At 44.2% G+C, this 524,953-nt stretch overlaps 5 protein-coding genes and 2 long non-coding RNA genes across 8 annotated transcripts; 5 read left to right on the forward strand and 2 right to left on the reverse strand.

The window, feature by feature from the left end:
• The first annotated feature begins 21,924 nt into the window (after window positions 1-21,924).
• LOC129046666 (basic salivary proline-rich protein 1-like) lies at window positions 21,925-22,638 on the forward strand. Its single transcript, XM_054514601.1, has one exon. It carries the CDS (start codon window positions 21,925-21,927, stop codon window positions 22,636-22,638), a length of 714 nt encoding a protein of 237 aa, XP_054370576.1.
• A 185-nt stretch (window positions 22,639-22,823) lies between these two features.
• On the forward strand, window positions 22,824-131,652 carry RNF150 (ring finger protein 150). Its single transcript, XM_036383027.2, is given in 8 exon segments — window positions 22,824-23,289; window positions 83,691-83,941; window positions 89,988-90,059; window positions 90,455-90,537; window positions 96,036-96,132; window positions 102,742-102,891; window positions 102,893-102,953; window positions 124,647-131,652. Coding segments are annotated over 8 exon segments (1,299 nt in total). The 3' UTR covers window positions 124,766-131,652.
• A 26,900-nt stretch (window positions 131,653-158,552) lies between these two features.
• Window positions 158,553-205,578, forward strand: TBC1D9 (TBC1 domain family member 9). The gene is given in 22 exon segments (XM_036383008.1): window positions 158,553-158,924; window positions 172,664-172,774; window positions 177,488-177,606; window positions 179,216-179,444; window positions 180,429-180,690; window positions 181,773-181,980; window positions 184,789-184,995; window positions 186,391-186,561; window positions 187,010-187,160; window positions 188,521-188,735; window positions 190,144-190,261; window positions 191,328-191,510; window positions 191,513-191,612; window positions 192,329-192,458; window positions 195,346-195,444; window positions 195,564-195,632; window positions 196,900-197,140; window positions 200,254-200,319; window positions 201,110-201,196; window positions 202,082-202,156; window positions 202,297-202,397; window positions 203,332-205,578. Coding segments are annotated over 22 exon segments (3,789 nt in total). The 5' UTR covers window positions 158,553-158,797; the 3' UTR covers window positions 204,052-205,578.
• Window positions 205,579-206,748: 1,170 nt separating this feature from the next.
• Window positions 206,749-217,604, reverse strand: ELMOD2 (ELMO domain containing 2). Its single transcript, XM_036383034.2, has 8 exons — window positions 217,431-217,604; window positions 216,269-216,297; window positions 215,546-215,640; window positions 214,664-214,793; window positions 213,707-213,840; window positions 213,038-213,106; window positions 211,850-211,983; window positions 206,749-211,488 (listed from the first exon to the last, which is right to left on the reverse strand). Exons 1-8 carry the CDS (start codon window positions 217,573-217,575, stop codon window positions 211,331-211,333), a joined length of 894 nt encoding a protein of 297 aa, XP_036238927.1. The 5' UTR covers window positions 217,576-217,604; the 3' UTR covers window positions 206,749-211,330.
• A 14,495-nt stretch (window positions 217,605-232,099) lies between these two features.
• LOC129046659 (uncharacterized) lies at window positions 232,100-233,256 on the forward strand. Its single transcript, XR_008508314.1, has 2 exons — window positions 232,100-232,361; window positions 232,609-233,256. It is a non-coding gene; the product is annotated as an uncharacterized LOC129046659 (long non-coding RNA).
• Window positions 233,257-243,586: 10,330 nt separating this feature from the next.
• LOC118686059 (uncharacterized) lies at window positions 243,587-248,687 on the forward strand. The gene is made up of 3 exons (XR_008508315.1): window positions 243,587-243,660; window positions 244,617-244,674; window positions 245,767-248,687. It is a non-coding gene; the product is annotated as an uncharacterized LOC118686059 (long non-coding RNA).
• A 3,503-nt stretch (window positions 248,688-252,190) lies between these two features.
• On the reverse strand, window positions 252,191-481,573 carry MAML3 (mastermind like transcriptional coactivator 3). Of its 2 annotated transcripts, none has more exons than XM_036383029.2 (5): window positions 480,319-481,573; window positions 334,613-336,094; window positions 261,357-261,593; window positions 259,141-259,225; window positions 252,191-256,152 (listed from the first exon to the last, which is right to left on the reverse strand). In XM_036383029.2, the coding sequence occupies exons 1-5, from the start codon at window positions 480,754-480,756 to the stop codon at window positions 255,161-255,163; spliced, it is 3,234 nt and encodes a 1,077-aa protein (XP_036238922.2). In that variant the 5' UTR covers window positions 480,757-481,573; the 3' UTR covers window positions 252,191-255,160. The 2 variants fall into 2 exon arrangements, with proteins under 2 accessions (XP_036238922.2, XP_036238921.2); XM_036383028.2 differs by having other exon boundaries at window positions 259,141-259,228.
• Between the last annotated feature and the right edge of the window lie 43,380 nt (window positions 481,574-524,953).

A 524,953-nucleotide genomic window follows, 5' to 3' on the forward strand; every position in this document is an offset into this window, starting at 1 on the left:
CTGGCAAGTTATTAGTATTGTTTTCCCATTATGAGATTGCAGTATCATAAATTACCTTGTTTCTCTTCTCTCTGATCCCATCAAAAGGCTGGCACATAATGATATATTTGCTGCATAGGTGACACTAGGAGGTTTTGTTTGGGAAGAAGAGGAGGGAGATGTTTGATAAATGGCAGCACCTGTGTGACAGAAATGAAAAAGGTAAAAAGAAAAAAAATCAAGGTCAGACAGAGGATGACTGATGACAAGAATTTCTCTCTCAGTGCTGGAGGCTTTTCAGGTGGATGTGGCAGAGGAGAATGAAAAATGTGAATGTTTTAATTGGTCACAGAATATGAGAGTAATTCACATAAGTGATGTGATCAGGAGATGCCAAGGTGATCAGGAAACTGAGAAGCCAGTCCCATAGGAGGAGGCCAAAAGAAGGTGCTGTATCTGGTACAATGAAAGGTGGGAATGGGAGGGTGGAGTTTCTATCCCCACTGTGTCTGTGCTGAGTTAGAGGGGTGAGCAAAATGCCTGTTCTGGCACAAGAGCAAACGGGTAAGAAACTTTACAGCCTGGGGCCACAGGGGGAGAGAGAGAGAGAGAGGACAGTGGGAAAGTGTCAAGGTTCAGGGGATGTAGTTTTGTGATGTATGAAGAGAGCTGACAGTTTAATCTAGAGAACGGAAGGCTGAGAAGGTCTAGTTGCTGTCCTTGAGGACCTAAAGGAAATCTATAGAGAAGACAGAGCTAGGCTCTTCTCAAGGGTACCCCATGATGATGTGACAGGCAACAGTCACAAGCTGCAGCAAGAGGAATTACAGCTGGTATACAGAAAGAAATGCTTTGAAGCGAGAGTGGTTAAGGAATGGAAGATCTGTGATGGAGCCCCAAGCCCTGAGGCTCAAGAAACTCTCTTGTATTTAGAATGGATATTATTCAAATAACACAATGAATTAGATAGGAGGGGACCTCTGGAGGTCACCTATCCACGAGTCCTGATGAAAGTTTCTACATCAAGTAAGTCTGGTCAAGGCCTAGTCTAGCTGAAACTTTAAAGTCACCATGGATGGGGATTGCACAACTGCTCTGCCCTTTTCCCAGGATTAACAACCTTGCCTGCAAAGATCCTCAATAGGAGGATCCTACTGATTTCAAAAGCAGTTGGACTGTGTCCTAGATGAGGTAGAATATTTGTTTGCCATATTTTTCTGAAATATCTGTTCTAACAAATTCAACGTTTCAGCTGTTCCATGTTTTTCTTCTATTATTGAGCTGTGTGACATGTTCCTCTTTGGTGTCACTTCTTATCTGGAGAGTAATTTTTCTCCTTTAATTATGGCTTTTACTTGTTTAGTAGAATTCTTTTGTAGAAATCTTATGCAAATGTGAAGTGAATGGTTTTCCTGTCTAATTACAGCTCCATTTAGATGACATTAATATCAGTGGCACTGAGCACTGGCTGAATTAAATAGTGAATTTATTCAGCTAATGAAAGCTGAAGGACAGATCATTTGTTTTATGACATACAACATGGGTGGCTTAGCTGTTGATTCAGAGGACTGAAAGAGAATTTTTGCATCAAGTGTTCACTTCCCTGACATTGTAAGGAGCTCTCTCTTATCATCTCTTTCACAAAATTAACAAGCTCCCATCTTACTTGCCCTCACCATGTTTTTGAAAAGCACTATGGATGAAGAAGAGTATTGCACCCACTGTAGCATAGCATCATACAGCAATCCATCATATATTGAATTTCACAGTGTAGGCCATGTAATAGCTGTATTATAAATAAGATGTTTGAATGCAGGTAATCAAGTGTCAAATCAGATGCTTATGGCACTATGAAAAATTACACTTGGAACCATTTCTAGGCATGGGTATCAGTCCTCAGTATTCTGATTGATTTAGAAAACCCATTTGTTTATGTTCCACTACTGTTAGTTGGTATTCTGAAAATAGTTTCTATTCATTCTCATTTGTGTTTTATTAGATTTCATTTATAGTCCAAAGTTGTAATAACAGTTCTATTGCTTCTCAAGTACCTGTACATTTAGACTTCTTGAAATGGCATTCTAAATAGTCATGTGCTCACTATGTGAATAGTCACGTTCACTAAACTCCTTATTTATATTTATTGTGGAGTAATGAATCTCTAGTCCTACTCTGAGCTAGAGCTCATCCACTGGTGATATATTGTGAAATACATTTCCATTTTTATAATAGGTGTTTGAAGCATAGTGCTGTTAAAAAGCTGAGCAAAAGACTTATCAGGGGGGAACTTATGAGGGGGAATGGAAGAGTTTGCTCCAATCTTTTAATTGTATTTAAATATTATGTAAAACACTAACAAAAACTGCAACACTGTTGACAAGACACAGAGCAGGACAAAAGCAAGCAGTTTCTGAAAACAGCATTCTGGGCTGTGAGCTGGTTTCTTTGCTCATTTTTACTAGGTTATATCTCTTTTTGACAGAGTTCTGCAATCTCTGCATTGAGTGTGGGTCTGATGGGTCCTGGAAGTATCAAGGTGTTTGAAGAGTTGTTTGTTTGTTTTCCTATGTTTCTTGTTGGTGTCATGACTCTGGGCAGACTTGCCATCTGCAGCTAGGACGTGGCTATGTTATTTTATATGAAGTTAAGTATTTGTCTGCAAGGGCTTTGAGGCTATGAATTTGCAATTTGCATTATGATGAGGGAAGTTAGAAAGGAATAACTTTTGGTCACTGCCTGCTTCTCTTGGTCTGACCCACCCTGAGCTTGAAGACCTTCCAGGCATCCTACAAAAGCTAGTTGTGTAACAGATTTGGGCTGGAAGATGGATGGGATGCCCCTGGCAGCCAGTATGTTTTCTGAGCATTTTCATTTGTGTCATTACCCAGCTGAAGTAAAATGTTGCTTGCATTTTTTTTTTGTCTTTTTTTGCAAGTGGCTGCTTGTTGGAGTTTATTTGCATAGTGGTGTTTTTGTCACTGGTCAGTTAATTTTAAATCTAATTCATTTCAGAGAGCTCAGACCTTTTAAATGAGCTCACTGTTTTCCTATGTTAAATCCAGCTAAAACAGCCTAGAGTGAACTGGAGCACTGGCCTAGAAAGGAAAAGCTTCATAGCCCATTACTGATCCCCTGAGCCATCTCATCCCCTTTACTGTCATGTAATGTTTGTTTAATGTAAAATTTCCATATAAGCCAAACAAAATAAAACCCAAAATGCAGAACAGCAGCTCTTAGCCGTTCAGATATTAAAATGCAAAGGCAGTGAAGATGAGATTTCCTTTCATAACTGCATTAGTGACCTTAGGGAGACCCTCAACAGGGAAATGCCACAGTGGTGAGAAAAGGCTCAGCTCAGAGAAGGAGGTGGATAAGCCCCTTTTGGCACCGTGGGCTGCAGTCACAGGGGAGTTTTGTTTTCAGCTTCAAGGGAGAGGAGGCTCCTGTGGGAGCCTGCAAGGATTGCTAAAATCAGTGCTCTGGGCCAGGCTGTCACTGTGCACGTTGCCAAGTATATCTGGGCAGGAGTGTGTCACTGTGTGACTGACTGAGGATTGCTGTGCACAAGGAAGCACATCATTCCATGAGTCACTGCAGATTTCCATGCATGAGTGACTGTTTCTCTGCTCAAATATGAATGAATAACATTCAGAGCCTCCAGGCATTCCAAAAAGTTTAATCAAGGCTATCAAGTCACTGGATTGTCAAAAAACATTCCTTGCTGAATTTATTCATGAGGTTTCAGGGGCTAAAGTAAATTCAGCATCCCAGCAGTTTCTCCTGGGTCATTTCAAGTTCCCAGAAAGATCAAAGGAAGGCTTCTAATTAAGATCTTTGAAAAGCTGAAGCCCAAATGGGATCACTTGTGTGAAAGGTGGAAATGATGTGTTCAGAGGCACATGTCCCCTCTTGTGGGATGCTTTCCAGCTCAACAAGTGCCTCTGCAGTCACTGGTGGATCTGTCGAATTTTGCACAGCATTGGGTGTTGACTGCAGCATTCATCCACTGGTGAGTTGGCGATTGAAGGTACTTGGCAATGAGGAGATTGCATGTAAAATGGGAAAGACAGCCTGAAAATGGTTGCTGAAGGGAGAGAATTTCAGAGCTCCCTTGCTGAGCATAAGGTACAGTTTCCTGTTTTCACATGGACCTGCTGAGTCTGGCACTTAGAGCAAGACCCTCACCTGGCCTGACCCTGTGTCCCACCGCCCCCACTGTTACCTTGGCCTCACCCTACCTTTGCCCTGTGCTGGCACCCAGGGGAACATTTGTGTCACAGCCTCTCCCACTTGCAGGTCTGTCCTTTCCACTCAGTCTTTCAGGTGCTGCCATGGCCCCACCAGCACAGTGAGGAACAAATGAAGGTGAATGAGGTGAGTGGGCCATTCTGTGGATGAATATAAAGACATTCCAGGAATGCTATGGAGTTACCAGTGCTTTTCTAAAAGACTGTTTTTTTCACCACAAAGTTGGTGAGTTGTGACCATGTTGACAGGGGGTTTTTGGATTGGGGAAGAGACGAGGATCTGACTCCATGTTTCAGAAGGTTTGATTTATTATTTTATGATATATATTACATTAAAACTATACTAAAAGAATAGAAGAAAGGATTTCATCAGAAGGCTGGCTAAGAATAGAATAATAAAGAATGATAACAAAGGATTGTGGCTCAGACTCTCTGTCTGAGCCAGCTGACTGTGATTGGCCATAAATTAAAAACAACCATCATGGGCCAATCCCAGATCCACCTGTTGCATTCCACAGCAGCAGATAATCAATGTTTACATTTTGTTCCTGAGGCATCTCAGCTTCTCAGGAGGAAAAATCCTAAGGAAAGGATTTTCCATAAATTCTGTCCATGACAGTGAGTGAGTCTAATTTGACCTTGAGAAGGTTTTGAAAAGAATGGGGCAATGGTCCTTGTTAGGGAGGGGTGCAATTTCTTCATTTCACAGTTGGACACTCACAAGCATAAGGAGTCTCAGGGAATATCTGTGCCCGGCATCTCTTAAAGAGCAGTGGAAGCACTGGAAAGGTGTTCTGAAAGAAAGCTATAGAAATTACACATTCTTCCCTCTGATTAACCCGATCTGCAGTTACATCAGACTTCCTTGGATTCAGCTTCAACAGTTGCTCTTCAGCCTGGTGGTGAACTCATCCAAATGGGTGAGTATGTAGCAAATAGCCTTGTTTCCATCTGAGGTGAAGTGGATGTAACATTTGGAGTGATTTTTTACTTGCTGATATTTTATCCTTGCAATGTAGCAATGCCTGCCAGAGGCATACAACAAATGCAATATGACACAGCCCATCTAAGAACAGAGCTGGAGCTGAGGTGCTAAAATAAAAACAGTTATTGAAAACTAGTCAAATATTATCCTCAGAGAGTTTGTTTCCCTATCTCTATTGTGCAGCTACATCTCTAGTGGAGCAGTTGCAGCTCATAAATAGGAAGTGGGATTACTGCAGGAATCCTTGGGAAAGAAGGATGCAGAGATACATGCAGGCAAACATGAAATACAATTATCCACCTTGGAAAAGGGCTGCTACACAGTTCTCATTGCCTTTCCTTTGGGGAATTTTGCTGACACAGACTTTCCACTTTCATCCTGTGATAGAAGATGGCACCTCCCATAGTGTCATAGACATTAGTAACCCTCAAAAGCATTTGTTCATTATGAACTGAAAGACAACATCCTTGCTGCCTGCTTGATCACCGACAGGCACTTGATGGATAAACAAAGCTGCTGGCACTTGATGGATAAACAAAGCCTATGGCCAGTTCTGGGTAATCCTGGAGTGCTGCCCGTGGCTGGCTTTTGCAGGGCAGGCTGTAGGGGTGTCCTGGCTGGATGCTGGAGCTGCTGCTGGCTGTGACATGTCCCTTGGCCCTGGTTTCTGTCCTGAGCTTGTGGGAGCTGGCTATTACCTTGTTTCTGGTCCTCAGAGATATGGCCTTGCTCCAGCCCTTGGCCCTAACAAGTGGACAAGGACCTTGAGATGAGCCAAGGTTGGTTGCACAGTTTAGGGTCAGCATTTCAATCCCCTCTCAGCCCACATATCACAGGGTTGGAGTCCCTGGTCCCTTGTTGGTCAGACTTGTTGGCCTGTACACCTAATAATTTTTCTATGTTTTTGACACTTGCCTTTCCTGTTGCAGTTTTTCATATCTTTCATGCTGATTTCAGAGCTGCTTCCAGCTTGTAAACTGGAGAAAAAGTAAAATTGCAATCCTTACTATGCCCAAAATTCAAATTGCTACATATGTCAGTATTATTTTGCTTTAAAATACAATCTCTTTCAACAAAAATGAGCAAAATGGAACTGTGAGAGGAGGGGGAGCAGGAAAGAAGAGAAGGAGGACCCAGGAATATTCTAGGTGTTTTAGTGCAGTACAGCTGTAACACATTCCCTGGTGTAGTTATTCCTGTAAAACTGTATAGTGCAGGGCAAGCTTGTATAGCTTAAAGAGAGAACCCATCTGCAGGGAACCAGCAGTCAGAACAGATAAGCTGAGAGAAGATATCACAAAGAATTACCACATACAGCTACAAGAAAGGCAGTCAGTGGCTTTGGGAAGGATAAGTTAGGGCTGAAATGCTGGGTTGAAACCATGAGCAGAGAGATTTGGAGAAAGATTCCCATGAACGCAGAGGGAATCTAGGTTTTGTATGAAGTTTGTGAATAAAAAGAAGTGAAAATTCTTTCATCAATTTTTCCTCATTTCATGAAAGTTGCAGGGAATGTTGAACTTTGAGTTTCTAAAAGGGCCTGGATTTGCCACTGATTGCCCAGTTGTGCTGGGTTCATCTGTCTGGCTATAAAATAACTGATTCAGCAGACTGATGAAATCTGGCACACTGGTGTAACCTGTAGGGATTAATATATTATCTGGGCACATGCATATTATTTGGCAGACAAAGTTCATTTGATGGAAGATACGAAATTTTACATTAAGGCTCAAATTTGGTATAAGAATGAAAATAATTTTGCCTCCATAAAGTATGCTGCAATTTTCATGGGAAATACAATAGGGATGTAAAACAATCAGAGTTGTTTTTTTTTACTCTACAGAAAATAGCCATAATAAGTTTGAAAATTTTAGATGGTATATTTTTATCACTTTCCTCTAGATACAGCATAAAAATGGATTTTGTCAGGCCTAGTAATATAGCTCGAATTTTCAGAATAGTTAAACATTCAACTATAATTCATGTAATATAAAAAAATAACTTTCTACATGAGCAGAACTATTTGGTAAGGCTACTCAATATATTGCAGTGTCCAAGTGTAAGCCACAGTACAGTGATTTCCTTATACATTGTGTGTATGCAATTATTAAGAATATTGAACGTATTTTGTCTTTATTCCCCCAACGTAATTATTTTTCCAGTTTGACTGTTTCACCAATGTTAATTAACAGCAATGCTGGTAAGAAAAAGTGAGATTAGGACAGTCATGGATAAAATGTGAAGTAAATATTAATTGTGGGATTCTTTGTTTAAAAATTAAAGTACAGTGACAAATATTCTCTATTGCTTGAAAATTGGCATGTAATATATCTGTGAAATCACTGAATTGGATTTCTTTCCTTTTGCAGTATTTGCCCTGCAAACTTTTAGTATTTCAATAAATTGTAGCTGCTTATGAGAATAGTCTGTCACTGGTGCTAATTGAATGTTCCTGGATTGTTAGGTTTGGTCTGTGATGAGGTTTCCATGGTAATATCCACACATGATACTATGGCCACTACAACAATTTCTTTGTGCTGATGTGACTCTCAAGTGCCTTTCTAGCTGAGGATGACATCCCAGCTCAGCTGAAAATTAGCAGGAGTTTGCTGTTGAGTTCAGTGAATTTGGTGCTGTCTTTGTTGTGACTGGAAACTGCTCTGGAATCATACAGGTCCCAAGTGAGGGCATTCTGTAGTCAAGGTAATACTTCTGGTTTAAATTGTTCACTGTGGAATTTGCTGGCATTCAAACCCACTCCCAGACTGACCATGCCTCCACACTGAATAAGTTATGCAAGCCATTTCCCTCACAACTCAAGCCTCCTGAGATAACTTGATTCCCTTGAGTGGAAGCCCTTGGAATGGAGCGGGATGTTTTGGCATAAGAGATGGTGAAAGTACAGAAGATGGTTCTCTTTCAAAGAGCCTGCATATGGATATGGATGGGCTTCTGAGAAAGGCTGGGAAAGAAGAAGGAAAGGAGAATTGGCAATGATCAAAGCAAATCATTTGCCTGGTTACACTGAGATTGATACGTTACCAGCTGAATAATTGACCCTGGTTTTAAAGGGGCTTTTGAAGGAAGACAAAAGGATGCTCTTCTGTGTGAAGCAGGTGGAAGAAAGTGTGTGCTTTTTGGGAGTTGGGTGGGCAGAGGGTATCACTGTGGGCAAGGATGCAGCAATGGCAAACTTGAGAGGGATTGCAGTGCCCATTTTAAGGGATAGTTGGAGGCAAAAGTATGGCATGAACAATAAGGAAAAGCTAGTGGATGAATATAAAAAAAGGAAGGAAAAGGACCAAGATAAGATGATGATCTCATTTTAACAGTACTCTGAATTGCCCTAAAAATGGCAAGTGCCCAGACAAGACCTAAGGTAGCTGATGAGATGGGCAAAGGAAGCTGCATAAGATGGGTGAAGTTCCAGTTATGACATGAGATGGGTTCCTAGATAAGACTTCTAATGTACCAGTGTGGTTAAGAAAGTCTTAACCCAAATAATTTTCAAGAGATTTTGTGAAAAGAAATAGCAAGTTTTAGAAGTAATCAGGGTAAGAGAATCTTTGGAGTATTAAACAGTTTCCAGTGAGACAGTCTTGGATCAGATAACAATAGAAAGGAAGCATTTTTGTAATATTTCAACTTTTTTTTTGAGAACAGGACAAGGGGCAAGATTGATTGTTGAAGGTCAAAGGATATCTTAAGGAAGGGGTGAGCTGTGATTTTTATTATCTCTTCTTTTGGATTGATAAGTAGCTGTTTCTCCTAGGAAGAAAAATGTCCCAAATAATATCCCCTTCCTTGGTCCTTGTGTTAAAGTTGAACTATGAGCATGTGGAAAGGTTCAAGAAAGAAATTTAAGGAAAGTGATAAAAATGTATTAAAGGTACATATTTTTAAAAACCACTTTGAATTCACTAGAGAAACTTTTTTTTTTTTTTTAATGAAGAAAGCAGAACAATCTCAGTTGTGTCAGTTTTATGTTCAGTTCTGTAACTCCTGAAAATACTGAGTAAATCCAGTACACTTGTGAAGACAGTTTTCCTCCTAGACTGCAGAGAAAGGCTATTCGTGGACCAAGGATGACCTCTTGTGGTTGGTTTTCTAGTAGAGATTCAGGCTTGGCCCGTGTCTAAAAGAGTATGGATATTTATTAAATAAGGGAGAGTCACAACATACACTAACTATTCCTATAGCAATCCTTTATTTAAGCGGGGAGCATGAACATTTTGCCTCCTTGCTGGAACTTCACTCATGTTGAGGTTAATGTTCCAAGCTGAAATGGCTTTTTTTTTTTTTTAATAATCCATAAAAGTGAAACAAAAAAGCAAATAAACGTTGTGTAATTAAAGCCTTCCACGTAAATGTTCCTATCAGTCTAAATGGGTACAATGTAGAAGATGTGGCACTGTGCTGGTATACAGGAAATACACACACACACATATACATATATATATATATATACATATATATATATAATATATACATATATAATATATATATATATATATAATAAATACATATATATATACATATATTTAATACATATATATACATATTTTCATTGTTTATGCTGACTGAGGTAGAGACTAAATATTCTGCATCATCTGGAGAAAATTGTATTTCTAATATGTCTTGCTTATAAGTAATCTAATTTGCTTTCACACTGGCTGGTGGTTTTAATACTTTGTGCTGACAATGTTCTTTTTAAGTTACATGACCTCCAGTCATGTAAAAGCTTGTACTGTTTAAGATTGTATTGTTTGTGTTTAACCATGGTCTGGAAGTTAAAAATCTACTGACTGACCTGCTTGTGCGTTTGAGAGAGGAAACAATTTGTGTTTTGTAGAACATCAAAATCTTTGCTAGACCTCCTTTGTGCCTCTGCTAGGTGGTGCAGAATGCTGTGAAATGTGATATGCAAGAAGCCCTCAGTGCCTGTGGACAGACCTAAGGTTTGTAACGTTGTTCTCTTTGGGTATGCATTGCCAACGTTACTGTAAAATCTGTATCTTGAAGATTGGGAAGTCAACACAAAAAAAAAAAGTCTAATATCAGTATATCAGTGAAGGAGCACGTCTAAACTTCTCAATAACCTTGGGAAGAAAGGCTTGATTAGAAACAGAGAGACCTCATTACCATGAGATGTCACTCTACCTGAGAGTCTTGGAAAACTCAGGGACTGCAGTGTGAGGCATTTCAGGCTGTGGTTTACTGATGGTTCATGTTACCACAAAACAGAGATCTCGTGCTTTGGTATCCGAGCCAGTCATTTCTGGCAGGCAGTGTAGTACGAGCTGGAGGCAGTGATGGGAGGACAAATCAAGTGCTTCCTTGTGCTGAGGGCTTGGCTACTTCATGGTTTGACACTGGCCAAATTCAATGCACCCAAAAAAGCCATTGGCTCACTCTCCCCTGCCACAGCTGGGCAGAAGAGAGAAAAAAAATTAACAGTGGGTTCATGAGTTGAGGTGAGGACTGGGAAAATACACTCCAAGGGCAAAACAGGCTCAGCTTAGAGGTACAAGGTGAATTTATTACTAACAGAGGAGAATAATGAGAAGTAAAATAAGCCCTTAAAAAAGTACCTCTTCTTCCCCAAATCCCTCCCTCCTTCCCACAGACAGTGCAGGGAGACAAGGTGTGGGGGATATGGGGGTTTGGTCATTTCATCACCTGAGGTTTTCTTCCGCTGCTCAGGGAGAGAAGTTGTTCCCCTGCTGCACCCTGAGGCCCCTTCCATGGGAGACAGTTCTGCACAAACTTCTCCAGCTTGGCTCCAAATCTCACAAGCAGCAGCCACACCACACCTACTGCAACGTGAGTCCCTCCCATGGGCACACAGTCCTCCCAAAACTGCTTCAGCATGGGTCACTCTTCCACGAGGTGCAGTGCTCCAAGGCCTGGCTGCTCCAGCCGGGAAGCTGGGCCCTCTCTCTCCACCAGGTCTCCCACTGGAGCAGAGCCTCCTCCAGGCTCTCCCACTCTGCTGAGGGCACCTCCCCAGGGGCTGTGGGTGGATCTCTGCATTCCCCATGGATCCCCAGGGGCTGTGGGTGGATCTCTGCATTCCCCGTGGATCCCCATTCCCTGTGGGTGGATCTCTGCATTCCCCGTGGATCCCCATTCCCTGTGGGTGGATCTCTGCATTCCCCGTGGATCCCCATTCCCTGTGGGTGGATCTCTGCATTCCCCATGGATCCCCAGGGGCTGTGGGTGGATCTCTGCATCCCCCATGGATCCCCATTCACTGTGGGTGGATCTCTGCATTCCCTGTGGATCCCCATTCCCTGTGGGTGGATCTCTGCATTCCCCATGGATCCCCATTCCCTGTGGGTGGATCTCTGCATTCCTTGTGGATCCCCAGGGGCTGTGGGTGGATCTCTGCATTCCCCGTGGATCTCCAGGGGCTGCAGGTGGGTCTCTGCATCCCCCATGGATCCCCATTCCCTGTGGGTGGATCTCTGCATTCCCCATGGATCCCCATTCCCTGTGGGTGGATCTCTGCATTCCCCATGGATCCCCATTCCCTGTGGGTGGATCTCTGCATTCCTTGTGGATCCCCAGGGGCTGTGGGTGGATCTCTGCATTCCCCGTGGATCTCCAGGGGCTGCAGGTGGGTCTCTGCATCCCCCATGGATCCCCATTCCCTGTGGGTGGATCTCTGCATTCCCCATGGATCCCCATTCCCTGTGGGTGGATCTCTGCATTCCCCGTGGATCCCCATTCCCTGTGGGTGGATCTCTGCATCCCCCATGGATCCCCAGGGGCTGCAGGGCCACAGCTGCTCCACCATGGGCTCACCATGGCCTGCAGGGGAATCTCGGCTCTGGGGCCTGGAGCACCTCCTGCCCTTCTTTCTCCCCTGCCCTTGGTGTCTCCATGTTCTCACCTCCTGCCCTTCCTTCTCCCCTGACCTTGGTGTCTCCATGTTCTCACCTCCTGCCCTTCTTTCTCCCCTGACCTTGGTGTCTCCATGTTCTCACCTCCTGCCCTTCCTTCTCCCCTGACCTTGGTGTCTCCACGTTGTTTCCCTCACATCTTCTCACCTCCTCTTCTTCTCTGGCTAGGAGAAAAAAAAACTTTGTGCACTTTGTTTTGATTTTCTTCTTAAATATGTCATCACAGAGGCATTGCCAGCTTCTCGAACGGGCACAGCCTTGGCCAGCAGCATGTCCACCTTCAGAGTCATCAGGGATTGGCTCTGCTGGACATGGTGGAAGCTTCCAGCAGCTTCTCACAGAAGCCACCTCTGTGGCCTCCCCTGCTACCAAAAGACGGGATGTGGAAAACCAATACAGCTCCCTACCAGGTACCACCGGCTGTCCTAAAAGTTTTAAATATAAATAATGATGTAAATAGCCAACTAAATAAATAATGTTTTTCATATGCTTACAGAGGAGGGTAGAGCATTTTCTTTTTGGTGTGCCTTCCCTTCTACTTTAAAAAAAAGAGATGGAAGGCACAGGTGATACCTGCTCCAAGAGATGCCACTTTTCTAGAAGACCTTTCAGTAACATGAAAGGTGCCCAATTAATCTCCCATTCTTCAAAGATTATTATGATGATGATAAAAAAATTAGCTATTATAATTATTAAAAGCAGAACATTAGCAGAAAACCACAAGTATATCCATCTATCTATCTCTGTAAAAATTACATGCACGTATTTCCAATCACAGGATCTTCCACCACTCTCAAGAGTGGTAAGTTATGTTTCTCAGACACAGCCTTCCTTCCCTTCTGTAGTGCAGAGCCCTGACTTTCCCCCACATGGTGAGACAGGAGGCTGGAGGCTTCTCCTGTCTCAAGGTGGAGAGCAAGTCCCTGTGCTTTCTTTGATTTCTCTGGATGTCCTAACAAGCTGAAGGGATGAGAGCCTCATGAAAAATAATTTCAGCACTTTGTCTTCAAAAACATGCCTAAAGGCTGAGTTTCTAAAAGCCAAAGCGCTTGACATTTGATAAATATAGTAAAATATTTCTCCTAGGCCTCTCTGGATTATTTGGAAGCAAGAAAGCAACTTCTTGATGGCTTAGATGTGGCAGGACAGGCAGCTGCCACTACTACTAAACCAAGCACTCTGTTTAGAATTGAAGTATTCAAGGTAAAGGAACCAGAACAAGGCTATGCTGTGCCTAGAGAAAACAACATTAGTTTTTTACTAAATGCATGCTGTGCATGCGTGCTTTGCATGCATATTGTGATGACTTTTTGTCATCACAATACAGGCAGGGCACCATTGCTACCTACTGAAATATTTTGCTAGTTTTTATTGATGTTATGGATAGAAGGATGAAAGTGATTTATAGTGGAAGTAAGTTTTTCTATATTCATGGGTAGCTTAGAAGTCAACTAATCAATTTCTACAAACCTTCTTTGAAGATCAAAAATTAGTTTCTAAAGTTTGAGAAGCATAATGAAATATAAACCTCTATATACATTATTGAAATACAAACAAGTTGAAAATTTACCTTTTTTTTTAAATTTCCTATAAATTGGATTTTTTTTCTCGTTTCCTATCAACATGGAGCTAGGAATGAAACCTGATACTAAAAACAATGTTAACAATTTAAATGCTAATACTGTCATTAGCGTTGTAGGAAATCAGAGTAGGTGATCATAATGGACTGTCTTACAGGAAGCCTAATTAGTCTTTGCTATCTGTAGCAAAAACAAACAAAGCCTCACTGACTCCAGAAAAGCCTTTTCTTCTCCCAAGATGATGTTATAATGAACCATTACATTGACTCGTATGACAACAAAACTTTTAGTCTCTGCACAAAAAGCAGCTTTTAGACAACATATTGACTAAGGCATATGCCAGATAAAGGTGTAATGTAATAAAGGGATTGCAGCAATTTAACTCTGTCAGACAAACAGCAATGTTATTGCAAACTGCTGTGCTAAATCCTTTATTTACAAAAAAAAAAGGTCTGCATAAGAGATTAGAACTAGAACTTGATGAACAAACTTTCTTGAATAATTTTTTTGCTGAAAGTGTACTTATAAATCTCATCAGTTCTTCCCCCGCATGGGCCATTTCTCTGTCACTCCAGCATGGCCATTTCCTTGTCACTGTAATTGTAGTGACAAACAGTTTATAAAGGTATGAGGTAACAGCAATGCAAAGGATAGGGCTATTATCTAAACCCTAATGCAATGTCTGAAGTACTTGAGGGATGAGTTCAGAACACTTATATTTGAAAACTAACCTTACAGGAGAACAGAAATCTAAAGCACAAAGGGGATGAGAAGAGGTAATACCCAAAAATTTAAAATCTGAGCTCTATCAATTTTTGAAGTAAACCCTTTGCATAATTTTTCCTTTAATTCAGTTCAAAGTCTCAATAGGCTGTAGCCTGTGCTGCAGTCCAGGTAACAAATACCCTTCCACTTGATCCAAGGAAGGAAATAAGAAAATGAGACAGCAAAATCCTAGGCTCTCATTTTTTTTCATGGGCTTGGCATTCGTAGGACTCAGTGCAATTTTCATTCAAACTGGTGGTAAAAATACCAGCTGAAGTGGAATTTTAATATCTACCTATGAAAGTGCTTCCCTTGAGCAATAGCACCTCTTCTAAGAACCTGTTCAGTCACAGTTTTCAGCAGCAAACAATCTGAAGAAGCATATGTGGGAGCATCCTAAACTATGCTTAATGTGCCACAGCATTTTGGCTATAACCTACAGATATGAAAGTCTGGAAGTACAGAGCTTGTAAATCTCTCCGTGACAGCACCGTCTGGTGTCTTCTACTAATGCTATTTGTGCTATTTTTAGGAGAAGGAAAGGAAAGAAATATCCTGGCAACCTTTAAAGCTAATTTTGGACATGGACAAAGGGGATTTCCTGGATCAGCTAGTCCAAACCTTGCTATTGCATGCCATCATTTAATAAGTCCTTCACATCAGTTTATCATGTCTTCTTTAATTCCAGTTAGGCAATGAGAAAATTACGCAGTTCTGTTAATGAAAAGCTTTTCTCTTTTTATTTTCTTTTATATTCGTTTATGTATGATCAGCTTGCACTCTTTTTCTTAAGGTCCAAATCCTAAATTGCTGTTTTCCTTCCACTGCATTCAGCTTTCCTGATATACCTACAGAGACCATCAAATCCTGTTTGGTTTTCCCCTTGGTGCCAAGCTTTTAACTTTCTCATAAATAATTCTTTACTCCCCAGTCTCCTAGATGCCCTTTTCTGCATCTTCTACAAGGGCAGCTCCAGGTGGGTTTTCTTGAGGCGTCACATGAAAAGATTTGTATGCTCCCCATCAGTGCTGATCCTGTCTGCTAATGCATTTTAAGGCCGTATTTGAAGGGGGAGGGGATGTTAATGGGATCTTTGTGACACTGTCATCTTCATGAACCACTCTCCCAACCAAGAAGCTTCCAGTTAAGAGCAGAAATATGTGTTTCAGTCTGTAAATTCATGACCTGGCATTGTGCACTGTTGAATTTCATCACATCTCTCTCATCTGGATCAGTAAGATGTTGCTGCATTCCACACATGCCTTTCTCTCAATTGCCAGTGGCACCTTATTTTATGTTGTCAATTAATTTCCATTTTGTTTGTATGCACAGTGGTCATTTATGATCCTGTTAACAGTGATCAATCCCAGGGAACTCTCTTGGGAAATTTCTTTTAGTAACCTCACCCATCTGTTTTCAGCAGAACGTATTACTGTCTTCCATTTGGCCAAGCATCTGTGACACTGTTTAAATCCTCTGTTTAAGGTCATTAGCAAGGTGTACTAGTACAGAATGCCCAATTAATTAATTCAGGTATGTGCTCCCCATCTCTCAAGCAAGACCAGGAATCTCTGCATATGTTTGAACTGCCAAAAAAAAAAAATCCCTCTCATCATTATCCTGGATACATCTATTTTTCATTATTGCATTCAGAGGCTTGTTGGTGATTGCTTATGGAGCAAGATGCAGGATGTCTGTTGAGCAAGTAAGTTTGTGTGACTACTGTCTGTTCTACAGCATATTCACTGATATATTTCAACTAAAATATTGCAAAGCAGAATTCTGCCACTAATTTGAAAACTGCAGTAATGCTTTTTATATATTGTCCACAATATACAGGGTTGTTTTTTTTTTTTTTTCTGCACAGAGATTCAACTCTGTGTTTCTTTTAGGCATTAGAGAATGGCATGAAGCTGGCAACCTCTGCTTCCAAGATTTATCATTGTACCACAGAAGTTATGAGCCACCTAACAAGCGCTTAGCATGAGTCTCTTTGCTCCAGGACACATGAACTTCCACCATGATCACCTCTAATCATTTCTCTGCAGCTTCTGCAGCAGGTTCCACTCATTTCACAGTCTTGATTAATGCATTTCCAATTTCTCTGTTTTTAAGAAAGAATCTCTTTTATTGGTTACAGTTTGGTTTAGGTTCTTCACAACATTTTCCCTGGAAGATGATTAAAACACTAAAAACTGACACCGTTTTGGAGCTGTGTGTTAAGATGTTCTGCCTCAGCAGGACTTGGCTTCATTGTCTGTGTGTCTGTCAGCACCAGAGCAGCGAGCACAGATGCAGAAATACAAACCTGAGCACCACTGCACAGTTCAGCTAAGTGCTGTCTCCAGTTGATCAGGGTCACTGTTTAAGGGAGATGCCCATCACACAAGTTCTCTCATTTCCCCTCATGCTGTGGACTGTGGAAGATGTTAAGCTTAATAAGAGAAGCTTGGAGGAGGTCCTGGTCAATCTTTGATATTTTTAATTACACATGCTCTTCCTTAGAGGGAGACAAGTAGGAAAGGAGCACTACATAAGGTGAGAACTTATCATCAAGTTCCTGGTGTCCTGCAGGAGAAGCCACTTGGCCAGGATGGCAGGAAGTGCCCCCTTGGCTGCCCTGCAGACCTGGGACTGGGTTTTGCCTGTTCTTTTTCTGTGAGACATCTAAATACCTCCCTTTATAGGAGAGCAAGGGAAATAACCTAATAACGGGAGAAAATTAACATTTTGATATTTTTACATTGCAAAGGAAAAGCCAATATTCTGACTAAGGGCTGAGTAAATCTCTAGATGAGATTATTGAGAAATGTGGAAAATGCTGAAAGTTTAAGGGAGCTGAATGAGCTATTACAAAGATAAAGACATTACAGAAAGGTGACTCTTTATTTCAAAATATTTTTAGGAAGCTATAATAGAATAAGGAACAGGCAGAAAGGGGTTGATCAGTAGCCATCTCCTGGGGTGTACTTTACCAAAAAAAAATCTCTAATGAGAGACACTAAACAAATATGATAAAACATGGCAGGTTTTGCCTTTGGAACACAGGGAGCACTATCTCACTATGAAAACTTAATAGAGATCAAAGAAGGTAAGGCTCCTTTGAACTATTTTCATAGTTTTTAAATTAAAATATCACTTTCCCTATAAATTCTATTGAACTTGTCCTTTAGCTCCAGTGAGCAATTTATTTTGGCTGTAACACAGATCCCTTTTTGTCTGGGACTTGACTCAGAAACTTTCTTCAAAGTGTCGAAGTATTCTCAAGATCATTTCAAATTTACCTAAGTAAATGAAACCAGAACTACAGTGGCAACTGTGGTGATACAGAGAATGTTACAGAGAAGTAGAATTAAGCAGTATCCCAATCTAAGGCAGGATTCTGGAATAAAGTGACAGGTAATACAGCTATTAGCACATGAATAGGAAGATGGATGGAGTATTATCAATGTCAGTTAGGACAAAAAAAAAGATGTATGGCTCAATTAACTCTCTAAATGAGCTGGCACAGTGAGGTTGGTGACTTAAAACACAGTATTGGCAGCAAATAGGTGAGGGGATGGTATTGTTTTATTGTTTGCATGGTCTCCCAGTGTTAACATCTCTTCTGCTCTTCTCCAGCTGTAGAAAAGAATCAATTTCAGTCTAATAGCCAGGGAAGGCAAAGGAACTTCTCCTGAGCACTGGCAGAGATCATATTTCAGTCAGCTTTCCTGCGGCCCATCAGCAGCAAGAAACCTTCACACTGAGGTTAGCACTAACCCCAGGTCTCTGCCAGTCCCGTGGGGACCGTCACACCCCGGGCACAGGGAACTGACCAGAACCTCCTGAGAGGAAAGAGAGGAAGGACTTCTCACCTAGCCTGTGCTGTGTATTTGCCCTAAGTTTGTGCCTGTGCACAGTCCAGCACGGAATGACTGACCCTTGGGACAATGTACAATAAGGCATCGAGTTTGCACACTCTGCATTGCTCCCTGCATGATCTTCCCTCTGGTGATAAAGGGAGCCAGTGCACCTGGTATAGGCTTTTTCAATATCCTGCAATGCCACCTTCAGTATTCTTCTGGATAAAGATTCCTAAATTCCAGGTAAATCCCCGCTTCGACAGAATTTATGCAGCCTAGTATTTTAAAGTCTAATTTTGAAACTTTTTGCCATTTTACCTCTTGGCAAGGTCCACAAAACACTATGGGATTCCATAACAGAAGGCTTAAGTAAGCCGGTGAGATTCTTCACCTTTAACTAAAGAAATTTCTGCTATTTCCTTTGAGATCATTTGGGTTTTGGTACAGACACACAATCCAGCACAGTGCAAGCATAGCAATTACCTTTTAAACAAAAAAGGGTATAAACTAATGAATTTTACCTCATGAAAGGACCAAGTGTTGTGGCATATGCCAGAGATAGTCATGCAGTGAATTTCAGTGTGTCCTTTACTCGTTATCAGCTATTGCCTAAATCCAGCTTCTGAGTTTCTATAGATCAAGAATCTGGAGCTGGAGTTCCCCACATGCCACTTCTCTTCTACTTATTAACCCTATTTCACACTCTCAAGTTTGAATATGATGGTCTTATAGCTTTCTGCAAGGTATAGTTCAGATGGAATTATTGTCACTTCAGAAACATGGAAAAGGAGGAGCAGAATTTGTAATATGTTGTTAAATTCATACATATCATTCAAAACCCAGAGATACCACCCCTCATCCCTATGCTACCGATACTATAAAATTATTTTCAGTAGCATATGAAAGTAGAGATTGTGCTTCTCACTGTAATTTGGGCAATGAGATTTGTGACAATGCCTAGTATGCTCCTATGGGTTTGGGTTTTTTTGAGGGAGAGAACATAGGGTAGGGTAGGGTGGTGGCAAATGTCTTGCTGGCCTGAGAAGAAACATTTACAGCTGCACTTGAAAGCATGCTCTTCTCGTGCCAGGACTAGAACAGAGCTCTGGGGAAGATATTTCTGTGAACAGAAACAACTGGGAAGAACCACCATCAACTATGACACCACACTGGGTGATTTTAAGTCAAAGCAATGAACTAGTTAATTGTAGTTCAGCTTTCAGCAACAAAAGTAATGAAGTATTCTGTTTTCTTTATTCAAGAGTATTTTCAGGGTGAGAAGTGACCACTGGATTATAAATTAATTGTGAAGCATGTCACTTCTTACACTTGAAGTATGCTTTTGATGGATGTTTGTTTGTTTAATTTGAATATAAGAGCAGATTGTCTTTTACTTCCCAGGACTGTCTCACTTGTGAATTTTCTCCAGTAGACAGGTACTGTTTAATCAGCTCCTTTTGCTCTGAGCTGCACTGTCCAGTTTAAACTTTGGTTCCTGTTACGTTTTGTCCTCTAGCTTAAAGAGCCTATTAGTACCTGCTGTTATATCCCTGTGATGGTACTTACACAATGTAATCACATCACCTCTTTTCTTGAAAAGCTGAATAGATTGGGCACCTGAAGACTCTCCCTGGAGAGGAACTACTTCAAATTATTTTTAGGGTTCCTTTCTTAACTTCTCAATGTCTATTTTTAAAATGCAGATACCAAAACTGGACAGTTTTCAACATTTGTCTCACTGGTGTTTGAAGCAGAGCAAAAATCTGCTATTTCCTACTACTTGTTGCTCCTCTGAAACATCCAGGGATAGCTATATCCTCTTTAGGCCTCTTTTCCGTAGGGATATGGGACAATTCTTTCCTACTCTGACCCCCACACCCTTCCCTGTGTGCAGAGTAAACCACACACAGCTCCAGAGTGGTTGGCACTTTGTCACCTGGAGATGTGCTTTTACATGAAGCTCCATTAAAGCACATTCTGTTTCAACTAAATTCATCTTATCTGGCCCCTAACAGGTTACAGTGTAATGAGAATGTCGTGCATCATGAAATAGCACACTTGTCAAAAACCTGGTATGGACGTGGCTGTGTAACTTGACTAACCACACTGATAACTTCCTCACAAAAACATGAATCCTATTTGCTTGGCAGGCCACGTCCCATAAAAACACTCTGTCCGTACATTGGATTTTTTTCTCTCTTGTTTTCCTTCAGGCTGGTTAATGTCAGCCTAATCGGCCTGTCACTAACTGGTCACCGTTATTAGTTTTACTGGACCTTATCAGGAAACTGAACACTATACCTTTCAAGATTTTCCTGTTATGCCAAGATTTACTTGAAGTGCTAGAAAGATAGTTACTCTCTCAGTTCTGTCCATTCTTTTGGTATTTTATTGGTACATATGTGCCATTTTTCCGGGTCTGCTGTTTTTCATAGGTTCTTAGATGATACTTCTTCTTTTGTGAGTCCATAATCTAGCAAATATGTCCTACCATTCTTTCCAAATACAACCCTGAAGTATTTATTTTAAAATGTATATATATATATGTTTTTAGCCTTCTCTTCTAATAATACTCCTTACACTTCTAAATATACAAATGCTTTGTTGCCCATAGCCCCTCCAGGCATGGATTTTCTCCTTAGGGCTTTTGCTTCCCTGATGAAATCTCAACACTTTCTAATTAGTGTTGATTGCCATCTACTTTTGCATTTCAATGTTAGTTCTACACAGTAATTTTTTTTTCTTCTCATTTGCTGACTTTGCTTATTCAAGAGTGAGCTTTCAACGGAAATCTTCCTATTGCTTAATGGTAGACTTCTTGGTAAATTACCATTTTTCCCTGTAAACTTCTCTGTTTTATTCCCCTATTCACATTTTCCTCCCAAATGCACTTTTTTTTCAGCCTTAGGGAATTGACTTTTTTGAAGCAGCATGTGTGTGTATATAACATGGTTAAGGGATGTTTGTTTGGATCATGGGCAGCTATGAACATAATCTGGAAAGAGGCAAATATTGACACGAATGAGATACTCAGGCACTCATTGAATGAAAGTGAATGACAGTTCCAGCAGCAGGTTTTACTAACAGGGGCTACAAAAGGCACTGCCTATGAATCATGTAAGACATTCTTTTGTTACCGAATAGAGTGATGGAAAAGTGGAATTTTGGCCATCATTTGCACTAGTATAGACAGACATAGAGTCCAGCTGTGTTTTGATCCTTTTGAAAGGTGTCGGTCATGGCCAAAATTCTTTCGGGGTGTTTCATACACTGAAAATCCCCAAGTCTGGGCTTTCACCGAACCAAAATTAAGCACATCACCAGAGAGCAGCTCCATCATTCTTTGAGGCTTTCTGTGGTCCTGTCAGCCACATCTGATTTTAGTAAACTCGCCTGTCCTTCCCATTCCGGAAAGTACAGCCGGAAACGTATTCGGTGTGTACTTAAAAACCTCTGTACAAGCGACCACCCCTCTGAGCTGCGCGTCAGTGTTACACTGTAACACTGACACACGCAAACTTCTTAGCGTCTCCCGCAGCAGTCAGGAAAGGCGGGGAAGCCAGAGCAAAGCTGAAGTTGGAGCGGGCGCCCGGAGGTGCCGGGCTGCGCTCCCGGGCGATGCCCGGATCCCGGCACCGGCGGCACCGGCACCGCTCCCACGCGGCCGCCAGGTGGCGCCGCCGCGCCGCTCCCGCCGCCGCTTCCCCCTCCGCCGGGAAACCCTCTGGAGGAGCCCCCTTGCCAGGAGCCCTCTCCGCCCGGAGCCTCTCTGGAGGAGCCCTTCTGGAGGAGCCCCCTCCGCCGGGACACCCTTCTTGCCAGGAGCCCCCTCCGCCGGGAAACCCTCTGGAAGAGCCCCCTCCTCCCGGAGCCCCCTCCGCCGGGAGCCCCTCCGCCGGGAACCCCTTTTGCCAGGAGCCCACTCCGCCGGGAGCCCTTTGCCAGGAGCCCCCTCTAGCAGGAGCCCCCTCCGCCGGGAGCCCCCTCAGCCGGGAGCCCCTCGGCCGGGAACCTCTTCGCCGGGAGCCCCTCCGCGGGGCCGGGCAGCGCTGCCCCTCTGCCGGGAGCCCCCACCGCCGGCAGTCCCTCCCTCAGGAACCCCCTCCGCCGGCAGCACGGCCGCAGGGCCGGGCCGGGGCCGGGGAGGCACTGGGAACTGCGCCGCTGTGTGCGCGTCTGGAACTCCCCCCGCGCCGCCCCCGCCGCGCTCTTCCGCGGCCGCGCTGCCAGCAGCGGGGGAGGCAGCTGTGCGGGCAGGGCGAGGGAGGGGAGGAGGAAGAGGGCAAGGCAGAGACGAGGCCAGCCCGAGGAAATCAGACGGCCCCGACATGAATTAGGCAGCGGCAGCGGAGGGGAGGGCCCGCTCGCTCCCCCGCTGGCTGGCTGGTCCCGCACGGCGCCGGCGGGAGCAGCGCCGCCCCGCTCGGAGCGCGGCTCGGGGCGCGCACGCACACACGGAGCGGCGGCGGCGGCGGCGGCGGCCGGGCGGGCGGGAGGGAGAGCGGGGGGGCCGGCAGATGAAGATGGCAATGTCTGTGATCCAAGCGTGCCGCAGCCTGGCGCTCTCAACATGGCTGCTGTCCTTTTGTTTCGTGCATCTGCTGTGCCTGGACTTCACCGTGGCCGAGAAGGAGGAGTGGTACACGGCCTTCGTCAACATCACCTACGCCGACCCGGCGGCCGGCAGCGCCGAGCTCCGCAGCGAGAAGAGCGAGTGCGGGCGCTACGGCGAGCAGTCGCCCAAGCAGGACGCCCGCGGGCAGGTGGCCCTCTCCGCCTCGCCCGCCGACCGCTACGCCTGCGACCCCGGCACCCGCTTCAACGCCCCGGCGCCGGGCAAGAGCTGGGTGGCCCTGATCCCGCGGGGAAACTGCACCTACAAGGACAAGATCCGCCACGCCGCCGCCCAGAACGCCTCCGCCGTCGTCATCTATAACGTGGGCTCTAGCAACGCCAACGAGACCATCACCATGCCCCACGCAGGTGAGCCACGCCATCCCGGGGGTGTGCTGAGGGGACAGACGGACGGACCCCCCCTTTTCCAGCCCTCTCTGCCCTCCCGCATCCTTGGGGTGGGAGCTACTGCGGGAAGGTGTCCTCGCACCTCCTGACAGGGAGCAGGATGGGCTGTGGGCGTCGCTGGGTGGTGGGTGCCCATCGTGGGGTCCCCGGAGCTCCTCTCCATGCTGCCATGGCAAAGGATGGATGCGCTGCTAACGTATCCATAGCGATGCACGCCGGTGCGTCCAGGAGGGATGAAAAGTTTGGGACGTGCAAAGTTTGGGTCTAGTCAGAGGAATGGGACGCTGATCCCACTGTGGGGCACCGGTGTTTCGTTGTGTCCTGAGAGTCCTCCGGCAGGTGCCGTGCGGGATCAAGTGTGATTGAGATCTTCGGAAGAGGAGAAGTTGCAGTGTTGTGGTGCAGGCTTATCAAGAGGTGCAATAAAGTAGAGAACACGGTGTCCACAGTCTTGGCTGCAATGGTGTGAAAGCCGTGAGATCGAGTAGGAATGTCGAGTATCTGATTTGGTGAGAACGTGAGATGTGTTGTCCAGGACTGGGATGGGGGGAGTGTTTCACTCTCCCAGGTGAACGTTCTGGTGGAGTTTGTGCTTGCAAGTGTCAGCACAAGGGTGGTCAGGTCCCAACATGTGCTTGTCAACTAAAACTCAGCCAAAATCCAGTCATTCAAAATAACCTAAACCCTGGCTTATGCCCACAAAAAAAACCCCCACTGTTTCCGTACCAGTGCTTGATCTGAAATAATGTCTTAGAAACAGTTCACCAGATTTATATTTAGGGACAATGTTTTCTGCCAGGGATCAGTTGTCTTTTACACCAGCTGCCTAATGCCATGGAGATAAGATGCCACCTATTGCGAAATCTCAGTTTGGTTTCCATCCAGTAACTAATCATGCCCAGCTGTTTCATGCCAGTTGAATCTTAGCAGAGTTGGAGTAAATTGAAATACAGAAATGCTGCAAAACAGGATGTTATTCTAATGACATGTTACATTTCCACAGTAAACTAGCTAGCTTGGATGTGCTGAAAAGCAATTTGTTGCCTAACCATAGTGCTAAAATATTGCTGATGCAAAAGCAGTGATTTTGGAACCTCTTGTGTCCAGCCTGTGTTGGAGATTAACCACTTGTATTGGGCAAATTAGTGTTTCTTTGGTAGGGTTGGTGGAAGATGGGGCTTTTTTTAGTGTTTTCCTTTGATTTTGTGAGACAAGCGACTCATAACCTCTTGAGCTTCCTAAAACTATGTTTTGTAACCTGCCCACGGTTTAGCAGCTGTTCAGATTATACTTTTTGCTACTTTAAGTATCACAGATTATATACTAAGAAGTATAAAGTAGTAGGAGCTTGGCATACTTATGCACTCTCAAAGTAAAGCTCAAGCTGTTTTAAAACTTAAGATGCAGCATAGTTTATTATTCTCTAGTAAGTTTCTCTAAAACTGCCAACATGCTGGATTAATTAATGGTTTGCCTGTTTTTAAAGTGTGCACTAAGCTGTTTTCCCACACAAATGGTGTTTTATTAAGAAATGGTGGGAGTAAAAAATGTGTCTAACCTTTTAAAATGGTAGAGCTTTGGTTTGTTTTAAAGTCTAAGATGAAGTAGGAAAGGAAACTTTCTTACTGCAAGTGGCCTCAGATTTAAAAAATATGAACATAGTATCAATTATCCTGGGAGCAGCTTCTTCTATGTCATATGATTCCACAGGATTTGTTCTGAGGATTCTTTTTGAGTGCTAAATTGATACTCAGCAGTGCGTTTGTACAGCACCAGGGGCTGAAGTAAAAATAAACGTTCAGAAATTAATCGAGACTTGTGGAATATGATCAGTGAGACTGAAGGACTTTGCTCATAGATTTGATGAATTGGTCTTCATTCTAAGGATTTTTGTTCAGCGAGGTTGAATAATGGTTGTTGGGCTTACGTTAGAGAAAGCCTATCCTCTGCACACGGTCAAAACTAAAAGGAGTTTTTGACCACAAGTCTGATGGAACAGAAGAAAAAACAATAATCCTTAGGTATTTAGCAATCTAGCAGGGATTCAGAACTTTACTCTCCCTCTGGTACCGCTGTCACTCTGGGACAAAGTGAATGGTCAGGCTGTGTAAAATTGTGGCTGCAAGTTTCTAACTTGGAGCCCTTGACATTTGTTTGTTCCCAGTCTAAATGATAGCACAAGATTCAGGGGAAAAATGAATCAGTTTCTTGGTTTCTGAGTTCAGCAGCATCTGCAGTGCTCTGCCCACGCAAAATCCTGGAGTGAGAAGAAGAAAATTCCATCCTGGAAAATACTTGGAGGTTGAGAGGGAAGGGTGAAATATGACCTAAAAAGCAATTTGAAAGTCAAAAGAAATATGATGTTACTTCCTTTTTATTTTGTATTTCTCTCTCACAGATATTTTTTTTTTTGAGGTTTCATAGAAGCTTACAATCTCTTCCTATACAGAAAAGTGTTATCCTGTTGCATAACAAAGTAGCTTCTGCCCTTACTAAATAACTTTTAAGAGTAATACTACTCCTAAGAGTTTTTTCCCCCCATGTATGTTCTTCTCTCCGGTATGCTTTGCCTTTTTTCTCTTATTGTCACTTTCCCTCTTTGTGCTTCTTTTTCTGCTCCTCTCACCCTCATTTCTTCATCTCTCCCCCCATGCTTCCTTCCCTGCCTTAACCATGTTACTTTGCCCTTGCCACTTTCTTCCCAGGGCACTCTTTCTCTTGCCAAAGAACTTACCTCATGGCTCTACGTTTAATTATATTTCCTGTTTTCTGCTACAGTGCCTGCCAATGTCCCATTGCTCATCTAGTGCCTCCTGATTTTGAAATCTATAGGCAACTGTAGCAAGGTACTGGGTGTGAAGCTGAAGGAGGCTTCATAGACCTCCCTCCCACCACCCCCAAATCAAAACCAGGGTAGTATTATATCCAAGCTTGTTGTGGAAATCTTCAGGATTTATTTATAGAGCATACAGCACAAAGTGTGCAATTTGAACCAGTTCCCTCACCCCATCGAAAGACTTTGCTTTCAGGGAGCTTGTACTGGTGTCACTGCTAGCACACCCAGAAGGATGAGGTGGAGCTATGGCATCTACATTCACAGGGAATGTGGAGCTCTGGGATTCTCCTGCTAGGATGTCCTTAGCTTGTATATCATCTGCTACAGCCCGTGCAAACTGGCTTCTTTGTTTTTATTGGCTTAAAGGATGGCATAGGAGCTGTGAGTATGACTTTGTTTGCATTTTGACTAAGTAGGCTCCAACCAGAGAAGGAAAAAAAAGCATCCAGAATTTCTGAATTTCTGTTTCAGATGCTTTGCGTTTCTTCTAGATCAACTTTGCTAGCAGAAAAGTACTCTAATAATACATAGGACGTTCTTTTTTCTCCAGAAGAAATCCATGGTGTTGGCTGGAGTTTCTCATTGAAGTTTTTTCTTACTCAGACCAAATTAGCCATTATCTAGTTTTGGAAAGGCCCCAGCCACTGTGTCTACATTTAATAATTTCGTATTAATTTGCAGTAGTCTTACTACCTGTTGTAGCTTATATCCTAACATTTCCTCTGAGCTCTGAATAGAGACAGTGAGAGCCTTCCAGAAGGTAATTCAATGTGAGAGCTTCCTGCTCTACAGTTGGTATTTGAGGGAACCTACATGGACCATTTCTGACTTGGGAACCTGTCAGGAGCTTGGAGCAAGGGAGGTTAACTGTGATTGTACACGATCCATATGTGGGTGAAAACCAAAGCTATAATATTCTATATAGTTTCTAAGATTCAGTTGGAACTCTGGGGTGCATCTGATTATCTCACAGAACGGATATTGTTAACATGTGAGGTAAATTGCATCCTACGTATTTTGCACCAGGAACATATGTTAGTCAGGCAGTGCTGCATTCTCCACATTCTGCTTTCCAGTGCATTCCATCACAAATTTTAAGTCACACGTTTCTCCTATGACATACCCTTTGCAATACTGGGCAGGTGCCTCATTTTTTTTTTTTTTTTTTTTGTAGTGGCTTGTACACACAAGGGTCTTATAAGTGGTCTAAATGGTTCTGACTTCTCCCCTCCCTCTGTGGCCCTCAGGTGCAGTGAGGAGGGTATGACCATCCCACTGCAGATTCAAATGTGTCCCTCCACACGTGCTGCAAAGGGGGCCAGACTCAGCCTGGGAGCATTCAATAACAGTCTCTTCCTTTGCATTCAGATTTTTGTTCCTTGATCAATGACTAGTCTTACCTTTTACGTGTTTTAAGATGTGTTGGTAATAGGCTGGGCTTTGGCCTGCCCTGTAGGTTTGTACTGATGTGCAAATTAAAAACCCAAGTGGAAGATTTCTCTCTTTACAGACTTAATTCAGTACTGTAGCTGCATTTGTTTCATTATTAAAACAATTATTTTCCTAAACTTTTGTAGAATTCTAATGAGGAAGATGTGCTGAGAGCATTCACACTGAATTTACCTATGGAGAAGCGTGAATTAATGGAGGGCTGGAGATTTCAATCAGTTTTGTCATTAGATGAGACACTTTTTGCCTTGCTGAGTCCTGCATCTCTCACCCTCACAGCTGGGTCCTGTGTCTCCTTCAGAGCCCACTGCAGACAGTGGGAAGTCAGACAGTGGAAGGACACTGAGTCCACTCAGCTTTGCATCAAGTAATAAGGTATAGCTTTCCCTACAAAGTGGTGAAGTATTGATTCATTGAAGATTTCATTGATCCTCCAAGGTTATTGACTTCAAAAGCAGTTGGATTTCTGCTTTGGTTAGCTGCAACATTTATATACAGTGACATTCATACAAGTGCTGTCTTCAGATCTCTGCAGTAGGAAGTGACACAGCGAGAAGAAAATCTTCCTCAGGAACAAAACTGCATCCACATCCACACTAACTGCTGGCTGGTAATCTGGAGCAACTCCTTTTGGTATTTAGTCCATAGGAGAATGGCTTGCTTTTAAGAAAGCAGTTGTTTGTCCTAGTCCCATCGATATTTTGTCTTTTAAATGGTATATCTTAGCTTGGGTTATTAGAATATTGTGGCAGTTTATGGCTTAGTGTAGCTCACTAATTGATGCAGATATATTTCTGTGCTGCCTCCTTTCACATCACAGAGGATGGGAACATTTTCAGCAAAAAGGGAGAGAAAAGTAACTAGTTCAGTGTTGGCACTCTTAAGAGTCTTTTCCTGGTGAGAGAAGAGGACACTTTGTACTTTTCTCATGGAAGCAAGGCCCTAAAAGAGCCCATTTATTGTGCAGCATTTGTCTGATGGAGCTCATGGTGCTTTGTCACGTGAGATGACTGGGTTTCAAGTGATGCCTGCCTCTGTACACCACGAGCCAGGCTGATGAAGGGTTAAGTCTTTATGAAGGGTTAAGTCTTTATGAAGGGATAGCCCAGCAGCTTCTCCACTTCCCGATAATTTCTGCATAGCTAACCTGCACAGAAACAGCAATCCTTTCAAGGCAAGCCCCACTTCTGCCCTTTCAGCTACATTTGAGTAACAGTCACTTGATGACTCCTCTGGTGCAGAAGGGAGTGAACAATACAATCATTGACTCATAGAAATCAGATATGGAAAAGACTGAGTAGTCCATGAAATCTGCCACCTTACTAATGCAGGGCTGCTTCTCACAGTGCTACCATCCACTGCCATCACAGGGCTTTTTGCTTAGCATCTTGCAAAGGAGAGAATTTTGTAGTGCTTCAGAAGCAAATGCTGTCTGTGTATGGAGAAGGGTTCTGAGGCAAGAGATACAAAATGTACGAAGATGTTAATTAGGAATACTATACCTTGCAGTAATATTAAATTCACATAACTTCCACAGAGGCACAGGAACTAAAGGATAAGGTTAAAAGCCAACTGTATCCATTGTATGTCACAGGGGGGTTATATGGCAATTGTGAGAAGGGAGAAGTGGCAAAATATTTCACAACTGGTTGTGTGCAGACAGGTTTTGCTGTGCTTTGTCTTTATTCTGCAGTGGGATGTGATCCTGGACTTTGTTCATGGCCAGTGCTCTCCTCATTTCACTCCTTAGTGTTTTCCTTTCTCTGGAAAGGAAATCTGGATGGTCCAGCCTCAGGTCAGGCACTGCACAGTTTGACTGGATGTGGATAAGCAGGGGTCAAGGATCCCTCAGAGTATCCTAGCTTTCATGACTGCATTTGGATGTACCATCTCATAACGTAATTCTCTTGAGAACTACAGTTTCTCTTTCCTGGAGAAGAAAACCCAGAAAACCTCTTAGATGCAACCTTAGCTTTAAAAATACACTGTATTAAATCTACCAGCTGCATATCTGCTCTCTGATGCACTGGCCACATTAGAAGAGGCAATTCTTCAGCCAGATGAAAATTACTGAGTTGGGTTCTTAGCAACTGCTGGAACAATGTTTTTTAGTTCAAAAATGGGTGGGGAAAGCACCTCTTCGTTCACCAGTTCTAATAGAAAGGTTGTAAACATCAATACTCTGCAGCTGTGTTTTACAGGAGAGGCCTATCAAGGGCATTCCTTACTTCTGTCTCCTCTTCAATAAATTATTTGAGATAAACCATAGAAAACTGAACTGAGGAGAAATGAAGGAGACGATGAAAAAATTAAACTTTCATTGCTGTTCCACACTGAAATGTGAAAAGCTAGCATACTCTATTCTGTGCTACTTAAAGATAATAGCTTTTAAAAGTAATTGTTTGTTTCTTTTCCCTCTCAAGAATGGCCAATAAATAATGTCAATAAACTGAAGTGCTTGTTTATTTGCCTCTGACAGTATAATCATAGTGATATTCAATTATGCTGCTAGACCTGAGAGTCTGTCAGAGTCTTGGTCTTGAATTTGATGTGTTTAACTGTGTTTATATACAGGATAGTCCTGCTGTAAACTGGAAAGGTATTTTCAGTTTGAGGCAAAATTAGAAGGAAAAAAAAGTTTATATTTTTAGTTCTCAAACCCCAGAAACAGAAATTGCTGCCATGTAACTCCATGGAGTTCTGGCTTGAGTATGTCTTGTATACTTCTAAATGTAGATAGAAACATTACATCTGCACAGGAATGCAGTTCCTCCAGGGATACATGGAATAGGGTGGGCTGGCAAATGCTCCCTTGTGCTACACACTTAATGAGACCTAGCTTTTTAAAAATAATTTGTATCCCATGGTGTTGTGAGCCTTTATCATGAGAGAGGACCCCAGCAGTGGGGTGCTCCCTAACAAAGCAGGTTTTTTTGTATGGTTTTCTGCCAAGACAGCCCTGTACCACTGACATATTTGTCTATGAACCATCATCATTTGTCACTGAAATGGGTTTAATGATATAGGATTTTATTCTTCCTCATAATTTGTTTCAAACCTTAGCCTTCCTCCCTTCTTAATGCTCTTTGGTTTGCTTCTTACTGTTCAAGTCTCTCCTTACAAGCCATCTCTTTTTTGCAAGTCATTGTAAGAATATCTCACCACATACATGTTATTATATTATTAAAGGAATTATACATCACATTAATCTCTGGCTTCCAGCTTTATAAATCACACATCACTAAATTGTGCTCCTCTATTTGCTGTTTCATTTTGCAGACGTTGTCCAAAAACAATTTTTTTTTTGTAGCATGGTCACTGTTATTTTTCATTGAATGTGCCTGACATCACACAGCCAGAGTGTTCAGAATGGATTCGAGACCCTAGCAGGTAGTTTCATCTTTAATTAACATATATGCCTAGTCTTAAGATTGCTGTAAAATGTGTCAGCATTAGTTGAATATGTGTTGTGGGTTACCTGGGTTCAGACCCAGCACAATAACCTCTATGCTTTTGTTGTTTTGGTTAAATTGATTTGTGGAGCACTTGAGAAGCTTTTGCAGCTAATTGTTGTTCTCATGGTGGCAGAGCATTTCCAGATCCTCAGGATCAAATCTCTGTGTGTCTAACAAGTTTCACTATAAAAGATTTCTTGCATTTTCCAATTATGCAAGGGTTCTCTATCAGTATCTGATAAAGATCTGTTGGGTTTACATCCTGTGATGCTAGCTAAAATTTTCCTATTCTTCTTCCTTTTCCATTTCAGTAGCTTCTATTAGAAGACAGAAATTATTTCTGCTTTTTCTTTGCCCTTTCAAAAACCCGTGTCAGAGAATGTTAAATCTTCAGCTATATTTCTAGTACATGTCTGTGTTTGTACTCAAAAATAAATCAGTCTTTAAAACAGGATGGTCTGATGCTGTAGACACACACATGATTGCTTCTTATACTTGCACAGAGATTGCTTTCCCCTCTTGTGCCTTTTTAAGCTTTTGTTATGAGCTCATTGTCTCCTAGTTTTACCTGACATTATCATGTTCCTTGATAGAGGCAGCTTTTGTGAGATTCTATAATCTCTGTGCCTGGTCTCTCACTGCTCTTTATGTGTCCATGTGTTTGAAGTATACCATCTGCTTGTGCATCAAATCCATACCTTTACTAAACACTTTATCAAAATTTCTTATGCTGGAAAATGAGGAGCTGAGTAAAATGCATTATGTCTTTTTATAATGCTGTCTTTGCCTTATATTTCCTTCAATCCTATACCCCTTTATTTTCTACCTAATTTTTTCTCTCCTTTGGTTTGTTGGGTTTTTTTACATTATTATCCCTGCTTCCAGTAAATCTTTTCCTTGGACTTCTCACCCTTTTTTCTTCCTTGCCTTCCTTTATGCATTCTGCACCTGTTTTTCATCTCTACTATTTTGATTTTTTTTTTTCCTTTCTGCCTACTCCTTACCAGGTTGACAGAAGGAGCCAAAGGCTATTTGCTTTGCATAAGCATTGACTGTAAGAGGAAGCAGAGCAGGATTATGCTCTTTTGGTGGCTTTTCCTTTGCAGCTGACTCTGGCTTTAAAGATCATCTGCTGTCTGCTGTCAGGGTGGGCTCAGCATTTGGGAAGTCCTCAGAAGAGTGACAGGCATAGCACATTTCCTGTGCATAGATCTCCTCTCTTTCATGCTTTTATGGAAGAAGATTAAGTTTCCCTGCACACTGGATGCTGGAAAAACTGATGGGAAATATTTCTTATCAGAACTGTTTTTCTTAGGTGGTGAAATGGATTTTCAACAGAAAACTGTTTTGGAAAGTTTTCGCTCTTTGGAAAAGTCTTACAGGTCTGGTTTGAATAAAAATCTTCTTTTAGTAAATATTTTATGTGGCTGAATTTCAGTTTCAGAAGCAGTTTAATTTCTCTTTTCCTTTTTTTGATGATATATTTCATTTTAGTCAGCTTCTACCAGCTTTAGATACTATCTCCCTTCTAGAGCACAGACCTGACTTTTTCCCCACTCTCTTTTCTCTGGGAATCCATGCATGCATCTCTGCATCTCATCATCATCAGTATTATTTAAAGGTACTGGCCTGAGGTTTGCAGTGCTGAATTTCTTTTCCCTGTGACAGTGTGACAGCAGCTTTCTGTCTTGCCACAGTGCAGTCCCTAAGCTGTGCAGGGTCTTTAGCCCTTGCTGCTTGTCTTCACTGGCAGATTTCAGCACTGTCTCTAGATACACGTGGCAATGATACTCAGTGTGAGGTAAAGATTGCTCTCACAGACAAGGGCGTAACAGGGATCAGTAGCTGTCAGTGCAAGTGCAATAAATTCAGGCTTGTAGTATGATGCAATTTCCTAAATGGCTGCCCATACCTTAATGTTATTTGCATGGGACTTGAGAGTCCCAAATCCTGGCAAAAATTCCCCATTCTCTGGGGAAATGATGGTGGTATTTGTACAAGGAAGGTTAGAGAAGGTGCTCATAGTAGTTCTTTTGGTTTTAGGGTACTTCTCTGGAATTACTACCCAGCTCTTTTCTACCCTTGGAGATGCAAAACCGCTCTCGCAGAAGCGCTGTTTGATGGGCAGAGATAAACCCTATGGGGTGAAGCATCAGCTTTCCACAACAGAATCTCTGCAAAGCTCTTAACTGGGTGACAGTGATGAACCAATGTCAGCTTGGTATTTCTTTGTGACTGTTGCTTATAGGGAGGAAACGGCAAGAAAAGGCACTTGCAATAAAAACTGCCTGAGCCACTTCCATTTTTTGTCTCTGAAGATGATTTGATGAAGTTTGTCTTGCAGCATGAGAGATGTGAAAGCCTTTTTCTTCTAAAACTTTTATTTAACTGTTGAATGCCAGCACAAGGAGATACTGTGATGGAATGCAACCTAGAGCAGCAAAGCTGTCACAGGTGAGGATGAAAATGTTCAAAACGTAGTTCAAAACATGATGGTACCATCATTCACTTTGTCAGAGAAACAGCTGAAATAGCCATTAGACAAAAGTCACATGGATGAACCTGAATCCTGGAGAGGTGAATTCATGTTGATGAGAAAATAAAAGCCATCAAAGTAGGTGGTGACTCCTGTGGTCTCCCCATCATGTGGGAGGTCTTCCTCTCAGAGACTGTGAAATGTCTTTGACTAATCCATATATCTTAAACCTCATTTCAGTTCTGCACTGACTCCCATTTCTCACTGTCATGATCTTTGGTATTTTCTTGTTTGCTGCCTCACTGCTGTTTGTCCCAGTCCTTCCTTGCTGCCTTTACAGGTGGTGGAATCATTCCTTGAGACGATGAGGTTCTTGCTTGGCTCCAGTTTGAGCTCGTATGTTTTTCTCTCTTTGCATTTAGCAGTTTGGCATGTTTGGGAATGGCAGGCTGCATGGCTCCCAGAGTGCTGCCCAGCTGGATCCACAGGTGAATTAGCCAGGGAAAGGCACCAAGCAGCTTAACTGCCCGTGAAAGCCATGAGCTCTGTCTAAGGCAGCTGGGATCCTCTAGGGCACGGGGATTCTTCAGGGAGCTCATCTGTCATCTTCACTCCCCTGACTTACTGGCCCCTGCTTAAAAAGATACACAGGAGAATTTCTTTTTTCAATATTAGTGGGCGTTTGTGTATTTTTTTTCCATCTAGAAACATTCTCTTTTTTTTACTGTATACCCAGACAGTCTTTTTTGCTCCCTTTTCCCCCCTCCTTTTTTTTTTTTTTCCTATCATGGTCTAATGACCAGAACTTACTGAGATGCAAGGTATGAGAGCCCACAGACAATTTTAAAAACAAAAATATGACTGCATAACTATTTACTTCCAAAATTATGGCTTCTAATGGTTGTTAGTGCAAGGAAATTTTTGATGCCAGAGAATTGGTGTTATCTGGTTTCTAAATATGCATGACATCACTTATTTCTGCAATAATTAAGAGCTTCATTCCCATTAACTAATTTATGTAACAATCTTTCTGCTATCAGACTTACAGAAAATAACAAAGCAAGCACTGAATTTTTAGTGGAAAATATCTCCTGTTGAGTACCTTGTACATTTGAACTGTAGCATCTGTTCTTAGTTCTTAACCAATGCTGTGTTGAATTAGCACAATCATTACTGTTGTCTTTCCATATTCTGGACACTAACCAGGCATATTTTTTGCCAATGCAAAGACAACTCTGCAAATTCTATCACAAAGCTGTTATCTTTGGCTCTCAGGAGCCAAATGTGCTGTGGATTAGCCCACAAAACAGGAGCTACTGTGCATATGTACAGCAATATTCTCCTTGGTAGGAATGACAGCAGGGAGGCAAATTTCATGTGATCTTACCTGGACTAATACAGCAACTCCTAAAATCTCTTCCTTGCAAATGAGACCAATACTTAAAAACCACTTCTCACATTAGTATAAGCTAGTGATTTGGCTATCATAAAAAAACTCAGTAATAGATATCTTTAAATTATTTCTAATGTCCACATGACATTAAATTAATTTGGAGAACATTTCATGGCCCAGTTGAGGAAAATGTTTGCACAAATAGTTATAGTTAAGGTCACATTTAGTTCTTGCTGAGAATGGACTAGAAGTTGAGCACCTTGACTAAATGTCACTGAAAGTGCTTCTGTGAGGAAATGTCATCTATGAAAGATGTGGAAGTGTCTGACATAGCCCAGAGGCTAATTACTAAGAATATTAGTCTGGTCATCTCAGGTGAAGCTTATGACCTCCTGTAGCACTGTGAGTATTTGAGATCCTTACAATAAGCACTTTATTTGAAATTGTAAAAATAAGATATAATGCTTTATATATGTCATTAAAGCAGTTCTTAATAAATACCATTTAAAAGAGATTATTTAATTATTTTTCCTTTCTCCACCCAGTTTGGCTTCTGCCTTCCAGGTTATCAGCTATGTCTGCATCCCAATCCAAAGCAAAGGTGCCTCTCAGCTTCCACTGAGCACTGTGCCCCTTCCATCTGTGGAAAAGCTGGCCACCCAAACCCTTTCAAACCCAGCTGCTGTCTGTTCTCCACTGTGTTTCATTTGATGTTTGTCACCAATGCACGCAGAGGAGCAGTCACAGCTGTGGGAAGCATGGACAGCTGTTTAGTTATTTGCAGATGGCTTAAAGATGTGTATCAACCAGTCATTTGTACTTGCTAGGTGAGCTAGAGGATTTAATATCATTTAGAATAGCCACACAGCATTTCTTTGCTAATCAGGGAGTTGCCTAAATTGGAAATACAAGTATATATTAGGCCAATCACACAGCAGCAGCTCCTTACTTTACACTCATTCCAGTTTGGGCACAATTATTGTAATGTTTTGCAGTTGTGGTTCCAGTAGATAGAATTTTGCATCCTTCCTTGTGGTCTTACCAGTCTGTCAACTTCATTTTGCTTTGAGAAATTCAGGACAAATTTCCTTAATGCTCCTAGTGGTACATATCAGTTTTGGATAGAACTTTTAGCCATTTAGACAGTTGTTTGGGTTATGTTGAGATGATGGGAAACTGTAACCAAGGAGGAGGGAAGTGTAAAATTAACAGATGTTCCTCCTTTAGACATTCCTAAAAAGCTAACTGCCACATCTATAGTTAAAGGGCTCTTCCTGGAAATAATCCAGTCATTACTTCTAATAACCTCTAAGTACACGTGGGTGCCCTACAACAACTGTGCTAACTTCACAGAAGGACTTGCTAGACCAGGCAAATGTTAATGTAAGATCCACAAGTGCTAATGAATACCTGAGGTGACTCCTTAGTGTCTTGAGTGCTTTGCAAATCTGTACAATCACCACAGGCCTCAAAGATGTTCCATAATCCATGATGTGAATGGCCTGCCCTGCGAGTGGAGGTGATTAATATCTGTTTGTGAGTGCTGTGCTCTTCACAGGCCTGGGCCCTACTTTGCCTTCTCCTGCAGCTCCTTGTTTAATAAAAGAGAATTGGAATCCATCCATCAGTGAATCGTTGCAGGTTTGATTAATTTATAAAGAAACCTGATGTTCATGATGTTATCCAACAGTTATTTCCATTGGTCGGCCAGAGTTTCAGGATCTGAGAATGCATTAAGTCTTTATTTATAAAGTGCATGATATTAAGTCAACTTAAAAAAAAGTAATTACAATTTCATTTTGGTTTCCATCTTTAATAATGGCAATGTCCCTATCACTGAAATGGATAACATTTACAGCATGTAAGCACCTCCAGGCTCTAGCAGTGAAGAGACTGGACCTTTTTTTTTGGAAAGGGTGCTGCTCTGTGCAGACTTGGTAGCATGAAAACTGAAAGAATGTATGAAATTTTAAATAGGTGGGGAAATTTTAGGTCCACTTTTATAGCTACTTTGAAGAAGCACACAAATGACTGGAAAAGTCACAAGAAGTTCATAGGAAAGAAAAACTTCCCCAGCAGCAGTATTCTGATCTCAGTTGTTCATACGTGGAGTATTGGGAGTAGACTGGGCTCTAAGCTGGCTTTTCACAGGCCATACTTGCCATATGCACACTGCTTTCAGGCCAGCTCAGGTGCTGATTTCTGAACTTTCAGCTTAGTCACTATTTAAGGGTCTCCAAAGTTCCCATTTAATTTAATTACATTTTGCACGTTATGAAAAGAATTCCAATAACTGCCCTGTAAATTCCAGCTCCCAAGTCTTGCCTTTTGAAAAGCATTCTGAGATTGCTGATTTCCACAAATGCGCTTAGCTATGCCACTGATTTGTAATCTTACTTCTGAAATCCTAACCATGCTGAAGTCAATGGCAAACCTTCCTAAGGATTTGATTGCCAAATCAGGAAAATGAATACCTGAAGTAATTTTATTTTCTGCTGCCCTCATAGTATTTAACACTTTGTCAAGTACAGAAGAGCCACCAAGAAACATAATACCAGGCTTTCACCAGCATTGGCAATGAAGTATCAGCAGTCAGCATTTCATATGAATTGTACACATCTGTTGGATTCGAGCAAAACATCAGACAACACCAGAGCTTCATTAAGATAATTCTGTAATTGCATAAAATGATGGGTCAGCCTGTGAGTGCCTTGGGCCTGTAAATATTAACTGGCATTGAGTTCTCCAGCACATTCAACAAAGGGTCCATCTGGCCTCAAGTGAATGTACAAAATGTGTGTAGTCATTGTTACATTTATGATATAGGAAGAAGTTAATTTTCTTGCCTTTTGAAGAGCTTGAGAACAATAGGTCCTGTCTTACGTGTATTTCTGACAGTGGGCTTCAAAACATTTTTTTTCTGAAATCTCCTGACAGCTAAAATTTGGTTATGGCTTTGTGTGAAGTGACAGGAATTGGGTGCTGTGGTACTGTCAGAGCTGTGTCAGGAAGGGGCTGAGCAGCTTGGTGTGCAGGATGCACGTCCCTGCTAGCTTGTCTCCAAGGGCAGGGAGAGAGGATGCTGCCTGACAAAAGTCATAGTTGAGATAAAACCTCCGGAATCTCGAGCAGGTACTGGCTGGATGCACTGCAAAAATACCTGCTCTAAATTTGGAGAGAGAGAGAGAGAGCAATATTGCTTTCACACCTTTCTTCACTTGCTGGTGTACTAAGAAGGAATGGCAATGATGACAGCCTCATCACGAGGGGAGCGCTTCCGTGGTGGTTGTTAAGAGAATGCTCAAAATTAGCATTCACTGTCTCCAGTGAAGGAGTGGAATCTGTGTTGTATGCCATCCATCTAGATACCAAATGAATGTGGACAGTTGTCATAGAAATAGTTACAGAGACAGCATCTATCCACATAAGGCCTAGCAGAGGTCATTTCTAAAGTGCTCCCTGCCTGACCAAGTTAAGATGGCATTTCATATGGGCTGAATTTGTTCCAGATGGAGGTTTATTAGTTATTAGATCTTGAAATGCATGGCTGGTTGGTGATCTTTTTTTTTTTCCTTTTTTTTGCGTAAGTTTTCTAGAAATACCATTCAGCTGAAGAGACCACAGTGTAGGCAATACCACATGGTGATTTCAGGGCCTTCATCTGACATGCATATTGTGTTTTGAGTGATGCCATTCTGTTTTGAGAGCTTGTGGGATTTTCAAAACCACTGCTATGGTAATCTCATTTGGGTTCTCTAACATACTTCAGATCACTCTCTCTTTTTCAGAGTCTGATTACAAGACACTGAATGATGTTTTGTTGTGCAAATGGGCTGTTTTCAGATTTTCACTACACCATCATTTTGGAAATCTTTAACTGTTTAACCTCTCTGTAAGCCTTCAGCGTGCCATATTACAGTGAAATTCTCTGCTAATCAAGGTTGTTGCTAATGAGAGAATCACTGTCTCTCATTCAGCAGAGGCACTGCTGTATCCTGAAGACATCTTGCCTTTTGATCTCCTTGATCCAGATTAATTGTAGGAGGCTAAATTCAGACAGAAATATCAAATGCTCAGCAGTGCTTAACAGAAATGTTACAATTACATACAAGTAGGAGAAATCAAAGGAGGGATTCAGATAGGTGATTGAGCATGGAAATAACAGGGTAGCTGAAGTTCATGATTTCAGCTTGTAGTTCTGATCTGCTCGCACGTAGACACTGAGTCATCAGAGGCAGAAAAGTAAAGGAGGAGAGAGAACATAAGCTGTCATACAAGAACCAAGGTAAAAAAAAATTACCTGCCTTTCATGTCCTCTCTCTATGGGCTGAATTTGTCTCTGAGGCAATCCAAACACAGAAATATATGAGCAACACTAATATTACCAGCAGAGGAAACTTTTCAATAGTTATGACTGGCATTCCTGGGAGCCACTGTGTGTTATGTTTGTTGTTGGGTTTTGTTAGGTTTTCTTGGGGTTTTTTTGTTTGTTTTGGTTTGGGTTTTTGTTGGTTTTTTTTTTGTTGGTTTGGTTTGGTTTGGTTTGTTGGTTTTGGGTTTTTTCTTGGTTTGGTTTGGTTTTTTTAAGGGGAGAGGAAACAGGCACGTGAAATAGCATGTAAGTATGTGAAACTGCATGATACAAGATCTGAGTTCAATGTTCAGGGAATAACTAGAAGCTACTATTGAAGATTGGCTTAGAGCAAACCTTGCTTTGGAATCAACTGTGCAATTTAAGTACATCCCTTGACATCTTCAGCTCTTTCTTGTGTACTAAAACTTGCTACATTTGGGGCAAGATTTAGTTTCTGAACATCTTAAATCTGAAATGTTTCATACGAAATTCTTGTTTCAAGTCATTTAAATAGTTACGAAATTCACATTCAAACTCTGAACCTTCTGGCTGCAGTACATGTTCAGATAATGAGATTTTAGTAGGGAAACAGAGCCTTTGCCTTATCTATTGCAGATAGATCCAGCGTGGAAAACTCTTATAATCAGCAGGTAGTGTAAAAAGATCTGCATGGGTATTCATTTGTGACTTTAAAAGAAAGAATCTAATTAGGAATGTACTGTGGTGTCAGCATTATGTTAAGTGCTTTTGTTGTCATCATCCTCAAAGCATGCCTAAATCTCAGAGCGAAATGAGGGAAACCACATAATCAACCATACAAAATCAGTCACAGCTGTACAAAATGTCGTGTGGGCAAAAGTGTACCTTTTGGTGAAGCTTGAAAATATTGACAGGTAACTGACAAAAGCTTTGTTGTATAAATGTGAACACGTGGAACACACACTAAGCATCAGCAGAGCATTATGAATTTGCCTGAGAAGCATGTGCTTAGAGGAATGTATTTCTGACTGAAGAGGAATTTAGTTCTGAATTTATTTCTGCATTGCCATGTTCTTGTCAAAGTACAGAGAAGGACTCTGCCTGTTTAAAGCAGATTTGGGCCCATTTGTGCATATCACTCCCATGTAGGCGTAAATATCTTAATTTAGGGGTAGGTAGCATGAATCTTTTGCCTGTGGGTACAGATGTGTCTGTGTGTTCTTATTCACATACATGTGTCTCAAAAAATGGTAACCTCTTCCAGGGAGACCAGCTACAGCAGGTAACCCACACCTGGTATCCAAGTCACAAAGGGGCAAGGATGTAGAGATCCCATATCATTATTTGGCCCAGAATGATCTGTGCAGACAAAACCAGCCCTATGTTGGATCTACACATGGCATGGTGGTAGTACTTTTGCTGGTTTGCTTTGTGATTCATTTCAACTGCAGTTCTGCAGGACGTGGGGAAAAAAGAAAAAAATAGAGCTTTTAAAAAAGTTTAGAAAGTTCTAAGAAACCCCTTCAGTATGCTTCTCTAATTTGGGGGGATTCAGCAGAGAGGTAGGGAAAACAAATTGTCTCAGCTAACCTGAGTCCTTGACCTTTCAGGTATTATAATGCAAATAAAATTTGTTGTTCTGAAATGTAAGTAAAATGTGTTGTTTTGAAATGTAAATAGAATGTTTGATACAGACAACTCATAATGCAATCCTGCAACTTGTACATGCACAGGTGTAACAAGAGTGGGGACGGGAATTTGCCTTCTATTTGTCAGCTTTTCAGAATACTAAAAGCAAGAGATTCCATCTGGAGAAGAGTTTCTAAGTTTCTGAGAACAAAACCGAGATTAATGTTGTTCCTATATTGTTCCAACTGCTTGATTAGAAATGAGTCAGAGAGTGATCTCTGTGTTCTCCTCCGTCTGGATACGTGTACTCCCTGGTAAGCTCAGATATGAATTAAAAATCCTGTGAGAAGTGTTTAGATCCTTAGGTAGAAGCCTTAGCTAAAAAGACAAGGTTCCTTGTAGGAAAATGAGGGATTCGTTTTACAGTGTAGGCCCTCATGCTGAAAATACTCATGCAGGCATGTACCATGGATGTAATGAACCTGCTTATCTATTTATAGCTTTACTCAGTGTATGTTTGTACCCAGATGGTGCTCCTTAAGTTGCCCCGGACTGTGTGTATGAGCAGCACACTCAAGATCACAGTGCAGGACAAGAGTCCAGGTAGCTAACAAATATACTTAATTAAGTAGACATTCACAATTAATTGATACAATACTTATGACCTTTTTATGGTGTCTCTCTGCAAGATGGATTTGTAACTTTCAAAATTGCTAGTAATTACTATCTTGTTTTTGTTTTGGGTAATTTCCTTTCTGAGGATAAATAAATAGGCCTCAATTTTGAGAATGGAGAAATATGCATAAAGGGTGGAGTAGCCAAACCTTACAGTGTGCCAGGAGTGGATTCCAACTTTCCAGCATCTTCTTCACTCTGTACTACTAGATTATTCCTTTCCCTACAGCACCTTGCTTCTCCAAGCTTCCTATTTGATAGTTGGGGTCCCATATGTTTACTCTTTTCATATGCTTGAGCTCCCAGCTCCCACCGAGACTGGTTTGCTTTCTTTTCTAGTAAGACTGAAATTTTCCTCCATTTTCAACTGAAATCTATTTGTATTCACTTCTTTCAGAAGGTATTCTTGTAATTAAATTATTTCATTTTTAAAATGTTATCATTTTCATATACGTTCTGAAATTCTGCTTTAATCTACCAATTTGTGGTTTTGTAAATTGAAAAAAAAAAAAAAACCAAAGAAAAACATGCCTGTAAAGGGGGAAAAAAATGCAGGCAATGACATTAAACATGCTTACATCAAACTGTAGTTGGACCAGTTGGACCAAATCTCTTTCCCTATGTTTCTCCCCTCCTACTGAAATAATAAATTTCATGTTTAATACAATATTTGAATAAAACATATTTTTAGTTGGTTTTTTTTTTTTTTTTAATCCCCATCCCTGAAAGGTCTTTCATCTGCTGATGCCCTGATACTTGTACAATGTATCTGGTACATATAAACTCAGCTAGGATGGCCAATTTAAGGCTTGCTGGGACAGAGATGCTGACTGGGTGTGGTGATGCCTGCAGCTCTCTTTGGGAAGGCTGTAAATGAAAGCTCTGTGGGTCCAGGTTAAAAGTACGGGAGGTTTTTTGTTTGGTTTTGTTTTGTTTTTCTCTGTAGCATGTGTCAGGAAACTGGCTTCCCTTGTTCTGTTTGTTACTTTAAAAGCATTTGAAAATACAAATGCAATGATTTAATTGAGCTCAATGATTGCCAAGTATTTTCTGTGACTTTTAACAGGTTTAATTACTAGATTAGGATCACATCAAAGGAACTGCAGGATTATTAGCATTACAAATCTGCTTCCTGATCAGAACTACTCAGCACGTTGAGTTTAAGGAGGGGAGATTAATATATTTCTGTAAAATGAATGAAACCACCTCAAGTTCTAAAACAGCCTCTTGTGTACTCCATAAAAGTTCCCTCTGTGAAGAGCCAGGTTCTGTGAGGTACTGATTGTCAATTTTAAGCTAATGTTTCTAGCTTTGGAGGCTCTACAGAAAAAAAAAAGAGAAAAGCAGTGAACATGGGAACAGTTCCCCATTCTCTCTTGTTCTCTTCCTTCCTTGAACTTCCTTCAAGCTGCATGGTTCCCACTCCCATAGTGCTCTTCCAAAATGAGTTGGGCTTCAGGAAGACTTTTTTAAGGTTAAAGAAGAAACTAGTGGACCCTGTTCCTGGGCCCTATCAGACCTGATTCCCCCTGCAGTCCCGTAGTTCCATGCTGGCCTCGCTGAAGGCTTGGTGCATGGCAGTGATGTGTTAGGAATGGCAGCCCCTGGTGAAGACGACCATAACTCTGTGCAATGGCCTTGTTCCCCAAAAAAGCAGAGCATATGGATTAAGTCTCGTGTTGAGCATCAAGTGCAGCTGTTTTCATTACACTATCTGCAAAACAGAGCAGGTAGTGTGCAGGCAAAGCTCAAAAGCCCCTTAGCAGCTTCCTAATCTGAGATCAGTTGAGAAAGGATTCTCATTCCTGGATTCAACTTCCAGTTTAGGGGAAGGCCCTGTACCTAAATCCTTTGTGCACTGAAATGTTGTTTGAAATGGTTTGGGCTGCAGAAAAGCATCCGATGCCTTTGTCAGAGGACCAAGGGTCTGGAATTGGTGTAAATAACTTACATGTGGGAATGGGACTGTCAGTGTAACGTGTGTGCCCCAGCTTTCCAGCCTCAGACTGTTGACACAGTCCTTTCCTGCCAGTTCATACTGTTATTTGACAGCACTTCTGTCACATCCGCTGCAGCTTCCCACTCTCCAGGTCTTGGAATGCCCTGTTGGGTTGGCTGGCTCGATGATACTCCCTGTTCCTGCAGAGCCATCTCTTCCTCTAGAATAGCTACCATATCTTTGATGACTCCTATCCCCTTAGCAGTTCACCCTCACTTTGCCTCTTTCCTCTCTCTTTGGACTGTGATTTCAAGTCATATCACAGCCACACTGTTCCAGGGCATGCATTTTTGCCCTTCTTAGCCATGTGCTTGCCTGATCATGTTTAATTAGTGGTTTTCCTAAGGGTGATCTCTGGTCTTCTTGCACAGTTTCAGTAACTGCATCTTGAAACTGCTTTAATATTCTGTCATGTAGTGTAACTAAATGTACAATGTCCATCTTCCTATCGAAAATATTGCAAGGGGCAGGGAAAGATTCTCAAAGAAAGACAGCTGAGGTCAGGGAAGAGCAATTACTTACGCTGGGAAATCTGTGAATGCGTGTTGGATAACTCTGCCTGTGGCTTCCTGGTGGTGGTGGTGAGGATGTTCATAATTCCCAAGAGCACATACAGAGTTCATGCTCATCTTCATGACTGCTGAATGACTGGTCATCTCATGTCAAATGTGAAGGAGCTAGAAGTGCATCTCTTCTCAAGGAAGTTTTTCTCATCAAGGCTTAGAGCAGCATCTTTCTCTCTATGCATCTCCCTTCTGTCCTTTATGACTTCAATGAAAAATTAGAGACAGGCTTTTTCTACATTTCTTTTGTGTACATATTGACCTACTTGGCCATTGTAGCTTCAAAGAACCATTATGCTTTCCTGCTCTACCCTCCTATAGTCACAAGCCTCTCAAATCATCAGATGCTCTTCAGACCTAATAGCAGAAACTGAACAATGCAAATCATGACAAGATTGTGAGCAGCCTGAAACTCAAAGTCCAGTTTAGTTGTAACCTGGAGTTGTTGGCTTTCTCTTCTGCAAAGACCCAAACAGGTATAGTTCAGTCTTTAAAATCAAGGTAGATCTTGTTTTATGGTGTTGTATCTGATCAGTCTAGTTCATGAATACCCAGCTGCACATCTCTCAATGACAGTGAATTAGTTAATTAATTTTTTATCTGTATTACACTCTCTAGGCTGTGGACAGCATCTTCTCATTATTTTTCACATCTCTGTGTTGTCTTGTGACTTGGCAGAACTGAAATTAAATCCTTGCAGACAAATAGGATCTCAAACCTAAAGTAGTTATGCAACTTTGAATATGACTTTTGAATAAGACTTGGTGAATAAACCTGTCTGTGAATAGGATTCTGGACTTTTTTTAATCCTGTGTTGTCTCCTTATCACAGATGTATTTTAATTCATTAATAGTTAATTATCTGTAGCAAACTGGCAAAGGTAGAGATTGTAGCATTTGAGAGATAAAATGTGAAGGTATTGATCCCCAAGAATGGGAAAACATTTTTCCCAGCACATGAAAAGGTTTTTATTCTGTTTTGTAGATGGAGATTTTGGAGATGGAATATGCTACAAATGGAACTTAATATGCTTCCACATCTCATTTGAATAGTCATCAAGCAAAGCTGATCTGTGTGGCATCAGAGTAGTATTTGGTCATAGTACTAGATCCACATGGATTGTTATTTCTTTGGCTGTTTGGGTCTCCCAGAGTACATACTTCACATTTAAAATAAGTACTCGCGTTGCATTTAAGAAGGGGTCTTTTATATTAGGAAAACTTACACAAAGATCTGTGATGGACAACGGAGAATAGCAGCAACCTTCATTAAATATTGCTTTTAATGCATTGCTTTTAATACAATACATGTTACAGAGTGGGATCAGATGCCTCTTAGGTCAGTGAAGATGGATGAGGAGTAAAAAAGCTGGCACTAGAGTCTAGTATCAGTACAGGCTTATTGTGAGGCTCTCCATCACCAGCTGGAAAGCAATGTTAGTAAAAAAACTTATTATCACAGAACCTTGTTAGGAAGCACATAGTCAGTCTGCAATTATTTTATCTTAATGCAAGAAAAATGCATTCTTTGTGTCTCTAGAAGAAAAACAATTAGTTACCACATTAATATCAAAGAGACAAGCATAATTAAATGGCTTTCTGCGTTCTTATTCTGCTGAGTTTTCTGAGTGCCGTATGTATCAAAGTTATCATTTACAGCTCTGGTATCCACTTGTCAGAGAGCAGTTTATGGCTCAAGCCAGTTGTTTATTTTGTTTGTTTAAACATAATGAGGAGTGCAGTTGACTGTCCAGTACACATACCTTGGCTTGGGATGTCTTTCTCTGGCACAGGATTGAAATGGTCCCACCTCAAGTCAAAGACAACTTGTTTCTGAGGCTGGGCATAAGGCAAGTCAAGCTGGTCACTGATGGAACTGCTCTGCTCTATGAGGGCCTTTGACAAGAGGTCTTCTGAAGGAGTCTAATAACAAGTTTCCAGGTTTCCTCATTGTGTAGCACATTGTCTCAGAATTACATGTCCTGTGCCATCGTTTCACACAGTTCAGTTGACTCATCAGAGGCTGGTTGCCAACATTGTGCTTCATCTGTCAATGCTGGGAGAACAGTCTTGTGGAAAGGCAGGCGTGCATGTTCTGGAGCTATTCAGAGCTCCAAACAGGATGAGTGCTGCACAAGAGGAAATAGAAATAGAAATGACAAAAACCTACTGATGTTTGGAGAGCCAGAAGACTGGTGCAGGAGCTGCCAAAGAAAGAGCACATAACAGGAAAAAGAAGTGGATGAGAAATACAGGAACGTGAGATGCGGTAGGAAACCTTATGAAGGGAAAAACTTGAAATGTTTGTCAAGACAAGAATCGTCACCACACCAGGAGAAGAGTATGGTATTTCCTAAGGTCTTTTCTGTTTCACCACAGTTTGATGATTTGATTTTATTAGATAGGGTGACTTTACTTCTGATCATTCTCATTTTCCCAGCTGAATGCTTGTGATCTAGCAGAAATCTCATAGGTTTATGGCCTTATATAGGACTATCTCATTGTAATGTTTGATAATGTTTGATAATGCTCAGTAGAAAAGGAAAGCTGATGGTCTAGAGTAGCCGAAATAGAATTTGTGCTAAGTATTTGCTACAAGTATTTTAAGTGGTATTTTAATCAATATTTTGAAAAGAATATTCATTCATTCACCTATTCATTCCCTAGACCTGTGGAATGAAGTTCTGCTCTGTGTGTGCAGATGTTAACTTTGGTATGATCAATACCCAGTGGCAAATCAGTGCCGAGCTTCCTCCCACAAGCCAGCTTAAGGAATACCACCTAGAAAACAGAGGTGTAACACAAGTAATGCAACCCATGCCTCAGGAGAATCTTGTCTAGCTCCAACTGAATTCTTCACTGAGGACTGTGGTGCAGTCAGGTCCTCACAAAGAAACCTTTGGAGGCAGGCAAGGAAGAAAATGCTGCAAGTTGCATTTCCATGAAGTGAAAGCAGAATCCTAAATAGCAGCTCCTCTATGTAAAATATCAGAGTAGGGTAATCTCAGATGCCTCACTTTCTGCAGTGATTGTAAATCTAACATCATACACATGTTAGTAAGAGGAAAATGAGATTGAATTTCCCTGTGAAATATGAAAAGATGGCAATGACACAATAGTGCAGAGGTGGAGGGCTCTGAACGTGTTCTGACATTACAATTGTCAGCCTCCCTGTATATGCAGATGTCATACTGTCAGAATTCAATAGGGTGAAATAGGTTTTCATTTTAGATGAACAAGAACTCCAATTAGAACCTCTTACAATTCCAATTTCTGTACTCTGTGAATGTGTTTAACATCAGTTCAGCCTGTGGCACAAAAATCCTTTGCATGTTGCCTGGAACTACAGTGCTAGTTGCAACACTCTGCTATCTGTACAATAGGGTGGAAAAGGAACTTCCCTTAATCCCCCTCTATTTGGGTTTTGTAACTTTTTAAATTGAGTCTTTCAAGCTTCAAGTTGTCACTTACTGTTAGTCGAGGACTTAATTTCTCTTGATAATGGGTGAAAGTCCCACCTGGCCAATTGAGAGCTCTAGGGTTCTTTAGAAATGATGGTTTCTGATTAGCTAAAGAAAACAGTCTTGTTCCATCTATCAACATTTCTGAAATATATGAGATCAGAGTACTGAGTATCGTGGAGGAATTGTGGTAGCCCTAATTGTAGGAATAAAATTTTAGTTGGCATTTTTCTTGTATTTCTGAAAGCAATTCTTTTGCTGAAAAAAATCACGTGACTGGTGGCAAAGTCAATAAACTTTTCTACGTATTATATGTGACCCTGAAAAAATCTGCTTTGCAAATAGGTCCTCACAAGAGAATGTTCATGCATTGAAGTTAAAAAAACCCCTGCCATGTCTTATGAATCTGTTTTAATATTGAGATATAAACACAGTTAAAACTATATTTTAAACAATATAAAACTATATTTTAAACAACATAGTTTCTAAAAAGAAAGTGTTTCCATTTAATTCCCTGTTGTAATAGCTGGGAATCACAATTGAGTTTCATTATCTTTTTATATTTATGACCTCATGCAACTTCCTGTATTACTCGTGCAAAAAACTTTGCTTTTTCAGCCAGATGGGATAATTTGTTACACTCAAATCTATACATTTTTAAGATATAAAGTTCTTACCTTGAAAGCTGCGCATTTAAATATACTAAGTTTCTATCTCAATTTAATCATAGTCCTGAGTATTAAGTTCACTTGTGGCTGCCTGTGTGCTTAAGCCCATGTCTATTATTGTGGCAGTGAACAGTTGTCCTTTGAAGCCTTGTGTGAAGATGAGAGAATACTGAAGGTACACCAAGACTTAACAGCTAGAACAGGGCTTGCCTCATTCGTTTGCTTGTTTGTTAAATGTGACATCACAGAATTTTATTTGATGTGCAAGTTATTGAAAAGAACTAGTTAAAGCTTCATCTGTTTCTCTTCTCTGAAATTCCTTGCAGAATAAAAAAGTCAGCAAAAAAAAAATCTGTCACTGCAGCTGGAAATGTTAGTATTAGCTTTAGGATATATTTCAACTGTAATAGCCAGAAAAAACAATTTCTTTTGAAATCTCGTCTGCCTACTGTGGCATATACATTTCTATGGCCTTGCAGCCTTGTTGTGTTCATGAAAGTATATGGTTTGCTGTGGATTTTCTAATTTAAAACATTTTAAAATATGTAGATTAAATCAATATAATAGATAATTATAAAACAGTATATATTAAATCAAAATAGTAAATTAAATCAACACAGCTTAGTCCATGTATCTGCATCTTTTGATTTACTATCTTTAAAAAAAATACATGAGATGTAATGGCTACAAAATAATACATAGCTCTAACAGATTAAAGTATGTAAGAGTATTATTTATCAGACATTTTGTCAAATCCAGACCTGAAAAAATAATCCATATCTGGGCTCTGTGATAAAAATAACAGGCGGATATATTTTGATCATGAACTAAAATGAAATTCAGCTGTCTGACAGCCCTGTTGATCTTTTCCTGTGTGCCATTTAATCTGGTAATGAAAGACGCGCTATCTCCCTCCCCCATATGTTACACTGCAACAATTTTTTCAGGTTCTAAGCACCTGTGGCTCCAAACCAAACTAAGTGCTTTTTGTAGCACAAATGGAGAATTCTGTTTCAACAGAAAATGCTCCTCAACAAGTCCGAGATGACCGTCTGCCCTTGTAAGCTCTTGGCAGTGCTATTTTGGGATGGTTTCACTAGTTAGCTCTGGAATGATCGGAACACATCTTAGCAGCAGCAAAAAAACTGATGCAAAACAAGTGTACTTAACTCTAGCTCTGACATGCTGGTAGATGATTTAAAATCATATTGTATTTGCTTCAGAGGAAAAAGCTTCAGAGAAATAAAGTGAATGAGCAGTGGAAGTGGCATTTAAGGCCTACTCACAGAGTTTAATTCCAGATTAAGCTTTGCTGTCTGAATGCCAGTGTACTCACTCCCTTGCCATAAAAAGATCCTGTCTGTATCTTCACCTCGGTTGATTGCTAGAACGTAGAGAAAATGCTCACTGATGGAGTGAGATACAAAAATAAGTGCTTCAGATTAGTACAGGCAGAATTTGGAGTGCATGGTGACTTCTGTCTCTGATAAATGTTCCTTTCAAGTATTTAAAACGGGGCTTGGGGCAGAGAAGTTGTTTTTTCATTATGTTTACTTAATGACAAATAGTATTTTATTGATAAAGAAATCTATTTGAGAGCCAGATAATCTGGTTTTGTGACACCCTTTAAACATTATTAAACTCGATATATAGAAGTAAATGATCTAGCCTGCTCCTGTGTAAACATGGAAGATGTGCTGTCAGGTTTTAACTGGTGGTTAATTTGTGGATCCTCAATATGCTCAGTGGGTTAATTTTGCAGTTCAGTAATTTCTGTCAAGAGTTTTTGCAGTGCAGCAGCAACCTGTACCAAGCAGCTCACGGAGCAGCAAAAATCAAGGAGATATGTTTTCAGGATAGCCAGTGTTCCCCACTTGGAGCAGTACTCCACACACTCCCCAGGTGCCAGTTGTGGTGACTGGGTGGAAAATCAGATATAAACTTTTATCTATTAACATTCAAAAAAAAAAAAAAAAGTAACTCTATTATCTCTATTATTGGGACGTGTACTGCATATGGATCAGTTATCAGTTGCAAGTTCTGAGTGCTGCATAGCTCATGGGAACTAAGTACCTTCAGGAGGGTGAACAGAGAATAAGACATTTCAGGCTGTAGTTCTGGTGGCTACACAGATTTTCAGTCCAAAAATCCAATTTAGATGATGTTGACCATTTTAGGTTGCAAATGCAAGATGTGGCTGGGGGTGTGTATTCTGTTGCCATCTGTTAGAGGTGGGGCAGTTACCTTCTGTTAATTGGGCCACCCGTTATAACCCAGTGGGGCAGTTTGCTTTATCTCTCCCACAACCCATCCTCCCTCTGGGAAATATCTTCTGTTATGGGCCCCTGAGTGTCACTGCATGGCTGATAAAATTCCATCATCCATTGTGAGATCCTCTGCCCAGGGGGAGGAGCCCAGCATTCCTACCTGGGTACAATCTGAGATTTGGAACACCACAGGCATCCTTTTCCCAGGGGATTCCCAGAGGAAGACCAGTACCATCTACACCACCACTGGACCTTCAGAGGAAAACTCCACCCTTGTACAGGATCCCAACAGAGCCACAGTTGTCACTGCAGGAGGGCTGCAGCCACCATTCCATGGGACTGCTGCCAACACCCTGAGCCACAGGGTGTCAGGTTGTACTCTGACTCTGACAGTGGCTTTCTCGTACTATTGCATTTGTATTTTAATTTTCCTAGTAAAGAACTGTTATTCCTACTCCCATATCTTTGCCTTAATTTCAAAATTATAATAATTCAGAGGGAAGGGCTTTACATTTTCCATTTCAAGGAAGGCCTCTGCCTCCCTTAGCAGACACCCATCTTTTCAAACCAAGACATGGATAATGTGGTGTCTCTCATCCTGGACCTCTCTTTTCATGTCACAGATTTCCATAGAGCTCCTGGTGCAATCAGGGGGCTTTCCTGACAAATTGTGACACGCAACTGTGACAATAGACTTGGATGCTGGTTGTGGCTTGTCTCTGTGTTTGTGCTGTTGGGAAATGTTTGAATTTCATTGCCTATTCAGCAGTTCAAAAGCAGGGTTACTGGAATGTTTTATTAGGTATCCTTTAACAACTTTTGAAAGTAGAAAAAGTACTTTTAACCAAGTCTGTATTCTAAATTCTCATTAAGATGATTTTGCTCAAAAAAGATGTTGCATATTCCTTGGAAAGGCATTCACGTTGGGTGACGGGTTAATCTAAATTGATGGAATTAAATAGAGATTTCTTGGTACTGCTTAACACGCAAAGATTGATTAGACGGGTATAACAATACTCTTTCTCTGAAAGCCTGTTTCAGATTGAATTCCTATTTCAGTGTCAAAGATAACTTGATCAGCTTGTAGCGAGCTGTAGCTGAATTGTACATAGTGAGAGAGATTTGTGTGATGGGAGCATCTGTATGTGTATGAGCAAGAGGGGAAAAAGGGATGGATTTTAGCTTGTTTAGAAAATAAAATGCATCATTAATCTAAACATGACAGTAGCATAAGCTGTGAGGACTGTCTTCCAAACAGCATGCTATGAGTCTGCTTCTTCTGCTGCTCTGCCAGCTGCACTCACGTTTTTGCTAACTGCTGGTTTGTTTTCCTGGCGCTTGGATGAACCGACTGCTGCCTCTGCCAGAAAAAAGCATTGTGGGGAAAGATTGCCTGAAAAACAGCCTCTGAAAGAATGATCTGCTCAGATGCAGTGTAGTGGGAATGAAGGGCCAGAGAAGAGAGGTGCCAGTTTGTCACCGTTCCCTAAATCTGAACACCGGGGAGAGGCTCCATGTCGCCTGCCTGGAGCCTTCGAGATGGGTGCATTTGGGAGGGATGTGTCAAAGCTAGTGGAAGAAGAAGATTTGATGAGAAAAATCTGTCTGCAAAAGCTGGGTTAGTTTCATTTTTATTCCTTGCTGGGAGTGATCTTTAGAATGATCACCTTTCTATTTTTCTTCCCTTCTTCAAAAGCTAAATGTAAAGGGAGCTATAAGAAAGAATATGAATACCTAATAATTTCATGTGTTTGTCACCACACTGCTCTGCATACGTGGTAGTTTTCTCTCTTCCTTGAACAGATATTTCTCCTTTCAACACTTGGCAAGAGTTTCTTTTTGTGGGGTTAGTTGCTTGTTTTTTTTAAATAGCAAAAGGGTCACAGGCAAGCGAGTGCAAAAGCTAACAGGATAAAGTAAACAGCAATTATAAATAAGAAATGCATAGGAAAATATGCATATGTGTACAGAAAGTTTTTACATAAACTGAATATAAATACAGTGGAAGCATAAGAGGCTGAACTGCTGCCAGCAGGATAATTATATAATTGATGTGCTTGTCTATGAAACTGCTTTTTCTGTGCTTTGATATATAGCTCCACTAATGAGGTAGTGGAGCTACCCAAAATTTGGTCTCTGTTCCTTGTGTAATGTTCTTCACATATACAGCTGGATGAGAAATATGCCTGCAGCCTTTTGGAAATTAAACACAGTCCTCCTAGGTAACACTCCTTGCATCTGACTGGTTTCCGGGTCACACTTGTTGCCACTTCCCATCTAAGGGAAGATGGTGCTGGGAGTTGGAACAAACAGAAAATTCGAATAATAACAGTAGCACACACAGCAATTCACCTCTCCTTTCCCATAGCAGTCATGTTTATTTAGAGGTATCTTCCTGATTGCTTTTGTGACTGAGTTCTCCTTGACCCTTCCTTTGCTAATTAATCATACTCTTGTGCTTAAGCAGAAACTGATCTTGTGGGCAGATTACTGTGCTGATGAATTCTGTGAAGGTCAGGAAAAAGGATGAGGTTGATGGATGTGTGACTGGAAGAATCAGGTTGTCTTGCTGTTGTTTCACACCAAAGTACTGGTGTTTTGAAAAATAACTGAGTCTAAGTTGAATATTGCATTACCTGGGACCAGGGAGATGATGATTCTGGCTGTAAATTTATTTTACTCTTTTGTTTCATTTGAAGATTAGATTGTGATGCACAATCTAAAATAGACTTTTTTTTTTCCTTGCTCTTTTTTAGTTTTCTGTCTGAATTCTCATTTCTTTGAGCTGTCCTTGTAGCTTTGCTCCCTCCTCATGCATGCACATGCATGTTGAGAAATAAGTTTCAGAGCTCCATTGTTTTCTTTCAGAAGGGCAAAAAGATGAGAGAGAGATCCTCAGGCTTTCTGTCTCCTCCTTTGCCGCTCTTTCCATCTTTCCATTTCTTGTCCCCTAAAAAGAATTCCACAGACCAATAGTTCTTCTCTTGTAGTTGCTACTTTTGCTGAAGACATTGGTGTTGCACGAGCCTGCTGATAAGTCACTGTCTCTGACCCCTGTTCCACGTGGCTCCACCACAGTCCCAGGGCTTAATGCAGATGGGCACATTTTGATGAGTTTTTCTCCGTACTTCTTAAGAGAGTAATAATTAATAGCAAGACTCCAACATGCTCCTGTTTCCTAGCATTCTGAAGAGTCAGTCCCTGTATATTTGTATGTTCTCCAGTGAAAACGAGGAGGCTTCAAATCTGGAAACACTGCATTTTAATAAGTAAGTTTAGAATAATTAAAAGTGTTTTGCTATTGGTGCGCTCCAGATAAAAGCGTGGAGAGTAAAGATATGGTCCAGAAGTTCCAGATGTAAATCACAGTCACATGTGACTGCGCAATATGTACCCAGAAAAGAGATCCCAGTGAGATGGGACAGCATCTGTTCACTGAACCAAGAGGACCTGCTCTTCTGCTCTGCCTAGCTTGGCTTTGCTATTTGTGCATCAAAGTTGGCATTTAAACCTTTACCTTTTATGATTCCTCATCTTAGAAAAGGCACAGATCTTGAAAAAACAGGTGACAACCATGTAAAGGACATGGTAGTGCCAGAAAACATGGATTTATGCACACAGCCTCAAATGGGAACCATGTCACCAGGGTATCATATGTGTCTGCTGTCCAGAACAACAAAACTGCCTTTGGGAAGCAGGATTTATTCACTTAAACAGAGATTTCTAATAGCCTGGTAGGTATTGTAGCTAGAGCTCCCAGGGGTCCTGCATTGTACCTACCATCCCTGGCAGCTTCCTCACTTACCCTAAGGAGCAGAAAGTGGCACAGCACACCTCGTTTAAGGCCATGGAATTTGCTGGCAGGAGGAATTGTTATTATTATTATTAGTCTGGGGAGACTACTGGAAATAATGCCAGGAGCATTGGACAGCAAGGGAAGAGTAGCTAGAGCAGATGATAAGGAAGATGGGAATGAGGCCTCTAAAAAGTGTAGGTTCTTGGTAGCAGGCAGATAATTTAGGAAACTTAAAATATAAGAGCCTGGTTTTTATACACTGGCATGTGCTTCTTGACAGAAAATGACATTAGTAACTACCTCCTGCTGTAGCAGAAAAGTAGTTCAGGCTGGATTTATCTTTCCATAGATCTTTTAATGTATAAAATGCATCAATGTTCTGTAGGTTGGAGAGGAATTTTGTCAAGTCTAAAGGGTTCACATAATGCAAATTCACCTATTTGTCTATACTGTAGGTGACTAATATGAACCAAAATGATGGTTCACAATTGTTTTGAAGTAGATTGGTCTTGGTGTGCGGAGATGTTTCCAAGGAAGTAGGAAGCCCAAAAATAGGGCTAAAGAAAATATATGCAGCAGAACCATGACTAGAGAGTCATTAGCAATGATTTCACTAACTAGGCCAGACTTAAAAAGTAAATGGGAAGACATGTGGATTATGCAGTGGGAAGCAGTATCTGAATAAGCCACCAAGGAGTGCCAGTTTTATGAATTCAGACAAAAACTACACACATTTAAAACACAGGCTGTACACAGACTGCCTTGGGGCTGAGTCAGCCTGGTGGCCAGGAGCTGGCTGGGAGCACTGCTCAGGCTGGAGCTGAGCCAAGCCAGCACTGCTGGGCAAACCTGCCCTCTGTGACAGCCCAGCCTGGGCACGGGGCCCCCAAAGGGAGGAGGGAGCCTGGAGAGAGTGGCTGTGGAGCCACATGCTCCCAGTCCTGGCACAGGCTCTGCCCTGTGCTGACCTAAGGCTGTCTCGGGCATCTGCCTGATCTGCCTGAGCCTGGAGCTGGCTCCAAGTTACCCAGTGAAGTGCTCACTGTTATTCTTAATGAGTTATCAAGAGCTCAGATCTTAGCCAGCAACATGTGGTCGGTACATTTGGAGTGTTATTTTTAACTCTGTCAAGAAAGAAAACAGTTGATTTTTTATTGTTTAAGCTGTGTTTCTTCTAAACAGGAATTTCCTTTTTAGCACTGCCATATCCCTTAGCATCTCCTTTACCTCTTTCATAGTTTTTAGTTGCAGTATCAACTAGAAAATCATGTCTTCAAGTCAAAATTATCAGACATTTTAAATGACAGTGCAGTACATGCCTGTACAAGGTCCTGAGGTAGTTTTCTTGCTTTTCCTAGCTCTGAATGGCAAACTAGATGGGACACAATTACATTGCTGGAACAGGTGTGACAAAGGCTGGTTTTAGCAAAGTACCATGGCTGAAGGATAATTAAGATTTTGCCATAAGAAAGATGGACTAAAACTTCTACAGTTAATAAAATGTATTGCTTAACACATTAAATATACATCCAGTCATGGTCCATAAACAGCTATATCACAAAACTTAACAAGATCACAAGAAAAAAAATATTAAATAATATATGCCTGGGAATATAAAGGTGCTATGAGTGAATTTTTTATCTTCCTTTCAAGGACAGCTCTGATATCCTTAAGTGCTGTTATTTCTTCACCAAAAGGTATATTAGATGGTGTCTAATATTTGTGCATCAGTGGCATATGTGATATAAATCTAGATCTGCTTAGATCTGAAAAATGATTTCCTTAAATTTGTTATAATGGTATTCTTTCACTTACCAACACATCATTTATACCAAGAGTTTTTTCGCCTGAATCTTTACCAACATTGTTCTGAGCCAGAAGGAAGAGGGAAGAGATCCACCTGCCAGAAGAAAAGACATGCCTGGTTCATGTTGTAGTTAAACGTAGCAAAGATAAGTCCAACCTAAACAATGAATATAAATGGTAGGCAGGTATGAAAGTGGGTTATTTACATGTTGAGCTCTGCACTTCCACTGGCAGCAGCATACATTTTGGTTTTGTTGTCATTTTTTTCCCCCATAGTTAATGTGTTGGGGTTTTTGTTCAGTTTCCTAAAATAATCTATTTTCTTATTGTCTTGAACTTTCCATTTCAGTGCTTTACAGAAGCCCTTTTTCACCATCAGCACTGCTAAGGGAAGCTGGAATAAGGGGACTTTTTAAGAGACTACTATCAATGTTAGAGAGGCCAAAATTGTCCTCTGAATTTTTCAGAGCTGAGTAATCTCCCAAAATAGAAGAAGTAGTGATGCTAACTAATCCTCCTTATAACATATTAAGAGCTCTGATTCTTGTGTAGTTAAGTTTCTTTAATAAAGAAAAATATAAGAGATACAATATTAATTCAATATGAGTAGGATTTTTATTCTTAATGATTATTTTTATGTAGCATTGTTTATACCTGGAGAATGACTGCAAGTGTGTCAGAAAGTGAAAGTAGAAAAGCTGAAAATGCTATTCTTAATGTTCCTCTCCCTGTCTTGCCCACCATGACTATTGCAGTCCCCTGCTAGGAATTTTATGGTATTTCAAGGTACTTTTTTTACCTCCAATGATGTCGTTCATCGTCGCATATTTCATTGCAGCCCTCCAACCTGTCACTGTCCAAATTTTCACCAGTTAAATTCCTCTTCCTAACCTGTTTTTCCAACCTGTCAGTTTTTCAAAATGAGACTACAAATTGGTGTATATTTCTTCTTTGTCACTTTCCTGTGTGGGACTTGGAAGAATAGTCATTGTAAGTTTCCAGTTTCTTTTTCATTAAGGTTTTTCTGCTCTTTTTATTCTGCAAAAATCTGTGAGGTCCAGAAACAAGAAAAGGGGAAGTTCATGCAGAACTACTTACTTTTTCCTTTTCCTCTCATTTCCTTAGTACTTCTGCTTCACATTCAAATCATTTTTTTTCTGAGGACTTCTTTCTGGAAAAAAGAGGGATATCTTCCCCTCAACCTCATCAGTGTCTTTGGACAAGCCCAGCATCCCCACTCTTTTAGAGGTTGCTGGGACATTGCACACTGGGAACATCCTATACATGCTGAGGGCTTTGTGGCTACTCAGAGCTTCAGCAAGGTACGAGGATGTGCAGCTTCTACAGCAGGATCCTAAACAGGTGGGTGGTGGTGTTATTAGATTTCTAAAGTCCATACCTCTTCGGTGTATTCTCACGGCTGCCTTGATCTTCACTGACTCTTTCTTCTGCATGCTGCTCCCTCTCAGTTCAGGGCTCCTTCAAGGCTCTCCCTGCCTGGCCAGCCCACCCCCTTTTATCCCAGTTCTCTTCATTGGTCACAGCTGCAGCCCAATTAAGGACATCACAGCTGCAGCCCATCAGGGCAACCAGGACCTCTGGGGCAAAGCCTCTACACAGATATTCAAATACAATACATTTCCTCTACTATATTTCCCCCTTTTCTTTTACATAAGTTAACAGTTGTACAGATGTTCAAGTACAATACATACATTCCCCCATGACTCACAGGCCACGTACAACCCACATAGGTCCTTGCTCAAAGGCCATACTCTTTCACAGCTCCCTGACCCAAAGGCTATGATCTGTCGCAGCTCTTGGCCGCCACAGCTCTCGGCTGTCTTATCTTCTGCTAACTATCACATCGGGATCACCAATTGTTGTCGTTATTAGATTTCTCAAGTCCATACCTCTTTGGTGTATTCTCATGGCTGCCGAACTTCACTGACACGCTCATCTGCATGCCTACTCCCTCTCAGGTCAGGACTCCCCTAAGGCTCTCCGTGCCTGGCCAACCCACCCCCTTTTATCCCAGTTATCTTCATTGGTCACAGCTGCAGCCCAATTAAGGGCATCGCAGCTGCAGCCCATCAAGGCCAACCAGGACCTCTGGGGCAATGCCTCTATACAGATATTCAAATACAATACATTTCCTCTACTATATCTGGGGGTTTATTTCAGGAAACGCTTGGAGAGGTGTGTGTTCTCCAGTCTGCTTTGTAGTGACATTTGCAGGTGGGAGGGACATAGCAAAGTCACTAGGGAGTAAGCACAGCCACCACCTTTCTTAGTGCTTCCATGAATTTTCCAGCCCAAATCACAGCTCCCATCTCAGTCAAGTTTTCCAGTTATGTTAGAAGTTGATCGAGCCCAATACATTAATTTCTGGGTACATTTAAGATTTTCATTACATTTCCACAACATGGTTTCAGGTTTTAAGATTAACTCTGCTTGTTACAGAATCCCCACAGAAATGTAAGATACCAACTGTACTGTTTCTTGGCTTTTCCCTCTGTGCTGTTAGGAATATGCATGTACTTAGAAAGAGGAGCTGGTTTTGTTCTGAAAACTCACTTTTCAACACTTTGTATGTTACAGGAGAAAGTTCTTATACCTTTTCCCTTCTAGTTTTTTTCACTCGCCCCTTCATGAATTATTCATAAAAAGGTCTCAAAAGATAAAGCATGAAAGAGTACCTGAATTCCCTGAGATTATCATTTTGTGCTGCTTTTCAGGAAAAAAGTGCTGAAGTACCTACAGCCAAGTCTGTGAAAGGCACTGTGGAATATATAATATATGATCCTGGGAAGATCCAGATGTGTTTAAGTGCAGGAGCCTCTGACTTAAAACCACTTTGACAGCTACTCGTAATAACCATTCCAGCTGAAGCCTCATTTTGTGAATGCAAAAGAGACAATTCTATGAGAAGAAGCTGGGTTCTTCACCTTTGCCAGCTTATAGTTTTCTTTTCCCTTGATTTATTCCCTTCTCTTTTTTTTTTTTTTCCATTATTCCTTGCTTTGTGGTGCTTGCTTGTAGAAAGCTGTAATAGGTCATGATGTAATGGACAGAGAGTAATAGAGAGAAAGACAACAGCTCTGCCATCCTTAAATCTCTTATGATCCTGCTGGTACCAACATTTCTCATACAGCATCAATTTCAGAAGAGCTTGCTTGATGATGGAGAAGTCTTTTACAGACTTCATGCTTGGTTGTGTCACAGATTATTCTAATGGTTCTAAGACCTTGTTAAAACAGGAAAACTAGGAAATCTGGAGGAAAAAAATTAAAATAATGTAAAGATTTTCTCCTCTTGTTTTAAAATGTCTGATGGTAGCATGTCTTCTCCAAGTCTATAGAGCTATTGTGGCAGCAAAGTCCTAAATAAAAATAAAAGAAATCATTAAGTTTTTGTCTTCATGCAAGATTCAGATGTGTTGTTTTGGCAATTGTCAGCACTTGAACCACCTCGATTTCTTTTTATTTTTTTCTTTAATGTGCTTCAGAAATTAAAATAAAGGCATGGAGAAATTTATTTCTAACACACAAAACCTGTGAAATCCTCTCAGCTCATAAATTATATATTTGGCCTTTTCAGTTCTATGTCCCTTAACTATTGTTCAAGATGATCATGAAGAAAATTTCTAGTGTCTGAGGTGGAGTCCTGTTGCTTTTTAATCCCACTGCAAATGAGTATTCTCCATTTTTTCTGAGTATTCTCTGTCTTTTATGAGTATTCATCCATCATGAATTCTGCATCTTTTCTGAGTCTTCAGTGAGTACACTCAAGATTCAGGAGAGATTTTCTGTCATTAGAGCACAATGTGATGAAGCATTCAGATATTACTTTGTATATTTTAATAGTGTTCATAATATGTGTCCATTGTGATTAGTGATCTTTGTCATTAGAATCATAGTACAGTTACCAGAATGGTTTTCTTTGGATGCACTCCATGTTTGTGTGTCCTGCCCTCTGAAAAGCCCCATCTAAGCTGGTGTTAAAAGGCCATGTTCTGCTGCATGTTTTATTGAAGGCTGAATGATTTAGAAGACGTGAATGAATGTTCTTTTAATCTAGAACATCAAAAAATTTGGATTTCTGACTTTTTTTACATTAAAAAAAATAGTATACATTGAATTTGGATAGGAAGATGCATGGAAATTGCAAGACATTTAATAAAATTTTTTTGCAGAAAGTTTAATTTTACATTCTCTACCAATGCTTTATTAATATTTTTAATAGAAATGAAATGTTGATTTTTGTTTTCATTTTATACTCACATGGATGACTCATTCTACAGGGAGTAAGTTTTTAGTTGTCTGATCTGTTATCAGGTCCATGAATCCTCACACCAGTTGTTTCTGCTCCTATATTTTAACCACTTTTTAGTTAGAGAAGAAAGAAGAATACTGTTCTGAGCAAAAACACTGCAATGATGATGATGATAAAATTTCTAAACAATGATATGAGATGAGCTGTAACAGTTACTCATATCTAAATGAGTAGACATCAAAGGGAAGTAAATATACTAATACTTGAAATCTGCTTAGGAGAAAAAAAAATGTTGGTTTTACTAAAATATACCTATATTTTACATTACTACAGAATGTGATTCTAATCTAATTTAAGCTGATCTAAGGTAATTTGCTATACTCTTTCATTGTATGTTGCCTGGAGTTTGTGTGTGGCAAAGAGCTAAAACATCCAGAGGAAGTTGTATGTTTGTTTACCTTTTTATTAATAAGCTGTTGGCTAAATAAATTTCCATTTTTAAGAGACTGAGACAGTCAAATATTTATGATGCAGATACAGGGCAGTTTCTTTTAAAGGCTGTGCAAGAAACATCTGGCCAAATGACTGAACATCTTTGGAAAGTGGAAATTTCTGGGAATAATGGTCAAGGAATCTCAGTGCAGGCACTAACTCTTAATGAGTGCCAGATGTGCACCTGTTCTCCCCTCTCCACAGATGTGTTGCATGGAGGATGTTGTGCTCTCCCCTTGTTTGTGCTGTAACTTTTTGTGTGTTGTGCTGGCCCCTTGTTTGTGCTGTAACTTTTTACACCTTGTGCTGGCTGCTTCTTTGTGCTGTAACTCGAAGATCACCCTTCCTGCAGCTCTGTTTTATTTCACACATCTGGGCACATCATGCACACAGCTCTTACTCACCTGTGATCCAGTGGCCTCACACCCATGCACTAAATCAGTCCCTTAGGCTGCACTGAAAATTCTTCTTGCACTTATTACTCTGTGTTAAACAACATAGCCAACTCTTTTGTCAGTATTTGTCAGTCTTCAGAATTTCAGCAATTCTGAGATGCCTTCCATGCCCTCCAGGATAAAACCTTGCAGCCTAAACAAAGGTAGCAGAGTTTACCTTAACAAAGGTAGCTGGCAATGTGGTGTCAGGATTGCTACTTTTTTTATCTTTGCGTGGATTTAATGCCTCTGCAGGGAAGTGAGCTCAAGGAGGAGGTGCTCTACAGGTCACAGCCCATGTCTAGCAAAGAAATTTGCAGAAGACAGGCCTCAGGTACACCTTCCCAGCCCAGGCATAGCAGATCTTGCTCTAATCTCCCACAGTGCAGTGATTTCTGAGGTACTGTGCTAAGCCATGTCTTTGCCCTCAAGGTACTAAACAGGCTTACAGAGTGAAAATCCCCTGTCTACACAGTCCCTAAGGACCAGGTTAGTCCAAGGCTGTCCTAGATGTTTGGGAAAGTTCCAGCAAGTATTAAGGCTGGGCTATGACTTTGAGGTACCTCAGAAGTATCTATGTGCACATCTCTTTCCTCTTTGAGCAATGTACTTATCTTACTGTAGTGTATAATACTTGCAAAATACTTAATGTTACACAGAATAATGGTGATTTTGAAGCCTGGACAAAATAAATTCTTAGAATCTGTGTAAATGTGAAAAAATTAAGCAGAGAATACACAGGTCCTAATTTTGAAAAATCCCCAAGTGTTGCTCTGATTTTGTCAGCTTGTTGTTGTCCAGCTGCTCAAAAAAAGCAGCAGCTGCTGTGTCTCACTGCCTGCTTCTTTCCTGGTCGGTGCTTTATGATTTAAATCACTTCTTTGGGTGGAGAAAAGCACATCTCTCTAATTCAGCAGCAGCCATTTACATTGACTTGACAGCAAGAAATAAAACCATTTGAAAAGGATCACTGCAAGGATAGAGTAGAATAGGCCTGACTAATAAAAAGCTGCTGGAAGCAAAAGAAAAAGAAGACTTACTACTGGGGTTTAGCTCCCTACCTAGGAACATACAAAACATGCATGCAGTTTTATGCATTTAGAAGTAAATTGTTGTTAGATAAGTTTTATTTGTCATTTAAAAGGCAGATTTTCATAAGATGCATTGCTTATAGTTCTAGAATAATAACTCAGACAGCAGCTTTCATGTTCTATGGGGGCATTTTAAGCAAAGAGTAGGCTGTCTCCTCATTAAATCCTTTTGCCATTTTTGACTGGGGAAGAAATGCTTCCAAACTGTGCAAGGACAAGAGCAAGACCAGACTGTGCTGCTTAATATTTGTGACTCTTTATGCCCTGTGCTTTTAGCAGAGTGTGGTATGGCTGGTGGGGAGCTTCCCCCCTCAAATCAGATTATCTAACAGTTAATCTGTTTTGTTGATGTTCTGAACAACAGCAGCTCATTCAGGAGCAGACTCAGGGCAGGAGGGGGGAGCTCTTCTGAGAGCAAGCTGTTTCAACCAAACATTTTCCTTTTAGTGATTCATAGGATTAAATTTCAGGCTGTTGCCTATGGAACCTGGCATTAACAGCCAGCACATTCATCACATTGGCTTTTCTCTTCAGCTTCCCTTATGGGAAAAAAAAAATAGAGCCATAGTTTCACCATCAGTCTCCCTTGACCAGCTTCTAAGGCTGTGATTACATTTTTCATCACTTTTTAATACTGACCAGACCCTGGGTGGTTAAATTCACAATCCCATAATCTTTTTTCTGAAATCAATCTATGCTAATGTTAGCCTCCTTCCTTTATAGACAGACTATTATTATTTCTCAGCATATGTGTGGGAACTATCCATATGTAGCAAGACTATTTCCTTTTCACCTAGAGGACAGATGGGGATTGGGATACGTTCATTGCACTGTCTTTTGCTTGTTTTGATTAAGTCCAGTAGATCTTGCTGTAGCTGCTGAGTTCCAGTTTATAGAGCGCTTGCTAGTCTGTGGGTCTGAGTGGTGAAGCCTCTTGTGTTCATCTTCCTCACTTTTCCTGACATTACAGGGGGGCAGGGAGGACATGAGTCTAATGAGGGTGAATTAATCTGTGTCTTGTACGTGCTGCTCAGAGGCTTTGCTGCCTCTTGCCCACGTTACTGCCGCAGCCAGAGCGGCGCCCCAAGGGCACCCTGGTGCAGACAGACCCCGAGTGCTTTGTCTGTACAGATCACTGCAGTGTGCTCGTGCAGGGTGAGTCTGGACTCTGCAGCTCCAGCCTTCACAAAGCCTCTTCGCAGGGGAAGACAAATTAGGCTGGCCAGAGCACAGCATTTGTTGGGAGGTGAAAGCTTAATGCAATCAAGGAAAGGCGCAGTTCTCACAGGTTGCAGTGAGTGCAGTGAGGATGTTGAGAAACAGTCAAAGCCTGGTAATAGGCACTGAAACTACAGACAGCCTTGCCTTTTCAGGACTGCATTTTGCTTTACTCTGTGAAAATGATGTAAGACCATGTTTTGACATCACAGAGATGAGATTTCAACCAGTACAGACAGGGCTGAGCTAATAATAGCCATGGGGACAAGACAAAAACTGGACAATTCTGTGCCTTCAGCTCAAAGCCTCCTCCTCCACAGCTTGCTTCCAGACAGGTTGAATGATGTAGGGACACTCACTTTTCAATTCTGTGTCTTAATGCAATATGTGTTTTTTACCTGTTTCTGTAAGCTCAGATGTGGGTATCTCTGGTGTATGTCTAGCTGTCATGCAATGAGGGCAGGGATGAGAGATTTTAAAAGTCTGTATTTTCCCTGGAGGTATTTAGAAGATGTGTAGATGTGGCACTTAAAGCCATGTTTTAGTCTTGGACTTGGCAGTGCTGGTTAAATGGCTGGACTCAAAACCCTTTTCCAACCTAAACATTTCTATGAAAGCAGGAAAGCTCAGTGTGGAGTCACAGGGTCACAGCCTGTGTGTATCTTTTGGGAATGTTGTTTGGGAATGTTTGCTTAGCTGGACTTGCTAAACTTGAACTAACAACTGCAGGGAAGCATCCTGTCTCATTATATACCCCTGTTATTGCTACCTGGATATTTCTGTTCATGCAGAGTGTATAAATGTCACAGCAGGGCTGCGTGTAATCTGGAAGATGCCATAGTCAGAAGAAAGTCTCCTTGGGCTACTGGATCAATACAGGTGGATTTTTAGCTTCTAGACAAGTAGCTAGAAGGGCTGTGGATAAACCTCAAGAGTGGTCCTCTCCATTCCATTTCCAAAGGTTAGAAAGCAACCATGTCTGGAGCATCTGTTTGTGTGTTTGCTCTGAGTTTGGTCTTTCCCCACGTTGTTTTTTGGGTCTGCCCTATGTAGGACTCTAGACTCCTGCCCCTTAGTCCTGTTGTGAGTGTAACCTTTACACTCTTCTTTGATTATCATGGTCAATCAGTCTGTTTCTAAGGCTGCATCCCATTCCTCCTTCATCCCATTCTGGGGGATTTGGTGGGAAGAGACACTTTGTCCAGTGCCAAAGGATGTTCAGTTCCAGCCTTCCCATTCAGCAGGCAGCCCTGAAACACCACCAAAACAAAGCACCCCTTTGGCCCCATGTAGTTCAGGCACCATTTTTATTTAATTTTATAGCCCAGGGTCAATCTGCCTTGGCCCAAGACACATTACAGAAGTCTTTCTTTACAGTTCCAGGTTTCTGCCTCTTTTGGGTCTGTTTCTCCAGTACCTTCTAAGTAGACTTGTAAAACTCCAATAAAACCAGCAAGGTTTTACCATCAGAGCAGTTGACTAATATTGTATGCCAAACAAAAACATTTTGAGGATTAACTCTGTGCCTGTCATCTGTATGTACTATTTGCTTATGTAGTAGGTTTGTTTATTTGATGACTTTTGACAGCTACAGTTTAATTTTACCAACTCTTTCTTTCTAAAAATGAGGAGACAATTGTATTTGATGATCTTAGAGGTTTTTTCCAACCTTAATAATTCTGTGATTCTATGAAAATATAGACTAGCAAGAGCAGAAATTATACTTTTTAATTTCTTTTTAATATAAAAAGGTATACTTTTGTAGGTAATTAGGTAATTTGTAGGTAGTTAATGAATGAAACAACTACTGAAAGGCAAAAAGCATTGCATTATTGACTAGAAAGGTGAAGTGTCATGTATAATTCACAACTTAAGTCCCCCAGGAAGAGTTCACGTAATGCCCATGAACTGCTGAGCAGTTTAATAAACAAGGAAACCAAAAAGGGCAGCGTTTGCTGTAATCCAGACATCTATTTAATGCACACAGGTATTTGCAGCCAAGTAAAAAACAACATGGGTTTTAACATTGAGGTTGAGAGGAATTGATAATGTCACTGTGGTTAAGCAGATTAGAGCAATACAGCTATTTTCTTCTCTTAAAATGCAAGAAAATTTTATCAAAACTTTGAAACGGTTGGAGATTCATTTTTCCAGTCAGGGGTAGTGACACAGGAATTTCTAAACTGAACATCTGTGCTCGCTACACTCTCTAGCAGTGTAATGGGTTGGTAACTACCGAAGCCATTACCAATATACAACATGACAGCATTTGCCTCATTTTCAAGCAGTGTTTTAGATAACTCAGTGATATGAGAGCGTCAGTTCCTTCCATGGTCACCTTTTTCATGAAAACTTGACGCTATGGTGATTGCTAAAAACTTGACGTTGTGATGAAAGCTCAGGTGAACCAGCCTTTTCTCAGAGTTGGTAAGAGTGTTGCCACTGATCCATTAAAGTCACTTTGCATCATTTAGCCCAGATGCTACTTTTGGTTTTTTACAGCTAAATCTGAAACGGGAATTGCCATCCCAGCAAAAGCCACTGAGGTCTATCTTGAATGGGATTCCCTTTCCTTGAAGGGTCCTGCTGCCCTTTAGCATTTTGGGCAGCACTTTTGATCAAACTAGCACCAGCTTGCGTGGGCTGCGTGTTCCCGTCAGCAGCAGGATCCCTGCCTTGGAATGACTGCAGTTTCTCTGAGGCTAGAGGGAAGTCAGCTTTTGTTTGCCTTTGTGTGCTCTGTTTGCTGCTGTCTAATCAGCCTGGCACGTGAGAACTGATTTGAAAGCTGCAAACAGTATTTCCTACTAAAATGAAATCTGAAGAAATCAGACTGAAGAGAACCTTTTATTTTTGTGTGCTATTTTTTTTTTCATGTATTTCTGGATGGCTCATTCCCTCATGGGGAATGAGAATATCATGAAGTGACAGATTTCACAATTCGAAGTCCGTGCAGCCCACTGCACTAATTGCCTAGTGACCTCCCTTTTGGATCCTTGGCAAAGCCTGTCTTTTTAACAACTTGTGCTTCTGCTATGACCCCTGATTATGGATATTAAAAAAGGATTCCTTGACTTTTCTCTCGCTTCTCATAAAGAAATAGGTGTTGGTTTTCTTATTGTCCATTATTCCCTGCGGGCTTTCTCCAGCCACTTTTCAACTGAGATTAAACTGAGATGAACAGATTTGTGGTTTGGGGCAGCCTTCAGAGTGTGGAATAGAGTACTTTGGTCTCCGGCAGATGTTGTCCAATGGCAGTTTGTGGATTGCTTTGGAAGGCATTCATCCTGGATTTTTTTTACCCAAAGTTATCCTAAAGTGGCAGCACTAGTCTGAATGACGCAGGTAAGGTCCATTTATTGTTTTAACGAGCAAGGCATCTGCAGAGGATGAATATCTCATCTTTTTTGACTGTACAAAGAGCCTTAGGCATCCCATGTTCAAAGTATTGTGTTTAATATGTCTGGGGTCTTTTTCTTCTCTTTCTTATAACATTTGATTGCCATATTTTGAGGTGAAGCTCACAAACAACTGATCCACCACAAAGTCTCAAATGTTGTTTCAATGGGGCTTTCTTAACCTCCTTCTTTTTCTTTTTTCTTGCATGTAGATTTCTACCAAACATTTTTAGGAGCCACCATGACGTAGCATGTAAGTGCTACAAACTTGTAACTGAGACAATCATGTCAAAATAGCATTAGAAGGGACCTTTAAAAGTCATTTAGGCCAGTGTTCTGCTCTTCACGGTAAAAACAACTGTTGCCACGGAGCACAAAGTTTTGGTTTGTATCTTTATGAACCTGAGTGCTCTTACTCACTCTGCTCTTTCTGTACTGACTTAAATGTTTTCCACAATGTTCCAGGATTCTTTAAAAGGCCCACCTTTTATTAAGCTAGGTGCATTTTGTTCGTAGATGGGATAAATGCTGTCTGAAATATGCGTGCCATTTGCGTGGTACTGAATCTTGCATTGTTAATAACCAGACAGTGCTTTGTAGACCAAAGTGCTTGTCCTCTGCAGGAGGAAAAAATATCTAAAAGAATGCACTAACAAACTTGAAATCATTCTCAATATATATTTTGTCTGCATCTTTGTAGGAAGAGCATTAAAAAATCACCACCAAAATTCTGGTTAAGAGAAGAATTTCAATCAGTTTTAGGTCCTTTCTTTTTTTCTTTCTGATTTGCCCCCTGTCCTCATTACATCTCTTGGGCAACGAATGGAAGAAAATTCCCGGAGAGAAAAGATAAAAAAAGAAAAAATCCTAACCTCCAACAATCCCTGTATTGTCAAATTTGTCATCTTTTGGGAATGTCTGTGAGTTTTGATTCTTTGCACAGGCACAGCTTTGATGGAAAGTGACCACACGCTCCAGGGTTGCTGCTGCCCTTGCCTTGAGCCACTGCTCAGGTACCTGCTAAGTCCAGCCTCTTAGCAGAGCTGTGCTCCCATGCCTTCTGTGGGTGCAGAATGATGCCAGAAGAGCCACAGAACCATATTTTTGAGCCTTCTGCATTAACTGCCTGAACAATATCAGGTTTTTTTGCAGTGCACTATTGCAAACTTTGTTTTACATTTCCAGTTGAAGTATAGGTGAAACAGCTGTACTCTTGGAGGATCTGGTATCTCTTCAAGTTCTGCAGGACTCTGTGTCAGAGTGACTGTTCCCATGAAACCAGGCTGATCTCTGGGTAATAGATAGGAGTGATGCAGTAATTGCTCCTTTGAGCAGAGAGCCTCCCACAGGGCAGCTAACACGGTCTTAGTTCTTGATTTCATTCCAGCCTTTGCTTAGTAAATGTCTCAAGACCCTGTGAATAAAGGTAATTCCAGGAGAAACGGACTGGAAGTATTTGCAAAGAAAAACACCTGAAATAAAATTTTTAGCTGATATTTTCACTGAAGGAGATCGGTCTGGTGTTCCAAAGAGTGGTTTTATGAAACACAAGATGTTCTTTGCCCAATGTAGCATATATCCACAGAAACATGGAGTGGTGTGTATATCCTGCATATCCTGCATTCCCTAATGTGGTCAGAGATATCTCAGCTAGATTTGAATTGTGTCTTTTCTTAAGTCATTTCCCATGTGAATACCTGAAAGGCTAAGAAGCAGTAAATGGAAGAATAAAGAAGATTCATTTCCCTGTATCATTCAAATATGAAGTATATAGCTCTATCAAATTTGATAATAGTGCTGTAAAAATAATGGCATCCTGAAAGAAATACAGACCTTACATCTGAAAGTCACATCAGAGCTACAACGCTTATCATGCCCACATGCTTTTGACAGTGGGAAAAGAATAATATGCTGACCAGATAAAGAGGGATTTGTTGATCTCCAGGGGAATCTTCTTCAATAATTATAACTTGTTTTAATTAATTATTTGGAAACTGCATCTCTGAAATAAAGTTGTGGACTTGTTTTAGCTAAAGCATATACCTGGCATTGATTCATTCAGAAGCTGTGTAAAGTGGTGCTTCGTGAAGTCTGCACTTCTGTTTTGCTGAAAATGACAACCTGTACAATGCCGGACATACTTCAGGATTTTAAGAAAGCATTTAGCTCTTACACCTGCCAGGATATTTGGGGCCCTATTTCCTTTATTTAGGATGTCTGTAACTTCCATACAGAATCAGTAAGAATTGCTCATATCCTATGCTGGGAAAATAAGGCCTGTGAGCCAGTCTATTAAAACCTATTGTCTAAAGAGCAGTGTATAAATAAGAACTGACAGCTTTTTCAGTGGTGCTAGCTGTGTTCCCATCCCTTCAGTAACCCTTCCACAGCTGACTTTACATCCAAAGTGACCGGTTCTGCAACAGCCAGTGGGGGGATTTCACTTTCATTTCATTGTTGGGAGAATCAGCTTTAAGGAGAAAAGGTGACTTCTGACTGGAAGTACAGACCTTTCCCTCCTGATTTAGGTGAGAAAATAAGGTTTATATGGCATTTACTTATCTAATATAAATGCACCTTTGAGATGTTTATATTACTGTCATAGCAAGGCGTGCATTAAAAAGATTTGTAAGAGAAGCTGTATATCCAAGCTCCACATGGATTGCAGAACTATAAGGTTCCAGAGCATAGTTGTTTCTCTGTATTGCATTAGAAAGCATTCCAGTGACTTTCTCCTTCTGAAGTCAGCAAAGATAAACAGTGTGCTTCTATAGAAATATAAATATTTTTCTCCAAGACATTTAGACTTTCACATGCTGTTGGAAATTGTTTTTCTTTCTTTTTTATTTTTTTTCCATCTGTAAGAGGGCCTGCATATTCAAAACATTTTCAGGCTGGATGTGTAGTTTTAGCTTAGGGTGGGTGTATCTCGCAGAGCTTGAGGTTTGGTGAGCACTGCCAGCTATTTCTGGGTTCACACAGTTCAGTCGTCTCGTTGAAGCCTGAAAAAACACTTCTCTTGTGTTTCATTTGTGGAGTTTTCCTTTTTTTAAAATTTTTTTCCAGTATGTCTTTGTTTTTTCTGCTTCTTGTTTTGAATTAAAGGCTTTCTGCTCTTGAGCTCAAGTTGGATCATATGCGTTTGGTAACGTGCAACTTGTGGTGCCTCTCCAGTCACACTCCTGGAGCCAAGGATGACCAGCTCCATAATAAACATGAAGGAATTCATTAGTGAGAGTCATGTGTGAACAGCAGCCTCTGGTGATCTTGAACTTCCCATCAAATAATCTCATTTTATCACTTGTGTTCCTTTAAGCCCAAATGCTAGTGGCAGTTAGAGTTGCCAAGACAAGCAGTGGTGACTCAAACACACACACACACAAGCGCACACACACTCTCATACTCGTATGCATCCTTGCTGGACCCTTGTTTGGACTTGTGTCCATGTGGAAAGAGACACAGAAAAGTTAGTGTTTTGTTACATTTTCTTCTCAGCTGAATGTGCTTGACCTAAGACTAGGGAAGTTTACCATCTCTGTTTCAAAGCTTCTGAGGAGCCGGGGTGCACATCTAAAATATCACAGAGGGGTTCTTGCATTTTGCTAATCTGATCTGTTTACTAAGGATAAGTTTCAGCCAGCTTGCTCCTCCCAAAAAATAATCTTTCCCTGTCTAATCACTCTCACAGTTTAAAACTCCATAATTTATTTGTGATTTAGTTCTGATTTGAAAAGACTATCTTAATACTTGAGCTATACATTTTCCAAATGTAGACAAAGACCCTATTATTCAGACCAAATGTGCATATACATATATGTAGATACAGATATGTATCTGTATACGCATTTTATGTGTACACATATTATCAAGTCATCTCCTGGTTCTGTTTTCAATGAAGCTGCTCGAATTCTTCAGGTCTGTTATGGTTTTCAAACCAAGACAAGGTCTCTACAAAAAACCCTCTCTACAGCCACAAGCATTTCCATTATTCTGTTTCTCTCAGCTCTTCTTTGCTTCTGCTCATTGTTTTCTGTTTATAAATCCCAGGATTGTACTTTTCTTTGCCACTAGGTTACCTCTGAACTCTACCCTGATATGGCAGATTTTATTTTGGTTGCTATTCTTCCAGACTTTCCAGTTTTCAGTTGCCTTTTCCCCCCGCTTTTGTTTTGTTGGGTTTGGGGTTTTTTTTGTTTTGATTTTGGTTTTTTTTTGTTTGGTTTGGTTTGGGTTTTTTTTGGGTTTTTTTTTTTTTTGGTCTTTTGTTATCCCATTTTGACTTCCTTGTTCTTAGAAATCCCACCGTGCTTGAAGAAGTGCATTAAGAAATGTGCAGGGCCACAGATGATCCCTGGCATCTTCCCCTGCCACTTGTTCTGCTTTATTGAGCTATTTTTGTAAGAAGGAGACTCTGTTGTGGGAAATGGCTGGGCTGGGTTTTCCTCAGGAACATTAATAGGTATGTGTTGGGAGTTACAGAAAACACATGTAAGAACTAAAGGATCAGAGAATATTCCTTATATTCCTCAACTCTTGTTGAGTCCTCAGAGAGTTGGTTTATTCTCTCCTATGCTTTAATTGAGCCCAAAAGTGGATTTGTAGACATGGGTGAGTTGGGGAAACCAGAGCTGTATTCTCTTTGTTTTTTCTCTGTGACTTGGACACTTTGTCTCACTCTGTTTATATTTGCCCACTATTACAGCCACTCCAGAGAGATGATGATGCTGTTGCAGCAGCAGAGAATAACACCCAGCCTTTTGGTGCGATAGGCTGTGAAAATTTCCAGGGATGGGGCATCCACAGCTTCTCTGGGCAGCCTGTGCTGGCTCAGCACAGTCCATGGTGCCAGGCCCAGGTTAGTTCTGCTGGCTGCTGCTGCTAAAGACTGGCCTAGAGAGAGCTCAGGGGCTGTGATGGTAAAGAGGGGACTGTAGAGGCTTCAGCCATTCTTTTCCTCTAGGAAAAGACTGAAGAGCAGCAGACAAAGTTAAACCTCATTACACTTCAGAGCTGGGAGTTGATTCAGTCAGTCAGAGGAATATTATCTAACACCAAGATAGTTCATTTGGGTAAAAGAAACCCCAAACAAACCAAAAACCAAATTGAGAACACCCTCTGCCACCCCAAGCCAGTGGTTTTAGATGGCTTGTTCTCAGTTTTGTCCCAATTGTTCTTAATTATGCCTGAGTTGGTGTTGTCCTCTGTTGTTTTTATCACATAAACCAACTGGTTGCTAAATTTTGTGTGTAGATAACCCTGACACCGTAGTTAAAAAGGAGTTTATTGCCCCCCCAGACCTTTTCCCATGATGTACACAAAGGCCTGTAATATATTGAGAGCTTCATTTTACTCTAAGAGCTATCACAGTTCCTAAAAGTTTTTCTGATCTCTTTGCATTGGTGTAGATAATTAACTATGTCAAAGTGTTCATCATATAGGAAAGACCTAGTATTTATCTTCTGCTTGGTTTTCTTTCTTTTTCATTAGACATTTTAAGTATTGCTTACTCTAAGGGATCGTAGGGACAGATGGAAAATTGCAAAATGAAAGGGACACAGACTAATAAAATGAAACTTGATTTCTTGACAAAGGAGATGAATTTTATTACCCACACAATAGAATTTTGCCCTGATTTTTGTCTGATTCATACTGATTTTACTTCTTTATTTCAGTGTATGGAATAAGTTCCTGGTTTTAATGAGCTTTTTTACCATAATGCCTGAAAATGAAGGCCAAAGATTGAGCAGCTCTGCCTCATCCTGAAAATGGAATGTTTCCCTAACAAGGTTCCTGAGCAAACAAGATTTCTGCAACAAAAACCAAGAGAGACTTTGTTATTTGTGTTTATGTCTGAGGAAAAATGAATTCAGACAGGGCCCCTGTTGCTGGACCCACAGGAATATGTGTTTTTCCAGGAGCTGGGAAGATATAAAGAAAGGAGTTCCTTGAACTAAAAATAATTTCAGTATTTCTCTCTACTTTTTGGAATGATTTTGTTATCACAGATTAAAGCAAATGAGGTCTAGCTACCACATGAAAACTCAACTGCTGCTTTTTCAGAAGGTGCAAAAATTCCTGGCATCAGTCTCCCCTGTGACACCAACAGGAGATGACAAAGAAAATGGATCAGGCTTGTGGCAAGAACTTAAACTGAGCATGAAAAATGGAACCCTTTTTTCTTCCTGGGGAAGTCTTTCAGGTGGCAGCAACTACAAAAATGTTGGCAAGTGAGCAACTATTAATCAAACCTATCCAACCCCTATATGGAAAAGTGTGTTCAAAGGTATGGAATGGCTTCCATATGAGGAATGGCTGAGTAAGACAGGGGTCACTCACCTTAGGAAAGAGAGAGCTCATGGCACATATTGTAGAGGTATAGAAAACTCTCCTACAAATCTAATAGCACTGAGGGATGATCAGCAGTGTTGGAGGGTTTGAACATGTGCTGGTGATATGCTGCCTCAGCTTTGGCTTATTTCACTCTGCTGATGTTCCTCACCTTCTGCCTGAGATGTTACTTATTTATCCTTTTGTTTTGCTTTTTACCATTTATTTTCCCTCTTTTCCTCTCTTTTTGCTTCATTTTAATTCATTGTTCTTATCTCAGACTGATCAACACAGTGTTTGCACCTCTGGGGACACGGTTATTTCCCTGAGTGAGGAAAGAGGAAATTCTCTGAAGTAATTTTATGAAATTTCCGGATTGTTGCTCTGAGTCTGTTTCTTGTCCAGCTAATTCAGGGTCACTTGAACTGGAGTATGCCCAGCAATGTTGCCTGAAGCCACAGCAGACGTGCCATGCTCTTTTCTAGCTCTTTACTCTTTCAGCCTGTGCTTTTTGAACCACAAACCACTCCATCCTATACAGAGCCATGCGAGCTGTGTGTGGCTTCTGCCAGAGTTGTGTGAATCTCTTGGTCTGGGGATTTTCATTCATCTTCCCTGGAACAGAAGGACACATGCCCTGCAAGGCTGCTCTGACTGGCAGGTTTGATGGTGTAGGAGGAAGAAGTGCATAGTCCTGCCTCTCTGAACAGGAGAACAGCATCCCTTATTCCCTTATCTCCAGTCTGCAGCCCACGGTGTCCCATTCCTGGGTCACTGTGGAAGTGGGGATCACGGGGAAGCTGGGGTAGGCTTGAGCTGTCCTGCACAAGAGTTGGGGTGCTGAGGTGGCTCTGCTCACTGGTGGGATGACCTGCTGTGCCTAGGACATGCTGGGAGAGGCCTCACTTGGAGCTTGCAGGTGCCACAGCACCTTTGAAACTGGATGGACTTGCACTGGGAGCTGATAGAGTGCCAGGCTTTGGATCAGTGATGGGAACCAGTGACTGGAACCCAGGCATTTTTGTTGAAATTATATTTTTGCATACACTCCTTCTTCTCTTTTTTTCCTGTTTTAATGGCTTGGAAATTTCCTGATTCTCTGCTCTCCGGGGGAAAATGTTGTTTATGTAGCATATACCACTAATATTTTCTTCATGTTATGAGTTAGTGGGCAGGATTGGTCAGTACATGAAGAAAACCACTGTTCAGTGTCTTAAGTTTAGATTAGAAGCTTCATAATAATGCATATAGTAAAAATGATTAATCTCTATAATAATGGCAGCATTTTTTTTCTATGTAGAGAATATATATTTACACCCTTCTAAGAGCACCAGGCATGTTAACTGGTTTGTGTTTGCATTTTACTCTACCCTGACTCTACCCTAAAAAAGATGCTATTTAAGGCATATTTTCTTTTGGCACAATTCCACTGAAAATAACAAAGCAGCTTCTGCTTTAGACAGTGGGTGTGTTTTGCCAGAACTCTGAAAAGGTTGTATTTTACTAATAAATTATCCCTGTAGCATATTTTGGTCTGAGTTGGAGCATAGCTGAGCTGTAAAGCCTGCATGAAGGAGCCTTTCTGGCCCCAGGTACATATAAAAAACCTGTTAGTATCCCAGAGCAGATTCCAATACAGAAAACCAGTGGCATATACCATTAGCAGTATAATACATGGTTTAGAAACAGAGGAAAAATTCTGGGGAGGTCTTCAGTACAAAGGCTTAGCAATTATAATGAAGTACTATCCTGGTTAAGATAACAGAGTCTCGACAATTTGTGCTTTAGGTTGGGCTGGGACCTAAGAAAGCCTCTTGAAGAACAACCTGTTTGCTGTAATTAAGTATGAATATGTATCACTACATTGGTTCATTAGCACTGGTTAGTTCAGCAGGCTGACAAGCTGATACTGTAGGAAAGAGGCCCAGGAAAAATGCAGCTATTATGCTGAATTTGATTCTGTGAGCTTTGTAGCTGTTTACTTCTTTTTCCTTTGCTGCAGTTGCTGCCTAACATTTAGAGAAAGTCAATATATTCTGAGCTCTTACAGCCTTGGCAAGATCAGCACCGATTGCAAAAACATGAACAGAAATTTCTTTGTCCCTAAACAGCAATAAAGTGTCTGAAGCTGCTTTCCACAGGAAAGATCACAGTCAGAAGCATCTTGCCTCTCCTTGATTTAGCATCAAAAAGAAGTTAACCAAGAGCAGCTCTGCTGGAGGTTGCTGTTGTCCAATTGAGGAGAATAACAAACTTTTATATTCCTTACTTAAATACTGTAGTCAGTCATTTACATCAGTACATCTTTTTTCCCTATGTGTTACTTAATTATCTTAATAGATACTTGTGCTTCTGCAATAACAAGTGTTTCATAGCAATAAGATTGTCGAAGGAAAAAAATAGTTTGTGTAAAAGAATTTCGTTTTGCAGTGCTGTAGGGAAAAGGTGTCACTGCTCTCTCCATGGTTGCTGCATTTGCCTTTTAAAGGAAACCTGATTTATAGTTAAATGTTTTGGGAGATGGGTAAAGGACCAAGGCGAGGGCTAGCAGTGCCAAGGTGAAGTGGGAAATGAGTGAGAGGGTAAGCTGAAGGAAATTTCCCTCTGCTTTATAACATACAAGGGAAACAAGTTGGAAATGTTGGTGGGAGGAGATGAAAGCTCCTACATCATTGCAAAGCAAGGGCTCTAGAGTAAAAAAAGAAAAGCTCTTATATGGTGAAATCTTGTGTTCTGATAGCTTCAATAGCTCGATATCCACATAAACAGGGCTATGAGCTGCTAGGCTGTATTTGCTTCTGGCCTTCCCCTGCATTTGTTTCTTCTCAGGCTGGACACCCTGGAAGTGTCTCAGTTTTAGCAGTGGGAACAGAGAACAGCGGCATTCCTGCTTTGCTCTTCTGCTGGCATCTCTCCTCCTCCACCCAACAGGGCGTGAGGGCACAGAGGCTGCTGCATGGGGGTACCTGGGGGATGGCAGTGCCTGTGGATCACAGAAGTGGGTGGACAAAGGCATCTGCATCCTGCTCTGCAGCTTTCCCACACTGCAGGCTGAAATCCTGCCTGAAACCTCGCCAGCCCCTTGCCCTTGGGGACTGTAACACCCTTCTGGGATGGCACTGAGAGAAGAGGTGGCTGGGCCCATCTGCAGGACTCAAGTGTGATGTTCAGCATGAGGGTTGATGGAGGATGCAGTCACCTCTGCTTTATGCTGTGTTCGTACTCCTGTGGGGGAAGCTGGACATTGGGCATGTGGTGCAGAGCTCAGAGCCATCGGCCCACCCTGCTGCCTCCACATCAGAAATGCACCCCTCTGCCTTGGCTCACTCCCTCACTGGGGCTTTGAAAAGCAAGAGGTACCAAGTGCCTCAGCCCCTGCCCTTCCTTGTTCATCACTGGTCTCAGAAACTGGTATGGTTTCTCTATTTCAGCTTAGACAGAGACTTCTTGGTATAATCAGACCTCTGACTTTGGCCCTGTTGGTTTGGTGTCGTGATTTGAATTAATCTTTCTTCTCTCTCCAGGAGTTAAAACTTTCAGTTCCCAGTTAGTGTGAAAGCAAATCTATGGTTTGAGACCCAAGGTCCGTGTGTCTCAGATGATGTTTCTCATAATAGTGAACAGCAGCTGCATAGGGAAGAGAATAAGCACGGGGTAAACATTGAATCCTGCCTATCCAGAATAGCTCTCCCAGCCTTCAGCAGTTTGTGATCCCTACATGTTTTTTGTACCTAGCTGCTCTTGGATGTTTTGAACACCTAGATCCTGTGTTTTAACCCCTCATGTTCTCATGTGAGGCCCTTCCTCTTTTATGCAGAACCGCCTTTTTGGCTTAAGAGTCTTAGGTGAGGAATCTCACTGAATAACTTTGGACAAGCTGCCCACATCTGTTATGAAACCTCATTAGAAATTAGTGTCCTTTCCAGTCCTCTGGCACTGAGACAGTTTATGTAAGAGATTATAGATGACAGCCTGTAGTCATTCACCTGTGACACATGATGTGTTGACTGTGTATTACTGCCACTTACTGTATATTGCTCTTCTCCTGCCAATGTTTTTCCTGTAGTATCATTTATTAATACTTCAATTTGAGGCCAATGCCTTGAATGCCCAGTAGGGAAAGGTTCCTGCAGGGAACAGTCCTGTGGGTAAAAACCCACTTTGATTTCTTACCTGTAATGTAATATTTCCCTGTTTGCCTACATAAGTGTCTAGGCATTGTTTAAACAATATTATGCTTCTTCTTCTTCTCCCAATTGGGTGAAGCTCAGAGATCAGATTTTTAAAAATATTGCTTTGATTTTCAAATGTACTTTTTGAGTTCGCAAAAACATAATGTAAGGCTAAGTTGTTGGGTTTTTCTAAGAAAAACAGGTATCAGCTGTTATTCTGATCAATTTATAATTGCGCCGTGCAGAAGAGAAGAACTGAACTTGAGCTCTCAGTGGATGGTCATAAAGACTTGGAACCCTTGTTGCAATTATGAAGATAGTAGTTCAAGGGCACATTTTGCAACTGAGATAGTAGTTCAAGGCCAGCTTGGGTGGGGCCCTGAGCAACCTGATCTAATGAACGGCATCCCTACCCACGGCGGGGAGGTTGGGTCCTAAACTTTTCTATGATTCTGTGATATTAGGGCAATTCATATGGGCATTCTCATTAAGCTATATACCATTTCTCATGTAACTTCACTGGAAAGATGCCAAACACAAATATAAAGCAATACTCTTTTCAAAGAGAGCAAGATCTGCATCACAAGGTAGTATCTTCTGATGGCCAAACAGACTGTTCTTGGCTGTAGCTTAGACAATCACCGCAGCACCATCACCGTGGAGTCCTCTTCGTTCTCTTCAGCAGTAATTTTTCAGCTGAGTTGCTGTTCTGGAGAGGAAAAAAAATAGTATTTTTTTTAACAAATGTCTGTTCTTTGCTCCAAATTTTGCTTTAAAATATTACCCATCATCCAGACCATAGCGCAAAATCCATTGCCAGGGGAGGAGGCAGCAGTACAAGCTGTGGCAGGAGAGCTCAGTGGCTGGCAGCACAGTGAGTCCTTATGCAGAGGGAGCACTGCTGAGCTCCCAGAAAGCACCACCACCATCACTGAGTTCCCTGACACTGCCTGGGGCTGCCACGGACTGCAGGCTGAGCCTGGGTGGGATGTGGAGTTTGTCAGATTTGGGTCTGTTTCATCCTTACAATGGCTGCTGGTTACTGACATGGATTCCTAAAAACAAAATCATTTCTTCAAGAAGTAGGGAAGAGTTTCTTAGGCTCTTGCACCTTCCTGTAAAGCTTCTGTTCCTGGGCTTGGAGTCAGATTGAACACTGGGCAATTTCAGGGCAATGTCAGGGCAATTTCTGAATTCAGAATAGTATTTGGATTTTCACTTAAAAAATCTTTACTTCTTGATTTTGTTCTACAATATCCAACAAATCTTTATTTATATCTTGGTAGGATATCTTGGAGAGAAGACTCTATATGCCTCCCCAATTGAAATTCTATTCAAATAGTTCAGTTAACTTCTCTGACTGACTTCTAGCTGTTGCCAAGCATGAAGAATTAAACTGCCTATTCTAAAATGTGTCAGAAAGACCACGTTTTAGAGTCTCCATCAAAAACTGACAAAGCATTAAAAGAGCAGCCCCGCCACTGCTGGGCCTGACTGCTAATGAGAAGAGAGGACTGTGTTTAGTGTCACCTCTGAAAGCTCCCAGAGCAAAATCAAGGAATATCACAGGTTTGTAAGCACAGCCTGCAGCTAAGGTGTAGCATTTATGTACATCTTCTGGGTGTAAAACTTGTTCCTTTCTGCTACAAAAGCCACTGTTACTGCACTCAAGTCTTTCATTTCCTCTGTCGCTAGTGAATAGATGGTTACCCTTGAAGTTTGCAGGTTTGGCATGAAGTCTTACCTGCTGAAATGTATTTCCATGGCCGAGTACTACATGGGGAGGGTGGGTTTGGAGAGGGTCTTCTGGATCTTTTTTCCGAAGCACGCATTTTCTCCACCCAGAAATATTCGATTAGCAGGTATGCTTCAGCAAGGTAAAAGGACTTCAATCATCCCAAATGCCTGTAATTTCTGCCTTACTTGTTTCGTTAGGAGAGAGCACTGATATGTTAAATGTTTCCTAGCCAAAAAAAAGAAGAATAAAATCCATTCACTGCAGCCTAAATACATTTGATTTATGGATCTCTGATTCATCCTGACAGCTGCTTAAAAATTCATGTCAAATTCTGCATTAATGTTGGCCAGAAAAAGAAAAGAAATGTGTTAGGGAACAAGAGTGCCACAAAATGCAGTTCCCACTGTGGGTGTGTTTAATGAAAGGCAGGGGTAGCATTTAACTTGCCAGGGAAGCATCAGTACATGTTACTAGATCCTTTCTCTTTTTTAAATCTGTTGAGAAAATGTGTACTGGGGCATAAAAATGCCCCTCTTACACTGATGTCTCGTTATGTTATTTCCTTTCTTTAATTTGCATACTTTTTACATATGTTGCAGTTTATGTGAAACTGAGATATTACAAATATTTTGTTTAAAAAGGGATAAAAGAAAAATAAATTATAAATTACTTTCTTTTTCTTTTATTTTCTTCCTAATGTGAACATATTTGAGATTTAAAACATAGCTTAATAGCATGATTGATAAATAGCATTCTCTATAATGTCTTGGAGAAATTATCATAAAATCAGTAAAACAAAAAAAAAAATCTGATTGTTATTTGTCACCGCTCTGGTTATTTTTTCCAACAATTCTTCATTACAAGTGATAATATTTTCCAAGAAAATAACCAGATAGCCTGAAATTTTAATATATTAAGGGTTTGAATAAGTAAAAGCAGCTGTTTTCCTCTTGGAATAATAGTCTTCTACATTGCATTTTGAAAAAGTTTTATTTAGTGTATATCCATGGCAATTTGCTTAGTGTCCTGTGCCCAGAAATACATTAAAGCTATATTAAACTATAATATAATTGAACATAGTTAAACACATTACACATTGTTAAAGTTTTTTAAGATGTGCAAGATTCAAGATGATTAAATTGTTAAGATCCTACCTGTGTTTTCTGCTGGGTTTGTCTCTATCTCCGTTTTCATGGGCTTTCAGGTGATATCCATGCAGCGTCCTAGGTTGTACTGACCATGATGTTCAAGGTCAGTACTGGATAAGCCATTTGGACAGAGTGGTGGCTTTTGAGAGCAGTTGATTAAATTCAGTAATATTGGCTGTGGAATTTTTCACTCTGGGGTTTTTTTTTTGGCTATGCATGAGATTGGTGTTTTAGTTTTCCTGAAGAATGATTTTTATTTTTTTTTTTAAGATGGAGAAAAGAACAAAGGAAGTCATGTGGACAGCTAAGCCCTGCTCCAGACAATTTTTCTTTTTGACTGCAGGAAAATTACTGGCATGGCACCAGTGCCCTTCTCAGCCACTTTGAGACTTGGCAAATTTTCCCTAGGCCATTAGGGTAATGTTTGCATTAGCCTTTTGTAATAAATAGGTATCAGAAGAGTTGCAAGGCTAGATTTATCTTGACTGCTGATGGTAGACTCTTGCTAGAAAAAAAATAAAGGGGAATAGCTGAAAAACAGTAATGCTTTATAGTATCAGCAGGAAGGTTAAGTTTCCAGTCATGAATATCTAAAACTCCTGACTCAGCCAAACGTTTGATCCTCTCTATTCATTGAGTGACCTGTTCATAATCAGGGAAGTATTATGATGGGAAGCCTCTTGAGAGAAAGAGGGGTGGTGTTTGCTCTTGTGCTCGGAGCCTTGAGAGACGAGGGCTCAGTTCCCAGCTTCATGGCAGATTTCTCTGAGTAGCAGCAGTCTGCCACAGCTATTTCAGTGCCTCCAGCTGATGCAGGCACCCAGCAGAATTTTATGAAGTTTCCACCACAATTAAGGTTTTCTGCTGAACACCACCCCCATGTGTATATCCAAAGTCTTGCCAAACGCCTCATGGCCTTCAGCATCAAAATCCATTTGAAAACCTGGTCCATACCTCCCAGGATTTCTTAGTGAAGAAACATCTGAGCTGGACTTTGAAGACCAGGATACACTGCTGAACATTGGGTACCAGCTTGGAGGGAGAGGGATGCTGTTGAAAATGCAAGTCACCCTCCCACACCTGCATTTGTGGCCGAGTGATCCCTTCCCATCTCCATGAATGCCCCGTGACTGCAGTGCTTTCTCCTCCTGCCACAGTAAAATTACAGACAGCCATGGGATTAACAACATCAGCCGATTTCCTGGGATTTCATGGCAAATTCTGAGGCCCCACCCCAGCACAGCTCTTTGAGTTCAGACACTCCCAGTTTTACCTTTCTAAATGCCAGCTTGTGATCATTTCATTTGCTGTTGTTGCTAGCACACTTTTACATTACAATACACCCTGTCTGTCCTTAGCTACTTAGAACAATTGACTATTGCAAAACATAGTTTAGGTGTAAAAATTGTCTACATGCTTGTTCCATGAAGTGAAAGAACAGAATATCCCTAATATTAAACTGTAAAGCAGTGATCATTTATTTGTGAGGCCATTAAAGGCATTTAACAACCTGGTGATTCCCAGATAATTTCAGACCACATATATTTCATGCACACAGGGGATTTAAAATTAAAAAGAAAATACTTTCAGCAATTTCTGATGCAAGTAACATCAAAAAGTGCTGTACAGAGGGGAAAACCAGTGTAAAGTTGAGGATAGCTAGATCAGTGGAGGGCCCAGTTCACAGGGTCATGACAGAAGGCTTGGCAGGATTGTAGGAAGTCCCTGCTTCATCCCATTAGTGGGAATTTGCTGCCTCAGCAGTGCTGACGTGCATCCTTGTGGAGCCATGCTGCATGCTATGTCAGGGGCTGATCTGGGCTGCAGAGGCAATTTTTTGTGGAATTAAACAGTGACCTTGACTGTAAATTTTATCACTTGGAGAGTCAAGCTCCCGGCAAAGAGTCACAAATTGCTGTATGGCCTTGGGCTGTGGGGAGCCACCGGGAACATGTTGAGCTGCTCTTTGGTTGCCAGCCTGGTGCAAGAGCAGTGATGCTTTGGTGTATTCTGGTTGTGAAACTGTGTGGGAATCTATGATTGAAAGTGTTTCTGATCTGAATGCAGAGTTTGGAGGGGCTTCTCTGACAGACTCATGACCCCGCAAAACAGACTGTCATAAATGGATATGGAGTGTTGGATGCAGTGTACCTCTCTTTTTGCAGTGTTTACAGCACTGTCATCCAGATAAGCCTCAGTAGTGCTAGAAATCTGTGCTTATGTCAACCCATGGAACACATTTTACGTATGTCACCAAGATGAGTACGTAGAAACACATTGTGTATCTGGTTTCAGTTGAAACCTTCACCAGATGCATCTGACTTCCCTCTTGGTAAACAGGAGGGAAGAGCAGAAGAAAGCACAGATTTCTTGTTCTTTTTTTTGCCAAAGCTGAATGAATCAGAGGGCTGGGCAATCACCAACCATAGGGAGTTCAACAGGGGCAGATGCCAGATTGTGCATCTGGGATGGGGCAGCCCTGGCTGCAGGGGCAGAGTGGGCAATGAGAGGCTGGAGAGCAGCGCTGTGCCGAGGGCCCTGGGGGTGCTGCTCCATGGGAAGCTGGGTGTGAGTCAGCAGCGCCCTGGCAGCCAGGAGGGCAGCTGTGTCCTGGGGGCATCAGGCACAGCACGGCCAGCTGGGCAAGGGAGGGGATTGTCCTGCTCTGCTCTGCGCCGGGGCGGCCTCACCCCGAGTGCTGGGGGCACTGTGGGGTGCCCCAATGGAAAAAAGGCATGGAGCCACTAGAGAGTGCTCAAAGGAGGCCACGAGGATGGGGAAGGGCCTTGAGGGGAAGTTGTGTGAGGGGTGCCTGAGGTCACTTGGCCTGTTCAGCCCGGAGAGGAGGAGACTGAGGGGAGACCTCACTGTGGTTAAAACTTCATCAGGAGGGGAAGCAGCAGGGCAGGCACTGATCTCTTCTCTCAAGTGAGCAGTTATGGCACCCGAAGAAATGGCATGAAGTTGTGTCAGGGGAGATTTAGGTTGGATACTAAGAAAAGACTTTTCACCCAAAGGATAGTTGGGCACTGGAACAACCTCCCGAGGGAAGTGGTCACAGAAGCAAGCCTGACAGAGTTCAAGAAGCATTTGGACAAAGTTCTCAGGCACATGGTGGAATTCTTGGGATGTCCAATGCAGGGCCAGGATTTGGACTTCAGTGATCTTTGTGAGTCCCTTCCAACTCAGGATAATGTGTGATTCTATGATTGCCTTTTGGTGATCACTTGATTTACTTAAGGTTCCTTTTCTCTCTCTGTGTGATAGGCTTAGAAGATGTTGTAGCAATAATGATTCCTGAGCCCAAAGGGAAAGAGATAGTGAGCCTCCTGGAGAGGAACATTACTGTGATGATGTACATAACCATCGGGACACGCAACCTGCAGAAGTACGTCAGCCGGACCTCGGTGGTGTTCGTCTCCATCTCCTTCATTGTGCTGATGATCATCTCCTTGGCGTGGCTGGTCTTCTACTACATCCAGAGATTCCGCTACGCAAATGCCAGAGACAGAAATCAGGTGAGCAGGGCTGGAGTAACTGTTTGTGTTTCCAAAAGATCACCACGGGATTTATTGTAGAGGTAAAAGTGAAAGAAATTGTCTATGTGTAGTAAAAACAGAAAACCAAAAGAAAGCCCAAGAAAGTGAAAAGAATAGGAATATTAAAATGACTGTGACTGGGAAAATCCAAAACTTATGTCAGTATAGATGGGATTCAAGAAAAAACAGAAATTAATAATGTATGTGTATTATAGGTTGTTTTCCTTATGCAAAGCACAAAACAATAGACAGAAAGGTGATGTTTATTTGTGAAAATATTGTTGTGGTACATATAGTCAAATGTCATAGCAATGTATATAACTAAAGACCCTTGGGATCAAAATGCTGACTAAAACATTGTGAGGTGTGTGTGTGTCAAGCAATGTTCTTGATGAGTGAGGAAAGGGGAAAAAAAAACCTATTCTCATTTTAATGCTTCCTTAGAAGGATCTTGGGCTAGAAAGACAAATATGTCGCTCTTAATTTGACAATGATCACTGAACAGGACTGTAGTGATAGCCACTAATGGTATGAAATCATTGTTACTGGTTTTGGCATCTTGTCCAAAGCCCTTGACAGAGATAAAAAGCCTATAGAGCTCAAGACAAGTCAGTAGCAGTGGTTTTGTAAAGCACTGCCCAACTTTATGTAGTTCAGCAGTGAATAATAATAGCAACAATAATAATAAATTTAATATTTTCTTGGCCAGATGCAACTGTCTCAGCAGAACTGGGAAGCTGAGGCTTGTACATTTCACTCTAATGGTACAGTAGAAAATGTTATCAACATATGAAATTTGAAGAGATAACCATTTTACTGCACTGTAGAAAATGCACTGTAATTCAGAGAGGTTTCTGAACTCTCAATAAATTACTGTCAGGGCCAGGAGGGTTACCTGGCTTATTCTGCAGGAAAGGTAAAACTCAGAGTATGAATTATCACTTGGTAGAGAAAAGCCCTGCTACACCCTCTGTAACAAATACTTGACGGTAGGAACCCCTCACCTTCCCCCAGTGAAATTCAGGCATTCTCTGAGATAGAGAGCAGCTGCTCTGTATTTACAGACAGAAAGAATGTATTTTCCATTTAAATATACAGTCTGGAATTTTGGATAGCAAGAACGAGACTATCCCAGCTGGAATTTGAACATCATTGGCAGCAGATTCACTGTGACTGCAACGTCTGTGATAATTTTTAGATGCTTTGTCTGCAGAAGCCACATGCGTGCCTAATTTGTGTGTGTGAGTAAGTGTGCTTTCAGTCAAGTAATTATACAGGCAGCTTAGCAGTGTAAATAGACATACATAAACATGAAACTCAGCAAAATAGGAAGTTCCTTCAGGTAATATGTTATAGTTTGAAACAGATGTGTTTGTACGTTCAAACATATTTCCTTTTCAGTATTTTCTTTCCAAAGTTTGAATGAGACCTACGTGTGCACAAGCAGTTGTCCTATGGAGAGGTTTTAACAACTTGGTTATTATACTAGTTCTGTTCTTCAGAAGAATTAGAAAGGATGCCTCCTAAGTAATTACATATTATTAATTATTAATATTATTATTTTGAAGGGAAAAACTGGGCAATTATAAGGGGCAACCTGAAAAGTCTTCATGCAGTTTTCTTCATACAGTTTTGTCTGACATCTAGTCTCTTTATTAGCTCTTTCCATATGAAAACAGTAGCAATATACAAACAAAACTCTATTATTTGTGTTGATGGGTTGCTGTGGCTTTTTAGTTTTGTTTCTTTTAGTCCTGGCTACGGAATATAATGATGTAGGTTGTTCAGAAGAGCTCAGCTTGCTCTTGCCCTTCCCGTGAGTGTTCCTCTTTGTTTTCCATCAGGTTCTGGGTTTTCTTTTTCTTTGGCACATTCTCTTGTGGTTCAAGGATGGGATCACAAATTTCTGATTAAAATCATACTGTCCTTTTGTCAGGCCTCATAAACACTTTTGTCTAGTCCTTCTCTATCTGGTGACTCTCCAGGTCCGCTTCCCTTCTTTCACTAGGCGTAAGTTTCTGAGCAAGCAGTAAATCCAAAACAAAGTGATTTAGTTACCATCAAGAAAGCAATGAGTCCAGCTATCGAGAGAGGCAGCTAGAAAGACTGAAAAATCTCCTGGAATCATTTCCTGTGACTCCACAGTGAGATGAAACCTGGACAGAGTCCATCTACATCTTCAGCCACCACTCTTACTCATCATGTGTGCAAAATCTAAGCTCACAGGCCAGAAGGAAGACACAGCTTACTCCAATTAGGTGCCTGATTTTGATGAGTGGAGAATCAGGAATTCAAAGATTCTTGCTGAATGCAGGGTCTATTCATCCTCACTTGGCTGAGGATCAATGCAGTGGAGCACAGAATTGTCTTCCACTATGGGCTTGTGCACCTACAGCCAGGGTGTCAGCTACAAACGTGGTGAGATATCAATTTTTATTTTAATACATTCAATTTTTAAGAGTACCTCTAACACAGACAACTGTACATTACATATGGAAGTAGAAGATAGTTAATAATATTCAAGTTGATTGAACCTTTTTTCCCACCTAACGAGATGTGCAGGAGGTTTGTGGTTGCCTTGATGATGAATCTTTTCGACATGAAGAGAATAAATTTGTGTAAGAAAATCTGTTTCCTCAGCAGCTTGTTCCTGGAGGGCTCCTGAAGATGAGAGAATTGAGAGACTTTGTAAAAGGCTGTGGAAATTGTTTAAATCAAGAAATATCACATTGTAGAGCAAATTAGAAGCAGAATTAGAATTACATGACAAGTTAAGTTCCAGAAATAATTCAGCAAAATATGACCTGGTGTTACAGCCCTGTAACAGCCAGGGCACAGACTTAAAAACAGCTACAACAACAACAAACCCACCCTGTCAGTCTGTCAGAGTTTTTCATATTTCACCAGTAATAGTAGAGCTCTCTTTTTATTGTTTGGGAGATGTGAAAATGAAGAGAGGATGATGTTTCAGTGCCAGACTTCTTTACCACATTTTTCCATGTCCCTTCTTTCCATTGGCTTCTTGTTCAGAGGAAGCTTTCTACACAGTCGTTTTGAAACTGGTTGGAGTCCTTAAGTTTTGCAGGATAGTGGAAGCCAAAGCAGGTAGTGATTGCACTGGGCTTGAGGAGGATCTTGTGTGTCCCAGGTTAATCTTTAGTATGTGACTGTCAGCATGTAGAGCATTTATCTGAGAAGGAATACTGGTGGCTGTGGCTTGGAATGAGAGTTTTGGGCCACTGAATAGGGATGTCAGTCTTGGAAGCAATTTGGGAAGATGCTTCCCATGATGGAGTCTGCAGCCTTTGTCTGTGCGTAGACGTGTCCATTACCTCATGCTGGTGGTGCAGCTCATTCTGCACAAGGCACAAGGTGATCTCCTTGCAGAGATGATAGTTCAGCAAGGCCATTAAGGGAGAAGCACTTACTGTAACTTCTCCTCCACAGCTTCCACGGTCATTTACTTTCTCAGGAACACATAAGTGGTCCTTTCCATGGGACTGTCCTTCCTTTTTAATGAGCATTGCCATCTCCTCAAGACCACTGCATCTGACATGCTTAACTCCTTCCAGTCCACTACTGAATGTTGCAGCATTGCTAATGAGATTATGAGATTTATGACTGTAAATCTCTAAGCCTCACTTTAAACACTTAAACTGCTGTAATGCCTCTTATCTTTTGGGAAAAATAATTGGTTATTGATAGCATGCCTTGCATTCAGATGGGAGAATCCTTTGAAATTATTACTTTAGACCAAGAAATTCCTGTTCTTTCAAAAACGAAATTATTCTCATTTATGTGTAAGTTATGAACTTATCTATTTACGATAGATAAGAGAAAGCAAACATGAAAGCAATCAAATCAAAGATGTACAGGAGTTTTTAATCTTGTCCTTTCCCCTTCAAGAATGTGCAAAAAAGAACTGAGACATTTCATTCATTAAAGTAATGATAATGATAAAAAGGGATCACAAGCACTTTCTGAAGCATGACATAATGGCTCTTGTCTGGCTGTATGTTATCAGTCTGTCTTTGATTTACATTAAAGAACCAAATAGCTGACAAGAAATGTTTCCAGCTCTCCTTGATTCTTTTATTTAAGGGAGACTCTGAGAAAGATGGACCACAGAAAGAGATGCTGTCTAACACGATACTCCTTCACATGCTATAATTAAGTTGCTGGAAAGCTCATATGTAAATCTCCTGATAGCCAAGATTGTCTTCACCTCTTTAGCCAGATCTAAAATTGTACTCTGCTTTCAATATTGCATCTGTTTTGTCAGCCTTTCCAATCCAAGAAACTTAACCTCTAAATTTAATCTAGTGATTTTAATTGAATCTGAAGACCATAGTGGCGATTTAGTGGTCATATCTGTGTGATTAGGTCTCAACTTATAAATTACCTCAAACTTTCTTCTGTTTTTGGCCGCACGCTCTCACCCCCTCCAGCTGGAAACCCTTCCTGCTGACAGGCCCCTCTGAACTCTGGCACTGGAGTTTCCCAGCTCAGAAAGTTGAATGTCTTCTGGATCACCAAAGGCCCTAAGTCTCTCTTCTCCCTAGCAACACATGGCTGGAAATGTGTTTGGGGAAAGGAGGCGAAGGGAAGAGTTCAAGTCATTTATTGGTGGCAAATTGGAACGTGCTGTATCATGAACTGTTGTAAAGAAAACATTGGAGTGGGCATTGCTGCATGAAACCATGTGGGAGAGGCATAGAAAAAATGAGGAGTGCCCAAAGCAGGGTCTGGGGGCAGAGGCACATGGCATCTGAGGAGGGGTGAAGGGAGCATTCTAAGCTGGGTGGGGAGCCAAGGAGGAGGAAGGGCTCTGCTTCCAGCTGCAGAAAGGGTGGTCAGAGAGGAGTCAGAATCAACCTCTTCCTGGAAGTGCACAGGGTAATGGTCACAAATTACCAGAAAGGGAAATTCCATTAGTATGTTTAGAGAAGAAAAAAGGCTGAGATTGGTTAAGCACTGGAACAAATTATCCACAGAGGTTGTGAAATCTCCTTTCTTGGAGATAGTCAAAACTTGACTAACACAGCTCTGACTTTGAAGTTGATCCAGCCTTGAGCAGGGGGTGGGAATACATGACCTCCCAAAGACTTTTCCAGCCTGTGAGTCTGCCTCCAGACTGCCTTGACTTTTCCAGCCTGTGAGTCTGCCTCCAGACTGCCTTGTTGCTGGATTAGCACAAGTGAGCAGCCAGGTCCTTGGAGCACTGACACAGGAAGGAGCTGCATAGCATAGGGTGCTGACCAGTGACTGTGTGCACTGCCCTGCAGTGTTCCCAGCCTCTTGCAAGGAGCAGACATGTCCATTTGCAGTGTCTGAGGACAGGGTGTTTTGTGTCAGGCTGTTATTACATACTTTAATCCTGGTGGCTGTGACCCTGCCAGCACAGTAACAGTGTTTTGGAAATACGGGAGAACAGTCAGAAACATCACGTGGCAATCACTTTATGGTCCACTGGAGGAAATGATAGAAAGGCAAAGAATGAGTAAATGCTTATGTATGGACAGGATGTTACTGCAGGAATATATAGTGCTTAACCTGTAAGAAACTGCAGATGCTTCCACCTCATTTTTATAAAATAGGCAGCTCTGTCTTGCAGGAAAAAAGACAGGAGAGATGAGATTATTCAGAGTTTTTGTAGTTAAAAAATTTAACAGCTCACTTTCAGAAGTTGTATCCTGCTTAAGATCGTGAACTAGTTATGGAACCATGTAAGAATAAAGTTCAGCCTTCACTCTGCTAACTGCCCAGTATTTTTTTTAACAAGTGTCATTAAAAAAAGAGAGGAAAGAAGTAGGATAACCAAATAATGGACTTGTTACCTACCTTGGTACACACTGCTGCAGTGTCAAACACCTATTGTGCCCTTTTTATGAATCATTATGTTTCTATTTATACACTATCCTGTTCCATGTTCCATTCTTAAAATTATTAAGATGCCTAGGGAGAAAAAGTTTGGATTTGTGCATGAAGAGTTGCTCTTTGCTTAAGGGTAAATTTTGTATTGCAGCGCCGGCTTGGAGATGCTGCGAAGAAAGCAATCAGCAAGCTGCAAGTCAGGACCATCAGGAAAGGTGACAAGGTAATTTTTCAAAATGCTTGTTACTTAAATTAAACTCTGTGCTGAGGATTCCTTCAGACCTCTGGAGCAATGAGCCAGAAGAGAAATGCCAATTGCTTATTTAGCTAGGAGTGCTTGTAGCAAGTTACGGATGAAACTGAGTGTGGAGAGGGGGTGATTTGGTTAAAGATGCAAAAAATTCTGAAAGTTAAAACATACAAACTAAATCTGCATGCTTCCCAGTGCAAGTTTCCAGCTGGAAACATGTCAGAAAATCTGACTTGCTGCTTGTGAAATGCATTACTGGATTTGCAATGTGCTTCAGTGACTGTTTTACTTTGTCACATAGGCTCTTGTATGAAGCGATTAGCTAACAAAATAAAAAATAAATACGATGAATATTCTCTTTCCTGTAGGAGACTGAGCCAGACTTTGATAACTGTGCTGTTTGTATCGAAGGCTACAAGCCCAATGATGTTGTCAGGATATTGCCTTGCAGGTAAATTGAATGTGCTTTTAGTTCTAATAATCTCTACTTCAAGACAGTCTCTGCTCTCAGTTTCACACTGATGAGATTACCTGAGAACTCGGGGAGGGAAGGGTGAATTTATTAGTTTGGCCTATTCCGAATCTGTTGGTAAAGATATCTGAAATGCCTCTTTATTCAACATGAAGTGAAACTAGTGATGGTGGTGAGACCCTGAGGGTTTCGTATGGTAGTCAGAAATTTTGTCTGACCTGAGCCTATCATAAAGTCTTCAGTAGGATTTTTAAACTAAAGTTTTGATTTATCTAATTTCCTCACTGTTTTTTTAATTAAAATGAATGCCTTAGGAGGATTAGCCTCTGACTTGAGGGTGAGCCCTGGCCACAGCAGCCAAGGATAGAGCAGCCTCCTGCTCCCCATTGAGCTGCTTCTTCTGCTGTCCTGGGCCTGAGAAAAAGATGACTTTTGTCAGAAGAAATCCGCAGCCATAGAAAGAGATGTAGGGAGTAAAACATGCCTGGTGTGAAGATGCCCTGTGCAGCACATCCACCCCCAGGGATGTGGCACAGGAGTGCAGCCTCTAGCCACCCCTAACAGCTGTATTCATCTTTGTGCCATGGTACTGTCATTTGTGAAGTGCTACCTAATGGAAAATTTCTCTAAGGAAATCAATTTCTCAGGAAATTTCCTAGGATCAGTTGCCCCTAGGAGAGCAAGAGCAAGTGCTTGATTTCCATAGAAATACACATATAAAGTGCTGCACATATAGAGCAGAGATTCTATTTTTTCAATAGAACTTCTTTCTTCTCCTGAGTCATGTTCACTGGCTTGAGAAACCAAAATACTTGTTTATTTTCCTGCTGTTTTGTACCCTAGTAGATATTTGAATGTTACAAGCTGTCCATTTCTGTTAGTTCATGTGATTCATTAAATCTGTTTACTGCCATCACTAAGTGGGTAACACAAAGCAACAGATTAATCACAAATTTGACCTACTGTAGATTCCCCACAATGACAAATTGCATGTGAACTCTTTTTTTTTTCTATAAGCAGACACAAACACATCACTTCATGAAGCAGAAATACAGAAAAATGAGAAACTACCAGAAAATGTGGACCTTGGTTTGGCATCAAGCCTGTTTGTACAGAAGCAGAATAAAGCTTGGAAATTTTGCATGATAGAGACAGGCAATGTTTTGAGGTAGATCTACAACAGCTTAAATATATGTCTAAGCTTTAGCTTTCACTTGTGTCCCACCTCATAATTCAATGAGCCTTTGTCATCCACGAGCGTTGTGTCAAGCAGAGTGAACAGGAAACACAGAGTTAACAGGTGGTGTTTAGTTCTTGGCTGACTTAAAAGGTCACTCAGAAAATGACTCATGCTAAAAGGGTAGCAGTAGCAGAACTGTCTTGTAAAATACCCACAGTTTGAGCCTTAGCAGTCTGGAGTTATAAAAACTCAAAGATGTTTCTCAAGCAGCTATTTCACCAAACCCTGGCTTTCCTGCTACACAAACTGCAAGGGCAGTGTTTTACATACTTGCACAGGTTTGAACTTATGAAATGGAACTCATGATTCTTTCTGCTGTTTTCAATCTCATCTCCTCATCCAAAACAAAAAGTGGATTCATTTCTGTTCCTTTGAAGTGAGTAGGAGAGTGTTACATCTTGATAAAGACCTTCAGACTCTGTAGTTTGCCTGCTCCAGTATCCTCAGTTAAGCCGTGTGCATTTTCTAACATGGGAACCTCATTAAACCTCCAGTATAGCAGTGGACGAGCTCTGAAGTAAAAAAATATACATGTTTACTAGGACTTGGGCTGTTTTCCCAAATGTCCTCTCTTTTCTGCTGGCTCTGGATAGCTGTTTTTATGTACCCCACTCTGGAAAGCTCGGAGGAGAATTACAAGTGAACTCGTGCTTCTTCCCCTGTGTCTTCATCAGGTAGCTCCCACAGCTGACTGAAGTAATAAACTTCACTCTGCAGAGTGTATTAAATAAATAAGGAATGACACTTGATAAAAGTAAAAAGTGTTGACTTGCAGCTGGTTTTAAGTTTAATGGAAGCAAACATGTCTGAAGTTGTCTTTAAGGGCACTGACACAAGATCAGATGTAGCCGAGTTCATTGTTCCTGGAGTGGCATCTCTTGTCACAGCCTTACTTCATTCTGTTTATCTTCCATCTCCAGTTTCAAAACACCATTGCCTTTTCAGCTCTAGCTTTGGAGAAGGTACTGGTCCTGCTGCTCCCAGTGTGTGCCTTTTACTGAACTTTTACTAACTTAACTGAACTTCTGTAGAGAGGCAAGGCATTTCTTTCAGCCTTAACTCTGCTGAGTGCCTCATAGGTTCTTGTTTTTGCCGTTTCATTTCTTTCACAAACAAACACATTCTCTGACCTTGTTCCAACTCATTCTTTTTCCCTGAAACTTCACTCCATGAACAACTGTGATTTCAGTTTTCACTCCTGCTTTCTCTTTTTATTAGCTTCCTGTGAAAATTATTTCGTCACACACATTCTTCCCTTTGATTCCTTCCTCTCACCCTCATCATCTTCTTTTGTCCTTCTCAGAAGCAAATAATACTGTACATGCACCCCCCAAAATCTCAAACCTTCTTGTTGGATACTACAGTGCTACTCAGTCTCACAAAAATTCTAAATCCTTTACTTCAGCCCTAGGTCTAATCCAGGCAACTGTTGCTCTTGGGGTTATCAGGGATGTACCTCTCTTTCTGCATAGGTGAGACTAGGAGTGGAAGCTGGGAGGAGAATAGTTTCCCTTAATCTGGAAAAAAAGCCTCTCAAAATTGTTGGCAAGCTGAACACTTTACAATAGTTGTACGAAAATAATCATCATCGGCATCATCATTATTATTATTATTATTATTATTATTATTATTATTATTATTATTATTATTATTATTTTGGACTGAGTGCAACATGATCTTTTTTTCCTTGTATGATTAAAATTGCATCTTTAAAAAAAACCACACATACATTTCGAGCAAAAGCAACGTCCAGTTAAAAAACTGTGAAGTGCTATTTAGATAGCAGTAAATGGAATGCTCTGGGACTTTGAGGTTCTTTTGCTTTGTGCTCTGTGAGCTGAGCCCCGTGCAGCCACAGGGGAGTGCAGGAGGGATCCCAGGGCAGGCAGCACCTCTGGAGCAGCACAGGGGCCCTGGCACGCACACGTCGTTCTTGGCAGCTTTTTCCAACACACTCTGCAGTCTCCCGGGATGAGGGCTGCAAACCCCCTGGGAATTTATTGTGCTGCTTCATTCCCTTGACTGTGGTGAAGCCTTTCTTATTGTGTAACCTGGATCTCACTTGCTGCAGTTTAAACAACATCTTTGTGCTTCTCATCCCTGGGAGAGGTGGGGAATAGTTGTTTCCTTTCCCTTATAAAAATCCTTTTGAGGCTGTGACAGCATCTCGCCTTCCTCTCTGTCAACTCATCAATTGCAGTTCTTTTGAGAAACTTTTCAAATCAACATCATTTTGTAATGAATGTGGTTGCACACAATAGGGAAAAAAATCTGTATTTTTTTCTAGATTTGACTTTGATTGTCAAAGCCATGTCCTGAGCCTGAGCTTGAAACATCTCTTACTGTTTTCCTGTTTGGGTCATTACTTCTGAAATCCCCCACGATGACTCCATCGTCTCTTTCCATTTAAAACTTGCATCAGTCAGAACTGCAAAGGGAGGGATTTTTGTTGCAGTTGATCTTTTTACATCTTTGTCTTACCAGGGGACAGTGAAATGCTGCAGTTGCTCTCATCATACTTTATGCTGAGTATGTTTCTTTTGCTTGAATTTGGAACATAAAACAATTGACAATTAGTTGAATGCCATAAGCATGTACAGAGTGCTATACCTAATAAACTTTCAAATCCAAATCTGCAAAGCCTGCCACCTTGCTTTTCTGCACAAATGGTTACATGTTCAAAACAGATATTATAAGAGCTCTAATCGTATAATGCAGTAAAAAATTTTTAAAAGGCAAATCTTCATCTGATTTTCAGTAGCATTCCATTATTCTGTGGATTTCTGTCAAATAATCAAGTTCCCTCTGTAGTACATATTAAATCTGAAATTAATGGAGCCATAATACACTGCGCTAAATTAGTATTGAGATGTGCAAAGTGACAAGATCTGTCATGTTTTTAAATTACTTGGCATTGGTAGGATTTATTTTAGAATATTGTTTTTGAAGCCAACTTTAGGAGCACTGAACTTCAGATTTTAAAGTCTTTAAGGCATGAAAGTGTTCCAAGCTTTTGATGATGAACAAACATCATGAAATTCTCTAATATGAACTCCAGTTTGACTGAGGCTTTCAAAGCTGGAAATTGAAAACAAAAGGGAATTTTTTGGTCCATGGTAAAATGTCTTGGTGGAAACTATGTATTTTTTATTCTAAACAGATTTTGGAAATCTGTTTTCTTTTCTGAGAGATTAATAAATATCTCAGGTTTTGTAAATGGACTGATTATTTTTGCACAAACGTGCTTCAAATGTTTGCCAGTAAGAGTATATATGAATTTGATTATATAATTAAAGAAACCTATCACTAACAACAATTTCATTATTATCTCATGTAGCTGAAAGGTAAGACATAATGAATTAACATTGAACTAACAAACTCAAGCAAACCAGATACCACTTCCTTGGGTGGCCTGTTCCAGTGCCTGACCACCCTTTGGGTGAAGAAATGTTTTCTTGTATTCCTGGTAACAGAATATGCTCTCAAGAGGGAATACAGTCTGCCAGGTACAGGCACTAAAGATCCCTACAGTCATTATCAGTTTGTTAAAGGCAAAGCTAAATAAGAAACTTTCAGGTGCTCCACCTGATTAATGTCTAGGAAAAGTGGTGCCCAGCAGCTACAGGGCTCAGGTAGGTGCTTCAGACTCAGAACAGGATTAACAACAATTCCTTCAGGGGATTGTGTAGGAGCTCTCTCTGATGGGCAGCTTCTAAAGAGCAGGGAAGTCAGGGAGAATACTTATGAATGCATTGTACTGGTTTTTCTGTTTAAATGCAAAGTTGTTTTTTTCTAATTCAGTTTATTTCTTTATGCCTCTATCCTGAAAAATACTAGACTCTCAATGGCTTCACATTTAAATTATGTATAATCAGGTTTGTCTGTAGAACTATTAAGAAAAACTAACATGATTTTGACCTTTTCCAGCAAGCAGCTTTTGTTTACTGGCAGCCTTTAACATTTATCGGGTTTGCTAATGCATTTTGTGTATTTTCCCTAAGTCTCTAAGTATGTACATCTTCTATTCCCAACACATTGAAATGTGCACATGTGCTTGAGTTGCTGCAGGAATCATTTTAGCCTTATGTGCATAGGACCTAGTTCTGCAGTCCTTGAAGAGGTCACAAACTGCACCAGCTGAAACATTCTCGCTTAAAAGAATTCACAATCATCTGGTACTAAGTGGTAAATTGTGCTGTGGTGCATTTGAATTAAGATATCCTGGTTTTCATTGCAGGCATCTTTTCCACAAGTCCTGTGTAGACCCCTGGCTGCTAGACCATCGTACCTGCCCGATGTGTAAAATGAATATTCTAAAAGCTCTAGGGATTCCGGTAAGCACTCTGCAGAGCAGCCCATCAGGGCAGAAGGGGAACACCAGCCACCTGAGCATATCCCTAGCCTTTGCCTGTCTGTTCCCTTCTTCCTCTTTTCGCCATATTATTGAATAATTAATTGATTTATTAAGGGAAGCACAATTGGAAATGTCTGACTCTCCCTCTGTCCTGCACCCCACTAGTATTAGCAAGGAAGAGCATGTGTATGGGCATTGGTTGGCTGTTGGGATTTGTGTGTCTGCGGCTGCCTGCTTGGTGAAGCAGAAGATTGTTCACTGGTGTTTTGGTGGATTTATAGAATCTTTCACATAGCTTTCAGGACTGGCTTTATTTATTTTTTTAATCATGCCCTCGGTTCAAATCTGAAAGTAGAAAGTCTGCAAATAAAGTTTTGTCTGCTATACTCACCAAGGACAACTAAGTGCTCATTCTGGGGAAGCGAGTCCTTTTTCTGTCAGATTTCTCTTAAAGTCTATCTGGAGTAAGGTCTGTACTCCTAATTCCAGTTAAGGGCCATTTCTCCCAGTTAGTAAGCATGTGGTGGAGCACATGACATACAAGAAATTGTTAAGCTCTTTGTTATTTGGAACATTCAAATGTGGTTAGAGACCGCCAAAGTAATGGATCTTTGTCAGTGGCGTGTTTGCATTCAGATGGTGTGTGCCCTGTCTGCCATCCACGTTCCCAACTGGAGCCATCACGGAGCTCAGGGCAGGAGTGAGTCACTCTCCCCCACTGTGCAAGGCTCCTGGAGTTCAGTACTGAAACCCCTTCAGCTGATGCATTACCAGGTGCTGTAAATAGCCCCCCAAGTTTCAGTCAGTGATGCACCAGTTCGCATTGGAAGGAGCTCTATAAAGTAAAATAGTTCACGTGAACATACTGGGGAGCTGCTATAGCCATTCTCAGAGAAATCAGTTTCATGGAGACTAGGAAGCAGGTTGCAGGCAGATATGTTAATAAACCTAATATAATCCAAACTGAAAACATGCAAGTGGGAGAAAAGAAGGAGGGCATTGTAGCTAGGGTAATGCATCAAAACAGTTTGGCTGCTTTTTCTGCTAATTGTGTATATTGTCTTTAATATATTTAGTGGTGATGTAGCTGTTAAATCAGGGTCTAGGATGAAAAGCCCAGATGAAGGCTAGCTCTGCCATTCACCATCTCCACTGATGGCTTAAATACAGAAATGAAGGCTTAAATACACAAATGAAGGCTTCAATACACAAATGAAGGCTAGCTCTGCCATTCAGCATCTCTGCTGATGGCTCAAATACATCTCTGACCTAGGCTTAAATACAGAAATATTTCCTTAGGTTCTATCTCAGCTCACAGGCCTGCCACGAGCAGTTACCCCGGGTTCTGACACCTCTTCTCCCTCCCCAGTGTATTGTTCCTTGGCTTCCCTGTGCATCCCACAGCACATACCGCTGCTGCTCTCACACTGGCCCCTTCGCATTTCTGTCCAAACACTTCATTAATGTGCCCTTTGTCCAGCTCCATAATCAGGGCATATAGGCAAACCAGAGCAATGCTTTCTGGAGGCCTGCAGTGAGATGTTAAAGGCTTCCCAGAAAGTTTCATGCTGTTAGAATTTACACCCGGAACACGGCTGTCACTGGCCTCACTGGCTGCTGCTGAAGGCTAAGCATGTCCACAGGCTGTTTGAGGCTGGGCACAGCTAGTGGAACAAAAAACATGCCCAGAGGCCATGTGTAGAAGTTTTGGTTTACATGGCTGGATTTCACTGCCTATGACAGCTCTGTAGTGGCAGGTGTAGAAGTACCTAATTGCCAGGAATAATTGGAACACCATTACATTTCCTCAGCCACTGTTTCCTTCTCATAGCTCCCTTTCTTCTGTTGTACAGTACAGCAGAACAGGGAACTATCCTGCCTCCTCACTGAGAGCTTTCTGCATGGAGCTTCTTTGGAAATAATTGTACTGAGCATATAATTAAAGATGCTGCTGTAACTTACATGAACGACTGGTTCAAATTAAGATTTCCAAATCAGCTTTAGTGTCGGTCTGTCTTAACACTAAAAATAAAGCACTTGGATGTTAATGTTCCACTAGCAAAGTTTTTTTTTTTAGGGGATTTTATTCTATTTTTTAGGGGATTTTATTCTGTAAAAATTTCCTGTAGGTGTTCTAAGACAACAAGCTGAAAACAGCCCTCTTCATCTCTTGGAGGAAGCATGTTGGTGTACATGGATCATTGGATATGTACATGAAGGGATGGAGAGTCTTATCCTCCAAGTGACTTAGAGCAGGAGCTGCTGTCCATGGGAAATTGGAGTGGATGGTAGCCTTTGTGTCAGATTTCCTCCTGCCTTTCCACAGCAAAGCAAGTGGAGGTATAAGAGCATCTGGTAGCTTGAGGCTTAAAAATTCCTATACTGCTATCAGTTGCTCCTCTTCCTCTCTTTTTTCTACCTTCTCTTTCTGAAATACACCTCAACTCTTGTTTGTTCCTTCCCACCTTTTGCTCTCTCCTGCTTCTCCTCTGCATAACCACTCCTGCCCAACCTGTGTCCTTTTGAGCTCCTGCTCAGCTCCCAGGACCTCTTTTCCACCTGCACAGATTTCGTGTTGTCCTCCCCCTTCTCACTGCCCAGCACCAGCTGAGGACAGCCCAGGGTGGATGTCATTCCTGAGGTTTGCTTTCTGGTGCTCCCATGAGACAAAAAAGCCACCAGCACACATGAACTGGTGTTTTTAGAGACTCATCACTTAGCCAGGTGTCCATAGGCTGCTTTGGGAAAAGATGATGCCCTCAAAGAACCTGTAAAGTTCTAGGGCGTCTCAGTGAAAGGTGGCAGACATTTCTGTAGAGTGGATAAAGGAAAATGTCATTCCCTAACCACATTCTTGAGTCTTGCTGAGCCCTCTTAGCTGAAATTTCCACACACAAAAGAAGAAAAAAGCCTTAGGCAGGCATCAGCCTCTGATGGGAGACTTGGGTGCAAATTTGCCAAAGCCCTTTTGCAGGCTTTTACAATGGGATGAATGAGGAAATCTTACCCTAGACAGGCTGTGGGGTTTTTTTCCTGCCAGCTGCATGTTTCTCTTATGGTTGTTATTAAAGACCTGGCTTGCATGTCTGTGGATATATTGTGCTTCATTTAGCAGGAAGACTTTGGATTTTCCAGGAAAGATTGGTTAGATCCCAAATATCTAAATGTTTCAATTCAATTCACAACTAAACTCTGCATTTACTTTGTAATAGAGACTTCAAATATGATCTGCCCTAAGCTTAGATTCCCCAGGCAACTGTGGGGCACCAAAACTCCTGCACTCATTTTCACAGTAGCTGAGTATAGTAGAAGAAATGTATTGTACCTGAATATCTGTATAGAGGCTTTACTCCTGGAGATCCCGATTGTCCTTGATGGGCTGCAGCTGCCATGTCCTTAATTGGGCTGCAGCTGTGACCAATGAAGAGAACTGGGATAAAAGGGGGTGGGCTGGCAGGTCAGGGGGTGTTGTGGAGGAGCTCTGCGTGAGTCATGTCAGGAAAGTGCAACTTGTAGCAGAAGGAGTCTGTGCTGTGAAGATCTGCAGCCATAAGAGCACACCAAGGAGGTATGGGACTTGAGAGGTTTGATAACAACAGTGTGGGACTCTAGAAAAGGACAACAACAATTGGTGACCCTGATGTGATAGTTGGTAGAAGATAAGGCAGCCAAGAGCTGCAAGAGATGATAGCCTTTGGGTCAGGGAGCTGTGAAAGAGTGTGGCCTTTGAGCAAGGAGCTATGTGTGTTGTACATGGCCTTGGAGTCATGGAGAAATGTATGTATTGTACTTGAAGTATTGTACTTGAATATCATTTAAATATCTCTATGTACAACCTGGTTCTGTAAGTAAAAGAAAAGGGGGAAATGTAGTAGAGGAAATGTATTGTACTTGAATATCTGTATAGAGGCTTTGCCCTGGGAGGTCCCTGGTTGTCCCTGATGGGCTGCAGCTGCGATGTCCCTTAACTGGGCTGCAGCTGCGACCAATGAAGAGAACTGGGATAAAAGGGGGCGGGTTGGCCAGTCAGGGAGAGCCTTGGAGGAGCTCTGAACTGGCAGAGAGGACAGCATGCAGCAGAAGGAGTCTGTGCTGAGAAGCTCTGCAGCCATAAGAATGCACCAAGGAGGTATGGACTTCAGAAATCTGATAATAACACTGTGGGACTCTAGAAATAGAGCAACAGCAGCTGAGCACCCCAACACCTCCACTTTTCTCTGCAGTGCTCTGCACCTCCAGAAGGCTATTAACTATCTACTAGCAAATGGTTGGCCTGACCTTTTTCACTCTTGGCTGGCAAACCCAGCTCAGACTACACCTACAGTATTTGAAAAGGATTACCAGTGAAAGTGTCTTTCAAAGGTCTGTCTTGCTCTTGGGACAATCATATCATATTAAATAGTTTCCCTCTGCTTCTCCCTCTGTCCTGCAAACATCTGCTGGATATGCAGTCAGCTGCATTTTTGGCAGCAGATTGTGTGGCTTTAAGCTATTCACTAAGAGCCTTAGCCAAACCCTCTGAAGCCAATACAAAGCTTTCCCTTGACTTTAGTGGAATTGTGCTCTCAAAGCACTTATATGCAGGGCTCAAGTGGAACCAATGTAATTAAACTTGGCAACCGTATCTGGGTCACTCTGGCAGCCAAAGCCAAAACGGTTTGGGTTTTTTTTTTTTTCTGATCAGAATTTAATATAAATGGTTTTATAGCATGCTGCTTAGTTTTGGGCATTTATTCAATTATAATGATTCAGGAGTCAAGAGATATTTTAATCTCAAGCAATATTATTTTTCTATCTTTAATGTTTGGTTTGACTTTCGGTTATAATCCCCTCTTTAAAAGGTATAAAAGTTTGTGATAAAACCCCATTCTAGGAATAAATGGAATCAGAGCAGAAGACAGACAACTGGTCCCCTGAAAAATTGAAATAATTTTTCCTATAGGAGAAAGGAAAATAGGCCTTTTGTTTTTAATATACACTGCCATCAAAGGTGAAGTAAATTGAAAATTAAATTCTCAAAGCATTGTTTTATGATAGCTAAGAGAGAGGGAAAGAGTAATAGATTTAAGGGAGAGTTTTGGGTCCCTGTCCTACATATAAGTGATTGTACTTCACTTGCAAAAGTACAGATTCACTGAGTTTCTTTATCACCTGGTATAGTTGAATGTGCCTTTTTTATCCCAAGTCTGAGGCATTCTTGCAGCTTGTGGATAACACTGGAGCCAGACAACAACAATTCTCGTTTTCATTCTGAACTTCAGTTTGTGGATACAAGACTGCTTAAGTTGCCTGTCGTTTTCATTAGGAACACTTGTGAAAAAATACTTAAGAGGTGACAAGAATCAAACAGGGAATATGTAGAAAAAGAGAAAACGTGCTAATTTCCTGATTCTGGGAAAAAAAGTAAATGTATGGTAACCTACTGTGCTTGAATTCAAGGGGGTTTCTCTTGTGCTTCAAGTTAAATCTCTCTTTAAGCCTTTGCTGTATCATATTTTGCTTGGTTTCTTGGTGCCTGCTGTTGGAGATAAGCAGATAGTGAGGTTTTCCAAAGTGCCTTGGCATGTGAGGCAACTAAGCATAGGAAAAACATCAGATCCACCAAACAGAGTGCACCTGCTCTGACATTGGCCATTTGCATGTTGGCTTTCCAGTCTAGCAGCTTAGGCCCTGTCTCTGCTTAGTGCTGAGCAGAGGGAAGGCAGAGGGAGCAATTCATACCTAGGGTTAGGGCATGAAACACACAGCAAAAATGCCTCAAACCCCTGAAGTTAGAGGAAACCTAAGTGACTGATCCAGGCTAGCTGTCTGGTTCCTGGAGAATAAAGATAAATGGGAACAACTTCAGTTAACTTTTCCAAACTTAACAAGGCATCTGCATGTTGCAGCTCAGTCTTGCTCTGTCCCTCTGTCACTGGTCTTGCTTCACATAGCAAGAAAGACTGTGAATCAAAAAATGCTCTTCAGTTTCCCATTCTTGTCTGCTTGTTTCTTTTCTCATAATTGTGTTTTGTAGGAGATATAGTATTAGTGAAGATGATATTTTGATGCTTAGAAACTTGTCTTACAAGCAGTTTTAGCTTCTAGTTTTGCACCACACAGATAGGTGCACCCATACGCTGTTCTTATTGAATTCTTATTCCTGTAAGCTCAGATACTGGCTCTGTAAAATGTATATTAAGAAAAATAATAATCATTAGAAATAGAATAGTTCCCTTTCAGCTCCTGCATACATTTGTGATTTAATTCAGCTATTTGCCCATGTTGAGCAGATCATACCAGTAAGTGAGTTACTTTTTTAATGTGCGCATTCCCAAACCCTTTTAAAAGTATAAATAAGAATGTTTAGCAATTGTACGTGACACAGTTTAATACTCAATATTTCCATGGCATAATTTGGGTCTCTCTTCCAACAGATTGTGTTACGTTTAAGTACATGAGGACAAACTCTGTGTGTTTATTTGTTGTATGTTGTCATTTTCAATACTGCAGTAGGGCCAAAAAAATCTGAAGAAGAGGTAAGAAGTAAATCGAATCTTTTTATCAGGTGGGAGCTCGATTTTTTTCTCCTTTTTTCTTCCCCAATTAGCCGAATGCAGATTGCCTGGATGATATACCTCCAGACCTGGAAGCATCCATAGGAGGCCCACCGACCAACCAGATCACGGGGGCCAGCGACATTACCGTGAACGAGAGCTCCGTGGCCCTGGACGCCCCGGCCCGCGGCGCAGGAGTGCTGCCAAGTCATCCAGGACGTGGACTCCTTCCCCCAGCCTGGCGAGGGCAACCTCACAACAAGCAGTAAGTTCCCAATTCTGGCAGGGTTTGCACTGAGATAAATGTCTGGGAACCCCAACCACAAAGCCCGTATCTAGGGAGCAGCCTTTGAGGGCTCCTCATTGCAGCAATGGCCTTGTTTTAAGCCCGGCAGGAATCTAGAGGGTAAGTAAATTTAATTATCTTGTGTTCTGCTGGTACTGGACTGATGGTCAGAGTTGCTGTGCTTGAAAGCCTGAGTGCAGTTAAACAACACTGATGATTTGTACAAAAACGAAAGCAGAGTTTTACGTGTTTTCGGTGTCTTTAGTTTTCACATGTGTAAGTGGTGCCATTTGAACAAGTAATTCTCAAAATGTTTGCATGTCTCTCTGTTCCTAAAAATTTTGTTCTCTCTTGAAAATCTCCTTCTGACAGTTTAAAAGAAATTTTGTCAGCTATTTTGAATAAGGACTCTGCTAGTCCAAAATGCTCATTTTTAGGCAAAATAGCAGATAAGTAGAAAATACCTATCTGTTTAATACCGGTGGGTATATTGACAAGACTATTATAGAAAATCAGATATACTTGAAGGGAGGTAGAGGAATGTGGTAAAAGTTTTGTGTATAGAGTTGGTGTAAGTTCTGGAAAAAATAGACATTTTCAATGGTGTCTAGGTACTGCTCTGGGCCTGGGCATGAAAAAAAAGGTAAGTAATAATATTATGTGAAAAGGTAGGAGACACAAGATGGTACTAGGCTGAAATGATTTTACATTACTCTTCTTACTCTGTGGGGAGACTTGATAATCCCATTTTCTTTCATGTTGTCATGCCAGTGTCATGGAAGTGAAAATAACTTCTAGAAAGACTGGACTTGTGACCTTAGATACTGGTGACCCAGATTTTTATGTTCTGTTTTGTGGATTTCAGATTTCAGATGTGGTCCTTTTATGGTCTAAGTTCTGGATTCAGCAAGGAGTGAGCAGCAAGGTTTTAATCCCAGCCATCTTCCATGGCCAGCTGCCGTCTGGGGGCATTCAGTTTTCTCATGTCTCCTTGAGTGCTAGCAAGAGCTGTTCAGAACAAGATGGCATTTTGTTCCTTCCAATAATTGTTTTGAAATGCATTTAAGGCTGATTGTAAAAACAAAGGAAAGATGGCATCACATTGTAATAAAGACTGGGCTAAATGCTGGTCTCTGCTCTGCCCTTTAGCACTCCAGAAGCAAGTAGGTCCTCTTAAGGATAATGGTCCTTGCCCCACAGTTCTCTGAAAGATTCACACTGTTGGGGCTTGGAAGGAGGGCTGTGGGGTGCCCCTTACACACACAGCTGCGTGACACATGCTGGGAAAAGCCAGCAGCCTGGCTCCAAGCCCAGCATGAGGAGCAGTCTGTGCTTTTCATCCCAGGATCTTGTCAGGCTGAGAAGCAGCTCTTCTGGTCTCTCAGCAGGCGTAACAATGCTGGTGAGGCTGCCAGTGAGCACAAGAGCTCAGTAACTCTCCAGGCACTCTCTTGCCTCCAGATTTCTTTCAAGTGATTGCAGAAGGACCAAACACGTTTTTAATTCATTTTCCAAGTTGCTAGCTCAGTTAAGTAACTGGGTGAAAAGCTTTCTCAGAGCCAGCAGAATACCATGAGGCTACAAAAATGCCTGATTTTGTCTTGGTGCCCTTTGTTTTCCACGTTACTCTCTGTTTTTCCCCTTACCTTTGACAATGTTGGACAGTAGACCTGAAGACTGGACAATCCCTAGGAGCTGGCAGCAGAACCCATGGACAAGGACCTTGCACCAAGACCAGGCACACAGACAGCAAACTACAGAGCATCAGGAGATCATCATCACCTGGAGAGACTGGCCACGCCCAGGGAAGGACTGTGAGAAGAGGTTTTTTCCTGGTTACATGACAGAGAGCAAGAGAATAGAACAGGAAGGGAAAACTGCAAAGTGGCCCAAGCTCTGTAAGGGTTGTAGACCTCACACTGTCGGAGGTGTTCTTGGGGAAAGCAGGCCTTTCCAGTGGCTTTGAGAGGAAGGAAGGCCTGAGGAAAGCTCAAAGCACCTTGGGACCTTCCAAAAGCCAATGTATGCCTGCCTATCCTGTGGTTGTCACACAGGCACTCAGGGGGATCTGGTTTAATGCTTAGTTGGCTGCCGTCATTCATTCATCATTGACGTGTAGACGTGAATCTTCACCTGGATTTTTCATCTCAAGGGCAATGCAGTACTTGGATATTTGTCAGTGATGGGTGTGCAATTTTCCCTGCCGTCATCACCACATCCAGCCTGGTGCATTTTGCAGTTAGTTCCCGAAAAGTCACTTAGTCCCTTTTTGCAGCAGAGCTGCAGCGAAGAAGAGGTCTTGGGTTGGGGGGGCTGAATTCCAGCAGTTACGGGAATTTGGCTCTCTAGTTGCCTCATGTGGATTTGGAGGGTTCAGGCAGTTTAAAAGGTAGAACTTGCCCTTGTAGGCAGCCTGAACTCTTAAGGCAGTGAAAGGGAAACATCCAGGGCCTTATATATAGTTGTGGTATGAATCCCAATGCTAACTAAATCAGAGGGTAAGGGTAGGCTAAATAACTGGGTCATAGCTGTCAGAGTAGATGGAACTTTATAGGCATTATGTCTTTTTTATTGTGTTCTTTATATTCAGAATGCTCAGCTGCACACCACAGAGCTTGCTGAGCGTGCCCTTTGTGTGAACTAGCCTGCCTGGCTATTTGTAAGTGATGACACTGATTGCTCCCAGGAATCTTTGCTGAAGTTGCTAGATCCTGGCCTCTCTATATAGCATTACTGATGCCAGCCTACTCCAAGGCTGAATCTGCACTTCAAGTTTTTTCCCCCCCTTGTTATTGAATCTGGGCAGACTCCAGGACTCCAGTGCAGCCTTGATGTGGCCTCCTGCACCCAGCACCACAAGTCCTTGCATCATCCCTTGTTCCTCACAAAAGTTCAGTGGTCCAGGAGGTAAAGGACTTGGCATTTTCTTTCCACCAGCTTCTGCAACACTTTTCACTTCATTGTTGTTACGTTCTTTTTTGCCTGTTGATTAATCATTCTGGTATTGTTGTCTTGGTTTGGGTTTAATTTCCCTTCCTGTGTTTCCAGTGATTATTCAGAACCAGAAGACCTCCCACAGTGTGTCTGGAGGGAGGGTATTCCCAGAGTATTGTTCACATTGGCTAAAATTCTGTCTCCATGGTGGCAAAGCTCCTGCCTACTTCAGTGGGGCCAGATTTATAATTTCTGGAACTCAGCCAGTGCTTTCCTTCCTACTCTGTGCATGAGCTCAACCAGACATCCTGCCTTCTCTCTCTCCCTTTTGCTCCCCATGCTCCTGGTACCTGTGGGACCCTTGGAAATGTGCTGTACTGTGAACATCTGGACAGGACTAAGCCCTAGGGTTCCTTGCTAAACCAAGAATCGCCTGTTTAGTAGCACTGAGCACTTAAAAATGGACCAGCAGGTTCTCTCAGCTGCCTTTTAGCAAGATCCAAGCCTTCATCAAGTCTCTTGGGCATATCCACAGCCAAAGTCTCTTCAGTATTTAGTCTTAGTGACTGTTTGCCCTCTGTGGTGGGATATTGTGTAGGATCCTGGGATAGCATGTTGTCATTTCTGTTAAAGGTTGCTGAAAAGGTATTGATGGAAAAAATGAAAACCTGGACGTTTGGGAAAAACAAGAAGGGGGAGAGTAGATGGGGGAAATAGTGTGAAATACGTAAGAGTTCATCTCAGCTGAGTTTACTGCTCTGACTTTTTCAGCTCTCCAGAGCATATGACAGGTGACAACCTAAGCATCTTTTTCTACAATCATGCATCATAGCAATGTGTGGTGCCTAATTTTTAGTAGTGAGTTATGCAAAATGCTAACATTTTTGTAAATCTGAGTGCATGTGGGATTTCCTGCTCTACATATGATATGAGTGTGAGCTGGGCTTGGCAAAGATCTGAACTTGAAGGAGCTGTGAGCTACACCAGCTTCAGAGGGTGGATCTAAGATTTGAGGAGACCATTGTAATATTCTTTGGGTCAGGCTTAGCTGGGATTGAATGCTATGGTTAAAAAAGGTAGTGTTTTGGAAAGTAGCATCTAGATATTAAGGTATGGTGACACCGGCAGGTGAAAAGTAGTTATTAGATTTTATTCTTTTATGGCATCCATGGTCATTTATCTCCCTCAAGCACTTACTAACTTCTGCAGTAAATAATGTGCACTGTCTTTGCCAGTAAAGTTTATCTCTTCATAAATACTTCCCATTTTTCAGTTTATACAGGCTTTTATAGTCCATTCAGCAGGGTATCTCATCCCACTGCACAGGGCCTCAGAAATCCCACTGGTACTATCTCTGTAGTTGGAGGGAGATCCCTAAATAATTCTACTGCACACATGAGCAGGATTTTTAGTGGGAAAAGCCACAAACTTTCCTCCAAGGTGTCATATCACCTGCAAAGTCCACAGACTGTGGCACACTGTACAACAGTGTGGGCAGTCTAGACAATATCAGGAGTTCCTTTTCTGCCTCTCATTTTGTTCTTTCCATAAAACCCTGCCAACGTACAGCTCATCATGACTGTTAGGACCCTTTCAAATCTCTCTGATAGCTCTCCATTAAATCTATTAATATAACTTTTAGGTAATTATTTTGATCTGTATGTATGTCTAAAATATCTTTGTGAAGAATAGTCAGCCTTTGGAAGTGGATGAAAGTGCATGATAAGAATCTGATCCACTCTTGTCTTGTAACCACTTGACTGTTCCTCCTTGCTATGAATAGTGGGGTTTTTAGAGGTGGAATGTAAAGGGGGGAGGAAAAGGTGGAAAAATTCCCTAGATACTAGTTAATGCAGCAAGTTATGAACACTTGAATTAGCAAGTTCTGATACTGTCCCAGAGAGAGAATACTGTTGGGACCTAGTTAAAGACTGAGCCAATTGGGTCCCATGTGCCTGGCGTGTGACCTAAGTCCTGGTGGCTCTGCTAAAATCTTGTGGGGATATTGCACTAAGTAATTGTTATGGATCAAAACTTCCAATGATCTGAGTTCCTTGATTGTTTTGGGACCAGCACTGATGCCAACATAGCACCAGTGGTTTGAGAGTCACCAAGTGAAACACAGCTGGCACTGAAAATGTGCTCTGGATTATCACTTAAGTTTTTGTGTTATAAAACTGCTCCTTCTTTCCATATGTTGAGGAGTGAAATACGAAGTGTTTCTGCACAGAAAATTGCAAAAAGGGCTATACAAAACTGCTGTGAATCAAGGAGGAAATTTAAATTCTAATTTATTTTTTTTGTTTTCTGTTTCACATCTTCTGTGTCCATTGGCACTGTGTACAGAGTAAGGATGAAGACATCAGATCAGTAAGGTCCCTTTTCCCCACGGAGCTGTGATATGGCTCAGTGAGAGGGCATGGTAAAAGCACTCACAGCAGTCTGGACTAACCTAGGGTCCCAAAAAGGCTGCAGATGCCATGAAGATTGCTTAATATTTGTGTCTAGGAAGAGATACAGAAGACAGTGCTCACTTCCAGTCATCAAAGCTCGGTTTTTTAAGTCTGCCTGTACATTTGAAGTCTGTGACAGTCCCTGGCTTGCCTCTGTCTGTCCCTAATTACATTCCCTGCCTCCATGTTGCTTTTATGTTGTGTAGCTGCCTTGGAAGCCCGGTCCAGAAGGCAGCCAATTTCTCCCTGGTGTTTTTCTTTCATTTGGATCAGTTTTCTGGTCCAGAAGTTGTTGTGCCAGTACAGTAGGAAGAAAGAAATGTGGAGCACAAGAGAGAGCAACATAGAAGCCAGCTTTCACAACAGTGTTCCCAAAAGCAAGCACGCTATCTCCATCACAACTGGACCCTACACAGCTGTCTATTTTGCTCAAAAATCATCATGAACAACTAGGCAAAGAAAGGATGAAGCTTCAAATCTCATTTGAATGCTCATATCTGAGTATATACTGAGCATTTTATTAATGTTCAGTGAATGCAAGAGACATAAGGGGTTTATTGTCTAGGACAATGAAACTAAGGAAGGACAAGTGCTTCTGTAAAGACTGTAGGTGTTTGGTTTGCTTGTTTTGGTAGCAGGGTGGCTACATGGGTGGCTTCTGTCAGAAGCTGCTAGTTGTCTAGTGGAGCCAATACCAGCTAGCTCCAGGACTCTGGAGCATCCTGTATTTTCAGGACTGCACCCCGTGGAAGGGACCCATGCTGGTGCAGTTAGTGAGGAGCTGTGCCTGTGGAAAGGACTTAGATTGGACAAGTTTGGAAGCCTGCCTCCTATGGGAGTGTCCCCATGTTGGAGCAGGGGAAGAGTATGAGGAGTCCTGCCCCTGACAAGGAAGGAGCAGCAGAGGAAATGTGATGAACTGACTGCAACCCCCACTCCCCTATGCTGCTCAGGGGGAAAACAGGCAGAGAGTCTGGGAGTCAAGTTCAGCCCAGAAAGAAGGGAGGAAGGTGTTTTTGAGGAGAGGTGTTTTAAGATTTATTTCTCCTTACCTTACTCTGATTTGTTTGGTGATAAGTTAGATTAATTATTTTTCCCCCAAGTCAAGTCCCTTTTGCGCCTGATGGTAATTGGTGAGTGATCTCTCCCTGTCCTCAGCTCAACCCACTTGCCCTTTGTTGTGTTTTATCTGCCCTGCACAGATGAGGAGGAGAGAGATGGAGTGGCTTTGGTGGGCTCTTGGTGAGCAGTCAGGGTCCAGGCACCACCCTGTGCTGGTGCAGAAGTGTGTCCTTAGGTGTTCCATCCCCAGTTGCTCTGAATGGGTGTTGTGTGTGTGCAGGGGAAAAGGGGACCTGAGGACTGGGCCAGTGATGACACAGCTTGTGTCTTGCTCTGTGTTCCACTCTCTTTAGCAGGTGTCTGGATGAAACACTGAAGAAGAAAGCTTTCAAAGCAAAATTGACAATGTAGAGTGAAATACGAGTCTGAACTGCAGAGAGACCAGATGACTTCAATACTAGCTGATCTCTTTGATTTATGCTTGACAAAAAAGCCTTGCCTTGTAAGAGATGTTCAGTATCTTGCATACAATTGACTTGATTATTTACACTTGTAAGTGTCTGTTGAGGTTTTATTCTCATCTGTTTTTATGGAAAAGCCTCCACTGAAATCATCAGGAAGTGCTGTTTAAGGTACAATGTGCTACTCTGATTCTGAATTTTTTCCTTATCAATTCAGAAACAAAACCAAATGGGAGACACAAGGATCCAGCTTGGGACAGCACCTGAAACTAAACAGTAAGAAGTATGGCAGAGCAGTGGTTCTGCAGTAAGGCAGGCAGAGGAAGGGGAGAAGCCCAGGGTGCCTCTGGTTGCTGCTGTCATTTCAGACAGGCAAGGCAAAAGCAGTGCTCACCTGTGCTGTGCAGAGCTCAGAGAGCCCAGCTGGGGCCAGGCTGTGCTGAATCAGCCAGTGCATGCACAGATATGGGCCCACTTCCAGCAACCTCACAGGTAAGAGCAGATCACAGCAAGCAAACAGCTCTTGTAAATTTGGTGAGGGGAAAAGGGCAATGAAAAGGCAGCTGTGCCTCTTGGAAGGTAAAAACAAGAGGCTGAGGTGCAGAAGGTACTCAAGAAGTCATTCCTGCAGCAGTCACTCTCGGTTCTGCTTGCATGTGTTTTGTTCTGGCTGCATTGCTTCATGAGTGTCTGTCTGTTCACCTTAGTGCTCCCTAGTGAAGGTAACTGAAATGAAAGAAGTCAGGCAAGAGCTCTGCTGATAAAAATGTTTCCAGTCATTGGTACACAATGTTTTTCACCTTATTCATCCAGGCTGTGAGCCTGTGAACATGCAGCAGAATCATTTGCTCAAGGAAGCTGACTGGTTTCTCATAAGAATTTAAAGGACTATGTGCATGCTTACATCTTAAGTTCTTGTCTTGTAACCAGCAATTCTGATTTCTCAAAAACCATGAGAGTTACATTTAGATGAGATCAAGTGAAAGGGAGGGGGAAGTGAGCATGTAACTATGTGATAGTTTTTTGTATGGCAGAAAAACAGTCTTGGAGGAGATGTTTGGCCTGCAAGAAGCATCCAGAACTGCTATGGTCTAAATTTTCTCCAGTCTCCTGTAGGGGCAACAGCTCAAACTTTCACATACTGTCTCTAGCACTCCAGGATTTCAGCCTAACACAAAAAAAAACAAAACAAAAAAACAAAAAAAACCAAAAAAACTCAGTCCTTCTCACTTTGCTCCAACCCCTGCAGAAATTAGGGATCCTCCAGGGTTGCAACAGCGAGCAGGCCACTTCACCTAGAAGTGAGAGTTCTCATTAAGTTCTTAGTACCTGGACGTTCTGTTGTTCTAGGTGTGGGCGATTCTAAGTGAAGGTACTGCCTGAAGCTGATGCTTTGAGATAGGCCAGATGGAGAAACTGGATTGTGAGTGTTTATAGAAAATGGCAGTGATTGCAAGAGAAGATAATAGGTCAAGCCCAATATTCAAGAGGAAATATCCAACTTCTGGCATGCATGTTAGGGGATTTTCTCCTGCCTGGGAGTGGGAGGGGTGTATAAGCCCTTCCATTTAGGGATGCTGAGCATAGGACCCATGTGGATGTATTCTTGCCCAGCTAAATGCCATCTTTGCCACTCCAATGGCAAGGTTGGATAAAATATATCCTGGGGATGAATAAATATATCCTGGGGAATACAGTGAGGCTGTACTCAGCACAGTGCACACTAGCATCAGAGTTGCATTAATGAACATCCACCCAAACTGGCTTTTTATTGTGACTGCCAATACATTTGACTGTTCTTTTCATTGTAACTCATGTTAACATTTCTGAGGCATTCAGGGAGTAGGCAAGAACATAGGCTCTGTTGGGTGGCAATAATTAAGCCATGAATTAATATACACAATGTGCAAAACAGCTTACCTGGAGACCTCTGTGGATGTTTGCTCTATTTTCCACTCTCATAGTGCTATAAATCAATGAAAAAATGCTCCTAAAGGACAATGAATAGAAAACGTGTAGAATAAGGGTGCCAGAGGCCAAGTCACAATGTGAAAAGCACTTAGCTGAAATAGCTTTACTAAATTTATTAATTTGTCTCTTCTCAGTCAGGGGGGAAGAAATCACACAAAAGGAGTTTAAAATCTGCCAGTTCCTTGCACAGTAATTAAATAACCCAGCATTATTATAAAAGTGTTTTCAGCTGCTAAGGTTTCTTTGGGAGACAGCCACCAATCGTGGTGTGTCACCTAGGCATGAGAAAGCTGACTTCAGATTTTGCCTCCAAGTGCTCAGGATATTGAATTCAGCCAAGGTGTTGCTGAACTTCATTACTTCCCTGTAAGTGCATTTTGAAAGGGCACCAGCGAATTGTCTTTCTGCACATGAATACCTGTCAATCTGTAAGACCAAAATAGCCTTAAAGAAGGAAATTGTAGAAAAATGACCCTCTACCAGCCTGTTCTGGGAGATGGAACATGTTTCCAGCTGTGGAGAAGGCTGCAGCCTAAGAGTGCACTTCCAAGGCAACAGTTTTGGAGGAAAGGTTTGGGAGAAAGGTTGTGGTTTTAGTTGTTCACCCTCAAAAGTTAAAGTGCTTTAAATGTATATTCCACAGGGCAGAAACAATTATGTGTGATTGCAGTAGTGCCCTTTGTCTCTCTTTTATTCCTAAATTAATCCTTCAGTTTTTGGTTGACTGTGACTGACAGATGCAAGACCACTTCCCTTGTAAAAATTTAAAAAGTACTATCAAGTGGTACTCAGCTTCTAAAAGCCCTTTTTCCAGACTAGATAAAAATATAGCAATCTTTTAATCTTGTGTTTTCTAAGAACCCTTTTTCCAGACTAGATAAAAAATATAGCAATATTTTAATCTTGTGTTTTGTAAAGGCTCCTGGGGTCTAAGTTGTTCTGGAACTGCCTGGGAACCTCTTGGACATGACCACTTTTCAATGAGAGGAGTGGAAAGTGAAGAAACTTGAATAAAAAAGGAATGGCAAAAGGGCTTAAAACCCAACTTAATGCCACAGAGTTTTGACTCTAACTTTACAGTTGTGTAACAAAGGGAAATAATAATGAACAGTGCAAAGGCATTTATGTTTTTTGAAGTTAGATGGTTGGTTGGTTTCTAGAGTGGTGTTGTTACTTTTAGTTTTCAGGAGAGGTATCATTATATCGGGTAAAAACTCCTTCTTCTGCCTCCCCAAGGAGTGTTAATGCTCAGAAGACAAAAGAAGGAGGAACAGGACTATAGAATAACTTTAAAAATTGAAACAGAGACAAAGGTTTTTCATGCAGACAAACAGTGGTTTTAAGTCACTCTGTTAGAATTTGAGTTTCACATGTAGAATGTTAGGGACGTCTTGATGCTAGTGGTGGTAGCCAAGTGACCTAATGAACATATTTTCTAGTAAAATTCCAGCTGCAATTTGTTGAAACTTAAATTGACCTTTCCCATCCACTGCTCTAAGAAGAAATTCAGAAAATGGATGTCTTGGGTTTGGCCTTGCTGTGTTCCCATGAGCATTTCAGCAAGCATCCCTGATAAAAGCTGGGCTTGGGAGGGGATTTTCCCATGCCAGAAGTTGTTGAGTTGAAATTACACTGTGGCTGGAAGCTTATTTGAAGGGAAATGCTAAACATCCCTAGATTTATATACCCTAAAACTGCTTCTGTGGATGTCCCTGCAGGATTTCATACCAACAGACCCAAAGCTCCAAGGGCACTTTGCAAATGAGAAATCATCGTCTGATGCCCTTTAGCCAGCTTTAGTGTCCTCTAGGTGAGATGGAGTTCCCTCTTCAATGCTGGTTTCACTCCTTATTGTCCTGCTTGCCCCTCTCTGGGTTTTGTCACACCCAGCATTTTGCAATCCAGCAAATGGAGCTCACTGTTTTGTCACGTTACTTGTGTTATCCACGAGCAAGGAAGCAAAAGGAGCAGGTAAAAGAGGAGGGAGCATGGGTGCACTCTTGCTTTAGGCTGGAGAGACCGAAGTCTTGCTTTCAGACCTCAGGTCAAGAAAAACTGTGCTATGTTCTTTCTAATATGGGCTCATTTGGGACAGAAAGGAAGGCAGGAAGGAGACGCAGGATCAGGAGGAGACTGCCATTAAATTAATTGGAACTCTTTAAATCGAGTTTGTGAATTTGGTTTCACTTGTTGTAAGGGCTGATACTTTTTTTTTTCTTCTTTACACGAAGCTATTTTCATAAATTTTTTCAGACCATATTTGTGTGTAACGGGCCAGGCCTGGCACTTCAGATTTATTTTTAATGGGAAAAAAAAATGTTGAGCTCTTGCATGATTGTCAGAGGAATGTTCCAGTTAAAAGGAGATTGGCATCAACTGATTTAAATTTTCCAAAGTTAACATACAGGATGAACAGCTGACCTCTTCCTTTATGAGAGCTTTTCTTGATTGTTGTTCTGTACTTATGTCTTCTCTGTGAGTGCACTGAATGTGCATTAATGTACTCAGACAAGCTTGTTAGAATTTTATTTGGCGCACTAGCCCTACCACAAGACACAAGTAACATTTTGGACATCTCTGTTCCAAACAAACCTCCTAGTCATACTTTAATCCTCATCTCATGTGCTCATGATGGGGTTTATATGTGCTCATTTTTCTTTACTGTGGAATGCTTTGATTAGATAAAAAATATTGCTTAATCCTCTAAGTAAAGAGTGAAAGCAACCTAAAGAAGATGCAAAGGACATTAAAAATGTTTACTTTTCCAAAAGGACAAGTTTTGCTATAATCTCTTAGTTTAGGTTTTTTTTTATTATTTCTAAACTAATGAAAAGAGACGTGTTTCTCATAAGAACAACTATATATGGGCCAATTAAATTGGGCAGTTTTGCTTAACTTTTCAGGAAGTCCTGGTAGATGTGTTCCTGATGGAAACTATGGGCTGTTTCAGACTGCAGAAATATGCTTTACTTTTCCTGCTAGTACCATTAACATGAGGCTTATAGATCCTATCAGCTGACCATGTCATCTCCTACCTGCCAATCCATAAATACCAGCAGCAGTCTCAGTAATGTGCATCCTCTGCAAAAGGCTGACCCACAGACCTGGCAGCACACAAAGACCTTCCCAGTGCACAGACTATCCAAATAGCGAGAAGTTAGAACTTTTAGGTGTGAAAACATTCACATTTTGCTGTTGGGGGTCTTGATCAGAGTTCCTTCTCAGTCAGAGAACTGGCCATAGCTGTAGATACATTACTGATAGTGGAACTATTGACTAGGCTGCAGGGAAGATCAGATCTGGGATAAAGCTGTTCAAAAGCTGCATGATTACACTGGAATATAAAATGTGTTGCAGGGTTTGCTAGGCTTGTGATAGGCTTTTAAGGAAAGGAGAGTTAGCAGCTGAACTCATCTGTCACTGCAGGATGTTGAAAAAAAAATTTAAATCTCTGTGGTTTGGTGTTGCATGAAGGTCTCTTTTGAAAACTGGGTATTATGGCTTTTAGCTGCCACCCATCTGCAGTTCTGCACTGGCACAAAGATGAATGAAGTGGCTGGGGAGCTGGTGCAGTGAATGATGTTAATTGCTAGCAAATCTGGAAGGGGTTGTGTCATGCTGCCATTACAATTGTGGAGAGCAGACTCAGCTACCCAAGACATCCCTTCCAGAGCAGGTCTCTTACAGTAATGCTCCCTGTGTTCCAGGTACTGTTACACTGAACTGCTTCCTACGCTTGTCTGCCCTTTTTCCTGCTGTTGTTTTAAAGCATCATCACATAAGGCTCCAGAGGAAAAAAGTCTGAGAATAGTGAAGTGTTTGAGGTCAATTAGTTTGAATGAAACGTTTCTGAAAGCTCCAGAAGTCGGTAGTACCTCATCATAAGTGTTGTCAGTGGTCAGTAAAGGCCAGAGCTGTCCTTTCTCTGTGTGTTTATGAGGGAGGACCAGATACAAGAACCTACCAGGGGGGTATCTGAAAAGGGGGCCCTATAAATTAAGTGTGCACTGTTTTCAATTAGGATTAAAACTTGCTTCTGTAAGGCTTCTGTGAAAGTGGATGTTAAAGAAAGGTTCCTTGCAGAATTTTTAATTAGGAACTTCGAAAGAGGAAGAGTATGGGTACTGTGGAAACCCACAGGGAGAAGATTTAAATGGTAGAATGCTCTGAAAGCACCTAGAATTTATTTTTAAAACTACTGCAATTCTCATACAATTAAGAGGTGACACTTCAGCTTGTCACGTTGTTTTCCTTCACTGCTAACAGACATCTAAACAGCAGAAATTGCTTCTTCTGTATGGAAAAATGGATGTTCTTATGTAATTGATCATTCTATAATCTGTTTGCCTATGTGCCCATCCTGGAAGAGAAGAAATAGTGAAGCTGTAGGGTATATCTGTAGTGATCTGTTCAGGTTCTTACTTTGTTTCAATATATGCATCAGCCCTGTCTGCAGAATGTGGTACTACTGCTGGTGCCACACCATCAAAGACATTACATCTACAACCTGAGGGAGTTTGAGAGTCTGAAAAGCATGTTCTTTGCTTTTAAACTGGGATTTTTTTACAGACTCATTGAGAAATTGGTGGGGGCTCCATGATTTTGGGGTTTTTTTTCTGTTGTTACAAATTTGTCTACAGCTGAATTGCACTAAACTCAATCTTTGTCTCTTGAGCTACAGTAAGTAGGTGAGCTATGTCCTGTGACAAAATATGTAGCTTAGATGTCCAAATCAAATCGGGTTCGACAGTCTTGTAAAGTTAAAAATTATGTTTTCTCTGAGTTGTGCTGTTTCTGTCAAGTATTCTCTGTTTTTATGGACTTGAAAGAATTCATCTTTAGCCTAAGCAGTGTCCTTTGGCCCAGTGTCTTCCAGGTTTTTGGGGACAGGTACCTGACAGTCCTGTGAATGTGTGGCAGGAGGCTGGAAATGTTCCATTTCCTCAAGTCCATGTGTGTGAGCTGGTGGGAGCCCATGGAAGCTAAGATCCACAGGATGAAACTATGGGATTATACTGCTTGGATGTAAAAGTCTCTTTATTGTGCCAGCCTGCCCATAAGCTATGTGTTGTACCACACACACTAGCACATGCAGCATTTAGGGTTGGCTTTTGCCTCACCCTGCTGTCCCTTCAGAGTTGTGAATGGCTGGCAGTGTGAGTAAAGGTGTTTGCTCGCTGCTCACAGGGTGTTTGTCACTCCACATGTTTCACCCTGGCTGCTGGGATAATGCTCACAAGACCCCTTAGACACCATTAACATGACACAGTGTGGTTTTTCTGTACCTTTGTCCCTTTGTGCTCATTGTTCTGCAGTAACACCAAGGAGTGCTGGTCATTCAGCAGCTGAGAAAACCAAGTGAATAGTTCCCTTAGCACACCTGATGTTTTAGATGTATAACAGCATGGCCACTGCAGGGACAGCTTGCAGGTGTTGAATGCAGCAATACATTACCAAAGGCAGTTCAGGTACCTGAAAATCACAACTGCCGTGTACTTGCAGCCCCGTGCTTCAGTGGGTTTTTAATCTTTTCCCCTGTTATGGGAGATGTCATTTTCTGATTTTCAATCAAGGACATGAATGATCTTGCATGTTCTAAATGATAATAATTTGCATCAGTTGGTACTTTGAATGAAATAACTGCACATTTACTTATGGAACTTCCTGGGGCATCAGAAGAACAGAGGTGCACCCGGGGCAGCGTTTGGGCACTGAGGATGGCCACTAGTGAGCAGTAAAGGACGGTGTGCAGCAGCATCCCACGGTCGCTCTCTCCTTCGAGGCAGTAGGAAGGCCTGGAAGGAGAAAGGAAAAGCAGCTTTGCCAAGGTTTTAGAGGCTGGATGTCCTGTTGTCAAGGAGGTAGAGTGGCTCTTGTCTGTCGGTGAAACAAGACGAGAGTGTGGGACTGAGATGTGGGGTCACAGATGGAACAAAACACTTTGTAGTGAATAAAATCTAATAGGTGGTATCTCTGTCTGTGACATGGGGTTGGAGCTAGATGATCTTTAGGGTTCCTTCCAACCCAGGTCTCTTTATGATTGCCTGAAGACCAGATGTGCAGGTAAACTGTGAAGGACCTTGAATGTGGGGATGAGCTGATCCAAGAGCATAAAGGGCAAGAGACAGTATCATGGCCCCATTGACTGTTCTGCTAGTCTTTGTGACCAAATTTTGTCTGAGTTTCCAGTGGGAAAAAGTTTAGTCATGTAAAAAGAAAATGATGTTGCAGTATGTGGGCCACAGAAGGAGTCTCCCTGCTGGTCCCAGGAACATGATGAGCATGACCCATTAAGAGTAAGAACAAAGAGGAAATTAAACTGAAAGCAAAAATATTCTATTTTCTTGGGTCATACCAGGCAGAGGCATGTTTGCTGGATCACAGAGAGGATTGGCAGCTGATCAAAAGTTCCCAAATGTCAACTAGTCTCTCACAGAGAGGAGACTGATTTCCAAAGTGTTGACTACTAAAATAATGTTAATATGTGCTGTGAATTTCAAAGGCTGAGTGTTCGGATTCCTGGGTAAAATCCCAAAGATTTAGTGTATGCTCATTAAAGATAGATGTACATATATATACAATGGGAAAAAACTAAGTTTTACTTTTCTAGCCAGTTGGGCCCAACTACTTCCATACAATAACATCTGGTATGTGTTCTGCCCCTTTCTTTGCTCAGTCTTTTGCATATGTGCTTACTGTCTGCTCTCTGTGTTATTCAGCTTTATTTGGACAATTTTTTCTTACTTTCTGTTGGAGAAAGCATTTGGGTGCTGATACTTTCTGCACTCTCTCTGAAAATGAGTTTATTGGTCTTGCCAAAGCCCAGAATGTCTTCTCAGGTAACTGGTGTAAAGTTTATTGCTTAAGTACAACATGCTCCAAACTTAGGTTTCAGAAAATTAGTTATGTCACTAATCAATTTTCAATTTTGATGCTTGGCTTGAGATAGTGGTGTGTGATTTCCAGATGATGATGATGGTAGCCCTTCATACTGCAGAATGTTTAAAGACAAGGAACCTTGCGTTTGGCTGTTTTTCATTAAGAGATGCTGTATATTCTCCCAAACCACATACCCTAGAAAAAGCTTAAGGGAAGAAATTTTGTTGCTCTTTTATTCAGTACTTAGGGAAAAAAAAAAACCACAAAAAAACAAGTTGACTTTGGGAAAGCCTCCAGTGTTTTATGTCATATCTAGACCCATCTGTCACATCTCTCAATCAGGGGTTTGGTGCAGGTAAACATATTTTTGAAGTGTCCTCTTGAATTAATCTTGCCAGGTCATGGCATGTGGTTCTTTCCCTGTGTGCTGGTGTCTGGGTACTCCTTGCAAAATGTTTCAAACATCATCTGCTTTACCTCCTGGAGAAGCTCTGTTGCCATTGGTACATACACAGAGCTCTGGCTTGTTATTTACAAAAACGACTCTAACCTTTCCTTCCAAAAGCAGTTAGCACAGAAGTCCTTGTTCCCCTTGCTGCTCAGATAAATCTCCCTCTGATTCTAGGGAAGAGCAATAAAATATTTCCCCAGTGCTCTGTTCTCAGTCGTAGCCAGCCAAACTTCTTCATCCGTTTTATTAGCCTCTGTGTACAGAAGGACTGCATTAGTAGCAAGGGGTTTTATAACCCTTTCTCCTCAAACATATCCCCACTGTTTCTCTTGCATTAGGGATTTTATAGGCATTTTTAAACATGTGTTTTATTTAATGTTATATTAGTGCAGTTATGGCCCATTCTAAAGTGTTACAATTCTCAAGATGATGCGGTAGGAATTTGAGACTTACAAAATGATCCAAGGAGAACTGTGAGATGATTAACTTGAGAATAATTTTAACAATCGGTAGTAATTTTAAAAGAAGGGATCTTAGTGATGAATTGAATTTGTATTGTTGTGAAATAGTTGCCATTTGAGGTAATGATTTCATAAGATGCTCTTCCTTTTAGACTAGAAACAGCCAAGTGATGCAATGGCAAGGCCACAGTAGGAGGTAACAATAAACTCTGTAATGGTAGAGTACTTTCTTAGACAGACAAAGAAAAATAGAGGACTCTAGACATGTCTCTCTCATAAATCAAATGTAATGATTAATTGTATCCTGGTTGTTCTTATACTGGAAACAAAATCTGAATAGTACTGCCTGCATTGGCCTTCTTCGGTGGCTTCGAGCTGAGCAGAATGTGTTTTGATAAAGATCCCATATCAATGCCTCTAATACTCTGGATATATTTTCTGATCAGGTCCTCAAAGCTCTAGGAGATGGCCACATTGCTGGTTTCTTATGAAGCAAAATCCTTCTAGACACATCTGTATGTTTTCTTCAGGAGTGAGCCCTAGACTGAAATAAGGTTCATGGTATTCCATGCGTTTTAGATGCTTGTCTAGATCTGGGAGCATAACTGACACCAGGGATTTCATGGTTATGTTTAAATCTGTCTTCACAAACTGAAGAGTTCTGAAATAAGGTATATTTCACTACAATGAGGATGTGAAATGAGTAGTAGTACTTCTCTGCTTACTGTCAAGAGGTGTTATAGCTGAGAGCTACCCAAAAGTCTGGAGAAGGAAAGAAGTGCCACCTTAGACAAACCTTATATATATTTAATGCCAAGAACTTTTTGTTGTTAACATTTTAGTGTGGTCTCATTTTTCTGCTGATTTCCTGGATGCAAATTGCTTATTGGCATTTGAGCCCAGTTATGGGCTTTTACAGCTTTTACATCTCAGTGAGCCTGGGGGAAAACTCAGCTTTTGGGGCAATATGGAACAGTTTTAGGAGAGCCCCATGGCAGTGTCTGTGTCCCAGGGACATCAAAGGACAGTATGGGATGTGGTCTCCTCGGGAGGAGCACGGTGGTGAGCAGGAGTGAGGCCTCCATGAGTGCAAAGTCCAGCAGAGTTTCCTCAGATTGTTTCTCACCCTTGAGTGGGTCATTGCCCATCTCAGCTGGTGCCCATGCCTGTGCGCTTGGCAGAGGAAGGGGTTTGTAAATGCACTTTTCACTCACTGTTCAATGCTTAGCTCCCTCCCAAGCCTCTTGAAGCAGTATCAAATTCTTAGAAACCCATTGTCTGACCTCGTTCTTTTGGAATATTTATTAGTGTACAACAGCTCCAGACTTAGACCAATGGTTATGAATAGCAGCAGCAGTAGATAAATGTTACTAGTGTGCAATCTTGTTTTCAGCACAGCAGAGTAATTAGCTATTTTCATCTTTGTTTGATTGCACTAATATTCATATGTAAGCATCTCTTGATGCACTTCTCAAGAAGCAAGAGCTATACCACCTTTGTGTAGGCCACTTCCAAATCTACGTGGTGATCTTCTTCATCTTCTTCCCATGCTGCTGTAATTGGTCTAAAATAATATTGGCTAGAGAAGGAGTTTGGTTCATTTCACTTCTCAAACAAATGTGTGTCAGGAAATACAAGTGAGTGGAAAAAAGTCTGGACAGGCAGCATGCTGTGGTGTATTATGTTTCTCTGACATGAGAGGAATGTGGCAGGGAGGTCTACAGTTCCCTGCTGTAGGCACTAACACTCTGGCTGGAAAGCAGCTTGAGATGTGCCTTTTGCTTCATTAAGCAAAAGGCTTTCTGCCCGTGGCAAGAAGTGCTGTAAAGCACAGTGGAAGCATTATAGTGTGTGTGGTTAGACAGGGTTGCCAATTTCAAGTATCTCAAATTACGAGTCAGATATTCCAGCATATAAAATCGGTCTAGAAAATGGAGATTTAATTTTTAAAACACTTAGTTTCCTTCTTGCCTCTTAAGCTTCATTTATTTTTAAGTGAAAGCTGAGATCTTCACCGAAAGTTGAGATCCTCATCTGATTTCAGGGCTTTAAGAAAAACAGCAAATTACAAAAAAAACTTGCTCAAGGGCCATAAAGGTTGTTAACAGTGAGCCAGGCATCTCCTGTAGAAGCTGTGTGATTGTGTAAGCTTTGTCATTGTAAATAGGATCTGAAAGGCAGGGATGCAAAACGCAGGCTAAGCTCCTGGCACTTGCAATGTAGTTGAGGTTTGCTTACCTTTAACAAATAACAGTGACTGTGCTGGCTTGTGTTACTGAGCAGCCAGCCAACAAAAACCAACCAAACAAAGCGGCACAGTCTGGCAAGCCTGTGTCGTGTGGGGGAGCCACGGTGAGGCAGTTTGCAATGCAGACCTTGCAGCCGGCGTTACCCACAGCTGATCCGTGTCTGTGTAACTTGTGCAGCCTCCCAGGGTTTCATCCTGTGTGTGCTGGGGTCGTAGCAGGACTCCTGTTTACACAGACAGCAGGTAATGCTGAGGCATGCATTGATTTCCTCATGTCGTGCACTGCAGCTTCCAAAGAAATGGCAGTGCTCCCCTGAAAGGGAAGAAGGTGTAAGAATGGTGATAGCCAAGGCGTTCTCCCCACTCTGCCAAAGCTGTAGCTTTAGGATTTTGAACTGCCACACTGGTAGCAAGCAAGGAAGGTGCAGTGCTTCTGTTTCTAGGCACTATCACAGTGCTGGAAAATCAATGCCAGAGCACAGGCTTAGGCATTTTTAGGTTCATTCCTTGTTCCTGCCAACCTGCACTTCAGTTCCAAAGGAGACTACAAAAGCCCACACTGCAAAGACTAAGATCCAAGAATTTGAATAATTGTATAGAATTTGTGAAGTAAAACTTGAGTTTACTGGCTTGGAGAGTGTGTGCTGCTGTACCTCCATCAGATAGGAGGTATGTGAGCTGCAAATCTGGTCCTGTTCTATTTGCCTGTCTTGAACTCTTGAACTTGAGATTTTTTATTTTTTTTGCTGTGCAACCCTGGAAGAAACAGCAATTCTTGAAACAACATTTCAGCATTATTAAATACTGCTTGTTGGATGCTCTGACATTTGGTGTTGGCAGCTCTGCCTGCCTCTTCAGCATGCATCTGGCTGTCACTATTCAGCCAGTCCTTTTCTTCTGCACAGCTAGCTCAGCTGGAAAACACCTTGTCTCTCAAGAGTGCTCCAAGTGGCTGTTCAGCATGGCTAAACCTCAGGAGCTCTGTCTTGAAAATATAAACTTGCTCTTAAGCATAATTTTGATTGTTTTTGAGAATCCTAATTATTATAGAGGAATGATAAATAATCCAGTGGTCTGAAACCACACTCTTGTGACTCAGGGAGCTGCTACCACTCGAGATGGTGCTTTTGCTGTTGGAGGTGTATGAGATGCTGTGATGTACTCTAGGACCTAGCAGCTCACCTGAAGGTTCAATGTCATTTAAGACCACTAAATCTGCAGGATGTATCATTCAGCTTGTACATACTTCCTCCACCTCTGGTGGAAACATTTATAGTCAGAAGCAATGCCTTGAAATGTTTACTAATGTCATATTGAAAGAACAAAAAAAAAAATAGAGATATAAACATGTTGTGTGCGTTAATTATTTATCTTGCAATCAAGAAAGCATAAAAGCAATCCAGGGTGAAAACTGGGCAGAGTTGCGAAGGAGAACGCTGACTCTCAGTTGGAATAATGCAGACCCCATTCAAGCTTTCTCTGCAGAACATGAGGACTAATCCCAGCACAAGCAAACACATGTGGGGGGTTTAAAATCTAAAATTTTTAAAAATCATGCTGCTCTTGAGAGGTGATTAACTGTGCTCACTTAGCTTCAAGTGAATAATTAAGCTGTGAGGAGTTATTATTTTCCTGGCTCCTTTGTCATGTTTCTTACTTATTAATTCTTAGATATTCAGTTTCTAGATTTTTTAGCATCAATCAGGCTCTGCTTCTATTGTCTAAAAAATAAAATATGTACAGGGAAAACTGCCAGAGATTTAAGTACATTGTATTGTTACAGTATAAATACCATATCTGTAATTAAACCACTTGAAAATATAAACCGTCAAATTTTTGTCTCAGGGGCTCAGCCACCTATGAGGGTTTTGTGCCTTTGAAAATCTCCCTAGTGTGCTTTGCTTCTCCTGCTTGTTCTTGGAAGAAAATTAGCTTTTAGTAGTTTAAAATCTGTTGGCTTTATTTGCTGCTAAATATACACATGGTAAGTGCTGTGGGATCAAAACAAAAACGAGTTGCTCTTCCAGCAATGTGATTTGCAGTTTGGCAGAAGTCAACAATACAACTGTTAGAGTATTTGGGGTCATTAAGGTAGATCCCTTTGGCCTGGATCAAGAACCTGCAAGGTATCTTCAAATCAGAGCAAAGAGTGAACATAAAGAGACTAGAAAAGGATGAAAGAAGCCACTTGAGAGAGCAGGTAGCCTGGTCCAAAGTCCTGGATTTGTTTTGTCCTTGTCCAATGCCACTGTTCCTACATTAGAGTAGTGCCCTCTTAAAAATGTCCTCTGAGATTCTATCGCTTATTGGGGGTTTGGGCAGATTTTTTCCTCTTGGAAATGTTTTCCTGATGATTCAGTTGCTCCACCAGGTGCCTGTGGCTTTGTCATTAGCTTGCTATCTTTGGGGGAGAGTAGGGTGATGCCAGGTTGAGAAAGTGAAAGGGGACAGGGAGGGAAATTGTCACATGATGGGAGGAAGTTCATGAAGGACCTGGATAAAAAGCCCTGGGAGGATTAAGAGAAGAAAATGTTACCCATCCAGCCTCCTTTTCATCATGCTTTTCACTATGGATGTCTTGAATTTTGGGATATTTTGGAAGTGTTGTAGACAGATAATAAATAAGAGCAAAGTTTGTAATCTAATCAATCTCAGTGGCGGAGAGACCTCTGGATTCCTCCTGCAGAACTAAAACTTAGCAACACATTAACAGAAAGACATGACCTTTTCCTGTTCTTTTCTACCCTCACAGATGACCAGGAGCCAGCAGTCAGCAGTGATTCGGATATTTCACTGATTATGGCAATGGAGGTTGGACTCTCCGACGTGGAGCTTTCCACTGATCAAGACTGCGAAGAGGTGAAATCTTGAGAAGCAGAGCTCCAGCACTAAACCACAGGGCAGGCTCACAGGTAGGGACCGAGTCAGCTTTCCAGGACTTGGACCAGTCATGCATATGCCTCCAGAGCACTGTCACTCCTGCGCACTCCATGCTGAGATGGTCGTGAAAAGCAATAGCAACCATTGTGTCTGCCTGGATGCGGTTTCATCATCTGCGCACCTCTGTTTGGCTCACATGGGAGATGGACACTTCCAGTTCACCCACGTGCTTGAGAGCAGTCATGGAACTCTCCAGGGGCTCATGAACATGCAACTGAAATGACAGCTTGAGTGTTTTTTTACACTTGTTCAATCAGATTTTTGTTGTGTTTTTTTGAAAAGGCATATGTTTATTTTGTTTGTTTGTTTATAGTTTGTTATGGATGGACAATCTGTTTCTATTGACTGACCCCAGCTTTTTCAAGAGTTCAGTCCAGAAACCTGAATTCCCGTTCATTGGTCACTTCATGATCTGACCAGGATTTACTATTGCCCTGTTGTTTCTGCATGCATTACCTGTGGCTGGCTTCAGAAGGATCATGCACCAGCCCCTGCATTGCATTATGTAACACCTGCCTTCATTAAGTGGCAGGCTTGGAAATGGTGTATTCTGAGGGCTTTTATTTGTAAGAGAGCTCTGAATTAGCAGAAATTTGGGTTAAAATGGCATTAGTTTGTCTCTTAAAGTTCTGTTCTAGACAGGTATTGTACAGTGTGAGGGAGAGAAAGAAGAGCTTGAAGCATCACTCCATCCACATAGTTCTGTCCTGTATTTTATGCTGTTCATGGCTGTCAGTACATTTGTGTCCTTCCTCCAAGTGACAATTCAGTAGCTGGAAAAAAAGATCTAGCATAACATCCCTTCTTAATTTTACAGACCAAAACCAGATTACTGCGCTAAAGGAGCACCTGAGAGGTTTCCAGAGGCTGCTTATTAACAGTTCTGCATTAAGCAGGTGACAGTGTTCTTACAAAGATGCTGCTGTCAGTGTCAGAAATTGCTAAGGGAGCAAGAGGCAGCCATTTGAAATGTTTAATTCCTGGTTTGCTTGGGGTCTTTTTACTTAGTGTGTTTCATTTCTTACATTTTGACAGCAGTTTTTGTCTGCTTCTTACCTAACAAGAGTTCAGGTGGTTTGTTGCCCTCCAGAGTCCCTGTCAATGTTTTCAGAAGCATAATGGAATATTTGCAATTTGTATACAGATACACACACCAAAATATATCGGGGAGGGAATTTGAAAATAAAAGAACTAATATAAATCAAAACACCTAAATAATAACGACCTGACATAAAAATTTATTTCTTCCTGAGCTCTGCTTTCCAGGTAAGAGCTCACTGTTAATTGTTCAGTGTGTGATTTGGTTTTTCAGTCTAAATACTGGACTGTGAAGAAGCTTACTGTTACACAAGAATACATAATTTCTGCTGAGAGTCAGATGATTTGAATCACATTACTGCCTCCTGAGTCAGTCCACAGAATCAACAATTCATCTTACGTTGAAATTTCGTGCAGAGGTCAAACATTTTGACTTGGCAGTGTCATGATGGCATCTCAAAATGCAACTGTTGGGGCTCACTGCATTTAACCTCCTTGTGGATTTACTTGTTAAGTGTGAAAACCAGCTTCCAGCCAAAATTTATGTTTGTCAGATGTTATTCAGGAACAAATGTGTTAATCCCTAAAATTTTGGCTGACTTCTTCAGTACAGAAAGAAGGAAAAAATATTCTCCATGCTCTTCTGTCCATTTAGAACTAATTAAGCATTTAGTTTAATTCTGCTTTAAGTTCTTAGTCCCTAAATTTCAGGGTAATCTTGAGGTAAAGGTTTTAAACTGAAAGAGGGCAGATTTAGATTAGATTTTAGAAATAAATTATTACTGTGAGGGTGGTGAGGCACTGGAAGGAGTTGCCCAGAGAAGCTGTGGATGCCCCAACCCTGAAAGTGTTCAAGGCCAGGTTGGATGGAGCTCTGAGCCGCTTGGTCTAGGCAAAGATATCCCTGGCCATGGCAGAGGGTTTGGAACTAGATGGTCTTTAAGGTCCTTTCCAACCCAAGCCATTCTGTGATTCTATGAAAATGACCCCTAAGTGTGCTGTTACATCTTTAGAAGCCATTGGAATGAAAATCTTTTTTTCAATTAAAGAGATAGAGGCAGCTGGAAATCTTGATTAAAAAAAGAAAGTTACAGACTTTTCCAGAGGGTACACTAGGTTAGTCTTGACAATATTTGTGGTTCTGTAATCTTGTTTTCCTTATTCTTTTATGTCTTCTCTATTCCTTGCTGCTGTAGGAAAGGCCTGACACATCAATGTTGAAATTGATCCCTACACACAAGAGTTTGCACAAGGTACTGCATCAGCTCCACTTAAGCTCTGTAAATAATGCTGAAATCAGATTTAAGTGGTGCTTACATCAACTTTTGACCCAGGAATGAAATTAATTTCAAAGGACTGCAGGGGGAAGGAGTGAGGCTGGTTATATACAGTCAGGGCTCCTTATAGAAAGGCCACACACTGGTACAATTTGTTCTGCAGCACTGGAGCCTGGGTGCTGCATGTCACAGGAGCATCACAAACAACATGTCCGAGCTGTCAGTGATCCTGTCACATATGCACACTGCAGCTCAGCACACAGGCACAGAACTCCTGGCCAAACTGCTTGGGTTTCAGAGGAGCTGTCACAAAGTCTTCATTTTATTTCATGAACTGAATTAAGTTGATCTCAATGGATAGATTGACCAATGAGCTGTTGCCATAGCAGAACCACCCATGGCACAGCAGAACAAGCACAGCCTGTGGAAAAGCAAGGCAGGAGGGGAAACTCCCAGCTGATACTGAGCTGGGTCCTCTGCCCAGGAAAATCATTAAAGGGAGCTGTGCTCAAAAAGGTATCACAGATTAGGTAATTGAGACCCTGCATGTATTTCTGAGAGTTAATGAAGAACTTTGTAGAGGTCTTGTGCTGTGCACACACTTTTCCTAAATACCCCGTGTTTGATCTGGTCCCTTGGGGTCCACAGGTGCCACGAGCAGAGGCAGGGTGCCAGGCATGGTGGTGATTCTGACATATCACCAATTAGTGATATGCCTTTTAGAAGAGGTGTCCTAGCAAATCTGGGTCAGGAAGAGTCTTTCTGCTTTTGTTTTCCCAGTCCTACCTGCAGCTTCACTTAGGGAAGGTGTTGTTCCATCCCTGTCCTCAGGTGTTCTGCAGCTCTGAGCACTCTTAAGTGATGATAAGGGCAAAGGTGAGTTACACATCACTGAACCCTGAACTTAAGCACTTAAGTAAATGTTTTATTCCATCCTTCTTACAAAAAAAACCACAATTAATTTTGGGCTTGCACTAAAATTCAATTATTTTCAACAGGTCTTCTATGAGCATACATAAGCCCCTGTGTCAAAAAGAAATGTTTTCCTGAAGCTTGACCTGACTGACAATATCCTTTGCACATATGACCTGTGAGCTGCCTTGGGAATTTGAGGTGCTTTGTAGATGTTCAGACTCCCTGCTGTGTGTTTGTAACATGTATGAAAGCCTTAATTCTGTACATCTGCGTGCCCATGCACACCTTGGTACTGCTGAGCCTGGCCATTAAGTAGGTGGGGCTCAGCTGCTGGGGATGCAGCACTGGCTGTTCAGAAGGGAGAGCAGCCTTCAGCATGCAGCCAGGAAAGAACAAAATCCTCCAGGGCCCTCTGACAAGCCAGTGTTCATGGACACGATTCTGCAGGCTGGCACCATGACTGGGTGGGGGGCATCTCCTGCACAGGGGCAGGGGCCAGGAGATTGTGGGGCTCCCAGGAAAAGCTACTCTTGTCATTAATTGGTCCTGTGCTTCTCCCAGCAGTTCCTGTCTTGTCATCTTGAAGCACTTTTCTTTTCCATGAGCAAGTGATAGGTGGGAGAAACATTTGCCTTAGTGAGGCCCGTTATCCCTCAGGCTGGGTTGCAGGACAAAACCTGGCGAGGCAGAAACTGCACTCAGAGTGTACTTGGATTTTCTTGGGTTACACTAAGCTGCCTTCCCAAAGGTCTGTTCCATAGGTAGGATGCATAGGCAGAATTTTGCACTCACAAACGACCTGATGTGTGCATGCTGATGTGCAAGGCATCAGGTGTACATCCCCTCCCCACAGCTCACCTATTCTGGTGGGGATACAGATCTGGCACTTACTGAGGGTTTGGGGTTTTTTATTTTCCGACTGCTTTAGAGCCCCAAAACCAGGATCAGGACTCTCATAGCACTGCAGTTCATTCTTTAAGTACTCTACAGAATTAAATTGGCATGTATGCTTTAAAAGTGCATTGATGTGAGTATGGAAACTGTACTGTTGTGAAATCAGAAGCAGTTGTCATTTTTAGGCCTTTTATTTGAGGGAGATTGTGGCACAAAGAAAAAAGGCTTTATAGATGCAATTTGGAAAAAGAAATTATTGAAATCACATATGATAAGCTGTCTCTTGGATTTCACTAATGACCTCTGGATCAAATCCCAAGGAAGTCATTGCAAGAAGGGCATTGATGTTGGGGTGCATCCATTTCACCAGACTAAAATGGCAGAGAAGTCCAGCCTGTTCCTTCCCAGCCCGTCTCACAAGCGTTTGTCCAAGGGTGAGGTGAGCCTTGGTTGCAGGGGAAGGAGATCACGGGATCAAACTTGCTCAGTGCTGCTTCCTGGGCTGTGCTTAGTGCTGCCAGTATCTCTTGGGGCAGGTTGGAGAGGGGCAGGGAGCTCGCCCAAGTTCAGCTCCAGGGCCTGGTGAAGAGCAGGCCCTGGGTTCCAGCAGGCTGGGCAAGGCCAAGCTTTCCTGGTGGCTCTGCTGAGCCTGGGACTGGAGCTCTGCTGGTGAGCACCGAGCCCCACGTGGGCTCATTTGTTTTGTGTGAGTGATTTGGGGCAGGCAGCACGATGGCAGTGGATCAGCTCTGTGAGCCTGAGCAGGAAACACCGTGGGGAGAGGTTTAGGCTGAGGGAAAACAAGGCTGGAGGTGTTGCTTTCACGGGCTTCTTCAATAGGGGAAATTGGTCCAAAAGAAGCACTGCTTTCATTTTACCAAGCTGTTAGCTGAACTAATTGATGGCTTCAGAGGATGAGGAATGCCAGATGGGCTGCTGAGGGAGGATTTGTTTGTGAAGCAGATGGCAGCTGCGGGTGGGGACAGAGAGTGAGGGCAAGGGTGAGGGCTGCCCCTCTGCTGTGCCACTTACCCCGCTGGGCTGGACACCCACTTGGCCCCTTCACCTGCCCTTTTCTTTGTCAAGGAAACACCCTTCTAAGCAGGAGCTGTATTTCAAAGGGAGAAATAAAGAAATGAAAGATGTGGATTTTGAATGAAAAGCCAACGGATGATTTTTCCATCTGAAATGAATCTTGTCTCTCTCCAACATTTTAGTTGTGAATTGGTGGAAGTTACTTCTTTCTGTAGTGAATGGAAAAAGAAATGAGAGGGGGAAAAAAAGGAGTAATAGTGTTTTCCCTTTTTGTGTTTTTCTTGGTTCTTGGTTCTGAGTAGCATTAAACACAATAGCCAGATCAAGATGCTTGTTTGCTCTGAATGTATACAGTTATTTCAGATGTCAAATAACTAAATGTTTTGTGTATGTATGTAATGCCATCCACAGTACTTGTTTCATGTTAGAAACCTGAAATGACTGTACCATTTTATAATTAGATATGTAAAGAGGGGACAGTGGGTGGGAGGGTCTGTTATTTTTATACCAAGATGTTCCTTGTATTTAGTGAACATTTAAAACAGTTTTGTACTTGTCAAAATATACATTCCATCCATTTCCAGAAGAGAATTATTTCTATTTAGAGTAGTTTATAAGCAAACCAAAAAAAAAAAAAAAAAGAGTAGCATCCCACTTATATGCAGTTCCTGAACAAAGCAGCAGTATCCTGGTTTTCAGTGATGGCTACAAAGCTTTTTCCAGCCATGTCTCTTCTCACATGCAGCAGAGCCATACCAGCAAATGCCAGTGTTATAAAGGGAATTAAAATCCCAAATGAAATAAATACCACATGGATCAGTGCACAGCTTAACAGAATAACTTGGTTAAGTTCAGAGACAATGGTCTGTCCCAGTGAAATTCTCCAAAGCGATCATTCCTGCTCTGGACAGCAGGAGCAGATTTACCGGGAGGCTTCGGCTCTCTGTCCCTGCCTGGCAGAGCCAGCAGCCTCAGCAAGCTGGGGGAGGCAGGGCTGTCACACTCCTGCACTGTGGCTCAGCTGTGCTGCAGCTCTGGTTTGAGAAACACCTGGCAAAAGGTCATGGCAAAATCATACTGTGGCATTTGCATGGGCCATCCTTTTTCTTGTGGTTGGCTTTTTCATTCCCTCCCTTTCCCTGCTACCTGTGACATGCTGCCAAAGCTGTGCAGTAGCAGTTTGTGAAGATTTTTTTTTTTTGCCTTTTTTTTTTCCCTTCTGTACAGTCTTGCAAATAAACTTTTAACTCCTTGCTGACATTTTGTAACGTATACATCTTCCTCTCCAATGCACTTTATCTCTCTTGAAAAATGTGGGAGTCGGAGAACTACCATCTTAAAGGGATTTGCCTGAAATCGTGAGACACATACTTTTTATTATTTTGTGTCCTTTTTTGCTTTGTTAAATACTGTAAATGCTAAAGAGCATAGACAGTGACTCAGCTGGGGGAAATACCGAAATGTTGAGGCTAATACTTGGAAGCGTTAATCAGTAGTCCAACATGGCTATTTTTGTTATATAGAGGATTATAATGTAAATATGTGAGACTGTGTTATTATGTACTAGTAAAATATTGCAACTCTCAAAGTTGAGATGGTGAATTCCAAGGAATTTTATTGCAGGTTTTTTAATAAAACAAATCTGATTATTGTGTTGTATGTACTTTCTAACAGCCTGTGTAAACCTGGAGTTTCCTGATGTGTGAAACTTGTGGGTTGTTTCTCCCTGAACTCAGCCAATGCACACTTTGGCATTCGTGGGAGGCAGAGGGAAGGGACCCGAGTGACGTCCTGGTCTTCCTGACACATCTCCCGCTCGTTACTGCTCAGGTCCCTCTGCCCTTCAGCTGCTTCTGAACAGAAAGCAGCAGCTGTGTGAGAGGTGAAGTGCTTCTGCTGCCTCAAGGGAGAGCTGCAGCCTGAGCCCAGATGGGTTAACACAGCTTGAAAAGATGCCTGCTTTAAAAGGAGCCATGCCTCAGTGGGAGCTGCACCACTGTTGAGAGGCGCCATCCAGCTGCTCTTGCCTTGCCTTATCAGACATCACTGTGCATCCCTGGGAGCAGGGGGAGGAGGAGAGCCCAGGGATTGTTGTGTCATCCCGCACAGGTATGCTGCTTCCTGGTGGTTTGAGGCACAGTAAAAATCCTGCCTAAATGTAATTTAAGAGACTTACGGAAAAGTTTTCCAGTAGATGCAAAAGAAGGCAGAGAGACCTCCGTGAAGGAGCCAACTCCTGGCCCAAGCTACAGCCCTGCCGCGGGTCCCAGCCTGCCCCATCCTGCCCCATCCTTTTTGCTTTCTGCCTGCTGCCGCCAGCACACGCAGCTCTTTTCCAGCCGCAGCGCCGCTTTCGAGCTGACAGCGTGCCAGATGGGCTGGAGCCCTGGACTGTGCTCCCCCCAGGAGCCGGGAAGGCAGCAGCTGTGGGCCCCTTCACTCTCAGCTGCCCAGACCCTGCCGCCTCCTGTGCACCCGCCCCGTTCATCTCCGTCCTGCCCGCGACGCAGGGGCAGCAGCTGGCTCGGAGCAGGAGAACCGCCTGCGATTTAACCCGGCTTTACCAGCAACGCCGGGAAATGCTGTTCTCCTCTCAGCTCCTGTCAGCAGCACGGCCTGAAGCTCCCGTCCCACCAGCCCTGCTCCAAGGGCAGAAGCCCTCCCCACCAGAACAAACCCTGGCTTTTCTCATCCTCTGGAGAGAGGATGTATGTCTCGCTAGCCAAGAAGTCCTGTCTCGCTCTTCCCCGCGCATCTCCCTGCCAGCCAGCTGCCTCCTTCCCTGTCTGCCCTTCCCGGCTGGCCCGGGGGGCAGCGGGGCCGCGTTTCCCCGGCCTGCAGCTGCGCCAGATGTTGGGCGAGCTGCGCGCCCCGCACATCTGGGGCAGCAGCTGCAGCGCGGGAGGGGCGCGGCAGAGGCAGCGCCACCAGGGCTGTCCATAACGGAGGCATCAGGAAATCCATGCCTGGGTGTGAGCACCTACCTGGGGCTCGCGTTACATCGCTCTCAGCTCTATGTGGAATTAATTTCTGGTCAAAATATGGAAATGAAGCTGTGCTGCTCGGCGCGCTGTTGCTTTGCAGGGTTTTTTTTTTTTTTCCAGAAGGAATAAGGCAAATTGTATTCTCTCCTCTGGTTCAAGGAGGTGACACTCAGACTCATCACAGTCAATGGAGAGGATGTGAGATTCAAAGGGAATTTGTCCAGGTTTGCAGTGCACAGCAGTATGTACAATGCAGGGTCCCCTGATGTCCAAACCATGCTAAAAAAGAAAATGCACTTTTAGGGTGCCCAGAAAGGAGATGCATTCACCTGTGCTGGGTCTCAGGAAGCCACTCTGGAAAAAAAACACTGAGAAGGCAATTCTCTAACACGGGGAGATCAGGTTTGGGGGCATCCCTGAGGGAACAGGACTTCATGGCCCAAAATAAATCTAATGAGCCAATGCATCTATCAGAATTCAGCTATAAGAAATCAGTGCGTAATAGGTGAGGCTATAATTTTGCAAAACACCCGTTCCTCAGCTTCAATCTCTGCGCAAACAAGTTGCTGGCAAGTCCTGGCAGCAGTGGAAGTCACTGGGCAAAGTCACCACCCTCACATGCCTGGGCCACTCCCTGCTGCAGGCTGCTGCATGGCTCCTCTGGACATCCTCCTGGACATCTGCAACCGCAGCTTGGGCTTGCAGTCCCCACCTGGGAGCAAAGGCAAGCTGGCACAGCGAGGCCAGCAGCAGCTCCTGGTGGCTGAAACCCAGGCAGTTGTCCCTCCTCCTGCTCCAGCTAGGAGCATGTCCGTCCTGGCAGAGGGACAGAGCAGCCATCTGGGAGTGGTGATGCCTCCGATGCCTTGGCAGAGCCACAGCTTTCATCTCTTGGAACCCAGAGCTCGGATGAAGTCGTTCCTCTGTCCCTGCTTGGGGCAGCCAGGCTGGCTCCAACCAGCAGCCCACTTTGACTCAGCCAGGGCTGGGAGACGACCCCTGCAAAGGAGTAACACCAGGACAAGGATTCCATAATGTAGCAAACCTTTCAAAAACCAGACACAGCATGAAAGGAGGTGTCCTTTCATGCTGCACCTGGGTTTAAAAAGGTCTACTATAATACAGAATCATAGAATTCTTCAGGTTCAAAAACCTACAAGATCATCAAGTTGAACTGCTGAAACAGGTGTAAGTGGTGCCTGGCTGCAGGGGCTGAGCTCAGAGTCTGACTTTGTGGGCTGCTCCATGCCTTCCTTCATTTTTGGGCTCCTCACTACAGGAAAGACATAGAGGGTGCTAGGGTGTGACCAGAGAAGGGCAACAAAGCTGGGGAAGGGTCTGGAACACAAGTCCACAAGTCCTCCGAGAAGCCACTGGGGGGTTTTATCCCGGACAAAAGGAGGCCCAGGGAAGACCTTATCCCACACTACAGCTCCCTGAAAGGAGGCTGTGGCCTGGTGGAATTTAGTCTTTGATCCCAGGCAATGAGTGACAGGACAGAGGGAATGACCTCCAGTTGTAGCAGGGATTTGGATTGGATGTTAGGAGAAAATTCTTTCTGAAGGTGTGGTCAGGCATTGGAATGGGCTGCCCAGAGAAGCAGTGGAATTATCTATCATCCCTGGAAGGGTTCAAAAGGATGTAGATGTGGCACTCAGTGACACGGTTTAGCAGTGGGCTTTGCAGTGCTGATTAATGGTTGGACTTAATGATCTTAGAGATATTTTCCAGCCTTAACAATTCCATAGGTCTATGATTCTATGCCCTTGCTGCCTTTCTCCAGAGCCCACTGCCCTTTCCTTAACTGCATGGCATGGAGTCCCAGGCAGAGCACAATGTCAGGAAAGCAGGATGGAGGCGAAGGCCGTGGCAGTAACACAGCCAAGCTATTGCCAGCCTCACAGCAGAGACACTCCCCACTCCCATGGCTTTGGGATGCTCCTTGCATGCCCCAGCCCTGAGCACCAGCAGTGCCCCCACCTGGATATCCCGGGGCTGCTCCAGAGGTGCCAAGCCTCAGCTCCTGGAGGCAAAGGAATAACGGCTGCAGGAGATGGAAGGGAGGCAGAGGCGCAGCCTCAAGGATTAAGGAAGTGGTTCCAAAAATGAGCGGTAAGCTGTGTTTGTCGCTCCGTGGGGACACATCCCACATCCCGCATCCCATATCCCGCATCCCACATCCCGCATCCCGCATCCCATATCCCGCATCCCACATCCCGCATCCCACATCCCGCATCCCATATCCCGCATCCCATATCCCGCATCCCGCATCCCACATCCCGCATCCTGCATCCCGCATCCCGCATCCCATATCCCGCATCCCGCATCCCACATCCCGCATCCTGCATCCCACATCCCACATCCCACATCCCGCGTCCCGCATCCCATATCCTGCATCCCGCATCCCGCATCCCGCATCCCACATCCCACATCCTGCATCCCACATCCCGCATCCCGCATCCCATATCCCGCATCCCGCATCCCTCATCCCGCATCCCATATCCCACATCCCACATCCCGCATCCCGCATCCCGCGCCGTGTCTCTCCAGCAGGAGGCTCTCCCGCCTCGCGAATCCTCGCCCTGCCAGCGCCCGGCTTTATTCATTGAGCCGGATCCGTGACCATTTGCCGCGTTAAGCAAGCGGAAAGTCGCGCTATGGAGCGTTTCCCTGCTCTCCCCGGAGCGTTCCCCCTGGCGCGCAGCCCAGCCAGCTCCCTCCGTGTCCATCGCACCGGAGGGGAAGCGCAGGAAGCCACCAAACCATCCCCGCCAGGTTCGGCCGTGAGCGGCCGCATGTTCCAGAGCAGCACAGCACCCGCGGTATGGGCTGCAGGTCGCTTCATTAAAAAGGTGCAATCAGCCCCTGTCAGCCGCTCGCTGAGGTTCCCCGGGTCGCCCAGGGTGTACTTGAAGGGCAGCCCAGGAAAGCTGTGCCTTGCCCAGCAGATTTGCTGGAGGGGAGCAGAACGGCTACCCCGGTCATAGCCAGGGGAAACGAGGCAAAACCCAGCCAGGATACCTGGTGACAGTGGTTTCAGCAGGAAAGGGACAAAAGGGACCAGCACTACAGCACCCACCACAGCCTGATCCCATGCAGTTTCATCTGCACTTTGACTAAAAGATATTGTTAAAGTAAATTGATTAAACTTCTGTTTGTGCATGCACTTAAACCATTTAAAAGCAGGTTATTTTTGCATGGCTTGGGCTATGGATCAAACTGCAGGAATAGGTCCAGACATTAATTGCCAGAGTCACCCTGCATTGGGAATTGCACTCAGATGGGAGTGGAATTTTGAGGCAGGTGAAACCCCAAATTAGAGCATGATGCCCATTGTAGCACACTGGATCCCACATCCTATGTCAGCCCAGCCATGGGAGGCCTCTGTCTGTACACGGACACATTCACTGGACACAATTCCACCAGCTGTAATTCAGTGCCATTCATCAGCTCGGCCATCAGCCCTCCTCTCCAGGCTGGTTCATGTCCCTGAGGTACAAGAGAGGCTGGGGAACAGCTTCAGGATGTGAAATAGTTCCTCCCCCAGCCCTGGGGTGCATCCATTCACCAGCAGGGAGGTGCTTGGCACCACCAGCTCCCTGCTGCCAGCAGCGCTGCCTGGGAGCAGGGCAGGTTATTTGTCACAGGCATCTTTGATGGGAAATCCTTTCCTTGGGGTTTTTCCTCCTGAGAGAAGCTGAGAGGCCTCAGGCACAAAATGTAAGCAGTGGTTATCTGCTGCTGTGGAATGCAACAGGTGCATCTGGGATTGGTCTCATGTGGTTGTTTGTAATAAATGGCCAAGCACAGTCAGCTGGCTCGGGCAGGGAGCTGAGCTATAAGCCTTTCTTATCATTCTTTCCTATTCTATTCTTAGCCAGCCTTCTGAGAAAATCCTTTCTTCTATTCTTTTAGTATAGTTTTAATGTAATATATACAATAAAATAATGAATCAGCCTTCTGAAACATGGAGTCCGATCCTCATCTCTTCCCTCATCCTGGGACCCCTGTGAACACCATCACAGTTATTCACACCCAGGCAGGCAGGAGGGGAGTTTGGGTTTCAGCCTGGCCTGTGTGAGAGTCAGAGAAGAATACCAAAGAGCAGGTGAGGAGAACTGCACAGAGGTGGGCTGGCTACAGTGCTGCTTTGATGAGGGTGGTGGCTTAAAATTATTTGTCTTAAAGGACAATAGAGCATGGGATTTTCCTATGGGAAATTGACCCCAACTGACTTTCAGCTGCTTTAAAAAGGATCATTAGTGTTAAGGAAAAAAAAAAAAACCAAAACAAAACAAAAAAAAAGACCCAAACCACTTCTCTTTTTGTTTTAGCAAAGTCTTCAATACGAGCAGCTGCCCAAATTGCCCAGATGCATGTTGGCAATGACCAGCTGGGGCCTTTCCTGCTTTTCCTGCTTAAGCCCAGTGTGTGGGAGGGAGATGCTCTGCAGGCTGGAAGGTCCTGCCATCTGCAGGTCCCATGGGGGCTGGTGGTATGGACCCACTGAGCCTCTGAAAGGGGAGCACTGCTTGCTTGTTTACCTTTGGCTTGCTGTGCTTCAGCTTTGCTCACCTTCTTTTTGATACAAGAAAAGGACTCAGAGCAATGCTGGGGCCCTGCTCTTCAGGGTGTTAAGGACTTGCCCGTGCTTTGACTGGTAGGAAAAATGTATTTCTTCCCTGAAGCTGGTTGTCCCTTACTGGAGTAGTCTGCCCAGCTGTCCTTGTTTCACCTGGGATAGAGTCAGTTTTATTCTAAGTACCTGGTCAATGCTGTGTTCTGGGTTTAATATGAGAATAACATTGGTAACACACTGATGTGATGGCTGTTGCTCAGTTGTGCTTACCCTAAATAAAAGACTTTGCAGTACCCCATGCTCTGCCAGTGAGGAGGTACACAGTCTGCAGGGAGTATGGCCAGGATAGTGGAGCCAAACTGGTCAAAAGGATGTTCCTTGCTGTAGAAAATCATCCCAGGATAGAAGCTGTGAGGAGTTACCCAGGAATGGGCCAACCACTCTTTGGGGATTGGATGTTGGTCAGTGGGTCGTGAGCAATTGTATCATGCATCAGCTGTTTTCTTAATTTTTTTAATGTATTTTCATTATTATTATTTTAATTCGTTTCAGTAATGAACTGTTCTTATCTCGACCCAGAGAGGTTTGGGGGAAGGGGTTCTTACTTTTTTTAACTTTTTGTTTTCCACATTCTGTCCCCTCACCCCCTGGCAATGACAGGGAGTGAGCAGAGTTGTGTGATGTTTAATTGGCAGGTGGGGCTATACCCTGCCACCAGCTCTCATTAATTACAATTAATGAGAGGGAGCTCTGAAATGCTCCCTGAGTGCACCTGAGCATTGCTACACAGGACCCTTCCCTTTCCTGGGGTTTGTTTTGCATTCCTTATTATTTAATAACAGGCCATATTTTTTCTACACAAAATAACTTGGGGTGGGGGATTCTCTGGAGTTACATTATCTGTCTTGTTTTTCTTCAAACTTGGATGGAAACAGAGGTTGCTTCTGCCTTTTTGTTTGCAGTGCTTGCTGATAGCCAGAGAGCCAAAAGCTTTTCCTTTCTTTCTTTTTTTTTAATTGTTACATTTAATACTTTACTGTAAATGTTGCCACCCCTGTTGCTCCTTTCTCACTACATTTGTTACTCCTTTTTAGAGAACTTAGGACCCTCTGACACTGAACAGGGGGTACAGAAGCTGCAGGTAGTGAGCTGCAGGACCTGATGGAGAGCTTGTCTTAGTGTTTGAAGCTCAGAGTCCATGCTTCCTTCCATTTTTACTGTTCAGAATGAGGTGACACTGCTGACCTCTTTAAAAACAAAAAAGAGGAAAACTTTTTGAAAGCAGCATGTTAAAATAGTTATTTTTTTAATGAAGATTTCAGGTAAGCTGGCTGAAGGGAGGATATTCAGTGCTGAGCATGATGGGTGTGGTGTTGAAGAGGTGTTTGAGTGGGTTTTGGGGGCTTTTTAATGAAAACCATTGGAACTGTGAATTGATTGTCCTGGACTAGAGCCATAAGCTGAGAGAGCACGAGCTGAGCAGGGCTGTGTGGGAGGTGCTGCCTGGGACTCTCTTGCTGGAGGGATGCTGGTGGCCAAAGAAGGGCAGCAGCTCAGGCTGGGGCAGCATCTCAGCAGGACAGAACCCCCAGCACAGGTTATTTCAAGGTCAGTCAAGGATGAGGAGCAGGAGCCAGATCTGTGAGCTGCCTGCAGGCCTGCTGGGTACCTCTAAATTTCTAATCCTTTCTATGAGTTTTCAGCCCCCAGCCTCTTGGTCAGTCCCAGTTTGCTGTTCCAACCCCACAGGAATTATTCCTGACTCCCATTCAGAGAAGTTGCAATCAGGTCATCTATTCCTTGGGTAATGCTTATATTTCCTTTATTGCTCACTTCTACAGAAGCCTTGATGTGTATGTTCAGGAGTATTTTCCCTCCTTCCCTGCCTTTTCTCCATTACTGCTGTGTTTCCTTGTGTTTACCTGACTTTGGCTTGTCCTGTGGCGAAACATCACATGAAAACAGCTGCAAACAAGATGTGCTTTAAAGAACTGCCCCTTTAGGCAGCTCCAGTGATGCAGGATATTTAGAGAAGCCTGATATGTGTATACCTGACACGATGTAGTTCAGCTTGCAAAGCAGAAGCAAGGAGGAGGCAAGGAGGGGCAGGATGTGCATGAGGCAGGGAGATGAGGCTGTTGCAGGAGAGCTGGCAGGGGAGGGAGAAGAGGCTGCTGAGTTACATGGCAGGAGCAGTGGCTTGGAGAGGGGAAAGTGCAGGAAGGCCTGGCAATGATGGCTCAGCCTGGAGCAGCACATCTCATGTGCTCATCTCAGCCAGTGTTTGGCTTTGTGTATGCAAGGAACTCCAGGGGGGCTCTGGGTGCGTGTGTTCATGGAACAGGCGTGGAAGGAACACTGGGAAAGGAGCTTGGGAAGTGTCCATGGATGGCTGTGGCTTGACTGTGCCGGTGCCAGCAATGCCAGGACGTTGCCCAGCTGGTTCCTTGTGCTGCAGAGCTGTGGTGCCACTGGGCCCAGAGCTGCTGATGCAATTGCTGAAGCTGGAAGAGAAGCACCAACTCCTCCATGCAGATCCTGAGGCCATGTGGAAAGGTTCATCTTCCTTTTGCTGTCCTGGCACAAGAGAAAATCGGCCCCCTCCACTGGTCAGGCCTACTGCTGCTGATGCACACATCTGAGAAACCAGGTAAATATAAGCATCATATAAACCAAGCCAACAGCAATGTCAGGTACCCTATGGACCTCCCAGTGCCTTTTCCAATCCCTGTTTCTTTTGCAGGAAAGCAGTCTCTTGAAAGCATTTTAATTAGTGCATGAAGCAGAAGGGCAGGGTCCCCGTGAGGTGCCCTGGCCACGAGCTGGCAGCACATTTCTGGTCAAAGGCAGCCTTGCTGCTTTGCTGTATTTTGCAGAGCATTTTTTCTTCTCTGCTTTTAATGCAAGTTCTCAGCTGTTCATATTCTGATCACACAGGAGGAGCTATTTTCTGCAGCAACAACCTTCTGTGCTGGCTGTGCTCAGGCAACTCTGGCCTGGTATTTGATTATCACCAAAAAAAAGAGGTGGAGAAAAAGATGGTTCTCTAGGATGTATATGAATTAATTTGAAATGTGGTGAGGCTTTTTGGTTGAAGATTTTTTTTGCAATTCATCTTGGGGAGCTGCCTTGGGCAGAGGAGCCATGGCTGCCTTCAGAGCCAGCTCCTGGGATGGAGATGGAAATCACATTGGGCTTTATGGTAGCTAGTGTTCTGTATCTGCTTTGAGCACTTCTAGTTAGTCCAATATCCAATATCTCCTATAAGAAGCACCTAGAGAGTCATAAATACTGCAGGATACTAAGCACTTTGTACCCCCATTAAAGATGGATATGAAAATGGGTGTTTGTTTTGTAGAGAAAGCTTAAGGGACGTGTAAAATGCCATTGCAGAAAACAGTCATGTAGTTATTTACTTCTGCCTGAGGTAAAGGCATGGTAAGATGTGAGACCTAAAAGCAATGGAAGGAAGTAACATAATGCAATATCCTATTGATCTGTGGGATTTTCTACTGCTTAAGATGATGGCGCCACAAGTAATGTTTGTAGTTGTACTGACTAGAATTAAAATAATTATAGGATGGAAACAAACCATGGCAAAAACTCCTTAGGGCTTCAAGCTTTCTGCTTCTCACTTGTTGGCTGATGGGGTCCAGGGGTTTCTGCCATTACTGCAATGGCCAGTTATATGTGCCATGAGTGTCTTCTGTCCCCCTCTGGAGCCATGGGTACCATTTCCCTGGCCAGGCTGAGTGCCAGGTCCTTGGAGTCGATGGAGCGCTGCTGGCTCTGGACAGCCCCTGCCACCCCAGTGCCAGCAGGGAGCTCACACGTGAAATAAAATCAGAACATATCTGACTAAGAGGGAGAGAAATGAAGGAAAACCCTGCTTCTGCTAGGGGCACAAAGGGCCTGGCATCCCAAAGCAAGCCAGGGACCAAGGCACCGAGGCTTGGATAGCACACAGTAGCAGGGAAGGCGTGGTGGGATCAGTGGCACCATGACAATAAGTTTGGTGTGTTACAGGGCTGTAGTGGGAAGCATTTTTTGTAATTCCAAGCCCTAGTTAATACATGGCTGTAATCAGTAGCCCAGCAAACCCAGGTGACACAGAATCCGTGTGAGAGCTGAGGGATAGGACACAGCTCGACCTTACCTAAGCACCATTGCTGTGTGCACTAGAACAGCCTACTTTGAAGATTCTGCTAAAATAGCTTTTATTTCTTCCTTCTTCAGGGTAAAGAGAGGGTCAGGTTCTTCAGAAGTTGGGGGGTGGGCTCCTGGCCTCAACCCCCTCACAGAGCTCCCAAGGTACCCGCATCCAGGCTGAGCACTGAGATGCCTTGCTGCTTGTTTGAACTAACATGTGACAATTCAGATCATTTCTTTTCAGGATGCAGCAAAAAAGTGTCCACTACACTTCAAACCAAATATTTTTTCTGCTATTAGAAAGAAAAAAAAATTAAAAATAAAATCCAGTGACTGGAGGAACCAGAGAATTTTTTTCATGGGAAGGTTTTACTACTTTAACTTGCATTAAAGCTGATTGATGAGCACTCAGGTTGCATCATCCTTCATAAGAGAAACCTGGCTCACAGGAATAGCTTCTTCTCTAGTAATATGCTGCTTCAAAGGGCAGGTCTTGGAGGCCTCACAGGGATGTAAAACCAAGCCCCCAAAGTTACTCCATCAGCCCTCTGTGAAGTGACACATAACAGTTACTAATGACAACAAGGCAGACCACAAAAGACTGATGCCTTTCTTCCTGCATCCTCATTTTCTTCCCCCAACCCCAATATCCATCTGTACCCTTGGATCTTACCAAACAGTCATTAATCAGATCTGTGGGTCTTCTCTTCACAGTAACAAATGGTCAGGAGGCCAGGTGGGAGCTGAGACTTGTGCTGCAGATGTTCACACAGGCAGGGAAACTGGCTTCAGTTAAATACTCACAGGACTGGCTGTGGAAAAAAGCCTTAAAATGTGTCTTCTGGATTTTCAGCTGCACATCTAGGAGCAGGCACTTGCAAGGCTCTCTGTTTTTATCCACCAGCCCAAAAAAGTGTTGAAAATATTCCTATCAGAGCCAGGTAAGACAATTTCCCTTTCTGTTCCTAATATCCCCTTATGTTGCCGTAATATCTTGTTTTCCATGTTTACTTGTTTTTCTAAAGAAAGCCCAAAGGCAGGTGAACAAAACTCTTCGCCCATTTGAGTGCCTTTCCCTCCCAAGTGATGCTTCAGCACAGCTTTGAATGAGGCTCTGGTGTCAGCCCACAGGGATTTCTGCCGGCTCCGTAGCGCAGCATCTGAGTCATGCTCTAAAAATAGCCAGGAAAATGTCAGCCCAGCCAAAGTCACTGGCTGATTAACAAGGAGGTTTCACAATTCTAGGTATGTCCAGATATGCTCCCGATCTTAACTACGGAGCTAGGCTTTTTAAAAATAAATATATAATGAATTGTATGGGTAGCGAGTTAAAAAAAACCCCAAACTGTTGGAGGTAATGCAGAAACAGATTTCTTTATCCTCCCCAGGGAAGTATATAATTAGCCAAGGGCTAGAGGGACTGTCTGGCTGGAAATGCAGTGTGTCCCTTCTAGAAGAAGAATGAGAAATTATTCTGGACAGAAATTAAAACTGGACAGTTGTATCTGGACAAATCTTTTGGCCTTGAGGGCAATGTGATACTGTGACTCTGGTCTGTGTGGAAGTGGGAATGGTCTGGGCACAGCCATAAGCCAGGCACATGGTGGAGGATCAGCCACAGTGCCTGTGCCCAGCTGTGGGAGCTTGGCAGGCAGAGGAGTGTGGAAAGCCCCTTGCAGGAGGAGTTTCACTTGCCCAAAGGGACAGATGCTTTACCAGGACTGATGGATGCAGTTCAAATCTCCCTCCAGCACCAGCTGTGCGGTGTCTGCCAATGCCAGCGACGAGCAGCTGATCCCTGAGCTGTGGTTAGGCAGGGGAGCTGGGACACAAGTGCTGATGAAGGCAGGGGAGAACACCCCAGAGCCAGAAAAATCTGTCTGCTGCAGGTGCTGAGGCTGTACCCGAAAGAGCATCTGGCAACAGTGCTACCCAGAACATTGGAAAATAAATAAAATGAATCTTATATCCCTAAAAGCCAATGTGGTGCAGCAGCAGCTTGTGGTGGCCTCATGGGCCAGGCACACCAAATGGTTTGTGGTCCAAAGGCAGTAGAGGCAGATTTGAAATACCTCATCTGGAGAAACAAGGGAATGAATTGACAGTGAGCAGATGGGTGCCTGACAGCTACTGCCAGATAATGCTTTGCTGGCAGAGCCACCCGTTCCCATTAATTAATTCTGGAAAAGTCTTTGCTCCTTGCTTCTGAGTTCTTACATGGGACTCAGCCAAAGGCTGCTACCCATATGGGCAAGGGGAGAAGAGAAGGCATACTCAGCTGTGTCCAAGCTGTTAGAAACATCAAGGACAAGGGTAGGCATGCCAGCACCCTGCCCAGTAAATTGGTCTGCCTTGTGTGCCAGGCAGGGAGCATTGCTTTGCTGCAGCTTTGGCAGTCCCTTGACATCCCCTCGTGAGCTCCTCACGAGTGCCCTGAATGCTGGGAGTCAGGACCAAAACAACAGAACTACGGATGAGCACACTGCCCCTGCACATAGTCCTTAAGTCATCCATTCAGGTAAATATGCTTTTCTATGCATGTTCTCAGGTAGTGTGTGTGTTAAGCTACATGAAAAGATGTTTTGCTAGGGCTAGTAGCTAATCAAAATTGCCATTAATGACAAGGAAGGGAGGGGGAAAGCTTTTAGCCTGATATTTCTGAGGTGCTCTCCTTTAAAAGAGGAAGGAAATGTGACTCTTTGACAGAACTCATCATGCTTGATGCAGCACAGCAGGATGCTCTCTGCAGGTACATCCTCCAAATAGCTTTTCCACCTCAAAAGTAATCGCCTTCTCCCTGCACATCACAGCTCTTGTGGGCACATGAAGGTAAAATCACACAAAAAAAACCAGCCACGGGTTCCCCTGTCAGAGGTCCTGATGCCTCCATGGCATGGATGTGCCTCTGCATCCAGCTGATGGGGATGCTGTGACATCCCTGGCATCATTCCCTGTGACCATCCTTTAGAGACTGACCCATGGTATTGCCTGAGTCAGTGGGTGGGAGGGCTGGGGGCACCCATCAGAAAAGGGCTCACGTTGGCACACGGTGGCACTGCAGGGTGTCTGGACTGATGGCTGATGTCTCTGTAGGAACAGGTTCTCTGCCCCCACACAGGTTCCTGTTTTCCTACTGAGCTCACTGCCTCACTTGTTTGAAATTTAAGGTCATTGACACATGGAGGAGCTGCCTTCTTTCCAGCTTGCTGAGCCTCACGGGTGAGCAAACACTGCCTCCAAGGCTGACACTCGGCTGCTGGGCATGTGTCTTGGTTTGGGAAGACAGGTGTGTGCTAAGGCAGGCAGGAGCCTCTCTTGAAATGGAAAATGCAAACCCCCTCCCTGCAAATTATTGTAGTTTTGAAATGAAGGGGCTCTCAGGCAAAGATGTGGGAGTGGGAATAACAGTTCTTTATTAGGAAAAATAAAAATAAAAATGCAGTAATACAAAAGAACACTGACAGAGTCAGAGTACAACGTGACACCCTGTAGGTCAGGGTGTTGGCAGCAGTCCCATGGAATGGTGGCTGCAGCCCTCCTGCAGTGACAGCTGTGGCTCTGTTGGGATCCTGTACAAGGGTGGAGTTTTCCTCTGCAGGTCCAGTGGTGGTGTAGATAGGTACTGGTCTTCCTCTGGGAATCCAGTGGAAAAGAAAGCTGCTCCTCTGGGAATCCATTGGGAAAAGGATGCCTGTGGTGTTCCAAATCTCAGATTGTACCCAGGTAGGAATTCTGGGCTCGCCCCCTGGGCAGAGGATCTCACAATGGATGATGGAATTTTATCAGCCATGCAGTGACACTCAGGGGCCCATAACAGAAGATATTTCCCAGAGGGAGGATGGGTCGTGGAAAAGATAAAGCAAACTGCCCCACTGGGTTTTATTGGGTGGTCATAGAATACACACCCCCAGCCACATCTTGCATTTGCAACCTAAGACAGCATGCAGAACAGTCAGGATGTGCAACATGCTCTCCTGGATCCCTCTTTTGCCAGGCAAAGGTTCCCATTTCTTGCAGAGGAAGGATGCACCTCTCTCATTTTGCACCTCTCTCATTTTGCAGGGAAAAAAGCTTTGTGTGCCTCAGTGAGAGAAGAGGGCACAGCTTGATTGGCCCTGGCTTTGGGTATCCCTGGTTCACAGTGCCATAGAAAGCTGTCTTTTCATGCTAAGTGGAGTAGCGCTCTTTTTCCAGCTTCTACCCAGGCCTAGGTGCTACTGGAGATTGAAGAGAGGTGAGACAACAGCGATGTGCTTCACAAAGAGGATGCACAGGTAGGTGTGAGTAGATTGCTTAATGCACTCTGAAATCCAGATTCAAAGGGTCAGGGGCAAGGCTGTGGATCAAGCAGCACAGCAAAGCCCATGGAAGTGACCTGGCTGTTTGAACTAATGAAATTGTTAAAAAGAGGTTTAAACATTCAAAGGGATGAAGTGTTTCAATTTTTCTCTGGTGCTGCTTACCACTGAAATATATGTTGTGAGAAAGAAAATATTTCTGCCAAGTGATATGTAAATAAGTATTTTTTCACAACCTCTGAGCTTTAGTACATGCATTTTTATAAGCTGGTTAAATGCAAATTAGCAATAATGTTTCCCTGATTTGTCAGTCCTTCCTCTTGCAATAAGGACAATGGAGGTGCAGCAGATAATGGGGAGTGCAGCAGTTTATCTGTGCTAGGAGAAGCCTCTTCCTTCTCAATAATCAAAGAGTAATTTTTCAGGCTGAGGTGGTGTTGTAATATGCTCCCACCATCCATCAGTGTTCCCCTGCACAGTAGCCCCATCTGTCATCCCTCATAAATAAGTTTGAAAGATGCACCTTGCTAAGCAGGCAGTGCAGTTTTGTTGAATAAATATTTCAGGGCCACAGACAATAGAGTAGAGTGAGGCATGAATGAAAATCTCCTCCATGAAAATATCCTACAGATATTTTATACTCTTCTGGCCATTACCAGACCACCACCTTCCATGTGAACATGTGGGTAAACACCTGGAAACAAAAACGTGGGCACCCCTAGTTACAAAGGCCATTGGTAAAAGGGAGATGGCACATGTGGACACAAAATACCACATTTCAAATACAGATCATGGCAGTCCAGAGACACACCTGAAATACCCCAGTATAAATCTGATTTGCACCAGGTAGAAGCCAGCGGCTTCTTCCCGTGGGGTCACTGTTTTCACTCTGGTCTGAGGTCTACTGATTGGTAATCAAAGGAAAATCCTCAAACCTTGAAATTATTCCTGCTCCCATGTTTGTGAGCTAAGATGCAGCTGCTAAAGTAACATTTGGAAGTAGTTTTAATAGCAATAATTTTTAATTTGGTCCTTCTTCAAAACACAGGTCTACACATGAAAACCAACTTAGGTCATGGGAGGTGTGGTTTTGTACTACTATATTTGTAACTGAAGGATTCCTTGGAGAAAAATCTTATTCTGAGAGGAAAAATGTAGTCACTTAATCCAGATCAATATAATTCACTTTCAGACCTAAGCTTGAAGAAGTTGAATTTGTTCTTAAATGTGTCTGAGGAGTTTATTTTGGGATGATTACACAGGTTATCCATTACACTGGAGTTTCATTCTTTGAACAGATTACCAGATTCCACCAATTTATTTTTCCTGCCTGTTTTCTCCTTCTTCTCTAATGACTTTGATACTCTGCTGCTAAAAGCAGGCAGGAAATGCTGAGAGATTGACCTAGAGCTGGCAGCCAGCCTATGAAAACCTCACCAGCTCAGAACAATGTTTCCTTAGCGCTGTCTCTTTCTGCTTTCTGGAACTAGAACTGGCACTTCATTATCAAGATGATCAGAAGGTAAATGCCTGTCTACAAATTGTCAGGGTTGGAGTTTTATTTGGTTGGTTTTTAACAGGAAATGTGGCAGAAGCAGGTGCGTAACTCTTTTGCACATTATCCACCTGTGACTGGGCCTCCTGTTTCTTGTATAGGTTAAATGTCATGGGCTGACTACACCACCATCGCAGTATCCTGATGATGGTCTGCAGAGAAATGCTCTCTAGAGGTCCTTCTGCATTAGAAAGACATGATTTCCTCATTTTGATCCAAGCAAGGCACACTCTAAGTTTAAATGGATTTTACTTTGTTGATGGTCCTCTATTACAGAGGATTAACGAGGGTGGCTCTGATTCAGAGATCCCTTCAGTATTGTTCTCACCCCAGGCTGTGTTTGATACCTGAAGGTGTCAGAAGTTTCATTCATATTTCTGGGGACACTGAGGAATCTCACAGATTTGAACAGAGGGTGTTAGATACTTTTGCAGGCATAATCAGAGGTTGGGGTCTAAAGCTTAGAGCCAACTGTTGAAACCTGAAGATTTGATTCCAAGAGGCGTTTTCAACTACACAATCTCTTTTTGCAGAAACAATCAAAGAATCACAGAATTGTTGGGTGTACTAGTTTCAAAGCAAATCAGTGGGAGATTCCAAGTCAGAACTACAATTTAATAGGAAAATTAAAATAAATGCAATAGTACATAAACACTGGCCTTAACTGACAGCGTCAGAATACGACCTGACACCCTCGCTGCTGGTCAGGGTGGTGGTAGCAATCCAATTAAATGAGGGCTACAGTGCTGTTGCAGTGATGGATGCGATTCTGTCAAAGCAGTGATCCTGTAGAAAACTCTGGTCTTTCTCTGGAGGTCCAGTGGTGGGTATTGAGCTCTTGTCCTCTCCAGTGGGAATCCAGTGGGTAGTGCTGCCTGTAATGTTCCAAATCTCAGATTATATCCAGGAAGGAACGTTTGGTTCCTCCCCTCGGGTGGAGCTTTTCACACTGGGATGATGTAATTCTGAGTCATGCTGGGAGGCCTTGATGGTCCCATAGCTACGATAGCAACTGGAGGGAAATGTCATGGCTGACACATGGAGAAGATCAAGAACACTGTCCCTCTATCTCAACAGTTTATGCAGATAGAATACATCATTTTGGCGACGTCTTACATTGTAACCTAAGACATTAGGGTTGGTAGGGACCTCTGTAATCCTAGTCCAGCCCCTCTGCCAAGGCAGGGTCACCCACAGCAGGTTACACACAAATGTGGCCAGGTGGGCTTGGAAGCTCTCCAGAGAGGGAGATTGCACCACCTCCCTGGGTAGCCTGTTTCACTGTTCTGCCACCCTCATTTTGAGGTGGAACTTGCTGTGGTTTTGTTTATGGCCGTTGCTTCTGGTCCTCTCACTGGGCACCACTGAAGAGTCTGGCACCATCCACTTGGCACCCGCCTTTGAGATATTTATATACACCAGAAATCAGTTAGGAGGAGAAAAAAACACTATGAAAATGTAGATAGGCAGGAAGACCTGTGACTGCTTTGCTAAAACATGCAAGCAACAGCTGGGCCTTCTCTTACCCGAAATAATAGAATTGTGGAATGGTTTGTGTTGAAACAGACCTTAAGGATCACCTACTTCTAATGTCTGGGTTTGTGTTAGTGTGAGATTGCCTTCATCTCTACAGCAATTTCTTTCTGTATCAAGAGCTTGCTTCCTTCCCCCTCCTTGCTTTTTTTAGGAAAGAAAAAAAAAAATCAGTCTGATCCAGACACACATGACTTTCCAATCTCTGAAAAGCTCTGTGTCTCTTCTCGCCTTGAGAGTAATTCATCTTTTCAGAGCAAGCCACAGATGAAATAAGTCAGGAAGCTGTGCAGAGAATAAAAAAGTATTTCTGGCTGCTTTTCTCTCAGATGTCAACCAATTGATTTCTGAGATTTTTCCATTGTGTGTGTGTGTGTATATATATATATATAAATTGTGTGTATATATATATATATATATATAACATACACATGCATTTTGAAATATATTAGGGCTAGTGATTCTATTATGTAAAATTGAAAATGGAATCAATCTTTTCTGAAGCTGTTGTGCCAGATTACCTTAGAAACTTTTCCACCTCAACTTTCTTGATTAACTGCCTTGCATTTCCACAACTCATTTTCATGGCTACAGAAATATCACTTCCATGCATAGGCTGCCAGAAAAGCTGAATTCTGAGATATAAAATAGCTATTTCTCCTAAATTACTTGTAAAATGTTAGGGATTGAATGCTTAAGCCTCCATCCCACACCACAAAATATGCAATGACAGACACTTTGGTCTTTATGTGAGAGCCATCTGTGCTCCTACAGGAAAAAACCCCAAAGTACAATCTCTTATGGTCATTATTTTCAATCTTATTTTTGTCTGCAGTTGCTGAGTTATGAAGAGCTATGTGCTGTGGACTTTTGAGATAGTTGCTGCCCATGAATGCTTCTGAATGGGGAAGAAAAAACCCACAGGTCATCAGGTTTTTCTTTGGCATTTGAAAGCTACTAGAAGGGGACAAACCAAAGTCATTAGTATGAGATTACAAAACTGTTCATAATGCATGTACATACAATATAATAATACATCATAAATTAATTCTACAGAGAAACTAATTAAGTTCATCCCTGGAGAACCTCTAGAGCAGTACTGAGAATTTCAGAGTTTCCAACTGGTAAAAATATTCACTTGTTGAAGGACTGGCTGTTGTTAACAGAAAATTTCAGTGTTTTGTACCTAAACTTGTTTCAACCCTCAAATCAGTTTAAGATACCCTACAAGTTACTTAGAAAGCAGTTTGGGTTTTTTTTGTACGTTGCTATGTTTACAAACTGCTCTGCATAATTCGTAGCTGATAATTTATGAATGATGTTGTGTTTTGATTCAAAAGTATGCTTAACTACCCAGCACAGCTAAAGATGAAGTAATGCCTCTGGTGTCCTGCCTGTTGTGAAACAATTTCATAGTTAGTCATACCTAGAAAAACTAATGAAAGTGCTGAAAGTGGTTTCCTGTTGTGGTTATATGCTGCTAACAACTCTGCTTTGGGATGCTGCACAGAAAAAAAAAAACAACCTACAAAGCAGCTTTTTTGTATTTTAGTGTAGCATATAATACTACTTGAAATGTGTATTTCCTGACAAATTATTTTGGAAGACTCATTCAATACATCCTACTCTTTTCCTTTTAGGACAAAATAGAGATTTCAATAATAACTAATTTCAGTAAGGCAGTCATGGTGTGCCACACTGATATACTTACTAGCTGTGAGATAATGACTTTTCTCCATGAATCTATTAAGTAAATTCTTCCACTTTCAATCGTAGGTACAGGCATATTTTATTCCCTTTCTGATTTATCATTGCTGTCATCTTTCTTTGTTTCTGTCATCTCTGGTGTGTTAACTGTTTTTTCTTTCCAAAGGTAGTTTTGACCCTTCTGATATGAAACTCTTTCTGGAATGGTTCCTTTAACTCTTTGTTGTTCTAGTGTCTCATCACCATGGTCAGTCATACTTAAACACTCAGCTATTTTCCTTTCTGTCTTGGGGTGGTTCTATGACGATTAGTTTATTCCCTGATCATATGCCTTATGCCCAAAAATGATTGTTGTAGCTTTTAGGTGGGTCTGGGGGGAGGGGGAAGCCTTGGAGTAGTTCTTCAGTGGGTTTTTCCAAAGCCTCACTTGCCCAGGCATCCAGCGTGGTGCACAGTCTGGATTTTTTTTTTTTTTTTTGCTTGGCTAGCTTGGTTTTTTGTTACCTTAGGCAAGAAGGTTTGTGGGTATTTTTTCTTTTCCCTGGCCTTGGAGCGGCTGCAGTAGCAATCCTTTGGCGGATTTTCAAAGTGAACTGGATGGACAGTTTGGTTTTGGTCCAACACCAGAGACCAGCAGGAAAGGTGAGGGGTTGCTCCATTTCAGTCCCACATCTCAGAAAATGCTGACCTGGCAAGAGAAAGCCCACCTGCTTCATCTGCTGTGAAGAGGGGACTTGTGACCGTGTTCACAGGGGTCTGAGGATGAGGCAAGAGACGAGGATCTGACTCCATGTTTCAGAAGGCTTGATTTATTATTTTATGATATATATTACATTAAACTATACTAAAAGAATAGAAGAAAGGATTTAATCAGAAGGCTACCTAAGAATAGAATAATGAGGAATGATAAAGGTTTGTGGCTCAGACTCTCTGTCCGAGCCAGCAGACTGTGATTGGCCATTAATTACAAACATCCACACGAGACCAATCCCAGATGCACCTGCTGCATTCCACAGCAGCAGACAATCAGTGTTTACATTTTGTTCCTGAGGCCTCTCAGCTTCTCAGGAGGAAAAACCCTAAGGAAAGGATTTTTCATAAAAGATGTCTGCAAGAGGGACTGATGCCAGAGATCCACCAGGTTCACATCCATTTGTCCAAACTGCTGCTGGAATCTACTCAGGGGTTTTATGGTTCGTTTTTCTCCCCTGAAAACCTGTTATAAATAGGTAATGTGATGATTGGTTTCACAATTGAGAGATGAATATTGTGTGCATCTTAAGGGCAGTTTTTTGTTTTTAGAACAAACATTCCAGAGTGGTTTCTCTCCTAAACTCGTCTCTAAACCAAGACATTTTCCCACTATTATTGAATGACTCCTTCAACTTCTACATTATTTATGCTCTCCAGGTCACATTGGTTTTGCTGCTTTTGGTGGGTTGCTTTGTTTTTCCCTCAGTGAATAGCATGTCTCTTATCCTTTTCTCTGTAATGGGCAGATGATTATGCCACTCAAATTGGGCTGATACTAAACAACATGATTAATGGAAAGAAGGCTTTCTGTGTGAAGTGATCTCTCTTCTGAAGCTATCCGTGGTTTTTTGGTGGTTTGCATTTTTGAATTTTTTTCCTACCTTGAAATTGTGCAATGAAAGTAGACAGCTTCATTCGGCTGTGGTGGAGCAAGCCTGACCCTGCTCACATCCTATTGTGATGCAGATGAAGGAAAATAAGGTAGAGAGGACAGTGGCACTCCTTTGATGCTATGGGCCTATGTAATCCTAGCCCAAGTACTGAGACTTGCCTCCAATGGAAGTTGAAGGAGACAGCCAGAAAAAAAAACCACCCCTAACAAAACCAAGTTCCTCAGAGGAGCTAAAAAAGGAGACAGGTGTGGCCGTGTGCTCGTGCCTTGCTTTCTGCTCATCACCTGCACTTGCCAGGATCTGGCAGAGTTGATTGCTACACCTTGGTATCAATTGCCAGCCTGTTTTTGTTGACTGAATTCTCATGTGATGCAAAAAAGCAGATAGCAAGGCACTGAAAGAATCTGCCAACATTAAAACACTGTGATAATTTGATGTGCTGCCTCAGTCTTTTAATTTCTTCCCTTTTGTTCTTCTCCATCCCTTCTTCCACATATTTTTATTAGTTGCCTTTTTTTCTGTTTCTATATTTACACATACTTTTATCTTCTTTCCCTTCAACCTTAACAATTTCTTTCTGTGTTCTTCTTTCATTTCTCTCATGCCTTTCTTTCACTTTCATTTCACAGTAGCCAAGAATGGGTTGAAGAAATGATTCATCTTCCTCTTTTAGTCCTGGCAAAGGTTACAGAACGGCTCCAAGGCACGGATTTTCTCTGACTTCTGATGCTAACAAGTGATGGCTTTCCACCAGTAATAGCAAATACTTGGCATATTTGTATCTAGACAGGATATGAGCCTCCATCAGGAACATTTTTTTGGAGTGCTTTTGCTATTTCTACATATGTGTATGAGTAGGTACCCTGGAGCTTTATACTAATCTGTTGTGGTCCAGTGCCATAAATAGAGGAAAGCCTCGTTTTGCCTTAGAGCAGAACTGTGGGAAGACACTAGGACCTTTTTGGATGTCTGGAAAGCAGGCAGCTACTGAACTGAATTAACCTGGAGCTGTGCAGCTTACAGCCATTTAGGCTATGCTAGGTCTAGCTCCAGCTCCAAAAAACCTTCTATCAGAGAGGCTGGCTGTGTGATGGTAAGGAGATTGGTGGAGAAGCTGTCTGAGCATCCAGCTGCCACTGTTGCCAGTAAAAGTAGGCATTTTGTGTGGAGACAGAAAGACTGATCCCAGATTCTCAGCAGCTGCTTGGTGGGCAGCCAGGAGGAGGGGGATGGAGAGAGAGCAGCAGCTCACAGCCTGCCAAAGAGATGGTTTTGTTTGCTTGTTAAAATTGCGTGATTTACTGTGGCTTAATTAACAATGAAACCCAAATGAAGACAAGTTCCCTGTAGCTATGGTCGTGTAACCACTGGGTTGCATCAGCAGGACTTCTCCATCATCAGAAACAGTAGTGGGAGAGGTTTTCTCCTGGGGAGGGAGAACAAGGTTGGAAGGACTAAAACTGCGCTGATTATAAGCAGAACAAAAAGACAGCTACGTCTTGGGGATGGTGCATTATCCCCTATCATTTTGGAGGGGTTTGTTTTGGGTTTTTTTTTGCCCAGGGTGGTGGCTTTGGCACTGTGATGGGGCTTGCCAGCTGTTTTCTCCAGGGCTCTGCTGTTGGGAAGCCCAGAGCCCGTGCTTGCTGTGCTGGCACCTGTGAACACCCTCATTCCCCGCCAGAGGCTGCGGCTCTGACATCTCAGACACTTAAAATAAACTGGGTAAAATGAAAAAAAAAAAAAAACCAAACAGCAGAATAACTTGTGAAATACTTAAGGTAATGATTATTCAACTATACCCCATTTGTCCCTATAAATAACTGCAAATTGACTGAGTTCTGTCAATCCTTTAATACACAAATGTTTAAGTGGACAGACCAGTATCTTGGCTTTTACTTGTTTCAGCAGGTAGGTTTATTCCTCATTTTTCACAGACAAAACCAGAAAAGCAAGGAGCATAAGCAGAGGGTAAACAAAATTTATTCTGAATTTAAGGATAACCAAACCCAACTACATTATGAGTGGGCAATGTTAATTAAGTCTTATGACACATATCAAAGTATTTAAATTCAGGTACTTGGCATAAGTAATTAATGAAGGGATTCTGGGGTAAGTAGTTACTGAGTATTAATACTCTTAAAGCCAAATTAAGTCCGGCTTTTCTCGGTTGTCCAACATAACTTAGGTTGTTCCTCAAGAAATCTGTCATCCCCAACAGGAGCATGTAATGGAACCATCAAAATCTTTGAAAGCAACTTCATTCCTTGCCAGTATTTGTTTTCAAGCATTCTCACTCATGTCGTGCTAAAAACAGTGCCAAGGAAGCTGTTGGCTGAACTGGTTTGGTGACTTCTCATCTGCCTGGTTGCTGGTGGCCCCAGAAGGTGCCAAGAGGAAGCTGCAAGATGGATTTGGATCACTGAATTTCAGAAAAAAGGGCCAATTCTGCTGGTACCAAGATGTATACCTCCTTTTTTCTTTTCTTTTTTTTTTTTTTTTCCTAGCATCACACTGAAGCATGGCAGTTGTGCCTTTTTTAGGGCACTTCTACGTGAAAATATCAGCTGCCATCAAATGTTTGTTGGCTTTCCATTTATGTTAGTGACTGGCTCAGCTGCATGTAGTCTCCTAAGGCATGTTCAAAGAGCTGTTTTTCTTCTCAGCTTTATCATTGTCAGCTTTGTTATCAGAGGAAATTTATTAGCTTCTTTGGAGTTTTCATTCTTAAACCTTTTCTGTTTTCATTCCCCTGGAATATAGCAGATGTTGGAATTCATATATTTATCTCTATAGCGATGCAGTTTGCACATGTAAAAGCAAGCAGCTCTATTAATTAGCTAGTTAGACTTAACTATGGACTGGTTAGTCTATCACTGAAGTTTGTTACAATAACAGAATAATTCATCTGCCACAGTGTTAACAAGTACTTCCAGGGTGAGAATATAATTGTTCTTGCACAGTCTTGTGGAAGTAGGTCCTGTCAAACAAAGCTTGCTTCTGTTTTGGCAGGGTGAAAATTTTGGTCAATAGAAATAGTAGGGTTGATATCATATGTCTGAATTCTGCCAAAGAAATTTTATTTGTAACAACAGATTGTACAAAAAATTAACTTGGTCATAAGGTTTGGGTGTAAAACCAACCCACGGAGATATTGGAGAATAAGGGGATAATAGGTTGCAGGAATGCTGGTAGGAGTTCCTGTATAATTTTAATATTCCACATGATCAATTCTGTGCTAAAGAAACTTTATGACAATTTTTCTGAATGACATAGGGATTGACAAGATAAATAGTGATGTAAGGTCACTGCTATATCAGGACTAGGGTCACTCTACTGGAGTTAAATACAGGGAAACGCTTTTTACCAACCACTAATAAATTGTCCATTTCTCGTGAAAGAACGGCAGAACCTCACACCAAAAAAAAAGCCTAAGAAAGCTGCCATTCACAGTAAGAGAAAAAGTGGTAAGTGGCATACTGTAGAACAGTCATAGAGAATTTTTTAAAAAGTGCATTGCAGAAGATGAAACTGTTTTATTTAAGCTTCCTTGGAAAGGTAGATTGCCTCATCTAGACTGAAAGCTTGCAGCCAGTCTGTTTCTCCTGAATCTATACACCTGTTTTTCCCACCTAAGTAAGCTGTGCATTTCTCAAAGATAATCTTTCAAAATCTTGATATTTTAACTTTGCTCCTAGTCAACTGAATGGCTGTCTTGAACCACTAGCAAATGCTAGTTGGCTGTGACTAATGAAGAGATCTATGGTAAGAAGGTCTTCTGGGGAATAAATTATAAAATGTCTGCTTTATTTAATCTTTTTCCCGCTTAAGTAATGTTAATATTCGTTAGTATGATGATATTAGACAGAATGGTTGTTCTTCTAGAAGCATGTTTATTTTCTTCCCTGGGAGGTTTATAATATGAAATAATTCCTCAGTTTGTATTGATATCTGCTCCTGATTTCTTTATTTTTCAAAAATGAATGACATACATTATAGTTTCACATGTAGTGGCACAGAGAACTTTAAACAGCCCCATTCAGTGTTAAAAGCACACTGATGTTCCAACTTTGTACATTTTTTTCAACAAAATATTATAAAACATGCAGGCGAAAATATTCTTTTATTTGCATTTCAGATTCTTCTAAATCCCGATCATAATTCAGGGGACTGACCAGAAGTTCATTCTTTTGTCCTGTCATGGTTTGACACTGGCCAAATGCCAGGCACCCACGAAAGCCACTCATTCACCCTCCCCTGCCACAGCTGGACAGAGGAGAGAAAAACCCAAATTAACGATGGGGTCATGAGCTGAGGTAAGGGAGAAAATACTCCAAGGGCAAAACAGGCTCAGCTTAGAGGTACAAAGTGAATTTGTTACTAACAGAGTGAGAGGAGGATAATGAGAAGTAAAATAAGCCCTTAAAAAACCACCTTTTTTCTCCAACCCCCTCCCTCCTTCCCACCAACAGCACAGGGGACAGGGAGGCGGGGGTTTTGGTCAGTTCATCAGTGGAGCTGCTCTTCCACTGCTCTGGCAAAGAGTGAGGAGGCTCTTGTGCATTTCCATTCAAGGTGCAGCTGCCCTCTTCCATGATGACGTTCTCCATGGTGCAGTGGAACGGAGAGCAGAGCTGGCCATTTTTAATTGCACATCAGGGACTCTTGACCTACCCAGCAACAACCCCATGACTGCTACCTCAGACCAAGAGTCACTGCTCCCAGGACCCTGTTTCTGTCCTCACATGATGGACACTGCCTAGCAGCTCCATGCCAGCACCAGCTGATGAAAGGCTGGGCTCCCCTATAAAGTACAGCCTGCATGAGCAGTTTGTGCCCAGAACGTGGCTTTATGTTGTGTTTGGCGCTTAATTTAGCCTTATCAACATCTTTAATAAAACAGTAATACATATCTGATTGGAAAGTAACAATTTGATACCTCAGGGGAGGTCAGTGTGTACAGTCCTTTCCTGACAACTTGGAAACCAAATGGCATTCAGAGCTACAAGGGTAGAAAATGTTGTTATCTATACACACTAGTGCTCCCTTCGAGTATGCTTTGTTCTAGGGCTCTTCATGTTCTCAGAAATTACCCCCAACTTTAGCAGTAGGCACACGGTGGTCTTCAGCAGCAGAGGTGAACTTCAGAGAGTGTGGGGCATGGCAGAGAACAGGTGCAGAAAGTGGCTGTGGCAGGAGGGCAGTGTCACCTCCTCTGGTGAATGGCTTCCTTCTGGTTGAGACCAGAGCCTGCTCCTCCTTTTTCCATCAGTTTCACAGAATTCTCCGAGCCACGCGATGACAAGGGCAAATCTTTCAAGGCAGGCAGTGAAAAGGGGAATCTTAGAACGGTTTGGGTCGGACAGCAGCTTAAAGATCATCTCATTTCAACCCCCTGCCATGGGCAGGAACACCTCCCACTGGAGCAGCACCGTCCCAGCCTGGCCTTGAACGCTTTGAGGGATGAGGTATCCACAGCTTCTCTGGGCAACGTGTGCCCACTGTCCATTGCTCCTCCACCCTCCTACGGAAGGATTTCTTCCTGGTACCTAATATACACCTGTCCTCCTGCAGGCTGAAGCCATCACTCCTTGTCCCGTCAAAAAGTCCCTCTCCACCTCTCTGGTAGCCCGTTCAGGTACTGAAAGGTGCTATAAGGTCTCCACGAGTCTTTTCTTCTCCAGGATGAGCAACCAGAACTCTCTCAGACTGTCTGCAGAGGAGGCTGGGACCCCGGCGCTGAATGCAGCACTTCAGGAGGGGTCTCGCCAGAGCGGAGGGGCAGCATCCCCTTCTTCACCTGCCGCCCACCGTGCTTTGGATGCGCCCAGGACGCGTTGGGCTTTCTGGGCGGCGAGCTCGCCTTGCCGGCTCGGCTTCACCTTGCGCTCTGCGGGCAGGGCGGCTCTCGGTGCGCGGCTCCCGCCCGCAGCGTCCCTGCGGAGCGATGCCGGGCGCGGCCCCGCCGCGGGCGTGCCCGTGCCCGTGCCCAGGTGCGCGGAGCGCGCTCCCCACGGGGCGGGAGGAGCGATCGGCGGCGCGCACGGCGCGGGCGCGCGCCGGTCCCGCGGGTTTTGTGCGAGAGGCAGCGCGGAGGGGCCGGGCCGGCGTTGATGTCACCGCTGCGGCGGGAGCTGCCGCCGCCCCCGGCCGCAGCAGCCGCCCCTCCGCGCCCGGTGGAGCGCGGGTAGGCGGCGGGGGCCATGCGGCTGCTGCCTCCGCCCGGTGCCCACCGGTGCCCGCGGGGCTGCGCCGTCCGCCGCGGCGGCCGGGCATGGTGGCGCCTGATGCGGGCGGTGCGTGCGTGAGGCAGCCCCCAGCCCGCCGGGCCTGCTTTTGTCCGCGCCGGGAGCATGTGGGTGAACCCCGAGGAGGTGCTGCTGGCGAACGCGCTGTGGGTGACGGAGCGGGCCAACCCCTACTTCATCCTGCAGAGGAGGAAGGGGCACGGCGGCGATGGCGGCGGCGGGGGACTGGCGGGTAAGGGCGGCGGCGGCGGGGCCGGGCGGGGCCCTCGGCGGCTCCCGGGGCGCGGGGTCCCTCCGGGGCCGGGGCGCGGCGCTCCCCGATCCCGCCGGCCTAAGCCCGAGCTCGGGAATGCGCCAAGGCTCCCACGGAGCGGATTCGGTGCGGGAGCCCACCGGTGACCCGTGGCTCCGGACATCAGGGTGGGACTTGCCCCACGTTCTGGGAGAATTTCCTTGCCGAACCTTTAGCGCACGTTCCGTAAAATAAGACAGTGTTGTAATTGAGAAATTTACGAAGAAAACAGATTTGTTTCGGCTTGTCCGTCTTTTTCAGATGTCCTTGTGAAGTATGTTGCCCAAATGCTTTGTTTCCGATTGCTGGCAGCTGGAGACGCTTTAGTAGATGTTTGGGTCATGCTCATCTAGGTCTTAATAATACTGTGCATGTATGTTCAGCGAGGTCTTCCACCCTTTCTTAGGCAATGCATATGTATTTATATGAGATTGGAGATACAGAACCCAATGTTGTTTCCGCTGGTACTTCTTGAATTGGTACAGAATAATCAAGCTACTTCTCCTGAAACCTGTGCTCTCTTCTTTGCGCACTTCCATGATGATTAGTACTTCAGGCTAAGCAAAATAAACATACGGACTGCATCTGTGTTTGCTTCAAGGTCCTGTACATGTTTACTGTGAGATTAAGTGTTTCTTCAGACCTTCAGTGCTCTATGGACTTGTAAACAGTTCATAATGTAAACTAAGGCACTGCTGTGAGGTGTGTTTTCATTTCAGACAGCTGAGGTCTTCGGTCAGTGTTGTGTGTTGATATATTGCCTGGTTCCTGTGTGGGAAATGACCAGCAGCCACTCCGCATTGGCCCTAGATTTCTAAATTTTTTTGACAATCTTTTGAAGTGTGGACAGGATTGACAAACCCGTAAAAAACGTGTTTTGCCTCAGAAGTTCACCCTTGCTCTGCTTACTGAAAAAAATTTTTGCAGGCTCTCCTTTCACGGATCGCCCCCTGGCCTCTCAAGGTCTGAAAAGACGTTCTTCTACCTTCTGACTTCGTTATCCTTGAATTAGAGATGGTTTTAGATAGCCATCCGTTTTCCAGGCATTTCTCAGGTATTGTGGAAACAGGTTGAGAGTTTGGGCTTCTGTTCTTCAACCTGCTTGCCCAGGGCATGCATACCTAAGTCTTCTTGCAGCTGTATGTGTAATAGCCTGATTGGTGATACCACTTTACAGATGGAGAAAAGACTTCTGGAAGATCTTGTCCTTGTGTGGAAGTAGGATTCATAAATATGCACTCTTTTTTTAATTTTTTCTGTGGAGGCCAGAATAAGCCTGTAGCATTTGTTAGAAGTTGAGAATGGGGAAATAGTTATTTGTTTCTGCCTTAACCCCCTGCCTCTTGGAATTTAAATATTTGTGTGCTGTATCCATTATTTTAGTATGTGAACGAAGTCTGTATATTCTGTATATGAGTATTATTTAGAAGGCGAAATTCTCCATATATTTTGAAATCTGCTGTCAATGCTCTTAGCTCTTACCTAGTGCCTGTGCTTTGCCTGGAATTGCAGCTGCTGTGGCATTGAGGTAGTAGCAACAAGTCCATTTCCAGGGGTTTTGTTTGTTTGTTTGTACAGAAAAGGGCTGGTAAAAAGTTGTAGCTTTTTTCAGTATGTTGCCAAAACCATAACCAATCAAACCCCTGTAGGTGACTAATTTGTTAGAGCCAGCAGTATTCAAAGGAACCTATGGGAAACTTACCAGACCTTGTGCTGAAATGGCAAGGGTTTGTGACACAGTGGCCAACAAAAGGTGGGACAGGAGGGGAGGGAGGGATGGGTGTAGTCTCCAAGCCACTCCCAACGTGACAGGCACAGTAATAAGTGGAACTTAGGTTTTTTTGTTTGTTGTTTTTGTTTTTTTTTTCGTGGAAATGCTGGAATTTTCTGCTGGTTCTGTTAACAGCTGTTCTGCCAGTTAAGGGGCGAGGAAGGTGGAGAAAGCCAGTGAGTTGTTCTTGGTAGGAAAGACTGATTAAAAGCAAGGTATTGAGGGACCTAGCTGATCCTGAGACAGAGAATGAAGCTGCTGACATAGTAAACAGGACACATAATTTGTAGTAGTCATAGCATTTAGGATGACCCTTTGGAAACTCCCTAGATGATACTGACCTTGTGACAAGGGTGGAGCTTACCTGGTCAAAAGTAAACAGGGAAAAAAAGAACATTTGGTGGGGTAGGTTGGATTTTTTTTCTCCTTTATTAGCGACATAACACTGAAATTTGCTCAGATATAATCTAATAAGTTAGCCACCCATGAATATGGTATAAAATTTGGCTTAGTTGCTCTGTGGGAAACTAACTTACATGTCCTTGAAGTTGACTAGAAATATTGTATACAAGATTTTTAACTGTGCTAGGGATGATCTCAATTCCTATTTGCAAGAGAGGATGTAAATACAGCTGTCCTTTTTTTTTTTTTGTGATCTAACTTTTGCTGACTTATACTCCCTCATTATTGACTCTTGAAGTCATTTGTCTTGAATTGTGGAGTGAGAATTGACTTTCAAATTGATGGGACTGTGGGTAAGATGACATTAGATGGCTTCACCGTGTAACTTAAGCAGTGGCTAGACAATGAGAAGCATTGATTCTCTGGCACTGCCCTCAAATCTAGGTTTGCCATCAAACTGTCATCACCAAACTGATCAGGGTTAAGTGCAATGCCCTTCTCTCCAGCTGTGAACAGGGCAAACTTCTTTTGGCACGTCAGTCTAAAGCCAAGTATTTTATGTAGCCTTGGGGGTGGGTGCAAGTACTTCTTGTTGGCTTTATGTTGGAGCAGAAGAACAGTACTGGAGTTATCTGTTCTCCTGGATCCACTCTGAGTGCCCCAATGCTTTGCAGGAAAAGGAGTATCAGCCACTTTGGGAGAAGGGGTGAAAAATCTGCTTTTCTCCTCTTGGCCTTGCTTTATGTAGCAGTTGAACAGAGAAACTCTTATTTAAATACTTGTTTGGACATTGGAGACATTTTCTCCACTACATTGTATTGTAACAAGTTAGGAGAATGATGATAGTGATCTTTTAGTGCATTAGGGCAGTGCTGATTAGCGAGTCCACAGAAGTCATCTCTGCTAACAAGGTGTGTTAGATCAATGGTTTGCTTCAGAGATGGAGCTTTTCTAGTAAGCACTGTGGATCCATTTTTATACTGAATAAAATCTGGACTCATTTAAGTTATTGTGTCACTGTCATTGCCAGTCACATCAGTGTGGCTTTTCTTCCTAAGCGTGCCTTAATTGAAGGGCTGCTTGGATTTTATTTTCCTTTTTAACAAGAAGAAAATAGAAAAGATTTTAAATTGGATTTTAAATTGGATTTTCATAGCTGTTCTGCAAACTCACATTATCTTGCATCACTGCATTAATCTTCCAGGACAAGACCAAAAATGTACTTTTCTGCTTTAAAGGTATTTGATGGTTGATGAGCTTTCTCTGTAATTAAATTGTTTCATGCCTTGCACATAATGCCATGCCCATATTTTGCTTCTGTGTGACCCTTGGTCAGGAGTTTCATCTTCCTTTTGTTCACCAACAGGGAAAAAAAGTATTTTATTTCCTCATATTCTTCTTGCTTCTCTGGGCAGCCGGGTCGTTTGGCCTGGATGACATAATTCCTTCTTCAGAGGAATGTGGTGTATTTATTTCCACAGCAACCTGCATCATCTGTTGTTGTATGCAATCTGTAGCAGAGGCATTTGGACAGAGCATGAACCCAGATCTCTGCCATCATTTGGGCACTATGCCCTCTAGGACACTACTACTTTATGGATGTAAAGATCTTGAACGTGTCATAAACTTTTCAAACAACTAAAAGGTCATGTTATTAAGTGTATCTTGCATTCAGATGCAACAAATAGGTTTAAAAATGCCTCTTAACTGCTCTCTGCTCTACTGTGATAATGTTTGCCAAACTCTTCTACTTCAAGACATTATAGTAAGGAATTATTCTACCTGGTAATGGATGGCAGAGCATTGAATTCACTTGGAGCTTACAGGAGGAGAGACTGAGGTCTGGTACAGTGAGCTGGTGGCTGCTGTGCTCCTTTTGCCTGTGTACATTTGTGTGTGTGAAGTAGAGATTAAACCCTAAGTGACTTTGTTGAAAATGTTATTGTGAGATCTCTGAATCCCAAGGGAAGTAAGTGGTTCTTAGCAAGATCTGCTTTCAGAAGTGAATTATTTTGCAAGTAGGGTATATGTACTTACAGCTGGGACAGTGCCTGTGTGAGAGATGCAGTAGGAGTTGTAAGTCCGTGCCGTGTGGCCAAGAATGATTCAAATGTTTAAGCAGAAGAGAGCAGATGGAAATGTGCTGACTTCTTGTGATAAAAGGATCTGATGAAATACTACTTCTCCCCAGATATTTTTGCAAAAGGAGTTGTCATTTAATTTCCACACTGGAAAGGCAAAAAGGAGAGGTTCTGAGCTTGGCTGGCTGATATGACATATCAATGTCAGATCTAATATAATTTTTAATGCTGTGACGGTGTTCTAAATTGAAAAGCTTTTCTGCAGCCTTGCTGGACAACACAATTAGTATTTCTCATTTGGAGCTAAGATTCTGTCTTGCTCACAGCCTCTCTGCTCAGAGAGTTGAGGAAGAGACTACTTGAGAACTTGTTTATGCTTAAGACTTAGAAAAGCTTTTGGCCAGTTGATCATCTGCCTGAACAAAGTATGGTCCATGTTTTAACAAACCTGACACTTTCTGCCTTTGTTGACTCAAGCAGTTGGGATTTTGCATGTCAGACTTGAGTACAAAGCATGTGCTTTCTGATACTTGAAATTCAGTGTTTATCAAAATGGATGCAATTAGCATAATGGATGGGGGTGGTCTGCCTGTCCATCAGCTTTCCATGAGTGTTGTGGCACACAGAGTGGAAGCTGGTCTCTCCTGCTCTGCTTTCATTTGTCAGTACCTCAAATCTACTCTGGTTCCATGAGCTGCTCCTTAGGATCTGCTGTGGGTGTGTTTGCTTCTCCACACCAGTCCACTTCCACTTCAAGGAACCCGCACATGTCTAGGGCTGAATTGGTGTTTGATTCCCCAGACTGACTCACAGTCTTTCTGTTGAATTCCCAGATGCTTTTCCTAGTTCCTCACTTCCTGCCTGATACTTCTCTGCATCTCCAGCTCTTCTGTTGGCTCTAGAGACAAGATCTCTAGTGCCTGAGATGTTGCTCGTAGCTTGGCTTCTCCCTCTAATATTTCCTGGTCCAAGACTTTCCTTGCATGATAATTTACCTCTGCTGACACTGTGAGTAGTGTGGCCTATCCAGGCTGCTGAGCTGAGCTGCCTTTTGCCATTTTTGACCTTGAAATAATGTTACTGTTTGACACCTGGAATTCTGGGGTGGCCTGCTCTTTTTCCTGAGATCTCTGTAGGAAACTCTGTTGGGAATGTTGCACAGGATCACAAGATAGTAAGCAGTCAGTCAGTCTAGGCCACTTACTGATTTTCTGCCTTATACCAGAGTTTGTATTGCTTACAGGGTTTTTGTTATTGTTCTTTGGTCCTGAAAGGTGTAGATGTAGCACTTCTCTACATCAGTTTCCATATTTCCATCACTCCACCGTCCAGTCCTGCATCCTTGTAAGAATGTGTCATATTTCACAGAGGTTTGGGCCCTTGATAATTTCCATTAGATTCCTGCACACCTGAAAAGGGTTCCACGAAGCGTGCTGCCATATACTCAGATGGCTTTGGAACTCAATTTGAACGTGTGTTCTTACACAGTATCTCCTCTTGTATTTGATCCAGGCAGAATCTCCTTGTTTTTTTCCTTCACAGTATCACACTTCCTATGGCTTTTCCAGAGACAGGAGTTGTCTCTGCCATTGATTTTCCTGAAGTATGATGATACCATGTGTATCAAGAGCTGTGAGCATTTGACTGAAATCTTACTTTTCTTTTTAACATTGACCACTAATCATACTTCTTTTGTCTGATCAATGTTGATATTCAGAAATTACATTTGCATTTTGACTTTAAATCTGGTGCTTAGGTGATCTTAGCTTCTAGAGGACTTCTTCCAAATCCTCCCATTTGTTTTCTTTCCAAAAGAAAGGTTGTATTTTCTGTGCTGGATTTGTGATTTTTTTTTTTCCCTGAAGTTTCCAGATAGGGATGTTTGAATTTCTATCCCAGCAGTAATCTTGGATTCAGCCAGTACATTTTGCATGTTTTGGATTTTCCTGTTCTTTCCTCATAATCTGTCTTGTTCTTCCCCTCTGTTTTTTCCAGTATTTTATCAGCCAGAGTTATTGGGATCTTCTGTTCAGCATTGTTCATTTCCCTGATGAAGTGCCTCCTCTGAAAGCTATTGAAATCTATTTGCAGGTGTCCAATCAGAACTATGAACATTTAAAATTCTCTTTTTCTGAAGCTATTGCTTCTTTTCAGATTTAGCTTGTATTTCAACATGCCTCAGGACTGCTCCTTCTGAGTTCAAGCTGAGTTTACTGTGCCCCCTTCAGTCCTCAAACTAGATTCAGTTTACAGTAATTTTTCTTAGGTTAGGAGTGATGTTTGGAGGTTTTTTCTGTTTTGTTGGTTTTTTTTCTTAATTTGCTCATACTTACTTGATTTGTTCTTTCATCTTACACAGTTTATCTGAATCTTATGTTGGTGCAGATTCAGATTTAAATTTTCCTGTTGGATGAAATTTATTAAATTTGTTTATGCTACTCTGACAGAATGGGATACTTTAAAATAATTAGTTGAGAGTGAAGTTCAGTGACTTCTCTGCTGTTTTGGCCTGTGGTACTTGATTATGCTTTTCCTAAGTGTTTTTTACAAACTTATGAGTAATTGTTTATATCACACCTAGAAGGCATTTGATAACTTCATCTAGATTTTTCTCACCGTTTTCCCATAATTTCATGCAGTCTGGTGTGATTGATATGTAGTATAAATTCTTTTTCAGTAGTGTGAGATAAGTTGTTTGGGGTTTTGTCAAAACATCAGTTTTCTCTGTGATGTGAGCCTTCACATACTTGTAACTGTGGCATGTCCTGTCAGTGCTTGTCTCTTTCTGTGAGCTTCAGCTTAGCAGAAGTTACATAAAGTTGAAAAAGCTGAAAGTCTAAACCCAACCAGATTTAGGTTCAAGTTAAGGTACAGATTTTTTACAGGGTTGGTCATGAGTTTTTTGGACACCTTAACAAGCACAGCTGATACCTTTCTTTCAAATTAGCATATTTGGAGATAAGCTGATTCAATCACAATTGTTAAACTTGAAGGGTGGATGAAAGCTTTATTGTTTCTTGCTGCTTTATCCCTTGGTAATCAGGCCAGATATCACATTGGCCCCTCCCAAGCTTTTTCTTTAAATATTAGTGGTTGGTTTTTCAGTCTTCTCTCATTTGTGTCCATCAGCTTGAAGACAGAGAAAGTAACTACTGGTTTTGCTGCTTTTCTTACTAAATGTCAGTAGAGTGACAATTCTTGCTCAGAAGCAGTCTCGCTGAACATGTTTGAAAACTCCTGTGCAAATAAGAGGGTGGCTGGACAAATCTGTGGTCTGTAGAACTGTCTTAGTAGGAAGAGAGAGCAGCAAAGGCAGACATTGGAGAAAACTTTACCAATCCTATTAATTCCATTCTTAATTATTTAAGATATATATATATTTAAGAAATATATATAATTATTAATTTATTATTTAATTAAAGGATATTAATTGTTGTAAGTCCAGAGGAAGAATTTTGCTTTCTTGATGCTACATTAGATGCCCATATAAGCCACGTGGGAAGACAGTTAGAAATAAGTCTTTAGGGGTCATTTAACCTTCATTTATATGAATGAACACCTATTAAAAAAAGTGTAGCCCTTCATGAAGTTTTAAGGGCAGTGTTCACAATGAAGAGGTTATATTCTTAATTTTGTGGGTATTATTGCCAGTATTGGAAGTTTAAGCCTCAATTATTTTTGTGTGGTCTATAATATTTTCAATTTACATAGGCATTCCTGTGAAATTAAATCAAGTAGCATTGACCCTCCCTTTAAAAAGGATTTGTCCATGGTATTGCCCATGGAGTTCAGGTTGTTGCTCTAGGTTGAGTTTTGACAGACAAGTAATGGGATGATCTCATCCTGTAATAACAAATGAGAGAGCTAATCACATAAATTGCCTTGAGAAAGAGTGGAAGAGTGAGGATTCATTATCCTTACTGTGAAAAACAATACCTAGTGCTGTATGCTTCAGCTAGGTGTTGTTAGGAGTTGTTGTTTTTATAGCTCAGGAAGCAACACTCGAATTTTAGGAAGAGTTTATTTATTGTCCATTAAATCAATATAAAACTGAACGCTCAGGGTGTAAATATGATTTAAATCAGCCCTATTGATTGAAGCTTTCTTAATGATCAGCTGACATCTACAATCTAAAGAGGTGCCGTGGGTGTTTCAGGTTTATGACCAGAGCTCATTATGTGTGCATCTTACTTTACTGCAAAGAGGAGTCATCAGCATGCTTTAAATACTGAGGGCCTTTTAAGCAGTATGTTTTTGATTCAGTGTTGGAATGTCACAGTGCCCGTTTTGAGAAGTTCTTGCTTGTGACACATGTGACATTGCAAGTTTTCCTGGTTGTGGTGTTGGGCTCCTACACAAACAGGCTGCTGACATCCATGAGACTCCTTGAGTGATAGCTCATGAGCCTGACTCTGAGAGCCACAGTCTGACCTGTATTATACCTCAGCTCTTTTGCAGGGTATTATTTTGTATTTACTCCAAACAAAAGGTGTTTTGAGGTACGGATTCGTGTCGACCTGGCGGGAGGATGAGACAGGGCAGGGCTCCTCTCCCTGTGAAGAGCCATGTGAATGGCATATGTTGGCACACTGGGGGAAGGGAGGGCACAGCAGTCGGTGGCACCAGCTGCAGGGCGATGTCCTTCAGCTCGAGGCACAGTGTGACACAAGTTGCCTGTGTCACTGAAGAATGGATGTGTCACAGGTCCCTGTTGTGTGCTGAAAGCACTTCTACTCTGAGGTTGGAGATTACTAGGAGGCACCACTGTCTGTAACTATCCCAGGCTTTTTGGTGCTTGCTGTGCAACAAAGCCGTGGCTGCTGGTGGTTCTTGAGCTTTGAAGTGTCATTATTTATTATAATTCATTGGCTTCAGTGTTTTGATAAGGCACACTAGAGGTAATGTATAATCCAGAGCCTCACTTCTGAATATGTAATCCAATTTCATTTGAGCAGGTAAAACACAAAAGCTCTCAATTATAATACTGCTGTGAGGGGGACTGTAGAAGGGTGATAAAGACTACTCAGTCTTTGTGGTTTTAAATGAAAACGTGGCTTTCTGTAGAAAAGGGTTACTGTTTGTCATAAGAAAATCCTTTGCTAATAAAGAGTTTGTTCATGTGTACAGTGCATAAACTTGCTTTTCCTTTAAAAACCCGGGTAACTGATGTCTTACAAAGACACTTGCAAGTTATTATGCAAGATAAAAGAAAGAAAAGAAAGAGAGAGAAGTATTCCTGCAGCAAAGATGTGTGCCATGAATATCCAAATAGTCACAGATATTGTGACTTAGGGCAGGTGTTCGAGTCGTGTACTCTGAGGTGTGCATGCTTAAAATGTACCAGCTTGATTCTCCAGGGCATCACTTGATTTCATTGCTGTTTGTGGGTAGTTTGTAATCAGTCTGGACTGTAAGTCATCTGAAATCCTGGTCTCTAAGGTGCAAGGACTGCAGTGGTGCTTGGAAGAATCTCAACTGGCTGAAGCTGTTGGCTTAGTTTTCAAACCAAGATGACCTGTCTTTCTGAAAAATACCCTTTGGTGAGATAGGAATAATTTGTGAAGGGGGTCTGTGTTATGGAGGAGGTCAGGCTTCATGTGGTCATAATCCCTTCTAGCAAAAACAGCAGGTTGAAAATTGGTTGCTGTTGTAAGGACGCGAGTAGAGCACATCATACATTAATTAATGAATATAAACTACTAATCTGTACTTTCTGCAAGGGTTACAGGCTCCCCCTCCAGCTTATGACTAAATGTGAGCCACCACTGAATGTGGTCAGGTAAGTAAAATGTAGTGTGATTTCTTCCTTCAGCACAAAGTGCATTGGGTAACTGAACCTCTTTTCCAGTAATTCCCTCTAGTGCATTGTATGTCCTTCCAGTAACATGATGCAAGAGCAATTGCCCAGGCCCTCAGCCAATTGTGGCTTTGTATTCCCTGGTTCCAAATACTACATATCATTATTTTTCCTCTGCTAATGCCTGTGTTTTACGGAAAAGAATGAGAATACTGATCAATCTTCTGGACCTTTGCTTTAGAATTCAAGTTTTCAAAAGAGGAACCTGACTTTATTAAAAAGTTGTATCAAGCCAAGTGAAGGCATTACGCCTCCCTTTTCCCCTCTGCCCCATGGATAGGTATGGTTGCTGTAGAAATTTGGCACGTGTGTGTGAGGGGACTGTTTGTCCCCTCGTGGTTACTCATGCTTGAGTGCCTTCAGGATTGGGTCTCCCATCAGTTAGCCAGATGCTAATCTTACAAATTACACCATGTGCTTTAAATAAAACTTGTCTCATGAAAACCTCTTGCTTCAACAAGGGCTTGTGGATATAGTATTCTTACTTTGGAAATTTCTCCCCTTATTTCATTATGCAGTCAGAAACCTGATGAAATAATGGGAAAGAATTTGCAGTCAGTATAGTCATGTGATTTGATGCCTGGGTAATTCACTGGCTCTTGCCCAAGGGCCAGTCTAATATAAGGAATATGATTCTTGGTTGCCTGTTCTGTTTCTATAGAAACTCAGTTACTTAATCATGTCTGAAAAGGTACTTGCTCCGTGAATAATTCATAAGCTAATGAACAGTATTAAAATTCTCTTTCTCTTAATTTTTTTTTTTTTTTTGATTTTCCTTTCTACTTCATGTAGAAAATCCTCAAACAGATTATCTGTATGAACTGCTGTGATTTCATTCTGGTTGCATCACATGTCTGCATTGCAAAAAAAATCCAACCAGACAACAAATACCCAAACCCAAAACGACCAACACTGACCTAACAACACGAAAAGGAGCAGTTCATGAAGGAGAGCAAGCAGGCCCAGCTGCATGATTGCACGAGTTTCCATGTGATAAAAACACATGCTTTTTTTTAATCATCTGTCCAAACAGCTATTGCATGATACAAGTAAATGTTACTGATAAACTGTCAGTCGCAGTTAACTTGCTAAGCTCGGATTTGAATTTCCCTGCGACGTTCTGGAATTCTGTCAGATTTCTTCTTTTTACCTGACTACATGGTTATTTTTTTCAATTTGTTTACTGAAAAAACCCTGAACAGCTCCTACTTACTGCACCATTGGAAAGTAGTCTTTGTTTTCTTTTCTTTTCCTACCTGCCATCTGCTGTTTCAGTCACTGCTGGCTTCTCTCTTTTGTTGGTGGTTTTTGTTTTTTTTCATAGTGCTCTTCATATTTCTTAAATACATTGCTCTTTCTTACAGTGTTTGGTGGCACAGGGGGATGTTCCTCTCCTGTCTACCATATCCAGGGGAGAAGAAAGTAGGATGGGAAGTTCCTTTGAAACTGATGTTGCTCTAGAAGTCAGTTAGTTTATTCTGATTTTCTAGTCTTACCTGCCTATCCCAGTTTTTACAGCACTCCAAGAACTAGGGGCAGAATTGTTTGGCAGGACCACCCACATGCTAATGAATTTGGAAATACAGCAGGAGGAAAGAAACAAGCATGTTTTTAAAGAATACAGGGAATGAGCAGTGTTTCTGTAGCTCAGAGAAGATTGCATTTGGCCAGCATACAACTTTATTTAGATATTACATCATGCCTGTTGCATATTTATTACTGTCAGTACTGTCAGTAGTCATGTGAAGCTGAAAAGCAAAAAGAAAATATTCCTGCTGTATTTGCAGCAAACCCAGATAATGAAGAGTGTGTGGTGTCTGGCTTGGTCCCCACTTCAGTTGAGCAGTACTGGCAGCTTTATGCTGTACCTTGGTTGAGGTGACATGTGCTTTCTGGGCCAGGGCCATACTGCATTTGTGAAGCTCAGATGGAGAGGAAAAAAAATAATTAAAGGCACATTTTAACCTGCTTCATTCTCCTGAGTTTGACCGGAGCCAGGGTGTATCTAGAAGGGCTGGTGGAGAATTGTTCAGAGGAAGCTTGTACAGCCTGTAAGCAAAATGCGTGAGAGATGAGGGAAGCTAGAGAGACTAATGTACATCGGGATATTTTACATTCACGTTTTGTGTTTGTATCCTGTAATTGTCAGATAGCTTTGTAGCACACTTACTACTAATGGCCTGATGTGCCCAGACTTGTTTCTCACGTCTCGCGTAATTCTTGGATTAAGAAGTGGTGCATGTTAACTCATTGAGCAGAAAGAGATTACAGTTGATCCAACATGAGAAGATCTGTGTAAAACAAAATACAAAGAAAGGAGATAGAATGGGAGAAATACAAAATCACTGCTAGGTGGGGTATTTCTTAGTATCAGTTTCAGATCGCTGTTGGGGGATCTACTGAGATGGAAAAAGGGTACTGCTTTTATATCTTTATGATGCACAGCACAAATCTGAAGGAACAGCAAGGGAAGCAGTATTGCATATACCAGTTTCAGCAGAGAAAAAGGAGGAACTAATAAAACTATGACAGTAGAAGATGAACACATGAGACTTGAAAGGAGAAGAGAACTTCTAACATGAGAGTTTTAAAATGCTTTTGGTGCATGCAGTTTATTTCAGCTGTTTGAAGAAAACCTCTAATTTCTGCCCTAATAAATATTTTCACAAAAAAATCTCTGAAAGTTCATCCATTTGTTGTTTATATATTTCAAATTTTTTTTCCCAAACAATTTTCTGAGAACTTCAGCATGAAAATTTAAATCTGACATTGCTGCAGGGGAGATGAAAATTCGTTTTGGAGATGAAAAATGGGAAAACTTTTCCATAGTTTAAAAATAAACTATGTAAAAAAAACTTCTCTTCTTGCAGAGAGTTTGGGAGGGTAGAGTTTTGTTTTATGTGTAGTTTATTATAAAAATAGGATCTAGAAATTTTGGAAATAGAGTTAGGCATTATTGGTAGCTGTTGGTATGCGATTGTTGGTGGCTCTCTCGGTAGCAAAGAATTTTCAGAGCTATTTCTGGAAAACAGTATGGCTTTGTCTTTGCTCAGTATCCTTTCATCTGAAAACCAGCTTGACTCTTAAGGCATTTTAATCCTTCCTACCCTAAATAATCAGACTGTTAAGTAGCACAATTATTTTTGCTGGAAGTTTTACCAAGCTGACATTCAAGTTTTGAACCCTTAGAGGATGTATTGTCTGGGATTCCTTGTTGGTGTTGGAGGAGGCTTTGTAGTTGGTAGGTTTTTTACTGCTCAGGGTTCCAGCAGTGTATGAAACACAGGAGAGAGCTAAAGAACGTTTAAACATGAATTTATAACACAACTACCCTCTGCTTTTCTTCAATTTGCCTGTCTTTATGCTAGCATTGATGTACATTAAAGAGTTGAAGTCTTGTTTAAGCTGAAGATGTTTCCCTGTTAAATCATTCTTCCTCTTTACAGCCTGAGACATCAAGCGTGAGGATGAATATGCAGGTCTGCGTTTTGCTGAGGAGGGTGAAATGGAATGGGCAGGGGCCGCAGAGCCCTCTCCTGTGATTTCATCAGGATTTCCTCTCCTACAGGTCTCCTTGTGGGTACTCTTGATGTTGTGTTGGACTCCAGTGCCAGAGTGGCGCCATATCGAATCCTCTACCAAGCACCCGACTCCTTGGTCTACTGGACCATTGCCTGTGGTAAGGACAAATGCACTGATGTGGATTTTTATTCTTCCTGGACACTGTGTCACATAACTTAGTAAGAGAGCATCCTTCCTGCTGAGCACAGTCATGTCAGGACAAATAAATGGGTCAGAAGGAAAACTTGCTGTCGTGCTAAAATTCGGTGGCACTGGAGTTTCTGCTAGTCAGACTTGGAATGCCAGCATGGAGGGGCGTGTTAAGCACAATGACTGAATGGAAACAGAAATGGAGCAGGGATGAAACATCTATTTTTTCCCCCACTTTTCTTCTCCCAAAGGTGATCCCAGCAGTAACCATTCCTGCTCCTTGCATGCCCTTCTCCATGCCCAGGGCTCACTCCTAGAGCGCTTCTAAAGTGCACCATTCCTGGGTGATGTGGTGGGAGGAGTACCTGGGTTATAGCACCCCAGTTACCCAGACAGGGCACCTGGCTTCCCTTGCAATGGTAACCAGGAAGAAAATGCAGCAGCAGCACTCACATAAATACTGAATAGCAAACAGTGACACATTTCCTGTCTCCTCCAGGATAAATACCATCTACATCCCAGGGATGCCCTGCCTCCTGGATGTTTATTTCAGACACTGTGTGGTCTTTCTATGTATGATGTACTTAGAACTCAGCAAGATGGTAGCTAGGTTAAAGTTAACTATAGAACTGTATGTTCTTACACAGATGCAACAACTTTTAAGAGTTTTGGTCTTTAATGCTCCAACTTGGACAGATCTAGCAGTAAGACTGTTCCTTTTGTCATTATAGTAGTGAAAACAATTGAGTTGATATTTTTTGTGCATTAAATAGGATTTTTGCATGTATCAGATCCTGTACTAAATGCTTATTTCTTTGGTCAGGTACTTATTGCAAGTAACATAAAACAGAATGGAGTTAGTCTCTGGTTTTGTCTGCTGTCCCTGAAAATAGTGTCTTGAGTTAAATGCAGAAGATGCAGGTCATTTAGCTTTGATTTCAGTCTTAGCAAATGAAAACTTTTCAGTGCAGCTCCTCCAGCTCAAAAGTTTCACTGGCAACAAAGTTTTTTGCACCAGCCAAAACTCCATTAATTTGGAAGAGAATTGAGAAGAGAGCACAGAGGAGAAGTGCCTACATGCCTATCATCTTTTTAATGGCCTGGTAACCTCCAGCACCCCCACTGCTGCCTGACATTCAAAAATACTGGTTAATGATGCTGTAGGCTTCTTCTCAACCAACTGTGCCACTTCATTAGTGCCCATTCTCCCACTGAATTTTGACATTTAGATTATTTGGATGACTTTTCTTCCAGACAAATACCCTCTTGGGCAGGAAAGAGAAGGAAGAACAGATGAAGGTTTGCTATAGGTCTAATAATTTTAGTTCAAACCAGGCTCTGTTTTTAGGAGTATATGATTTCTGTGTCTGGCAAAGGTGATATCAAAGCTGTGTCACCTTCTGAATCCAAAAGGAAGTTTTGCTAATAGCTCTTATTAGCACAAGTATTTCTTACTATTTTTGATAGTACCAGACCTGAAAGAAAGCATCAGTTCAAACAACCTTTTTCCCCTCTACACCCTTTGCTACTGACTCCTTGAAGATTTTGAAATTCATATAACATAATTTACCTTTGCTGGCAGCTAATACTAAAACCAGATATTAAAAAAGTTGTCAATGTTATGAAGCTTGTTCCCAAATCTGCATTTAACAGCTTTTTACTGTCATCTACTCTGTTGTGACCATAAGTAATGCATGTCAGCTTTCCATGGATCCCAGAAGAGAAAGAATGGTACAAGTACTTGCCTGTATGTTTATTTATTTTCACCCAGATGTCAGTGCACAGCTGTTGCCACTTATCACAGTACTCTGTGAATTAACCAGCCCCTGGGTTGGCTGACAGGGGCCTTGCCCCATCACATCTCTCCTAAGGCTGCAGGTATTTCACTGGCCAGAGCCTGAAGGATTGTAGGGGTCAGACTAATGAAAATATCCAGACCAGATTTTTCAAATGCCCTTTATAAGGGAAGGGCTTGAGAATAAGCTCTGTCTGTTGCCACATGAAGATCTGGGTGAGTGGTCTCTTGGTCTCCAGCTCACTCTCCCCCCCAAAGTCAACATTACACACAGCAATTAGTAACCATCTCCACCCCATAAACTTGAAAGGGGGCAGCTGAGGACACAAGTTTTCTTGCTATTTGCAGACTCCCTTCCAAAGTAAATAGCATATCACAAAGTAGTGTTTCTTCAAAGACCCTTATACTGTGCATATATTCAGAAATTATTTTTAAGTCTTTGGAAATAGGCCATGTGACCTCTCTTCAGATTTTTTTGCACCTCTAGATAATGACTGTAATTTTATACCCTAGACTGTGTCCTCAAGATAAGCAGGGGCATAAAATGGAAGGAATAGTTATGAGTTATGGTCCCATAATAAATAAATGCACCATACATGTAGAAATGTATGGTGCTGCTGAACTGTGAGAATTTTGTTTTTCTTTTGAGAAAGATATTGTGGATTTTATGCAGAAGTACTCTGTCTTCATTTAAGCTAGTATTAATAAACATGCTCTTCAATTATGAATCTTAGCCCCAATTGAAATTGCTAGTGTAGTTAATTTATATATCTGTGATTTCCGTTTGTGGAGTATTTCTTAAATGTTTAGTCCCCTAATACCTGGTTGATAGTTTAGTTGTTTTGATCAAATTAAAAGACTGCATTAGTGTAGTCTTGTCACTTGACTTGAGGGGAATAGTGTGGATCTTGCAGAGAGATAAAATTTTACAGAGAGCAAATAATTCATCTATTCAACCTTGAAGCTGAGCAGCCCAGTGTTCCCTAAGGCTCTGTGCTGTGGTTATTTTATGAATTTGCAACTAAAGCAATTCTTTCTGAGCTGATCAAGGGTTGTTCAAGTTATACAGGTTACTAAGGGCTTTGGCTGCTCTTAGCTATGCAGCTCTAATTTGTTCTGCGCTGTTCTCTAAGGGTAGACTGCTGGTTTTTACAGAAATTTGTCTTTTTCTCCTGCCTTCAGTAAAGAAATAATCTCCATCTTCAGTAAGTAGCTGTAAGAGTGACTTGAAGAAGTGCAATTGTTTTGTGATCTGTTTGTGACATTTGGTCTTGCTCAGTGCAAGAGTATTCTGAGGATGAAAGTAATCCAGGGGGGTTTGTCTGCTCTAAAATGACTGTTTGGACAGATTTGGATGTGAAATGTCTTGGATATTAACACTACTGATCTAGCCCTGTGAGGATTCTGGCTGGTGAATCTGAAGCCTTATGGCTCTGGAGAGAAGCCTTGTGAAACAGCCCTTTCTCCAGTGCAGGGTTAAGTTAAAGGTGTCACAGCTTAGAGTTCTGTTTATTGAATTATACAGGACAATTTTTATTTACTTTTCAAGAACAATTGATGGTCTAGGAGTGCAAAATGCTGTACACAGTCAGTCTTTGATACTGTAGTAGCACTTTGGTGTCCCATGCCAGTGTCCCTCCCAGTGTGCTGTGCTCAGTTTAAGGTGATAATGGTGCTATATCTAAATTCTGTTTGGAAGTGAACAACTTTTTAAAATTCTTCTCCACCTATAAAGTCAATTCTTCTAACAGTGGCTTTGTGTGTTTTTCAGTTATAGAACTGTTATAGGTTTTTTGTGATAATGGTAACTAGATGCATTTTCATGCAAGTTGCAATGTTGCAGCTATTTTAATTTTTATTTCTTACCAGTCTTGAGGGCTCTGTATTTTGAAGTGCAGTGTTTTAACTGTTAAATTTGGTTTCTTCCCCTTTCCTGAGAGTCAGAGTTATTGATTAATTTACCTAAAAGGCCAATGTTGGTAAAATGATGAATACTTTTAATATCCTATGATAGGTAAAAACTTTCCAGTAATAGTGATAAAATAACCTGTAATTTAAAACATTGCAGCAAGTATGTATTTTAGCCCTGAACAAAGCCAAGAGAAAGACCTAGCCTGTCATGATGAATTGTTGAGAACTGGGGTGCAGGTTTTGGGGCTGATTGTGTGATCTGCTGCAGGGGAGACTGAGAGAGTAAATAGTGAGATAATGGAGACAAAAAGCAGTGGGGAAATAAAGAGATGTTTTGTTACAGGTCGAGAGTTATCAGCCAAAGCAGTTTCAGAAGAAGTGATGAAAAATAATTGAGGAACCACAAACCAGAAAGAGACAGCTTTAAGAAACAGTTCATCATGATAGTGTGTCTGCACTGCTTGTCAGGGCTCTTACAAGCTAAGCAATTTTTCTGATGACAGTTGAGTTTTGTATACATAGCTCATGCATTTAATCATTGCTTTTACAGCAGTGTTGTAGCCAACAGGAGATAAAATAGTATTCAGACCACCTCCTGAGTTCTAGAAAGGTCTGGTTGCATCCAGTAGTTTTAAGGAGAAGCAGCAGTGGTGATCATTTGTGATTCTAAAATATTGATAACATACCTAGGCTGCTCTGCAGCATGATTTATGTATCTATACTAGAACCAGAATTGTGACATTCCCCTGGAGGTTGCAGAGAATGTTGTGTTCTCTTGCCTTCATTGGAGCTGTTAAGTTAAATACAATTGGGAGAAAATGTTGGAATTTCCAGAAGTACAGCATCTAATGAAATATTGCATCTCCACTTATTGGCAAGTTTTCTTAGAGTTTTTTGTTTGTGATTAAAGGGACATTGACACTAGTGAATTATTTATTTTGTGACTTTTGGTTTGTTTGTTTCTTTTTTATATAGGTTGCTCGAGGAAGGAAATCACTGAACACTGGGAATGGCTGGAACAGAATTTGTTGCAAACTCTTTCCATCTTTGAAAATGAGAATGACATAAATACGTTTGTCAGAGGAAAAATACAGGTAGTGTGTTAATTACTGCAAACGTTGTTAGTGATAAATATGACTGGGGAAAGAAAAGTGATGTGAATTTGAAATAAATTGGAGCTGGTAGTTCCCAGGCTGCTCTGCCTTTTTGAAGGACTACCAGATGCTAAGCAGCAACATGTGTGTAACAATCAGGGAAACTGGGAATAGTGCATGTAGCTTAGAACAGTGTGATTTTTAAAAAAAACATATAAATATATAGGCAGGTCTTAAGGCATTGTAAGTTCTAAAATTAATTGCACTGTCTTAAACTTTGACAGTTGTCTGTGCTACTGTTTTTCCATTGCAAGGTTTAATTTTAATTTTATTCATGCACTCATAATGTCTCCTCCCCCCCTTCTGTGTAGTTAAGTCCTGTAGTATTGGCATTTGCACTTGATATAGGTGTTAGGGTTGCTGGTTCATTGATTTGTTTCCTTGGTGGCAAGTGGGAGTGTTGGTTTTCTCAGAATTTCTTTTTCCTCTTTATAGGTCAGATAATAACTATACTGGCAAAAAGTACTTTTTTGTACTAAGAATTATCTAAAAATACATACTTTCCTCAAAGATTGTAAGAAAAATTGCTGTATTTATTGGTGTGTGTTCAAAGTATTGGCTCTGTCTCATTCCTCTTTTAACATTTTGTATCCTAAGTCAGCTCTCTTACAAATCCCACCGTTGCTTGTGTTTCCCAAGTGAATCAGGTATGAGTGCCGTAGATGGTCATGGAAATACCTTATATGTGTGTTTTGAAATATAATCCTTAAGGAAATTGTTGCTCCTTAGATTGGGATGAATACTAAATGTGAATGATGTTTCTCTCTTATACTCTGCTCTTCACCTAAATTTGGAGCAAGTTGAAGGCAAAAAGTCACAAAAAAGGCAAAAATTTTACAACTTTTGTATGAAAGACAATAGAGATTGAGAAAACAAGCAAATAAAACAGAGCTTCAGTATAGAACAGAAGGAACCGTAGCCTTTAAAAATATCAAAAAACAGCTTTTGACCTGTTGCCTCTTCCAATTTCATGAGGGTCACCTGCACCTGAAAGTGGGAATTTTTTTCCACTCTTTTAGTAAATCTAATTGAAGATTTTTTTTTTCTTCTTTCTCCCCCTTCCCCCCCGACCCTTTTTGCTCTTTTATGCTCAAGGTCCAATAAGAGGGGTCATAGCAGTAATATAAAATTTTCTGTAAAGAACAACAGTTCCTTTTTTTTCTTCCCTTCAGAAAAATTTGATGTGAAATCCTATGTGTGTCTCCCCAGGAAGGAAGAGGAAAATACTGCAGGCCATAGGTGCCTCATAGGGGCTGTTAGGAGTGTTTGAGTTAGGTTGGTTAATTTAAAACAAGGTACTGGCAAGGGGTTGGTGTTTGGCTGCTTTTGACATGGGCACAGCAGGGAGTAAGGTCATCAGAAAGAAAGCCTTGAATAAAGTAAACAACTACATAAGCCAAAGAGTGAGCAGAAGACTAAGAGCTCACTGAACAACCTCCTTGGCGTTGCAATAACCATTGTGCCCTGTGGCCTGGATAGCAATGGGAATTAGGATATCCAATAGCCCATGGCCACTAACAGGATGTGTTCTGTTTTTATTCCCTGCCAGGGCATCATTGCTGAGTACAACAAGATCAATGGCATCAAAGAGGATGACGACACTGAAAAATTCAAGGAAGCCATAGTGAAATTTCACAAGCTGTTTGGGATGCCAGAGGAAGAGAAATTAGTGAATTACTACTCCTGCAGTTACTGGAAGGGAAAGGTTCCCCGTCAGGGCTGGGTGTATCTCAGCATTAATCACCTTTGCTTTTACTCTTTTCTCATGGGGAGGGAAGGTATGTTTTCGGTGGAATGGTAATTTGTGCATCTCAGAAGGGTTAGGAAATCTCCTGTAGCTTGTTTCTTTTCACATACTGATCACTGAGGGTACAAAGACACTACTGAGGAAAAGAGAAGCAGGGAGCAATTCCCTGATTTGTCACACTGCTGAACTGTGTGCTTGTTCCCTTGTTTGTTTGGTCTTTTCAAAGTAGTTCTCTGTAAAACAGTACTTGGCATTGTCTAGGGACATGGCTCACCTCAGGAGCTATGCCCAAAAGGAAACAGGGACAAGATCACACCAGTTCTGACTTTCTCTCCTGCTCTTACACAATCCTCAAGTACTACTCTGGCAGACTTTGCAACCTTAAATGACACATCTACATTTGTTCAACACCAGAACATCAAAAAAGTTTCAGAGGAGACCCAGATAGAGAACTGCATAGTGTGGATGCAGCCAGTCTGCTCCACAGGGAGTTCATTAAAGGCACAGTGGAGTTGAGCAATTCAGCACTATTTGGTTATGGGCAATGGATCAGTCTTGGGATTTAGCCCCTGCTTTAAGGACACCACCTGTGTTGGTCTTGGGAGAAAAGCTTAGGTTGTGTTGTGGCTGTAATATTTGAAACTTTTTGCTGTATAAAAATAAGACAAGCCTGTCTGATGTGTTTGGACTGTGTTTCTTTGCTTCCATAGGAAAAGAGGACAGCAGAGTCTGAGCTAGTGCAGTGACAATGATAAGTCATGTTAGCTTACCTGGCTTTGTAATGCTTGTGTGGTGTTCTGTAAATGAAGTAAATTATATTTAAACTCTTTTATCTCCTGTTTGTCAGGTTTCAGTGGTTTGTCTGTACAAACTTGATCTGTTTATGCTGTACTCCCAACTTTTCAGGACGCTAGAAAAAGTCAGTTGAATGCATTTTATAGGAAGAGGAAGCTAAAAGCTCCTGAATATGCTCATTTTTGTACTGAATTTTGTTTTTTTGTTTGCTCCTGTTCAGCAAAGTTAGTTATCCGTTGGGTTGATATCACCCAGCTTGAGAAGAATGCTACGCTGCTCTTCCCTGATATGATCAAAGTGAGCACAAGGTCAAGTGAACATTTCTTCTCAGTATTCCTTAATATCAGTGAGACATTTAAACTAATGGAACAGCTTGCCAACATAGCTATGCGACAGCTTTTGGACAATGAAGGATTTGAGCAAGACAGGTCACTACCCAAACTGAAAAAGAAATCCCCCAAAAAAGTGTCTGCTCTAAAACGGTAGGTAGCATTGGCTCTTACTCACTTCTTCCTCCTCAGTCCTTTTACTTGCAGGATTTTGTCCAAAAGTTTTCTCATGTTGTGGCCATTTACTGCTACTCCAGAAGGAATGATTGATTCCAACAGTGGCAAAATGTGAATAATTATTTAAATATAATTACTTGGTATCTTGTTGAAATAGGAGTACGAGCATGTTGCAGAAATAAGCTTTCTTGAGCCAAATGCTCATTTGTTCAGCTCTTTAGTGTATCTCCTGATACTGGCCACATTTTGGTATCTGTTGTAAGCCCATTTTATGTCTGTATGGGAAGGTAATAAGGTGATTAATGTGCTATTAAGAACTATGCCTAGCATTCATACTTGGTCTTATCACTGGAACTGAGAAATTGGAGTCTAGATTATTAATTCTGTCTGGAATACAGTTTAGGTAACAGCAATACAAAAATTGACATAAAATTCTAAGGGATGAAAAGTTATCTGGAAAACATTTCTTCTTCTTTTATATCACACTTCAGCTTGTTAGTTTCTTTCTTATTTTTTCTTTATATGTCATTCATGTTAGTGTACCATACAGAATTATAGCCAGTGCTTGTTTATATTTCTCATTATTCAGTGACGTCTGACACTCATTATATCGCTTTTGTTTGTCCTTACTGTTGAGTGTTTTGCACTGAATGCATTTTCAAGACTAAGTCTTGAAATTGTTACCGAACTCGAACCTTAAGGATTCCACAATGTTCATAAAAAAGCCTCAAAGAAGCATTTTTTATTACTATTAGCAAAAAATGGATTCACCGTATATATTCTCAGAAAGTGCGGCTGAATATGGAAAGCTCACTCAGACTTTCCTCTCTGAGAAGTGAGAATGAATGTCTGAGTCATTCATGGCAGACTTTTTTTCAAGTAGTTTTAGAACCTCCCAAAAGTGAAGACTGTGTCTCCACTATAGGCAAATTATTTCCAGCTTTTTGCTTCGCTGAGTTATGTGTTGCAGGTAACTTGCAATGATTTGCATAGAATACATCTTAAAATATATGAATACATTCCCTAAACCAAGGAAATCTTTCTGTGGGTTCTTTTAGAGATCTTGATGCCAGAGCAAAGAGTGAGAGATACCGTGCATTGTTCCGACTCCCCAAGGATGAGAAATTAGATGGACACACAGACTGTACTCTTTGGACTCCTTTCAACAAAATGCATATTTTGGGTCAGATGTTTGTTTCTACAAACTACATTTGCTTTACTAGTAAAGAAGAGAACTTGTGCAGCCTTATTATCCCTCTTCGAGAGGTAAATACTTGTATTTTTTAATTTATTTGGCAATATAAATAAGCAGTGTCTTATTAGATATTTCACCCGAGCTTTGATTTTTTTTTTATTTTGGTGGGGGTTTTTTACATTTTTTTTTATTCTTTTTAGAGAAAAGCCTCTTTTCATCCTTTTTCTCTCTTGTGAGCATGCCATACTGATGTGCTCTAAGTAATATTTAATGACTGTCTATCTTAGTTCATGGTTCCTGCTACTGAAGCTCACATGGAATTTTTTCTATCAGTTTTCATAACCCTTGTGAATTCTTCCTCTCTCATAACTTGTATTCTGATTTGCAGCCCAATTTTACATTTATTGTGCCTCATGGGGAGGAGTGGAGGGTGAAACTTCCTAGAGTGGATAAGTGGAAATTCTGTTAAAGAATCTGTCAGATAAGATTTACTTTTGTCAGATGTAAAAAGATTCATAAAATCCTAAAGTTTTGAGTTGCCTCTTCACACAGACTGGCAATTTTTTATTCTTGTATGTGGAAAATATTTTGTCTGTGTTTTTCAAATTGGTGTGCTTCCCTTTTCAAAGCTGGTTACTTAAAGCAGATCATCAGTAAGAAGAGTTTGTTTGATGCAATAAAACAATTATGTTGGGGAGTTTTTTATGGTTGACTTGATTTGTGGGTTAATGGAAAATTGTGGTAAGTAAGTTTTGGAAGTAGTAGCAAAGCTGATGTAACCAAGGACAGTTTGGCTTGACTGAAGAACCACGGAATATTTCAAGGCACTGTTTTCCCCTGCAAATCATACAGAGTAAAACGAGTACATCTTCAGAAACTTTGAAGTATGGCTTCTCAGCAGCTTGTTGCAACAACTTCGGTTGTTTGGGATGAGACATGCAATTATGGTTTCACTGTTTGTCTGAAAATCGAAGGGAATGGCAGTCCTACAGATAAAGTGGTGGAGGAGGAGTCAAGGTCTTCATTTAACAGGTCCTCTTTTCCTGAATGCAGATTCAGCAGCTGCTTTTGATAGCCACAGTCACAGCAGCACAGGATTCAGAGCAGCTCTAAAGCTTTGAGAGACAGAAGTAGGTGAAGGAATAAATGCTTCTGTTTGAACAGCTTCAAGTCTCAGCACCAGCAAGGAGAGCAGTAAACCAGGGGGGTAGTGCCAGTCCTCAGAACATCTGATCAGTACCGTAGTAATTAAAGGAAACCTTTCTATCTAATGAAAGCTTTGGGTTAAACTGTAAGTTAATTCCAGTGTTCTGTAATACCCTGGAGGTGTTTTGACAGACGAGACAATAGCAAAGCATTGATTCAGAAATTATGAAGGGGAAAGATGTTTTTCATTGCTTGATTGCACTGCTCACTGCGCCTTCAGCAGGTGCCCTCTCCAAGACAAAGCACTTCAGATATGTGCGTGTCTCTATTGAATAGGAAATAAGTGGATATCAGCTCTCATTATAGCAGAGCTATAATTAGGCTTGCTTTAATAATGTCTGTCCTGTGCCTTTAGAACTTGTCTGTATTGTGTGCCAATTGCACTCAAACAGCTTTTAAGTGGAACAGGAAACATAGGGAACACTTTTTACCTAACTTCAATATGCTATTAGTGAAGTCCTTTAAGTTAACAAGTAACTAGTAGATTTGTAGTTAACAGAAAAATAAAAGGAGGTGGGGAGAACAGAGAAGTGGTTTAGCCCCTGAGCAGTGCACTGCAGTCTTTAAGTCTTCAAAGAGAATGCATGAAAAATGGTTACCCTATCCATTTAGCTAGAGCTATTAATATTGTAGTACTCATGTCTTACCATTGATTTCTGTTTCTAAAAAGGTTAAAGGAGCAAGAGTCAAAGTCCTAGCAAGAGTAAATGTCCTGCTTTCTATTCTGAAGGCAGTAAGTCAGTTTTCATTAAGAAATCATCTAAAGTAATAAAAGCAGTAGTTAAAAGTATTTGTAATTGTGATTTGTGTTTTGTTCAATGTATGAACTAGACAAACTTGATGGACTGATATGTTTATAAGGTAATAGTTGGTAATGTTTAGGACACACAACTGTTACATAATTCATCAAGGGTCTATGTATGACTTATCCCTGAGATTTCTTTGTGTTAATGTGCTTTACCAAAACCTCAGGGAACTCATTCCCTGTATTCAGTAGATTGTGGTATGAGTACTGTTTACAGGTTGGAGTTCAGTTAGATGAGTGACTGTTTCTCTAACAGCTGAAGGCCATTCAGAAGCCTCCACCTCACAGGGTTGGATATTTTCCTTTGTAAGGGAAGACATAGGGCTAATTTCCCTTTGTTGCAAGTTCCTGTGTACTGTGAAAATGCATTTAAAGTACCACTATGCAACTGTTTTCACAGAATGCAGCTATAGCACAGTTGTACAGGAGCATCATCTCAAAAATGGTTTATTCACATGTATTGGCAGTAAAAGGTAGGCCAAGGTTTCTGTGACCTGTGCTGACGATGTTAGGAAGCAGGAGAGGGATTTGGAAGTCCTGCAAAAAAGCTGATAGGTTTGTATCCCACAGATGAAATTTTGTTTTACTGATTCTTTTAAAATGCGCTCTGAGGAAAATCAGCTAAATGTAGTGCAGGGGAGTTTTGATGGAAAATGTACTGAAACCAGTTGTTTGAGGGATTACAGCCTTTATCTTTCAGGCTTGTAAGCCCTTGTATGCAAACCATGTTTTCTGGCAAAGGGGTGTCCATTGGGATTTGATATAAGGGTGGAAGGAGCATGGGTTTATTGTATTAAGATGGTTTCTTAAACCAAGCAGCTTGCTTAACTAAAGATCTTAAAAAGCTGTAGCAACTGTTTGTTCCTAGGTGACAATAGTGGAAAAGGCAGACAGCTCCAGTGTGCTGCCCAGCCCACTGTCAATCAGCACAAAAAACAGAATGACGTTCCTCTTTGCCAACTTGAAAGACAGGGACTTCCTTGTACAGAGGATCTCAGACTTTCTGCAACAAACCACTTCAAAAATATACCTGGATAAAAATATTTCTGGAAGCTATATCAGCTCGGATGATGAGGTATGTGAAAGAACATGAATAATTTACTAGAAGAGGATTTTAACTGGTGTGGGGAGAGGAAACACCTTTATCTTTTTGTAAAGCTAAACCTTTAGGCACAGAAATGTGACCTCTTTTTTGTTAATGCCTTTGAGCTCAAGTGTTAAAATTTGTCAGTTAGGATATCTATCTTTTTCATGTTAACCTAAGAGAAGTGTCACAGTTAATTAACTGGTTAATTGAATAGTACCTTTAATATCTATTTACTTGTCCAACTGAAATGTAATTCTGGAATTATAATAATTTGAAGAAATTATCGGTTGGCATGGAAGTCCTTTTATTCAAGACTTTAGCTGCTAAATCCCATCTTTTGATTCTTCTGAAAACAATGCCTGAGCTGAGCTGGTTTGTATGTGCGCTGCTAGTGAACTTTGGAACATTTGACCTAACAGGAGAAAACCAGCTCTGTCCTGAGCATCAAATGACCCTATTCTGAACCACTTCCTTAGATATGTCTGCAATGTAAATAGTTCTTAAAAGTTATGATTAGATACACTTTTTTAGGTGCTTTGAATGTCAAGCCTTCTGCTGAATTCCAGCTTTTATGTATGAAATTCAGATCATATAACAACCTCATCAGTTCTGTTAAACCCAGCAAAGTATAATAATTCAGATCTCAGAGTAGAAGAGGCTTTTGTGGTGTATCATTTTGGTATTATGTTGGTGTATCTCACATTCCAAGTCTGTCCGAAGCCGTACCTTAGTACTGTCCTGTGGAGCCCTACCCTGTTTGCAATGTGTGTCTGAAAAGAATTTTTCTACTTGCTTTGTTGAGGGTGAGGTATAATTACTGTGTTGTTGTATACCAGAGCATGTAGGCATGTATAGTGCTGGAACTTTTGCTGTAAATGGATCTAAGTGTTCTACCTACTGCATTATAAACACAAATTAAGTGTAAGCATTTACTACAATTTGTAATTTGACTACATATCTGGATATGCATGACTGACTTGCAATTTCAGGCATTTGGTGTGAACTGCTCCATGAGATTTTACTATGATACAGTTTCAAAGCTGTTTGAGAAGTCAGAAAATCCTTTTTCTTCAAAATACTTTTCTTCCAAATCACAATCTAGTATGCTATGATGTTGACAGATCAAGGGAGCTGGTTCAGTTGCCCAGGGCTACTTAGGGGTAACATTACCCTAGCCATTCTAGTTCTAGAATTTGGTTGTGCTTCAGGAGAGCTGTTGAGAAACTGGAAGCTATTTCCTTTTTCTCTCTCTACTGGTCTAATTTCTGCTGGCTTATGTTTTTGTTAACCGTTAGCATGTATACGTTTCGAAGTAGAGTGAAGTAAGAAGTCCAGATACTGGCTCATCTTTGTGCCTGTACTGCTTGTGACTGCTTTCTACAGGTGTTTACGAGGTCAAGTAGTTTAATTTCTGCCAGCCCTCACAAAAGCCTGAGCTCTGAGTCGGAGGGAGAGCGACAATTCAACCTCAATGATAACGGTATTCCAACAGCAACTCAAGCTTTAATGACCATGTATCGGCGCAGGTCACCTGAGGAGTTCAACCCTAAGCTGGTAAAGTACACTTCTGAGTGCTCCACCTGACTGAAAAGGCTGTCTAATGGTGTTTGCCTTAAAACCCATGTTGCTGACCCAGAAGAGTTTCATTCTGCCAGACAGTTAAGAAGGGGCAGTATTTTTCACAGAAGTAAAGGTTTGAACATATTGTTTTACCAGTACAAATAACTTGACTTCATAAAAGCAAACTTGGATGTAATTCAAGGGGATGTTGTATTCCTGCTCTTAAGTATAACTGCTTCTCTTAGCAGCAGGGTCTACTGGCATAGAAACTCAGGAATGGGAGGGGGCAGCCCATTAAGAAGCTAACTGGACTGCAGCCAAGTTATTTCTTGCTCACTTGGAAGGCTAGGATATTGCAGGCTTTTTAGCACTCAAGATTTTAGTGGGTCAGAGTGTTAGAAAGAGAAGCTGCATCTTTCTGCCTGCCTTCCTTTGCTTTTAGGCCAAGGAGTTCCTGAAGGAGCAGGCCTGGAAGATTCACTTTGCTGAATATGGCCAAGGGGTCTGTATGTATCGTACAGAGAAAACACGAGACCTGGTGCTAAAGGGCATTCCAGAAAGCATGAGAGGGGAACTTTGGCTGCTCTTTTCAGGTAGGTTTCCCTTTGAATGTGTCTGTGGGATATAAGCAAAAGCACGAGGGAAGAAGGGAATTCAAAGGTGATTAAAGGTGCACATAATAAGTGAAAATATTTGGATTCAGTTAGGCTGTGATTGTTAGAGGGTACCAGACAAGTTTAGACAAGATTTCTGTTAGCAAATGCCCTTTCTCAAACAGGCTCACATAATTAAGGAAGAATACATGAAAAGCAGAACACATGCTTGGTAACCAGAAGCCAGTAGTTTAGAGACCTTCTAGATGTTCAGCAACCACCAGCAAGCCTAATTCCCATTTATTTAATAATTTCTGGATCCAGTTAAGCTTTTAGCCTTCACAGCAATTTTAGCAAGGAGTTCCAAAGTTTAGGCTTGTTGCATGGAACCACAATCTTTTTTTGTTGTTGTTGATGATATTAAAAAAAAAAGCTACTCTAACATTTTATTAGGTTCTTCCATTATGTGAAAAAATGGTATGAAAATATTTGTCTGGGATTCTGTGCCATAAAGGATTCTCTACATATGTGTCCACTTAAAGTTGGGGTTTTTTTGAAGTTGAAGAATTTTATTACTAGTTATATGGAAATCCATCCTACTTCAGGCATTCATGTGCATTTTCTCTTTGCTGCTGGGCACTAGAGGAATGTTTTTGGAAGATAGACACAGCACTGCAGAGCTCTGTTTTGTGTCCTATTAACAGCTAGTTTGGACTAATGCTCACTGTGCATCTATAACTCATATTTTCTGTGTGGATTACTTTGTGCTACTGACACTTGATTTTGTTTCCAGAGAAGTTGTAAAGTCAGTAGGGAAATCTCATAGCAGCTCTGTGAGCATGTAGTGGTATCCCTAAGGCTGAGTGCCCTGCCCAAGATACAGCGTCATTTTCAGAAGTAGGAATAGAACTCCTGGGTTTTGGTCTCTTGCTTCTGGCTGACATGTCATACCCTCTGCAACCAGACATTAATCTACTCTGTTCCCAGGGCAAGTAGCTTTCTCAGAGACAAGTTTTGAGTTATTTAGGATAACCAAACCCACAGGCAGCTGCAGAGGGAGCTCATGATACCATGTGACTGCACAGTTGGTTTGTTCTTCACACCTCCTGTTTTGTTCTGGCTGAGAGGGATTTTAACCTCCTTATAAAAATGCCTGTAGAGAAGACAGGAAGGGCTGATAATCACCAAAGCACATACTTCTAAATTTTTTAATCACCTTTAAAGAAATAGTATTTTCATATTTGCTTTCAAAGTTCTTGGTGACACTCGGAATGGAAGGGGAGCAGATTATCATGTTCAAGTACTGTACCTGCTAAACCTTCCATTTTCCCTGGTTTTAATACTGTTCTCCTACTCCTAGGAGCCATTAATGAAATGACCACTCATCCTGGCTATTATGAGGACCTAGTGGAGAAATCTATGGGAAAATACAATCTTGCTACAGAAGAGATAGAGAGGGATCTGCACCGCTCCCTTCCAGAACACCCTGCATTCCAGAATGAGATGGGTATTGCTGCTCTAAGGAGAGTCTTGACAGCTTATGCTTTCAGAAATCCAAACATAGGCTATTGTCAGGTAATTGAAATACCCTGCACTCCTTCAGTTTCTGGAATTCCAGATCTTTCTTGCAGTCCTGTTCCTTCAGTCATGCACGTGAGGGTTTGGCTGTGTGAAGCACACTGAGGTGTGTATGGTGCTGTGAGCTCACAGCTCAGTGCTGCAGGAATGCTGAGGCCAGAGGGATGTCACACAAGGACCTGCTCTAACAGCAGTATTAGCAGCACACATTGAGAGACTTTCTGTAAGCATAATTTCTGCTCATAACTCTAGAAACTGCGCAGACGATAACAGAGCTGTCTACAGAAAATTACAATGTAAACTGAAGAAAGGTTATTTTCATATTAACAAAAAATCCCCTCAAAACCAAAACACATTGTGTTCAGCCTTAAATTTTTATCTATTTTTATCTGTCCATCTTGTAATGAAATGTTATTGAATGTATTAGTTATAACCCTCCAGAACCTCCTTTCCTCTTTCAATGATGCCATGTCATCGTTCAAAACAATGAAAAGAAAGAAAACCAGAAAACAGCTGAAAAACCAAGCAAAAAACCCCCAAACTTTGCAAAAAATAAAGTATCCTAGGAGATATCACTGGGAGTCCTAACCATATATCTGTGGAGTTAATGCTGACCCCAGTGCATGGTTTTGAGGTTCTTATGCCCATTATTCAAGTCACTTTAGTTTCTGGTCCTAAATAATTCTTTCATACTATATAATTTTGGTTTATCACTGGGGCCTTTTTTTGCATTCCTACATACTTTTGCAAAGAAGAAACTTAGATTTATTAGTATTAAGAAGCCTTATTAATATCTAACTTTTAAGACTTCCAGATGCAACTTGAGTAAGTGCAAGCAGTTGTAACAAGATACCATCATAAATTCTTTAATAGCACATGAGGTACTAAGTAATAGCTACAACATTTTTAAAGATTATTTAACAGAGAAGCAGTAGAAAGACATTTCAGTTGTGGTCCCTAAAACTGTCCCAGTAATTAATAACCTTGAGATTTGGTTCAGCTACAGTGAGAGTTCAGGCACCTCACTAGTGCTGTGGGAGGTGTTTTGTCTGCACCAGACCCAGATTCCCCAAGAGCACCTATGGCAGAATATCAGTAGCAGTGTAACAGATGCTTGCAGACCTGGGTCAGCCTTCTTAAAAAAAAAAAATCTGCAACACAAAACAAACAACCCAAAAAAACCCACCAAAAAGCCCCAGTGAAACAACAACAAAATGAAAGAAAAGCCTTACAATTTTCTGTGATTTGAAGCTTTCTGAAGAGCACTGGGGAAACACTCCTGTTTTTACAGGCAAGTACTTGAACAGTTTGGGATCTGCAGGGAGAGATGTAGCTCATTTCCTAACCACTTTTCTGCCCAGGTACAGTGCTAGATATTAAATAATTGCATTTCCCTTTCTTTTAGGCTATGAATATTGTCACTTCAGTGCTCCTCCTTTATGCAAAAGAGGAGGAAGCTTTCTGGCTGCTGGTGGCTCTGTGTGAGCGTATGCTGCCTGACTACTACAACACAAGAGTTGTTGGTATGCTTTGGGGGCATTTTTGAAATGACAGTATAAAACCTAACCAAATTGCCTGGTGTTATTTGTACTGAAACAAATAGATGGGTAGTTGCACCTGTGCATGCTAGTGAGGAGCCAGCTTGCTCAGGAGAATAAAGGCAATTTCCTAAAGAGGTAATGTTTTTGTTAATAGTTTTCACCTACTTAGGATCAGGTGACATTCTAAATTGGGGTTAAGTAAAGTAGATTGTTAAGAAAAGATGGGAGGCTAAAATTTGAGTTTGAAATGATGCAAGTAGCTGATTAAGGTAAGGTGGAAACAGGAGCTTCAGCAGTTTGCAGTAGAAGTCTTGGTGGCTGTACCTCTGATGTGAAAGGGCACAAGTATCAGAAAGCTGTTGTTGTCAGATGAGCTTCCTTGTGTATGTCTAAGACAGTGACTTCAATTTATCATGGAATCTGTTTTTACCATATCTCACAAATACTTGAGATACTCAGCCTTAGAAATTCTTCTTCCTGGCCTGTTTGAAACACTGATGTTGTGGCATGGGAATGTATAATACAGGGTTCTCTTGAAGTTAATCTGAGCCCTCATAGTCACCCTGGCCTCATTGAACAGGTGATGCTGAGGTCTTGCTCCAATTAGGAATGGTAATATAAAGCCACTATTTAACTTCTGCTAGTGCTAGACCAAATTACTCTGTTCTTACTTATTATGAAGTGTACCATTAAAACAGAAAAAAACTTATTACAGTTGAATTTATATGTATAGTAATGTAATGGAGTCTGTTACTCATTTGAAAGTGAGAAAATGTGCATAAGCACTGTGGAAAATATTCTTAGATTTTTTATAAATATATTTTTTTAAATATATTTTTATAAATATATTTTTAAAATATATTTTATATTTATATATTTATATATAAATATATTTATTTTATATTTATAAATATATTTTTTAAATATATTTTTATAAATATATTTTTATAAATATATTTTTTTTAAATATATAGGAGTCTTTTTCCTCCCCTCAATGGCCATGTATCAGTTGTTCCTGAATTAATTCACCCTTATTTATCTTCAACAGGAGCATTGGTGGATCAGGGTGTCTTTGAAGAGTTGGCTCGTGACTACATTCCACAGCTTTATGACTGCATGCAGGATCTGGGTGTCATCTCCACCATCTCCCTGTCCTGGTTCCTCACTCTTTTCCTCAGTGTAATGCCATTTGAAAGTGCAGTGGTAGTTGTGGATTGTTTCTTCTGTGAAGGAATAAGGTGATATTTCAGTTAGCACTCGCTGTCCTCGAAGCTAATGTAGACAAGTTGCTTAACTGTAAAGATGATGGAGAAGCCATGACAGTCTTGGGAAGGTATTTATTACAGAAAATTAAGTATCTTCGTGTTTGTGGTTTTGTTTGGGTTTTTTGGCCTGCTTTTCTGATTTGTATTCTATGTTGAAATACTAAATTTAAACCAGTATCATAAATGTAAATATTTTACCTACTTGTAGTCTCCTTTCATCCATGTAAGGTACTCCTTATATTATTTTAAAATAATGCTAACTGACCAACAAGATACAAATTCTTCTTTCAAGACATTCAAATAAACTTCCCAAACCTAGTTATAGAAATTCAACTTGATTCATTATTTTAGTGGATTACATGGGTTTTGTTACTTCAGCCTGCTACCTCTTAAGTATTAAGAAAAAGCCTTGGTGTTAAGGAAAGTTGTTTTGGGAATAGACTAACTTGGACTCAGAAGAATTAGGTAGGATCTTGAAAAAATAGATTTCAGTGGCTTGAGTCATTTCATCAGAGCTAGTGCTGCTGAGTGTAACCTCTGATTTTCTTGGGCTTGGTAGTGGTGTTTAGTTTTCCATATGCTTCTGGAACTTTGGAATTTTTTCATAATAAATTTCAGTAGTATAACCTTAAAGCCATTCTCTTCCTAGAGAATGGCTTTATCACTTCTACATGTAATAATCAATATGTAACCTGTATGCTGTTAACCCTCAGGAGGGAGGGCATACAAATTTATCTTGAATTTCTCATTTCTCTTTTTTTTTTTTCTTTTTTTTCCCCACCAGATACTTGGACAGTGTAACTAATAAGGACAGTACTCTTCCTCCCATTCCTCATCTTCACTCCCTGCTCAGTGATGATGTAGAGCCTTATCCTGAGGTGGATATCTTCAGGCTAATCAGGTCTTCCTATGAGGTAGGATAAGACTTCTTAACAGGAACTTAGCAACTAACACAACTTCTGCTTCACAGAGGAATTTGATACTCCAGTTTGGCTTTGCTTGAAACAGAAAGAACATAAAAGAAATGCAGACTCATCTGAGAAGCCTGAAATTGAGCAAGGAAGAGGAGTTAGACTTTCTTCTTCTTTTAACCAAGACTTTTAATTGGAGCTGTTTTCAGAGAAGTGCGAGGCCTCAAAGGAGAGCAGCCCACAACCAAAAAGTGATTTACGAACGAAAGGCTCAACTTTTAATTTGAAAGGAGTTAATTCTCATTTAAGCTTTTTTGTGCTTTTCCAAACTGAAACAATAGTGAAATCTGTATGATTTCAGAAGACCTTTCTTTTATCAGTGAAACTTTGTTTCTTTTGCCTTTCATTTACTTAAAAGTGCTGTTTGTGACCATGGGCCACTATATTCTCTACTATCACCAAAGCTGAAAGAAAATCCAAGTGAAAGGAGCTGCTAATAACTAATATCTATTAAAGGGCAGGACAAAGCCTGCAAAACCAGCTAAAATCTGCAGACTGGTTTAATTGTCCTTAAATTAAAAAAAAAAAAAAGCCATCAGTTAATATATGTCTGGTTACACTGACATTTTATAAAAATCAAGGAAAAACTGTAACGATTTTTTCTCTTTAATTTCCATTATTCCCTTCCATTGACATGGAGTTGATTTCTATAATATAAACTAAATGAGCATATTTTTGGTAATTTTTAGAAATTAAATTGCTAAGAGTCCTTGCTGGTGTGACCATCTATTCTTAATATTGTAGACATTTATCATTTAAAAATAATAGGAAGACCTACAGCTGAAGAAAACGTGGGGTTTTTTGAGACCTTTGCCTTCCCTCAAGCATACACACACCATCCCCAAGGAGGGGGGAAAACCTTGTCTCTTCCAGATGGTCCTGTGTGATATTTGTCATGGAAATGTGATGAGTCTGAGAGCTTGATGGCTCTGGCCAAGTCACAATACATGAATTGTTTTATGAACATCATGCTCTGACACTGTCCAGCTCTTAGGTAATCGTGTCAGATGCATCTATGAGAGGTCTCCAGTGAAAGTTGAAAGGATGCAGAAGAATTGCTTGGTAATAAGTGATTAGCCCCCCTCTCTGTGATGATATTGAGCAGACTTTCTACTTTCAAAGCAGAAATTGTCTTTAAAGAAGAGAATATACATAACAAGTGCATTTTATAGTGCCAGTAATTTCTTAATTTACTGAAAATAGTTTTCAGTAAGAAATCTCTTATCCTTTCATTCAATTTGCATGTAATTCAGAAGCCATAGATCCTGGTTTCATAACAATTATAGTAGAAGTGGCTGAAATAATGCATAATAACTGCAGTTTTAAAAGCCTGTGCACAACTCACTAGCTGTCTGTGGAGTGTAGACTCATAATCAGAGTTACATGTTTAACTCATTTAATTTGGGTGTTAGCTAGTTAGGAAAAAAATTGGTCTTCGACATTTCAGCTGTGTGTAGAGTGGTATCTGGCCATACTAACTAAAGAACTGACCCTGGAAGGTCTGTGCTGTGGGAAGGTTTGATTCAGTTTTGACCTTGAACAGGTGACATCTTTCCAACAACAACTCCTTATACAATTTGAAATTTAGCATGGACAAAGGACCATTCCCAGAAGGTAATCATCTGCAACCTTCCTCTTTTGAAGGCTACGTGAGTTTTAGTTTTATGGATGTGGACAGACCATCTTATTTGGCCTTCTAGTCCAGTAAATAAACTGATTACTGGAATAGGTGTGGCCTCAGAAGATCTGTCCTTCTAAGGTTTTGTCAATACCTGAAATACCTCTTTGATGCCTGATATTCATGAATATCTACATTCTACATCTTTATCTACATTCTGTTTTTGTCAGAAGACTTCTTTATCTGCAACATGCTCACAAGTACATAAAGCATTTTTTTACTCCCTAGGTACGTGATAAAGATGAACACCTTTATAGAGAAATGCAGCTTTAGCATTAATTTCATTTTACAAGGATATGCCAGCATATTATGACCTGCTTATGTAGATGCACTTGCACTGGAAATATAAATCCATCTTGTATGAAAGTGTGTCCTGCCACCCCTTTATGCTTTAGATGTGGTGTAGTTGATGTTTGGCATTGTTGTTCCTGCTGATCATCTGTGCATTCCTAGGTGTGTGGATTTTGGATGGCAAGAAACTTCTACTTATAATACTTCTACAAAAATGAATCTTAGGGATTAGGCATTCCTCTGCATATGAAAACATGGAATATTATTCCTAATAGGTTTTCCCCCTATGATGCTTTTGTAGTATGTGCAGGAGCTCCCTGACACTGTTATGTGCATTATGGAAAAAACTTCTGAAAATAAGACTTGGGTATTAAAGAGCATATTTTCCTAGTGGAAATTGCATTCTTGCAACTTTGTTTCAGATACTCAGAGGGTAAGGACTGCTGTACTGTCTCAGCCATTAGAGATCCCCAGATAGTTTAATATTCTCTTTCTGTTGTGATTATGAGACATTCCAGGACAAGCTGAAATATAACTCTGCAGGAGGACTTATGAAACAATCTATTCACAGAGATTTGCCAAGCAAGAAGTTTCTACGTACTGAGATTACAGTTTGAAATGAGAAGGTCTGAAATTAAATAAAGACCTCTCAAATTAAAATAAGTTATTGGGAAAAATAAAATCTAGCGATATACTCGTAAAGTCTTTGTAATTTTGTAATGTGTTTGAAAAATGCATTAACAGCATTTTCATTTGTGGTGCATCATATAATTAAATTAATTTTTCTAATAAATTAAAGGCAAGCTGAATATTCTGAATATTAATACACAGACAATCATGTACTACTTTTTCTCTTTCAAGAAATTTGGAAGTATCCGGGCAGATTTAATTGAACAAATGAGATTCAAACAAAGACTGAAAGTCATCCAAACCCTCGAAGATACGACAAAGCGCAATGTGGTCAGTACTGAAATAATGTTCTCTGCACGTAATAAGTTGAGTCAGTTTCTGAACTTAACTTGGCTTTTCAGTGCAACATGAATTTCAAATCTGTAACTGTTAATGTTGTGTTTCAAAAGGTACGGACTATTGTGACAGAGACTTCTTTTACTATCGATGAACTGGAGGAACTCTATGCGCTTTTCAAGGTAAAGCTGAGTGAAGATAAGATCATGTGCCTCTAGGAAGTGTAAATGTTCATTTTTGCTGTGGGACTCTGTCTTTTCTAAGCACCAAGTCAAGTCTGTCAGTTATTATTTGGTATCTTGATACAAATTTGAATTAGCTGCTGTATTACTGATATACAAAGAAATCCTAAACTCAAGCAGTTTTTAAAACATTGAGAAAGGTTTAGTTCACTAATTGATTTGTCCATGGAAAAAAACATATACTGGTAAAAAAATAAAATGAAAAATTGGATAGAGGCTTTTGATCAGTCATTAGAAACTAAACATATGTGTCTCTCTAGCTGACCCAAGTTTTGGAATTTATCACAATTATTCTGTTATCTCAGATAGTTCATACTTTTGTATAGCAGTAGCTGATTTTTGCCATTGTTAATGCTTTAATGCATTAAATGGGAATTTAATGCCACAAAGTGATGTGTTTTTCTAAGTTGGTTGTACAGCAGTGCCATTAGATCCACAGATTTAAAGGTGAGCATTTAAATGTGTTAGCTTCACCTTCATGCACGTCTTAAATTACTTTCTTCCTCTGTTTTAACTAGAGATTTTTTTTTAATATCATCAAGAATTTATATCCTGTAATTTCCCATCTGTAACAAGAAGTCCAAATTGTCCAAATCCTGCAGTGCCTTCTTTCAGTCTTCCATGAAATCAGTGAGACCAAGTCCGACAGTCTTCCCTGGTTAATGACTGTGCAGTGCTGGCATCTTTTTCTCTAAGCTTCTGAATTGTTTTGAATTAGATTCTGGCAAAATCAGCCCCAGAACCTCCACTGACTTCAGTTAAGACTGAAAGAACAGTACATTATTCACTGTTTTTGAGAATCTACAAAAAAATATTTCAAATAAACAGCTATTCTAATATGAGTAGAGATTAAATAAAGATTTCATGAGCCTTCTGACTTAGCCGCATGATGAGGGTGACCAAGCGCAACAAGCCTGGGAAGTCACAGTTCTGGTATTTCATGTTTCATCTACCTGAAGGCAGAAAAAGTTTTGCTTTATCTTCTTTTTTTCTTTTTTTTTTTTTAATAGAGGGATGTTTTTTTATGCTGTTTAGAGGAGAAACCCCTTCCAAAAGCAGAAGGGCTGGATAAACTGAAATGCATCTGTTATCTCGCATTGTTTTAAGAATGCATGTGGAAGAGTTGTTTGGCATTGTTTTTATCATGGAGAGGGATGCGTTGTGTCTAGAGGTGCTGACCGTGTCGTGGTGTTTACCTTGTGTTCAGGCAGAGCACCTGACGAGCTGCTACTGGGGAGGGAACAGCAATGCCACGGAGCGGCACGACCCCAGCCTGCCTTACCTGGAGCAGTACCGCATTGACTTCGAGCAGTTCAAGGGCATGTTTGCCCTCCTCTTCCCCTGGGCCTGTGGCACTCACTCAGACACGCTGGCTGCCCGCTTGTTCAGGCTTCTGGATGAAAATGGAGATCTGCTCATCAACTTCCGTGAATTCGTCTCTGGACTGAGTAAGGAGGATCCGCGGCGCTTTCAGACTAACGTGACAGACCAGTTTGTTTCTGTTCAGCTCATTTTTATCGTGCCTGTGCCAGTGGTCCCTTCAGACCTTAGTAGGTGAAGCTGCCTTAGGCAGTGGTGTATCACACTGGGAAAAGGACAATACATGAACAGATCCATTAGGATCTGAGGATTCCACCGACTGCTAACTCTCAACACAAAATCTAACTGCAACACAGGTGCTTAACGTAGGTGTATTTCCCCTAGGCATTAGTTAGAGTGTGAGGTACTGCCTCTCTTGCTTCTGAAATCAGTAACCGAAACTGCAGAGAGCAGTTTGGAAGTCCCCTGAAAAGGAGAAAATGGAGGTGCAGGTCAGAGAGGGAGGCTGAATGTTTTTAGTCTTGAAGAAGCAAGATTTCAGGGCATGAAAACCGACATTGCAAGCCCCAGGGTTAGCGTGAGGAAGCCAAGATGAGGCAGGAGCTGGCCCCTCCTTTTTTAAATATAGCAGGAGTTGTTTGCTGTAGGTGACCAACATCTCACCACCTACCATGTGTCATTTCAGGGCAATGTGGAATTTCTGCCAGCTCTATATTTTGATTCTTTTTGAGAGTGAAAAGGTTTCCTTGTCTGGCTTTCAGCAACTCTTTGTTAATTTAAGCATTAGGGCTCCAAATGCAGCCTTGCATTAAAACCTCTGCACAGAAGTAGTAGCACTTGTTCTCTTGTAAGTGCAAAACAGCTCTGACAATAAAACTGGCTGCACACCTCCCTTTCACACTACCCCAAAAATCCCAGTGTTTCCTGTGATGCAGTGATTTGTATTTGAGGCACTGTTCCATGTAGCACACTGGGGCCTTTTGAGGACCCAGAAATTAACTACTCTTCCAGTTCACAGGATGCTGTCAGGAACAGTCAACCAGCTATTGATGGAGACAGCAAATTTTGGAACCAATAATGAGTAATAAGAGCAAGGGCCAGTATTGAGCACTGTGAACAGAAATGTATGTAAAATGCACAGATGTGGCTATAAGCCAACATGACTGAACTAAAATCTTCAATGGGCAAAACAATCAAATATGCTCATTCTGAAATCTCCTATATTTTCAGAAACTAAGCCCACTGTGGTGTAATTCAAAAACCTTCTGTTTTTTTCCCCCTAAAAAGTAAATCAACCCTGCTGACACCTTTTTCAGTTGAGAAGCACATGAGTGGTAAGAAGGACAACACAGTCAACAAAAGAACAATGGGACCTGTTTGAGCATATTTCACCATGCCCCAGGACTTGTAATCATTCCATTTCTTTTTCATAGTCCCTACAAAACATAGCTCAAGAACCTCCTACTTCAGGTGCCTCTAGGGCCTCAGCTGAGCAAAGATGGAATAACTTTGTGCATTGTTTATGTTTACTGCGTGCCCTGTTAAAATAATATAGTCCAAATATAGGAGTGGTTTGCCCAATGAGTTGTGCTGCTCAGAAGAGGTTTTCAGCCTTGGTTAGGAGCTCTTTAAGTTATTCACTCTTGACAAAGCTCCCCTGCACTTCTGTAACACACTGGATTACAGCATGACAGCTGTTGACTGCACATCCAAGTAAGCTACAGCAATCTCTGCATGGATTCCAAGTGGCCTCCTGCCTCCCATCATGTTTTTGCAGTACTCCCTTCTCAGAGCACACAGCTCCCCATTCCCCAGTGGCTGCTGCTGACTGCAGTACTTGGCACAGCCTCCTGTCCAAGTCAGCACCCTGAAAGCTGTGTCCTGCAAGGAGTACTTGAGTGTATATTTTTTTTTTCTTTTTTGCTAGCAGGGTTTTTTCAACCACAGAATGCAGGAGGATATTCAAAAAGCAGAGTGGTAACCTCACCACTCCTCCGTGCCTTTCAGAGGCAGGATCACCTCCCTTGACCCTGCTGGCAATACTCTTCCTAATTTTGAGCAAAAAGGAAAAGGGATGCATGTAGGAGGAAGGAAGAGTGTGCATCAGGAAGCACATACAGATTTTTCTCCAACTGTAGCTATGGAGATTTTCAGTTCTCTTCAAATCTGGGGACAGAGAGAGCAACAAGCCTACACGTGTCACCCTGTGCCCTGAATCCTATTTTGCAGTTCCCTGTTGATGGAGGAGGCAGAAGTGCAGCCCGTTCTGTCCTTTGGTTATGTCACGTTGCCTTTACCAGAAGAGAATGCATTATCTGCATGGTGTGATACACCAGATGGGAACATCATGAGGTTCTGTGCTTAAAAAGGACCATGTTGAAAGCAAAATGGCTAATGTAGTTGTGCTCAACTTTGTTTTGGCCTAACATCTGTATTTATTGGAGTGTTAAGCTTTACAAGAGACTGTGATTGTTGGTACTTGCCACACCACACTCTGTAGTTTGCATAGCAGGGGTACATTGACACAGTCACCTATAAGGTCAAATAAATCTCTGCACAATCTAATTAGTAGAAGTTAGTTCATTTATTTATGGATGGCATGTCACAACAAGTAAGATGTATGAAAAAGTCTGATTATCTGTTATTTAGTTACTTGAAAATTAACTACTGTCCATTTAATTAATTGGAAGGAGGGGCTTCAATAGACCTCTTGGATTTCATACGGCTAATTCTAGTGTAGACCAGAAACAAGTAAGGGGTTGATGTGGAAAAATCACTAGAAAGCATTGCCTGAACATCAATTTAGCCCATGGCTAAGCTATGATCAATGCTGTTTATTTGAATTTCTCTCTTTTCTTTTTTTTGGTAAATATCTTACTGCTCTGAGACATGTGATGTTGTTATTAGATCCTCAGATCAGAAAGTTTGAATTCAACACAAAAAAGGTCTTGTTAAGTTCCAGCTAGAGGCCTTTCTGAGTGATAATGCCATAACCATAGACAGAGTTTTACGAAATAGGCATTTAAAAAAGGACCCAAGATTCAAGTATGAAATTCAGGGTAGATTGGTCTGTGTTCTCTTACTGTTTTTACTGTATGAAGTCGAGTGACTGCCTTATGATCTGGAGCTTGAAAGGGGTACAGTACTTCCCAGAGTGAATGTAGCAGCTGTTATTGTGGCAATAACAAATAAAATGGCACGGAATGCTGACTAGTAACACACTGCATCTAATGTTGTTCAGGTGCAGCATGCCATGGAGATCTTACAGAGAAGCTGAAGCTACTGTATAAAATGCATGTTTTGCCTGGTAAGTAAATCATATTAAAATAGCTCTTGTTTTGCTGAGAACAGGAATTTGGAGCAGAGTTGTTTATGACTGGCTTTCCCAATTAAAAATTAATTTGTGGGAATTACTGTATCTGTTTATGCAGCACTAAAATAAGGGAGCTTCTACTCTAACCAGACAGATTTGGAAAGTCTGAAAGCATCCTCACAGCCCTCAATTGCTCCCTCCATAAACATATAAATGTGCACATCTACATGCTGTGGTAAACATATCTAAAAACTTTGAGAGGACATTCCCATTTGTCTACTTTGAACATGGCTGATTGCTCCCAGCTGGTTTTGCTTGGAGGTAGGCCTGAGTGATTCAGTAATTTAAATGGGAAAAAATACTTCAAATACTTTCTAAAAATACTTAAAATTAAAAAAGACATTGAACTATTACCAAAAATACCTGGTTTTAAGAATGCAGTTTCTCATATCTGGGGACTGGCAAGCTCATTCCAAATGATGACAGGTTGTTTCAAGGTAGGAAAGAGGGCAAACCCTGCAGTAAGTAATGGAAGTTGGCATGGGAAGATGGGAAAGCCAGCCTCTAGAAGCAAACAGCTCCTTGTGCTACAGTATTGGATGTTGGGAAGGAGACAATTCAGGTGCAGTTGTTCATCTCCTATGAGCTGAAAAGAGATGATTCCTAGCACATCACACCCTCGTACTTCTAGAAATCTACATTCGAAATGTATTAATGGAAATATCTTTCAGTTTTTGATTAAAGAGTGAAATTTTTAATGAAAGAATCTTGCTATGTTGCTTAGATCCATCCCCTGAGCAAGAAGAGCCAGACTCTGCTTTTGAAGCTACTCAGTACTTTTTTGAGGACATCACACCAGACTGTACACATGGTAGGCATCTTTTGTCTCGGGCATGAGAAGATGAGGTGATGCATTTCAATCAGCATGTCTTTTTAGGGAGCTACTTTTTAATGGGATTAAACTTTGTTAGCAAAGTATTCTCTGTGAAAAGTATTATGGAGCCTTTGTATATGTGTTGCCATCTTGAGAGGTGCAGGTATGTGTACACTCAGAGCCCCCTGAATTGTGCATTGCAGAAGTTCTTGTAGAATAACTCCATGTGTTGTAGTAGAAGTAATTTTGTGAAGAACGAGAATAGATAGATTGGCTTTCAAGATGTATTTGGATCAGAACTTAAAACGTTCTAAAACACCGAGAGCAAAAGATAAATCAAAATGTAGTTCAGCAGTTGGAAATCTCATGTGCCCTAACGAGAGCCAGGGTCTCATCCCTTCTGCTTTATTGACTTTCTTGTTATACTTGATGTGAAGTTTCTTTTTGATTCAAGAAAAAGATAACCCATCCTTCAGGTTATAAGTGGGAGGAAAGTTGTTTGAAAATACAGGTAAGAGTTAATAGTCTAGAAATGGCAATTTCAAGTCCTGAGAGGCAAAAGAGGATGCACCAGTATAATCACCAAACATGTATCATGCTAGGAGGTGTGTTGTGTTAGCATGGGTTAATCATTGTACTATGTGGACAAAACCTAAGGTTGTCCCAGCCTAAGTAGTGATAGTATAAATTAAATAGAATTTATGGGCAGGTTTAAGGGTAAACAAAGCCATAATTTATACCTGTGATTTTTACTCTGCTTTTTTTTTGCAGAGCTTGTAAATATTTGTAAACATTTTGTTATTTTGCACTGTACACGTGAAAACAATGTGTGTATCTAAACCCACACTGATCTCTCTCTCCCCCTGCCCCTCCACTTCCTAGTTGTTGGCCTAGACAGCAGGAGCAAACATGGAGTAGATGATGGGTTTGTTACAGTGAGTCTGAAAACAGACAAAGGTATGCTTGGTCTCTCCTTGTGAGTTACATATTTTCATTTCATGTAAAGATGCTCCTTTTGAAAATGGGGAATAAAGGTAATAATTTGAGGTTTCTTCATGGACTTTTTCCTCCACCTCTGGCTAATTTGTTGGCAATAGGCAAGAAGAGCTCACAAGAGAATCGAAATTACCTGAGAATGTGGAGCCAAGAGAATAAATCCAAAGCAAAAAACACAAAGGACTTACCCAAGCTGAATCAGGTACTTCCGCTGCCACTTTTCATTAAATTTAAACTTTCTTCACGTATCTATAAATATTCAATGTATTAACACTGAACAGAGGTTTTATTTTGAACAGATGCTTTTTTACCAGAGTAGCCATCAGCTGATTGCAGAAGTTTATTGTTTACAAAATACTTTTAAGTGGCATTCAGCTCCCAAAACATCCCAAAAATGAGATACACACATATAGGAATGGTAAAACATATTATTTTGATCTTTAGACAAAGGATGTGATGCTGAATATCACCAGCCAGCTCTTAATGTCTAATAAGCATAACCTGAAAGTAGTATTTTATGTTCTGTAATTTGTACTGCCAGTCTCATTCCCCTCAGATCCACAGCTGCTGAGGAGGAGGAGACCCATTGGGATAGCTCTTTCCTCCAGAGCATGTAGGGAAGGTTTATTTCCTGTACAACAGTGATTCTTACTTAAGGTAGCCCTGAGCAAATCTTCCCATCTAATTTATCAGTTTTGAATTTCAAATACTTGTATCCAACTAAGTTACTCCTGTCAGCTAAGTGCTGCAGGACTTCATTTTTCATTACTTCTCATCAGTTTTAGCAAACCCTTAGTTATACTTAGCTTAGTTCCTACAAGAAAATCCACCAAAATCAATGCAAAATGTCTCACTGCTCACCCTCTGTTGCCCTCCTGTGGCTGCAGAGAAGTGTATTTGTGGTATGTTGGACAAAACATCCAATAATTTATTCTAAATACCTTTTAGATATGCAACATATGTGACTGCCCAGTCATAGAATATCTTCCTAGACTGCGCCTGCATTATGTAAAATTTCACTTGAGTCACATAAACTCTTGTGTCCTGCCTCACTCCCAGTGTTTTAAAACTGGTTTGGAAGATGTCAGCAGGATTTTTTTCCTGCTCTTGTTAATGCTCCTTCCCCCTGCGTTTAGGGGCAGTTCATTGAGCTGTGCAAGACCATGTACAACATGTTCAGTGAAGACCCCAACGAGCAGGACCTGTACCACGCTACAGCTGCCGTGACCAGCTTGCTCCTGGAGATCGGGGAGGTTGGCAAGCTCTTCAGCATGCAGCCCCCCAGCGACACAGACAGCAGCAACTGCAGCAAAGCCGTTCAGGGCGAGCTGTTCCAGAAGAAGGAGCACCAGCAGTATCCCCTGGATCAGCACAAGGCCTTCCGGGGCAGCCTGGTGGCCGGCGAGGAGGAGGCCGCTGGCACCGACAGCGCCCTGGGCATGCAGATGGAAGACATTAAGCTGGAAGACTCTTCTCCCAGGGACAACGGGGCCTGCTCTTCCATGCTCATTTCCGACGACGACACCAAGGACGACAGTTCCATGTCCTCGTACTCGGTGCTGAGCGCGGGCTCGCACGAGGAGGAGAAGCTGCACTGCGAGGACATCGGGGAGGACACGGTGCTGGTGCGCAGCCACCACAGCCCTGCCCTCCGCAGGAGCACCAGCATCGACAGGGACTGGGCCATCACCTTCGAACAGTTTCTGGCCTCCCTCTTGACTGAGCCAGCGCTGGTCAGGTACTTTGACAAGCCTGTGTCCATGATGGCCAGGATCACTAATGCTAAAAACATCAGGATGAGGGGTAAGCCAATAACCTCGGCCAGTGACTATGAAATCTCTACTATGTCGGGATAAAAGGCAGTCGGGTTTTTTATTTCATTTTTTCTTTTTATTCTCTATTTATTGGTACCTGGCGGAGGCCCTGGTATTTTCAAAACGTAGTTGTTTTCACTAATGTGAAAATGTTGGGGTGCAGACATAATTATCTTCAAGTATAATCACTCTTTCTGTGGGAAATGTTACACATGGAAATTTTATTCAAAATACAGAAAAAAAAATGCTTGTCAGTGAAGTGTGTGTATTATTAATATTGCTGTCTGTGTATAATGGTAAAGATTAGTTCTTAATTTCTAAATGTAAACTTAATGCCAATATTTATGAGCATTTTTAAAATAGGCATATATAGAGATGGGGGAAAAAAAACCCAACAAAATGGGAATAACCTAAAATTTAAAGGGACGCTGTCAACCTGAAAAGGACCTCAGGTGAAAATAAGTTCCAGGCAACATTCTTGAATCATAATTTTATTTAGTTTTTTTTTTTTGTTTTTTCCAAAGAGGAATGCTTTGATTTTACTTTTCTGAATATATGAAAGACCACTTCAGTGACACCTGCCTGGCTCCTAACTTCCTGTGCCTGAGACTGGTATGCTCAGGTGAAAGTGAGAAGTCCATCCCAACCTAGCTGCCAAATCAGGCAAATGTGGATAAATGTGATGGTTTCTGGCCATTTGCCTTTCCCTGGGTTCAGCAGAGAGAAAGCCCTTTCCCAGCTGGGGCCACCAAAGGAAGATCTCCAGCATGAGCCTGCCCAGGGCTGTATTCCTCACCAGTGCACTGGGAAGCTTTGCTGGTGTTCTCCAAAGACAGTGTATGCAGGTCCCAGAACAGATTGGTAGAGTCTCTTTTCAAAATTTGAAGTCTGTTTTTAAAAGCTTAGGAAAAAAAAAAAGTATATATATATATATCTGCTTCTAAGGCTGGATCTACAGCACATATAGCTTAGTTCTTAAAACTAACCTTTACCACCAACCTATCATATCCTTGTTAGATTAAGAACATAAAAGCCTGTATTGCATAAGTCTTTATTTACTACAGTGTAAAGCAGCAGTAATGAAACGAAATCTGCAAGATAATGTAACTGAATGTTTAAATCTTACTGAGAACACTGTCACTTTATATGAAATGAATAGTATCCTGTATTGACTTACTGAAAAATGTGTTGAAATGAAAACTGGAGCACCTGCACTTTGAATCCTTGCTTTTTTATACAGGTATTTGGGATTTTTTTTTAGATTTTGTTAGCTGTTTTTTAATTCATATTTGTTTGTTTCAGGATCATGCCTACATGCCTAATCTTCATTTGCTGTTTTGAGAATATTTTCTGTAGAATACTGTTGATTTTTATACTCCTGTAAAATACTGCATCCACGTAACTTGCAGATTTTTTTAGCACAAGCTATGTTCAATTATTTTGTTTTAAAAGAATGCTTTTAAACTGTCAGATAAAGTGGTTTTTAACCACGAATAGGTAATGTGAACAAATAAAGTACACTCTGCACAGATTTGATTTTTAACTATTAAAGTCATGCTAGAGGGAAAATGAGGTGGTTGTGCTTTATTACACAGACAAATGTTAGTATCTCTACTGTTGATTTATTTAATGACAAAGCCAGAAACTGGCCTGACATAAAATAATAACAAAAATATGGCAGTGAACATTACACTGGAAAATGGTTAATAATAGAACATGGCAACATGTGCCGATAGCAGCAGCATTGCTGTGCAAGAGTGGCTTAGAGCTGGGAATACAAGCTGTGAAATACAGCTTAGTCATGTCTTAGCAGCAGTGCAAGATGTTCCTCATAAATGGTGGCAGATAGCTCAGAAGTATGTCACTTCAGAAGACAATTAATATTTGGTTCTTCTCTTTCCTGTGGTACTCACTATCTCAGTTTACATTTCCTGAATAGCTGCCTGCTTGTCCTGTTTTCTAAAAGAACACATTTGCATAACTGATCAATCTGACATTGGGAGCTTGGGATGTTGCTGTAGTGGCAAGGCCTGTTCGGTGCTTCTGCAGAAATAAAAAACCACTACAGATGAGATCCTGTAGCTCTCATGGAATGGAACTTCAGGACATTAATAGAAGCATTTGCTCTTCAGAATTCAGGAGGAGAAATAAAGGCTGCCTGAGAGATACAAATAAACTAAAAAAACCCGAGCAAATTATTTAACATAGCTTGTATGAAGGCATGCCAGAAGATACGGAGTCTGAAAAAAAAAACAACCAACCAGCAACAGTTGAGGGTTTCTATCTCCAGAGCTGTTCTCCAGCTTTTAAATTGTGTTCCTCCTGAGCAAAAATGCTCAGATTTTGAGTTGCCTCTGAGAGTTAACTTCCAGGTCCTTCAAATAAAGTCTTTGTTTGGGGTTTTGGGGGGGGTTGTGTTTGGTAGGGGCTTTCTTTGTGTGTGGATTTGTTTTAAATTTATTTTTTTTTTAAGCTTGAGACAGGGCTTCTTTTCAAGTGAAGATTTTAAAAGCAACTGGAACGAAGCAGTAATGACCCTCTACCACTTGCAGCAGAGTAGAGCAGCCATCTGCGAAACAGGATTGAGAACCAAGAACCTCTTAGCAAGCTGGAGGCAAGTTGGGAGGATGGGGGCAAGAACAAACTAGGATAAAGCTTTCACTCATCTCCCAGTGCAGGTGCATGAAACTGAAAATTGTTCCATTTTCTAGCAGGCCAAAGACACGACTGCTGACAATATTTTGGACTAACCCGTTCTTTATTTGCTACCATTGTAAACATCTCTATTACACAGACATCACAGTATACATTATTGCTTTTGTATTGTGGTAAACAGGAATTCCTATTAGTATGCAGCTGTCTAAGCACAGTGTCAAAAGAAGAAAATGCCCCCAGGTTGTCTTGGGCTGGGTTGTTCTCCGTTCCCTAAAGACAGTATCTAGAATGGCACAAGAAACATCAGTCCAAAGATGGGTCACCATGGTACTACAGCAACACAAACTAGAACGACAGGGGGAAACCACAGGCTATGCCCTCACCACACATCACTAGCAGTCTTGTCAAGGATGCTGATTGCTCAGCTCCCACCTAACTAAACACAAACTTTTTCAGCATAATGCCTAAAAAAAGGCTGTTATTTCTCCTGTGAAATTTTATTTAAACTAGGACAGAAAATCTGGAAAACCAATGGAGCTACGTGTGTGTTTAATTTTTGTTGCATTTTGCAAAGATTGTTTCGTTTGATGTTGCATTTTTGTTTTGTTTTTCAAAGACTGAAAGTCTGAAACTATTTACCTGGGGCGTTTAAATTGGCCCCTTGTACTATTGCCCTTTAGGACAAAATGCCCTATTCTTTACACGGCTGTATCAGCTGACTGAAGCACAGCCAGTTTAAAAAGATTCTTTCTTTCTTCCTATGTAACACTGTCTTCACATGGCTTTCCAATCAAGTTCCTTACCTCTGGAACAGTATGTTTACTTAGTGAAAGACTCAGTTTTACATTTGCTTGGAGTAAACTTCTGCTTATCTCCAGATTAATTTGTTCATAGAGTGGCACCATGTTTCAAGCATACACTGAACAACAAAAGTGAAGGTAGTTTGTTAAAACATTTGCTACAGGAACAACAACAAATTTAGAAAACCACCTTTTCTCCAGTTTTAATTTTTTTTTACTACTATTGCATAAAAGCTTTCACATAGTGAATGTTTTAAAGAGGCAGCAAGTTAGAAAACTAACAGCACTTGCAAGTTCTAATAAGATGTATTTAAAACATGATGGTTAATAAAAAATAATTTACCGAGTTTTTAAGACTCTTAGAATAACCTGTGAGCAACAAATTGTGATGTTCAAGATTATACCAACTTGCAGAAAAGTGGCCTACCTCCATTTCCAGTCTTCCATAACCTTAGGATTGTCACGTTACAACAGAGTTAGCATAAAATACCACTGACTAGTAAAGCCTTGTCCTTGCCTTCTCTAAACACAATTTGACCAATTTCAATACATTTTCTAGCTACCACCATAACACAGTTAATAACCTACCAGGGGTGCAAACAGGGACAGCCAGTACTAGTCTACATACAGTGAGTGACTCCTAGACAGAATTACTGGGCTAGCTGATCATACAAAACCACATGCAAATAAATTCTAACTGTTTCCTGGGAAGGTGCACTGGAGCCTAAGCTAAACATTCACCTTAATTACTACATGCAAACTAATGCATTCCCTTATGTCTCACTCACCTGATGATGGTTGGGTTTACTGCCACAGTTTACTTCCCAGATCACCCATTGATTTAACAAAAAAAAAAAACTAGCAAAGATGCATTTTATTAAAAGCTTGAACTACTACTACATCTCAGGTGTGTGATAGGAACCCTGAGACTCTATGGTTGGGCTTTAGAAGCCTCAGCAATAATTAAATGTCAGTCTCCCAGAGAACAGGAGCCCAGTGAAAGTTACAGTGCTGGTAAGACAAGGGTGTAGATGAATTTTGCAACTGTAGGAGAAAACAGAAAAAAAAAGCTTGCAGATGTAGCTCAGGGGAGCCTTTAGAGATGGCTCAAACGATTTTGTAACTAGCTGGCAGGCAGAAGATGATAACAAATAGCATCTCCTTGGCTGCTGCTGCCAAACAATTGGGATCACTTCTGGAATTCAAAAAGTCAGTGGTGTTTTGCTTGCAAAGGAGATCTACAAGCAGTAGAGAAAGTTACTAATGCACATGAACTCAACAGAAGATGGGGCTAGAAAGTAACCACCTGGGCCACTTTCCACTTCTTTCCTTGGATTTTTGGCATGTCCAGGGTCTGCAAAGCTCAGAGAAACAGAGCTGCATCCCAGGACCTGAATCCCAGAATGCTCTCCACAGGAGCTCAGCTCTTCATTGGCGAATACTCCAAGATCCACATCCAGGGGAGCAGCAAGTAACTATAGCAGAGATGGCCTTTGAGTCCTAGCAAAATGCATGTATTGTACCTGAATATCTGTGTATAGGCTTGGCCCCAGAGGTCCTTAATTGGGCTGCAGCTGTGGCTAATGAAGATAACTGGGATAAAAGGGGGTGGGTTGGCCAGTCAGGGAGAGCCTTGCACGGGTTTTGAACTGGCAGAGAGCAGCATGCAGAAGCAGGTGTCTGTGCTGTGAGATCTGCAGCCATGAGAACACACCATGGAGGTATGGGACTTTAGAAATCTGATAACAGCAGTATGGAACCTCTAGAAATAGAACATCAACAAATAACTGGGGCTCCCACTGTCAGTTTGGATCTAATCTGGTCAGTTCAGCTGTTCAGTTTACAAACCAGGGCAAACCATAAATACTCTCCCTGTGTATGTCTTCACAGTGCTGGTGTTGTTGGTTTTGGGGTTTTTTTCTATTGGTAGAGCAGCATCAACCCAGCAGAGGTGAGACTGAACCCTTCCCCACCCTGAGCACACCCAGCTTGTCTGACTCTGGTCTGTACCTCAGGTACCACAAAAAGACAAGAGAACTGTGGTCCCCCATACACGTGTCCTGTGTACCCTGGTCAGGAGCTTCCCCACAAGCAAGAGCTGCCTGCATTTAAGGGACTGGGAGCACAAGGGTGGATGCAGTGCAACGAGTCACTACTTACACAGCACAGACTCACAGGATTACTGGGGTGGGAGGGCACCTCTGGGGATCACCAAGTCCAACCCCTTGCCTAAAGCAGGGCCCCTCAAAGGAGGCTGCTTAGGGCTATGTCCAGGTGGGATTTGATGATCTCCAAGAAATGCAGTATTACATATTATATTTCATACTTATCTAGTGTAATAACACTCATTACAAACAGGAGGTTGCCTTTTCTTTTTTGTTTTTTTTTTTTCCTCGTGCTTCCTTTCATTGTGTTCAATGCTTATATTCTTCAGGAGTCTCTTCTAGAGTAGTCATTGACTAGAAATTAACTAGTTTACCTGAGATGATGAAAAAAAATACATGAAAGCTTGTATAACATACAAATTTTGTGCATTGTGAACCATTTAGGTATAAGGTGAAAAAATCTTTCTCAAGTTACTCAAGTTTCTAAGGCTGTGATCTAGTTAGAAGACTCAAAATAAAAAGCTGATTGAAAACAGCAGAAGGCACTTATTTAATAGAAGGTCTTAGAAAACAAAGTGATGGTCATACCAAATCCATTTCAAGTTGCTCTGAGCAATAATTAGTCACAATACAGACATGAAGTTCTATCTATTAGATTGTCTGAGGATGGCAAGATTAAGGAGCACATCAAAGTTGCATCCCTTCCATGGAAAATACATCTTTTTTAGACTTGTACTCAGATATGAAGTTATTTTTACAAAATAAGGATTGCAGCTGCAATAAAGGGTTTTTTTTTTTTTAATTAGCAAAGGGCTAAAGTAAACCTGCTGTACCTCCCACTAAGAATGCCCCCTTAGCTGCTAAAAGAAAGGGCTGACAACAGGTTCTGAGTCAATCATTGTCATCATTTGAAGTCAGATTAGAAAGAATCAAAAGTTTTTGCAATAGGAATACTTTTAAAAGAGTAGCTTTAGCCTGAGGATCTTATCCTCATGCTGATGACACGTGGTTCTCTTTGTTTGTTTGGAAACTAAACTTCTCTCAAGCATAGGAATTGGCTGATACAAATCCATAGATAAATTTCCTTTTCCAGAAGTAATTTCTACTAAGTACTGGAATACAAGTAAGTACAATATGCTGATGGATGAAGCCTCTTTTCCAAAATTATAAACAAATAATACATCTCCTTTGAGGACCTCTTAATTACAAAGCAATTTAACATTGTTGAGTGGAATGATCAATGACATATAAAGGAACAAGAACACAAAAAATCTAAAACCACAATAATTTCAACTAAAAGCTGAACCTCAACCATTACGTGAGAAGGTTGGAATTTAAATTCAAATTTGAAAAGCACAACTTAAACTGTCTTTTAAAAGACCATTAACAGTCAAACCCATTCATAGAAAACAGGATGCAGCATAAATATCTGCTTCAAGTTTCTGCACCAAGAAGTATAAAAGAAAATGTAAAATTAAGCAATCCAGAGGTTCTTGAGATTTGTGGTTTGTTTTTTTGTGTTGGTTTGTTGGTTGGGTTTTGTTTCCTTTTCAAAAAGCTGCCCTTTGGAGAATAGCATAAAAATACCTGTAAACAGAGGTTGATTGTCCAAGCTTCCCTAACTGAATTTTGCTAATTTTCTTTTTCTTAATGTAAAAAAAAAAAGTTCTGTTGTTAGACAGTTTTTGGTGAAACACAGAAAATTTCCATCCAAATGCATCACTCAATTTTTAATACAGAACCTCATATACTGCAGAGGATTTAAGGTTTCTTTGTATCTTGTAAGGTCAGTACCACATTGTAATCCAGTAGAAGTCCCTTAATTTTTTCATGGAATTTCTCTCTGTACTGGTTGAAGTGCATAATGCTTTCTGGTTCCTCTTCAAACCAGAACTTGTCAAACTCATAAACTAGATAACCTGTGAAGGAAATAAAACACAGCCAGTCCTAGCGTGCTCCTTTAGACTCTCTTCAACCCCTGAAAACAAGGACTGTCCCATCCTGATCTACAGCAAGCTTTTGGATGCTTTAATAATAAATAAATAATAAATCTGCAAACACTTGAGTTTTCAGACTGGAATATCTAAAATATAGAAAGCCACAGAAATTATCCTTAAATGTACATTGCTGCAGCACAATGCTTAGGCAACAGGTGCATTTCCAGCACAGAGGACAAACAGCTTGCTCTGGCTAATGAGCAAGGAGTGTAAGTGCACTCCAAGGAGCCCAAACTCCGTGTTGTGGCCAGCCCTGAGTGCCAGAGCAGCTACAAGTACTTACAGTAAAACTGATGGAAGTGCTCCATCTGTGGCAGCCCAGAGACCATGTTGTAGAGATGACCCTTCAGAGCACCATTCTTGAGCAAGCTGTATGCCATCTCTGTCAGATTGATCCCAACTATGGCATAGGAGTATCTGCAACACAAATCATGGGTTTGCGTTATGGACTGGGAGACTTAAAAGGTTCCCTGGCACACTCTGCTCTAGCATAGCTCTGACAGTCCACAATTCTCCTGTAATACTTGTAAAAGTCACTGCAAGATAGAGATGGCAAAGCTAATCAACGGACTTCAACTTATTCATTTGAAATCCTCAGATCTGCTGGAGTATTAAAAATTGGATGTGAAAAATTGCTGCAGTGTAAATGGAATGTCTATTTCAACCTGCTGCTCAAGCTGAAAGAATCTGGTTTTCTGTTGCATGGTATAAAAAGTATTATAATAGAAATTCTTAAACAACAAGTGTTGGTAGAGGAAGAAAAAGTAAAAATTAATTCATTTCTACCAATTATATACTTAGGTAATTGAGCAAAAAGTCTCACATAAGCTGTTCATGACAGAGTTGCACAGGGTAATGTTATTTACAACCAAAGTCATGAGGGCTCCTGTTTTTTGGTAGGTCATCAAGTTAACAAGGAGCTAGACAGATGAGATTATTATATCTGACTGGTTTGAGAGCATATTTCTCTGTAAAAACAGCTAAATGCTTAAATATGCCAAGTTTTTGAAAACAAATTTAAACAAACAAGCCACCTGTTTGTAAACACTTATTACACAGCAGAAGCCTAGAGGGAAAAAAAGGACCTTAAGAGGTAATCTAAACTATCCCAACACAGGATCAGTAAGAAGGTGAAAAACAAGTATGAATTTCTAAATCTAATCGAAGTCCACTATAAATAAAACTAACTACAACGTTAAAGGCATTTACTATGCTAAATAAAGATGGTATTTTGCAACATTTTTGCCCCAACAAATCTGTTCTGGGGGAAAAAAAAAGCTGCACTTAGTTCCCAGCTAGAAATTGCTTTCTGTGTTTGGTTTCTCACACCTTTCTATTTGGACCCTTTTTTTCATTCTTTAATGGAAAAAGCCCACATGTATTTTCCTCTTTACCTTCTGGACACATGTTTAACAGTCTTCACTTAAGTTCGTACATAGAAGCAGCCAGAAAAAATTCTGGAGTGACTTACCCCAGCTTTGGGTGGTTTGACCGAGAAAGGATCTGACGAGCTTCATTGGTGTAATGCTTACTGAAATACCTGGAGGTGTAAAATATCATTTTAAATTCTTTGAAAAAAAAATACTGTGCTCCTGTCAACATTAAAATCTGTACCTTTAAACTAAAGGTGAAAATCAGCTTTGAATTGGAAAATGGCACAAAATGAAAACCACGGAAAAGGCAGCAAAATAAACTATATTCAGCATGAACTAATACTGTAAAAAAAAAATCATTGTGATCTGAACATCAAATATGAAGTTCAACCTAGTCAGCACAAAGTTAGCTTAGCAAAGATTTGTAAACTTGTCTATTTTTCATTACAGCTTAGCAAAGATTTGTAAACTTGTCTATTGTTCATTACAGCAGGAATTTTTAAAGCTTTTGACAAGTTAGGTACAACCTACCGACTCTATCATAAGGCAACAACAAAACAAGGTGTCTTGGGCAGATTTCTGTCCCTTCCCTCGTTTCTTACCTTACCCAAGCCCATCACATGTTTACAGTGTGCAGCCCCTAGAGATGTTGAACATGATGCTTTCTATTTGCCTCTGCTCAGTTTTTACTGGAAATAGCATTAACGAGAGAAAAGACAGACGCTGAAAATGAGTTACCAAGAGAAAGAAATCCTTCTTTGACTTACAGCAGATTGACCAAGCCCAGCAGCCCCATTCCTCTGAAGTCTGTTTTAGGATCCTCGCCCTGGAAGCCGATGTCGCACCACTGTTTGCTGATTCTGGCCCTCAGGTTCTCGTGGGGCATCAGCAAGTTCCAGAGCTGCACAAACACACTGCCATGTCAGGCTGCCCAAGTGTTCCCAGGGACAGAATGCAGAGCCCTTGCTGTGCTGCTGCAGCCTGAAACCATTCTCCAGGCACTGGGCAGGGCACAGTCTGCAAGCTGCTTTGTTCCCTTGCTGCAATCTGGGCTCTGCTACAATGGCTCGCTTCAGCAGTCATGGAAGTTATTGCATTTAAGATTAAGTGGGGTATTTTCCCTTCACAGACAAAGATGCTGTGTGAATACCAAAGAAACAAGGCTTGTTTCACTACAGAAATGACCTCATGCATTATTTTGTAATAGGACAGCTATAAACTGAAATATAAATTCTCAATGAATACTCATTTAACATGTCAGTGCTGGGGCTTCCATAGCAAGCTGAGATAATTATGAAGTTTTATCTTCCAGCACCAAACTACATTCCTTGATATTGACTGGGATGCAGTAATAAGAAAAAATTAGTGTCTTTTTTATTTAGTAATTAGTGGTTTACAAAGTTAGATGTGTGCATAAGGTTATAAATCTTTTTAGTAGTGATTCTTCAGTGATGCATCACAAACTCATTTTTCTACATATATATTGTTATGTCTGATTTCACACAAAATAACTCCACTGCATGTAACTCTGGTTTTTTTCTCTGAGGTTTTATTTCAATGTGTCATTTCTGCAGTTTGCAGTTCTGCTTTGCAGTTTGTGAGTAGAAAAGAGCTTTAAACAGGCCAGCTGGTAAGAATGCTACCAATAAGTTCTTTCAAGGTGTTGGACTTAGAGGGGGGAAAAAACCAAACAAACAGGACATGTATTTTAAAAATGATTTCACCTCAATTAACTGTTCCTCGTGTTCTTCATTCTCTGAATCATATGGGACCTTCCTTAGGTTCTCCACATCCAAATACAATTTTTTATAACCTGATATCTGTAGCAAGGATATTTGCAAGTTTGTCTTAAACCTGAAACAATGACAAAACACCATAGAGGAGATTTAAATAGGCCTACTCAGCCATAAATTCTAGCTTGAATTACAAAATAAGACCTTTCTTATGTAAACACCAGAATTAGGAAGTGCTTTGTGTGTACCTTTACAAACTACAGCCTTTATGTGCATCTTTACAAGCTACAGCATACTGTAGTTAAGTGCACTTACATACTTTAAACATCTCTAGCTTATTCCAGTGCTGCAGTCAGACACTATTGCCTTCAATTATGGGGAAGAAAAAAAAAGCAAAAAAAAAAGGCAAAAGAAAAGAGCTAAAATCAACTCCATAGATCATCCTGACCACTGTACCTTCACCCCCCCAAACTTTTTGTCTTACATGCAAAAAAACAAAAAAAAGAAGAAATTTTGATCATTCCCTGTCACTCACTAATTACTTATGCAGATGAATGCAAACATTAATCAGGCACCACTATATTCTCTCAAATATATCTAAGGAATTATACAGTTCTTGTACTCAACTAATGCAGTGATCATCCTAGTTAGAAACACGGAGTAACAGAAGGGACTTGCAAAGCAGACAGACAGTAATGCCAAACCCATGTGAATTAAACTTGGCAATTTGTTTTCTAGAACTGATGAGAACATAATCACACTTCACTTGCAGATTTCATTCTGAATACTTGTGTTGAATATAAACATGGCACCAGGTTAAGCAGCTGAAGAACATGGAAACAAGTGAGAACAGAGAAAGGTCTCCAAACACACCTTGTGTCCTTCTGTCCAATCTTCTTTTCTTTCATTACATCTCTGACACACTTCTCCACCTCAGCTTCTTCAACGTGCACGGCATTTCTTAAAACCTGGGCAGTTAGCACAGCAGAGGACTTCATGAGGATGAAGACTTCATTATAATAATCAAGTCTAATAAATTACTACTTTATTATTACTGCTCAGCCTCTCTGTATCTGTTGTGTGTATTATTTGCTCCAAGAGGAGAAGGGTCAGTTCAAGGCAATTGCTTACAATGCACTGCCTCAAACTGCATCTAAAAGATCTGCAATAATTACATGAGAGTGTGATTTGTACTTTGTCAGGCTGTAAACAACAATGTTACATAGGCAGTTGCACAAAGAATAAATACAAAGCTGGAGAGTTGCTTGCTCTAGGTTCTTGCTTGCTTTCACTGCTGAATTATGTTTTCTTAATCCAACTGAAACAAGTGCAGCCAAGAAAATGTTTCTGAATTAGAAGACAGGTAGCTAAGAAAGCTGAGATTTCACTGAAACAAATGTTGGAAGGGCCATGGGATTATTGTTGAGAAACCTTAAATAAACCCAGCACACAGAACACAAAATTCCAAGTTCTCTTCTCTCTGTCCTTTACTCATCTTCAGTTTGCCCCTCTCAAAAAGTGAATGCATGTGTTATTTTTCTGGGATCTGTCTCTGAAAAAAGGTTTTATTACACTTTCATCTCTGCTATCTCTTACCTTATTTTTTGATGATTCCAGTGAATGTTCTGCAATATGGAAAAAAGTAGATGACACTGTTAAATTGAACTGTTTTAAATAATTGTCAGTAAGTGTTCTTGCAGTATGTAACCATTATAAATTCTGCATCCCTTTTATACATGTTATAAAAAATTAATCAATCTTAAAATGAACAGTTTATCAGGTAACAGAATGTCTTAATTTACACAGATTTTTTTTTCTAACTCTTCAGTACAATGCTGAAAGTAGATTTGGATTTTTTAAAGCATCAATTACATGTACAAAACAAAGACAAATTTGAAGAGGTGTCAGGAGAGAAATATGTCAATTGATATCTTCCTGTTTTGTGTTTATTACTGAAGAGTAAGGAAGCACGGTCACTTCCGCAGTTTACTGTACAACCACAAAAATGTTCAGCAGTTTCTTCAATTGCTATTTTTGATCAAAATTCTGCATCAAGCACAACTGTAGGTTAAATCACTCTTCCTCACCTCCAAGAAAATCCATTTATGTCTATACAATGTCAATTTTTTTAGTAAAGGAAGGTAAAAACATATACCCAAAGTGATGGGAGGACTCTAGTGAAGTATGATTTCTGATTCGCTTTTTGATGGCACTGGAATTCCCTCAGCAAGGAGACAAGGAAGCCGGTGCTGGCACTGATTTAGAGTTCTCACAGGCCGGCTGGGCTGGCAGGAAGGGGTGACAATACAGTTCTGGGGCTGCACGCCAGGCACCGGTGCGCAAGCAGGCGGCTCAGGGGGCTGGATCGCTCCCCACAGCCCCTGCCAAGGAGCCTGTGGGCAGGAGGGGGCCGATCCCTTCTCCCGGCTGACAGGAGGACAGGGAACGTCCTCGGGTGGTGCCAGGGGAGGTTCAGGTTGGATATGAGGGCAAATGCCAGCACCGACAGGGTTGTCAAGCACTGAACAGGCTGCCCGGGGCAGTGGTTCAGTCACCACCATTCCCGGAGAGATTTAAAGCACGGGTGCATGCGGCACTGGGAGACACGGTTTAACGCCGGGTTCGTTCGGCACTGCCGGGTTAATGGCCGGAACCGATGATCACGGAGGTCTTTCCCAGGCTAAACGATGCCGTCACTGCTGCCGCACCCGCCGCTTCCGAGGCGCTCCCGCGGCCCCGGCCCCGGCCCCTCCATTACCTACGCTCAGCGTCCTTCGCGCGCCCGCCTCCGCGCCGCCCAGGAGGCGCTGCAGCTCGCACTTGCCCGTCAGCAGCCGCAGGACCCACTTGAGCCAGAACCGAAAGTAGCTGCTGTACAGGAACCCCCAGACGTGCGCCCACATCTTCCGCGGGGCCGGCGGGGCCCGAGCGCGGCCCGGCCCCGGCCGCGGCCCCCGCGCGCTGCCCCCTCGCGGCCGGGCCGCCGCGGCCCCTCAGAGCGCGGCGGGCAGCGAGCGGGGCCCGGCCGCGGCCCGCGTCCCGCCGGAAGCCGGATCCCGACCTGGAAGCGATCGCGGGCACGGCGGGCGGCGGAAGTGGCGCCTGGGAAGAGGCTTCCCTTGGGAAGAGGCTTCCCTTTCGCCGCGGCCCTCAGCGGCTCCGGGCGCGGCTGCTCCCTCGCCCGCTGCCCGCCCGCCTCCTGCCCGCCGCGCCGGGCAGCGCTGTCACCGCTGCCCGCAGATCCGGGCTGGGCGCCCGGCGCGCAGCGAGCCGACAGTGAGAGAGACATCGAGTGCCCGTTTCAGAGTTGCACAACCCTGGGTGCTTCATCCACAGATAATCCACAGATCAAGCGCTCCCACTATCAGAACTTTTTCCTACTTATACATTTTAGCAAACAAAGGGATTGCTGTTCGTTGGCTGCAAGTTACACAGTTCTTGTAATACTAATGGGTATTCTGTCTTCTGCTGGTTAATGGTCCTCTCACCTCTGTGCTCATTAACCCCGGGCTCCGTCTCTCTCCTGTGTGGCCGGTGCTCTGAGAGTCGGTCGGGATCTGCCCCTGCCGCAATTCCCTGTTACCCAGTGGGAGCCGATTTCAGCACAATTACTGAGTTACCTTCATTTGTTTCTTCCTTACCTTGGGAGCTCTGCCAGATGTCCCTGTGGCCCCTAAATTCTGCATTTCTTGTGGGCACTATGGGGCACCCACTTTGTCCACAGCGGTGCCTCCTCCTTCCCAAGCTTTGTTAACCTCTCCTGGCTCGGAGAACATTGAAGCCTGTCCAGCCCTAAACCGTAACAAGACAATTCCACCCACGAATAATTTTTGGTAGAACACGTGGACATCACCTAGAGCTTGTTGGATGCTCTCTGTTTCATGACTTAAATCTCCCCTCTTGCTGGTTAGTCTTGAAAGTAGATAAAGATCAAAACACCAAAGGATATTCTTTCTTAAGAAAATTTTTACATATTCCACATCTTGCAACAGTTGGGCTAGAGGACTTCAAGGAGTGTGTTACCGTGGATCTTGCCTTGCCTTTGCTGAATGAAGGTTCAGCCTGAGTGTTCCATTTAGTTTCAGTCACTACTGCCATTGTATTACAATTTATTGTTTCAGTAAACATGGGTTGAACACTGAATTGTATGCAAAATTTGGAGTGTTGTAAGGAAGCTGGCAGACTTGCTTGATTGCATTCTGATACATTTTTTGATGTGTGGAAATTGAACTTACTTTTACACTAAATCAAAAGCCACACAGCGGGTCTGATGGCCTATGTCCCACAGAGGATTTCAGAGCACAGACCAGCTTGTTTGGCATCCTCTCTCTGGGTTCTGCACTCACAGGGGTGCAAGGTTTCATGTGGGGAAGCCACTGACATGTGAACTTCAATTGTTTGCATGTCTTATCCCTACACTTCAAAACTGTGAGGAGAGCTGGTGCCTGTTGCATGTTCAGAGGCAATGCAACTGCTTAGTTGTAATGCAATCTGACTTTCAAAGCATTGGGGCATTGTGTGAAAATAAGCTGGAAAGTATTTATGTCTGTTTAAAAGTATTCTTGGTGACAAGATGACATTATGATTTTATCACATTACCTCTGTATAAGTTGTTCCAAGGTAGCCAAACCCCAGGAAACATGTAATTAAAAAATTAAAGATCCAGTGCCTAAGAACTGGTAACAGAAACCAGAGGAAAGGAATTTGTCTGTATGGCAGGACCTGGGTGTAAACTATAGTTTTTCCCACCTAGTTTGTAGAGGAACAATTCTGAGCAAACACTCAGGGAGGAAAAGATTGTGCTGTCCCTGCCATCTGGGGACAGCTGGGCAGCTGCTGTGATGTTCAAACTGAGCTGGGCTGACCCCACCTTGCCAGAGGAGCCCTGGCTACACCAGCAGCTGAAGGGCATCCCTTGGGTGTTGGAAGGCAGAAGAACTGCAGCCATGTGAAGAAATGTCGGGGTGGCCAGGTCCTGACACGAGGATTTCACTGAGGAGTTCATTAAAGTGTGAGCTACTGACATTTTAGCAAGTCCAGCAGGTGCATCCCTAAAGTGTGGGTGTGAACAAATAACACAGGGAAATTTCCAGCTGATGAGACTTTTCTTGATTTTTTAATACCAAAATTAAACTGTGCTGCTGATTCAAGGGTTTTACTTTCCATGGGATCTTTTAAGAGATTAAATAGCTTCATACCAATATGAATATTTTTCATTATATTTATGCTTAAACAGAAATTACGTTTTGTGTGGAATGTTAAGAACCAAAGTAACTTTTACTATAATTTTTGGAATTTGTTCCACTTTCTATTGTGATTTACTGTAACAATACATACACACAGTACAGGATTACTGTTTTATCAGTTCTTTTTGCTTCCAGTCTCCAGGACTGATGTGGAGAATATCTGGTGTTGACAGAACATTGCACAACACTTCTCTGTGACATAATTAGATTTGTTGAGGTAAGCTTGACAGATTTTAAGGTCTTGGTTTAAATTAAGCCCTTCTGAAATGTGAGTTTAAAAGATGCAAGCTTTAGTCTTACACTTATTTTTGCTTATTTGATGTTTCTTCACTTGAAATCTGTATTTTAAAGTAAAATCTGTAACCAATTAATGATTTAAAAATATTATAGCATGCTTTTTTGACTGTTTTTTTCACAGCTTTTTGTAAATTGCAAGACAGCAAGCATCTTTGATTTTGTACAAATGTTAGCACTTGAATCATGCAAGATGCTTCTGTATGATCATGTGCAGTCAGTTCATAAATTATATTAAGACAGTAAAAAATACCATGCAGTAGCTTAAAAAAAAATCCACCTTCCTCTTGTATTCAGTATTTGCCTTCAGGTCTTACCTTCGCAGAGATTTTGGTTGAAGTAAAGATCATAACCTGTTTACTTTTTTAAATCCCATTTCTTGGGTGACCAGCAGGGCAAATATCCAGCAGCTGGATCTCTCTCTGGTCAGAAAACTTTCCATGGCAGCAGCCATTACCTGTTATTACTGGTGGTTATTCTTTGCTCCTGTACCTTTGCAGATGGAGGACATGGAAAATAATCTACTGCTTGGCTCAGCCAGAAGCCTGGATAATGTCAAATACTTATTTTAATGTTTCTTTATCTACCCTTGCTTACACATGGATGTGTGAAAACAGTATAAAAACGTGGAGCAATCATCTGAGCAGGAAGAGACGTTCACTTGCCAAGCACAAGGACCAGCTTAGGAGCTCTCTCTTGCAGCTAAGGAGAGCCAGCCCACTGAATCACTTGCTTGGTGTTAAGAATTACAGGTTATTCAGCAAGGTGTCCTTCTCTAGAGTCTTTGTAAAGATAATCCATTTGCAGAGATGCAGGAGGGCTGCTGATGGGAGGTGAAACTGCTCTGAAACAATTGGCAGCCCCAGAGCCCCAACACAACTTACTCCAGTTATACACAGTTCTTGAGCGTGTGAAATGAGGTATGAAAGGAGCCCTGGGAGGGAGACACTGTGGAAGCATGAAGCAGATAAGGGACCCTGTTTGCCAGTAGGTCCAAGTGCTGTGGAAGTTCATGACAGTTTCACTCATGAGGTTTCTGATTTGTTTTTTTGAGGAACACTTAATGCACGACCTCATTGAAAGCTAATGACCTGGTCCATGGAGTGAGCATCAAGTAAATGATCACCACAGCTCAGCATGGCTGAGGAACTGTATCTGCTGCCTTAATAGACAGCATCAAATGCAGTCAGTGGCAGCCTCCAGGGACCTTCCCCCCACACTGTGTCACTTTGTTATTAGTTTCTGGAAATACATCACGGTCTCATCTTTTTTATAAGCTAAAATGAAATGTGTGTTAGATTTCTGTTAATCTTATCTTCAGCAGCCCTCCTGCTTGACCACATCATTTACATGTTTGTTTTAGCTTTATTACAGATAGAACACCAACCAATAAAGATATTTTATTCATTACTTGGGGGGTGTTTAATGCTCATTTGTTCTTTTTAGTTCTTAATCTCTATTTTACTGCAAATGTGCCAAAATCTACGCTGACCCCCCATCAAAATGTGTGCCCTGAGCTTTTAGTTTATTAAGTGGGAGAGGGGAATGCTGATGGGGAGGCAGTAGAAGAGGATTGTGTTGTGATTGCACTGCATCTTATTTGCCAATTATAAATGCATTTCCAAAGTGTCGCTTAAAGAAGATTTCTCAGTAAAATATTTCCATGGCACAGAAACAGAAGGTTGGGGGAAGTTCCTAAGAAATGGAATAGGACAGGAATAATGAGGTCTTGCTCAAGGCTTCACAGCAATTCATGGAGCCACACTGAGATTTTTAGTTCATGTATATACTGACACAGGTTACTAGCAGTCTCCTGCATTTTTAATGAATAATAACATTTATAATTCAAAGTAATTAGTAAACAGAGATATAAACCCATCCATATCATAATTCAAACACAGGAAGGTCATGCTAACCTTGCCAGAGCAGCAATATTCAATTTGTGAGGTCTAAAATTTCCAAAGTGGACATAGTTCTACTGTTGTTAGTATAAAGAGTGGCATATAAAGGCAGCATTGATTTAGGACTCCAGCACACCTGTGTCTGGACACATCTATTGTTGGATTTGGGATTGCTTTGCACCACACCATTCATTCTGCACACAAAATGATTTGGGGGTTTGGTACAAAATGAGGTAAATTGTTAAGTAAGCAAATGGAGAAAGGGAAGGAAGAGATACTGTATTAATAATACAAGCATATTTTTAGAAAACAAATTGTCTAGATTACTTCAGGGTAGGCAAGGTAATGAATTATATATGCTAGTAATACATTAAGAAGTAGATAACAGTTCAGATAGCAAAGAGCTTTCTGCTTTTGAGAGCCACCCAAGCCCAGTCTGATTTCTGGAGCTGTCCTTTGCATGTTTGCAGCACAGAACAGGAAAGCGTGTTTTCTTTGTCACAGCTGTAGAATGAAAGGTAGATTTGTGAGCAGGTAGAGAACATGGCAAAGCAAAAGCCACTAAACACCTGCTCATCAGGTATGAGAAGGAGGAACCATTTGTCTATAAAACATGGGTGGTTTATTTAGAACTGTGTTGCTGTAAGTGGTTCCAGGAACCTTGGTAAACGAGGTACCTGTTCCCTTTATAAACTATTGTTGTAGGAGATGTATTCTAAGCAGTGACTATTTTTTTGTTTTCTTATGGATTGCTGAAGACCTAAAAAGGCAACAGGTGTGTGTGCCTGAATGGAAAGGCCCATGTGTGGAGCAAGGTACAATGGCTGCAGGATAATGCTGTTACCAAGGGAGAGGTACCAGTGCACCATTAGACTTTGATCCGCTGAGATTGTGCACCTGCTCGCCCTCCTTCCTCTCTAAAGGTGAACTGAAAAGCTTGGTTTATTTACCTGATTCTGTGACTGTGCTAAATGCATGTATTAATTGGACACAGCTTGGCTTCCTGATACTAGTCAAGCTTCTTATTCATAACATTATGACTTCGGCTAAACAGCACCTGCCCAAGTGCCGGTCCGAGACGTTTTTGGGCGGGCAGTCGATCCTTGCGGCAGCCTTGGGGTTTTTCGGTGCGGCTCCGAGCCTCGGGAGAGCCTCGGGCGGGCAGGGGAGGGCCCTGCCAGGGGCTCCGCAGCGGGCACTGCCGTGGGCACGGGGCCGGTGCTGTGTCCCGGGCAAGGCCGGGCGGCGGGAGGAGCGGCTGCCCGTGCGCAGGGACTCGCGAAGCACCCGCTGCCCGGGCAGCGCCGGTGTGCGGCGGGAGGGCTCGGAGCTTGGCTTTGTTTACTGCATCTGTCAACAGAGAGATTTGGTAGGGCCAGCCGGGCTGCTGGAGTTTTGGGTGTTAATTTATTAGATGGCTTTTGTTCAATGCAGTTTTGAATTGTTGAAAGGGTTTTTAATGTAGTGGTTTTAAGGCGGTTTTTAAAAATTGTTTGTATTGTTTCATGTTGTTTGTAGTTGGTGTATGATCAGGGATATGGTGGAACTTCTTGAACGTTCTGGTTTTAGCGTTCCTAAGTTCCGATTTCTTTCTGCTTTGCTGTTTTGTTTCTGGTTTTCTTTTGGGGGACAGGGGCATTTGTACGGTGGGTTTTTATAGGCAATATGTCTTTCAATTTGGCTAGTGATATTTTTTAGTATTTTAATGGTTTCGATTTTTTTATTTTCATGCTTTTAATGAGTTTTTTTAGAATTTTTAAGATAACCTTTCTAGATTATTGGTTATTATTTGTGAGTTAGCATAAAGGTAGAGCTTTGGGGGCTTTTTTTAGTAATGTTTAGGGTCAGTTGTAGGGTTTTGAGTTTAGTGAGTTGGCTGGATTTAATTTTTCATGGGTGTTTGTTTTTACTAGCAGTTCTGTCATTTTCCATGTGTATCTGAGTTTTTTGGGGTTTTGAGCCATTGGTTTAGGAGGAAGTTTATGATGAGAATGTACGGAGCTTTTGGGCTAGTTATAGTGGGATTTCAAATTTCTTGACAGTTCGGTTGATTTGAGTTTTTCTTAGGGTTAAATGTCGTGGGGTCTTTGTTCTGTTAGTCCTAGAAATAGGTTTTGTTTGGATATGCTGCGATGGATGAGCGTGGGCTGCGCACCGGTGCTGACGAAGGCGCAGGATTTTTGTGGTTCTGATGCGTTGGGTCAATGAATTGATATGGTCTAATATATAGATTAATTAAAGTAGAAATAAATATAAATATAAAAATAAATATAAAATGATAGTGGTAAACATAAATATAGAAAACAAATAGATAAATATAGAAAACTATAATATATGGTATATTATTGTAACACACCATAATATATATAAATGATAGTCTATTTTATATATATATCTAAAGATATATAAATATAGATTGTAAATATAAAAATATTTAAATATAGTTAAAATAAATTGGGGTTTTTTGGATTTGATTTGGTTATAGGCTGGGGTTTTTTATAAATAATATAAATAATATAAAAATAGAAATACAAATATACAAATATATATATATACTGATATCTATAAATATTTATTATAAATAAATATAAGAAATATACAATATAAAAATAATATCTCTATTTTTATATTATTTATATTCTTTATAAAAACCCCCCTCCTCTGTGCAGTCTGTCACAGTTGCCCACAGTCTGTCGTGCTGCTTACGGAAGTGCCAAAAGCCAAAACCTTGAGGAACAGACCTTAATGTGACTCTATAAATGGCTTTAACAATCCCCTCCTTTCTTGTTTTCATTTTGAGGCAATCCTGATTGCCTTTGGTTTTCTCCAGCCAGAGTTAATCCAAAATCTGTCTCTTCAGGCCCCTTTCTGGCCTTGCCTAGAGCACAGCACACTTTTTCCCCCTTGAATGTTTCTCCTGGCTGGTGAGGCCATGAAAGGAGTGGGAGATGATGGGAGAGGAGCTCAGTGCAGGCAATTGCAGAGTTCCTCGCTCTCCCCTGTGCAATAAGGAGGGGAGCATTGCCCAGCAGGCAGACGATGGAACGAGTGGAGATGCCTTGTGAGGAAGGCAGAAGGAATTAATGTCTGCAGGAGCCCAGGGAGCGCTGGGGCTGTAACTGGGAGATGCACAGCAGACATTCTCCCCAAAGGCAGGGCAGGGGCGGTTTCTCCTGTTTCTGGGCAATGCCGGGGTGGCTGTCACTGCTGCTGCCACTGGAACTCTCAGCCCAGGGCTCAGGCCAGCGCCAGCAATCATCTCTGCCAGCTCATGGGCATTGCTGGATGTCTCCTGTGCTGCTCAGTGACGCTCAGCAGCCTCAGTTCTGCTCAAAATCATTTCAGTGGGAGCTATGAGGCACAAAAATGCTGAGACCGATTTCACAGAGCCACCTGTCCCTCGTGAGTGCAGGGTGCAATCCCAGCAGAGCAGGGGCAGCTCTCCCTGGCTGTGCTTTCTCTCAGCACCTGAATGACCCTCAGTGTTTGGCAGGAAAGGGGCTCCAGTAAACTGCCTCCTTTCTCCTCCTCCTGGAGTCCCAGCTGCAGAAAGAACTGAGCAGTGGGGTGCAATCCTCGTTTGAAATGGCTGAGAATGAATCTCGATCCCAGGCCTCAGAACTGAGCCCCGGTCGTTGCGTTTGCCTTCTCCTGGGTGCGCTGCAGTCGCTGCCGTGCCCCAGGGCAGGGATTTGTGTGCCAGCCTTAGCAGGCTGAAGTGCTGGAGATCTCTCGGTGGGCAGGAAATGGAATGGGCTGCCTTGGCCGCACCTGCTCCTGCCAGCTGGATCCAATATCCATGGGGGACTTTGCAGGCACCGCGTGCGTCAGTCCCGCTCCTTAGGACAGGCTCCCAGCTCTGCCCTGGCACTGATCCGGGAGCTCTGGGACACCAAAGGTTTGGAGCGGCCCCTGAGCCTCGGCAATGCCTGCAGGGCCGGAGGCTTCCCTGGGCCAGGGCAGGGAATCCCTGCTTGTTCCCAGGCGGGAATGCCCGGGCTGGAGCAGCTGGGAGGCGTGGCCCATGGAAAGGGACGCGAGCTAAAGGCCGAGAGCTCAGGTGGAAGCAGCGGCTGCCAAGGGAGCTGAGCCAGAGGCAGCCCGGGCAGGGCAGAGGATGGGAATCCTGAAAGGTGAACGTGCCCAGACCGGCAAAGGGCAGAAAGCAAAAGTCCAAGCCAGCAAAAGACAACGTAAACCGTGGAGATAAAAAGACTCTTGAATTTGCCTTTTCATAATGAAATAAATCCAGCTGGAACAACATCAATAAAAGCAGTGGGAAGGATCATAGCAACAGGTGGGGTTTTGCTCAGCTCTGCTTCGCTTTGATTCCACTACAAAAGATCAAGGCTTCTCAGGAAGATGGAAATGAACACATAGGTTGATCCAAGAGCAGTGAAAAGTGGGAATGAGGCACTTGTAGCCCCAGGAATGGCTCTGCCCTTGTGCGCTAAGAGAGCTTCAGCAGCAATTCCCGCTTTGGTGACATTTTCCAACAACGTGGATTTTCTACAGGGGCAGACTTGGAAAAGAGCAGCTCCACGCTGAGATCACGTTGAGAGCTGCTCATGAGTGTCACAGCTGCAGCTCCCCAGAAGCTGAACTGTTCACTGCAGAAAGAAGGAGAGGCAATTTGTTTTGCCATTATCAGTGTGCTAACAATGTGTGCCATGCAAAGGTCACGAGCAGAGATGGCAGCAGGCTTTGCTCTGAGAAGCAGAACAGGTTGGATTTAGGGCATCCTAATGAGATTAGAGTGAGACAAAAGCTCAGCTGATAGGAGCAGAGGAGCACGTGGATCCATCCAGGCATTTCTGTCATGGAAAGCTAAATAGGCAAAGATCTGGCATCAGCTTTAATTGATGGCTGTCATCTTTCTGCTTTTGAGACCTAGTCAGTGGCATGGTATTGGCCAGAGTTTTAAACAGAAAATGGCATCAGGTGTTATGAATCTTAGCTAGGTGTGATTGCGTAAAGAAGGAAAGGAGAACAGCGTTGTTTATCTTTGTTTTGGAGCCTGCAGCCATTGTGGCTGCTTTGCACAGTGCACGTTGGTAGCGGTCGGTGTGCGAGAGTCTGTAAAATGAATATGAAAGCTTCTGGCCATGCCTTGATCCCCGCCCAAGGAGCACAGAGCGAGTTCTCCCCTCAGGAGCAGCCCTGTCGGCCGGCAGTGCCGGCTCCTCCCGGGCACTCCCATCCGCCTCCTCCTCCTGGCGGAGCCCGAGCAGAGAGCCCGCGTCCCCGAGTCCCCGGGCGGGGTGCGAGTCCCGGGCTCGGGCCCGTCCCTCTGCTCCCGCTCAGTGCAAGGGGCTCGGTGCCGGCTGCTGCCGAGCCCCGGCCGCTGGGGCTCCGCTTCCTCTGCCAAAGCTGCCGCTGTCCCTGAGAGAGGCGGGGCAGCTGCCATGGCCCGGGAGCGCGGCCATCCTTGGGGAGCTGCTCCTTCCCGGCGGCGGCAGCTGGGAGCTGCCTCAGCCTGAGCTCAGGAGCCGGGCAGGAGCGCCCGGATCGTCACCCGCTGCTGCCCGCTCCGGCCCGGGCACCGGGCACCCCTTCGGTTCCCCCGGGCCGAGCGGATCCGGGGCTGCTCCCCGCGCCGCGGCAGCGCCCGGAGCCACGAGCGGCATCGCTCCGTGAGCCGGAGGCGGCGCAACAAACCCGGCTGGGGATAATGGGATATCACAGTGCTGGGATAACGCGGTATTGCAGACAGGCTGCGTTTTATGGCATCCTTTCAGGGCAGGCTTCCTACCTTCTAATGCCACGGGTGGGTTTTTTGCTAGCCTGAGGCAGTTCTCCCAGGAGAATCAAATGTGTGAGAGGTCCATTCCCTGTCACCATCTGTGGGGATGGCCGCAGTCAATTCACGACCCTGTGAACTGAGACTAATAAATTGGGCATTTTTCTGGTCTCAGAATCGAAGTCTAAAGTCCTGTGGGTTGTTTGTTTGTGGGTTTTTTTTTGTTGTTGTTTTTTGTTGTTGTTTTGTGGGTTTTTTTGTGGTGGTGAAGGTGAGGAGGGCTCAGGGACAAAGTCCTCCGCTGCTGGCACTTGGACCCAGTCCCAGCTGGGCAGGCCGAGGGCTGTGAAGCCGGGACTTGAGCCCTGTGTTTCGGGGGTGCAGAACGAGGCTCGCCCAGGCCCCGAGCACAGAGGCCGAGTCCTGCATTTTGGGGCCCGGGCCCGGCCCCGGCCTGACGGGGGCGGCTTCGGGGCTGAGAGAAGCGCTCGGGCGCTCCCTCGTGGCGCTCGGCAGCGGAGGCCGAGCTGCGGCCGAGGCTCTTCCCGGAGCCGGGACACTCGTGGGGCCTCTCCCCGGTGCCGATGGGCGGGGGGTGAGGAGCCGGGAGCGCGGCGTTGCGGGGCCCGTGGGGCCGGCGTTCGGGGGCTCGGGCCCAGCCCCCGCCGCGGTCTCGGGTGCCGGAGGCCCCGGGGCCGTTGCCGGGCGGGCGGGGAGGTGCCGGGGGCAGGAGGCGGAGCGGGAGCCGCGGTGTCCCCGGGCCTGGGCGGGTCCCGGCCGGGGCTCGGCGAGCCCGGGCCCGACGGAGCGGGACGGGAAGGCGGGGCCGGCGGTTGCCGCTCCCTGCCCGCCACTCCCGCCCGCGGCGCCGGGACACGGAAGGTGACACCGGGACGGGGCTCTGCGGGCTCAGGAGAGCCAGGCCCCTCCCGCCCCATAGCGATCCAAGTCGCGATGGCGACGGGGGAGAGGCGGCACCGGCCGGGACCCCCGGCAGAGCCAGGCAGCGCTCGGCCCCCGCAGCCCAGGCCGCGGTCACGGCCCCGCCGCAGCGCCCCGGGCTCCGAGCGGTCCCCGGCGGGAGCAGCCGTCGGGCGGGGCTCGCACAGCGCCGAGCGAGGCTCCCGAGCGATGGCCCCGGGACCGGGGGGGACAGGGGGGCGGGGCCGGCACAGGTGCGAGGGGCGGGGCCACGGAGCGCGGGCACGGGGCGATGCGACGGTGCCACCGCCACCGTGGGCGGGGGGCAGAGCGCCGCTGGGGTGTGCCGGGCGGTGCCGCCTCTCCCCCGTCGGGCGGATGGAAGCGGCATCGGGCCCGGGACCGGTTTGGGGCCCGGGATGGCGGCAGGCACGGGGCGCTACCGGGTGCGGGATCGCGGCCGTTCCCCGGTGCGGAGCCGCCGTGTGGGGCCGGCACCACGCAGGGCGCCCTCTGGCGGACACGGAGCGCGGTGCGAGCGCGGCGCCCCCGCCTGGCGGGGGACAGCGATGCGGGGGGCGGAGCCTGAAAATAGGGGGCGGGGACAGGGGCGGGGCCGGGCGGCACAAGGGACGAGGCCTGAGAGAACGGGGGCGGGGCCAGGCGGCACAAAGGGCGGGACCACGGGCGGGGCCGGCTCAGGTGTGCACGGCGGGCGCGGCTCAGGTGTGCGGGGCCCCAGAGCGGCTGCGCGGGGCGGGGCCGAGGTGTTTTAAACCCCCGAAATCGCCTCGGCCGCCATTTGCTCACTCAGAGCACGGTGCGGACGGGAGCTCCGTGTGCGGGCTCCGCCGGTAAGGCGCGGAGGCTTCGGCCTCCCCTTCTGTCCCTCTCTCTACCCCTCCTTCCTTCCCCGCGTATTCCCTTTCTTTCTCCCCCTTCCCTCTCGCCCTGAGACGCTCCTTTCCTCTCCTCCCAAACCCGACTCCCCCCACTCGTTCCTGTCGTGTCCCTTCCCCGCTACTCCCTTCTATTCCTCCTCTTTCCACCGTCCCTCTTGTCCCCCCTCGGCCTTTCCCTTCCTGTCCCGCTTCCCTCGTCACTCCGACCCCTCTCCCTCCCCGTCCTCACCACCCCCATCTCTCCTGTCTCCCCGTCCTCCCCTCTCCTCCTTTTCTCGCAGCCGCGGGGCTCGGGGTGCCGGGCAATAATAAAGCCCTGAGGGCCGGAGCCCGGCGCCCCCGGCCTCGCTGGGGTCCCCACACGGGGCCGGAGCCGCTCTGCGGGTCCCCCCATTGCAGTCGAACACACCGCCCGACACCGCCGGGGCTCCGGCTTTCCCAACATCACACTGGGGGGGTCCTGGGGCGGGGGGCCCGAGTTACAGGGGCCCCCTCATTAGGAGGGGGTCCCAGGGGGGAGGGGGGCATAGGAAGGGCCCCCTCATTAGGAGGGGGTCCCAGGGGGGGAGGGGGGTTAGGAGGGACCCCCTCATTAGGAGGGGGTCCCAGGGGGGAGGGGGGGATAGGAGGGGCCCCCTCCGGAGGAGGGGGTCCCTGGGGGGGGTCGGGGAGGGCCCCCTCCGGAGGAGGGGGTCCAGGGGAGGGGGCGGGGCCTGGGGGGCGTAATCCCCCCTCCAGGCTCCGCCCCCTTCCCCGGACCCCCTCCTCCGGACGGGGTCCCGCCCCGGCCCCCTCCAGGGACCCCCTCCTCCGGACCGGGGCCCGGGAGGGGGGGAGGGCGGGTGGGGTGGGGGGGAAGCAGAGGGGGGCACGTCACTCTGCAGCGTGAATACACGTAAAAAAAAAAAAAAAAAGCCTGCCAGACAAACGACCGTCCCCTGCCGTCCTGTCCCCGCCCGCCCCACCCTCCCCCCCGGGCCCCGGTCCGGAGGAGGGGGTCCCTGGAGGGGGCCGGGGCGGGACCCCGTCCGGAGGAGGGGGTCCGGGGAAGGGGGCGGAGCCTGGAAGGGGGATTACCCCCCAGGCCCCGCCCCCTCCCCTGGACCCCCTCCTCCGGAGGGGGCCCGCCCCCACCCCCCCCCTCCCCCCTGGGACCCCCTCCTAATGAGGGGGCCCCTCCTAAACCCCCCTCCCCCCTGGGACCCCCTCCTAATGAGGGGGCCCCTGTAACTCGGGCCCCCCGCCCCAGGACCCCCCCAGTGTGATGTTGGGAAAGCCGGAGCCCCGGCGGTGTCGGGCGGTGTGTTCGACTGCAATGGGGGGACCCGCAGAGCGGCTCCGGCCCCGTGTGGGGACCCCAGCGAGGCCGGGGGCGCCGGGCTCCGGCCCTCAGGGCTTTATTATTGCCCGGCACCCCGAGCCCCGCGGCTGCGAGGAAAGGAGGAGAGCGGGGAATGGAAAACGAGAACAGGGCAACGGAGGAGAAGGTGGGGAGAGATCGGGGTGTGCAGGACAGCAGAGGACGGGGCTGGGGGGAAGGCACGGTAGAGAAAGGAGCAGGATTGAGGGCGGGTGGGGAGGGACCGGTGGGGGGGAAGGGGGAGCTGGGAGCGGGGTCAAGGGAGAGTCCGGCTGGGGAGGGAAGACAGAGAATGGAAAAGTAGGGTAGGGTAGGTAGGGTAGAGAGTAAGAGAAGGGCGGCCGCGGGGGGGGAGGGAGGGGAGGGCTAGGGGGGAGAGGGAGGGGGGGGGTTTGGGGGGGGGAGGGTGTAGGGGGTGGGGGAGGGGAGGAAGGGAGGGTAGGAAAGAGAAACACCCAGAAATACAACGCAACAGAAACGCAGGAGAAAAGAAACGCAGAGAAAAAGAGATATAGGGCCCCGGCCGGCAGCAACCTCCCTCACCCAACGCCCAGGAGCAAATGGCTCCGCCGTGCCCTCCCCGCGCCTTAAATCCCCCAAGGCCCCGCCCCGCGCAGCCGCACTGGGGTCCCTCACACCTGTGCAGGCCCCGCCCCTCGCACCTGTGCCGGCCCCGCCCCCGGGGCCCCGCCTCCCCCCCCGCCCATAAATCCCGGCGGATCGGCGTCTGTCCCGTTTTCTGCGGGGGATGCTCATCTCGGGAGGCAGCGGGAGCGTCGGTCGGAGCGCTGTGCGGAGATCCGGATCGGGGGCTGCTACTGGGGCTGCGCGGGATCCAAGGCACTCGGCTGGGACCGGGATCGGGATCTAGGCCTGGGTATTCGCGTCCTGGTACTGTCGGTATTTCGTGTGGGAGCTGGGCTGAGCCGTTTCTTCCTCAGCGAGCAGGGTATGGGTGCCGGGACTGGAGGATCGAGGTGGGATTGGGACTAGGATCGGGACCACCACCACTGCGCTGGGGAAAAGCCGCTCCGGGACAGGCGCTGCCGCTCTGGTTGCGGCCAGCGCGGGGCTGGGTCCCGCCGGGGCTCCAGGCACGCTCCGGCTGTGGCGGCAGGGAGCCGGTGCTGTGCCGCTGCCGTGCTCGCCAGGAGAACGACGCTTCCCCGGAGCAGCCTCTGGATCGCGGCTGGCAGCGGGAAGGACACCGAGACCGCCCGTACCGGCCCCGGGACCCCATGGGCATCGCCGCTCGCTCAGCGCCGCCGCCCGCCCCGCGGGGCGCCCCCTGGCGGACACGGCGCCGCCCCGCAGCCCCCGGCCCGGTAACGCCACGAGCGCCGCGCTCCCCTACGAGCCACAGCGCCCGCAGCCCCTGCTCCGTGCCCGCAGCCCCTGCTGGGGGCTGCAGCTTCCCAGCCAGGAGCAGCCGCTCTGGGACGGCCGCTGGGGCCGAGGCGTTGCTGCTCCCGCTCCCGTTGTGCCTGGGGTGGGACTGGAGCCCCAGGGAAACGCTAGGAAAAACCCCACGGGTTAAAAAACCAGTGGCAACTCTTTGTTCTTTATTTCCAGAGCCGTGAGAATCATCAAGTCAAATGCTGAGAAGGGACCGGCCCAGCTGTGCATCAAACCCAGAATTCTGGTCTTCTCAGCACTCTGCTCCAAACACCTGGGCCAATCCCAGGGCTGTTCCAAAGGCCCTGTGTGGGATGGGAATGACTGCTGCCACTAAGAGAACTCCTCTACAAATGCAGCTCCTTCCCTTCTGCTACTGCTGCTTTACACAGCAGCCCCTGCAATGGCTGTGGGGCAGAACTGGCTGGCACTCAACATGGCAGCACCAAACTCTTCCCCATAGCCCTGATTGTTCTGCCCTTGCCAGGATTTCCCCAGCAGCTGTGAATGTGCTCCCACAATGTCCCTTTGTTTCCCCAGGAAGAAGCGAACAAGACAAGCCCTGAGGGTTACCTTGCTCCGTGGCCAAAGCTCTTCTGGAGAGTGCCGGGGGGCGTTGCCTGCAGGTGAGTGCTGCCAGCTCCAAACGATGCTGGCTGCTGGGGCCAGGGCTGTTTTTCTGGCCCAGGGGCCTCGGTGTCTCCTGCTGGCTGCCAGCCATGCTCCTTGGTGTTCCCTGGCTGTGTCCCAGCTGGCTGGGAGCGCAGGGCAGGAGGAGGCCAGGAGCTCCTGAAAGGCAGCAGCACCTCGTGTCTTTGGCATCTGCAGGGGAGGAGCTGTGCCTGCACCGTGGCTCCTGGGCCAGGGGCTGCTCTGAGCAGGCCCCTGGAAATGCTTCAGCCCGGACAAAGCCACACCAGCAGCCCAGCAGGACCCCAAGGAGCAGCTGGCATTGCTGGGAATGGAGGCACGGGCCCTTTGCAGAGGGGCTCATGCAGCAACTCCTGGCTCAGAGCTCCCACACAGCTGCCAGCTGTGGCCCAGCCACCCCAAATCCCTTCCCTCCTCCCCAGCCTGAGGCCATCGGCCATCAGCAGCATCAAAGCCAAGGCCATCTTCCCCCACAGATGTTCCATCCCAGGCAGCAGCCCTCAGAGGTACCTGAAAATCAGTGGGATGGAGTTTGGAGTTTTCCAGGGATCCAGCTGGAAGTGCAGAAGTGATGGAAAGCTTTCCCAGGTAGGTGCCACTGGAGGTGTGCTGAAGACAAAGCTGTGCATCCCTTTCCTGAGAGAAAAGAATTTGTAGAGGCCCCTGCTGAGGCTCTGAAAGGAGCTGAGCTTCTGCAGGGAGAGATGTCCCCCCCTGGGCACAGGGGCTGCCTCAGCTCAGGCTGGGAGCACATCTGGCCACTGCCTTCCCCTGCTCTAAACCATCCACTGGATGTTCTCCATCCTGGAGCTCAGGGGGGTGAAATGGGCTCCATTCCAGGCAGCTCTGGCCAGTGAGCCCAGGGACACCATTGGGCTGAGGGTTCTCAACAGCCACTTCTATGGAATAGAACCCTGGCCTTGTCCCTGTGCTGCTGAGCTTCCTTGGAAGCTCTGCTGGCTCCTGACACAGCTGCTGTCCAAGGCAGCAGCTCTGCATGGGAATGCCCACACTCCATGGGGCACTGGGAGGTTACTGCAGCGGGAATGGAGCAGGGAATTTGGGGCTATGGGTATAACTCATCAGAACTGGCACAGCTGACAGGGAACCCCAAATCTGGGCACCACACAGAGAACAATCTTTGTCCTGCCCTGTCAGCTCAAACCCCTGGGCTGGGAGGTTTTGGGAATTAAATGGATGGAATGATACAAACCACAGCAAGTGGCATCACCCAGAGGGACAATCCAGGTCCCAGACAATTGCTCCACAATCCACTATGGGGGAAAACACCCTGTGCCTGCCAGGAGCTCTGACTCTGCTTTTCTACCAGCTCCTGAGCAGTGTCAGGGCCACCATGAGGGCTTTAAAATCCAAACAAACCCCATATCCCACACAGTGAATAATCCAAATAAAGAAATGCACTCTTGTAATCAAAGCTCCAAACTGTGTCAGGAACTCTGACAACAAGTTAATGGGATTCCCAGGAATCTCATTAATGCTCTTGGTTTCATTTTTATGTATTTTTAATCCCTCAGTGGGCAGCCTGTACAACTTATCCTGGGATTTAGAGGCTGAGCAGGGCTGGCTTTGGGTTGACCTCCACCTCTGGCCCCAGCCTGTGCAAACACACCTTGTGCCAGGCTGGGTGAACTCATCACCTCAGCTTTTCCCTCCTAAATATCCCCTCCTTATCTCTCTGGAGATTCACTGACATTTTGCCCAAACCATGCACTCCTCACCTCCATGTGGCCTCCAAGTGTCCATTCTGTTCCTCACAGGTGCCCTGGTGCCACCGTGTTGGTCCCTTGGCCTTTCTCCAGCCCGAGGCTGCTCCTCTGCTCGCTCTCTGCAGTCTCATCCCACAGGGATCCTCTTCTCCCTTCCCTGCTGGCTGCTGCCAAGGAAGGAGGACACAGGGAGTCTCCAGTGCTGCCCCCTCAGCCCTGGAGAGTCCTGGCTGTGGGCCCGAGGGGCCTGGGATTTCCCAGGGAAATTGTCTGCTGGTCTCCCTTCAATGACCTCAGCAATTCCCTCCAAAATGCCACCTCACTGCCCCTGACATCCCCTCACATTCCATTGCCCCACACAAACAGTTCTTGGATCCCCTCTAGATCACACCAGGTTTTCAGCCACATGAATGGCATCACCTGTGCCCACTGCTCGTTATTCACCCAACCAAAAGCAAGAGCAAATGTTGGTTGGGCTTTAATAACAACTTGAAATAACTTTACAGCAAAATAACTCACCTTTTTCTTCTGTGGGTTTTTTTTCCCTTCAGCTGCTGGGCTTCCCTGTGAGGATGTGTGCTGAGCTCTGGGTGGAGGGGACTGTCAGGCTGAATGGCTGTGGGTTTGTGCTCTTCTCCCTGGGCATCAGCCACTGCCCCAATCCCTTTGCCCAGGCTGTTCCCTGTGCCTGTGCTCAGGCTGGGGCAGCACAGGCAGACGCAGCTCTCAGCACTCCCTGCTCCAAACACAGCTCTGGCCTCCACTGCAATCTGGCTCTGCTGGGAGGTTTGCTCCTAGAGAAATCCAAGAATTGCTCATGGCAATGTGGAGAATCAATCTCCACAAAGGGAGGTAAGGAATAAAATCCTGCTCTGGGAGCCCTTGGGATCTGCAGGGCTGCTGAGGGAAGGGGACATTCCCTGCCTGCAGGGCACACAGCCCCACCTGCAGCAGCCAGCCCAGCCTGCCAGCTGGGCTCTGCCAGCCCCTCTCTGAGCCCCCTCCCTGTGCTGCTCCCTCTCGGTGCCTTTGGCAATCCCAGCCTGAGCAGCCCAAAGCTCTGGCTGGCAGCCCAGGGACAAAGGGACGCTCCCAGGGATGGGGCACATTCCCAGCAAACGCTCCCAGCAGGGCACAGAGGCACCCCTGGAGCTCCTGGCTGGGGCTGGCAGGAGGGCACAGCCCCCAGCTGGGCTGGCAGTGGCAGTGACAGCAGCAAAGTGCCACGCTCTGGTGGCACAGCACAGACACCCAGGCCAGCACTGCCCATGGGAGGGGCACAATGAATTCTGCTCCCTGTGCTGCCCCATGCCAGCAGGAAAGCTCCAGGGGCATGGAAACTCCTGCCCCTTCCCCCCAGCCCAGATGAGCACTCCTCAGTTCCCAACACCCAGTTCTCACCTCCAGCCTGCTCCCGGGGCTGCTGCCACGTTCCTGACAAGGTGCCCAAGGCCCCTGGGCACAGGGCTCCCTCTGTGTCTCAGGGCTTGGGCACGGCAGGGACCAGGCTGCTCCAGCAAGGACAGCCTGGAACCAGAGCAGATGTCCCAGGGCTGGCAACGGGCTGGGGACAGCAGCTCTGAAACCCAGAGTGCTGAAAACAGCCCCCAAAGTGTTCTATGGTCACACCTTTAACATGGCTCCAAAGGGCAGCAGCTCTGGTGCCAGAGCAGCACCTGCACCATTCCCTGTGCCAGCCCTGGCTCACTGAAAAACCAAACAAATCAACCACACCCAGGCCTTGTTTGCACAATTCCTGATCCAAACCCTCACCTTTCCTGCCCAGCACTGAGGCAAATCTGACACAGCATTGAGAAGTGACCTTTGCTGAGAGCAGCCATCATCCCAGTCCTCCAGCCTTGGCAAGATTGTGCAGTGAATGGACCTCAGTTCTACTCCTAAACCTCAATTTCTGTCAGTTTTTGTTAGAAAGATACTGGACAGTAACTCATGCAGCAGAATTTGCAAATTGCACAAGGAATAACAAGGCCCAGAGCAAAGCCAACCACCCCCATCACTGCTGCACCCCAATTCTGGGAGAAATGCTGATCTCATTTCTAAACACTGCCCTTCCCTCCCACTCAGTCCTTCCCTGCACATCCCTGCAGAGCATTGACTCCATCTTTTGCTGCCAACAGCCCCTCTCCAGCCCAGAGCCCACTGCTCACAGACACAAACTGAGCAAGCCTAAGGCAATGTTCCCAGCAGCAGATGCAATTCCTGAACTCCCTTTTCCCTGGATTCTGAGCCCTTGCAGGAAGCTCAGCTCAGCCCAGAGTCTGTTCTGCTTTCCCAGAGGGAAATACAGCCTGCTGGGCCCCAGCTCTGGCACCACATTGCCCTTGTTCCTGTGCCCTGGAAAGGCACAGGCAAAGCCAGTCCCTCAGAGCCCATCCCTGGGCCCCAGGAGAGCTGGAGCTGCTCCCAGATGCCAGGGCCCTGCAGGGCCGTGCTGACACCAGCACAGGCTGACCCCTGTGCCCAGCACCCCCCCTCACTCTGCTCCCATGGCTCCCAAATGCTGCCAGCCCTGCCCCTGCCCCTGTGCCAGGGCCGTGCCTGCCCCCAGCCCCAGCAGAGGCTGTCACCCAGCCCTGCAGCGGCTGCCAGCCCTGGCAGAGCTGGGCATGCACTGAGAGCTCCCGAAGGAAGGCCCAGAGCAGCCCTGGGCTGCACAGACAGTGCCCAAGCTGCCCTAGGGCACAGCCAGCACCACAGCTCCAGCATCCCCAGGGAACTCTGGCACTGCCTCTGCACCTCTGCCCTTCTCCAGCAGGCACAGCTGGGGCTGGGCTGGCAGCAATGGCATTGCCATGGCAGCTCATGCCAGCAGAGAGGAAAAGGGGAGCCCTGTGTCCCTCTGACTCACCCCACAGCGTGGGCAGGACCAGAGCCCTCCAGCGCAGAGCCCTGCTGCTGAAGCCTCTTGCCTTTGGCTGCTCCAACACCAAAGCTCCGGGCAAAGATGGGAGGAGTTGGATGATTTTTCCTGCCCTGAAAGAGAGGAGAAAAGAAAATTAAGTCCACTGTGGAAGTCCAAGGGTCCCAGCTCTCATAGCTCTGCTCTGCTGGCTCACTATGGGGTTTTACCCATGAGAGGTGACACCAATTCAAACACAAACGTGTCCTTTGCCAGCACTTTTATTCCTGACTATTTCAGACAATAAAAGGATGCTCATTTTTCATCTTGCATTCTCTGCCTCATTTGAACAGAACCATTTTTATCCCAGAGCCCACGTGGCAGCCATTCCATCCTTTCCCACTGGACTTTGCACAAAGGAAGGGACACCCGGGATGCTGCACCACAAGAAATCCCAAAGAGAATCCCCTCCAAAACCTCCCAGGGAAAGGTTTTTTGCTTTTGGGACACAAGAAAGGCCTTGGGCCATTTGCACCCACATGGAAAGCCCACACCGAGCACTTGCTTTTAAAGATGTTGCACTTGAAGTTACAGACATGGAATTGCTTTGGGATTTGGCATTTCCTGCAACCACAAAAACACATTCAAGGAATTAAGCGCAGAGTCCTGAAGTTTGGTTATTCCAATGCTGTTTTGGTAGTGCCACTTGACACACCAAAATCCACAGCAACACTTCAAAAAATGCAAAGCAACTTTCACCCCCACAGCCCCCTTCCTTTCCATTTTGCAGTTTTGGGCTCCTCTTAAGAACAGGTTAAAGCAAAGAAGAGAAAAGGCCAGGACCTGCTCCCAGCCAGTGCCCCAGCCACCTGTTTGCCAGAGATTCTCCTTACAGCTGATGGCTTTTCTAAGAAAGCTCCAGCTCAGCCTTATCACAATCCCCTGGCAGCCCTCACCATCAGCCCCAAAGGCCAGGGCACATCTGTGTGCTGCCTCAGGAAGCTCAGTGGCTCTCTGGGGGACAAAACCTGGTTTGGGCCCAGAGCTGACTCTGCTCCCTGCTGGCTGAACTGTGCAGCTGTGGGATGCAGCTGGGCGCTGCAGGGCAGAGTGTGTCACCCTCTGTGCCAGCCAGGCTCCAAAGGCAGCCCTTGGTGCCCCAGCAGCGCTGCTGGAAGCGCTGGCAGCGCTTGGCACAGATGGGATGGAGCCTTCCCACAGCTCTGTGCCCTGGCAGCGAGGCTGGCACAGCAGAGAGGCTGATGGCAGCAGAACAAACGCTGGGTTTCCATGGGCACTGATGGGCCTGAGAGCCCCAGGCCAGAGCTGCTCCCTGCCCAGCCCAGGAGCTCCCAGTGCTGCTGCAGGGCACGGGCTCTGAGGGAACCCTGCAGCTGGGCCAGGAACGCAGCAGCGACAATTCCCAGGCACAAAGAGATCCCCACCTGCTCCAGCAACTGAACCTCTGGGGCTCAGCCCCGCGGGCTGTCCCTGCTCCAGGCAGGAGGAGCCACACAGCCCCCGAGGCTGGGCTCACACCCTGCCCTGCCAGCAGGAAACAAGGGCTTCATGAAGCTTTGGGGACACCTTCTGTCCCCAGAGGGCTCTGACACAACATCCAGCAGTGTGGATCTTTAATAAAGACAGCCCGGACCTATCCTTGCCACAGACTCGCCTTTGTTATTGCCTCACAGTCTCTGCTTTAAAATATTTTGCTATTACAAGTGTTTCAACAAGACTGACCGTGAGCCCTGCACCCTTGCCGTGCTCCAAGCCCTAAGGCAGAGCTGGATATCCTCACACTCATCCAGCCTGAGGGAGCTGCTGCAGCATTTAAAACATTTACAAACCACCCCTGCCCTGAGGGTGTGCAGCCCTGCAGGTGCCTGGGTGCCAGCCCAGCATGAGAGATGGGACATCAGGAGAGCGAGCAGACAACGCCCACTGCAGCCTCGGCACTCTCGGCACTGCAGCTGCACGATCCTCACTGCTCAGCGACTCTCAGCTCTGGTTCCAGGACTCCCGCCAGGAAACTGAGGGCCCTTTCCAGATGCAAATCCCCACAGAGCCACTGCTCTCCTCTCCACCCACCCTCCTGCTCCAGCTTTTACCCCTTGGGTAGCCACCACCCCGCCCAGGACACAGAGGAGGCTCTCGGGTGCCAACTGAGACCCAAATCGATCCAGGTGCCTCAGGAAATAAATACAAACAAACTCGTCCCTTCTAGGCTAACAAAATGTCCTGGTGCCCAGTTCCTGTTTCCTAAGGCAAAACCCACGGATCAGGGGAAAATGGCAAGTCCCAAACCCAACCAAACCCGGTTTGGCATCGGTTTCCATCAGGACCGTTCAGGTTTCCCAGTGCCCCTCAGCTGCAGCCACAGGAGCAGCTTCTCTCTGGGACCCAGGGGGGTGGGCACAGGGACACCCATCCCGCTGCTTCCCGGCAAACAGAGCTCAGCCCAGCCCAGAATGAAACATAACAAATGCAGGTATTGCCCTTGCCATTCATGTCTGAGCTCTGGCACGGTGTTATTGACCACAAAACTCCCGAGAGGGGACAGTCTGTAACTACTGCTCTGGACCAAGGATAATCTGTCAGTTCGTGTATGCACTGCACAGCTTTCATAAACAGCACTGTAACAGACACTAGTTTAGACTGCAGCATCATAGAGACTGTGAAATGTTCAAATGCTGTTACATGTAAGGAACTCAGAAAATGGTGTCAGATAATGAGGTGATTTCCCACAGCTGGGGACAATCTTATCTGAAACACAAGATAACAGAAACACAAACCAGAGCACTGAAAAACAAAGGAAAAATTTACTGACCCTCGTTATCAAATAACGAGGGAGTGAAAATAAAACAGGATGGCACCACAGGAAGAAATAAAGTATATTGGTTTAATCCACAAGATGGCACGAAGGTTCAAACCAAGCAAAAGAACATCTAAACTGAAAGGACTCTTTGAATATGTATAAACTCTAATGAATATGCACACACCACTGCAATGGAACAGAATCTAGAGAACACGGTTTAAGGGAACCGGGTGCTCCTGGCAAACAGCCAAGCACCCCAGCGCTGCCTTTTATCCCTTAACAAACGTGTAAAAATTCTAAAGAGTGAACTCTGTTTCTCACCCAATAAAACGCTGTTCCCGCAGCTGGGACGAGCCCCAGCTTTATTCCACGGCACACGATCCCAGAGAGCCGCAAGGCCCGGGACAGAGCCGTGCCACCCGCAGCGGGTCCCACGCAGCAGCGCCCAAAGCAGCCCCGGCCCCCTGTGGGTGCCCCCGGCCCCGGTGCCCCCGGCCCAGCTCCCTCCCCTCCGGCCGCTCACCTGAGGGCACCGCCCGCTGCCTCCCGGCGCTGCTGCCGAGCCGAGGGCATTGTCCCCGCTCCTGGCCCAAAGGCCGCGTTCTGCGCTGCAGGGCGCGCTCCGGGGGACGCGGGGGCGGGCAGGGACAGGGTGACCCGGGCTGAGGCGGCTGTCCCGGCGCTCTGTCCCCTCCCGGGGCTCAGGCCGGGGAGCGGGGCCCTGCCAGCGGCCGCCATTGCAGCGCGGAGCAGAGTCAGGCAGGGCCGAAGAGCCGAGTGTGGCCGAGTGGAGCCGACAACAGCCGAGCGTGGCCGAGTGGAGCCGGCAACAGCCGAGCGTGGCCGAGTGGAGCCGACAACACCCGAGTCTGGCCGACAACAGCCGATCCTACCCGAACGGCCGACTCTGGCCGCGATTTGCCGAATCCATCCGAGCTGATCCGTGAACTGAACGGAACGCGACGGAACCGCGTTCAGCCCAACCGAACTAGATAAGCCGAACCGAACTAGATAAGCCCAACCGAACTAGATAAGCCCGACCGAACTAGATAAACCGAGCCAACGCGAGATCAGCCGAACCCACATGAACATTACGGCGTCGCTCACTCACCCATCTCTCAGTGTGGGCAGGCACCCTCAGCTCCAAGGAGCTGTGCAGAGCGAGCGTTCCGTCCCTTGGCAAGCATGGAGTGATCTGCCCCAGGGACAGGAAAGTACAGACAAATGCCATGGTCAGCCCTGAGGATTCAGGAGGATTCAGAGCCAGTGGCCCAGAACCTGCCACAATTCTATCTACAATTGCAATGTAATTACGGTGGGACAGTGCAAGGCTGGAGTTCAGAGAGCTCAGCCGTTCCACCGGGGCTGGGGACATGACTGAGGGGGTTTTGTGTCAGTCTGATGGGCCTGAGCAGCATCAAGAACCAAAAGGAAATTTTACAGAAATGTTTTGAGACGGATTGTCCCAAAAACTTGGGCTGCTTCTAGGGGGACAAAAGATTGAAAAAGCTTTCTGTTGAATTCCTGTCAGAAAGTCCAGACCCACTGGTTCAGCTATGGAAGGGATGGATATGATGCACCATAGAAAGAGACAAAACCAGAAAGGTAAAAAGGACTATGTCCCATCATTCCCCAAACATGCTCCAAGGAAAAAGTTTCAGACAATGAAATAACAAAGAACTGGTTCCTACCTCTGGAGTTCAGTCCTACATTTTGTCCTTCCTTGGAAGGTGGAGACAGAACATTGCCCACCATCTTCTCTGCAGCTGCCCTCCATACTCGTGCAGCCCCTGCTGGGGCACTCGGGCTCTCCTTTCCAGGCAGGCTGGAGCTCCCGTGCAAACCCAGCACTCGCCGGGTCCCCTCTAGGATGGAATGGCAAGGAAAGGACACAGCACTGTGTAGAAAACGTGAACTTTACTCTTGACTACTTGAACTTAACTTGACTACTCGCAAAATCTACAATACAGGGTGACTAGAAGACTGCGGGGTAAGAAACTTCTGCCTAAAATACTTTGAGAAAGGGAACGCCGAGGGAAATGTCAACTTCTTGTGGAAAAGGTGTCGGGGAATGCTATGACTGAGGACGGGGTGTCTCGAACTCCTGAGATGGGGATGTCGCAGTGCCCGGGCTGGGCGCTGGTCACACATCCCCGCAAGGCTCCGCACCGCGCTGGGGCTGGAGGTCAGCGCTGAGGGAGGCCGGGATCTCCTTACTCTCTCACCGGGCCCTGGTGCTGGGGGAGGCCGGGATCTCCTTACTCTCTCACCGGGCCCTGGTGCTGGGGGAGGCCGGGATCTCCTTACTCTGTCACCGGGCCCTGGTGCCGAGCGAGGCCGGAGTCTGCTCCTCTCTCACCGGGCCCCGATGCTGAGCGAGGCCGGAGTCTGCTCCTCTCTCACCGGGCCCCGGTGCTGAGCGAGGCCGGAGTCTGCTCCTCTCTCACCGGGCCCCGGTGCTGAGCGAGGCCGGAGTCTGCTCCCCTCTCACCCATCCCCCAGTGCTGCTCTCCTGGCTCTGGGTCTCTGCCGAGGCCGGTGCCGCAGGCAGAGCCGCAGCAGGGCGCGGTTTTGCCTCAGCAGCTGGAGCAGCTTCCCGGGACAGCCGCGGCCCCGGCGGCGGCAGCAGCAGCGGCGGGGCCCTGCCCGGGCCGAGCGGCTCCGGAGCTTCTCCTGCAAGGCAAAGCGCGGGGGTCCCGATGGGAGGGGCGGAGCGGGGCCGAGGCCTCTGCCAGAGAGGCTGGGCCCGGCCGGGCTGCCCGGGCAGAGGCTGCAGCGAGCAGAGCTGCGGCCGCCCGTGCCCGGTGCCGTCCCCGGGCTCAGCCTTGGGCCCCGCTCCTGCCCGGAGGCTCCGCTCCCCTCCGCCGCGGGGCCTTGGCCAAGCGGCTGCCCAGGAGGCCCAGCAGCCTCGGGGTCTGCCCCGTCCTGCCGCCCTCCCTCACCTCTCTCCAGCGTCTCCAGAGCCTTCTGCCAAGGCAGCATCCCAGGACAATGCCCGTGATCAGCAGCTCCAGCAGGAAGCACGTCCAGGACACCAGCGCCAAGTCCACCCACGGGGCAGCCTCAGGGTCCGTGTCCTGCAGCTCCAGCTCCTCGGGAAGCAGACCCGAGGTGCCCAGGTCCTGCTCAGGACGGCTGGAAGGGTCGAGTGGATGGACCAGAAGCATCAGCAGGTACACCTGCAGCGTCCAGGAGAAGCCCTGGCCAGCCATGGTGCTTTCTTCCTTTTGCTCCTCACTTCACTTTTCTATTTCTAACTGAATTTCCATCTGTCTCTAACCCTTTGTTTCTGTTTCTCACTCTTTCTAAAACTGTGTCTCTGCTTCTGTAACTCTGTGTCCATCTGCTTCTTTTTTTCTGTTTGTCCATTTCACTATTTCTGTCTGACTGTATTTATTTTTCTCTCTTTTGTCTATACTTTGCACCTTATTTCTTTATAACTTTCACCCTCACTCTTCTTGTTTCTTTTTCTCCCTGTGTTCTCCTTTTCCTTGGTTTGTCTTTTTTGCTCTCAGTCTTTTCCTTTTTCACTCTACCCCTAAGTTTTCACTTGAAGTCTAATCCTGACCACTTTCTTTTATCTCTAACTCCTGTCCTTCTTCAGTTTTCCCACCCTCCTTTTCTTCTCTGTCTCCTGTTCTGTTGAAGAAACCTAACTGCCAACACTAGCAAATGCCAAAAAAATTAAATTTTAATTAAGAAGTAACATCACAACAATGACCATAAGAAATTTAAAATGGACACATTTCCAAAATTATCTAAAATGCTTTTGTTTCCTTTTGAACATTGTACATTCAGCATTATTCATGATTTAGCAATGTAATGCTGAAACTGTAAAACCCGAAGTACATTTTGATATTCTCTGTCCATGGTCACACTGTGCTTATTTCAGGTTACAAGTGTTTTATAACACTGCTTATTCAGTCATGCCCATGGATAGTAATGCACCCATGCTCTATGCACCAGGGCAACTAAGCACAATTTATATGTTGATGCACTTGCAAGTTAAGATAGTTAATAGGAAATGCTACTTCCCTATCTGCATTTCCAGATTTTGTCAGATAGGCATTCCCCCACCAATTTATTTATTTATTGCTCTATTTATTTTCTCCAGTCGTTTTTCTTTTAGATTACCTGAGCAAGGCTTCCTAAAGGAACAGTACCTGTCAGAGAAAATCAACCAAAAGGTGAGCCTTGGTCCTTCTCTAGGGGAACAATGGGTTACAAATCTTTAGGGGGTCTGTCGCCTATTTGGAGAGCAGCATGTAAATTTGCCATTGGCACACTTTTGGTTCTTTTTATCTTGGTCCTTTCTAAAAGAGACATTGACAAATAAAGTGTTGTCATGTCTCAAGTGCCATGGGCAAGGACTCCACGTGAAAGCACCAATAAGCAGAGGAGAGCAAGGACAGGAGCACTTTACACATGTTGCTGATTGCACAGAGAAGAACCAGGCCACTGAGATCCAGGACTGTGAAATGTGTAAGGCTGGTTAGGCACAGGCAGAAATGGGACATTCTATTTCATATTGATAGAACACACAATAATAACAACAACAACAACAACACAGTTTTCCACACGCATCCTCTTACTCCTCAGGAAAATAACTAATGGATTTTGCAAGATGAGGGGCTTTTTTCTGTCAGAGGAAAGAGTGGAATGGAAGGAAATATGATTGCTGTGTACAGCAGGGAAAAGTGCTACACCCTCATCTTAGAGGCCCCAGATCTCAGTGGAAGACACTTATGACTCTGTCTCTGAAGAAGATGAAAGTAGCTCTTATGCTGAGAAAGGGAACAAAAAGCATTACCTAAAAATAAATATCTCAACTCAATGCCACCTATTTCTACATTCCCTGTTTCAGAGCTGGCTAGATTAACTATATCAAGAAACATTTGGCTTGTTGATAGAGTAATAAGGCCTTTCTGCAACTGGAATGGCTTTTACCCTAAAATCTGATAATTTATCAGCAGTTTTCTGTACTCTGCAATATCATCTCTCTCTGAGTTGAGAAAGGCAAGTCAGTCAGCACAATATGTTGGCTGATTCAGACAGGGACCGAGGAGAGGACAGGGAAATTGCACTCCCTTGTTTCATGGTTTAATTCTTGGGAGCATCCACATGAGACTTACCAGGTTATGAGTTGAACTGATACTGCTCCAATTCTGTTTCCACCAGAAAACACAGAGGGATTTTCAAGATGCATAAGTCTGAAAACTACCCCTGGCCTGGCTATGCTCATTCAAGGATTTCAAAGCACTCTTCAAATCTCTTTTCAGAGTTTCACAAAACTCCTGATTTGCAAGCTATGGAACCCAACCAGCATCCAGCATGTCCACGGCCACTGCTGAGTAGGTGGAACTGGGAAACTCTCTCAGATCTCTGTTTGCCTCTGGAGCAGTCTGTGCTTAGAAAGGGCACAGGGTAAAAGGAACAAAAACCCACAAAGAATGTACTTTTCTCCTGGTTGGTGTAGATTCAGGAAAGAAATGGCTGACAGTGGGTCATTACTGCAGATCTCTTTTATTCTGGTTTGATTTCAGAGAACTCCCTCTTAAACAACTTACCTGCCTAGGCAAGTGTGCCTGATTTGGAGCTTGTTTTCTTTCTCTGAGGAACAGCAGGTCCACAGTCTCCTTTCTCTACTGGTGCAATCTCACAGAAATGCAAGATGCCCCTTCCTTGTAGGTATGTAGTGCCTCAGAACTGAGCCTTAATTTCTGTAAAGGACTTACTTTCAAGGCCTTTCAAAGGTCTTAATTCCAAAAAGCCATTTCAAAAAGGCTGTCCTCAATAAGGCTGGTTGTGGGAAGACTGAATCTTTAAATGGATTCAGGATCACCCCCTAACTGCTTTTAGGCTGAGATTTGCAGCTGTCTCTACTCAGTATGAAGATAAGTGGGTGGATGTCGTGCAGGCAATATACTGCAGAGCTGTGGTCAGAAAGCATCTCTGCATCCAATTCCAACTATTTATAAATACACAAGCAATAACTAAATATACTGTCTGAGTGGTGTGGTAACAAACTGACTCTGTGTGACAGTCACTTGCTGAACAAAACCACAAATCTCACTTGCCAGCCAGGCATCCTGAGCTCCCAAAGCAGTAATTTCATAGGATATAGGAGAGGAAATCCCGAGAGTTCCCGTGGCAGAAGGCCACACCAGTAGTTCTGGCATGCCCCAGCAGAGGGCAATGGCAGATGTACATCTGAGTCTGGCACTGCAAAGCACCCCTACAATAGAAAACTAAGTTTTCCCTTGCCTTCCAGACCTTGTCACAAAGGGAATAAATCCTATCTAGGGCTGAATTAAGGCCCAGTAGAAAACCTGGCAGTGTGTAATTAGCCAGCAGCACGTGTGAAGCTCTCCAGATCTGGCCTGAGTGACTACAGTTTGTTAAGTAAAGAAAGGCCTCAGCAGCATTTTCACTGCAAGATCAGAAAACACTTGGGGTCTGGCTTTCTTACTGTGCTTCTCTTTTGGAGAAAAGGGATAAGGGAAGCTGTGTGTCTTCTGTGGTGCACCCACAAATGCAGACCACAAAGACTGAGCTGGAAGTGGTGAGTGTGGAGGAGGAATGGCAAACAGGAAACACCCTGGCAGCTTTATCTCTGTTAATGGAAGCGTTTTTGTTCTGAAATCTCGGTGTTAGACCCAGGGTCCTCCTGAAGGGGACAGAAAGTAATTCAGAACAGCCTTTTTTAGGCATTTGTGCACCTAGACAGGAGAAGCACAATTTGAGGTGGTTAAGGCAGACTTGCTTACACTGGATTTTTTCACTTCTGAATGTAAAACCTTGTATGTCTCAATTTGGGGCTGAAAAATAGAAACACTCAGAACCAGGAACCACTTTAAAAAACCACCAATAAAACTGTATGTCACATACACTGAAATGCAGTGACCATCCATTAATTATGTAGGCATGCTACAGAAGCATAAAATGATATCTGTTTTGACCGTGGAAGGAAGTGAAGAAATGTTTACAAATCCTTTCACGACAATAACCATAAATAACAAGTAAACAGCGACAGGAACAAGTGCTTCAGTAATATTGCTGTCATTTGTTGTGCCTGCATCAGCAGACACTGCAAGGGAAAATGGTGTTGGAGGAGAGAGAAAGAGGTTGCCAAGCAACACCAGACCCCGTCCAGGGCACCCCCTCCCCTGCTCAGGAGCAGACAAAGCTTCCTGGTCCAGCTGCTCTGGAAGCTGAGCTGGCATCCATCAGGGCAAAGTGGGCATGTTGTGGGGTGAGAGAGCAGCAAAGGGGAAGGGGGCAGAGCTTCCAGCTGGCAAGGTGAGGCTGTGGAGACCAAGGGAAGAAATGGCAGTTGTGTCAAGGGAGGGGGTGAAGGAAAGAGCCGAGGACAGACAGGATAGACAGAAGCCAATCCAGGATGAAGTGGTCAGCCTGGGAATTGTGGCTGCTTCAGAAGCACTTGGATCCAACCCTGCTCCAGTGTGCAAGGGCTGAACGTGAGTGGGGCTTTCCTGGCTGGAGAGAGAGATGGAGGAGCATGGTATAGAAGGACTCTGGAGAGGTTTTATTATTTTAAAAACATGTCCATGTAAAAATGGCACTCACAACAGCAGCTACTTGGGTTATTTTTCTCAAGGAGATGACATCTATGCCTTGCATGCTCTGCAGCCTGCCTGATAGCAGCATGAGAGTACTGGATGGAACATCATGAGCCAATTCTTTGCTGTCTCATATACAATATTGATGGAGGTGACACAAGGCTGCAGAAGGTGCAGTTCAGGGAAAAATCCAAACCTCTCTCTACTACTGTATTTAATCCTTCTGCATTTGCTCTGCTGCTGCCATCATGCATGAGTTCATCATCCCCAGAGGATGGGGATGACAAATGAGATCAGTTGTGGTAACACTGCCACAAAGCAGGGACTCTAGACAGCTAGACCTTAAACTGAACTGGATAAAATGGACTATTTGTCCTTCCTCTGAAACCCCACACAAAATACACATGAAAAGACACCAGACATGGATTACAAATGGTATTTAGGGGGCAGAAAGAGGGAACAATTGAAGGAATAAGCATATATTCTTCCTCTTTTACTTGTCTTATAGTTCTGATAAACCTAAAGCTGAGAATGATCCAGTGCCACACAGACCCATGTTCTTTGTAATGTATTGCTGAAAAGCAAAATAAATTAATAAACTGCAGAGCCCACTACTGTTACTGCTGTCGCTGGACTGATTTTGTCACACGAGCCAGCCTCATACATTGTAATGCATTGATTTACCCTATAAACATTTCCAGTGAAATACATGAGAGTTCAGCTATGTTTCCCCTTCCACCCAGAGTAGCCTCTCTGTTCTTCAGAGCCTGACTTGTAGGAGGTGTTGAAGAATAAAAGATGCTGCACTGCCACTTGTGACTGATCTTCAACAAGTTGCACCCCAGCACAGGCTGAGCATTGCCCTTTGCAAGGCTCTTTTCAGCTCTTCCAGAGTCAAAACCTGGACAGCTCTGGCAGAGTAATTCCATTAGAAGTGCTTATTTGATCAGTCTGGTTTCATGCTTACAATGCTTTTGGTCTCACTACCCCAACCATCTGCTCTCTCATGACAGCAGCTCCTCCTGAGAGAAGAGCCAGCCTCTTTGGCACAGTCACCAAGAGGCAGTGAAATACTGCCCTTTGCAAACAGGACAGACTGACATCGGCTCAGACACCACCAGTGTCTCTGAATTACATGACATGTTACTGCTCAGAACCTCTGTTCCTGCCTCCTTTTATGTCCATCTTTGCTGGATTTTATCTCTATCACCATCTTGAAACTTGCATCTTCTGAATAAAGTCAGAAACAAAAAATACATCTTCAGTGTCATCTGGCCTTAAATTGTTTAGCCCTTGTGTTTTTAACTTCTCAAATGACCGGTTCTGTTAGAGTTTTCCTTCACATTTATCTGTCAGTAAAGTGACAATACTTTGAACACTTCTGCTCCAGCTCCTAAAAATCACAGAGACTGTGTGGTCAGAAAGTCAATCCATACTACACCAAGAACTGCAATTAAGAGGCTTAAATCAGCAATTAAAGAGTTACTAAGTACAAACATCAAACTTCCGTTATTACAGTATATCTACTCTTCCAATCTTCAGAAAGAACAATATTAACACCCAAGAAAGTAAAATTTGGCAAGGTAAAATAACTTCTTTAAAGTCTTTTTTACGTTAGCCCTTAAAATTAGCCAGTTTGGTGAAAGGCAATGAAATATCTCACTTTAACATCAGCTGTAGGAAGTCAAAATAAACATTATATTGGTTTTGTTCTAGTGGTCTTATGGGATCATAAAGGCTAATGGCATTAAGACTTCTGCTAGCTAGGTGATGAAAAAATGTCCCTTTAGAGAAGCTCATGCCTAGCCTCAAAACCAGGCTATAAGCTATGGGTAGTGTGTTCCAGGCAGTAGGGTGAGGGGAGGCATTCCTTTCTCTCTTTACCCCTTGTTTTACCCTCTGGACCATTCTGAGCAGTTCCTTTCTGCAGGCTGACTGCTCGTGTCTCTCGTGCTGCCCATCAGAGCCAACGTCACGCACGCCCAGCAGAACCTGCAAATCAAGAGTAAATCAAGAGTGGGGACAGCACAAAGCTCTGCTCCTGCCTCCATGTCCCACACCAGCTGCTTCTGAGGGGCACTGCTGGTGATGGACACAGACCCTTTACAAAAACAGAACAAAAAGGCTTTGCTCCCAAGGAGGCAGCGACTGAAATCTAAAGATAAAGGAGCAGCTGAATCCACAGAGGCAAGAAAGGCTGGTTTTGTTCTTTCCGTGCTTTCAAACAGGCAAGAAGTAGGCAGGGCTCAACTTTTCCAGGAACAAAGAGTGGCTGTAATCTTGCACTCCTGTTTGGAGAAGCTGGTCTGTTTCTAACTAGCTGTAAAGTTATCCCAAAGCCAGGTTGTGTCTTGATTTGAATTGTATTTAGGCACCTACACAACTGAAAACCTCAAAAATGAGAGTAAATCTGTGAAATCAAATACACCAATATTGGACTGAAAGTGCTGTAAAAAAATGTTTCCAGTAAGAAAGTCACATACTCAGTATCTGAAATGAAATAAGAAAGCAAATCTTTACATCAGGCAACAAAATTATCAGACATTGCATCTTATGTTCTCATCATTACAGTTCTTTAAGAGGTAAATGAACTTATTTTATGCCCTGCTGATATACCTCTGAGAATCAAGGAACAGGCTGCCCAGGGAAGTGGTGGGATCACCATCCCTGAAGTGTTCAAAAGGCAAGTGGATGTGGCTCTTGGGGATATGGCTTAGTGGTGACCATGGCAGTGCTGCCTTGAGGGTTGTACTCAAGGATCTCAGAGGTCTTTTCCTCCCTCAGTGCTTCTGTTACTAGAAGGGGGCTAGTCTGAGAAGGTCCTTTTGCTGTGCAGCAGTCAAAAACTGCAGTACAATTTTTTAATGCTTGACATTATTTTCTTTGAAATATGTTGATTCATATAGTTTTGTTTACACCAGGGAACAAGACACATTTTGAAGGCATTTGTGCTATACTAGCTTGAGATTTAGAGCAAGTTAAAAATAATTACTCTGCCTTTTTTCTGAGATAGCACTGCCAGCTTATCTAGCAACCCATCGATGTGGCTTGATTATTTTTTTGTTTGTTCTCAAAGCCTCAGCTACTGAAAAAAAAATTTGAACCCAGCAGAAAGAAAAAGTTTGAGAATGTGACCCGTCCAGTTGAAAAAACCCAAAACAACACAACAGAAGGCAAATAAAAAGCACTGAAAATTCACACCCTCTTTTTCTGTCATCAGATCAGCTCCAATATACCCTGTGATCTTAATGTTCCTGTCTGGTGGTAATGCTTATCATCAGCTTCTGAGAAAGTGTATATATATACATATATATATACATACATATCTATATATGAGTGTGTGTGTGTGTACATATATATATATATGTATGTGTGTATGTATATTCTAGTAAATAAGTCTTATTCCTTTTGCCATATCTTTGCCTAAAACCCCCATAATTTCCAAGTTATGATAATTTTTAGGGATAATTATAATAATTTGTAGGGGGTAATATTTTCCTTTCCAAGGGAGGTTTCCCCCTTCCTTGGCAGACACCTTTCTTTCAAACCTACAGAGGCAGCAAGAAACACTGCAGCCAGAACCAAAACCAAGACAAAGCTCCAAACGATGTAACAGAGTCAAAATACAGACTAGAGGAGGTCCAAAGCCCACCTACTGATTCAAATAGGTCTTTCTTTGACTCTGAAATTATTCCAAGCTTACCTGTTATAGTGCTTTGATGTTTTACCTTCTCTCTTCTCTTCTCTCCTCTCCTCTTCCTCACCTTCCCTCCCTTGCTCTCCCCATGTATGGACAGCCAATGCACGTCCAACACATGCACGTTCCTAAAGGCTTCTGACAACACAATTCTCACGCTGTTGTAGTGGTGGGTGATAGGGAATTACCCTAAGCCTGTGTCTTGATCCTTCTCCAGTTTTCCTGTTTTCTCCAACTTTTATGTCCAGCTACACGTTTCCCTTCTCCCTCCCCCAGCTTGTCTCCATCTTGTCTCCTGCCCTGGAAGCACCTCCCCACTCCCTATTTCTGCTGATTCAGACCTGCCTGCAGCTCCCCTCCCCTCCATGGAAGATTGCTCACTGAGGCGCAAGAGTGGGGCAAGACATGATCCATATACACCAGGTATATGACTCATAGAACCATCTTTTATTTGTTTGGTTGGTTTTTTTTGTTTTGTTTGTTCTTCTTTTGTTTCTTTTTCTTTAAAAGCAACATCAGGTATTTTTCTACGTTTTCAGACTCTGTACAGGTCTTAAAAGGAAATAAGCAATGCTTAATGTACAAAGTAAAACCAGAAAACTAGAAAAATCTGAATAAAATGGAGCAAGTTGCTGTCTGGGATACAGTACAAATTAGTAATTGGATGTCATCTGAAGTGCAATACCACTGCAGTAAGGATGAGTCAAGGAATGAAATAAAAATACTCTATTTTAAACAAACAGTATATATATATATATATATTTATATATATATATTTATATGTATATATTTTACAGATAGTAGACCCAGTGATATCTGTAGAATTGTAAAAACATATTTACAAGTGACTTTTTTTAAAACATTACATGTACATCAGCACCATAGTAAGAAAGAAAAAAAAAAAAAAACAAAAACCCCAATCAACCCAAATCTAACAAAATCTGTTCTCTAGTACTTGATCCCAGTATGGAGTATTTGGAGGAAGCTTCACAAAGACAACAGAGGCTCACCTTGACCACCATGTATGACCCAGGCCTGTATCTCCCAGTGCACACCAGCTTGCACTGGCTGCGGTGTGGTGGGTGTGTGTGTCTCAGCTCCCCTTTGCCCGCTCTGTGCCGAGTCCTGGCGGCTCTCAGCCCAGGTGTGGGTGCTGTGCTGTCCCCAGCACTGTCCCCTGCCCAGCAGCAGGGTGGCTGCCCTCCACCCTGTCACAGCTCTGTCACACACGTGTGTGCCCCGTGCTCGCACCGACACACACGGAGCCACAGCCCCCTGCTCCCCTCAGGGCCCTGCCTGTCCCTTCCAGCCTGCCCAAGAGATGCTGACCCACAGGATCAACCAAAAACTTGGGCTGGTGCTCCCTTTCACTGAATTAGGGCCCAACCTGGCTCCTACTGAAGCAGCAGGCATGCTAATCATGCTCATCATCCTCAGCAGGAGCTGGAATTGGCCCTTGTGCTGTATTTTATAAAGGGGCCAGCTAAAAGAGATGAGATTAAAGCTATTTTAAAAAATGTAGCAGTCAGGGCAGGTAGGATTGATGGCTCACCTTTAACACATTAAAAATGCTGCTTGTCCTGCTGCATCGCAGCATTTAGAACAGGTAATTCCCCCCACTAGGCAAGCCCAGCAAGGGAAATTGCTCAAAAGGGAGCCTCAAGGGGGCACAGAGATGGTCCCAGACTCACTTGCTCGCCCTCTTTAATGTGATGCCTGTCTGTGCTCCATGGGGAAAGGCAGGACATGAAAGTGCCAAGTGCCAAGGCCCTCAGCCTCCTTGGAATTCAGGGGCTCAGCACTTGGCATCACTGGGCCCAGGGAGAACAGCACAAAAGGAGGTGACCAGAAGCTGGGGAATTGGGACTGGCACTAGTACACTGCTGCAGAGCACAGCTCATGGCTCTCAGAGGCCAGCACTAAGCCAGAGGGTGCTACAGCTCTGGACTGTGGGTGATGTTAACATTTTTTATGTGCACAACTATATAACCTGATAAGCAGCCCTCAGCTGAAAACACTAAAGAGGTAATAGGTTCCAGAAAACAGCCTCCAAGTGCAATTTGGGAACCCTGCTGTACACACTCAGAATGGCTGGTGACTTCAGTGTTGTGTGAGATCTACCACAACTTCATCACAGGTCCAAACAGTGGAGATAGTGATACACCCCTATTATCTAAAACCTTATTGGGGCAGATCCTATGTTTGCCATATCAATTATTTTACCCACTCATGAATGTTCTTTACAGTAGTCCCTCACTGACTCCTGTTCTTGAAATACTGCAGTGAATTTTATTCCAGCAAACCAGAGAGATTAGACCAAACACCTGTTTAAAACTCAATGCATCACATCGAGAGCCCAGACACCCTGGGGTAATACTACCTGCCAAACCTGGGCTTTTCAAGAGGGGAGGAGAAGGTCTTCCTGTGTGCCAAACCCTCACTGGATGTTTTCTCACGCTTGTTATATCCTGCCCTGCCTGGCCCTCTGTGGCTTGCCTGAAAAAAAGAAGTGCAGCCAGCTCAGCTTGCTTCACACTGAAGAACAGGAGGGGAAGGGAGTGAACTGAGAACACCCTGGGGAGGAAGGAGAGGGAGGGACCAGCTGAGGAGCTCTGCTAATGTCTCTTGGTAGCTCTCAGCCCTTCCACAGCCCAGACAGCTGGGCCATGCCGAGTGCTCTGACTTGGGAAGCACTATTTCAAGTCCCAAGGGGACTAAGCAGTTCATTAAGTTAACCCACCACTAGGCTGTCTCCAGCAGCAGTCACATAATCAATCTGCCTTCACAACACTGCCAAATTTATGTTCTTCTGCACTTGTAGTGGGGTTTATCACTCTGCAGTGAAAACTGTGACCTCCCTGTGATGGTTTAGGTTTGCCATGTGAGTGCTGTGCATTCCCTCAGGACAGCCCACAGCCAGCCCCCTCGGCCTGGCCATGGCTCCCCCCGACCTGCTTGCCCCGGGGTTAAGCCCATTTCTGACCAGGGCTGTGCCATCACCCCTGAGTATCTGTGGGCTTGGCTCCCAGCTCTTCCCTCTGCTTCCCTGGAAGCTGCAATGTGCACACTCATAAGAGGTGGGACATACCAGGACCATCCCTCACCACTGTGCAATGAAGCCTTGTTGTAATTGGGGGAGAACGAATCTTCCCAGCAACAAAGATTCCTTGGTGACGGTTTTGGGATGTTGATGTTTTCATCGTCCCCTGAATCTTCCAAAGTTGGCTACAGATCGGCTTGGTTTGCACAATTAAAAACAAAAAAAAACCCCAAAATAACCCCAAACCAAACCAACACAAAAACCAACGATCCAGGGATGGGGAGAACATCTGACTTCCTCTTTGCTTGTTCAAACATAACAAAACATAACCAAAGCTCCAGACTATACAATACCATTCACTGGGGGTTTCCAAACAACTCATCCAGTTCTTGAATCCACTCATCCCCTGGTCCGCTTTTAATAATGGAGTCCACAAGGTCTGTGCCCTCTGCTAAACTGGAGAACGACCCCCCTGCTCCTCCATTACTGTAGTTGTAAGAAATGTCCTGAGTGGGATTCCTCTCATAGGCCTGGCCTTGGCTGCTCTGAGCAAAGGTGCCACCTGGCATTTGCTGCGTTGGGGGCTGACTGAAGCTCGCCATGGCAGGGACCCCTTGGCCCATTGCTGGCATCACCACGGGCCTGGCCTGGCCGCCTGCCTGTTGCCCAGGCAGTGGCTGCAGCAGCTGCCTGCCCAGCGCGGGGTTGACGGCTCTCGCCGCGCCAGCCGTGTCCACAGCTGTCTGACTGAGGCCCTGTGGGAAGTGCTGCTTGGACAGCCGGGGCTGCCCAGCTGGCACGGCGTAGGTGGTGCCGTTGTTGAAGGGCCCCATTTCGCCACTAGTCCTTCCAGGCATGCCTGGCAGGCCTCGCTGCTGCCAGTTTGGTGTTCCCTGAGGGACAGTCCCCATCAGGTTTTGAAGTCGTGGCGCTTGTGGCCTTGGCAAGACCTGGCCCACAGGTCCTTTCATCTGCTGCTGATGCTGGGGAAGAGCAGAGTTTACCAGCATGTTCTGACCAAAATTGCCAACCATTCCCACTGCTTGTCCGGAGGCAGGCTGCCTTGTTCCCTGGCCCGTGCTCTGTGCCAGGTTCATGCCGCTTTGGTTTGGGTGCTGCAACATTTGGCTGATGCCCGTGCTGATGCTGTACATTCCTGGCTGGCTGGAAGAGGCATTGCTGTAAGGAGTCATGCCCATATCTGGCTGGCCTGCAGTGCTGAGCAGCGTGCTCGAGCTCTGGGAGGGACCCACGGCCATCATGCTCGCGTTCTGGGCCATCATTCGGGATGTTCTCATGCTCTGCAGTGCTACCTGGTTCCTCACAGCCACTATATCCTGGGGTGAACCTGCACCAAAAAGGGAGGAAGGTAAGAAAAAGCCCACAAACCTGCAAATCTTAATTAACACACTTTTGCATAAGAGACAATCTGTAGGAGCATCCTCAGCAGCACTTATCTTCTTCAGCTTCACCTAATTCAGCTTCTAGTAAGCAAACAGAAAAACTTCCACTGGTCTTCTTTGTTAGCAGCAAAGCAGCTGAACTTCAGTTTATCATTTGAAGCTTTCCTTTAAATATCTCCATTGTCTTTCAAAAGTAAGCCTTGAAAATGGAAATGTCAGTCTCAGAAGGCCAATCAATTCTTTTAATAGCTCAGGAGGCATTAATGAATGGATTTTCTATAGCATAGCTACTGATTAATTCTATGGAAAGAAGAAAAATCGGGTTTTTGTGGACATTTAAAGCAGGGAGAGTGTATTAGTGAATCAATACTATAAGCACATTTTACTTCACCTTAGGCCAGTGATGGGAAACCAGAAAATCCTAGCCTTGTTAAATTCCACACTGTGACAGATAACTTAACCATGCTTGTGTCTTACTTTCAGGGGTAGGGGAGAGCTATTGATTTCTGGGAAGCCAATATGCTTCTATATTTACTACCTTTAAATAAAGACAGTTACCTGGAGCTCAGATTATGCCATGAGTTCATTGTGGATTTGAGTCACTACCTAACACACCAGTCAGAGTCACTAACTAAATAGTCAGATTCTGCAAATTTGAGTCACTGACTAAATACAACACTCGGCAGGTGAAGCTCAGAGTGTATGAGGAACACAACTGTTCCAGGCTCAAATGTTATTAAATGCCAGGTGTAAATATAAAATCATTGCTTAAGAGTTCAGAACCGTACAACAGAATCTGAACCTTCATAAACTGGCTCCTATTTGTTGTCCCTCAGTGGCAGACAACATCCCTGAACACCCATGGGGAGTGGAGAGCACTGGTCCCTGTTATTGATGTTGGCTTGGTTTCCATGAGAAACAGCTGGATAAAGGAAGCACCATTTCTACACATGTAACTCTATTTTATAAGGCAGAGGTTGGCTACAACTCCGTTTTCTGCAGCACCACAAGCTTCTGGTGGATGCTTTTAGCTCCAGCACACAGCTGGAAATGAATCATTTTGTAGCATGAAGTGAGACCATCTGGATCTCACTGGAACAGGCCACGTGTAGTGGCAGCTTTTACTTTATTCATGCTATCACACTGTGTTGTTGTTCAGTTTCTGGAGGCCCATGCTGTTGTTATCAGATCTCTAAAGTGCCATACCTCCTTGGTGTGTTCTTATGGCTGCAGACCCTCATAGCAGAGACTCCTTCTTCTGCACATTGTACTTTCATAGTTCAAGACTCCATCAAGGCTCGGCCTGACAGGCCAACCGACCCTCTTTTATCCCAGTCATCTTCATTAGCCACAGCTGCAGCCCAGTGAAGGACATGGCAGCTGCAGCCCATCAAGGAGAACCAGGACCTCCCAGGGCAAAGCCTCTATACAGATATTCAAGTACAATACATGCATTTTTCCATGACTCAAAGGCCACCTCTACTATAACACTGCTTTCTTAATGATTGGCACTGGGGTTCCCTTGATTTTTCTTAACTTAGATCAGCTCCTTTCATGATTAGAAACAGTCTTTTTATGATGACTCGAGCAAGTGCTTAAGAAACAGATAATGTTAAAATCTTAATGCATCTTTAGCTATTTTTTAATTAAGAATGGCAGTTGAAAAGCTCCAAAAGAGTCACTAACAGCAAGTAGCTCACATACTACTTTTGTTAACTACTGTACGTGGCATAAGTGACAGGAGATCAGACAAGGAGTAGTTAAAAGAGAGATGCAACAGATTTCAAGGTTTTAGGCCACCTTCTGGTCTCATTTACAAATAACCTACTGCACTGGATTACATTCATGTGACTAAAAAGGTGAACTATTTAAATTAGTTCATTTATGAAAATGAATTCATTGCTCTGTCAGATTAGCCTAAACTCTTCTCTCTTTATTTTAAATAATACATACCAAGGCAGTGTTTCAAAGAAGCATGAATGCAGAGAGATTGTATGCGTGCATCTCAGTGGATGGCTGTGCACACACACCTCTTGATTTTGGAAATGAATTATTGGGGGGAAAAGTAATTCCATACAGAACTTATGATGCCAAAGATAAAAATGAGGAGGTGATTAGAAGAAGCCACCCTGATATATGCCAGCAGAAGATGTGGCTGCCTAATCATGTCCTGGGAACCAGAATGGCACTGTGGAATGTCCAGAACTGCCTCCCTTGTTTTCTGCTGCATCTACATGGTATTATCATGAATATGCAGCACAAGTGTGTGTTCATTTCATGTCTATATAGAAATCATGGTTAGTGAAGACTTCAGCTTCTTTTCCTAAGCCAAAATGAGTGCACTTACATTCTTCAGTACCTGGGAGCACATCAAAATAATATTTGTGCTTTTTTTGAGATCATTAAAAAAACCTTTATTTACATTTCACATATTTTACTGTGCTTCCCACACCTGACATTTATCAGTCCCTTCTCTAGATAAGGATGACCTCTCTTAAATTCTCTGCTCATCGAATTAGATAAAGTGGGGAATGAAGGAGGGGCAAAACCAAGATAGAGTCAGAAATGCTAGCAGGAAAAAAAAAAACTCATAAGAGTAGAGGTCAACAAGATAAATCTATGAATGAATTGATGACATCTGGATGTTAAAGAGGCAAAACAAATGTCATTTAAAAAAGGAGGAAAAAAAAGGGAAAAAAAAAAAGAAAAAGCAAGCAGTTTTCACTGAAGAGAGCAGAAAGGAAAATACAAACTTAACTGAATATGCAAACTTGGGCATTTGTCTTTGGTAAAATATGTGGTGTGTGCAACAGCCTGTATTCCTCTTTTGGTACACTGCTTTAAACCTAGTAGTCACAAACTGCACAAGCTTTCACACATTTGCTACCTTTAGGGCATTGACTCCAAAACAGGAAAAACAATTGGATTTTTACCTTGGAATTGGTTGACCTGTTGCACCGGATATGGGCTTCGCTGTTGATGCAGATGCTGCCGAGGCAAATGTGACTGCTGCTGCATCTGCTGAAAATGAAGGACAGAAAGAAAGCAGAAGAGAAAGAGATGATTAATTAATTGACAGGCTGGTGGCAAAACTGCAGAACCTGCAGTGCTTATTTGGTGAGGTGTTCTGGAGAGACAGGCAGAGTCATCTGGAGAGTCCTCCTCAGAGCACCTGGGCTGCTCGGCACTCAGACTCTGTGGCTCAAAAAGGAACATGCGCTGAGGCCAACGTCATCATCTCTCCTTGCTTACAGCCATTTCACCCTGACCTCTACAGCATGAGCTGAACTGTCTTCAGGCAGAAAGGAGAGGGAGGGATGTGGACTAACTTTGCCCATCTAGGTGTAAGGGCAGCTGTAGCCACAAACACACCTTCTTTCCCTCAGTCCTGCCAAGGTCCAGAGGCTTACGCTCCTGGTGCAAGACTTTGCTCCCTGTCTGCACTTATAACACTCAGCTGCGAGGATTACTGCATCCTGACCCAAGCACTGCAGCCTTGGAGAACTCCTGAGCCAAAACAGAAATGGATTACTAAGGCACGTTTCCTGTTGTGCTTCAGTGAATGATATTTGGGGAGTGGTGACTGCAAAATGCTCCCTTGATCCAGACCACATTGATCCTCTGTGGTTGTTTTCTATGAATACTTGTGAATATTTTAAAACAGAATCAAGGGCTGATTAAAAAACAGAGCTTTCAGATGCTACAGTGTACTCAGTCAGCTAAGGGCTGAAAGGGCATGTCTGGGAGCAACACCTGCAGCTGTACAAATATTGTGTCCAAAACCAATGATGTGTAACAAAGGTAGGAGAATGGCAGAGATAGGAAAGAAGGAAGTATTAATCCCTGCATTCATAACTATGTGTTACACACTATCAAAAAGAAAGAGGGACTCTTGTTAGGCACAAACTACCCCAAAGCTGGGAGCCTGAGGAATATGACTTTACTGTTTTTCATCTCTGAAAGGTGTGTGAACACACCTGAAGCCTCAGCTTGGTGGCCTTTTAACTCTTTTAGGCTTGCCTTCAGCATCCAAGTGGCTCTTGGCTCTTTCTGGCTCTTGGCTTTATGCATGTGAATTGGCCCAATCCATGGGATGCATTACTGCATCCTCACTCTCATGCACTTGTTCACGCTTGAATCAGCTCAGGCTTCTTTATCCTAAATATTTCTAGGAGCATCCTTCCTGTTCACTGAGAGTAAATTTTTCTGTTTCTCAGGGGCAGCAAGAGAAAGGGGGGGATTTCTGTGGTTACATGGCATGCATGTGTTCTAACACAAATTTAAGCAGATGGACTGAAGCTGTTTTTCCTTAGCAAGAGAGGAGAAGAGGAGCTTAAAGGAACTGCTGACCTACCAGAGCATTATCTAAGTAACATTAGGGAGCTTCAGCTTTAAACTTGGGTATGATCTTGCAGGAACGCAACAGTGTGATTTTCCACTGGCTTTCTTTCTCTTGGGCTGCTTTAAAACTAAACCTGAATTAAGCACACACCACTGTTCAGACTGCATAATTTAACATCCATATTGCAAAGCCCAGGAGCTCAGGAAGCCAAGTTATAGCTCCAGTGCAGCTCTTCCACATTGCCACTGCCAGAGGTGGTTGTACTGTTCTCCCACTTCAGTCTCTGGTTCTCCCCTTGCTGCTGTCTCTCCCTTGTCTCACCTAATTGCCCCTACTGGCACTCAATAAACCGGATTAAGGAATTGGTCTGGGTAAATGGTAACCTTTTTCTTTGCTAAGTCTTCTTTTAACCCATGTCCATTCTTTGTCCCAGATCACTGTGCAGCTGGGCACAGATTTTGCCAATGCAAAACCACAATTAGAGCTAGGGGAGAGGACCTGTGACTGTACCTGCAGCTGAGTCTGCTTCTGCTGGACTAAATGCACCATTAGACGCCAGGTTAAGAGCTAACTTTTCCAGTGCCTAAAATCCAACGTGACTATTGAGTGCACCATTGGAAACACGGGTAATATTTGCCAAGCTAATGGTAGGAGTGATTGCTGCCTCTTCTTTGACGACCATTGCTGAAATACCCTGACAGGACCCACAGAGAGAGAATTCCCAAATCTAGAAGGAAGGGCCGGTGCTGCACTGCCTGCAGTGCTCATGCCCATCCCAGATGCACTGGAGACAGATGGATACTGTACCTGCTCCGCTAGGATCTGCTGCTGCTGCCTCTGCTCCCGGAGAAACTGCTGTTTCTGCTGCTCCATCACGTGGAGCTGCGCTCTCTGCTCCATCAGCATCTGCTTCATGATGGCTGCCTGGGGCTGGCTGCCCAGGAAGTGTCCCCCGGAGCTGGTGCCTGTGGCCATGCCGCTGGAGCCCGCCGGGACAGACGGCGGCATGGGCCCTGCAGGCCGTGACAGGCCCACCTGGTGCTCCTGTGCAGAGAGACGGGAATGCCTTGTTACTGCCTGCTCCACAGGCAGGGAATGCAGCTCACCAGGCTGAGGGGGCACAGAGGCACAGTGCATCCCACCTGGTGCTCCTGTGCAGAGAGACGGGAATGCCTTGTTACTGCCTGCTCCACAGGCAGGGAATGCAGCTCACCAGGCTGAGGGGGCACAGAGGCACAGTGCATCCCACCTGGTGCTCCTGTGCAGAGAGACGGGAATGCCTTGTTACTGCCTGCTCCACAGGCAGGGAATGCAGCTCACCAGGCTGAGGGGGCACAGAGGCTGTGTGTGAAGCCTGGAGCTTGGAGAAAGACCGAGCCTTGGACTGCTCACCAGAGGGAATAGGTTCCCCTTTTCTCCTGGAATTCAAAGCCCCTCAAGTAAAGCAGGAGCACTTTATAATTAATTACTAGTGAAATAATGAAGTTGTGAGCTAAGGTTTTTTCCTGCTTCAGAGTAATGTTTTTCTAAACTTTTTCTCCCTTCTCAAGGAGACAAGTCTATGTTCTCTTCCTTTCTGTTTCCCTCTCTTCATTTAACATAGCAATTTACCATAGCCCCCTGGATTGAGGACCCAAGGTGTTAGGTGCATGCAACAAATACTGGGAGCTGGCAGCACTAATTCTTCTCCAGAACCTCAGGATTTAACTCCATTATGTCTTTATTCAAGATTTCCATCCTGCAGCACCGCACCAGTGTGTATGGCTGGAAGGAATCAGGGCAAGCGCCTTCCCTGCACACACCCCACTCTCTCTTCGTGTTCTAAATCCAGTTTGCTGCCTTTTAGTGCTGGGAAAAGCACCGAGGAATGGTCGGGAGGGAAATCCTGCATGTATCCTGGTGGAAGGAAGGAAGGAAGGGGAAGGAAGGAAGGAAGGGGAAGGAAGGAAGGAAGGAAGGAAGGAAGGAAGGAAGGAAGGAAGGAAGGAAGGAAGGAAGGAAGGAAGGAAGGAAGGAAGGAAGGAAGGAAGGAAGGAAGGAAGGAAGGAAGGAAGGAAGGAAGGAAGGAAGGAAGGAAGGAAGGAAGGAAGGAAGGAAGGAAGGAAGGAAGGAAGGAAGGAAGGAAGGAAGGAAGGAAGGAAGGAAGGAAGGAAGGAAGGAAGGAAGGAAGGAAGGAAGGAAGGAAGGAAGGAAGGAAGGAAGGAAGGAAGGAAGGAAGGAAGGAAGGAAGGAAGGAAGGAAGGAAGGAAGGAAGGAAGGAAGGAAGGAAGGAAGGAAGGAAGGAAGGAAGGAAGGAAGGAAGGAAGGAAGGAAGGAAGGAAGGAAGGAAGGAAGGAAGGAAGGAAGGAAGGAAGGAAGGAAGGAAGGAAGGAAGGAAGGAAGGAAGGAAGGAAGGAAGGAAGGAAGGAAGGAAGGAAGGGATGAGGGCCCGGCTGACGGAGCGGTCCCGGCGCTGCCGGCAGGCGGCGCTGCTGACCCGCGGCCCTGCCCGGGCGGAGCCGAGCGGCGCCCGCCGCTTCCCGGGGCCTCCGGGGGCATCCCCGGGACTCGGTGCCGCCCCGCGCAGCCCCAGGCTGTCCCGGGCCCTCGGGAGCGTTCCCGGGACTCTCCGAGCCGCCCTCGCCCAGCCCCAGGCTGGCGGCCCGGGCAAACCGGCCTCACCGCCAGCGCTCCCTGGGGACCCGGCTCGGCACCACGCCGCTCTCGGTGCTGAGTTTGAAAACTGCGTGCCCGGTGCCTATCTCGGGTGATAAGAGCCCCTAGAACCTCTTTAACCGATGAATAGAGACGGCAGGTACTTATTCAAAACCACCAACTTGATGGAAAGGACCTGTGTCGCTTTAGCATCCTTTGTGCAAGGCCTGCCAGGGTGAGGTTGGGATTCACCTGCCTCACTGGGCGTTTGAGTTCTGCCATCATCACTGTGTGATCTGGGCATACAGAAAGGGGATCTTGCAGCACCCACGCCCACCCAGTCAGGGAAAGGGTTAAGTTCAGTGCTGGAGTGTAGCTTGGGAAATGAGGGTCAGCCTTTCTGCATGAAGGTCGGGTTTTCAAGGACCCTCCCGTGGAAATAACAAATACAGTTTGTCCACATCTCTGCTTTTCACAGATACTCCCTGAAGGGCTCTGCTGAAAGGCAGCTCTCCAACGTTTAGGTTCTTTCCCCTTTTAACATCTGTATTGGCTTGAAAGTTCTCTCCCTGTTCCTCTTTCCACTTCTCCCCCAGTCCCATCTCCCACTGCACTTTGCACTTTACAACCTGGTCAAGCACGGTCCCTGCAGCACCCTAGGGGCCAGGGCTGCAGCAGTGGCTGGGTCTCCCCCAAGCTGGGGTCAAGGAATCACTAAGGATCCCTCAGCTGCTCCCAAACCCTTCACCCACCACCCCTGTCACTGAGCTCCTGCTTTCTTTGCTTTGGGGGGGACACACACACACTTATTGGCTGTCTCCAGCAGAGCTGATGGTAAAAGCCTTTTCCTACTACCCCTGTCCCTCCCCCGGTTTCTGATGAAGTCATCAAGCTACCAGTTGCATAACTGATGCACAGGACTATCCTGTGTTACACTGGGATAATGGCCAACTGCTTCCATTTATAGACAAAAGCAAGGCCAAATAATGGAGCCTTTGCTACAAGGTGAAGAAAAAGGAGGGGGAAAAGCCCAGGAGCCGAGGGGCATGCTGTGACATCCCTTGGAGCTTCCTCTGCGAGCTTCAGTGCACAGCTGCCTTTGGGGCTGCAGCCCAAGTCCTCACTGAATTGCCTTAAAAAAAAAAAATCTTCCTACAGAACTCCTGTCCTGGCTCCTACTGCACACACAGGTATAGCTGAGGGACAGCTCAGCCCACACAGAAAGCACTCCATTCTCTGATGAATTATCTTATAAATTAATTCTGGAGGTTAAAAGGAAGAAAGTTTTGAAAGGAACCCCACCAGCTGACATTAACCCCGTGAACTGTGCAGCAGCTGAAGGAAACAGAAGATTAGCACACAGGTGTCACTTCCAGTGTTGTGTGTTTAGTCATTTCAAGGTACATCACGAAAACTTCCTGTTGCTCTCAAAGCCAGGCCGTCTTCATCGAGTCCACCCTCCTGCCTAGAACATTACTTCTCCTTTCCTTTTTTGTCTTGGCAAAACTCTTCCCACCTGATGATGAAAGGGCCCTTCTGAGATCACTGGGAGCAGCTCTGGGCTGTGTGTCCTGAAAATAAGAGCACAGCCCAGGCAAGAAGGAAAATGTCTGTAGGAAAATGCTCCCTGGCACCTGGGAGCTTTGGCCCTGCAGCTGGCACTGCTGCTGTTGTGCTCTGTGTGGAGATGACACCTGGCAGTGTGGCAGGGCACTGGGCATGGAGGAACAACTCTGGACTCTACAGGGCTGCCTCCTCCAAGCCATGGCAGCTCCAGACCCAGGTGCAGTCTCATCACAGGGATGAACACCAAGCCAAACAACTCAGGCTTAAGTGCAGCACTTTCACATTTACAGAGCTTAAAAACCAAACTAATGCAAGCTTCACTGACAACCCTCTTTGCTCCTGCTCTACCTGACTGTTCCCTCATCCTCCTACTGCACCCTGAGCCTCCTCCTCCTCCTCATTGCTTGGTATCCCTTTCTCCTTCCTACACCCTCTGCCTTTTCCTTCCTCTGCATTTTCCTCTCTCCACCAACTGGCACTGCTGCCTCTTGCTTCACTCTCCAGACACGCCCATCAGCTCCCAGCCTGTGGCTGCATCTCAGCCCTCTGGTCTCCCCAGAGGCCCATGCACACAGCTTGGCTCACCCTGTAACTGCAGGGATCTGCAGCAGCAAGGGCACTGCCCAGCTCCTTCCCCCAGTGCTCATATGTGCCCAGGGCTGCTCTGTGGGCAGGTCATGCCTGAGGAGAGTGACAAGATGCCCTGGAAGGGGAAACACAGATTGTATTCTCAGGTTGTGATATCTGGGAAAATGGTACAATGTGGTTTCTCACTTTTCACTCTGGCTCTTTTTAACACCACTCCAAGCCACTGTGTGCTGCTCTCAGGCTGCAAACAGCTCTCTCCTGCTCACAGTGGCTCCAGCAGAGCCACAGGCATTCCAGTCGGGAACAGCGGTGCTGCAGCGCCACTGCAGGGTCCTCACCCAGGCACAGGTGAAGCCAAGAGCTGCTAACATAAAGGGAGAATGGTGCCAAGGCCCCTCAGCTGTGACACAGAGCAAGCTCAAACACAGGCTGGCCCTACATCAGCCTCCTGGGAGCCCTCCTGCCCCTGCAGCCTCAGCTGTCCCCTTTTAAGGCAGCCCGGGACAGAATTAAGAGTTCGGCCCCTGGGAACAGAAGCAGGTATTGAAGGAGCCAAAGAGCTGCCTGTTCACAGAGCTGAAACGTGACCAAATGGTCAGCACAACACACCTGGACATGTAGGTTTGTAGGTTTGGACAGCTGCAGGGCACTGGGTGAGATGAACCTTGTGCAGGGATCTGACTGCTTACTTAATGCCTCCACAGGAGCTGCCCCCTGTGGATAATCCAATCCTTAGTTAAGCAACAGGAAGATAAATCCTGTGTCCTCCCAGTGTATTTCGAGGGCTCTGCTGGAGTGATGGAATACTCTGCAGGAGCTCAGAGTAACATGTGTGATATGTACAGTTATGCACAGTAACATGATAACAAAGGGGAGTGGAAATGAGATTTTCCTCTTTGTCTCAAATCTTACGTGCCTCTTCCTTATCATGCAGTGATTTATTCCCTGCACATGTCATTCAATCCCCCAACTGCAGCTAAAAGCAATCACACAATTTCCTTTCAGAACAAGCAGAACGACCACCAGCTGAAGCCCCAAGAGCCAGGTGGGGACACCCAAGCCTGCCCATTATCCATCCCTCTGTGCACACAGGCTGATGCATTTGGAGGAGCCAGCTCTGCTCCTGCTCAAGGCCAGGGGGCCAAAGAGGCACCTCAGGGAAATGGGGGCTGTTCCAGGCAACTACTGGCAGGAATCAACAGAGGATGGGCATTCCACGTCTCGGAGCAAAGCACTGCCCAACAAGCTGCAAGAAACATAGACTGGGAAGCAGGGTTGGGAATGTGTAAAACAGACAAACAAACATCATTTTCTGTGCTTTCTGTGTCATGTGAGCAAATGGATATTGAATATAAAAGCAAATAGAAGCCAGGAGGTAGCTTATCCTGCACACTGCATCAGAAGAATGACACTCGAAAAATGTATGCAATCAGACATCTACATTTTAGAGTCAGAGCAGAAAAAGTAGACAAAAAAAAACGATTTGTGGCAGAAAATGCCTGCCAGCGAGTGACTTAAAGAGCTCAATCCATTTAGCTTACCACAAAAAGAACGGAGAGATGCTTTTGACCATGGAGGATAAAAATACCTTCGTGAGGGAAGAAATTCCTTAAAGAGCTCTTTTTATCCAGCGAAGAAGGCAAAACCAGATACAAGGACTGGAAGCTGAAGACAGATTCAAATCAGAAAGAAGAATCACATTTTTACCCTCTGATTCTATTACCCATCAGAAATGGCAGATCTCCACCATTTGAGGATGCATGCCCTCCTGGATCACCACAGCAGCCGTGCAATGGGGTGGGAGTGATGCACAAGGGGGTGTGCAGTGCTGCTGAACAGCCCTGCCTGCCCTCAGCTCTGCACAGCCCTGGGCTGCTGCTGGGCACACAGGCACTGCCTGCATGTCCCTGTGTGTGTATGGGGCTCTCTGTTTAGGAGGGGGATCTCCAGCCTATTGCTGGGATCAAAAATATGACTCCATTTCCATACACTAGGTCACAGTAAAACATCATCGCTACCCAGTGTTTTCAGAGCAGCCTGAAAGCACATTCCTGTACTCCCTCAGAAATATTCCTATTGAATTCTTTGTAATGTTGTGACTTATTGTGTCTCGCAGGGATCTTAATCCTCTCTCTAAATCAGACTGCCCACAGCAAAGCCACCTTTCTCAGAATGGTACCATCTGACAGACTAAGGAAATTACAAATCCATTCATTTCAGACTTCTGGGGGTGTTTTTTGCCTCAGAGACAACAGTGTACAGGAGGAAGGGATGGAATCCGCTGGTTCCCAGCTCCAGCTCCAGCAGCAGGCTGAGCAGAGCAGATTGCTTCACCTATTTCCTCTGCCATCCAGCCTCAGGGAGGGGCTGCAAACCTCTCCTCCCCCCCAGGCCCCCGGTTGCCATGGTCTCTCGTACAGTATCTGAGCAAACAAGATCCCTCTGATGTCTGACACCAGATCTCTGCATGCAGCTCATTTGTTTTCCTTTCACCTCTCTTCACCTGCATCTCTCCTCCCTGTGTTTTCCATACAGTTTATTCTGCCCACAGAACACACAGGATCTGTCACACTTTGGTGTAGTTTTGGTTTTTTTTCTTCTAGGAATTTTCCAGTGTCTTCATTTCTGGTGATGAAGTAGGTAACAAAGGGCTCTAAAAGGGGCAACTGTTTTTTTGTAACACTGTTTAAGAGCTAAAGGCTAGCAGAAGTTCTTCTCAAAGCCTGTGAGGAGAAGGGGCTTTGCTGGCACCTCCCCACGCACCCACATCTGCTCCAGCCCAGGGGTTTCACTCCACAAACCCTGAGCACAACCGATGGCATTCAGGAATGACGGATTCAGGAATGTAGCATTTCAACAGAATGCCACTAAACTTCAACCAGCTTGATAAAACCAGCTTCATTTTCTCTTTTACAAACAATAGCTCTGGTGATCTCTCCCTTCTCTCAAGAAAGAAACCTTTGCAGGGGAAATCAGTCCTACTTTCAGTTTTGTTTTACCCCAGTTTCACCAGCACACCATAAGACCATGGTATGGAGTGTAAGGATATAATGGGTGGGTTTGTGCACTGACAAGTATTCATTTATCTTCCTTGCAATTGCAATTTTAATTGATATTATTATTTTTAAGAGGGAAAAAAAAAAAAGTGGATCAGCCCAAATTCAAACCAAAATACCCTCCTTACATCCATATCTTAAAAAAAAGGAAAAGAAAAAAGAAAGAAGCACTGGCCTTCAGCAAGGCTGGTGGCAGGGAAGAGGGCGAGGATTTGAAGAAACACTCAAGTGCCCAACCTTATATTTTAGGCCTATTGTGAAGGCTGTAATTACTCCACTCAAAGGGTGCTGTGAGAAGCTGTGCCACCATGGCATTCCACAGTGTGGGCTAGCACTCGGAAAGCAAGAGGGAACCTTCAGGGAGAAAAAGGCAGGGGAAGGGAGTTGAAAACCTGGCCCATGCCAAAGCTTTTCCATGCCACATCCCTGCTGCCTTCTCCCAGAGCTGAGGGCTTCCAAGGATACAAACCAACCCCTCCAGAGGAGCTGTGACTTGCCATTTCAGTGTCTTAGGAGATTTCCTGGGACTTTGGAAACTGATCCTGGAGAAAAACGAAAAGTGAGAGCTGAGCTCATGGAAGCCACTGGACCCTGAAGCTGGTGCCTGACAGAAATTTTCCTGGTGCAGGTTTTAGCTTTAATCAATGCCTCCTTCGAGCCCATCCTGGAGCAGGAGGGAGGAAAGCTAATGTGAATTGTAAGGATAATCACAGCTAGAGAGCTCCTGGAAAGAGGGAGAGAAGAAAAATGGAAGATGAAAGCAGGCAAATGGTTTAAACAAACACTCACACAGGGCCAATGAAAAGGGGGAAGAGAGGCAAAATGGCACAATAAAAATAAATGATGTAAGAGAAAGAAAAGCTTCTAAGCACACACAGGGAAAAATATGGGGTTTGGAAAAAGCAAAAGTGTAAGAAAAAGATGCTCTAATGGAGCTCTCTAGAAGTTAACATTCTACATTATCAGGCAGCCCCTTTCCTTCTAATGGCCTGAGCCTGTACCACATTATCACCTTGGACCCCGTGGAGCTCCCTGGGTGCTGAGGTATTTTGAAGAGCCTGGCTCTAGCTCATGCCTGGCACAAGCTGCCTCAAGTCTCCTGTGGATGACTGCAGAGAGTTGTTTTTTTTACTCTAGCTGAAATTTTTTTAAACTTCCTCTTGGTTGTTTTGTTTGAGCATAAACAAAAGGTATTTTTTCACACTTAAAGGTGGTTTTCAGATCATTTTCTCTGTGCTGTGATGAATTAAATCCTGCATTTTTAGAAATTCCAACTTGGCACTTGTGTTGCTCCTCAGCAAGCAGTGTGTAATTTGCCAAGCCTGAAAGAATCCTGGCTGAGAAATAAACACACTGTGGGCCATATGCTCTCCTTCCCCTATGCAGAAGGCACCTTACCTCAGAAATTGGGAAGAAGCTGCACTACTCACCCCCATGGTGTTGCTTCTGCCAAGGCAAAAAAAAAAAAAGAAAGAAAAAAAAAAAAGAAAAAAAATCCACAAAAAAAATGGCAAACGGGTACACAGTGACTCAGAGCCCTGGTGGCCTTCAGCAGATTATGATAAAGGCTAAAGGCTTTGGTGCTCATGAAGAATGTTCATCTGTATCTATTCATGCATAAATTCCATGATCTTCCTCGGCCTGACAGTGACTTCAAAGAGCTGGAATAACTCCCTTGCCTTGTTTGCCATGTGCTTGTGTGTGCAGCCCCTCTGGAGGTGGGACTCCCATCTCAAATCAAGAGCCAAATATTTCCATAAGGTAGCTGGCAGGCCCAAGGGAAGTGGTCCAGGTGCCTGGCAAAGCAACAGGATCTTTGCTGTGGTTTCACATAACTAACTGCTGATAAAGCAGGCTGGTTGGGATGGCACAACCAGGTGTAGGGTTTCATTAGCTAGTTCTTTTAGCACCCTTGAATCCAAGCAACCCAGACCACCTGGTTCCAGCACTTGTAACTCTTTTGATTTTTCTGCCCTCTTGGATGTTGTTTTTGTGTTTCCTTTAGCCACCTGGCCTTTACTTTGACACAGTCATCTTAGCCTTACTGAAAACTGAATTAAGCATTCTGATTTGGGCTATGCCGAGCTTGTCTTTAAGGTCTTTAACCTCAATATGCCAAATAATGTATGGCTCCCTCTATTTATACAAGTAAGGAAAACCTCACCACTGAATTCATTTCCTTTGCAAGGCCTAACTCAGTTCAAGTTTTAAAAGAACTGACTTTATCCCAGCACAACCCCAGCGTTGGACTCACTTCTGAAGCCCTGCCTTCACTGGACTTGGCACAGGATTGTGCTGATCTCTCCCATAAGAGACTTAGAGCAAGCCATGATCTCCCTCTGCCCCCACTTCCCGTCCTGCCCAGCTCCCTGCTCCTGCCCACAGAAGAGGTGGCCTCATCAGTGGTCCCCAGCCCTTATTCTTGTTCTACAACATCACTGGGCCCTCTCTTCTCATTTCTCTTGCCCCCATCTGCCTTCTCCTTTTGTATATCTCTCTCTCCTCTTGCTCTTTCCCATTGCAGCACAAACAGGCTTTATCTTCATGTGTAAAACAAAATCCAAACAACCTTTGACTCCTAGTGACTCTCCAGCTCTCTATTTCTTCTCACTATCAGCTCTAAGGTTATTGAGTCTGCTGCTGCTGATTTATATGATTTAGACTGAATTTAGGCTCCATCTCCAACAGATTCTTTCTCAAACGGGCTTTCACATCTCTCCTGTCACAGAAGCAGAATCAGAGTTTCTAATTTTCTTTGTCTGGCTGCAGCTCTGCACTACACCAGGCTCTCTGTCATAGCCTGTCAGCTCCTTCTGGAAACCTGGTCCTCCTTTCCCAGTGCTCCTACTTGACTCCAGCACCTTCCTTTGCTTGCTCAGGGTTACTCAGACTAGTTTGTCACTGCTCACCCTCCCCCCTGCTGCTGTTCTTTGCCTCTGTGTCCTCCTTCCTTGTCTCCTTTCCTTCTCCCTTGTGTCTCAGAGTGAGTTCTCCCTGTGCACACTCAGGAACCTTCTCTGCCCCAGAGACTCGCTGTCCTACCTCTCTGTCCCTGGCCGCTTCCCGTCCGTTCCAACTAAATTCATGCCCTGCCTCTGGGATTATCTTGTGGATCTCTGTCAGCTCAAGCTCAAAGTAGGCTCTCATTTACTCCCTAGGCCTGCTGTCCTTCCTGTCCTTCAGTCCCCACGGCCTGGCTGTCACTCAGTCCGTGGCCTGGCTGTTACCTGTGCCCCCATGCTCTGTGCAGTGCCACAGCCAGGCTCCTGCTGCCTCACCACCCTGACACTTGCAATCCCCCCCTGCTTGTAGACTGCCCAAGTTCTGCTGTCCTGCTCATGGATTTGGCCTGTCATCCTGCTTGTGCTATCTCTCTCCTTGTGGCCCTCTCCTGGATTCCCTTCACTCTGGATTTCCACACCCTCCCTTGCTCTCAAATTCAGCTGCAGCATATGCCACCTCACACATCATCTCTCTTTCACTGCTGAGACTTTCTGTCACCCCATCACAACCCACTCTTTTCCACAAGTTAGATTTTAGCTATAAGCGCCTTCATGCTTTCCTCCCTGCTGGATGTCATTCTCGGGAGGAGAAATGAAACCACCCAAACCACCCAAATCTGACCCTGAACTGTGCCCCAGTATAGTTATATTTGTAGAAGTTTCTGTCTCCGTGATGTCCAGAAGTCTTCTGTTTCCTTGTACTCCCTGGTGTGTTTGTCTCCCTGCATTATCTCTTATCTTGCTCTTAGGTTAGACGTATTTGTGGGGAAGGAAACATATTTACATCCTGCATCTGCAGAGAGCCCAGAACAATGAGACTCCTAAACTGGGACTACAGCTCAGAGGTGCACTAAATAGTGTAACAAATCCAACTTCAATCTGCATACAGCCAAATACACTATTTTATATTCTGTAGGTGTGAAAATACCATTAGTTCACTGTGCCCTTGTTTCACTACTTCTTCTCTTAAAGAACACAATATAAGGATGAGCTATCATGTGCTGAAAAAGCCAGGAAATGTTAAGTTACAGTTCCCATGGCAATTGCAACTCAGCCCCCTCCAGTGCTGTACAAGGGTTATCACCATGTACAATAACAGGGGATGCTGAACACATGCAAAGTGACCAAATTACTGTTGTGGCAGATAACCAGGTCTTTGAACTTCTGTGCAGGTAAAATCTTGGGCATTTACTGGGCTTTTAGCATTTAAGTCTGAAAATGTGAAGTCCAATAGGCTATAAATAAAAGTCAGAATTATGTTGTATAGCAAGTAGCTGGTGCTGGCTTGGAGTCCTCCTTGAAAAGACACAGCTAATGGCAATAAGAAATATTTTCATTACTTTATGAGCTCTGGTAGCTGTCAGCTGAGAGAGGGATCTGCCGATCAGAGAAATCTGGGGAGACATCAGTGTGTCAGAACAAGTGAAAAGACTTGACACAGAAGGCACATTTTTGTTGAGCAATTTGCATTAGCACTTCTGGACAAATTCTACATTTCACATGCAATTCACAAACCAACAGCAGCATTGCTAATTGGTGCAGTTGCCAGTCAACTCTGGTGCCTTGTTTGAGCTATCACTAACGGGAATGAAGACTACAGTCTTTCTTTAGAAAAAAATGCAGCAATTATTTTCCAGACTTTGAGTTGCGTTCCCCCTGCCCCCACTTTTCATCCTTGTAATTTCATTATCTCAGTAACTTAAAAAGGACGTGGAATAGAAAAATGCAAATCTCAGAAAAGTCCTGCTGGAGTTATTAATTAAAACCACCACTGTTTGCAAAGAATGATGCCCTTCATTAATACAACCTGCCATCACTGTGAATTTGACCATGTCTCAGAGTCCCAATGCAAAGCTGTTTGTGTATGTGAAAAAAAACCCCAGGAAGTGGCAGAGCACTGGTGACTCAAATCCCAGTCACCAAACCAAGGCCGGGCTCTGCGAAAATCTAAAATGCTGATGGAATGACAGAATCTCTCTGCTCCCTCTTAGGTGATATTAGAAATTATTTAACTGAAAACAGAGCAGATCTCCCATCCATCATTCTTTATCCCTTGTAAAGTTGAGTCTCCCAGGAAAAGGAAAAAGCATCCATAATGCAGCTATTACCACTGCTCAGAATGCTCAGGCAGCTGCAGCTCAGCTGAAGGAAGGTTTGGCTGACTCATTTTTGTAAGTTAGATGGCTATTTTTAGGGAACATTTCCTTTAGGTCCCTACAGTGCAAAATCCAAAGGAGCTAATGACATTGGCAGGTGCCTAGGTTGTTAGTGACCTCCTCTAGCTGAGCATTCACATTTCCTTACTACTTTTTTCCATAATGTATAGTGAAAAAGGGAACAACCTACAATTAAAGATCTTCCAAAGCAGCTTCAATACCTTTTCTATTCAAATGCTCAATGAGGGACCAATGTGCCATAGCAAAAAATGGAACAGCACAAGAAAAACTCATGTACAGAAAAACAGATATACCTCAAGCTAAATAAACCTAATTCTGCAGAAAGTGGTGCTAATGGAGTACTTTGATTGCTTCTCTATGGATGAATAAGTGTCTGTAATGCACTTGCATTCTGACCCTGATCTTTCTGCAGCTGCAAGAGCCCCATCCCCTTTCTTGTTTCCCTTGAGACCTTCTTGGTCCCACCCTAAGGTCCAGCCTGGCTGTTGTGGAAGTCACTAGCAAAAGCCACATCTTATCCACATCTCCCAGCTGTGCTCTCCTCAGAAGGAATAAGAAAAGCTACAGTAAAGCCAGGAACTCCCAATCCTGATCATGAGAGGTCTGTCCTGGACACTGCTTTATTTTCTGCTTTATTTTCTGCAGTGAGGCACAAAGCAGGTTGTTGGGCAGACTCCTGTAGTACAACTTTCTGGTGTAAGTAGCTCTGCTTGGGCTTCCTTCTGCTACACCCTGGGTTACTGGCACAGCAGCCACCTTTCCCTGTGACTAAATCCTGATTTGGAGGCCCAATTGTTTTGAGTCTGACTGCAGAGTTTTCTTGGCAATCAGTGCTATGCACACCCCCAGCTCCCCAGGCTGAATCACTTGGTATTTGTGGAAACAGGGGCTGGCTGGGAGCTCTGTTTGTGCCCTGTCCCAAACACAGGTCCCTCTCTGAGCATCCCACCGCTGCTCACCTGGTGAGCCATGGAAAAAGGGAGGCTCTGAAATCCCCAGTGATATGGCTTGCCTCCTTCCTTCCAGCTACTTCGTCCTTTGTCTGTATTCAAAACAGACAAAGGATGAAGTAGCTGATGCCTCAAACCTTTCACAAAGCAAAGCCCAAGCGGCTTTGTGAAACCATGGGCTGTACTTCCCAATCACAGGGCAGGGCTCCAATTTACCAACACATGGTGTGGCTGTCAGCTGTGAGTCTACAAAAACTACAGAAGATAGCTTTGGACTTCTTAATACCTTATTTCTGATATGTGGAGGGACTGGGAAGTTTGCAGCTTCCCACCTGCTTAAATATAATTCACTACAAAATATCAAAGAGATGCATTCAGCCTTTTGTAGACATACCACTACCTTATGTGTTGATGTAACACACATGTATAGCATATTGGCAGTGCACCTAGTTGATGTGTGGGAGACCCCTAGGTTCAAAGTCTCCAGTGCTTCTTTTGCTCTCTAATGAATCCTTCTTTTGTTTAGCTCCACCTCCCCTTAGGTTTTAGCTGTAACTCTCTCATTAGCATCTGAGTTTTTTTTTTTCCTCCAACACTACCTACAACACTGCAATAGACTGGGCACCTGGTAGGAAACACCTAAATGAATCAGGATTCTCACTTCAGACAGGATTAACAGGTCTGGGTCACTTTTTAGCAGTACTGTTGCTCCATTAGCAAAGTTGTTAACCAAATATTCCCCCTAACACCATGTGAGGTGAGATTCCTGTGCTATATTCTAGCTGGTAAGCTGAATTCATAATGTTTCAAATAAAAGATGCAGTCATCACTACTAGGAGTGTCACAATTTTTGTGAGTTTCTGAAGACTCTCATCTGCTTCTTAGTGTCCAAAAATCAAAGCACTCAGACATCTCCACAGTAGCTCCTGAAAATGTTGACCTGTATCCTTTGGGTGCAAACATTTTGGTGAATTTTCACTGGATTTCATCCTCCCACACCTGATTTTCTAGCTATTATGTATGAAAACACGTGTAAGACTGAGATATCTCTGGCACACAGACTGGCAACTGTGATGTCCATCACAATCACCATCCATCCTGGTGCTGGCATCTTTCTGGGCTTCACCAAAATCTACCAGCAAGCTCTGGGAAATAAGCAGCTGAAGATGCTGCTACGGATTTGCTACCACAGACAGGCACAAAGACAGAAAGTCTTCGCCCATTTGGCTGTGAATGAAATGCAGTGGGGGTTCTGCTTTTAGAAAAATGCCAAGTTTATATCCACTGAGTTACTGTGCTGACTCAGTGGGCTGACTCCAGCTCTTTCCAAAGTTGCCAGGCCTCTTCTCCAAGACATCCTAGGAGATGCCAAGGCTCAGGGAGTGAGCTGGGGCATTTCCTCTGTGAGGAAGGAGGGCCACACCACTGGCAGAAGTGTTGGGACTCTCCAGTGCTGTGCTGCTTTCACCTGTCATGGACATCTCTGGCACCCAGAGCTTGCACTTCCTTGTGCTGCAACCAGAATACCTGAGCACCCTCGTAAGGCAGTCCAGCTGCACGGAAAGGATGGGGATTTTAGCATGATGGCACATGTCTAACTTTGCCAGACATCTCCAAATTGTAACAGAGCCATCAGACTTCAGCGTTCAGCTTGTCACTGCAAAACCATCATCTCTTTAACAAGCACAACACATCAGCAATGTGCATTGTTGCCCTATACTCATCAACCAGAAGTATTATTTTTATTTAACTGTAAGTGGCATGTTTTCTTTGCTGGCTTCCTTCCAAATGATTCTGTTACTCTGAGCTGAGGTAGTAGTGCGTGTTTTCACTGCTTACAATGAGACATTTCTCTTTTAAGAGATATAAACACACCATTGCCAGAAAAAGGCATGGCGACAATGATCAGGAAAAAAACCTCAAGCATAAGTAAACCTCATTCTTCCTCTCCCTAACATTCCTCTCCCAAACAATCCTGCAGCAAACTCCAGCTGCTTTGGCTAGCCACTAAAATCAGCAAAGATGCAAGTCAAGGCAGAGCCACAAGCCTTCAAAAGCTGCTGGGGGAAGTGGTACAGGAAGCTCGTGGAGTGGCTCTGTATTCCTGCTGTTTGTCCTCACAGCACACTGTGAACCTCTGTCCTGTAGCTCTCCACGGTGACTGTAAGTGCAGTGACAGCCATAGCTGTCACCTGGAAGCACCCTTCCCTTGGAAAACCAAACAGCTCTGCACTCACACAGACCAAAAGCCAAATGCAAATGCAGAGGGGGAAAGCTGCTGCATCTTCAGTAGGTGCTGGGCACGGACACAGCTGTTTGCAGGAGAAAATGACTGGAGATTTATAATGGCAAAATCAAGGTGCACAGCCTGAAGGACTAATTAGCTCTGCTTGATTCCCTCAAAATATTTCCTTATGATCTAAACTGTGTGGCAGCGATTCGGCAGTACGGTGATTGTATGTGAAACAAACCAGTGTTGTCTGTCTCATTTCCAGGTTTTTACTGTTATTATCCCTCAGTAAACTTGGACTGCTTCAAAATTTATTTTCTCAACTTTCCTTAAGGCTGTGGCCTTATACAAGTGAAAACCTACAGCACTGTTTTGCAGCCAAAATCCACCTGGAGGGTGAAAACCTTCCTCTGCAATGGTCACACGGCATTTTCTAGAGGTGTACAAACAAGATAAACACAGAGAGGTCCAAAGATTGGTTAAATACCAAAACAAATTAATTGCCTAATTAATTGAACTCGGCAGCACCTCCTCCAGAGTGATTCATCCCTTTCAGCACTGGAAAAGGCTGATGTTGACACTGCCCCTGTTTGTCTGGCTGCATATCAGCTCAGGAAAGTATATTTAGCTCCAGTGCACTTGCAGGACTGCATCTCACAGCTCCACAGGAAATCTCTGGAGTCAGAGCTAAAGATATCACTGCACACTTGGAAATTCATGGCCAGCTGTAAAAGTGGGGCTTCAGTGGTGGTCAGAGCGCTCAACAGCCCCCTTTCAAATGAGCGAGGAGGCTGAATAAAACACTTCACTGTGCTGGGTTCACGGCAGGCAGGGCGCACCCTGGAGCCCGAAATAGCAGCAGCTATCTCTTGCTGGGATAAGGCTGAATTGATACATCCTGTTCCCAATCCCATGCCCATGAGTAGATGGGAGGGGGAGAGGTCTGAGGAGAGAGAACTAGAGACTAGTGCTGAATAAGCACACAGAGATCTCTTCCTCCTCCTCTGAAGCTTTCAGAAATGTTAAGAGTTGTCAGATCCATTTCAAGAGAGAGAAATCATAAAAGAGAACACACATCTAACATAGGCTTTCTTTTCCATAAAGAGTATCTGCACATGGGTTGTGGTACCAATTCCAGGGCACGTGAACAGACAGAGAATCCCATCAAATCCTTGTCCCTGATGTTTTTAAAAGTCATTTTGCCCGATGCTCTCATGGCTCCTGAGCAACCACTCCAGCACTGGGCAAGCACAGGGCACCTTGGCCACAACCTCACCTACTGCCTTGGTCTTGGAGAAGGATCAGGGCCCTTCCCTTCATGAATACAACACAGAATCTTTTCCTCCTGAGATAATGAAAAAGCAGGATGCAAAACCAGCTCCTGTTTTCTGTTAATAAGGGCTTTCTTACGCTATGTTATATTTTTTTCTCAAGTGGCAGCTAGCTGACTGCATTCCATCTCAGCTTTGGGAATGCTCTGTACTGTCCAAGTAATTCCAGTCGGCCAGAGCACACCTCTCTTTGCTCAGGGACAGGACAGCTCTGTGTGCTTATGAAGCAAGATCAAAAAGGACTAAATGTAAACAAGTTGTCCCTCTTTGAAGAGCTCCTCGGGATCCAGAGCATTCTGTCAATAGCAATCTAAGGAAGTACTGTGGCCTTAGGATCCTGCATGGGTTGATACGGGGGGAAAAAAGGAACTTATTTCAGAATCTTATTTGGATCAACCTGTTTTCTTTCAGGCAAAAAGCCCGGGGTGCCACCTTGCCTACAGCTAACTGGTCTCCCAAGAACAGATACATTTCTTTGCTTCCAGACAGGTCATTAGCTGGTGGGAAGGGGGCAGGTGGGTGTATGCAGCTCTAGGAAGTGTGCAGGATATGTTTTTATTAACCCTACACAGGAGAAGATGTTGTAAGACTGGGTTTTGGCAGCCTGATACATTCACAGTGCAGATTTTGGACAAATCACTACTGTGCCTGATGCCTTAGCATCTCCACCCCTACACAACAGTGACAGTCCCTCCGATTCCAGCAAACTGCCCCAGCCCCAGCAAGGCAACAGGATCCAGGGAGCTACAGTGCCTGCGTGCTTTAGTTACATTCTCAGATAAAACATTTTCTACAAATTAAAGCCCAGATTTGTATTTCTCGTCTTCATGCACCTAGACAAATCAACTGACAAAAAAGCCTTCCTCAAGACTCAAGGAAGAAAATAAATTTCTCTATCCTATGTGCTTTCCATTTCCTTTGAGCAATGTCACAAAAAACATAGGTTAAGGAGCAGGCAGGAGAAGGACAACAGGATTCTTGGCTAAAACTGAGGGATTTTCTGTGGCCCAGGCAGTGCCAGAAGCATCTCCTATATCTGCCAGGGTGAGATGGAGCAGCAGAGCGCCACGAATCCATCATGGCTGCAGGGAGCTGCCAGCTGCGTGCTCCCCCTCCAGCAAACTGCTTCCCCTTTGTCAGGTGTCACCTGAGTGCTGCACGCTACCAGGCACACACCTGGCCCCTCCTCACGGCCACCCCTGCCACGCCACAGCAAGGCCCAGTGGCTGTCAGCAGATTCAAGGGACAGGTGAAGATGAGGGCCAGGGCTGGCCACGGCTGCTGCTCTGGGCTGCTTTCAGCAGTGCTGCTGGTGTCTCTCGGGCTGTGCTACACCACCAGCACTCACTCCCTGCTGTGTCCACTGGAAGCAAAGTTTAGCGAACAGGAGATCCCCCCAAGCAGGGAGTAACCCCAGAGGTCACCCATGAGCGGAAGAGCTGAGGGAGGGATGGAGCCCTTCTGCACCAAGGCTCTGGTCCAGCTGCCAGAGCGTGTTCCAGGGTATGATGCTGCTCAGCAGCCTGCTCTCCTGGGGCGGCCCTTCAGCGTGGTGACAGCTCTCTGCAGAGCAAGGCACCATGCTCTCACAGAGCTGCCATGCCAAGCCACAACCTGAGTGGCAGACAATGGGAGCTGAGCCACAGTCCCCTGAGTACCACCACATGCTTAGACTGCAAAACCCCTGCTTTGGTTAAGCTGTCTGCACCTTCTATTATGTGATTTGCTTTGAACTAGAAAGCCTTTCCTTGCATAATCCCAGCATTTCAGACCTGTACTGCCAGCAGTGCTCTCTAAGGGCAGTGTTTAGAGAAGTGTCACACACAAACGACGACGGAATCACAGAAGGCAGTGATGGAGAAGATCAGCTAGCTCATCTCCCAGCTCCCATGAGGACTTTTTAGTCCAACACACTGGAATTACTGTAACGAGACCATCTTGCAGCACATCAATGCCCCTTAACAAACAATAAAAAGCCCGGGAAGAGGAGGTGATCAAGAAGTTTGTGATATGTGCCCATTAGCAGACAGGTCCTTCTAGAGACGGCCTGGGGAGTGCTCTTGTTAAAAGCCAATTGGATGAGTGACATTTAAAAAAAAAAAAAAAAGGATACATGTGTCACTTTTCCACAGCTTCCCCCTGGATCAGTTCAGACAATTATGGCATAACCACCAGGGCTAAGTTGAAGCTTTCCACTGTGTGAGAGTACAAGATAGAGAGGGACACTGTCAACTTCTTTGGGTGTTGAAATCTCATTTGCAGGAAGGGAAGGCATCCTCTGCCAGCTCTTTCTTTCACATCTGAAAGAGGAAAGGCAAAGTGGGTACAAAGGAAAAACCGTGGTGGGTGTTTTTTCCCAAGTAGCCTTTTCCTGTGGTCTTTCATTCGCATGGCTGCTGGGAGAGGAGCCTCCTCAGAGGCTCTCTGGAGTAAAACTGCCTCGCCATCTCACAAGAGGGAATGTTGTCTTCCCTACAAGCCTCCTTCTGATGAGCTTCATCAGAAGCTTTCCCAGCTAGTTTCTGTCAGAGCCACCAACATGCCACAAGCTTGCTGGGTCCCAGCCCAAGGAGGGGGGCACATGCCAGCGGGTACAGGCAGGAGGTGCCAGGAGAAGCTGCACAGCTCAAAGCCCTGTTGCAGTTCTGGGCTCATCTGAAGTAATAATCTCACTCATAACTCGGGTTTGTCAACATCCTTAATCACTGGGTACAGCGGTAAGCCTCTCAATAAGTACCTGTGTCAGGAAACAGAACTGTGCTTGTGTTCAGGTCCAGGCTACTGAAAGTTTCAGCAGCCAGATTGGTTAGGAAAAAAATCCCACCAGGATCTATTTACAGATCCACGTACCCACCAGCTGGATTTTATATTCATCCACAGTGGGATCTTCCATCTATATAGCCTTTGAAATGTGAATCTCAAACTTTATGCTGGAGGACAGAATTCAAAATCATTTGTTACCCAGTGTCATGCTCTTGAGTTTATTTCAACTATTTTTCCTTAACTGTGCTAAAATAATGAATAATAAATACTGGTGGCAGCGGCAGCAAGAGCAGATGAACCAAAGAGCAGATCCAAACCAAATCCAAGCTACAAAAGGAAACAAGTAATAGAATTTCTCTCCTTCTCCTTTACTTTCTTTTCCCATTTTTTTCTAAATATTCCACTGTCATTATTGTACATTTAATCTTTTGGTTTCCCTGCTCCTTTCTGCCAAGGGCTGTGAAGGACTGTAAGAGGTCAGAGGATTTCACATCAGTCCTCCACTTATTTTAGGTACTGACTGCTCCTGGAATATGTATTTAAATCCTAACAATTGGGTAAGAAGAAGATGGCCCTATCAAACTTTGCTCTGAAATACTAAATACTAAATCTGTGAAATACTAAATCTATGACTTTCATGCAAGGTGCAGGAAGTGTCCTGTTGGATCTCTGTGCCAGGCTGGTTTCTGGATCCTCCTTCCCTAGAACAGCCACAGTAACATTCTATGAGCTCTCCAAGTTGTCCTGGTTAGTGTACTGTTCACTATGTAAATGTAATGATTTTGTTTCATTAAAGGATACCAAGAATGAAACAAGCAGTCCTGACAAGCCATCCATGAGTGATCATGGGTCTGCTGAGGGACAAAAAGTGCCCTATGAGCACTGCAGGTCTGACCATCTGCCTCTGCCCAATAACAAATGGTTTGGGAAGGACTCTACACAAATTAGGGGGGAATGAGAACAAAAACGGAGCAAGTTCAGAGAGGGACTCCATGAAAAAGAAAAGCATTTGCTGAGGAAGGACAACTGAGAGGGACATCTGCTGGGATGTCCTGAAAAATCTGCTGGAGGTATCATCTGCTGGGCAGGCAGGTGTGCATGGGCACCGCCGATTTAAAATATTTTTAATCACAGGGACTGTCCCTCCTGTTAATAAAGAAAACTTGGTTTGCCACTGGCCATGTGCTGCGTGAGGAAGCCAAACAGATTTGTCCGAACTCAGGCCAGCTGACCACCAGTTAGTACTTGCAGCCTACAGCCCAGTGCAGGAGCAGGAGGCTGTCAGACGTGAGACTGGGGAAAGGGAACAACTCTATGGCCAAGCCCTGGAAGGCAGACCTGAGAGTGTCCAGGAAGGAAACAGAGGAGTTCCTAGTTCTGTCACTGCTGCAAGTCTTGCTTGAGATTTGGAAGCTTCAGAGAGTTAACTTTCATTACAGTCTTCCACTCAGTAAATGTACAAGTATCAGTGTGAGGGATCTGGAGGAAGGGAGACGCCAGTTGTCAGCCGGGGCACATCAGGGGGCGAGAGCCCTTCCTTAGCCATTGTGCGTGGCTTTCTTTGCACATTAGTGTCTAAGGTCACAATCTAAGATGGAACACAAAAAAACCAAACCAAACCAAAAACCCCCCCCCAAAAAACCAAACAAACAAAAAAAACCCCAAAAAACACCAAAAACAAAAACAAAACACCAAAAAGAAACAAAAAACCCACAAAAACAAACAGAGACCAAATCGAAACAACAACAAAAACCACCCAACCTCCCCCCCAGGAACAACAAAAAAACCCACAAAACCAACAAACCAAACAAAAAAGTATTCCATCATCCTCTCCATAAGCTGTTAAAACCAGGTGGGGCAGTGTTCTTTATCTCTTCCATGACTCATCCCTGATAGCTCCAGGGGATATCTTGTGCTGATGGGCCCTCAAAGTCTCACTGCATGACTCTTAAAATTACACCATCCCACTGGGAGATGCTCTGCCCAGGGGGAGGAGCCAAGCATTCCTACCTGGATATAATCTGAGGGTTTGCAGCACCACAAGCAGCCTTATCCACTGCATTCCCAGAGGACAAGAGCCACAGAACCACCACTGGACATTCAGAGGAAGACCAGGCCTTTCTCCAGGATCCCTGCTCCAACAGAGCCACAGCTGTCACTGCAGGAGGGCTGCAGCCACCATTCCATGGGACTGCTGCCAACACCCTGAGCCACAGGGTGTCAGGTCTCTCTGTCAGGTTAAGCCAGTGAGGTTTTTCTGCATTTATTTTCATTTTCCTATTAAATTGTAGTTCTGACTTGGAGTCTCCCACTGGTTTGCTTTCAATTAGGTACAATTAGGAAGGCTGACAAGAGCAGCTTTACTGGTGAGTTGTATTTTTTTTACCATGACAGTAGTTTGGAATCAAGTTACCCTCTGAAGCTGGCAAATACAGACAATGAAAATACATGTTCTGCTGCCCCTTGCTCTCTCACAAGTGCTTTTCTCTATAGACACACAGACGCATTTAAAAATTAGGCAAGAAAAATTGTCCTACATTTGAATTTTATAATCATCAAGCTAGGGGACTTGTGCAAGGGCATTGTGTTTATCAGAACACAATTGTTGACAGGAAAATGCTGTAGCTGATTGGTTTCTTTAAAGGAAAAGAAAAAAAAAAAGAAAGAAAAAAGTAACATGCAGAAATTATAGAGGGAGTCCTTCAGAGCAGGCAGCAAGAGACCTGGCAGTTTTCTCTGGCTGTGTAGCTCAGTGTGACTAACAGGACCAAATGTCAACACATGCTCCCTAAACCCTCAACCAGCCTAATCTAGCAGGGACTGTCCTCGGCAATGAGGAGTTCCTTAAATCAAGGATCCAAGCATCGGCGTGATGGATGCGCCGCTCCAAGCGATGCGGAGCGCGGCCACGCTGGGCGAGCTGACAAAGAGCCACCCAGGGCTGATGAGACCTGCCTGCTCCTCTCTGGCACGGCTGCAGTGCTGTATCCAGGGCTCACAGCACAGAAACGTGCTGCGGAGCCCAAGCCTGCGCTGGACCCCTCCTCCTGCCTGAAGTGAAGGGCTGTGAGAACCACTTGGCCTCCTCATTTGCAGTCAGGCTCTGCTCTCCCCTGCTGAACGCCTACGTCCCTGCCTCCCAGCTCTCCATGATGGGACAGCCCAAACTGACAGGCTGCTCTGCAAACAGCACAGAGCGGGGCAGCTCTCAGCTGCCACTTGCTGCAACTGCCAGGGAGTGTTTGTTGGGGTGGCTGGTGGCAGACCTCTGCATAACTGGGAGTGAATGCGCCTTTCATGCCTTTGTGTACAACTGAAGTGTGGGACAATGAGAATGGAAACATTTTTCCTGTTCTTGACATCCAACTGCCTCCTGGAGGATACAGTCTCCACCAGACAGATGGCTAATTTCTTTACCCTAACCTCCTCCTCCAGCACTCCAGCGTTAGTATGATGTTCTGCCCTGGAGTGAAGCCCTAATTGCTGTCAAACGTTCAGAGACAAAAGTGCTTGTCTATATATCATTCATGCAAGTGTTGTTACCAGGGTGTGAATTAAACAGCAGAAGCCACTTGTCAATTGACTCCAACCTGAGCCATTTTGCTCAAAACCTGGCTTGCGTTTTAAAGGATCAAGGACGATTTTTATTTCCGTGCAGGCAGGGACCAGAAGATGCCGCACCATTCACTGAAGGACCCTCAGCTGCTCTGCCTTCATTAGGCTTACAAAGGACATGGGGTGCTCTTTCCCCTGATCATTCAGGAATCCTCCCATGGCAGAAAAACGTTAATTTTCCTTTGTCCTCACCAGCTAAACCCAAGGGGCTGTTCAGCATGAAATGCACACTGAGCACAAAGCCAAGACATAGAGTTCCTCATTTGTCTCGCTCACATCTAAGACGTATTTTTGGGACCAACAAAGTTCTTGTTTCCCGAAGATGCAGCTACCATTGAACAGACAGGTAATACTAATGGCCAGACAGTGACAGTCAGCTATTGGGAGGCTGATTAGATGCACATTTATTGTCTAATTATGTTGTGTGACAGCACAGGCTGCTGAACACCATTTTAACATGCAGAGTAACACCTCAGGAGGCTCTTCATTATGCATTCAGTGGGCTATTTTCAGACTAAACAGCATGTCAGTGGCTGTGTTTATCCTTTTCCACCTGGGCAGAGGAAACAGTTCAATGTTCCTCCAGGGAATTAATACATATTACAACCCACACGTTCATTTTCCTCAACAGACAGAAATGGCCAGGCATATTACATGTTTCCAGAAAATACTGAGGTCCTGACAAAGAGGGATTGCTGGGGGAAAAAATGAGTTTGAGCAGAGATCCTGAATTTAAAGGAAGCCAGATTCCCCAGGATCAGCACGAAACCCTGCCTGCTTTCCCCCCATGCTGAGGTGCATATGCACAAGTGGAACATGGGCATGCAGAGCCTCTTGTGCTGTCACAGCTTCTGACAGCACTGTGAGAGGGGAATGCTTTTCCTGGGTCTGAACATGGTGGTGGGAGTCCTGCGAGCCAAACCACATCAGCGTCTGCCCTGGAATGCTGCTGGGCTGAGAAGGCAGCATCTGCAATGGGGCTCATGGGGGCCTTCCCCCTCTCCCTGTCTCTTTCCCACCATGATTTACTTCCACTTGCTGAGAATACTTCATCTCATACCCTTTAACAAATTCTGCCAGTGGCTTCCTGGGAATGGATTCATTCCCATGCCTGTAATTCCACAGCAGTGGCTGAAAAATGAACAAATCAGTATTCTTCCTCTTCTTTTTCTTCCCTTAACCCAAACAGCTTTGATAAAAAATGGTACCTGCACGAAGCTACACTCCCCAAACCTTGGATAAGCCTTATGGCAAGAGAGTGGTACTGAGGGCAAGTCTTCTTGGAGAGATCATGGCCTGGCACAGACTGGGAGGTGCAAAGAGGAACCTGAGCCCTGAAGGCAAGACCCAGGTCTCAGCCCACCATGTCAAGCTCCCAGCAGGATTCAAGCCAAGATGCTGACTCTGCCATTTTTTAATTCCCAGATTTTTAAGTGGCTGCTCTACAGTACTTACTGAGTTTGGCACAGTCTGGGCTCAAAGCAGCGTGAGATCCAAACGGAGCCACTGCTAATTATACACCTCTAATTAAACACAGAGACATGGTGGGTGGTTCTTGAAGTCCCTGAGATGAAGACCACTGAAAGCTCAGAGAGTCTCTTGGGGAAGCTCCACTGCCCTCTCATGGCCTCACATTGCTCCCGAGGCATTGGCTTCCATGCACTGTCCAGGATGGGATGCTGGGTTGGGATGCCAGGTCCATGGGCTCAGGCTGGTCCCTTGTCAGGTGCTTAATGTCATTCCCTCCTGCCCCACCCCCAAAACTCCATTTTCAGGACACAGGAGGGCAGCAAAGAAGGAAGCAACATGTATTCTGTGAGCAGCTCTGACATGGGAGACTGCAAGGTCAGCGGCCCCTCCTCTCCACCAGTAAAACCTAAACCCAGCTTGAAATGAAAGAGTGTTTATTAAAATTGACATTTCTATGGTGTCTGCCCAGCTGATTAGAAGTAACAGCTGTGAAGCCAGCAGTGAGGAGGCCCAATATCCCAGAAGCTTCAAAACCACTTTATATCCTGCTGTATTACTGATTTAACAGCCACCTGAAGAGATTTAGAGTCAAGTTTCTGCAGACTGAGAGGAGCGCACAGCTCCCCGTAAGCACCTGCAGCACCTCTCTGGGGCTGGGACACACACCAGGAACGGTCATGCGAGCATCCATGGGACCTAGGAGGGTCTGCTAGCACCTGCAGAAGGTGGAGGTGATTCCCAGCTGCTCCAGGTTGGGCAGTGAAGGATGGAGGTGCTGCTGGCAGTGCCTCAGAGGCAGGTATGCTCCTCCTCCAAGTGATGGCAAAGCACATTTGGGAAGGTTTTCTGTGGCAGAGGAATATTGAATTCATTATGCTTCAGGGAAAAACTCAGAGGTTAAAATGAAATGGCAGCAGGTGCACCTAATAAGATTACAAGGTTCCCCTGGGATGCACTGGGAGAGCAGTTTCACTGTGTATTTCAAACAAAGCTATACTGTTGAAATCAACAGGATTTCAGTTGCAAAAGGCAAGCTAATTGGGAATTCAGTTCCTAATTATTCAGGTATAAGGCATAACACAGCCAGAGATGTGCTCAAATAAAATCTGCTTGATCCAAGTCAGGAAGAACAAAGTGGATGTACCTCCTGAGTACAAATGTATGAGACCTGAGTATGGAGATACAGGTGGAAAGTACACCTTGCAGAGATTTCTGTACTGTCATTAAAAAGACATTACAGTGAAAACAGAATGAAATATATCATGCTAAAATACCATTTAGATTCTGAGCCTCTCTGCTTTAATACCTTGCACAGCCTCAGAGGAGGGGCCAGATATGCCAGCATATCACCCTGAACTAACCAAGCAGTTTCCAGATCTGTAGCTTACAGAAAACCTTATGCAATGAACTGAAATAAACCTTAGACATTATTCTACTATATCTGTAAAAAAATTAGAACAAACTGTAATTCTGCCGTGCTGCATCTAAGCAGAACCTGTACAGCCACCTTTCTGATGTGCTTATAAGGCAGAACTGACAGCCTGAATGGAAGAGATGCTCTGAAGATCCTATAGAACCCTCAAATAAATCTCTGAATTTCTATTTGTGCCAATCAATCTGGCTTTCCAGGTGTCAGCTGGTAACACATCTGTCAGCCTCCAAGTGCTGCAGTTACAGGGTAAGCTGTATTCACAGCTGGAAACTTAGTTTAGTGATTGCTTACACTTGAGTGAAAGATAACCCTGGATTATGCATTTCACACCGTAGGGGTTAAAAACAGGACTGGGGTTTGTGTTCATGTCAGTACAATGTTTCTCTCTGACCCCAAGCACATGTAATAATGTTTTCCCTCAGTTCCACCCTCTGTGCTGTCCAGGAAAAATAAGGGAGAGCTCTCACTGCAACAAAGGGACTCACCTGCACAGCTTGTAGCTCCAAAAGGAGACAGCTTAAACTGTAAAAAATCCTATCCTATTCTCTGTGGGAAGCTTCCAGCTTTGGTCTGAGAGCATATGTTTGCTTACCTTTATATCACACATTGGTTTGCATGCTGAGAGCTGCTATTGATATCAACACAAGGCATCCAAGCACCCCTGGGATCCTACCAGCTCTCATGAGCCCATAGGGCTCAGGCTAGGAGAGCATCTCTGAATGTTCTACCTGACAAGAGGGCAGTGAAGTGGACATTTCAGCTAGATAAGTAGAAATCAGAGCCCTAGTAAAGTCTTCAGGAAGAGACAAAGATTATTTTAAAATCCAGCAAGTAAGGAAACAACTTTACCGTGACTCAGAAGCACTTCAAGGGGTCACAATGCATCAGTTAACAGGAATGATCACACATTTAACTGTAAAAGAGATGTAGATTCTTCTACACTTTCAGTGAAGGTGTCCCAGAGCTTTATTCACAAAGGAGCACTCGTTTAGCTCTCTGGGAGGTACCTGGGAGGTAACTGCAGCAGCCTGGGTCTCATGGGGGAATCATCTAGCCCAGTTTTCTGGACAGCCACCCTGTGAAGCAGCATCCCTGCATTCAGCAGTGTAACAAATTAAACACCTGGCAGCTGGCCCTGGGATGGCTTCTGGAACTGCTAGGAGAAAGAGACAGGCCCTCTCTCCAGGCTGTCCTCCTTTTCCCTCTGACTGGGAGCTCCCACAGTGCCTCATCCTCTGTCTCTCCCCCAGAGAGACTGGAACCACTCTCTCACCATCAGGGAGAGCTGCCAGTGCCTCAGTGCAGCTCCCAGTGAGGCTGTCCAGAGGCTGGAGCAGGGAGCAGGCACAGTTCACCCCCTCTCCCATGCCAGCTCAGTTCACCCCTCTCCCATGCTCAGGATCACTGAGCCTGTCTGCAAGGGTGGGATGGTGGCCCTCGAGGTGACAGTCCTCACCAAGTGACACAAGGGGTTTCACCACGTCTGTCCTAAGGGCTGCAGGGTAGGAAATCAGCCCTTCCCCATCACACCACATGGGAACTGCCAGTTTTTCCACCCAGTCAGCAGCTTCCTTAGAACTGGGACCCACCATGAAACAGAATGTGGGTGCAGATATTTTAACACCATTTTATGATTTCTAACAGCTTCACCTCAAAGGCAAGGTGCTTTTTAATTCTGGTTCATTTTTCAACAGCAGGAAATGTACTTTAATACATTTTACAAAAGTGGTAAGAACAGAAAAGAAAAATGTAAGCAATTGGGAGAATAAATGGAACAGGAAACTGAATGCTGTACCTGCAAGACAGTACATACTTTTCATGCAGAACTGATTAGAACGAACCAGAGGGTTTAAGAAAGCAAGAACTGTGTACTAGAGAAATAGTAGGATGCCACTGCTGACACAGAGATCTTTATCCCAAACTACTTCACTCTTGGCTCTTTACCTCTTTGTGTCCCAGTGTTCCTAAAAGGGAAACCGACTGCTTCCTTTCTGATAATTAGGAGGATAACCCCATCACTAACTGGTGCTGTTGGCACATCCACTGGTGATGACAGAGGGGGGCTGTGCCAGGAGGGCTCCCCAGGCTTGGCCCCGCGTGTGTGGGAAGCAGGCTAAAATCCCTGCACTCTGCTGCAGCAGGCAAGCTCACTCACTCCCCTTCCCTCTGCCAGTGAGCTCTCCAGCACTGACTGATGAGGCTGGGGCTGTGTCCATCCCACTGCACTCCCCACCTGTGTGACAGGGAGAGCTTCATTGCTGGAAAAGCCTCTCCTGCACGGCTGCAGCCCATTAAGGCCAACTGCAGTCTGTGCCAGTTCACCTTAATGTGCTGGGCTGTGAGCTATGGCTGCTCAGGAGCTGATTCAAAAATGATTAAGTGGCTCTTGCTCCAAGGGCAGCTACTTTGGGATCAGGGATGGATGACAGCCGGGCACAGCAACTTCCTCTGCTGCTGCACATTAACTCACACACGTTTCCAGGCCAAGGCCCTCAGAAGGAGGGAGGGAGGGTGGCTGAGGTTCTTAGCACAGTCTGGTTCAATACAGACCCTGTCAGGTAGGTACATGTGTGTAACACACACACACACACACACACACACACACACACACACACACACGTGTAAGGCCATGTGCCATACCTTTGCAGTTGTTCTCCCACACACCTTAACTCATGGCCACACACAAACAATTTTCCCACCCATAAACTAATTTTTTTTTCTCTCTGTTGCAAGTGCCTGTGTGTTTTTCAAGAGAGAGAGGAGTGCCTGAAGGGCATGGAAGTGGCAACCCAAAAAGTGGGGCATGCTACGGGCTCTCAGGGCCATTCCCCGAGCTTGGCACTTGTGGCACCTGGGAATGAGCAGCAGGGGAATGTACAGTGAGCACATCTTTGTCCCCTCTTCTCAGCCCAGAGACTGTGCTGGGAACAGCACAAGCAACTTGTGTGGGAGCCTGACTCCAGCTGCCAGTCAGCCATGCTGGCTGCACTCCTTTGTTCCTCAGCCTTTCTCTTCGGGCCCTGCTCAGAGAGAGACTGCAGCATGTGCTCAGCAGCTGGGCTCCATGCCCACACAAAAGGAAGGGAATGAGATGTCTGACACACTGGCAGAGCAGCTTGTTTGTGGCAAGGAAAAGAGGCCATGGCAGCTCTGCCTCTGCGCTAGGAATGGCAGTGGGCTTCCCCTGTGGGGATCAGCAGAACAAGCGGGTGCCACAGAACCAATTGGTGCAGGTTCTATTTTAAAGCTAAACTGCTGAACAGCAATACTCACCTGCAAGGCAGCAGGCTCACACAGAGAAGCAGCAGCACACTTATGAGATGCTGAAAGCCAGCATGTCACTGCTCCCACAGCAGTGGCTCTTGTGCCACCGTGCAACTCTGCTGCCCAGCTCACATATCCCTCCCATAACCCAGAGGCTGCTCCAGGAGAGCTCCAAGGGGTGGTGGGCTCAGGGGAGGGGAGTCTGGTCCAGTGGCAGAAGAGGAACATAAGCCAGACCTCCAGGCTCCCACTCTGGTCCTCATGCCTGTCACCTTTAGCTCCCTTGTTCATATGAACTGACTCTATTTTATATATAATTTACTTTTTTATTCTTAGCCACAGCTATGCCTCCAACACTACTCAGACCACTGGGGTTTGACAAACGCTTAAGAAAAGCTCATTTTGCAGCAGCAGTTGCAGATTTAGACTAAATATGATGACAACTACACCCTGCTGCTTCTACCCTGAAAGCGAAGGATTGCATCGAGCAATGCCCTTTTTGTGGAGTTTGTGGCTGGTGGCCACTCCTGTAGTGCTGCTTCACATCCCTGTTATTTTATTATCCCCATCTTTAAGAGTTCCCAGGGAAAGTGCAATCACAGCTCTGCGGCTTCCTGGAGCAGCTGTCCCCCTGCACTGCTGCAGCCAAAAAAGCTGACACCAGAGCCTGGCGCTCTGCTTTTTATTGCCGTTCTACTCCTAATTGGAGCAACAAGGAGCATGCAGAGTCATGTACCAACCCAAGGAGATATTAGCTAATTGAAATTGTGCCCCACTGCACTAAACGCCGGTCACTTAAATCAATCTCTTCCTTCTTCCTCTCACCTCCATCTCATTCTCTCCACCTTCCCTGCGCCTTCATCCTTCCCTCCCCCTCTCCTTCTCAGCCCCTCCTTCCCCAAATCCTCCCCCACCGCCTGACTTCTAATCCCTCTAGGGCAATTAGAAGCAGGACCAACAACAAAGGGAAGGCAGCAGGAAGCCCTATCATTCATCCTCGGGTTCGCGGCACCCACGCACCCACCCTGCTGCAGGGTCCCCCGTTCCGGCCGGGTACCTGCGGCGCCGTGCAGCGGCTGCGGGCGGGCGCCTTCCCCCCGCCCTGCGCCCAGGAGCCGCTCGTCTTTCTCAGAGCAATTACCACACATGATTTATGTGGCCAGTCAAGAGGGCCTGCCAGGGTTCTTATTTCATCTCTGAGAAAAGGAACTCTGCTGGAATTTTATCAGGGAGCTTGGATTAAATTGACAGCTGCCTTTTGTTTGGTTTTTAAAGACCTTCCCTTCAGAGCGCAGCATTCTGCCTGGATTTCGGCGGGGGGAGGAAATCCAACACCATGCAAGGGTACAAGCCCCTCCTTTAAGAGAAAAATCCATTTACTTCACTCCATATATATTTTAAGTGAGGCCATTTTTAAGGACCTGACATCTGCAAAGCCATCCCCACTCCCACTGACTCGAAGCGGCGCTTTATTTCCCTTCGCTGAAGCCACGAAGGCAACAGCTTTTCCTCCCCGGTGCAAGTGTCAGGCAGGCTGACAGAGGGAAACGACGGAGTCCTCAGCTCACCACGAGCACAGTCAGCTTCAAATGCCGCCAGCCCCGGCGCACACAACGCATCCCGCATCCCCTCCCACGGCCAGGCATGCGGGGCACGGGGAGAGCTGCGCTCAGGCAGCCGGGGACAGCCGCAGGAGCACAGGGAGGCAGGTCCCGGCAGGCTGCAGAGCCCAGGCAGGGACAGAGCAGAGCAGAGCCCACGCAGGCAGGGACACAGCAGAGCAGAGCCCATGCAGGCAGGGACAGAGCAGAGCAGAGCCCATGCAGGGACACAGCAGAGCAGAGCCCAGGCAGGGACACAGCAGAGCAGAGCCCATGCAGGGACACAGCAGAGCAGAGCCCATGCAGGCAGGAACACAGCAGAGCAGAGCCCATGCAGGCAGGGACAGAGCAGAGCAGAGCCCATGCAGGCAGGGACACAGCAGAGCAGAGCCCATGCAGGCAGGGACAGAGCAGAGCAGAGCCCATGCAGGCAGGGACACAGCAGAGCAGAGCCCATGCAGGCAGGGACAGAGCAGAGCAGAGCCCATGCAGGCAGGGACACAGCAGAGCAGAGCCCAGGCAGGGACAGAGCAGAGCAGAGCCCATGCAGGGACACAGCAGAGCAGAGCCCATGCAGGGACAGAGCAGAGCAGAGCCCATGCAGGGACACAGCAGAGCAGAGCCCATGCAGACAGACATGCAGGGACACAGGAGAGCAGAGCCCATGCAGGGACACAGCAGAGCAGAGCCCAGGCAGGGACAGAGCAGAGCAGAGCCCATGCAGGGACAGAGCAGAGCAGAGCCCATGCAGGGACACAGCAGAGCAGAGCCCATGCAGACAGACATGCAGGGACACAGGAGAGCAGAGCCCATGCAGGGACACAGCAGAGCAGAGCCCATGCAGGGACACAGGAGAGCAGAGCCCAGGCAGGGACAGAGCAGAGCAGAGCCCATGCAGGGACAGAGCAGAGCGGAGCCCAGGCAGGCAGACATGCAGGGACACAGCAGAGCAGAGCCCATGCAGGGACAGAGCAGAGCGGAGCCCAGGCAGGCAGAGACACAGCAGAGCAGAGCCCAGGCAGGGACAGAGCAGAGCAGAGCCCAGGCAGGGACAGAGCAGAGCAGAGCCCAGGCAGGCAGAGACACAGCAGAGCAGAGCCCATGCAGGCAGACATGCTGAGACACCATGACCGTGTTCACAGGGGTTCTTGGATGAGGGAAGAGGCGAGGATCTGACTCCATGTTTCAGAAGGCTTGATTTATTATTTTATGATATATGTTTGTTAAAACTATACTAAAAGAATAGAAGAAAGGATTTCCTCAGAAGGCTGGCTAAGAATAGAATAGGAAAGAATGATAACAAAGGTTTGTGGCTCGGACTCTCTGTCCGAGCCAGTTGACTGTGATTGGCCATTAATTACAAACATCCAACATGGGCCAATCCCAGATGCACCTGTTGCATTTCACAACAGCAGACAATCAATGTTTACATTTTGTTCCTGAGGCCTCTCAGCTTCCCAGGAGGAAAAACCCTAAGGAAAGGCTTTTCCATCCAAGATGTCTGTGACAGGACACAGGGAGCAGAGCCCGTGCCGAGCAGGCAGGCACAGCACCGAGCCCTGCGCGCAGGCGGGAGCCGTGCCAGCAGGCAGGCAGCTACACACAAACCATCCCAAACTGGGTGTGCCCAAAAGGGCACATGCATGGGCAGAAGGCATAGAGAGACACACAGACAGAGCTGATTTCAACTCCAGGCACTGCCAACAGCAAGAGGTATTAACAAATATTTAACCAAGTCAGCTGCCTCTTGCCTTCCTTGCTTTAGTGGCTGGTTCTTCCACACCCTTTGAACAGATTTGAAAGCATTTGTTCTCTAGATAACACAATTTGGGCTTTGTATATATATATTTGGGAGGCAAAGTCTAACACAAGGACATAAAATTATTGAGGATGCCAGCAGAGATTACAGCATCAGTGCTAAGAAGTCTAGATGCATATTTATTGCCTTAAAAACAATTCTCAGTTTGGTACAAAGCAGCAGTCTTTCTCTGTACTGCAGGGTGGTATGGAGGAGGAGAAGGGTATGTTAATTCTGTATTAAAAGAACACAAAATAGAGATGGCAGTCTAATAATGCTAAAAAGGTGCAGAAAGAGGATGCAGGGTGGTAAGGTTCACACAAAGGAGAGGCATATCTCATTGCAAAGGACTCTGTCAGCCTGAAATCCAGGCATTTCACAGACATAAGCTACAGTATTTTCAATAAATTTACCTACCCAGATGCCTGCTCTCACTTCTGGTTTTTTGCTATTGATGTTTTCATACTTTCAGATGATTCTCTGCCTGCCATCACTTTGCAGAAGAGCTAAATAAGCATTTGGGGGATGGAAAGAGCTTGGACACCAATGACACATGCGCTGCTCAGTGCACCAAGACATTTGATAGGGGAAAAAATAAAACCACTGGTTTGCCTCATACGTTTTCCTCTTGGCACTTGAGATTTTACCAACATCAATAGTAACCCTAACTGATTTCAGAAGAAGAAACATTTAAAAGCCAGCTGGCATCCTTTTAAAACCTTTAAGCTACATGTGTTTTTTTGCTACTCCATCCACAGGAACTGCATTCAAAAAATGCTATGTCATTTATTACAAAATGGCCACATTTTCTTACTCCTTCCTGCCTCCCATCACTACTTTTTCTCTAAGTGAGCATACAGAGACTTGAGGACTTCCAGCCTCAATATCCCAGGAAAATGATGCCCTTGGTACAGGCTATAGCTGCTCTCCTCAAGGCAGGGCAGAATGCTTTGGTGTTCAAAGGCCAAGCTGGCAGCATCCTCACCCCCAATCTCTTATAAAGATTGCACCAAGACCAGTCACTGCTCCCTGCCTCTGGTCACATCACTTGGATAAAAGAGGAGAGCTGAGTACTCTGTTAAACAAAGAGGGTTATGCTAATTTTATGCTAATTAGGTGTATCAATGCAGCCCTGCTATAGAATTGCTTCCCTCTGCCCAGGCCTTCTTCAGCTGCAGAAGGGATGACAGGGGGAGCTGACAAGGCACAGCAAGGATGAATGCAATGCAGAGCGTCCAGCTGCACTCAGAAAAAGAAAAAAACTCTGTTACTTTTGGTGGGTTTAGTCTCTTTGTGGCTCCATTCCCTTCCAATGCAACCCTTGGCAAGGCTGCCAAGCTCTCAGCCCCAGAAATAGCATGTCAAGTAGCAGAAAAACCAGAGGGGAGGGGGAGATGCAGATAAAAATAGAGAGAAATGTTGATTGCATTGTTACTGCTTCAATTAAGCTCAGACACTTCAGCCTGATGAGTCAACAGCAATGACAAGAGGGCACAGACAACAAGAGCAACTGCAGTGCAAACCAGTTAATCAGTGCAACTAATGTGGAGAGCACTGAACTCCCAAACCAGTCCCCGTGCTAGGGAAAGGAGGAAGTGCTCCAACATTGTCCTTCCTGCACCAGTCTGGCCACAGCAGCAGAGGCCACAAGAAGGGGGTGAGTTAATAATGACTGGGCAGGAGAGCTGATGGCTTGGAGCAGAGCAGCCCTCCCCAGCCCAGCACGCAGCACCACAAGTGGGGCTCTGGAAGCCAACTTGGCTTGCTCAAATTGCAGCCATTGTCTTCTCCAGGGGCTTAAATCACACTTGTGATCCTTTGTGTGTTTCAGCAGCACCGGCAGAGACGGGGAAGTAACAGATGGGTATAATTGCAGGGACCAAGGCATAGTCCCTTCTCCATCACCCCAGGTGATGCACATTTTCTCTATGAGAATAGACTGCCTCGCACCCCCCCATGAGTGGGGGTGATCCAACTTCCTCCTCCTTCCACCTCTGCTGTTGGGAACTGACAGAGCAGGGATTTTGGTCATGGCAGCAGTGCAAATACAATAGATGCTGAGTGAGGGGGAGGACCAGTAGCACTAGAGAGTGGGAAGCTGGGTGGGAGCAGCCATCAAGCTGCCTCTGTCAGTCCCTCCCTGAGTCAGTCAGTCCTCCCTCAGAGGACAGGCATGGGCCTGAGGCAGGAGGCAGCGGGGTGGAGGGTGGGCAAAACCTCTCAAATAAGCTTTGGTTGGGGTTGTCTGTGGTTGTCTGTGTCACCCACTATGTAAAGTCACCTCAGAAAAGAAAGGAAGAGATGCAGTTGGTCCTAACTTCAAACAGTCTGTCTCTCAGCCCTGCCACACCAGTCCCTGGGAAATGTTCACCTCTCCCTGTGAAGTAGTTTACAACACATATAACATCAGCATTTATTGCACCATCTGCCAGCACTCCTCCTTTTACCAACCCCATCAAAGGAATGCTGAGGAAGTCATGTATGGAACCACTTATGACCAGCAGCAATGCCATAAAGCTCTGCTCTGCAGCCTGGGCTATCCCACCATGTCCCAGTTCATTCCACCCTTGTCCTGCCAGTGCAACATAATGCTCTTACACTCAGAGGTTTTGTTAGCCCAGTGTCCCGTCTCTGACAGTAGCCAGCCACAAATTCTTAGGAAAAGCCTAAAAGGAGCAAGGAGGGATGCACAGTAAGCTGGCCCCTGGGATCCCTCCCAGCATCAAGCAATTGGGATTAAGAGCATCCTGTGCTGGTGACTGTATACATCCCAACACCCTTGTTGTTACCTGCAAAGCTCTCCTTGGTGCATTTAAACAATTCCTTTTACATACAATCTCTGCAGCAGCGTGCAGCAGGGAATTCTGCATATTGTTGTGCTGTGCATCAGTTGATGTTGTGCAGAAAAACAAACAAAACAACCCCAAAACATTCTTCTGCTTTAAACCTCCTACCCATTTCTGTGCTGCTGAAATGCTCCAGAGACATTACATTATCATGCTCTTTTTCCTTGACAGTGGGGAAATCTCACATTTGGGACAGTTCCCTGGGCACCCAGCTGTCTCCTCAAGTTCCACCCATGTCTCCCTTAAGGAACAGCTTTTCAAGTGATTCCCACCTGTTTGTCACAGACTGGCCAGCCACAATCACGGCAGGGATATACAATTTTAGGATGATGCTATGCCTAGGTTAACAAAGTCCCTTTTGAACCTAGAGGCCCATCAATCTGCATGGTTTGGGCTTGCTGTGCCTGCTGCTATTTGGACAAAGAAACGGTGCCAAGCCTCTGTCTCCTTTGTCCAGGAGGGGAGGAGCCCAGTTCCATGGGGTGGCTCACTGGGGTGGCACTTGGCAGGAGTATGGAAACAGGCTCTCTGGCATAGCCTGGCACAGCCTGGCACTCCACTACCAGTCCCTCCCAGGCCAAAACTCACAGGGAGTACAGGGTAACACCAGAGTTTGCTGAGCAGGGCTAACACCACTGCCATGGAAATGGAAATTCCATGGTGAGCAAGGGGGCTCACCATGGGAATAGCAAGTGCACCTGGGAATGGCTCTGGACCTTCCCAAGTGGGGCGGCATGAAAGGAAAATAAGCACACGAGGAAATACTCGGTAGCACCTGAGGTGAAAACCTGCACAGCCCACTGCACAGGGAAAACACAGTTATGTGCTCCTGAGACAGGGATCAGTCAGAGAGGAAAGGGGCTGGCACAGGATTAGAGAGAGCAACATTTGAAAGTCCTCAGATCCTGTGTTTGCACACAGGCGGGGCCACATCCAAGGTTCACAGTCTTGCTGGTAGCTATTCATCAAAACATTTGCACTGCCAATTTGGACAACATTTGTTAAAAAAAATCTATGTTCGGTTCACAAGGCTTGCACCAGACTGTCCAAACAAATGACTGAATAATCTCCTTTGTTAATGTTATCTCCCAGTATTTAGGATTACTTCGTGCCAGATACGGCACTGACGGAGGGAGGAGGGGAGAGGGGGCTGCTCAGGGGAAGAGCCCAGCCGATATTCATTCTGCTTCTGTTCCGTTCCCCTGTGAGAGCCTCTCCACCACACTACTGAGCACAACACAATTAGTGAAAAGGGCCCATTTTTCCTCCAGGAGCCAAGGTCCCAAAAAGGTACAGCTTCAACATCATTAGCAGTTCATCTTCTTAAACCTCCGGGCAGCCCCTAGGCAGATCCCCTCATGCAAACCCCACACCCCTCCCCCTTTTTGGTGTCTGCTTATCAAACTAATGAAGCACATCTACACGGGAAGGTCTTGAGGTAGAAGACAGCAGCTTAACCATGATTCAGTACATGTCCTTTCCCCTCCTCCTCTTTATCAAATAAAGCAAGCAGAATTTCCTACACTTAAATGGAAGGGAGGAGGAAGGAAGGAGGGTAAGGGGAGGGAGACATTTGTCTAATAATTCCCAGCAGAAGGAGATGTCCGTTTACTTTCTTTGACTAAGCACTTGCATATTAAAAAGGCTCAGTTCCTTAGTGGACAGGATTTATCAGTGCCACATTTTCTACTTAATAGGCCAGGGCTGGCAATGCCTCCTCCAGGTAGCTGGAGACAGAAACAACTTTGTGTGACCTCCCCTTGCCCTTCTGTGAGTCTCCTCTGCACGGGGGAGCCAGCAGAGGATGCAGAGGGAGCTGAGAGCCGAGGGCCATGTGCTGGGGAAGGGATGCTTGGTGTGCCTTAGTGCTTAAGCAAGAAGACCACTGCAAAAACAGTGAAAGCACAAGGCTCCATTAGCTTTTTTCCATTCAGTGATATCCGGAAAGGCAATTTCCAGCTTTAGATAAAAGCACATAAACATCTTTCATCATGTCACTGACCTAAATATAGATGATTACTTCAAGGCAAGAGAAATAAAAAAAAAAAAAAAAAAAGGAAAGAAAGCCCTATTCTTATACCTTCAGAGGCTATGAAGCCCTACAAGCAAACTGCAGTAAAGAGGAGCAATAGATAAGCAGTCAGATGTAAAGAGAGAGAGAAAGGAACACGTGTTCTCGAGTGACTGTCCTGATGGAGCAGTGTCCTGGGCCCAGCTTTCACCTGCCCTGTGACACAGGCTTTGTCCATGTCCTCCTGGAACCTTGGCTGTCTCTCTCTGGGCTGCCTCCTCCCGGCACCCAGAGCCTTTCCCTGCAGCACAGTACAGCAAGCAGCACCTGTGCTTTGCTACAGAGCCTCTGGAGTTCAGATGCACATTAATCCCACCTTAACCAGGCCATTATGCTGCCCTCAAGGGTCAGGCCATGTTTTTCAAAGGGACATAAGGCTATCCTTGGGCCTAGGGACACACTTTGAAACATGTCAAATCTGCACAGGAACCAAAGTAGTGGCAGACTCCAGCAGCACTTGAGCATGAACCTAGGACTGCTTGATTGTGTTTCCTCCAGGGTCAGCCCCACATCACACAGTAAGGCTGCACTGCTCTTGTGAAGGATAAGTGGTTTTGCTCTCATATCCTATTGCCAGGGACTCACCATTAGCAAGCTAGGGGGTGCCTGCTGCTTCCAGGGTGTGTGCTGCTGTGTCCCAGTAACACACACCCTGGAAGCACAGGGATTTGCAGGAAAGCTCTTTCCACTAACACAACCCAGCATTAAACATCAGTGACAAGTCAAGATGCTCCATATTTAATGCACGTCCTACCATTCAGAACCACAGAATCCCATTTTATGACTCTCACTGGTATGTGCTGCGGACAGAATTGGGTGCTTAACTGCTCCCTGCCTCAGTTTACCCCATCTGTAAATGGTACATGGTCAGAGTATGCAGAAAAACTGCCATCTTAGGATGCTGTGTAAACTGTCACAGGTAATTGCAAAGACAGATGTGCATTTGGTGATCAGCTGCTGGTTTTATAAAATCAAGTAACATGCACTTAAATCCAATATGCAGCCTTCCAGTACATTATAGCACCCTGCAGTACCTAAGTAAGGGAGAGCCCACAAAGAGCTGGACAGGGACATTTTACAAGGGCACATAGTGACAGGACAACAGGGAATGGCTTCACTGACAGAGGGTCAGTTTAGATTGGACATTAGGAACAAATTCTTTTCTGTGAGGGGGGGTGAGGTACTGGCACAGGTTGCCCAGGGAAGCTGTGGATGCCCCACCCTGGGAGTGTTCAAGGCCAGGTTGGATGGGGCTCTGAGCAGCTTGGTCTAGTGGAAGGTGTCCCTGCCCCTGGCAGGAGCATTGGAATGAAATGACCTTTGGGGTTCCTTCCAATGCAAACCATTCTGTGATTCTCTGATAGCTGATGTCACGGTTTCAACTCAGTCTTCCTTCTGCTGGGTCAGGGGGAGCTTTGCCTGAGAAAGGGCTTTGGGAGCATCAAAGCTGTTGTTTAGACAGTAAAAAAAAAAGCCATTCTAGTCAAATCAACTGTATACTATTTCTAAAAGAGTTCAGTAGGGATAGTTCATTGTCATAAGCACTTGCTGCTGTACAGTGTCTTCTGAAGTGTTGTGCAATTGTCACTACCAGGGATTGACAAACCACTGCCACAAACTGCCTATGTTTAGACCCAAACAGAAACTCCCTCTTTCTCCCTAACGAGACCAACCTGCACTTGCAGCAATAGGTTTGGTTCTTCTGAGACAAGGCAAAGGAAAAGCTCAACCAATCCATTGTACCTGCTTTGCAATTTTACTCTATTGCAAAGACATAACAAACCTCAGGTTTTGCCTCTTGAAAGGCAGGGACCAGATGAAACCAGCCACAAATACCATGCAAGTATCAACTTCATTGCAGACCAACCATGCAGAGTACAATGTTGACTGAAACCCAAGGACCTTTTTTATTAAATAAGTTTGAAAAATCATAACCAATGACTATTTTTTTCTCTCCCAATAATGTGGGTTAAGAGTTCTTTCCATTAATGCAGGTGAGACAAGTGTCAAAAGGAAAAAAAAAATATAAACACAAAGGAAGGAGCTGGAAGCAGATAGCTCAGGAAAGTCCTCCTTGGGGAACATAAGGTTTGCAGAGAACCAGCACTGACAGAAGTCCATGGAAGTGTTACTGCCGATGTGAATGGCTCTGCCAGACATGCATGGCCAGCCCAACTGGCAGATCTTTGGGTCAGTGGGTTTAGTGAGGTCATGGGCCCGGGCTACACCCATGTGCCTTGCTCCCTTCACTAACTGCCAGGCAGAAATAAGCCTTGGCCAGGAATAGCTGCACAACAAAACTGTGACAAAGCTCTGTACTTCTTGCCTCATAAAATACCTACTACTTAAACTGTCAGAGGAAACCAAAAGCTACACTCTCAACTCCATAGCATAATTTGCTTTATTTTTTTCTTCCTGTGGAAATGCACACACTTGCACTAAAGGCTACTTCTCACGTCTCATTATATGGTCTTTGACTCAAAGAAATCTGCATTACCGTGTTTGTAAAATTTGCTGCTGGTCTGATAAGACTCAGAAGACTTTTCTAGCACAGTCAGTCCTGTGCACGTACCCAGATAACCTGAAAGACTACTGGAAAAGCTCTGGTGCCCTCCACGATGGATACTTGCAGTTCTGTGTTTCCTGATTTCAGGCCAGCATGGGGATTGCTCAGTGCATGTGTCCACACAAGTGAAAAGAGCTTTGTGGCAGGGTAGAGAAACCCACTGCATGATGATTTGCTTTCAAGGGCAGGCACCAGCTGGGTTATTATTTCTCTCTTGTGTTTCACTATGGCTATTCTGAGAGGTACCCATGAAGCTGCAGCCCAATCCCAAATTTTTGTGTCCTTTAAGATCTTTAATCAACCACCCCATGGGTTGAAGATGGCAGCAGGCCAATGCCTTATCCACAAATCAGCAGAGGATTATTTTGAGTTATGATACTGTTCTCTAGTTTCCACACATCCAGTGTATTCACACACATCACTGTGCTAGTTTGCCTCTTTACCATTGTAGCTCGAGGTAAAAAACTTAGTCCTACCTCCACAAAAGAGCTGCTTTTTGCCATCATCACTGAATGTATCTCAGCACTATTAGCACTCTGAAGAGGCGCAATTCGAAGTTAGGCTTGCTGAGTGAAAGCCAGGGAAACTAATGGGACACTTCTCATCAAAACTGCCCTGGGGAAACAACGTGTCTCTTCAGGAAATTTGTGTGAAAATAAACCACAAGTGCACGCAAGCACACACACACACCAGAGGCAGAAGGACTACCTGCATGATTTGCCTATGAGCGCTCTGACACACAAACACTGACAATAGCCAGAAGCATCAAAAACACACACACACACAAAAGTGTTTGCTCTAAATCTCCTTCCTGTTTGTGCCACCAGGAGGTTTCTGCTGATAGGAACTGGTGCCTGGTCACGGTGTTGAGCTGTAAGTGAAGCCAAGTTCAGCATTAGAGGCCGAGAGCCAGCCTGGCCCTGTAGGGTCTCTGTGCCCCCTGCCTTGGTGTGGAGCACTGGCAGGAAACCCTCAGCAGCAGCAGCAGCTGAAGCAGCACCACTGGAGAGCTGCCAGCGCTCAGATGCACAGCGTTCAGGAGCTAAAGGAATGGAAAACCTGGATGGATATAGCCTGAAAGTATGTATCAATAATGTTAAGGGAGAAAATTCCTTGAACTCTAGAATCATAGAATGGTTTTGGGTTGGAAGAGACCTTAAATATCATCTCATTCCAACCCTCCACATACAGGGACACCTTCCACTAGACAAATTAAATGGATCCATTTTCTGTACTTGGCAGAGACAAGAATGCTCTACAAAATGAGCAGGTTCTGGTTTTGCTCCTTTTAAGTTTGTACTGGTGGTTGGATCGCAGCTCCTATCTGAGTCAGATGGGCACCTTTCTGAGAGTGGCTGTGTTTGTTGTCAGCTTGTGTGCATTATCACATTGTAACCAATCCAACAGTCTATCTCTTATGTAAAATATAAATACTAATTTGAGGGCTCAGGGAGAACAGCTATTTTAGTTTCAGTTAACGAAAGAAGAAAAAAGAAAGGAGGAGGCTGGGCATCATAACAGTAATTTATGATTTTACTGGTGTATTATCATCGGGTAATAAGAGCAACTTGAAACTGCCAATTATCTCATAAGAGGGGTATCACCTTTTCTATTTTGAATGACTCCATCGACAAGTGCAGGCTGTGCTTGCTAACAGTCCATCACATCATCAGCGGCCGTGCAGCGGGACAGACCGCACGAGCGAGGGAGGCAAAGCAACCTGCACACACACACACACCCACAAACACTGGCTGTGAGTGAGAGCCAGGGCAGGGGGAGACTGGGGCTGGGGGGAACCGCCTGCAGCAGGCGGCAGGTCACACACACACAGCAAACTCCGTTTACAAAGAGACATCTGTTCCATTACTTCCATGCATTGTGGCTAATTACATCCTGGCCCATCTGTGAAATGACAGCCACTTATTCTCCAGTGAACCATAAAATCTGTACATGTTCAGTGTGGGCAGTGGGGAGTGAGAGGAGGGCAGGGGAGTAGGGGAGGGGGGAGGATGGAGAGGGGAGAACAGGAGAATGGCACCAGGGCGAAGCACCAAGAAAACACCATATCTCTCATTCCTGTCTGGTGTCAGCCAGGAAAGAGGGAACTCTGGAAGAAAGCACTGCCATTTTGATGCAGAGCTGCAAAACTTGCTCTAACCCAAAGCTCCTCACTCTCCCCACTTTTGCATGTGTAGGAGAATGAGATATGCCAGCAGTCAAAATTATTCCAGACCTCCATCCCTGTGCTTTACATGAGGATTTCTAGAGTGTTTCTGCCATTGCTGCTTATATCATCTCTACCTGCTGGTCACACAGCTTTGTTAGAGGCTATTCTCCTGTACATAAATTAAGGTTTAGGCTCAGAGGAATTAAAACCAAGGACTTATCTCCCACCATCTCCAAGAGATTTTTAGAAAAATGAAAGAGACTGCAAGAAAATGAATCTCACCTCAACTTTTCTACATGTAACAAAAAGAACCTTGCACTCAGGCATGACTGCAAGCCCCCAAGTTACATAAGACAAGGCACATCCTATTTCCATACCTAGAGTAGATAAGCCAAAGTGTGGCATTCAGCACCATACCAGCTAAGAAGAGTTAAATCCTGATCCTGGTGAGTCTTTCAGGAAACCTGCAAACTTTTCAGTAAAGTTGTGTCAGATCTCGGCCGAAGGCTGCAAAGATTTGACAGCAAGTTTTGTTAGGGGAACGGCGGCTTGGCTTGAGGCTAGCACAGATCCCTCACAGCAGCAGCTCCACCAGCAGCTGTCAACAATTGGTGACTTCTGATCTCACACCCAGCCACAATCCTCACAATCCTGCTGCACAAACTTCTGCAAAATTCCCTCTTTTGGTGGCTCTGGTGAACAGGGCTCCAGGGTGATGGAAGCAGCCAAACTATTACAAGGCAATTAAAAAATGGCTGTGGGGTTAAGGGCGGAACACAGACTAGAAACAGAGCTGGGTTACTCAGTGCTAGTTTGGTAACTGGGGGCACTGCTTTTGTTCCAGCATTTCTGGTGTAGAAGCATCACTTCCCCAATAACTGTGTGGGTTTGGGCAGAATTTGCTCAGTCTGATGAACTGCTCACCCCCAAAATATCAGCAAAACTAAGCACAAAAGGAAGGAGGGTAAGGAGGATTGCTCATATCATCTACAAGCCAAAGCTGTGGAAATCTGATGAGGTCTAAAAGCAGTATTGCAAAAGCCAAACTAAAGAAAGCTAGGATGCTTTGGGATGGGATTTCTTGCATTTGGCCATGGGCTAAAGGAAGATATTAATCCATGTGAATCCCTGACTGAACCATATCCTGCAGGTGTTACAGCTACTCAAGATAGCCAGGTCTGGAGAGGAAGAAAAATACAATTAATCTAGGTTCACTCAATGATACACAAACAGATGAAAAAAAAAGGGAAGCACTACAGGAGGCTGGCTTGTGTTCACAGCCTAAAGCAAATCCATCTGAGGCTGAAACATCAGGATAAATAGTGAGAACTTGGTTGTTTTGCTCCAGCTTTAAAACTGGCCTCAGTAGCTGTTGACAAACCAATACAATAGGGATGAAAATGGATCAGGACCAGAAAAATGGAGAAAGCACAGATAGATGCAGAAAGCCCCTACACCCTTGACTCTGCTGGTGGTTAGCATATGCCACAGTTTGTGAATCTTAAAGGTGAAGCACAGCTCTTCTGCAGCACCTGCTTTGGCTGACAGATTTGAAGCGAGTGGCTCCATCTTACTGTACTTGACAAAACCTGCAAAACTGTTGAAAGGCAAAAACTACTGAGTGGTGTCAGTCTAATTTAGAATGGATTTTACATCCATGTTACCAATTTCACTGCACAACAGGCAGTCAGAGAAGGTGAACCAAGGGGAAGGAGAGGGCTGACTGAGCTGAATTCAATCTTGCAGTGGGTTCTACTGCTGGAACAGCTGGTGCTTAGTCTATGGATAAATACAGGATTTAATTTTCCATGGACATCAGGCTGCCTTTCCTCACCAGTGCTAAACTCAGCCCCACAAAAGAAAAGATTAACAGAAAAAGAAGCTCACAGTGTGAAACTCTACAAAGAGCTTACAGGGAGGATTTGTAGTAAATTAATATCACTAGCAACCATACAGTTCCAGAAGCTCACAAGCTTTTGGTGTAAACTGTGGTTTAGTTGGCTCACATGTTAGGTGTAGGATCCAGCAACCTCAGTTGCACAGAGGCACCTCCTTTCACACTGCCTTAACAAGGAACTTGGTCTCAGCCAAGGTTTTGTTGGATGTATTGACCTGTCACTTCTGATCATGCATCTGGGAGTGATGGCCAGCACAGCATCTTAGCCTGCTCTCAGACCTGAAGCATTAATGTTTACAGTAGGTTACCACAGAAGCAACTTAATGAGCATCAAGAAAATGTATCAGGTGTGGATCCTGATCATTCTCATCTGGAAAGATTAAAAGAGATATCCCCTCTCCTCTATTTTCTTTTTCCCTTACTTCTGACATTGGTTATGGACACCCAGGGCGAGTTTCTCCTCTCTTCTCCACCAAAAGCTATGACAACTAGAGAAGAGAAAATGGGTGACATCACAGGAGTCACAAGTGAAAAATTAAGCAATGGCAGAAGGCAAGATTTTTAATCATTCCATTTAAAATGCTGCTTCCCCCTGAGTTCGTGTGGTATCAATTCTTCCTCATATCTATTTCAATAAGAGCTGAAGAATGTGCAACAAAGGACATCTGTTCTGTAAATGTAAAACTTAGAGCTTTTCAATAAAGATGAAAAAAATGTCTTTGAGACTTTCAGGAGTTTCTCTGTCAGAAAGCAGAGATATCCTTGAGGCCCATACAGCAAAGTGAAATCTACCTGCTCTCTTTCAGATTCCACCCCTTCTCCCCCCAACTGTTGCCTGTTGTGAAATTCTTTTCAAGTCATTTTCTCCACCTGTAAAACAAAGGTGACCAGTTGCAGTGTTTCAAAGATACGGATCTATGCTTCCTCTTTACCCTCTGAAGGGTAAATTCTTTTAAGGCAAGGGAGGTATGACTTTGCAAAAGCTGAAAGCATTCCCAACCAGCAGCTGGAAAGAATAAAGTGCTAAATTCCTCCCCTGAGAACTCTGCCTGTTCACAGAGAGATGCCACCTTTCTGAGCCTTCCTGGCTGGAAACACCCCCCACACTTCCTGAGCTGATGATGCTTATCTCTAAGGCAGGGCAGATGCAGGCACTGATTTTTCTTATGGAAGAGGACAGCAAGCCAGCTGCTAGTTATTCCCCCATTACCTAGTTACAGTCCTGCTGCCAGGGTGATTAGAAAACAATGCATGAAGAAGCCAGTTGAAAATAACTAAACAATCATTTTGCCTGAACAGGAAAGACTGGAGGGGCACATATTTGTCTACATTTGAAGGCTGACACAAACAACATGTGAACTGGCTTTAAAATATTAGTTGCTAACCTCTTATGCTGGCAGAAAGCTGGTTAGCTTGAGCCTTTGAAAGTTCAGTATAAAAAGGATAGAGGACGAGAGAAAACTTTGGGAATATGTATTAATTAACAAGTCAGCAGGGGAAGGGTTTTTGGTAAATGAATGCCATGCTCACTAAGGGAAAAAATCCTGGAAGAGGCATTAAGAATATTTGTGCACATACACAAAATATGCAACAGGGCTGCTAGGTGCGTCTCTGCTTGGAACCCTGCAGTCAAATGCTGGGTGTTCTGTTCACAAATGCCACCTGTAAGTAAATCTGGATAGGAGCTGCTTCTGAAAATGTAGAGCAAGGCAAATTACATGTACTTTACAGCCGCACACAAAAATCACAAGTTCCAGATGCTTCACAAAAGCCATCCCAGGGAACATATGAAACACAGGCACAAGCCCTAGTGGAAAAACCTCTTCACATGTGAGCTTGCATGAGAGGGGAAGAGGGAAGGAGAGGGGCTATATTTTGGCAGAACACAGGCTCAGCTTTGCTTTTCCTAAGTACACAGAAACCCAAACTTCAAATAAAACACCTGTCACACAGAGCTGACTTGTGCTTGCAGCCACATGGCATGAAGTGATGCCATACACTCAGATTTATTTCCCCAGCAGCAAGGGTGCCAAGTGGTCTAACAGGAAGAGCTTACCCATTTCGAAAGCCAGTCCTTGGAAAGCATAATTTCAAGGAATACAGAGCATTTAATGTTATTCAAATAAGCCTACTGTGAGTGTGGTAGCTTGGAGGAAAAGGCTGTGTCTAATTCTGATGAGCACACTGGGAAGTGATAGCACAGCTGGGCTGCCCAGCATGTCTGAAGAAGAGCTCTGCCTCCCAGTCCTTGGCCACTGAGCTTGGAGTTTCAGCTTCCAGAGTGTAACACTCAGCTACTGGAATGGCATAGTAAAAAACACAAGCTCAAGTCCCTCTGTGAGTCTGCTGTACAGCAGCTGCCAGTGCTGATTCCTGGAGATGGAGGAATATGCAGCTGGATCTGGAGTGCAGGGGGCTGCTGAGGACACGGATCCCAGGACAGCAGCCCTGGCCCTCCCAGCCAGGCACAACTAGCAGTGTTGGACAGTGAGAGACCCAAGCCATTAGCTGGCATGGAAACTTAATCACCTGTCCACTCTAACAGAAGGGATGGTCCCTTCAGGAGAAAGGCTGGTGGCTGGGATCACTCAGGGGAGAGAGTCTGTTCTCTAAATGGTGTCCTATGAATAAATCAACGTCCAAATCCCAGGGTTTCTCAACCTCTCCAAACAAAACCACTCCGAAAGCATATACATTAAAAACCTATTCTGAATAAAAATGCTCCTGAGCCCCAGCTTTCCATTACCATCTCCCTGCTTAACCCTTCCCTGCCCAGACTGTCCTGAATGTCTCTGTTTTGTCATTCCTGTATGTCCTGGGGTGACTTCATGATGCTCGTATCCCCATTCATCTGTGTAGCCCAGAAATAAGTTTTGCACCTGGTTCTGAGAGTGCAAGGGTGGGGTTGGGGGGAAGAAGAAGCACAGAGTTTCTTATCAGAAACTGCACTCCCTCCTCCACATTCCCTCTCCTGGACTGTCTGCGGACGGATGGACAGACGGCAGGACAGAGCTCTCTTTTGCTTTTAGTTAGTTTTTAGCTAGCTGAGACAGAGAGGTTCCCTGGACTGCAGTTTTCCTTTTCCTTGGGCCTGTTTAACCCTGCTCTGGACTGAACACCCAGCAGAGCACGGGCAGCTGCACCTGTGGCCATCACGGCATTTCCAGCCCTGAGGGACTGATAACAAACTGATAACAAACTGATAACAGAGTGAGCTGAGCTACAGCCCACCAAGGGCACCTCCTGAGTTCCTCATCTCTTCAGAGTGGCAACAAGTTTTATTGGTTCGTATTGCTCATTTTTTTGTGCCGGTGAATACTGCTTTGCCTGTTAAATAAACAGGTTTTTTTTCCACTTTTCTCCAAGGAAATATTTTCCTGAACTGGTTGAGGGAGGGGCTGCTTGAATCTGCTTTTTAGAGGAACCCCTTCGGAGGTTCTCTCCCAAATTTGCCCTAAACCAGGACACCATAGTACATTATTTGTTGAAATAAATATGGAGATAAGTCTGAGCAAGACAGCCAAGACAGCCAGACTGAAATAAATTCATCACTCACGGGCTCTCAAGGGAAGAAAACCATGCATTTTTTCTAAATGATTATTTCTGAAGCGCTGAAGGAATGGCTATATCACTAATGAGGCCAGTGCTCCATGACTGCTGATTATAAATGACCTAAAAAGAGACAAGGGGATGGTGTATGTATGTACAGGGGGATGGGAAAAGGGATGGATTGTTCTTCCTTAGAGTGTGGAACTGACTCCCTGGGCTTCTCAAAAGTCTGAGAGCATTTGTAGTTCACCACAAAGGCAGGCCTGGCATATTTACAGCCACACAAGGAAGTTTGGACTGCAGCGCTGGGCTATTCTAACAAGTAGACGCACAATTCCTCTCCTCCCATGATAGGTCACCATCTACTCACTGCAATAATAATTAAAAAGGAAAACGAGCTTTCTCAGTCCCCCACAGGTCTAAATTATAGGGCCTGCAGGTTGATGCAGGCAGACTTGAGGCTAAAAGCAAGGAATAAGATTGACTTATGTCTTCTCTCACTCACTAATTCCCATGGAAACAAGAAACTCTTGACAAATGACTCAAATATGCTTGCAAAAAATCTTACTCCTATGTTTGGTTGGCTACCTTCCCCCATGCTTTCAGGCTGAATGATTACAGGTGCATTACACATGCAGCAATCCCAGGGCAGCTGGTGGTGGAACAGAGCAGGATGGCTGCACGTTAAGGAGGGCCGGATGCCAGCCACGAGCAGGAAAATTAGTAATGTGAATTCAGAGAATTGTATCACAGTTTGGCCATAAAAATCTGCAGCTTTCAGATTCCTAGCAGTATTATTTATATCACATGGTATGTAGAAGTGAGAGCACTTAGAAATAAAAGATACCTAAGGAACAGCCCCGATATAAAATCTGACTTGAGGGTGCTGAGAAGATGGGGATTACTTATTTATTTAATGGCTTGGTTTATACACAGAAATTACTCAGGACACCATGGAGAGAAGAGATCTGAAAATGAGCTTCTGCAGAAGCTCAGACAAAGGAGCCCTGACAAATATTAAATGGATTCTAGTCACATGCCACTGCCAGAGGTTTCCTAGTTCTTTGTGAAGACTGTCCCCTTTTTGCAGGCAGCAACATCCTCTTGCCTCACCTGACAGAATTTGGTCGATGCAGCTTTGTTTCCACACAAAACTGTTCCGACGTGTGTGTGTGGATGTAGGGTAGCAAATGGGAATATTCTCGGTGTAGATGCTCAGATCAGGGCCCTGACAATTGCCTGGAGTCTCTATTTTAGGTGACTCAGGCAGCTCATCACTAATAGTTATTGCAGTCTCCGTGGGGAACTCCAGAAGGTTTTCTCCCCCCCTTGGGAGATGCCCTTTCCTTGGAGCTTAGGATCACTCACTGAGCTCCTCACAGGTACCCATCTTTACAAAGATGGAAAGCCTGCACAGACTTAGCACAGCTGCTGAATCTAGGGGTGGAGGCAGGGAAGAAAAGTTTAACTAAGTTTCCCTCCTTCACATAGGTCTTTTGTCACAACCCTTTATAGCTAATAACCCTTCTGTAAAATTTATAAGCCAATTACAGAACAGGGAAATAATTCACTAATAGCCTATATGAGATGGTTTAGAAATCTCGTAGGAAAAAACTCCAATATATTAAATGCCACAGGTTTCAGAAGCAAATGCTGTAGGTGACACTCTTTTCAAGACTTTTCAGTTCAGGAGTCCTAAATCAATGCAAGATCTGTTTGAGCCTAGCCAGAGCCACAGCTCTTTCCTCAGAAGCATCACTGCTGGGCGCTGGGGCCACCAGCCAGCTGCACACAACCTGTTCTGGAGCCTGTTTCCTTTCCATCTCTCAAGGCTTGCAGACAGAGTTACCTTCCCTATCTCTAAGTCATCCTACAGATAAATGAAGCACCGCGTTTGCTTTTCCAAAAGTCACTATTTCACCACAGAAAATAAATCTGACAAGCAAGTGAAGATCATCCACTGGGCTACACTGTCTCTCTCCCTCTTGCTTGGAGCAGAGAGCATGAAGAAATCAGCCCAGATGCTGTATCACTATAATTTCAGATGTTCTCTAAGGAATCTGAGCCCAGGTTGGAGCTTTAAAAGACTGCAGTGGTGTGTCAGCATAAACAGCCAAAACTAGTGTCATGTCAAGTGGTGACAAGGCCACTTCTGTTTTTACAAGCACCATGCACTCAGCAGATAAAAATTAGCATCCTATCCAAGCCAGCACAAGTCACCCTTATCACTGGCAAGGAGAAGCAATGTCCCTGCATGACTGCTGCTACTTGGGCCACTGAGAGCAAGTCCAGTTCCTTACAAGCTCTCCCTTAGTATGATGAAGGGACAAATAGCCACCAAACAGGGGGTTTTATCTGTTCTTTCTTCTCTTCTCGGTCCCCTGGACATGGACCTGCTAATAGCTTTCTGGGGCTCCTTGAAATAAACACAACTAATGACCCTGCACAATGATACCGTGGCTCACAGATAACTCATTACATCACGGAGGGCTTCCTTAACACGTACGTTTGTTTGCAGAGGGCCACGTCTAACATCAAGCCAATTAATTCAGCCTTTGTGCTATCAGCTGGTACAAAAATGACACTGAGTACAGGGCAGATGTAGATCCCACAACTTCAGCAGGCAAGCTCTCCCAGGAGGCTGAAAACCAGCACATGGAGTGCCCATATTCCAGAGCATGTGTGGCTGCAAGCCTCCTGTGGTGCCATGGCACAGACTGGCACTGTTGTGTAAATAAAGCTCTGCTTCTCTTCACTCGTGGTTGCTATATGTTGCACAGACAATCACCACTTGCTCTGCCTTATGCCCTGACTGCCTGCCTTGCTGGAGGAATAATGGAAATCTGAGGCCAAAAAAAAAAAGAGCGCACAGAACTGAACAGATGGGCAACGTGAAAGAAGAAAAGATACATTGGGAAACTGTTCAACCAGCTAGAGATGAAGAAAAAGAGAAGTTAAGTGACTCACTGTATGTTATGTGGACAGCTGTGTGTTAGAGGCTGGAAACAAACTTAGGATTTCCTGACACCCACTCCCTGCTTAGACAGGGATAGCACCAAACCAAAACAAATTTTTTAAAAATAGACTTTGCAGACAGATATCTAACTAACAATACAGGTTCATGTCAAATTATTCCAAGTGGATGTGACTGAATGCCTTTTTGTGCTCCTGCAAACCTAAAAAGACTTTGCTCTTTAAAGCAAGATGCTGGGTGAGAGGATTTTTAAGGTGTGCAGCCCCCTTCCTTCCCACTCCTGCAGAAACAGCAAATGAAAGCATTTGATTTGTAAGCATTTCTGGACAGCCACACCGTACAAAGCAGTAACTCCTTCTCTTCAGGGACAATATCCTGAAAGGATGAAGCAAGGACACCTCTCAAACCACACTCATAATGATCCTTAGCATTAACAAGAGTTATATGCATAAAAAGCAGCATATATCTTATTAAGCAGGTGACAGTGGCAGATGAACTGATAGAGGAGGGCAGAATACCTTATCCACAGCTATTAGCTGACTGGTCAAAACACCTGAGTAGAAATGTATGTTCAATTACACATGTGTTCAACTCTTGGACATGTATCATGACCACCTACAACTCACGAAGAACATGGCCCTTAACTTGCTGTTTGAGGCATTTGAGTCAATGGTCTTCATAAGAGAATGACAGCCTTGACAAAGGGGCTTCAAAAATCTCATCAAAGATGTTTCCTGCCATTCTCTAAGGCTCTGCCTTTCCCTTCACACAAGAGAATGATTTTTACAGGGAGCAAACTGAAGCTTGCTGTAGAACTGCAGCAGAAACAGGAGACAGAGAGATTTCTCAGGGACCAGGCTGACCTTAGTGAGCAGCTCCAGATGAAAGCTACAGAGCTTGGTCTCCCACTATGAGTTTCAGAGGTGGGTCACTTCACTTGTATCTCTCCCTGTAGCAACAGACAGCTCTAGCAGAGATGACACACTCTCAGAGGGCTCCCCTTCACAAAAGAAACCATTAGAAGATGACAGGACAGGCACAGAGAATTCTGACCTGAAAGTCAGGAAAAAACCCGCATGAATGAGACAAAGAGCAAGGGTGCACCATGTCCTGGGTTCCTCAACATGCCCCTGCAGCATGATGCCATGAAGATGGGATCTCCTGCTGTAGGCCAGAAGACTTGAGGTAGAAAGTGGCCAAACCAACCTGGTGAGAGCTGTGAAATGTCAGGCACAAGGAGGGCTTCGTTACAGTTATCATCACTCACCTCCATTTTGTGCTGCCCAACTCTGATAACTCAAGTGACAACAAAAGGAGAATGGAATCTGGACAAGTTGATTAAAGCAAGGAAAAACATGCCAGTCCTGAAATAGAACTTCTGCTCAGAGCCACCTTCTCTTCCTTTAAGCCTCTGATTTTCAGAACAATTTAAAGGAAACTTTATGTACCTCCACAGCAGCAATACCCATGACCTAGTTAGTGACTCCCAAAGGAAATGCTCAAGTTTCTTACAGCATTTTTGTTACTCTTATGCAAGGGAGATTAAAAGACCATCACAGAACAGCCAACCCTGAACTTTTGAAAATCAGGAAGCAAATCTCCAAAACCATAGAATATCCTGAGTTGGAAAGGACCCACAAGGATCATAGAGTCCAACTCCTGGCCCTGCACAGGATATCCTAGGACTCACATCCTGTGCCTGAGAGCACACTCCATGGACTCCGTCAGGCTCAGTGCTGTGACCACTGCCCTGTGGAGTCTGTTCCAGGCTCAACCATCCTTGGGGTGAAAAACTTTCTCCTGACACTGAACCTCCCTGACTCAGCTTCAGGCCATTCCCTCAGGTATTGTCTCCAGTCACCAGAGAAAAGAGACCAGACCTCACTATTTCTTCTTGGTATCATGTTTTGTCCTTTTCTCCTTTGCCCATTATTGCAGGTGTCTGGTTCAAACTTTCCTTTCCTACAAGATGCTGTTCCTAAAACACAAAAATGAAGTTGCGGGATCTGAGACCTTCCAATGAAGACACCAAATAAAAACTCCAAGTTAAAATGTAAGCTGGAGAACATGGATTGTCTTCTGACAAAGCATGGTTCTCACTCATCAACCTTTCTGAGACACAGGAATAGGCAAGAGTCACATGGGACTTTTGGTCTTTTCAAACGAAATGCCATTGCTTGAGTCCCCAAGACCAGTGGAGAATGAACAATTTCATGCAGTCTGATACCCTACTCCTGCTCTACTCACCCTTTTTTAACCTACCCATTGAGGTTATTGGGGTAGCAAATCATGTAACACATTGATCTTTAGCTGTTTTAAGTGAATATAGGATTCATATGTGCATTTTCCCTCCAAAGAATGAAGCTGTAGAGGGCACAGCAAGGCGCATTTTGTTCTGTGAAAGCAGTCTGGAAGTGGTGAGGAAAACCTTTGCCTTCTGACATTACAGACAGAGGCATGAAAAGAGAACAGGCTCCTGGTGCCTCCACACGTGCAGGCGACCCTGAGTGAGTGCAGAGATCCACGCTCTGATCACAAGGCAGCACTGAAGGATGCCAAAACTGCCAAAGAGCCCCACGCCTGCAGGCAAGCAGTGATTTTCCTCTGCCTTTAGGACTCATGTCTTCAAATGGACAGCCCAAACAGGAGTCCGAAAACGAGCAACACACTAAAACTTTCTTCCACAAAGGGGAAAGCATGTTCCAATGGCTTGACTGTGTCTGAACCAGAGATCACCTCCTGTGTGCAGCTGCCCAGGGAAACCAAATTCCCCAGAGGATGCAGTTCCACATGGGTGAATGGCATATGTGGTGCTACTGACAGGCAGCCTGAAAATTTGGCATTTTTTCCACGTTTTAATTCCTCAAGCTTTAGCACTGTGGGATTCATACTTCAGAAGCCATGATTCTTGGCAACAGCATTTAATTTACAAAGGGGCTCTGCACCTTTCCTTTCCTCTTCCCTTTCTCTTCTGGATTTTTATACAGGATTTTAATTCTTTTCCTTCCCTTCCCCTCCCACCCCCAGCTGCTTTAAGTTGATACAGGAGAAAGTAGAGGTCACAGGAAGAGTGAAGACACATAATCTAATTTTCATTTTGTCCATTAATCATGCATGATTTCAGCCAGGCATTTAACAAGGTGGAACTCTAAAGTGATCACTCTCTGGAGTGATGGGGGAAAATTCACTCTAATTCCCATTGCTGCTCCACACTCCTGATCATGCTGCACCGAACCGCCTCTCCTTCTCACAGAGAAAAATGGATCTACATGTCCCAAAAAACATATGCTGTCCTGGAAATCTTCTTAAGAGCTTTTTACTATATTTAAAAGTGTCAAGCTGAAGCTGTTGGTGCTTCATTTGTGGGTGGCTGGATTTTGTGGAGGTGTGGCTCAAAGCAAATCAAATAGGAGGCTTTCTATTTTAGTACATTTTGCTATGGAGTTGTAACTATTGTTACACATTATTCTAGCTCCCAAGTCAGAAAGCCTAGAAGCAGCTCTGTGTCTGCACCCCTTACATACTCTCTGCTATTTCTCAGACTCCCAGCTAGTCAGGATCACATCTCCTAAAGTGAGACAATTGTGGAAATTACAGAGATGTGCACTAAGGAGACGGGATGTATTGGGCCCTGCACGTTCCACAGGTGAGGCAGAGAAAGGCACCTCCTTTCTCTGCTGGGCTTTGATGAGTACTGCAACATTTGCCATCCTGCAAGATGATGTCTCAGCCCCTCTCTTTATCTCACCTTTGTTTAATTCTTTGGCAAAGCGACTGCAGTGTGCAGAGGGGAAGAAATCCCTCTCTGGTTTAAGAACAGTCCTTAGCAGCTGTGTTGGGAGTGGGGACTGAAGAACCCAAGGAGAACTGCAGCAAGGCACACTTCTCAGTGACTGTCTGCTCAGCAGGAGGGACCTGGCCTTCTCTCCATGCCCATGGATGAGCTCTGGACGTCCCAGTGACTCCATAGTCAAGGAAGCTTCTGTATTTCAGAAGGTTTCTATGCCAGCTGTGAATGCCCCAGTCTCCTTCCACTCACTGTGATTTTGTCAGAGAAAGAGCTTATCCTGAACTTTGAGGTAAGGGATACCCAAGGACACTCCCTCGGAGGGGAAAAAATGGGTTTTCCATACCACAAAGGTGATAAGCCTGAGAAGTGTTATCTTTCTCAGAGGCCACTCAAGGGCATCATTCAACAGAAAGTAAGAACCAGCAGTACATTCCTTTGCCCTTTCAAGGTTCCAAAGAAACAGTGGGATGTTTAAAGGAAGAGGAGTGCAGGTACACAGAAGCAGGATGAGATTTGAGTATGCCAAAGACTGAGTTGCTGACGAGCACTGTTTTGGAGGGACCCTAAGCAGTTCAGCTCTGCAATGGAAGAGGCATTTGCCAAGGCAGCATTGCCACTCTGGAGTCTTCTGCTCCACTCTGATGACAAAGAGGCGCTCATTGGTTCTAGGGAAAAAAAACAACTGTGTCCTGCAGGTGGCTGTCCATCTTTCTCCAAAAAACTGCAACCTTGTTTCTAGGAGGGTTTCTCTATTAAAATCAGTGACTCAAGTAAAGGGGCTGTGATTCCTAAGCCAAACTGTTAAGTCCCCAGAACTACAGGGATTTCCCAGAATGCCAATGCTGTATCATCCCTGACACAGGCTATGGAGAGGTGTCATGGTGACCAAAAGCCCCTTTAGGGCAACTCTGATAGAAAAAGGGTGACAAAGAGGTGAAATGAAAGATTTGTTACATTTTGTTTCCCAGTTCTTAAGGGCTAACAGCTAATGCCTGTGAAACCAGGAACATGGGAAGGGTAGGAGAGATTATATTTATCTGTCAGTGTTTCTAATCAAATTTACCAACTGTGGAAGATGTTTGGGCATTCTTGTCTAGTCAAACCAAAATGATAAAGTGAGAAATTTTTAAAAGAAGAAATGAGAATTAGAGACTCAATCACATAACTGCACTCGGTTTCTGTGGGATTTGGGAGCATCACTGCCTTTGTGAAAACTTCCCTTTGCATGTGAAGAACACAGCTGGGTGAACTGAAATACTGCACCTGCTGTCAAGAGTATGGAACAAGAACAGGCAGACTGGCTTGGTGCTTATGATTCTACTAACTCAAGTTTTAGTACTCCAAAACAGAATTACCATGAAGTTCAGGAGCAATTATGTGTAACAATTAAAAGAATTTTCATAATACCATTACTGAGCAAGCCTTCTGTATTACAAGCAACTTCATTAGCTGCTGAGCCAGACCATATTTCACAAGGCAAAAACCTGATCAGGCCACATTTGCCAGGTGAGTATTATGTAGTGTTTCCTTTCCAGGGACTTGATCTGAGAGCAGCAGCACAGGGTTGAAATTTTGTTTGCTTGGTTTGATTTTTGCTATGTATGTTTTCAGTTTTTACTGAAACTGCATATTGCAAGCAACTCCTGGATGCACAACCCCACCTCTCCTAACAGCCTTTTCTAGTCTGACAGGGACACTCAACAGCATGAAATAATCCCCTACAATTTACAAAAGAAGCTCCCAGTCTCTGAGTTTCAAACTATTAGTGATCCATCACTTGCAACAAAACCCCGCACGGATACTCTATGAACAGCCTGGATTTAAAATATTTGCTATTGACTGTGTGCAGGAATGACTGACTGTGCTCTGGCTTCAGGGACACCGTCAAAAACAAGAGGGGATTGTGTAAGTGGACTATTTCCTGGTTTAAGTATTTAAATCAGTTTCCTCTTTTCCCCTATCACACATTATTCTAAGCAAGAGGATATAACTCTGCCTGCAGGAGGAAACAAGAAGCAGATGATGCAACAGAAAAGCAGAGACAGATATGCACAGAGGCCAATAATTTTTTTTAATTACACCACCATTTGAATGCAAAATGCAAAGAGAAATGACACTAAACAGCCAAGCTTGCTTCTAAAGTAATGAATAAGCCCAAAAATCCTTCAAAAAGATTATATTGAAAAAAAATGTGGCACGTGCTTTTTAATTAGATAAAGCAGTTCAACTTTGGAGTGACTGAAACACAGCTTATCATAACCTAGATTTTGTACTTGGATCCAGATACTATTACAGAAAATATTTGATAGCAAATAGAAAATAAATAAAACAGGTCCCCATTCCTGAACAATAATGATACAAAATATGTGCATAGGATTTGAAGAAGAACATCAACAAATTCTTTAAATCCTTGTGTATCTTCTGCAACTGAGTCAGGACATTTTCCAAAATAAGCCTGAAAAAGGTTTTTAACTTTTTAATCACGTGTTGCCTTTAGACATTTTAAATTTGTGTTTCTCTCCTATACCCAAATACTTCATTTGAGGGAAAGCAAAAGTAAACATACAAAAGAAATTGAATGAGCACGGTAAAAAGTCAGTGATATCATCTTTTTTGTGGATACTGGGAACATTGTGCCATTTTAAAAATCAAGCCTAACTGAATGCTGCTAAGGCATCCAAAACTGCACCAAAAAAATTATGGTCCTACCCTATTAATTTCTGTTTTCCAAGGATTGCTGCTGATATAATGTATTGGAAGACATGACCTAGTTCCTGTATTTTCAGAGAATACAAGTAAGGAAGATCTCATTGCTAAATATATTTTAAAACCAGAAGAAAGAGAGGGGAGTCACAAGAAGTAGGGCAGAGAGGTGGGCTTGAGGGAGGTAGAGGCATTTTGCCAGAGAACACAAAACCCTCCTGGTTTTCGCTACTGATCAGGACTTGTTTTAACAAGGGCGCAGCATTTACGTAAATGCCAAGCCACTGGCAATAAGAGAATGGCATCATGTGTACTCCCCTGTCTGGTCTGGAAGAAGAACATGCCTTGGCACAGTGCTTGGCCACCTGAAGCTGCTCCCAAACTCTGCTGGCCAGGGGCTGCCTGTGCTGGGGCTCAAGGGACCCACGGCTGCACTCCAAGCCTTGGGATTTGCTTCTGTCATTAAAGGACATCAAACTCCTGTGAGCAGGGGTGGCTCTGGAGCAAACCTGAGGCTTAGTTTGCTGTAGGTTACCTCCTGGGGTCCCCATGTGAAAAAGGCTCCAAAACATCCCTTGGGTACCGAGTGCTGCTGCCTCTGCTCCCAAAGTCAGCACTTGGTCCCCAATTTAAAAGCCCCACAGCTCTGAAGCAGTGTATGACCTGTTTCTGCAGTAAACTCAGAACTCCTCAGAACTAACTATCAGAGGCAGTATACACCTTCTCCACAAATCCATCTGAACACTCAAGCTTTACTAAATACACTCTGTTCCCTGGCCAAGCTACATGGGCCTGGTTTTCCTGCACAGGATGAGGTAGGACCTTGCTGCTACCAAAGCTGAAAGCCCCAAATGCAACATGACTAAGAACTGAATTGCCCTGTTTCCAGAGCTAAGGCAGGCTCCACATGCTAATTCTCTGCTAAGCCAAAGCATGGGGCTTTGATTTCCTAACCTCAGAATGTTATCTGGCTCTGGTGTAGGATTACCATTAGCTCTGTGCATCTGTCCTTACAGTAGGGTCACTGTCACACCATATGTCACTTGAACAACCTTTATTTTTTTCTAGATTTTTGTCTTTTTTTAAACCAGTGTTCATCTGGAAGAGCCTGGATTCCCTTGGCTTTCAAAATCTGCTTTGCATTGCTAATGCATGAAGCTGTAGGCAAAGTTGCATTAGTGAGACAGAGGAAGACACAGAGAGAGATACTAAAAACCTGCTAAGACAAAATGTTTTCAGGTTGCTCTTCTCTTCAATACTAACAAAACAAAACTCCAACCGCCCAAACAAAGCATCAGAGCAGGTTTATTCCATTTCCATTTACCAAACTAATGACCACATTTTTTTTTCTGAAATGCTTTTGCATAAGTTCATTATCCAGTGAATATTCCTGACTTGCAGCAGTGTAACAAGAGAGAGTCTGACCTAGAAAGAGCAGGGCAGGCTCCACATGGAAGCCATCACAGGGTGGCAAGTCACAGCCTCAGTACATGCAAGGTGTGCCAATCTTTTGATGCAGGAGGAAAAAACTCCTGCAAAATTCATGGACAATTAATTCTCCCTCTCCCCTCTCTAGTACTGTGCTAAGAGAAAGGGTCATCAGCCTCTAGATTGTCACTCTCTCAGAGGAACGACAAAAGAAAGAAATCAGGGGATCTGGAGGGAGAAATTAAATGGGTCTTCCAAGATCAATGGCCAGCCTTGTGGGACCTGATGAGGATTTTATACTTCTAGAGGACCTTTCATCCTGCAGGAACTCAAACGCCTCTCTAAATGACATCCTGATCTCACATGAAGGCTGCAGGCAGTGAAAGGCAGCAGAGAAAACCATGTCTATGCAGGTGGTCACAGGACAGCTCCTGTGCTGGAAGGAGCACAGGAACACCTACAGGGGTTTAATCAGCCTGGACCCCACCATGGAACACAGACCTGTGCAAGGCAGTGTAGGGGAAAAGAAGATTTCCAAAACACAGGGAGACCAGCAGGAAAGAGAAAAGCCATCCATGGCTTGCTTCGGAGGGGAAAGACATCAAGTCAAACCACATCTATAAGAAGCAGATGGAAACACTCCTCAGCCACTCAGAAACAAAAGCGAGACCTGAAGAACTGTACTGAAGCTGGAAGGGAGATGCAGGGCACACTCCTGTTGTAGAGGAAGACAACAGGGCTTTTCCTACCAGCTTAAGAATGAGCAAATCACAGCAGAGTTCAGAGTCAAGATGAAGACACTGAAGAGCCTGTCTCTCACTGAAACCCACAAAGGTTCCCTGCCTCACTTGTATGCCTCATCTTCGACTGCTTTTCCAATGAGAAAGTTCACCATGGAATGCAGACAGAAGAGCAGCATTAGCTCCAACCCTCCCCGGGTACCCAGTGGATTAAAGGTGCTCCCAGTGGATTAAAGGCGCTCCTGCAGCCCAGGCTCAAGCTGGGCAGATCAAAAGCTTCATTGGAGAGCTCATGCAAAGAGTTTTCAAACAAATTCAGCTACACTCAGTCGCAAGGATACATCAAGTATAATCTGGTATTGTTCCACCCAGAGTAAATCCTCACCTAAGCCTCAACTGTTAAAAATGAGTCTAAACTGTTCAGCCTCCTGTGCCCCTTGTATTTCCTATCTCCTTGCAGTCTGGGGCATCCAGGTGTGACTGTGATCTTCCCCATGATGGGATGGTAAGATTCAAATGACAGAGGAAGAGACTACAGGTTGACCTCATTGTCAGATAAAATCCATTATGTGTGATTAAAACTTAACAAAATGCAGTCACATTAAAAATTACTATCATGAAGAGCACCGTGATTTACTGACTAAAAGAATGAGAAATTTATCTGAATAAAATAGTCTTAGCCCTCCTGCATTGGCAATGCATGATAAATTGCTGATTGTGAGAAGATCATTGCTTGCTGTTGGATGACTTACACACATTGATTTTTCCTAACAACACTAATTATCATAATAGTTTCTCCACATACATTACATAAAGTTTCCTCTCAGCAAGCAAAAATTATTTCAGGTCTTCAAGTCCCAGACTGCAAAGAATAAAGATTGGAAAGGAAGGATTTACAAACTACCTCCTTGCCTTTTATTATGCAGATCAAAGGTCCAACCCACTGGATCTTACTTAATCTTGAAGAGATGGGAACAACATTCAAGAAAGCACAGGCATTGTGCAACGAAGCTGTGATCACAGTGGGTTGTTTTTTGCAAAGTTGTGATCTAATGTTGTGAGGCCAAAAAAATCTTTGAGAAAGGAGAACGCAATTCCAAAGAACAAGGGGGAAAAAACCCCCACAATTTCTCCAATTTCATTAAGATGCACAGGGGCAGACTGTGCAGTCCTTATGTAAGTGCTCCCATTGACTAAGGTTGTGTAGGTGAGAAATCTCTCGCTAAGCTGAAAAGGAAAAGCACAGTCTATTAATAGGAAATTAAAAGTGGTGGAATAGATAAGAAAAATGGAGGAGAGAGAAAGAGAGACCACGTATTGTATTCTCAATTAACTGAAAATCAATCACAATAATCCATGTTCTTTTCTTTGAGAAATCTAAGAGGTGGTAAAACACCACCTTGAAAAAAACCCATGTCCTGCCATTCAGTGTCCTCTCCAGTACCTGCATTTCAGACTCACCCATGAGGGTTTTCCAAAAGTCCATGCTTTTTACAGAGGAATGTGCTGCTCAGGAGCACGAATAATGACACTATGGTTTTGGGTTTTGTGACCCAGTACACTGTACCTAAAGCAGAGAGCCTGGGCAGAAGCAGACACATCAGCTGCCTTTGCTGAAAGAGCAAAGCCAGAGTACACCCAGGAGAGCTCCCAGCGTGTGCTGGCCACTCCACAGCTGCTGTCTGCTGTGGGAGGCACAAAGCTGGGAGCTGGGCTTAAGTTACAGCCCTGACATTTCCCCTCCACTCTGCCCTGTGCTGCCCAGAAGCCAGAGCCCTCTCTGGCACAGTGCTTGCCAAGTAGCTGGGAAGCAGAGCAGGCAAGCAGGATGCTTCAGGCAGGTGAGTGGATAATAAGGCATAAGGGTTCTGTTGGTGTTTATTGCCCTTTCCCAGGCCAGCTGCAGTGGGGAACAATGCAGGACTGCTGCAACAATGCTGTACTGCTGTGCATGGTGTGAGCACTGCAGCTTTTACTGAAGGGCAGAAAGGCTTGGGGGCCCTGTTCTTTCCACAGGCTGCTTTCTCCTCAAGGGCTGCACTGGTACCTGTGGTTTTCCCCCTCCCTGACCCCCAGTCCTTGCCAAACTGGGGCCTTTTCCTCTGCTCCATGAGCACAAAAATCCCAGGCTGTCAGTGCATCTGTCCAGCCAAAGCAGGCTCTGTGCAACTGTGCCTGCAGGACACCCGTGTCCCTTTCAGCAGGGCACTTGGACAACAGCCCACCCCTTATGTAACCTGAGTCAAGGATTTTTTTTTTGTTTGTTTTGGGCAGCAGTTTTCACTCCTATCTGCACCTTGGGAAGGACTGGGGGTGTAATCCCTGTGCTGTTTGCAGAGCAGGTGCAGGAATGGGTAAGTGCAGAGGGGAATTTCTAGAGCGGCACAGCTGGAGACTTCTCCTGTGTCATGGTGAGAAACCTCTGACATCTCCCACTGACACCCAGAGCTTCACCACTGCAGACACACAAGCTTTTTGGTACATACAGTTTCTCCATTGTGCTTCTTTTACCTGGGGGGATGTGAGCAGGTGCTTGGGGAAACACAGAAATGATTCTCCTTGATTCTGGACTAGCAGCCCCCATGGAGTCAGATGAATAAAGTGAATGCATCTTCACACTGACCACGTACACTAAATTTGACAACACATCCACGTGCAATGTGGGGTTTGTGATGCATGCAGTAATTATTCCAGAAATGTCTTAAAAGGCTTTAAAAGTTTCTGTTCTATGCACGTCTGTGAGAACAGAGAAGTTGTCTTCAAGTGATGGGACCAGCTTCGCATGATATGAAGGGTTTAAAAGTTCCTCTCCCAAAAAAATCACTTCAAATTGCTTCTCCATCTGCAAGACTGCAAGGGTTTGTAACCCTCATTTACTGCATTCTCCTGCCATAGACAAATCCTCTAGGGTGTGCATGTACCATACCACTTAACAATATAAAATTCCTACCTATTTTGTTTAGTTTTAGCCATCTGTGATAAGGGACACACTGCAAATAATCTTGATCCAGTGAAGCTGTTCCATAGTCTGGAACACTGCAATTCTGGTTGAGATGGATTAGCAGTCAGACTGCAGGTGTAGAGGCCAAATTCATCTCATGGATGGTGCTACAACATTAGTGAGATTATAGCTGAGATTGCCCAGTTCTTCACCTGTCCCATGACTGGTTAAAAAACCATTTATTATGACAACAAATATTTCATACTATTTCCATCTGCCAGAGGTATACAGACCACAGAAAGCCATGGTGTCTGCAGTAATTTCCTGTGAACTGTGACAGCACCAAAAAAAGGTCCTGTGCTATTAAAGGGGTAAGAAGGGGAAGCAGAGAGATAAAAGCTGGATGAGGGGAAACAGGAGGTAAACTTCAGCAGGGAACTTAGAGAGAGAGAAAGAAAAATGCCTTATAGAGTAGTGGGAGAGAGAAAAGAAGCAGACAAATAATATAGGATGGATTAAAAACGAAAAAACAACAGAAATAAAAAATCCCCCCCAACCTGCTGGATTCAGAGGGAAATAAATACACACTGGAAAAATAATTCTCTGGAAAGTGCATGTTGGGCAGGCTCAGGAATCTTGCTTTCTCTAGGCAATACTATGTACAAAAATGATTTTAAAATTCAGATTCTACTGAGGATGTTTACTCTTGAAGGAATGTCATGTCACAAAAGGAGGAGTCATCTCAGGACAGACCCTACACTCTCTTTAGGTAGACACTTTCAAATGGTTTTTTTTTTCTGTTTTTCAAAGACACTGACTTTTCTCCAGTTTCTCCATATGCAAACAAAAGGCATTTTACACGTGTACCTGTTTTTCAAACCAGATTTTAACCAGAAGTGAGAGATCTGACAGAACAGATTCTACAGAAGGGTGCTAGCATGAGCCAAAGACAAAGCCTCTGGAGTGAGTAATCAGCTTTAATACTGCCCAAGTGTGAAAGAGAAGTGAAAAGGAGACAGAGGAAACCCGATTTGGTGGCAATGCTGCTAAACTTGGGCTTGCTTTCTCCTGAGGTACTTGGTCCTCTCTAGGCAGCTCCTCTCTTACTGTAGAGGATAGAGCTGCTAACAGGCTCCCACCGGGTGTAAATGAGGGAGCACCTCTTTGGAAGATGTGTTGCCACAGAATGGGTGGTTTTGTCCCAGTGTGTAAGATATGCTTGCAGGCTAATGCATGCAAAATGTTCCTCTCACACATGAAAAAGGGGCTGAGTGCGAGTGGGAGGACTCCAGAATGCAGCAAGAGAACAAAGAACGTAGGGAGCGACAGATCTGTTCCTCTCCTTATTAACAAATTTGGCTGTTGCAGACAACACTAAGCTGCTGAACATGAACATAGAGAGGGCAAGCTTCCCATTGCCCATGAGGAATGAAATCCTTGCTGAGAGAGCAGAAGCCACATTCTTTAGCAAATTAGATGCATCAGCTGGGATTTGGCAGAACCTCCTGAGCAAAGGACTCCAAATCTGCACTTAACCACTTACTTGGACAGCCTTTCAAGAGATCTTAAGTGTTCCTCCTATGGACACACACACGCTGCAACACTGGGAAATCTTTCTGGAGGGAATACACATCCCAATAACCTAATGCTTCTAGGTAGCATAAGGCTTGAATATTTAGAAATGTTTTGGAAAGCGTCAGAAATAGGATCCACATGGATAAAATGAAAGACAAAGTAGGAAGACAGAAGTGGGAGGTACACCTTGCTGCTGATCTGGAACATCCTAGCCACCCAGGGAGTATAGGCTGAGCATCAGAGAGCACTCCTTCCCACAGACACAGCTCAGGTGGAGCTGAGCTCAGAGCTTTGAACGGATGCTGACACTGCTCCTGGTATCACTGCTCTGGGATCAGCTGGCCAAGCCCTCTGGTGAGGCACAACCAGGCTGGAAGTCATACTAGAGAAGGGATAGAAAACCCTCCTGCTAAGATGTGTCCAAAGAGCAGTACTAGCTACCAAGGAGTATGGAAACACGAGTTTAACAGGGCTGTTGGGTTCCACATGAACTCCAGAAAACACAGTGATGTTCAGAACACTCCTGAGCTACAGTCATGAAGTGCAGTAAAGAAAGGTGAGCAAAACTGAGCCCTTAAAGATGGGACTATTACTTTTCCTTGGAAAATATGAGCTTTACTTGGTCCTAAGTTCCTACCTGGAACATTAGTCAGTACTTAATGATGTTCTCCTCAAGCAAAAGAGCTGGGAGATGCTCCTGGGAGAAACAAACTTTCAGTGCCATCAAAATGTTCTTGGGGGGGGGCAGGTGGGTGGAGGAGGGAGGACATGTAAGGAACACATTTAAGGATTACAACAGAGCAGGGGATTTCCTCTTTCTGGCAGTGCTTAGTCTGCAGACTTCTCTTGGTGTCTTTCTTCCTCCTTTGCCCTTCTCGCACCTTATGGAGCAGCACAGATAATTGTGGACACGCCAATTGTGGCATTTCTGATTGTCAGACCTCCTCACAGTGCTACCCAAAATGAAGCTGTCACTGTGTGGACTCTTTACTTAGCTGCAACACCCCTGAGGTGGGCACTCCCTCTTCTGACATGTGGCTCTGACACCCTCCACAGCAGAAACACCTGGATTTCCTTCCCTCACAACATTGCTTCTTTTTAGCAGCTGGATCAGGTGCACAGGACTGCCTGAAGCAGCAGCTGGGAAAGGATTGCCATGTATTCCCCCATTCCCAAAGGAGCCCTTTTCCCAGTTACACTGGTCACTGGTGATGGGTGCATGGGGAGAGGAGCCCTGCAGTCTGCCCTGCTCCCTGGGCTGGCTCTTGATGTGCACCAGCCCTTCTGGCCTGCCCTCTGCAGAAGCCAGTGCCATTCCCAGCTGGCCTGCAAACAGGAAAGGGGAGGTGATACAGGAGACAGCATAGAAGGATGTGTACAGCATGGGGAACAATGAGCAATCTAGTTCAAAGCAGCATTTTCAATTAGAGGATACCCTATAGCCTTTATCCTTATCAATTGATTATTTGACAAGTTTTCTTTGCTGCAAGCTCCTTAACAGAGAGAAATCAGAGCAGAGGGAGAATGCAGAGAAAGAAAAGGAGGTCCCTGGCAGAGCAGGCTGGCTCATCACTGTGGAGCAGAAACTGCATGAAACCAATTTAAGTGAGTTAAACAGCAAAGGCATTCCATCCTTCATGCAGTAAAGAGAGCACAGGGGAGGATACTGCTTGTGCAAGAACAACTCCTGCTGCAAGAATATTTCTACATGTACAATTAAACTCTTCTTGAAACCTACTGAAAAAACTAAATTTCAGGTTGGCTTGGAATTAAATCTCAGCTTGCATATGCCCCTACTATGGAGGGAGAGAAAGAGAGATGGAAAGAGTTAATTTTTAATCCAGTTTCTTGTTCCCTTTACAAAGGGTGGGAAAGACAATGACACTATGCTTAAATTGAAAAATAAACTCCCAGCCTACCCAGAAAAGGCTTTCCTAGCAAAGGGATTTGCTAACAATTTGTTTCCTGCAGAACAGGATAGTCAAAAGGCAATTTTCAATCTAATGTCGGCAGAGATACATGAAATGGCACTGAGGCTTAGAAATGCTGCTCAGGGTGGAAATGCAGCCTGAAAGGAGACAGTTTGTTTCATCTCTTATAATCAGTACAGAGAGCAGTAGGGGCCCCAGATCTCAATAATCTCAAGTTCATTGTTATATGCCTGATGAAGGCAGATGATTCATTGATTAATGCCTTTATATTCAGATCTTTAGAAACTATAAGGACACCCCCACCCACCCCCGCTTTAAATGGTTATTCTGTTGAAATAAGATAGGTCTGAGTGTGTTCAGATCCAAAACAGAGCCAGAGAAAATGGGTGGACAACTGCAAAGCCTTCCTTTGGCCTTTCCAGCAAAGCCTATTCTCTTCCAAAATGGGCTCCAAGGCTTGCCTGGCTCCCACTGCCAGCCAGGGAAAGCTGACCACCAATCTCATTGGTTGGCCTGAGACCTGGGAGAGTGGGCAGAGAAGGGAGATCTTCCCTGTCCCTCCGAAAAAGAGACGAAGTAGAGAGATCTTCCTTGCCCTGGATGCGTGCTGTTAAATCTGGCCAGGACCTGCCGCTGATTCTATCACTGCTGCAAACTCCAAGGCCCAGGAAATCCACTGCTCTCACAGCCTTCTTGCTGTGGCAGATGAAGGTTGAGCAATTACTTCACCTGTGTATTCAGTATGGACTGCAACTTGGAAGCAATGTCATTTCCTTGTGTGATGTGTACTTTCTAAAAGGACTATGTGACGCCACAGAAATACAAACACAGCCAAAGGGGAGCTTCCAAGGAGGAGGTCTGGAGTTGCACATGAGGGTACATTTGTGTAAAAGAACAGGTTGGATTGGAATGGTGGTAATGAAAATCCCCAGTATTACATTATCGCATCATTATAAGATTCATAATTTCACGTGTTTTCCCTTCACTTTAATATTCTGAAGCCAAAAGTGGAAGGAAAAATCAAAGCTTTACTCTAAAAAGCAAACTGCTGTTCCAGATGGATAAAGACCAGCTGGAAGTCAAGAATCCTAGGAGATAAGAAAACAGGAAGATAACTACTGCCTTATCCCCAGTATGTATTAATTTTATGAGCTCATGATTTTAAAGCAATTTTAGAATTTCTGAGTATTTCCAACCAGCAGTGTTGTGAGGCACAAATTGACTTTTGTTTTAGGCATTTCAGACTTCTGTATTTATGAATTTAAACACAGGAATATACCTTCCTGTAAGATTAAGGTCTGATTAATGTTTTGAGATGTTGAGAAGCAAATTGTCAAACGTAGGAATTGTAGAAGGGAAATGAATAAATACAGGGGTGTCCTGGTTTGATAAGGAAGTGAGTTTTTTGGGAGGTTGTGGTCAAACCAATTGGTGCTCAGATTTGAATACTGGCACCTGAGTTCTATGTGTGTTTCTTTTACATATTCTAAGTTAATAAAGTTTTTTTTTTTTTCTTTATTCCTAAGTTGAAGCCTGCTATGCTCTATTTCTGGTCACATCTCACAGCAGACACCAGGGAGAATGCATTTTCATGGGGGCACTGGCATTGTGCCAGCATCCAACTATGATAAGGGGCAAGAAGATTTCTAAGTGTCTACACTCCAGGAAAAGGTAATGCTATGGACTTACAAAATTTACAAAAGGATAAATCTAAAACTCAAATATTGTCTAAGGGCAAGCTAGGATTCAATGTGCGTCATGGCTGGGTATTGCAAGATCCCAGACTGGAGAAAAAGGAACCAGAGCAAGTCAAACCAAAATGCTCAGACAAGAGCTCTGCGAGTTCTGGCAACCAGGAGTGAGGCACCAAAGGCTAAGCAGACAAGGTGCTTTCAAGGATAGGAACCTCACTCTTTCCAAGAAGTAAGAAGACTTGGAATAAGTCTTCTCTCAAAATAAAAATGGAAAATAACAAAATCCAACTTATGACCTGAACTCACTGCCTACATGAAAACAGGACAGTTTATTGGTTTGCAGTGAACACAGAGAGCTACAAAGGCCCATGGACAATAAGAAGTTGGTTATGGCTGGTGTTGCTGGAAGCAGGTAGAATGGGCTACAAGATTGGAAAGCTAAAACTGATGATGCTAACTCGCACTTTCAGGAAAAAAATTGCACAAAAAATCACCAGGAAAGGGTAGCACTCTATGTAAAAATATGCTGCTACTGGCTACAGACATTCAAAACCACAGTGCTTCACAACTGCAGGCGTAATGAATAAAACTGAAGGAGAGTTGATTGGCACACATTGAATCATTAAACTATTGGAACTATTGAACTATTGGATCTTACTCAATAACAGGACAAACTGCTCTTTACGTAACAACCTAGATCACGTAGGAAGGAAAAGTGTAAGGAAAAGAAGTAAAATAGAGGACATTTAATATACATTTTGTGCAGTCAGTAACACAAAGTATCTGCTTCTAAAAATAACATAGGACATTTTCTTCACAGATGTGAATAATACACACTATAAGTCTTCAGGAAACTTGACAAGAAGAAAATCACACAACACTATATTTTTATAAATCTTAAAACAAATGGAGAAATTTCTATGAATCAAAGAGTTATCACTACAACTGTGTTTTATAAAGTGGAAAAGACCAGTTATTCTGACAGACTCTCTAGCAAAGCAATGGAACAACTGGTTTGCAGCTCTCTACCAGCAGTAACTTGGAGGATTTAGCAGTGAATACTCATCAGCATGGTTTCAGGACAGTAGGTTTCACCAAAGAAATTCATAGGATCACAGGGTTATTTAGGCTGGAAAAGACCTCTAAGATCACCGAGTGCAGCCTTTAACTCAACACTGCCCTTAGGGCCACACATGTGAATGTCTTTTAAACACCCCCAGGGCTGGTGAATCAACCACTTGCCTGGGCAGTCTGTTCCCATTTCCTTAAAACAGGATGAGTGGTTTGGCTGGGACATGGGAGCAATGCTCTTAGACTTGGATTTTGCAAGGTCTAGGCTGGGGAGAAAAAACATTGGTATGGAAGAAAAAACATTGCCAAATGAAAGGAACAAAGTCTGTATTACACTAATAAGTACACACCCACAGGTCACAAAATGAGGAAACACCAACAAAATTGGTTTTTAGGATTATGCCATGGAGATCTTAGCCAAATGCTATCCAGTGTTTGTTTCTAGTGATTTAAGCTAACATGGCCTCCTTTACAACACAATGGGCAGATGGCAGCAGGCATGGTAAGAAGGCTAGGCCATGCTCACAAATTGCCTGGTAAGATGGTCAGAATCCATCTGAGTGTGTTTTGTTAACCCATCTGTCCTTGAAAGTCTACTGGAGACTGATTTCCAGGGAGCACGTTGGGACTTGTGTAAAAGGCGGGCACAGCGTCTAAGCCCCGAGTCAAAGCTTTTGTGGAAAGCAGTGTCTGCAAGTCAAACATAGCACAGACAGGCATTCACCAGAGCTCTGTAGGCTGCTCAGCCAGTCATCCTCACTGTCTCCTTCATTATTTCCATTCCAGCCTGTGTCCCCTAAAATCTGCTAAGACAGGTGTTTCTCTGGCACACTTTCATGCAGCGAATACAAATCTTTCTTATTTACTTCCAGGCAGGCTTTTTAAAAAGGCCAAATTCCAGAACATCAACAGTCTCTTTGTCTTACTATCTCAAAGATAACCCTCAAACAAGTGTAAAATCTCTTTTACCATTTCAGAGAGAAGCACACCCTTTCACTTCTAAAGGGCAATGATGATTATTTGGAAGTTCTCAGGACACAGGTCCCCCTTTATCTTTGGCATGCAAAACCAGACTGAGCAGATGATGCATCTTGATTGGATAAGATAAAAACAAAGGACAGATAATTAAATATGAAATATGCTTGCAGGATGGTGTCATTTCTCTCCTTCATTCACATCTCTACAATTTTAAGCAAAATAAGTAGTGGTTTCACTAGGAAATAATTGCAGCATTCTCACAGTCCCATGCAGGCAAATAGCTGCAGTCTAGTTTTACTTTTCTTACGCCCACAGAAAATTCTGTTTTGTTTTGACCTCTCATTACTTTCCCTCACACACTTGGCTCCAAACATCAAATTTTGCCTCAGCCATTCAACAGTTATTGCTTTGGGCTGCTTTTTTTTCTTACCATTATGCATTCATATAGAACAGCTGGAACTAAGAAAAAGCACAATTAATTATTCCTAAATTTCCCAAAGAAAACCTTTTTACTTTTCCTCAGTTTGAAATTACTTTTTGGTTTGAGGAACAAGAGAAAAACTGCCTCCCATAAAACCTTGCATAGATCTCAAAAACTTAATGGAACATTTTAGCTTAAAAAACAGTGTAATTTTTGAGAAGGAGGTGGGTTCAGGTTTTCTTCCTTTTATTTCTAAAATCGTATAAAAAGTCTAAACAAAGCGATTGTTGCATTTTGGGGGGGGGACGACCTGATTTCTTTTATTATGACATGAGAGCCAGAAGAGAAGAGAATCTCTACCCCTCAAATATCAAGCAGGTTACCATCCCCGTGAAAATCTACTGGCTGGATTAGCCTATGAGCTCCAGCCAAACAAGAATGGAAGAACCGCACAGAAAAAACAAGAGCAAAAACGGGCAACACCTGCCACGTACTCACCAACTAACAAATGGTTTTAGGGCAGACCAGGGCACATGGAGCAAGGTAGAGAGCAGGGAATTCTGAGTCTGACCAAGTGGAGAACAGTCAGATATGAGATAATATTAGTAGGAAAGAGTCTTGATAAGGTAGACGAGTCCACCGTGAGTTTTTTTTTTGGATATAGATGGGTCAGAATCTGCCTATGGATTTAACACTCTGCTCCAGGAAAAAATCCCATCAAAATTACCTTCAGGCCACCTCTGAAAAAATCCCTGCCTCAAAAACCCAAACCAGTATCTGCTTTGTGTAAAAACACCCCAACCAGTGCTCCTGAGAAGAGAAACAAGGTTTAAAATAAGATACAGGACTTAATGGTTGAGGGCACATGGGTCCTTCACCAAGAGTGTGCTGAGGGCTACAGTGCCAGTACCAGTCCCGAACGTCCACAGAAAGATACATTCATTTTACATTCAGAAATGTACTTCAAACGAAGAGTGCAATATTCTCATTTTTCCTCTGTGACTATCAGCATGTAGTAAGTTGTAGAATCAGATAATCTGCATCAGTCTGCATTTAACCTAACAATACCAATATTTTTACCACTTTTGCAAAAACAGTAAGTTCTATCAAGCACATCTTGCAATCATAGGCTTTCTACCTTTCCACAGGAAAATGCTTTTCAGGGAAGCAGGAGAAAAAGAAGAAATTGATTGCAGTTAGAAACTTATTACTTCAACTTTTCTCATCAAAATAAATCCCTTCAGTGTAGGCAAGTGGGTTCCACAAATAGTAAAGGGACCTTTTGAAGTCTACACAAAATCAAGAAGTCCCTCATCCTGGATGGATCAATAAATGGGAATTGTACATAATATATAACAAACTATGTATGGCTCTGCCTTAAGTTTCTTCTTTGTATGTCACAGAAATGACTTAATATCTGGACTTGTTTATGAAAGTTGTTGTTCTAATTGTTTATCTAATTCTATCCAAATATCTAGTTCTTCCTACACTTAAAAAAAAAAAAAGGAACTGAATGAGATTAGATAAATGAAATCTTGGCTACCCATTCATGTTGTGGAATTGCAGAGAGATATTAACATGAATTTCTCGACTTAGGAAATGGAGGAGATGGCATTAACTCTTTCCCACAGGCAGATCATCCTCTCAGCTCTTTGATGGGTTTTTGAGTTCAGCAGATTTAACAAAAGCAAGAAACAATAAAGCATTGGCAGTATGACCAAGCATCCTCTGCCTCTTAGTTACAAAATGGCAAATCTGTAGCTACAATTACAGTCTGAGTTCTAAGCCATTATTGCAATATTTCTCTAGATAAGCCTTTTCCAAAAGAAGAGGCTTTAGATCACCTATGTCTAAAAAAATAGGCAAGCAGAATTAATATAAAAATACGAACCTTTGAGCTGTCACCATACATCCTGAACCAAAACCAGGAGGCAGATGAACATTTCTTTTTGTTTTGCAATTAACTTTAAATAATCTGTGATGTGGTCTGACCTGGTAAAGCTCCTACTTCTCCTTATTGGCTGATCCCCAAACTCCGTAAGCTGAAGGAATAACAAAATTTGCTGTATTTCCACATGCATTACAGTGGGAGTCCCAGTTAAACCATGCTCAGAATGAAGATTTCCCTGTAGGTGGTGTGGAAACAGCTGATTTGCTGAAAAGCTATTATGCTAAAATGATCAACCAACAATTCTATTAGTGTATTGTACACTATTAGTGTGTATCAGACTTCTTGACATGTTTTGGTGGCACATAACTTCTGCGAAGGCATCACTTACTTTGAGAATTGATTATTAACTTCAATCCATTTTAAAGCTCTCAATACAACATTTAGAAAATTTGTTCTTGAACCTCTCCATGACACCGGTGGGCAGATCTTTACAGGGGCTGCACAACTAAGAATACCCTGCTGACCCAGGAGGTGATAGGGCATTAATGTAACCACTATTCCAACTGGTTATTAACTCATTACAGAGTATTCCCCAGGCCTGGCGACTGCTGCACCAGAGCTTAGCACGAATACTCATGAGACAGTGATGCCGAGGCTCTGAAGCCAACAGGGCTTTAGCCTCTTGCTGAAAGACAAAATACTTGGTGTTGCTAAAGACTGCTTCAAAGTCCCAGAATAAACCATCTCATCATCATTGCCCAAGCACCATTAAAAGCATTCTGTTATTCTTATTTTTCCCAGTTAAAACCAAAGACACTCAGAACCCACATGTTCTACCTTTGCTTCCAGAGCCAAAATGCCAAAAAATGCTGTTTAAAGGTGGCTTGTTCTCTACCCCCAGAAGAAGGGACCAACTGCTCCATCTTTTCGTTACAATGCTAACTACAATGTGGTAAACTAAGCCATGCAGTGGTTTGGGATCCACAACCGCCACGTCTCGCATTATGAAAAAAATGGAAATAAACCCTCCAAGGAAGAGTGACTTCTAACTCAAAATTTCCCAGAGTGGCCCCAAGCACTCATCAGAAGAGGCACAGGGAACGAGCAGTGAATTAACAACAGAACTGAAGTATAATGCAACATAATTTCAGTTGTTTCTTAAAATGATCAGGCTCCAATACCACACGAACAAACCAAGAAGCATCTGCAATGACATTCCGTACTTTCCAGGAGAAAGAGGAGGCGAATGGAGGAGACTGGACAAAGAGATGTCAGCCTCTGTAGTGGCCAATACAAGCGGCTCACTGTACAGAGCCTTTGTATCGGCCTCTTGTGTTATGCACTCACACTTACCTGACCGAGGGCAGGGAGTGCTGCATATCCCATGGGCTGATTTATCATTCCTTTCTGCTTCATGATGAGCATGCGCTTCTGCTCCTCGCTCAGGTGGGCCACCTGAGCCGGCATCTGTGTCTGCTGGGCCTGCTGCTGCTGCTGCATGTACGGCATCATGGTGTTCTTCCCGGGGTTTGCCATTGCCGGGGCCATCATCTGACCCAGCTCAGAGTTGAAATGGGTCAGAGGTTTGGTGTTGCCATAAGAAAGCATATTGGGCTGCTTGCCCAAGGAGTTTGTGACCAAATTATTTGGCTGCTGACTGATCATGTTCATGTGATTTGGAGGGAGGTAGTTATTAATTGTGGTCTTCTGGGGATTGTTTGCCATAGGAGGCACTACAGGGTTTTGGTTGTTAAAGGCTTGAGAATACATCATGGGACTATTTGGTTTGTCTGCACTGAAGGGTCCTCCGTAGGGACTAGATGGAGGCCCCCCTGGTGACCAGCTTGAGGGCTGATTGGGATGCTGTTGCTGCTTCTGCTGCATGAGCTTGGCCCTTTGCTGCTGCTGGGCTGCCATCTGCTTGAGCTGCTCAGCTGGGGACAGGTCAGCGCTGGGCAGGGCCCCCGGCCCAGGCCCCGATCCTGCCACGGCCGATGCTGGGTTCATCAGGAAGCCGTTCCCGGAGCGCCCCTGCGTCTGCCCGGGCGTGTGGGCCTGGCTGGGAGTCTGAGGGGACTGCACAACACAGTTTGCTGGTGATCCAGCAGGGACTGGGGCCAGCGGTGCGCTGGATGCGGAAGCAATGCTGGAGCCTGAGGAGATGTTGGAAAATGGAGGACCGGAAGAAGATGGCCTGACCTGGGGAGAGCCTAATGGGACATGAGCAAATGGAGAATGGGATGGATCGCTTTTTACACTCGCACTCTCCTGAGCCTCTGTGGCAGGCCTGGGAAATTCGGGCTCCTTCTTCTCTTCAAAGTCTTCATTGAACAAATCCTGTATATCGTCTTCTGGGACAGTGTTCGCCAGCTCATCTATGAGCTCCTGCCACTCCTGATCATTCAGGTTAATGTCTGAGAAGAGCTTGTTCTGATTCGAAAGAGATGTTTCAGAAGTGTCTATGCAGTTGGAGTCATCCAGAGGCTCTTGCTTTAGCTCCTTGCTGTGCAGGATGTTTAAACCATCATCCAGCTCGCTGCAGCCGTTAACAGGGAGCTTTATCTCAGAAAGCCCACCATTTTCACCCAAGTCTTCTAGACCACTCCTGTGAGTTCCACTGTTCTGCAGGAGCAGAGGAGCTTTCATGTCAAGCTGGTGAAGAGGAGAAACAGCAGGCAAATTAATGGGCAAGCTGTTGATTGCCTCAATGCCTGGCACATCCTTGCGTGTCCGCTTGCTGGTTGGAGAAAAGTTCCCATCACAAACTCCATTCTGCTGCTCTCCATTGAGAGGTGAACGTGCGCCTTCCAACTTCCTTTTGACCGTCTCTTGAAGCTTAAAGAAAACAAGAGGAAAGAAAAAAAATTAACCATTTGCAGATGCAAAAGAAGTTCACATGGGCACTGTGACAAGAGACTCCTCATCGAGCCAGTGACAATCAGTTTTAAAACTGCTTAGGAAGTTTCTCTGATTTCATTCTTATGCTTTGATCAATTTGAAAACACAGTCTAAAAACCCCCAAACAACCAAACACCTCCCACTGTCCCAAACCAAACCTTCCCTTGACTAGGAAAGCAGAACTGTAAAATATGTCTGTGCTTTCCAAGCTGAATCTGTGCTAACTTCCAAGAAATTTAGGGAACAAGTTGACTCATTTGACATTTTAGTGCCTAATACAAAGATAAGATTTAAACAGTGTACCTAACACAGTGAGGAGTCTTAAAATGGAATTTAAAAAAAGTCTTTAATGGAATTTTAAAAAAAGAGAAAAAAGGAATCACTAAAACTTAATAGTCACTCCAATTTTTTTGTTGTTGCTGGACGCTTCTAGAAGCTTCTTCAAAAAAATAACTGCAATATAAGTGATTGACTACTTATATTGAAATGTGTTGTTGACAAAAAAAATTACATAGTTTCGTTTGTTTAGCCCTATGTTCTTGGCTAACACATTGAGAATCACTTTTAAGGGAGAAAAAAAAATCCACCCTAAAAAACAGAAGGTGCTTTGCATAACTTTAACTCAATCAAATAAAAAAAAAAATCAACTATGTGCTAAGAGCTAACATAAAACATAAATAGCTAACAGAAATAGTGGCTAGACAAGTCTACAGAAAAGCAAATAAATCGGAATATAAGAATTCTAGAAAAAATTAGTGTATTAACATCAGTTTTAAGTCAGGTTGTAGCAGCAGAGCAAAGAACTGTAGCAAGCAGCAGTCCTCCCCACTCGCACCCAAGCCGAGTCCTTTACTTATGTACGAGGCTAAAAAAAGCATCTCTCTTCACTAAGGCAAAAAACAATAGTGGGGAGGGGAGGAAGCAAAGAGGTCACAGCTCTAGCAAACGCCTTCAGGACACACTTGCATCCTTGATACTAGAACAATAGCAGACAAAATACTGAAAGATTTTATCAGTTTTTAAAGTATTCTTACTGGTAGGAAAGTCCCAGATATGCAACTCCCACCCCTTCCCTAACCTAGAGGTCCTCAACCTTCTTTCTTCTCCTAATCCAGATCCCATTTATTTCTCCCATCCCAGAGGGCTGGTTCCCTTTTCATCCCATGTGTAAGACAGGCAAGCAAATCCGTATCTCGCCCGGGTTTTGGCAGGGAGTGGTTCTGGGAGGGCTGGGCCCTTCTCCTGCCCCTCAGGCCAGCCTGGCCTCTTTCAGCACACAATGCAGAGGGATGGGGCCAGCACAGGCATTGCTGCAGCCACAGTTCAGCATGCATGGGACACCAAGCTACTGGGAGGCTGCCCTTCTGCAGAGAACCAAGCAGAAAGGGAATGCCGTGAGTCTAAACAGACCATCAACCCCTCGATTTTCACTGGAGCAGAACAGCTTTCTAATGTGGGAAAATAATTAAAATGTGATTAAGAGTCCCCAGTGGGTCACTGTTGGCATAAGTGGCTGAGACTTTGCTGCCTGTTCCACCCTGCAGAAAGCCAGTGTGTGCCAGGCCTCCCGCAGGCAGAAATTCCTCCACCTTGTGGCTCCTGTGGTGCCACACAGACCAGCTGCTCCGTAAGCACAGCCTCTGCCCCATGGCTGGGCTCCTTCTCCGGTCTCTGCTCTTAAAACCCTGAATTTGGAGAGCTGTGGATGTTCACCTTGGAGATGAGAAAGTTCTGGGCAGACCTTGATAGCGCCTTCCAGTACCCAGAGGGCCTACAAGAGAAGGACTTCTACAACTGATAGGGCAAGGGGTAATGGACTCAAACTGACAGAGGGCGGGTTTAGGTTAGATATTAGTAAGGAATTCTTCCCAGTGAGGATGGTGAGGTGTTGGCACAGACCGGCCACGGAAGCTGTGGATGTCCCATCCCTGGAAGAGTTCAAGGCCAGGCTGGATGAGGCTCTGAGCAACCTGGTCTAGTGGAAGGTCCCTGCCCATGGCAAGGGGGCTAGAATTAGAAGGTTTTTAAGGTCCCTTCCAACCCTTCCTAAATTCTGTGATTTTATGCCTATGCAGCTCTGTAGCAGCTGTCCACACCCTGAGTCTCTTCCCAGTTTCTGGAGATAAGCGAACAGGCACAGCCAATGGTTTGCACCAAGAGGTTCCTCTCCCTGTGTTGCAGGTTGTGATTTGGAGCCCCTTTTTTTAAGGCCTCCCTATCAAGTCTCTGTCACTCCACTTCCACTCCTTTCTCAAGCCCAGCAGCTCTTGTCCCCGTGAGCTGCACAGGTGCAGGTGGGAATGCACACTGTGCCACTCTCTCTGGATTAGAGCCTGGCACAGTCGAGCTCAGCAACCACAGCCTGCAGGAGGAACCCGCCAGGCCGCAGCGCACAGAGCCCTGCAGGAGAGAATCGCCTTCTGTCCACCCCTTCTCATCTCTCTGTGCCACGGCAGCAGAGCTCTGCCAGCCAGAGGGGCTTGCCCAGAGGTGGCAATTGCCTCAGTCTGTGCCAGTTGGCAGCCACGTGGAAAGGAAGTCCAGGACTAGTGGGAAGGATCAAAATCGGATTCCACGAGGACACATACGGCTCTCACCTCTGCTGTCTCCCTCCCCAAAAACCCATGTTAAGCTGCACATGGGTGTGTGGCAGTACAGCTCCCTGATGCTTTTTGAGTCCTGTATCTGCTGGGTTGCAGATTCCTACAGCTGAGTTGGTTGCACTGATCTTTCCATAACCCTGGATCAGACCCTGGAGACAGGAAAGGATGGTACAGATGTGGTAACAGTGCCTCTTCACAAGTACAACAGCACAGCTCCAGGGCAAGACAACAAAGAGCACAAGCTGGCCTCAAGGGCAGGTGGTCAGTTGATGTAATGGGTTAAAATAGCATATTTATGTCAATGTAAAAAGAGCATATTTAAATACTGCCCTTCATGGGCCACTGCCACAATTTACAGCTGAAATCGCCCATTTCAACTCCGAAGCCATCACACTGCCAAGTCACTACTGCCACACCAGAAAAACATTGCCCCAACAGCAAGTGACTCAAGGCCAAGCTCAACGCGAATGCACAGGCAAAACCAGGATTTGAAGAAGTGTTCAAAACGTGTCATGGCCCTTTACCCCAGGTTCATATTGACCAATGCTGGGCTAAAGTAAGAACAGGACATGGTGGCAGCTTCTCATCATGAGGTAAAGTTCTATAAGGAAAAGATGGGAAAAAAATTTGCCTTAATGACAAGGCAGGGACCTGTGAGAGTCATTATCTCCTGAGGAATATAAGTGAACTGACTCCATACGTTTTGCAAGTTTGAATGAATACTTGACAAAAATATTGGTGAGAGTGATATACTTTGACATGATTTCACACCTTCAGGTTTTAAAACACTACCATTTTATCCTGAATCTATCACCTTATTGTATATGAATGTTTATCAAAATAATCACAACTATCTAGTGACAAATAACCAGCCCTAAAAATATCAGTTCCCAAAGTTTCATCATGTGCTGGAACTTGGATGTCCCCGTGTACAAACAGACAGTGACTTTAGCCCAGTATATAAGTATTCATAATCATGTTTATTATGCATTACAACAAAAAGCAGCTTGACGTGAAAACTATTTTCTATGAAATATGAAACATACAGAAGTTGCGCCTCATTGCAAAAAAAAATTAAATTAAATCTCTAAGTTGGTTTATCCACATCGTTCTCCTTCAGAAACTTCAGGATTTGGGGGGCTAACAGGCACTAATATTTTTGTCTTCTTTGTTTGCTCATTGAAAAACTGTAGGTAGACAGAGACTTAACATGAAAGGTTTGTTAGAAGGCAACATGCTGGGTACAACCTTGGCAGGTGGGGAAGCCTCTTGATTGCAGCATTTTGGGGGAGTTGGGAGCCATAACAATAAACGCATCTCCTTTTTTTGAGGTACAACACCGAAATACTCTCATCAAATTATTTTAATGAAAAATTTCCTTTTCCTATCTTGATTTAATTCCAGTCACCATATTAGCTCTTGAATGGTTTGGATATCCTACACTGAGCATACACTGGGCAAACAGTTCACCACAATCAGGATTCCAGAGTGTCTTGGAGTAAAACCCCAGCACTTGCCCTTCCCTCTATAAACACAATCCCTGAAGTAAAACAGTACCTTTTAAAGTACCCTCCCTCTCCTTCTTAGTACAAGTGCACAGTTTGTGCATGTTTTATGGCATGCATTGTGAAGACATTAGCAGGAGCTGAGAGATTTATGTCTAGGAACAGAAGATTGTTGACACATAGAATAAAAATAAAAGGAAAATATCAAAATCAAAGGAAAATATTGAAATAAAACAACCTCCTTTCAGCTTCATAAACTTTTAGCTTTATTCACACAAAATATTTGGCTGATGAATCTTCATTTCACTGCAGTTTTTTACCCCAAATCACAAGAGAGTGAAGCAGGACTCTCGATTCTTTATATGCCTTGGAAAAAACTCCAGGTGCAGAGTGAGAAAAGGTCAAATTTTGGCAGGTTGACTTTTTAAATGACTTGCAGTCGGCGGAGAGGCAGGGGGACAGCGTGCGCGCACGCAAACGCGCACCGAGCCGAACGGTGGGATCCAACCCTGCCGAAACCCTCGGCAGAGCCGCTCGGACATGCCGTGACAGACCCAACGGATCAACGGGAGCGTGGGGAGGCTGCTGGCAGGGCTTTCATCTGCGAGGAGGAGAAGCTGCTCCGCTTCATCTCGCCAGCAGCGATTCATTTTTCAGGAGGAAGGAGACAGAGGTGCTGTTGTTATAGCAACAGCCGAGCCGCTCCAGCCCATCCTCCACCGTGGAGCTGCCTTGGGTGGGCGGCTGCTCCGGTCCCCGGGCACGGCAGCGACTGAGGCTGCGGCAGCACGGCATCCTTTGCTTGCTCCTTCAAAGAACAGCACAAACACCAGCGGGAGGTGGGGAAGCCGAGAGGCCAAATTCTCTCTGTGCCAGTGGAAGCCGCTCACGGCACCTAACGCAGGTCCACTGCTCCTCTGAGCCCCCAGAAAAGGAGGCTGATGTCACTTTGTCACTTCTGCAGATGTTTTTGTGTACCAGCTGCATGTAGCCACTGACTTGGCTCTGCCTAGGGCACCTCCAGCCGCTTCGGTACAAGACAAGGGCAACAATTCTGAGAGGCTTGGTCCGCTTGGCTCCCCAGCTCTGCTGCAATGTGCCCTGCTCTGGAGTTATCTTGGCTCCCTGTGGGAAACAAGAGAAACTAGCCAAAGCCCAAAGTCCATCTTACTCAGAGGATATCCATGTTTACAAAAAACAAGGGTTCTTATTCTTCTCCACATGCTCTTCTGTGACTCTTTCTGTTAAAAATTGATCTCTTCAGTTCTTCATGTTGAATCAGTCTGGCCCACCAGTCACCATGACCTTCAGTTCCTTTCCATGAAACGAATTCAAGTCTTGGGCCTTCCTCTAGGGTTTCTACTCTCCCTTGCACCAGTGTGTCTGCTCCTGAGTTTGCCCCCTCTTTCTTCTCCCTTCTTCTCCTAGAGCTTCTATAGAAAGATCTTGATACTTCTTACCTCCAACAGGGAGTAGTTACCATGAGCTCTGCCAAATCAGCAGTCTCCAGCCTGCACCCTAAAGACTGAGTAAAGTTTGCTACTTAACTTCTTGTGCTGCGCTTAAATCCTATCAACAATTCAGCAAGTGTCCCAGGGGTGGCTATGAAGTGACACTAAGCAAGTGGATTTGACATGACAGCATCTAAGATCAGTAAGGAATAATCAGCATTGCCATTTGCATGCCAAAAAAATCCGCTTCAGCCTTTGAAAGGATTTTTTGCACGCACGTCCTTGCTGTATCACCTCTGACACTGCCATTCAAAAGCCAAAGTTGCCAGAGTGCCACTGCCTGAGGTACAGCCACATCTTGTCACCAGTCTAGTGGGAGATCAAGCAGAGCACAGGGAAGAAGGCTAACAAAAAAAGGCACTGTAGGAGAGCAAAATAGCAACAGCACTGGGGAAGTCAAACCAGGTAAATGCAGTGACTCCACCTGCCCTCAGTCAGCCAGGTAAGGATGCTGGTGTGTGCTAAAGCAGCTTGAGAAAAGCTGAGTGCAAAGACACTGCACAGCAAGTTAAACTGAACTTTAGAGCATGAACTATGTCATGGATGGAATGCTGTTATCACTGTCAAAGAGCCTTCCTGCCCCAGTCTGTGATCTGCATGGTTCACTCCTCTTCAGATCTATCTCATTTAGTCCTGCTTTGGCCCACTGGGGTAAACACTGGCAAAGCAGTAACCTCACTGCAGTGCCAGCACTGCTCCGTTTGTGCAAAAGTCTTAGGCAGGTGTAAGAGCCTCTAAGCTGAACTACTGAGCTGGCAGTACCTATTCCTGCCTCTCACACCCAGCAGCTGCGATCTGCTCTCTCTGAGATTGTCCTTGCAGATGGCATGAGCTGCATTTTCAGAGTGTGTTATGACAATTTAGTCAGGCAGCCTCCAATTGACTTGTCTGGGAGTTGCTCTGATGAGTCTTCACCCTTTCCAATCTGCTTTGTATCTGGACAGAAGAGAGGGTAATGATAAAAAGCAGACACTGGTGATTATTAAAGCTGTGCCTCCCAAAGAACCACAAATCAGGATTGAAAAGAAATGCAGGAACCTCTTGTGTTTTAAACTAAGAAGAAGCAAAACAACACACCTAGTGCTGTTGCACATGCACCATAGCTACTCAGCAGCTCTTTAAACTGTCTATGTGACATTAGGAATGGCTTCCTGGGAAAAATCTTGTCCCAGTTCATCCCTGGATGAGCACAAGTTGTAGCAGGCTAGTGAAGTATGTTGATGGCATCCGGCCTGCCTAGCAAAGGGGTATGTGGGACATGAAAGCATTCCTGTCCTCGGCAAAGGAGGAGCAGCTCTGTGACACAGGCTCTGCTTCCCTTGTCATTAAGGCACCAGTAGCATGTGAGCTCTGTTCCTGACTTGAGAACTGACAGACTAAAACCTTGTCTAACTGATGTAAGGGAAAAGCCCTTCCTATGCTTAGGGCAAGCAAATTATCTTCCAGCTGCTTGCAAAACACTGCCATGGCACCATCTACATACATAATATATTAGTCCAGACTCTTCTCAGAGAAACTCTGAAGGAAGAGCCAGAAGAGACGGCAGAGGCACGACAGTAATCCCCCGATGACACCACAGATTTCCACGGACGACTGTGAGTTCCTACTGGATCTCTTGTCCTGCCAAAGCCTGTCTAGTGCACGATCTCTAGAAGACAGACAGCAAGCTGGCAGAAGGCTGAAATCAGGAATGGCACCCTTGGCGTCCGCTCGTATCGCCGGTGTTCACTCCCAACACACAGCCCCTCGTGGCAACATCTGGCAGCACCTGCCAGCTCCTCAAATCACTGTGGGCTAAGTGATTCCAGGGATCCTTCCACATGACTGAGGTCAAGTTAATGCTTTCTGAAGCAATGAGTTTCATACAGTCAGAAAAGGAAGGAAATGAGAGCCACAGAGTCTACACACCGTACCTGTTCAAGCCCACACGTTTTAGTCACCCTCTTGAGGTAACATCATAAATGAAGCTTCCATTTGAAAAGAATGTAAATATCAAATGAACAGATTTCCACAACTAACACATTAAAAGAAAAATCTTGTGACTAAGTCATACTGGGCTGCAAACAAAATGGTAAATTTAGCCTCCTTTTTGCCATCTGTTCCCTGAACAGGCAGCTTGGCCAAGGACATAGGTCAGCTGAAGATTTCCCTGCAAGGACAAGTACCTTTAAAGGAGTACAGGTGATCTAAGTACAGATTGAACAATTAATGATACAGTAAGAATTCCAAAGGAAACCCAAGCATGGTGGAAGGAGAGGGAAATGAATGCTTTGCATGGTAATTAATTATCACATTTTTTCTACATTTTAATTGTTTGCATAGTAATGAGACGTGTCTTTTGGAGAAAGGAAAAAAAATCCAGCATGGGACAGATGAGTTTGGAAATAAATTTGTGCTAAGCTACTGACCATTTTAAAAAAAGAATAAAATGAAATAACTGAAAATCCCAAAATAGAAAATCTAACAGAAAGGTCTGGGTTGGAAGGGACCTTAGAGAGCATCCTGCTCCAACACCCCTGCCACGAGCAGGGATAACACCCCAGACCACCTTGTTCAGGACCCCATCCTGCCTGGCCTTGAACACACCCAGGGTGAATCCCATTAGGTTCACCAGGAATTAGGGGTGCATTGATAAGGCCATTTCTTCTTCAGCCACATTTCTTCAGAGATAGACACTATGTCTGATGGAACAACTCCTCTTTACATTCATTCTTGGCTTTCAATACAAATTATAGCCAGTACTGGGGAAAAAAAAAAAAAAAAAAAAGCAGGATGATTGAAGATCTGTGAAGACTCGAGGAATCCAAGGACTGTATAGGATGCCCCAGACACGTTCTGAATTATTCTGAGCACAGTTTGGGAGCTATTTGCCATGGGCTGAAGGCCAGACAGCACTGAACAGCAGATTGGCCCTAAACACAGCCAAGTAAACCATACAAACTTGAGCTCTTTGTGGCCTCAGCACCTTCATGTCAAGCTGATCTCAGGTCTCACAAAGGCACAGAGCACAAGTCATGGAAAAGCACATCTGGTCTCCCAGCTCCCAGCAATTACCAGAGTCACAGACACACAAGACTGGACCTGCTGTGTGGTGTGAACTGCCAATGTACCATCTAAGTCTACTGATGAACGTAAAGAAAAAGATTTTAAGCAAATGAAGGCCCTGATTCAGCACAATATTTAACACATGGTTCACCTTGAGTGGACTAAGCAACCCAAAACACAAAGAATGGTTTATCCAATAAATGACAACATCAGACCAAGACCTCTGTCCAGGTCTTACCTTCTTCATTTCATCCACAGCAGCTGTCTCCATCCCAGGATAAGCCTCATCCTCTCTCCCATCCTACTCTGAATATACATACAGTGTAGTGCTGGACTCATGGCAGCAGTGGCAGGAAGATTCCCAAATCCCACAGGTGTGTAAGGCTTGGAGATCTCTCCCCACGAACCAGAAAGATTACCAGGAGAGGGGTGGGCAGTGTTCTGCCACACAGGTTACATTCCCAGCCTGCTGTGGGTGTGCAGCACGTTACAACCAGGCACTTTTATCTATTTGTGCATTTTGAAAACAGCCCTCCAAGGGAAGGAATTGCAACTCATAATGCTGTACATGTCTGTACATTCCCAGTGTACACAACACAGTTTTTTCCTTATTTTTTTCCTTTTGCTGTCAGAAAAAATTCCGTGGTTTTTCCACACAAGTGCACACACGCACATGCAGTCACTGCCCACCCGCATGGGTTTTCATCTCAGCCATCTATGCATGCTAAGCATATATTAACAGCTAATTAAAATTAAATTTAGACTTCAAGTCCCATTCACCACTGAAAGCTTGTGCCCTTAACAGTGCTAAACAAGCACAAGGTAATAAAGCACGTGTTGGTGTAGGTAAAGACCAAGTCACAGAGAACAGTACAGTTCTTTCCTAAACCCCTTGAAGGTCTGAAGCACCCATCATTGTTTACTGTGAGATAAGCCATGGAAATGCATTATAAACCAGAGTGAATTCATGACAGGGACTTCCTCTAATCTTATTTTTCTTATTAAAGGACTTCTCTCCTTTTTCTCCTATTGTAGGAATGATAAGCCACCTAGTACTCAGAGTTTTTAATTTGTTAGTCTGAAGACACAATACCCTTGGTCTGCTGCCATAATTATGTGGATTTTGGTCTCAGAATAAAACCTAAGTGAGATGAATCCAAAAAGAAAAACAAACTTAATTGTGTGCCAATCCCTCCCCTCCCTCCATCATTTATGACTTCAAAGTTATTCAGATGCAAACATACATAAAAACTCTAAATTTCACTTCAGAAAACAGAGCAGGGAGCTGCCTAAAGCTGTATATTAAGTCAGTGGCAGGGTTAGAAATGGACTCAAAGCTCCCAAATCCTGTTCCCAGCCAATGGGAATACAAAATACTTTATATCTTGTCAAATCAATGTGCCTTCATGCCTCCTTCTTTTGTTATTCAGGAAAAACAAGGGCTGTGAGCAGGGAGCTATGAACAGGAGTCTGGGAATCCAGGAGTAGGCACCATAAGAAAGGTGCAGGCAAAACCAGGTCAAGTCAGTGCAGTCTTAAGAATGCAATTCATACCCCCTACACCAGGCCAAGATGGGATGAGATACATCATGCTCCAGAAAGTGCCTTTTTCTTTTCACTGACCTTAAAGGGAGCCTTGGTAACTGGCAGAAAAAGACACATCCACAGTCAGAGCCTCCATCTGGGTCCTCCCCAAGCCACCATTATTTGCCCAGTCACAATTAGGGCACTAATTACATGCTACTGCTGTTGACATCTGTGTTTAATAAAGATTTCTGTCTGTGTGGGTTGGGTCTTCCCCCCAGTTTCATTTCCAGAGGCTTCAGTTTTGTTCCACTAAACTCTAAGAAAATAGCTAGAAATCTTCATAGTTTGGCCTATAATAATGATACACATTTACTCTTTGCAACTTCCTTGCTTTGCCAAGGAAAAGAAGGCTTTGCAGCTCCAGGTCCTTGCTTGCTAACTAACTTGCATGTTCAATCACTGCTGGGTTATTTAAGAGAGGCAAGGAGAGGGGGAGAGCTAGCAGGAGGAGCTTCACTTGAAATCCCAGATAAACAGTGAATAGTTGTAACACATGATGGTCTAAGCAAAGTCTGTAGTGAGGGGGGAAAAAAAAGTATTTTTAATTAGACACAGGGAACCACAGACAAGGTTTGGGGTAAGCACCACCTCCTCCCTTCTTTAATGACAGTTAATAATGACCTTAGTAACAACTGTAACAATGAACAAACATGCTGAAGAAATTATCTAAAATCACACTGACATTGGACATATAGGATTGGGTGCAAATCTGCTGTGTGATAAGTTTCACACAGCACAAAACTTTGTTTTTAAAGGAAATTACATGGGCAGCAGGTTGAGGTTTTTCTAGGGCTATTTCCAAAACTCCTTTATTTTTCCTCCTTTCTTCTAAGCTTTTCAAAACAGTCAAATGAAAACAAAAGCCTGGCAATTAGCATATTTCAGAACTACAGTAAGGGCCCAGCTTTAAAAGGCACAGCTGCCTGAGACTGACTTTTTTTCAATGCCAGGTGGATGATATGAGGCCAAGAACAACCTTGAATAGCATGGGTCCTGATGGCTGCAGGATTTGCAGGGAATCATGATTTCATTCTATCTGGGGACATAAGTCATTACTGTTTTCTTTCCTTTTTTTTTTTCCCCAAAACCCAAAAGCTTTCTGATATTGCCAAACTCCAAATTCAGACCTGCAAAATCATATTAGAAACATTCAACGCTGCAAACATAGAGGATTTTCCTGACTCATCAGTGAAGTAGTGGCAGCCTTCTCCTCTCCCTGCTAATGAGGAAGAACTGCAGTGCCTGGAACTAAAGCAGGGATTTTTCCCATGGAGTGTTCCCAACATCTCTCTACAGCAGCATAACCTACCAAACAAAGCTTGCTCTCCATGGGGCATGGAAATGCTACCAAACAGAGAACTACCAAGTGGGCCCCGGGTAAAAGGCTCCCAAAGGAGCTGTGGGGGAGCACAGCAGGGCACAGCACCCTGCTAGGGAGTGCTGTCTTCCCAGGTAGCTACTGGATTCAGCTTCATAGGGATTCCGAACTGCAGAGATTCTCCTCTTGGTCCCAGCACAGCAGGGCTGCAGCCAGCCTGGGTGCTCTGGCATTGCTGGCTCCAAGCTCTCCCAGCAAAGGCCACAGGCAGGAGTCCCCCCTGGGGATGGGGCTGGATGGGCTGCTCTTGTGCTGCTGCCTCAGAGCCACAACTGGTGCCCGCCTCCTCTGCTGTCCCAGAGCCCTGGAGCTCTCACAAGGGGGGCAGCAGCGACCGATCAGAGGAGGCTTTGGCTGTCGAGTGGCAACGTGCCCTCGTGGGTCTGTGCAGCGATGGGGGGCTGCAGGGAGCTGGGTAGGACACGTGCATCAGGCAGGTGGCAAACATTTGCTCCCCCCTTGCACAGTCCCACCTTTTTCCCTCTCCTGTTCCAGCTCAGATCTCACAGCCTCAGAGCGTGAGCCTTGCGCAGCCTCAGGACATGAGCCCTCACTGTGACACTGAGGGGCCTCTGCTTGCCTGCTGCACACTCCTGTTCTTCAAACCCCTTCTGCCCACCTTTCCAACTGCTTGTGTTCTTCAAACAACATCTCCCCACCTTTCCAACTGCTGGTATTCTTCAAGCCCCTTCTCCCCACCTTTCCAACTGCTCCTATTCTTCAAACCCCTTCTCCCCACCTTTCCAACTGCTCCTATTCTTCAAACCACTTCTCTGCACCTTTCCAACTGCTGGTATTCTTCAAACCACTTCTCCCCACCTCTCCGACTGCCATTTTTCCCCAGCTCTGCTGGTGTTTACGGTCTTGAATAAAGCCACGAGGAAAACTGACCTCATTAGCAGTTTCCTCAAAAGGTGAATTGGAGCAGGGCATTCATCTCCTCCAGCAATTTTCAAACTCACATGAAAAGCATGAAAGGAGACAAAGCCTAGGGTTGCTCCAGGAATTCCATCTACTGCCCCGATGAGAGGAATTTGCATAACGTGCCCCCCATGTGCAGTGCAAACAAGAAGCTTCTGCTACAGCTGCTTTCTTGGCTTGCCTCATTTCACCCCACTCTTGAGGAACAAGAAGAAACCTTCTTCACACATGCAGGGGGCTGTGTACAGATGGGCTCAGCAAGAGGTTTTCAGACCTGGGATAGCTGAAAGATGTGCCAGGGAAGGCTGACTTGTGTGCCTGCTCTCTTTCTCACACTCCACTTGCTTTCTGAGAGGACACTGGGCTAAATTTCCCTTTGAGATGACCCAGTACAACTGCTCCTGTACCCAAGTGTCTGCAGAGGAAATGCTACTTAAAAGGTTTTTACTGAAATAAAACAAACAGAACCCTCCTTCTATGAGGCTTTCAGTGTCCTCTTATGAAGCATTTTGATGATAATATATGATTTTATAAAGCAGCAGCTATACAATGCAATGTGGTAGAAACTCATTTCCAGTAGCCCCTAAATAAAGACAAACTGGTGCAAAATAACAACCGTAATCCCTTGCTTTAGTGCTTTTTGAACAGGGACTGAATGCCAGATTGTGCTCATCCAGTCAGAAGATAACCAATTGACCATACTTTCTCCTCTTCCCCTCTTCATCCCCCACCTCCACCCAAACTTGCAGCTCCAAAACCTACCTATCTGGTTTTGGATTTTGAAAGACTGTTCTCACAATTTGGAAGAAGGAAGGGCTGCAATAACCACCACATTAAACATGAGGAGGCATAAATAAGCAATTTTAGGTGTTAGGAACTCAACATCCTTCCTAAAGAGAAGTCCTCTCGCTAATATCCAGTGCATACAATGTAATTAAAAGCTATTTTTTTCATATATACAAAGTACCTATTTCACATGGAAAGTGAAAGCCACAGATGACCAAGAGCCTGGAGGCCAAAATCTTCAAAGTGCTGAGGCCCCTGAAACAAATGGTGATGTCCTGTTGAAAAATTAGGTTTTGCTAGAGAACAGACCAGTCACATCACAGATAAAAAGTCACAAAACTGATAAAAGTCACTTAAGGAAATGTGAATTGTCATGATGCTCAAAACACATTTTCTCTGCCTTGTATGTATGATAGGATCCTCTCTGAAAATGAAATCTAATAGAATTTAATTAAACCATAAACTCCTTAAATTTTTGAAAATATAGAAGAAGAAAAATATGGCGATCCTAGAAAGGCAAAGAGACTATTTTTTCTTTTTCCTAGGTTTCCTTGCTTTTCACATATGATGCTGTGACTCAAATTAACTCCACATAAATTCTGAATATAAAAAGATCACCAAATTAATTTTTTAATAGGGAAGGGAAAAAAAAAATCAACCTCATTGGCAGAACTTGAACTCCATTCCTCAGAATGATGAGTTTGGCCACTGGAGGGCTCCAATATTGTTTCATAAAAGCAAAAAGAAAGTTTACTAGGAAGGATAAACACATAACAAATAGCCTGGGCAATAAAATTGAAACATAACACTCAGTTTGAACCAAGATCTATGGGCTTGAGAGCATTTTGTAAGAGTCAGGACTAATTTTACTGTTGTTTTGCTCTTGTGGCTTAAAAGAATTTGAAGAAGAATGATTTTCCTACGGTTTGGCCACAAACGTCTCCTTCAATGCACCGCCTACTAAAAAGCTTTTTGTGCAATCGCAGAATGGGTAGATGTCTGCAGGAAAGCAAAACCCGTAGGTTTTCCTAGGACGTGCTTGTAACACAGTTCTTTACCAAAGCCCGGGGCTGCAGAGCACAAAAGAAGCACACTCTCTGTCCCTATCACGACTCCAGGCTTCCCAATGGAAGTTCACAGAGATAAATCAGGCAAGCCAGCAACTGGGAGCACAGCGGGGTGCTCCCACTACATCAAGTCTTGGAGGGCTCTTCTTTGGCCAAGCCATTGTTGAGAGCTGCCTTTTATTTTTCAAGGGGATTTCTACGTTCAGGTACAGAAAGTCAGGGAATAACTGGCTCTGAAACGGATGGGTCTTTTCCCAGTAACATGGCAGTCAAGATCTTATCAGAAAAATGTTATGTGGTCCTGCAGAAGCAAGTGCAGGCACTGATGTCAGTTGATAAGCTAATGACTGCAGCTTATCAGCTGATAAGCTAATGACTGCAGCGCTCCAGTTAAGGATAAAACAAAAGCTATTTCAATACAGGAGCATGAGAAAAAGTATTTTGGACATCATTCTACCTACAAACTTATGGGAGGGGAAAAAAAGTCCAAGTACCCCCTGGACTCCCTAATCCTTCTGGTTGGGGGTGGGGAGAACTAATCCTGGGCCGAGACGCTGAAAGTTGGAGGTCTCACACTGAGCCGAACTTTACAATTGACTTGAACAGTGCTGAAAATAAAGGAGGTTTACTGGAAATACTCAAAGATGCTAGTGGGTGCTATGATAAGCCCAACTGAGCACTGTTCTTGTTTGACGAAGTGCACTGTATTGGGCTGATGCACAACATATCATGGTTTGCTGGCACTCTCTATTTTTTTTTTCCTGCTTCTTCAATGTAAAGGAAAAAGGAAAGAAAAAAACTCCTCTTGCTTAAAATATCTCTGCTGCTCTCCTGCAGCCCCTTCCTCCAGCACATCACACATTAGTGCCAATCTTCTGGGAGACTGCAATTCGAACATAATGAGATAGTAATGAGCTTTGCACATGTCCCCAGATCCAAGCGCTCCCCCCTCCGCAGCTCATTTCTCACAAACCTACCGAGATGTTCCGCTTGTTTTCCTGACGCTGCAGTCGTGGCTCCCCCATTCCTGCCCCCCTCCCGGCCAAGCCCCGCTGCACCCTTCCCCTCAGGCTGCCAGCTCTAAAGAGCACCAAATGGGCTGGCACTGTCTTGTTTCCTGGGCTAATGGATGCTTGTTTAAACACTGGAGCTGTTTGCATTGCTGCGGCTCGCTGCATGTTAAACACCGTCCTCTGAAACCCTATGCCAATCCAATAAAGGCAGCAGCAGTTCAGCGTGGGGAGGCAATTACTGCCAAGTCCCAAGCGTGCCTTCTAAGCTCAGGGAAGGGAAATTTGATTGAACAACTAGAAGCAAAAGCTGATTTCGGTTCAGCATCGCTAGGAAGACACAAGGTTTCACCGAAGCCAGGCCTGCGGAGGGCAGGGGGAAGTCAATGGGTGAGCTGGGGAGAGCAACTGCACGTTGTTCCGAGGGCCTGGTAGCAATGCTCCCCTACCCCCAGAGAGCTCCTTTCCTCTCCATCTGCATACCCACTTGTGCTCGCTTTCCTCCCTGCCCCCACCTTTCATTCTTTTTTTTTTTTTTTTAATTTTAAATTATATGCTGCCAATTTTGTTTTATCCTTCATCGATTCTTGAAACAATTCTTCCTCTGGTAAAGGTCCTTTCCTCTGTACAAACTCATTGTCATATCAAAGTGCAAGTGTTACACAGGAGCAGCTATTATAGAGGGCTGATGGTAACCAAAAAAAGATCTGTGCTTCATTGAGAGATGAAAAAAATCCAAATCTCAGACTAATGATAGTCAATAATTCAATGGACCTGCTCTTTACCTGGCTGAGGGCAGAAAGTCAAGAGAGAAAGAAGATGCATTTCAGTTCATTTAATACACAGAAACAAAGCTGCTTTTAAGTGTTCTACTTCCTTTACTTTTAAGTGAAAGAGAAGGAGAGGAGGTAGCAAGGGAATGTTTTCCTTTTATCCTCTATATTTTTTCTTTAGTTTTAAGCAGACTTTTTAAGATGACTTCACTCTGACAGCGGCTTTGCAAATGATATGGAAAGTTTTCCAAGCCTTTCTTGTGGCCACAGCTACCCTCAGGAACCTAGGAAAAGGGCATTTGCCACACCAGCTGAGGCCAGCGAGCCAGAAAGCTTGGCATCCTGCCCCTAGCTGTGCTCCACAGCTCCAGGGCTGTGCGGGGCTAAAACTTTGCTCTTCCCTCCGTGCTGCTGGGAAGGGACTCTGTGTACAGCTGGGAATCAGGAGAAAAACCCTTGAGGGTGAACCTGTCTGCCTCAGTACTGGGGGCCAAGTCTGCCCTGTAGGAGGGCACGAGCAGCAGGACACAGCTGGCACCAGCCCATGCCCAGAGCTCCTGACCAGTGCCCTGCCAGGGCTGGCATCTGGCTGATGGGCTTAAGGATCAAGCTGGCCCTACACAGCCAAGTGCTCACAGGTCAAAACCCCAGTGTGATGCTAACAAGTGTTGCAGGCTGAAAAGCAAAGGGTTGTGCCAATTAGCTGATTACTGAGGGATGAACATCATCCCACTGCCATCCCTGCCACTGTCAGGGAGAAACTGCCCTTCTCCACACTGCAGCAAGGAGGACAGGGAAAAGAAGCACTGGCTAGCTTTGGAAAGGCTATCAGCAGGGGAGACTACTTATTTATTTGTTTTCTTACCATTTAGGAAAACAACTTTTGGGAGCAGGATGGAGTGAATCCCCAAATCTCACCCTTCCTGCTTGAGAATTAGTCTTCGAGCTGCAACCCCTCTGTGGACCCCAAACTCAGGGCAAGCAACAGGATGCCACAGGCAGCCTGAGTACAGCTAGCTAAAGAGTGATGGCTGATGGCTGCTTTGACAGAAATGAGGAGCTTTAAACCAAGAGGGTAAAAGTATTGGGAAATGTTTGTTTATTTTAAAAAAAGAAAGAAAAAAGCACAGTAACTTTCTTGTTTTCAGTTTTACAGCAAAACACAAACAAACAAACAGCACTTGTTTTTGCTGGTATTCCTTGCCAGAGGTGGGGCAGGGAGGAGGATGAGCTGGAGACATCATGTCTAGGTAAAGGGGGAATCCTTCCACACACTGCTCTTCACTTGGGGCTTGGAATGCAGAGATTTACTTTCCACACCTTGGAACAGGAATTGTTACTAAGAAGAATGGGCAAAGAGCACCATTGTCCCGGGGGGATCAATGCAGCAGCCAGAGCCTGACCAACACCCAAACAAAAACCAGGCTGTCTTGAAAGCATCACAGCCAGAGATCCCCAAGAGGATTGTCATTCTATATATTGTCATATCATATAGAACTCCTTGCCTCTCCTGAAGCCGAGAACAGTTTATGTGAGGCCTTGAGAAACCCACTCACCTACTCACCAGTGGCAAGTGGAATGATTCCCTGATGAGACTAGGGACGGATGTGGCTCTTAAAATCATCACCTGCTGCAGAAGCTAGGCTTTAGTCTGAACCAAACAACAGAACAAGAACAAAACCCACGGCCCATGCGATCGCACAGATAACTTGTCAAACATGACCACCGATGTGCTTGTGTTTCTGAGTCTGCAGACAGGCTCCTGCTGTTCCCAAGAAGCTGCACTGTGAAACCAATAAGGCTCATTAAGGATAATCAGTACCCTATGGGCAGCAGCTAGAAGCCTGCCAGTTTTGTCCTTCCACTGTTACTGGGAAGCTCTGATGGACAAGAAAGGCACATTTCCCTCTTGCTTACATTCAGCAGTGAGAGGAAGCTGCAGATGCAGTCCTGAGGGAAGGGCTAGCCACAGCATCCCACAAGGAACAGCAGCATTTCTCCAGTCAGAGAAGGGCTTGGCAATCTCACCATCACCTACACACGTGTGTCATCCCTCTGCAACGTGGGATCAGACTGCTGTCTCCTTTTGCATCCTGGTATTCTGCTTTTCCTTCAACTCCTCAACAAGCTTTCCTGCCTCCTGCCACCCCACCATGCTGGTGAGCTGATAACCTTCATTTCCCCAGCTCTGAGATGCACAGGGTAGCATGACAGACAGACTAGGCTGTCAAATAACACAAGGTGTGCTGGAGGTTATTTTCATTCTCTTAACTCTAGCACTGCAACTGGAGGATCTGCCACCCATTGTCCTCCCATGAGCCACTGAGGAGATATCCCGGGACTCAAGGGAGGGACCCAGCGTTCCCTTGAGCTTGGTCAGGGTCTGCCTCTCCTCAGCTCCCATCTCATTTCAGTGACTTCCAGTTTTTGCTTGTTCCCTTCAGCCTAGAACCTCCTTGGGCACTGAGCTGGCCCTGGACCACAGAACATGCTCTCTGACACACACTAGCACAAGTGACAAAACACATGTGTAGGCAGGGTCACTGAAGATTAATCCCCAAGGAGATCTTAATTTCAGAATGAAATTACTACCAACTTTTAAAGATTCAGTTACTTTAAGGCATACATTAAATACCTGTTACTTGTTTAAAACATATTCCACTATTTGATTTGAAATGCTACCTCTGAAGGGTCTGACTGGTTTCCTTCTTTGAGACATGACTCCAGGAAATGCACAAAGAACACAATAAAGTTTAAAGCAAGCATTTCCTCCTTCCCATCCCCCCTTTTACTAAAATGCACCATGACAGCATAGTTATACACTTACAGTGTAAATTGATCATTCCTCAGAATAAAATAGCTTTCTCCAGGAACCTAGAACCTAGCTTTACACAATGGAGATAGTTTCCTATTAATCAATACTGCGGAAGCAAAGTGTAATAAATTGCTTTACATCCAATGTCTGTAATCTGTTTAGATAAAAAACCCCAAACACTCTTATAATTCACACTTTCAAGGGAAATAAATGGAAGGATTGACAGAAACTACATTTGTCAGGAGAAAAACCTAGGGGAAAGAAAAACATCCCCTGAGTGCTCCTCAAGCATAGTATCATCTCATCAGAAGATGCACAGGGTGACGCTGAGGTAGAGGAAATTGAGAAGATTCCATTTCCTGCTTCATTTCCTGCAGGGAGAACCTGGAGGTAGGTTTCATCACTACAGATCCAAACCACCACAGGCAGGCTAAATGCTTTGTTTACAGTCCCAGGCCTCCAAGGGAAGCACTTGGTTACAAGTGAGAGTGGTTGGGCTCTGCTGCTGTGAAGTGGAAAGGCAGCAAGAGAAAGGGGAGGTGTAAAGAGTAAGGAGTGGGGGTTGTCAGTTCCCATCTTGGTTTCTAGGTGCTGAGCAGGGTAAGTACAAGCTCCACTACAGAAGATAGACTTAACTGGCCTGGGAAGTGGAATTTCAGGTTGTCAGTTACAGAAACAAGAGAGGAAACAAACCCCAAAACACCAAAAGCAACCACCTACATTTTCATTTCCAGAACAATTCAAATAGTAAATGTGTTTCAGCTACACATATAGAGGAGCCAGGTTTTGAAAAATCCGATTTCTGAACATGAGACTTTTGCACACAAGCACCTTTGAACAGGTACCCCAAAAGTGAAAGACGTTTCTGGAAATTTTTTTGTTCCTGCCAGTTCACATCAGCAGTCACTGCCTCGAAATCAGCAACTGGCACTCACTGTCACTAACCACACAAAAACCAGCCACCTAACAGTGCACAAAAATGGCAAGTCATCATTTGTACTTCACTAAAGGTATCTAATGAGAAGGTTATGATATGCCCAAGCATTAATAAACTTACATCAGGAACTGCTGACTACATGTGATTTTGGGTGGGCTTTTAAGAAGCCTGAAGAATGGAGGCAAATTAGATGCTATTGGAAAGCACTTGGCAGAGCACCCTGAGAGTGGCCCATGGGGCAGAATTTGGAAAGCACACTGGGGATTGATGGGCTTTGTGTTACAGACAGACAAGGGAGGCTGGTTTGGTTTCAACCAGCTGAAAACATCCCCACTTTTCACCATTAGCCATGTCTCACACTGGAACCTTTGGTGTTGTACCTCAACCATCTCCTCAGATTCCTGCAACTCACAGTAAGCATTTCAAGCAAACTGAAAACAGCGGCAGGTCCACCTTAAAATGCTTCACCGCAATAATTTCTGAAGTGGATTCTGGTACCTCCCCAAATAAAGCCTGTGACAGAGCCCAAGTGTTTCACTTGCAGCGATGCTTGTTTAAAACATATTTTAAAGGACTGGGCATGGCCAGCCTTTGCCATAAGGACTGGATCTGGCCTCTGCAAGGTGCTTTTTCTTGCTGCCCATGTCAGCAGGGCAAACCAGTTACCATTTTCAGCATGTTTCTGGTGTCCTGAGCACTGCCAGCAGATTGAAAGGATTTGCACTCATAAAAAGGACTGCAGCTGATCAGGGCACCAGGCCTTGTTCTACCAACCAAATGGAACAACTGCCTTCTTTGGCCTGAGACACCAGATTTCTAGATCCTACCATGTAGATTTAAGGGCATCCAGTAGTGTATACTTTCTCTTTTCTCTATGGCATATTTAGATAATCAGAGGAATGTTTATAAGTGGTAACAACAAAGCAAATAAACCAATAAATCAGAATAATGCAATTCCAGTAACTGGCAAGGATAACTTAGGGATCAAAATTCAGATGTCAACCTAAAAGGCAGATTTCAAAGGAATTTTTCACAGGCCATGCTATTCATAAACAATTAATACTGATGCCTCCAGGAAACCTAGGCCAGCTGTGGGATAGATATCCAGTCTCCTCCAAGTCACTCCAGCTCCACAGTGGCCACAGAACTCCAGCTTACACCTCTTTGGACATGCTGTGAGAGTGCTTTTATACAGGCAACACCTTCACACACCCCCTTTCCTATAACAGCTTCCCTCCTCTCTCTGAGCTCACAGGGGCGTGTGCTGACGTGGATGCATGGCCATGCATGACAAAGTTCACTACACATTTCAGCTCCCAGTTCATTATCCAGTTTGCATAGGTTCCACTCTACTTCTGCCTGGCATCTGTTTCACCCAAGGAAATCCTGTAGAAAGCATTGAGGACAGGGAAAAAAAAAAAATCCAGGCAAATCTAATGTTTCTCTTGGCACTTCTGCATTAGTGGCCAGGCTGATAGTTCTGCCTATGGAAGTGACAAGATTTGCATTGTTTGGCCTTCATTTCTCCTTCAGAAGAAAGCATAGAAACTATCAGTGACAATGTTGTACAGACTGAAAGAAACAATATAAACCTGTCCAAAGCCTTCCCTGGAAGCTCTTCCAATAAAAGTTGAGGGGTTGAGGGATTATTTGCTTGCAATTTGAACATGTGATCACTCCAAACCAGAGTTCCCAGAATTTAAGTAGTCTTGTATATAATATATATATTATATATATTATATATAATATATATATATAAAATAAAATATAAAATATAATACTGGATTGTGAGCTACACTTCACGTAAATCCCCTATGTGAGTAACAGCTGCAAATCAAAACCACCACAGACATCATGGATAGGCCAAGTAAATGATTTTGGCAGCCAATACCTGCAGAAGCTTCTGTCTTCCTGCTCCTTGCTGGGCAGAATGACTTCAGGACAGGAAGCTGGCAGATTTTGCGAATAACACACGGTGCTGAAGGCCCAGATCCACTGGGAGCCAGGTCCCTTGTGTTGGCTGCAACCCAGCTGTGAACACCACAAAGTTAGGGAGTACTTGAGTTGCACTTTTCCTGCACTCTGCCCCCCTCCACCCTGCCTCATTTTGATTACTTTGTCTTGAATTAAACTTACAAAGCATCTCCGGCTGGTGAACTGACAAAAAGAGAGCCAGTAACAAAGCAGCCTAATATTGACTTAGTTTTCTAATTTTCTAATTGAAAATTTTGTAATTTTCAATTAGAAAATTCTCCTCAGAAGAATAAGTGACAGGAGGGAAGCCCCATGGGGCACAAAGGCTGTGCTGATGTTAGCTATGCATCTCCAGCTCCTATTGGTGTTTATTCCTGAAACGTGTCAGTAACAACAGGAACATCAGCCAGCACTGATTTTAAGAAGGGAGAGAAAGCAGAACATCATTTTTCTTCTCTCCCTCATTCAGCTGCCATGTCCAGCCCCTGCTGGACCAGCTCTCTGTGTCTGGGGCTCTGCCAAGAGGCTGTGCCCTGGCTCAGGGCAGGGAATACCCTGCATGGCTGTCCTGGCATTTGCTGGCCCTTTGCCCAGCTATTGGTGCCTTACCCCATCATGTATTATACATTATACACTCCATGATGTTTACAGGCTGGACAGCCACACATTTGCCTGATCTAGTTTACCCAATCAAACTTTGGGTCTGATAAATTTATTTAGTAACAGGTGCCTCTTGACCCTTTGGGGCTCTCTGCTTCCAGAGGCCCATGATGGGTGTGCTGTGAAACCAGAGCCTGGCTGTCACTGCACTGGGGCCTGGGAAGAGAAGATGACAGAGAGCTACTTCTAAGCCAGACCTGCCATAATTTTTGTCTCAGCTGGGAAGATTTACACCCCAGACTGAAGCTTCCAGCACTACCATTTATAGGAGGAAGGAGCCAAACAGAGCTCCATTCTCTCCAGTGCTTCCCTGCTTCTCCTTTGCACCCATCTACACTTCCCAGGGGAGCTGGAGAACACAAGGTCTCAGGGTGTCTATTGTCCTCTTGGCCATTCCTGCTAGACCAAGCCCTGAGGTGCCAGCAGTACATTGAGGAGAGAAACAACAGCATTAATACAGCTCTCCTTAAAGGACCATACTGGCACCTCAGCTAGGAGTAAGGAGATAAAAAAAATTAATCACAGTGTCCTCACTTAAAACTACCTCTGATGCAGAGTTGTTACAGGACCTCGAAAGAGAAGAGATGGGATTGAGAGAGACCAAGAGGGGAGAGACCAAAAATATTCTGTGTATGAAGCCCTCTGCCTCGTCTGCTTCAGTAAGTCAGTACTGCTCAGCAAAAAGCAGTCAAATTCATGGAAGTGCCTTCATGGAAACAGAACAGCCTATAGCAAAGAAACTCTGCTTTATCATTTACCTCATGACCTGGGCAAGGTATTAGTCAAAACATTTATTCTATGAAGCTCTATTAAATCAACAGTTCCAATCCCTTCTTCTCCAAAAGCTTTGGTCTGTGTGGAAGAGCTTTTCTCTACACATTCCACAGAAAGACAGGACAACCAGTCTCCTCTTTTCTTGACAAATATTCTGTTAATCCTTACTAGTTTATTATTTTTATCTATAACAATCAGATTGTTATGCAATTCCTAGCAGCAGCAAGAACTGTACAAAGACCAATGCCTAGATCTCACTGACAAAGGATTTTAACATCTTAGAGTATGTTTAAAGAAACATAAGCACAACAGAGTTGTTCTAAGCAAAATATTCATTCTACTTTCCCAGATGCCGCTTAGAATAGATAAGGAAAGCACTGGAACAGTCAAAATATAGCCTGCAATTAATAAAATCATGTCATCAAATTCTTTCCTTCACAGTGTGAAGCGTTGCTTGAGGCAAGAGTCCCACATCACAGGGAAAGCAGGGACAAGTGAGGTTTATTTGTTCAACTCTCAGATAGCAGCTCTACTCAGGCAAGTTTCTAGAAACTGAGGGACCTTCAGGATTCCAAAAAGTGAACAAACTTTCCATCCTTTCTATAGGAGATGAGCACACTTCTCACAGGAGGGCAGCTGTGATACTCTTAAAGCCAAGAAACACAGCACACAGGCAAAATAGCACCTCCTGATCCTGAATTATTTAACCCATGCCCAGCCTTTGGGGTTGCTTATTATTGTAGCAGTAATTTTCTAGTCAGGCGCTGGAATGTCTTTGAGAATGTCTTTGGCTCTGGCTAAATTCAAAATGTTTTCAATTATTATTATTTCCAAGCAGAGTCTCTCTCTTTTTCTCTTTTGGGATTTTGCAAGTGGCACCTGTATACACGTTCTGCTCATTGGGTAAGCTGTCCCAGTAGAATCCTTACATCATGTCAGAGTCTCATGGGAACAGCAAATAGTTTACCCTAGATAGATGAATTTATATCTTTACATTATAAAAGCTTTTGCACAAAGAATACTTTCTAGCAGGTGTCAAAGCTTCTGTACTGTGTAATCTATCATCAAATCTCAAAGACATCTGGCCAATTATTTTATTTTCCTTTTAAAAATCAAGGAGGGGAAATAAAAGCAAATTTAACATTTACATTACTATTTGTGGAAGTGAAAATAATGTTTTTTCCAGCAGGTTATGTCCTATTTACTTTTTAGTGTAACATGTTGGCAAATTAAATATTTTAGAGAAAAATTCTCTGTTACCATTTAAAAATGGGGATTTTTCCACTTTATGACAGCTTTAATCAATGTTAAAATAAATTTTTTTAAAAAGGTGGGCAAATGCTGCTCACTTGGAATGACTTAGTTTCCTTGGGGAATCTTTTCCTAGGTGCAGACTGGATATGGACTTGGAAATCCCTCTGTTTGACCAGACAGGTCAGCATAGCTTGGCCCTGCCTCATTCCCCCAGCATCTGACTGGCGCTGAGCACCAAAACCTTCTCCTGCCGTAGCATGGGAGCAGCAGCAATGCAGATTTCATGGGGTAACGCCAATGGGAACTCAGGCCTGCACTTGCATTTGAGTGTAATTCAGGCCGTAATCCTTACCCTCAGCAAGAGGCAGGACCATGCAACTTGTGCTGTCCAAGGAAGAAACACGGATCCCTCCACAGAGCTCTGTTTGGGGAGAGGTCAAGTTTCTTATGCTGCTTCAACTCAAACTCTTTCCTGCCACAAGTTACTCCTCTGAACGAGAGAAAGAGTCCTTCAGGAACCACAAACACAAACCACCCACTCCTCATTTTCCCTGACCCTTCCTGGATTTCTCTTTTCTAAACATTTTTCTCTGCAGCCTTAAGATCTTTGCTGTCCATGTCCAAAACCCGTTCCAAAAGTTCTTGGTCACCACCAGCACACAGCACTACTCCCTGCAGCAAAGCATGCTAGCCTCTGCAAAATGCACCCCAATTCCATGATAAGGACAAAAGACTCCTTAGAGCTTGGCAATTCTTGTAGGCAACTGGCAGGGAGGTTAAATCATGTGCCTCTTTTCATTGCTTTTGGATGCAAAACTTGCTAAACTTACCAATTCTGCAATCCTCTAGCAGCTACCTATTCATAAGCAGCAAATACAGAGCCATATTAAAAATCTGAGCAGATCATTTGCAGTGTAATAAAAAAGTGAAGTGCAAGTTGCAGGAAGGGGGAAAAAGTAAAAAGGAAGGGAAAAAAAAGCAACAAAGCAACAGCAACCAGCGACAACTTCCTCCTGACATTGATTAATTTCAGCTGGTGAGAAGTTCCACGCTGGGAACCACACAGATACTATTGCTGGTTTTGTCAGAGAATCCTTCTCAAGTTTCACCTAACCCATTTAAACTCCTGCTGCTGTTGCAAAAGCATCATAAAAATAGCAGCAAAACTGTGCTTTCTGAAGCAAGCAGTGCAGAAAAATATCCTTCACAAAAGCAAAGTTTGCAGCACGCTGTAATTAAGCTCCCATCCTGACAGCGGGAGCATGGAGTTTCATTCTAAATATAGCAGAAGGCTCTCCAATGTACAACCCCATTTCTAATGCAGGATTTACAAAATCAGTCAGTACATGCCAGCCTCCTCCAGGAATTCTTGAAGAAATATTTGGGGCTCCAGTGCAGGGAAGTTTACAGCAGGGATTCAGTGTAGTCTTTGGTGTCACTAATTTGGGTGGGTTTATTCCTTGCCTACAGAGTGCTTGGATCAGGGCACCCCCTACTCACAGGCAGGAAGAGCAGCCTCTGCCAGGCCTGTTGGCTCACACACAACACAAAGACAAATCCCCCAAACCCCTGACTTTTCCCCCAATATTGATCTCTATCCAGCTTCCAGCAACTGCTTCTCATGGCATTTTACCTGGAGTTGGGAAGGCAGTAAGGACTCTGGCAGCTTTGGATTGCCTTTCTTTAATTCAGTGTAAAGCAGAGATTTAGGCCAGCTTGGACTGGCTCATACTAAAATGCAGCATGACTAACAGGCATGAAAAAGACCACACCAAATGATGGTTTGGAGCCATCTACTTAATGAGATATTCCTGATGTTAGGGAAATAATCCATGATGTCAGAAGTTTATGTCCCAAAAGGAGACACTGGAGTCCTGTAACTTTATTACAGGAATAGAAGGAGAGGCCATGGGGCATCACCCTGGGGTCTCTCAAATTGCTAGAGGATGCAGCTTCCTTTTTATCCTAATTTCCCAGCCATGTTTCCCTCTCTCTTTCCCTACTGGGGAGGTACTTGAGAGGTGCAGACTTCCCAAACTGCCTAACACAGACCGCCCCCCCCCTTCCATTGTGCATTCCCCCCTCCCTTCTTTTTCTTTGTGTCTCTGTTCTTTTTCTCCAAGCCCAGGAATTTAGCACGGCCTTGGGTGAGCAACAGTCTGTGTCAATTAGTGCAATTCCTATGGAATTCATGGAATTTATGGTTAGCCCTACTGCTTTTTTCAAATATCATTATCTGGGTTTATCTACCTGCAGGCTCACAGTTTGTTTGTAAAGACACCTCTCTCTCATTCCTTTCATTAGTATAGATCAGCTCTGAATCCTGACTGCACAATCTGATGGCAGAATAATTAATAACTTACACTAAGAAACTGTCTTTTAACTCTGGAGAAATGGGACTCTGGCCTGTGTTTTGTCTGTGTTGCTGGTCCAGCTTTCAGGTCTTCTCATCAGCATCTTGTACCATTTCTGGGGGAAATGAAAAAGGAAGGAAGCTCTGGGCTAAGCCTCCATGGCCGTGCCCAGGTTGTTGGAACTTCTTGTGGCTGGCTAAGTGGCTGTGGGTGACAGCATCTGAAGAGGTGGGCCCAGCTCTGAGGTTTGACAACACCAGGCAGGACGAGTGTTTGCAAGAAGGTGTGCGCTATGACTGCTTTGGACAGCTGGAATGGCTCCAAAGCAGCTGGGTAAACTGTAAAAATAGCCATGTGCTCCCAGCAAAAATCCATTTTTGATCGAGCCCAGCCTGCTCCTCCCTGAACTCTGTAAGCTGAGCCCAGGTGCTGGCAATGTGCAGCTCAAAGCTGGGCTCTGGGCTCTGTGGCTGATTCCATGGACCTGTAGAGCACCTAAGCAAGGTCAGCAGAAACAGAATCCAGCTCCTCAGCTCCTTGCCTGATGGCTAACTATGCTAGGACTACAGGAGCATGGGGATGGATACCCTGGACATACTACCAAGATACCAACATACATTTCCAAGTCCATACTAGCTACAAGAGAAGCATGTTTCCCCAGTCTACGCTGCCCTGGATGAGCACCTTTTTCTGCCCTCCCTTTTCCAGCATTTAATCTGTGCCAAATTCAGGCCTGCTGCAGTGCACAGCATTTCCTGCTGATCTGCACACTACATCATTCACCTTCCTGAAGGTGGGCACACAGTGACAGCACAGAGCATCAGAGCCTGGGACATGCCAGGCTGTCTTGTGGATGGATGGATAGCCAAATTTCCTGACACAAAACCCAGGACCCACGTGCCTATGGCTGCTGTTCTTCTAGGAAGTCTTAATATTTCTGCTGTTGCATACAGCACCTTGCAGTATGAACCCCTCTCCTACTGCATGTACCCAAAGTCACGTGGAAAAGCGAGCAGTGTCACAGTCTGTATCAATGCCCTTCAAAAACTGAATTTAGGAAGAGGCTACCCAGGCTGTGTGTGGAAGCTGTGAGCATTTAACAGTGAGCAAATCCACTGTTTACCCAAGGCTGTTTTCCTTGTGGTTGTTTCTTTTTTCCAGCAGCATGCATGCATGCCCTTGGTGTTTAATGTCAGCAATTTTCAATATGCTGACAGGGCTAAAGTGACCACAAAGCCAAAGCAAGCAGGCAAAGAGGATCAGCACAAGTAGAACTGTCAGGAGGCGCAGACTCTGACTTGGCAATCCTGCAGAGCTAAGGACCAAGGCTCTCATGGAGAAGCGCTGGATGCCTTTGTCACAGTGCTCATAACTCGTGTGGGGGAGGAAAGAGCACAGCAGGGCAGATGCCAGCACCTCCCTGTCCTCTGAGGCTGTGTCTGGAGAATCAATAGCTTTGCCAAGCAGGGTCTGACATGCCAGCCCACAGGATCAATTCAGAGCCACCATTTCACAGCTACTCTGCTGCAGACTCCCTGCAATCCCAGCCGTGATCTCAGAGCTGTCCTGAGAGCAGAGCCACGATCTCTCCCTACTGGAGGCAAGATCTGAGTTCCCTCAAAGTGACCCTCAGCCTGTCTTCTTCCTGGGCTGTGGCACAACCACCACCTTCTGCTTACAGATACAGCTTCAGATGAAACAACACAAACTAATTCCACCATGGAATTAAAGGGACAAGGGGAGGCCTTGAAAAAACACCCGGACCTGATAAAATAGCTGCCCCCAGCAAACATTTGGCCCATACAGCACCCTGATACAAGTGCTGGAGGGTTGGAAACAAGCTTGTGTTCATTCATTTAAAAAAACCATTTATTTTCCACGGCCAGTCATTGTATGAAATTTTTCAGGTTTAAATTTTTCCACCCTCACAGCTGTTTTCAGTCCAAGATATCAAAAAGATAGACATAACTATGATTAACATTGTCCATTTTCCTTTGTCCAAGGACTTGCAGATTTGGAGCAACTTCTGTGCACGTATGTGCCGGAGGAGCAAATAATTATTTTTATTAATGTCCTCCATAATCATGGAGAGTAGAATTATTTATGCAGCACAACATACCCACAAATTCTACTAAAATACACAGAGCATCTTTTACTTTTTGAGGAACATCTGCATCAATGGCAAAGAGAAAGAAAAATGAGAAATGCTGGGTTCATGAAGACTGCCCAGCATTACTTCAGGCATTAGTCCAGTCAAGTATAGTGAATATAGCCCACTTTGTAGTGGACAGGGATAGGCTCCTCTAACTTAGTTCCTGCTCCAGAAATGCCTCTGGCAGCCATGGAAACAACCAGGATCTACCTGGTTTGGACTGATCAGCACAGCAGTCGTGTTCTGCACTGCTTTGTCACTCAGTCTCTTTCTGATCCCTTCCTAAACTGCAGTAAAAACATTTCCCCAAACTGAAGCCAGCAGGGCAACACAATTACGATAAGACTCGCAAAATATAATCATTTGCATATCCGTGACTGACACAGAAGATCATTAATTAGGCATTCTGAGTATATGTATATATGTATAAATTAGCATCTATTCATCATTTAGACTGTAATAGGTTTTTTTATATCTGAATATTAACTATGTAGGAAAATTACTAAGTTTTCCATGGAAGGGCATCCAACAAGAAATTTCATCAGCAAAAATAAAACGAGAATTACGAAAATAATCAAAAGAGTGGAGTGAACACTGAAGAATCTGACCTTGGTAGTGCGTGTCCCTGCTCTGTTCCACCTCACTTGTTGCAAGCTCTCTGCTACCCAAGCACATGCATCCCCAACAATTCTTTGGGGTAGGAGCATTTTCAGCAGCACTATTTTGGACTGAATTTAAAAGGCAATGTAGAAACCTTCAGGATTTCACACATCTGCTATCCACAATCCCTACACCTCATTAAGATGAAAGAGGACACAGACTGAGAGCAGAGCTTCTAACTTCACCGCCAGCTAGCAGAGCTCCCAAAGACACACATCTTGCACCAGTGCAGACTAATTCTAACTGGGGAGAATAATTAGAAGCAAACGGGACTTGTAAATTTTTTAAAAAGCTGGATGTAACCTCTTTGCAGGGAGTAAAAGACACTTCAAAGACTGCACTTTCGCAAGTGAAAGAAATCTGGTGACTTTGGAAGTGTGAGATGACAGCTTGAAAATTACCAAAGCTTACAGCTCTTCAACAGAAATAAACAAGGCAGGAATGTTGGTAGCATTTATAGGCAAGACAGAAACTAATGAAGATCTAACTGCCAATGATAATATTAACAAAGTTTGCTCAGAGCTATAAAACGCACAAATGGGAGACCAAAAAAAAATAACAAGGGGGTATCAGGTGGCAAAAGCAGAAGCAGCTGCTTTGCTGTGCTGCTTTACCCTTTCCAAGCACCTGGCCAGCACTTTTAAGAACACTGATGCTTACAGTAAAGCAGTGGAATTGAAAACCAATTGAGAAATGCAAAATGAACAGAAACAGCATCCTCCCAAGGGTAGATATTTATCTAGCAGAAAATGAAGATGAACTTCATAACATGGAAGTTTTTACTGGGCTACCCATATGGGATCATATTAGTACACACAGGAAATGGAAAGCACACTAGCAAAAAGAACAAAGTGGGAAACCTCTGTTTTGTTATTTTTCTGCTTCCCAAGTAGGGATCACTGACTGTTCCTTGTCCATCACAGTGGTGGCTCTTACGTGTAGCAGTTAGGAGCTGCCATCCCAGCATCTTCTGCATTGGTAGAGATGGAAAATCCATTATCACATTAAGTAATTTAGTTCTGTGTGATATCATTGAGAGCAGTGCAACTGTGGGACAGATAGTTAAGGTATTTAAGCTGGACAATGAAATTGATATCTGGGGGGAGGGGAGGGAAGGAAAAAAAAAAAACTAATTTAAAGACTATCTGATTTTCTTTTTTTTTTTTAATGCAGGTTTCTTTGTGATTCAAGTTTCCTGAATTCAGCTAAATTTAGATTCAGGGATAGCAAGCACAAAGTAGGTACTCTTACAAGGCCTCCTCATGCCTCCTACTCTTTGACCTCATCAGTGTGCATGCCCACTGACCTTATTCAGCATCTCTGCCCCACCCTATTATTACTATGGTATCACCTTTAAAATATCCATAATATAGAACTCATTTCAATATTGTAAACTCACTGAAGCACATACACACACATATCCAAAAGAAGCAAAACTGGTAGCAGCATTTAGTGGTCTAGGTTTCTTCTCTTCAACATAAAAAGAAAAAAACTAAATGTAGGAAGGAAACTCTGGCTTGATTTCCTGCCTTTCTGCAAATGCCCAACTGCCTGTGATACATCATCTCTGCATCTTGGGGTTGTTTTTAGCTCTCAAGCTCCAGGTCTGATCTAGACAGTGGCGGAGCACTGACAGTTCCCACTAAACACACACAAGAATGACTCCAGCTTGGCCAGAAGGAAGCAGGGGATGGGTACAACTTTCTAAAGGCCCTTCAAAACAAACAGAAGGAACTTGTCATTTTCTGCATGCCAGCTTTCGAGTGCGTGCTGCTGAGCACGATCCCTAAAATGGCATGGCTCACGAAGGCAGGGACAAGACAGGTCACAGCTATGTCCTGGGGTCAAACAAAGCTGCACTGAGTGATGTGTGGATGAAGGTCAGAGTATCATAGAGAAATAACAGCATATAGACAAGCAAAGATCATTCCTCCTGGTGTTAAGGCATCAATTTTAACCACCAAAACTAAGAAGATCACCTACTGTGCCAAGAAAATCCACCCACCAATCCAGACTAATACCTACCAGGCAACAAGCCATAGGAACCACACAAATAAACCAGAAAATTCAACTACGTAGCAAAGTGAAAACTGATGAGGCAAACAGGCATAACTTGGACCAGGTGGGTCTTGTCAAATGTCGCGCTTAAATATGAACAGAACAAGTAAGGGTAGTCTACAGCATCCAGCGCTCAAAGTCGATTTAGAGAAGTGAAAGGTTCCTGTTTCAGCCTTTAATGAAAGAGCAAAGGCAAGTCCAGCTCATGGCCTTGCAGATTTTATCACAAGAACCTGTTCTGCTGTGCTTAAGAAGCTGCTAATGATCTGGTGGAATGGGCGTGAATCCCTGAAGGAAGGATCCTTCAAAGATAGAACAAAAATCTTTGAGGCTTTGACAAAAATAAAGTGCCTTCTGAGAGTTTGGGACAAAACCATCTCTGAAAGCTGAACATAATTAAGGCATTTATTTCAAACTCTTGTATCATCCACTGGCTATAGCAAAGGGATTGATTTCTTGAGAAAGACTGTTCTGGCAAGAGGATGAGCGCCAAAAGGGTAAAAAAGCTCTATCAGCATTTATATGGAAGCAATATACCACCTGTGGTGTGCCAGGCCACGGTTTTTCCTTTTTTTTCCCCCTTGTCTTTTTGGACAATACTCTCAGACCCATGATTGTTTTGGTTGTCCTGTCCAAGGCTTGGAGTTAAGACCTGATCCTTGTGGGTCCCTTCCAATTCAGGACATGGTACAATTCCATGATTTTCTTCAGGGGCTATTAAACCATTCTCACTGCTGCAGCAAGCCTCCTTCAAGAGTTTGGGACAGACTCTGCTCCAAGCCAAAGGAGTTGTCTCAGTGGCCCAGCACAACCCAGACCTCATTCCCAGCAGAAAGCCTACGGTGCATGAACTCCTCTAGGAGACATCATCCTGAGAAAGAAAACATACTGAAAGAAAGAAAAGGGAACCACCTCCAAGGGTCCAGTGGCATCAGAGGGGAAGCTGACTCAAGTCTGAAAAAAAAAGAAACAACCCGTCTGTCTGCTTGCTTGCTGGCTCTTGCCAAGTACCCTTTTGTGAGCCTCAAAAACCCGAATTTACCAGAATCCTGCTCTAGCTAAAGCAACACTAGTTATACAACTTGATCTTAATTGAAATATTTGGTGCCTGCTGATATGTTCAAACAAATTCACCAGATCTTGATTATGCGCTGGCAATTAAAGCCATTAAGTCAGTAGACAGACAGCAGGTTATTTCATTGCTATTTGACAAAGCCAGCCAACGTTCTCTCCCCCTGTCTCTGTGACAGCACTGTAATTAGCAGTAATCAAATACTATTTGTGTGAGGTGTTGGGAGTCTGCTTCCTTAGCTAGCAAGATACCTCTGCCAATTGCAGAAGGCAGAAACCTACCTCTGGTCAGGCCATAGATAGAATGAGGGGAAGAAAACAATGAAACAGGATGAACAAAGGATTATTGCTTATTTCAGGCTGAGGGAGTTCTTGAAAGCAAGATTAAAAATTAAGAATTTGCTTTTTATTCCTGCAAGCCATATATTAAAAAAAAAAAAGTTAAGCTAAATTACAAAACCATGATCAAGGAATATTGCAAAATACAAAAATAATTAAAATTATATTTAGCATTTCTGTGTTCCCTGCTTGAGGAATGCATGCAACTTCTATTAGATTAATGGGTGTTCCACTCATGCACCAAGCAGAGACTAAAGCCTAATAGTGCATTACATTTTCAAAGTGCTCTACAAACATTAACTAATTAATCCTCATCACCACCCTGCATGGTAGGTAAGTGATACATGAAGTGGATGTCTGAGCAAGCCCAAGAGCAAGACAGCACCACTCTGTGCTCTTCAACACAGACCAGAAATTAATCACATTTCTGCTGCACCAAATTCAGATGCACTCTACAAGAGCAGGAGAAGGACCCATGGTGAGCCAAGTTCACTGAAGCCAGCAAGAAAAGAAGCCAATTACAGCTCTCTCTCTTCTCCCTCCTTCCCTGGCTCTGGTGGGCCACTCACTATTAATGCCCACTGCTTCCCATTTAAATTTCTGCTGGGGGAGAGAGCTCTTGAACCCTGGGAAGAGAAAGGAAAAGATCCATAGGAGCCTCATCACTGCAGACTTCTCCTCTGTCACTATCACTCCCTTTGATACCTTGATCTTCCCTGCTTTCTGCTACTATTCTTCCTGGCAGGCTTTCTGCCTTCAAAACCTTTAGCTGAGTCTGTGCATCAAAGCTGCAACAGGACCTCAGGAGGAGAAGCTCAGCCCACAATTTGGGTATTCCAATTACAACACCTGAGTGATTTCTCTTCCAATGGTAATCTAGCAGTGAACATCCTTCATCTTTCCCTGGTGAAGAGACACTGCATTCTGAACACCCATTCTCAACAGGCTGGTGTAACTTCACCAGCAGAAAACTACTTGAATGTAAAAAAGTCCCAGGACACATATGCTCAAGGAGCATTTTATAAGTCTAACAGGACTACACAGCAGCACATTGTGAGAAGGAGGTGTGCACTTGGGGACACAGGTTAGCAATGAACACAGCAGTGCTATATTAACAAACAGAGTCAATGATCTTAGAGATCTTGTCAAACCTTACTGATTCTATGACAAATGTTCAATCAGTAGGGATGGCCATTTAGAAGCCCAGAGCAGATGGGTGCTCAGGGAGAAGCATGAGGAGGAACAAAAACTCACATGCAAGGAAGATGCCCTTAAAACTGTGCTTTATCACCTTTCGGCGTCATATCAAACACATGAACAGGCGGTATGAAATATGAGAAATTTTCTTTCAAGAACGATCAGGTTTTTGTTTAAAAGTCATTCACATCAATTATAATTCATATGACAAATCTTCAGCTAGAGGTGGTGCTCCAAACTGGTTCACCCTGACTGCTTTAGCATGTAGGGTTTGGGGCTTGGATGGCAATGGGAACTGTGGATGGCTCAGCTGGTGTGTTTGGTCTTTGAAGACAGAAACACATTTCAAACATTCTGTTTGCATTTGCCACAGGCTGCCTAGGAAGTTTACAGACACACATCCTAAGTACATATGTACTTGCATCACGTCACCATATCAATGGAGTTTCAACAAAACCATGTGTAAGTCTGCTTAGAAAATCAACTTTCGTGTGCCCTACAGCTTCCTGGACAATAAATGGACCACGGCACAAGGAAGAAACAGTAGTGACAACAGGGAAGCTCCTGATGCTTGGGATGGAATATGATATGAATGTTGGCTTGAACAACTGAAAATCGAATTGAACTTTCTGGGTAGTGTTTTCCTGTTTGTAAAAATCAGGTTAAGACTTTACAAATTTGTGTGTTCCCAGCTGCAGACGGTTGAACCCAATGTGGATTACAGCTGACTTCATTTAATGCGATTCAGAATCCTCTGTGGTAGCAAACACAGCCTTTGGCTCAGATGTGTGCCCCAGCACTGGCCAGTTTCACCTCAGGTGATGGAGCAGTGCCCCTCCCAACATAAGGCAAGCACGAGTTTGCAGGAGGTAACGTTAACTTTGCTCTGCATTGGAACTTAGAACTTGTGTATTATTTTTAGCTGGTCGTCTTTCAAGGAGGAAAAGATTTTGCCAAGATCTTGGTGAGGCATCCCCCCTAAGCACAGGGAACAGAAGGGCAGCCTCCTAACCCTGGAAGCTTTATTACATGCTCAAAAGCCTGCTGTGAGCTCTGCCCTTAGAGCTCTCAGTTTTAGGGACAAGTGTTTGCCCTAAAAGCAGCTTACCCCAGCCAGGCCAGGGGATGCACCTTCCCTCTCCTGAGTAAATGGAAGCCCTGAAACAATCCCCGCACACAACTCCTGCCATGCCAGCTTCACACTGCCCTGTCTTGGCAAAATCAAGGCAGCTAACAGAAATTTCCTGCACACCTTCCCTAAACCTGTTGTTAGATACGGAGAGAGAGAGAACAGCACAGAGAAATGAGGCTGTGAGAAACTGATCTCATTTCAAAGAAGCCCTCCCTCTCGGCTAGCAAATATTCAGCAAATATTGTGACCATTTAATTTCTATTCCCTCTCTTCCCCTCAGTCAATAACGATATAATTTCCATAGATGTTGAGGAAATATTCTCTGATCAGCTGAAATTCAGTATAGACAAATGCAAGGTAATGTGCATAAAGAACTGTGGTTTCCTCATGCCTGCTGAAGGATGTTATCTTAACTCCAACTGCCCTGGAAAATTGTTCAGCATCACTGCAGGCAGCTGGATGAAAACACCTGCTCTACACAGAAGGACAAAGAAGCAGCAAAGAAACAAAACAAGAGGATGGGAGAATGTGTTAATACAAGGAAATTGGAAAAAAAAGGAAAGGGGTAAGTAAAGCTCTCATGAACACTCTCCATTCAAATACTTGCTGCCCATTTCAAAAAGGATATCTGTTATTACAGGCATGGAGAAGTTTCCATCTGAGGAAGGATTTTAGAGATTGTAACTATCAGTTAAAAGAGGATTCAGGTCAGGACTGACATGATAAAAACTATGTCCAATAATACATGCTTTAAGGAAGGTCTAGCTCCCTTTTCCTTAACATTTCCCTAAACAGAATAATAAAGACCCTGACATTTAATGAAAATACATCTAAAGTGCAGTATGATTAAAAAATAATATTCAATGTCCTGTTGAGACATAGTCTTAAAGATGAAAAAAAATACCACACATTTACAGATAGGGAGATTTATAATTTTGCTACAAGTTTCCATAGGTTGTCTGCCCTTCTGCATCAGTCACAGGATAACTGAGATAACCAAGGAAAGGAAGAAATTCTCCTTGAAGGTGTGTTGATTTGGCACAGCTTGGCTTCTCTAGTCAGAGAGGAGGAGGAAGCGAGGACACGAGAGGGAAAACAACACGGCGGCACCAAGGGCAGCGGGAAAAAGGAGGGAAGGAGGTGCTCCAAGAGTTGGAGCCAAGGCTCCTCTGTGACCACGGTGAAACCAACTGTCCCCCTGTAATGCACGAGGAGGTTCATGGGAGATGCAGAGATCCACTGGCAGCCCAGGGGCAAAGCGCTCACACCAGAGCGAGCGGGTGCAGAGAAAGCTGTGACCCAGGGGGAGACCCCAATGCAGAGAGAGGCTTGCAGAGACAGAGAAGGAGGGCCAAATTAGAGCAGCCTGTCCTTGGAGGACTGCATCCCCTGGCCAAATGACCCACACAGCACCAGTTTTGGGAAGACTGGTAGCCCATGGGAGAGACTCAAGGAATCGCAGAGAAAAGACTCCTGCCCCTGAGTGAACAAAACAAGATCTCAGGTGACAAACTGAGTCTCCCTGTGCTGTTTATAGGAGAAAGGGAAGGGCTGGGTGGGGAAAAGAGTGTTTTAAAGGCTTGTTTTACTTCTCATTGTCCTCTTCTGACTCTGTTAACAATAAATTTACTTTTATACGTTTAAATTGGAACCCATTCTGTCCTTTGAGTGTTTTCTCCCAGTCCTCACGTCAATTCACAAACCTCTTGTTAATTTTTTTCCCGCTCTCCTCTGCCCAGCTGAGAGCAAGAGAGGGTGAGCAGAAGGCTTTTGTGGGTGCCTGGTGTTTGGCCAGTGCCAAACTAGGACAGAAGACCTCACTATAGCATCTCTTGGGACTTCCAAAGCACCTATGCAAGCTGAGCACCCAGCTCCTTCTGAAATCCACGGCAATTACGTGCTGAGATGCCACAGTGCTGTTGAGCACAAACCCACATCCTCAAACATCTACAGCTATGCCTTTACAGGGTCAGGGAAAAGCAGCACCAAGAGTCTGGGGAACCAGACAGCTCTGAAAGCAGGAGAGTCCAGCTCAGCATGGCCTCTGTGGATGGTCAGTGGAGGAGAGGAGGGACAAGTCTCTGCCTCAGGCCACAGTACAGAATAAACCTGGCTGGATCCCCTCAGCAAATGCTGTTCCAGGGCTCTGCCCACTACTGGAATGGCTGGAAAGCCAGGGGCCCCAGCCCAGCTCCGAGGACAGCCCTCTTCTTTGGTATGTCACACAGCTTCTGTTTGGGATCAATGTGGCACATCCACGTCCCCAGGCTCACAAGCAACATGACAGGCTTCCAATCAAAGCCAGGATGGAGTTGCATCAGATATGACTCTGACTTGGTTTTCAAAAAGGCCTAATTCTGCTCTCACTTGAACTTTTCACTAATGCAAATGAATTAACTCCAGCTATATGCTAATACCGCTAAGAATACAATTCAGAAATCACAGAAGGCTATTTTCAGGATTTGCTTTTATTTCATGAAAGACCCTTAACTCCCCTAGTCTTTCAAAGTAAGCCAAAACATTCAGATGTTGCTGGTACAAACTGCGTCATGCAAGACACAGACATAAAGAGGGAAACAAGCGCTGTAATTTAACATTCAAGCAGTCACTGCACAGCCCCCACGTATTGTTGCAATTGAACAAAAGTTTAGAATTGACTACTCTTTGCAGAGCAAAGGACAGCCCTGCACCTCCCCAACACGTCCCCCCTGCCCCCCTGGCTTTCTGTCCTGTTTTTGTTTTTCAAATGGCATAAACCAGTCTCATGGTTTGTGCAATTACAACAAGAATGGATAAATGGAGCTGCTTGGCCTAGGGAATTTCTCCTACCACAAACAAGTCCAAACCACTGATACTTGCCTGTTTGTTTGCTTTCCATGCTACTGATGGCTTCCTGTCACAAACCCTTTCTATATTTTGCCCAATTACTCGTGTACAGAGCTCCCCAGCTCCCCTCTGAGCTCCACTTGAGCACTTTCAGGTCTGAGCTGACCACAGGAACACAGGCAGGGCAGTCTCATTCTGCCCAGTCAGTGACCCTTTGCCATCAGTCAAGGCTGCTCCTGCCAAGCTGAGCACCCTGCAGGCCTGCCCTTCTAGCTCGGGTTCTACAGTCAACCAAAACCTTCCCTTCTTCTCATAAAGGATTCCAGAAAAATGGAAGTCTGAGTTCAATTCTCTGAGGAAAGGAGCCAATTTACCCTCCTCCCACTGGACAGAAAGCAGGTTAGCAGACTTGGGCTCCCTGGCTGCAGTGCCTGGGCACGTACAAGGGAGGGAAACTCATCTCCTGTCCCTGTGCATGACATGTGCCTCATCAGGAGCGCCCAAGCTGCCCAGAACACAGCCCTCCCCATGCACAGAGGGCAGCTCAGGAGCACGCAGGAGCAATGCACACAGTCCACAGGGGACTCTGAAAGGATCTCTACGGGTTGTCTGAGGAGAAGGAGAGGTGATGCTGCCACCAGCACATACCAAATTCTCCTTGAGGCCCAAGACCGTGTTGTGGGGACAGAGGCTTCCCTTACTGCAAGAAGCACAAGAGTGATTGCTCTGCTGTGACAATATCCTGTCCTGTGTGACTGCAGCCTCTGTGCTTTTCTTCCCCTCGCACTGGGAGTGAGAGCAGCCCGCGTTGCTCACTGTTCCCCAGGATTTGCAAGCAGAAAATGCCAAGCAGTCTCTTTTTCTCCCCCTGCCTCCCTTGCATTTACACACACAGGGCAGCCATCCCCTCCTCCTTTGCATTTATCCTGGGTGCCTGCGCGGAGCTGGGGAGCACATCTGCGCCGCAAGCCACACCTGCTCATCGCACCAGGCTCTGCTCTGACTCACGGCAAACAAAGTTTCAGTTCAGGGCGTGGGAGGTGAGAGATGAAAAATATTTGGCAAAGTAATGGGATTACCGTGATTAACATCTGCAGTACTGTGTAAATCATTGTCTTGCAGGTGTCTTTTTCTACTCACACCAGCTTCCAGTAATAAACCAAAGCATGAACAAGACAGCTCCCCCAGCACGAGGTACATTGCAGTAACACAACTCCCAGGGTAGCCCCAGCATCAGTCTCTTCCTGTCCTAATGCTGAGTGGCAAAATTTTACTCATCCACTCAAGGCAAGTCATATTCTAATGGAAAAGTGAAATAAGTAGATTTTTCATTTTGTGTCCCACTAAAAGCCTGACAAATAAATCTTCCTACAGTTATCTTCCATAGTAGTTTTCCTGCTCAGTGTCAGGAATATTTAACAGGTATTTAAATGCATTTGTTTGTGTTCATATAGAATTGCCTTTTTGCACAACAATGAAAAGTCCAAGTTTTTGTCTCAGACGTACTTCATCTACTGATGTGTCCTATTTAGGAAGGGCAAACTATTCCAAAGGCAAGTATTGGGACAGTATCAGTGAAACCACCAACATTTCTTAGAACACCCTGCATTCATCTGCTCTTCTGCTGGAAAGAAAAAAAAAAAAAGAAAGGGGGGGAAACTGCTATCAAAGAAAAACAAGCGACTGTGTTCTCACTTCTCTATCTCCAGTGTGCATTTGGAATTCACAAAGATCACTGTACAACACTGCTCACGAGAAACTTTAAAAGGCAAGCCCACTATTTACATAAATGAATTTGTCATTTCCAGCAAAATACCTCCTAATGACTGAAATTCTTTCTTGGTCATGCTGTAGAACAAAAATATTTCTGAAAGGTTCTTCAGTTTTCTGTGCCTTCCTGTTTATAGACAGACAAAACTCTTTCAGAGCTGGAACACAGTAGATTACTGCTTCTGATACTGTGATTTTCCTCTGCTCCCAGTTATGCACCTTCATATCAGCTGTAACCTAGGTGTAGTCAGATTCCAAAGGCCTACTTCCTTTTAGAAACTGAAATGAAGGGTTTTTCACTTCAAAATAAAAATCCATCTACTCAATTTGATGCTCTAGGATTCTCTAGTCCTGCCATCCAAGTACATATTTTGCTACCAAAACAGAACTAGTCAAAATAAAAATCTGCTCCAGTGGTTTACTACCATGCAAAGATTATTTTTTTCATCCAGCTGCTTAAGAGAATAAAGAGTATAAAGAGGATTTGAGCACGAAACAAGCATAGTCTCCCTGGCTTCATCCTCAGCCCGTTCCCCTGGTCAGCCTGCATGGCCAAATTTAACCTGCCTTCACCGCGCGCTCGGAAAAGGCGAAATTTAATAAAAAAAGACAGGATTGTGCTGCCTCCATTTCGAGAGCATCCTATTAGACTGAACTTTAGAAAAACTCCCCCGGGACTGCTCAGAGTAGGGAGAACATGCTGTTTCCAGTGAACTGCCTTCATTGCATTGATTATCACACTTTGCTGCCAGTACAGAAGCGTTCAGTCCCTCTCACACATGGCCAGCAGGCCAAGTCAATGTTACAAACTGAAACACGATTGCGAACAGGGCTTTACTAGGCAGGTCTTAAATGAGCCCGAGATAAAAGAAGCTCTATTTTGTTACTAGACTTGAGCTGAGGGTTAATTGTAGGGAGGTATCATGTCTCTAATGCCACCATTTATCGCTCATTTACATGTATAGTGTAAACATCCAGCCTCTGACCTGGGTGCAAAGATACAAATCTCAGTGCTTAACTGCAGGCATGTGAAAAGCATGGTAAAAATGCCCTTCTCTTTCTTGTTCCATCGGCTCTTGGGTTAAAAGAAGTGATTGCAAGGACTGATTAGCTGATATTAATTTGAGTTACATGCCAAGATGCTCTGTGAAAAATTCTGCATTGCTTTAATTCCCTACGATTTCAAATGTAACTACTTTAGACAAAGTCAATTAATATCTTTTCTGCCTGTATTAAGATGTTTTGTTCTTGGAAGGCCCCTGATTTGTATCACAGACTCATGGCTAAGAGGGAGCCTGATGGGGCTACAACCAGTAATGACTTAAATGTTTTGGATGTTCGCAGTCCATAAATCGCAAGGCAATTTTCACATAAAAACTTTAAATGGAAGGAGCGCGGGTTTAGATTAGAAGTCAGGAAGAAATTCTTTGCTGTGAGGGTGATGAGCAGAGCAACAGTTTGCCCAGAGAAGTTGGGGCATGTCCCACCCCTGGAGGTGTTGAAGGCCAGGTTGGATGGGGCTGGAGCACCCTGGCCTAGTGGGAAGTGTTCCTGCCCGTGACAGGAGTGTTGGTGGTCTTTAAGGGCCCTGCTAATCCAAACCATTCTAGGATTCCAGCAATGACAGGGCCCTGGGGCTCCACCCCTGCCAGTGCTGTCTGGCAGAGGAAGAAGCTGGCTGAGCTGATATGTGACTCGTGACCTGCACCTCTCCTCCTTGGCCTCCTGCAGCCTGCAATGCCGGCTGCCCTGCTCCCTTGCAGGCAATGCTCACACATTCAAACTGCTCCAAGAAATGAAAACCCTGTGCGTTGGTAAAGAAAAGTCTGCCCTGTCCCTCACACCGCTGTTCTTGTGAAAATCACAGCTGCAATATAAAATAGATGATTTTTAACTGTTCAGGGATTATTCTGCCAGGGCTGGCTGCAAATAAATTAAAGGAGGGCTTGAAAGAATGAAGAAAAGCCTTCTCTTCCTTAGAGCCTGCAGCTGAAGCAAAAGAAGAAAGACTGCTCCTTCTTCCCCCCATTCCCAGCATATACATTCCTGTCTCTACGTTTCCTAGGATGTGATGCTCATGTTCCAGTAATGAAGATCACACACCATCAGGGACTGAAATGTTTCATGCCTTAAACATGGTTATGAAGGAGTTTTGCCCATTATAGCAAAAACTGCATAAAGAAGCCACAACCACAGAAGCCCACCCCTCCTTAAAGATTCCTGACTAGAACTTTGGCCTGTGAGTTAAGCCACCAAGATAAGATAAGGGCAACACTATTGTTCGATCATCTCAGGTCTAGGGAGAAATAAACAAGGCTGAAGGAAAGGAATGCATCCACAAGAAAGCCAAACACAGCAGAGAATCATCCCTGGCTGCGTTTGGGGTGGAGGAGACCACAGTCCACAGAGGCCAAATTTGCACAGATAACCCCACCCGCCCAAATCCCCCTCCCCTCCCTGCTACCAAGGGTGGGAGGAGAAGGTTTCAGATGTACGTGTGGCATACCCTCTGGTCAGAGCACCCACCCTCCCCTACACAAATCAGCCCAGCTGTGAAACCCCCAGCCCCTCAGGCCATATCCATGGGCAGCTGATGGGGTGTCCTAATCTATCACAGACCACCAGAGCACTCCCCAGACTCATTGCTGAGGCCCTGCACCACAGCACTGCACATGATGCAAAGCGATGCACAAAACCCAGAGTCTGCTGCAAGAGACTCTCAAACTGCTTTCCTGCCCTACCTGCCTGGGAGAGGTACCTGGACACTCCCACCTGGCTTGAGCATGTATCAATCCATTCTATGCTCCTCAGAAGACCCTCAGCACTAAGAAGACTAGCTGGAGAGCATCATCAGGATGTCAGTGGGATCCATGGAGTGGTGATATTTTCTTCATTCTGTCTCTGTTACTCTCTTTCTGTCCCCCCACCTCTTTTGTTTTTTTTTCTCTTCCTTCTCTCTCTCTCTCACCCTCTCATATTTTCTATTAAATAAAATCCATACTATTGACTTTGGCATATGGTCTCTTTTGCACCTTAATTTAGACATAGGCATTTGTAACAACTTAAAAAACCAGACTGTTAACACACATGTCTTCATAGCAAGCACTGCCCCAGGAGCTGATGTGGACATAAGTGATGTACATCCACAAAAGCATTCTGACTGATGAGCCTTTTTCTCGTGAAAAGCTTCAGCCAGTGAGGAACCCAGCAGCGCTGAAGCTGTCTTCACATCACCATGCCACTGCTGCAAACCCTGAAGCCGAGGCCATGGAAGAGTTAGGGACATCCAGTCCCACCCAAGGGAAGCTATACTGCAGCTGGCACCGATGCCACCCAGTGGGGTGGTGCCAAGGCCTCTGAAGCCATGTACCAACATAGCTTGTCCCACGGCAGCAGTAATGCTCATGGAGCTGCTCAATGGACTGCAGCAGAGTGAGTGCTCCTTGATTTGAACTCACTGTCCCCCAGAACAGGAAAGTTTCCAGCTGAACTGCTCCTGAGTCTGATCTCGTGAATGACAAGCAGTGGGAATTACAGCCAAGGGCAGGACACGTGTACAGGTGCCCATCCCACTTCCCCATAGCCTCAAACTGGATATGAGCAACTGGAACAACCTTGACCTTAGCATGCTCTCTGCCCCAGTACTTCAAGTATCAAACACAACAAATTCCTACCATTGGCTTTGTTTAGAAACCACACTGCTCGCTGCCAAAAGAAGAACTTCATCCTCATGGTCACACTGGGTTGGGTCCTGTGGTATTATTTAAAGATAAATGACACAAACCAGCAGCTCAGCTCTGGGTCAAATTACAAAACTGAGTTCCTGAAATTGTGTTTGGTCATTGTTTTTTTTGTTTTTTCTTAAAGGCAGCAGGCATCTGCAGAGCCTCCCTGAGGGCACTGAACTGTGTACAAGTGCCTCAGCAGCCAAGGACAGTTTCTTCTCTTGCCCTCCTTCCACAAGCAGTCTCACTTGCTATAAGTGGAATTATTTGTTCAACTGCAGAGAATGCTCTTGGACAACAAATGTCTCCTTCAGTGTCAAAAAAATCCCGAAACTAAAATGTATGACCTGAAGAGCTGGCAGGAAATTCTCTCCTAACAAGGATGTGGTGCATGGCAGAAACAGGGAGATTTGACATGAAGATGTCTGCCTATGATTTGAAAGGCATTCTCCAAGACTGGCACTAGACCAATTCCTGTGTGGATCAGGATCACTCCTGACTGAAGTTCCAGACTAGGAGCCTCTGATACATTTCAAGTTCCTTCTTATTCAGGACAGTAAATTCACTGCATGGTTAAACCAACGTGCACAGAGGCAAAGGACTGAGCAGGTTATAGCAAGAGACTTACTACCTCATCTCATCTTTAAGAAATTACCTTGATCAAGGTCAAAGCTCTTGGAAACACAGAGAAAAAACACAGTGTCAATGCCCCTATGGTGCCAGTTCTATGAATAAAGGACTCCAGTGTTCAGTGCTGTCATTTCTGTAGCAGTTAGGAATACCAAAAATCTCAACTTATAAATAAAAAGCCCAAACAGGCTATAAGAATCCTCAAGTCTCTTAACAGTTCAAACAATTAAATACTACCTTAACTTTAAAGGCTGTAATTGACTACTGGTTATTTAAAATTTATCTTCAAGCTCTGCTTTTAAAAAAATGTTTTTTCCTGCAAAAAAAATCAATAACTCCATCCAAATCAAACACATGTTAAGAGACCTTGCTCCCACTGCAGTGCATTAGCAGAGATCCAGGTTGGCTTCCTCCCCCTTTTCTGCTCATTACCATCAGTTTTGAGAACTGATTAGCTGTGGTTGTTATTCATTAGTCACATCTCCAAAATCTGAATTATAAACATCCCTGTGAGGTCTTATCCTAATCAACCTATTTTGAGTCTTGCAATTAATACTAACACCAGAAAAATAATTGAACAGTGTACATTTAAAGACACCGCCCCCCTTCCCACAAAAATCCAGGCTTAGATATGTATGAAAAGGAAGACTAAGCTGAGACCTACACAGTGCCATGGCTGCTGCAAACCCCTCTTCCAGGCTCACTGCAGCCAGTTCAGCTGGTTAACACAGGTGACATAACGGGTACGCAGTAAACAGGAGGCAGCCATCAGTGCTTTTGCTGAGGGGGTCAGGGGTTACACAGCTGATGGATCTCAGCAGGACAAGAACATGCAGGCACGCCAGATGAGGTGACTGCCATTGGCTGTGTGCTTCCTCTGAACGCTCAGCCGTGGGTGCTGATGGTACTGATCAGTGCACTTGGCACTCAGCAGCTCCAGGGCTGGCACCCTGACACCACACACAACAGGGGACAAGAGGCTGCTGCCAGCAAAATCCTCAAAGGCAACAGGCAAAGCAGCTTCTTCCTGCTTTGCCACCCAGCTCAAAACGATAGAATCAATACTTGCTTGGGAGTCAATGTGGTATTTCCCATGAAACAACACAGCTTGGAAATGCTGTGGCCATCTGCAGGGCCAGCAGTTGATGTGGAGGAGCCGCCACTGCTTCAAGGATGATCTGTGGCAGGACATGAAGTGCATTGCCACAGGGCACAGTGGCTTCCAGAGGGGTGTGCAACAGCTCCCCTGTCTCCTGACATTACTTCCCAGGCTTCACCTAGGACTCAGGGTGGTTTGGCCTCTCATCACCATCATCAGCTCAAGATATTGATCTCTTCCCAACTTTTACAGTTAGGGGAAGCAAAAAATTTGCCACAGCTTTGAGAGGAGTCGTAAGACTGGGGCAAACATTTCTTGGGCTGTCTCAGGCATCCCAAACCACAAGTCCTTTTAAGGGTTAGGACAGGGGTGAAGGTTTGGGGTTTGCATTTTGATTTCCAGATAAGTAAGACCTTGTTCTACTGCTTTAACTGTAGAGGTTATTTATTCCCTATTCCTATACAGAAAAAGAATTAATTTCACAGAGATGTAATGCCATGTTCGGAATAACTAAAATGATTCCCTTAATTCTATGGGACTACACTATCCCTTTGAGGAGCTAAACCAAAAGTAATGCTCTGACAGAGGAAACCAGCTCTCTAATTGGCAATAAAAGCAGTATGTTAGACCAGACCTCATGTCCTGGATGGTCCTTTTCCCTCAGAACAGGAATTCAGCATTTGAAACCAAATTTCCATCCCTTGAGAACCAGCCTTCCTTCTGTTTTAGGGCAGACAGTCCCACAGCAGCAGGGACTGACCATATGGATCTGTTAGCAAAATGCAACATACTCAAAAATGTCTTTACAACTACAACGTATTTCATCAGCACAAGAGAAATAAATTTTGAAGAAATCACCAAACAGAACCATCTGAGGAGAATTTGTAGTAGCTCGTTCTGCAGATAATTCTGTACTCCCAAGGAATCCTTTCCTGGAATGCAGAAAATTAACTGCAGAAAACGTCTTACTTTTCAAATAATTATAAACCATCAAATTAATAGAGTGCAGATCTGTACCACTGAGCTGTTTTTGCAAACTGGGTGCCAAGATTGCTCCTCATCTCTTCTGGGGCTACCTCATCAGCGAGCAGCAGCCTGGGACATAAGGCAGTGTATTCCAAAGCTGCTTGAACAGTAGGAGGGAGTTTCAACAGGCAGAGGGATTTTTAGCTAGAATTTGCTCATTGTGCAGAGAATGAAAAGAAGAATCCACACCACAATGCACAGTGAGGAGAACTCCAAGAATGAAGCTTGTACTAAGAGCCCTGCTTAGGTAGTAATTATTCATTACCAAAAAAGCCAAGTATGCCAGCAATGGCAGTTAATCCCGTCTTTCCCTCTCTTCTTCCTGCACAAAGTGGCACAGGAATCCTTCACAAGTTTAGTTCTAGGGCTCAAGATACCCAAGAAGGGCTATCTTTTTTCCAGAAGGGAAAAAGCTGTCTCCAAACGTTCCAGCCTTCCAGTAAGTGCAGCCTGAGGCCAACAAGTCCAAGATACAAAGCCAGTCTGCTGGGGAAAACCAAACTTGGTCTGCACAAAATGACCTTGTGCAGCAGCAGGTTCAGCACAGGGCACCTACAGCTCAAACCATCACATCCCTCCCTGCCCACTACTGCCCACAATAGTGACAGCAAAAGGGGCTTGCCTTAGGAATCATAGGCCAGAGGGAGATTTTCTTGCTGCCTTCAAGGAATGGGAAGGTGTAGTCAGTCACTTAGAGGACCACACAGTGGTAGACAGAAGGGCAACACATGAATTTCAACACAGGCAATTGCAATTCCATATCAGCTAAAAGGTTTCCAAGTGTGAGTGGAGCCAAACACCGGTGCAGGCTCCCCAGAGAAACTGTGGAGTCTCCATCACTGGGGATACCCCGAGGGCCAATTGGATACAACCCTCCACAACCCCAAGCAGCTGGCACAGCTGTCAACAGTGCCTGGGCTGGATGACCTCCCAGAGGCTCCAACTACTCGACCCTTATTCCACAATAGAAGCCTTAAGGAAGAACCTACATAGCTCTGGGCATTTAGTCACGGAATACAGCAGGATAGCACAGCACTGGAAGGTGAGAACAGAGAAACAAGCTCTCTCATCACATCAATTAATGATTTCAGTTGAGAATAATGAAGGCACAAGGGTATATTTTTTTCTGCTATATCTGGACTGCACAGGGGTGGATGCCTTCAGTTGTTACAGTGGATCCTGATATGTGCTTAGGGTTCACAGGCACTCCCAAATCAAGCATGAGCTTGTGCCAGCCTGAAGGATGGTAGCCAGGTGCTTTTTACTAACACAGAACGCACTCACTCCAACGTGCGCTGTCACACACATGCAAGGAAAACAAAAAACAAAAACCAGAACACCAAACAAACACCAACTCTGTGCTCAATTAAAGTCTATTAAAAGGCAAAAACCAGGGAAACAAATCCTATCCTTGTGAGAAGGCATTAAACCAATGAGGAATGATTTCCCAGTGAGCCTGTTGGCCACAAAATTCTGAGAACACACCAGAGAGGCAGCTACTTGAATGCAACTTGCTAATGACATGCATTAAGTGACTCTTGTTCTTACTGCCTGCTCCATCTCAGGGGTCCTTTGAGCCAATTACCAGTAACCTGCTATTGCATTCCATTAAACAATTCAACTCTCAAAAAAATGCAATAAACTAACCCTTTCCTGTAACAGGTTCAGTCTGCTCATTCTCCTTGCTACTCCACATACCCAGGAAATAAACAATATGAGAAACATCAGCGTTTTCTCCACAGTATTAGGTGTATATAGTATAGAGATGCCTATGTCAGAGCCTGATATGCCACAAATATTATCTTTGATCAAACGGTATTTTGAGCAAACATTTCAGAAATAATTCCTATAATTTTAAGTCCTCCAGAATAATCAGTTCACCAGGTCATTGCAATTCTCTCTTCCCTCATTCACCTGGATGCTCAAATGCAGCTCTCAGAAACGGACCTCTCTTATCTTTCCCTGGGACTAGAACACTGGTTTTGCATTTTGCATCATGATTTGTTTCCATGGATGTCTCTGGGTTCCTCTGACAGCTTTATCTTACCGATGAGGATAGGTGTTTTTCCAAAAGCTACTGCCAGACTGCCCTTCCTCCCAGACATCACAGGATGGAGTTGGCAGAATCTGTCAGATTTCACTCACATGGTCTGAGGGTCTCAAAGTCACAATTGGTGATTTTGCAAACACAACTGATACACAGCAGCTTGGTGTGGGTCCACTTCACCACCAGCACACAATCCCTTCCTGCCTTTTCCCTTCTCCTGGTCGCCATGGGAATTATTAATTTGAAAAACAAATTAGAAAGCAGCAGTGACACGACTTCTACATTTCTAGAAATGAGATTGCTTTTCTTCTTCAGATTCTGCCACTACTCATGTCTAGAAACTTTTTGAAGCATAAAGGAAACAAACTATTTAATTATTAGTTGATTATTTAAAGCTTAACTGGAATCTTGTCATGGTTTGGGGCTTCCACAGAGACTGCTTATGCTGGCATCAAAATCTGCCTCTGGAATGTTCACTACCAGCCACAAAGCCTGTGTGTAGGCTCATGCACACACATATAAGGCAGCACAGCTAAGCCTTGCTACCACACTTTGTCTCATGAGTGAGAAGATCAAGTGGCTGTGGCACTTGACAATTGTCCAGGGCTATCCTTTCTAGCAAAGATAAATACAGGCGCTCACATCAAACCTGTGCTGCTGGGAACAGCACACTGACTGACACCAGTACATTAAGCTTATGTGTTCTCTAAGACGCTGTCTAAATAACTCTTTCTAACAAGAATTAAGCAAAATTATTCAAAATGCCTTCTTTCAGGTGTTTACAAGCAGTAGAAGTGCTCGTGTGCACACTTGTGAGCAGTGTGCCTGCAGTTTTGGCATTACTGGGCAGCACTTTTGAGCTGGAGATGAAAACCTGCTCCATTTAAAATTTATAGCCTTTGCTGAGGTTCATCTCCAATGTAGCACCATGCAGGGATGTACACCCAGCCAGAACACAGAGCCTCTTGCTCCCAACCAACACAAACACCAAAGCAATCAAAACTGCAAACTGAGAAGCTGTTTCTCTTCTTGCATTGCCAGGAGTGCTTTCTGAAGCCTGTTTTAGATCAGGCCAGCGTCCCTGAAACACAAACAACCTGCTCAGGCTGGTCTGTGGCTGCCCCAAGGCTCAGGAGCCCCACAGCAGCTATGGCACACGCTGGAGTGTTCCTGTGCCTCAGGCATCTCTGGAGATGGTCAGAACTGGTCAGCCCATCCAGCATCATCTGCACGTGCCACTCTCCTACGGAAGCAGCCACGATCCAAGCCAGCTCCGGGCCTGGTCCCTTCTCAAGTGCTGCCCAAGACACAGGGGCCAGGCTGGGTGCTTCACCCACCTCCCTGCAGGCAGGGTGGCTAAGAGAGAGCAGGGCACACACCCATCCCTGGCTGCAGCTCCCAAAGGGTCTGCCAGTGAGTGAGAGAGACACCAAGCTGGCCTTGCAAACAAGCAATTACTGCTGCCTCAGGACCTTAGTCTGCAGAAGGTTACTTGGCACAGCTGCAGCTTTAGAGGCATTTTTCAATAGGCCATTCTGGGATGCAGCCAGATCTTTAGAGGGTCCTGTCATTTCAATAATGAAATTAAAACCATAATTTAGCAGTTGTGGGACCAAAGGAAAAGAGATGTGGGGCTAAGGAATGCCTGCTCACATTTCTTCTTTATGACATCTCTCAATCTGCTAAATAAAAATCACACCATTCTTCATGATCAAGAATGCAAATCACAAACCCAGCCTCTTGATAAGGCAGCAAGCATAAAACTGGGAGTCCTGAAGGGATATATATGGCTAAACAGAAAATATATCTTGTTCTAGAAAAATGACCCGAATGGACTGATTTCATGAATCTAGTGTTTACCATGCTTAGTGGATTGGGACTGGTGTATTTAAACCAGCTAGAATCCTCAGAAACATTTTAACAAAAATAGCCAAAGTTAAAAAGCTAGTTAAATATTAGACAGAGGATTTTGGTGCCAGACAAGACTAGGATTCTTTTGAGAGGTCTGGGAATATACACTGGTTAGGACCTCATTTCCACTGAAAAGAAAAACAGAGAAACAGGGAAGGAGGCCCTTCCTGCCTTATGTGATTCTGAAAAACCTTCCCTTGAATCACACATAAATTCCATGGAGGCCAAGTCTTAGATCAGCTTTTCATGCATGGGGTTTATATGGAAGGCAAATTCTATATATGCCAAAGGCCTGAGAAACCAGGACTCATAGGAAATCATACATATCTGGCCCCAACTCAGCTTGCCATCAACCATAATTTAAATGTTAATGCAAAGAGTCAAAGTTCTTCATTAACAAGTCAAACTTCTTAATTTCTAAATTCCAACTTATAGGAATTTTAAGTACTGATTTATAATCCACATGGTCCCTTCAATGAACAGAAGTGAAGAAAGAAAACCAGATCTGCACCAAAGCCTTGCACAGAAAGAAAGCTGGAAATAGTTGCTGTACAGTCACAAATGATATTACTAATGTGGTCTGCCAGTTTGACTTGAGTCCCACAGCTGAGGCTTAATCACATCTTTGACACAGCTAAATTGCTAGGATACAATGGGCCCTGTAGCTAATAGCATTACTACAAACAACAAACAAACAAACAAACAGACTCCTGTATTCCTAAAGTGATTATAAGGAACTCCCATCTATTTTACATGACCTGCATCTGCTTAACCTGTTCTGAGGCAACATCACCAGTGACCAGCCTGTTTTACGTCTTTATGGTGGGAAGCAATCAGACAGTGCTCTGCAGCAGGCACTGTCTGCTGCTCTCAAATGCTCTCTTAGTTTACGCTGCTATTTAACACAACAGCAGCAGAGAGCAGGAAGATTTTCTTCTTATTTTTCACAAGAGAAAACAAGATAGTCTAGGGAGCACCATCACAGCTAGCAGTGAGGACACAGGGCTGATAAAAAAGAAGCAGACTTAAGCACTGTGCCTAGCTTCCAAACTGGTGTCACAGAAACCCTTAAGCCCAAACTCCATCACTCAGTGCTGGAAAACTGCATCCCAGCGTGGCCAGGCTCAGGGAGGCTCCAGCTGTCTGGCATCTCCCTGGCACCATCATATCCAGGCTACCCTGGTCTGCGAGCTCCCGAACCTTTTTCTGTTTAAACCACTCACCCTTAGGAAATACAGAACGCTTAATTAACTGAAGCCAACTGATTATTAACTCGAGGGTTCCTGAGCTCAGCTCAGTCAGTTCCATCAGGACCTGGCAGCCCTTGGGAGCCAAGCAGGCATTGCCAGGAGCACCCCAAGGAGATGTAGGTGTCTCCAGGGAGCGTGGTGAGCAGGAACAAGCAAAAAAGGCACGACAGGTCAGAAAGGTAGGGCTCAGAACTCAGAGACTCAGTCATCACCTAGCAGTGTGGAAGAGGGCTAACCATGGTTTCAAATGGTCAGAAGGAAGGTGATGACCCAGACAGCTCACACATCAGCATGCAGCTGTCCAGGCGTCCGGCTGCAGTGAGTGCCTGAGCTTGTCACCGATGCTGGAGGGCAGCATCTGCTCAAGGTGTCAACAGGGGAACCACCTGCTCAGCCTGGTGGCACAGCTGCAGGAAGAGGTGGAGAGGCCAAAGAGTATCAGGGAGTCCAAGAGGGGTAGCTGACTGTGAACTGCAGCTGGTGTGCCCTGCTGAACAGATTCCACACCCTGCAGCAACAGGGCGCCAAGCTGCAGGGGACAGTCAAAAGACTGACAGGGATCGTGGGGGCTGACAGGGAATTGGTCAGCTGGTTCCAGCGCCTCTGGTGGGGAACCACAGCCTGCTGAGGACAGGCCAAAAATTCACATCCCAGCACACACAGAGGGGAGGGAAGGCATGAACACTGCAGCTTGGGAAGTGGCGTGGGGGGAAAAGCCTACACCAACAAAAGGAAGAGGAAAGAAACTAACAAAAGGAAGGGACTTCCTTCCCAGCCAGACATTCCCACCCAGCTGGACATGCCCACTCAGTACCACTGCATAGCTCTGCAGGCTAACGAGGCAACACCCACCCACTGAAAGAACGGCCAGATCTAAGCAGAACAGCCCAAGCTGCTCCACAAATACAGACATTAACAACTAGTTTAACCAAGAAAAGGCAGTGAGTGATAGCAGTGAGTGATTAAGAGGTCCAGAGGCTGTCGTTTCCAGCCTGAGCTATGCTAAATGGAAGTGTGCTGCCTTCCAGGAGCCTGGATTAGGGATGTTACTGGCCCCTCTGACAAAGAAGGGAAGGGTCACGAACTTGCTGTATGGGTGAAGGGGCTTTAAACTAGATTTGTCAGGGTACCTATCCATCCCAATCTTGCCAGTCAGATGCCAAAACCTGCAGTGGATGCCTGGAACAGTGCAAAGAGATTCCAGATGCTTCAGCATGCTGGGTTACAGCAGGAGAGTGTTAATGTGGGGTGTAAGCAAACTGTGTGCTCTGCTCCCCTCCACCGCCATTCCTGACAAACTGTCAACCAGGGCTCACCTGCAGCAGCTGTGCCCAGCACACCCCTGACACCTCAGGCTACAAACCCTGTGTGAAATGAAGCAAAGAAGAGGCAAACTCTGTCAGGTGGGGTCTTTACAAATGACTCATCCGTGGTAACACCAGCACAGTTAGACCCATCCTGAGAGTGTCCTGTCTGCTCATGGGCCATAATGGCTCCGGCATAGGGGCCAGCTGTACCTTACACTATCGAGGGCTCCCAAAAAGACCCTGTGACTCACAGAATTAAATCACTCCATTGTCAAACTCGCCATCCCAGGGAAGGTATGGAGCATTCCCACATGACCTTCTATAACTGGCCATTTGGGACCCCACCACCATCACCATTGGATGACTTGGGAGGAGGACCAGAACTTCCCAGCACCAGTGGTTTTGACATGACTGCAACCATCACTTCAACAAGACTGCAACCACTGCTTAATCAGACTGGGACCATCAGAGTGCCAGGTTGTACTCTGTGGGTTTAAGCCACTTTTCTGTGTACTGCTGCATTTATTGTAATATTTTTATTAAAGTATAACTCTGACCTGAAATCTCTTGCAAGGCCATTGTGTGGAGTTCGTTTATCCTGCTGGTTTACTTTCAAACCAGTGCATTACCCAGGACCTGGCTCAGATGCCTGTCACAAACCCACGTGGTATGGGGAACGCACAAGAGGAACTAGAGGTGTGCACACACCTGCATGGCAATGGTATCAATGGCATCACAGAGACACGGTGGGACGGCTCCTCTGACTACAGCGCTGGAACTGAGGTTTTAGGTTTTCTAGCAAAGACAGACTAGGGACATGAGGAGAGGATGTAGCCCCTCTGTCAGTGATCAGCTGGAAAGTATGGAACTCTGCATGGGGAAGGATGAGGAGCCAGCCAAGGGCCTGTGGATCAAGACTCTTTTGTGACAACCTTGCCTCCACCACGAAGCCTAGGCTGCGCATCTGAAGGCGCAAGCACTGTTTGAACCATTTTCTAGACAAAGTCTCACTTCACCTTATCCACTTCTGAGCAGCACTCAGATGAGGTGGCACGCACCCCTCTTCTTACCACCCACCCTGCAGAGTCATGCTAGACACTGAGGATGAGCTCCTGGCACTAAGGACATCACATAAGCACCACAACTCACTCAGGTGGCACCGGGGTTTTCCCTCAGGTTAGATCAGTTTCTTTCTTTCTTAAATTAAGGCTTGTACTAAAAGACCTATGTCAAACTAGTATTTTGGTTGCATCAATTCAAGTGACAATTCTTAATTTCAGATGATACTTCTTTTCTATTTCTGAATTTTAATTAAAAATACTTGACTAAAGGGAGTCTATCTGATCCAACCAATGTCATTGTAAGCCCAGAACCTTCTCCTCATTATTAATCAGAGAGACATCAGACTTCACATGTATGTCAAAAAGAGCTCATTTCAATGCATTTCAGACAACACAGGTATTTCACAATGGGTTTATGGTTGTGTTCTTTTCTTTATTAACCATAGCACGTAAAGTAAATGCACAAAAGCAGCTCTCAAAAAGAAAAATCACAGAAGCCCTTTTGGGGAAAAAAAACACCCAACAACTGCTGTTCTCTAATGTGTTACTAAAGACACCATCATCCCTCATCCCTCCAGAAGTGCCCTTAATTAAATAAGAATCTATTAAAAATACAGTGTCCCTCTGTGTAAACTCCCACCCACGCCCTTCTCTTTCAATTTTAAAAGTGATCTATTTTGCCTTCTCCCTGCCTAAAGCTCATTAGAAACAGCCCTTTCTGCACATATGCACCACATAGCAGAGATTTGGAGCGAGACTGACAGAAGGAAGGGAGAGAAAGAATTTAGAAAGTGAATTAAAATAGTAGACCTGCAATACAATAAAGCCACTGCAGACAAAGAACACCTTGTACTCACAAGGGAACAGTCTCTGAAGGCTGAGACATGAATGCTGGTACCATGGGATTGAAACAGAAGCTGTTGCTTAACTGCAACAGGGATGCAGTGCTGCTCTAACTAAATTCAATTACCAACAATAACCAAGGCAAATCAGACAGGTCTATCACTTCTCCTTCTCTGGGTGGCAGGAGGTTCCCATTAAATATACCTTAAGCTGCCTAAATGGAGGCACCAAGTGTGGGCAGTACTGTCACTCACTCAGTCAGTACCTGCTGAGAGCAAGATAATGCCCATGGGATCATTCCCTGCTGCTCTCCTTCCTCAGTCCCCAGTTTCAAACATTACCCACTTCATCTGTTTTCTGAATACTCCAAGCTGGTCAGTCGAAAAGGAACAATAACCTGTTCCCTCTCTGAGAGCTGAAGAGGTAACAAAACCAGCAACCCACTGGCAGCCATTCTTCTGTCCATTTTCTATCAAAGAGCTTCATTTGAGGAAGTAACTCCTAACAATTCCCCTCAAAAATGACTTCTGCATCTTGCAAGAATTGTTCCCACCTTATGTCAGATACTCCAAGGAGCAACATGGTATTTGTTAATGGGCAAGCTACTCCAACACCAAGCTGCCTTTAAGCTTCAGTCCATGGTGGCATAAATGATAAAGTACCGAGTAGAAGAGAGCCAGAGAGGGACTTGTTAAAAGGGCATGCAGTGACAGGGCAAGAGGGAGTGGCTTCACTCTGACAGAGGGCAGGTTTACGTGAGCTATTAGGAAGAAATGATTTACTGTGAGGGTCTTGAGGTACTGGCACAGGCTGCCCAGGGCAGCTGTGGATGCCCCATCCACCCCTGCAAGTGTTCAAGTCCAGGCTGGATGGGGCTTGGAGCAACATGCTCAGAGGTGTCTCTGCCAGCCCTTGGCAGCGGGGTGAAAACAAGGGGATCAGCATGATCCCTTCCAGCCCAAACCACTCTGATTCTGTAATATTTCCTCAACATCTCTGACACCAGAAGGGAAGAGACATCTCGTGAGCTCGGGGGTGGAGACAAATTCAAAATGCAGTAAATCTGGCTGCCTTAACGAGAGGAGGGGCTGAGAATTCATATCTAACCTTCAGCCATTGCTTAAAACATCTGCAAAGAACAGTTCAATTCCAGGCTTAACCAGGACCTTTTAAACAACTCTCCAGATAGACCTGCCTAAAAGGTGGCTTTACCCTCCAGATAGATTCCACTGGTCCTGCACTGATCTCTGAACATAAACCCGCTCCTGCTGATACCCGAGCAGTAAAATTATAGAAGCCAAAGGCTTTTTTTGTTTTTCATTTCTTTCAACAGATAGTTGTTTCTGCAATGGATTTTCAAGCAACGTCCTAGAGCTGCCCAGCCCAGTTTGCCTGGCAGTCCCTTCAGTGCTGTGTGGGAACACCCTCTTGCCCGCCTCTTGTCAGGCTGTGCTAGAAGGGACCAAGAGAGGGCATCCAAAAGGAAGCCCACACCAAGGAGTGACTGCGGTGGTTTTTATTTTGGCATGTCCTACTGGATTTACTCCTTCAAACATCAGGGATCTATCCTTCACCTAAATTTAGATGAAGTTTGCTCCAACACAAATTTTCATCATCAGACATTCCTGTCCAAGACCAGTGCCTTCAGATGATGCAGTGTTTCATTCAGGGAGGCTCCTAGGAATTTCTTTGCCTATGCATGTGGAAAAAAAGGAATGAAGCCTGACAAAATGTTTTACTGACCTGAAAAAAAAGAGTATCCAGAAAAGATTTTTTTCCTCTCCCTGAAAAATAAATTAAAAATAGTTCACCTTATCCTGTTGCTGTAGTTGCAGAGTCACTTCCTTGCTGAATTTTCCCTTTCTTGTGGGAGTTTTGCTCCTTATGATTGTAAGGCTCACGCTTGTGAGAGGGGACAGGCAGCAAAAGCTCAAAACCAGATGCAGGAACCCGCAGTCACACCAAAGAGCAACTTGCTTGAGATTTGTAATTAATGCCAACATATTAAGCACAACTGTGACAAGAAGAACAGACTCAAAGCAGTCAAGGAGGTAGCTAGAGTTTTAATAAATCCTTTGCCTATCTGAAAAGTTGGAATGTGAGATTATCTACATGATTCCAGCAACTAAAACTGAGACAGGAGCTTGGAAATCAGATGTGTTATGTTACTGGACTACTGCTGGGGAACCACATGCAAAGAGTGGTTTAGTGTTTTAGTATTTTAAAATTTAACTAGTCAGCTCTTGGTTTCTCACGTCTTGTCCTGGAAAGCATTTAAAAAATGGCAGTAAATAAAAAAATGACCATCGCAGCTAATTGGAGGAAGCAACCCCAAGCTTTGCATTTAGAGCTATGAGATCTAAGGCTACAGAACACGTCACATTTTGCACACACACAGTTGTTTCCAACTGGAGGTTATACACCAGGAGCTCACTTTGAGCATTTCTGCCTCAGACAGGCTGTGCTGGAAGCACAGCACTGCTGGCAGTCTGCATTCCCAGAGCACCCTGGCAGGTTCTATGCCTGTCTCCAGCTCATCTGGGCGCTTGAGGGAAGGGACTGCCGGTCCCTCCCTACCGCCTGTCCCCGACCCCACCTCCTCCCCATGGAGACCCCCTGGCACTCGGCTCTACCATCAAATGACAGCTCACACTGGCATCTGACAACGCTTTTATCTGGAGCTGCGAAACGCCACAATTTCTCATCTCTGCACTCCTTGCTCTGGGCCCACACTGACTGCTTTCTGTTCTGGGCTGAGATGGAGCTATGGGAAGCAAATGTCTTTGTGACTAACACAGCCCTACGCCTAACAGCTACAGAGCAAGTCGCCTTGTGAAAGAAATGCTGCACAATCAGAAGCTCTGTCAGTAAAGCAAAATATTTTGTTTAGTCCTTAGTAATGAGGAAGAATAAAGAAAAGGAAAGAAAAAGAATCAGAAAGTATAAAATTATTAAAAGCAACTAATATGTGAAATTTTATCAATGCCTACAAGATGAAATAAAATTTTATTTCATCAGCAGCTTAAAATAAAGGAGACACTGTTTCCAATGAAGATTTTTACCACTATCTCCAATAGGAAGGAAATAAAAAGAAAAGAAGAAATGAAAGCAAAAAAAAAGCCTTTAAAGACAAGTTTTGCCCTTTGACATGCAGACCTGTTACTGCACTAATGGAATTTCTATCACAGAACCACAGAATATGCAGAGTTGGGAGGGATCCATTAGGATGATGGAGTCCAACTCCTGGCCCTGCACAGGGCATCCCAAGAACCCCACCCTGTGCCTGAGAGCACTGTACAAACACTTCTTGAACTCTGTCAGGCTTGGTGCTGTGGCACTTCCCTGGGGAGCCAGTTCAACCTGCTCCACCATTCTCTGGGTGAAGAACCTGTTCCTGACATCCAACCTAAACCTCCCCTGAGACAGCTTCAGGCTGTTTCCTTCTGGAGCTGAGTCCTGTCGCTGCTCACTTGAGAGAAGAGCTCAGTGCCTGCCCTGCTGCTTCCCCTCCTGATGAAGTTTTAACCACAGGGAGGTCTCCCCTCAGTCTCCTCCTCTCCGGGCTGAACAGGCCAAGTGACCTCGGGCACCCCTCACACAACTTCCCCTCAAGGCCCTTCCCCATCCTCATGGCCTCCTTTGGGCACTCTCTAGTGGCTCCATGCCTTGTTTCCATTGGGGCACCCCACAGTGCCCCCAGCACTCGGGGTGAGGCCGCCCCGGCGCAGAGCAGAGCAGGACAATCCCCTCCCTTGCCCAGCTGGCCGTGCTGTGCCTGATGCCCCCAGGACACAGCTGCCCTCCTGGCTGCCAGGGCGCTGCTGACTCACACCAGCTTCCCATGGAGCAGCACCCCCAGGGCCCTTGGCACAGCGCTGCTCTCCAGCCTCTCATTGCCCGCTCTGCCCCTGCAGCCAGGGCTGCCCCATCCCAGATGCACAATCTGGCCCTTCACCTGCTGAGCTGTCCACAACTGATGATTGCCCATCTCTCTAATTAGGTCTGGGTAGAAATCAGGACATTCACTCTGGATGAATGCTTCAAGTACTGGAGCCCTAGCAGGAGATGCTGTTCTTACTCTTTGTTATGGATATAAACTGTGTCTTTCCTATGAAGAAAGGCATCTTGAAGTTATTTGAGTAATTACAATCCAATTACTGCCCCAGGACACACCTGCTTCTTTGCAGGAATAGATCTGTAAATTTGCATACATTCAGACTGAAGATAAGAGAAATCATCTTGCCCAGATACAGAACAATCCTGCTTCCAACCTACCTGGCCTGTCAATGGACCTAAGCAGGATATCCAAGGGTGCACTGTGAATACTGCTTGGAGGTGCAGGTGAAGAGAAACACAGTGAGAGCACAGGGGCTACCCAGCTCCCACTCAAGGGCAAGGCAGAACAATTACAAATTGTGTGTGCACTAAAGTAAATATTCATGTGCAAGATAGTCACTGGAACCTTTACTATTTAAATTACTTGTTTCTATGTTATAGTGAAGGTGAAGTGACAGAAATAAAACATTATTTCTCGCGATACTCTCTACTTAAATTGCAGAAATAAATATTTTTAAGTGTTGTCAAATCTGAAGTACAGGTTCATGCCTCCAGATTGTCCATCGTGCTAACTTGTTATCTGCCATTTCATTATGAGCTTTATAAATAAACTGGGAGCTACCTCTCTCCTGGGCTGGCTATTTCCAGAATTTGTTTACCTAAGAATTCCTGTTCCTCTGTCTCCCCACACAAGAAATAGCTGTATTTTTGCTGAAAGCAAACTAACTCCATGTACCTGCCCCTAGGATCTGCTCAGTAGCTGTAAGGATTCAACTTTCATGCATTTCACAACTTTCAACAAGATGTAAAGAATGTTTTGCACATACTCAGAGAACACGAATCTCTTGCAACTCACCTTTCAAATAAACGCCCTTCCTTTTGCCAGAAGAGAAATAATGACAGATGGAAAACATAAAATTCTAATTTCCTAATCAAAAGAGAATGAAACCAAACTGATTTTCAACCAAGTCTGAGAAAGGACTCAAGCAATAACTGAAAAACATGCCTTTCACTGACGTGCAAAGGCTGTGATAACCTAATGTGATTTCCCTTTCCAAACTCTGCATTGCTGTGAGTCACAAATGTCTTTGACAGTGCTTTGCTGACCATCTCCCATATGCTGGTTGTCCCAAAGACACACACAGCTTGTCCAGCAAAGTGCTAAACCTCAGCATTTTGCAACCCCCCCAGTTTATTTAGCAATGATACTTGCTAAAATACAACAAAAAAAAAAGCTGCCGTTTGCTCAAAAATATTTATAATCATTTCAGCTATTCCTGGGTGTAAATACAAGAACAGAATGCCCTGGCATAGACAGCAGCTAAAAGCAATGGGCAGCTCTGTTTTGTGGTTGATGCACGTATTGCTGACAAACGAGATGCTGTTTGGTAACTAAATATATCAAAGACTGATATAGGCCCTTTACTTCTGTTTCCTGATTTAAGTTTTCTTTCAGAACATCACTGCTTGGGCTTGCACACTTTGTCTTCCAGTAAAGCACAGCACGCACTTGCAAACACAGAGGGAGTCACCAGCTTTTTCCCAAGCACTCAAATGGTGATTAAAGAATGATCCTGTATCATAAACTGCAGGTCTGAACCTGAGGAGTAGCACACAGGCTGGAGAAAGAAGGCAGTTAGGGGTGAGAAAGGGAACTGGTTCATGGAGCACAGAGAGATCTATTGTCTATTAAATTACTTGTTTTGTGGTTTGCACTGGCTGAAGAGACTCCAGCTGAAACTACTGCAGGTTTGGAGCACGCAGGAGTCCATAAGGATGCACTTGTCCAGGCAGTGACACAAACCCAAATCACATCTCGGGGACCAGCTGGGTTGTGAAGTTTTCCCTGAGATGCTGCCTGCTCACAGCACGAGGGTACAGAGCAGCACAGATGTGAAGCTGGCAGCGCTGCGGAGCAGCTCAGCTCTGGATACCTCTGCTTCAGCAACAGAAGACAAAAATAGACGCAAGTTTTACAACTTGCAAACCCAGCTCCTCATTCTTTTCTTCCAAACCTCTTCCTACACCTTTAGATCTTTCTGAGATGTTTACTCATCTCCCCCACCCCCAAGACCTTGCCTGCAGCATAGCAGTATATGAATTTGCCTGGCAACCTGACATAAATATCCAACCAACCAGCAAACAAAGCCTGGCATGCTCTTAGCTGCAATGTTTCTGTGCACAGCCTTACAACAAATCAGAGCTGGCCACCAGGCAAGGAATCAACCCACCTTCTTTAGCTCAGTTTATAATCTAAAGTTTGTGGGCAAAGGTGAGCATTTACCTTCCTTTATTTTACTTCTATGCAATGCTCAGAACTCAGCTCTAGACGTGTCTCTTTTCCCAGAAAACACAGAGCACTTTATCTTCCCTACCCCTAAACTGGTTAGATAATAACTCTGCTGGGGTGAGGTGAGATAAAGCACAGGGAAAGGTGAGGTGTGAGTGAGGGGAGATGCACTGGGAAACACACGGAAATGAGCTGTTGGACTGACTCAGCCTGAGGTTCCGTGGGTGACCAGCACCCAGCTCTCCTCGCTGAAACCCACTGCAAGACCTGAGCTGTGCCTGATGCTGAGGGCATCCCCCCAAGGAATGGCACTGGACGGGACCATTTCAGAATCAGCACATCACAAAAGGGATTGGGTACGGGGCAGTAATCTGTGTAAAACATGGCAACCTTCATCAAGATTTTGGCTAATGCCAGTCTTGATGGAGCCGTGAGTTGGCCGGGGGAAGAGGGGACTACCTGCCCTGAGTGGCTCCTTGTCTCCCAGGTGGGAGCTGCTGGCTCTTCCCAGCAGCTCCAGCAGATAATGGGAGCTGCACCCTGTGCAGAGAGGGGTGCTGCACACAAACACTGCATCTTTGTGCCTCCCTTCTCTGGGGACATGCAACACACAATGAGTGCTCCAGAGATCAGTGGGACCTCTGGGCCCCAAACCAGCAAACTTAAAGGTAAGTGCACAACAAGAAATTCCCACTTCATTTCTTTAAACTTACCAATGTGGAACAAATAAATGAGACTCATAGCCTCTATCAGCTACAGCAGAGTTGACAGGAAGGTAAGATGGTGTGGCATTAACAGTTCCAGCATAACTGAACCGTTACGTTCCATCCTGCCCCACAAAACACATCACTTCAAACTGGAACACAAAACACAGCACCAAGTCAAGTCAGAAACCAAGTTCCACTCCATCCATTTCTGCCCCTGCAAATGCACCAGCCTGCACAAAGTTGGAGTCACTGCTGAGCACATCAAGTCTTGCCCATTGCTTCTGCCCTTTATATGTGTTATAAAGAGCTCAAATAAGAGATCCTCTGTAACAGAAAATGAGGAAGGCTGACATCTGTGTCGTGCTTTGACACATCACAGAAGTATTTTTTACCCTTTGTTTAATAGAAGGCGTTGCAGCCCAGAAATATCAGACCCTGGTTTGTGGAATGGAGGCAAACTGAAGTGGCAACAGGCCTTGTAAAAAATGCCAGCAGGCTGTCCCACATGCACTGTTCTGCAGAGGGGCACGGCCCTCCGGCTGGAGTGAGGGATGAATATAAAGCCTTAACTTCCACTTGGCTGCCGTTTCCCCAGTCCCCTTGCTAACTAAATGGTTAGCAAGAGAGCACATCAACAGAGTAAGGTCAGGACAGAGCCAGACAAGGTAAAGGTAAAATGATTTCTTGCAACTGCTATTGCAGACTTGGAAACTGCGAGCACAGAGACAGCTTGGCTCTGCCCTCATGCTCAGCTCTGACTCTCAGGGTCGGGTCCTTCATTTGCAGCTGGTACCACCTAACGCTGACCGGGCTGGCTGCTCCCCATCACTGCTACAGCACACACTGCAGGAGACAGCACACACACAACCCTCGCTACTGCTTCAGCTACCTGACAATGCACCTCTTGGGCAAGGCTCTCAACACACAGCTTTGGTCACCTGAAAACAATGAGAGCGACCTGCTGGCTACACCAAACGCCTTCAAGTTCTGTATTTCCCCACAGGAAACAGTGGGAGCAGAGTCAGGCTTCAAAAGAGTTGGCAAAGCTTCTGCAGAGCAGAGGCAGGCAATAGCAGAGACTCATCCAGCACCCCCACTTCTAGAGACAGAAGCATGCAAATAGACAACACCTTTTGTGGTAAACCATCTTCCTCTGCCCTCAAGAGCTTCATTTTACACAGGATGGTTTGATACACAATATGACTTCTACTACTCGGGAAGGCTCACACTGAATATTTGGAAGAATCAGTCAGTGTACCAACTGACATTTGGATTCTTATTTCATAACCCAAGGAACATAAACATTCTTTCCAGTTTTTATTTTACTTTCTAAAACAAAAGCTTGCATTGAGAGAGATCCTGGAAGACTTGGGAAAGAGGCTGGTAACACAGAATAGCCCTGAGGTACAAAAAGGGTAGATTTATTTATTATTTTTAACCAAAGAGAGGAAAAGCTAATCCAAACAAACCATATGCATTCTGTTTTGTTGGTCAGGTATGGAGAAATCACACCCAAATTATACACCATGTCCTTGGAAACTAGTTTGTCTGATTATGCTCATTTTACAGCTTCACTGGATAAACCAAAGAAAATAATGCTTCAGGCAGTTACCCAACAATAATAATTGCCAAGACCCCCATCGTTAAAATCAGGTTGCAAAACTGGATCAAAGCAACACCTGTTGTGATCAGACCCCACAGCAATGCAATGCTCATCATCAGCCTGCACAGTCATGCACCGTGCCCAAAATCAGGTTTTCCTTTATTGCTGTCCTGACCCGACGCGACTACTCTGTCATGAGCACGGGCACCGTGATGCAAACAGGGTGGAACATTTCAGCTGGGGGTCCAAATGGCAGCACACAACAGACAAAAAGGGACAGAAACCAACAAGTCTGACCTCTACACAACTATTTCAAAATGTGCTTTAAAACGTTTAAATACAACTACAATTCATTAACACCATGACAAAGAGAAACACATGTATTTAATTCTGCTGATTGTAGTAAACCTCTCATTCTACAGCCAAAGCTTCTTACTCCAGATACCTCAGAAACAGATTGCTGTTCAAGCTGTTGAACATGTTTGTGCTATGGCAGGTACTACTCAGTATCATCTCAGTTGCTACTGCAAGGATATCTATCTTTTTAGTGCTCATGCTTGATCTTTTTCCCCCAGAGAAAAGCAGAAGTGGAACATTTAAAGCATAGGCATGAAACACAACATTTTTGAAGTGGCATCACTGACAGTAGCAGGAGTGCTGGCAGCATGTTAGCATTTGGCTAATTGAGCTATTCAGGTTAATGAGCTTCACAGTTATGAGGATCAACTGGAAAAAAAAATTTATTTTTTTTAAGACCATAAGCATTGAGAGCTTGCTCATCCAAGTTTCCAGAAGAATCCTATTTGTATCAAGGAGGAATAAAGACAGAAATCAGGGAGTGAAAAGAGCCCCTCCCACAGCCCCACATACCCCCCAAGAAAACAGGACTCTCCCAGACACCCCCTATTTGAGATGCCAAAGTGGAATGCCAAAACAAGCCCCTCACTGACAGCAAATTGTGCAGACTCTCCAACTCCTTCCTTCCAGCAGAATAATTAACAATGCCGGCAAGTACATTATCATAAACTCCAGTGTTAACACCCCCACTGCAAAGAACAAAGGCAGCTCACATCCCTCCCAAGCTCCTGCTGCAAACTGGGTGCTGATTCTGACAAGTTGCTCTGTGCCAGTTTAGATTCCTTTCACATTTGGAAGGTTCTGTTCTTAACCACAAGCTAGAGAATACTTTTTGAAGTGGTGCTGGAGAGCACGGCAAACAGTGCTCTGAAACCTACAGGCCAGCCTGCATCACCTCCTGGTCTGCTCTCAGCCTTCGGGCAGAACGCAAACAAATCGTTTGGCACAAGCACACTGTGCGTACGCTTTATCGCAAAGGGTCCTAAAGCTCTGCAGGACTGAGACTGGATCTTGCAGGCTTTCTACCAGTCACCCCTTCCCCGGATGGCCCTACAGGCTGCAAGAAGCCAGCTATCTGTACAAGTAGGTGCTAAACGCTTCCATCAAGAGGCTTTTCCCCGCTTGGGATACACGGTAAGCAGCTGACAGCACGCAGCGACATTTCAGCACTGGGCAAAACGTCAGCCTTGGCCAAGGTACCGAGGCTGAGAGCCACTGCGCCCTGGGAGAACGAGGTGGTGACACCTGTGTCAGCTGCCAGCTGGATCCTGCTCGCCTGGTTATCACCACTCCTTAGTAAAGTCCACAGCTTGAAAATCAACTAAGGTGCCAAGTCATTGTGAAGGCCTATTGCAACACAAAAGCAAAAAGAGAGCTTTACTACTCGTGTCTGGTGGCTGCACAGCTTTCATTTGGCTATGACGAGGTGGGTACAGTCCACCCCCAGGGAATGTTGAGATTAATACAATACACTCAGTAAGATGTTTCAGGTGCTTCACGACAGATACTGTGGGGTATTACAGCTCTAAAAGGATATGCAAATGGATTCTCTGCTATTTCTGATCCATGGAGCCAAGGGCAGACACCAGGTTCCTACACTTGGGTTTTATTTATCAACCCCAACCGGTCTGAGTGCCACCCTAACCCAAGCATTGTCCTTTTGCATGCATCAAATTTCTATTCCATGAAGGTGGAGGTTTATAACAGAGCAATATAAAACAGCCTTGAGGATGGGGCTCTATCAAGCATTTCTCTTTCTTGGCTGCCCCAGAAAACGTCTCTGGTAGTAGTGAGGTCGGCACTGGGTTTCTTTAAGAGGTAGCTAGGCAAGAAATAGGGAACAGCTACTTGGTGTTTTTTTTAACAGATTCTACTGAGCAAGACTGGATTTCTAGCAGAAAACCAAGAGCACCAGAGAGGTATGTCTTCAATGTGCTCAAATAAGTAATCAAAAAAAAAAAACAACCCAATCCCAGGTGCTTCACTACAGATACTTTGTGGCTGTCACTTTATTCAGCAAAATTCTCTTTGAAACAGATGTCACAAACTCTCCTAGTGTGACAACAAAAGGTAACATTTCCAGGAGGCAAGTGATGTCAAAGTGCAGCAACCTTATCCATGAGATAACAAAACAGAAGATTATCATGCACTGGGAAAATGAATTATCCATCAAGAAACAACTGCAGTGTGAAAGTAAACCAAGCAAGACTCCAACCAAACCAAAGCAGGCCATCCCTCACCTATTCTGCCCCTTCCAAATTCCTCTGGTTGCTAGCATCTGGGGTGAACTGCAGCACAGGGGGTTCCCACTTGATCCAATATTGATACACGGCCTCTCTGCAGAGCAACCCTCAAGAACTGACAAACACAGGGTTTCTGCACCTTTTACAGAAAAGCCAAGTCCCTCTCACAGGGACAAGCAAACCTGTTTTCCACCTGACCTTGGCGAGCTGAGGATGCTGCACTGCCTTTGGACGTAGTGCAGTAAGGCCTGTGCTATCTCAGCCGTGGCCACTGCACTAGGCAACATCTCCCAGCACAAGCAGCTTTACACAAACACCAGCCCAACCTCTGTCAAGGACAGGGCATGCCAGGCACAAAAGGAGTTAAAGGCATTTCCATGTTGTTGTTTAGAAGAACCATGGTGGTAAAATAAAAGGCGAGGAAAACTATAAATCCATATTTGTAGAAACCTCGGCCATTTATCAGTCACAGAATGCTTATTTTCATCTTCAAGAAATACAGATTTCACCTTTGGAGGTGACCTCTGGGTTTGTCTCACAAATAAATAACTACTACTCAGCAGACAAAGAAACAGTTGTCCCCAGTCTGTGGGGATTCATCTTTTCAGTTTCTCAGACACAGTGGAAATTTTGTTATCTGCTGCCATGGAGAGGGAAAGCTAGCACAAGTTTTATTGCAGCACATTCTCAGGATTCTAAACATACCATATCACATACACAAGGTAATGAGTTTTATTTTAACTGCTTTTGGAGATTGCTTTAGTGGACACTGAAATTGAATAATCAGCTCTGCTCACCGAATGAAAGGAAAACTATAACAGGATACATAAAAGGTGTCTCATTATTTCACAGAGGGCCTCGCACATAACCCAGACAGGAGGGATGCAGCGGCCATCACAGAAGTACTCTCCTCCTTGTGTGTTTAAAAACAACTAAGAGAGACCAAAAGCTCCACAAACCCCCTAAATCCCACACGATCATGGGCCCATCATGCGCAGGTACTCTTCCCTCCCCAGGGTGATGCAGAGGTGCCATGGCTACAAGCTGGCTAGGCACACACCAGCAGCAAGGGAGCTCCCCACCCTGCAACATTGCAATGTCCTGACTGGCACGCAGCTGCCTCTCAAGTTTACATGGCAAGTTTGCTCCTCCTCTGCTCTCCCACCTATAACCTCTCCTTAACAACTCTGGTCTGGGGAACTGATGCATTGGGAAAACTCTTCTGCCCACTCTGAAGCAGAAGGGGGAACGGGTGTTCTTCACACCTTGGGGAAACCAAGTCCCATTTTCCACATCTCCTGTACAAAGGTAAGTGCATCTCTACTTGGACTTCAAATGCTGGACTGCGTCCTAATTTTATTTGTTCTACCTCACATAAATGAGTTATCTACCCATTAAGACAACCTATAGTGACCTGGCTTCCCCAAATTTCTTTTTGTCCCTGCCTTCTAAAGGCAATTTGGCTTCAATCAGACTTTCAGTGGAAATTTTCATTTCCATTTTCTTCTGTGAGAGTAAAAAGATGCACCAGGTGCCTGATCCACACAGTTACTAAGAAATAAGCCTGTAGGTGAAACCAATCCAAAAAAAGGCATTACAGAAAATAACTCAAATCCTATTGACTCTAAGTTTTTCTGTGCAATTTTGCAATTAAGAAGAAAATATATTTTAGAACAACTCTTTACAGATCATAGGTTCCACTAGATATGAAACACTGCTTTTACTGACTGCCCCAAGCCTGCCTCATTCTCTGTGTTGGTTCAGGTCCAATATTTCACTAAGAGACCTCTAAGCTAATGCTTGATGTTGGCAGCTCTGAGATGTTACCAGTTTTGCAGTTCAAAGCAAAGGACCCGAGACACTGCCAGTATTTGGAAACCTTCCCCACCAATGACAAGGAAGAGCACAAGTCACACTAACAAATTATTTCGACATCAAAAAATGGAAATACATTGGTGTTATGCTGCATGTACTTTGTCCCAACTTCTCAAGATTTTTCATCCTCCTTACAGACATAATGCAGGAAGCCATTGCCCCACAAAGCTTGTACCTCAAACCATCTCACAATAAGGACAAATGTTTCTTTCCAGACATTATGAGCTTGTTCAGCTCCATTCTCTCCATCAGTTTAATGTTTGGATGCTGTTTCCATTTGTTCAGATAAAATAAAAAGCACGTAACAATTCACAGCTACCCCACCTATGCACAAGAAGACAAATAAAAGATGCAAGGGGGAGAAGATTTTGTGAGATCAAAGACCACTAAGTGGCAACACTCCTCCATGAGAATTCACTGAAAGCCAACAAACTCTTTCTTGGGCAGAAGTCCCCAGAATTTTTTAAAGAATACTCTGCAGTATCAGAAGTACAGGCTATGGATACCTGACAGTATTCATAGTCATTGCCTGACAGATGTTAGAAGAGCTTCCTCAGTAGATCATAAAGCATGTGAAAAGAGATACCAGCTGCCCTTAAACCACCAGGAAAACACTAACAAAATTTCCAGATGTTACAGATCCAGACCACCCTTCAGGTAATGCTGGGCACAGCTCCCAAAGCAGTTTTTCCTAGCAGTTTCCCAGCCTGTATAAAGCCTTCCTCCTTCGGCTGGTCTCACACTCCTTCAGTATTCATTTACCCTTACTTTGCACACACAAAGAACTTGGAGTGTCCAAAACCTGGGGAGAGCTGAGTGGCAGAACTTGCACAAGTGAAGTCACTTGTCTGAAGAAGACCTTTTGCAGAAGAGTATAGCACTGCTGTGCCCACAGGTTCTCACTCCTTGCTCCTCCTCCTTCCCTGGACTTTATGAGCACTTGAGTGTACACGACATGATTACATTTTTATTTCTCATCGCTGGCACTCTTGATCACCACTGTCTCCTGTCTCTCACTACCAAGACTTGCTACGCTAATATAACTAATCCACGACACACTGCACTGCCTCCCCCAGCCCTTTCTCTCTCTCTGCAGTCTTCATTCCCTCCTGCTGGTTCCCTGCCAGCCAGGAGCCCCTCAGCCAGCTGCACTTCCACCCACCTGCCTTGCCCAGCCAGCTGCAACTCGGGGTTGCTTCTGTACACTGCCCACGACTCCCAGCCAGGGACAGAGACAGGGCTCCCAGGGCACAAGACCATCGAAGTGTGTCACAGCATGCCCTCAGGAATGCTCTTGGTCAGCAGCCGGCAATGGAAATGAGTTATTTAAAAAAGAATTTTAAAAAAAGGGTTCAGAAGCAAAAATATGTAGGAAAGGAAAGAACCTAAAGAGAATGAGAGAACTGCTCATTATTACATTAGCAAACCTAAACTATTTATAAGCACTACATCTATCACTTCAATAACATGTTTCTAAATGAGGCTGAAGCAAGATATCCATAAATATTACTGAAATGCCATTTTTACATTAGCCCAACAGTTGTGCACGTTCCTTACAAAATGTAATAAGCAAACCACCAATTTATTTTTTTCCTGTAAATTAGAGATAAATTAATCTAAAATCCCTCATTTGCAATAGATTTGATTTTTAACCCAGAATTTCTATTTCCTTGGAACAGCAGAAGTAGCACAAAGCATCCTTTTCCCTTCCATCTCCTCTTTTAGGGAGCTTTTTCCTGCCCTAATCTGTTTAGTCCATGGATGCTCAGAGGAAGACGTGACATGACAAAGGCTTGTTTAACTCGCTTGATGAGACTGTGTTATTCCTTACTCCTCTTCCCCCTTTTTCTTCCATTTGTCCTTTGGTGAAGCCCTTCCTTCCAGCTCCGAACGCTACCTGCTCCACTCTCCTCTTTTCTGTCACTTTTCCTCTTGCTTCCTTATCTGTGAGGAACACTGGAGGGGATGACTGCAGCCCAGGGATAGGTGTCCTTCACCTGGAGAGAGCAGGAGCTGCCCGGCCCCTGCCCTCACAGCCCCAGAGCTGGTCATGCTGCACATCTGGGGGCTCACCCCAAGTCAGCAAAGGGTCTGGGGACCACTGTGTTGTGGTCTTTCACCCCTCCATTCTCCCATCTGTGCACCCCCTGTGCTCAGGGATTTGTCATCCTGGCCACTCTCTCTCTCTCACTTATTTCTCTCCTTTGCTAGTGCAACCAGCTTTAGTTCCAGGCTTCCTTTCCTTGCTCATGACTGCTGGAAACACTATTCCATTCCCATAAAAACAGAGACCCTCACAAAGCACAAACTCTGTCTTAAGACAAGGGAAATGGAGGCATGAGGTGGCTGAAGGGGAGGCTGTGAATGTTGTCTACTCAGCCTTCAGTAAAGCCTTTGACACTGTTTCTCACAGCATTCTCCTGGAGAAATGGGCTGCTCATGGCTAGGGAAGTGCACTCTTCACTGGGTTAAAAACAGCTGGGTGCCAAACCCAAAGAGTGGTGGCGAATGGAGATAAATCCAGCTGGAGGCCAGTTACCAGCAGGGGTTCCCCAAGGCTCAGTTTTTGGGCCAGATTAATATCTTTATAAATGATCTAGACAAAGGGATCAAGCACACTCTCAGTCATTTTGCAGCCACCAGCAAGCCAGGTGCGAGTGTTGATCTGCAAGAGGGCAGGAAGGCCCTGCAGAGGGATCTGGATCAATGGGACAAGGCCCATGGTGTGAGGTTCAACAAGGCCAAGCTCTGGGTGCTGCTCCTGGGCTGCAACAGCCCCAGGCAGCAACACAGGCTGGGGCAGAGGGGCTGGAAAACTGCCCAGAGAACAGGACCTGGGAGTGCTGGTCAACAGCAGCTGAACGTGAGCCAGCTGTGCCCACAGGGCCAAGAAGGGCAGGGCATCCTGGCCTGGAGCAGCTGGATCAGCCACCAGGAGCAGGGCAGGGATTGTCCCTCTCCATCAGCACCAGCGAACCTGCACCCCAAGGCCTGTGTCCAGATCTGGGCCCCTCAGTTCAGGAATGACATTGAGGTGCTGGAGCGTGTCCAGAGAAGGGCAATGGAGCTGGGGACCAGTCTGGAGCACAAGTCCAGCAAGGAGGGGCTGAGGGAGGTGTGGATGTTCAGTGTGGAGAACCAGAGGGTCAGGGGAGACCTTATCCCTCTCTACAACTCCCTCATAGGAGGTTGTGGCCACATGGGGGTCAGTCTCTTTTCCCCATGAATGAGCAAACAGGACAAGAGGAAAGAGTCTCAGGTCATTGCAGTGGAGGTTTAGGTTGGATATTAGGGAACATTGTTACTGGAAGGGGGGTCAGGCACTAGAACAGACTGCTCAGGGAACTGGTGGAGTCACCATCCCTGGATGTCTATCAAAGATGTGTAGATGTGGCACCTGGGACATGGCTTAGCAGTGGCCTTGGCAGTGGCTGGGTTAATGCTGAGCTCAATGATCTTAGAGGACTTGTCCATCCTACCTTAATAATTCTGTGCTTCTTGAAGAGGTGAGACACATTTTCCAAGATCAAGCAGCCCTCACTGAGCAGGCCTGAGCACAGATCCTTTAGAGGTGCTGATTTAGTACTGTATATTGTAGTTTGCAAGAGAGGTAATGGTAGTCTAACTATCTGCTTTCACCATATATAATTTCCCTGCCTGTGAAGAGAAAGATTTAGGCCACATGCAAACTAACATCTTTTCTAGGACAAACTTTTACTTTTTTTTCCAAATTAAATTGTTACAGCAACAGAAGTTGTTTGGAATGGCTGGTCAGAGGCCCCCATAGATACTCCCTGCTATCACTTATTTTTTATCAGTCTCCACACAAGGAACAATAAATCCTTGTATCAGATGACTGATGACTTTTTAAAAAAAAAAAAAAAAAGGCATTAAAACTAATGATAAAAATTGATGGTTGCAACACAAGCCCTGTTTTTCTTTCTGCCTTCATCTCATGCCATTCTACTTTGAAGATCTGCCTGTGCTTTTTGTCCTATTGCCAAGATCATGCTCAAAATCTTGACTCTGACCTGACTTTCAGGAGCTTGTCTGGATTCTAAAGTTTGCTCCACTGTAACCACAAACACTTTCAATACCCCACTTTGTATCCATCCACTTGGACTCTGTTGAGGTACCAGGCTGTGTTGTTAGAAGGGTGCCAGTCCTACAACTCCATCCTCATTTTCCATTTGCTTACTGCCATTTCTGCCTAGACAATTGTTGGAGGTTAGGATTTTTTTCTTTTTCTTTTTTTCTTTGCTGACTGCAATTTTAGCCTTGGCCCAAACTGTCCTTTTCCTCACCCAGGAGGGCACTTATTGCATCTTGGGTTGCATCTCTCAATAAAATAGTTTTTAAGAGACAGCTCATTTCTTTACCTTTAGGGAATGCCTGGGAAGACTCTTCATTAACATGCTAATAGAACCAATAAAGTTTAACACCAAATTTCCCCCACTTGAGCTTGACAGCACATGTTTTGGTCTAATTCTGATCAGAATAGCGTCTATTTTACCATTAAAGTTTTATTCTGATGTATTTATTATTGAGGAACCAATGAGGAGCTGCATTATATTCAAGAAGGAACCGAAGTGAACTTTGAAGCATTAAACAAAGCCCATCTATGCAAGGGAGTGAACTGCTTTGGGAATCTAGAGATGAGGCCTGGTGCATTTTTAAGAGGTTTGTCACCACAATCTACCAGTACTTTGTTGTTCTTGGAGATACTAACTGCACAAGTGCACTTTGGTCCTTTTTGTCCACTTTACTTGGAGTATTCATTAAACAACAAAGCATTAACACAGAGCATGCACATTCATGATGTTTCCTAGACCAGCTCTCGTTTAATCTACATACTAATGCAGGAGGACAATTCAGTAACACAAACAAGCCCTGTGTCATACTGAGTTACATGTTCTCTGGCTTTTCCCCTCTGTGTAGGAGGTGCAGATTCTCTACAGAGCTACTGCTACTCAAAAACCAGAGCCAGAACATATCCAGCATCCATCATCCTTGTCAGTCAGTAAGAAGCAAGGATGAAAGAAATGCTTAACTTAAAACTTGTCTTTTTCAAATCAGATGTACATCAGCAGTGCCCAGTACTTCTCTTACTTCACTACTGCAGCAGCTCAAAGATATCATCTGGACCAGCCATGCAGAGTCAAGTACATGATGAGATTTCAAGACAATTCAGTGCTTCAAGGCAGTTGCCCTTGGCTCCACTCATCCTTCTTGGAGTGTTCTTTAGGAGCATTGGCTTAGACCCTCTCAATAACAAAACACCTGGAGAAGCTGCAGTCCATGCATGTCCATGCACACAGCCATGTCATTTTCTCATGGAAACCCTCTCCTTTTCCCCTGGTCTTCTTCCTTCATCCATTTGGATTACAGCCTCCCAGGGACAGAGCCCCAGCTCTTGACCTGTGCGGTCCCCTCTAGTAAGGAGGCAGGATATACAAGTAAAGAACAAAAAAGGAACAGACCACACACACTTTTGTTATATGAAAAGGAATCTACATTCTCCTGTGTCATCTGCCCTTATTTGAGAAATTTCTTTTCTTCTGGTTCTAATTATGGTTTTAATGAAGCAAGGAAAGCTTATTTAAAGTAATGCTGCTACAGATGATCTGACTTTAAAAAAAAAAAATGAATGCATTACTCAAAGTGAGATTCCTAGCCAACTCTCTAAGAGCACGTTTTTCCAGAATCCATTGGAAGACAGTACCAGGAAGGCACATCTGGGCTTCCAGGAGAACACTAAAGAGGAGCTGACGGGGGCACCTTGCTGCTGCCATGCTGGAGCAAGAGGAAGGCAGCTGTGCATGGTGACACCCCAAGGAGTGAAGGGCTGGGGGAACAGTGCTGGAGCTGGAGAGGATGGGATAGGAAGGAGAAGAGAGTAACTAACCCCACAAGGCTTCCATTCCCAGCCCACCCCACACAGGGCCTCTGGCCTTCCTGCCTTCTGTCCTGGTCATTGATTCTCATCAGTTCTCATGTTCTCCTCAGCCTCCTTAATCAAAACACGCTTGCTTGGCATATCTCTCCTCTCCTTTTTCAGGGCAGCCACTGGCAGAAGGACTCACAGACAAAGAGCAGCAGCACCACAGGCTCTGGGTGCTGAGGTACATGGACTGGCCACAGGGCAGACAGGCTGTGCTCCAGAGCCCATGATCGCTTCCCAGGCTGAGGGAGGAGGAATTTTAGCTCCTACTTTGATGCTGGAAAAACACAGAATGTTCCCAAAGCACCGAAAGCTAGGCCTGAAAGAGAGTTGTACACCTGTTCTCCCTTAGTCCACAAAATTACCTTTGCATTTCAAACAAAGATCTCAAAAATTACATCGTTAACTAGAAAGAAAAGAACCAAACAACTTCCCATCTCAATTACTGCACCAACATTCCTTCAAATTTCTTAGAAAGAAAGATGAAAGGAAAACAAGCACAAAAACAATTTGAATAATGCCTGCATCTAGGGGTTACTTTGTAAATAGCACATAGCCCAGCACTTTTGAATCACAAGGCTCATTCAGGTATAAAGCTTCCAGAACGCTGTTAACACCTCAAGATGACTCAATTTGCTTTTAGCCCTCCACACCCACTTAAGGTCACAACACTAACACCATAACCCAAAATCAGCACAGGGGCTGCCTGGTTTACAGAAGCTCCAAGGTATTCTGAACTGAGCTTTTACCAAAGAACCCCAATCTCTTTAGTAGTTTAACAAAACGTCAGCTTGAGGAGGCCTGCGACCCTGCCGGGGAGAGGGGAGTGGTGATGCCCTGGAGAGACGCACCCTAGGCTCAGGGCATTACTCAGAGCTCAGGGTGAGCAAAGCAGCTTCCCCCAGGGTGCTCTGCAGCACCTGGTTCATCTGTCCCACTTCTGTCCTGCCCATTGGCCTTCCCTACCCCTTTTACATTCATGTTCTAGGGAGTTCTCCCTTCCCTGATTTCCCATGGGTTTGTGTAACCCTGCCCATCCACCCTGGCACTCCCCATTGGTCCCTTTGCTGTGTACCACCCCTGAGCCCTCAGACCATCGGGTCCCTGATGCTCTCTCTCCTCCACCCCCTCTTGCCCTGTATTTATAGCCTGGACCCTCCTTTGTCTTTGTGTTTGGCCCCTGGACCCCTTCAGCATTGTGTGGAATAAAGCACGCTGGAACTCCATGCCTGGACCCTCCTGTGTCTCCACTGCTGAGCTGCTGTGTGTGTCTGTGTGTCTGTCCACCTGTGTGTCTGTGCTGGTGCTCTCCTGGCTCCCAGCCACTGGCACAAGACGCTCTGGGGGAAGGTTGTATCCACCACCACTGCAGACCGCAACATCAGCTGGCACCGACCAGACATCATCTTACAAGGGTCCTTTGTCTCTGCCTGAAATTTTGGAGTATATAGCAGCACTCTTAGCTGTGATAATTGGTTTGGCTGTCCATTCCATCCATCAGGTGATAGAAAATATCCATCAGACTAAATGCAGTGTGAGAGAATTCTCTTTAGCCAATTAGTTGGTAATGAGAACATTAGCCACAGTATCTTCTGCAGAGGGCACCTTAGCAATTCCAGCGAAGCCCACAAAGATGACAGTTCTATCTGTGTGATTAATAGCCAGTGTATGACACTATATGAATTCCACACAGTTGTGTAAAATTAGGGAGGAATGATCCACTTTATGCTGTTAAATATTTTAAGAGCCACAGATTATTTCATATTACATTCTAATACATACACTTATTTTGTATCTTGAAATTAACTCTCCTGACCAAGGATAGTTTTTGAAGCATTTGGACTTCTCCAGACAAGAGGAATTCAAGCACTTACAGCAGTTACAGAATGCTAAGATTCTCTCTTGTACAGTGTGGTTTTGAACATCAGGAAAGCAAAACTATGTCAGCCTGTTTCTCCACTTTCACCTCAAGTATATTCTTCTGACTCTAGAGACAGTGGCTTAAGTTCCAACCTGGCAGGTCAGAAACAACCACCTGTGTAACGTGAAAAGCCAGGCCAAGTCAATATTTGTTCTTACCCGTGAGATTTTTAGTACAGAGTGTGTTTTCTGTGTGAGCACGTGCACACGTGCAAAGGTACACCCAGAACTCCAAGGGATCACACCCCAAAGTCCTTCAGGGGCAACACAAAGCAAAGGGGTGGCTGTGTACCCACAGCTGAGCTGTGCACCAGAGACAGGGGGGTTTGAGGATCAGCACACCCAGAACTGTGCCCCCAGCCAGAAGCACCCGGGAGCTGTCCCTAAAACACTGTGTGCCACCTGCCAGCAACCTGGACTGACCAACCAAACCATCTGATGGGGAGGTTCAAACCCCACATCTCTACTGCTGGACTGTGGAGCACCAAGAGAAACAAAACAACTCTACTGGCACGTGAATAGAGTCACTTACACCAGTGAAACATCTTTAAATGGGCACACTGCAAAGCTGTAACCCAGATTAGCCTAATTGGATTTAACTGCCAAAAGAAATAAACAATTTGTGTTTACTGTTACACCAGAAGGGTGCTTGTAAGACAAGTCTATAATGGTGCAGCTACTGATACATCAACTTATTTACACTGCAAGATTGCCTAACACAGACAAAGCCTGGGTGAGCTGTGTGGGGGCAGAAAAAGAGGGGAAAGGCAGAGGAGATTAGTGAATGGTGCAGTTATGGGAAGTGACAGAGCAATCAATAATCTCCAGGTTCAGAGGATAAATTGAACTGACAAAAGTCAGCCCTAGCTTGCATACCGAAATTTCATTTGTATAAATCCTCTGTGGAGAAGGAAGGAATAATGTAACAACTAGGATAATTTGAACATATTTTTCTTCTTTAACTGCTCTTCCAAAGTGTCATTTCTTCCCCAGTCCAGGCCTTTCTCTTACTGGAGCTTTGTTAAGCTTGAAATACACAGCAAATCTCAGATGAAACATATTAAAAAGGGCTTGGATACCATGGCAATAAGCACACTGGGAGCACCACTCAACACAACAGTCGAGATAGACAAATGGATTTGTACGCAGTGCATTTTATACAAGAGAATTTTAAAAAATCTGCAGAAGGTGACAGGTACCAGGTGCCTGCCCTGCACCAGCTCGTGCAGCACCATCCAGGCAGGGGCAGCAAGGAACAGGCAGAGGAGGAACAGGGCTGCAGGCAGACTGCTTGAGCTCAGGAGCCAAGCTGCACAAGGGAGAGGGACCCCTTATGGAACAGGACTCCCCCAGCCCTGGCCACAGGCTCAGGGGCCTCTAATACCCTTCACTACCTGCTGAGACCTTGCACCAAGGAACAAAGGTAATTCTGAGAGTGGAGACACAAATGGGACTTCATCCTGAGTTGTTTAGTTTTCTTGAAACCTATGGATCAGAACAATTTTTTTATCGAGCACAATTCGATGCTTTTATGCAATTTTTTTTAATTTAAGGACAGTGAATCTGGTAATAATGCAAAGGGAGTTCAAAACTGAAAATTACCTTCAATTGATTGCAGATTGACAATGTGTCATCTGTTAATTACAAGTGACAACTGTAACATCATATTTCATTGTGCAATGCAAAATCATTGACTGTGGCAAGCCCTTCCAAGTTGTATCACTCTTCTACAGTCGTCAGCCAGGGCTAAGGAGGCGAGCACAGGATTAGCTCTACAAAGCACTAAACAAGACTGCCACATGCAGCTGGCCTGAAAGGACTGGTATTGTGGCTGTGCTCGGCAGCACAGGGGCAGCTGGGACATGTCACAGCAAGTGACACGAGTGACTAACATGGCACAGGACTAGAAAAGCACAGCAACCTTTTGTTTCAAGGGACGTCCAGGGAAGCACTGCTGATCTTGTGTTAAACTATTGCATCGCTTGGATTCATCCCAATTTCAGGCTGCTCTCCCTTAGCAGAGAGAACAATCTTTGTCCCCAAAACCTTGCCTGGACATGGACATCCTCCCCAAAGCCCAGCCTGCCCTCAGTTCTCCCCTCCAGGAGGAGACTCTGCAGCACAGGGAAAGCACAGCTCTCCCTTGCTCCAGCCTGTGTGATCCATTGCATTCCCTGCATTTTCTGTGGGTTACCTTGTACAACCCAGTTCCCTGTGGACTTCACTGCTCATCATCTTCTGGGGCAGCTGGAGCAGACAGACATCTGTGCTGATGCTTTTAGATTATCACAGGAAATCCTCCACTGCTACTGCTCAGAGGCATAAATAAACTCTCAGCAGTCATGATGTGGCTTAAGTGGATCAATTGTCATTTATGCGTAAAATTTTTCCAAAAAAATCCTAATTTCTTTAATGGAGTATTTGAGTTTGACAAGTTTACCCTGCTCATCAGGTCCAACCACCAGTTCTGAGGGGGATTTCATCCCACCAAGCACTGTCTCTCTGCAGATACCTTCCATCTGCCCACCATTTGCCTTCAGGTTTGCAGCTGGGAAACCCTGGTGGCTGTGACATGCCAACAATAACACTGGACACGCTGCTCTCATTGACACTTAGAAAGGAGGTTATGCCTTCTCCTTCCAGCTGCAGAACTAACTGCAGTCATTCACACTGCTGCTTGGAGGCAAGGTGTGTGCTGTATTCCTCACATAACACCAGCAGACTCAATCCAGCCATAGGGCAAACACAAGTACTTGTGGCACTGGCACTGATGATTTACAGATACAATTCATTCATTTCTTTGCTGTGCCTAAAAAACTGTGCTCAAGATGCCAACATCTTTAAACAGGAAAAACTTCCTATTACAAAACAACCCACACTAGGTTCCCACTGAACATGAGGCTACCAAGCACATGCTCTACCTAGCACTTGAATCACAAAAACCCTGTGCTGCATTCGTGTCAGGGAGCCCAAACAAATTTCTTTTTAACAAAAAATGACTATAAAAGGGCCAATTCCCATAGCTATTGACCATGTGGCTGTGTGCTTACTGGGACTACAGCCATCAGACAAGTGTCTGCAGGGTGCTGAGCAGCTCCTCTTCCCAAAAGCTCCTGAAGGAGAGCAGGGAAACAATAGCTGTAAGGTGATAATTGTGTCGTGACTAGTGACAGGAAGGCTAAAGCCCTGCTCAGTGTTTCTCTGGTCGAGGCAAAGATGAGCCTTGGAATATATTGCAGTGTCAGTGATTAGGAGATGAACAGCTGCAAAAAGCACAGCAAAATAACTTGATAGTGTTAATTCATTTCCTAATCACAGCTTGGAGCTCCCAGCACAAGGAAAATCCTGTTTGTCTCTGTGTGTGTGTGTATAAATACAAAGGAGGGCAAGATTCCATTTCTTTTCCCACGTATTACTGCCTGTATCACCAGAACACGAGTGGCTACTATGAATTATCTCCACCATCCTGTACTCTCCCTCTGCCCTCCCCACTTCCCTGTGAAAGGGGGGTGAGAGGAGAGCAAAGCAAAGATGGCATCTGTTAGATTGCCTTTCTTCAGCTTTTAGCAGCCTTCAGAGGTCAGGATGCTATTGGCTCTGCTCCGTGTGTGAGCTGGAGCTGTTCACTTAGCAACAGCAAGCAGGAGCAGCAGACAGCAAAACGCTCTGGCAACGTGTGTGTGCACCCGAGAGAGAGAGAGGAGGAGACAGGGATGGGGGGGATGGCTCGGAGGATGTTCTCTGCCCCTGCTTGCACAGGGTCTGCTCTGCACCAGTGCAGTCTGCCCCAGGGGGGGCAGCAACAGGTGCTGGTGCCCACTGGAAGCAGCTTGGGAGCTCAGCATACTGCATTTGTAATATAGGAGCTTCATTAGAGCCTACAAACAGCAACAACAGCAGCCAATCTCAATAAAGCCTGCAGGTCATAAAGCACAGGTTCTGTGCCTGAAACAACATGGATGCAAGATGTGATGTGCTAGAAGAAAAAAGATGGGGAAGGAAGAAAGCCAGAGATAAGATTATGCAGAAAGAGCAAACGAGTTTACCTTCATCTACTTTTTTTCCTGCCATCTATCAGCAAAAAACCCAAGGCTTAACCAACTGCAGAAAGACACTGTCTGTACCATTATTCAACCTCCAGAAGCATGAGCTTGTGTCTCAGCTACTTCTGAATACAGTTTCTTAAAGAGCAGGGAAAGGAATAGCAGAGGAAGGTGTTAAGACAGAAAAAAAAATATGTATTTTGCAGATCTTAGTTCCTTTATGAAACACAGGAGGCTTGTGCTGAGAGATTACTGATTATTTCAAGCTGCTGTTCAGAGCACCATAAGAGATTTCATGCAGATCATGCCACAGGGAACAGAGAGCCTGCAACCCTCCCATGCAACTGGCATCAGATGTTTTCCTTCCTGCCACTGTTCAAGATGAGCTCTGAGCACCCACCAGGGAAAGCACAATTTTCTCATATGTCTCCCTCCTCTCCATCCATCCCCAAATGAAGTCATTGTAAAGCAAATGTCACTGACCCTATTCTTTCTCCCAATGGCCTTACATCGCTGTATATCTAATTCTTTAATTTTAAAACTAAATATAAGTCCCTCTACATGTGGAGTGCATCACTGCTGGTCTTCCAACTTTGAACACATAATCCTGCAAGTCAGGCCTACTGAAATGCAGCAGCTGAACAGCTCTAAACACATCAGCTCAAAAAAAAAAAAAAAATCCCCAACCAGGAGCTTCTTTCTACTCAGAATGAGGAGCTTAAAAGCAATCAAGCGTGTTGTTTTATCCTTTTCACCTCTTTTGTGTGACAATTCTATTCCTTTTTCCTTACATTCAACAATACAATGGATATGTAATAAAAGAAAGGAAATGGTACTTCCCTAGATTCAATACATCCAAAACATCTATGTAATTGTTAAAGAGGAACCTGTATTTTTGGAGGAACAGGTCCACAGCATGGGTTTCAGGCCTCTTCTCCTTTTACTTCCTCCATAGAAGGAGTTCACCTTGCCAACAAAAACCTATAGATCACAGGAACTGAGCAGAGGTAGAAAAAGTTGACTATCGAGAGTAGTCCACTGGTACTATGAGAAACAATGAGTCTAAAGAAAAAGAAAATTAAAAAAAAAAAAGAAAGAAGGAGGAAGGGGAAAAAACAAACCTAAGAAGATGTTTACCTGGCTGAGCATGGCCAAAGAGACTGAAAGTGCCTAGAGAAGGAAGGCCCTGGTGTGGTCACCCTTCCTGTGCTTCAGGCCAGCTCTACTAAAGCCAGTGGGAATATGAGTGCTCTCTTACTGAAAATCCTTCAGATTTGGTAATTTAAAGAAGTAATGATGGTTTTCACCAGCAGTATGAAAGCATCACATAGAAGGCAGCCACCTTGATGGTCTGTGATGGTGTATGCATCTAAAATTTGTGTTCTGCTGGTGAACGTGGTGACCTGCATTTAAGGGACACCACGAGAGCCTTACTGCCTTTGCTCAGCCTCTGCCAGGGCCTTCCTTTAGCATTTCCTACAGCATGGGCTGCAGTCTGCCATTGTCCCCCCAGCTGCCACGGCACCTGGTGACTTGCCAGGGCTTGGCCTGGCTTGCCCTCTGCTCTGGCAAAGCCTGAATGGGCAGCACTAAGGACAGAGGTGCCCAGCTCCAACTGAGCAGGGATTTGAGGACTGCACAAAGTCTGCCTGGGAGTTGGTGCACCTGTTAGAAGGTGCCTTTCCACACTTTTGGCAGGGAGGTTATTTGAGGCATTTGAATTCACAGTCATCTTCGACAAGTGCTTAAAGAACTTACTGAAAATGTAAACTTGGGTATTAGATAGCTTTGAGGATTCCCATTGGGATATATTCATAACTTTAAATGAAGTTCATGGTCATGGTTATTATCTGATGAATGTGAGATCTGTCTGCAGTATCAATACAGTACATGGAAAGGAAAGCCCAGACCCAATAATATATTTTGGTTTCTGACATCCCATTTTCATGTGTCTGCACATTGCATTTTAAATGGAGAACAAAATATGATACCAAGGCTCTGCGCACAGAGGCACTGGCAGCCTCCACCTGTGAGTAAACTCTGAGGCCTTTTTTCCTCTTCTCTCACCTCTCTGCAGCATCAAGGAGCTGAAATGAACATTTTTGTCAGAGACCCAGCACCCACCTCATGTGGAACACTGAAGTCCCGGGCGCTGTCAGCCAACAGCAGGAGCCCTGCAGAGAGCAGGGACTCGGTTCTGCTCTGAAGGCATCATCTCCTGTTCATTGCTGAGCTCAGGAAGAGCTGGAAGCCAAGACAAAGGAGCATCTCTCAAGGCAGCCTGTCCTGTGCTTGCAGCAAGTACGGGACTGAATGTACAGAATCATGGAACAGTTGGGGTTAAAATTAACGTTAAAGATTGTCTTGCTCCTTTTGCCCAGAATTGAAAGAAACTTTCCAAACAATATTAGAGGGGATAACAAAGAGCAGCTGTTGAATGAAAGCATTCAGGTGCACAAAACATAGATGTGCACACCCATGGTATCAGGTTATCAGAATTGCGATAAGTTTAATTGATTTGTATATCTAGCATGTACATCAAATAGAAGAATGGTTGTCCTGGTGACCCAGCCATGGGCCTGCCCCTTGGAGTCTTCAGGAGGTTCTTTGCCCTATTTCTTGTTAAGTCTTCCAAGTGCTAGTGCAAAATAACATGTCCCTATTAGAAATCCTTTTCTTGAAAATAAGACTACATAGAATTTCAAGAGTGTGACATAATGTGTGAGAAAGGCTTAGCCACTGACCTAAAGTCTGAGAAAGGCTAACAAAGTGCTGGAAACTATACAACTATATATTATAAATCTAAAAAGCTACCAATAAATGAAAAAGCTAAAAACCCTTAGGCATCACTCCAACTCCCTGCCATGAGCAGGGTCACCTTCTACTTTTTGTAGGTTACTCCAAGTAACCTATGACACCTAACCTATGTAACCTAACCTAGGTAATCTCCACATTACACATACACAGTTGAAAAGCTCTTATTTGAGGGACTGATTTGCATGCCCACCTCTGAATTGCTATGATCTGAGGAAGAACAATGCCTGTTAACAGCCCATCTTTTAATTTGTACCTTAAGTTACTGGAATAAGAAGGGAGAAGGAGAATAATTAAGCATTGGGGTTTTGTTAAACACCACAAACATCACATTTCCTTTATGCTTCAGCAATTTCACTGTAGGAGACAGATCAATACTCCTCTCTGTGGAGTTAAAAGATTCTCATTTGGTAAGGGAAATGGGGAATTTACCTTAAGGAAAACAATACATAATTCTTTAGAATTAAAAAAAAAAAAAAAACAAAGCAAACCTTTTTTGTCTAGTTTCTGTTTTGTTAATGAAAATTAAGAACACTTGGAGGGAAGAGTTTTTCTGTATAGACAGGATTTTCATAAACACACTTGCTCCTTCCAACACATTGAAGGAAAAGCAGAAAAAAATGCCTAAAGCAGAAAAACATTTTAGAAATGGTCTGGATCTCTCTCTCTCAACAGCCAGCTACCTAAACAGCCATAGCCGAATAGTTGAGGAGAACAGAATAAAGCAATAACCAAAGAACAAGTCCTCAGTCTACGCACACGATCCAGTTTTGGCTGTGTTTTGGGAGGGGCTTTTTTGGGGTGGTGGTGGTGGGGCTATCACTCTTCACCCCATCTCTAGTCCCAGTCATGCCCCTACCATGTTGCAAACACAATTGCTGTAACAAATAGACAAACACTAAGCCCCCACGTTACCATGCCACTCATTTTAGCCTTAGGTTTTGTAGCCTAAATGGACAAGTTTACATATAGAAGTTTTCCTAATGTAAATCATCTGGAATTCCCAGTAGCCAAAGGAGCTCCCCACTGCTTCTAAAATGATGGTTGAGTTCTATTTTATATCAATCATTTTTAAGCAACAGCTTGTTATTCAAATGTCCATTCTGGCTGAGAGAACAGAGATTAAGGCAAGAACAGAACGAGGGTGTTTTGCTGACGCACAAACAGCCAGAGCGCCAAACACCACGATGTGACCTTGCTAACTGGCGCACTCCATAGACTGTCTCTGAGGTCTCCTCAGTAAACACGACCTGGCACTAAACTACTGCCTCTTGGCTTTTGTAGTGGATTCTCTGCTTCACGCAGGAGGCCCTCATTTTACCAGAGCAACTGCAGACATTTCAGTGGGTCACACCTTTCTTGCCCAGAGGGGTCACCAGATCCTACTCAGCCCAAAACAGTTTACTGCTTAACCAATTCTCACTGCACACTTCCAGCATGTCCAGGGCAGTGAATGGAGAAGGATACACGCTCCCTTTCCTTCTACAGATGAGAACTGAGGCAGCTCACATAACTGCTCCATCACACAGCACTAGGTCAATGCCAGCATGACAACGAAAAGCTCAAGTGGTCAATTCCTGGACTTAAATTTTTTTCTGACTGCATCACTAATTGACTCTTTAAGAACAGTCTTACAGAATTACAATAAAAACGCATTTCTAAACAATCATGGCCTTTTTGGCAAAGCTGCTGCTTTATGTTACTTGCATCACTGGTAACAGAAAGCCAGCTGAGCATCTTGCTGTTGGTGTCAGGTAGTGCCACCAAAAACCAGGCTTCTTTTACAAAACTTGAGTGGAATGATAGCTCTTATCACGGAAAGAGAGTTTCACCAGGCAGAAGAATAATGGTGAAACGCTCTGTGAGTGGCAGACTGAAATCCAGTTCCACAGGCAGTCAGGAAGGCAGCACCGGTCGGTGGTTATCAAGACAGTTTCATCAGACAGTCCAAGGCCATGCAAAGCTTCATAAATCAGCATCAAGTGTTTACAACTGACACACCACTGAACACAGAACACTAAAGACTCCTCCTGTTCTGAAAAGCTGATTTTTGGCAGCAGCCTTCCTGCAGCGTTTAGATTTTACTTGCAAGAGTTAAATGGTGGAGGAAGATAGAATCAAATAACCCAGTCCCAAACTCAAGAAAGCAAGAACTAAAATCTGTCTCCACGACAAAGAAGTTATCTGTCACTGATAACATCCTCAGATAATAAAAGTCAGGATGTGAAACAGCCCAAGTACTTCAGGGGAACCGAAACAGTAAATCAGGGTGCTAGACAAGTGTGACATCCTCTGCTACCTGACAGACCATTGTGTCTCCCAGAGGCTGGACTACCCTGACAGGTCCTACACCCTGGGACCAGAGAGATCTGGCCACAGATGCAGGTACCCCAGGCAGCCCTGGGGCTCTGACACCCACAGCAGTAGCACAGCAGATGCAAGGAGTGCTCCTCAAACCAACCTCACGTGGAGCAAAACAACACCCGCAAATGACAGCCCAAAGGAGATGAGCATGGCCTCTTCCTGCAAGCTCAGCATGCGATTCTAGTGACACCTCCAACAATGCAATTGTCAGCTTTTGAGCTTGGAAAGGAAAGAATTTCCTAGGGCACCAAAACAGGATGTACAATTACACATGTCACTAGTCTAAGCCTAAAATTACTGAGTAGTAATTCAAACTGGAAAAACCTAAAGCAACTGATCAATGGAAAAGCATGCAGGAACAGCCCTATTCCATATTCTACACTAGAACAAATGACCTGAACATTAGTCACCACACCACCAAACCACATCACAGTCACTGAAGAGGAAAACTTCCTCTCTGCCATTTTTTATCAAGTGGAGAGAACACAAAGGCACAAGAGGGCCACCAGAAATCCACACAGACTAGGGATACAAGAACTACAGATGGGCTATAACACCTTGTGTATATATCACTGGCTGACAACTACCCCAAGTATCAACGGGGCTGGACTCCACTTGCCAACAGAAATCCAATGAAGGAAAAGGAACAACTATCCAGATAACACTTATAGAGCCATTTTAGCAATACAGGCAAAACCTTCCATTAATAAATCCCCAAGGAGAAGTTCACAAACTACTTTTCCACCTAAAATTCAAAAACTACTCATCTTCAAACAATAAAGCATGTTTTGAACATCCTTTGAAATATTTTCCTGGGGGGGAAAGAAGAGAGAGATATATTGAAGAGAGAGACGAGAGACAGTTCTCATTGTAATAAACTGATTGTTGGAAAGTCTGACCCACCAGAGAAGATAATTAGCAGCCAGGCTGGTAATTCTCCTCAGCCATGAAAAGACAGCTGTTAACTCTTTCTGTAAAACACTGAGCTAAGAAATAACTGCAGTGTCGATTTTCTAAGTGATGTTCCAGCAGCTCAACATTTTCTTCTGAAGTTCGATATGTCCTTCTGCAACCAGCTGGTGACATCATGTAAAATTTAAGATGTCATCTACATGAAAAGAAACCCAAATGAAGAATACAACAATTATGGGGGAAAGTCCATAAGACAGAAGATGTGCAAAACGTTTGAAAGCACAAATATAAGAAATCCCCCTGTAGAGCAAATCCTTAGTACAGTTTGGAAGTGAAACATGACAGATATTCACCTTAATGTGCACATGACACCAAGGAACAGAGACACTGCAATAGCAGATCTAGGATAAAACCATGAGAAATCCAAAAGAAAACCTGATATAGGACTGACAAAGCAATAAATGGCCAAAATTAAGAGAATTATTCTGAACTGAGCACCAAATGGAGCAATTCACATTACAGGGAGATATAACAGGAGCATCCTACCTAAGCAGCAGAGATTTATGAGCAGACATCAGTGGGAGTATGTTTCGGGTCTTATAAACCACCTTTTCACCATTCAAAAAGCATTGTGGATTTCACAGTGACCTGGAACATTCTCAGGGCCAGAGTGAGCCAATGCTGATTTGCATCTCTCAGGATAATGGTGTACAACGCTGATGAAGCCAGAGCAGTTTCTGCCAGCCAATGCCCTGCTCCAGTGACTTGGAAGGAGCTCTGTTAAGTCTAGGCCACTTGAGAGGCTTCTTCCCCTCTCCATTCTCCCCACCTCTGGACCCTGGAACTTCCCTGGACACTACAGCTCACGGTCCAACAGGAGGCCGTACACTGAAAGAACAACGTCAGCAGACTCCTCTTTTCAGCACTCGAACTCATCTCCACCCACCCTCTCTGGGTGGGTCCACTTCAGGGTCCAAACTTGGTCCAGTGAAATTAACACAGGCTTTTGCTAAGAAAAACTATGGAACTTTTTTCATTAGATGGAAAAAAACAACTCGTAAAACACACCAACAGAAGCAGCTGTAACACAAGGACATTAACGACTGCATGATGGAACCATTTGTTTAGCAGCTACTTTGGACCTTGGCATACAGTGAAACCTCAATAACACATTCCACACAGTGATTTTGTGTGTCATTAGCAAACCTTTTTATTTTAAATCCTTTTAGAGCTACATCTTCTTTCCAGTACTGTTTTGCTACCTAAGAGCATCTTGTCTGAATTGCTGGATGAGCTCTAGAAGAAATGCATTACAACCCCAAGCCATCACCATCTGGTGACTGTTCAACATCGTGTATGGACACTAGCCTGTGTCCAGCAATGGGTGAACAGGTGTCCACATCATAGCAGCCATCTCAGTTGTCACTGGATTGTAATCCCATTTCCAAACTTGGCACTTGGGCAGAACACTAAAAGCCTGTCACCCTCCGGCTGATCCTTCCCGGCACGCTCGGGAAGAGCCCCCTCTGCCCGACATGGCTGAGGGGCTGTGGTGAATTCTGGCTGCATTTCATTCACTAACACCTCCACTCTTGATCATTTGAAAGGAACAAGCAAACAGCATTAACAAAGAGAACTGCCCTTGGAAATGCAGCGTTGTGCAAGGGACTAAGACCACTCTCTTTGCCCTTCAGGCTCCAGAAACACTAGCTCTCCCCACAAAACGTGATCCCGTCACTTCGGCAGCAGTGGAACCAGCTGTTATTCATGCCCAGTAGTAAAAGCATTCCATGATGCTCTGGAAAAAGAGGGAGGCTACACAGAAGCACACTGTGGCACAGCACACAGACCACCAACTGCCATGTTCCATCTACAGTGGCAGCATGACATAGGTTATCATGACATAGGGTGATAAAAACACACCTAGAGGATATACAAGTTACATCATGCTGTCTGCCATCCCTGCAGGCCCAGTAACTAAGCAACACCTAAACCTCTGCATTCCTCATTAGGGTAGTACCCATCTATTAACTTGGCCTGGACCAACAAGGGTCAGAATTTGACCCATTATTTCTGAGCTGGCTTTTTCTCCCCAGTGCCTATAGAAGTCACACATTGTTATCCCCCACAGGCTACCAACAGCCAGCTAAACACCCAGAGGAACCATTATTAATGACCCAGCTCTTCATGCCTCCCAACCTATGGGAACTGAAATAGTTTGATCTTGGTTTTTTATGTTAAAAAAAAGAAGTTGATTTTCATTCACACCTCTGCCACTTCCCTGGCTATTTCACCTGCATCACCCTTTTGCTTTCTCTCCCTGCCCCATGCCACTGGGGCTATGTCTGCACGACTCCCTCCAATCCACTAAACAAAAAAAGGAATCAAAACAATGCAAAACTGAAATAAGCAGCAAAAGGCTTTCCAGGCATCCCCAGGTGTTTCACTAATATAATACACACCTTGCCTTCAGTTTTTCTAGTTCAGCCTCATTCAACTGAGCATCCCTGTTAGGATACAATCCAAAGAAGTGCTTAAATGCCTATTTAAATACAGATGGTTTAAACACTTTTCTGAATTAAAATCCTTTAACTGTCAGATCTTCAGAACAGAAAGAATGCTTTAATTTTGGCTTACAGAGAATTGAAAAATCAGATAGAAGAAAGCTCTTCTTGGCTGCATTGGTGACTTGCTGACAACACACACAAAATCAGAAATATCATCTCACCTCCTCTTAAATTTGTGCATTGGATCTTAGAGAAGATGCAGACAACAGAAACCACTTACAAATCTCATCAGACAGACCACTAGGCATGTGCTCAGAGAAAATCCATGGAGCTGCCATTTCTGGGAGAGAATTACCATCATTCAATGCCAGAGTTTTCACTTGTACAACAGGGAAAGTGCTGCTCAATTCATTCTAAGAGACATTAATATGATTTGTTGCTTATCCAGTGCTCTGAGATAAAGGGTCCTTTTTACTCCAGTATTAAAATAATCAGGATCTCTTTTTTCCCCCCAAATCTGCAAGTCTCTTTTTGTGGGTGGACCACCTCATCCTGACAATAGCTGAACGCAGCTTCCACCAGTGTCTGTGAGAAGCACTCACACAAGGCAAAGGGGACACCACAAAACAACCACACATGATCCAGAAGGGCTTCATGGCCCCTGCAGTGCTTCCAAGCCTCCCTGCTTTTAACAGGTGGTGTGCCCAGCTCAGCATTTTCTGAGTTAGGAGTTGCATTTTCCCCTCCCTTTCCTTTCAATCATTTAATTAAATCTTTCATGAAACAATAACAAACAACACCCCTCCCACACTCTCCTGTTCCATTTGCATGGCAGAAAGCACAGCACCTCTTGCTCAGGCAGCCTGCTCCCTCCCAGCTGTGCACCAAGTGAACTGAAACCCATGGATGTGGCAAGGCCACAGGGAATATGTGAGTATCGTACAGTCTCAAGCACACCCAGGACTCTGGTTGTGGCAGCGTGTTTTGTGTAATTTTAATGACGCACAGCCCTGCCAGCTTCCCCCCCTCCCCCAAAGCTTCACGTAGGAGGCAGAGTTATATAATAAAACTTCTGTTTCTGCAGCACTTGCCCCATACCAACACAGAAACGCAGGCTTTATTATTCTTCCCAACTGGCAGGCACTCAAGTACAAGTGTTTTAACCCTCTTTGCACTAAACCCTCCGACTGATTTCTGACTCAAAACAGTGGGAAAAACAGCCATTGATCATTTCTGCTCTCTCCACTTGTGATGCTGATTCTTGGCCTTTGAGATCATTTTCATCAGCTCATAAACACCTGCTTATTAAGGATCAAATTTACTTCCTGGGCAATCTTCTACTCCCCCTGCTTTAGTTGCATCCCGGACTAACGTGGCTCAGCCTTAGGACAGAGCTACTTGACCTGGTTTTAGAGTGTGCCTGCACTGAGAAAGATGGAGCTCGTGCTGCAAAAGGGCAAAGGTACAACTGAGGGGTGCCTTGGGCTGCTCTGCCACTCACAGGCTCTCTGTAAAGCCAGGACTGCACAAATGTGACGAGTACTGAAAGGGGAGCCACCGTTGATATCTTGACCACATGCTGGCAGGACACAATCTCCCCTTGCAGCAAGGAGCTGAGTTTCTAGTCTAATGTAATTACTGAACACAAGGCCACCAAATTGCTTTTCAGGATCCTGCTTCCTGTTACTCAGGTGTGCAGGCCTTTTGGAAAAGCTGTTAAGCCAAACGAGGACTGAAACCTCACTGAGACACAATTAACTGGCCAACACAGCCTACTGGTGTTTCCTGCACCAAGGCAAGGAGGGGCCTGTCTGTTGTTGAAGTCACCCACACCAAGACAGCAAGACCACGATCACCCAGAAAAACAAGGCCTCTTACATTCCCAGAAGTACACTTTTCCAGCCAAAGCATTCAAGACACTAAGAGGAAGGTTTCTGAAGCAGATGCCCTTCAGCTTACACGGGAGTGTTCTGAATCGGGAAGCATTTACAGGTTAATTAACAAATCACCACAGATGATTTGGAAAGGGATGAGGTACTTGGGAACGTGCACACTACTGGCACAGCCCCAAGCAGGATCACATCCTGCCATGTCCTCTAGTGCCTGGCACCAGGGACCAAAGCAGAGCCCAGGAAAGCTGGGCAGGGAAGCCCATGGGTGCTCAGCACAGCTTCCCTCCCCGTGCCACAGAGCAGAGCCTTCTGCAGCATGTCCTGGAGCCCCAACTCTTCCATGCCTAGGAAAGGAAACGGCCACCTGAGCTGCATCACACCTGACAGCCACACTGCCACATCTCCTTTCTACATGGTGCAGACTCCCAGGGCCTTCCCTCCGCCTTTCCTTGTTGTGGCAATTCTGCCAGCTCAGTGAGCAAGGGGAGCAGGGCTTGGTCCCTCAACGAGGTACTTCAGCAGAGAAAATGAGCCACCAGCAGGGGCATGCCCAGGAACAGAACCTGAATTCTGCAGGCTTCAGACCAGCATTAAGCCCGAGCGTTGAGCATCTGTGTTATCATTCCCACAATGACAAGTCTCAGCAGCTTTCTCACCAGAGAACACAGCTGTCACCACTTGAAGTGTATTCGTTCATCAGCACTGACTGACCTTCATTCACAATCTCCCTGAGCACGTATTTCCACCCAGCAGCCTAATTCTGGGACACAGATAGCTCTTGAGCCATTGACTCACACGGAGCTGTGAACACCATACATCATCTTTCCAATAATCTGCACTGAGTAAGGCCTGCTGAGTCACTATCTTGGTTTTTCTGTAGGCATAAATTCTCACAGCCCACCACGAGTGCAGTGTAAGCAGTTCCACGGCAGTGCAGACCAACAGGATAATCTTAACACGAAGGAACGAGGGGCGCTTTATCATCATGACCTGGCTCCCTAGAACAAGGGGGAATTCAAGATAAAACCATGTTCCCCCCCACCCACGCTGAGTGATGTGGTCAGAGTTGCTGCCTCCACCAGCTGTTCTCCAGGAGGGCTAATGGGGAGCACGAGCCCTTGTGGGTTAGTCATGTCCCAGGCCATTTGTGCTGCTGGTTCAGGGAGCTGTCATCTGCTCATCTGGATCGTGTGCTGTAAATGCACCTTGTGCTTTTGTCAGCACCCTAAGCTAACAAAGCTTTTCCACAGCACAGAACTCCAAAGAAATTCCGCATTCTTAAATACAGTTATATAGGTGGAGTTGCAAAACCTTCTGCTCACCTCTGATGATTTGGTTACCTAAAAATGTTTAATTAGGGAAAGGAACCATTTTTAAAATTATGAAGATGAATTCTGCCGTTTCTCGTTCCGCAGCTTCCCTTAAAAACACACATTTAAATAAAAGGTGTTGGGGATTTTTCCTCCCTGAGTCATGCCACAAGAAACAGCGTGAATCTGGGGAACAGACAGCAGAAGAAATGATGATCTGACCTTGGCCTATAGAACAGCTTGGGAGGCAGGGGGGGAAGTTCAAGAAGGTTTTTCCTCCTGTGAAGCTTCAGCAGCCACAGGAATGTACCTCTAGGAACAGGCTGGGAGATAGACTGGAGAGAACAAGTTCAGAGCAGTGCTGCAGCTTGCTCTGCCTCCACGTCAGGAGGTGAGAGGGAGCGGAAGGGAGAGTCTGGGGCACAGAGACTTTGGGGTAGCAGGGGATGTGGGGCTGCTGCATTGCACCCTCCCCATCAGCAGGACAGTGATGGGGCTGGCCAAGGAAGGGGCACAGCTGCACAGAGCAGTGTCACAGTTTGTTCTGCTAGCTGCTGCATCTCAAACCCTGTGTGCTGGAGTGCTGGGGTTTTTTGCTGCCAAGGCTTGGCTGTGATCAGGAAGGAGCTTGGGTAGGGCTGGGATCAGGCTGAGACATGAAGCTGTGTCCCTCAGCAAGCAGGGCTGGGATAGCAACATTTGCACTTTCTAATGATAAGCCTCATGAACTCTGGGTAACAGCAAGATCACTGTGTGGGTGGATTGATGTTGAAATTAACTCATGTTTAATCACATACAGCACATAGCTGGTTTTCTGTCTGCTTTACCAGGGTCTGTTTCCTCCAAGGACAGTACTTGCCTGGACTTGAACAATAATGCAGATTAAGGTAGGATGCCAAACTAAAGCACAGCTGTTGATCCTGAAGAACTGCAACTGTGGGTATCCCCCTGTGGAACAAGAAGACCTTGATCCCATAAAGGTGACAGCTAAAAGGATGACAGCTTAAGTCACACTTCTGAGTAGTCCCAAAACCATCAATTGGCTCAATTCTTATTAACAGATATAATTTCTGTCATCTACAGTTAATTAAATCAGATTTTTTTTTTCAATTTGAAGCAGTCTTTTAAAAATACTTTGCTACTCTAACATTTTACTGTAGCTGTTCAGATGAACTTTGGGGGGGGTTTATTTGTTTTGGTTTTGGGGGTTTTTGGGTTTTGTTTGTTTTTTGTTTTCGCTGTTGCTGTTGTTTTTTGGGTTTTGGGGTTTTATTGATTGTCGTTGATTTTACATGTGTGAGGGTTGTTTTAGCTGAAGAACTTGTGAACGCAGTTGAAGCTGCTAAGAGGATTCAGTTGCTGCTGAGTTGGGCCAGGGCTGGGACCATGGTACAGGGACAGCAGGTGACATGCACAACTCCCTCCTGGGATGTCAAAGCTCAACACCAAGTGGCCAGGGCAAACTGCAGGCATGCACTGCCAACAAGCAGCATTCTGTGAGGTGCTCTGTGGCACAGAGCTCGCTCCAGAACACGGGCTGGACCCCGCCGTAACTCCCACGGAGGCCGCATGGTTAGCAAACAGAGCAAGAGCCACGTGAATCAAACCCCTGTCCAACAGGCCCCTGCAGAGATGGACTTACACTGGTGCTAGTGACTTCCAGCTTGATCCAGATGTTTAACACACCCTCCAGGAAGACACATGCACATTCACTCTACAGATCCCATGGACAACACCACCTGATGATGCACCAAGAATCTACATGACATGTCCAAACATATAAAAGGCAGCAGAGAGAACGTAAGGAAAACTGAGTCTCTTACAGAAGAGAGGAGACATGATCTGAACTTTCTATACTGCTGTGCTTTTGTATGGGATATGCATAGAAGAGACAAACAAACAGAATATATTATTATCTTAGCTCTTCCTGTGCTGAAAGCAAATCTAGTAGTTCAAATATTTTTTCTTTCAATTTACAAATGTTTAAGATCTGATAAAATAGCATATATGTGTAGTTGTAAGCAATACATAATTTTTTCTTTAAAAAGAATGACAAAGTTTTCTATTGTAAGCATATTTGTGTGCAAATACATTTATCCTTCCATAGTTAATCTACAGGAAAGAAGAAGGGAACATATGTAATAAACACAACTGTAATCAGCATAAAATCAAGGGAAGAAAAATAAAAGTGCCTTGGACACGCTGCTGGTAACAGTGTGCTCTTACATATTTTTCCATGCTTTTCTTGCACTTAGATTATAATTGTTCTCTCAGTATATTCAAAAAGCCTGGACCCAACTCTCCCTCTGTATAATTCCACTTGGACTCATCAGGAGGAATTTAGTCTAGTGCTTCAAAATCACAGCTGGTTTCTTTCTCAGATAAAGCAGAACATGTATTATGAAACTGAGGAATAAGAGCACAACTAAGGGACTCAAAAAACAAAGCATCTCATCTTTCTGACTTTATTCAGGCTGAACTCTAACATAGTTGTACCTCAAGGTAGTGAGCTTTTCCCCTTTTTAAGACCCATGCTGTATGCTTCTTTTTTTCCTGTTTAACACTTGCTATTCTTGCAATTAACATTTTTAAGCTCTATAAGGGAAAGGCATTAGAGAAGAAAAAACTGTGGCTGTTGGCCACAGTGGAGTTGTTGATTCCCAGCTTTTGTAACTGCAGCCACAGTGCACAGAGACCCCCAGCCACAGTGCAGTGACACTACAGAACACAAACTGGCTGGCAACTTTGGGCAGGTGCTGGCTCCAAAACAGCTTTTACTACTTATTATGACTATTTCTTTCTCAAAACACAGCTCACAAGTTCTGATGTCAACTATGTCCTCTCTAAAGACTGTGGTTTTCACCTTGTTTACCTTCTCTTTTTGTCTTATTTATTTAACATGCTCTGGCTTCACTTTTTCTATAACCATAGAATCATTTAGGTCAGAAAAAGATCATCTTACATAGTTGGAATTTACTAATTTACCCTGAACTGCAAAAACTTAAAAAGCCTATAAGTATTAGAACTACCTTTGCAGTTGTGTGAAGATAACCTACTGACAGGAATGTGTTTAAAACTACAACAGAAAATAAAAAATCAAAATAATAAAAAGCAAAGCAACAAAATCCCCAAACCGCTCATTAAATATCTTACAGACTTCAAAAGACTTGTTCAATTAAAAATAGAAAGGTGCCCCAGACCCTTTATTTTTTAAATTGTGCCTGATGTAAAACCAGATAATGAAAAAACTTGAAAATGAAAGAGAGCTGTCAGGTTTTTAAGAAGTGATGGTGGAATAAACATCTCTTCTGAAAGCTTCTTTTCCCCAAGTTACTTCTTTTCAGGGCAATGTAACATTTTCCCCTTCTATCGTGAAAAGAAAACACACCCGTTCGAACTCAGACATGAATATTCTCCGTGTGGGAACCCCGATGAGAACTGAGCCCGCAGGAGGAGGAGAGCAGCGACACAGAGGGAAACGACAGAGCAAAGGCCTTGGGGCCATGACTGCTCTCTGCCACCTTGTAAACAGGGGGGTCCTTGCTCCGAGGCCACGTTTCCCGTCTGGCCTGGGTGGACGAAGCCACACAGCCACACCAACTCCTGCTCTGACAGACAGCAGGGCCGAGAGGAGCCAGCTCTGCCTTGGGCACATGCCCGCCCTGCCAGGGCAAAGCTCAGCAGGAAGGGGATTAACACCACAGCGCTTCTGGCTCCGTGCAGTACACACCGAATTCTGGCAGCTCAGAGTCCAGCACCGCTCCAGTACACAGGGCTTGTGTTGGCCATTTCGCCCACACAGAAGCAGAGCAAGGCATTCTGCAGCCCCAGGGGTGGGCAGCAGGCCCTTCCCTCCCACCTTAGTGAACAGAGCATATCACGAGCATAAAAAGCCTTCTGGAACAGGGCTCAACTGTTTCATCTATCACTCTTTGCATCAGAATTTACATATCCCACACTAACCTTCCCCTAGTTTACTGCCATGTGCCTTTCTGCAAAAAGGGAAGTTGGGCTTTGAGGAGCTGCTCTGAAAAATCTAAGGGGGAAATCAAGTTGCAGCAGAAGCCATCCTCAACAAAGGGCTCAACTGAAGTGACTGCTCCCATAGGAAAACAAGCAGCCTGAGAGCAGCTGTCCAATGAGGTTTGCTGCATGAGCATAAGGAACAGGCCGGGAAGCTGCAGAACACAAAGAATTCCTGCTGGGCTTCTCCCCAGTGTCTGCCCTTTAAATTCAAGGGTGTGCATGAGAACAAGTCTGTGAATGCATCAGCTTTTCACATCTGGAGGCGTGGCTCCAGTCGTGCACTAGCCCACGCCTCTCCACTCCTTCACTAAACAAAAAAAGGGTATCCAGAGGCATGCAGGTATCCAGGGGACCCCACAATTAAAGGGAAAATAACGCATGTGCACTTCCAGATAGAACCTGACTACAGGCTTTCAGCATCCTGCATGTTTTCTTGAGAACTACTCAGAAGCTGTGACAATTCTCTAGTTTTTGGAACAACTCTTTCGTACATGACAAAGTGCAACACAGAGGAGTATGGATGGGTATTTAGATGAGATGTAAAGCCATGCTTAGGGCACAAAACCCCTTAAATCACAGATACCAAAAGGAGGAGCTCCCATATTCCCTTTCCACCTCCTGTCTCTCACTACTCCTAGCCACAAAGATTACTATGTGTTGCCCTGATGCTTGTCATATCTGCCAATGAACCATTTTAATACCTTAAAAGGGTACAAAGCATATGGGGTGGGCAGAGGAAGGCTACCTGTATTTCCAGTGGTTTAGGAGTTTAAATAATCAAAACCAACAAAAATCATCTCCTGAGACAGCCTAACAATTGACAAAACAATGAGGAAGTAGACACCAGGAGCTGAAAACTGTGGGTAGTATGAGTCACACACAGAAAACTATTTCTTCTCTTCCAGGCTTTGCAGCAAGCTCTCTCTGAGCCTTGTGGCAAAGGTTTGAGACCAACAGGAAAAAGCTGCTTGCTGTGCAACTGCAGCAAACTGGGCACCTGTGGGTGCAGACCAAAACTAGGAATGGGCTCAGCCAGGGATTAAAACAAGTGCATAGACTGTAGATTCCTTTTGCTGTCTTTAGAATCGTTTCTAAGCATGAAAGTGTTGAGTTGAGGAATTTCCTTGGCCACTGATTATCAGAAACTGGAATGCTTAAAGGCAAGCCATAAGGAGCACTGCTCTCTGCCCTCTTGGGATCTGCTAATGCTTGCTACCAAAAATCAGGAGGTGTTAAACACGACTTGGCATGAAACCACCCCAGAAGACACTGCCTTGACCTGGTTCTGGCCCAACCAGTAAGGCCAGGCCTGCATTGGCCAACTTGTCCTGTTTCCAGAACATGGCTGTTTGCCAAGCATGGGTTAGAGCTGGACACAACCCCTGCTGACCTCTTCATGCCAAGTTCACTACTTCACCACTGAGCCTCTTTCACGGGACCATGCCACAAACACTTGGACTTATTATCAAATGTTTATTATATGCCCAGGTTTGTGGTAGCTTTGGGCACCTCCAAAGTCCTTAGGCTCCAGGAGAGGTTTCCTCACACCGAGGGCTCAGCTGGACTAAGCACTTGGAAAGCTCCTCTTGGAAGGCTTCCCATTCCATCTGTGAACACTTGATTGACCAAACCAATGTTGTATCCTTTTAAGGGGTGGTGATCAAGCTGCTTAGCCTCTCTCCTGGACCATCAGTAACGTCATCATTCCGTACAGCAGCATGACCCCCGAGGTGCTCTGCTCTTAACATCCTCCTGCTACAACAAACCAGCCCTTTTCCCCTGGTACCAATTTGCAATGTCTCTGCTTCCTATTTAAGACACTTATTAAAGCTGCAGTGTGACTATAAGACTCACCCCTTGATTACCAGCTTTCCCTAACAGCCTCCTCTGAAAAACTTCACAAAAGCCTTTTAGGAGTGTAAATAAGTTACAGGAAATCTAATGTTTTTCCCATTGTGCACTACCTTAACTTTTTGAAAGAATTCTAATACATTAGAGGAAGTTTACACTTAGACAAAGTTATGCTGGTTTGCACCTCAGGTACTTTATAATGACATCTATAATGACTTTCTCAACAATTTTCTTAGGCACTTAAATGAGGGTCATGAGTTCATAATTCCCTGGATCACCCTTATCATCTCTCCCACCTTAATAAAAAGAGCACTGGAAATCTTCCAGATTCTTATTATAGCTGTAACGATAAATTAAATCACATTTATTTTGGGCTTGCTTTTTCCTAGGAGGTAATGCAGCTAATACTAAAGAAATAACTGCTGACTTAATCGATTAACATAGTTCAAATATTATAGTATTAATATTCTCTATATTTTCACATACATGTCAGTCAATCTCAAACTGCTGTAACAACAAAGCCACTACCTTTATCTCCATTTAGAAGACCAGGAAGATGAAGCACAGACAAGGGCATTACAGGGCAAAGTTAGAGGCAGAGTCCAAGTCTCATATTTGTATCACTGCCTGCTAAATGATGAGATTCAATGAGGGTTTATTAAGTACAAAAACTATCTCTACTCCTGCCAACTCTTTACCAAAAGGTAAATGTTAAGCGCACCAGGTATTCCAGTGTAAAAAGTATTTTAGATTCTAATTGTCTCTTCTTAATTGCCCCTTAGGCCTCCAGAGCTATTCAGGCTCATCAGCTCTCTAGTGGATTTCGAATACAATTCTGGAAGAAAATTACTCATTTTATATATACATATATGTATTTGTCCTTTTAACTTCCTTTCATTCATCTTGGTCTCTAGCTTTCCTACAAAAGCATACACTTCACTACTTGCATGACTCATACTGAGCTTATTTTCCCCTCACCAACAATTTCTCTGCTCTACATGAATATTTGTCTCTTCTCATTGAAGCATCCTTTTCCTTTCCTTGTAACCCCTTTCTCTCCCATTACAGTATAAAAATAAGTGTCATCATCCTGTTTGACTCTTCTCTTTGTATAAGCATCTAATCACATTCAGTAGCACCAAGCTCATGGACTCAGAGACACCCTGCAGGCATCAGATCCATGCAGTAAACAATTGGCTTCTTAATTTTTTTCAGGACCAGATGCTCAAAATGGGCTAAAATGGAGGTATCGAATGCAGCCAAAGACTAGGAGCGAAATCCATCTCCCTGTACTAAGTCAAAGGAGTACTCCACCTTGTTTCAGGCTCTTTTTAATTAGTTTCCTCAGTCTTCTTGTCTGATGACAACCTGATGATTCTTTCCTTCCTCTTTCCTGAAAAAAGCACTTGCTTGGTGCTAGGTATCCTATTAACATTAATAACTTGAGCGTACATAGTGTCTGTGACCTAAAAGAATCCCAAGGAGCTTTGGAAACCCTACACAGTCTCATTTGACTGAAGGAACTCATCCATGAATGGGAGGAGGATGTGCAGCAGCTGTTTATCAGCACATGGAAACACGGAGCACAACAGGAAGAAAGTTGCAGATTGACAGTGTAGTGAGAAGGTAGGTGACCAAAATACAATTCTCTCACCTGGTATTGGGTTAGACATTACTGTTGACACCCTTTTTTTAGGCAAAGTGTCATGTGATAACTACTAACAACATTTTTCAAATTCTCAATTTAGCACTTCATCCAAAATACAACAGGTGAAATTTCAGCTCTTGCTTCAGTATTTGTGTACTGAAAAAGGAACAGGGAAGGGAAGCTCGACTCGAAAGCACCCATGGTATGGCAAAAATGAGAGCTAGCTCTACAGGTAAAGTTCATGGTCTTCCTTGGAAAAGTTTCCAAGCAGCAATATAGAATCATGATGGTTGGGAAAAACCTTTTAGATAATTGAGTTCAGTCATCAAACCAGCACCCTCACCACGTTCACCATTAAACCATGCCCTCAAGTGCTATATCTAAACATTTTCTGAAAATTTCCGGAGATGGTGATTCCACCGCCTCTCTGGGCAGCCTGATCCAACGCTTTACAACTCCTTCTGTGAAGAAATTGTTCCTACATTCAACCTAAACCCCCCCCGGCACAACTTGAGGCCATTTCTCATGATCCTTTCCTGTGTTACCTGGGAGAAGCTGCCACCCCTCACCTGGCTACAGCCTCCTTTCAGGGAGTTGTTGAGCATGGTAAGGCCTTGCCCTGAGCCTCCTTTTCTCCAGACTAAACACCCCTGGCTCCCTCAGCTGCTCGTCACAGGACTTGTGTTGCAGACCCCTCTCCAGCTCCACTGCCCTTCTCTGGACACCCTCCAGCACCTCAGTGTCTGTCTTGCAGTGAGGGACCCAGAACTGGACACAGCACTCGAGGTGCAGCCTCACCAGTGCTGAGTACAGGGGACAATCCCTGCCCTGCTCCTGCTGGCCACACTATTGCTGATCCAGGCCAGGATGCCACTGGCCTTCTTGGCCACCTGGGCACAGCGGGGATCATGTTAGCCAGCAGCATGAAACAGGCATCCCCAGAAGTACATTTCAGTGGCCCCTGTCAGACAGGGCTGCAGAGCTGCCATGGGCAATGCACAGGATCCCAGGGCATGCACTTGTGGATGCCAGCCTGGCTGGGGAGAGAGAAACAGCAATCCCTGCTCACAGTGCCTTGTGAGAACTCTAGGGAGTTGTGGCAATGTGATAACTTGTTAGCAAAAACAATCTGCAGGTGGTGTTTCTCCACTTTGTTTTCCTGTTCTTTTCAAAAACAGTGTGTGAGAAGATGTTTTACATTAACTAGCCAATCAACTGGAATGTAAGGTATCAGGCTATATAAACCAAAGAACCCTTTGTACTAAAAGCCTCTTTTTCTGCTCTTGCACTCGGGTCTCCTGTCTGTTCTTGTGTCATTCTTGGCTCAAGGGTGACATACACTTTGGGTTTACTTGGGACATCTGACCAAATAATTTGTCCCATGGACAGCTGTGTATCTTATAGGCAATCCTGGCTTGTAACAACCGCCCCATTTGTAGGCTGGCAGACACCAGATTCAGCGTTCCTAAGGGATCAGGCTGCAAACCATGGATTCAAAAGCTACCGTGAGAGCTCTGCCACCTCGACAGTGGAAGTCAGCAGGTAGCTCAGGGTGCTATCTCCACCAGTGACCCTAATGCAAGTCACCTCTACTAATGTGACAGACCACTAGGGTGTCTAAGTAACGCTGCTCAAGTTTTTCCAAGCTGCAAATCAGCCCTAGATCAGGAGCCTGCAAGAGCAGTCCTACTCTGCTCCATCCTGTACCTTGCTTAAAAGCAGACATTTCATGTAAGCTATCTTTTCCCTTGACACTTCATCATGCAGCTAACAATACCTGGGCATGGAATCAAGGCATTTAAGCTGCAGGTACCTCAGTGTCACACTTTGCAGAGTCATACTTTTCAGGAAAACTAACACATTTTCCTCTCCCTCTACAATTAGGCATATTAGTGTCTCCCACCAAACAATGACCTGCCCAGTCCAGTAACTTAAAAGATGAGAGCATTTCAGAGCACAGTGCAACCACATTCTTTTAGGAGGATAACTACTGGAAGACATAAAACAAGCTGCTAAAAGGGGCCAGATATATTTACTCCTAGAAAGAACACAGCTTTCCCCTTGAATATCTTATAAAACTAAAACCAACCCCATTTGAAAACATTGTTTGTCCTTACCCACTCTGACAAGCTAGGTCCTCTGTCATTTACAACCTGTTTACATTAGTGGGCAGATGGAGCCATTACTGCCCTTCTGGCTGATTTTCCCAGGTCTTTTAAACTCTTCTTGAGCTGCTGCACTCGCTGTCACTGCTTTGATCCAGAGACTGACAGCACACTACTTACTGCTGCACTAAGTAGCCATCTATCCTGGATTTTTACAATCTATCCTGGAATTTTTATTCCTGCCATTTCTCTACTTTATGGGCCTTCAAGCTGAAACAGTCTGCAAAGGAGCTCCTGGAATCTTTTATGTAATGCATTAGTTCTCCATGGGCAAAAGCAACCTGTGTTTTCTCTGGAGTTTGTTACCTGTCAGCATTACAACATTCACTGCCCACACTGTGCCTCAGACATGCCAGGCCAGTCTGTGCTCTCATAGCATCAAGAGCTGACTCTTTGGACTCTCTTCTTCTCAGTCTTTGAAATGTAAAAGTAGGAAGTTTCAGCTGTGCCTTACAAACGTTCTTGAATTAACTACTATCACCAATTAATACTTCAGGTCAGGGTGCAAAGTTCTGTTTTCCACCAACAACAAGGAAGCCCAGTCAGAGTCTTGCAAACTATGGCTAGTATTGAATTTCAAGCTGTCAAAAATAACTTTAAAATTAAGGATAAATTTTGCATAGAATGAAAAATATCTATTCAGTATAATAAAGGTGTATATTATCCATCCATTTAAGTTATTGCTACCAGTATTTTCTTCAGATGTGAAGGAAGTATGTAGTCCCCCTAAGCTGGTCAGTGTAAAATGTACATTTTTAATTTCTAAGTTTAGCAGGAATGCTAAATCCTATTTCCAACTCACAGCTAATATTCCATCTAGCTTGTATTACGCCTCTCCTTGCAGCTTCTACCTTAAAAAAAAGGCAGCTAGTCAATCTTGGGAGACGACACGACAAACGAGAGACATTTCACTAGGATTTAACAATAAGCAGCCACCTCAACACCGAGGAGCCTTCCCCCGCCTCCCCACTAGAGCAGCATCAGACAAGAAACTGAGTGAGATGTGTTAACAGAGAAGCATTCCAATTAACGTGTTACATCTCCTCTAAAGCACTGACCAAAGGCTGCTGCTGCTGCTGAGGATGCAGAACAATGATTGTCACTGAAGCACTTCCCTCCCCGCAGCCGGCGCCCTGCCAGCCGGGTTTATCCCTGGCCAATTACTGCTGTCATGTGTGTTTGAGCGTGTGCCATCGGCAGCCAGGGCACAGGCACCGGCCTCGGTGACACTCAGCAAGGCCAAGCCATTGCTCGGCCCGCTGATGCCACGCCATGTGCCTGGCGACACCGTGTCTGTCGCCGGCCGGGGGCTGCGCACAAAGCACAAACGGGACAGGGCTGCTGAGGAACTGCCTTCAGCTGCTGGATTTCCCAGCATCACTCTCATTCCATGGCTATCACAACGGGAAGATGCCAGCAGCTCACATCCCAGGCAGCAGACACAGAGCTTCATGCTACAACTCACTTTGTAAGTTTTTTGACCAACCACACAAAGCAGAAGCACATTGACAGTGGTTCCATCCAAACATTATAAGCACAGGTACCTTTGGTTAAACAATGCTTTTTTCAAAAACAATACCTGCTTGTGAGCCTTAAAACACAACACACAGAGCTCCACTATTAAGCTTCAAACTTCCTAATATCTTGCTAGATCAACTTTTCCTTAGCTTAGAGAGTTACTCTAGAGAAGTGTTAATACACAGACCATTGTTGTATTTGTCCTTGCTTTTCTACAGTTTAAATCATTTTTCTGCTGATCTATCTCATGGCTGCTGCTTAGCTCCAATCACAGTTCTACCGCCTCTGGGGCCTGCCTTTTGCAGCTTTCCCAAACCCCTCCGGTTTTGTGGATTCCCACAATTCCCCCTCTCCGTGCACTCAGGGAACCACCACGGCCAGGGATGGGAAAGCCATCCCAAGCCCAGCTGAGAGCCTGCAGGAGGCCACAGAGAAGTTTTTCAGGATGAAGTCAGGCATGAAGGACACACACTGGATACCAAAGGTACACGTTTTGCTTGTGATGCATCTCCTGATATTCCATCATCCCCAGTTGCATTTTCTAATCCAAATCCACTTGCACTCCAAAGCTGCACAGCAGGCAGAATTGGTGTGCTTTAGTATGACTGTTCTTTAGCTCTTCACACAGAATGGTAAAGTTGGAGAGGGCCACTGGAGGTCTAGTCCAACCTCCCTGCTTGAGCAGGCTCCCCAAAAACGCATTAACTCAGGATAGTGTCCAAATGAATTTTTAACATCTCCTGTGAAGGAGATTCCATAGCCGCTCTGGCAGCCTGTTCCAGAGCTTGGTCACATACACAGTCAAGAACCTCTCTTCATGTTCAGGTGGAACTTACTGGGGTTTTTTTCTTTTTTTTTTTCCACCTTCTTTTACTGCTGCCCTGTTGCCTCTCATCCTACTGCCCAGCACCACCAAGAAGAGCCTGGTCCATCCTCTTGGCACACTCCCTCTTCAGATATTTATAGACATGGCTAACATTCCCTCCTCAGTCTTCTCCAGGTTAAACTGGCCCAGTTCCCTCAGCCTTTCCTCCAGAAGAGGAATGCTCCAGCCCCATAATCACCTTCACAGCCCTTCAGGAGCCCCATTTCTCTGGTACTAAGGTCCCAAAAACTGACCCCAGTACTCCACGCGAGGTCTCACCACGGTGTGAGCACAGAGCGCCAGCATTTGTACTCCTGTAGCACCTACACCCAGGAGCTGCACCTTGGGGCCCACAGCGCTGGATGTTGATAACCATGCACTTGAGCAGGTGGAAGATACTGGATTGGCCCAGGAGGAACACAGATAAAACAAGGATTCTCAGCTTCTCACTAGGCAATGGTCACAACACATACTGGTGGTGTGCCATCACCTGACTGCCCAGAGCTGGGAGGGGATGCGAGAGGGCCTGGGAGGACTGTGGGAAAGCTGGAATTCCAGAGGACAACTGCTCCTCCGTGGAGGTGAGATGACAACACAGCACCTACAGCTGCTCACTTACTGCTTTGCTTCCTAAACAGTGCAGCTAAGACAATAAAACATCCAAGTTCATCATTACTTAATGGATTCCCTTCATTGAAGGTTGAAGCCTGCCTATTTGCCAAGTATCACAACAAAAATTTACCACCAGTTTTAGAGGCATATCCGCTCTTGAAACAATCCATTTGCTTAATAGTATTTGGAGCTCAGGGATCACTCTTCCTTGCTGACAGAAAAGGCTGTGGTGCCTGCATTCGTCAGCCTGCTCTGTGACATCTCATCACCACACGAGGTGCAGCAGAGACCTCCGAGAGGGAAGAGCCGCTCCAGCTAGATCTAATTCAACACGGCCTCTGCCACTGAAAATATTATTTCTTAGTCAAAAAGAACCAGGGGTACAGAACTATCAGTTTTATTTACTGACAGGATGCATTCATGTTCCATGAAAGAAGAAATTCTAAAAAAATACTGTGGGCCACTCAGACTGTCCGCCCATTGCCCAAATGGAGTGAGATACAAACAGCCAGCAAGTGTGGAACAAATGTCACCTCCTACTTAGGAGCGTGGCAGGGAAAGGTTGTTTGTCACTCATGACCTGCAATCAGAGGCTATCAACTATCCTCAGCATATCTGAGAAGCATTTTGGCTCCATGCTAACCAAGGAAAATCAGAGATCAAGTGAAACCAAAACATAACAGACTGCTTGCCTTTTCTTCTTAGCTAGCCACCAGCAAAGGATTGGAAGACCAGGATCTGCTGGGACACCTGGTTTGCTACTTCAAGTTTAAAAAAGCACCTGCACGTAAAGCTCACACAGAGCTCATTTTCCCCTGCCATCATGACCTCTCTCACTGGAAAAAAAAAAAAAAAAAGATGTTTAAACCAATAAGCTAAAGCAGCTTCTAAAAAGTAGGCAGAGACTAGACTATGGTTAATTGAAGGCCAACAGAAGAGTAATTTGCCCTTTTTTTTTGTTTCTTTCTAATTGTTTCTAATTGGGCTTTTTTGGCTGTGTATTTGAAATCCTCTGTATTAATAAGCTGATCAGTTACTGGCTCTCTATCTGCAAACCTGAGCCAGAAAACCTGCTCTTTTCTCTTTTGTCTCCAAGCCAAAAGAATTTTGTACGGGAAATAAGTCTTCTCCCTCTCCCTGCACTGAGTCGCAACACAAAGGTAATTTGAAAACCTTCTATTTAATCACCAGGAACAAAAACTAAGCCAGATAGCAAAGAAGGGTTTGAAACAGGGTCCCCAGAACAAAAATGCCCACCCCTACAGTCCACACAACGACTGACTCAGGCATTCTGCACAGACAGGGCAATCCTTCTGTTCCAGTTCATACTGGCTTGACTGGCCTCATGGGTTCCTCTAATTCTATATTATTCATGGTTTTTTCCTGCTACAAAATATAACAGCCTTGTGTTACTCGGCTTACCAATCTGGCTCTGCCAACTCAAAACCTGCATTTACAAGGTAGGCATTTTTCCTGCACTTTTCAAAGTGGAACAGTGATCCAGGCATTGAATATGTTAGGTTGGGAAGAAGTTCCACAGAGCGAATTTCTTCAGACAAGCTGAATGACAGCAGGGGAAGAATGGTCTGCTGGAATCCTCTGGAATGAATTCACTGGCTGTTATTGCTGCTTCAAGTGACACAGCAAGGACAGTAGCTAAAGACTGAGGGTGGCTCCTTAGTGTTGAGACTAAGGAGAGATGACTTCCCAATGCCCCACCTCAAGTTTATTCTGTTAACCCTGCCTTCAAAGGCTCTTGGCCATGGAGGGCTCAGCAGAGCAGCTGAATTGGTGCATATTTGTGGAAGCCTTGGTCACATTTTTATAGAGCTTTGACTAAAACCTGCTGCTGCAGGTGCCTCATTTCCGTGTCCCTGTCACACAGACTGAAGGATGTACCTGCTCCCATCCTCCACAGAGATGCTGCTTCCTCAAGAACACACAGTATCTGCACTCTGGGTACCAGCAGGTATGTAGCACTCTCCACATGTAATTTTCTAGCAGGGTGTCTCAGTTTGAGACAAGTCAGGAGGAAAGGTCCTGAAATCTCCTGAACATCTCCTCTAAAAAAGGCAGGTTTTGTTACTCCCCCACCAATACAAAAAGAATTCCTCAGAAGAAAGGAAAAAACCCTATTTATTTAACAAGTAGAGTGCATGCAGTATTACAGGGAAGAACAAAAGAAAAAACCACTTGTATATAATATTTGAACCTTCTTGCTGCAGAGAAAGCTGGTGGATTTTAGAGTCCTGCTGGGCTCCTCCCAAGGTCCAGAGCTGGGATGTGGCATCCCAGGGCTTCCCTGCTGGGCTGCAGCATGGGGCTCCTGGTGATGCTCTGGTGTTGGGACTGGAGCAAAGCTCAACAGCTCCAGAAGAAGCAGCCACAGGCTTGGGAAAAACTTCTTGCCTCAGCTAAAAAAAGGCAGCCAGCTAAAAGCAAAGAATTTGACTCTCCCTCTCCCTGCCGAGAAAGAGCACAAGAAGATCTGGGTGTGAACACAGACTGCCAAAAGTATTTGCCCAGCTTCCCCTGGGCCTAATTTAAAGTTACAAGACCCATTTCTGGGCATAAAGCAGACCACAGGGGAATAAAGTATCCTAACATCACCACAGGACAAAGCAATTTAGGTCTTGTCTAACTCACTGTTTCAGTGATGCTCACCACCACCCTCACATGCCCAGTACCCTTTCATACTGAATGTTGACAGGATTATGCTATCTGAACACCAGAGGGAACCAACAAGAGACAACTAAAGTCGACTGATTGGGTTGGGACTGTACATTGGGTCCTCCCAGCTGTGATAGACCAGAACCTTTGGCTGAGTGGCAGTAATTGTTTGAAGGGTTAAACTACAAGAGGCAAGAACAACTGCACTGAAATCCTGGACCACTTTGAAACAGAACACAGAGTACAGCAGCTTCTTTTCTGCCTGCCCCACATCCCCAGGCAAACACAATGAGTCCAAGAGCATGAAAAAACAGCTCTAAGATTAATAGTGCATACAGTCATCCAGAGGGTCTCAGTAAGGAAAGCACAGGCAGAACTGAAACAAAGAGCTGCGTTTGTTCTTTAACCCACAGAGGACAAAAAAAAACCTTTTTTGGGAGTGAGATTTAGTGTTTCATCAGAGGCAGAGCTCTCTTGTGCATGCACATGCATCTATCATCCCAAACAGCTCAGAGTGTATAAATTTCAGGTTCTCTCCTAATGGTCAGTCAGTTTAATTAACAGCCATCTTTAATTGCTACAGCAGGCAGAAGTAACCCAACTATAATTTACATCTTGACAACAAGCCTTCAGACAGATTTCCAGAGGCCAACAGCACCCACTGATCTCAGAACTTAAATGAACTTTGGGTGCTTGGCTTTGGAATCAGGACTGGTGATCTCTTTTGCCCTCTCTTCCTTCCTTTCTTTCTCCCTTTTTCATCGGATCCCTTCATCCCAAACTGCTGCACGTTTATATCTGCTGTATGTTTATACAGTAGGGCAGGGATTAATGCATCAATTTCCATGCCAACAGTGGAATTTACTCATAAAACTGTTGAGTTTTTGTGGATCCCCTGGCTTCTGTTCTTCCTTTCAACCATGAGCATTTATGCATCTTGTGTGCTCGCTTCCCTTAAAGGTGTGACATGCCATTTTTGGTGTCACGGGCAGGATGCTGTGGTTGAGAGAATTTGTTTGGGACACCATCACTCTACCCCTGAGTTCTGGCCAGGGCATGCTGGAAGTGCTGCTGTTGTTAGCAGCCAGGAGGGATCCAAGCAGCTGCAAGACTGTCCTAGAAATGTCAGTGCTTGACTGCTCCCTGATTCTGGAAAAGCTGAGAGACTGTAATGCCTTCCCAATTCCCCTGGGCACAGCATAGCCTAATGAAAATTGGTTTAATCCTGACATGGTGGTTAAATGCATAAACGTGGTGTTAAGAGGACAAAAGGTAAAAAAGAGGAAAGGTCAAGCAATTGGATGTGCAGTTCTGGGAGCGGCTCTTAGTGCTGCTCGAAAGGAAAGGTATACCAACAAAGGAGTAGAGGGGAAAAACGACTGGATGTCTGCAGGATCTGGTGAAAAGACTGCAGGACCAGTTAAATGAGAAGAGAGAAAACAGGCCTTGGGAGAAAAAAGTTGTTTTTTACTGAGTTGTGAGCATACTAGGAAGCTTCAGGTGGAGCTTTGGGATGTGGATAAGAGAATATTATAGGAGGAATTGCAGGATTCAGAATTTGGACCATTTGCAGCAACACCATCTCATATCACTGATTTTTTTGTAAACAGTGGAGAAGTTGGAAGACAGTACAGACAGGCCTGTTTTTCTGACAAAGCAAGACGTAACACTTGCATTGTCATCTGAAGATGAGGAAGTCACATTAGGACCCCTAATTAAAACTGAAACCACAGACAATGGTCAGGGTCAGCAAACTGCTACCCCAACAGTGCTGTACACATAGAGACCAGAGTTCCAGAAAAAATATAGCAGAGTTGCATGGCATGGAAATGTATGGGCTGATCCTGACAACACCGAGCAGGGCAAAGATGATTCTTTATCTCCAAAAGCCTGAGCCTACCAGACCCCAACCCAGGGTAGAGAGGAAAAAAAAAGAAAAAATGACCCTTCCCCCCCTTCCCTCCATTTTGTTTGATTCAGGTGGCTGATTTGCCAAGAGCATGATGGCCAAGAGCCAGATGAGATGGAAATCTGGCACGTGGAATCCTATTGCAGTGCATACATTCAGATTCCAGTAGGTTCTTGTCAACAAATAATAACATCTCTAATAGTAACTCAAATTCAGAGAGCATCCCATTTGTGGAGGCAACTTGAAGCACAGGAGACCCTCCCAACAAGGTGGGGGAAGCAGCAACAGCAGTACAGCAACCACTTCAAGAAGTACAAGTTGAGATCCCACCTGAGCAACGTCAAGGCCAAACTGGCCGTGACAGACCAAAGAGATCTTTACAATTCAACTCAACTACATTTAAAGAGACAGATATTCTGAGTGGAGAAAAAGAATGTTGTCACCAGCTTGAGCTGCTGAACAACTTGAGCCACAGACAAACCCAAGCAGGACTTGTAATTATTTTCTCATCCCAGGAACAATACCTGGAATCCTGTCAGCATACCCCCACTGAAGATCAGGTTAACTGTGGAAGGACTGCTTATCCTTCGTGCAGGAGCCATGACTGCCAGCAGGAACCAAATTGGTTCACACATCGAAAGGCTGAACCCACAGAGTGGAGATTCTGTTCTTTACTTATGGTAACAACAGGACATTCTGCACCACGGACTTCTCAGCTGTGGGGCCAATTTACTGTGGCATTTGTAAAGGAAGGAGATGAAAGCCATTTACCCACTGAAATTCAAAAGGTAGCCTGGGACAATGCAACCATATTTAAAAGGGAATTCCACCCTTGGTGGTCACCAATTCATTTCACTTATGACTGCACCAAGAGTAAAGCCAAAATTTTTGTTTTAACAATATGCAGTGCTTTTTACATACTGCATACCCAATCCTTGTGTCAAGATTAAACCCCAACAGAGCTGTACTCTATTCCCTGGAGCAGAGAGTAAGGGCCCAAAGGAATGGATGCGTCTGCAAAAGAGGCCCTTGGGATTTTATTCTTGTAGACAACCCTGTTGTAGACACAAGGAATCACTCACATTTTGTCTGTAACTGGGTTGAAATGATGGGATCTGATTTTAGTTATTGAGCTTCTGTTATATCCTATCAATTGTTATGATTTAACACTGATGTAAGGCCTACACCCTACCCCTGTTGGAATAAATCTCAGCTTGATAAAGCTGCTACTGAAGCAAGCACAAGAAAATGGACAAAAGACTGATTACTGCTCCTCATGATATAAAAGAAATCCATTGATGGAATGGGTGAAAAAGGATGGGAACAACATTGGTGGGACATGTTATTTGGATAGCTGCCAGCAGCAGCAGGAGTTTTTAACAAGGTGTTGCATCCTGTGATTGTTCTTTTAACAGTAACCTTTCTGCCTTTGCTTTTGATAATGGCATTTTACATCAAGTTGTGAAGGATTATAGAGAGATGACCCCCAAAGAGTTGAGATAGAGGGGGAAAGGCATTCTATCAGCTTGCTCATCTTCTCCCTTTTCAAGGAATGGTTCACCAAGTCCATAAGGATGCTTGTGCCACGGTGTGGTGTAGAACGCCAGAAGACAAGGGCCTCATGTGTAAGTCTCAAATACCTCGAGCTGGATGGTGGCAGAGCTGACCAAGGATTGTTGGTAATGACACACCATGAAGCAGAACAAGATGAGGCTGGAGAATGGGCCCATGAAGAGGCAGGGCAGCCCTTTTGCAGGAGAAGCATCCTTGCTCTAGCTCCTGGAGATGAGCACAACGCGGCGCTGCACAAGCGCAGGAATGAGGTTGAGAAAAGGACACTGAGTGTATGTCAGGGACTGAAATGGTTCATGCCTCAAACATTGTTATCAAGTTCTGCCCATTATAGCAAAAACTGCATCAAGAAGCTACAAGCCCAGAAGCCTCCCTGAAGAGCTTTGGACTTTGAGTTAAGCTGCCTGGATAAGATAAAGAGCACACTCTTGTTTCATCACCTCAGGTCTAGGGATTCACAAACAAAGCTGAAGGAGAGCAGTGTGTCCACAAGAGAACCAAACACAGCAGAGATTCTTCCCTGGCTAAATGTGGGGTGTGAGAGAGCACAACCCACAAAAACCATGCTTCCTGCCCCCAAAATGAGGAGGGGAGGAGATGTCAGGTGTAACCTCTGGTCAGAGGCAGTGAGCACCCATCCTCCCTTACACAGACCAGCCCAGCTGTGAAACCCCCAATCCCACGGCCACATCCATGGGACACTCACAGGAGAGGGGATGGGTTAACCCATCAAAGGCTCCCCAGAGCACTCCCCCGAGGCCTCACAGGCACAGCCTTGACTGCAGGGATGCCACAAACCCAGAGGCTGTGTAAGGGACAAGGGCAAACTCCCCCCAGGGAGGTGCCTGCGTTCTCCTGCCTGGCCTGAGCAGGTATTAACCCACCAGATCCTGTGCTTTTGGGGGACCTTGACCACCAAGAAGCCCAGCTGGACAAGATCAAAGGAGCATTGTCAGGATCCATAGATGGTGGTATTTTCCTTACTCCATGTCACTCTCTTTCTGTCCCCTCCACCTCTTTCTCCTATTTCTTGCTCTTCCTTTTCCTCTCCTTTGTATCTCTCACTCTCTCATATTAAATTTTGAATTAAACCCATGCTGTTGTCACTGGCATATGGCCTCATTGGCACCTTAACTTGGGCAGAGGCATTTCTAAGAACTTGAATGACTGGATTGTGACAGTGGGGGGGGAGGAAGATGGGAAGGGGGTCAAGAGCACCCAAGAACCCAAAGCCCCCCAAGCTCATTTCCAGGAAGGACTAGAGGAATGCACTGCACATGGTAACTAACTTGCATAAAAAGGCATCCCCATCAAGCCTGGGCAGGTTCTGGTGCCTCACTGCCAAGGTGTTCAGTTCAAGCAGTACTTATTACATAGAGGAGATGAAACACTTCTTCTGTTTCAATAGTTAAATACTACTAATAAATGAATGAGAGATGCCTTCATAACACCAAATCCCATCAGCAAAGAAGTTCTCCACTGTACACTGTAAACTCTAATAAAAGAAAATTAAGGATGTAAAATCAAACCATGGAAAAGGATGAAAAAGGCAATTTTTTTGCCAGTTCGTACAATACTTGGCTACCAAATCTGTGAAGTAGTAATAGCACCATGTACACTACTTTAAAGCTCTTGTTTCTCCCAAATGTATAACTTATTAGAGAATGCTCCTGCTTCTCATCATCTATTTCCCTTTCCAAAAGGTACTCAGGAAAATTATTTTTTCCTAGCAAACAGAAGTTCATAAGAAGTTCCAAATCAACCATACACACTACCCTACTTGCTTTTATTACAGAAGAACAACTCCAGCACTGATATACAGCTATTTTTCATTCAGTAATTTTCAAACCTGCATGTCTGAAGGTTTGCTTCCACAAGTTGCCAGAAGGGTACTTCAGAACTTAAAAGAAGCTATATGGACGGAAAAAATATCCTCCACTTTAGAAGTGGGGAGAGGCAACCAAGAGCAGCACTCCTTTCTCCTGCCTTGGCAAACAGGCATCATCACCACCCCCATCCTTAGTGCACTGCAAAGGGGCTGTGTTAGGTTCTGGACTGGTGGTTTCACTGCCTCACAGATGACATGCACTTCCCCAGGAAGCTGCTTCTCTTCACATTCAAGGTTCCTCATTGCCTCTCTTTGTCTCTTCCAAATCACATTTAGACTTCCACCACTGGTCAGCCCATGGCACACCCTGACCCCTCTATTAGTTAAACTGTCAAACAAATTTCTTCATGCTCCCCATCAACTCTCATAACTGCCCAATTCCTCCAATGCTGGGATGGAGAATCTAGTGAGAGACCACTGCTATCATGTTAGTTAACATCCAGTCACAGCCATTTTGCTTTTTGCCTGCTGCCCATTTGGGGTCTGCTCTTATACCTGGAACAGAACCTTCTGTCAGCACAGCACCTGACCAAAGAGAGCTGTGGGCTTTGGCTGAGCTCTTGGTACTCTGGGACACAAGAAAGTAAAGAGCATCAGCAACAGGCACACTGCAGAAAGGTTTAATGGATTTGACCACTTCCAGGACTAACCCATGGGAGCACATACCAGGCCCTTTACATGTGCTGACCTCCATCAAGAATAGCTGCACAAAAGCTTCATAAATCACCACTACCAACATCACCTCCCCTGCTCCTTGGGCAGAGGCTTCTTTACCTATCTTTGCTTTAGCAACAGGATGAGAGGACACAGCCTTAAGCTGCACCAGGGGAGGTTTAGGCTGCATGTTAGAAAGAAATTCCTCACAGAAAGGGTGAGCATTGGAATGCACTGCCCAGGGAGGCACTGGAATCGCTGTCCCTGGAGGTGTTTAAGCAAGGACTGGATCTGGCAGTCAGCACCATGGCCTGGTGGACAAGGTGGTGGTAGGTCTTAGGCTGGAATCGATGATCTCAGAGGTCTTTTCCAATCTAATTGATTCTCTGAGTCTTCCATTACTGCTAGAAGGAATCAAAAAACCCCCTGCTGCTGGAGCTCTTTACCCTGGCCCCTGAGGGCAGGCATGTTTTCTTGTTCAGCATATTGATTATTGTCTCTGCTGTGCACGGGCATTTCCAGGCAGACAGAGAGGAAGAGTTGCTCTCAGCAGCACATCTAGCAATCGAAGGGCATGGGGAGTACTCATCAAGCTGGTGTGACAGGCATGGCCTGATACAGCCCAAGCTTTGGGATGTGCTTCCAAACAGAGTTCAAACTCTGAGACAGAGAACGCCTGTCAGTCCTGAAAATGGACTACGCAATATTCCATCTTCACTGCAATTTTCACCCATCCTCAAGTCACAATTAATCACCACAGCTACAGCTTCTTGCTAACACGTGAAAAGTTTTGGCTTTTTTCTGTCTGTTCCAGGCACAAGTTGATCAGCCAAACGATGCTCATGTGAGAGCACAAGCTCTGGTCCCCTTTGTTTTGTGCCACAGCTGCACTCCAACCGAGAGCATGTCAGTGTTGGCATCACAGGCAGAACAAAGGAGACAAAGGCTGACACAGGAGAGGGAGACTGCTAGGCTCCTAGAGAGCAGCAATATTACAAAAGAAAAATGAAATTAAAAGCAAACTCTAGGAACAGACACACCAGGAGCAGAAGCAATTTTTAAAGGACAAAGCTCTGCCCATCTGCCATGTGTGGAGGGCTCACCATTCATAACCCCAGCCCTTCCTTACAGTTTTGTGCAAGAGAGCGTGGATTTGGTGAGCAGAGGGATCCAGAGCTATTTCCCATGCCACTACAGCCACAGCACTGTCTCATCTCTTGGCCTGCACTGCCTAATCTCTCGGTAAACAAGCTAAACTAGGCTGGGCTAAGTGTGCACGAAAGCACACTAACCCTGAGTGGATTTGAGGCTCTTGGCACCAGGCACAGCCACTTGGTTTAAGGGGCACGTGGCTCAGGGCTGAGGCTCACTCTAGGCAGCTGCAAATGGATGTGGCAGGCGCCGACTTCAAGGCAGGAAATCGTGTGAGCTCCAGCATGTAACATAGGAAATCTGAGAGCTGAAAATGCACCCTGGGGAATGAAATCCCTGCTCCTCACCCCCATCTGCGACTCAGGAGTGCCCAGAGCGGCCTTGGTGTAGCCTGACCTCCAAACATGCCCTGGGGTCTGCACTTATTTCCAGTCCAGGCAAGGGACATTGCCAGGGACACAAAAGGCTGTGCCTCCATCCCAGGCAGCTCACAAACTAAGGATGATATCCAGAGAGGACACAAAAGGCTGTGCCTCCATCCCAGGCAGCTCACAAACTAAGGATAATATCCAGAGGGGACACAAAAGGCTGTGCCTCCATCCCAAACCGCTCAGAAACTAAGGATGATATCCAGAGGGGACAGATGTGCCACTTGACTCTCTCCCCTGGCACAGCTTCAGAGCCCAAACTCCCTTCTTCTCACCCCGTTACAAGAAGTGCATTGCTGCATTTATTTGTTAGTGCAGCAAGAGCCATCGCTGTCAGCAGCACTGAGGCTGTGCAAGTGACTCTTGCAGATGCCATTGTTCTTAGACACAGGATTTCACTCCATAAAGCCTGCCCACCGAGAGATGCGTTGGGAAGGGGGGACAGGAAGGAGGGGGAGGGAGGAAAGGGGGGAGCCTTTTACCAGAGAGGGGAAAAGGAGCCCTCAGAGATCCAAAATAAACGATTCTTGAAACACAGCTCACACCCAAACAGAGACACTCCTCTGTGGCAGACAAGCATCCTGATGGTTGTTGGCTTTGTTGTTCCAACAGGAAACTCCCCCGCCCCGCTTTGTGGATTCTCGGAGGCACCTTCCAGCCCTCGCCTTTCGCTGCTCCCTTTCCTGCAGGAGCAGGAGGAGCTGAAATGGGAAACGCCCCGGCACGCAGCATCCTTCAGCTCGCCCAACAAATAACCTGCTCTAACTCCAAGGGCTGGCAGCGAACAAGGTTTTGCAGAAACATATTTCCTGTGCGTTAGCAAACGGCACGGTACAAAACTCAGGATACGCCACCGTATGGCTCCTGCCATATTATTTTGGTTCATCATGTAAAACAACATGCACCGTGGTAGCTGCGACAACCACAACGCCACTACAGCCTGTTTGTGCCAGGATTCAAGTGGTTTCTTATTAATGATTTAGGCATAGCATTGTACTTAAAAAACCCTGAGCATGGAATAACATTATTCTTATTTAGTTATTTTTCACCTAGGGCACGATTCAACTGTTCAAAAGTCCAAAGTCACAATTTTTTTAGAAAAACTGGGAAAAACATCACTCACCCAAAAAAGCAGTAAGCATTATTTCAGCAGCCTAGTAAAAACACCTGCTAAAAGGCATGGGTTTATAGCAAGCAGGAGCTGAGCAACTATTCTGAGCTGTAAAAATGAGACATAACCAGAGAGCTCTGTCCTGCTGTGATGAGCTGCAAACTTAATCAGGATCCATACTGGCTTGAAATGTGTAAGCTGTATTGTCCATCTCCCTCCTCCCCTGTGTGTGTGTACAGATGGTCAAAACCTTACAGCTAACCCTGAGCAACGGATAATGAGGTAATAACACCTCCCAGCCTCCCTGGTTAGCTCCAAATCCACATCCCAACTGCATGGTGCAACGCACACCACCAGGAACAAGAGCCTAGCTCACCAGTCAGACCGACTTGTTAGCCAGGAAATGGTCAGAGCAGTCACACTCCTGTACCAATTTTTGCTCTTTGAAATTGTGTACGGCTGCTGTAAACATCAAACCTCCTCTGTGTTCCAGCTTCAAGAGAAAAAGCATAACAACAAAAATACACTGGGAAAAAACCCCAGCCCCCTCCTACCCAGACCCGTCCTGAATACTAATGCTAAAACTATTACAAAATGCTAATTTGGTACCAGCAACCTATGATTAAAAAAACAATGAAGCACCTCAAGCACATGAATTAAGGCATCATCTTAAACATGGTTTTTTCATCTTAAGCTAGAGAACCTTTATATATACACATCTGGGCCTTTTCTGGCTCTTGATGATCTCAAAGCTATATTAGAGATGCAAATCTTGATGTAAGCTAGTCTAATGCATTTGGGGTCTGGATGAAAGCTGAAGACACCGCAGTACTTTTAGAGGCAACCCCAAAAGAAACCCAAATCTCAGCTAAGATTGTCTTTGTCAGTAAACAGCCCCTGAATTCTCATGGATTGCTGGGATGCCTATGGAGTTGCTTGAGGACCATGACCTGGCATTGGCTATCTGGTGTAGAGCATCACTACATGCTTTCAGACTTCACATACTTCAGCAGCCAGCGGCCAAGACGCAATTCCACAACACTTCTGAGGCAAGAGTCGCCAAGTTCTAGTAACACTCGTAATTAGTCTTTACAGTTTAAGGCGTAGGAAATGCTGATTTCCTTCCCTGTGCTGCACTGTTCACCAACAGCAAACCTTGACACGGAAACCTCAGCGCTCAGCTTCCCGTGTTCCAACCATCTGACACTATTCCCTCACTACTACCCCGAGCTTTTCTACTCTCACCTTGCCTTTGTGCCTAGCATCTAACTCACCTAATGCCTTCCATCCATAGACTGAGAAAGTAGGCACATCTCCCAAAACTCTTGTAAATGTACTGGCCATTTAAGAGAAGGACGAACAGATTGCTTGGCCAGGACCAACCATTAAACTGCAGGACCTTTCTCACTCCATCCTCCACTTTTTGTCTAGAACACTGCAATGTTTAGAACAGGGATAAAGACCTAACTTAGATCAAAGCTTGGTCAAAAATAGCAAAAAACCCCAGAGACAAAAAATAGAACAAATCCACAAAGTCCTCCACTCTCACCCAGATCAAAACTGCCCTTTATACAATGTGTCTTCACCAGACTGTATAAAAGTGTTAATTATACACACTGAATAAAGGTGTTAATTTTGCTAATTCATTATAAATATTCAATAACTCCCTACATCAATAGTATCCTTGACAGATCCATAAGTATTTGACTCTACCTAAATGTTCCATAGGGAACTGATGAAAACAACAGTTTTGTTGCTCCTACGAGCAATAAAATATTTGTGTCACCTACAAACCCTGAAACACACAAAACCAAAACATGTGCTACTGGGTTCCAGAGTGCAGAGAAGCTGAATAGCAGGTTAGAAAGCACTAAGCCAGGAAACTAAAAAAATAATTGTATTCATTTCCTTTTTTTCTACTTAAAATTTTAGCCACAAAATTTGGCATAAAGGTGCAATTAAAGTTGGCAAGAGGTAAGCAAGTCTCCCATAGGCTCTTCCAGAAGTAGAAAAAGTACAGCAGGAAGCAAATACTTGACATTTGACAAGAATAGAAGTTAATTTTTGCACTATCACTTTCACTCTTGTCTTTGCAAAGAAAAGAGAGATTAGAGAGGGAAGCCAGTTCAAGAGCCAGTACAAGGCAAGGGGGACTTGCCAAAATGACAGAGGTGAATTTTAGTGTCAGAAACCACTGTAAATCTCAGTGGTTTGAAAGGCACCATCAGCTGCAAACGGGAGGGGATGAGGGTCAGAACCCATTTGGAATGTCACAGAACATAGGCCTCAAACCCATGAGAAGGAACAGCTCTGGAAAAGAAATTACTTGACAGCAAATCTAACAAACATTCCTATAAGATGCCCTGACTTTGAGGAGCTATTTCACAATTAAAGTTTTTTACACATCTCTAAATCTGGACAACTTTCTGTTAGCAGCTCTGAGGTACAGTAGTGACTCATCCATCATCTTGTCCTCTGTTATTGTTGGGTTCTAGAGCCCGCTCCAGCTCCCACCTAAAACTATTTGCCATTCTTCCCATTTCTTTTCCAGCTCAGCCTAACACCACCAACATGTTGACTGCGAGAAAGCAGCAAAAACATAAAAAGGATGTATATTTGTATGTATTTACCCCCTTTAAAACTGATTTTGCTCCTATGAAGGCATAAACAAGGTAAAGCAGCATCCCTGAGCCATCCACAGCTTTCACAAAAAGCTGCCTTGAAACCCATCTCGTTCTCCTCCACCTGATCCTGTAAGCACTGCTGGCAATTTTCCCCCCCATGCCTGTACCATATTTTCACTTAGCAGCAGTTTGATGTATAAGATCTGACAGGCAGGCAGTTACAGGCCACCTGCATCACTGTCACCATGACAACAGGCAAAGACAATCCATGATCCCATGCCCTGGTCACACGTTTCAATACAGCTTATCTGCCCAGAGCCACTGAGCCTAATGGAAGAGAGTAATTACCATCTTCCACTCATTGTCAAAATTCTCACCATATAATGCTCCTCGAAATTATTTTATTCCTCTCTCATGGCTGCTTTGCAAAAAAAAAAAAAAAGAAAAGGGAAACAAACCCCAAAAGAAACCTTAAGTGGGCTTGGAGGGAGAGAAAGAGAGAAAAGCATGTCTGTGCCTGATAGAAAAATGCAGCAGTGTGAGCAAACTGGCTCTTCACAGTGCTGAAGGACTAATCAGAAGCAGGGGAATGTACCAACCACTAAGAGGGATAAGGGAAAATTGCTCTCCTATTTGTAGAGCATCACTTCAGGTCCTTTTGGTTTTGCACTGGAGGTGAAGAGAGGATATGAGCTGCCCTCTTTTCCCCTCCCCTTCCTGGCAAACTTCTTGCCATCCAAATGAGCAAGCCCCATGCAGCAGCAGCAGCAGCCTCAGGAAGCAGCATGGCTCTTGAGATGACTGAAGGGAGAGGGAGCTCTGTGTCTGAGACAGCAGAGCAGCAGCTCCGCCTCTGCACCCTCGATAACAGACCAGCTCTCAGTTTGTCATTTTTAAAGCACAACTGCAGGGCAATGCTTCAGGATTTCACCCTTTCTGATCACTGTCCTTAAAGGATTGCTGCAATCCCTCCACTCCGGCAGCAAAAGCCAAAATGCTGTTCCTTTGTGTGTGGCCACAGCCATAATTGGGATGGAGATCAGGGTGGAATGATTACACAGGGACATGACTTCCCTGGCTTGCAGGGCACTGAGAGGACAGAGGGAATCCAGCCATGACACAGAGCAGCAGAACTTATTTGGAAGTATGGCAAATGCTGGACAGTGAGTGCCTGCACTCTCACCCTGCAGTAGGTACAAACACAAGACCTTCTGGCACAGAATATGGTGCTGGAGGATTAGGTCACATCCATAAGAAATGAAAACCTTTGCTTTCTGCTTCACACTCCTTGTCCCAATCCTTCCTTCTTCTCCAAGCACCTTCATGCAAATCAGTCAGCACACCAAAGCTCCAATTTATTAGGCACCTGATAAATACCCCTTGAATTAGTGAAATGTGATCAATGTGAGCAGACAAAAAGATACAGTAATTTATTAAAACGTTTCATCCACCCATGTCCAAACCACAATAGCAAATAGAAGGTCAGATGACTGCCCGTTTTAGAGACATATTTTTAGTTGACTGCTTTTGGCCACAGCAGTGGCACCAGGAAATGAAAGCTTCATTCACAGCACATTTCTTGCATTTGCCAGGCAGGGTTCCCCCGGCTCAGCTGGCACAGTAACCCCACTGTAGCTCGGCCCCAGAGCCCTGACTCTCAGCTCCCAAACCACAAGGTAAATAAAAAGTCAGTCTTTTTTGGGCTGTACTTACAGGAACACAAACAGGGCTGAGGACCCTCAGTCCTGATCTAGTTCAAGCACGCATTTGGAATAACCTTCGGCGTTCATGGCAGAATTACTTGAAAGAGAAGCAACGCTGCGATTTAATGACCGCCTTTTAACACGTCAGCCCAACCAAACGTTCCGACCAACAAAGGTAATGGTATATCTTTACTGGCAGCATCCTGTGGGACTGCCGGTGCCAGCGCAGCGTTTCCTGCGGCACGGACCCGCGGGGATGCGCTGCGAGGGACGGGACGGGCATTGCAGCCGGGGCGAGCAGCCCCGGCAGGGCTGTGCGGCCGGAACCGGCCGGGCCCGGCTCTCCGCACCCCGCTCCGAGTGCCCCCAGCTCCCCCTGCCTCTGGCACGGGTTCAGCAGCATCGCAAAGGGAAGGGTGCCACCTACAGCACCGCGCACAGCGCTTCCTCCGGCACCAGGGCTCGCCTCGGGCTCCGCCAGCCAGCGATCACCCGCGCCAGCCCCCTCGCAGGGAGGCTCGGCCGCCCTTCCGTGACAGAGACAGGCAGCGTCCTCTAAGTGGGCTCTTACTCATCATCTGCCCCAGGTAGAGTGTCTCAAATAGATCCCTGGCCTTCATTTCTGTGGTGTCCTACTGTTCCAAGTCTATCTCCTCTCCTACTATACCTGCATGTCAGTACCATCAAAACCACTGCACTCACTTCTACCTTATTTCTTAAAGCTATCTTAGAGGGTCAAACATGATTTACTTCAGAACTTCTTCAGAGAACATCTGGTTCCTGCTCCCTCAGATTTATGCACTTATTTCCTTTCCATGGCAAAGATCAATTCAAATACCATTTTCTGTCTTGTACTAGCTACATCTTTTGGAGTTCCTCTGTGTGCAACACCCAACCTCTGGAAAGAAATTCGAGTTGAGGTCCCTCTTCCTGTTCTTAATCTTGCCAAATTACTATTAATTCATACATATTCATATAGCCAATAGACAGAGACTGCAAAGCAATCCTTGCTTTTGTGGAAGAGTGCTGGCTGTGTTTGTCAAGGCTAATCTGAGGCAAATGCCCCTATGCAGAACACATGACACATACACACACACTGTCCAGAAGGAAGACAAAGAAACTGAATAAGTCTGACAGAGCCCACCTGCCACTGTTGATGAAACAGTCAGAAAATGAATAGGTATCCCATAGCCACTGCAAGAACTAAAAGCATCATCCTGTAAACCAGAGTAACAGTTTAGCTAAATATGAGGATTAGGTTCTCCTCTTTTCTTTATGCTCTGGCTTTTATTATGCAAGAATCTTCCTAATTATTATAAATTTGCCATGAAAAGCAAGCTCTGGTCAGAGCATTCAGACTCTACCAAGTCAGGAAATGGGAAAAATTAGAATTACTAACTCTTTAATAGACTGTTTCATTCATAACTGGCCAAGTGTCCTCCCTGCTTGGGGTGACTTCAAGAACGACCCCAGGGAGCCCAAGGCCACAACAGCATGCCTCACTGGACTTGAAGCGGTCAGAAGGCATCTGCTCTAGCAAATTCTGGGCAGCATGAGGTGACATGTGCCAGAAAGTGCCTCTCCACATCCAGGGGCCTGAGCTGTGCCCAGGCACAAAGCAGCCCCAGGGAATAGGCACAGCCCAGCACCAGACAGGATCTCTGCTGGCACTGCGTGCAACTCGCCTGCAGTGACAAACTGCAGAGCAGGCCAGAGCAATGGCACAGGTGTGCCTCTGCCCTCATCCAGCCCCCTTGGGTGCCCCGTGCCTCTGGTGCAGGGCAGCTGCCAGAGGAACAGCAGCTGGGAAGCTCCTCCACAGCATCCCTGCCTTGCACACACCCCCATCCAAACCTGGGCTCCTCCATGGGGATGGCATCTTTTCCTCCCCAAGCCTCCCTCAGATCTACAGCTGCTGCAAGATGTCCTTGCTTATCGCAAGTGGCACAGGGTCACGGGGAACAGGACAGAAGGCCACACTCCTTGTGCTGGATCCTGTGCAGAGCATCACTGAAGGCCTCCCAGCAATGAGCCAGCTGGGAAAGGCCAGCTGGAGAGGTGAGTCTGGTGACTGACAGCAGGAACCCAGTGCAAAAACATGGAGTTACAAATCCAGGTGCCCTAGATCAGAACTCTCCTGTTCAGAGGCATTGGGTCTGTTAATGCTCCTGCTCCTGTGACTGAGAGCCATCCAAGACCTTGAACCTACTTGGGAACCACTGTGACCCAAAGAGTCTTCCGCATTGAGAAGGGCAAAATCCTCCCACTGACAGGGGTCAGAAAACCTGACATACAGCCTCATCTATCTGAATTTATATATATATAAAATAATATTTATAGCTATTTAGAGATAAATAAAGAGTACTGGAAGCCAGAAGGTAATGAGCACAATAGGCAGTAGAAAAGAAAGCCAAACAACTGAACAGAGCCACAAACAGAAACGTGAATCACCCCTGAAAGGGAGAGGAAGCATCAAAGAGCAGTGACCAGAGAGATGTGCACCTAGGCATCACATGGTTCCACGTCTACCATGCATCTCCTCCCAAAGCAGCAGTGTCTCCTGCAGGCCAGTGCTGCAGCTGGCAGCATGCTGAAGAGGAGAGGGGCAATACTCCTCAGCTGCTCCTTCAGCTGAGGTGTTTTCAGACAGACACACCAGAGACAGATGTCCCTACACGTACAGATGTACATACAGCACTTCCATGCAGTGACTGCTTCTGGATTTACGAGCCAGCACGTTCACAAACAACAAGTCTCATGTTCAACTGGACACGTCAGGCACCTCCAGCTTCACTGTCACTGCATGTGTTAGTGTCTAACTGCATTTCTGTTCTGGTATTTATTTATTTATCCTCTCAGGCTTAATTTATTTGCATTTAATTTTCATACAGATACAGTAGATGCAGAATCTTGCACTCAGAACAACCCCTGTCTTGATAGGCTTTGCAACCACCCAAAGGCATGCCTAACTTGTGTTGTCCAAGACCTATTGCCCAGGACATCATTTCCCCTACATTTAAACTCTTGTCTTGCAGGTTCTTGGAGTTTCAGAATCTCACCTGAAGTCTAAGGATGGCAAAGACTTGCCAGATGGATAGAAGATGAAGAATGGAACTAATCTCACCAATACCTTCCCAGTTGCCTACCAACACAAGCAAAGGCTTTTGCAGTCCTGACCTCCTGCTGTAGCCAAGAAACTCAGCTACTCCAATGAGAACTGCTGTAATACAGCTCCACAGACAGACACAGGAGTGAAATCCCCTTGCACTTCTTGGCCAAACGCATGAGGATGGTTTGGCTGATGGAAAGAAGTGCACTCATCTAACTAGTGCTTGGTAGAACTAGTATTTGTACCTAGTCTGGTGAGCATCCAACCCATGTAACCTGGAATCAGTGCTCAGTCTTTGCTCAGGAATAAACACACGAAATCCCCTACCAGATCTCGCCCCTTCCTGAAAGGCAAACGGCCACAAACAAGCCACAGCATTCCTCCCTCCGTATCAGTCCCCTATCTCCCTACAGCACATACAGACTAATCCTAAGGAATACGCGCAGCACACTTTTCTGTGATACAACAACTAAGAGATTTTCCAGACGAAAACAGAAAATATGTCATGAATGAAAATTCCCATATGTCAACAAGTCAACAGGTACTAGTTGCAAAGAAAGTCACAAATCAACCGACCATTTCTCCTAAGTGAAGCCTGACTAAAGAGAAACATCCACAACGCGAGCCTGGATGCCTTTGCTAATGAGTAATGAGAGGTGTTAAATTACAGGCAGCCACAGGCACTTCCCCTGAAAAAACGCAGCTCTCAGGGAAGGTGAGGACTTGCACAACAAGCAACTAACTACAGAGAAACCGAGAGAACCCTTTCGGTGACTCCAAACTCAGCTTGAAACGTGCAGTGTAGTTTTAGTGAGCCCCAACTGCTAACACTGTGACCACACTTAATGAACAGTTGGGCACTATTGGCATCACTGCCGTTTCCACCACCTTCTCTCCCCATCAAGCCCTCCTAATCAGTTTTCTTATACCTCATTAACATTTATTATATTCAGCCCTACACCCACCCGCAGGTGTGCGTACTCAATCTGATCTCTGTCTGGAACACACTGCACTTACCCATGCTGTCTGTTCCAGGCCCCTGCAGTCCTCAGACCACATCATCCTCCTGCCAGGAGCTACAAGAAATGTTACATTTGACTGAGGTTCCAAGCTGCAGAAAAAGCCTTGTCTAGAAAACGGCAGAATAATCTCCCACCAAAAGGGGCAAGGGTAGTGACTTCGGTACTGTTTCTCAATTACAATTAAGGAAAAATAATTAGTATTAGAGTATAGATTATTTACTCCAGCGTAACTGAGGGCCTGGTCTGAACTTCACAGAATGGTTCAAAGACTTTACCAGTCAGATTTGGGCCAAGCACCCCAGATATCATTAAATACAGAAATCAACTCCGCAGGTATTTATTGATTAACAACTGTGATGCATGGCAGATAATTTCTACTCTTGGACCACTTCATTAAGTACCCATTTTTATTCCTACAATGTAACCAGATACCTCATTTTTCAAGACTTCATTACATACAGAACTTGAGTGCCAAGCATGTCTGCAAAGAGGTGATATAGGTGTATCTGTCTACATTCTAACACAAACATAACTGGGAAAAGCAGATCAAGCCACAGAAATGTTTCTGCATTAATTTTTTCCGTGTAAGTCCTTTCCCATTCTCCCCACAGACCGATTACTGAAATCTATTTTTAGTCTACCAGAATTTTATCTTTTTCCACAGTCAGAAAGGTAAGGTTGGTCACAGACAAGATTTGCTGATGTTTTCCTAATCCCAGAATCCGTGGGGGAAGACAAGTATGCAGATATGTTTTATGACCCTGCACTCAATAGCTAACTCCAAAGAGCACAAGAGAAGTGGGTTCTCCCTTACATGCACATCTACAAATTAGGAAAAGATCATGATATTCCAGCAATCTCCAGCTAAGCATTTTCCAATATGGTCAACCAGGTCACAGCTGACAAGCCACACTCAAATTATTCCCAAGCTATGAAGGCTCTAATTTTCTACAACATTTACTGGATTTGCCAGGTCTGTATGGACTGCTGAATTGGCAACAGTATCAATTACATTTTCAATAGGTAAACACAGACTTACATTAGCATTTTTGGCAAAACTACATGTCATTATGTATATATACACACACACACACACAGAGTCTTTAACTGCTCACGTCAGTCAGTTGTAATAATGACAACCTCAAAATTTGTTTTTGGACTTTGCCCATCCCACAATGAAGGAAACTTAGTTACAAAACCCCAGTGCACCCCAGTGCCTATTGCCTCTGATCAGGGGTACATTCCAGGTGTGCCAGGTACTTCCCAAACATAGGCACAGCCTTCTTGCTCTAATGAATTACCAGGACAGGTTAAAAAGCTACAACCCTCCCCTTCACTTTCTACTGTGGCAGGATCTGTACAACCAGAAAAGTAAAACACCTGCCAAACAAGTAAATAAAGATAAACCCAGATGAAACCCATTTCCTTCAGGAATTTTACTATCCAGCATGCTCATATTTCCTATCCATATTCTAAGAGGTATCAAGGTCAGGTCTCTAGCAAATCCAACACAAACTTGGAACTCACTGGTGATGGCAACATGTCCCAGTCTGCTGTGATTTGATTGCAATCTATAAATAATGCTGAGGAGGGGAGTACATAAAAAGACTCATTCCAACCAGCCAGGCTAACAGAACAATACAGCTTGAACTCATATCCACATTCTAACTTCTTGGATTACATTAGATTCCTTCCCTTTGAAGAAGAGGAAGACAAGCCATTTCACAAAGTAGACAGCCAAACTGAGATGCTGGAGGTGATTATCAGCATTCCACAGCCCTCAAGCTCATCTCCTAAGTCAATGTTGTGGTGTGAAATGTAGTGCATTACCCTTCAATTTAAACACAAATAAATCTCTTGTCACCATCTCTGCTCACTCGTTTCCAGCAGGGAGAGGAAGGAGGTGGTGGTGTGCTCTTCCAAACCTTCCACCACAGCACCTTTGCACTTCTGCTTTGCACCTGGATCAACAGACCCCTAGCTCACTACTAAACTACTCTAAAACTTCTGTGCTTTACTTGAACACGCTGTTCTTCCTCAGTGTTTTTGACACTAAAAAGACAAATGATGCCAAAATGCCAGTTGATGCGTCAAAACAAACTTCCCATTATGATATACCATAAACCAAACTAATGGAAGTAAATAAAAGCAATCCATTCACCCTAGTGAGTAGAACAGTGCATTTATGAGATCTAATCGCCCTGAAGACACCTTCACCACCTGGCAGCTGAGCACAGATAAAGTCCATCTGATCTGGAGACTTCAGCAGAAAAAGTACCATTTTCTCCTGTGATTTCAAGGTAAAGGAAGAGACAGGAGGGCCTGATGTCCTTAGTCAGAAGAGAAAAAAAAACCAAACTCATCAAGATCTCACTGAATTTTAGTCCAGTAAAAAACAAAGAGAACTGAAAACGGTAAAACCAAAATACATGAGCTGTTGATAAACAAGGTTCATTATGATACAAAATATTTACTGGTCACGAACATCTGAAGAAATGACACATTTGTGCTGCATTATCATCTCAATTACACTGTTAAACTACTCAACCCCTTCCTTATTCTGATATAAGCGTTAAAAAAACCACACACAAAGGAACATGTTTGAACTGATGAGCACAGCAAAGGAAGAGCAGATAGGTATCAGTCAAACCATGAAAGCAACTTCCAGTTGGAGGATGGAACCAGTGTATATCCAAACGGCAAAGAGACTCAGCCCCAGCACATTGTCACCTCATTCAAGGCAGAACGGCTGATGTAAATCAAAGTGATTGAAATTGCTGAATTTAAACAGGATTTCAATTATCAAGCAGGAAATCCTGATATGAATAAATCAGTTTGGGAGCATGGTTGGATTTACACTAATTTTTCTAAGGAAGGGTCAATTCTTACTGATTGGTAACTATTAAAATGTGTTACTTGACAACTCCCTATGTCCTCTGCATGAACACACAAACCACTCTGCATTAACTCAGCAAAACACTGTTTTCTAATTAATCTTTTAAAGTACCTTCAGTGCATCTGTTATGCAAGAATCAAAGTTAAACAAATTGGGGTTTCGCTGTATTTACAAATATTTAAAAAAATCAGTAGATACTTTGGCTTTCACCTTTTGGGAAGCAGCAATCTCCTGCAGCTGTGTTCACACTCAGCTTTCAGCCCTGAACTGAATCTAGCAGACTGATGAAGACCCCATGGCAGTATCAGCACAGAAGGCTTCTATTGCCTTGATCAGAATTTTAAGACCCTCTTGTTCCAGAATACTTCCTAAACGTCAACCTTTGCTGGTTCAATTTCCTTCAAAATTTCAGTATAAACATGGTGCTCAGTCGCTCTTTTTTTTCAATGGTTGGATTATTTTAACAGGTGACAGCAAGTTTAGGCATAAGCTATCCTATTTTCACATCTGATTTGTGTTTTGAAAATTAATTTGAACTTTACTAACAGAGCTCATAAATCTGGATTAAGGACTAGGAAAAAATCAGTGTTTCAGGTGGAGAGAGAAGGTGTGTGTATCTCTTAACAAAAAATATCCAATCACACTCCAAACAAGGGCCTCAGCAGAGACAAGGAAATAAACACACATGACAAACAACTCATGAAAGAATAACTGCAGCTGACATATGAAAAACAATCACCCTCATCCATCAGTTTAACCTGGTTAATTTTGAATGATCTTTTTTGGAACAGGACTGCACATAACCAGAGGACAATAGCACAAGGTTGGATGGTGCTTTGAGCAGCTTGGTCCGGTGCAAAGTTTCCCTGTCAGTGGCAAGGGAGCTGCAAGTAAATAATCTTGAAGATCCCTTCCAACCCATTCTGGGACTCTGTAACCACCTCAAAACCTGGGACAGAAAGGGTTCTTTATGGCCCTGAGGAAAAGGAGCATTAGGACACAATATTCTAAATATCCATGTCTTCTTCCAAAACTTCTTGTCTTACTACTCTAATGCCACTGAAGCAGGTGAGTCACATGAAAATGCAGATGAAGTGCATGTGAGGGGTAGGAGACTGCTGTCAGTGTTTTGTCACCGTGACAGGAACCATGCTATGGGAAATCTGAGAGAAACCCTTCAGTCTGCTCTGTAGTGATCATCAGATACAGCTTCATTTTAGGCTCCCTGTATCCTCCTGCAGCTTACAGAAAGCAGCATCACTCCTGTGGGCAGAAAGTTGTACCTTCCACCAGACCAACCTGCTTTACTAAGTATGGCAGCAGCTCCTGACAAAGACACCAAGAACTGCTCCTTTTGCCAGGACAACCCACCTTGGGGTTCTTGCTTCTGTCTTAGAGAATTCCCCCCTTGCTGCCTCTGTCAGCTTTCTGGGCACTCAGGAATACATCCACATCAAACTGCTCAAAGCTACAGTGAATCTGTGAGTGTGGCTCACACATCAGGCCATGCCAAAAATAGGAAAAGCTAAGGCAGAAATACTATGCTTGTTTTAAAGCTCTTGTCAAATCTTTTTCCCTCTGCACAAAGTGAGCAAGAGAAACTGAACAATGTGCATTGGAAGAAACCATTGCAGAAAAATATAAAGACAAATAAATTAAAAATCAGAATATGAGGGACTGTCCAGGGGGACACATTTTTGACAGTATCTTTTTAAAAGTATTTTTAGAAGCCATCAAAAGCATTCACCTAAGAGCTGGGTTTTGGCCCCAGAAGTGCTCTGGCCATTGCTGACCAGCACACCCCACAGTGAACAGGAGTGCCCAGCTCCTGCCTCCTAAGCCTCCCTGCACAGCCTGGACAGCTGGCTATTTTTATGTCCAGGATAGCGTGTGAGCCCAAAGCTTATTACCAAGGGCTTCCCCTTGCACACAGGAGTCATGCCAAGGATTGCTTTTCTTGTTTAATTGTGGGAATGGGCTCTGCATACTGTCCAGCTTACAACACCTTACACTTGGTGAGAGATTTAAGTAACTTACAGGCTTCCCTTAACTTGTGTTTTAAGAGCAGACTTAATTTCAGCCTTTATAATTGTTTTGCTTCATTCTTGAAAGTACCTAATGTACTTGCTCATAACAATGTATTAAACTAGTAAGTGCTTTTAATATTAAATATGGAAATAATCATCTTTTGATGCTCTTGTTCATCCTCCAAAAAAACCCCAAAAGCCCAAAACCACAGGAGAGAAGGGATGAACCTAGAGCTCAGCACATCCTGACCAGGCCCCAGGAGGTTCTGCCTCTCTGCAGTGCTTTTCTCTAGCTTGACCAGCAAGCAGAGGAGCTCAGATGGATCCAACAGGACACCAGGGAACAGGTCAGCAGTGTGGCCTTATTTCCTGGACTAACACACACAGGGGTAACTACTCCAAAAACACAGAGCCAGCATCACCTTGAGAACAGGTGCTGAAATCAAAATCACTTTTATTTTTGCCCATCGGGGTCTCCAGGCTGTGTGGAATTAGCCCTTCTGAGCCACTGGCTATTTGCTACTAAAATGAAAGATGCATGCATTTTCTTGGCTGTGCTGAGGAAAACCTGCAGCCTTGGTCACTGTATAGGCCAGAACATATTCCTAACACGGCACTAAATGAAAACAGTTGCACATACCAGCCCTGGCAAAGATTTGGCCACTTCTCTATTCCCACACACCCAGCTCCATGAGATGAGCAGATGACAATTCAGTTTTCTTAAAAGCAGCGGTCTACACCTGACAGAAGCTTCAGCCAGAAAGAATAAAGTCAACACTAAACAAATTTTAAAGATGACCTAGTTCTGAAACTTCATCTGCTTTATGTGACCGAGCCATTATTGAGATGAATCAGCATGCAATCATAGGGGGGCACTGAGCTGAAGCAGCCAGTAAAACCCTACTGCAGAAACAGAGTTTTGTTGTGAGCTTTCACTCACACACACTTCCCTTGGAGGAATTAAAGTAACTTAACTGTGCCAGGATCAAAGGCCTTTGCAGAAAAATTATTTTGGAGGAAATTAGGCCTTCACCCAAACACATAATTTTCTTGAAGTGTCAGAACCCTCCAATTCTTCAGAACTCTCACCTTACAAACGGAAATTAAAAGTAAGGTCGCAGTTGTCCAAACACACATTGACCATAAATAAACCCATTCCTCACTGTGAGCTCTCTCTCTGTGCTAATTACACTGTCTCATGAGCAATTCCAGCATGAGCCCACTGAGCTGCAAAGGCTTCCTTGTGGGGCTCTGCCCTGACACTTCAACTAATGCAACATCCCTGCTACAGAGAGTGGCAGAGCAGCAGAACATGCTGATCATGCCAGAGAACTTGGGAAAGTACCTTTTCCTAGAAAAACAAACCATCAGTGGCCACCACCTATGCTGAACAACACCCATCATACACTGACTGCACTTAAATATCCACACATGTATGAAATGTACAGGTTTACTGTGAGGAATTGCTGTGCTTTTACATCAGCTGTACCAAATAACACTCAAACAGTAAAAATTCAGAACACTTGTGTCTCTTCCCCTTGAAGGACCGACATGAGCCCCTGCCACAGAAAGAAAACTAGAAGGAAAAAAGAAAAAGTGGTGGAAGAAAGGTGGGAGGAAAAAAGGCAGGGAAAGAAAAGAGGAAGGAAGAAAGAAAAATCCAAACAAGAAACAAGAAGAAGGAAACAAGGAAACGAGAAAAAAGACAAAAGAAAAAATAAGAGGAAAAAAATTTCTGTTTTTTATCTTCTTCCTTTCAGTCATGGGCCCAGCCAACACACTTGAACAATCATTTGATTCTCATATCTCCTAAACTTGCAAAGATAGCTTGCACTTGACAGGTGGCTCTTAAGGTCTGTATTAGTTTTTAATAGCTTACAGTTTGTGGATTCTTAGCTTTCAGGGAGGGAGGTTTTTTCCTGGCAGAGAGGCAGAGGACTTGCAGCAATTTCATAAACACAAACTGTTTTTTTAAACTGTGAGAAATGACAGCTCTGGTTTCCTAAACTCCACAGGTTTAGAAATAAAACTTATATCTAGGGAGTACTGGAAAACAGGGCCAGGAAGTGCTGATGTGTGACAGAAAAAAGGTAATTAATAAAATCATCCTTATAAATGGCTCAAATGTAAGCACTAAGTTGGGGATTTCTGTAGTATCTTTTTTCCCCACACTTTGCCAAAAGTCAGTTTCTTACAGGAATTAGGATAGTTCTTTATGCATGTATTGGATAAAGATACTGCACAATTCTAGTACGCAGTAGCCAGTTACTGTCAGCAGTAGCTTCCAAGATATACCCCCAAACTGGTTCTAAGTATTACCAGTAAGATTTCACCTCTGCCACCACAGGCATCTTGCCATTTGTCTAAGTTCTTACATGTTCTGTGTCCCAAAGATGAACTAAATTGAAGCTATAGGACACCTTTTATATCTCATTATACAAACAATCCATTTGCAACATAACAAAGAAGGAGAGATTGACTCCTATTGGTATTTACAGAACAACAGAAGCAACACAAAACCACAGCAGTCAATAATGAGAGAGGAAAATAAGAATATTATTACATATAAATACAAAACTTTGTTCTAGCAACTCCCCAAACATTTTAAGTCTGCAAAAGGCAGACTTGTGGATCACACAAAGCATATTACAAAACACTGTGAGGAGCTCTTGATTCTTGAGGAAAAACCCAACTCTTTGGCCTCGGACAGTAAGGGCCCACAGAGGTGTGATGAAAACCAGCACTGATTTTCAAGCTCACCTGCTGAAGGATATGCAAATGACCCCAAATAGCTGAAGCACCAACTTCACACACCAAGGGATGGAGAGGATGGCTTGGACAACACAAGGACAAGACCGTAACTGTGGCTTATTAAACTGGAAATCTTCCAAAAAGCCTTTTGACCTGAGGAAGGGAAGCTTATTCCTTCCCTTCCCAAAAGATGAGCCAGTACCACCCAAGGGAAAGGAAATCTCTCATAGCTGTCGAGTGTGCCTGCAGCACGCTGCTGAGCAGTTCTCCCTGTCCATCAGAAAACAGGACCACAGGCAGCCACTCAAACACTGTGCCTGAACCACCTCAAACACCTTCCACTTCTTGCACTGCTTTGAGAAAGAAACCTTGCCTTCTAGCTGCCACAGCAAGCGCCTCTAAAAACTGCACTTCCTAAACCAACTTTAGAAATGTGCAAACAGGATTTGGACATAAAGATTTAAAATGTACACACGTGTCCATTACTAATGTGTAGGAAGGCACCCAGGCAATGGTTTTCACATGAACTTCCAGGGAATATGCCACAAGTACCTAAGAAGAGCAAGTCTGCTGTGCAGAGGGCTTACATTTGCTGAATGAGTGCCACACATAAGTCACTGGAAAGTGGTTAGAATTGCTGACATCTCAGCAAAACAAAGGTCACCACCCAGCTAACAGCAGTGCAGAAAATCAGCTAGCAGAGCACACTGTAATGTTCTGATGGACACAGGACCGGGAAAAGCAAGAGAACCAGAGTAACTAATTCAGCTGGAACTCGCAGCTGACCATGAGCATGGCCCTGGGAAGTGCCCCAACACCAAACTCGGGCTACTCCAGGTGGCAAAAGCAGGGCCCCTTCCAACTCCCTGTGCTCTCACTGACTTGGCGAAGCCCAGGTGCCAAGTTCTGCTCTTCAGACTGGTCCCACAAATCCAACAACCTTGTCCATATTTCTGTCCTTCTGTTACAGCTGAACTCAGCTCAGCTCCACTCTGTCTACCCCAGCCTGTGTTCCATCCATCCATCCATCCCACACTTGTTTCCTGTCCTCCGATCTGCTTCCTCAGGTGTCTGCATTTCTGAAGCACCACCTGGCTTCTCCTTGCAGACCACAGACCCAGCCAACCAAAAGCCATCAAAGAACAGAAGAACACTGGCCACCTCACAAAACCCCCAACTAACCAAACCAAGGTTAAAAGGCAAGAAATATAACCTATGAAATTAACCCTTGCAAAAAATGTGTACTGGAAATGCACACATGGAAAAAACATGGGGGTCTAATTTTACACAATATGCCTGACATCACTTGAATAGAAGTTTTGTACAACTGTAGGCATTGAGTTTCTTCCCTTGACAATAGGAAAGACATTTCATCCTCAGTTTAAATACTAAATCTTGAATCATATAAGAACCATGTATTTGTAAACAAAAAGCATCCCCGAAAAGGATGAGATATTTTATGAGTCTGTTTGTGCTACAATTCTCACAGAGCCCAGTGCATATGACTCAGTCATTGTTTTTCACTTACTGGCCTCAGTTATCAGTTATCTTTCTACATTTACAAGTGTCTAAGTTTATAGATGAAAACCCTAGAAAATCTTCTCTTAAAAAAAAAAGAAAAGCCATACTGTAAAAGTAGGAAAGAACCCCATGAGGTGAAGTACTTGGGTCAGAATTTGTTACATGTTCTACTGTTGTCTGAGACAAGCAGAACGATTTGCTCCTGCCATTAGATTTAGGGACAAGCCAGCAAGTCCAAAGCTGCTCCCATAAACCCTTGACTTGGCTTTCTGACAAATCTGCACCATGCATTCACCACCCACAGGAGATAAGTCACTAGTGAAAACACAGGGAACACACTGCACTAGAAATACCAATATTGCTAATACCCTTATCTACCTATTCTGCTAACAGCTTGGATTCTAGCAAATGAACTAATTCTCAAATAAAACATCTGAAAAGGTAGGTCAGAAATAAGCAAAAAAATCCCCCTCCCCCCAAAAAAAACCCCAAAACACTGAACTTTGTAATCACTAATTGTACAATTATTATCATATTGCCCAGATTTGGATTCAGATAGAGGAAAAGAGAACTACATGTGAGTGTCTGTCTTGGACACAGCCCCCTGCTTCAGTGTTACCTCCAGTTCCATCTGCAAGGCAAGACATCACAATGGTCATAACTTTTTATGTGGGCCTTTCATAATGGCTTAACCCAGTTATTGTTCTACATGGAATTAAAATGACCACAACACATTGAGCAGCCAAAACAAAAATGCAATCATCAGACTGCAAAGATCAAGCAGAACTACGTTTTTCCTTCTTTTATCAAGAGACCAAGTTGATCAATTTTCAGAATGAAATCAGCAAAACAAACAAACAACCCTCATCCCTTTTTCTTTCCTCACAGGAAGGACAGTTTTCACCTACCTGATACAAATCTCAGCTGTGGCCAGCTGATGTCTTCTTTGGACTAGACTGAATTGAAAAGAGACTCTCTTCATCATCCTTTACACTTTGGATCATGCCCTTGCCCTTAAGGGTCACTACAGCAGTACTCCTGAAGGCACTTCCAATAATGTTCTGCCTGATGGTCCATAAACTGTCCAAGGATTTCACTCCCAAATGAACTCCAGCCATGCACCACAACCACCAGGCTTGCAGCTGGAGGGCTGGAAAGGACCCTGAGGATCACGAGTCCAACCATTCAGCCAGCACTGGCCAAGCCCATCACTAAACCAGGTCCTTTAGTGCCACATCTACATTTCTTAAACATCTCAAGGGATGTCAACTCCAGCACTCCCCTGGGCAGAGTGAAGCTTTTCCTAATATCCAGAAGGGGTTGGCCCATGGAAACGCACAGCTGGATCTCCCTGCATGACTCCTGGGAGGAAAACTGCTGTCTTGGCAGAGCTGTGAAGGACAGCAGCTGCAGAATGACAGGAGACATTTTGAAATGCTGATCAACTTGATACCTGAAGCTTAAAGCCAACTACATGGGACCTTCTGCCTCCCCTTTCCTCCAGTCCATCTTCCCTGTGGGGCACTGTGTGCCTCCACTTGACACTAAAAACCCCCATGCTCCTCCTGCAGAGCTCATTCCCCTCCTACACTGGGGCCACGGGCACACTGGATGGGTGCAGGACTGCAGCCCTGAGACCACCCTGCTCCATGGCAGCAGAACATGCATTTGCTCCAGCTGCTCCATCTAATTAACCCCAAGGCAGTAGCATGTGAGGACACCATTAAGTGGAAAAGAACACAGTCCATGCCTAACTTCCCAGAACCCCTGTCTGGCTCTAAGTAAATGGACACTTGATCACTACGATACATGAAATTTTCAACAAGAGACAAAATTAATTTCGTTTTTTCTGTTCTACATTCACAATTCTTCATTCCCCTTACCCATTGCTGACATTTTCCACAGCACAAGTGTTACTGACAAGGGCAGTAAACCGTTCTGTGACCATAAAGTGCTTTTGTTTTGTTGTAAATGAAACAGTGGGGGAAAAAAAAAGTGGGATTTTTTTTGGTTTGTTTTACATGATATAGAATACGTATTAAAATGGGTTAGAAAAAATAAGCTCCAGGAAAATCCTATGGGGCAAAAAAAAAGTGAGGTCAATTCTCTTAGGAATATTTTTAAAATTGCAGCCATCCAGCCTTGAAGCTTTCGGTGTACAAACTACCTGGCATAAATTAGGTGGGGAGGGGAAAAAGAGAGAGCACTGCAACCTGAGCATCACATCTCCACTTTTACTGGAAGGCAAAGGCTGCAAGCTCAGCCCAGAAACACACAATAATAGAAGGGCCTACAGACTACTTTAAACCACTGCTTCATCTTCAGCCATGGGTTACATACCAGAGCACTTCAGTCTGTTTCAAACAACGGGACCCCCACTCATTTACAGAAACCTACAGTCTTCTGCACGAGCCCACTAAGGCCTTCCAAGCCACATTACCTGCTTTGATGACAACTAAAACATGTATCATGAACAGCAACACTGCTTGCCAAAAACACGATTAAAATTGGTTATTTACTGTCAATAGCAGTTTTCCCTCTGCTGCCTCAGTTGCACACTGGAATGCAATCCAGAGAAATCAGAACAACAGCAACCAGCTCTGAAGACAAAAAGGAACAGCAGCACAGATCACCACTGAAATGGAACAATCCATTCAGCAGCCCAAAGGCAACCAGTGTGAGGTGAGGCAGTCAGATTTAGAGTCACTGCTGCAAATGCTAGAGAGGCTCAAGTACAATATTCTGCATAAACAGAACAGGCAGGAAACACAACAATATCTTTTTTGGCAAAGTGCTGATCTATCCTCCTCAATGTAAGGAATTATCTTAGATGATTAAACAACTCCTATACTTTCCAGAACGCTCCTACAAACTCATTCACCATAGCCACCTCCCTTCCTCCTTTAGACGAAACACAAAGCAGAAGTGCCAGAACATCACAGAAAATTAGACATGAGCTAAAAGAAAGAGAATGCAAATATAGAAAATGGGTATGTATCAGTGATCCTTAAATTTGTTGGACTATTACAATACCTTTCACCACCAAAACTGATCATAAAACCCTTGACCTTGCCTTGGAGTACAGTTAAAAACCAGTGTGTAAATACAGGTACAAACACACATCCATAGGCATCCTGGCTTCTTGGTTGTGATGCTGCCCAGGGTCAGACTAAGGTTAGAAACCAATTCTCTGCTCTTTTCCAAGATACACAACATCCAAGGACTTTCTGGATTGGCCCGAGATTTTCACAAGCATCATAAAGATGATGCAGGAAAACTCCTCCTTCACTGCAGCACTGAACAATTGCTCCTCTGAATCTCAAGAGCAGACGAAAATGAAGTTGATTTGTTCCATTAGACCTGAAGTGTTACTGTACGGCACATGGTAAAAGTGATGTAGGGAAGAAACAGCAAAGTGAAGACAGGAAGGGGGAAGAGGCACAGCCCCACCTTCCATCAGTGAAAGCACAACTCCACCAAGCTTCAGGTGATGGGAGCTGAGAACTCGTAAGGCACTACAGAGCCCTGCAAGAAACCCTTACACAAAGTCATAAAAACAAAAAAAAAAGCCAGGAAAAATAAATACTTGACCTGTTGATCTTTCTGCTTATTCCCTGAGTTACTCTGAAAGTCATAAATTCAAACCTCTTTCCTGCTCCCTGTGAGCTGTGGTTGTGAGGAACTGACAGCAAGCAAACAGCAATAGATCATCTGTGCTGCCAACAGCACTGCAGCATTAGCTTCAGCACTTCCACAAACTTCTAGAAAACACAAAGTCCCTATGGGTGGACACACTTCCCCTTAGGTCAACAAAACAATGCATTATTCTTATCTCCTCACCAACTCTAATGGCTTGTGGAGGCAAACAAAATCAGTCTGAAAGAGAGAAGTCTTGAAAGAGGGCAGCTCTTCCTGTAAGCACAGAATTTCAGCAGCTGCAAGCTTATTAACTACTGCAAGCTTAAAAACACTATTTCTCTTAAGCCCTACAAACTGAGTTTCAACTACTCAGAAAGCAAACAGGAGCAGCTTGTAGGACTTTCGAGCTACAAACATTGGGAAACTAAAATGAGTAAGAGCTAAGCAGAAGAGCAACCAAAGTTACATGACTTTGTGACTCACCAGCTTAGACAAACTAGGAAAATATATATTCCAGATTGTTAAGGCTCCCAAATTCCCACTGAATGTACAAGCATGCTGCTTACCTGAGCATGCCTATAAGATCCCAGACCAATCACAGGCTGGTAACTCCACTCAGAGACTGTGTTATCTTAGATATCAAGCGTTCTCTTATCATGATAGCCCAAGGATTCCATAGCACCAGAGTTCCCTACCTCCTCGACGTTCCTCGCAGGCAGCTCCTCCAAGCACTGAGTGTCCCTGGTCCTTGCAGCAGCCAAATGACTCCAGAGCCCCCAATCCACTCTTTTATACCACTGCTGTTATTGGCTACAGGTGTGGCCTGTTAACATCACACCTGCTCCTGATCTTCAGTAATTGGTTCAGCTGCAGCTCGTTGGGGGATAAGATTACATTCTCTACCACCTTCATCATTTACCCACACTGTATCCCCCTACAGGGCTGTCCCTCACATTTCAATTCACAAAACAGCACACCTGGAGGGTTCCAGGCAGCAGCTACTGGCTGTCAGGCCTGTTCTTAAACCTCTGCTAATTCCAGCACATCTCTCACGTGAATTATACATTCTGCAGTGATATGCAACCAAATGTCTTAGACATGCAAGTGTTTCAATAAAGCATGAGCCCTGGCTCCTGTGCTCCCCACAGCTGGCCCCGTTTCAGTGGCTGTGCTCAGGAGCAGAGCTGTGCACTGACACCAGGTGTGACTCAGCTGAGGTTCAGTGTGTGCCACCAGGCAAGCACGGCTGAACTAAGAGGTCCCAGATGTTTATCCTGGGAGAAGGGCTGGATTTCACAAGAGGATTAAGATGTGGTAATGATGGAAAGGCAAGGAGCGTGTCTGCCCTCACCCTGCCCGGGGAACCCGGCGCTGCCCAAGCCAGAGCCGCCTCAGCAAAGGCAGCGACACGGCCCCACAGGAGAGCAAAGAGCAGAGAGGCTTCCTCAGCGCTGGCAGCTCAGCAAAGAGCAGAGAGGCTTCCTCAGCGCTGGCAGCTCGGCTCACACCAGCTTGGGAGGCCATTTGTGAGGCCTCAAGCTTCAGGGCAAGTTACTGTAAACTGAGCTTAAGCTAAGCGCAACCAATTGTCCTAACACAATCACATGCCAATATTTTTGACGTGTTCCAGACAAAGCTGCTCTTCCTGAACTTAACAATGCCTAGAATTTCACTGCAGGACTTTCAACACTTTCTGTTTGGTCAACTTGAAGCTGAGATTTCACTACCACTGGATACCCTATGTCAAAATACAACTTGCCCTGCTCCAGCTCCAGCTCGTAATAACCCGAGCCACTGTCTTTGGAAGGGACGCACTTTCCATCAGAGCATTAAAGGTCATCAGAGGCTAGCAGTGCTTGAAGTGAAGAGTCTCTTCATTCCTTTCAGTTTGACAAACTGAAACCTATTGTGCTGACTAGCTGCAAAAGGAGGTCAGCACAAAAACTCCTTGTCCTAAGGACAGTACTCACACAGGCGCATGGAGCCCCAGTTGGTATGAAAAGGAGAAAACAAATGGGAGAGGCCTGTGGAGTAAGAAAGACACAGAGACCCACCCTTAGAGGAAAAGGAAAATAAAAAGGGTTACACAATGACTCCTATGATGCTTACGAAAGAGAAGGAGCACTGCTGGCCTGGGATTTAATTCTGGTATCATCCCTGTTGTGTATTTACTACTGACTTTACCCCTGTGTGAGCAAGATCAGGCATAGCTTATTAACTGAAGAGATGCTTAATCCTACTTAGTCATCAGGCATGAGTAAGGGCTACAAGTATTTGACTTCTTGTGGAAAACAAAACAAAACATCTAAAAAATTATCTTCCTCTTCCACCTTCGCAATGCCAGAGCAATAGACTTTTCCTAAAACATCTGTAAAGTTGAATAACAGTATTACACAAGAAAGAACACAAGAAATGTGCTCAGGTTTGTGAACATATGCACAAGTACATATGAAATACAGCAGGTGTAAGCTTTAACAAACCCCTCACAAGCCTGACAACATTCTGTGGCGCTCAGTGCCAGTACTGGCATCATCCATGAATCACTAAGACAAATGAAGATGTTCCACTTTTCACTCTGGACACCTTTTTCAATAAAAATAAGAGACTCGGGTGGAGGAAGGAACGACTTCTCTGTGGTGGAATATCTACCAACAAGGAAGACATAGAACCAGCTTTCTGTAATTCTGGACATGTCATTCTGTGCCTGCACAGAGAAAGCTGAAAGGAGTGGCCTGCCCATTTTCCTTCCCTCAGGTTCAAGTGCAGTGTGATCCTTCACTCCTGGAAGGCAGGGCCTTAGCCCAGAACGGGTAAAGAGCAGGACTGGAAAATACTGTGTGTTTCCAGCCGTGTTTTCTCTGACTTTAACTAATTCTGAATTGGCATAGCCTACTTCAGCAGTGGAACAGATGATCTAATCGGTTATTTGACTCCTGTCACTACTTTCTCTGATCTAAATAACATTTTAAGTTTAGGTGTTTAACACACAATTTCCTAAGTACTGGGTTTAGAGAAGGAAACGGAGAGTAAGACAGTGACTATCAAACCCACAACAATGCTAAATTAAAAAAAAAAAAAAGTCTTGAACGGCCTTAAAATAGGAAAAAGTAGCTCCAGCCTCTTTATAGTTTACCAAAGAGCTCAGATGTAAATAAATGTGTACTGGAAGACCAGTGTGATAATTACACATGTCACTGGACAAAGAATGCATGGTAAGAACAACAGTCACGGGATCAGAAAAATAAGTGATATAATTTGCAGTTATTACTATGTATTTGGCTATTATATACTAAATATATTATTTATTCTCTATATAATGTATGTGTATACACACACCGACAACCTCTGAACCCCACACACAACATGGATGCAGAGCCAAGAAGACTCTTGCACTGAAAGAAGCAAACAAGAAGGCAGATTCGTTCACAAAGAACCAAAGAACTGATATAATGTGTTGATATTTCCTGGAACCGATCCAAAGATGAACAGCAGAGTTTTGGATGAATTGCAAATTTTCCCAGTACTTCCTCTGAAAGCCAGGCTGGTACAGCATTTTAATAATCCAACCCAAAATCACAGAAAACAACTTTGGTTTGTGCCGGGTTGAACTGGGGAAGGAGGAAAGGTCCACAAAGACATTTATAAACTATTTTAATTTCTGTGCACACCCCGGTCCATGCCTGTGTATGAGCAAACTAGTTCTGTAATAACCCACTGCTCTCCTCAACAGAAGAGGCTGAGGTACTTATAAATGCAGGTATTTCAAAATTCAGCAAGTGAAAACTTTCTCTACAACAAGATGCAGACTCAGGGTAGATCAGCAGCTCATGAAATAGAGCCCAGCCGATGCTCCCACGCTGCACTTTGACAAAAGGCTCCCACTGATAACCTCTTGTCAGCTGACAGGGAATCCTGAACAGTGCAAACTGCACAGCGCCTTCCCTGAACTCTGCGAGGGAGGGAGGGAGGGAGGGAGCAAATTGTGGGGGAGGTCACAAGAATCCCTGCACAAACTTCTGCTCCATCCAGTGAAGACAATCAGAGTGCATGTCTTTAAATAATCGTGTTCTCAAGCCGTTTTGGGGTTTTTTACCCAGCTTGTGCCAGTACCTGGGAGCTTCTGGGAGGGTTTGTGGGGTGACTCGCTGCCTGGATTAAGCACACCTCCCCTCCCTTCTCAGCATCTCTCAGTTTGGAGGACACATACACACACACGGAGATTATATTTTCCTTTAATTTGCTTTTATTAAAAAAAATAATAATAATTAGAAAAAGCATTTCTTGCTGTCCTCACTGGGTTTGTTGTCATTTAATCCAAACAGCTTCTTTTCCAAATCATGCAGTTTAATAATATGAGTGAAAAATCTAATAATCATTTTTGTGTAAAAAGAAGAGTAAAGTAGTAACAGATTCTCAGCAGACTGTTCCAGTGTAAAAGTTTACACTGCAGTTAAATAAAAATTATAGTGTACATAAACAGTTAAACTTACCATACTGGTATGATTGCTAGAAACGAAGAAGTTTGGAAGTTTGCATTTGGTTTTACTGCAGAAAGCATAAATGTCTAAAAGAAAATAATTTTCAACTGCTTAAAAAAGAGTAATCTCTCGGGTTTTAAGTACTGCTTTCATGTTCCCATGGATGCTCCCCAGTGTCCTGAGACATTAGTCAAAAATCACAATTAACACTTTACAAGTGAAACAAAGCAGATGATGTGTCTAGATTTTTTTGGCAACGTTTGTGTATTAAAAAAAAACCAAACGGAAATGGCTCTTCTTTTGTAGTAAGGCAGTAGAATTTATGTTTTTAAGATTAAAGGCATAGGGCACATTGAGTACATTCAAATAACATGAAGATCATAGCCCAGGAACTGAGTTACGATAAATTTCATAATAAACTACCTCTTAATTAGGCTACTCTTAGCTCTTCACATGTCCCAGCCAGAAAGGATCTAGTAACAGTGAGAGCTGAAACTGCCCTTCCTCCTTTTATTTTTTCCTTTTTACAACTTTCACATTAGAGCTTTGGCTTTCTGTCCCACACCTTCACGGGAAGACCAATTACCCGCTCATCAAAAAATCGTGCCTTTAATGCCTCAGCGCCGGGGCTTGGGAATAAGGGGAGAGGACAGCCCGCCGCCAGCCGAGGCCCGAAAGCAGCCGGAGCGCTCTGGAGCTGGACGGGCACACAGCACATCACACCGCTGACACGGAGAGAAACCGCCCTGAGAGTGTCCCCTGAGCCTTCAGCCCCTCTCCTGTACCTTGTGGAAAACACAGGAGGTGCGAAAAGGGATTTGAGGACAGCCGGGTGACGAAAACACGGTCCCTGCTGCCGGGGCTTAGGGCGTGACTCCGTTCCTGCCCCGGGATAGGCGCAAGCCCAGGCCGAGTACGCGCTGAGGCGCGTGTTTAAAAGCCCCGCAGCTGAGGAAGAGCGCCAGAGAGAGGGACGAGAAGCACGGCTGTGCCTCGCTGCTGACATCAGGAAAGCAGCAAGATGCCAGCGAGGTCCTTCTGCTTCCCGTTCGCCAAGGGCACCGCACGCACTCCGCCGCCCCCGCCCGCCGCTTTGTGCGGGCCGCCGGGCCCCGCTCCCTGCGCATCCCCGCCTCCCGCCGGCCTCGCCGGGAGACGCCGCGCTCCCAGCCGGGGAGGCGGGGGCAGCGCTCGGCGCTGAGCTTTTGTTCGCCGCTGCCGAAGCGATCGCCGCCGTCGGGGAGCGGGGCTGTGTGCGGCGGGGCGGTGCTGCCCGCCCGCCGGGGAAGCGCTGCCCGGCACCGACCCGGCACTCGCGGCCGGGGCTGGGCAGGCTCGGCGCGGCCCCGGACAAACAGAAGAGGCGCGGAGAGGGGGGGAGGGCGAGAGGCAGCCCCGCCACCCCGCCGCTTTGTCACAGAGCCCTCCCCCGGAGGCCGGCGGCAGCTGCCGCCCCGCCGGACCCTCCCGCCCGGCCGCGCCTCCGCGCAGGGCGGCGACAGGGAGGGACGTGCGGGCCTTGTAAAGCACACGCTGCCATCGCACCTCCCTCCTCCCGCCGCCCATTGTGCCCCGGCCGACGGGAGCGCCCCGCTGCTGCCCGGTGCCCGCCCCCGAGCCGGCGCCCCCGCCCCGCGGCGGGGACACGTCAGGACACACACACACTCACACAGAGGCGTGTGCCCCGCGGCTGAGCCGCCCGCCTGCCCCCGTCTGCCGGGACGAGCACCAGCAGCGGCCCCGCAGAAGCGGCCGTAAAGGAGGCTCGGCCGGAGCGCAGGGCCCGGCTCCCCCCACACCTCTGATTATTCATCGGCGCAGCCTGGCAGTGGGAAACTCCGCTTCCTACTTGCCGCTACGCTTCTACCGGCTCAGCGCCCGCCCCTTCCCCCCCCCTCCGCTCCTCGCTAAGCTCCTTAAATCCCGAGAAAACTTTGGGAAGCGATTCAGCTCGCGTGGGGAGCCGGGCTGCTGCACGCCGGGGCAGCCCAAGCGAGAAACCTGCCAACTTTTCCTGCAGCCTGCGGAGTCACCGTGCGCCTCCCTCCGCGGCGGGATTTAAAGGCGGCCAGCCCCCCGCACGGAGCAGCCGTGGCCAAACACGCACACAGACACACATACACACATACACACGCACAAAAAACCCTCCCCCGGCTCTCGGCAAGGCGCACGCCTGGCACCGCTCCTTCCCCCTTACCCCAGAGCACTTCTACCCTTCGGAAGGGGACGGGGAAAAAAAAAATAAATTCTCCGCTCCCTCCACCCCAGCCCGCGAGAAGTTGCGAAGCGTCCCGCCAAAGAGAGACCCTGCCAAAGTTGAGCCGAGCCCCGTTCCCCCTTGACAAGCTACGGGGCCGACCTGCAGCTCATCCCGGCCAGCGACGCGGAGCGGACCGGCCACCCCTGCGCCCCCGGGCCGCATCCCCTTACCATGATCAGCGTGTGGTTCCTCTGCTCCGCCGTGGCGGGCTCAGCATCTTGCTGCTGTTTGCTCTGGTGCTGTTGCTTGCTGCTGCTGCCGCCGGTGCCCGTTTTCTTGGCCCTCTGCTCCAGGGTCCGCTGGTAGAGGCTCACCGTGTCCCTGCGCTCCAGCTCCAGCTGCTCCGCCTGGGCTTGCTGGTACCTGCTCTCGCAGTTGACATGGTGCCGCCGGCAGCCCTCGATGCGCTGCCTCAGCCGCTCCACCACCGTGCTGTGCTTGGGAATGCCGCCGCTACCGGCGGTATTGTTACCGGGAGCGGCGGCAGGAGGGCCGTGGGGAGAGCTGCTAACCCCGACACCGGCCCCGCTGAGGCTGCTCTTCAGGTTATTGTTGATGCAAATACTGCTGCCATTCGCGGCGGCAGCGGGGGCTGCGAAATCCCCCATCCTCGTCCCCGTGCACACTATTTTGGAAGAACTTTTTATCCTACACTTCACACATACAGTCTCCTCTGGGGTCCTGATGGGATACTTTTTAGAGAACCGGCGAGGGGGGGGGGAAGGGGCACCATCATGTATCAGGGAAACAGCGATCCCAAGCAAATGTTTCTCTTTTCCCCCAGCCAATCCCTCTCGAGAGGCTCCAAAACATTAAAAAGAGAGAGGGAAGGGGGGAGGGAAATAGAGAAGGTGCTAAAAGGTTATCGCCAGCAACACAACCAACACACACAAACACACACACACACACACACACACACACACACACAGACACGCACACAAAAAGCACAACAAACTAAGCAGCAGCAGTTCGGGTTAGCAAACTCCAAGAGATATCAGACCAGGTCCTTTCCTCCTCTTTCTTTTTTATAATCCATTATTTCAAAACAGATTCCATGAGATTTCCGGAGATTTTGCCAAAAGCCTTCTCTCCCCATGGATAAGGAGAAACACGCGCCCCTCCACATGCACACACATACACACCCGTTCACACGCGCGTTCGCACACACACATCCAAGCACAGGCACACGCTGGGTACACACGGCACACTCACTCGCACTCCACGGCATCAAAAGACAGGCAAAAAGCCGCTTGCTTATTGTATTTTCCTTCTAGAAAAAAGTTTTGGTGTTTATGCCGCACCGTGTTCGCAAAGTACTTTGGCTGCTCAGTTGCATTTCAACAGGAACCTAAATAGCAAATCCTCGGGCTGGGGGAAGTAAACACATGAACAATCCGGACCGAGCTGGAGAGGAAAAAAAAAAAAAAAAAAGAAAAAGAAGAAGAAAAAAAAAAAAAGTAGCGCTCTGAAGTCTCTGCCAAACGCGGAGCTGATACAGCCTAGCGCTTTGCTCTGTCGTGCCGGCTGCTGCTCCTCCTGCCACCATCACAATGATCAAATGCTCTCCTCCTCCACCTCCTCCTCCTCCATGCCAGCGGAGTGATACCAGGACAGGAGCGCTCAGCAAACACCGCAGCGGCGGCGGCGGCGGCGGCGGCGGCTCCTCCGGGCCGTGAGGCAGGCCCGGGGACAAGGTGCAAAACCCGGCACGGACGCGGCCCGCCAGGAGCGGACATGGCGCTTCCCCGGCGGCGGCGGCGGCGGCGGCGGCGGCGGCGCGGGGCGGGCGGCAGCGAGCGGGGCCCGACACCTGCCGGCCCCGCGGCCTCCCCGCACCGCGGGCGCGGGCGGAGCCTCCCGGCCGGCGCTCGGGGCCCGGCGGCGGCCGCAGCGAGGGCCAGGGCAGCGGCGGGGCCTGGCGGAGCCCGCGGGCGAGCGGCGTGTGCCGCCTTCCCCTCCCGCGGCAACTGTTGCATAATGGATGGGAGCGGAGCGCCGAGCCCTGCGCCTCCCCGGCACGGGGCTGAACTTTCTATTTTAAACAACACGAGAAACACGACACGCCGGGCAGCAGCAGCGCTTGTCCGAGCGAACGGCGGCTGCCTCCATGCAGAGCGCGGGTGATTAATGCAGCAAGAATAACATCCCGGGAATCTAGTTTTATTCCGTTTTGCAGACAAAGCTATTGCGCCCACAATTGTCGTTGAGTGTTATTTTCTATCTAGCCCTGTGAGAAATGCACTTCCAGTTTTTTAATACATCTGTATAGAACAGAATTATCTCAGAGAGACACCCGTGTTCTCTAACATGCAGCTGATTTAACGAAAATTGGCAACTCATGCATCGGTAATGTAATCTGATTTAAACCATCTTCATTTTTGCCATTGCAGATTAGCATAGGATACTATTTCTAAGATACAGTGACAAAGAGCATTCTTTGTCTTATTTAAATGCTCAGCAGTATGAAATTTGGGGTTGATTTCATGCCTATTGCCACAATTCATGACTATGTTGAGATGGAACATAATAGTGGACAAATAAAAATAGCAATTAGTACCTGTCCTACGCTGGGATTAACAAACAGATATTCTCCCCAGAAAAGAAAACTTTTCTGTGGTATCAGTTTGAGAACCACAGTGAATTCACTTGAAGTTCTTCATGATCATTGAATACTTACTAGGTTATCACGGAACCAGCACGGGGAAATTACAGCTCTGCTCAGAAGCAGCGTAAGAACGCGGGGAAACTGCAGTCCTGAGTCAATTACAGAGATTTGTAATTGACTCTCTCAATCTGAAGACGGGGTAGGGGGAATGTGTTGTAATTTCTCTAGTAACTGAATTTCTCTGGTGACTGAATAGTTAAGATTCGATGTAAGAATAGAAAGAGGAGGAAAAAAGAAGGAGGGGAAGGAATTTCAGGAATAATAATAATAATAATAATAATAATAAAATAATAATAATATAATAATAATAATAATAATAATAATAATAATAATAATAATAATAATAATAATAATAATAATAATAATAATAATAAATGGAAACTGTGATGAGGCCAGGGAGGGAGAGGGCTGTGCAGAAGGTTTAACCTGGAGCCAGCGCTTTTTGGCTTCCTCAGCAGTGCCCCCTGCAGCCCGCAGCTCGTGTGCGGAGCACTCGAGTCCAGCAAAGGAAGCGTTTATTCCACCCACCGGGCAGAAAACACGTGTAAAAGCAGCGGTCTTCTCACAGGCTGCTTTTTCGGTGCATTTTACACAAGTTGTCTTCTTTCCCTACGGCTGCAATTAATAGCATTTGTCAGTCTCTATGAAGTCACACAAACACACCTTAACTCCCAGCATATCACTTTGGCAGCTGTCAACGTGGTCATTTTTAAGTGGAAGCTGTGTTAAAAATGTAGGAATTTTTTCATCTCTCGGCTACGTACCTTGGTTCTGCCAGGCTGCACGGCCCGAGGGTGATGATTTGAGTAAAAGAAATGTCGGAGTAACCAGTGCTTGGTGTTAGAAGTTTTGCAAACAAATCACCGGTTTTGTGGAAATAAAATACCGACCAACCAAAGAAAGGAAGAAAGAAGCAAAACACAGAACTCCCCCAATAAAACCCCTCCCTCTGAATACACTCAGAACCCATTTGGTTCTGGCTAAAAGATTTTTTTTATCGGCTGAAGTTAAAGCAAAGTTGAACAAATATATATTTATTTCCCCAGTCATTTTAACAGCACAGTGGTGATTCTTGTATTATTCTACAGAACAATCTTTTATAAGATAAGGCACTCCCTCCTATATCTAAAGACAATCAATAGAATCAGAATTTTCATTTCATTAAACAATGGCAGTTGTCCTCTGTTACTTTACAGCTGTCTTCCAGCACCTAAGAGCTAACTAAAAATTTTCTTCTCGTGGAAGGTTTTTCTTTTAAGCCAAGTATTGAGCGGCAATGGTAAAATAGCATAACAGAGATAAGATTTCACAGTTCATTTTTGCATCATTTCTTTTAAGGACACTTACATAAACAATTACCAGCTTCTAAAAAGCTAAAGTAAAATAAGCTATTTAGTGAACTATTTAAATCCAATTTTTGAGAAGGACAACACTTCTGCTAAGCCTCTGAGACTGAAAAAACAAAAACAAGAAACAAATTCCTTATATTATAGAAATGTATAATACAAGAGCAATACAAGAAATAGAGAGATCTCAATTTTGTTCTGACTACTGATTATTGTCATTAAAACAGATGCTCTTCACAGCCTTGAGCACACAGCTCTGTTCTGTAGTCAGACACAATCACAGACTCACTCATGATTGTGTGTGCTCTTACTTTTGTGACCATGGACTTACCAACAAACACCTCTTCTGTGGAAATTCCCTTTGCACTCACAAATGTGTTTATTTGCTCTATAGGCTTTTTTCCCCTGTTTGCACATCAGCTTTGGAATACCACCTTCCCAAGTGGAATTCGAAAGGAATCAAATCTACCAGAATTCGAAATGATCTAAGATGAACTTGCTGATGGCAGCAGATGAACAGTAATGCCTACTGCTATCAGCTGACAGGACACTAATTACCAGCTCCAGGAGATGAGTGCCTGGTGAGAGATCTATTCAGTGAGTTAGGAGTTTGAAAAACGATAAAACAGGCCTGATCTGTGAAAAGATACCGCAGTATGAAAATACAGCATACGTTCTCGAGATGATTATCGTGACAGAGATCTGTCTAATTAGGAAGGAACTATTTTAATGCTAAGATATGAAAGAGCCCAGCTGGGAGAGGAATTTAGAGGAAGACACAGAAACATGACTGTTAAGCTGACAGCAAGTGCAGTCTAAGCATGTTCCAATGACAGCTTCTAAAAAAAAATTCATCTCAGCATTTAATCAATAGTGGTTTCAGAACAAGCACAGCCTTACAGATAATCTAGCTAGTCATATTAGTGGGAGGGACTCCATAAAATTACATTAAATATGCCTTTGCAGAGCACTGCAGTTGGTCAACTGAGCTAGACAGTTATTCAGGGGATGGGCAACATGAAAAATACCACTGTGAGCTCAGACAAATGGGGGTCCCACTCTATTAGAAACCACACTTCAGTGCCTGGCACTGCCAGTCAGCTTGGAAACTCCAATCATTGTGACAGCAAGTTGCCAACCATCCTGGGCAAGAGACTAACCTTCAGAGTGGCCACCTGGGCAGAAACCTTTCTGAAAGCTCCTACTAGAATTAAATGGTTTATGTCTAAATCACACGGTGAAATGGGCGTCTGCTGGAAGGCAAACCTAGGGCAGCCACACCGTGGGTTCACTGGGTAACTTTGAACTTCTTGGGTCTGCAAGGAGCAGCTTTCTTATATATTCAAGAGGGTTTCAGAGGATTTCTGCTGAAGGTTCTCTTGGACACAGTGCTACCTAACAGCAAACCAAATGTGCTTCTGTTGCTACCACAAGCTACTGAAGTGCATGTTGCCTAATGCATCCCTGGCCAAAAAATAATAGTAATAATAATAATAATAATGTCATTTGGAGAACAGTAAAAGCAAAGCTGTATATTGAGGGTCCACTGAAATCTAAAAACCCCACAACCTCCATGAATGAATGTATGTGTGAAATCCCACTACAGCATGGCAAAAATTCTCCTGACGGTTGGGGTGGGTACAAGCTACAGCTGTTAGAACATCCAGAAATGTAGGGATTCTTCCAGGGATGAACTGAGTCTGGAGCAAAAAAAAGTTGCTCTAAATAGTTAAGGAAAAAGTCATCAAAGCTTCAGAGGAACATAAGGACAAAACAATAAAGGGAGGAAGGGGAAGCAACAAAGAAAGCAAGTTCAAATTGCAAAAGGCAGAGATTCAGAGGCACTGCAGGAACTGGAGTGATCACTCTGTGTAAATACACACAAAACCAAAACTCCCTCAAGACAAATTTTCCAGCTTGTACACGTCAAGCTGTAGAACATGGGGAATCCAAATCAGAATTTTTACATAATCTTTCCAGTTGTGACCAATACTGAAACCCCAATTCAGCAGTTATTATAACAGGACAGGCAATTGGATTGAGATACACACACACCTAAGCACTCTGCTGAATGAGGGCTGGAAAAATATGGGGAAGGAATGCAAAATGTGGACTTGTTCCCTCCTGTTCTGATTACAGATATGCCACAATAAGAACACAAAGAAGAAAAGTAAATGCCATGAATGGGCATTGTTGTCCACACACTACCCTGTCATTTGAGTATTATTACCATACATCTCAGTTGAGGAAGAACTCATAGAATGAATTCTGATGTGGCACAGTTATGTCCTTCTGTTAATTTGAAGGTCTAGTTTTGATGCTAAGAGCTGTAGGAGACACCCATGAAGAGAGCTAGCAGAGAGCTTGGAGGGGAAAGGAAAGTCATCACTCAGGCACAGGCCCCATGTCAGCCTTTGATCTGTCACACTGATCTCAAGAGAGTAACCGAGGGAGGCAGGGGAGTGGAGAGCATGCTGACAAGAAAAGACACTAGGAAAAATCTCAGAGAGACGATTCTCGAGGATCCTTGAAGCTTTCACCAGAAATATACATTAAGAAACTTAAATTTCTTAAACTTTAAGTCATTCTTAAACTGAGTAGCCCACTGCTTCTCAGTAATGACTGCCTCATTTCAAATGAATAGCCTGAATTCACAGGGCAACAAGCACAAAATCCCCTAGCACTGAAATCAAATGCCCAGCTTTGGTAATGAGGAAGCAGTCAGGGGATTTTTTTTTTTTAATTTTTTTTTCTCCAAGGCAATTCCTGTATAGATACCAGCCATTTATTAGACTTCCAATGTGAACATGATCACTTTGAATTTTTTGAGCCAGAAGATAGACTGAAGCTACTGAAAACTATCATTCATGCCCCTCCATATGGGAAACTGAAAATTGTTCTGCAATCCTTGGCATAACCAATCGAGTTCAACATTCAAATAGGAACACTTTTACAAATTCTTAAATTACAGGGAACTAGGAATAAAGGGTAATTTTCCATAGTGGTAATTTTTTGTAAGCTCCGTCTTCAAGAAAAAGAAATACAGTATTTTCTTCCCTGGGCCAGTGTGCTGACTGACAACAGCGTTGTTTCGTTCAAACTGCTAGACTCTCCAACCTACAAATAAACCTCTATATCACATACATTTGCAAACCTGTATTGAAAGTCCATCACTGAGCTTGTAGCCTTGCAATGAGTTTGAAACCACCAAAATCAAAGCACTTGTGCAATCCTTGCACAATCCACAGCACCATGAAGTCTCCAAATACATTGTTACACACTGGTTTTTCACAGGATGTTTGTTTTATTCTATACAAAGAATCATCAGTTCTCACCAGTGAGGAGCATATTTAATAAATTTTTTTTCCCCTGTCAGATCCTCATATCACCTCATGGGTTTTCATTAATTTAAACCCAGCTCACAGACATTCATCTCCTAAGAATGGGTATCACTCCTGCTCCAATGTTTCACTGGTACCAACAAACTCATTTCCACAATTGATGGCACGTGAGAAGACAATGTCCCTTCATTGGAGAGTGGAGACCGAGGACAAGGAAATTAAGCTTAAGAGGTTTTGCTAAGTGCCCTAATTGAGCTGATTTTTCATAAAGGCTTACACAACTCAGAGCACACCATGTTTTAGAAAAGCAGCCCACATCAACTTCAGTTGCGTCTGTAGGTGCTTAGCATTTCTGCCAGGCAGAACCCTGTTGTCAAATCAGGTCCCTGGAGAATGGGGAATGCAATTAATGATCATTTGCAAGAAGCAGAGTTGGCTTGAACTGAGCAGCATCATGTAAGAAAGCTCAAACATTTCATCTCAAACACATACAGTTCAGTGAATTACAGGCAAAACCAGAATTAGACTTTCCAGGAAAGAAAACACTACATGCTGGTTTTCAGTAATATTTTAAAAGAAATCTTTTTGTTCCACTTTTTCTGTAGACACACCTTTCAAATGGGTTTTGCTGCAGCTAACTCAAAACATGCTGTGTTTAGAAAGTACTGCTCAGGGAAAGCTTACCTGAAGCCAGAAGATGCTAAAGAGATAAGACATTAGAATAACAAGAAAAACAGTAAAAGGATATAGAAATAATCCCCGACCACGCTCGGTCATGTTAACCAAGCTAAAAAACAAGTAACTGTGAGCTACATTAAAAAGCAAGCCTGTGTTCAGGCTCTTCCAGAGTCGTGGAAGTTACTGGAAAACATTCTTCAGAAGTCTAGGACACCTCCAATCTTAGCTCAGGCTCGCAGCTAAGGGTTTGCAGAAAACAACAGCTGATTAGATTCCAGTTAGACAGGGAAAAAATCCTTCTCATAGTATGAATAGTGAGACTTACATAGATTACTTAGGAGGCCATTGAGTCTCTATCATTGAAAGCTTTAGGAACTGGTAAGACAAATTTGTCACTAAGGACACCAGAGTAATTGATTTTTCCACGGAACAAAGTGGTGGATTAGGTTCTTAAAGTTCCTAAATTTTCATAACATTACATTTACTTAGGCAGCTTGAAAGCCATAAATATATTTAAGCTGTTCATAATTTCATTTATTTAATTCTGACTTTGGTGTAAATTGAGAAGATTATATATGAACTTACTGGTTAAGACCACAGGTCCATGTAGCACAGTGCTCCATCTCCCACAGTAGCCATGGGAGTGGACATTCAGGAAAAAACAGAACACTGTGAGGACACCCTGCCTCACAGCCTTCAAATATTTTCAGGTCAGACTATGTGATTTATCTAGTTAGTGGACTCTACAGCATCTCTTCCAAAGTTTTTTTCCAGTCTCTCCGTGCCTCTTTACAAATTCCTTGACCCAGGAAGTCATTTAAGGAGTACCACCACAGATCCACTTCCTCTGGTTTGTTTTGAATGAAGATCTTACTGTCTTCCAATAGCCTTCATGCTTGCATTAGAAGAGTCAGGAAAAAGTCAATCCCACTCTGCTTTTCTCCAGAGCTCTCAGTGTTGCAAACCCCTTCTCACCTTCACCCCTCATGTTTAATGGATATTCAATGGATGGGTTCCTTGCATGGGTTGTAATGGCAATCATAATATACCTCTGACCATCCTTGGTCATCTCCAAATAATTTCAGTTCTGGAGTATCCTGTCCTAGAGAAATGGACCAGAACCCTGGATTTTTACAGGGTTTTTTACCATAATGCAAAGGTCTTGTTCCTCAAGACCTTTGGGTCAGCTTAGAAATTATCCAAGATGTGAGGATTGGACTATTCTTGCCCAAATGTACCACTCTACAATTATCTATACTGAATTGCACCTTGCTTTTTCTACAGTTAATCTTGCTGTAGGCTGTGCAGTCTTCCTCATCCCAAGTGGCTTGCATAAGCTCCTATAGGCAGCAAAGCCTTGTCACCTTGCTGATAACCTCCCTTCTTCAGGACATTTGAGAATATATGGAATAGTATGGAATTCTGCCTGTGCTCTCCCTCCTGTGCAAGAACTGACCATTTTCTTCCATCCAGTCATGGTATATCTTATGATCCCATTTTTAAAATCATATTCTTATCCATTTCAGCACCTTCCTTCTTATGCCAGTGACAGTTTTGTGTTGCTTGATTTTCCTAAAACACCTTAATTACAAAGTTCTGTCAGATGTCTTTTAAAAACCTGAGTTGACTGTATCAGTCAGATGATCCTCATTTATATCTCTCTGACCCCATCAGAAGAACTCTGAGAGCTTTATTAAATCTCACTGATAATATTTACTCAGGTAGATGCTAATTCTCTCTCTTGCAATATCTAGTCATTCACCTGGAACAGATGTCAGTTTTAAGTTGCTGGATACCCTTGAACCGTTCTTAATGATGGACAGCACGTTTGACACCTGATTTTCATGTGCTGAGGAACAGTGAAGAGATGTTACATGCTGCTTTTAGCAGATATTTCATCCCTGAGTTTTCTTAGAATTCATGGGTAAATCCTTCTCATCTGGATTCACCTGCTTTTTGTACCATTACACCTTCCAGGTATGTCAGTTTTAGAGACAGTCTCTGCCAAGTTCCCTGAATACCCCCAAAGGACTCTGGAAGGATAAATTCCCTGATTTCTTTGTGCTGGCTTTGTGTGCCCAGATTTTGGTAGAAGGGGAGGGCTACAGTGGTGGCTTCTGTGACAAGCTGCCAGAAGGTTCCCCTGTGTCTGATGGAGTCAATGCCAAGCAGCTTCAAGATGGCCCCACCAGTGGCCAAGGCTGAGCTCATCAGTGATGGTGGCAATGCCTTTGGGCTCATGTGTTTAGGAAAGAAAGGGAAACCACAAACCCTGCACAACTGCAGCCACAGAGAGGAGTGAAAATACGTGAGAGAAACAGCTCTGCAAACACCAAGGTCAGTGCAGGAGGACAGGGAGGACTCTACTTCTGCACCAGAAGAGCTCTCAGGAATGCCCCTGAGTATAGCAGGTGGCTCTGGATCTCAGACATGCCCTGCAGTTTGCCAAGGCCATCAGCATTGTCCCACCTGTTGCCATGAATTCCACAGTGCTACTTGGAATCAAAAAGTAATCAGCCTGTTCCCAAGACAGTGAAGAAGAGTGCAAGTCCTTCTTTTTCATGAGGGAGCCCAACCTGAACAATAAAAAATACAAATAAAAACCTAAAAATACACATGAAAGTGAAAAAAACTAGAAAAGGATTAAAATAAGAGTGAGAGAAAAGCGAAGAAAGGCAACCCCTCATCTGTCAACCCTGTTCTCTCTCAGTTGCTTTGGGTGACTAAGAGGAACCTCCCATCCAAAATTAACCGAGGTGACACTCACTGAGCTACCTCAGGCCAGTGAGGAGCCTTTTGACTCTGTACATACAAATGCTTTGTGATGAGTTTTTCTCCTTATGTATAATTGTTATTTTCTTTGACAAATGCTCAACTTTGTAGAGCTAGAATCCTTTGAAAGCAACCACACGACGCACTGTCATTTCAGGGTTTAAATGGGACTGACAAAAGGTGGTCTCTTTCATCTGCTGACATAAATCAAGACATGCCTGATGCAGATGGTTTTCAGATACACCTTCAAGAAGGAACTGCATCCTTACATTGGGTTAAACAACATCTGCCTTAAAAGGATATGGATTCTAACTTGGAGCCTGTGGTGTAAATACTGTAAAACTCACCTATAGTTTTGAGTCACTGCTTTGTCTAAAAATTAAGAGCCAAAGTGAAAAAAAGATAGAAACACAAGAGATTGATTGGCTTAATAGAAATATAAGCTGCAACTATTTCTGTAGGATTTAACTGATTTACTTCACTAAAAAGAGTAAAAGATGCTCAGAAAGTGATGTCCCAAGCACCCATCACCTTTGCAGCTCTTCAGATTGTGTTTAACACTCCTCAGTCATCCTGTTGTGTGGGGAATCCTCCAAATAAAACTCTAGGAAATCTAGAGCAAGGAAACTCTTGCTGTTTCCATCCAAATCTTTGGATAGAACTGAAAAAAACCCAAATGTGCAAACCTGTCCGTTTCACAGCATAATTCTACCTGTTGTTTACCAAATTTACAGTACAACCACCCGCCTCCTTGCACAATCTCGCACAATTTTTCCATTGTAGAAAAGTCAGGCTGGTGTTAGTGTATTTTCCCCCTCTGGATTCTTGGACAATGTGGTCCTCCCTTAGGAAGAAACAGTGTCACTACCACGAGGAAAGAAATGCCCTGTCACACTGCTAGGTTGTAAAATCAAGGCAGTCTTTCAGTTCACCTCTCACTTTCCCAATACCACTTCAGGAAATGTAATTTTACAAAAAAAGAAAAATTAAACAAAGAAGAATGGCAGCAAATCTATTTTAACCATCCTTTGACATTAGAACCTAACCCACTATAGTCTTATTTAAAAATGGGTGGCTGAAAGGTGCTGCAGGATTTATAAGAAGAAAAAAGACTGTCTTGGAGGCTGATGCCAAATAACTCATTGCCTGAGTTATCACTCCTCAGTCAAAATGGACACGAAGAAACTGCAGCAGCCACCATGGAATTATCTCGTGTCACTGATGGAACAGCCAAATTCTCTGGCAGTGGTGAGTTATTCCTTTTATCACTGGCAGAACTGCCTAAAGATTCATCAAGGCTACAAGTGTCGAAAACATGAGGCCTCTCCAAATTTAGAGTGATAAAATACCAACTGTTTTATTACTTTAATCTTTATCATTTATGTTCGGGAAAAAAAATAACAACTCCACAATGTCATCTACAGTTAGGCAACAATGGGATTCATTTAAACTCAGCATTTAATTCCTGTAAGGAAGCTTTTCTTCCAGACCATGATCTGTGCCATTCCCACCTTTGCCTGCCCCCAGTCTCTCTCATGACTAAAGACATATCCTTCAGCCCTGACAAAGCCAGTATAAAGTGCTGGGTGTTTTATTACAGGTTGTAATTCAGTCACTTGGGAGGTGATTTTCCTTCTCTAGTAATGAATTAGTGGAGGAAGCTGGTAATTTTTTTGTTGCACTACAACACTGCTAGAGAGGTCACATACTGTAAGTGAGAGAATAGGTGTTTAGAAATATTTCTCTACCTGCCCTGATTGCCTTTAAACATCCTAAAGAAAGTGAAAGTATATTCATTCTCTTGTGTAATCTTAAATATTTGTTTTAAAAACCTAGCATGATCTCAAGAAAAAACAAGTTTTGTGGGCCTGATTTCAACGAGCAGAGCTTCAGTTAATTATGTAGCACACATAAACCCTCTTTTAAAAGTTCATAATATTACACTGAAGACAGAATTGCTAAAGAACTTTGTTAATTTTTCTCCCTATTAAATCAGTGTTACAGACTTCCAGCAGATGTCTTTAATAGACATTTTTAATAAAAGAAGTATTGTATGAACTAAGTTCAGACCATTTCAGCAGTATCATCTTCTCCCACCACTAAGAGCAGAACTTCTCTTATATCTTCAAATTATTTCATTAATGCCTGATGCACAGAAACAGTAATTCATCTCCAAACCCTATAAACCTCTGTCAGCATCCATACTGTTCCTACATTTAAAAAACTGGGACTGCTCCCATTTACTCCCTATTTGTACAGGTTTAAAAGCTGCTCTTAAGAATGCGTTCTACTAGAAATTTTAGTCCATGAGCATCTTAATTTTAAGCTGAGAAAAAAAAAAAATCCATCTGCTTTTTAAGCTGTCAGATGCCAAAGAGGTTTTGTTGTGTCAGGTGTTTTTCTGAGCAAGGTATAGCTAATAAAGGTACCTTTGAATGTTTAACTGTCTGGGAAATGTTATTAAATATAACAAGTTTTTCAAGGCAAAAGTCCCACCAAAGGCAATGTCCCCGGGTCAAACAGTCTATGATAGTACATGCCTGAGATAAGTCCTGCCATAAAATAAGCTGTGTTGCTCTGATGTGAAGGTGCAGTTCTTGGTCTCCAACAACTAGGCTGTTTATTCACCTGAGTAAACACAGGTTTATGAGCTACAGATCCCTATTTCCCTCCCATCTGTGCAGGTAACCCAATGAGATATAAATTGCAAGAGTTTTCCTAGGTCTTGACCAAATCTTGTCTTTATGTTGGGATCAGCTTTTCCCCTCTACAGCCTGATTTCCACAGAAACCTAATGCCTACTAAGATGGGAACAGCAACAAGTTCTTGGTTTGGGTAAGTAGGAGCCAGGATCTAGGAAAACCTTAACAAACATCTGGAGACACTTGGGAGAGGCTTTGGAGGTGCGATTCTCTGGGGTAATTCTACTGAAAGCTGTGAGGTTACTCCTTTATCATATGTAAAAAATATGTGTATTTAGAGTGGGTAAATTAAATTAGACTTTGGTCCATTAGAGGTACCTAATACTCTTTCTTACACACTTGTGTGAAGTGAGAGAAAGAAGGAAGCAACGGCCTAAGTTTGGTTAAACCCACCTCGCCATCACAGACCTCTAAATGCTCAATTCACAATTACATGTTCTCAGTAAGAAACCTTTAAGGCTTTCAAAGAGCAAAGTTCACCTGAGAAGCCTGTCCAGAGCATCCCAGTTGTAATATCCTCCACTGTACTCTGGTAGTAAAGCAGCCATCACAACCCTGAGCCATCCCCCAGTCCCAAGCTTAGCTGCACTTCCCTAGAAACACGTTAGGATCCACACCCAGCACAGCCATTGCTTGAAAGAGCTGCTGATGTGACTAGGCAACCCTTGGTGATGGAGGATAACTCACCTGGATGGCCTCAAGAAGTTTGTCACATCTGAGAAAGACAAATCTCAAGCATATGCAAGTCACAGTTCTGCTGCACCCCTAAATGCAATCTCGCACAGCAGGTAGCTTTGCCCACCTTTTCTCTATGCACCCGGGCTGCTTCATCCGGTACAAACAAAAATCACACTTGCCTGGAGAGGCCAAAATCTGGAGGGATGCCACCAGAGACCAGGGAGCGGGTGAATGACTCTAACGTCTGAGAATAGCTCCAAGTGAGCTGCTGCTTTTCTATCCTGAGTGGGATACTATTTCCCCCCTCTAGGTACACCCATTTCATAGCAATATATTCTGTTGCTATTTAGGATTCACTGGCCACTTCCATTACAAATGTTCTGAGCCTTATAACCAGAGCTTTTGTTACAATGTCCACTGCCAGACAAAATTTGCCTCATTCTGGGTTTCACTGCAAAACCAACACCTTCACTGAGCCACCTTCATTGAAACTTTTGCAATTCTTTTGGCAGACTTGAGGTGATGTAAAAACAATAGATAGCTTAAGGTCTAGTGTCAGCAAAAAAATCTCAAATACAAATTGATTTGGCTGCTTAAAAATCAAAAAATGATGAATCCTCTGTATTCAAAGAAGAAACAGCACTGAGTGGAGGGTTTAATCCAATGATAGAAAGCAAAGCAAATGATTGTGTGAACCCCAGTGAGAACCAAAATAGCAGCATTTTACACTGCTCTATTTATAACTCCATAATTTTAAATGGTAAGACCAAAAATAGTCATTGCAATATGTTAGCTCGATGTAATTTTTTCTTTCCAAAAGAGATAAATTAGCCTATTTTTTTTTTTTTTTTGGTAGAGAGTAGCAAAATAAATAACAAATATCTTTCCAGAGAGTTTTAGAGGGTGTTTTTTTGTTTCAGAAGTTTTAATCTTTTGTGGCATGAGTTCTTGGCATCTGAATGTGCTCCTTCCTTCATCTGATTTCATTTAGGATCTCCATCTATCAAGGGACTTTCAGAAATATGTCATGATTTAACAAGGCAGCTAGTTTAAATGGGGAATAATCAGGCTTTCCCCCTCCCCTTCGCTCTGTGCCACCGTTTTTTCACTCTCTCCATCTCCGGAGAGCCCTCGAGAGCGGCGGATCTGCAGCCAAGCATTGCCCTGTGTCATTACAAGCAGCTGCCAAGGGCTGCGGAGAGCAGGGCAAGGAGCAGCGCCCTGCCCTGAGCTAGGCCCGGCCTCGGGAGCCCCCAGGATCTGGGAACCCACGGGCTTTGCCACAGGGACACCCACAAGGCCCTTCCTACTCATGGCAGCACAACTTAAAGAGAGAGCAACATTCCAAGGAAGCAATGGCCTAAGTTTGGTTAAACCCACCTCGCCATCACAGACCTCTAAATGCTCCATTCACGACGACACGTTTCTCAATAAGAAACCTTCAAGGCTTTCACACAGCAAAGTTCACCTCCAAGATGGCCTTCAGAGATACTCTGAGGACTGGGTATTTCAGCCTCCCTGCCCGAAATCCATCTGTTTAAGGGACAAAAGGCCTCCCTGCCTAGATCGGGTGCTGCTCGGAGTGACCTTCCCGAGCCGCTCCCTCCCTCCCTGGCTGCCCGCAGAGCGCTGTGCCGGGGGCTGTGCATCCCACAGGGACAGGAGCTGCAGATCAGCGCCCTGCCTGAATGCTGGCTCCTGTCAACTTCACTGGCACCGCAGGATCTTTATTTTCCAAACAGCAAAAGCACAGCTGCCAGTCACCAAAGTTCATGATGAACCTCGATGGTGTCCTGAGGCCTGTGAGCAAAGTGTGAAGTAGCAGGGGAGGCCGTGTGGGCACAGATACACACCTGGACTGGCTACTTCTTTGTTCTGCCTTTTCAATTCAATTTCTGATAACCTCTGAAAATTAATTCCCTATTAGTATTCCTGAAGATGAATGCAAATTTCCAATTGGCCACCTTCAAGGATGGACCTCAAAATTCTAATCTTGACCTGCTGGAAGGAGCAAGCTCATCTGACTTCTGCATTTTAAGCAATTTGTGATTCCCAGTGACTTAGCTATAGGATTTGCTAAAGGACATTTCTTAGGCTTCCAACTCTGAGCAGACTTAAATGAACAAAAATGTTTAGGGTCTCCTAGAGCTCATTATGTTACTTACAAAGCAGTAACAATAGATTGTGTGAGCTCAAGAGGATGCTGTCAGGTACTGACCACTGTTAGTGCCAGATATGTCCTTTGCCAGCTGAATCAGAATAGCTGAGGTCAGGAGTTACTTCCAGAGATTGTCTGCTCCAAGTCCCCTGCTCCAAGCCACCAGCTCAGAGGTGTGCTGACTTTTGTGACAGTTTTTTTGTGATAATTTTTGACTATCACCAAAGATGGAGACTCCACAACCTTTCTGGGCGGCAACCTGCGCCACAGCTTGGTCATTAGAGACAATCTTTTACTTCTATCTGTACATCTTTGAAAAATAATAACTATTATAACAGCATTTTTACAATTTTCCTTCAGAAAAAACTCTGCAATTTCAGGCAGGTTAACCATGAAAAAGTCACTTTTGTAAAAGTTACTCTTAAGAAAACGAACTTAAGGTGGAAGTGCAATAAACAGTGCAAAAATCCTTAGTAGCCTACAGACCAAAGCAGAAGAGGTGTAAGACTGTAAAGACACAGGGTAGTCATGGATAGCTGCTCTGATTAAAGGACAAAGCATTAGGAAAGAACAAGCATGTTAGAGACATCAATACTAAAGACTGACTGGAATTACTTAGAGTGCTTCAAGGTAATAAATCTTCAGCAAAAGGAATGTACTTAAGAAAGGAGAAATTTAGGTCAAATTGCAGGAAAAGACTCCTAATGGTAAAATACAGAAAGTTATGGAGTATTTGCCTGAAGGAATGTGCATGGCATATCCCTGAGGACTTTTAAAACGACACTGGAAAAAGCACTGAGGTGGTTGGTACACAATAATCCTACAGCAGAAGGAGAAAGGCTGGATGATGTAACAGGGCTTTTCCATCTCTGCTTTCTGTGATTCAGGGTAATTCCACTGGCCAAATTCCAGTTTCAAATACAAAAATCCACATCAACTGTAAGCACCCCCTGTTAAAAGCAAATGTTATAGAAGAACTTATCCCTTCACTCCAGCACAGAATTCAGTGCTCTTCAGAAATCAAAACAGATCCCACGTTTTTTAAGTCTTTGTTTTATTCGACTATGTCTACATTGTGATGAAAACATTAAAACTGTGAACACTCATGTGTTTGTACTTAGAGCAGGGTTCAGATTTGTTCAGCCTGGGAAATCACACTGAAATTTCCAAATTTTGAATGGAAATGATACACATACTGTTCAATTGTGGTGGATTCTATAGGTAGTTATAATGTTGCTCAGCACGGGGAAGAGGGATATATCTGAAATTCTGTGAAATTTCAAAGGCAGGCTTGCACTTTTCTTACTTGCTGCCTTTTTTTTTGTTGTTTTGTTTTAAGCTGTTGCTGGAGGAATAAAGGGGCAAAAAAGGCAGTGTATTTTACACAGAGTCATCTAAAAATCTTACTCTTTTCACTTTAAATAACCACTATGTGGTCTTGATCTCAGGTTTGGAAAGAGATGCAGGTATCTGCATTCCAAAATCCACAAAGGCCCATGCTGTTCTTGGAAAGCCCTTGTTCTATCCCAGCTGATCACAGGGTGATTAGCAAGCATTGGGGCAGCAGTCCTGCTGAACTTCATGGAATAGATGAATTACATCCACAGTACTAAAAGCAAGTAAGCATTGTAGGTCTGATGATAAAAAATATGCACAGAGTGCCTTGGCACTACTGTTTCATTTTGTATGAGGAGTGTGCTTTTGAAGAGATTTGTCCTCATAGTTTCATCCTGGCTTGCTCAATCCGTGGAGCTGTTTGAAGCTGGATTAATTTCAAATGAAGCAAAACTGGAAGATGTGTTCCAGCCATTACTGGACATTCAGTCCACTGCTCCAGACCAGAGCCAGCACAAAGTGATATATCCTGAAAAGCACATAGCAAGGTCATGCAGCACCAGCAAGACTGACTGTACAGATCCACTCTGGCTGCATCCCACTGCTGCCTAACACACATACAGCCTCCTGCCACTGACAACCCTCTTCCCAAAACTGCTAACAACACTGCTAGGAAATTCATGGAGAACACCACGGACAAGTCTGGCTCATCAGCGACTCCTTAATTCTGATCTCCTTCCTGAATCCAGCCTTTTTGATTATTTTATCCCTTGCACCAAGTGAAGTGTAAATCCTGCAGGACGGGCGTGCCCTCCAAAGCGCGGAGCAGGAGCACTGAGGCCTTTCCAGCCTCCGCGCATCACCCAAAGCGCGGAGCAGGAGCACTGAGGCACTGAGACCTTTCCAGCCTCCGCGCAGCACCCAAAGCGCGGAGCAGGAGCACTGAGGCCTTTCCAGCCTCCGCGCATCACCCAAAGCGCGGAGCAGGAGCACTGAGGCCTTTCCAGCCTCCCATCACCAGCAGGCCCTTTCCAGATCCGCTCCCGCTCCACCATCGCTCGCTCCGCTGCACAGGCGCTGGCTGCGGCCGGAGGGAGCGCCCGGCGGGGCGGGACGAGCCCTGGGAATGCCGTCCCTGCTGTCCCTGGCGTCGCTGTCCCGGGCAGCGCTCCCGGCCGTGTGCCGGCAGCGGGCACGCCCGGCCCGGGATGCCCTTTAACCAGCGGCGCAGCGCCGAGCCCGGCTCCAGGGAAACGAGCCCTGAGGAGCACACGCCGGGAGCCTCAGCCAAGGTGCGGGCTGGATGTTCCCGGAGCGGCCCGCACGCCGTGTGCCGGGCCCCTGGGGCTGTCCCCGAGGAGCGGGAGCGCCGCCGGCCCGGCCCGGCCCGGCCCCGCCCGCCGCTCTGCGGGCGCTGCGCCCGGCGGGCCCCGCTGCAGGGGCGCCACCTGGGGGCCGGCGGCGGCACCGCGGCTGGGGAGCGGCTTCCCGGAGAGAATGGCCGGCACCGACGGCACGGAGAGGACAGGCCCGCAGGGAATGGCCGGCACCGACGGCACGGAGAGGGCAGGCCCGCAGGGAATGGCCGGCACCGACGGCACGGAGAGGGCAGGCCCGCAGGGAATGGCCGGCACCGACGGCACGGAGAGGGCAGGCCCGCACGGAATGGCCGGCACCGACGGCGCGGAGAGGGCAGGCCCGCAGGGAATGGCCGGCACCGACGGCACGGAGAGGCCAGGCCCGGAGATAATGGCCGGCACCGACGGCGCGGAGAGGGCAGGCCCGCAGGGAATGGCCGGCACCGACGGCGCGGAGAGGGCAGGCCCGCAGGGAATGGCCGGCACCGACGGCGCGGAGAGGGCAGGCCCGCAGGGAATGGCCGGCACCGACGGCACGGAGAGGGCAGGCCCAGCGTGAGCGGCTGTAGCATGGCCCCTGCAACGGATTCAGCAAGGATTCGGGAATGCAGCAATGGAATACACCACATATTTATGAGAGCATTCGCTTTCATTTGAGTAAGACGTCACATAGAATGTCTTGAGTGAAAACTCTGAAGATAAATGGGAAATAAAGGAAAATACAACACCTGTTCATCACCTGCCAGATGCTGCAGATAATTATTTGCTCTTTTTTTGCCGTGACCCCAGCCCAGGAAAATAGCAAACACACAATGTCCTGTTACTGACAGCACTCAAGACACAGGAGGAGATCAAAATGCCTTGGCTTCCAGGGCCTTGTGAAAGTAACAAGGGACAGGTATCTACGCCATGGATAATGTTCTGGTATGAGAACAAGTGAATACAGTCCAACAAGATCAGCCTTGGATGGTGACAAACATCCCAGAATGGTGTAGGCAAGAAAAACATTTGAAGAATGTGTAGAGGTAGATATTTGATGATGGTGATGGCTGCAGTAACGATGGCTTAGGTGGACCCCGTGCTTTATGTTCCTGTGAGCTCTATCTGTCCATTCTGGAAGGGATGAAGACAGCCTGATTGTAAAACTGCAAACCAAACGTCTTGGGACAAGTGCAGGTGGGCACACAGAGGCCAGGCTGGGACTGGAGTGGTAGGAAAGCCTTTCCACAGAAAAACAGGTCTCCAGCTCAGGACAAGCAGTGCCAAGTCGCTCTTGGGGGGAAAAGGCAAACATATTTGCTGTGCAACAGGAAATTGCTGTGAGACAAGTGAAGTCATCCTTCTGCTGTATTCATCACTAAAAAGGCATGAGGCTTGAGGGCAGCACCTTGGTTTGGGCACGCGTCAAGAATGTTGTTAACTGCAAAGAGCAGCAGGGAGCAAAGAGAGTGATCAGAGGGTTAGAAAATACTGCCTACAATGAAAGATCAAAAGAACTGCAACTGTTTTATCTCCAGATGGGAAGGCTGAGGAGGAGTAGGGCCACCGCTTTCAAAGCAAAGGAGTAATTTGTTCTGCCTGCCCATTGTGAACCAGAATTAATAGATTTAAATTGCAGCAAACTTTTCTAGTGATAAGTGCAGGGAGACACTGAAACATATATTGCCTGGAGAGGTTGTGATGTATTTGTCACTAGGGAACAAATTAAACAAACATATTTTGAGACTGATTTTAAAAAGAAATCAGAACTCTTACTGGGGGTTACAAAAAAAAAAAAATTGTATTATTTTATGAGAGGAAAAGACACCTTTTTGACTTGAAACACAATAAGAATTTTTAAAAGGGGAACAGTATTTCCATTTTTGAACTAGCTCACGGAATGAATTGAAAAAAACATGAGTATTTTTGTATCTCAGCCCCCTGTCAATGAAATGGAGGTAGCAATAGACAATTTATGATACTGTGAGTCTGTAATGCATTATTGCAACTTTGTGGATGCTGGAAAGGATGTGACATACAAATGCAAAATATCTCCAGACACCCTCAGTTTTTTCATACTTGCAGTGCTTTAAATGCTGCAGTTTGTTTTCCTTTCTTCTCTAAGAGTTCACAGTACACTGGGAACTCTCCTAGTAGCTAAGGTACACCTCTTCCCAAGGAGGAACAAACCAGAGCTCATGTGGTTTAATAGAACACAGCAGTTGAGAAATACCTCTAGATTAAAAACCCACAAACCCCAACCATTAAATTTCATACCACTACAAGTTTCTTTTATTGTGTAAACTGCATCAGAAGAAATTTCTAATTCAGGAACAGTGATCCTTTCCTCTCACTTAGGCCTGTTAGAACATCCACTGAACAAAATCTACTTCCCCAAAACAAGTAGTGAACATGTACAGCCAGCACTGACAGTGACTGTTTGAAAGGCCCATCAAACCAAAGCAGAGCTGAAGTACCTCATTAAACTTCCCCTCCAAAATGCAACAATGGGACTAGATTCACTAGAACTTTAAAATATTCTTTGTTGTTAATGAAGTTTCTATTTAAAGAAAAACATATCAGGTGAATATGGCATACTGTATAATCCAAACAGATAACTGCAGATCCACTAAAAACATTGATCCCAAGCTAAAACCATTTTTAGCAGCCTTGTTCAGAAAATTCTTTCTAATCATCTTATAGCAAACGCTTTCTTTTTGCAGATTTCTGCCATGATATCCCAAATAAACCCTGCCCCTTCTCGCCACACCGGTGTCCTGCTCTCCTGTCAGCTTGGCAGCCATTTCTCCAAGAAACCACTGCAGACTTCCAGAACCCAATTTCAGAGCCAGCACTGTGGCTGTGACAGGGCAGTGGCACTGTTCAGGATGGAAACTCTGCATGAGGAGAGCAATAGTCACACTGCTGGAGATGGAAATGCAGCTGTGGCACGCATCAATGCAAGGCCTGTCAGAAAACATTGGCAAGTTCTCCTTGATCCTCAGCAGAAACTTAATCATCACTCCTGTTGTTTCCTCCATAGAACAGCATTTTCATGTCCAGATCTGACATCCATTTCTCCTGAGCATCTGTATAAATTTATCACATACTAAAGTGACTAGGATTATTTATATACACCATGTTCCTCATGTGTGCACGTATATTTAAATATTTAAGAACACAATCCTGGAAAAGTAATTGGAAAAGTAATTTCCTTTTTGCATACCAGCTGCTGAGATGATTAAGTCACTACTTATACAGTACTTTTTAAGTTCCCCAGCTCTCCAGAGACCTCTTACACTTGGCATTATTCGTGGAAGTACAAAATACCAAATTCCCCTCTAGCTTTACTTAAAAGTTGCAATCAACTTATCTTAAAAAATATATATTATTCTTACAAAGACAACGTGTCAAAACTTCTGCTATGTTCCACTGCTCCATTTTTTTCTTTTTTCCTGCACTGCTTTTAAACTGATTACTTGTCCTTTATTGCTCTAGATGTGGCCCTTAGGGACATTGCTTAGTGGTGAACTTGGTAGTGCTGGGTTCATGGTTGGACTTGATGATTTTACAGGTTAGAGGCCTTTTCCAACCAAAATGATTCTATGGAGACAAGTACAACAAAGTACATTTCAAAGCATATTTAAAATATTTTAATAACTCTAGTTCAACATGGGAGTTGTTTTACTTTGCTGTATATAAATATATTTAAAGATGCAGGGAGAATTTTGGCCCAGATGGGAACAGCAATCAAATGCTTCTAGCACACAGCATGTCAATGAAAGTCAGACAAGTTTACCCTCACTTGTGCTTATCAAAAGCCTTCTCTGCAAGATCTATCATGTGGCTTTTGCTATTAAAAAAATCACAATGATAAGCAGAAATTGAGAGAGATGATCAAATATATCATTAGTGGAGCTGCTCAATAGTTAGTACTATACATTATTTTTAATCTTTGCTTTCTGCAACTCTCTAAGATTTCAAGAGGAAGCAGTGTCACTGCCATCTGTACTTGGGGAAATGCTTCAACATTCTTCAAGACCTTTCAGTGGGAAAATTTGTGAGAGTCAAGAGTCAGTTCTCAGTTAGGCAATACAGTTTATTGACTCGGCTACAGAAGGGTCAAGAGTAAGACCTGGACCCCTGCAGTTCTGAAAAAAAGAGCTCATCTGGGGATAGAGCCCATCTGAAAACTGGAATAGGGAAGGAAGCAGAGGAATTCTGCTGACAAGGAGCGTAGGAATATGAATAGAGGAGGGAAGCTAAGGATGATGAAGAAGGAGCCGATTCATTGAGGTACCACAGTAAATGAAGATGACCTGCAAACCAGGGGGCACTTGAGTTTTGATGTGATGAGATGCCTGAATACCTAGGAGAGCTACTCTGATGTACGAGGACTAAGAAGCGACAGAAGAAAAGGGAAGACCCAAACTTTTACAGAATGTCTAAATAAAGGAGATGGGATTAAAAAGAGGGCATAGTCTGAGTAAGTGTCCCTGTAACCCTCCCTACCTCACACCAGTGCCACTATAACCTGGAGTTTCCAGGTTACAGACTTCTGTTTTGTTACACAGACTTGTTTCCATTTGACACCAGCCTAGCTAGACACTGAGACAAATCATGAGGGAAAAAAAAACCAAACCCAAACCAACAGAATACCATGATATTCACATTGTACGTCACGAAGGCAAATACAAAAAGGAGAAAATTTAATAGGCTAAATACAAGGTGTTAATTATGACAACCCACAATTTTAAATACTTGACTTTGCAGTCACAATAATGTTATTACAAATTAGTTGTGTGCGGACAGAGCATAGACAGAAATATAAATTATTCTCATAAATGAGTGTCTATTGAGACACTATGAGCAATATATGATTTAAAAATATTTAAACAATAAATTAAGTACATTTAGATCTTTATATTTTATTATGGAAAAATGGAAAAGCCACTGTTCCAATATATGCCACAATTCAAGACTAACACCATCTACTTGATATAACTTCCATGGTGGTATAAGAGACACTATTTACAGCACAATATGAATAGTTTCTGTTCAAATTTGGGGGCAGCTTTTTTGATGGAATGTGCTTGAACAGCTACAGAGGAGCTACTGAGCAGTACATCCAGCCTGAGCTGTTTGTAGGTCAGGAACTTGCTTGAGCTAAAGGTAGAGATTAAATAGGTCTCAGTCTTTTGTGCTTTGAAAATGTGTCCACTAACCTTGCTGGCAGACTTTCTGAAGAGTACAGCACAGCACGATAATGCAAAATAAATGGTGCATAGTTTCATGCCAAGTTTCAGGATTGATACATTCTGTGATGCAGAACAGGTGAATTTTTGAAGCAGGATTAGATAAATTACTTAATTAAGCAAGTTCAGATTCCTTAGGAAAGATACTGGGGTTAAAACAGAGTGAAGAACTCTGAAATAGTAGAAATAGACATGCAGAGTGACAAGTACTAGAATTAGCAGAAAAGGTGAAAAAGCAGGGTTTTTTCTCTCTCAGAATAATCCATCCAGATCTAGGAAATTGTGATTAATTTTAGCAAATGACAGAAATGTCAATAACTTTGGATAGAAAGCAGATTTTAAAAATTCCAAAATCTACTCTATCCCTTCTGAGAAGCTAAAGGCATCCAATGGAAATGAAACTGCTGTAATGCCTGCCACCCACCCTACAGCATATGAGATATCTAAGGAAGTTTTTGGGATGCACAATTCTATAAAGTCTGTGCAAAACCAGATGAGAACTGTAGCTCCTTTTCAGTATATCAAGGCAGTAAGATTTGGCACTTGTGATGGCTGCCTTGTATTTCAGAGCACTTTTACTTCAGAGCTGCTCTGCTGGGAGCCTTGCAAGTGGGGGTTATCACTGCATTCAGAATGTGCCCAACACACATGAAAATGCACTTCCAATGTAAGATTAGCCAGCAGATTACCTGTGTTTCATGCACAAGTACCATGGACTAAGATTGGAGGAAGAAATTGAAAGTAGAATAGGGAATAGATTAATGAAAGGGAAAAGGGCCTAATTTTGGGAGACAGTTAAGGATTGGGTTAGGTAGCTCATAAGAGAACCCTGAAAGGAAGTAAATATGTGATAAATAAGAACTAGAAAGTAATTTTCTTGGAGAACACCAGTTGTTTTGTATAAGAAATGTTTTACAAAAACTGCAAGACAAATTCTGTTTTAACTTACAGCAACATGGAATCATGCATGTGTGCAGCTTCCCTAGAAACCTGTCTGCAGGTCATTTTCTCCAGAGAAGTTAGCTCACAAAATTTCTGCTGCTTTTAGCTGCTGCAAATTTGGAGCACAGAATATTATTCTCTTAGTGATGAAATCATTTTACTGGAATCCCATTGCTATTTAATCTTTATTTCAGTTTGTATTGTAGCTCAAGTTCAAGACACTGTGTTATTCTAAGGTAAAGAACAGCATGCTCCAGACATTTCAAGCCCTGCTACTGCGTGGTGTGGCTCCCTGAGGCAGATGCCACTGGACCCAAAGAATGGATGCTTTTGAACTGGGAGACATGTACTACTTTTATTATTCTATTAACAGAGCTCCATGAAATACACTTGGCTGTCTATAAACACCAATGTGCTGTCACAGCTCAGGGATCCCAACTGTTGACATTAAAAAAGAGGGGATATCATTTATTTCATTCTCATAAGCTGGAATGTAAGTAATTTAGAGATTGGACCATATGGGGAAATTTAGCATGTGCCTATAGTTTCATATGTTCCAAACAGGAGTCACTTTTAATTACAGAGCCATTTCTAGTAAATGCCCCAAGTTATGCTCCAGAAAAACTCCCTCCTCAGAAAGGAAGTGTGGCCACAGTAGCTCTGGGGGCAGGAAGGACAGGCAAGAAGATCCAAACAGTGGAATATTTCAGACCAAAGAAAAGTACCTTTCTGTGGAAAGAGCCATGTTAAGCAGCTGTAAGCCATCAGGTAAGACAAGGAAAGTGAAGGGAAAAAAGACTGATACCTCCAACAAGATGAAGCTTAGTTTGGCTAAATGAATTGATGGGCATGTAGTGAAGCAGAAGAGTAACAAAAGCAACAGGCTGCACTAGGTTGTTAAGGTATTTCTGCAAAAATACTTCTGTGATTTAATTCGATGAATAAGAAGTGAGAGGGAAGGGAACGAATTGCACATGAAGGAAATTTAAAATGCCTGAAATATGGGAGCAGGTACTGAGCTTGTTAATAAAATAGAAAAAAAAATCAGTAAAACAATTTTCTCTCATTCACAACCTGAATGTTTTCTTCCTTAAAATATTCATGGTCTTGAAGAAATGGAAAAAAGCTACAAATAAGAGAAAAGTTAAATAATCAACAGAGTTATTTTCATATTCACAGTATTGCTTTACTCACTCAAGAGTAATCAAATAGTAAAAGAGAATTTTTCTTTACCTCAAAAAACTCTGTAAAGATGATGTAAGGAGAATTTATGAGTAGATTTTTGAAGAAAAAAAACCCAAAAAACAGGTGGGTCTGGTTTTGAATTTCTGTGTTGATCAAGGAGTTAAATGACTGGAAAATGGACAGTGCACAAGAAATTCTTCATCATAAAATAAATTGTTTACATGGATTTCACTTATTTGTGAGGAGTGAAATGTCCGGGGGGGGATCTCCTTTTTACCCAAGAATTTTACAGAGTACCTCTAATATAAACTGATGTGTAGACAAGAAAGAATTTAGAAGGAATAGCCAAACTTTATTGACTGAAGACATGGGATAAATCCTGACAATGCTCACTCTCCAAGCTTACTCAAGGTTGCAGTTGTGAAGTGATGGCATTAGTAAAACAAATTCAAATTACTGCAGATTCAGAGAAATAAACCAAGGGAAGCTGGGTAATTAAAGCCACTGTTGCCCCTTCACCCTGGACCAAACCCCCACAGTACACTGACCCCTTCAAAGGGCCACTGCAAAAACAATGCTGAGCATTTCTTTGGCAAGATAAGCTTTCTCTTCTAAAAATACAGATTAAATTGTGCTTCTCTGAATGTGCTAGGGACAAAGAGCTGGCATTCCGAAATCCCAGCCTGCCTTTTAACCAACCCTGTGCTTTAAGGAGCTGTCTCTCTTGCCTCTCAAACAGCCTACACTTAGAAATGCCTTCGCATCCACATCAGGCAGCAGCAGCAGCAGGGAAATCCTCAGCTCCTGAGCTGGCTTTTCCACAGTCCTTCTCCATGCAGACCATGCTACCACAGGCAATGGCTTCTAGTGTTTCACTGTCCTTACTGCTAGAAGCACCTAATTCCATTAAGCCCCAAGAAAACCTGGTTTTGCAGGCCAGATGATTTCATCATTAACTGACACACTCTCCAAATGTCAGGTCTAAGTCCAGCAAGAATTAGGCAACTCAACAACTGACTCAAAGTTTTATCATTTTTATCTCAGCATTTTCATGACATAAACCCAAAATGATTTCCATCTTGTCCATGTCACTCTACAGCTTTTTATCCCCTTCTCTCCCAAATTCCTTCTAGCAAATCAGGAAAGGGTATTTCTAGTTCAGAATGGCAGGTGTAGAACACGAACATTTTGTTCTAATTCATTGCTAGAAACTAAAATTGCTAGTCATACATTATTCTAGTATCATGGAAGCTTTCAACTGCAACAGAGGCTAATTCTGGTCTCCGTGTTCCTTCTTCCAGGGGACAGAGATATTTCTACTGCTGACAAGCAAGGAGGAAAAATGACAAGTGTGCTTTCCTTGCAGCAGCCACATTTTTTACTGAACAGTCACTTCCCTGCTCCCCACCATGGAAAAACCACCTGCAACACTGTCTACAGACACCAGCAGCAGGATTTTGTTAATGACTGAACTTAAAAGCAGCAGCAACATCAAAATACTAATTTTTGTACTATCAGGATCTGAATCCCAAGTCCCCATCAGAGTGATGCACTTCATCTCCTGCCTATAACCTTTCTTTCTTATAGATACCAGTGGAAAAGTTGTGTAAGTTTCATCACTGATGTACATTTCAGACAGTGCAACTCATTTCTCCATGGAGAGTTCCGATCTCTCCTGTAGCAAGCCAGCAGCATCATCCGTGTTCTGTGTCAGACAGAAAGCTCTAATAGTGGTGCTCAGCATCAGAGGGACTCTGAGACATGGCTGAGTTGCAAAGTGCTGAAAAATGTCAAATCATCGATTAACTGGATTCATTGATTCCTGGATTCATTTCCTTTTCACACCCAGCCTATGCAGGGGTGGGGAATATGGTTATGCATACCAATAAACCTTCTGCCATGGCAATGGAGCCCTTTAAAAACCTGCAGGCCAGTGAGTTTCGGGGGGAGTTAGATAATTCTGCAGAATTTCCAGCCTCCCTACTCCCTATTCCTCCAAGCCAATTCTTGTCTCACTGCTTATGCTGGAAGTGGTTTCTCTCCTTACAGAACTTCCATTTCTTTAGCTTTAATTAAGATTGGTAGCCTTCAGGTAATTCTTAACAATGTGGGAGAGCATTGACTCCTTTTCAGAGGTTTGGTAAGCACCAAGACATCTTCTAGGTCTTACAAGTCTCTGTGGAGCTCTGAAGCACCAAAAAACCCCCAACCCATTCATATCACCACAGGATGGTTGTGCCGGGAAATAATCTATTTCCTCATCTTTTAAAATTATTTGATTTTCATCAATTTTTTTCATTCTCCACTGAGAATCTAATGCTGGCAATTTTCCCCAGCTATGTGCAAGACCCAAGAAATGGCCAACAGTGCAGTTGGATTATTCTGACAGATTTCCCAGGGATCTGGGAAGCTTCTGCCCCCTTTGAAACTGCTTGATGAGCCAGTCCATACTCCACACATGCATTTGGTGCAGGACCAGTACAATAGAACTTGACAATCAAAATCCTAGGCAGAAATTCTCAGATCACTCTACTCCACCCAATTTGAACATAAAGCACGGAGCTGAAATACTCTAAGCAGAGTCTGGGCTATCCCCTGGCGAGCATTTTCGTGTCAGCTGGTTCTGGCTCTGCTGGCTCACACTTGCTGAAGTCAACCACCACGATTATTTTGTGCAGAGCGGGAATATTCAGCAGCTGAACGTGGGCACCCTGTCCTTCAGACCCACAGGAACTTCAGCAGGTGCAATCTCTGCAGGGATTTGCTCTTAAAATTACTCTGGCTATGAGATGAGTGTGACTGCTGAGCTTTGAGCTCAAGTTCTGCCCGTCCTGTCAGGTGGAAGCACCACACCATAACAATCAAAACATTTACCATGGGCAACCCTGTGCATTTAAGAATTCTCCTTCTCCTCATACATTCTCCATTCTCCAATTATCAATGGTTTTTTCTGCTTCACTTCATTCCAAGCATTTTCATACAGAAACATGTGATGTACTCCTTAGTCCTTTCAGAGATTGCTCTCAATAGTGTTTTATTTCTTGTGCTTTTAAATAGAGTTTTCCTTCATTGCCGTATAAAGATTTTGAGAATCCCTCTGGTTTTAGAGAGGGTATGAGAAACTTTTTATTCAAGTTTTAAGAACTACACTATTCCATAAATTTTGCTCTTCATATTCCAAAATGACAAGAGTAAGTGAAGTTACATCATGTGAATTATGAAGTGATAATGTCTTTAGTTCTGCCCCAATCAGAAGTGTAACTGTTTAAAGCTTGTAATAATCATGTTCAAACATATTCAGATTATAATTACTTTTCTTCTGATAATGATACCCTGTCTGATTGGATGATTACCTGTTTGACTTTGATAAGTCCCAAGGTCAAAGAAGATAATTACAGACATCTGTTTTCTAAGAAAAGTAAACTCTTGAAAAATACTGTTTAAAGTGACATCTGCAAATAAGCATTTTAGAACCATGCTGTTAATGTCAAAGTCACAGGCAAGCAAATAAAACAACAAAAGCAAACTTTGAAGCTACCAAGTGATCACGCTTCATTTGTAAATGTGCATATTTTCTTTTGTTGCTTATATAAGCATAAATAACTTCAGTCAGATCAGAACATTTTAAAGTAAATGTTAAACACAAAAATAAATGAAACTCAAGTAATGCATATTCCATTCATTTTAAACCATTCCTGTAGGCAACATCTGTTTGAAAAAGAGAATTGTTTGTTTCACCACTAAGTGGGCAGCAGGTTATGTACCCCCTACCTGTCGCTGTTTCTAAGGAAAGAGAGGGAATTGCATTCTGCAAAAACAAGCCAAAGCACCTCAGTTCCTAGCATACAGTGATCAGAATGGACTCACCTCTGCTTTTCAGCTGTCATGCTCCCCAGGGCCCTGATGCACAGTCAGAACTAAGGCTGTGGAACACTGAAGCATTAATTACTGGCAAACAAACAAATCTGGAGCAAAAGGCAAACATGTGTTTGTTTCTGGAGGACGAAGAGGCAGGGGAAGACCTAAAATTTTACAGGACTTAAATTTTCTATAAAACAAATATAGTTCACTTGGATGCTTTGCCTTTGCCTTGTGCTATCTATAGCAGTTTTCTCTTCAGGCAAGTGAGCACAAAAATGCTGTCAAACCAAGACACTCTGCTCAAATTAATGATAGCTTCACTAGCCCCAGTCTTAACCCATTTCTCCTATTTCTTCTGCATCAACAAAATTCTGTAGTTTCAGCTTTTTCCCAGCAGACACTCAAACAGAGACTTTAAAAGAAACGTCTGCACTCCTAGCTCATCTACAAGAATGTAGATTTAAATTTGTATTTTTTAAAGGTCAACAATTATACTTGAGAGCTTTCTGGATGCTCCCCAGTGATGCAGATCTAATTTATGTAGTTCAACAAAAAACAGAAGTCACCATAAACTACTAAAACAATCTTCTGACAAAAGAAACATTCTCCTCCTGTTCTTTGTAATACCAAGCCATAATAGGATCAGCTTCAATATAATTACTTCAAATATTCTGTTAGATCTGGACACACAACCACCCATTTATGCTGATCTGCAACCTTTCCAGTTTTGGGCAACTTCACTTTGCAGTAAATTCCTAATTCTTATGCTTGGAATATGACTAGTGCAAAGAAATCAAGATAATGCAACTTATCCTAGGGAAATCATCAGCAAGAAGAGATTCAGGATGCAGTCAGCTAGCCCACGTACTTGGAAAAGCAGCTAGATGGGTTTAGATTTTGTGCACTGAAATATTAAATCAAAAGATCAGGGGCCTGAAAACTTCGAATCTATTCCCCAAAAGAATAACCACACAGCTCAATTTAAATTCAAGTACCAAAAAAGGTCCTGATCTAAAGTTATGCAAATGGAAAATATGAAGAGGTAGATGGGTTTTTCTGTATTCCTTGAAAATCTAAAAATCCTGACAGTCACACAGTAGTGACTAAATCCTTTTGAGGTAAAGTCTGATTTACAGGATTGTGCTATAGCCCTAATTATTATAGTAGACACCTCTCTTTTGAAACAAAATCTGCTTTCAATTGCCAAGGAAACGAGATGTTGAGGACAATTGCATTCAAACTTCACTAATCAAAAATTTAAATCTTCACTAGAAAACTGAAAGTTTTTTTTTTAAACAAGTGCAAGTAAGTATTTGCCAAGTACTGGAACAGGCAGAGCAACTGAACACCAAATGAGAACAGAGATGACTAATGTGATAAATTAACCCCAACTAAAATTGGTATTTTTCAAATATAAAATAACAAAGAGTTCTCCAGAGCAGGGCAAACAGTCTAAACAGATGAGCCAGAGAGCTCATAGGAGAAGAGATATTCCCAAATGAGAAAAAGGGAGAAGAGCACCAGACCTTGCCCAAACTTATCCTAGACATTTATTATCAGTGATGCAGTTTGAATTTCTGTCTTCTGATTTTCTAGTGTCTCAGTCTCTAAGAAGCACTTACCTTTCTCTGCTTGCACAGTAGCACAGCTGAAAGGAAAATGTCCCCCTCAATGCAAGACCGCCTACAAACTCAGGGACCATTTCAATAAACAAACACACTGATGTTTTAGTTTCTTATGTGTAGTGGTCCTCAAGGACTTGAACGTGCACTTGGCACATAAAACATGTCATCCTTCCAGCCACAACATCCAAAGAAGAGGGTACAAAAAATGCAGAGATCCAGGCTGTGTGTACAATAATAACTGGGCTGCAACAGAATACGCCAAGTATTTTAACTGGCAATAAAACAACACACACTTCCAAAATATAGTTAGGAAATTTTGAACTTTAGGTAAAAAAATAACAAACCTCTGGCAATGAACAATAAATGTGAAATTCTTGTTCCTGATGTAGATGCATGTTGCCATAATTTCACAAAAGGGAAGCTGTAATTCAAGTACATTTAATTGTAATTGTGATTCCTATTGATATTTTTATGGAAATAGGAGAGCCAGGTATAAAATGACCCCCAGATAACATAAAAGTTAAATGTTATTCAAGTCTCTCAAGTGGCATTGAACCTATGGGTGAAATTAAGGTGCCACTCAAGAAGCAAGGATTATATCAGCCAATCAAACATTATTTCACCTCATGGATATTAGATTTTTTTCTTCCATAAGCAGCCTAAGAAAAGAACAGATTTCTGGGATCCTCAAAGATTTTTCAGGAGAACATATTCTTCTGCTGCAACACAATTGACAGGAAAAGAATTTTCATTTCTCTAATTATTGCAGAAGACCTTGTCTGCCTCCTTGGATTGTGAAATCTTAAGATAGTGTTAGCAGAGAAGAGGTATCATGTCATCTACCACTTTGCATGACAGGTTACACGATTTTTGAGCTTCTTTGTATTCCTTCCTCTTCTTATACCACCTATTGCTCTTCAGGAACAGAAGGAGCAAAGCAATTACTCAGAAATGTAAATCTTGCTTCCCCTTGTAATAAATGTGTTGCACTTTTGGGGTTTGTTCCCTCAGTAGCAAAGTCACTCTACCTAATGGATTCCCAGGTCTCAGCACTGTTCTCCTGTATTTGTAAAATCTCACAACATGCAACTGCAGCTTTTGTGAATTCAGAACTTCTTTTCATCACCTAACCAAGAAAAAAAGGAGTAGCTATCAAAATATTTGCTTGTTTGGAGCAATCTTTCCCTCATATTCTCAACAAGATTTCACAGGGAAATATTCCAAGGAAGTTCTCTGAGCAACAAGCTATCTTTCACATGAACTCATAATTATGGCATAGAAAAGATTGTTTGGGGACCATATGAGAAAGGTCCTGAGTAACAGAATATAGTCATGACTCACTAGGACTCAATGCTTTGTATCTGTCAAGTGTAATACTGAGACAGAATTATGTGTCTTTTTAACAACATAAATCAATTGACATTAAAGCTTTATTCCATGGATTCAATGTCAGAAGAAGAAAAGGCCCAATTACCGCCCTGGGATATTCCAGAGAGCAGCAAATTCTGTGATCACTTCTTTGCCAGATTCTGTCTGTAGCCTTAACTAACAAATAAGCTGGTTTGCTTGTACATGAACTGGGAGAAAATGATGTACTTGTTACCCCAGCCAAGAGCATTTCCAGTAAATAACACTGAAAAGAACCCAAACATTACGAAGTAAGGAGGGAGGATCAAATCAAACTTCATTAGGAAAGTGGTTGCTGTCAGCAAAACACAGGGCTGGGGAAAAGCCATAAACCAAGGCTTGGTTAATCATTGAAGCCCAGTTAAGTTGCTGTGCTGGAGCTTGAGGCAGAGGTGTATCTATTAAGTCCTGCAGGCTTGGTGGTTCAGTTTAGCTCATGAGAATCACCACCTCTAAGGGGGGATGCACAACACTCCTTCAAATTTATAGCACCAAGGCTGCTGATTTGAGGAAACAATGAAATAATGAAGAAAAAGACCAACTCTCACCTTATGATCAGATATATGCCATCAGCCTCTGGCTGTGGTATGGCGACATATGAAAGCAGTGCTAGAAACCTTCTTACAGTTTATTCTTTCCCTCTTTCATCTGCCTTTTCACCCTTCCTCCCACTTCCTCTGAAATTAACAGTTAGACAACTGTTTTAATAAACACCTGCTTGAGGCAGATGACCTGTACTTTCCATTACAAGTGTCTTGTATGTGCTTACTGGATAACAAATCTAAGCCATGACTTTTCTTACCCATCCACATAGCTGAAACTCCGATTCTCATCTTGATTACCACAACATCCTTCTCCTGGGCCTTGGCAGATGCAGTCTTGTCTGTCTTATTTCATTCAAAATACCACCATTATGCAAAGGTAATTTCTCTTGGCTCTTTTTTTTCTGTGTTAGCAATTCCCTAAAGATAGCTGCAACACATGGACAATAGTGCCCGATTACCTTTCTCCACAGGTTTCCTTTGATGCCCTAAAGACAACTTTGACTACAGTCAGATTGTGAGTGTGCTGAAAATACTGCCTGGCATAAAGCCAGCATTATCCCACTAGCTCTTCATGTTTCCACCTCTTTTTGGTTTCTCTTAATTGCAGCCTCTTTGGAGCAGTGATCCTTCTGTTCTGCATTTGTACAGCGTCAAACACAGTGAACTCTCCACCTGCACTAAGTATCAGGTACACAACACAAATAAAAACAATAATCAAATTAAAGAGGTTCACAGATTCTTTGAGAAAATACTGCAGGGCAGAGCCTGAGGAGCTGCCAGTAAAGCTCGAGTCATATTTGTTATGGAGGACTACACTTAGATAAATTCTCCTGGCACACTCTTTCATTTCTATAGCAAATTGTTTTGTTTCTAGGTGGCATTTCTGGCAAAATGTTATTTAAAAATATATTCTGTCAGAAATCAAAAACACTTCAGAGCTAAAAAAATTAAGAAAAAGCATTTTTTGCAGGGCTTTTGGCACAGCTGTAAGCAAGAATTTCACAAATTTACATTAAATTCTGAGATAAGTTTTGCTGTGAAGGCAAGTATGGGACAGGGAAACTCAGCATTACAAATGGGGCTATGCTTATTGAGCCACCAAAAGACCTTGAATTCCTAATACGTATTTATGTGTTCAAAGGACAAACTTTTAAAACTTGTATGCACAGATGTCCTGGTTTAGGGCAAATTTGGGAGAAAACCTCCAAAGGAGTTTCTCTAGAACGCAGATTCAAGCGGCCCCTCCCCCAGCTGGTTTGGGAAAAGATTTCCTTGGAGAAAAGTGGAAAAACTCCTGTTTATTTAACAGGCAAAGCAGCATTCACTAACACAGAAAATGAGCAATACGAAACAATAAAACTTGTTGCCACTCTGAAGAGATGAGGAACTCAGGAGGTGCCCTTGGTGGGCTGTAGCTCGGCTCACTCTGTTATCAGTTTGTTATCAGTTTGTTATCAGTCCCTCAGGGCTGGAAATGCCGTGATGGCCACAGGTGCAGCTGTGTCTCTGGGGTGAAACACCACAGTGCCACTGTTTAAAGGTGCAAAACTTATTTCTGGGCTACACAGACCAATGGGGATGCAATTCAGCATCATCGAGTCACCCCAGGACAAGAGGTGACAACTGCATCACTTAAGTGAGCCTCATCACACAAAACTGATTTAACTTAGGGACATGTACTGTGGATTTAAGATTTGCAGCATAAAAGTGCTAAAATTAGGGGTGACCAACAACAAAAAGCAAAACTAGAAATGCTGAGGTTTGATTTCCTTGGTCTATGTGTGTAAGAATTCGCTGCTGAGTTTTGTTACTCTGGCACTCCAAGAATCAAGCAAACATTCCCACCAAAACAGGAGCCTTTATAGATTTGTTTAGTTCCACTTTCTAGTCCGCTCAGAAATACATTCTGTAAAAAAAAAACCAAAAAAACAAATGAACTAAAAAGAACCAAACACTTACAAGAACTGCATATAAATGTTGGGTACATTTAGCAGAATGAAATGCAAATTAACTACCCTTGGACTTGCAGGTTAGTCTGTAGTAACTGATGACAGATGCATTCCTACTAAGCTACAAACACTTAGTCTATGTTAGTCCAGCTCACCCTGGTGAACTGCTTTGTGAGCATATGAGAATGCTCATGGTCTCATCCATAATTTAAAATCAATGACACTGTATCAAGGCAATGATTTAGTAAAATCTATTTCTCCGTTAGCTACTGGTATTTGGAAGCTGACCTTGCACTCTGCTGACCCAAGTAACAACTGTCACAGCAACTTCAATTAAAAAAAAAGACTTCTTCAAACAAAGTGAAGCCCTTCTTAAAAAAAAAAAAAAAAAAAGAAAGAAAACATTGCCCTCCTTTGGATCAGATATCAATGCTCTCCAGTTCAGAATACAGCAAGAATATCCCTTCTGGAGGAGTCAAGTCTGGTATTGCATCCTTTAGCTGATTGCCATGGGTCCATCTTTGGAATTTAACCAAAAGAATCATGATTTAAAATCTTCTCTGAAAAATACAACCCTGAAATGCCACACATCTCATGCCATGCTTGCTATGGATCTGGAGAGGGGAATATTTATTAAATTTAACATTACGTGCAGCAGTCCTTCAAACTGGCTTCAATCTAAATGAAAGGGGCCCACTTCCAGACACTTCTTTAGGGACATTACAAAATGGCTTGGAAATACCTTCCCTACTTTCAAGGAGAGGATAATTTGCATACAAAGCAATGGATTTTAGAAAACTCTCAGCTAATCAAACGAATAGCTGTAGAGATGTGAGGGCCATACACATGCAAAGCATACAATACACAGAGCATGAATAATTAGCATTAATGAATGTCAGACTCATCACTGAAGCCTGGCTGTTGACTCACAACACTGCTGGAGAGTGGAACTACTGCGCCACTGGGAACTGCTACAAGGAAAGGGACTGAGTTCTATTGGGAAAGCCAAAGATGAAGGGGACCTTCTGTGGAAAAGATTATCAAGAAAAAATATTACTCCTTTTCCCTTTGTATGGCAAATATATCTTCTTACAGTTTGGTCTGACTGATGAGAAAGGTACTGTAAAGAGTCACATCCTGAGAGGATGCTTAGGTGGGCTTGTTTGTTTGCTTCTTAACCACAATTTTCCTCAGAGTTTGTTAAAGGAAAAACCACAGGTGTATCTTAGGATCTGGCTCTTCATACACTAGATGAGGAAAACTAATAAGCCTTTTTTTATTTTTTTATTTTTGCAGAGAATCTATGGAACTTAGGAAAGCTCTTCACTCATTAATTTGTACGTGCAGACATCTTCACTTTCTGCCTGAAATTGTTCCAGTAGAACATCCCTAAAGTTACTGCATTTCATTTCCAAAGGCCAAAACCCCTGATAATTATAAAGCAATCTTAACTTTGCCCTCTGAAGGTATCATTTCACATTCAGTTGTTCAGTGTAGTGTTCCTAAAAATAAGGCCAGATTTCCCAGCCATCCCTCTCCCAGGTACGAGGATCTTGCCTTAGGTTGATGATCAAAGCCTAGGGAGCTGTGAAGCACAGCACAGAGGTGAGTGAAGGGCTTTCAATTCCTCCCCATATTTACAGAAATTTCAGCTGAGGCACAGACCCAGGAAAGCTTCTTGCTGCTCCTTCACCTGCTCCATTTTTTGGCCCATGCCAGGTAATTCCATCTTTAGACTTGCAGCTTCTGAGGGCCACTTTTGTGTTTGCTGACTTTTGATGAGTGCTTTTTTGGCAGCAGACATTCACATAGAATGTGTACTGGTACTGTTGCACAGGCCTTGCAGCTGGTTCTCACTATGTGACGTATCATGACAACTCTTAACATTTGATGGACTGTGTCCAAATAATGGTGTATTTCCTCCTGTATCTTGAACTGACACACTTTCATAGCATCTTCGCTTTGATGCCCTATAGAAACCCAAAATTTTTTGGGGCCCAAAGAGGTGTTAGAAGTATTAATGCCCATGGCTAAAGAGCACAAAGGTTAAAACAATCCGAATACTATTCTTTCAGGCTGAACTCCTTAGCATTTTTGAATGTTGAAGTTTGGCATTTCCATCACAGCTTCATTCCTTCCTTTTTGAACAGTTTGCTTGGTTTGGAACTTGAGCTTCATTTCGTTCTTACTGTTTTCTCCCTTGTCTTAGGTGACAATGCAAGATGTAACCAAAAGTACGTATTCTATCACCATCCATGTAAACTGTTAAAAAGAGGTGGGACAGTGGGTTTTATCTCTTCCATGACTCATGCCTGATAACTCCAGGGGATATCTTCTGTCTTACACCATCCCACTGGGAGATGCTCTGCCCAGGGGGAGGAACCAGACATTCCTACCTGGATATAATCGGAGGGTTTGCAGCACCACAAGCAGCCTTATCCACTGCATTCCCAGAGGACAAGAGCCACATAAACACCACTGGACATTCAGAGGAAGACCAGGCCTTTCTCCAGGATCCCTGCTCCAACAGAGCCACAGCTGTCACTGCAGGAGGGCTGCAGCCACCATTCCATGGGACTGCTGCCAACACCCTGAGCCACAGGGTGTCAGGTCGTACTCTGACTCTGTCACCTTAAACCAGTGTTTCTGTATTATTGCCTTTGTCCTAATTTTCCTATTAAATTGGAATTGTGACTCGGGATCTCCCACTGGTTTGCTTTCAAACTAGTACACCCATCTACTTTCAGCTTTTCCAAATCAAAACTGAAAACCTTTTCTTCAAGATGATACAATTCCCACCCAGGGAATTTGGTGAGCAAAGTTACTCAACCACGAGTACAAGAGATAGCACCTTGTAACCACTTCCACAGTCTCAAAAAAAAGAAAAAAACCTTAAACTTCTAAAAAAAAACCCTTGCCTTGATAGAATATTTTCAGAGTGAAGCATGGGAACAAAGTGAGTATTCCACCATTTAAATGCTGTGACTCATGGATTTAGATTTAAAGTACCAGAATTTCTCCTTAATACATTAAGATACTTCACATTTGTGTTCAGTTTCTGTCACGGTTCACAAGTATCCTTTTTAACTTTCATTCCTTTTCACAAGTCATGCATTTTAAAAATAAAACCCATGAAGATTCTCATATAATTTCAGGGGCTTTTTTTAAGGAAACACCATTTTAAGATTCATGAATAAACTAAGATCTATGCACAATTCCACTAAAGTCACTGGGAAATAGCCCATTTTGTAGGGGAAAGAATATGTCCAAAGACCAGCTCCTTCTCCAGAAATTGCTTTCATCATATCTGAAAAGATCTTTCGCTCTCAACTGAGATTTCCCTGCTATTGTATTGTTATATGCACTATTGATCATCAAGTCCATTAAATGCATTAGTCACATTAAATAATTAATCTCTCCAGACCAGCTTTGGCCACAGATGCCATCAGCAATAACCCTCCAGGAGACTTGTACTAAAGGAAAGCCAGCATAGCTGCAGCTCAAACAGACAACATCCAGAAATGAGCAAGAAACAAATGACTGAGCAAATGTGTTACACGATTTCATTCCACTGGAGATTCCTCTAGAAATCAGATGTGTGACAACAGGAGACTTGAGATCTTTAAATGGGGCATCTGCATGCAAGTGACAATAATATTTACTAAAGTATGGGCCTTTGAAAAAATAGATTTACCTGCATGAGCTTTGTCATTCTTTGACACACACCTTATTCTGCAGAGTGCTCCAAGTGAGGAGCAGCAGGCTGCTTATGTCACTTTGGTCAGAGAAAATGACAAATGCCATATTTGTTTCAGCTAAGAAGTCATCAAGGGCTTGGAGTTCTGCCAGGTACTCTGGACCCAGTCCTCCTCACCAGTTGCACATTACAGGGCCGTGAACAAGCCAAAGTCCTCCCTTGGGACACACTCCAAGTACCCAAGACCAGCAGATGCAGCTCCCACACAACCCTCTCCTTCAAAGCCTGCAACAACAGCAGGCAGCCCAGGAAGAGTATCCAATGACACAGTTGTAAAAAATGCTGTGGTTTATATACACTTGATGTGTTGGATGCATTTTAGAATGTTTTGTGTAAGAAAAATAATTCCAAATACTGCTCTTTGCACAGTGCTTACTGTCTTGGAAAAAATAAAGATCAAAAGGAGTATTTTTGGGTTTGTTTTTAAAGGTGCCAACTAAAAGCAGAAGAACGCACTTCCTAAGAATCTAAAACACAGCTTTCTTAGTTCAGAATCTTTTAGTGGCTTACTTACTACACTGCATTGCTTACATCACACTCATCCACGTTTGCAAAACTTGTGTTCAAGTTAGACTCTTGATAAAACCACCATAGAACAAAAGCAGAACACAGTAGGAGTGCACAGACCAACCTGATGGAACATCAGCCACTACAACTGCACTGCAACAAGGATTTACCTACCACCCGTGCTCTGATTTTGTCCCAATGTTCTCTGAAAGCAAGTAATGTCCTCTTACTTGAGTGTTTTCCTGACTTTAAGAATCCCCAAACTTTTATATTATTGATACACAGAAAGTACCAGAGCAACAGCAGGCACATCTAGAGGATTACACCCTTGTGAGAAGGAGTCAGTGAGGTTTTGCCAAGTGGTGTAGACAGCAAAAATGTCTCTCAACTGACTAAACTCTTCCCTTTTTGAAACAGTCACTGAAAATTGTTTCCAAAAAGCACCACATCCGTGGACTCCCAGAGCTAAGAAATGAGCACTGTAACAGGAAAGAAATGAAGCAGGTGAAGAGGGCTGTTGAACGTTTTGATGATGCAGCTCAGGTTGTAAATGCAAGGCTGAACCCTAAATAAAGGAGTCTGCCTCAGCCGTGCTGCTGGAAGCACTGCTACACTGTTGGTAGAAACAGGAGCCATAGCACATGCTGAGGTTTCACTAAAATCCTCCATAAAGCCATACTTAACTCAGAGCCAGCTTCCTTTTCAGGTCACTATTCAAACACTTTGATTAGAAAACAGTTACACAGTACTTACAGTAATGGAAATGCAAACCTACTAGCAGGGAGGTTTAGCTATGGTGTTTTAAATCTAGGGATCTCCACCCTTCTGCAATTGTGTCCTTGACACAGATCAGCCTCAAAATCTTGGGCTTCATTTCAGTACCAAGCCCAAAGACATTTTTGGGCATTTATCTCTTGCTTTCATGGCCATCATGACCAGACAGTGATCTGCTGATGTGCTTGTTATTTACACTCATCAAAACCGGGCCAGCACGTGGCTACATGAACTGATGTTACTGCTATGAGGTCAAACAAAAGGCTCAGGAGCAGCTGGACAAGATGCTGTCCCCATACCCTCAACCTCCTCTGCCAGTTCCTGCTTTAAAAGGCAGCCAGACAGCTGCTCAGCATTCCACAACCTCTGCTCAACTTGGTAATGAAGCCCTCAGAAAGATGAACTGGTATTTTCTAACCAAATTAACTTTTACATAATGTCCATTACTCCAGTGAAAATAATTCACTTGTGGAAATAACTAAACTCCTTTTGCTCTGATGGTTAATTCCATTATATAGCTTTCTTTTAAGCTTTTTTCTACCTCTGTCTGCTGCTGTTCCTTTGTGTTCCTCTTTTTAAATGAAACATGGTGACAGCAAGAAATGGGTACTTGTACTTTAACATGGCATCTCCTGTCCAAAGATGTTTTTTCACCAGTAAAATCTCAGGACACCATGAGATAAAGGGTTTTTTTAAACAGTGAAATGGACTGCCCAGGGAGGTGATGGAGTCACTGTCCCTGAAGGTGTTCAAGAAACAACTGGATGTGGCACTCACTGCCATGGTCTGGCTGACACACTGGTGATCAGTCAAAGGTTGGACTTGATGGTCTCAGAGGTCTTTTCCAGCCTAATGAATTCTGTGTCATCTGTGCTTTGTCCTGCAAGGTCATATGCATTTTCTTGGTACATAAAGGCTGTCTCAGAAGTCCAAGATTGCATCCAAAAGTGTGAAAGGCAAACTTGAAATTCAGAGAATTCTCATTCAATAGTTGGTCAGTGCTTGACAAAACTAGAATTTGATTTTTAGGGAGACTTTAGAAAGGCTCTGAATTACAATTAAGAAAAAAAAGTATTTGTCAACACCCTTAATTTACAGTATTTTTCTGAATAGGAAATTTAAAAAAATAAAGGACAGGTAGATTCTGATACAACACCCTGAAAATAGTGATTCCACTATTCACTATTCTGTCTTCAATCAAGCCCATTTTATATTTTCTAATTAATTGCAAGAAAAAACATTGTGTTCCAGGAGTACAAACAAAAGATATTCTTTAAGATATTCTTAAAGTAAGTACTTTGAGGTGAATTTTTAATTTGTATGTTCAAATTATGTCCAGCATTCTTTAAGAAGCAAAATAAGATGACTGAAGTGGGGCTTTCTTTGATTTCTCTTCCTTACTCCTGTCTTCTACTACAGAACATCTGACACTCACTTATACACCTTCACTTTTTCACATTACCTAATTGGTTTTGATGCAGCTGTTTCATGTAAATAAAATCACTCACATTCCTAAGTATTTGAAGATGGTATTTGAACATTGCTGCTCTCAGGCCTGTCCCTTGTAAGCAACGTTTCTTGAACACTAAGTTACTTTTGCCCTTTTCTCTATCAAAAACCCCTGCAAGAAAATCCCTTGTGCAGCCTTAGAGAAAATAAAGGAGAACGATAACAAAAAGCCAGCCAGGATGGATACAACTCTGTTACAGAAAGAACTTGCAGTAGCAGGGTTTGCTCAGCATTTGTTTGCCAAAGCAGTGAGAAGTCAGAAAGTTTCCAGCGGAACGATTTCCGCCCAAGAGCTCAAGGTTCAGAGGAGACGGCGCGCAGAGCAAGGCGTGTGCAGCTGCCAACACCACCTGTGCTGGACTCATTAAAGATTTAACCAGAGAAGTCACGTGTGCACCCAGACATGGCTGACAACTGCCAGGCTTAACACACATCCCAGCAACTCTGGGCAAAGGCAGAAAAATGGAGCTCCCTTTGGACGAGGAGGATGGCACGTTCACCAACATTTCTCTGGCAGATGAGTCAGGTAAGAGACTGCGGTACTCTACCGATACCATGCAAACTCCACGGGCTGCATAACAGCACTGGCAGAGCAGGCAAGATGGTCCTGGTTACCAGCTACAAGGGATTTCTGGCAAATACCCTCAAACAAACTTTTTAAAGTGGTGTGCTTTGAATAAGCCTTGTGATGAGCTGAGAATTGAGGGTTTGGGGGCATGCAGACTACGAGGCTACCACGGTTTTCATATATTAGCCCTGGGTAATATCCACTCCTCATGCGAGCACATAGAGCCTTTCACTGGTTAGGGAGACAGTGTTACAGAAGTATTTACTCAGTGGTTACTACTGTCAAATAAAATACAGATAATGCTGTATGCAGAATAATAAACATACTCTGACATACTCTAATGAAAACTCACAAGAAATGATGCAAGTTAATTGGTAATGGAAATAAGGTGATATTTTAAATCCTCACTGTTAAGCATTTAATTGTTTTGAAAGAAACTACAAAAGCAAAGACTGCCTATCCCTCCACCATCCTTCTCTCCACTTACAGAATAAAATTACTTGGAAGAGGAAGTAGGAGAGTCCTACATAGTGGAAAAATGAAGTGAGTTAATACGAATTAATAATAAATTATTTAGAAAGGTCTGGCCAGAGTATCAACTTGATTATGTCAGCATGGCTGCCAAAGAGCTGTGCTAATTCACACTACTAGGGTTCTGGAGGAGGGCTTATTTTTTAACAATACGAGCTACATTTCCTTCCCTTCCTTTTTCTTTCTTTTTTTTTTTTTTAAGAATGTTATTGTTCATGCTGTATTTACCTCGTATATTTTAAAAAACCCCAGATTCCACTAACTTAATCTTATTTTTAGAAGCTAATTTTCTATCAGCAATTCCATATTAGTGTGAGCTGGATGTTTGAACATGACACCAAGATGTGGTTGGCCCAAACTATTCTCCAGAAGACAATTTGTCAGAGCTTGGTCCAAGCTGTACAATAATGAGGGCTTCTCCTGACAACGAATCTCACTCTTTTCCAGTGGCAGGGTGTAGAAGAGTAGAGAAAAGGTGTCATACAGGACACAGCTTTGTGACCTGCTGCCCAGCTGGTAAACATATCAAGAACAGATGAGGGGCAGCACTCAGTGGCACGTTTGTCTTGTCCTTGCAAAGCCTCCAGAAGAAGCTGAGTTAGGGATGAGTGAATGCTGCATGGGTTTCAATCTGCTCTGTCTCACAGGGGGTGTTTTTGCCAGATGGCTTTCTTAGTCTTTCCTGAGATGTCAAGTCTCTTTCTTCAGAGGGCAAACACCCACCAGCCTCCTCTCCTGCTCTCGCCTCAGCACCCTGCAGCTTGGAATTTGTTAATACCCATGAGAAAACAGAGCAAGGTTAAAAACCCTCTTATCCAAGCACCAACTGCCACTGGGTTTCCAAGTCAATCTTGGTGTTTGGGGCTTGATACTCAAAGCTAAGCCCTGACAGATGTCACTGCTGTAAAAGAGAGCTCCACAGAAACACAGCAAATAAGACTGTACTGCACCTCAGAAACTGAGCACTTCAAATCTGCTGGACTCTTGACCGAAGCAGAACACCCAGAGTCAGAGAAAGCTCATATTCACAATACAGAGGCTTCTTTGTTAAAGATCTGCTACCAGAATTATTACAGCATTTCCCCTGGTAGTGAAGAGGTGGGGACTGCCAGTCCGAAAGTAGAAGTAGAATCAGAATAACTGAAAATAAGTGACATTTTCAGGCAAGCTTATAGCTTGAAGGCACAGAGGATAAATATAGTATGATTCATGGTGAAGACATTAACCCTGATCCATTTCTTCTGGCAACACTTGGAGGTTAGAAAGTAGAAGAAAATTCCTAACCTGTAACAGGAAGAGACTACGATACACTTTGTAGGAAACAGTCTTCCCCCAGCAGAAGTTAACACTAATTACAGTAACTCTGGGGCACTGAAGC

Source organism: Molothrus ater, chromosome 4 (genome assembly GCF_012460135.2).
Source record: "Molothrus ater isolate BHLD 08-10-18 breed brown headed cowbird chromosome 4, BPBGC_Mater_1.1, whole genome shotgun sequence".
NCBI lineage: Eukaryota > Metazoa > Chordata > Aves > Passeriformes > Icteridae > Molothrus > Molothrus ater.

Bases quoted from the DNA above. Each gene is read 5' to 3' on its own strand.
- LOC129046666 (XM_054514601.1), top strand. From the start codon at position 21,925: ATGCCCGGATCCCGGCACCGGCGGCACCGGCACCGCTCCCACGCGGCC.
- ELMOD2 (XM_036383034.2), bottom strand. From the start codon at position 217,575: ATGTGGGCGCACGTCTGGGGGTTCCTGTACAGCAGCTACTTTCGGTTC. The intron at 213,841-214,663 runs GTGAAATCATTT...GTGTTTGTGCAG, and splicing joins ACGAGGAACAGTTAATTGAG to CTCTGGAACTTGCTGATGCC. The intron at 211,489-211,849 runs GTAAGTACTTGT...TTTCCTTCACAG, and splicing joins GCACTTCCATCAGTTTTACT to GTTATCTAGTTTATGAGTTT.
- MAML3 (XM_036383028.2), bottom strand. From the start codon at position 480,756: ATGGGGGATTTCGCAGCCCCCGCTGCCGCCGCGAATGGCAGCAGTATT. The intron at 336,095-480,318 runs GTAAGGGGATGC...GTTTTCTTTAAG, and splicing joins GGAACCACACGCTGATCATG to CTTCAAGAGACGGTCAAAAG. The intron at 259,229-261,356 runs GTACAGTATCCA...CTTCATTTTCAG, and splicing joins AGCAGATCCTAGCGGAGCAG to CAGATGCAGCAGCAGTCACA.